Genomic DNA, 482,128 nt, shown 5'->3' with positions numbered 1-482,128 from the left:
CGCTCCGTGGTTCCTGGTTCATGTTTACAATAAATTATTTCAATTCGTTTTCGCGCAACCCCAAATTCGGTAGCTGTCAGTCCGCTAATAAAATTTCTCGACTTCCAGGATAAGCGCTCCGTGGTTCCTGGTTCATGTTTACAATAAATTATTTCAATTCGTTTTTCGCGCAACCCCAAATTCGGTACCTGTCAGTCCGCTAATAAAATTTCTCGACTTCCAGGATAAGCGCTCCGTGGTTCCTGGTTCATGTTTACAATAAATTATTTCAATTCGTTTTTCGCGCAACCCCAAATTCGGTACCTGTCAGTCCGCTAATAAAATTTCTCGACTTCCGGGATAAGCGCTCCGTGGTTCCTGGTTCATGTTTACAATAAATTATTTCAATTCGTTTTTCGCGCAACCCCAAATTCGGTACCTGTCAGTCCGCTAATAAAATTTCTCGATTTCCAGGATAAGCGCTCCGTGGTTCCTGGTTCATGTTGACAATAAATTATTTCAATTCGTTTTTCGCGCAACCCCAAATTCGGTACCTGTCAGTCCGCTAATAAAATTTCTCGACTTCCAGGATAAGCGCTCCGTGGTTCCTGGTTCATGTTTACAATAAATTATTTCAATTCGTTTTTCGCGCAACCCCAAATTCGGTACCTGTCAGTCCGCTAATAAAATTTCTCGACTTCCAGGATAAGCGCTGCGTGGTTCCTGGTTCATGTTTACAATAAATTATTTCAATTCGTTTTTCGCGCAACCCCAAATTCGGTACCTGTCAGTCCGCTAATAAAATTTCTCGACTTCCAGGATAAGCGCTCCGTGGTTCCTGGTTCATGTTTACAATAAATTATTTCAATTCGTTTTTCGCGCAACCCCAAATTCGGTACCTGTCAGTCCGCTAATAAAATTTCTCGACTTCCGGGATAGGCGCTCCGTGGTTCCTGGTTCATGTTTACAATAAATTATTTCAATTCGTTTTTCGCGCAACCCCAAATTCGGTACCTGTCAGTCCGCTAATAAAATTTCTCGACTTCCGGGATAAGCGCTCCGTGGTTCCTGGTTCATGTTTACAATAAATTATTTCAATTCGTTTTTCGCGCAACCCCAAATTCGGTACCTGTCAGTCCGCTAATAAAATTTCTCGACTTCCAGGATAAGCGCTCCGTGGTTCCTGGTTCATGTTTACAATAAATTATTTCAATTCGTTTTTCGCGCAACCCCAAATTCGGTACCTGTCAGTCCGCTAATAAAATTTCTCGACTTCCGGGATAAGCGCTCCGTGGTTCCTGGTTCATGTTTACAATAAATTATTTCAATTCGTTTTTCGCGCAACCCCAAATTCGGTACCTGTCAGTCCGCTAATAAAATTTCTCGACTTCCAGGATAAGCGCTCCGTGGTTCCTGGTTCATGTTTACAATAAATTATTTCAATTCGTTTTTCGCGCAACCCCAAATTCGGTACCTGTCAGTCCGCTAATAAAATTTCTCGACTTCCGGGATAAGCGCTCCGTGGTTCCTGGTTCATGTTTACAATAAATTATTCCAATTCGTTTTTCGCGCAACCCCAAATTCGGTACCTGTCAGTCCGCTAATAAAATTTCTCGACTTCCAGGATAAGCGCTCCGTGGTTCCTGGTTTATGTTTACAATAAATTATTTCAATTCGTTTTTCGCGCAACCCCAAATTCGGTACCTGTCAGTCCGCTAATAAAATTTCTCGACTTCCAGGATAAGCGCTCCGTGGTTCCTGGTTCATGTTTACAATAAATTATTTCAATTCGTTTTTCGCGCAACCCCAAATTCGGTACCTGTCAGTCCGCTAATAAAATTTCTCGACTTCCGGGATAAGCGCTCCGTGGTTCCTGGTTCATGTTTACAATAAATTATTCCAATTCGTTTTTCGCGCAACCCCAAATTCGGTACCCTTTCAGTCCGCTAATAAAATTTCTCGACTTCCAGGATAAGCGCTCCGTGGTTCCTGGTTTATGTTTACAATAAATTATTTCAATTCGTTTTTCGCGCAACCCCAAATTCGGTACCTGTCAGTCCGCTAATAAAATTTCTCGACTTCCAGGATAAGCGCTCCGTGGTTCCTGGTTCATGCTTACAATAAATTATTTCAATTCGTTTTTCGCGCAACCCCAAATTCGGTACCTGTCAGTCCGCTAATAAAATTTCTCGACTTCCAGGATAAGCGCTCCGTGGTTCCTGGTTCATGTTTACAATAAATTATTTCAATTCGTTTTTCGCGCAACCCCAAATTCGGTACCTGTCAGTCCGCTAATAAAATTTCTCGACTTCCGGGATAAGCGCTCCGTGGTTCCTGGTTCATGTTTACAATAAATTATTCCAATTCGTTTTTCGCGCAACCCCAAATTCGGTACCCTTTCAGTCCGCTAATAAAATTTCTCGACTTCCAGGATAAGCGCTCCGTGGTTCCTGGTTTATGTTTACAATAAATTATTTCAATTCGTTTTTCGCGCAACCCCAAATTCGGTACCTGTCAGTCCGCTAATAAAATTTCTCGACTTCCAGGATAAGCGCTCCGTGGTTCCTGGTTCATGCTTACAATAAATTATTTCAATTCGTTTTTCGCGCAACCCCAAATTCGGTACCTGTCAGTCCGCTAATAAAATTTCTCGACTTCCAGGATAAGCGCTCCGTGGTTCCTGGTTCATGTTTACAATAAATTATTTCAATTCGTTTTTCGCGCAACCCCAAATTCGGTACCTGTCAGTCCGCTAATAAAATTTCTATAACTTTACAATCTTCTCATAATCTTTTTGGTAAAATATATCGATAAAAAAATTATATTAAACCTTACACGGTATTTTTGATTTGTTCTTACGCTGAAAATATTTATTAGCATTCGAGGTATAACCTGAGGTGGTTGAAGGTGGTCGGAGGTGGACGAGGAGGAGGACGAGGAGGACGAGGATTTGTGCTGGGTGAGTAAAACACTTTTATAATATTTGATGGCAATTGTCATTATATTTCATCTGAAATATTACAAACTTGTCACGTTTACAATAAATTATATCAATTCATTTTTCGTGCAAGCACATATTCAGTAGCTATGAATAATCTTATACAATTTATTACATTATTAATTAATTAATTAATATTCTTATAATATTTAATGGCAATTGTAATTATATTTCATCTGAAATATTACAAACTTGTCACGTTTACAATAAATTATTTCAATTCATTTTTCGTGCAAGCACATATTCAGTAGCTATGGATAATCTTATACAATTTATTACATTATTAATTAATTGATTAATTACATTAATCCTTACACAATATTTTTGATGTGTTCCTATACTAAAAATATTCATTACTATTCCAGGTATTACCCGAGGTGGTCGGAGGTGGACGAGGAGGAGGACGAGCTGGACGAGGAGGAGGACCAGGTGGACGAGGAGGAGGCGGGGTGGTTCGTGGGAGAGGACCTCTCCTCTCCTCAGAGGAGAGGAGGGAGAGGGGTGGGTCGTGGGAGAGGACATCTCCTCTCCTCAGAGGAGAGGAGGGGGAGGGGCAGGGAAGGGGGAGAGGTGGGCGGGGAGGGGGAAGGGACGGGAAGGGATGGGAAGGGAAGGGGTGGGGAGGGGAGGGGAGGGGAGGGGAGGGGAGGGGAGGGAGGGAGGGCGGGAGGGCGGGCGGGAGGGAGGGAGGGAGGAAGGGAGGGAGGGAGGGAGGGAGAGAGTGGAGGACGGATGTCGATGCGAGCCGTTAGAGTTAATAAAGCAGTACACCCCTCCCCCTCTTGCGCCCACCCGCCCTCCCTCCCTCCCTCCCACCCGCCCTCCCTCCCTCCCTCCCTCCCCCTCCCCTTCCCTTCCCTTCCCTTCCCTTCCCTTCCCTTCCCTTCCCTTCCCTTCCCTTCCCTGCCCCTTCCCCGCCCACCTCTCCCCCTTCCCGGCCCCTCCCCCTCCTCTCCTCTGAGGAGAGGAGATGTCCTCTCCCACGACCCACCCCTCTCTCTCCTCTCCTCTGAGGAGAGGAGAGGTCCTCTCCCACGACCCACCCCGCCTCCTCCTCGTCCACCTGGTCCTCCTCCTCGTCCAGCTCGTCCTCCTCCTCGTCCACCTCCGACCACCTCGGGTAATACCTGGAATAGTAATGAATATTTTTAGTATAGGAACACATCAAAAATATTGTGTAAGGATTAATGTAATTAATCAATCAATTAATAATATAATAAATTGTACAAGATTATTCATAGCTACTGAATATGTGCTTGCACGAAAAATGAATTGAAATAATTTATTGTAAACATGACAAGTTTGTAATATTTCAGATGAAATATAATTACAATTGCCATTGAATATTATAAGAATATTAATTAATTAATTAATAATATGATAAATTGTATAAGATTATTCATAGCTACTGAATATGTGCTTGCACGAAAAATGAATTGAAATAATTTATTGTAAACGTGACAAGTTTGTAATATTTCAGATGAAATATAATGACAATTGCCATCAAATATTATAAAAGTGTTTTACTCACCCAGCACAAATCCTCGTCCTCCTCGTCCTCCTCCTCGTCCACCTCCGACCACCTTCAACCACCTCAGGTTATACCTCGAATGCTAATAAATATTTTCAGCGTGAGAACAAATCAAAAATACCGTGTAAGGTTTGATATAATTTTTTTATCGATATATTTTACCAAAAAGATTATGAGAAGATTGTAAAGTTATAGAAATTTTATTAGCGGACTGACAGGTACCGAATTTGAGGTTGCGCGAAAAACGAATTGAAATAATTTATTGTAAACATGAACCAGGAACCACGGAGCGCTTATCCTGGAAGTCGAGAAATTTTATTAGCGGACTGACAGGTACCGAATTTGGGGTTGCGCGAAAAACGAATTGAAATAATTTATTGTAAACATGAACCAGGAACCACGGAGCGCTTATCCTGGAAGTCGAGAAATTTTATTAGCGGACTGACAGGTACCGAATTTGGGGTTGCGCGAAAAACGAATTGAAATAATTTATTGTAAACATGAACCAGGAACCACGGAGCGCTTATCCTGGAAGTCGAGAAATTTTATTAGCGGACTGACAGGTACCGAATTTGGGGTTGCGCGAAAAACGAATTGAAATAATTTATTGTAAACATGAACCAGGAACCACGGAGCGCTTATCCTGGAAGTCGAGAAATTTTATTAGCGGACTGACAGGTACCGAATTTGGGGTTGCGCGAAAAACGAATTGAAATAATTTATTGTCAACATGAACCAGGAACCACGGAGCGCTTATCCTGGAAATCGAGAAATTTTATTAGCGGACTGACAGGTACCGAATTTGGGGTTGCGCGAAAAACGAATTGAAATAATTTATTGTAAACATGAACCAGGAACCACGGAGCGCTTATCCCGGAAGTCGAGAAATTTTATTAGCGGACTGACAGGTACCGAATTTGGGGTTGCGCGAAAAACGAATTGAAATAATTTATTGTAAACATGAACCAGGAACCACGGAGCGCTTATCCTGGAAGTCGAGAAATTTTATTAGCGGACTGACAGGTACCGAATTTGGGGTTGCGCGAAAAACGAATTGAAATAATTTATTGTAAACATGAACCAGGAACCACGGAGCGCTTATCCCGGAAGTCGAGAAATTTTATTAGCGGACTGACAGGTACCGAATTTGGGGTTGCGCGAAAAACGAATTGAAATAATTTATTGTAAACATGAACCAGGAACCACGGAGCGCTTATCCTGGAAGTCGAGAAATTTTATTAGCGGACTGACAGGTACCGAATTTGGGGTTGCGCGAAAAACGAATTGAAATAATTTATTGTAAACATGAACCAGGAACCACGGAGCGCTTATCCTGGAAGTCGAGAAATTCTATTAGCGGACTGACAGGTACCGAATTTGGGGTTGCGCGAAAAACGAATTGAAATAATTTATTGTAAACATGAACGAGGAACCACGGAGCGCTTATCCTGGAAGTCGAGTTTCACCGCGTAGCGGACCCGAAGCGCGGGATCCGGGAGGTTGAGAACCCGGTGCTCGAAATACGTAGCGGACCCGAAGCGCGGGATCCGAGAGGTTGAGAACCCGGTACTCGAAGTTTGCGGAGCGCGACTCTCAACCGTCCGCTCTACTGCGCGGTTGTTACCAGACTGAGGAACTCGGCTGGCCGATTTTAGATTGGTGACGTCACTTTCCGAACATCCGAAAATTCAAACTTTGGTTTCGAACTGTAATACTAGGTATGATGATGTATGATGTATGATGTATGATGTATGATGTATGATGTATGATGTATGATGTATGATGATATGATATGATGTATAATGATTTTAGTTTCCACATTTCATACAAGAAATACGCACTTTATCTCTCCTGCCGATTCCAGACTCAAGCGGCCAGGCCCTTCGATGGTCAGCCGTTGACTGAAGATATATCCTTCGGTTAACGGGTCAGCTGATAACGCTGCCGTTCTGCGACAGTTGGATGATGAAAAATTTTGCTCGTATCTTTCAAATGTGTGTTAAAATACACTCGAAGTGTTAAGAAGCTTCGTTCTTTCTTTCCCTATCACCTTTTTAGGTCTTTAAATCACTAGGCTGCTTTAAATACTGTCTCATATACGGAGAATCCATTTTATCTCGTTCAAAATTAGTGCATCCGTGATGTATTACAGTTACTCTGAATTTTTTTCCATCCGAATACTTTTCGAAAAACAATTCTGCTTCTCTACCCAACGTAGATACTTCACTCTCGACTAGCTAGAACAGCGTTTCGATTATATGCCTACGAAAATTCACGATCGAGAGAGCAAATGAAAAGTTGTTGGAATAATTATGAATACTAATGTTATGGAATACATCGAGCGCGTGTCGAATAGAATCCCATTTCGAAGTGAATAATTCTTTTCTTTTCATATCATAGCTAATCTAGTAATATAGGTAAATAGGATGGTTGGAGGTGTTCGGAAATGGTAGGACATTTCAAAAGTTGAAGTCGACGATGATCCGGTGCATCAATTTTATCGTTACAGATTTTCTTTTCCCATGAGGCATAGAATATTCAACAACGATAATGCAGTCCTTAAAATTCATCATTCATCTCTGTCTGGAAAGCTAATTCGCAAGGCGTGGTATTCTAGATATGTCAAAACTAAGCTAGCGGCACGTGTTTGCATTATTAGAAAAATACCCGTACTCTACATACACTGTTTCTAATCTATTGCTACATTTGGTTTAATCCCCATGCTTCCACAGTACGAACAGTTGGAAATGTTTTTGATTATCCATAATAAAATAAAAGAAGTAACAAAGCTGAAAATTTATTGTTGAAGCTTTAATGAATACATCAAACTGCGGTCGAATTCATTTATTATTTGCACATGACCTCTGTATATTTGATAAATTATTCCTAAATACATTGAAACATATGTATTTATAATGAAATATCATGCAATGGGCTGTGTAAACTATAAACTATAATTTCTATCGAATAGCTGCTCTTATGTCAACAGGGCTTTGAGACTCAGTTAAGTTGGATCTAGATTTTTGCCATCGTATGTAGGACATTGGGTTACAAGAACAAATGCGAATTACGAACAACTCCGTATTAGGGAGAAGGATATTTTAGTTCAAGTATACCTATACACAGAAATCCGTATGCGAATATACTAAAACATCTGTGTTTATTGTAAAAATCTAGTTTTAAACATGTGTATATATGTATATACACATGTATATGTATATATATATATATATATGTATATATTTATATACACATGCATAAGTATACACATACATATATACACATACATGTACATAAATAATTGCCAAGAAATTAGAAACACTCACAACTTGTCGCAAATAGAGTAAAACGTAAGGTTAATAATATACAAATTACACAAGCGCACCATAAAACGTGGCAAGGGTAATCCTAGTGCAGTGATTGTATAAACTGAAGAAATATACATTTACATATACATGATATAAATTAATAGACTAGAAAAGAGTATTTAGAGAGCTTATCTAATTCCGATCTTGTCACAATAGATCATTAACATAATCAATATACGGTTAAAGCATTTTATAAAGAAATGTATAGCTACATTCACTATTAGAGATAATATTTTTTATCCATTTTTATAGTTATTTAATTTCTTGTACAACAATTTTTCAAACTTCACCGCAAAATGCCCAACGAGTTCTCGTAGTGCAAATACGAGTCCAATTACCTTACAGATGGCATTACATTGATTTTTGCCTTCTCGCGTCGAGTTATAAATACAGAGAAATCTCAATGAGAGCTCATTTCTATAAGATTGATTGCAGTGCTATATTCGTAGCTGTACCTGATATTCTATATTATATACTGTCCTAAATTTTAAACACACAGCACAACAATGGCTGAAAGCACAATGGCAAGAAGTGAGGAGCAATCTGCATCTTAATAAATCTTTTCTTCTTTATACGTAGCACAGCGATGTCACGTCGGAGAATATGTACTAGTGGATCAGTAGGTGGGGCACAGAACTGAAACATAATTATGTTGAAAATCTTCAACATCTCTTACAGAAAGTAGGTACGTTGCCAGAACTTATATACCAACAATGAATATTCATAGAGGCTATATTCATAAATACTTACAAAAGTAAGCTAATATTTTACCCGCAATTGCTCATTACTGATAACTTGATATGATAATATCCCCTCCCGCCCCCCTCCCCTCCCCCCTCACGACCCACCCCGCCCTACCTACTTCTACTCCTATTTCTACTCCGAGTCCTATTCCTACCACTACTCCTACTTCTATTCCTATTTCTACATCTTCCCCTGATCCTACTCCTGATGCTGATTCTACTTCATCAGATATTGTAAAAATGTCAAACTCACCGAGCACGAATCCTCGTCCTCCACCTCGTCCAGCTCGACCACTTCCAACCACCGCCAACCACCTCGGGCTATACCTGGAATAGTAATAAATATTCTCAGTATAGGAACACATTAAAAATATTGTGTAAGGATTAATATAATTAATTAATCAATTAATAATATAATAAATTTCATTAGCGCATTTATATCTACTGAATTTGTGCTTGCGCGAAAAATGAATTTAAATAATTTAATGTAAACATGACAAGTTTGAAATATTTTAGATGAAATATAATTACAATTGCCATCAAATATTATAAAAGTGTTTTACTCACCGAGCACAAATCCTCAGCCACCTTCTTCTCCTAGTCTTCCTCGTCCTCCTCCGCGCCGACCTCCGACCACCTTCAACCATCGGCAACCACCTCCAACAACCACCGATAACCACCTCGGGTATGCCTGCAATAGTAATAAATATTTTCAGTATCAGAACACATCAAAAATATTGTGTAAGGATTAATATAATTAATTAATTACTTTACAACATCATGAATTCTATTAGCGCATTCATAGCTACTAAATTTGCCCTTGTGCGAAAAATGAATTGAAATACTTTGTTTTAACGTGACAAGTTTAAAAAATCTTAGATCAAATATAATTACAATTACTAGTCAAAGACCTGGACAGCCAGAACTACCGAGCGCTTGTCCTGGAAGTCTAATTCCACGAGGTAGTGGATCCGGAGCGCAAAAACTACGGAGCGCTTGTCCTGGAAGTCGAGTTTCACTAGGTAGCGGACCTGGAGCGCAGAAACTACGGAGCGCTTGTCCTGGAAGTCAAGTTCCACCAAGTAGCGGACCCGGAGCGCAGGACCGAGGAAGTAGAGAACCCGGTACTCGAAATCTGCGGAGCGCGATTCTCATCCGTCCGCTCTACTGCGCGGCTGTTTCCAGACTGAGGAATTCTGCTAGCCGATTTCAAATCGATTACGTCAAGAGAAAAAAAATTTTGGGTGACATCCGACATCCAAACTTTGGTTTCGAACTTTAATACTATGTATGATGATGTATGATGTACGATGAATGATGTATGATGTATGATGATATGATATGATGTGTAATGATCTTAGTTTTCACATTTCATACAAGAAATACGCACTTTATCTCTCCTGCCGATTCCAGACTCAAGCGGCCAGGCCCTTCGATGGTCAGCCGTTGACTGAAGATATATCCTTCAGTTAACGGGTCAGCTGATAACGCTGCCGTTCTGCGACAGTTGAATGATGAAAAATTTTACTCCTACCTTTCAAATGTGTGTTAAAATACGCTCGAAGTTCTAAGAAGCTTCGTTCATTCTCTCTCTATCATCTTTTTAGCTCCCTAAATCACGACACTGCGTTAACTACTGTCTCATATACGGTGACTCCATTTCATCTCCTTCAAAATTAGCGCACCCGTGATGTATTACACTTACTCTGAATTTTTTTCCATCTGAGTACTTACTTTCCTAAAAACAATTCTGCTTCTCTACCTTACGTAGATACTTTACTCTCGACTAGCTAGAACAGCGTTTCGATTATATTCCTACGAAAATTCAAGATCGAGAGAGCAAATGAAAAGTTGTTGGGATAATTTTGAATATTAATGTTATGGGATACATCGAGCGCGTGTCGAAAAGAATCCCATTTTGAAATGAATAATTTTTCTTCTTTCACATTATAGCCGTATTATTGTAGATAATCTAGTTTGTCTCCGGAAAATTATAAAATTTATAGTATGCATCACGTATTAAGCGCAGTCCCAACACGCTGTGAGCAACGCACAAAAAGGTAAAGCCGAAAAACAAAGAATTTTATCCATTTGAGCATTCTGATTAGTTTGCGAAGTATAGTCATCTAATCAGAATGCTTGAATAGTGGGAAATGTGAAAAGTGAAATTACAGAATCGATCCCATGATCTACGCTCGAGGGATAATCAGACGGTAACGAGAAAATCTACTTTACCCAGGACATGGACAAATGGAGGAGCCGGAAAGAGACCGCCAATGATCGTGCTTCATCAGCCATGGATTCCGGTGGATTCCGGTAAGTAAACCATCATGGCGGGGAAGCGCAAGAAGTGAGTGAGCGAGTTGCAGACTTTCAATTATTTCGTGAAATGTTTGAGTAAATGAAAGTATTGTGGTATCCCGAGTGACAAAGGCTACTCGTCGCATCCAAAATGAGTTTTTCCGTGAAAAAAACTGGCGGACGGATGTGGCACGAGGCACGGAAGCAGGAGAAGAAGATTCGTGGAATGTTGGTTGACTACCGTCGACGGGCGGAACGTCGCCGGGATTATTATGAAAAAATTGTAAGATATTTTACTCACAGGTGAAACCACCACTTTTTCAACCTATGTAAACATATTTCCAAGTATTTCTGAATTAATTCTCGCAGTTTTGTCGCAGTCTGCAATTTTTTCATCGCTTCGCATAATCGTATGGCCTATTCACAGATTGTAAACAATTTTATTCACAATTTGATTATATCAAAGAATATGCTAGATTCTTCCTTGTCATGCGGCTTGACCTGAGCTTTCCAATTTCGATTTATCTAATGGAAATTTACAGACATTGTCTCTTGCATACATGCAGTCTTGACAGATTTCTGACAAAATACTCTCTTGATTCATACGAACCAAAAATTATTATCAGCTTGTTAGTTTCGAATAATGTAATTTCTTACTTTTGGGTTTTATGTCATAAGAAAAGCCATTCGTTTGTGACATACAGTAGATCTACACTGTTATTTTTCTGACTTGCAACGATTAACGCAACATTTTTTACTCTCAGAAATCAGATCCCACTCAGTTTCTGCAATTACATGGTAGGCCATGCAAGATTCACCTTGATCCAGCTGTGGCAGCTGCCGGTGCTAGCCCTGCTAACATGTAAGTGAAACATAATTGTTTATTTTCCATCCATTTTTCCAAGTTTAGCATGTTTTAAGAAATTTATCGTTGAATGGCACTTGAATGTGAGAATCCTCATCTCACATTTATCTGAAATTCGTTGTATATTGATTAATTCACAGGATGCCGTGGCAAGGGAATGATGAAAATCTAATTGACCGTTTTGATGTCAGAGCGCATCTAGATTGGATTCCAGAAGCCCCTGATACTATAGATGTTGACATTGCGCTAACCAGTGAAGATAGGCATATCAATTATGAACGTTATCGTATAATCGTTCAAAACGAATTTCTTGGAGGTTTGGATTCATCGATTCTAACATTTATTTGAATTCTGCTACAAAGCTAAGTACTGGTTGACTGTCTGAGAATAACATGCTCTTCATTTTGTTTATAGTAACAGAGGAAAAATTTCTACATCAAATTCACATAGAGGAACAGTTTGGTTCTGCCACCAAGCCCGATGCAGCTAAAGATAAAAAGAAATCAAATGCCAATGCTGCTATCGGATATAACTATGAGACAGAAGAACCCATTTCAGATCCAATCAAGCCAGTAGAAACCATCGGTGTAGAGGATAAACCAGAAGACGAAGATAGTGATATTGATTTAGGTAAGTTGCATAACCCATAAGTTGACGAACTTCATCAGCTCACTGTTGACCTGGAAATAAATTAATTAATAAATATCAAGGACCGATTATTTTATGCAGAATGTGTGAATTAATTAGATTTGATGTACCTTTAGACATTTGTGTGGATGTATCGCAAATAGAACCGTCGCAAGCCCATGAAATGAATCAGGTAGCTCAAAAGTATGGCCTGCTTGGTGCTGACTACTTCAGTTTCTTGACACAAGATGTCGAAGAAGCAGAAACACTACGGCAGGCTCGCAAGCAAGAGGAAGAGAAGGCCATGTATTCGGTTTGTTTCAGTGGCTTACTTATTGTTAGAACTATATGATTAACGGGTATTTATTTGAAAAATTATTCGAAAAACAATAGATACTGTCCGCAAACCTTGCCAACACCTTGTTTGAATTTCGTAATTTATATGTTACCAGGGTCGACGATCGAGGAGAGAAAGACGGGCGTTTCGGGAAAAGAAAATGATTGGTCGAGTCATGAGTCCACCAAGGTAATTACCAAGATTTATTTCACATCTAACGTATTGTAAGATTTGGTCATTGGGCCATACATTAATTTAACCCCCTCTTTTTCTTGTGGTAATTTTCTATCAACTCAGAAAATTGTTCTGTCAGATACTAATTAAAACCAAGGGAAGACCTACAGCATTGAAACTGTATTGTCTTGATACTTTGTCTTCATTTCAGAAAAATTGCCACTAGTCTGAATAATTGAGGCTACAGAACAGCTTGTAATCGTTTTAAATGTATAAATAATTTTTTATACACTCTACATTTTGTATAGTCACAGTATTTGTCAATAAAACTTGATAAAAAGAGGTTGACCATCATTATTTTAAATGTCGCGTGGTTAAGATCTTTCTCGTAACCATTTAAAACAATCTATGATTCGTAGTTCAATAATGCATGACAAAGTCAGAATATCGATTAAAATTATTTTGCGAACAATGAATGCATTACTATAGCAATTTTTGTGAGTTCTACCTTGAAAAATGAATTAGCACAAGTAAAGTTTTTATTGCTAAATACATAACGGTGTGCGGCAACTTGACTAGAGTTTAAGCATTTTACTTCAATCGATTTACCAGTGAAATTCTGATGACTAGTTCAATACCATAATAACAAAAAATGTCCTAGTTACGCAGCCAGAGAGAGCCCGGAATACAATCCTTATAGAAAATCATCTTCGAAGTCCCGCTCAAGATCTGCTTCTCCAATCAATGCTGGACAAATTACCTACATCACAAGCTTTGGTGGAGAAGAAGAAGCACCTGGTAGTTCGTCCCAGATTACTACAACAAATATAAAAAAAGTTACTTATTCTCATTTGAAGAGAAGGCGATCAGAAAGTCCCGTCTTCACGGACAGAACGATTTCCCGAAGAATTTCGAAATCCAGATCACGAAGTACTTCCAGATCGTTAACTAGATCAAAATCATACAGGTCGCGTGACAGGAGAAGAAGTAACTCACATTCTAGGTAAGTTGAGGCTTGACCGACAAGTCCTTACCAACATATTATCCTTTATTAACTTGTATCTGAATAAAGTCGTATGCGTAAACGCGTTTAATTACATGTGTATCTCTTAGATTGAGAAGCACAGGTTCCAGATCAACCAGACATGCAAAATCTAGAACCCGAAGTCGCTCGAGACACAGACATTCAGGAAGTAGATTACAACAACGCTCACGTACCCGAAGTGTATCAAGATCAAGTTCAAAATCAAGGTCTAGGTCGCGTTCGAGGTCTAGATCTAGATCTAGATCACGGTCACGTCAAAGAAAGTTACGGTCTTCCTCGCGCAGTAGTTCTTCAATTTCGAAATCAAAGTCGCGATCCAGATCACGAAACAGGAGTCGGTCCAAAGAGAGTTATCGCAGAAGACGTTATTCTCAATCAAGATCAAGAAGTCGTTCCAACACAAGGCGATCCAAAAGTGTTGACAACAAAACACCTGCTTTACCTAGGTGCAAAAACCAAATTACTGTTCTTACTAATTTATGAGGCTCATTCCATATGTTTTAAATTGTGTATTGCTTATAGATATTATGGTCGGAGAGGCAAGTCTTCCAGTTTAGAGTTGGAATTGTCTGATAACGATGAAAAAAGTATTCCACCGGCGCCTAAGCCTCCGATAATCAGCGCAAGCGTGTAAGAACACCTAACTAAATCATTAATCGCGTACTGTTCTCAAATAATTAATACTTTGGTCTTAATTGAGTATATCTGTTCGATTTCTAACTTCGAAGGCTTAATCATTGTATAAAATTGAACAAAACATGATTTTCTTATAGATTTTGTAAAATTTATACCAAGGTAAGGCGAACAAAGTTTTTAACAAAATTCTCTCTTGTTTCAGGAACAAGCCAAAAGCAGGGTTAAGTACATATTCTGGTGGCGGATACAAAGTCAGTAAGAACCATAACGCTTCCTTAGTCACTTAATACACAAAACAAAAAGAATAAATATATTTATTCGGTTTCTACTATCGCCTAACCAGACGTTTTAAACTTTATGAATTTGTTCTATGGAGTTGCAAATAATAGAAAACTATTTTTGCAATTCAATAGAGTAATTATTTAGCTTGAACAAATCTTTGAGTTGCTGTGATAATTGAGTTGAAGACATGCTGGAGACAGTACCCGTACACGCAAATACAACACGATCATGTTCTTTGACCAAGGCGACATCTTACTACTAATGTTCTCGTTACGCGCGGCTTAATAAGATAATTATAGATACTTGTCTCTCTAATGACAGATCCAAACTTACAGATATTTTTAACGTCAAGTTTACTAACAATACGTTCACACATGAAGATAATTGAATTGATTACAATTCAATTCAAGTCTGTGTGTCAGACGAATGAATTTAGTTTTAGAATTTTATTTACATTTTTCTTTTTCTAAATATCAATCAGAACGGCATGATTAGACTAATTATTTAATATTTGCACCAAAGAATTGAATAGTTCGTAATATTACCAATTCTATCATTTGCCCGTATTTGCATTTACGTTCTAGATAAATGTTCACGGTTGCTTCAGGTTTTTGATAACGGACAATTTTATTTTCTCTCCGCTCCCTCATTCAATAGTTCAATGTTTTTTAGAATCTTTAGTTTATTAAATTTCTAATTTGTTCCAAGTTGATGAAACCTTTGGAATAAATCAGAATTCGGAAGTGTGTTTGTGTGGAGCTAAGTACAAGCACCTCGCACATGTAAGGTAACTTCTCAAGTACATTAAACTATCAAAAGGAGGGTTCAGAAAGAATTTCAGCAGAAGGAATCTCAAGTTGTAGAAAATCAATAAAATATTCCCTACACAATTCCTAACTATCGCGTCAATAATATAAATAAGAAATTTCGATAAGTTTCGTTACGGCTCTGTTAAACTACTTTGCGGCATATTTCAATTGAAGAATTTTTAGGTGAAATGGTAATTGGTAGCCTATCGCTTTGCGCAACTACACACTCCAGAAATGTTAACAAATCAACACTTTTTCATTGGTGAACATTGAAGAACTAACGATCTTCAATTTTATTTTGTCCAGATTCTTGGTAACAGTGACATTTTCCATGTTTGATCCTTTAGTAGTTATCGTCATTGAGTTTATGCTTAGGTTAAAATCATTTTCCTTCAATGACACAGTGTATCTGACTAAAGTAATTTTAGAACATTTATATATCACTGATTTCATAATCGACTATTTTTTAAGAAATTAATATTGCAGTCTTCAAAAACCACACCTCAAGAGCGGCTTAAGAAGAAAATGCAAGCACTGCTTAACAGGCAATGTAAATAATAATAATTACCAAACCTAAGCCAGTTTAATATCGTAAATGTACTGGAAGTATGTTGACATTTTTACTTACAGATAAAGCAGATAAAAAAGCTGAGCAGCTACGAATTGAGAAAATGGAGCAGCAAAGGCAGGATCGTGAAGATGAGATTCGAGAGATGTCCTTAAAGCTACGTCGAAGGTCCTTATGTCAAATTTCTTCTGAAACAATTATGGCTACTCATTAATAACATTAAATTATATTTTTATTTTTAGGCAAAGAGAGTTGAGGCATAAATATGAAGGGCATACTTCTGACAGTAATTCCTCAAATTCGTGCAGTCCGAGTCCAAATCGTAGCCCCAGACTCCAAGTGATCCGGAGAGAAAGAAGAGACAGAGACATTAGAGATATTGATATTGGAAGTGACCGGGATAGGGACAGGGACAGGGACAGGGAGAGGGAGCGGGAGAGAGAGAGGGAGAGAGAAAGGGAGAGGGAGAGGGATAGGGATAGGGATAGGGATAGAGACCGGGAAAGAGAGAGAGAGAGGGACAGGGAACGGGAAAGGGAAAGAGACAGACGTGATGATAGGAACAAAGACAGGCATGATTCGCGAAGAAGGCACAGGGAATCTCCAAGGCCAACTTCCAGTCCTAGGAATAATCGGTAAAATCTAAATTCATACTAATCGTTATTTTTACATTTAATTTTTTGATGTCGATCAACGCAACAAACGAAATTCGTTTTGAGAACTAAGAACAATATCATTAGCGAACAGATTGAACTATTCCTCTAATTTCCGTATATTGTTTCATTTTTTCCAGGGGTCTAGTTGACTATTGATGTTTTCAATAGAATGAAAAAACTTCATTCTGCCAGGTCGAAAATATTTATAAAATTAATTATTCAATTTGAATTGTTTACGATTTTTCTTGGATGAACATTGCTAGGAATTCTTAAAATTTCACGAACAATGCAATATCTTTATTACGAAATAATCAGTTATTCTCAATTCTGTAAGATGCAATCAATGTCTTCAATAAATGAAAGTATGTTTAAAATGAGCATGTACTACTTCAAAGCTTTGTTTACAGTATTTGTAAATTTTGATTCATTATTCACTGCAATAAATGAATTGTACATTCTTGGCATACATAATAATATACTCATGTTTTTTTTTCCTCTGATCAACTGCAAAATATGGCAATATTCTAAATCTGTACATTTGCATTATCACCACTGGAAGATCACTAAGTTTAACGGTCACAAATATTTGTAATCGGTTAAATGATTAACTTTTTTTAGTTCAATTCACACTTAAACTTCTTTGCAAAGGTTACAATAAAATAGAAGGTAACAGTAACTTCTCAATATTCAGAATACTTCCAATGGAGTTTTTTCCCAATTTTTTTGCCAACAATTGATTATTGATGAGCAGCCTGTTACATGCACTCTCCCAATCAATTAACATTTATCTCGGTAAGTACACGTATGTCTCATAAGCAAACATAACTAATTACGGCGTTGACAGTTAAGATTTTTTGATAAGAAATTATATAAAATAGATAGCGTTAGTACAGGTAAAAGTTTTGAAGCATTTATTGCTCTCATAACGCTAACTTTCTACGATCAGTGAATAGGAGTATTTCGTAACAAGCAACAATTATCAGCATCCGGGAGTAAATAACACTGCTATTATGTTTTCGATTTGCCTAAAAAAAGATAGAGCAGTTGCTAGCAACATGGCATCTGTAACATTTGGCATATTGACCAGTGAGTGGAGAAATTTATAATTTGTAGCTACTTTTATCTATCAAGTAAAATTTTTCACATTTGCACATAGTCCAAAAAATGTATGCTCGTTAGCAATGTGAAAACTTAAAAAAATGAGCCATTTAACCTGTGATGCAAGTCTGCTTTAAGGTTAAAAATATTAGACCTTGTATATCATTGGACCTAACTGGCTCGAAACTATTTTTTTAAACTAACAGTTGTCATGTATGGCCAATTTTTTACATTGGAGTTATTATGAGTTCGAAATTGTTATTGTTGGAATGAAAATTGGAATTATTAACAGTTGTTATAAAAAAGGTATTCACCACAACAATGTAGTGACAACTGGTAATTTAATCACTATAAATATTAAAATTATTATTTAGTAAGCGACACCTGTGCCAGTGGTAATAAGACCGACAATAGTGGTCCCGAATTGGAGCGATTAATTAGCAGTGATCTAACAGAAACTGGGCGACTGATCAAGGGGCAGGTCACATGTAGAACCGTTGTTCCTGACGATGAGTATCAAATTATGGTAGGCATCGGCAAGGAATTTTGATGTAAAGTCTATTTGCATGCATCATTCCTGATTGTTTGATATATTTATTTATTTGTCATCTACTAAAGGCAACGCTGACTCGATGGTCTGACATTTTCAAAGTAAATGTAATTTTGACCACCGGAGGAACTGGATTTTCAGAACGAGATGTTACCCCAGAGGCTACAAAAAAGATTCTTGAAAAAGAGGCACCAGGACTGTCCGCGGCTATGCTTATGGCAAGTCTGAAAGCAACACCAATGGGAATGTTGTCAAGGTGAGATTTCATTGCTTGCTTGAAATCTTTCCATTCAATGTAAATTTAATGTTTTGGTATTAAACAAAATTTCAGAGCAGTTTGTGGAATTCGTAAGAAGACTCTCATTGTTAATCTACCTGGATCAACAAAGGCTGTGAAGGAATGCTTTGAAGCTATCGCCAGGGTGATTCCCCATGCAGTTGACTTAATTTTAGCAGAGCGCACAAAAGTTACTAATACTCACACTCAGATGCAAAATCGCCAAGAGCATCATTGTTCTCACCATCAATCAACCATTTCTTCTGTAAGATATCATGTGAATACAACCCAGTAGTGAATTTGATATATAATTACTTACAACAATTGTCACATTACTATTTTTGCAGGCTCGTATGGCAAGTGTTGCAGATAGACTTAGAGAGTCACCGTACACTATGATCTCAGTGGACGCAGCACTAGGGATCATAAGTAAATCACTGCACATTTTAGATGCAGAGATTATAAATGTTTGGGACTCCTACGGTAGAGTAATCACAGATGATATTTACGCCTACTGCGATTTACCTCCATTCAGAGCATCTATTAAAGACGGATACGCCGTTATTGCCTCGGACGGTAAAGGTCTGCGACAAGTGTTAGGTGGCACAGAAGCAGGGCAAACAGTGAGTGTAGAGTTATAAAAATCAGTCGAATGGATGGTTACAAATGGCTTACTAAAAAATTTACTGCTATCAATGTGATCACTTTGGTATTGCTGTTTTTATGGTTCAGATCAGATAGTAATTGCCATCTTGGATTATTTAGTTTCAGATGTTTTTAACAAAATTGGAAATTTTCAGCCAGGTACGGTAAAGCTTGTTCGTGGGACATGTGTCAGGGTAAACACAGGAGCCCCCATTCCCAATGGTATGTAGCAGAAGAAGAGTTGTTAATTATTTGATGTTGTTCCCTAATCTGTATGGTGATTTATCATCCATTTAGAGGCGACCGCAGTTGTACAAGTTGAAGACACTAAGCTCATTAAAACTAGTAATGACGGTCTAGAGGAAGGAGAAATCGACATATTAATTGAACCAAAAGAAGGGCTGGACATCAGGTAAGGTATATAGCGCATTAAAAAGTAATCTTTAGAATACGTCGAATATAACTAAATACTGAGTGACTTACTTGCTTTCTTTACCTTCCCATTGCAGACCCATTGGTAGTGACATTCAAAATGACAGTTTGATTTTAAAAGCACATACCAAAATAGGAGCAGCTGAAATGGGAATTTTAGCTGCGTGCGGTTGCACTAAAGTTAGAGTAACGCAATTGTCATCAGTTGGAGTTTTATCTACAGGCAACGAATTACAGCAGGCCGGAGAACCACTTAAACCTGGTCACGTTTATGACAGCAATAAAATAACACTGATGATGATGCTTAGGGAAAATGGGTACAGTCCAAAAGACTGTGGGATTGCTAAGGATGAGTAAGTTTATACAAACTAAACATTTCTTCAAATTATTGTATATCGGTGTATTTCGCTTGATTGCAGCGAGAATGCAATGATCAACGCGTTGAAAGAAGCACTTGAAGAAGTTGACGTCCTGCTAACCTCTGGATCTGTTTCGATGGGTGACAAAGACATGCTGAAACCGATTTTAGAAAACGTTTTTAAAGCCACTATACATTTCGGTATGCATACTACATACAGCGTATATATGAGCAGAAGCACATAGAAGTTGGGAATCAGAAATATTGTATTTATCATAAAACAAGCTTCTGTGTACTACTTCTATGTGACAAGTTAAGAACTTTTTCTGCGCCTATATACATCTTTTCAAATTATAGGACGAGTCAATATGAAGCCAGGAAAACCGACAACGTATGCCACTTGCGAGCATAATGGCAAAACAAAATATATATTGTGTTTGCCCGGTAATCCTGTATCTGCAATGGTAACAGGACATTTGTTTGCATTGCCATTACTCAAATGCCTCAGCGGAGATTCATCAAAACCAGTTGTCGTAACTGCTAAGGTATGAAGATAATTAGCTGCTTATGACTTGAACGAACATGTGGGACAGCAACAGTGCTAATGACCAATGATATATAATTCTAAACTGAATTTATGTTCCAGTTGACCACTTCCTACAAGCTAGACCCACGACCGGAATATGCTAGAGCTATTTTAATATGGGAGGAAGAGGATCCAATTCCAAAAGCGCAAAGTACGGGAAATCAAATTAGCAGTAAGCTACTTAGTTGTAAAAATGCGAATGCGTTGTTGATGCTGCCTGGATGGACAAAGGAGAGACCGCAATTGAAAGAAGGGGATTTAGTTAATGCACGACTGATGGGATTCAATCAGAATTCCGCATGAAATGTACCTAGAAAGATTATTTCTATACTTAATCATTATATGTAAGAATAAATTACAATTCAGAATCGTATCTGGCGTACGAATGTGTATCGTTTTACAACCACTGTAAAAATTACTGTAATATTACCGTTCATGTTACGGAATTTCGCACTCAACAAGTCTGAACGTCTTTTCAGATTGCGATTGTTTCGAATTATCAAAACTCATTCCGAAAGATATCTGTGCTAATGGACTAGCAATAAGATATAATGATCAAGAAGTTAAATTTCACGAACGATGAGAATAAGGTGTTTCAAACATTCCGAATATTTTTCAAGCGAGCCTTGTTGCGTAATTACAATGTATTATTTTTTTCTTTCTCTATCTCCTTCTTCCTCAACTTATTCTTGAGATAAACGGCAAAGTCAGGGCAGAGTATAAAAATAAACAACAGCTAGCGCAAAAGCGATCCTCAAGTATCATATTAAGTGGCTAATTCAATTGCGTCCAAGCTATCCACACGGACGTTATCGGTTGAGCAGGGGCCGTCGAGTTTGATGAAACTTGCTACGTCGGTTAGAGGGCCGAACGAGATGCACCAGGAATAAGATGGCCGACGAGGCTACGGGAAAAGGGCAGGGACGTCGAGTGATTCGAGGATCGGTATATTGAATATGAGATATTCACGTAATGCCCTCAAAATTGACGGTTCAAATTATCGATAAATAATACGTTTAGTGATCGCGTGCGTATTTATAACATTAAAATAGGATCAAACGCGTGCTCGTCCTCGTAAGAATCGTGATTTAAAAAAAAAAATAAAAAAATAAACCAAAAGAAATCAATTTAAAAAAAAAAAACAAAAAACAAATTCAAGTAAATATATACACACATTTAAATAACGAAAGAAACAAAAACAAACGACCAAAAAAAGACAAAAAAAAAAAAACAAAGAAAAGAAAGAAACCTATTCGCAGGGCAAGTGGCAGCTCAGGGCCTTCTTGCCAGAGGTAAACAATCTCATTTTTCTGTCAAACATCGCTGGCCTGCGTTATGTAGGCCGAGTTTCCCTGTTTTCCTGTAAATGTACATATAACACGAAGGGAGTGTTAGAAAATGAATGTAACAAAGCCAAAGCATACGTAAGGCATATACGAACGATATAATTGAATCACGTTTACCAGTTTTATTTTACCCATTTAACGTACGGAGTACCAGGTGTGAAAAATATCATCGATTGCAGTGGTGGTGTTCTCTTCTCTCCCCTTCGGCCACTTGTAGCCATTTACGGACACCCCGAGAAGGGTTTTGTTTGTTGTTATTATCATTGTTATTAAACTTACTACTGTTATTACCCACAATCCTCGCTTCATTTTCATCATCCCTCCCCGCTCCCCCCTCCCTCCGCCACTTCACGACTTCGTAGTTTCCCTCATTGTCAAAGTGCTTTATTGCGTACCTTTTCATCAAAATCATCACGAATAAAAAAGAAATGATATAAAGAAATGTTAAAAATACCGGCACCACCTTCCGACTGAAATACTCAAGGATAAAAAAGACCTAAGGTCAATCGAAAATGGGATGTATACATGCCTACCTATTAGTTGCCTCTAATCGGCCTACGTGACATAACGGAGTTTTAAAATGTCTATTTAAATGTAAAAAATATCTGGGGACAAAATTCTCACCACTCAATGTTCTCTCACTTTCGATCTTTTGCTGTATATGTAACCCGCTATTTTATTAAATTTACATGCATGTAACAAGGATAAAACCTCGTGTACAAGGTTAAATCTCGCACGCATCCGCACCAAGGTTCGATGTGATTCAAAATATCTTGCGCGCAACGTGCTGAACCATCTGTCTGAAATGCGATACGTGCCTATACGATTACATTCAACACGATGCAACGGTTTTTTTAACGTAATACGTAACAAAATTTTAAAATCTATTTGGAGAAAATATTTGTACGCATAGTTGACGAACTTGAACAGAAAAAAAAATTGTTTGGTAATATCGCATTGCTACAGTCAAAGTCTTCAGCTGGAACTGCACGTAGAAATTGTTTCTAACAATTCCTTTTTTGCCCACTGAGTTTTAAGTCGTTTTTGCGGTATAAAAAAAAAAAATATTTTTTCCTCTTTAACGACGAAATAATTTAGTAATCCATAAAAACGTAAATAAATTCTGAAACGGGACGTCCGACAATTGCTATTATGTCTGATGAGTGCAAGCAGCAATTAACTGTCAGTTATATTACTATCCACAGTCCAGTCCGCAGTGTTATTACGAGGCGAAAATATGCATATGTATACATAAAGCATTAAGCACGCGTAGAAGAAACAAAGAAACATCGATGCACAACGTACCCGTCAGTTTCTATATTTGATCAGAATAGATTTCGGAGGTAATCACGTTACCTAGGCTAAAATAAAACCGCGGTTGCGGTACAAGAATGCCTAAGTAATTGAAACAAATAAAAGACCGCGGATGCGCTGTTCTGTTACTGTTGCAGATATTTCGTATTCCCTATCGATCAGGACTTGGAACATAGGAATATCGAACGTAAGCCGAATATGATGATTCACTGATCGAGAATGATGCACGATCGAGTAAATACTTCATGGAAGGTTTAACCCTAGGGGTGGCGGTTAAAATGTGAAGAAGAAATCAAAAATTGGTACGATGAAGCCACAGAAGAAGGCGGTAACAGCGCGCAAGGGCGCCGCGACGCCTGCTGCCGCTAAAAAACGACGAGCATCCCCGGAGAAACTGACCTCCGACCCACCGAAAAGGGACAAGAAGACGGATGAAAAAAAGGGGAAACGCGCCGAGGCGACGGCGATGCTCCAGGCTTCGACGAAGAAGTCCGATAAGTCTGACGATCTGAAGAAAAAGGCGGCGGAGAAGTCGCCGGACGATAAGAGGAAGTCGGAAAAAATCGAGGATAGGAAAAACAAGGCGGAGAAATTTGACGATAGAAAGAAGATGGATAAGGTCGATGATCAGCGGAAGAGGATAACCAACGATAAGTTGGAATTAGATAGGCGTAACTGTACGGTGGACAAGATCATCGAAGAGGTGAGCAAAAAGCCTGAAGAATTAAGTAAGAAGAAATTGGAGAAGAACGAGGATAAGAAAAAGCAGAGCAAAGACCACGAGAAGAGGCACGAAAAATTGGAAAAAATCGAGGAGAAAACTGACGAGGAAAAGGATGAGACGATTATCAAGGTTGGATCTACGGAAAAAAAGAAACCGCCAGCCGAAGAATCGGGGAAGACTGTTCAACGCGTGGAGGAAACTGCTGCAGCAGAAGAGAATTTAGAGATTTGCGAACCTTTCGTGGCGACGAAAAAGAAAATGAGCAAGGCGGATGAGAAAAAGACGAGAGATTCCAAGGTGGGTAAAAAAAGTGAGAAGAAGAAATCGCCCGAAAAAGAAAACGGGGGTAAAAAATCATCCCCGAATGCGAAAGGAAAGAAAGAAGCAAAGGTGAAACAGCCGCGCAAAAAGCCCGCGGTGAAGAAAACAATTCTTGTTAAAAAAATAGCGTCTCGGGCACCGGTATCGAAAAAATTGATACAAACTAAATTGAAGCTAGTCAAAAGTTTGAGTATGGAAGACTCAAAAAATGTGGATCTGCGTGAACCGGAAGTCGCCAAGGTGGCGAAAAAGTCGAAGAAAAAGTCACCACCTCCACTATCAGCTGCGACGAAGACTAAAGTAAACAAAAAGGGGCCGCAGTTGGCTAAACAGATGAAATCAAAGGTGGCACCGCGAAAGTACATAAAAGCAAACGTAACTTCTTCGACGAAAAAGGAAGAGAAAATGATAAAGATGGCGGAAAAAATGGTCGGTAAGAAGAAGAGCGCCAATTCAGCTACGCAGTCGGATAACGTGAAGAACTTGTTGCAGCACTGCCCTGTCAACAACGATGATTCGCAGTTCGAAAATACGCCGGAACCTGAACTCGACTCGAAAGATATAAAAAGAGAGGTGGTCGACACCAACGAGGTCGGAGATTACAAATCTTGGAACAAAACTTTGGAGGGTAATAAAAAGTCTGGGAAAAGTATAAGCTGCAAAACGAAAGTGGCCAAGCCGAAAGTATCGAAGAAGTGCGCAAAGGTTGAGAACTTACGCTTATCGGACAACTCGGACCGGAAATCTGACACTTCGGAAGAAGTAACGCTGGAGGATCTCTTGAAACAGTCGAAAGCAGTCGAACAAAACGGTTCAGAAAAGTTCATTCTCAGCCAGTCAAAAGAGGAGAACAACTGCGACGATGTGCAATCGCTCAGAGTCGATTTGAAACTCGAAACCGACGACAGGGACGAGTCATCCATATCCGCGTCATCCGGTGGCGAAGAGAACGACGATCACGACGGGGATGACGACGACGATGACGAAGAGGAGGAGGAAGACGAAAACCAGGCGAAGGGTCAGGCGGGCAACGCGAAGAGCAAAAACCGCAATTCGAAGAAGGACCGAGACCGAAAGAGCCCTTCGTCAGACGCCTCCTCGGAACGCGTGCGGAGAATGAGATTGTTCGGATTTTGGACAGGACCGAAGCGTCACCGAGTGGCGTCGCTGAATGCCTTGGCGAAAGTTCATTGTCTGTACGAGAACGAAACGGGGGGTGTTTATCTAGGTGGATACTGCAAGCCTAAACCGGATAAGGAGAAACAGCCGAAAAAAGCGAAGGAAGATAAGGACAAGGAGGAAGGAACGGAGAAGGATTCAACTCCGGCGAAAAAGTTTGAAACAAAGCCAGCGAAGGTCGAAGAAATATCCCCGAAGCGGAAGCTGAGGAACGTACCCGGATTACGCGGCAAACACTGGGACATGATGGAAAGTTCTTCGTCGTCCTCGTCATCCGACGATGAGCACCAACGCGCCACGGACGAGCGGAAGAACTTGGAGTCGAGTAAGAAGAAGGTGACGAAAAGACGAAAGAAGAACGAGGAAGTGATGGACCTTAAGGACATGGTCGTCTGCAAACGTATGGCCAGCCTGAACGCCTCGGCGATACTTGCCGCGTCTTATTCCGACGAGAAGTATCACTGCAGGGATTCGACGACGAGCGACTCTTCGAGCGATTCAGAAGTCGAGGTGGTCAGGAGGCGGAAGCAGAGCGACTCGGAGGCGGAGAAACAAAAGTCACGCCAGGGCTCGCAATCAGACACGGAAGACGTTATCAAGCAGCCGAAAAAAGTCGTCATCGTTAACCAGGACACCGACGTTACCATCACAGGTAAAGGAATAATTATCTGGTAATCAGAGCGTCACGCACTTTTGATTACTAGCGATACCATACTTTTCCACCCGATTAACATCGTCGCTTACATTTTTACACGCTGTATTTCGGATTCGGTGCATACCTGTACTGCTGATTAGGTATATTCGCGTTTGCCACCACCGCTGTGAACGAAAATCTCCGTTTCAACGTGTGAATTGGACTTCCTAATCCCATTGATTAATTAAGAATCAAGAACAGGGTATTGAGAAATATTTCCTCTTTCAGATTCAAATTATTTCAAACATTATTCTGCTTGTTTTTTATACGCCTTCGAAAATTCGAAAGAATCGATTAACGGTAAAGCACAGCATGGCATGTATTATATACCAATCTTCCCTCTCGGTTTTTTCGAAATCCACTGTTTTTTTTTTTTTGTATGTTGACTTTTTTTTATCGGATACCATATACGTGGTTCCACAGACTTCGTGGCAGTCTTTAAAAAATGTAAATATTTCCCAAGAAATTAAGGGTTTTGTGAAACTTGACTATCAGAGTTTTTCTCCTACCCCTTTTCGAACATTTTTCAATAATCCCGTCAATTGGATTGTGTCGCTGTTTTGGAAACTCCAGTATATCAATAAATCAAAAATACCAGATTACAACGAGGCCTCCATTCGTACTTACGAAAAAATGCCTCTCAAATTTCACCGCGCGAACTGCATTCGTTAACATGTGGAAATATTTATTTCTTCGGATTTTCAAGGCGTCTACGTTAACCAGACAAGGTCTACACACCGCGAAGAATTCTGCAGCATCGCCGGTATGCAATACCGCATTAGTTCGACGAGTCATACGCAGACCGCGGCAACCGCGGTCGCAACAGAGATTCATGAGCATGTGAGTATAAAATCAGCGTTTTTTCAGTGGTCTGCGAAAAAACGAAACAATAAAACCCTGAATTTCATTAAATTTGTTACTAGTCACATAGATTCCTGTTTAATGGTAGAAATAGCAAAATGATCTAAATTGTGTTGTGATCTGAATCGAAAAGACGCAAGTAAACGCATATCGTGTGTCACCGTCGTTCTTTTTATTATATTACACCTGCTTCTTCAATGGGAAAGAACCAATCCTACAGAAACCAGTTCTCTATAGAAAATATACTACAATTTCTTTTCTACTGAAATCACACAGAATCCAGTCCTACAGTAATGAATGAAATGGCGCGGGAAAGGACAGTTTCTACAGAGTGCGTTTCTACGGCAAAATTATTCAACAAGTTCAGAACTATTCCTCCAGAAACTGTTTTTAAGTCATTTGTGGCACTTTAAAGGTTAGAATAAGTCAGGTGTATGTAAAACCCGAACAAACAATCCTTGGATAAAAACGCGAAAGATAACTGTGACACACGATACTGAAACTAGCAGCGAGAATTAGCAACCAAACGTTCTAATGTTCATTCGAATAAGGTAATGAAATCCGAAATTTAAAATTTTTTAAATACCTTGAACCCCCAATACTTTTATAGAATTATGAGTATAAAACTGAACTGCATTTTTCTATCTCCACAAAATTTAACACCTTTGGCTGCTAAGTTTGGCTGCTTGCTTCAGCGTCATCCGTATCACTCCCCGAACACTAGAATAAGTTAGGCTTCAACTTCTGCAGAAATTTACTCCGTAGAAATGGTTTCTTTAGAAACGGTCTTCTCCCGCCAAAATTTATTTCTAGAGGACTGGATTCTGTAGAATATTTCTGTTGGATATTTTCAGTAGAACATTCACTCCGTAGAATTGGTTTCTGTAGGATCAGGGACTCCTCTTAATTATTATATTATATTCCTAAGCTAAGTCGATCTCTTTGAAAATACAAAAACAGAAAGTACAGTAATTCCAGACGAAAGCTTTCAGTTGAACATCGATCCTCAATTTTCGAAGTACAATGATTGTTTGTCAAGTGTATTTACAATGTAAAGAATAATTTAACCCTTTGAGTCATAGTGATAAGTATTCTTACCTCTTATTTTATATACATTTTTTGTATATTTAGAGAACTTTTCGACATATTTCTTTGCGGTTTTTTGCTATCTCTGATGGCATACTCATAAGTTTTCAATACTCGAGAATTATTATTGCGATGTAATGTAAATTATTATATTACAAAGGGTTGAGTCAATATTCACCTTGACGATACGATGCACTGTTTAATGTTATTTCGAGGGTAATATAATTGATTCCGCGGTGAATCCCTCCACCCCGTTCGTTTTCAGCCGAAGCCCGAACAACCATGCAAATCTTACACTCCCCTGGGAGCCCTGTCGTCGATGCAACCACCGGGAAGTCAAGGTCCACCCCATCCGCCAATGTCGCCGAGAAGACACTCCGCGTTTTCAGCCCCCCATCAGCACGGTGAGTCAATGAAAAAAATAAATAAATTAAACGGACTAAAAGAAGCCCCGCGCAAAGTCGACCCGAGGCAAACGAACGAACCCCGTCCGCTTTCGTGATCGGCTTTAGCTCTGCTTTGGTCTTTGTTTTCGCAATTTGAGCACCGTTGAACTCTTTGTATCATTACCATTGGGTATATACAGTTCTGCTTGTACCTACGTCATAATACGCGCTCCGGTTGCCTTCAATGCGCGGAGAATAATTACCGCGATAATAAAAGGACAATGACGATTGCTGGGAAAGAGGCAACCGCTCTCGATCATCGATCCGAGTCTATCGCATCGATCTGGTAGCTTAACGATTTACCAAATGTGTAACGATGTTCGAAATAGCCTCGGAACAATGGAATTATACCCAAAAACTAAAGTTATCGAGGTGAATTGATTGGGAACGGTATCAATTTTCAGTTAAAGAAAGTTTGATAATTGGCAAGTCTGTAATTCAATCGCGATGTGGTGCGATTCTTTGATAAACTCCAAAAGTGTCCACAATATTTTTTTGGCCTGCGGTTCCAGTAGATTGGATAGCTACTTTTGATCTTCCTTGTAAACAAATCCTTTGTAAATCTTTTATAAATAATGTATAACGGCGATCCAAGTTTAGTATTCATAACTTGGGTCATGAATGCGCTTAACATATTTTGTTTCCAGGCTGTGATTTGCAGAAAATTCGTTTATGCCGGAAAAATAAACTATAGTAATTGCTTGAAACTGGATGATTCATGTTCTTCAGCTATTCCGAAAATTCTACAATTTTATAATACCTATCAAAACTTTTTCGTATTCGAGCTGTTTTCACATAAATTTTCAAAATTTGTCAATTTTTAAAGCAAAAAAAATGTAGTGATTTGAAATTACCGAGTCGTTTCACAGTAACGATAAATTTTGTCCTCGTGCGGTGAATATCTTTCATCCAAAGTAATCGCATAATTCCCCATAAATTGAATAATCAATTTCCATGACCGATTTTTATTTTATATACTGGTACGGTCCGCAATATATGGGTCAATGCTAGATTCGACAACAAACAAGCTTTGTTCCTCAAAGTGCGAGAAAAGAGCGCTCTCTATTATTATTGTATTTATATCAATAAAGGGGTCGATTGATTGATAATAGATGGATCGGACAGGAAAAAATAAACAGTTTAGAGCTGCCGATGAATGTCTGAAACATTCTATTATTTTTTCTTTTTTCTTTTGCTTTTCTTTTTTTTCAGCAACTGGCAAATATTCATCAAATTGTTTATTTACTTTAGAAATACTCATATCTATAAATCCGTCCTTACAATAAACGAGATGATAAGATACTTTTCTGCACGTTCTCTGTAACCGAATTGACTGGAAAAATACACGATTAACCTACGTCCAAAGTAATTTATGGCGATTTGTGCCCTGTGGTCGAATGGTCGCTAACTAATTGCTGGAAATAATTAACCGCAGATACCCTTATAATCTGTTCGAGGGTAAAACAAAAAAGTGGGTGTAATGTATTGAAATTCATGGAAATTATATCAGGGGCATTCAACGAGGATTTCACCATGATCGAAAGTCGAAAATTTATATTTTCTCCAGAATTTTTGTATTTTAGACACAATCCACAAATAAAAAGTTGAATTTACAAAATCTGTATTTGTCGATGCTGTATTAACGGCATATTAAATTTCAGCTAACCGTAAAGTTGCCAAATTACACCTTTTTCTTAAAATGTATCATTACAGCAACATGACAAACCTCACTTTGATCAATATTTGATGTCACAACGTATTCTTTACTTTGTAATTCCTTAAATATGCTCTTTTTCAACCCACGTTATTTAAAGCGTTTTTTTCTTCATTCCTACGTCAAAAATCATTCCCAACATTAATTTTTCTTCTCATTATTATTTTCAAAAATTACACATCTTGCCGTAATGGAAATTCCATTTTCGTCAAGAGCTTAAAAATTTTAACATAAATTCAACAAGCCTTACGACATTTTTTTAGATCTTATAAAATGGGGGCTTCGAAAATAGCAAATTGAGTAGTAACCGAATTAGGGGTGGTTAATTTTTTTTTTTGAATCGGGGATTCCGCTTTTCGATCAATACTTTGACTTAAAAAAAAACCGGTGTAAATGTAATATCTGAACTTCTGATCGTGATCGATACATGTTAAAATGGTCCATCAGTTGTTATTCACGCTGATCACGTATTAAAATAACGTAATTAGAAATTAATGTCCATTTAGCATTTGATACTTTAATTTTGGCGGTTTTTTGCGAAATCTCATTATTTTATCGCGGTATGCTCGTATATTTCAAAATACACATTGTACGTCTCTCTCTCTCTTTCTCTCTCTCTCTTTCTCTTTGCCTCTCTGTCTCCTTCTAGCAGCTGTTCTTTGTCCAGTAGAAACTGCGTTAGTTCGCAGAATTCGTATATGATATCCATATTTTATAACGCAATAGCTAAACCTCATAACTAACGATAAGGAGTAGCAAAAAAATAAAAATAAAGGAAAAGTAGAAACAATCCCATTGAGCAATAACTGGTAACGATAACTACACGACGTCGCATTGTAATGCAATAATACTTTTATAGAAACCTGTTATCGCTGTTATACTGTAACACAATACGTCCGCCTTTTTCACGTGTTATCAACTTAGAATGTGCGAGTCGGCTAAACTTTGTAGCTGACATTGACAATTCTGCAGGGCCACATCCATACCCACTAAAGGGTTCAATCTTTGCATCTAATCGTAAACCCTGGTTTAAAATTGCTATGCCTATATACTGATTTAGAAGTTCCCAACTAACGTGCAAAACTTTGTCCACAAAGAAGACATTGACGATTTGGTAAACATACGCGTAAAAAGGTGAAATGTAGATGTATTGTATGGAAAATATATCTCTAAGATTAAGGATATGTCGAAGCTTCAGGTTTTACGTACCAACTAATTCAGCGATGCGTATTTTGCACTCTCTTCTTTTTCACGACGATAAGATAACTTTTCAACTTCGGGAAATGATGTAGGATTTACGATCGCGCTTGACTTGACATTGTGATACGAAAAGTTCGGAAAATAGATAACAAATGCATATTAGAAAAATATACGGGATTCGGACAGGCAATGCATTTGTCGTAATCTCGAACCGAGTGAGAACCAGCAGCAAGTCTATTTATAGTGTTTTCGAACTTATCTTAATGACCACGGAAACACAATTTTCAACTATACAGCGATAGAAATTCTTAGTTGTTCTTAACATGCGGTCCTGCTAATTCAATTTTTTACTATAACCGAAAGATACAGAGGTCCGGATATACAAAATGAAAATAGATGTCATTGCTATCATACCAGAATATCTAGTAGATATGTGTTACTATTTTGTTTCATTACGGTCACTTGTACTATATTTTCTTTGTAACTGCTGCGACAAATTTATGTTAATACCTTACTGGTCTGAAAACAGTAAAAGATTAAAACAGAGATTTATTGTTGCAATAATCAGAAAACGTAGTATAATTATACTAAATAGTTACCTGTAAAAATTTTGCTATAAGAGTAACTATAAGAATTATACTCTTACTCGGTGTATCATTTCCCAAAACTTGAAACGATCTCGTTACTCGGGAGTTGAAAAAATTGTTAAATGATACGATTTGACATTCCCTCAAGGGTTAGTAGAAGAAAAATGTTTGCAGGATTAAGTTTTTCTCTCACCATATCGATTTCAAAGTATCAAACTGATGTTTTTTGCATTACATTGCAATCGGACGAAGAGTCGAGAAGAAATCCGAAGACTCAAAATGAAAACAGAGAAAAATTTCATTTGTTACAGTAACCAGAAAAATTCAGTGTAACAGGTATCGTTAAAAAAACTGTTTGAATATTGTTGGAATTACGAAAAACGAGGTACATGTAATTACTTTGCGCTATTGTAGATTATTTTTTGTTAATTGTAACGCAAAATCAGTTTCTTCGGTTTGCTCTACTTTTTTAGTCAAACAAGGCTTTAACGTCAATTTATCGTCGTACAAGCATTAAATTTTCGCAACAGTTACAAGAGAATATAATAACAGTGATTGTAACGAGAAAGAATAGTAACGAATACCAGACTTTCCGGTAACAGCTAGAAAACTAATTTTCATTTTCTACCTGGAACTATATTATTCGATTGTGGTAAAAAATGATCGAAACTAAAAATTTCTCTCATTGTCAGTGTACGTTGTATCCTCGGGAAAATTTTTCGAGGACTCAGGCAGCGTATAATTATATCAGCGTGCAAGAATCGTCGAGGCGGCAGATTGCTAACGTGCCTGTACCGAGATTTGGCGATGACGCACGCACGTAACACGTAAGCACGCGTCGCGACGCCATACTTCGCAAACGTAGAGTGTGTGTGTGTGCATAGCTTTTGGACTTCGACGGTCTGCTTTCAGCGTCGCGCGTCGAGTTACGTGGGCAATAGAAAAACCTGCTTTCACGGTTCGACCTGATATTCGAACGTATGAAATTTTTTAACAGAATTCATATTCGAGGATCGAAATACGTAGGGGCGATTCGGCCAATTATAGGTTAGCGATCAGGTTGCCAAAATTTAGAATTAGCTGCAATTTGAGACGTGTGGTTAACACGTCTACCGAGATATGAATATCACACAAATTTCAGACCTCCAGGTTTGACCAATCACAAGAAGTACGTTCGATTCATTTTTTTCATAAAATTTTTGCCTCTCAGATTTCGAGTACGTACATTCGTTGAAAAAAAAAATATATTATCGTTAACCTGTGATGGTTTTTTTTATGTGAAGAGCTCTGATGTTTAGAAATTTGAGGTTCGTCATTTTCGCACAGATTTCCAACACGAGAACACAGTTTTTTTTTTTTTTTTGCAGATTTCCCAAGACAAAATAACTATTTTGGTAACTCTGTCACAAAATCTGGGAACATTTTCTTACGGACCCCAGATTTTCATTTAATATCGGACGAAAAATTTAGGCGGATGTGACTCCATTGAAAAATTCTCATCTTCTCAATAGGAACATTGAAATAATTTTTTTGCTCGGAGAAGCTTTGAAAATAGCAACTTCTTCTTACTGTTTCTGTAAGTTTATCCAAAAATGGATTTCACATTTGAAGAGGCCAGAATTTTTCACAAAAAAAATGTATGAAGATTATATTTTTATACCGTGAGCAATAAGTAGTAAATATCTAAAGATAAACAATTGATAGATCAAAAAATTAATTACATGCGTATAGTACATGATTAAATTGTAAGTTGCAATAGAAAGAAAAGACCTGTAATCATTTTTCAAACTATAATTTACTTCTTTTTTTTTTTTTTATTGGACAAGTAACGTTCCTCAACATTGACAAGGCAAGTCTCGCTGCAGGTGGCAGGAACTGCATCCCCAATAATATAACCGCAGTTTCTGCCATTACTCATGCGTGTATATATATATACAAGCATATTGGGGTCTCTGGTAGAGGGGTGGCTTAAGAAATTTCACCTAACGGTGAAATTATGCATTCAAACAAATGTCGACAAGTGTATTTTTACAAAAGTACATTTTGTTTTGTAATTTTTAAATAAAACATGAAACTTTCATCGCAAAAAATTTGTAAATTTGCATATAAACAAGTAGATAGTCTACTCGCTCAGATGTTAAATATCGCCACCAAATAGCGTATCCGAGTGCTAGAGTTCCAAATATCGGGAATTCCATGCGATCGCAACCAACTTCTGATCCGCACCATTTCGGATTTTGTTCAAATTTTTTTCTGCAATTGGTCCGAATCTGAAACGGTACCCTGAATTTTTTCCCGAGTTTTATTCAACTCGTTAATTATTTATAGATAATTAGAATGATTTTGAGAAGGATCTTTTCCAAAGTTCTCAATAACTGTATTTTACTTTCCAAACATTTCAAGACCGGACCATTTTTTACCACTTTTAATTTTCTGATCAACTAAAACATTATTGAAGCAGTCTGAAAATTCCCCGGAAATTCTCGAAACTTCTATTTTTCGCTTAGAACATTTCTAGACCGGTTTCATTACGAAGTTGATAAAAAAAAAAAAAAAAATTGAATGTGTCAAAAAAATAAGGAAAAATCGCTCCAAAATAGAACACGTCTAGAAATGTTCTAGGTGACAAATAGAAGTTTCGCGAATTTTCCCGAAATTTTCAAACCGTTCAGAGAATTTAGTTGAACAAAAACATTGAAAGTGCAGAAAAAAATTGACAAAAACCAGCCCATTTAGAAATTTTTTGAAAAGAAAGATAGAGTTTCTGAGAATTTTAAAAAAGCGCCTATTCAAAATCTCTTCAAATATTCATATAAACAATTGAACAGGTGAATTACAAATCCGATAAAATTCAGGGTAATGCTTCAGATTCGTGACAATTGCAAAATTTTTTTTTTAAGCAAATCGGAAATGGTGAGGGTCGGACGTTGGTCGGGTTCGCATGGAATTCCCCTTATGTATATCGTATGCGCATATGTCGGTAGGATTGTATACGATGAGTATATTTACCCATCGGCCACAAACACCTGTTTGAGTCTGATGGTTAAGACCCCCAATCCAGTGGCACAACACAAATTCGCATGCAAACGACATGGCGTTAATTTTCTTCTCGCCCTCGTGGCTCACAAAACACCCGGCGTTTCAGCCACCCACCAACCCTCGCTCACGACAATTGTTATATCCATGTTTCCACAGTTTGGCAGCCGTCTATGCACAAACACACACGTATGTATATTCGTTACATGCGTACCGTAATCTTTGCACGTGACAAGGCGTTGTAAAGTTTGCGAACAAGCCCGTGAGAGTCGCGGAAATCGTGACGTTGACTGCGGGCTTTTCATGTTATACATATTACGTATCGTCGGATTATTATTACCTTGCCTGATAATAATATACGAGGATGAAGAAACCCTCGGATACTTACTGATGTCGTTTATTTCTGAATTGTTACTTTGAATTTGATTTTTTTACGATATTCCGAGCCGAGTCAAAAGTTTTTATCGAATAATCTAGTGGATTAATTCATCTGCAATGAATGACAAACGTTCATTTCAACTTCCTGCACTCGTTCAAATGCATAAGAAATTATCACCTGAGTTTGAAAATCACCTGATGCATCGAAGGAAGATTCGTTCTGTAATAATTTCAAAAATAACTCCAGACAATCTCTAGTCTGTTCTGTTTCTCGCTGTAAAAGTTGCTTTCACTTCGATTGGCGAGATTTCACAGATTTACCCGACATTTTCTACGCGGTATTTCGCGTGAAAAGAATATTTTTTCTTTTCAACAGCGCGATAATTCTACAGTAGAACTACGTTGATAGAAAAATTACTCATTGCAAGTGAGATTAAAAGACACTTTGTAATTCTTATAAGAAGAAAAATAAAAGCAGAATGATACTGGTATGTGCTTATCTATACCTACCGAGAACGTTCGAGAATATTCGTAGTGTATTAGAAATGATACTCGAAGCAAGCGACATTTTTCACGAACTCTACACCAAGATCGATGCAAATTCTACTGCACAAATGCTTACGGATACGAGTTGGCATAAAAAGAAATAGCGTATATTTCACCGAACGTGTGTGAAATTCAACACGAAATGTTCAACAGTGTAATGTGCAAACTAAACCTGAGTAGCAAAAAAAAATCCGATAAAATACTAGTAGCAGTTACTGCAGTTGGAACTTCAATCTCTTCAAACGGAATTCAAATAACCTGTCAATAAAAAGCAACGATTCTGTTCTACAAAGAGAACAACACGCGCGATCCTTTTTCAACGACCAACTGTTCCATAACGCGGAGGCTGCGCGAATTTGAAAAAATAAAAAAAATTTGCGAAAAAGAAGAAAAAAAGAAAACATTCCTTCGCCGCTGCGTTACGAGGGGTAATTTTTAGCCCGTGCACCCTTACCTAAACGACGCTACTGAATATCACCCTCCCTTTCGCCCCCCGCCGTTTCCGAAACATACGTCCCTGAATATGATGCGCGCGCATCTCGGCTACGGGTCTAAAATCACGTAGGTTGGTAGGCGGGTAAATGTGTGCGTTTGACCGTGCGCGAGAGTCTCTTTTATACGGATTTAAGCACTTCCCCGTGACGCGAAGATGCATATATATATATATTGGGCGCTGACACACACGTATACATTAAACACATACATGTATAAACTTAGGTACGTATGCAACGCTAGCATCGCCACTCTTATGTAAACCGTGGCTGGTTTCTCTACTACGCAGTGTTTCACAAGTACAACGCCACAACGATGTATTATAAGTTTACCGGGAATCTCTCTGATCCGGCTGTACAAATTGCTCTATATTCATGTATGTATAATTGACATTTCAGGCTTTACGAATCGCGGATCGATAGTCGATCAGGTATACTGTTATATGGAGGCGTATCGTTTCGTGCCTTGTAGTTCAAAATTAACTTCACGTGTACGGAAGGGGGGATGATTGTTATAATTTTACGTCAATTATCGTGTCAATTTATTATTTGTATACACGTACGGATTATGGACTGTACGTGTATATGAGATACTCGGATATGCTCCCGGACACCCCGGTTCGAGGAAAACGGTCGTCCCGCCTCCGGGGGTGTTTCTGTTTTTCAAATTTCCCGCTCCTCCGCCCCTCCACTACCATCTACCCCCACTCCGGGCGGCACCCCTACCCTTTTCCTAGCTCCCTCTTCCACCCTTTATCATTGACGTCACTTCTACGCGCGTGACGTTCGAGAGCATGTCGACGGTGTCGGCGCGTCGTTCCTCCTGCTGCAAATTTATACGGAAGAAGAGAACGTTGATCGTAATATAAAACGTGAAAAGAAACTAAACTTGATCGTTAACTTTGTTTTCAACGGGTTTTCGCAGCTGTTATTCGTTATTTTTCTTCCGTTGACGCTATTTTTTATCAAATTTTTCCGCATTGCGATAACACGTCTGTTTTTATACCCGTTCTGTTATTATTGTTGAAACCTGATGCACGCAAGGAGCTGCTTATCCTGCTATTTTCACGCTGTGCATAAGCGAACAAAAACTGTGACAAGATATAATCAATTGTATGAAACAAAACAGCAACGGTCATTAATTGACAGTGATGTAATAATGAATGACGATTGACGTGGTGGTGAACTTTGTGTGATAGAAAATCAAGCGTTATATACATTGCGGACTTTTACGCGTTTATTTCTCGAGCGTATATCGTTTTTTCCAATTCTTATTCATTAATATCATGCCACACGTGTGTCTGTAACTGCTTGTGAATTGAATTCGAAAAAACTATAAACGATTACGTGAATACGAATTTATATACCTTGTAATGTTGACAGATCGTGCAACAACATCGACGCGTGTATAATGCTATTAATCATTGGTACATGCTTGCAGTTCTATTTATAAAAAATAAATCGTTACACGGGAGATATTGTAATATGCGCGTAAATTCAATGTGCGGTAGCTGAAGCAGCCGGTGCATCGAACGAACGCGATGAATAATATTTTATTATAAAAAACGACCAATTTCACGGTGTTATGATAATAATGTTAACGAGAATCTTGTTAATTTTTCCTGACCAATAACAAAATAGACAAAATATATATTTATGTATATATAATACGGGCGTTAATAAGCAATTGAAATTTCCTGGCCTGGACGTCGAGTTATACTGTACCTGATAATGAGTGAATTTTAATTGAAAATAACCGTTACGTACATTTGCAGACATGCCTGTGTCTTGTGATGTGATTAACATCCGTATATTGTATATATCGCAGAATCCCCGCGTAGGGGCAATTTTAATCCCTTTGCAAGGAAATCTAAAGAGAATTGTTAAGTAAAAGGCGAGAGAAGCCGATTACAGAAAGAGACTAGTCTATTACACGTTACAACGCTGTACCGTTCAAATCGAGAGAGATAAAGAAAAAGCAGAGTAAAAATAAATGATAAAAACTAGGAGATAAGGGATGGTTTCCTGTTCGGATTACCTTATGGCCGAACTCGCGCATATCAAAAGTCATGGAAAAGTGACGATCGGTCGTTGAGGAAAACGATTGAAAGAAATAAACCTTGGGTGCATTAAGTATTATTAATAATAATAATAATAATAATAATAACGATGATAACACGTCCGTGTCGCAAACTTAGACAAGACGATTAACGACAAGAAAATAACGAGAAAAAAAAAATTACAAGTTTCACGCATGATCTGCCCGAAGACACGGTGACGATTATTTACCCTACAATTGTTACACGTTATACATAAAAAAACACGAAAAGAAAAAAGAACGCAGAATAAAGGATATAGAAAGAAAAAACAATCCAGAGATATAAATAATAAAATAAATACAGTATATGTATACATAAATATATTTTTTGAACAATTTCGCGTAGAAATGAAACGGATGTCTTGATCAGTGTTAAAACAAAGGACCTTCGCACTTACAAGATATTGCTGTACATTCAACAGCATATACGTAAAAAACACTCGCCTATGCGTATAATATATACATACATATGTGTATAGTATGCGTTAAACGTATTTTCGGATTGCCTGTTAAAATACCAATTCAACATGCTTTTAGCTGGTGAGTATATAACACACATATACATATATATATATCACATGGTCAACCCTCTATTAACCCTTACTTATTTATCGAGTGGATTTAATCTGTCGTACAATATATATATATAATACTACTAATACCATAATACTACTATCTACTCCCCATGATACGCCACTTTCGCACGATTCGTGGAAATATATCCTTACGCAAATCAGGTGCCTTTCATTAATATAGATATATCAGCAACGCGAACAGGTTTTTTTACAATTAATTAATTGCATATCAATGCGCGAAACTCGTTTCATACTTGAATATTATCTCCAAAAATAAAGTTCGATTAAATCTTTCATATATAAGTTGAATTAATTCGGTGGAATGAATTTTCATTAATTAATATCCATCGATTCTCCTCACAATCGTAACAAATTTCCAGGATTAATTTACAAATATGAAAATAATATACCTCGATCCGTGATAACGATCGCAAATTTTTTCGTTGTGCGAATTGATATATTAACTCGACTATAGTCAGTTCTTTGGTAGTTACAACAAAGTATCGAATCACGTGAATCTATCATCGTCGATTTCTTCGGTTATAATAAAAAGTTGATCTACGCTTAGACAAATGATCAATCAATCACTCGTTGCTTCGTAATTAGTTGTTGCTAATTATTCCATCCATAGCTTCTCACGTGTACACAATTACCGTATAGTTGTATACAGTGACCAGTTCAGCGATGTTTTGAAAGGCTAAATGGGGATATGACAAGTGGGCACTGCTGCATGCACATGCCGTGTATTAAACAAAAAAAAAAAAAGCTGTAAAATATCACTCGGGTACGGCTGTATGCTACACGTTGTACGAACGTTATCTTCGGAAGCTAGCATCAGGCCACCGGGACTGGGGCGAGAACGTTCTCCTTCTCAACTTCCGGTAAGAAGCTTGTGAGAGTTCCGCGTTAGGGAGAGAGAGAAACGGAGAAGTAGAAAAAGGCGGCGGAGAAGGAAAAACCTATGGTTTAGAGGAAAACAGGGGGAGAGAAATAGCAAAGGAGAGAACGAAGGGTGGGGAAAGGAAACGGTAAGGAGCTTGTCTTTTACTAGCAAAATAACAGCATCCGAGTAGGTATAAAGTATATAAGTACGCAGAGTTCTATTAGTGCTTAGTCAAGTGGACGGGGAATTTCCGGAACTTGAGATTTTTCAAACGAACAACGTCACGTTTTGCTAAGTAAAGACAATCGGATACCGAGTTCTTTCGTTTCTCTCGGTCAAGTCGATCAATCCAAGTGAAATCAATCATCTTCGCTCTACTTCTCTTTACCAACAAACCGAATTCATCCACACTCTGCAATCATATACACATGCGGTATACACTTCCACTCGAGAGTTTGTTCAGTTGATAAAATCACTGTCCAATCACAAGAAGTTTTCCAATCATCCACTCGCGATATAGTTCAACCTTTTTGTATGTCCGGAGATATTCGCATACACGATGTATAAGTGGATCCAAAGAACGGGAAAGAGTCAGAAATTATTGTCCTTCGACTTACATGGTCCCGATTAATGATGAAGATTATTCGCGGGAGCAAATCTCTTCGAGGCGCAAGGAAATGGAACGCGAAAAATGTCATCTACGATGCGTTTATTCTCCGTATCATACTATCCTCGCGTCTCAGACGACTTACAAAAATTTCATGAATCCTGTATCTAAAGTAACGTGTACACCCCGACGATAAATACCCTTCGAAATTTCCGCGACCTATTTCCCAGCTATCGTCACGTAACACATTATATGCAGAAAACCCTGAGATTTCCAGAATTTCCAGGTCGCTGGACAATCCATCCGACTCGGGCAACTACATATACAACCTATACACTACAGTTATACATAACTGTGATATACCAAGTAGTGATATATCGAGAGACCGCGGTAGTCGATATCTGGCACACAATTGTCGAACAAAATAATGATGAAAACAACGGAAACGAAAATAAATGGAAAAATGAAAAAAGTCGGACGGATCAAGGCTGCTAATGTGTCGATACCGCAATATGCCTGAACACACATGCCTATCAGACGATATATGGAAGTGGCACTATGCTCGGTTCGCTGAGCTCCTGCTGCCCACGGTTTGAGCATGCCAAAACTGTTGAACTTTCCGGCTTTCCTGCCTGTTAAAGTACACTCGCACACACACCCACATACATTGCATACCGAGTTAGATAAAGCACGTAGCTGTATCTCTAAGCGTTACAGGTCGGTACCGGTGTGGGTGGTCTACACGTATCAGCTACGTACTTGTGCAAGCGACAGAGAATTGTGTTGCTCCGAGTAAGCACACGTACAGCTACATCATCGTCGTCGTATCGACTGCGCGATTTCTTCGCGTGAATTCGCACAATAGGAACAGAAAAGTGGGGAATTTTGCGAATCAAGGGCAAATCAACCGAAGGTCTTATTGCAGTGTGAACCTCGTTTTTTCGCTTAGGCATAGACTGTACACATTCTCGCGGAGGCTCGAAACCAAAACCATTTCGTTGTACTTGATACTTCCGGTTCTACCTTATACCTCAACATTATATACATATTACACGTCTCCATCGAGTATTATTAAATTGAATGCGCAGGTGATCGGCTTCGAATGTATAATGTGCTCATTAGATATCGCGTGTGGGAAAAATTGAAAAGTGCAATTATAAAAGGCTGCAAGTGCGGTTATTTATTAAAAAAAAATAAAATAAAATAAAATAAACGACATCTGCAGCCTTTTTCAAATCCCCTCTTCAACTTCACGTTGTTAGTACCTATAAAATCTTACCGCAATAATTTCTTTTCGATTTACCCATTACGTCAAGGCGCAAAGTGTAACCACATGCCTGAATACACGCGTTGATATTATGTCTGTTAAATATATCTGTGTCGATATATCTGCATGCGACGTGCATTCCATAGCCGTGCTGCGGGGATACGGTCGTAACGTTATATATTACATATGCGTTTACGCGTTGATCTGACGAATATCACGTGAAGCCAGATCTCTAAATAGAGCACTGCGAAAGATTGGAGTGGCATAATTACGGTTATTGATTGTTAAGTATATGCGTATATAATGCCGCTGCACCTTGTACGGACGTGACTGCAGTCGGTAATGCGGTAATTAGGCGACAGCGCATTACCAACCCATAGACGTTTGTAAGTATGACCGCGGTACGAGCATTCGGACTATATTTATGCAGACTCTCCGCAGCTACTACATTTATACATATTATATGGGCCAAATTAATGCTCGACAATTATCACTTTGCTACTTGAATTATTGTTATGATCCATCGAGCTTGATGACAAACTCAGGTTGTAACTGTATATAGCTATTATGCACAGATTTCCAATCACGAATTTTTCACGATTAAAAAAATCCTGCTTAGCTACATTTGACGGTTATTTGAAATTGTAAAATAGTGCATTGTTTGAAAATATTTTATCGTCATAAAGCTTTGTTGCATGTATAATCCAAAATTGTTCGAATGTGTTTCAAATAATTGGTAATACGTAAATGTTCATTACGATTAGGTATGATTGTATAATAACTATCATATATAGCTAATTTATCAGATTATAGCCATTGCGATGACTGCAATATACGTGTGCCGGTGTGAAGTTTAAAATTATAATATATATGCATATCTATTATTAGGTACACGCGTTATACTCGCGAAACTTATTTGCGCACTTGAGTATACATAGATATCAGCCGTTGTATAACTGTTAGATGCAAAATATTTGCGAGTATAAAAATTTGAAGGCCAAAATCGTGTCCGTGAAAGGTGGCTATTTACACACACACACACACGCACACACACAAACACACGCGCGCGCATAGATGAGGATTTCCTTGTCAACTGGGCGACTCTTTCCGTCGAGCTTGGATGTATTCTGTAACACACAGCTTGCGCGATTTTATACGCAACTTGCAGTGTATATGCGAGAGGACACCCTGCGCCATTATTTTTACTGTATTCAAAATCAACTCCAAATGTAGTTTTAAAGATTGTACAAAAAAAAAAAAGTTTCAACAAAAAACAAATCAGTCCTCAGCTTTGAACTCTCCTTTGCAATTATGTTCTGTTACTCGTATTCAGCTGACTATTTGTTTAAAAAACCGCTTTCAGTGAAAAATATAATGAAACAATTTTTTTTCTAGAGCTGCCACTCTATACATATTTATAGTTATTTTTTTTTTTTTCGTTCCTCCTACGTACTTCTTTCAAACTCCAGTCGAAACTTAAATAAAATTGAACGTATCGGCTTGGAGGAAAAAAACGTCTTATTATTTTTGTTTTTTGTTAAAATATAAGTTAATGAATATCGTCAATAACATTTACAGTTGGATAGGATCGCGGTGAAAATTTTTCGAGTTCAAAGTACATAAAATATGGAAAGTGCTTGTTTTTTTTTTTTCTAAAAATAAACTTTCCAAACGGCGAGACTCGGTAACATTGAAATTATTCACAGATTTTCGCGACTCGCCAAATTATTAAAGAATATCCAAAAAGTGTATCATAAAAACGTAGCTCATAAATACAATCTGACTGGAGGAGAGTCTCGCACATATAATACAACGTACATATATGTATTACACATTTTATGGTAGTGTGAATATTTTCGCACCCATACGTTCTACCTACGAGAAAAATGATGAAAAAAAAAAGTTCTCCAAGTATATCGCGTTGAACACAGATGAACTGTTTGCACGAGGTTGAAGCTACTTTTAGGTATCGCTGAAAGCTTGCTATAGCTGTCTTTGAATCGAATCTACTTCCCAGCATCTGCAGGCGCGCGCACTTTCACTCACCGAGGCAGGTTGAGAACCGCTTAGCTGCGTATTGCGTCGCACTTGTTGAAGCTCCTAACGATTTACGGGCTTGAAGAAATTTCCCAGAGATTTATAACCTTTCGAAAATTGCTCTCGCCATTAAATACACCTACCCAAGAACTTGTCCCGGTCCATTTCTCCGATGTGCCTGTAGTTGGACGCGCTGTTACATTGTGTATTATATATTGCAGTGTTAAATTTACAAGGTATACTACAGACAGGTATTCGGTGTAAGGTTAACGTTCATGGTCCGTGCAAAAGTGGATACAAATTTCGAATTGAGCAATTTTTCACGACTTTTTCAAAGTCATATTTCGTTTCTCGATATTTTTTTCCGAATCCCTGCGTTCGAATTTTATGCAGGAAATTAATTTATTACGTACGTATTTCAAAAATGACGCATCATATACGCAGCATTGCGAGAGCCGAACAACTTGAGTCAGTCCTTCCGCATAATTTTCATTATTTTATTTCTATATACAAAGTGAATTGCTGACTACCGAATGGTTTAATGCGCATATGTGCTAAAATTCGAAAACAAGTGAAGTTGTTTTGTCAGGGCAACCAACATTTTATATATTCAGATGACAGATCGCCGCGATGTATGTAACCACAAAAATGTTGCTCTTTTTCTCGAATTTTCGCGCATGCGCATCAAATCATTCGATCTCTACAGCAATTAACTCTGTATGATCAGAGCTTTACATGTTATTTATGAATTCCATATCGATAGAATTTCTCACGAGGTTCATGGTCTTAGTTCCACAGTGTATTCCTTCAAGGACATATCTGCGTTGAAGAAAAAATGACTGTCTAAAATATCTCCAGCTGTATAAATATTTATCCCAATTATATATAGCGAACATGAATAAAAGACCGTCTCTGTTATGTAATAACAATGATTTTAACCAAATTCGATCAGCACAAGCCAAGATATCAACAATTTGAGAAAAGGTTTTGAAAATGTTCATTCTTATATCAAAAATGCAATCTAGTAATAATAATTGTTTTTTTTTCATTCTTCTTATTTATCTTTCGGAGTTATAAAATGCTTCACATTCTAATAGGTTTTATACAAAATTAGAGAGAATCTTGTCAGCGAGCAACACGAGCCTAATATATATTCCTCAGAATTGGATGAAAACTACGAGAGTTTGAGCATAATTTTGACCATTCCATTCATAAAACCATGTCTAAAATTGTCGACATGGTCTTGTCGTTCATTTCTATTGCACAGTTGTAGCGACGTTGTTCGGTATATCTGCTTTCACTGTCCAACGTAATCATCGGTGTAATAGAACATTTCCGAAGATTACTCCAAGGGTTCTTTCTATTTTCCCATAACTTTCGGCTGAGGCGATGGAGCCGATTAATCCTCACAACTCAAGGGTTGAGTTTAAAAAATAGACATACCGAAGGGTTCGCTCGACGTATAATCCCGTCGCACCGTTTCCCTGCAAAGCAGCATAAAGCGAGACGAGCTTGACCAGAAAGACGCGGTCTCGCCTTACCTGGCCTTGCTTCACCTTGCTGACATGCGAGAGGTGCAATACTTACGCTTGTGCGCCACGGCGTACTTATGCCTACGTGCTCGGGCAGCGGGCATAACCTACACCGTGTAACATTAAAATGCAGATTAGCAGAACCCGGCGTAAAAGGCGGTTATGTATAAGCGCGGCTAAAAAACCGTTGAGACGAACAAGAGGAAGGACTCTCGGGGCTCAATGAAAACCTCAACTTTACCGCTCGTGTTCAGCGCCGTTTCGCGCCCACCAATACACGCGTCTGTCGCACCGACGCGAAAATACGCCTTACATACACGCCGAGCATTCCTGGCGACCCGAGAATAACGGCTTTGCGACGTTTTCGAACCTTCGAGAGGACGAGAGGAGGAGGAGGAGGTGGAGGTGGTCCGTCGCAACGCTCTGGTTATTCTATTATTACACCATACCGCGACGATGTAGTAGCTCACGGATTTGTACAAGGTATATGCCGTGCGAACTGCAGTTTGTGTATGTACACTTGGGGACAATTAATCTGAGACGGCTAATTTTTTACACTAGACGGTTATGTTGGCAACACAGAGAAACCAACAGCGCCGTAGTCGGCCGAGCGCGAAACTAATTCAATCTCAATGAACACAACATAACCCATGACCGTCGAATCTAACCTTAGAATACTAGGGATGATGAGTCGTTAGATTGACACGTATTCTAAGGTTAGATTCGACGGTCATGGGTTATGTTATATTTATTGAGATTGAGTTAGTTTCGCGCTTGACCGACTACGGCGCTGTAGGTTTCTCTGTGTTGCCAACATAACTGTCCAGTATACAAAACTAGCCGTTTCAGATTCATTGTCCCCAAGTGTACCTGTGACACGGAGAGAAATGAACTTGGACACTCCGATTAGCTAAACATGTAATAGGCGTAATAATGAGGTACGCACTGTAGTGTAAATGCGATTAATCGGCAAATTGGTACACAGATTTCAGATCGGAATATTATATCAATGTGTGTGTGTGTGTGCGATGAGTTAGTACAGTGATTCTGACGTTAATTTATCAAGAAACTGGGTAATTACTGTACGGATCGTGGCTCATTTGACTCTTGTCAAATTATAGCAGAATAAACTTTGCTCAAGTTAAACGCCGGAGTTTGTCCGACGTCGGTATATTGAGTAATTTAAATTCATACACATCTCGCTTAATAACAAGCGACTCTAGTAATTAATTTAATCAAGCAACCGATCCGGTTCGTGTTCCAATGCCGTAGTAATGAAATCCACCGGCAATCTCTGGTCGTTCTTTCTTCATCTATATCTTACATCTAGCTTCTACCTCTATAACCATACCTATCTACTTTCGTATCATATTATTTGGTATGCTGTCTTCAAAGTTCATTTCATAAAATATAACCACGAATAATTATGTTACGTATACCTTCGATTTTGTACTGTACATTATACACACGACAGGCGGTCCCAAGATCCTTCTCTGCTTTCATCGCACAAAACCTTGTTGGGCAAAAACTGTTTATCTTTTTTTTTTTTTTCTTTAATAACTTTAGATCTTTATTCCTTATATTTTCCCTGTGCTCAGTGCCAATCGATTTGGTAAAATATGCGCATGTGTACGGTACACATTCATGTATTACACAATTCACGCTCTGCTACACATTCCCGGATTTCTTCTCGGCAATTTAAGAAATTTTACCTTTGCGTGTCAAGTCCGAATATCAAAATAAAGAACGTTTTTAGTAAAGCAAGAAAGAGAGCAAAAAAGCCAACCGACTTAACGGAGTAATTCAAATACATTCATGCATAAGCGACACGTACACACGACGTACACAGGCGCCTGTAATCCCGGTTGAAACCAGTAAAAGCTCGCGAATTTGCGGTTACAACGTCTGTATACGCGTACATACCTATGTACGTACATACGGTACATGTTTCTATGGAGCGTAAGCCAAGTGAAAATAAAGGTTATGACACGACGGAGAGATAGTGCCTTCACGGTGGTTTATGGCTGGGTTATACGTATATTTCTACTCTCTTCACCTGCTCCTACACGTTTACGCACACATCCACGTTACAGGTGGCCGAGGGTATATATGTCCAGGCAGTTGTCCTGAAATCTAGGATCGTGTGTGCAATTAGCTGATGGGCCACTCACCGATTTACACATAAAAAAAACCAAATACGTATCGCGCAGGAATACATTCATCCACTTCCATAATGACCTCACAACACTGTGCATACATATACATATATGGTGTAGCGATTGACTTCGAAATCAATACATATTGTATATATATGCACATAGTTTTCCCTGAATGATGTACTAGATTTGTCTTCCTGGTTTAATGCCGATAACCTTCAGCCAGTCTGTAATTATCCAGTGGCTGAACATTCCGGAGAAAGAGGGGCCGTTTTTGGTCAACTGTGTCGAAATATTCATTAAACGTGAATATGACTCGAGTACTTGGTATACTTTCGCACTTTGCCGCCTGTAGGACGTCGTTTAGATGCATATAACTTGAAGCACATTTGAACCTTTCAAACTAAATTTATAATAAAAGTACAAAAGTCATTCCTTTTACCATTGAATACTGATTGTAATTACCTATCCCGGTACTTGTAATTCTATGCAGAACTGTCTTATCGATAATGCCTAATTCAATTCTGCGGATATCCAATCAGCAAAGGAGTCACTTTGGCTTCCGCCATTCCGATAGCCCCGAAAGACTGTAAAACACTTAACCGTTCTTAGTTGTACACGAGCAGATACATATCTGAACACCTGCGAAGCGAGGCAAGGACATAATTTTGAATATACATATACGTATGTATAATACAGAGAACGTGATTTGGAAGCACGTGGTATTTTGCAACTGGTTACAGCGTCGGCAATAGGTCTACAAGGTACTCTATGCCCACCCATATATCATAAATATGTACGAGTAGAGTACGTGGTGTATATAATGTGCGAGGAAAACGGTAGCCTCTGCTCATTGTGAATGCCGAATGGTTTGTGCATTCATTATAATCTGTATGCAATTGCTTTTTACTTTATTGTTATTTTTTCTTTCCGACTACCGGTATGCATACCAAAGTTAAAATTTGACAGTTGTCAGGCGGAAAATTTTAATTTTTAACTAAAATTATAAGTATGACAACTCGGAGATGTTCTTGGAATTGCGTTTATCTTTGTCCGTTACTTCGGCTTTGAAAAAAAAAATGGCGTAAAAAAAATCGCGGACATCTTCAAAAGTGCCTGAATCAGGTTTGAAGAAACGTAAAGAAAAACGTGATTTATTCACAGAGATCCACGTTTGCACTGCATTGCAGTACTCTGTTCCCACACATATGATACGTACATTGTTTCAAAACTGGTTTTTATGTAACGGTCGCCTGTTGTTTTATTTTTCTTTTTTTCCTTTGTTGTTCTTTCTTCAAACTTTGCAGTGCAGCTAAAATCATTCGGTAACATCACACCGCGTGAATAATACAAGTAAAAACGAATACGTAACACGGGCAATAAGAAGTTATTACCTGTTATAAATTACCTCCAATCTTCATAGTATATACATTCAGATATGTAGCTTTATTACGCTTTTAACAAACTTGATGATCCGAGTGTCAACAGTAACCAAGTATTTATCATTTCGCATGCTATTCTTGTTGGCTGTTAGAGACGCTGAAACAACTATGTTTCTATTTCGACAGTACGATAATTCTGGTTTACATACAACTTTCGTGATTTTAATTTTGGAAGAAAGAAAAAAAATACAACAAACAAACACTCGTTGCGCACCTCATACGTCGACGTTGTGACCTTATACCAACCCTTCTAACACGGATAATTAAGTCATTCGGCACGTGGCTCAGCCGTAGGTCACGATCGGCGCCCACGTACGCGTATGAGTTCACCTTCGTCTCTGTTTACCTGTGCAATATCATTGCGCGTAACCTTTTGACACCGCTACACTGGTTAAGTCAAACCCACGCGAGCGATTCGCCCACGATTTTCCCTCGTCGGTGTATTTCGAACGATCAAGCTGCAGTCGCTGCGGTTAATATAGCAGATTACATGCAAGCTGGAAGGTATATCGAAGCACGTTTTCCACCCACGCATTCCCCCGGGGAAAACTCACCCTGCCTGTCTGTCCGCGCCGATTATCTAGCTGATATCTACCCGCACCCACCAAACTTGACCATCGTTCCCATAGGGTGTAAAGGCGGAGCTCAAGGTCAGCCTCGGAAATACCGAAAGCCCCAGGTCGACTGAGTCCGGTGCAGGTGATGCTCTGCATATTTAATTAACCCGGACTGAGATCGATCGATGCAGCAGAAACGGTCTATGCTTGATAGTGTCAGGCTTGTTATGGGTATACGGTAGTGTAGGCTTAGTGTACATTGCCCGGACAATTGTGGGTATAACCTTATACCAAGGGTGCCATAAATTTCTGATGTTGTTGCAGGCTCGCTGCGAAATGATCCTTGGTGCAAACGGTTCGATCGTTTCATCTATAACTGTACTGCAAAAAAAAAAAAAAAAAAGTGGAACGTTTCAATGAATATTGCAAGCTCGCGTGCGGACTGCAAGCGTGAAATAGACCGACGTTGAACGGAATTTCCTGTACTTTACGTTTGTTAATTAGTAATAAAGATATTCTTCAATCCTCCGTGAAGTGAAATATTTGCAAATGTGTGAGATGTGTCGTGGTGTGGCCGATACGGATACCGGCTAACCGAACTGCGCAATTCTCTGCAGTATCTATAGTTCCAGAGTTAGGTTTGCACAAGCGCGCGTTAAGAGGAAATTCACTGATTCCGTTACGTTCGTTCGTATCACCGTAAAAATTGTGTTACTGTTCCCCTCTCGAATGCGCCTCGTAGTGCAGGTGATTCGTGTAGAGTCTACAACATGTGGGGTTAGTGGGGCATTATCTTAACACTAGCGCAAGCTGCACCGTGTCTGCACCTTGTGCAATTTCGTTTTAGGTTATGTCGGAGTACCGACCGAGTAAGAAAACAGTATTTTACGCTTTTCTCTCTCTCCTGAGTAATGGAAACATTTCTAACTTTGGGAAACGATAGAGTTAATGCAATTGTGCTTCAGTGGTGATTGAGAAAAGTTTGGAAAATTGATGAAAGCCCTGTAAATCTGAACTTGCAACCGATTTTCGCTCGCTTCGAGGTTACGGTACGTTACTGCAAACGAAATACAACATTTTTGTTATACTTTCCCGTCAACTTCACGAACTTTTCATGGTTACCGCACAATCGCGATTGCAAACTCTGTGGCTTCCGAAAGCTTGAATTTATTGCATGCATAAAATACGATTTGCTGAATCTGTCGGTAAAACTTCTTTCTTCTCCATTTTCGATTTTGAGGCTTTGATCGTTTGATGTGTATATCGTAGATACACTGAGAGAAATTTCTAATTGAAGTTACTACACATTCTCTAACTAATTTCATTTTTTTACGCAAGATTCTTTTCAACTACGGTTTTATCAGTCAATTTTCTCGCGATCTAAATGACGTTCAAACCGTTACTGAAACAATTTCTATTTTATTATAATTTTTTAGTAATTAGAACAATTGAATTCAACGATACTTTTCTCAGTCCGTACGAGTGAAATGACGTTTGAAGCGGTATTTCAACCGCGGTACGTCAAATTAAAAGGACACACCCGGCCTGGAAAGCTATAGGTACCTATGGTTATTTCAAATTATTAGGGGACCATTCGCGGTCTGGTTCATCGGGCTCAAAGTCGCGCCTGAAGTAAGAAAGGGGGAAAAATTGGGCCAGCTGTACACGTATACGTATTATGCACATAACGGAGCAAGTTACAGCAGCGTGAAATTCCCTTGCTCTGTATTTCGCCTGTCGACTAAGCAGCAATGATCAGGATATATCACAAAAGCACCTCGGCTTGGATCCTGCAACGCAGAGACGAAAACGTTGAGTATTTTCTCGTTTTCGTTCTTTGCTTCGGATGTCTCATCCCCCCGCGGTCTTACGTATAGAGAGCATTCTTCTAATTTCCTAGGGCGTTAATTCTTTCCGTTCGGAACTGCAGCCTGCAGTGTCCTATAGGTTGGTTGGTAGGTATATACCTGCAGATGTGTGTTGGGTGTGGATAGCTGGTATTCAGAACGCCGCTACAAATGTTGTCTCGCCCGGACAGATGTCCACGTCAAATGCTAACCATTGTCAACGTCTCTCTTTCTCTCTCTCTCTCTCTCTCTCTCCCCCTCTCTTCCCATATATTGTGTTATAATTATACCTATAGGTTATACGTATATAAGGATAAAATGACCCACCTCACGAACCTCTTTTGCATCCGTCGGTTAACTCGTCTCTACAATATATATAATAATAAGTGGCTCGATGCATAATTCACGCGAACGGAAAGTTTTTTAATTATATCATGGAAATTATATGCGTTATACGTATCTGTACCCGCACCGTAACATTTCTTGAAAGAGGCTACTCGACGACCCAGTCAGTCTGCATTTATACATGACAAATCCGCAGGAATATAACTCGTTCAGGCGAATCCTGGGCAAATTTGAACGCTCGGAAAATAAGTTCGGTATATTGGATTCCTTTTTTTTTTTCATTCAAGCTAATAACAGATCCAAATCAGCTTAATAATTGCCAGGTTAAAATTGGGAATCTAATATTACATCTGTGAATCGACAAACGGATCGGTTGAAAACAAACAACGAGCTCGGAGTAAATGAATATTTGATTGCTTACAAAGTAGATAAAGAAAGAATCTGTTTAATTGGACTGAACTTTTTTCTCGGTGAACTATTCGTCACGTACACCTTAGCAACGATGATTTGGAAGAATGTAGTGAAAAGGGATAACTGTTAACGAGATTGGAAGGTCCTGTACAAAGTATATACAAGTAAATTAGAGGGCACGCAAGTACTAGAATTTCGTGACCAAGGTCAAGTCGAGGGAGAGGAAGCCGCCCTCCCTCGTGCGTATAAGCGAAGGCGTCGTAAAGCGGAAGAAGAAGCGGCGATCTAGCGCGTACGCGCGGTTAACCTTGAAGCCAAGGATCGGATCACGAGTCCTCAATGATCCACCCTGGGGGCTTGGGATAGGGGAAACGCGGGGCTTCCACGGCCTGCTTGCAAAGCCATGGGGCACGAACGCGAAAGCTGCTGGTACGGCGAGTAACACGTGATACGGGTTACGGCGTACGCGGAACAAAGAAATCCCTTTTAAGGAGGGGGATGAGAAACGATTCCAGGAAAACTAAATGAGGGTGTACGTGTACCTGGAGTATCGAAGGGCGGCGGGGGGCGAAAATTCCTCAAATTTCCCGAATGATCGGTGTATGTACTAGGGTGATTCATAATGCAATAATTGCCGATTTTCCACCATAGCACCCCCTAAACAATTTGTTTATGCTAACAATAAAACAAAGGTTACGGCAAACGATGAACGTTGTACATCATTTTACACTTTTCTACATTTTTTTCAAATTTACGAACAACGGTGGATAAAATAATTTTTCTGTAGCTTACATCAATCATAATATCAATTTACATCACTGAGAAGATCCATACTTGTAATACTAAGTCTTCAGTTGATGTTTGAGAAGTGTATCTGGCGATCTTTTCATTATTAATTCGATCTCATAAAATAGTTGTAGTGTAATATGAACTTTTAATTTAGGAGAATAAAACCCGGTTGATATATTGTTGCGTTATGGATCGTGATCTTTGGGTTGAATAGAAATGTCGGGAATAAAATAATAATTTAAGTGCTAAAACGTGTTTCTTCGCGAATTACGAACAATGTGAAAAAAAATTGAAAAATCAAACGAGCGCGATTATCCACATAACGTGGAACGTTCATCTTTTTACAGAACATTTCTTTTGACCCAAACAACCTTTTTAGGGGGTGCCACGGTGGAACATCGCAAATTATTTTTTTCAGAAACACCCTACTGTATGACATATATGTATATATATATATATATATATATCAGGTAGACTGTTTCAAATTACGAGAATATTTTTTCATATTGTATCAAGGTCTGAACATTAGTTTTAATCGTGAAAGAAAATCCTTCGAAAGTATTACAGGATTTTTAGATCATGTCTTAAAAGGTGCCTCGTACCACGTGACTTTTTTTCATTCAAATAAGACGTAAAAAACATGTACTTGATAATTATGAGCATGGTATTATGTAGATATAATCGTGTAGATAAGTGAAAGATCTTCAAAGATGATAATAGCTTTTTCTTAGGTCTGAGCAGCCAGAAACCAGATGCTAGCAAAACCAGAACTTCTTGTAATTTTTGTTCGAATCAAAACCGACCTTCCAAGGTCGATAAAAACAAGCACACGTTTGCATTACAGTGAAGCCAGTCCAAATGTTGAGCCGTGCTACATGATTGTTTCAAAAAAATTTCACGAAGGAACCGAAAATGAGTATAATTTATTCACACGTTATTCAGATAGAAAAGGGTCACATGGAATAAGGCATCTCTTAGACTTGAGATAAACATCCTATGCTTCGAGGAGATTTTCAGTTGAGCAGAAACTAACATATGGAGCTTCATCCAGCAAAGAAAATCTGAAAATCTGATACAAATGTATCCAAATTTCAAAATTATTCAACTGGAATCGAAAATTTACCAAAATGAAAAAAATTTACCAAACGACCTTGTCGCGGCAAGCTAAGTTTATAAAGCCAACATTAAAATACGACAGTTTGGAAATAGAAATCTGTTGAAAATGAAACTCGTACCTGGGAAAATGCTGGTTCAGAGTAGGTACGCAGTTAACCTTGAACACGGAAGTAACGAAATTTTCGAAGGATTTACGACCCATTATTAATAAAGGTTATCCTGTACCCGAACTGATGCGGTATGGACAGTGATTTATGAAGACGGTTTTGTACACCGTTTTGTATTTTTCGCGCGCATAACCGTCGAAACACGTTCCGAGAACCCGACCTTTCTATACCTCAATTATATAGGTATACCACTTGAAACTTTCTATATTTGAAAAATTTACTGCATGCCGGTACTTTCACCATCTCGACTTTAAAATTTTCCAGACTATTCGCCTTTTGAACTATCCGCCTTTTTCAACAACACGCGCTCGTAAAGATATTGATTTTTCACAAGTGTCAATAGTTGTTGTAAATGACAACCTTTGCAAGTATGGCTATACAATTTTACAATTTACTTTAATTTTTCGGACTAAGCCGGTTTCTCCGATATTTCATATCCTTCCTAAATGAAACATGTTCACACTAGCAAGTATTTAACCGGTATAAGCTCTCGTAAATTCACTATACCTATTTTCTAAATTGCCCCCCTCTCTAGCTTTTCTCCTATTTCACCCCGGCGGATCCCCCACCCCCATTTCCATCCCTGCACTTACGCATAACCCTAAGGAAATGAGATGGTCGCGAGAGTTAAGAACAAGGTATACCGGGAAGAAAAGTAAAAGGAAAAGGAAAAGAAAGAAAGAAAGAAGGAAGGAAGGACGTAGATCGGTTATTTCGCAGCTGTGTGGCATCAGGCAGATGCTTCGTCGAGAGGCCCTGTCGTCTTTACAGGGCACCGGGCCCGACGCCTAATGCGCCCATGCAGAGCGGAACAGCTTATTCTTGCAGGGTTCGGTTCACGGGTCTACAGTCACCTTCAGGTATATAGACAGGCCAGCCGACGTAGGTCTACGTATATATACCGGTGCGACTTTATTAGTCCCTTACCGTCCGCCGTTTCTCAGGTCTTCCGAGAGCCCCCGAACCCATTCCCGTTACGACACGGAGCCTTACGCCGACCAACTTCAACCGTAAGAGACAACTGCAGGGTTTGCAGGAGTCGAGTCTTGCGAAGGGTGCATCCAAATCCTGAGTCCTCAGTCCCGCGTCCGTGGGGCGGCAGGAAGAAGCCGGGGGGCAAGTCCGCGCACGCATACGCTTGTACGTCGATGCGTGTATGTATTCGACGTATGCGTGCACCGCGAAATACGGGGTGCAGTCCATGCCACGAACAACAGCCGCGGCGGCCGCGTCATGGGAAGACCCTCGAAATACGGAGGGAACAACCCTCGCGGTGAAATCATCCTATTTTTCTCTTTCTCTCTCTCTCTCTCTATGTCTCTGTTTCTTTCTTCCTTCCTCTTTTTCTCCTTTTATCCTTTTTCCTATAAGGGGATCTCTGCAACCTTCGACGATGTTTACGCTCAGTTGCACGGATGACGTCACCCCCAGGCGGGCAGGACGCACCACTGCAGGCCACTTAAAACCCTGGAACATAAACTATACGTAGCTATAGAGCAGCTTTATACACTTGGGCTGGATGTTTCTTACCGCGTTTAACCAGCTCTACCTTTACCTTTATCTCTTTTCTCTTCTTCTCTCGGTACGCACGGGGCTTTGAGGATCTGCAATTTTTCCACACCTGTGTGTCAATGTAACGATATGCTGGTCGAAGTCGAGATTATTTCAGTACTTCCACCATTTACCTAAATTGGTACCTATAAAACCATGGATTTGGGTAAAGTTTGTTCTCGGAAACAGTCAAACGTCACAGTTTCCGTAACTTTCTTTTTATTACCCAGATTATCTTTGCTGTATCGTAAAATCGCATCAATAGTATATTTTCCAACAAGTACGAAGAGTCGGCGATCCTGTAGACTATAGTGGAAAATTTACGGCACGAGTTACAAATTCTATTTTTGTTTAGAAAGCGTACACGATGGAAAGTTCCATTTCTCACGCTGTATAAGAGGGTGCGTAAAATGGAAAATTCCCCAACCGGACAAAAGCCGTGCGGCACGGCTCGTGCCTCAATATTTGATGGAAGCGTGCGGAAATGATACAACATCACGGGAAAATTAAACTTCCCATACATGTGATGGGTAAACAATATTCTAGTACACAATGATCGTCACTGCGATGTTTCTTTTGCTGTAGTAAGAAAAATGCGTTTAAATATTGCCGAACGAATGGATTGAATTTTTGGTTACCGAAGAAACTAAAAAAGCTGGATAATTTAATTTCACGATGATTCATATTCGTTTGTCAGATGGATCAGATCATTCTGACGTTTCGATACTGCTTTCATTGTATGTATAATTATGGGGTAGTCTTGATGACTTTCTTTTGAAGAAAAAATTGGTTAGAACGAATGAAATAGGGGTTATAATACACTTTTGTTTGCCCCTCGCGACGTGCGTGGGGAGATATTATATATTACACAAGCTGGCATGGCTGCAAGGTGTGCAAAGTAGATAGGAAGGGAGGGAGCGAGAGAGAGGAAAAGATTACATAGCAGGGTTCCACCACTACCATTAAGCGCATAAAGGTAGTTACACGAACCTACGAATTAAAGGTAGTAGCCCAAAGAAGCCAGATGCGACAGATGTTCGACGCGATAAGCAAAACAAGGCCCAAAGTTGAGGAGGTGCAGGAGATGGCGGGTCGAGTGGGACGGGAATAGGTCGAGAAAAGGCTGGAATAAGCAATAGGAGGAAGTGAGGGGGACAGCTTAGCCCTAAGGCTTCGGCTCTCGAGACGTGCAACTTCCGCCCCGAAGGTTCCGAGGGATTTAAACCGCCGCCCGGGTTGTTGTTTAACCGTGCATCCCTGCGTGCGCGGTTGAACCATGCTGCATGCGACATGGCGAACCGACTGGAGACCGGACCGCAACAACTGCGCAAAACCTATAACATACCCTCCTCCACTTTCTACCTACTGCGCCTTTGCCGCCTTACTACGACTTAAACTCGTCAGGTCTGTCCGAGAGAGAAAAAAGACGAAAGGGACCACGAGGGGGGCAAAACCTAGACAGCAGCTACCGCGCGACGTGAAAAGAAGAAGCGAGGAGTATCGAGGATGGAAGGAGACGAGAGGGACGGAATATAAAGATAAACTACCGAGGATGTTGAGACTAACAAGCGTATGCATAGGTGTACGTCTGGTTCAATCCGTAAAGTGGAAGGAGACAGTTTTCATCGGGTGGCGGGTAAGGAACGTAGAAAGATGAGGAAGCAGAATGAAAACATCGAATTTTCAAGCTTACGAAAATCTATTTTCTGGAATTTCGTAATGTAAAAAGTCCGAGTATAAAATCGTAAGAATGAAGAAAAATATGCAAGAAGTCATGCGACTGTTCAATGCTTTGATTTTCTGTGATACTTTACCTTTTTTTCAACATCTCGATTTTTCTATTTTCTCATTTTTCTAAATTGTCGTTCCCTACCGGTTTTCACCACCGTTGACATCCGTGTTTCGTCAATGGTAGAAATTTATCGATTTTCACCATGCGGGCAAAGTAACGGATAACTTTGGATGCAATGGATTTAAAAAACGGTGCTGAAAGTTCTTATAATTCGAGGCCAAATGAGCTCTCGATTCGTACAAAAGCGAGTTTCTGCAACTTTTAGAGAGGAATTACAGCGAGTTGTACGTATACCTATACATACAACCGCAGAAAGAGGCACATGCGCGGTACTTACGGGTAATTTATTTTTTTTTTCCTCTCATTTCTTCAACGAAAAACAAAAATGTCTGATTTCCGGCATGTCCCGAATTTTCTTTCGGCGTTTTGCCAGCAGGCACGCGATGCACAAAGGGTACGTAAAACGAGGATCACTGCGAAAGAAACGATATATAGGTTATGTACGGTATGAACGTACATATCTATTACATAGGCACTGGGTAAATGAGACCCCGATTGGCAAAGATATACGAAGAGCTTTTTACGTTGCAGCCTAATCGATATTGTATACAAGACACGATGATCGATTGAAAAAAATTTACTCACACCGCTTGCTAAATCCTGTTTCCTGCTTGTAATAGTATATTCCGTAACAAGGAGGCAAACTCGGTCTGTTCGGGCCGAGCGTAAGTTTGTAATATGAGTCGTAGGTGAAGCCGAAGACGAATATCGCAAATACACGAGGCGAAAGGACCGTAGCCTCCTTGTTGCAGACGATTCTTTGTATAACAAGAGTATGTTAAGCGGTTTTTCGCGAAGCACGAGTTAAGGTTAGGGTCGCGTGACGTCAGATCTGTTTGCGACAGCGCATGCGCGCAGTACGGAAAATACCTCTTTCAACTCCTAGGAGATAAATTATGAATGTACAGGTCTTTGTATCCATATTATATATAATATTCCAGTTTGAAACACGAAACTAATGCACTGCAAAGTGTACGTCCAGACGTGCGACAGGATTATAGTTCAAAAAAAAAAAAAAAAAATTGTGTGAAAAGAAATTTCACGGAAGCGTCTATCAACCGGTGAACATAATTGAAAGGTGTCAGATTTGAAACTCCGTCGTATGGAACGGAATGGAGTGGCGTAAAGTGCAGAAGTGAAGTGGGGCGGCATACCTCGTCCCATCCGCGCATTCGTGTCTGCACACTCGTTTGATACGACGGTAGTGCGATTTCACGATCACTGCTATAGCAGTGCACGCGCGTATCGTGCATAGGTGACCGAGGAGAAAAAAAATCGCCAAATAGCCGCCAAAAGGGTCAGATACTCCGCTGTTAAGTGTTCTAACTCCGCAGTGAGTTAGAATCGAAGACTTACTTGTCGTAGAGGTAGAGGACGGTCGAAACGACGGAGAAACAAATCGTTCGACGAAACGTGTTGTGCGAAATGCCCTCTCATGCGGAAGGTCAAGTCGCGAAACGATAGTTATACTACCTGCGGAAATGGCGAGGAGAAATGGTTACCTGATTAGTTTTGAACCAGGTTACTCGTGGTACTGGTGGTTCCTATTGATCCAGCTCTCTCTGTATATTCGCGGCAGTTGCACATCCGTCCGGGTCGAACCAGCTGTACATTGTGCAAAGTGCCCGACACGGTAATCCTCCCTACACCCTGCAGTTACCCATCTTGCACTTCTCCCGACCGATGAGACCGATGAGATAGCCGTACCTCTGGCAGGTCTATCCGTCCATTTATATACTCTTCGAAGAAACACGCCGGACCCCCGTGATTGTCAGGCTTGGTACCCTACCACGGCATCCTGAAAGTATTTCGAGTTGATTAACGCTTCGGTTCGTTGCTACTTCTTCCATTAAAGCCACGCAATGGACATAACCGCGATTGAGTTGTCTGCGTTTTTTTTTCCCATTCTTTCTTCGATAAAACATTTCCCAAGATCGTTATATCCCGATTTAATTGCAAAGCACCGCTTGAGGATAAATATTATTTTGATATTTTTATTATACCTGGACATATACGCCCGATGGCGTAAGCATTGTTTTGGAACGAGATGTGTTCACACAATGGCGTCGCAATCCTCGAATCGCTTGAGGTTCTTCGATATTTCTTATTCATTCATTTTTTAATTACAAAATTCAAGTGTGAAAATATCTCTGTCAATTTTTAGAATAGACACTTACATTCGTATAAGTGTAACAAAAAAAGAGGAAGAATGATTGATAATTTTCTTTTTCCATCCCGATCGTCCTTTATTAAAGACTTCTGAATTCTCAGTACTCCTCAAGCTTGTAATTATCAATCATGCAGACGCTGAATTATAAGTAATAGCAAAGAAGGATGAAGAAAAATGTATACGTACGAAGTTTCAAAATGAAATGAAAGGTAATGTATCAAACAGCGCAATATACTAAAAGAGTCGAAGGTCTAACCATAAATAGAAATTCCAAGCCTTTAATAGATATGTTCAGAGTCTCACGTTTTGCAGTGAAGACAAAATCAGAGTCTTCGATTTCCTTTCGAATACAAAATTTATTATACATACACGTGCGATTACTCTCTCTTTCTGATTCCTCTTTGTCTTTTATACTTCTTTGTTTCTGAACTTAGCTGAATGTAGACCACGTAATACAAACACTATGCCTACGCATCGCTATAACTACAACCTTTGTTCCGATCGAAGTACAATAATAACATACAAAGCGTGTGATTTGTTGAAGAAAAAAAAATTGGCAAAGCAATTAAACCACGTCACCTTTGACGTGTATGTAGCGAAATCATTAATGGCTGCCGAATCGGAAACCCGAGTTCAGTTGAACCCTGTGCAAAAATCGACCGGACGGTAATAGAAACTCGCGTAAATTACCATTCGATTCAAAAATTCTACCGCTTGGAAAAGAAATTAGTCAAAAGTTGAGATTTTACTGTACAATTACATTGAATGATTTTCGTATTACATTCACCTTCAATTGCATCCGAAAAAAAACCCTCTTGAAAATAGCTGCAACGCTACTTTGGGTAGTGTGAAATGTGAATCGAAATGACCGTAATGAGTTGACGACAGTGCCAACTTACTCGTAATGAAGGAAAAAATGAAACTTTAATGAAACATCAAAGTTTCGAATGGTCCGAAACCCGTCACATAAAATTTCAAAAGTTCAAAATTCCGAAAGGACAAAATGGCGAAAGGGCAACAAGTCCGACTAGTCAAAGTTCTGAAAGTGCGAATATAAGAAAATTGAAAAATTTTTCTAATTTTTGACACCAACTCGTTGAGTAAATTACGCTGCGTAGGTATATTTTAATTCTTGAAATTTGACTCTATCGCAACTTTATGTTTCGGAATTTTGCTCCATCGGAACTTTGCTCTGTTGTAACTTGAATTTTACGGAACTTTGCGCCGTCAGGTTTCCGACCATTGGAAACATTGTTGTTTCGTAAAAGTTTTATTTCTTTATTTCAAATTTCGCACCCAAAATAATTCGAAACTTTTCAAGTTCGGAACTTCAACCCGCCCCATAATTTCGCGCCCAACAAAATGCCTGACCGTAATGTCTTTCGAATTTTAGTTTTTAACATGACTTGTAGATCTCGTTGCTCCACGCACATTGCACATTCTCGATAATTCCATACGAATAAGTCAAGCGGAGGATCGACTAAATTTTGGTGTAAAAAAATGGCACCATCCGCCAGTTTACAAAGAATAACGTATTGACCTTTAGAGGGCCGGCCTGTCTCTTTTAGGAATCAGCAGATAACTCGGAAACTACACCGGACGTGTTGACTATTTATATACATAAATCATACCTGGAAAAAATATCTAATATCAAGGAAAAAATCCCGGCACTCTAAAGGTTAAACAAGGCAAGTGGAACACAAACGCAGCTACACGAATTCACGTTCGACCAAATCCTACGGGGAAAAACAACTCCGCTGATAATAGAACGCGGCCATTTTGTTCGACTAAATTTTACGACCGAGTTTCGAACGCTTCCCAAGTTTTACTTCACACATGCAACATATCGCACCCACAACGCATGTCGTAGTTACGTATAACCTATACATTACAGTTGCGTAGGACGGTTCTAATACATGTACACATTACATACGTTTCGGTTTATTCCCGGCTTGAAGAATTATGTACATGACGATGATAACCGCAACGTATCGTCGCGTTGACGCAAACAAAGAGAGAGAGCCACTAAGTACCAATATACGGATGTAATACACTTCGGTGTAACGGTATTTTCCCAATCGTGACGTCACGCATCGAACCCTTAGTCATACTTCCGCGCGGTCGAATTGACGAACAACGTGAGAGCGTAAAATTATTTGTTGTTGATACGACGCTTCGCGGTTGAATTCGTATGATTGAACGCGAGTGCGGGCGGTTAATGTAGGGGAGGAATGAGGAAAAATTTCGAGATTTCGAATCGGAATTTTAGCATGATTCATCACAAAGAGGCAATCTTTTTCCTGTCTTATCGTTGACGCGACTGCTACCAGTGCCTGGGTGCGTAGGTCGACTCATTCGACGAACTTAACTCGTCTTTATTACAATCGTCAAGCGGCAGGAAAACTTTAACATATATATGCGTGTAACAACAACCGAAATATATATGCAACAATTAATTTCCGGGGGTGAAGCGACCGCCGTACGTTGCAAAAAAATTTACTGTAATTAACATGTACACCTGGATGAGTTTAATTTTAACCAAAGTCGATGATCGCATTTTTATACGTTTAATTGATGCTACGAATGTAGGTAAAAGTTTAGTCGTCCGGTCATTCGACCGCATTCTCCGTATCTAATCGCGCAAAATTTTCGCGCAACTGTGTGTGCGACTGTACATTACGTTTTTTCTACTCGTTGATTTACAACCAAACATCTCATCCGCCGCATTGCTCGGTATACGTCGAACGCGTGTGTAAAAGAGACTTCGTACGCAACGTACAACATTCGTATAAGTGTAGTTTTTAACAGTGACATTGAACAGTGGATTTATCGATGCGGAGTAAAGAAGGAAATTCTTACACCGGAATTATTTCCAGCCAAAACGCAATTTCCCAGACTATAGTAATAACTGGACATGTTAAATTTTCTCGACCGCATTATGGGAACGTAAATTTACTAGTCTTTCAACCGGCGCAAAGTACAAATGCGGAAGCCATTTTGATAAAAATATCAAACTTCTCGTATGCTTAGATACGGTCACGCAAACAGCGGTCCAAGATCACGTGTCACGTTGTACGCATCACGCGGTATTTCAGCGACGATGCAAGGTTGCTAAATTTTCTCCGTACGAATGTATTTATCGCAAATTATACGTAGATCTATCACGTACGACACACCTCACCTGGATGGATCGAGAGGCAAAATGATACAGGGATGGGGCGGGAAATGTATGAAGTAACGTTAAAGATCATCTTGTACGACATTGCAAGGATCGTAGATCTATTTGAGAGTAAAGTGGACACGATGATCTATCATGGATAAGAGTATGTGATATCTTACGGGAGGCAAATCACATGATCAAAGACCCCGAAGTGTCTCGTTACAAAAGATTTCCCTTTGTTAAAACATAGTGAGCGAAATCGTCATCTCTCTCAACGATTTATAGTCCGGCACGTTATTTAAATCGATTTTAAAACGTTATCCCAAGTCCACCTGATTTCTTGAAAAATTCTCGACTTTCTCGAGCCTCGCGGATATGTGAGCCGCTGATATTCAGAACAGCTTACCGCAGCGTTCGCGAAATTCGAAAACCCAAGTTCTTCAGTCTTTTCGAAAGTCGGGTGAAAAATAAATCACAATTGCATAAATTGCCGCAATGCCATTGCGTGCAGTGATTTTACGTAAAATTCAACAAACGAGAAACAAATGTTCGTGTTTAAGATCTTATCGAAAAAGTGTATCATCATTCCGAACTCCGAATAGCGGATTAGTTAACCAGCGCATACGTTCGATCATGTTGAAATAACGACGTATTATGTCGTAATCTGTTTCTTCTCGCAAGCTAAAAGTCATGGGAGCTTGTTTTTTCCTCCCGACTGTATACTCATTATTCATTTAACGCACGTTTCTTCGCCTCTGTACCGTATACGTATATGTATTATCCTCATACGAGCCGTGTAACACACTTGATTCCTCATGCAGGGCACAATTGAAGAGGATAATTGCGCGCAAAGTCGACACAGCATATTAGATGTGATAATTGTATATTATATATATATACGAGTATATATAAAAAAAAAAAAAAAAAAAAAAACTGTAACGCTGCAGCAGTTTTACTACAAGCGAAAAACACGGACATATTTACATGTATATATATACCTAACAGATTCGATCCTCGAAACAAGATGGTTTCTCAAACTAGTAAAACGAACGAATAATATAATTAGCAATAAAACAACTGTCCCTAATCATTGATCACGTTATTTAAAAATGACCAGATAATTTATAGATGCAGTAATCGTACGAAGTTCTTGAAAATTTCACACGTCGGCGAGTCTTTATAACCCCGATCGGCTAGAGTTATTTTGTTTATCGTTATATAATCTTCACCAAGATAAGATCAACGACTTCCACATAGTCGGCGTCGCACGTCGGGCATTCAAGTGTCACCTTACGTATCGAGTGGTGCCTCACTCACTCACTCACTCGCTCGCTCACTCCTTCCTTCCTTCACACACTCGCCCAACTTACTCACTGACTGAGTAACTCACTCGCAATCGGTAACTCACCGCCGACTCTCTCGCGTTCGTTCGCTTTTCGCCATCAGGGTCACCCGTCCCTGGTTTAATACGTCCTTCTTCTCGTCCTCGTTATTCGCCTGCAATTCGCTTAACCCTTTGAGTCATAGTCGTAAGAATTCTTACCGCCTATTTTATATCCAGTTTTTTTATATTTAGTTCACACAATTCCACAAGTTTCTGGGGTCGCTGATTACAAATCTGAAATCATATTTCGAAAATTCAGTATGGCGAATCCAATTGACGACCCTGAAAACCCCTGCATTGAGTTTTTTTGACCCTATTGGATAAAATTTGATATTTTCGTCCATGATATTGAATCCACAATCTTTAATTCTCAAAATCTGTTTTCAGATTCGTAATCAGCCACCCCAAAAACCACAAAATTCCATCTTGTTATAAAAGTACCACTGGGGTACCATAAATATGCGACCTGTTACCACTGGAAATTCAACCTTATTCGAATTTAGCGATTTTACAGTAAAAATCGACGCATTATAATTTTTCGATGTTAAAATGAATCAATGTTGACGAGTACTTTCAAGTTACTTAAAAAGTGGATGATTGTACGGTTGCAAGCGTCAAAGATGGAACGATTCGTCTCGGAAACATGTTTCACTGTTCGATTTATTGTTAGTCGAATAGTTTGAAAAAATAACGAAAAAAGGCGTGCAGCCATCCGCGATGGAAGTCTGCAAACACGATCCTTTCGTGGACAACTATAAATTTCTCGTCAAATGTGTTAATAAAAAACAAAGTTTCTAAATTGAAAACTAACACGGAAACCGAATTATTTACCCGACGAATTATCGATGTAGTGATTTTTTTTTTTCTATAACGCGTGTGGAAAAAACTAGAAACTTTATTAGTTTGACTGTTTTAATCTTTTTACGATTTTACAAATGATCGAGTTGACGGATAAATTATTACACTATCAATCAAATCCTGCACGTATTTTATTGCGTAAGAATAAGTAAAAATCTCACTCGGTATTACAAAACTTTCTTTCTTCTTTTTTTCGATCTTAGATGTGTATGTACAATTAGTTGCACTCGTTGCAACGGAAACAATCACGATGACTTCTCACTTACCCCAATCAGGCAGGTGATTATGGTTTAACTGGAAAAATCAGAAATCCGAGCGAAAGAATCAATATTTAAAAATGTTTATTTTTGCGTGCGATCTGCCAATCGAGACAAACTTAATCTATCCTATTTGACCGGTAACAATCGCAATAGAGGGGTAAAACATTGAATGAATTGACGTTATTCATCCAAACGCGACGACGTTGCGTATTATAATAAATAGATGAGATTGTAAAACTGCAAAAAACAAGCGGTTTCAAACTGGCCATAAGCCACCCCTCGAATTTCCCGTTCTTGCACTGCATGTTCCGAGTTCATTGGAAAAAAAAAGAATAATACTTAATGCAAATTTCGGACTACAAATTCAGATTCGTGATTAACGAGTTTAGAGCTCTCGGATATCATATTACATGAAAATATGACGATTTTTTGTATATTGAACCACTACAATGGATCCAGCATTACATTTTTATTTGATTTTTGAGAATCTCGTTATTTAAATATTTGAAAAAGTACCGAACCAATCAAAGCCAAAATCTAATCAATTCTAAATCTGTTAAAGCCGCGTCGATTGGTATCAAAATCATTTAAATCCGTTAGCTCGCCCTCGAGATATCGACAAACAAAAAAATTCATCACGTACGATAGAGATACATACACAAGCCCACAGACGTCGATACGAAAATGATTGGAGATGATTCTCTAAACTTCAAAACGTGAAGATCCGGTAAAAACAAAACTTTTCATATCCGGGGTGAGATTGCAGCAACTCAAAATTTATCCCTAAAAACCAGAATGTAAAAAAACGCTGCTTCTTCTTCGAGTTTGCGGAATGATAAAGTGAAAATCTCCGCGTCTATCCTCCACCCCGCGAGTTGGTAGCGATTATAGGTGGATACGTGGGAGGAGGCGTCGTCTTTACATGTAACGTGGCAGCAGACGGAGGTACCGGGATTTATTTCCACGTCCTTGGTTGGTAGGTGGTGGTGGTCTCTCGGCGCGCGGCGTAGCTGTGTTGGAGGTTCGGGTTCGGTGGTGGGAAAGTCGCCGGGTAAAACGTGCATTATACGTCGGGCAAAACACAGTACGCACAGAGAGATCGGGCTGGACGAGCCTCTCTACCTTAAACCCGCCTTGACGGCAGTCGGCTGGCCAGTTAGTGCCAGTTAGTTCGCGAGTGTCGGCGACGGATCGCGGTCGAAACGCCCGGGCGCTTGGCTCTCTCTCTCTATATATATATATTTTTATCTCTCTCTCTCTCCCTCTCTCGCTCTCCTCCCCCTCCTCCTGACCATCAAGCCGCTTCTTCTCCGCCGTCAACGAGCAATTTCGAGCGAACCGGGGCGCCGCTCTCGTTTCACTTCATCCCCTTCTTGTCATTCGCGTATTTATCGCATAGTTTCCCAAAGGAAGAAGTCAGTCCCGAACTGACAAAAAGAATCCATTGCAGATGTACGGGATTATGGTGTACACGGTATTTAAAGTCTTTTTTCCCTTTTTTCTTATTCTAAGAAAAACTTTTAGAGAAATTGACAAGTGATAACGATTATACGTGTTTACATCGTGTAAGAAATAAGGAAGAAAATACGAAATCAAAGAATACAAGAATCACATGTTCCGAATAATTATCGTTATACATATTTTCGATAAATAACTTGTGTCACGACGATTCGTGCAATGATAATACCGACTCTGTGTAATCGATTTTTTTTTTATTTATACAATTTTACGAATTGTATACAACGGTTAAAACTTCACGTGTCGTTGGTGAAAAATACTTTGCGATTTTCATTACTCAATCCGAGTCCCCGTTACATGTACACGCAGTGCTTGCATTTTCGTGCGAAATTTCTTATCTGGAGTGAAATTCGCGTTCAATATTTTCGGTCTTTGAATTACACGAGTCGATATCTCGTACACGGAAATTATCAGCAGCGTTAAAAGACACTTAGCTTCGTCACGTGCTAATTTGGCTAGGTACCAACGATCTAACCACGCTCTATGAAGTCGTCGAGCCGAATGGCTTGTAACTGCGAGAGATCGGAGAATCACGCGATGCTCATCCATCATCCAGCATCGTCGCAAGTCATATTATCGCCTCTACGACATTCGAGGCAGGATAGCCGGAGGAACTAGAGAATTTACGCAATTCCGGAAAATGTTGAATTATTTTCTTTCATATTAAATTTTAAAACGTTTATTTACACGTACCTCTACGTATAGAAGGATCTCGCGGCGTATCGTATAACGAGGCTGAAGTTAGCAACGTTTTACGCAGCGTAACAAAATATCAGGAAAAAAAATCGTTAATCCGTAATTAGGAAGTTGACTTTTCAAAATACGAGCATACCATGTTCCGAGGATGAAATTCGTAACGTTATCGTAACGAAACGGAAGTATTGACAAAACAAATCACTAGTTTCACAATTTTACAACGATTTTAAACAACGTAAGATTTCGAGATATGAGCGTGTTTTGTTTTACTACGGTTTCCTGAATTTCAGACAATAAAATTCCCAAATCGCGAAACAACGATTTTTCTTCAGCACTGATTGTTGCGGTAACGTTGCTAACTTCGATACGATAACTTGTTTTGTTTATCACGATTTACCTAAATTACAATGAAAATCCCAAAGTTGCCAAGTAACAATTTTTACATGGTAAAGTGACGTTACTAACTTCACACTCGTTGTCAAGTACTGCAGTATTATGCAACGTAACACACGTACGTACAATTTGAAGTTGACCACAAAAAAAAAAAAAAAAACCATAAACAAATGAACGCGCGGTAATTCGCGGTAGTTTACCATCACGATTACATGTTGCACACAACCCGATGAAGGAACGAGCGAGAACCACTTATCGCCACGTGTCCTCCTCTCCTATACAGCATACAGACCCTCATCGTCGCGACGTACGAGCTGCTAAACTACGACTTTTGTACAACGATTATATTATATCCTCGCAGAACCGCACCGCTACGCCGTTACTTCACGCGTCGTGAAAAAAGAGGAAAAAAAAATAAAAAATGATTTTCACGGCCGCCATCGCAGTAATTTTTAAATACGCACGCGCAGAGCCGGAAAATGCAGCGATTAATCGCATTACTCGATCACACGATTCTCTCGCTGATTTTAACAATCTATAATATACATCTCATTGATTCATCACTTTTCGCTGTATGCTTGCATTCATCGGTTGGATAATTTCACGTTTGTTATTCGCTTGCATAAACGCTCGCGTTCGATTGCGCACAGCTGGTGAAAATTTTACTTGTATAATCAAAGTTCTCCCTGCGACGTTACCTTTTCTTTTTCTCTTTTTATCTTGTTTTTGTTGTTGTTGGAATACGAATAACTTCAACTCCATTTATATACTTTACTCAATACGACACGATATTCGTCGATGTAAAGAAATTTGAAACAGAGTTACACTCATTCGTCACAATTTTATAATAGTATATGCTTGTGCGTCGGTGGGGAGTAAATTTTTCCGGTAACATATGAAGATCGATTTTGGTGCACATCGGTTGAATAATATCGACGACTTTTTCATTTCATTTTCTTTTTTTTTCTGTTTTTCTTTTTAAAACAATAACGTTGAATTGTTGTCCGGACGTTCTGGGAGATGTGTAGAAAATAAATAAAATCGTTGCAAGTACAACAGGCCCGGCAGTGGAAGCCTAACGCGATAGAACGAAACCCGGAAAAATCAAAGAATGAACACTGGTTAAATTTTCCGGGCGCGTATATGTGGGTATATTTATATACATATATATACGTACATCGTAAACAACAAACGTATTAACCAAATCTATTTATAATACTGACGTAACACCTGATATATCGCATTTACCGACGTATATATTTATATGTAACGTATTACATATATGTATACATGTATAATACATGTACGTTACGAAAAGCCTACACTATTATAGCCTTACTTCCCTCGTGTTTACGTTATATGCCGTCCACATTATACTGCATCCAATTTTCTTTTTCCCTCTTTCACCGTAATATGTACTTGGATTCGTGTAAATACGCGTTACGCGATAAATCCATACGATATATAGGGTACGAGGTATAAATACATGTGGGTATGTGTTATGCCTGTAACACTTGAAACGGCAAAACCACCTGACGTTATCGTGCGGGGGTGGGGAGGGGGGGGGGCACCTATGTGCAATACACATGTGCAGGCACATCAGCACCCCGTACGGTTGAGCGGAGAGAATTACTTGATCAGAAAATAAAGGACCGCGATTTATTTACGGTCTAACAATAGCCTGGCTTATCTATATTTACGCCCGTATACCTTATACACTGCAGCAATTCCGCGACGAGTACGTGTTTTTTTCATATATATATATACGCACACACACACATATGCTTGAAGACGTTTCTACGCAGTGTGGATCACGTCGTGTTTTATATACGTTAATGTATATACATGATAACCGCGAGTATGTACACGTATATATGTATGTATGTGTGTGTGTAAAATTGAAATTTTGGCACATATAAACGATGAGGGGGGAGGGGGGCATGGTCACAGACGGGGTGCTTGTTTTTAATTAATTTTTTTTGTCCGTCTGTCTTGTTTTTATTCCCAAAGGTCGATAATTTTTCAAGCGAAATTGCTAATGAGAACGAAGTAAGATATCGCAGGGTTTCTCTAATGATCGGTTGATCAGCAATCATTACAGCGGCAGTTTCTTAACGAGGCTGTCGGCATACGGTACAAGGCGTACACAAAGTGTAAGACACATAGACACGGTATTATTATACTTAGAAACATAGGCAGATAGATAGACAGATAGATAGATAGATAGATAGACGTGGATGTGGGTATACGGAGGTATCGTGTGTGCCTCGCGACCAGCGCATAATCGGCTATAATTTATTCAAACGTGTCGAATTAATAGGGAATAAGATACGGGGGAATCGTTGTAAGGATTATAGTTGTAAAACGAATTAGGCGTATACCTGCCTACATCTATCGCACGCGAATTATTACGCGGATATACATACATACCTATGCAAGATACGAAGCCTGCGTGTCGTGAAAAATTTCTTCCCATCGCTCTGTCATCAGCACGCTGCTTTTACACTGCAAGGTACTTACTTCCTTTATGCTTATACCCGTCCTGTAATAACCTCGGCTTTTTACACCCCAGCATGTAACTCGAAGTGGTATTTCCATCTAAATACAGGTACGCCCGTACTTATATACGTAACCCTTCTTCTTCTCATTTTCATCCAAACTCAAAAACCGACGGGGTTCGAGTGACTTTTTTCATCATCGTTGTATAGGCCGAGTACCTTGCTCAAAATCAGTAGTAAGGCAGGTCTCTTGTACATCGGCATGTTGTGATAACTAAGAATCTGACGTCAATGAAATTAGCGCAAAGCACCCTCTTCGACGTTGATGTAGAAGAGAAATAACCTCATGGTATAGAAATTATACAAGATAAGACGAACCGCGCGATAAGAAAGAACTCGACGCTTGTACGAATTCTCTAGCGTTCTTTCCGACCGGTCATCGTCGGCTAGCGAGACATTTTTTTTTTTTTTTTTTTTTTTTTACTTATTTACTATTAATTATTGGCGGACGATTAACCGACAAGTGCGTTACACGTATCGCTGATCGTCATAACCGCGCTGGGACAGCTGCAAAACGTGCAGCGATCGATGCGTCACTTGTAGAACCAAGTACGCGCAACTGTTGCTCGGTGTTGTTGTTGCTCACGTATTAAATACCTATATACGCATACGGCACGTTACGAAGTCACAGACACTCCTGACAGTGAGGTGCCTGAGGATTCGAGTTGACTCGGTTTACGGCTATACCTCCGCCTCCCAGACAGACGGTGCCAACGCCCGTTGACTTCGAACCGATCTTCGCGCCTTCTCCTCCTACATGTTCTATGCATAACGCACACATACGGTGTATGCGGGGTTTAAACGTTATTCCAAAGGTACTCTGCCGATGACGGTGACGGTGTAAAGTTCAACTTCGAAGATCATTCGATCGCTGCGTATTTTTCGAATCTATTTTTCACGATGTGTCTTAATTAATTCTTTACATTTTTCGTCGTTTTTACCTTAATTTTTTTCTATTCTTATCAAATATTCTGTCTTTTTTTTTTTATCCATCCGCAAAACTGTCAATCTGTCATTCGCGAGAGAATTATTTTCATACATTATACATTAGAGATTTAATAACGATTCACAGAGAATATGTAAGTACGTATATTTCCCTCGGCAATTTAACCCGGCTCGTTAGAATTCGTCAGTAATTACGGATACGCACAGACACCCCGCGGAACATGTATAGATATACATAAGACGGGTGAAACGGCGCTGAATAATGAAGTTAACAAAGTAGGAACAATTACGTCGTCTCACTTTGGTTATCAATTAAACTCGTTATCTGCATCCGTGGCTGCGATACGTTACGCGGATAAGTCCCTGCGCAGATGTATATATATATATATGTACACACACGCACATATGTATGTATGTACATGGCCGTTCTTGGCGTACGGAATTCCCGCGGGAACGCATCGGTGTACAATTAAATCATATAATCCGCGAGCATATGATTTATCGTAAAAAACAGAAATCAGTAATAAAAATATCCTATACGCATTCGACATATGGCGGCGAAAGAATAGCTAAAGCTTTCGCCCGGTGTTGCACTATCATACGTATCGTACACACAAGCATTGCAGTAAAGTGTACGTAAAATGCCGTTAGCCATGTCGGAGAAAAAATGTGTCAGATTTATATTCTCATTGTCAGAAAGTCCTTTCACCTCCTCGTCGTTACAATCATGTTTAATAGTGTGCAAACTCTTTTTTCTTCTTTTTTTTTTTTTTTTATTCCGTCGGCATTGTTGAATGAATTTATAAGCGAATTTAAACAGCGATCGTTATAATCGTACGATATTGTTGTACACTTGCAGAAAATGTTTGCAATGATTTGGTCAAGCGTGGGTTAGTAAATTTATAAACTAAACCCGCTACTTAGCTACTAGATTAAGTTGGAAAGAAAGTAATTTCGTCGAAATATTTGTGTTAAAATTCGAGATGTAAATTTAGTCTTAAAATAGATAAATGTCTGTTAATAATGAGTTGTCGTTAAACGAATGAATTTTTTTGCAACTCTGTAACTTGTGTTTATAGCGCGTAAAACCGATCGAAATAATACGTACGAAAAGATGTTGAAATCACTGTGAAGATGTCTTGAAAAATATATTCGTACTTCGAAGATACTTCCTACAAATCATGCGATAAAGAAATCCGCTTAATACCAGAGGGGCGCGAATTACGCGACACGTGTCCGTAAGTGCAGCCAGTGTGCATACAAACTTGCTTCATTTTACGAAACTTTCGCGTTGTCGGCATTCACGGCATGTGCAATTGTATGCATGTACCTACGTTATAAATATGCACGCAAATCCCCGAAGTAAGTATAATATTACGTACACAGTAAATTCGTCTCGCTATTTTACAACCGTATTATAAAAGAGTTCACGATCATTTCTCCGGCTTGACTTGAAAATTTCACAATCAAAAATCTCGCAAGAACGTGGAAAAAAAAATGGTCGTAGTTCGAAGTACGTTACATATATTTATCGCCCCGGGGAAAATCCATTCTCACGATCAAACAACCGTATGACGATTACTCCATTATCGATCACCCGGAGCGTCAACTCGTTACGCGTGTTACGTTGTCAAAATTTCCCCCCCCCCCTTTCCACCCCACCCCGGAAGTTCGAAACGCAACGAATTTCATTATAATTTTTTTTTTTCATTCCTCAACCGACCACGAGAGCTGTGTTTTTATAATTGGTCGATCAATTTGCTCGTGTAACTGAAGAGAGATGGCTTAAGGGTGGTTGTATGTACTTCCACATACACGCGGATTTATAATAATTCGGGGTCACTAATATAGCATATTTATGTGATTCTTGTATTCGCTGACGGCGTTTTTTCCTGGCGGCATAAACCGGATTCTTTGTACATGCATACTTATACTTGATACAGGTATACTTATTTCCACATGGGAATAAAAGCTCCGCGTCGTAAAGGAAGTTGAAATGTTGAGACAAGGAAACGAGCTCTGAGGGTAAAGGCGAAACCAAGAAAGAGGATAAAAATTAAAGTGACAAGGACAAATCGAACGGGAGTAAAAAATTTTGCAATTACGAACGTTATCGCAACACACCGAAAAACTGATAACGATGATGGACTCCAGTGTGTGTTTGTGTAAAACTATAAAACTTGAAATACGGTGAAAAGTTTTCATACACGTGTACAAGTACAATTTAATGAAACGTGATAATTCTCATCCATAAATATACATATATATCTAATATATTTTTTCTGAAACTATACATGTACAGTGTGTGCGCATATGTAATATGTAAATATTTTTCGACGGAAATATTTTATACAGAGAAATAAAACATCGAACAACACAAATTCCGATCCGAAAGGTGAAACTAAAAAAAAAAAAAACAAGAACTTAAAATGACGAAAAACAGATGCAAAATATGCGAACTATTGGGCGAAAACCAAGTGCTTAATCACGGTCTTAATCACCCGTGTCACCTGTCTAATCTTCACCACTTAAACCACCTTAACCCAGGTCTGAACTACAGTGCGATACCTAACATGAACTACATGAACCATGGTTTGTTGAATGGATTGTATTTGCCACAACTCAAGGACATGATGCTAGCCGCCTACTTGCTCCGAGGTAACTCTAATCAAAGTTTCCTTGTCACTATTTAAGGAATTTTCAGTTTCTTCCGCTGCGTCGTCGATCGCCAACCACTTTTCCTTGCATTCGAAATGACTTTGTATTCAACTCGTTCGCAAGCTTTTTCATTCGTCGATATCGCTAACTCGCAAGTGAAATAAGCAGAATTGGCGAGTCTGACCGTTATAGGTAGGTATGTATAATATGCCATATCTGCGGTTGATTCGCTGACACGTATGGTAAAGTTATTAATGTATCATGCTTGGTGATCTTGACTCGTTAGTTTGCGGCTAACGTTAACTCGTGATGGAATATGTCGCGTTGAATCTGTAAGCCAAAGCGACGGTGAGGAGCCTCTTGGATCTCCCGTGTACTTACGGAAAAATAGAATGAAAATGTAAAAGAAGAAAGAGAGAAAGGAAAAAAGCAATGATTGTTCGTCTGAGAATGCTAACAACATTCGCGAACGAAACGTCGCGGCGCGAATAAGCTACTTCGTTAGATGTGGCGATTTGTATTCAGGGTCGCAAACGGTCACCAGACTGGCGATTCAATTGTCACTGACAATGAGCGTTATACGCCGATGATGAGGGGAAACCATCTAGTCGGTCGAACCGACCATGTCCAAGTGTCGCCGAAGATGGATGCCCGACGATGACGATTGTCTCATCGATTCTCCGGAGGGCGGGGTTGAAGTTCCGAATTTGAAAAGTTCCGAAAACGCCAAATTCCCAATTTATTCGGTGGCGATACTTGAAACAGAGAAAACAAACTTTTGCGAAACAACAAAGTTTCGAATGGTCGGAAACCCGACGGCTCAAAGTTCCAAAGATTCAAGTTACGATAGAGCAAATTTCAGAAGAGTAAAGTTAGGATAAAACAAAATTCCGAAAAATAAATTTTAAATTGAATGGAATTTCCAAAATTAAAATATACTCGCACAGCGTAGTTTATTCATTTTCGCACTTTGGGAATTTCGACTCGTCGGAATTACACCCTTTCGACATTGTATCCTTTCGGAATTTCAACACCGCGCCTTCCGAGGTTGCTTACAATTCACAGGATACATCCGTGAATCATGAAAATATCGACGACGCTCAAGTCAGTAACGTCAACGCAACGAGACATCAGGGAAAAAACCATTATTGCGCAGTTTAAAAATGACTTTTCTAAATATATGAGTACGTTTCGTTTGTCATGGTTTGCTGAATTTCCGACATTCCTAAAGGTGCGATGCAACGATTTTTTCCTAAACACGCATCGTTACAGCAACGTTACTTACGTCATCATCATGAATATAGTTCATCGGTCTTATCGTTGGTCATCACCGAGCGATCTGTATTTCTCACAGAACCACGAGTACGTAATAAACAATTGCAATAGCCCGTACAGGCATCAGGCGATGAGAATATAAATTTCTCGTTACCTTTGCCTCTGGGCAAAAGGTGATCTCCTATATTTCCAAAGCGTGCTCGGTTATACCTACTGTCCTAAAAAGATCCCTCGGAGAGAGCTGCATAAGCGTGCAGAATTAACCTCAAGTATGCGCGATCGTTGTGTATTATACACGGGGTGAAAATACTCGTAAAAATATAATACACAAATGAAATTGCATCATACGAACGACCGTCTGCATGCAAAACTCGTAAAAATGATTGCGCGAGATGATTAAGTTAAGCACACATCATGCCGCGTGATGAGAAACGAGTACGAATAATAATAGAAATAATAATAATAATAATAATAATAATAATAATAATAATAATAGCGCAAGGTTGCGCTCAAAACGCACCCTCTCAGCATAATCGAACAAGAAATTTCAATTCCAAAATTTCAATCGTAAAGAATTTCCGTCGGATGAGCTATGGAGAAAACTTTCTCCACACCTATCTATGTTTATCTCTAACCTGTCTACCGTTTACCTACATTTGCCAGAAAGTGTGTATATTTGTATAATTTTCACAGATATTAAAAAAGTGTGGCGTGTGACGTGCGCGGATTTTTCTCATCCTGACGGATTGTCTTTTAAGTAAAAAACGCATGGCTCCTGCATGATCTGGTTCCACCCTCAAAAACAGCTGTATATTGAGGATGAATGGGATCCACGGTCCGAATCAGAAATTAGGAAAAGAGAGAAAACTGTGTAACAAAATTTAACACGAATGAAACAACATCCCTGCAGTGTGATGGAAATAAATCCGAGCATATTCGAATAACCCAAGCTAAGATGTCAAGAATTTGAAACAAGATAGTTGGAACGTTCGAAATGATTAAGCTCCGATGTTTATTTGACCCGATTCTATATGATTTTTAGACTTGTTTTGTTCACCGTGAATATCTCTCGAGATCACCTGAGGGAATTGTACAAATTAATTGTTATCGCCAGAATGGATGAAAATAGATTTGAGGTAAGTACCTACCTACGGCAGGACAAGATGTTCGTCGACAATTAATGAGGTTGAAGTTGGTAACGTTACTTTAACGATGTATGTTTAAGAAAATTGTTAGTTCGCAACCTTAGGATTGTCTGAAATTCAGCTAGTAAGTTATAACAAAGAAACCACGTTCATATTTCGAAAAGCCGACACCTTGAAAGTCGTTCTAAAATTGTACAACGATTTATTCCACGACGTTGCTAACTTCGATACGGTGACGGAGAACAAATAATTTGTGGAAATTTGTTCGGTAAGCGAAATGAGTTTAAAAACATTAGAATCGGATAAAAGACAGCAGAGCTTGATCGCTTGGAACTTTCTATCCGTGATAAAACCCATTCGCAAATTGTTGCTATCACAGCTTTCATTATTCAAATTTTCTCAGATTCATTGCTATTTCATAATAACATAGATGTTGTTTCGGTAGTCTTGACTGTAATTTGCGCAAACACAAGGAATGCGGCTACCAATTGATGTCGGGGTTATTTTTTTTTTTTTTCACCCGATCATAGCGCGCGTTTATTCGCGAGAATATACACGGCCGTCGACGGTTGTTCGTAAAAGAAAGTACCAACAGTCCAAGAACGATTCCTCGTGCAAACTTTCACATCGGCATCGTGGCACTCGTTTGGGAGTAGGTTGTGGGACAGATCCAGCATCACGGATTCTAACACACTCCACGCGGGGTAGGTACGTTAAGAAATATACGCGAACGCAGATCTTAGACGAGGATATCAACCGAGCTCTTACATGATATACAAACGTGTACCGCAAATTCGTTCGTACGTGGAAAGAAACACGCATACCTGCATAGGTGTGTGTGCGTGTATATACATATATATATATATATATATATATATATTATATATTGGCGAACGCGAGATGACGCAAGCAGGTTGTGCGCATTACACTTGTCTCCTATAAAACTGCGCTCTGAAACGGGAGCAACTAATCGGTACGAAACGATCGAGATCTAAATTTGCAATATTAATACTGCGCAGCCAGGGAATGATCGGATAAAACGTTGTTTGTAACTTGAGGTTTGACGCTTCTCGCCTATTTTTCGTACTGTACGTAGTAATTTGTATGGTGAAAATACTTGGCCATCTTATTCTTGGTAAGGAACTTATATCGAGAATATGATGAGTTTTCTCCAATTGGCAAAGAGAGTCATTGGATTAACACTGGACGTATATTGCAATTATGTAAACAAGCCATCGCTTATTTCATCTTACGTACGGGTATTTGTAACGTAACCGACGACTGTTGATGCGCAATTACTTTATTCGCATGTTAATTCTATTCGCGAAATTAATTACGTTATGAAAGTGTTGCACGACGCGTTATAAATATTGGTATTAACTTGATAACGAGATGACCTTCTAAATTGCTAGAATTAGCCTTTGTACACTGACTTTTTCTCAAACGAGTTTACGAAATTTTATCATTGAACGATACGAAGATGGCGAGATCTAATTGTTCTATGAAAATACATTTTATCATCTCGTGAATAAAGTCTAGCATACGTTTCTGTTTTAACAACCATGATTTCCGTTTTTCCTGGCGAATGACATTTTCTTCATTGCATAACAACGACGAGTAGAAAAATGCGAAAATATGCATCGTCATAGTCTTCAAAACAAAAAAAAAAAAAAGAAAAAAAAAATTAACGCTGTAAATTTTCAAACCTCACCGACGTACCTACCGATATTTGAGATAAAGTAAAACAATCTCGTTAGTCATAACGAGATGTTATCTAAAAATGCGAAATGTACTGAATACGAATATCTGAATACACCGCACTCAATTTTTCACGAATCAAATACATAATGCCAGAAAGTTACTTACCGTCAATTCTAAAATCTCAAAAACCGACGATTACTGTAATATGTAGGTACTCTCTAAATTCGAATCCCCGGTTACAAGTATACCACTGTAAAAAAAACAGTGCATATACAGTGACTTTTCACCGATATCCCACTGATTTCCAGTGCACACACACTGATTTTCTCCAACGGTATGCGCGATCCGACGTCCAATACAGAAAATGTATACCCAGAACGAAGACGCAATTAGGTAGAGTTCGAACGTTGTCCAGAGTTTTACGCTTCTATCCGCGCATTTTGTTTTCTGCAAAATACCGAGTAGCGAAACACACGGCCGAGCATTCGCGGATATGGCTAGAAGGACTTATGAAATGTATATGCAGAGAAATGGACGGCGACGACGATAAATCTACATTTCTCGGATCTCGTATGTTGATACTGGATTCGAGCAGTAGCTTTATTGGCGAACGAGGTGACGTAAACTGTGATATCCATCTTCCGTATGCGTGTGTGCGCACTTATATCGTGCCGTGGCCTACGTGCGTATCTGCATATATACATATATGCATGCCGGTAAATAAGCCCCGCGAGAACTAGCCAGTGGTTCCGAGCGGTAAACAGTGTTCGAAAAAAGGGTTCAGGATTCTGGTCTTGCTTGCTGGACGTGTACGGCTCAGGTCGTCGTAGCAGAGCTTACGGGCAACCGGGCTCTCCTTTGACGATACAAACCAGACCCAGACCCGAGTGCGATCCAGACGCACAGCCGTCTGTGACAAAGATGTACATAAATATGTATCAGGGTGGTCGTAGCAATTTCAAGACGTACGGGCACCTTCCATCCCTGGAGTCGATCGAAAATTACGGAAAAACAGTGTGTGAATTATTTCAGAATTTTTAGCTTGATTGGAAAGCGTGCCGATATCGATTTGAATTTGAAAATAAATACAAAAAATAAACAAAACATCGTTCAATTCGTTTTGCATGGTCTAAAAATTTTCAAACTAGAAAAAACGAATCTCAATTTTCGAGTAAAGAAGGGAAAACTGCAATTGTTTAATTCGTTTTTCTGACCGAATAAAAGGTATTATACAATAGCTCACTTCTTTTTTACTCGAAAAATAAGTTGTTTTTTGTTTTTTTCCCACAATTTCAAATCGATTTCGGCACCCTTTGCAATTAAGATAAAAATCTGATATAATTCACTCACCGTTTTTGCGTCATTACCCATCGATTCCGGGGGTGAAAAGTGTGCGTCGGAAATTAACGATCACCCTAATATGCATACGTACGATTTATTTATGAGAAATTATGGGTTTTGCGCTTCGCTAATCTTGACGAGACACCGTAAAGCAGCACCAAGAGCTACAACCTGCTCTAAGGGAAATGGATGCTTTGTGGTGGGACGAGCATATAACGACAATAACAGACTTAATATTAAGAGTGAAGCTAATCTTCCGTAATATCAATTTCTACCTCGAGTATGTAAACTCACTTGACAATGTGTAAACTGGACTTTCTTTCCAGGACAGATATAAGTATACCGGATGTTTATACGCACGGACAATTTAACACAAAGTGAAAATCCGCCTGTTTTTATTACACAACAATGCTGGATACCTTTGACCGATATCCAGTTATTTTCGGCAACCGAAAGTTCGTTTCACTGATTGTCATTTGTTTCATTGTTTACTTTTGACCAACCGATTCCACAATCTCTCCAATCGTGAACCACGACACAAATGTCGAACGCTAAAAACATGTTTACAATACGTTGTATAAATGCCCACGTCACACTTCTCGTGAAATAACTTGTATGGTATTTTCTCCATGGACCAATAATTACTGTACACCAGATCCCCCCCCCCCCCCCCAAACTTTTAACTTTGCAAATAATGTTCAAAATCGCAGTATAATCCATACGCAAGTTTGAAATATTTCAAGTTTTTTTAAATTATAGATTGAATGATCTCGACGAATTGTCAAAATTATAAAATATCCTATGACGAGGTACGAGGGTTGAGTCTCCTTTGGATATGAGAGGAAAATGGCCGATTGATTGTGAGAATTTCATTTGGAAGACACGCACACCCTGCACTGCCTTTATTCTCGTACTATAATTGACGCGTTACACGTTGTTACAGGATAGTTAATTAAAGTATACCTACACATATGTCAGTTTCGTATGAAAAGGGTAAACTCGATGTGTCGTTGTTATATACTAGAAATACCCTGTCCTCTGTTCAAATAAATTTGATAATCTCAAGTTGAAAGCTTGTGAAAATTTTCTTCCTCCCTTATCTAAAAAGGCCTGTCTAATACATGTATGTTCGAACTTGCGGCAATTATTGCGGCTTACTCCTTTTTCCGCATGCATGATAATTATATATCTGTATGTATAGCTGCGCACACCAGATTTGTCCTTATCTTATCTCTGCTGTTACTCTAGTATCAACTATAGATACACGTTATTAACTTGTATTATGTTTTATTTTTACTCTCTTCTTTCTCTCTCTTTTGCTCCCCCTTCTTTGTTTCAACTACAATTTATTAGAAGACACTCGCGAAATCGTTTATACAAATTGACCTACACACCGACAAACCATAAAAAGTTAATTATAAATCACTGTGAAAACTCGAATGCCTGACGTATGTATATTTGAATGTCGGAGAAAGAGATGACGGAACGTTAGGAAGGATTCAAAAAAATACGATACGATGTGTCATGTGTTCGTCGGATTGCGAGATGAACGAATTCAGATTTCTAAAACTGATTTTAAATCAAATTTGACGACAATTTTATCGGATGTTTATGTATTCAAAGTATTTCTTATCGTGGATGTTATGTCCATTCTGTATAACCAAAATAACAAGTCGCTTCGTTTTCTGTTTGGGCTACACGGGTCACATCAACTTGTCTGTCGGGGCTAAAGTGATTTACCGTGTATAAAACTCTGCAATTACAACTGAACGATATATTACAGACATTGTAGTAGAGCGAAATATGAAGAATGAAAAAAAAAAGAATCCAAAATTATATATCGTAGAATATTTATCGACGTACACACACAATGAGTAATATTAGGTTGAAAACGGCTAAACACCGTGTAGTATATCATGGATCAAAAATTTCCGCGTCGTAGTGAAACGAAAAAGTGTCTGGTAAATTCATAATTATTCCACGTAGATTTTTAAGGTAAACATGTACGAAATTGCGACTCTTCGCTACTTCGCGTTTGTGTTGTAAAATTTCTTTCTTTTCTTGATTTGAAAACTGCAGTTCTGCAACCTCGACTAAATTCACCTCGCGAATCACCTTTTAAATCGAATCACCATAATCCTAGGAATCGTAGAAAACATGGTGATAGAATTATTTAAGATTACAAGAAGAAAGGTGCTTCTCCTAACATCGTATACATGTATATACACGTACAATACATCGCGATAATGAAAATTGAAAATCTCTGTTCTTCCGTTTCCCATTTTTCTTTAGCTTTCCTCCGTTCACTCTAACAGGTAGGGAGGTGGATCTACACATGCATCGGGTTACACGCAAGCGTGCGCCTTAATAGGGGATACATTAAAGTAAAAGACGATGAGTTGCGTACCGGGAAGTACGGTGAACGTGGATATAAACGGTGCCAGTTCATCGACACGACTGACAATGAGGCGAAACTCTATACACCGCTTAGTTATTATACCGAGTAGTTGAAATCCTCGCCGCGTGAGATTTGCCGCATTGGTTCGAAAGTTTCTAATTTGCAGAGGGGAGAAAAAAAAAAATAAAAAATTTCAACAAAATTGGCACATCGTTGCAAATATCAATACGATGTAAGTAGTACGTACATGTATTGTACATATATATATATATATACATATGTATACATATGTACACACACACACATCTATGCCTAAATACAAAATGTACATATTATGGACGGAGATGATGTAAACGGCGCGATCTTTTCGTTTCCTCAATACAAAGACACGGACAGACGGTACAGCGACTATATACACGTGTAATTGACGGGAGTTAGGGATTGGCGAATTATGGTTGAAAGTTCAATTGAACGTTTGATATACTGCTAGATAACTGTGCAGCCGGCGATGGTTCGCGTAACAAGTATAAAAAGTATACTCCGTACCATTGCACACACGAGTCGATCTACGTATGTATAAATATACCCATACATTAAATGATTTGAAAAATCAAATCTCCAACACCGCAAGTATCACGGGATATTGTGTACCTGTATACCTTTGCTTTGCACCGCATAGCCTGGGGCGTGTACATGCATGTATGTATGTATGTATGTATGTATGTACGTACACGGTTTAGTATTATAGGCACACCGCTGCAACGGCTGAATCGCGCAAGTAGTCTTTGCCGTTCGGCCTGTGCACGCTTCATCGATCCCGAATAAAGAATCATTACTTACCGGATCGACAGAAGGCCGCCACCGAGCGAAAGATCAACTGATATTTTGGCAGTTGGTTTGCACGACGCCGGCTGGCTGCCATGCAGCCTTGGCTCACAATCAGCCGTGGCCTCCTACGACCCGCTTCCAACTTTCGAAGATCCGATTCGAACACGTTCGATTCGTCTGCCGATGAGACGCGTAGGGAGGATGTGTACCGATTTTTTCTCTTCCCTCCCCCCGTTTACTTCAAGTCTTGTCCAATCCTTGGTTATTCATGGTTTAATTTTATCATTCCTCCAACGCTGATTACGTAAAATTTATTTCAAATATAATGTGAAAACGGAATTTATCTTGTACCGACGAACGAACGTGGTGAAACATATCTACTATGTTTGCATATAAGTTGACGCAATAATTTTCGCGATAAAACAACATCTCCTATGATGTACTTTTTTGGTCGTTAGATAAGAATATCGTACTATCGACACCTCCATCGGTTCGTTTAAACCACGTAGAATATAATTGTAAAATTTTGATTGTGTTATTAATTACAGCATATCTTTAACGACGATAATATTTGCGCAATTATACGATTATACTTGTGAAAAAAGAAAGAAGGATTTATGGTACGTTGTAGGGATCGTCAAAGGCGTTATTGTCGGAGAAAATAATAAATTATCCTACTAACACGGTTTAGAAAGCAAAATTAGTTTAATTGCCGCAGTAACACTCGAGACTATAACGTACGTGGATGTATAAAAACACTTGTTAGCACCTTCACCGCGATGCATAGCGTAGCCCTTCGAATATTACCAAGTAATTAATTACGGTTGGTTTTAATCATACCTTAACCCAGACTCAAAACGAAACGATATCACATTAATTGAGAAAACCTAAATGTAAAAGGTATAAGTACATTATAAACGCCTGATGTCGCCTTGCAGCAATCGCGTATACATACATAATAATATCTTGGGAAATTTCATTGTCTCATTTATACTCCTTGCGAAGTTTATATACAGATAACCCGTATCGCAACCGGGTAAAGATAATCTTAATCTAAATAATTAATACTGCAGAAAGTATGTAATACAACTGATACACGTGCCCATGATTACAATTCAGCCTCGCTTTTGTTATTTCCTTTTGTGCAATAGGTTATTCGTTTTTCATCAATTGCATGGATTATAAAAAAACGTAATTCGAACATTCTACTAACAGTTTTTAATTCTGGTTTCATTAACACAGTTGAAATGTTCGTGAATTTTCTTGAACTCCATTGAATTTAATTTTTACTGTAAAATGCACTTCTCAGACAAAATTGAAATCCATTTCATCTTTGGTCCGTACGTGTCAATTAATAGTTGCATCTGAAGAATGCAATTGGAACTGATCAATTACGCTTCTATTTCTTCTACTCCTCTTCAACCTCGACGTGCGACGAAAAATGTTGACGAGTGAAGAGATGATGTAATTTTACTCAATCCGTATCATAGACCTTGCACTCAATGCGAGAAATTAGAGATATGCAAAATGATAACCTGACATCGAAGTCTGTATAAATGATGTGCGGGAAAATGACCACGTGCGTAAGATCGGTTAACTCTAGTGGCATCAACTTCTCTCTTTCTTATTGTCAGACAATAACACCCGCCAAGTCTCGCGCATGTTTACGCACTTATAGATTATTATAAACAGTACCCTCTGTGAACACCGATTAGCAGTATAAAAAAAAGTTTGAGTACCTACCCTACGCAAATATACACGTATGCAGTGTAATTTTGATTTGGAAATTAACCATGGTGCAAATCGTCGCAAACTTTTAGGGTACCGGCTAAGTATATAATTTGTTGCTGTTTATTTTGTTATTATTTTTTTTTTTTTCGCATCGCTAAATCTGTGTAACGAATAAACATTTTACCAGCGCCTCGTACGAAAGTTACGGAATAAAACGAATTAATCGATACCGACCTTGCGGACGGATCTCAAACGGCACGAGAACCAATTTCACCTCGCCAAAATCGAGCATATACATAACATTGTGGTCCAAAGTTGGCCTCCGCTCAATTGGGCGATCGCGAGTCGTGGTCGTCGACGTACTCCGATCGCGTATGTATGCACATACTACGTAGGGGTACACAGACGTTACATCGTCGGGAACTTGCGAGAAGACGTAGACGTACACTCGTGTATACATGTATATATTACGTATGTAACAGCGATCTCTGTGGTGCTATACGCACGCTGTGCACTACCGCGATAATTTCCTCTCACGTACTGCTCAACCTGTTGGCATTTCACCGGGGAAAGTGGTAAACCCTGCATCGTACACGGGACACTTCGCAGTCTTTATACACGACGTGCATGTACGGCGATGTGTGTATGCAAGCAACTCTTTAATCATTGCGCTCACGTAAACGACGAGTGAACCTTTCAGGAATAAATCTACCCCGACACTACAACAACCACCACCACCACCACCACCACCGTTATACCATTACACCATTGCACGTTGGTTGAGAATCAATCAAGTAGACAAACCAAGATAAAGATTCGAGGATTTCCCTCCCTGTGGTATAATACAGGCGAGAAGAAGCCGCGTGCATCCTTCCTGAATCGCGAGGTCGAATTATACGTCTGCAAGTACCTACCTAACTATATTTTATACGAACGTGAGCAATAGACCAATTACGATGTAATTTCGTATGTCACGCAGTGCCTCTTATACGTGATCTATGCGGTGTAATGAGTGCTGCTGCTACAGGCAAGAGATCTGCGAGCAATTCAATTTTCTTTCGTACTGTACGGTGGACGATGTATTGATTATGTGGCATGATTTGGAAAGTATCGGACTTCAATTACCGCGATAAAGATGAAACGCGATAATTACACCTTGAACGAGAAACATCTTCAGCAGCTAGCTGGTTATACTAATTTCATTGCGTGAATTCCACTTGGATTTCCAAAGCTTGAAAATTTTTCCAAATTCCAAAAAAGATTCGACATTTTTCTCTTCGTACGATATTCGTGAGTTTATAATTCCACGGCGATTCGGTGCATATATATGCGTAACGGACTCAAATTGATATGAAAAAATGTCGAGTTTTGCACTCCGTCGATCAGAAATTTTTTGAGGAATTTACATCATATATTCGCTTACCTGTAAAAAGTCTGTGGTAATATTTTTTACAAATATCCAGAACCGTCTGCCATTAGCTGCAATCTGATAATGGTATAATTCTTTTAAGAAAAGCCAATCTTTGATGAAAGCTTTTACCGTCGAAAACTGCAAAGCTTTGCAAGTCTGAAATGCTCCACCACTATTCACGTCAACTCTCGAGAGGTTGGGGTTGAATTGATTGGGTGCCGTATGCGTCGAAGAAAAAACTGTGCTTTCGATTGAGCTTTTCACCGAATAGAAACAAGATGCGCTTTTCCAGATCGAATCACGACCCCTCGTAATCCGATTACATACCTACGGCAAAAAGTTAATCATCCGTTATTTACAGTTACATTAATCGCAATTAGCAGATTGTATCAACCACATCGCTAATCAATTAACTGCGTGCATGTATACGTGCAGAAAATAATCTTGAGTGAATAGCGGAGTGCGAATAAGTTGCGATTAACAGATAAGAGGATCGAGTAAAAAGGAGACACATTAATTAGGGTCGGCCTATATTAGGAGTTGGCAGGAGAGATCCAACGAACCTCAAAAACGCCAACATGGCGCGAGAGAATGTAATCTTTCCCCCTTTATAAAACTCTCAGTACGCTTCGTACGTCTGCGTGGGAAAAAAATGTTGAAGGGAACGAGCAAAACGAAAGGAGAAAAGACGTCGAGTAACCTTTAACCTCAAAATCTCTACCGCCTCGTTGGGACGCCCAACATGTATGTTTTCGCCCTCTGAAGTTGCGCGTATTAATTGTTAGTTCAGTAAAACGCGTTACGGCTAACTTGTTTGCGATCCGAAACAAACGGCGAGTTTCGATTTTATACGAATTACGTGACAATGCTTCCATTTTCTCACGTATGTTCTCACGTCATCAGCTGCATCGCCAGTCATTGTCACATAATTCGTGTAGAATCGAACTCGCGTTTTGCTTCGGAACGCAGACAAGTTAGCCGCAAGGTGAAGACGTTATTCAACATTACACAGTGTATATTGCGCTCTGTACTCTGAGAATTGGGAAAAAGGGAAGACTGGCCCGGTGACGACGAGCTGGTGTAACTAACGTGTAGGCGTGGATTATTGGGCACCGACGAGCATTGGCTATTAAGGTTAGTCGGCTGGGAGGTGACGCCAATGGCGAAAACCAGGTCGCAATATTATTCTTACCGCCTTGTTGCCGTTGGCCGTCCCTATCCTGTTGCCTGTACATCGCACTACCAACTTATGCATGGTGTGCGGACTCCGCATCAGCAGCCTGCAACCTGGATAATAACGGGGAAGGCCTGACGGTATCGTGCGCTAGATTTCGACCGCGACGCCGCGCCGTGTAAGAGATGCGATTTACTTCTCCAGAAAAGATCCGCCCGCGACTTCCATGATGCTGATCACCTTGTGATCCACAAATATTCACCGCTTAACGAAGATTTATCTCACATTTCATCCATTTTATTTTACCGAACATCAGTTGTCTTCGTATTACGATTGTGATTAAGTTTTAGAATGATTATACTTTTTTCGAAATGAACGTTCGAGACTTGTTGATTCTTTTTCATTCAACTACCGTCTAGTACTGAAACTGTGACGAATAAATTTATTTGAGTTTTATACATGCATCATCGTTTGTTTTTCGAATTAATTCACACACATAAACGAGTGATTCTTGTTAGTCATCGTCCGTCTCAACTTTTACAATGCAACTATGTTTCTGAAACGTGGCGTTTACGTATAATCTAGACCAGGATTTTTATGCCCTTTGCAAAATTACGTGTGTGCGTGTACATTGTACGTACATAATCGCGTTTCGCAGAATTTATTGAGCGGAGGTCGCGTATAGAATTCACAGACTAGATTCTGGAAGGGTCTTTACCTGTAAGGTGGAATAAAATTCGATTACAGCTCGCTTTTGACTGCCCGTGAAAAGCCATTTTGGTTCCACCTAATACCATCCAAGCGTTTTTCAAATTCTGATCCCGTAATACGTGAATTTATTCCAAGGCTCAAAGTTTCAATCCGCAATTCAAAACTCCAAGAAAATGTAGATATATAATTTTTTTTGCTAAATCAGTGTTCCATTAACTACGTCGGATTTCGCTATGTGCTGATGTTTTTCGATTGAACAACGGAGTGCCGATAAGCCTGCACGTGTCTCGCGTCTCTAAAACTGTCTAGGAATGAGAGACGACGACGGTCTAGGCCAAACGCGTGTTTAGTTTCATTTCGTTCGGGTAACCAAAATCCGATTTCTCTTGATATAGCTAACACAGACCGACTGGAACCTCGTGCATGGTAATATGAACTTTGCATTTTGATACGATCTCGAAAGCGTGACGATAGTTCAGAATCGGGCTGATGATATTCACCTATTATGTCATATATTGGTGGAGACAGAAAAATCTGGCACAATAATTGTACGCATTTCTAATTCTATTTCTGTGTCTAACTATTTCTCGTCAGATATCATCGCGGTTACACTTACATCTTGTTGCCGATTTTGTAAAGGGTAATAACATAATTCTCGACGTATCGTTTGAAGTTTTAAAAAAGCGTCGGGTAGGACGCTCGGAATTCCCTTCGAATCCTGGGATCAAGACTTAAGATGTGATACGGCGCGTACTCCGTTGAAAAGCGACTTTTGAACGAGATCTAAAAATACCTTTTCTATTCCCGTTCGGAGCAGGAAGGTCAAGGAGGAACGCAAATGTTAGCCAGCCGTGGAAATAGCATTTTCAACTGAGAATAAGTCCGAATAAAATTTTCTCCAACGTCGTAATCGTTATCGAACACAACCATACTTTTTGCACATTATACACGTATCATAAAAGTTCAACTCTTCGTTGCAAACGCATTTCCTCGTCAGGTATCAACCGATTTGTATTTTCCCAAAATAACTCCCTTAATTCCAACCGTATTGAATCATAATTCATTTATCCGTGTGTTATTCCTTTTACAATTATGTCTGCGTATACTTAATACCAGTGTTCGGTATGCATCGTCGTAATCTCAAGTTGCACATAACATAACCGTAATGCGATTACAGATTTGCGAACGTAGTGCAAATGTCGCCGATTGATGCGAACCTCGAAACGAACGAGATGTAACAAACCAAACTATATGTTATATGCAAAGTAACGTCACGCTTACGATTAGCAAACCCGCATTTGTCTGCATACCTTCATATAACGAGTAACGGCAAAAGTCCAGTAGTCGACCGTTTTTGACCGATGCAATGCACATAAAGCTCGTTCCGAGCTCCGGTGTAGTTATCCCGATAAATCGATCTTCCTTTCAACTGTTGCGAAAACAGCCTTTGAAAAAAACCGTGTTATACAGGGTGGTCTTTTTGTTGATTTTCTCAGGCGAATATCTAGAAAACTAGAAGAAATACAAGAAAAAGTTTGATACAAAACGTGAAGGGTTTCAAGGGAGAGAAATAATGTTGATTTGTGTTGATTTGTGAATTGCACCACTTTCGAAATTTGTTTTTTACTACACAGTGATTTTCGATAGGAACCACGTCGGAACCACGTCGGAAAATCTAGCAAAAAAAAAAACATAAATTATTCAACATTTTCAAAAAGTGAAATACTCGGTCATTTTTCGCTGATTTTATAAAGGCATTATTTCTCAAAGTTTCATTACTTTTTTGCGCTCAAGGTGCTGTAGGAGACGCTTGATCATGTCGAAAACACGATTCGTAGTTCTTTCAAACCATGAGGATCGATGCACTATTTCGACGGAAAGTGATCGAATATTTCACTTTTTGATTTCTGTAAATTTCCTACAATTTCAAAAAATTGATTATTTTTTTACGTTCGTGTATTCATCTTCAAACCCACTATCACCTGGTCATTATAGTCAAAATATATGTGTACCCTGTCCAAAATCACGAAAGTGGCACAATCCACAAATCAACGATTATTGACATAAACTTTTTCTCGTGCATCTTCTAGTTTTCGAGATATTCGCCTGGGGCAATTAAAAAAGATCACTCTGTATACTATGCACGTCAGCTACAACCGTTCAATTTACGGTTCAAAGAATACGGAAACTTGAACCTATACGGCAAACGCGTATATCTGCACCTACAACTTTGCCAATTATCGATTGACTGTGCAGGAGTGTAAGTGTGTATGTGCCGAAGGTTGCAGCAGCACCTCGCGCCAAGGGAATTAATCAATCAAGTTTTCTCTCCAATCTACACACTCCACGCCTAAGTGCACTGCACTTAAGTGACGCGATTCAAAGTCAGGGTTAATGTCGCAAGCTTTCGTTTTCGGAAGACATTTCACGCAGCGTCGAATAAAATTTCTCGAATATTCTTTCAATGTCTTGTAAATTGTCTCGAAAGATCTTCGAAAATTTTCCATCGTCTCCGAACATTTTTCTTTTTACGTCAAATATCCTTTGCAATTAACTCACCCCTGAAATATAAATCCGTGTCGGGGTAATTGCGTCGGGTCTGAAGCAAAAAAATGGGTGCGTGTACTTATGTACGCGCGTGAGAAGTTATACTTCTTTGGCATCATTAAAAAACAATAAAACAAATAACGGATGTCTTACATTATATTTAAATAATCTATTAAATTTTTGTCACGAACTTTTTATTAAATGTTCTATTAAATTTATTTCTTTATTTTGTAAATATTGAAGAACCAATAATAAATATTCAAGATTGATAATTTAATAATATTTAGTATTAATTATATTAAATAATGATATTTTAATTTATATCAATAAATAATACATACGGATAACTAACCTCAATTATATTGGAGCACTTGAAAAAGTATTTTAGCACAATTTTTTCACTAATATTCACAAATTTTTCGAGACTTAATGAATTCGGTTGAGTGGGCAACTTAAATAAGACATACGGATAACTAACCTCAATTATATTGGAGCACTTGAAAAAGTATTTTAGTACAATTTTTTCACTAATATTCACCAATTTTTCGAGACTTAATGAATTCGGTTGAGTGGGCAACTTCATCCTGTTAATTTTGTGTTACAGTGATGCGCGCGCATCTTGAAATTGAATTCGGTTGAGTGGGCAACTTCATCCTGTTAATTTTGTGTTACAATTTTGTGTTACAGTGATGCGCGCGCATCTTGAAATTTCACTCTCATCAGTTTTTCATAACGCGCCTAAAGAAGTATAACTTCAAAAACTTGACATGTCGGTTGCTAGCTCTTGTTGCTACCTTCATTTTAACAAGTACGAAAAGATGAGGGACTCGGCAAAAGTGTAACGGAATTAGAAGCTGTATGAGAACTCGGTAGCGAATAGCGTCTAGAAACTAGTAATTGTCAATTATTCTGTGGTGCTTTTATCAAGACGCAACGATGCTACGTGCTAGCTTCGCTTAAGAAGCGTAAACAAGCCGTACACAAAAACGGTGCGTTCACCTCGGGCCGACTGTGCCTGACGTCATCCGTCCAAGCAGTGCGGAGCGGGACTTGACCAGGTCACAGACCGAAAACAGGAACTAACACTCTAGACCGCGAACCGACCGGCCATCAGCGATGTAATATCCGCATGGTGCAAGCCTCGCCATCGTCCCAACTTCGGTATATGCCTAAAAGGACCGGGTTCCTTGACTTCTTACGGTTCCTTGACTTTTCCGCGACTCGGCTCCCGTGTCGAATATCTAACACTGATCGAATCAACCCTGGAACAGAGGCGCGTATACACGGTATAAGAACCGCGAACGTGACCGCGAATCCATCGCAAATTCTTTAAGCTCCCTCCGATCTCGTCTCTCGCGATATTGTTCGCAAAACTATATCTTCTCTCTCATTGCCCGCACAATGCAGTCACAGTTGAACAGCACACGCGTTGAATCGAAATTGGGGGGGTCGAATCATTGCCAAAAATCTCTATTGCAGAGAGAAACCGTTGAACTGAGACAAGCGAAACTGTGAGATCTCCGAATCTGCGGAAGGATATAGGTGTCATATATGATACAACGGTACACGGATTGTCCAGGGTAATTGAAGATTTTTCCGGGCTGATTAAACATTTTTACGAGCTTACGTCGGAGATATTATTTTCTCATTCTCGATAGTATTGATCGTTTTCTACAATATTACCGAACGTGAAGACAATCATTTTTTTTTTTTTCAAGCGTCAGATGAGAATAAAATGAAACACTAGTACACGTTACAAAAGTTCTAAAACAACTGCTGTTAAAAGTTAGAAATTACTCGTGCAGATCCGTTTCATATACAACAGGAGGATTAAATAATGCTTGAAACAAAAAGCACGATTATTATTCGTTTCAATCTCGAATTGCTTAAATTTCAAATTTAAATAAAAATTCCACGAAATGGAAAATTCCCTAACAATTTTATGCAGTTTTCCAATTTGTTTTGAAAACCATAACAGACACCCTGAATTATTTAAACAGGCACGATGGTTTTAAGTGTATTTTTCTTTTTTTCTATCCATATCGTCGTCGTCAGTTTGCACTAACTCACTGGCTCTTCAATACGGTTTATAATTCCGCTACGATAGCGGGGCGAGATCAAAACGGGGACAATCACCTCTGCTGCCGCACGACGCGATGTTACCGCTGAATATTAACGATCTCTTTGTCGAACTCACAGCTTCGTTACACAGAGGTAGAAGATTGATGATTTTTTGTATTATCGTTATTAATTTTTTTTTTTTTTATATTGCAATGCACCGCACTCCATTCCCCCACCTTCCCGTGGATCGCATGCGTGGGATGCCGTCGAAAAAGTAAAAGTCCAGTTTGTATGCTAGGATCTGATTGATTATCTGTTATACATACATACATACATACGTACATACATTGCATGTGAATACCTATATTGTATATGCATAACCAGTTAACGGAATACACTGCAGTAATATAATGCCTACATCTCGAGGCATTATTTACAAACGTGGCCATACGTTATGTACGTAATTTACAATATATGTATATTTACATACCTGCAGCACACATTGCAAACGAGTTGGGTTTTTTTTTTCGGAAATAATAAATCATCATTTCATATACAGAGCGATATTTCAACGCTATCACATTGTAAAAAATTACTTTCTCACTTTCATATATATATATATGCATACACTATTATACACATACGTATATCCATTGATTGGCGTATTATGCAATATTCCAGTGCAGTTTATGAATGAATGTAAACTGGAAAGGTCTTTTATAAACTACAAGGTAAAATATATACGTGTAATATACAGATTGATTTTTGGAAATGATAAAAGTCGAAAACTCGATATTTTGGGGTAAAAGTTTAAGATGAAGAAAAAAAATATCCGTTCTAATGATATCAAATTTTTATCTACACGCGTAAATTTATTGGAGAATTTTGCGCTTACAAGGGTTTATACACATGCAGCATATGAATTCCGTATAATTGATGAGGTTAAATTTCGTAACGTCAACATATGAAATTACTACTTAAGCGACAAATTGTATATAATTTGTATCAAATTTTTTTCATATCACAATTTGTTTACACCCTGCGAATAATGTATTGTTGCAGTGGCCAAGTTTTTCAATGTTACATACTTCAACTTCTTTATAGTTGATCGAGCAAGACTCGTAAAAGGGAGAGATTTCCGATCTCGAGGTGTATATTCCAGGTGTCTAGATAATGAAAATGTGAAAGATTGCCGCATTCAAATGTTTCCCAGATTACGTGGATTATTGTTAAGTGCAGGTTTGCGAAAAAAAATAGTAACAACAATAAACATATTCCTCGAAAAAGAATGATAGCTAAAAGGATTTCTATTGAAATACTGTGTATCTTATACCTCCATAAGCGTTCGGTTTATCTCTCCCACAGTACCTAGTAATAATCAATTATACAGTGCGTTTTTTTTATAAGCAATGGTTGATATCGTGACCAGATGTCCTGTCATGAAAATATAATATAGCGATAGTTTTCAATCGCCAGAGAAACTTTAATTGACAATTTTTAATACTAAATATAGACATTTAGTTGTTCTCAACTAAAATCGTTCGGAAATAATTCGCGTACAACTTAGAATCGCGTTATTCCTGCAGTAAAAGCCGAAAAACATCTCTAGTTGTGGTTAACTATTTCAATTTTTTACCGTCATAAAAAAAAAAAAAATTTGCTTCTGGGTAGAAAATGAAAACGAGTTGTTATAGATGCAACCAGAAAACCGACTATACGTGTATTCCTGCACTTTTTGAAATATAAGTAATTTGTACTATATCTTCATTCGATTCTTGCGACAAAGTTGATGCAACCATAAGACTGTAATCAACTGAAAACGTGTGTATACTAAACTATCCAAACAGATTAGTGTCACACGATTGCCTAGAGAAAATGCGCAAGTATTGACTGCTGTAAAAACACTGCAGAGTTACGTGTCGCACAATTTCCTGCAATTTTAACAACGTCGAAACGTCATCGCGAAGATGCCCATTTTACTATGATTTCTGAGTAACTATTTAGAAAATCCCATTAAATTCTCATCTGTCCAGCAGTTATAAAATATTCCCGCAAATTTTCTTCTGGCCAAAAAATGTGGCGTTATTATTACATCGAACGATATCGTTTGTGCGTTACAGGGTATTATCAGCCGGCTGGACCACTGATACAGCATCCCCCAACGCTGCCTCCGGTCAAGGGTCCTCCACCAGAACCAACCCCTACACCCCCACAGAACTCCGAGGGTTCCGATGACCTGGTAGCGACTTCAACTACTTCCGGCGGCACGACGAGCGGTGGCGCAGGTATTTAAATACATCATACCTATCCGTATATGTATAATTTGAGAGAAGTGTATTATGGGATAATACGATAACTTTTGACGAGCAGTTGCGAAAATGGTGGAAAAAACTGAATTTCAAACCTACTCTTATAGGTGGTGGAAGCTTCTACAGAACATATTGTCCCCAGTACTACGGAACACCACCGCAATACCAAGAACTTTGTTACCAGCCAACGTACTCGCATCCGCATTCGCATCCGCCGCCTTATTACAAGTACCCCCCAACTTACAGACGGTGAGTAACAGGGTTGTTTTTCTATTTTATATATAATATAAAATTGAAACCGACGTGAGAGAATAGAATCGAACTCGTATTTTATTTCCTACCGAAAACGAGTTAACCCGAGGCCCAAGGTATTAATGAACGTTACTGTACAATACATACGTATAGTTTGAGCATATATGCAGTTAAGAGCGCGCGTATCGTGAAGCAGAACACAAAGGTACTCCAAAATCGTTCAGCTATCTGTATAACGATATTTTCAACTTACCGTTTCTGTGTTTTCAGAGGATAAAAGGAAGTTATTCTAATCAACTCGATTAATATAGGTATCTCGACGCTTCAAGATCAAGAGAATCACCTCCGACCCGCGGTTTTTCTAAACTTAGAACTGATTAGATTTTGGCTTCGATCGGTTTAGTACTTTTTTATATAACAACAAAAGAATCGATGAATGAGTTTGAATGAAAATTGGTACCGTCAGATTTTCTAGGCCGCTGATCACGAATCTAAAGTCAGATTTGCAAAATCTAACTCTCACGTATTTGATATGCTGAAAAAAAATAAAAACATTTGGATTTTGATGAAAATTGATACTCTATAGTTTTATGGGTGACTGATCACGAATTTGAGGTAAGATTTTCGAAATCCGAAATGGCGAATGCAATATGGTGGAAAAAAACCTAAAAATTTCTGATTTTGGTAGAAATTAGCAGGCAGAGGTTTTTTGGATCAACGATAAAGAATCCAAGATCAGACTTACAAAATTGTGATGTTGGATCCATTATAGTGCTTCAAATTAAAAATATCGTCATATTTTCATGTAAAGCGATACCTGAGGGCTCGTAAATCGTTAATCACGAATCTTAATTTGTAGTTCGAAATTCGAATTGGATATTAATAATATTTTTCCCAGAACTTGGAATCTGCAGTGTCTAAACGGGAAGTTTGGGGCTTGTTTAAAATCCGGTTGTTTAATTACAAAATCTTTCCTACAAATGTCGAATATTCATTTGAACTTGATTTTTAAGTGAGATTTATTCGATTTCTGAATCACATCTCCCGAATAAGTAGAATGAAAATCATTTCGCGTCAGTTATCTGAGTGCTTAAATTAATTTTTCAGTAAATTTCGACATAATAAATACACGATGAATACAAAAATGTGCAGAGATGATTTGATCCTTAACAAAACGTTGAAAGAAAAATTGCCGTATTGCAACTCTGGAACAACTTTGAGGCAGTAGAGTTTGCAACATATAAGTATGCGCTAATGATGCATTACGGTATACTGAATTTCAGACAATTCTAATTAAGTTTCGAAATTACGAGTTTGCTCAAAAATCTACCGTTACGAACTTTAACTTCATGTGATATGAGATACGTATTCGACGCGTTTATTTTATAGTCAAGGAAAATTTGAAAATACATACGACGGATTTTCGATCCATGGATTCAGAGTAAAAACAATTCCACAATTCGTGTTCTATGATTAATTAATAGGAGAAATCGGGCGAAATGAAAAACAATACAGATTGTAAGACTATCAAACGGCTAATGAGGCAACGTTAATCACTCACGAAATCTAGTACGCATATACAGTAAAAATATGAACGGTTGATGCTTATAACTATATGGATACATACATACCTACTCGCCACTGGCTATCTAAAATTCAATACAATTTACATTACATTATGCAGCACTGTACCTACACTCTGCGCGAGTCTGTTCGTCCGTGTTTGTCGACTGGGACCTCTCGTTCCGTTAGCTTTTACACTCTTCTTCACATAGTATAAGTGTTGTTATCCTACCCCCTTTACATATATTCCAAATGCAGCCGATTTGCTTTCAAATTCTGACACAATATTTTTCCGAAGCTTCATATCTATCAGTCGGTAGTTTGTTTTTATCTGCAAAAACTTGGATGAAACCCTATAATCTATAGATGAATGAAATATGAAAATAGGTGGGCCTTTTTTATCCTCCAAATTTCCATTCATATTTTATTTATATTTCAGTTATTTTTTTCAATATTAATTTTGTTCTCACGAACTAATCAATTGAAAATGTCGAAATCACTTCCACACGGAAGATTCACAATTACGTTTTGTTTTGGATTATAAAATGAATAACAAAAAATCCGTAAACGTAAGTTACTGAGGAGAGGATTTATATTTTCGTCACAAGTTATACTTTTCGGTCACTTCTCGATTCCTCAACACAATAAACAAGTAGCTACAACAGTAATTATCACAAACTTAGAGACTCGTTGGAAAAAAAGATTTAGTTAAAAGGCAAATCACACTTGTTCGAATATTAACATAGAATATCATCGCAAGTGTACAAATAGTGAATTAGTATTAGATTCATTGCACCCATAAGGATTCAAATGCAAAGATAAATGTAATTTATCATTTATTTTTCAGCCAGTACTATGGGTACCAAGAATCAGGTGGCCCTGGAGGCGGAGGTTCTGGTGGCGGAGGTGGACCAGGAGTGGTCGAGTATCAACCACCTCCACCACCACCTGCAGAATATCCTCCACCTCCATATTACGGCGGCTATCCGCCGCCACCACCGCCCCCTCCACCCCCTGGAAATCCGGCATACATGCACCCGCAAGGAAGACCTTTCGTAGATCGTAAGTATCGATATTCGAAATATAGTATTCCAATAAGTAAAAAAAGATAACTATCTGTTGCACAATTGAGACAATTAGTGGAAAAAAAGGATAAATCAAATTACATTTTGTTCCCCTCCAGAAGAAATTCACTTTTCGACTGCAGGTCAATGGTCAGACTGACCATCACACCGAATGGTCAAAACTTCGAACGTTACCAATCCTCATGTGCCACCTCAAACCGAACACTCTTGTAACATTGCCATTTTAAATTTGCCTGATATTTATTTCATATATTCTACATCAAAAAAGGAGTGATACATGTTCGACAAAAAAAAATCTAGTATCGATAGTATTCTTTTTCTAGTTGTACGTTAAAACACCAATTTTTAAATCAGATCTATGGTGAGATCTTTTTGAAAAAATTCGATCTTTCTGCCTTATGACGCTACGCACCAAGGTATAAGGTTCGCGTGTGCCAAATTTGAAATTATATTCTAAAATCGAAAGTATAGATATTAAATTTTTTTCGTCGCACAAGTATCTCTTTTTTTTTGTTCGTAAAAGACATCAAAAGAATTTTGGGCAAATAAAAGTTTTCGTTCGATATTTTAACCGCAAAGTGTTCGATTTGACATGGAATGACTCATATGTGGTAAACGCTTCAAGACGTACGTGAAGGTCGATAAAGGTCGGTGTTTTGACCATTTGGAATTTTTGACCCGCATCTCACTTTTAACTATTATATCTTTGAATACCTAATTCACGAATAGAAGGAATCTTGCCATATTGGAAAAGTCGAAACCACTTTCTACGTTTTTCCCAATTTTCGGAAAACTGTATTTTTCGACTGATCACCCTTTTTCGATCTATGTCTTACATCATTACGACCTCAAGGATGGACTTCATTTCTTGTTTTATTTTTTTATTTTCAAAATTACAGAAGAAGTTTACTCAAAATTGTTTTCCTCCAAAGTTTGGATTTTGCTAGTAGAAGGACTAAGCTACAGCAAAAAAAGTCATTTTCGAAATCAGAAATCATATTCTGTGAAGTTTAATTCCAAAATTCTGCGAAATCCACCCGATAGAATTTTTTCACTTAAGCGCGTCATTGGTTCTTTAATGAACGTTAAGTTCCAAATCTTCAACGATCGAGAGTCACATATGTTAAATGCAACTCTACTCTTATAAGACATTAGGTCAGTTGAAATATTATTTTTATTATTTATTTTTTATTATTATTAGTCAGGTATGTTCGTAATATAATATATTATGATACATTTAATACAATGTATAATATATGACAAGTATAGGTGACCTGGGAGTTGCAATTAGTAAACGCACCCGAAATAACTGAAAAGTGGTTAGATTTAATGGTCGTCGAGGAACCCAAAGACTTGGTAATTTTTTTGGGATAGGTTTTCAGGATTTCAGCGTACAACTTGATCAACCTATAAATGACATCTTTTTCACTTCTCCCTAATGTGTACCTTCCGGCAAAATTACAAAAACTTTCAATTCTCTGCAACGAAAGTGTGTGCACAAGGAATATTTTACCACAACGCAGAGAAAATCTGCCGTGAAAGCTTCCTCGTGCATTATACACTTGCATCGTAGAAGATCAAAACTTTTCTTGAGTTCACATACTACCACAAAGTAAATCTTGAAGAATGGGGTTTGATTTTTAAATATGGTTAAGTAATTATCAAAAAAAAAATTTCTCTCCCCTTAAGCTTTTAGGTATCATAAACTCAAAGGACCCGTCCAATACTCTGATAATCAAATTTTCACAGACGCAGCCTTTCAAAGTTGCCCGTGCCCGATGCAGTCGTGTCCAAAAAACGTGGATACTGGGCCCCTTATTGGTAATGGTAAGGGGGCGCCAGTGGGCTCAGGGCCCGGTCTGTCATTGCCGCCCAGTGCTTTGGTAGGGCCCCCGTCACCTGCTAGGGGCCTAGCTGGACTGGCGCCCCCCCACGGTGCCAATGCCTGGGACACAGATCGCGTCCAAATCAACAATCATTGTAATCTCACGCTGAATCAACCGCCACCCCCTCCACAGCACAATCAAAACAGTGGTCACAACCGCACACAAAATCAGGATTGTAGAGCAAAGGTAAATTTCGGCGTGATCCTTTTATTTTTCTTGTTGTAAATATATCAGTGCAGCGATATTTGAAATAATTATGCTTTGAGTTAATTAAATGCATTCCATTTTCATGTTACAGGATGAGAAGAGTTGTCAGAACAACAAGATGTCACAATGCAACTGCCAAAAACATGCCTGCACATCGACGACATGCGAAGTGAAGACTGAAACTTTATCACCTAATGAAAAGTTGCCAACAACCGTGCAATGTACCAATAATAAATTACCAAACTTTAAATTGGAGAATAACAATGTTAAATGTGAATCTTGTAGTGAAAAGGTGAGTGACGATATACCTTGTCAAGCAAATTGCAACGTCAAATGCGAATCTGGTTATAAATGTGAAATAAAATGCGAACAGTGCGTTAAGGGACAGTTGGCCGTTTTGAATATGGATAAAGATTCTGGAATCATGTTAATTGATGACAAATTGGAAAGTGATAATGTTAAAGAGGAATTAAATGAAGTTGTTTTGATTGAAAATGAAAATTGGAAAAAACCAGATTATGAATCGACGGTTCAAGAAACAGTAGACGAAAAAGAAATTTCTGATAAACTTGTTCATGTTCAAGAACAACCAAAGTGTCAAAAAATAACAAAACGTAAGTTATCCCTTGATAGTCTGTCTGACAATAAGAAGAAGCGTAAAATTAATAAAAGGACTTTGTCAGTTGGTTCAGTTAGAGATTTGGCTAATAGTGCTTCATTACCAAATTCAAAATTATCACTATTAAGCAATGAGACAATTCAGTCGACAGAAAATGTTCAAAAGAAAAAGTACACGAGGAAAGAACCGATTCATCGAAAACGAAAATCCGAATTGGTAAGTCAGTGCGAACCTGCAGTAAAAAAAAATAAAACTTTAAAACTGCTGAACGATCTCGGCATTCCTAGCATTAAGCAAAATGCAAGTGAAACTTCAATAATGGAGACGATAAACAGCGTAATTGAAGAAGGTTTAAAAATAACCAAGAAAAATGAAAAGACTCTCAAAATGAGTGAACCTGCTGAGAGGAAGAAAATTTCAAACTTGTTATCAACGCTGAAAAAGGTTGGGAAAAAAACAAGTTTGCCTAAAACAGTGCCGAGTAAAATCAATTTGGCCGAGATATCGGAAATAAAGAACAGTCAATCCAAGATCCAATGTAAAGCAACAAATGGACGGTCTCGAGAATCAAAACTCAAGTTACAAAATGCTAAGCCTAAAACTAAAGTCAAAACAAAAATTCTCAACACTAAATCCAAAATTGAAAATACTAAATTAGCAGAGGATACAAAATTGACATCAGAAATACTAAAGCAAAGTGAAACTATTTCTAAAGCCAAAGTAAGCGAATTGACCAACAACAGTGTATCGACTCATACCGATATTAGGAAACCAACGCTAATGAAAAACAGACGTAAGAGCACAAAGAAGTCTATCACCAGAAAGGCATGCATCAAGTCTGAGGAAAGCCTAGCAGTCGAAGAGAATTTAGCACTGATTAGAAGACCGAGTTTAAAACCCAAATGGAGCAATGGTTGGAGTTGGGAAGGAGAATCATATGAGGCTAAGGTTTATTTGACGGTAAGCGTAAAGTTTCACTGCAGGTGTTATTACTTTTCTCATTTATAAAATACTAGCTAATAAATTCACTAGTTTGTTACAGTCGTTGGCTGTACTATTATGACAATTTCTGTTTACTTTTTGTCTAGAAATTTTTATACATAATTTTAACGACGAATATCGTAAGTTTGTACATGAAATTGTTTTAGAATGAGGAATTAGCATTTCGACGCTGCTACGCGAGCATGAAACACGTAAGCGGCGATGTCCTGAAGCCTCGAGATTGTGTCCTGCTTAAGAGCGGCGTACGAAAAGCAGATCTACCATATGTGGCAAAGATTGCCGCGCTCTGGGAGAATCCACACGATGGTAAAGAAAATAAATTAATACATCAATTTATCAAAGCCTCAACCACTAACACTCTCTACATTATGAAATAAAGTGCATACGATTGACTCTGATGTGATTTCACCAGTTTGAATATGCAAATATCTTACACGATACATTTTATGCACAGGGGAAATGATGTTTTCCTTACTGTGGTACTATCGACCCGAGCACACGGAACAGGGGTGTACACAATGTGATACAGAGGATGAAGTATTCGCATCGCGACATAGAGATGCAAACAGCGTTGCTTGCATAGAAGACAAGTGCTATGTCCTAACATTCAATGAATATTGCCGGTAAGAGAAATAAGAAAACAGATTTAGCCACGAAACAATGTCATGAAACGTATAAGCATATGATACAAATACATTTTTACAGCTTTATAGTATGTCAACAACGAAAATTTGTACCCTAATAATTAACATATAATTATTTCTTATGCTCAGATACCGCAAAGATTTACGAAGATTACAAGAAGGGCTGGAATCACCTGGTCTGATTGTACCACGCGGAGATCAGTTGTATCCAAGAGTTAGCCGGTTACCGCCATTACCAGTGCCCGCAGATATTGTGTTATTTTGTCGACGCGTTTACGACTATCGCGGTAAAAAATTGGTCAAGAATCCTGGATGATTCGAATTTTTGTGGAACAAAATGATTAGGAACAAATGAGATGCACAAAAGAAAGATAAAGAGGAAAAAATTTGTGAACCGTGTAAAACTGCACGCAGGTCTCTTATCACTTATTGTTATAGGCATTTTTTAAGGCCAGAGAGTCTGCAATGATGAAATAATTACATCATTAAGGTTAATCAACGTATTGTGATATATTTATATGTATACACATTTGCAAATTGTAAGTGCAGTCACATAACGTCCACAATCGTTTCATCTTTCTCTCTTTCTGAAGGAGTGAAATTGTATTTTTTTAATACATCTTCTACGTAAGCTAGAATCAAAGGACATGTCGACGCGATAATAATTTTGGAAAATTCCATTACACAACCCCGCCTATTCTTCAACTAAATAAATACCTAAGCTTCAACAATTACGTCAGTGTCTCAAATACAGCTTTCCAATTTGTAAATATGATTATAATTGTGCCAGAGGAGACACATTGAATTAATCTGCCGCTATTGGCATACGAACAATACGATATTATTGAGATTGCAGGATGATTACGTAATATTCTTTCTTCGAATGATATTTTCTGTTTTTGATACCTTAAATGTCTATTATTTCATCACTGATGTCGCTCTGTATCAATTACTGTAATAGACATTTTTAGAAAATTTCATAATTTTATAGAGAGAATATTTATATTTTTTGCGAAATAGTATTTACACGTTTACAATATATTTTTGAAAGAGGCGAATGATTCCATTATTTACGGTAAAAGAACTTTTATAAACCTTCGAGCAGTTTCAGATGGGAATCAAACGCAAATACGACCATTTAGCGAAAATAGAAATAAGCCTCTACCCAGGTAAGCTAAGGATATCTAATAGTTTAGCCCTAACACGTTACAAGAGACTTCCATTCTCTAAGTATATGTTTTCATTGGTTTAAGGCTTGAAATTATTCTGCGTTAGCGAAATAGTATACGTGAGAAATATAAAAATATTTCAAAATGTTATTTCAATCACAGTGGATGCCTTCAGATCTAGATGCTAATGTGATGCAAAAATAATTTCATTTTACCGAAAAGCGGTAAGAAAGCAAAATAGCAAATGTTTTCCTTTTTTTTTTCGTTCACTGAGAACATCTTTCCCCTTAAACGAAGCTTTAGAAAACGATTCTGCGTGAATTTAAATTGTGTACATATAACAAATGTAAAAGTACTTTAAAATGAATGCATGGTAATTTCAAAAATATATAATCTTACTCTTACCAGCAAATATTACATCTGGATCTAGAAAGTGTCGAAACACTACAATTTATGGACAAAGTTTGCATCGTAATTAGATCTTACTAACGATTAAAAATAAAATGATATTGCATATAACCTGAGACAGTACTTTTCTAATTGCATTGTAATATTTCTTTGGCATCGGTGTTCACATACCTAAGAATTGAATTGAGCGTTCGGAATTCTTCAGTAATTAAAATATCAGCTAAGCAGTGATATAGAACAATTATTGCGATAAACAATAAATTCCAAATGGAAAATCATGAACATTAATTAATCATTTACGTTGTTAGCAGTAGGTGTTTTGTTAAAAATTATATTATTTAAAATTAATATATTATTGATGATGATTATTTAATATCTAATATATTGGACCTAGGTTGTAAGTTATTTCCAATCCAACCCAAGAAAAGAAAAAACAAAAAGCTTCAAAAAAAGAAAAAAGCAAAAAAACCATTTGAAAGACCATCATACCAAAACATTCTTTCATTTTCAAAAATCATTTGATCATGATTTAATATATTTTATTAATTTATAATTTGTTACTATTTAGAAACACCTAATAACAAACAGCGTGTTAGTAATTAATTTTATATTCCTTTTTATCGTGTAAGGAAATCGGAAAGTGTAATTTTTGATAACAATATATCAATGAAATAATAAGAGACGTGCAGCCATGTCAAAGATCGCCGAGCGCAGAGAGATGAATAATTTAATGTATCAAAAATTAATTCCTAGAATGGTTAACATGGGAACATTGCACAAAAATGCATATCCTCTGTTCATTTATATAGGGATGGATCTAAAAACAAAAGTGAAAAAGAAAATGAAAAAAAACAATACTGTATCCATAATTTATTCTTAAGCCTAGAAGTAAAACGAAAAGCCATGATGCTGGCTGTTGCATTTGCTTTAATCAAAAAAAAAAAAAAAAATCAGTTTTTGAAATAAAACTTAATAAATTCCATTGTACGGCGCTTGATGGTTCGCTGTTGAAAAATATTAGTTTAACTATTTCATGAAATATTGTAATTGTCATTTTTACTAGCCGAAACATGTGTGTTTATGTTAATCGATAAACTAATATATGGTCAAAAATCCAAGTTGCTGTTGGCATACATTTGTTTTATTTTCATTCTTCCTATTTATATTGCACGTATCCTTTAACACATGTCACAACTAGTGGGCTCAAACACGGTATGACTCGTCGACTGCTTATGATTCATTTCATCTTATGAATTTGATGAATTTTTCGAAACAATAAGTAATATTAGGTGTGAGACAGTGGTATTGAAAGTACTATGTCCCTGCATTTATCAAATAAGCAGTCTAGTTGAGTTATGTTGACAATATATTACCTTCCTCATCTGAATAATATTTGTATAGACTTTGTTTAAAAAATATCGCTGTAGACTTTTGCTATGAAAAACATTTGCTTATTCCGATAGAATATGTACTAACAATTCTCTGTATTCATTAGTATCCAAAATTTTTCACTGAGCTCTATAATACCCTTGTGGAGTCACAGAAGAAATTATGACAGTCTGAATTCAGAATGACATGTTCGCGCCACAGTCTACGTTATGTGTTATTAAACTATTAGTAATATATAATATATATCAAACTAAATTATAAAAGTAAATTCTGACAAAAGAAATTCAGCTTATCAAATTAACTGGAATTTAAAAAAAAATTGTATAATAAATCAAACAAAGATTTAAAATAAACACAGTAAATATCTCGAAATATGCTATACAGGTATATATGTATAAATATGTTTTTTTTCTGTTATACTGGTGGTTCTTCTATACTGTAATACGTAACAACAAAATACCAAAGTAGCAATTCTTAGATAATTCATTTAAATAGTATAAATGAAACTTGTGATTGACAAGACCTTCGTGTAAATAGGAATCTAATTTTTGTAATTTTACTCTACAGGTACATAACTGTTTACTCCGCACCAAATTTTTTAGTGAAAAGCTAAAGTCTATACTCTAGCGGACGTAATTGTTTTTACTACATCAGTTTCCAAATATTTCCAAAACTGACCGTAAGCATATGTATACAACACCTGTAATTGCATGTACTATTCATATAGTTAATCACGCTAGTCTCGGCTAGTGAAGTGTTATTGATGTGTCTGTTGTGTTTGAATCTCGAAGATGTGCAACACAAATGTTCTACAATCACGTCAAAAGTTGAATGTCCGTATCGCAAAATTCCTATCTATTGAGCGACTCGTTGAGTAAAGCGGGCACTTTTCATGAATGTTAAGCATTTGAATAACCTTTTTTCTTTCATAGCGTATTATACATATTTTGACAGACAGCCAACCAAATAGCAGTGCCGCATAAAATATACAGATACAATAAAAAGAGTTATTTCTACACAAGAATTAGGATAAATGTATACATGAATAATATATACATATATATATATACCTATAACACACACACATACACACACATACATATATTTGGATAACTAGAACACAAAAAATATATTATTATATGCGACGGGTGAATAATGTATATTGCAGAAGAAAAAAAGGAAAAAAAAACATAACAGTACTCAATAATGTATGACACTTTTTGACGCGAAACAATGTAGTGAGATACATATGAATGCTGATTCACAATTAGAACTTTCCACTAAGATTATACAACTTGCTCATCCTAAGTACCATGAATCCAACGGTTCATATTTTAAAGATGACCGATTTTTATACTTGAAAAACAACAAATATGAATATTAACAGTTAAGTGTCATGCATTAGCGGTATTCAATATATATATATATATATATATATATGTATATATAATATAATATATATATATGTATATATAATATTCCATATACATATATATGGACAGTTAGGCATTATATAGGTATATATACAAGCTTCGTAGAAGAAAAGAGCACAAACCAATTTTGGTGCCACGGGTTAATACGGTTGACCAACGTAACTGTTTATAGTGTAGGTTTCAAGATACATTAATTTGCTGATTTGAAAATCCAGTGTTGCGTTTTAGAGTAACAATTGCATCATGCAGTAGTCTACTTAAAAACTTTTATCAAATGTAAACATCTCTTATGTGCCAAATAGAGTTTACACATTAAAAAAATTACTTGGTTTTATAAAATGTATAAGCAGATTTCAAAAATCTTCCTCTGGCAACTTCACATTAGGAACAAGTTCAAAATAGATCTCGTTTCTTCTAACAGAAATTTTTGTTGCGTCAAGTGTTTTCACCGTTAATTGATACGATTTTTGCATCGCGGATCTAACTTACGAATTTGAAGAATTCTCCAACATCACCTACTGATGTATACGTGGACAATTAATGAACATGTACTAAAAGTAAACACGTAAATCAAGATTGTGTGCAATCTATCATTTCTTCCACATATAAAAGTATATGGAACATTTTGGGCAAATTCTACTACTTTTCATGCATCACAATTTGGATTTACTTCAAAATATTAAATCTTATTTTGGCCTTACTATGCCAATTCAATTTCTTTAGACACTAAAAAATATTAGATGCTAAAGTTTAGGTGGGTTCTTGTTAAATGTCCCACGTGTATGCATATTTTCTATTCTCCACCTATAAACAAGTTAGTCTTCTGTATTACTCCTAATCAAAACATCTCCTCCACATTGGAGCAGTGATGCATTTTCCATCATGATCAACAATCATAAGAAAAACAGCAAAGCTAGGATGTAAAGGAACGTAGGCTAGCCTTGTAACATTGTATAATAAACAAAATCAGTCTAATAAATTATTCGCTCATTTTTCGTTACAAAATATGGATCATCCAACTTTTCGTATCACTGCGACAGATCCAGTTTAAACTTTTAATCATAAATTATAATAATATTATAATACGTCTCATACTGGAAAACAAATAAATTATAACATAAACGTGGATCGCATGTAAAACTTTTTCAGATTGGTAAAAATTTGAATGTGCTCGTTACATTATTGCATAGGATATATTTCACTGTAAACTGGATCTCTTGCAAATTTACTCAATTGGTAATTTGTTGTGCAAGAAACTAATTCGATAAGCGTGTGAAACATTCAACCCTACATTGACATCACCATAAGCAGGTAAGATACATGTATATGACAAAACTTGAAAGTCTTACAAGGGCCCATCAAATTCTTTACCAACTTTATTCCCTTTTTTAAGTTTATTTTTCCGGTACAATCTATTATATTTAATGAAATGATTGAAGAACTTAACCGCATATCATTGTTCCCTACATTAAAAAAATAGAAATGTTTAATGCCAATATTTAGTTGAGAAAGTTTTCAAGACCTATGATTCAACTGTGAACGGTTTATGGAAAAAAAATTTCAATTTAATTAGCGAATTAATGTAGCCAGTCAATGCTGTGCCTATAATGAGTCATCTGGAATTAGAAATGGATACACAATAGATCCATAAATCTAAAGTGAATGTCTTACAAGTGACTGCTTACATGATAAGATTAAATATATACAAAGAGCCGATGCAGCAAGCTATTTCTTCCTGGATACATCCTTGTCTAGTATCAGATTATGGTATGAAAAGGGTGTGGTGAGCGTAGTATAATTACTACTTTTTTTTCTAGTTCAAGGTCCTGGAAACGGTATTGCTAATAGATATCAGTTTCCAAGATCATTCGATCTATGAATAATGACATACTATTGCGTATAGGCAACATAAGCTTTTCTTATGACAAAAATTTATAAATTACAAAATGTAATTACGAAATGAATAAAGTATTATGTCATATTAGAAACAAAAAAAAAATAACGACTTTGACTGCATAACAATTGGCACTGTAAATCATGTACATATTGTTCAATCAACTGAGGATCTCAATTTTCGAAAAAACTCATACCAAAATTCGAGCATAGTTTTTGTACAGGGTCTCTTTAGGAAAACAATAATACGTATTTAAGCACTCGTGAGATATATACGATTGCGGTAGTGATAATATTTCATGATTATCTCTTTATAGATTGAATGTAAATTCAAGACATCCCGTTACACAGAAGAGTAATACTCATTATTCATGCTAATTGAAGTAGTGATACTTGTATTGATCACAGTTAAGGACAAATCAATACAAGGTGGTCAATGAGTGCACCTAAGCATAATATATACGCCTACATTTTTACCGTATAAATTTATAAATCAAACAATAAGATATCTCGAATATGTTAACACAAAGGTATTGACCATGATGCTGTTTATTGGCTTTCCGTAGCATATATAAACTGTGGCAACGGATCGAAGAGAGTACAGTACGACTTGATCTTCGAAGTAGTCTACACAATTACAATTTGAAACATGAAGCTGTTGGTAAGATCCGTTTTCATACACCTAATCAATAATTAGCCTCAGGACTAAACCGCGGTATTGTCATAAAAAAGTTTAGATGCCTCATACAGTACAATTTTCTGGAAAAAAACAAAAATGAGGATGCATATCAAAATTCAACTTCTAGTCCTTATGTAAATGATTTCCATTCCCTATTGCAAATAGAAAAAAGAAATGACAAAGTCAAGACTAATCTTTCATCGGGTAATTTATTTTACACCCATCGTCAGTATTGCGATCGCGTTTAGAATTGATTTAATTTTTTTATTCAACTAGAATAAATACAACCGATAAATTCCAAAATGATTTTGTTAGTAAGAAGGAATCGTTCTTTGGGTAATAAGTGTCTAATCTATACTGTTGGGATATTTTTACGTTGCAGCTAACTCTCTTCGCTGCGCTATTCTGCGGGGTATTTGTCACAAGTGCCCCGTTGGATAATGAGGCCCGTGATAAGAGGCATCTTCTTATCAGCCCTGGACCCGCTGTAGTTTCGGTACCACTCGTTGCTCCAGCACCTCTCATTCACGGACCAGTTGTTGTAGGACCTCATTGGGCACATCCTCTTCCTTATGGTCATTCAATTGTCAAGTATTGGTAGAACGGGACGAAGATTGAAACGTCGAAAATTTGTATAAATAACAAATTTCTACTACTTTTGCCAGTTTCATTTCAAGTATAAATTTAAGGACACGATTTTGATTTTTGATGTAAACTATTTTTAACAGTTCTGATTCTCAAACTCTCATATAGAGAGCTACTATATTCCGTCGAATACTAAAAATTATCCAATTAATGGGCATTAAAACCATTGGCCAAAAAACTGGTTTGTGCCACAAATTAATTTCATCCATCTGGTAAGATTTACGTATATTGTCTATGAAATATATAAATACTATTTATTGTTTACAACTGCCTTGAATACATAAGGTAAACAAGTGATAAATAGAATTAACAAACTGAAAAATACAATAACAATTATATGGTAAAAGTGTGATAATTACTTATCGATCAGACAGATTGAAGTAATTTGAAAATTGTAAAAAATCAAAATACTAAATAATCTACATGATAATGATAATTAAAAGAAAGCGTTCAAGACAAGATGGCGATTAATAAAAATTTTCCTCCAGAATGATAAATCTTTGCAAATTTGTCATTGGTTTATTTAAAATTGATTATATGAATAACTGCTGTTATGTAAATATATACATAAATATATATAATACTTCATTTGATTCTGGCATGAGCTAACAACTATCGAATTAACTACATATGACTAGAAAACTTTGACACGGAGAACTTTTACAACCAATAATTCTGAAAAAGTTGTTTGATGAAGATTTATCTGTATCTAACTGAAATATATAAACATAAGCATCAACTTTTGTGATTCCACAATATGATATTGAGAAAGTAAGGATTCAAAAATTAGGAAACATGAAAACTATTCCTCAACAAAGTCATCACGATTTATTTACGTGACAAATACGTATAAACAACAGCAAGAGAAATGTTGCACGAAACAAAGACCCATGCAAAATTTCCAGGGAAAACCAATCTTCCGAAATAAAGTTTTATTGTTTTATTTCAAAACTTCTCCTCTAAATAACTTACTGTATAAATGACACATTATTCACTAGACTCTAGACTCTTTTCAAAATTGTCTATTATTAGAAATCTTTTCCCTGGAAGTTTTTCTAACTCAACTTCCACCTTAGACAACGACCATTTCTCGTCCTTAATAGCTTTGTAAAGCAATGTTCCATTGCCTTTTGGACCTTTCAGCGGAACTTTATACCAAAGGACTGTGTCTGGTTGATCATCAGATTCAGTATAGTTATTGGCATAGCCAGCTTTTATAGGTTGCCCAAAATAATCAACAGCTTTTTCATTCTCATGAAGATATTTAAAAGCCTCAGTGTAGCATACGGATTTGCGAATACGTGTCTGAACCTCATTATGAAGTATTAACACAACACCGACCATACCAAATGTTCCATACCCACATATTTTTATTAACCCTTGGGTCGAAATCATCTGGAAAACAAACCGAAAAGATTGCCTTGTTATCGATACGCTGAAATAATTACAAGTTGAATTGAATTTCTTTATTTTTGATTCTCAATTTCTGCATCTATGGAAAATGTATTGGAGCGTTTATGTTCAGAACTGCATATAAAATTCGCTCTTTTTCGAGTTTGAGATACGTGGACTTCGATATTTCGAGATACCAACGTCGAAATCAACCAGAGCACCCTCTTAACGACATATAGTTATCTATAAAATTGACAAAAATGATTATAGAAATAAGAAATATTTCGCACTTACTTTTTCACAATAAGTAATATTATTCTGTAATCAATTATTCTTTCAATGACGGTCATAAACAACCTCGATTCAAATTAACCGATCTCTACTACTAACCTAAAAGCAGACACGGGATGTCCGGCTTTTTACGTGCTTTGAGCACGGCACTCATCTACCTATATACTAATATAAGTATATCAGTCAAGCACGGCTCTGAGAGGTAACCATGGTGGGGAAATTCACATGATATCCCTGTGTCAGTGTATGTATAACACACCTACAACTGATTTGCGTTGCATAAATTCGCAGAATTTAGACTAATTTACAAATTGGGATTGCGATTCAACCATTTTTACTAAAAAATTATTGTGAGTGAAATAGTTGCTCAGTGTCTGCACAATTCACAACATTAGTAGATAAGCAAAAGATGATTCTACTAGTTTCGGGCGGAGACCACGTTTATTGTGCCAATAGCGCATCGTGTCAGCTGTTCTGAGGCTATTTTATTAATATTTTATCCTAACTCCAGGCTCATTTTTGGTCAACCAAAGCTACTTCATCGACAACAATTGCATCCAAGGTACCATTCCACCCAATGAATGCTCGAAGTTTTCAATTATGGAGAATGCAAGGGGCGAAAATCACTCGCCTCTGTTCGTAGTGTACATGCATGTGTTTGTGAATACCCTAAATGTATGGTCTAAGCCCCAACCATGGGAACTCTCAGTGGGTGCTTTCCATTTACTGACTCAAGTCGACTTGTGTCGCTATTTCTGGTGTATTTCTTTGCCCAGATTGGCCGGTTCCACCAGAAATAGTGACACAATAGCACCTTCATTTTACTGACGATAAGACCAATTAGCGCTTCGCCGTTTGCTTTCCTAAACCAACCACCTCGCGCTAATCCCCCGCCGAGATCTCATGTCCTAATCAAAAACCTTACCCCCAATTATTTCATCATCCTTAACCAATCATCCGAGACCCGTGAGAAACCGCGACTCTTTTTGAACTCCTCTTACTTTCCCTCCAATTCAACCCTTTCAGAGAACAGAATAGAACTGAAGAACTTCAGACATCATAGACAACAGATCAGAACCTTACCGAAATCCTAGAATCAAATCACATTATAAGTAATTCAGAACCTCCGAGACTTATTACCAGTTTGTGACTGCGATAGTGATTAACATCAGTTTGTACGACAATTGTAAACCTACCATTGAGAACTAGAAGGAGATCGTTAATAAATGTGTAGTTAACCCAAGTGTTGTTACAAATAATTATTTCAATCACGCGTAGTGATGGTTGGCACGAGCCTTACCTAACAAACTCTCAGAATTGTAGGGGAGTTGAACGAGAAGATCTGAGGAGCTGATCAGCGGATTCCCGAGATTTATACATACGAACTACGTAAGTCAGGAGAAGAATTTAAATCACGCAGCGAATCAGAATCGACTCGAAACGTTCCTCTCAGAACGTAACAGTACTACCAATGCTGTCAACCTCGCGAAAACTGCAGCCGAAGTGATGATATATATATATATATATATATATATATATATATATATATATTAATATAAAATTATTATATGTATATATATAGAAGATATGCGAAGATTAATAAAGAGAATTACTCAGTTTATTTCATTGAAAACCGCAGTGACACGGAAAAATACAACTTTATTCAAATCGTCTCGAAATAGTTCTAAAAAAAAGTAACTAAGTTAAATAAGAACAAAACAAATCAAACCAAAACAAGTTCCATCAACGTCATACAACCGGTGATCAAAATGTAACAATGACACAATATGGTGATGCGACATATATATATATATACATACGCACTCGGGGTACTTTGTAACTCATACTCTACATTTGATTGGCTGAGAGGAAACGTATCGACCAATCAAGTGAGGAGCAAGAGAGACAGGTTATAACAGGCATATAGCATTCTCTCTCACTCCACCACAGTAGCGTTCTGATTTTACTGCGACTGGCAACTCGAAATGAAAATGGAACGCAGTTCGTAGTTTACTGCGTGACTTCACGGTCTACAGTACTGGAAGTTTATTTCGGAATACACCCTAAGTATGCTCCAAGTAGAATTTCATTGCATTTTACATTATTGACACAATTCCAGATTTTTTCATCCAACTGTTTTCGAAGTCATCACGGGCATTTGGTGGGACAGACAGACGGGCCAACAATTTTCTAAAAACCTGCTATTCCGATACTAGAGGTTCGAAAACGTAAAGATTCATTGAAATTGGAAGTCATTTCTGCCCGAAAACAAACTTATTTTTTTGTATCACCATAAATGATGAAAAGTAATAACTTAGGGCTAGCAGTCTTTGTATATCTTCAGTCAACAATACCACGCATCTATAAAGCGTACGTGTGATGTGTTACGCCTCTATCTGCTTCTGAACAGTTCAATGACTGCAGAATTCAGTCGGGGCATGAGATTTTCCGTACGAACACTGAAATGGTTGTTATGGACATTCAAATATGCTGCATTTGGAATACCTCTGTGGCAGCGCTACCTGACGGATTTCATCGAAAACTTCGCATAAATATCACAGGGACTTGTATGGACAAACGTAGACTGTTTTCCCACCTGTTTTTACTAGATAGCTTTAACGGAATCAACTATGCCTAAAAACCGCGGAGTATCAAGTCCACGCACGAAAAGTGTTGTCTTACTCGAAAGAAAATGTGAAAATTATTTTCATTTGAAAAAATCGGTACGAACAGCCCGAAATTCTGTGCACTAAAGCTCCCATTTCTATATTGACGGAGGATTCCACGTTCCATTACAAAAGAGCTGAGAACTTGATAAAAACTAAAATTATATATTACGTTACGACTGCTAAAATTTTAGTTTTGATTAAACTGAATTCAGTTTTGGCCCATTGATTTTTTTTTCTTTTCAATTTCTGGGAGAAACCTGGCTGAAGTACACAATGCATAGCATTTTGCACTCCACCAACATTTAGTTGAATTTTCCAATCTTCCAAGACACTGAGAATTCTGAAAAAATTCTGGAGCCATTATGGAACATAGACAAAACAAACTGTCGAGTTCTAAGAATAGATTTTGTTCGGTTTGCAAATTATCTGACATTGAAACCATGATGTGTCTATGTGCACGGCGATGTGCTTTTCTACAGTTCACTGGGAACACTGAAGATTCTAATGAAGAAAAAAATCTTAGATGCATAACGAGCACTAATAATACAAATAACTAGCTACTTTCGAGAACCACTTTTAAAGCGTGAATAAAATTATGTACAATATCGCATTCTATTTCCTTAACCTCTAGACAGCCGGCAACACCACTATAGTGGTGTTGCCATGATTCGAACATATCCGGGGAACCTTATATGGACGTATCCCACCAAACTAGGCATGTATCAACGAAAAAAAATCCCGACCGCCAGCAGATTAAAGGATGGACACATACAGTATAAATCATACTAAATGATCTCTATCTGGACATTATAAACCAGCACCAATGGCTAACCATTTGTTTATTTTGTAGAAATACACTACATTGAAATCTGAAGCTGATGTTAGCTGCCGATAGCAAGCCGTCAATTCACTGAAAGTTCTTATACAGATCATTTTTCATGATCAAATTATTTGAATCAGTATATAAGTATTAGAAATGTTAAAACATCATTGATTCGAGTGCTTTTATCCATGATAATCACTGCATGTATGAAATTTTTGTGAATCCACAGCTAGCTTTAGCATCATCATTAAAATAGCGCGTTGCTCCATTGTTATTTCAGTGAATGCTTTAAATTTCATTGGAGATTTGAACGTTAATTCCCAACGAACAAATAAATTAAATTAATTAATGCACGAAATCGACTGACTTGTGAACCAGGTAGAATCTGTTCATAAAACTCGGCAACAATGCAATTGGTTTTATCAATGTCTGGTGAGTGGTGGTCAGGTGAGAATACCACAAAGAGGCAAACCGCAGTATGTAATTAACTTGGTTAGCTGGCTAGACCCCAAGATGCTAGTCAAGATGCCCCAATGCTTTGCATTGAAATGAATGCTACTGAATGCTATTTCCTAAAATGTGATCATTTTTTTACAGGTAAAAAAATGATGATCCATATACCTATGAGTCCACGTACCTTTAATATTGATATAATATGATTTATTGAAAATCACGAATTATATTACACTCAGATGCATGTAAGGCAAATAAATCATTTTCATTGTTGATGGAGGCTCACTGATTAATTTAACTGGGGTATAAACTGTTCAAAAAAGGAAGAAATTCTTTTTTTAAATTTAGTAAATCCATACAAGGTTGAAAAAATTGAATAGCAATTTTATCATTTAACAAAAATTGATGCTTATTAAAAAAAGCAATTAAATTGAACAAAAATTATTCCTAATTTTCTGAATATAGTAACATCTTCTCATTATTATATAAGTATAATAAATAAAAGTAGATTCAAAATGATAATGAGTTTGCTGGAATAACAAGCTCAATAAAAGACACCAGTGACAAATATTAACAGGCATGTGACATTAATACCAAGTGTAGAAAAGCAGCCCACATTTTTATTAAGTAACCGTAACTTCTAAATCGTAAGAACCCAAACAACTTTCATTCCTTTCATCGCTGGGTGATCAAGCCCTAGGAATTTTAGAGCAGACATAGCGACCAGAGAGACGAAGACTAAGGTAGATGTACAAGGATTCTGATGAATAGCTTCACATGCTGGTGCAAGCTTCACTACATCATTGGTGGCAAAATACCAATTTGCGACTACTTGAAAAAATATGGTTCGCAGTTACTAATGCTGATGTCTGTACTTTAAAATCGTCATTAATCTCTTTCATTAAGTATCCTTAATAGTTGATTATGGTGAAGAAAAATGTTGATCCATTCATCAATTCTTGAATCAAGGCAGGGTTGACACTGAAGACTATACAAGTACTTAAATTTCTTTCTGCTGATTTGACAAATGATTCATGTCGATTGTTATCGTAATCAGTATTATCATTTAATACTGATCTGTTTTATTAGACTTGTACAAATGAACCAATTTTCACCTACCCACTCTCTTATTCACTAATAATAAAAGTCTCATTCAACGAAGTAAATAACGATTGTCTTTCATTCAATCACTAATTGCACTATTATTACTCAATTGACAACAAATACTGACCGTTGATCAAATTTGAGATCTGACAGCACAAAGTTGCAACAATTTGGTGAAATATTTCAGTCTACTGATGCCAATTAGATTCAAGACTTGGTGTCAGTAAAGGTAATGTATCTATAGTATCGATTTTGTACTGAAAACTTAAAGAAAATGGGAAAAGAAAAAAACTGTCGATATTCCCGGAATTTTTAGGGTAACTCGTGTAATTTAGGACATTTCAGGATAGCTTTCTGACACTTTAGGAATTGCTAGAATTTTCCGACTTTAATTGGGAAGACTGCAATATCATCAAATGGCGTGATTGCAGGTTGCCACATTATGTAAATATTACATATGTACTAGGGTGGTTAACCAAAAAAAAACTTACTTTTTTCAGTGCGGATTCATCTGGACAAATTTTTTTTTTATGGTGAACTACTTTAATACATATTGGACACACATTATTTGAAAGAAGACGTCTAAAAGTGCTAAACAGTTGCAAGAACTTCAATATGTCAAGGACTGAATGTAGTAAATCGTATGCCGAGGCTTACCCAAGTTGTTTACCGGCTGTCAGAATGTCAGCTCATCGTCGGTGTCACTTTGAACACAAACTGTACGGCACAGCGCACGAGGTTGAAGTTAGTAACGTCAACGTAACGAAACATTGAGAATAAAACAAATACGAAATGATTGAAAGCATCGCAAATAACTGGATGAACGTGTTATACCACATAACTTATTTATAAATAATCGTGTCCAATCACAGTGACAAAACAGTTCGATTAATAGAGTACGCGCATTGAATACACGACATTCGACCGCGTCTTACCGCGCACGTTTCTTATACACGAATGATGCGAATCACGCCGGCCGATGCTTCGCTCAAACTTGTTCCAACTGTTGAAGTCACTCCGGCGATCTCAGGAACTACTCTGAGCGTTCTCAGGCTGAATTTTTACGGCAGCAAAATGCTACCGCAGCGCCACGCTGTGGCAGCGCCGTGAGTTATCACTTGGTTCATCAGTGCGATCATGTTAGGTACGGACGCCAATAGTAGTATGAATGCAGGGAGAATACCGGGGATACCCAACAGGCTTGAAATTAATGATATTTGTAAATACCAAAATTGGAAAATGGTGTTACGGTGCAACGTCAAAGGATGCCGAAGCATGTCAAGCACCGATAAAGAACATTCCTTCTTTCGATTACCGAAGGATCCCGAAACGTAAGTTCTTTACTGAAAGAAAGTAATATTCCATAGCAATCTTAATCTCTGATTAATCGTCGAAAACTACTCTATAACCATTTCTGTGGTGAGGATAAAATAAAAACGATATAACTAGTTTGTAATTATATATTTACTCTTGAAGTTGAGATTCATTTTTTGCGGCACTTATCCAATTACACCTTATTGTGTAATCAGTGCGCACTATATCTCTGTCATATACATTTTTTTGTTTACAGGCGTGAAAAATGGTTGAAATTCCTTGGACCAAAGAATTGCTATGGTAGCATTCGAATCTGTACAGACCATTTTGACAATAACCAGATTAGAAAGAAATTTCCAAGGCCTTTGTTAGTCCAAAACGCTGTACCAACCATTAAACCAAACGAAAAATCGCCCGAAAAATCACATAGTCAGAAATCTGTTGAAGGTGTGTAAATTTTGTATTATCTACTTTGATCAATGCATTTTTCGTTATTATATGTGATGATATGGAATACCGAATTATAGGTAAACATACAGAGTCGCATTTGCCAGAAACTGCAAAACAGAACAGAGTATCACCCCCACGAACACAGATGGACTTCCGAATTACAGATAATCATACAGCAACGCATTTGCCAGAAGAAGCAGAACAGAACAGAGTATCACCCCCACGAACACAGATGGAATTCCGAATTACAGATAATCATACAGAATCGCATTTTCCGGAAACAACAGAACAGAACAGAGTAGCACCCCCACGGACGCAGATGGAATTCCGAATTACAGATAATCATACAGAGTCGCATTTGTCAGAAACAACAGAACAGGGCAAAGTATCACCCTCACGAACACAAATAATCAATATTCACGCCAATAACATAGGTCAGATAATAATCTCCGATGAAAACAGGAAAATAATTGTAAATATTATCAATGATCCAAAAAACCCAATAGTTACATATTAGAACATATGTAAATAAAATCGAACCTTAGCTACAAAGCAAGCGTTTGATTATGCTAGTGATATCACTCCAAATAATTATACATGAATTTCGATAGAACATGTTTGATCATATGTGTCTTAATTTTATAAGTTTATATTATTCAACTGTGCATAGTTATTAAGAAAATTGTATTCACGGTGAAAAATGTATTTATATTTGATCGAAGATGATATTCTGGATGTTGCCGCTGTTTCTGCATTATCTACAGTGGCTGTTCGTGCATCTGCACTTTGTTTCAGTATTGCAACAGAGGATGAACAACCACTCTTGTGTAATGCTTCAATTAGCGACAACAGACCATCATATATTAGTGACACGGCACCACCACTTGACAAGATGCCAATTAAATATAATAGTACACCTAGTCGTAAGAATATCAAAAGACAGATAATGACAACACTAGAGACAATGCGCCTCAATGCTCAAAGAAGAATGATAACTGCATTGTTTAACAGAATTCACAGACTAAAACTAGGTACAACAAAATAAAACCAGATCTAAAAAAAAAAGGAAAAAATCATCTAGGCTCATATGTTGTTAGCAACGCAGCTACATTAAGCTAAGAGTAGCAAGTATCACAATTGATACGACAAAACATTCAATAATATTGTGTTCTCAATTATTTATCACTTCAAAGGTTTGTAGGTTTCTCCGAAAAATGTTCACTCTACCTTCCATAAAGGTAATATGCAAATATCAATGACAATTTTCAGCTTATCCGGTTGGATCTCTTCTTTTCAACAAAATTCTCTTGACGTCAGAAGTATTTAAGATGAAAACATTGATAAATTCATTGAAGTAGACGATGATTGTAATAATCGTACGTTAAATACAGCAAAAACTTCCTTAGATTGTATGATTACATTTATGAATATAAATGTAAAAGAGGTTGTTGGGTACTGGTTTTTACGTACTAAAGGTATTTCTAACAAAACCTCTGATATGTTGGATGCAGTCCTGAAGTTAATAGCACTGATAGTGAAAGCCATAATTTTTTTATCAAGGTCTTAAATATTGTAGATTTAAAAAAAAAAGTAAATAGTCGCAGATTAATCATTTATTTACATCGAATGGTCACAACGTCTGCATCATATTTGATCCACTGCACCTTTTTAAGTAAATGAGACACAATTAAAAAGAATACCTATTACAGTACAAAGGGGGAATGGTTCATTGAAGTTGGCTAAAGAAATATACGAAGCAGTGGGCAAACCAACTTGAATCAATCCAAAAATTTCACACAAACATTATCAGATTATTATTCAAAAATGAGACTAAAGTTTGCTGCTCAATTATTGTCAAAGTCGATGTTTGCAGTATACACTAACATGTTTCCTCGAAAGTTTTGTCTGAATGAACAAAATTGTGGACTCAACTGTAAATGCTTGGAAAATGACTCGACAGGATAGTTTCTTTCGGATATGGATAAATTATTTGATCGACTAAACTTCTTTCTTCTATTATTATTGAAGTACCAATTGCTCATGAATCACATGAATACGTAGAATCTCACATTGAACAATTTACTGAAAATAATTCCATTTATTATATTAATGGGTTTCTCTGTGAAAGGTATCTTTTGCAACATACCTGTGAAAAGTGCTAGCAAATTTTGATGATTCAATCCGATACTTCCTTTGAGGATTACAGTTATTTATCAATATGAAACAGTATGCAGAGACCAACAAATTAGTACATGCGCAAGAAAACAGTTTTTTAAATTCTGCAGCATTGGAAACGCCAATTCAAACTTGTTATAGATTCTTGTATACATGTTCAAAATGTAACAGCAGTTTTGGTAAATATTAATTCAACTTGTATGTACATCGATTGAACTATGCTGCACATAAGTGACAACTTTTTTTAAAAACGTTTTTAAGAATAAGACGCCATTGGCCGAGTCGAATCATCAGACCGCGTTTTTGTAGCATTAAGAAAGTCTGAGCACAATTCAAAAATGAAACGATTTACTAATTAATTCACAATACAAATTTAATTTTACATTAAGTATTGACTATCGAATGATAAGTATATCTTATGATTGGATAACGATGTGTCGAATGCCATAGAAATATTTTTTACCTGTTTGGAATAAAAATTAATTTTACGATAACCAAATATTTTGGCTTCATCGTTGGTTTCATTCTTCAACCCACACTCCTTCAATTCATCTGTCTAGTTGGGTGAGGAGGGCTGTTGTTTACGCTCCCACTTGAGACAGGCGCTGCAGAAATGAGTAGGGAACGCCGTGTACGCAAAAATACGTTGCAGCCTTATGGCACCGTTTTCTCTATCTAATCCTCTTCGACTATGCCGCACTGTGTCCACTGATTTCGTAGATGAAAAGCTCCTAGTATAAATAGTGTAGACAAGTGTAATCCTTCCACCATGCTTTCACCATGACTGTAACAGTCTTTCGGAAAAAAAACTTGTACACTAGTGATTAGCGACCCTTAGAACAGATACCTTACGAACGTGATCCGATCCTTTTGACGCGAGCAGCCCCCTCGCACCTATTTCAGCGGTAGGTGACTGGCTCGATAAATGACGTTTGTTTAGTCAAGTGACTGAATAACCGTCGTGGGACTCGGATAGTTTTGATTTTGACAGGTTTTAACCACATTTATTGTGTCCTGTTTCCTTCACATGCCAGACTATCCAACAGAATTTTTTTTTCACATGGTATGTTCAAATTGATAATTACAAAATGCCTCAACGATTCACATCGCAAGCTTATTAATATATACCAAGAAATAACAACATGTTCTAGATAGTAAAATTCTCAAGGCCATTAATACTCTTCAACTTGACAAAATAAATTCATCTGTACACTGGATACTGATTCCAAATTCTAACCTCTAAATTTGTTCTACATTCCCCTAATCAAATACAATGCTCTGAACCTGTCCGTTAAAGTCAATTCGTCAATATTTCTGGTCTCCCTTGTTCTATCGTAAGTATAGGCTAAGCTTTTTAATCAATTTAGAAAGTTGTGTTGATTGCTATTACAGATTTCGATTGATCAAACCTTTCATCGAACAGTTTAAGTCACACATTAAAAATGGTGTGCATTCCATGTGTGATAGCACCAGTAGTCCTACTCCTGTGGCGCTACTTAGTACAACCATTACTAATAAAGTTTTGGAACTTTCGACATAAGATAAAGAATGAAGATGAAAAACAATCGGAAGGACTACCTCAGCTAGTCAAAGAGTGCAATGATGGGGGATGTACACTTTCGTGGTCAAGAAGTCAAAAGTCAACAAAAGTCGATTGATAGGTTTTATGTGATGTATTATTTTGATTGGGAAAATAGATTTCACCAAGCAAATGAAATTATTTCCATTTCCATACTGTAACTCTTCTACAGTTTCTTTTTAACAAGTGATTTTGATTCAGTCTCGTACCCCATAGCCAATTGTAAATTAGGGTGGTAATTTTCATTTATTATTGCTGCTGATACAAGTTCTGCACCATTGTTTGTAAGAATCCACTTTACTTTAAAGGGTACTGATATTTGTTACTATACAATAGGAAATTTCTAGCAATCATTTTAGGTGTGTATATTTAGATTAAATGAGTCGCGGATCAAACTGATTCAATTTTTGGATCAGCTTGTAAGACGTGTTGATTATACTAAACATCAGGTTTTACAGCTAAGACTATTCGAATGCAGCAGATGTAGTTTATTATACTTAATTTGAACTCTTCTTAATGTTAATAGAATACTTCAAAATTTCAAGTTTGTATCTAATCCGGCTATAGTGTTGGCACAAAACTGACAGAAAATAAAGTTGTTAACTAAAATGTAACTTATTTCATGTTTAATGAAGTCTCAACTTTTCAGGAATCACACTGTAAATAACATCTTGACCTTCCTTAATATAATTTAGTTTATTTATAAACGTTAGATTCCAATTTTCTCATAAAAATCAATAATTGTAGTTCGCTAGTTGGATAATTAGTAAGTTAATCCTATCGGCTCTACAATAACATTACTCATATATGGTTGCATCACGTTGATCCAAGGTTTCAATATATGTATACGAGAAAAAGTTTGGGCTTGTAACTTGTGATGAATGCGTCGTTTGTTTTATACGCATGTAACAAACACTGATTCTTACGAACCAGTTGATATTATAAACTAAAACAAAAAGTATAACCCAATTGTAAGTTTGACCCGATTATGCTACCTAAAACTGCCAATAAAAATCGATCAATCTACGTATTTGCTATACGATTTCACACATTTTTGGAAAACTACATTGGTAATGTCATAAGTTACACTGTTTTGAATATTATCAAATCTGTCATCACGTTCGTGTTTGAATTGATTCAGAATACGAGTGTAACAATGGTAGTTATTTAATAAAAACTATTGTATTAAAAATAAAACGTACATGCAAGTTTTATATCTGAAAAGTTTACGAAGTATCACCAGACATGTCGGAAATGTATGAGGTACACCATGGAGATAGTAAGAGTAATTGTTTTTGAAATGTTCATCCACATTTTTCTTGAGTATACCTAAGTTCTAGTGGACATTCCTAAGGTCAACTTCAAACACAAGTACACTGTTGGGTGGAATAGCTGGTGGTGAACCTTTTGCTCCATATCTAGAACAAGATAAATAATTTGATTGCTCATCAGTTTTAATGTTATGGAAATAGTCATCAGTCGTAAATATTGTGCTCGTAAGACGTAAGAGATTTGCTCACTAAAAGGTCTTCAAAGATTTCAGGAACAATTTAGTTCAGATAAATCACGAATAATGCAAGAACTAATACATATTGTAAAATATAAGTCATTCAAGTTTCAATGAACAGAAAAATCCCAAATTGTTACTTACGCCAAAGCTGGTGGGATTGTAATGCGTCTTTTCCCGCCAGTCTTCATTCCTACAATACCGATATCCCATCCTTGAATGACTTCATTTTTCCCTAGACGGAACTTGAATCCATCTCCCTGACTGCATGAATCAAATTTTTTCCCATTTTTAAACCGTCCTACATAATAAACTGAAACAAATTTTCCAGCCTTTGCCGGAGGGCCAGACCCAAGTGTTAAATCCTCTATTTGTACACCACCTTCAATTACTCGTTTTTTTTGTTCCTGCTTTGAAGCTTGGACTTGCTGTTCAAGTTTGTTTTTCTTTTGTTGTTTAGCTTGCTGTTTCTGATCTTGTTTGACATCTTTGCCGTTCAGTAATTTCTGCTTTTCTTGCTTTTTATTCTGTTGTTTTTGTGCTGGTTGTTGTTGTTGTTGCTGCTGCTGCTTTTGTTGTTTTTGTTTCTTTGTGGTTGATGAGGGTTTGACTACTTCCTCCTCTTCCTCCTCTTCATCCCCCTCGTCGTCATCATCATCATCATCATCTTCATCCTCCTCCTCTTCCGCGTCCAGTAGCGCACTTTGCAGTTCATCTGAATCACTCCCATCATCTTCTTCATCTAGTTCATCATCGTCATCACCTTCGTCAGAAGACTGTTGTTCTCCCTCCTCCTTCAGACGTTTCAAATGATTCTGAGATTGTTTAATGGAATCTGTGGCCTTGCGTTTACTTGGTTTACCAATGAGCTGTGGAATGTCCTCCTCTTCTTCTTCTTCTTCTAGTTCATCATCTAGGTCATCTTCTTCTGGTACTAGATATCCTGTCAAATGTACAAGACCGCTACCATTGGAACTAAAGGCTATTTCGGTTCCTTCTTGGAAATTGAGATCCAACGGAACCTGCAGCGCAGCTCCTTTGTTCAGTGTGCATAAAAGAAAAGTCCGATTCTCGTAATGAAGCATTACTTGAACAACCCCAGTATACGAGCCTTGAATAAGAACCGCATGATTATAATAATTTGAAAAATTCATATTGGATTCGGTATCGAAACGAAAAATAGAAGATTTCTACCTCCAGTATTTGTGTCCAAGCTCGCCATGGACACGTGAAACGACCGTTCTACGGTTTGCGTGTACCGTTTATTCGGCTCTATAATTAAGCCTGAAATAAACATTAACATACTTTTAGGTGGTTATATTTATTGGTCATTTTTTAATTCGGAATGACGTTAGACGAGGAATTTCATCCTCGCGTATGGAGCTCTTAGCCCGCACGCTGTGATAATCTTTATTGGAGATCACATGGCGACGCCATTCTTGAAATAACCGGCAACTGAGATCTGCTCAGATCAGGGGTAACACATGGCACTTGTTGGTACTTACCCCAAAACATATTGGCTATTTTGACCTACAATAAACGTTGCAATAAATTTAATGAATCAACAATCGTTTTCACTACTTCAATAATATATCACCGAAAATAAAAGAAAAGCATGCACAGTTGATCAACGGTTTCCCGGTGCTCGGAGTTAGATCCTACTCGCGCCAAGATGTGATTGAACCGGCGGTAAAGGAACAGGCCATGAACGATTGAAGAGACTAGATAGGAATTGGTCATCATTTTTTTCATCTTGTACGATGAGTTCATGTTGATTCCTCGAGAGGCAGTACCAACGGTACCCTGATGAAATGAAAACCAAATCCAGTTTTTTCATCTGTAATGATCAACAAAACTTATTTTACAATATACAGAAATATTGACCATGCTGATGAAACATTTTTTTGGCAATTTTCACAACACAACTTCAGTATTGTTTCAAATGAGGGCAGCTATTTTGCGGGCAAAACAACATTAATCACCGGACGTAAATGAGAACGAGAAAAGTGAGACACAACAGTTCACAACTGTAATTGACTAGAGGTAGCAGGGTTCAGTGTTTAGGTTTACGATCTAACAGCGTTATTGTAATTATAGCCAACGTCTCTTTTGACCAACTTTGACGCACCAAAAATGGCGCTTAACCTCATTGTCAAGGTGCACCCAGTTGTTTTATTTCAAATAGTCGATGCCTACGAGCGACGTAATGCGGATACTCACCGTGTCATCGGGACCCTGCTTGGTAACAAAGAAACACAGAATAAACTTTCGACTACTCGTACGGTTTCTCAGAAATTGTGATAGCGGATAGACGAATGAACGTCGGACGTCACCTTCTACATGTCACATGTTTCCATATTATCAATCCTTTTAAACATTATAATTTATTAACGTCACGTCTACTGCAAATGTGAAATTTCAGCGAAATCTAAAAACAATTGAATTCCCTGAAAATTTCTATACTTTTTCCTTGCAATTAGTACTCAAATTGTCATGTAAGATCAGGTATTGTCTCGACAGAACGTATTTATCATGATTTTTCATAGGGACGGTGGAGAAGGGCATTGTTGAAGTAACAAATTGCTTCTGCGTACCTCACAAGGAATATGCAGATCAGGTCGAAGCCGAGCTGAACTACGCAATGGATCTGTACGACTTAAATCACCGAGTAAATGCCCAAGAAAGCATAGTGGGTTGGTGGGCTACTGGAAAAGAGGTACAGATGTCAAGAGTTGTGGTACCTTGCTTCCCATCTCAAATATATTTACAAGATGATAATAATATCCAAACAGTGAATGTGTTGGCTAATTTAATCAGACTTGAAAAGTATGCTCTTGATTTTAGCAACATATGTTTATTCATCAAGTTTTTTTCCTTGTGATCCAGGTTACCAATCACTCATCTGTCATCCATGAGTATTATGCCAGAGAGTGTAACAACCCAGTTCATTTAACTCTGGACACAACAATGGCCAACACTACTAGAATGGGTATCAAGGCATACGTATGCGTCCAATTGGGTGTGCCAAATGGCAAGCAGGGTTGTATGTTTACACCTGTCAGAGTTCAGGTAAAAAAAAAATTTATGCAACTAATAATTTAGCAATAATAGGTCAAGGTTTTATGAATTTTTACTTGTACTATGTTTCTGTGAAAAAACTAATTTTCATTATTCATCTCGCGGAGTCTATAATACTATATTGTGTTAGAAGTGAGTAATTGTGAAGTTTGCACCCCGAACCACAGAGGCGAGTGCTGCAGTTGCAGGAATACTAGTGCAAATGCAGCATGAGCCAAGGCGAGCACTGTAATAATATGATTAAGCAAATTTTTCCAATACCTGTAAAGGAAGTTCGATTTAAGAAGCACCAAATGAGCCACTCATAGCATATCAAATTGTGATTATAGAACATACGCTTAATGCAAGACACTGCATTGAGCAACGATTAAGTTGGTCGAAAGTACGCGTGTGCCCAAGAAATCCCTAGTATTTGCGCAAAAATTGTTTCACCACACTGTTCAAAATTGGGACACTTTACGTACGCCCCATAGGCTTTAAAAATTTAACCTGCCAAGTAGGTGTCGAAAAAATTCTTGTCTCACCTTTTTCAGGTACAGCTGCTGGCAGTTGCTCTGTTTGGAGTGGTAATAACTTGTACTTTTACTTTCGACAGGTCACTTCTTATGAACCTGAGATCGTAGGGCTACAACTATGCGCTAAAACACAAACTTTACCTCCGGGTCAAGCACTTTCAAAGCAGGGGGGAGTAGAACCAATGTTAGACCTGGCACAAATAGCAGAAGCTAGCACTAAACTACTGACTTTGGTAGACCAAGTCCTCAATTACGTAGATGATGTTTTGGCAGGCAAACAAATTGCTGACAATCAGGTAATAAATTGACGTAGATAGCAGTAGGAATGAAAATAATTCAAAATGTACTGGACAATATTTCACTTTCTATAACAAGAAATTTGGATGACCTTTGTACATGTTCGCAAGTACTGTACAATCAAGTATTGAAAATAAACAATTGAATAAAATAACATAAAATTGCAGGTTGGGCGAGCCCTGTTAGATATGGTACATTCGGTACCTAAAATGTCAGCTGATCAGTTCGACCAAATGTTTAACAGCAATGTCAAGGACCTCCTCATGGTTGTTGCTCTTTCCCAGTTAATCAAAACTCAACTACAGCTGAACGAGAAGCTCACCCTTCTGACTACCTTATGAGCCAAAACTAAGCTTACCAAATAAACAGCACCAAGTAAAGCTAAGAGTAATGTATGGCTCCAATAAAAATCTGTAAAAACAAACTGATGTAACTAAATTGCTTAATCTAGTTTTTTATACATATATACATGACACATATATTTTACAAAACATCACAGTAGAAGATTCTTGAACGTTTGAAACTGTGCTTATTTCTACCATAGCTTCCAAACGTCGGAGGTCGTATTTTGCAGAAAACCGTCTCGTGTTTTGTTTTATCACACAATGTTTTGTACAATTTGCTAATATTGACCATAGTATATTTGTACGACCAAAATTACAATCTTTTCAAATCTTGCATATACGTTAAACCACATTATCACGCCTTGGAGCTTGTATTTTTTTTATATCTATCTGTGACTGTATAGAACAAGGGAAATTTTAAAATCCTGGAAATATCGATATTGGTTATGGATTTAATCCAGTAAGTAAGTTTGTAAAAACACTTTCATATATCATGCACTAACTCTCTTTCAGAATTTCAGTATAACCTAACGTTGTCAGTAATTGGATTACTGTGAATTGTACCGTGCTTCTTCATTAGGCCTGATCAGGGAAAATCTAGATTCAGTCGACAGGAAGGAGGAAACTACCAGTCCGTATTGAGTGCACTTCTGTTGAATTCTCAATTTTTTGTTGATTTACTTAAGATTCAACTCGATTAACGATGACAAATTCAACTAGAACAATTCAAAAAATTTTGCGAGTACCAAATACTGCGAATGATCCTACGTAAGTTTTCCATAGCTAGGGTATTTAAAATATGTGATAAACATTTTTTGTGAGTGTCCAGAAATTTAATCAGATTAAAGTTACAAATATCAAAGGTCTTTTCATTAGCTGTATTATCGCCTAATGATTTGTTCTTGGTTCTCCAAACAATTATTGATAATTGCCAAGCTGAACAGCATTCGATTTAACTTTCCAAAATATCCATTAATTCAACCTGTCAGCCAACTGATGAAGCGCAGATAATTTACTGACACAAATAGCACTAATCATAGCAGGAGAATACGATTCCATTTTTCATTTAAAAATACTTTTTTCCTACTATAAGCAAACGTTGGGGCAGTCAAGATGATAAAACTCCGAGAAATTTTGCCTGGTTTCATTATAAGTGAATTGCAAATTTCGTACTGAAATCGGGATGTTTGTTGCAACACATTTAAGACGAAGTATGTAATTTCATACAATCCCTTGTTCGCTCATAATGAAGCATCTGCGACAAAGTTGTTTACATCCAATAAATTGAACTTAGTCAGGGAAGCGCTTATGCTGAACAGAGGGTCAATTCGCTTATGGCGGGCCCGCTTATACCGAAAAAGTACTGTATCATGGAGAAATAAAGTAGATCAAAATTCATCTTTTTATGATATCACAAAATCTTTCCAGCACAAATGGTAAGAAAAATTGTCTTGTATTACACTTTTCGGATCAACGACACTTGCGATTGATTGGTAATAAAGACTAAAGTACTTAAGAAAGAATGCCTTTGACTGTAAATGAGGGAATAGTTTCAACAACATTTCTGAGACTATCGACTGTGCAAGCATAAGATATACCAAGAGGCACTGAATTAGCTGACCATGTAAGCCATTGAATCTGTGAACTTATGTCAGAACAGATATAATAATCACTGGTGACTGTAGTCAGATATGGGTTATTGACGCCAATGAATGCTGTGCCAAGTTGTGTTGTTTCATTGTAAAGGATTTTCCAAAAGAACTTTGGAACAGGAATAGCACGATTTCCAGCCTCATCAGCATAGAGATAAAGATCAGTCAAGACTCCATCAACGTTCGGTAACTGAGCAATGCCATAAACCCCAGTATAAACTGTCAAATCTTGGTAAGTGTTACTGGCGTAATTACGTACGTCATTTTCAAGTGAATTCCAATTACCACCATTGAAAGTTTGCCATTGAGGCGACTGGTTTACATAATAGAATGTAGCGCGGTGCTGAGAGCCATAGACAAAGTCTGCTTTCGCGGTCGTATGTCCACGTGCCAAGAAGTAGTCATTAGTTGCGTGAATGTATTGAGTGCCAAGATCGGCAGATCCTAAAAGCGTTCCCATCGTTGCGATTTGAGTAGCTCGATTATATTGAGTGGCCAATGTATAACCAGGGTAAAAAATACCCTGGACCCAACTGGGCCTTGGAAATCCTGTCTGGAAACCACCGATTTCTTTAACTAATTTAAAAGTTGTGTAGAGCGTTTCAAGTCGCGTTTCGTCGTGACATGCGTTTATAGTTGTTATCCATTCAGTGCCCAGGTCGAATCCTATTTCAACATCGGTGTATGAGCCAAGACACGTGTTCCCACTTTTGCGCTGCCAGTGCCATGGTAGGAAGCTGCATGCCAAGTCACTGAATTCTATCGATACACCATCAACAGTGAATTTGCTTCCGCTAACGCAGGTTGCCAGTACATCGCTTTCAGTGCTATCGAGATTTACAAATTTGTTATTTGTCCCAGTGCACACCAACCGGACATTCTCTCCAGCAGCAAAACTGAGTGTTCCAGAAGTGTCTACTGGATGTCGAAATCCTGCTCCTTCACCCACATTTAAGACCAGGGGCTGTGGGGCAGGTAAGTCTCCATTTATGGAAACTGAGCACTGCGCTGTAATAATAGAATGAGAGCAAACTTAATAACTTGTAATTAGTACTGACATAACAATACACATCATTGTGTCTCCTCACGACAAATCTCAAATCTCTAATATGTAAACATATTCAATGGCACACGAAAACAACAATCTTCAAAATACAGGTGATGAGAGAAATTAACGACACTGTAGTCAGGGCGGCTAGGTGGTCTAGTGGAGTTAGTCTCCGGTAAAGCATCTCTAGATACCAGGTTCGATTCCTGGCTTTGTCGTTAATTTTTCAACTCACCTGAAAATTTCGAAATTGTTCTCTTATCTAATACATATCTAGGAGAAAAGAATGTAATTCAAATATAGAGGACTTTCAATATAATGGTGAGTGAAAACTAGCGAATAGGGAGAAAAATATTACATGGTGGATTGTAAGTGGAGATTTTTTTGGAATAAAAAAAGTAGATTGTAATCACTCTGTTGGCACCCACTCTTATATCAGTTGTCACATAGCGAATCGACATTAATCAACATTTGGTATTCTCTTAACTAATTGAAATTATTATAGCAACTTACTCATTTTTCCATTTAATTTTATTATGAAAATATCTGGTTATTTTAGAAACCTTTCGTTTTGAATATCGATAGGACAAACCTTGAATCGCGATGATAGACGTCGCAAAAATAAGAAGACACGCAACAGCCTGCATGCTGATGTTGAATGTCATACAAACTTGGCAAGAACACCTTTTATAAGATATCTTATTGTTATAAATTACGATATAAATCACTGGCAGTAACGGATTAGATTTATCACGGTATTTGATCCATTGTCGTGTGAGTGACACATTGATGGAGCGGGTGCTTCGCCTCCGAAATCTCAAGATTGTAAGTATGAATATATTTACTGTAAAAAAGATTATACTTCTGTGTAAGCTGTAACTCACCTAATTACAAGCAATGAAGACTTGACGTTCAATCAATCATTGAATTTCCTGCAGACAGTTTTTACGTCACGTTGATACAATCACTCAGAATTCCAGGAGTAGTTGAATAAAGCGATCCCACAAATGGATGAGGTCACACCCATTTGTATTTAAAGAATTGTTAACAACAAAGGAGTAATGAGTTACAAAATGGGAATTACCATCACAATATTGAAGTAACAAATTACAAGTCAAAAATGTGAGACATGACATTACTGTTATGAATGATATGTGATAAACATATTTCTTTAACTGTTTTCGAAACTGTATCTTTTTGAAAATGAATTACAATTATGACGACCGTTGTTCATTGGTGTTTTAAAAAACATGTCATTGTCATTTTGGTTTGTACAATATATTATTTTGTATGAATTTCTTATATTAATACCATAGTTTCTGTTATGTCCTCTTATCTCTATCCAGCCTCACACTACTTACTGTCGCCTTTACTCAGCTGATTCCATTCTCTTCCTTCTGTAATCTCACACTTTTTCTGCACCCATACGCTTTGTCTCTAGGTATACTCCTATTCTAACTCTTAACGTCACATCTAGACTTCTTATATACCTTTCGCATAGCACACTTCGGTCCTACCATTATCTCAACTTCTTTGCAATAAACATATAATTGATATTCCAAACAAACCCAAGGTTAGTCAACCCTGTTCCTAACTTCCAATTGTCTTTGTACGTAAAGGCGAAACCGAACCAGTTTATTCCTACCGCTCAGGAGTAAACCCTCTTCACTGACGTAACATAAAGAAACATAAAAAATTTGTTTTCGTCCTATGCAACTCGACTTCTGCAAACTCGTCACACTTGGTCATATATTTTTTAAATATCCCACAACTACATATATCACTGATTGTGATTAGAAAAATAGGTGTTACTCAAAAATCTGTACAGATGAAAACGCACAATTCAAACTATAGTGATAGAAAATCTAATAGATTAAAATAAATAAATGTAAATAGTTTCAAATAGTACCGGCTAGATATATACATGCTTCTTATGTACCTAATTATCCGAGGATCACAATCATTGTCAATGTGAATAAGACAATTTCAAACTACTGCCAATCCAGTCTTGAACACTTCTGTTATCAGAAAAATTAAACCCAAACAAATTTATGATAGCTAAATTTAAATACTTCCCACCCTTGAGATTCAACACTATATCACAGGATCTATACTTTTTAAGTGTATAAATTTTCAATGTTGTTAATCGTTTTTGAAGGTTGTAAATGACGTTTTATGACATTGACGACTTTCTGATATAGGAATGACCGTCTGTAAAATAAAATATTTAACTATTTCAAAAATACATATATGGCAATCATTTTAGGTTTTGTAGGGATAAAAAATCGTAGCAAAAACAATTTTGAATAGGAAAATTTCTAGGACATTTTCAAAATCCGTGTATTGAAAGATTACAGTTTTTATCGAAGGAAACAATAAAAATTCTAAGATGCAGTTATTTCGAGAGAAAATCGAAATATAGAATTCATAAAAAATTCAGAACCTCTTATTATCCATGCTTCTTTCTTGCATAAGCATCGAATTTCTGTTCAAAATACTCGTAATGAAGGGCTTTACTTGATAGCAAACATATATTATTTTTACTACTGTGACAATGCCATGTCATTTCCATCATAATAATTAAAACGGATCTTAACGGATAAGTTTTAGCTCTAGAAGCAGACAGCTGTGCAATTGCAAACAGCGATATTTTGTTGATTATGAAAATTAAGGAAACCTAATATCAAAACTTCGATACTTCTACACCACAATTGATTTAAAAAATTCAAGAGAAAAGATCATTTTCCTACGCAAATTTTGAAGACTGTGTGATTGTATTCATTTCAGGAACAAGTTTTACGTGAAAATTATTTATATTATAATTTTTCTTATGCTGCATCTAAATTTTTCCTCACCCTATCTTGAATACTTTCACTTTTAAATATAATTCCCGAATCTCACTCACCTGTTGGCTGGTTTGCATATGGACAAGTGATCTTGAGGTATTTCATAAAATTCACCAACACCAGGATCTGAAAGAAAATAAAAAATACATTTTTATTTTATTTTCATATGATGTTACAATGATAGCGGATTGCTATCAATTTAATTGATAACAAATACATAATTACTTTACTTGATGACGTTATGCCAATTTCATATCTATACCTGATGAAGTGGGATTGACAAATTGCAGCGGAAACTTCAACGGTGTGACGAGCGTGGATTTAGTTTCGCTGAAGCTGATAATATCAATTGGATATTCATCCAGCATTTTTAAAAAATCGTTGTGCAATTCGAGAAGTTGCTTTGATCCTGCAAAACATGAATTATAAAATCATACAGTAAGTATCTATAGGTATGTTGTATTGTTAATAGTACTATTGATCACATTTTTATTTTGTCACTTACAAGATGCTTAGTTTAATTTCAAATTTATTTTTTATTAATTTAAATCTTTGAAATTTTCTTTTATACACATCTGTTACCTTCTCGAAGTTCTTGAACTTCAACTGATGGCCACACAAATATTTGAGTGGTTTGTTTCAGTGCCGCAACATGGGAACCTCGATGTGGTGTACTATAGAATATAATACCACGTGTGTTTTTGCATATATGGTTTCGGTCATTATTTTTCCATTCTGCAGAAAAATGAAAAAAAAAAAAATACTAATAGCATTAGGAATAGTAATAAGACAAACAGATTTTTGACAAAAAGACAAGAACGTTTATAAATAGAAGTAAATTCTCAAGATTCATCTATTTGCCTTATATTATGCACGACAATAGTTACCGGAATATATTTGTATTATACTCTACCCTTAGTATACTACTCTTTACTTGCAATAAGATTTATAAAGGATAAGCATACCTTGAACCAATATTTTTTTAACAAGCAGTCCACCCATAGAGTGGCAAACCCATATAACTGGCCGCCTACCAACTCCTGCCGTTGCCAGCTTTGTTGTAAGTTCATTGCTTCGTTCATTAAGCGTGGCCCTAAATTAGGTCGATTTTTGATATTTTCAAACTTAATAATAGATTTCCGCAGACACATACTATGTAGATAATTTCTTACACAGTGTTTAGTTCTGTGTTAGTTCAATCACTCACTTAATTCCTTCAATTGGACAGAGCGGCAGCCACATTGACAAATTGGTATTATAATTCACACCTAGCACACGAAGAGATGGTACATCGCGTGGTAACCAATCACAGGGCCAACACTGTGTCCGGTGTATTCGATCCTGTTCCTCTTGGGCCATACAAACATCATCCCTGAAATTTTAGACGAAACATATATAAAATTACATGTTACAATGTCATATTCATCTTACTTTAGATGCGTTATTTGATATCTTTACAGCCCTAAAATGAATAAAATATGCATCATCCTAGACTAATGTTTGTTATGCCTACCCTTTGCATGTGAATGGACCATGCGCTTGACGTTTTGTATTTTTTGGAAAATCGTCTAATATAACCTCAAAATCGTGCCCAACGCGTTTCCATTCGCTGATTTCCAAATCGTGAGCTAAATCCCTCAGGAATTCTTGAGGTTGTTCACCACTCATGCTGACCATTGACTCTAATCCAGAAGGTAATGATGAAGATTCTATAACAAAAATGGGTAAATAAAATCGTGAGACAGCATCACATTTCGGTGATTTGTCTTATATCCTGTTCCAAATTTCACAACACGCCTTACCGGGTTGACCTGTAGTTAATGAGTCAGAATCTCGCTGTCTCCATGTCACAAACACCCCTCCTAAGAGGCCGTGAATGAAAACCACATCTAACTTAGTAGATGAACGAGTTCTATGCAAGGGGTGAAGAAGATAAATTCGCCGTGGATATTTTTGGTTCACATTTTCATCAGCATCAAGATTTGCTAATGCTCGTCCGGCAGGTGCGGATAATCTTATATCTGTATGCTGGGCCCATCTAGCTAATATGCCAATCCATCCTAACAGATGAGACCAATTTTTGATATTAAATTCATTATACATCAATTTATTTTCGAGTGGTTGAGAATTTAATTATGGAATCTCGATCAGTGAATAATAACAGAAAATCAGCTACAAAGTGTGCGTGACTAATGGTGAAACGAATTTACCCAATGAATAAATGTCTCTCAAGTATTCGTTGTAGAGACTAAGGTTTGAGAATATTTTAGCCAGCATAATAGATATGTTTACATCATTTTCACAGTATTTTTGAACTTCCATCAATACTTTCAGACCACCTGCATTGGCAATATCTGGAGAATAAAGAATACTTTTGTAAAATAATGAGCATAGGGTGTAGAATTGAGGCAAATTATAATGCCTAAACTGGGGACCGATAAAAAGAATACTACGGCCACTACTTACAAGAAATTCACTTCATATGATATGCAAAGAAGTCATAATAATATAATAACAAAATATCTATTTTGTATGTCTTCGAAATTATTACCTTTACTGTGTTCACCGAGTGAAGAATGATGATGCAAAGTTTGGACACAGGATTCAAGCAGTACGTGATCCCATTTTAAATTTGGCGGTCCAGGTAAACCACCAGCTGTTAGATCGTGATCGAACAATAATCGACTCTATGAAATTTTAAACATATGTATCAGCCATAATGACAATCCATTAAAACTAAGTCTCACATGTTATACTCACACGCTGTGTATTTCCAAAATTTTTCTCAAGAAATTGTGATAGGCAAGGGTGACAATTAGCACATACTTTATCCAGTTCAGATAATAATAGTCTTAGATTCTCGATTATTTCCTAAAATGAGTTCAAGGTTGTTAGTTTGAATTTCAGAAATTAAATATATTTCCCCACTTTTACAAAATACTCCATGTGTGTATCGCAATAGCGAATGTAATCTCTGACAAGATTTCTGTAAGTGGAAATTTTAAACAGAGCTTCTACATGTGGTTTGAATCATGCAGTGGTATAAAAAAGAAAACCATACATACATCATGTGCATACATACATATGGAGCATGTTGCATGCGCCAGAAAGGTGGTCTCAGAAAAAATCGAAGATCTACATTTGGCATTCGTGCAAGTGCAACCGCAGTTCTTGCATCTAACATCTGTGCAATTTGCCAATAGTCCCAATCTAATAATGAAATTGACCCAATTTCATGAATAATTTCAAAGATTATCTCACAGAAGAACTAGTTTTATAATTAAATTGACTGTCGTAAGAGCATTCAGTAAAATAGAAAAATTGAATAACATGATACCTTTTAAATGTTTAAGATAACTCAAGCTATATACAGCTTTCTGTCGGTCCATTAATGAACCATTTTGAGCAATGCAAAGAAATCTGGATGCCAAACTTCTATTTAGGGATTTCCACCATGTTATCACAGTATCAGTAATACCAGGCTTTTCTTGTACAATTGTTGAATTGAGATCGTTGTTGCTCCGATGCAAAAGCACATCTGTATTCCATAGATCATACCAAAATTACTGACAATGATGCATCCAAAGAAAATAAATGAAAAAGAGAGATCCACGTGACTTAACTTACGAAATTTCACCGCAAAATATTAAATAGGTATATCGGTTCACAACCTACCTTGGAGACGAGGATCATCTACGTAAATATATTCAGCCTGTGTATGCTCAAGGTCCAAGACTTTGATGGGCACAACCGAGCTGAGGATTTGCGAAGTTTGACGCAGCTGGTAGCAAAACCAACATCCCCTGTGTAAAAATACGTTGATATTGACGTTGCGTGTCGGTGTATACATAACCTACAATACTGTGCGAAAAAAACAATCATCCATACCCTACGAGCACGATGCATGTGCCAGCTGATCGCAGGAGGTATACAGATTTTGTATACATGCTGTAATGCAGAACTTGCATGATTTACTGTCCCAAAACAACGTCAAAAATACGTTTTGCCGCAGCGAACTGAACCGAGAGACCCGTTCACAACGACACGCAATTTCGACTGCGGGGTGTGTTGTTATAAAGATGATGACAAATGTGATATGGGTTATCTTGGATATGAAACTATACTGCAATTTGACTGGCTGGAATAAGTAAGCTAATTCGGTTTTCACGTAATCATTTAATTTATATTAAGTGAGGATCAAATTAATAGTTTTCGTAGATACGTAAAATATAAATTCACTCGATTTTCACAAAACTAATATACAACAATTCATTGAGAATAATATGCAACAATAAATATGATTTATTTTACCCCATGTGTAACATGTGTATACATATATTAGCTATACATACCTATACCTATAATTACATAGCGATGCAGAAATTCGAATTATTGTTAAGTTTTTTTAAAGAAAATAGTTATTGCGATCAAAAGAAGGTCGTTAACACACTTGTAGAAAATAATTTCAATTAATGTTATAAAAAAGTATATATTTATATTATGCTTTACTTATTTTTTTTAAATTTCATATTGTTAATAAAATTTTAGAGTAACTATAACGAAATTGACACAACTGATTCCTATAACAGAAGATGTAGATCTGCGAACGCAATATTATTTGCTTCACAGATCTTTGATGCTTGTATTTATTTATTAAACCATACTAAATTTCACTTAAACGTAATTTCTTATTTACCAAATACTTTCAATTCCTGACGCATGATCTTGCCAGCTGCGTTTCGCGGTATCGCATTTATGAATATCACACCACCTGCTAAGTTCTTGTAAGCAACAACCTGAGAAATAATAAAATTGTTGTAAATTATTGGTATCAATTTATATTCAACAGATTATATTATGTTTCTCAAATGTGTAACACCCGATTTTTTTCGACATCGTGAAACGATCTTGAATAGGAAATTAATGCCATCTGATAATTTTTTCAATTGAAAAGAGAAAATTGATATAATTTCTTCAACATGACTGTTTTACATGAACGATCAAATAACACAAGGCTGCAGCTGTTACTTTGTGATCGCATACAAAAATGAGAAATATAGCGAGATCCTATGATGCAACAATATGCTCTATTCTTCACCTTAGGCTTTAGGTAGTTAGAGATAGATTCTTCGGTCAAGTCCGCATTTGGCTGTTTTACCACAAAAGCTCTGGGTAATTCTCCCGCAAGTGTGTCTGGAATACCAATGACTGCTACATCTACTACTCCAGGCATTTCTAAGATTATAGACTCTAGTTCCGTCGGCGACACCTTAAAAGACAAAATAAAATGAGATTAGTTTTAGATGAAATCACGGCAAAACTAAATGAAAATTTCTGATTAACATAGTTTGAATCACGGTCTCAAATGTAGAATTAAAAAGAAAATAAGCAAAAACACCACACTTGATACATTTAATGAGCTACTCGATGTAAGAGGCAAAGAAAAGTGTCAGGAAGTATATTCCCTGAAAAGTGTGAAGGTGAGTGATTGTTGGAATAAAAATTGAAGAATTTCGCAATTGTTGTAATTATATTGATAATTTTCAGAAAATATTTTTGTATTATTCACGCAGGTGACATATCCTTTCAAGGAGATTGCATAAAATTTTGAGTGTTATATTATTTGGTGACCTATTTGAATTTTAAATGGTTCGCTGTTTCGTGTCACGTAACACGACGCATGCGTAGAAATCCAGTTGCGAAATCAAAGTCAGAGGTTACGGTAAGATTGATTTTAACGATGAAGCAGTACCTCAATGAATACGTATGTAAGTTCTTCAAATATTAAAGTTATTCAATATCCGACGTGAATCTGAAAGAAAAAACAATCCAGCCGGTGATTTCATAAGTACGAAGGTGAAAGTGGCGACAATGCAATTTTCATCATTTCACACCGAGGAGTTGGCTGCCCTGGATATTCTGTCTCTGTGTTTGGTCCCCGGTGTTTGCGTTTTTCGTTGTTGGTGATATTTTTCGGTGAATATTGTCCTCACGTTGGAAAATATCCAAGGAAAAAAAAAAAAACTAACTGAATTTCGAGTGTCTCAGACTCGAAATCCGGCGTAAAAGGGACATGGAGAACCCGGAGGAGGTGCTGCAAGCACTAGATGAATTTCAAAAGCTACGACCTGCTGACATTCCAAAGGAACTTGAAGAGTATCTGTCTTGGGTAGCGAAAACAGGAGACCCTGTCTATCAGTGGCCTCTGATAAAAGCTCTCTTCCGAGAAAAGCTCCTACGAGTAATGACTGAGTTCTATGAGAGTTGCCCGACCTTAGAACTGGCACCCTGTCCAAACGTTGAGCAGTTCAACTACGATATGATGAAAAGTGCTCTCCTCGATCGACTTGAATCATTCTCCAATGCTCCCTTTACAGTGCAAAGAATTTGTGAGCTCCTAACTGCCCCACGCAAAGAGTACAACAGGGTAGATAAATTCATGCGAGCTATTGAAAAGAACATATTAGTTGTATCGACAAGAGAACCAGGGCCAGCGGCCAGACGAAGCGAGAATGGCGATGGTATGGTAAATGGGTCTACGGAGGACAACGGAAGTAGGTCACCTTACGATATGGACCTGTGGGCACGGGCTTGTACCTTGGCGACCACAGTCACCGTTCAAACAGTAGAAACGCATTCGACGATAGTCAATATACATCACCTTCCAACAAACATTATACCCGCGACTGAATTAACTATTGTAAAAAGTAGCCCAGTTTCTGTCGAAGCCTTCACACCGTACGGAGCCGATTCTGAGCTATGCGATTCTGAGATAACTGCAAAAGGCCAGGATCTACCTTCAACTTTCACCCCATCGACATCCGAAATTGCTAACATTGCAAATTTGACATCACAGATTCAACCGCAAGACCTCAATTCCACATCGGGGATCCAAAATTTATCCAATATGGTCCCCGAACCTTCTAATATAGTTGGAGATGTACCGGAAGCAATTATGAACGAAGATACCAACTCTCAGCCTAGCCTCGATATGGAGAATAATGAAAACGAGGCGTTTGAGTCAACTAAAACACTGCAGACTACATTCCAGTCCAGCGACTTCATCTCTCACGGCATCAAACCGCAGAAATTTTATTCTGAAGAAGCTAAATCAGTTGAAAAAACTATCGTCCAAGCTGAATCCATAAGAAATGATCTAGAACCATTGATAGAGCTAACTCAAAAACCTGCGGAAGATAATACAGATGTTGCTAAAGTCACTCCAGAAATTGTATCTTCTGGAGAAAACGGGGAGCCAGCTATACCAGCAACAGTAATCACTGCCGATTCAATTGAAATGACTGAAAATATCGATGAAGCAACTAATGCTGAAACAATCGATAAAACCACAGAGAAAATCAAAGAAAGTAATGATATGATTCAAAGGAATATCAGTGGCGATGATCAGATGCGAGTAAAAGAATGTGTTACATCAGATAATGATAACAATGTGCAGCTTAAAAGCGAAACTGAAAGTGCTTTACTAGATATAAATATTGAAAAAGACAGCGTTAGTTGTGCCAAAATAAGTCTGAGCGAGAAAGAAGCTGAAGTTACGTTACCACCAGTAACACCAGAACCTATAATCCCCTGTACGGTTGAAACTAGAGAAAATGTTACACAGAATATCACAATATCCAAAGAAACGGAAATTACAACGGATTCTAAGGAATTAAATGTATTGGCCAAGGAAACTGAACAAATTATGGAAGAAACCCTACCTACTACAGAAGGCAGTAAACGAACCGATGAATTTGAGGAGAGTACAGAATGCCTAGCAGAAAAGGAAAAAATATCTGACTGTGTACTACAGCTGCAAACATTGACCACAATTAAAGAAACTAGCGACGAGAATGATACAAAAATCACAAAATCTATTGTTCCTGATCCATTGCCAATAGTAGAAGAGCCCAAAGAGGAAGTATCTGTTCCTGACTTAGAAACTAAACAACTGATAGTCGACGTTACTAATGAAGAACACAACACTGCAGTGAATACAGCTTCGTCACCAGGTGAAAAGGAGAAAGAATTGATCGATACTTTCAAAACAGAAGATGCTTTAAAGGCGAATCCAGACGCTACAGATGCTCAATCAGGTCAAGCATTCTTAATAGAGAAGCCCTCATCAGTCGTCACTAATTCAGCTTTAGTTCGAGGTGTTGCACCAGTTGAGTCGATGGAAGTCGACATTGCCGAAGGCAACCAGACTGTTCAGCAAGATGAGCCAATGGAGCAAGAAGTCAGTGATTTGGATAAAAGTTAATGAAAAGTAGAGTAAAACATTTGTATTATTCTATAGGATTACTCTGATTTTGTTGAGAAAAAATATCACAATTTAATTTACTAGAAAGCAGGACGTTTTTTTTTAATTAGTAATTTTTTATAAAACTAAATATTGCCTCGTCACGAAAAACTCATAAACACACAAATGATTGAACAATATGAATCAAAATCTTTCACTATTTAAGAAATGTTCACGTGGAAATATCATTTTGATTCTAAACAACTGGGAGAAGGGAGCCTTTGAAACACATTGTATTTGATCAAACTTAATACATTTGGGAAACTCCTGGGGGAATAATGCATTCCTTTGCTCCTTCTTCTGACTCGTTTACATACTGAAAAATGCTTATTCCTTGGAATTTACTCAGAATGACCTTTAAGATCTCAGCTTTTTACAGAAAATGTGGTAAGAAGCTTTTTTTCGAAAATTAAAAATCTTTTGGGTAGCAGGAAAAACCTTGAAATATAAATACTTACTTCAAAGGTTCTAAGGTGTTCGTCAATTTTATAATCTTTGATATCAAAGCTAAGGTTTGTATATCATGTATTCTAATGCTAGTGAGCAATATCGTAAGAATGATATTGTGAACTGCATTGATAATTAATCAGTGAAAAAAATGAGTCCAATTTTTGAAAGCATAAGGTCGTTTAGCATATTTATAAGCTAGTATTTAAAGTAACTTTTTAACTGTAGACGCAAGGCTATCAAAATGGATTGTCTGAGAGTAAATCATTTCTTAACTTATGTAATCGTAACAAATGGTTATGTCACATGAATAACTTAATATAGCGTGTACATTATTTTATAAAATACATAAAGATTATTGTGAGAAAATCATTCTCCGGTTTAATTCAACCACCTTGCAAGAATAATCTATTTTTATAATAAATAAAATCTCGGGATTCAGCGACTCCTGACAAAAGATATCCCTGTATGAACTCACCTTTCTGAATAGAATATCAATTTGGAGTGTTTATGCCTAATTTTTTATTTTCATGGGTAAAAGATTATTACTTTTTAAAAACTACTTCAGTGTATTTCAAAGCTTCTTTTAAATCGTTGGCACAATATTTCAAAAGAATATTCAATTTGATCTTTGAGTCACAATAATTACTAAAAACTATTTTACTGAATTTTTTAGTTCTTACCTGGTTTCCCTTCACCTTGATGAGCTCTTTAGTTCTGTCAACAATAAAAAAATATTCAGCATCATCATAGTAAGCAACATCCCCTGTGTGTAGCCATCCCTCTTCGTCGATAGTTTCGTCTGTTGCTTTAGGATTATTGAAGTATCCTTTCATAAGTTGCGGACCCTTAATTAGGAGTTCGCCTGACTTGTAAGGTACTGTGATATCTTCACCATTAGTTTGATCTACAAGCCTTGCGGATGTTGATGGTAACAGGCGACCGCAACTACCAGCTTTGCTCTGCTCTATCCGAAATGGTGTGAGCATAGTGACGGGACTGGTTTCTGTCATCCCGTATCCTACGACAGATATATGAAACATCATAAATAATTATCGTATGTGAATATTTAACACATATGCATGCACGAATATGTTTGGTAGTTATAAACACTTCAGTTGTATCAACCTTGATTGATCACACAGTCATCGCGATTCAATTTTTCAGTAAACTTGTCTATCAAATTTTTCGTTGCGGGCGCAGCACCAGATAGTACTCTTTTCACACTTGACAAATGATCCGCTGTAATTTCTGGATGAGATGCCAAGAACAGCAACAACGACGGAACAACGAACAGTGTGTCTGGCTTATACTTGATCAGACAGCTTAAGTAATCTTCAGGAGTAAATCGAGGTATAGTTATAAGATGCTCCCCTCTGTACAGTGATATGTTCATGATAGTATTGAAACCATAAATATGGAAGAATGGTAAGACTGTGAAAACGGTTTTCTGCGGTCCTTCAAATGCTGGCAAGTCATTGAAATCATGGTGACTACATTGCACAATGTTTGCCACAAGGTTCTGATGTGTCAGCATCACCCCTTTCGGTGGTCCAGTTGTGCCAGAGCTGTATGGCAGGACAGCTATGTCCGTTGGGTTTACTTTTGGAAGATCAACTTCATCGTTATCCATTAAGAGAGCCTGCATGCTCAGAACACTGCAATTTGTAATCAAAGTGGGTGGTATAACAGGATCGATTCAGAGATGACAGTACCACATCACTATAATGCACATACTTTTTACCAGGATCAGGCTCTCCGCCAATATTTATAGTTTGCGTATAATTTGGCAATTTTTTTGATATCTGCAAAGCAGTCTCAAGGAGAAGCGGTATCGTTACAATAGATTTCACTCCTACACTTTGAAATTGTCGTGTAATTTCTTCTTCCGTGTACAATGGATTCGCAAACGTTACTGTTAATCCAGCTGACATTGCTGAATGAATGGCAATTACATATTCTGGGATATTAGGTAGGATCAAACCAATTCGGTCACCGGGTTTTAAACCGACTTGTCCTATGAGTGCTGCTGCTCCTCGTTCTATTAGCATTCTTGTCATACCAAATGTATACGATCGTCCTGAGACTCCACATGTCTATTCAACAAATAATAGGAATAAACCTATTAAGTCGATGTTGCAATCTTTTCCTTCGATTTGACATAACACGCTGTGTTGAAAATGGATATGTATTAAGAAAAGATTGAAGGATTTATATTATTGTATGTATCACGTTGTGAACTTTGACATTCATGAACCTTATCTCTAGCGTATCACTTATCTCTGTTGAATGCTAAATTGGGCCAGCTAATTAGCTATTTAAACCGTTTGCAAGCTGTTTATGGACAAATATGTCTACGAACTTCAACTGGTTCTATTTTGCACCAGTTTGAAAATCTAAAATTGTATTGAAGTTGAATCATATCAGAAAATAGGACTTGGACAGTAAAGCACATTAGCCACCGTGCTGTGAAAATTGCATTAATTTTGTAAAATTGTGTTGAAGTTAGTAGTAAGATATTATTAATAATAAACTCATACCACTGCTGGTGACTCTGCACGGTGATCTTTTTGCGATAAGACTAAACTAGTGACACTTTGATTCGGTATACTTATATCCTCATAAGTACTCTTCACAACACTAGACGCTGTCCCATAATTCTTATTTTTTGGAAAATTATGGGTTGTAAAAATGTTCTTAATTATGTGATTTAATGTACTTAGATTCCGGTAAGGCGTCACACGTAATAGAGACATTTCAAAATTAAGTTGTAATGTAAAATTTATGCGTGCAATCAGATACGTGAAGAGTTATTGTGAAAAATAGTGATATAAGTTTGGTTCTAATTATTACACATAATTATTTGTTCAGTAATTCAAAATAAATAAACAATTCCGATTTGTTATAAATTAAAAAAAAAAATCAGTGTTAACTTTATTGGTATATAGTGAATTTATCTTGTTTAATAATAATCGATGCGATAAATGCACTCCCGTAAAGTATTGAATTATAGAATGAAACACAATTACAATTCAGAAAATGTCTTAGGACTGTAATTAGAACGATATTAAGTCGAGTTGAATATTCATTGACAGACTGCTAGTTTGGACTTCACTGAAGAAAATTTCCTTTACATCTATAGGCATATGTAGGGTCAAAGAATCATATAAAATATTAAAAATCTCTCCGTATGGGTATCACAAGTCTAAGATCTTTGGCACTTCAATACAGACACACAAGTCCAAAGTATCATTTGTGGAATGTTGTAATGATTAGGACAATCAACTAAACTTATTCAAAGAAAAGGTCATAAATATAGCTAAACAGATCGAACGCAAATATTATACAAGTAAAGTAGAAGATTATGTGACTTTTGTTTTAAATAGTGCACACTGAAGTTCTTTTCGAATAGTTTTGCAGCAATTTTATTTTCAAGTTGTGTATGTAGCGAGTCCAAATGTATTTCTTATTCTCATTATAATTAAGAAAACCTAATACGAGAAAACTGCAAATATAATTTACATAAAGAGAATTGAAATGTACATTTTTATGTACGCGCAATGCTCTAAATAGAAGAACAAGGAACTTGTTTATAATATTGTCAATGTTCTTTTGGTAATGTAACCACCTACTTCGTAAGGTGCCTTTGTGGGGCTTCATAAAACGGGAACACAATCATAGTAGGACAATTTCGTCTGATCAATGTGGAGTCAATTGCATGGTTGTCAAAATGCCTGCGACACAATCATGGAAAATGGTAAAGTAGTAAGAAAGTAATTACTGACAAAACAGTATTAAATAAAATATAGTATATTGCACATTTTTTTTGCCTCATGAATGCACAGGTGCGAATTGTGTGCTTTTCGGATTATTTACATTTTTTTTTCTTATTACAATTGATAATATAATTCAAGAAGCTAATAAAATTTACATCACCGACTAATTAACAAACTTGTATAAATATAACTAAATTAATTTTTCTAAAGCCATGTCAATAGATAGATATTACCTACAGATTGAATTTTACAGTTAGATTTCATGAAATTCAGCGGCATGAAAATTTTGTTCCTTCATCATCTTAAGTGAATGTTTGATGCTTCACTAGGTTTCTGAATAATCCATTCTCAATAGTCATTAGGTGATCGTAATTGCCTATCTCAACAACTCGGCCATGGTCAAGGACTGCTATTTTGTCAGAATTTTTTATGGTACTCAATCGATGAGCTATTGTCAAGACTGTTCGACCCTTTGTAGCACGTTCTAATGCTTCCTGAACCAAGCGTTCATTTTGAGCGTCCAATGCGCTAGTGGCTTCATCCAGAATCAAAATTTTTGGGTTCTGTAAATGATAATTATTTTATGGTTTATATTTTTAGGTTCTTTTTGTACGATATACGACCTAGTCATTGATCAGCAGAGTTAAAAAAAAGTAAATGAAGTTAGTGAATGCTGTTTCTTCTAAAAGTGAAAAATAATATACTTAGACCCTTATGCATGTGACATTTTTACGAATAATTAAGATTTCGATGACAACAAAGTTAACATGAAAGGTATGTAATCTACAAGCATAGGTATATACCTTGATTAGCGCTCGTGCAATCGCAATCCTTTGACGTTGTCCGCCACTCAACGTCACTCCTCGTTCACCAACAATGGTATCTAATCCATCTTTCATTCCTTGTGTGAATTCCAGTATATTTGCCTGGCTCGCAGCATCCATAACTTCTGTTTCAGTCGAATTTGCAGCCCCGTATGTAATATTTTCTCGTATACTGGAACTGAATAACGTTGGCTCTTGAGACACGTATCCAATTTGAGATTTCACCCAGGTTGGATCCAGTTCTTTTAGATCCTCTCCATCCAAAAGTATTTTACCCGTATTTGGATCATACAATCGCAGTAGTAAAGCAGCTATTGTTGATTTTCCAGAACCTGACGGCCCAACAATGGCAGTTATGGAACATTTTTCGACTTCCAGGGTTAAATCACTCAATATCTGGGATTCCAATCTTGTAGGATAAGAAAAAGTGACATTGTCGAAGATAACATTGCCACTTAGTTTTTGAGGCAACACTCTTCCGCCATGAATTGAAATTTTTGGCTCACGCTCGATCAATTCAAACAATCTGGTGCTTGCTCCGAGGGCTTTATTCAGCTCAGAATAAAAGTTTGATAAGCCTCCCAAAGACAAACCAATGTAGGCTGCGTAAAGCAAAAATGCACTCAGATTGCCAACGGTTAATGATGAATCGGATACCATTCCTCCACCATAGTACAAGACTGAAAGTATTATGGCGTTACCAGAGAGACCGGTCATTCCGAAAAATACACCTTTATAAAAACTTTCTTTGTAGCACAACTTCAACAGATCATCCAATTTGAAACTGTATTTTTTAATCTCATTCACCTCCTGAGCAAACGCTTTGACTGTCCGTATGTTACTAATTCTCTCTTCAGCAATCACGTTTAAACTAGCCAGGCTGTCCTGCACCTGTCTTGATATCTTCTTTACAAATCGTCCATACATTATAGCCAAACCAACGACTGGGGGAACTGTTGATAAACCAACTAGCGCCAATTCTGGAGACATGTAGACCATCATGGATACGCCAGCAATGGTCATTATACTCGATCGAAGCCCATCTGAGATGTTCGTTGTAACTGCTGAGCTAACGAGCTGCGCATCGCCTAACAATATGTAAGTTTGTCAAAAGGAGTAACAAATATGGAAATGCAAAAGTCACATCGAAAAAAGATGATACGCATTATCTCGACTGTTATTTTATTGTATTTTGGAATTCAAAATCAGAGTACTTTCGCAGAGCTCAGATATAAATCTGTGATGTGCCTCGAAACGAATCTGTGTAAGTAATCTTCACTAATTATGAAAGTCAAATTACCGCTCAATCGCCCAACAAGTTCGCCAGTGCTTCGTTTGTCGAACATAGCTGTTTCTTGACTAACTATTGCTGTGAAAACCTTTTTCCTCAGAGATTGGGTTATCCTGTGCCCAGTAGTGGACATCAGATAAACTCTCCCAAAGTTACAAACTCCTCCAATTAGAAATACACCCAATAAAGTCAAGCTGAGTTTGTTCAAATTCTCTTTCATTTTCTCTTTATCAGCTGCATACATCAAGTCAATTATTTTTCCTAAGCAAAACGGTACAGCCATTGTTACCGTCGATGACACAATTAGTAAACCGATTGCTCCCAAAAGTCTGAATTTCTCTGGTTCGGCCAAATTGAAGAGCCTCTTTAATTCGGATTTTCTTAAATTTTTCTTCGTTGCTGTTTTCATTTGAGATCTGACAGTACCTGTTCCAAGAGCATTTGCAGTTTCTCGTTTAAATATTGTGAGAATGCATTTTTTCTTCTGTAATAACTTTGTTTGTAGATGGCTGTGAAAGCAACATTTTCGATACCAATTCAGATACAGATAGTTGGATTTTCTCAGTACGTTTCGATTGCAAATTATCTTGTTCAATAGAATCATTTTTGTCTATGATTTTTGCTTTCTTCTTCGGCAGTAGCTCAGTATCGTGCTAGTCACTGATAACCTAAAAATTTCTGAAGCGGTTTGTTTTTCACCGACTTTACGTTACGGGGAAAAAATGTGAGAATTGTAAACCATTGCCAGGCAATTATAAGTTTCAATCTGATGCAAATTGTATTCAATTCGAATTACATTCGGCGTGAAACTTTCAACGGTATACAACACCTAGCAGTCGACACATTTTTCTACCTTAACTCGGTAAGTTCAGACAAGTGCAAGCTGAAGTTATCGTGTAGACCTGCGCACTCATAGTTCAGCCGCGCGGAGGTAAAACTCATTTCAGAGCCCGATTAAGCCCCCGATGTGCTTGGTAATATCGATAGATATCAATAGTATTGGTCGATCATAATTATTTACCAAGGTAAGAAGGTGATAAAAACATTGTGTAAATTTTGATTCATAGAAAGGTAAGTGATAAAAAAAATTGCCATTCAGTTCAAATACATGATTTCATATAAATGTAATCGTATTATAACTTTATTTCATTTAGCTTTTATTCGATCACTCATGATGTATAAGAAATGGATGCATGGTGCGGTGTTATGCTTCTATGTATCACTTTAAATCAATTTTTAAATCTACAATAATGAACGACGGCTGAAAGAAAAGGAAGGTTTTCGATAATAATTAAACCCTTTCCTTCTCGGAGTCGATTATTCCGATATCTATCGATATTTAAGTACAGCGTGTAGACGCAACAAAGTAAGCTTGTTGTTTAGGCGACAGAGTTAAGCCTGGCGTGTAGACCAGGTACCAGGGACTTCAGCACTCACAGATATGATGGAATTCTTGGATTCACTGACAAGTCATTTTCGAATGTCATATAAAAAAGCAATATCGATTTATGTGTCTAACGTTTGGATTATTACTTAATGTAATTAATGAAAAATAAATTAATATTTTTATCTAACTTTGAAAGATATTTTGATTTAAACTATAGATTATCATAAAACTTTTTCACTATTAAGATTACATACGGAAATTATCGAACCTTATTTTCACATACACTCTTTTAAACAATTACAAGACAATCGATGCATCGATTAGGTTTGGCCGAGTGGTTGTCCTTACGCTGGATTCTCCGTCTCTCTCACTCTGCATTTGATTGGCTGAAAGGAAACGTATCGGCCGACCAGGTTGCACGGCATAAGTGCTCCATCTCACTCCTCCGCCACACTTTCTGTAGACGCGAGGCTACCTCCAGTAGCATATGCTCTAGCTCTTACGTGATTGGCTGCATGGCGTCATGGTCAGATATCGTCTACCGAAAAATCGGTCTATGTAATGTGTTAAACCCATGGTTTAACCCAACCAATATGTCAGAGACGATGTTATTTTATGTATCATTTGTCTGGAACAAATGTTGAAACAGTAATTGCTGATTTTATACAATCTCTGTGCCGGCTATCGGACGAAAGTATTCAAGTATGGACATACGCGGAATCGAAGTCACGAATCAATTGAGAGTAAGTGAAATTACCTTTCTTATCTAAAATTGTGAACCAAATATACACGACTATATGTAATTTGTTTATCATTACAATACTATAGTATATTACAATAGTAAACATTCAATATTGAAGACAATTTATACTGTCTAAAAAATGATTTATTATTGATAAACACACTATGATTATCCCTCAAAAAATTTCTACACTTTCAAATATGTGTATTACAGCCCTATAACTTACGTTCTTTCGTTTAAAAACTTGTATTATATTGTATTGTATTGTATTGTTTTATATTGTAATGTATTATATTGAATGAAAATATTTCGCATTCACGTTCATAAATTAATAAGACAATTACCGATGTTTAGAGCGCTATTCGTGCCAAGCTTCTGGAACTTGGGGTACGATATGATGAGGAACTACCTGATTATATCTTAGTTATGGTCGTGAACAAGAAGACCCGCCAACAGATGTACGAGGACCTATGTCTATTCTTGGAAGAAAATACCTTACCGTTTGTAGACTGGCTTCATGATCAAGTATTGAAGAAGCTGCAAAAAGTAACAGTTGCAAAAAAAAAATCCTCACGAGATTTGGTACCAACTGTAATCGTCAAGCAGGAAGAAGAGCGAAAAAAGAAGAAATCATGCCCCACATCATTTTTGGAAGATCAAACTACGGACACCATAGATAAAATATCTAAAGTGACAAAGTTGCAAAAAAAAGTTGAGAAATCTATGAAACCTAGTGCCATTGATCAAACCTTGCACTCAGACGTCACACAAGATTCGCCAAACTCACCCAAAAAAATTGCTTCAGAAAGTAAATTAGGAAGCTCATTAAACGTACAAATTAGCGATTCTTCTCATGAACAAAAAGACGGTGATTCGCCTACTTTAATGAAAGGAACAACAAGAGTGAATCATGATAAAAGTATTCAACTTTTTAAACCATTCACTCCGGTAGAGCATGTCTCAAAGTCCTCGATTGAGGCGCAAATCGATGTCAAAATATCTGAAATATCGTCAAAAAATTTTAGAAAAAATTCTGTTGACAGTGCAACTAACAAACTTGAACTGACCAGTAGTGTAGCTGCAAAACCTTTAGAAAAAGATGAAAATGACAAAGCGTCCGATGATGATAGTCGAAAGAAAGTGAAGTCTAGTGTGAATAAGCCAAGAATAACTTCGGTAGTTACTGTGAAAAATCGACTTGAATTTCCAATGTCGAAAAATAAATTTGAAAATCATAAGAATAGACCAAGCTTTGAGAGTCGGTATAGGCAACCTGTGAGAGGTGCTGATAGGCACGAATTTGAAGGAAGCAGAAGAAGTGACTTTTCCAGTGGTAGAAATACCAGAAGTGAAGATTACCTTCGACGAAATATTGGTAAAAACCATGACTTTGAATCCAGAAATCATGATTCTGATAAAATTGTTGATATCAAAAGCCGTCTGGGAAATGTCAGGGATGATAGGTCGAGCAAGAGTTTAGAATTGAAGGATAAATCTTGTTTAAATCGGGGAGTAAAGAATGTCGACAAGTTGTCAAATTCAATCAAAGATAGACTAGGATCTGGAAACAGCATCAAGATTCGAGAGAGTTCATTGAACAGGAGAAAAGATTTATTAGATGAACAGAGAAATGCCAAGTTTGGAGAAAAGGAGAGATTAGTTTCAAACTCAAATCTGAGTGTAAAAAACCGTCTTGGTCCAGTGAGGAGTATTTTCAAGTTACCTGATGTGAAAAGACGCTTCAATCTGTCAAACAAAGTATTGCCGAGCAGCGAGGATGAGGATTGCCTGAATTTACGCACTGATGATGATACAGATGATGATACTGAGTCACTGGCCCCTGTTGGGCCAATAAAATCAAGAATAATAGCCGTCAAGAGGACTGCGTTTGAAAACAGTGATAGAAAACGACCTAAAATAATGAAAGATGGTCAAACAGTTGGAACAGCTGGTAAAGAACTTAAGAGTGATGACGATGATGATGAAAGAGATATAGAGGATGGTAAAATTGCAAGTAAAGTGATTGTCACACCCAGACCATTGAAGCCACTACCACCGCTTCAAAGGCGGGCAACGCAATCTTTGTTACTAAGAGCTGTTGCGGAGGCCAACCAGTCAGTTGTTACACGAAAGAATCCCGAACCAGTTTTAATGGTAAGTATTAATAATAGAAAATAGATTGTTGACTGAGCGATCATCAGTGATTTAAATGACCCAAGGAAATTTTAAATAATCTGACATTATTTTTACAAGCACTCCGCATATTTAATGAGTTGTAATTTCAATGAAAAAATTGCACTCATTATATGTGTTATCATTATTTATAAATTTTACGATTTTGTTATGTACTTTGTAGAATTAGATAAACTGGTAGAAGTTAAACGAATTCCAAATCTATTTGTATGGAACGGATCTAAATTATTTAATCACTTATAAAACTAATAATTGTAACTTAAAAATAAATAATGTAAGCCAAAGTTGTTGTTTTTCTCACTTATCATAGTCCTTGTAAGAGTTAATATGGTAATTCGAATAAACACTGACTAGTTACTATCATAAAATATGTATTTATCTCGAAAGATCAACGCAACGTTCACACAGAATCTTATAGGTAAATAACATTGCACTGCCCATATTTTATGTTTTGAAACAACGTGACACATTATAAAGTCTAACGACACTCCAACAAAAAAAACTCCATCTCTTCCTAATCTTTAGATCGCATGTAGCAATAAAATCTGTAAAACTCTTCAAGTTTTTCATTGTATGTCTAATTATTTCAATCAGAATTTATGATGCAAATTTTGACAATTTCATGCTTATCAAACCTAATGACATTAACACTATAGTGTGCTTTGAGGTTCCGATAAATAAAGTTACAAAAAATAATTATGTCTTAACAGGAGAAAATAACGGCAGCAAAACGTCCGATAGCAAGTGGAATGCGAGAGGGCCAAAATTTGTCTGTGCGCTTGAACTCTAGCAAAAGACTTGTCATGGAAAAAATTCAAGTTGAATTAACTACTGGTGAATCTGATATCGACAACCCAGAACCTTGTAAGTAAATTGATCGAACAATCAACTATACATTTTTCTCCAGAATTAGGAAATCAACTATAATGAAATATTACTAAAGTTACATGGATAATATAACATGTTCACTTTACCATACATAATTAGATGTGCCACAGCCAGTGACGGATGAACACATGGGCGTAGTAATGTCTTTGTTCCAAAGAAGCAATGATTCTCAAAAATTCTTGGTCACGTTAAATGGGTACAACAACAATGTGTCAAAAGAAAAGGGTGCTTCAGATGAGGATGAACGTCTGGAGATGGAGGTAATTGGTTCCATCGGAAGTGGAACAGAAACGCCTATGAATTAATGAAATATGTCTAATTACAAGTAATCAATTAATTGAATGTAGTTGAGTATCTATTAGGCAATCAAAACAACTGAAACCCTATTCTCTCATTCTCTTCTCATTCTTTTTAAGCTTGATGAAGACGATGATTTTATACTTATCAATGAGAGTCCCGAAGAATATACAGAAAGCAAAACAGCTGCAAATGGTTTTCAATCAACATACGTGGAATCTGTTTATAGTGATAAAGACAAGACACAAACTGAAGAAATCGGTGAAAATCATAACGATAATAATGCTGAACTTGAAGAGAGTTTATCAAGGAAAAAAAGAAAGTTGAGTCCTATTGTATACACAAGATCGAGATCTTCTAGTCCTCTTGATGCAAAATCCAGTAGTGCTCTACAAGTACCTGTCAAGTGTACGTATATTTATGATAAAACGAGTGCAGTTGTCAGCAATTTGTATTTAGTTTGATACTCAGATTATTGATTACTAAAAACCTTTTCATTTATTTGTACATCGATTATCATTATGTGATTAGCTTGTAGATAAAATAAGGGTCACAGATTCCATAGTTATTATCAGGTATTGATTGCAGTGGCTGAAAGCACAGTTTCGACTTTTAAGAACAATAAACAATTATTGATAATACTTGAATTTCAGCTCTGAACAAACACGTAGCTGCTGACCCTTCGAAATCAAATACAATCGACAAATCTAAAGAAAAGTGTCGGTATTGGCCAAATTGCACTTTGGGGATCAAATGCACATATTACCATCCAACTATTCTATGCAGGTAGATATACTTATAATTTTTGTCCAACCTTTTTTTTTTAATATAAATTCTTGGCAAGATTGTTATTTATATTTAACGAATACTTCGATGCTTCCTTTGTGAAATAAGGATTACACTGTAATATGTTATTCACTTTGCAGTGCATTTCCTGCTTGCAAATTTGGCGATAAATGTTTGTACAAGCATCCAAAATGCAAGTTTGGATTGTCTTGTACAAAATTAGGATGCGTCTACACTCATCCACCGCGACAATGCAAATATCATCCGTATTGCACAAATCCTGCGTGCACCTATACACATCCGTTGCCTCAAATACAGCATGTTGAAGGTATTACTCACAGAGCTAAGTTCACATGGCGTAAACACGAATAAGTTATTTATAGGGTAATTCTTTCAAATTGCTGCATTACATTAAATTGAATAATCGATCACAGAGCTGTGCGGATTTTAATAAGTCTCTATTTACTCCCTTACAACTTGAAAATTACATCAATTGACTATAATGGTGCAAAAAACAAATTACCAACCCTCACTGGCTAAAAATAAACGATTAAAATGTTTTAAACTATTTCAAATCTTAATACCTAATATTTTGCCCAGATATTTCCATCAGCCTTTTTTCTGTTTTAAAATATGAATTCAGAATATTGTATATTGTACTTATTGATGTTTACTTTTTAACGTAAGATGACAGTATTTAAAATTGTAATTCGTATCTGCGTGGTCAGGTATATTCATGAGCCACTGGAAAATATGTATATTATGCCACTATCTTTACCCAGAAAAAACTCCATGTACGGGTAGTTGTGATTTTCTGAAAAAATAGTGATTTATTGGTATTTGCACATTTTGTCAAGCAAATGATTGTTACTGTGAAAGTTCCGTAGAAATATGATATTCAATCGAATGAAGTTATTTCATATTTATATTGTATCATATATAACATACTTGGATGAATAAAAAACTTCATTGATAGACTGTGAAAAGTAAATTATGGAACTTGATGAGATAAACCTTTTAACCCACATAATGTTCAATTACTTTTGAATATATTTAATACATTGGCATTAGAGTATAATTATCGGACTACCATAACAAAATATGTCCCGCCCTGATTAGATATGTAGAAAAACGATTAGAATGTTTGTGAGGAATGCAATAAAATTTCGAGTAGTTTCAGATATATACAAATTTGATTTGAATGTTGTAATAATGCATAATTCAATTCATTCTTGAATCTGTTCCTGCCTATTGGAAAAAACCGTTACTACTATATATAATATTCATTGCTGAAGTATCTTTCGTGATAGTGGATTAGAGCGAACTTGTACATATGTATAGTTATATAACATTCACACTAGTAATTCTAAAAAATAGTATTCATTAATTCAGGTACATATAATGTTGACAATTGTATAGGATTAATTTCTTGTTATAGAGAGCTATTATATCATTGACACGCCGAGTTTGTACATATTAGAATAAACGTTTCATTCTCCAGATATCGAGATATCTGCTGGTAAATATTAACCATTTTTATTTAACTTTAAACTTATTTGTTGTATACATTACCTGCTTCTATCTACATGTAGTTTCCTAGTTGAACTCCAAATTTGTAAATTAAATCATGATAGTATACTTGGCCTGGACGAAGAATTGAACATGGAAAGTGTTTCTGCAAAAAAAATGTTGGAAATGTTACAATTAGAATTATCCGATAGCTGTACTAGAATGAAAACTTCCAATACAATCCTACTATGTCTCGAAAAGTATGTTTTTTTTGAGTTTCACGTAGTGCAAAGTGGTATGACTGAAATAACCACGGCAAACATTTTTTTTTTCTTTAAATAAGTGTCGTGAAGTTAAAACATTCAGGCCTATGGATTAATAATTACATGGTTTATAGCGTTGGGATAGTTTTGTGGCTGTATGCAAAATGCTCCATGCTTTCTATACTCAGCATGTTTTTTTCCAGGAATAAACTCAAGTATTGGAGGTGGTTGGGATTCATAATCTTTGAATGTCTCTTCATCCCCACCTTCATCTCCCTCTCCAATAATTTCGTCATAACAATCCTCTAGTTGCTCTGCTTCCACAGATTTCTCAATCTGTTCCTAATTAAGTATTTTTGTTCTTTTGGTGAAAGTTTTGTTTCATTATTTGTTTATCACTTACCTGTTTTTGTGGGCAAATATCGTACGATAATTGGATATCGGATGGCGTCTGAGGTGGCAGGCGGCCTCCCGTATAAAACTGTACCCCAGGTTGATCAGAGTATACTTCTAGTATTCTAAATACAGTTATACAATGATGTCGATAATTATTGTTATACTTAGTTATGGTATTTTCTTAATGAATTCCCTAGATGTTTACTCTTATGCGACGTTTAGAGATGCTGTTACCTCCCAGATGGTGGGTGGAGAGCCCGTGCAACAAATAAAGTTCCAGGTTGCCAGCTTCGTAATACACAAAAGTTATGATCGTAACCATCTCCGGGTGGTACCTGTGCACGAAGTAACAAATAATATTTGTCAAATGATTTATGCAATTTGTATATAGAAAATTTGTGCAATTCTGATTATACTAATGCAAAATTATAGGAGGTGAAATTCATGTTTATGGTAGACACGGTCTATACCTAACATGTGACAACCCAAATTTAAGCAGAATTTATAAATAATTCGATTATTTTACCCTGCAAGGGAATGCGTATATAATGGTTTGGTAATTGAACTAATTATAGTCTAATCAGATGTATTGCATTCATCGAGCAATTAATTTTACAAAATCCTTGTTACGTTGAAGATTTTACCTTGCTCAGACAGTCTCCTAAAATTTGAGGGATCCTGAGGTCCATCACAGTCCCACCTACTCCACGTATAGCACCTGTTGGGACTGGGTCTGTATAATCAGCAAAAGTCCATCGATCGCAATTTAAGGATATTCTGTGCTTGTTCAACTCCTTGACACCAGCAGCCTGATATTGAATGAAGTCGAAGAATAATTTGCAGACATCATGAAACCTCAATGATACTTACGTGTCCAGCCAAGTTGAAGTAGGATCCGTGTGACATATTGACGATTGTAGACTTGGACGTGATAGCCCGCATACTAATTTCCAATCTATTGTCAGGTGTCAGCTTGAACCGTACAGTTGCGAGCACATCCCCTGGATATCCTTCCTCCCCATCTTTGCTGAGGTACGTCATTACAACAGTACAACCATCGATATGTCCATCCCATACTTGTCGACCAAATCCGTTTAGCTAGGCAAAGGTACGTATGTTAAATTTATTATATAGAGAATTAGTTTGATGTATGCACTAAAAATGATGCGATTCTTGATGATCTAGCAGGGCTTATCAAGTACAAAGTCATTGTACGAAAATTTTCAATGATTAACTTACACCTCCATGCAAATGGTGCACATTGTTATCATTCTTTGATAACTGAAAATCTCTGTCCTTGATGGAAAACATGCCATCTTTTATGCGATTGGCACATCTACCAAGCACAGATCCAAAAAATAGATTCAAATTAGGATCCATGTAGCCTAAATTATGAAGAAAATTATGTTACAAAAAACATATAAGAAGAATATTTATAGTTAATGATCATTATGTTCGGAAAATATTTTATTCTTCTGATTTTACTGTCCAAATCATCAAAGCCCATCACTACGTCTGCTGATGATCCAAACTTGTCTGGACACGTTAGCGACACAATTGTAGCTCCCCAAGTAATAAGGACAACTTGCATGCGATTATTATTGGTCAATGTGTACGACTTGATTTTCACTGGCGCTAAACTCCCAACATCTTTACTTATTGAACCATATTCAGCATCTCCTGACGCCGACTGAAAGGACCCTGAAGATTTAGAAATATATTTCTGTAATGATCTAACAAATCTGGAAGAATTATTCACTATTTTATAATAATATCATCCACGTGATTAATTAACATACTTTTATGCTTTGAGCTTAACGTACCTTCAATAACCTTGTAAATAAAGAACTACGCATCTTAATCTTGTTAAATACACTTTTGAGTAATACTTGAATAATATTGATGCTGGTGAAATCAGTAGTTAAATTTCAAGTTTGTTAAAGAAAATCTTTTAATTGACCATTTCAAGTGTGTTGATCATGCATATTTGTAACCTTAAATTACTAATTGTTAATTCACCTGGGTAAATTTCACCAAATATTCCTTCGACAATTTGAGCATCACGGCAGTTGCAGGTCGTAGTCATTTTGAATACAATATTCTGACATAAAATTCTAGCAAAAACTAAAATTTGGTATAGCAAACCGTTCCAAGTATTTCTTATAAAAAATGTCAAAATAGAAAATAAAAAACAACTTATATTTGTCGACCATTCCACGTTTGTCTTTTTTATTGTTTCCTTTGCCATGTATTATTTTCCGAAATTATACATAAATGTATGTGGATATGAAATAATATATATATATATATAATAGATATCTTGCAATTAGGATAATAGCAGTCCTTATGAAGGTATCACTGGACATTTCAGTATCTAGCTGAGACATTTATTTTATTAAAAATACGTAATTCAGAAGTAACGGTTCTTCATTTATTGCATTATTCATCAATTGCATCACCTTACCCATTGTAACTGAACAATTAATTCAGTTATCGAAGCAAGTGATTTAGTTGAAATATAAAACTCACATATGATGTACAATATGAGATTGATTTTTATTTTTGAACAATTTCATTATATTAAAACGTGGAGTTAAATTAATGATTCAATCACAGTGTAGAAATGTTTTAGTGAAGACATAATGAGATAAAAACTTCAGATACTAATATACAGTACTTGATTGGTACTATTTGTGAGAGATTCTTTTACATGCATTAATTATAATTTATTCAGTGAGATATCGATAGACATGATCTGACATGATTACTTGATACGGAAATAGTTAAATAGCCAGAATAACATTTACTTTATAATATATTACTTCATATATATGTATATATATATTACATATGCGCGCGCGCATGTGTATGTGTGTTTGTATGAGAGAGAGAGAGAGAGAGAGAGACAGAGTGAATTTCATTGATAAGACAAGGACTTAAAGGGTTCAAAGAAAAAGAGAGAGAGAGAGAGAACTTAAAATATGATGTAATTATATGTATATTGGATGATTCTACGCCTAGCGAGATATTCAGTGTTATTAGGTATTCAAGAGACTAGAATTTTACGATGGTGCTGAAAAAGATGGTCAACTTGGGTGTAAATTTGTACTCGCAACTCATAGATAATGTTAAATTTCCATAAGAAAAACGTTGAGAGTACGAATTTACACCAAAGTTGATGGTTGTTTTTATCTGTGAGGGTAATAAGAGATAAACTTGTAATTATTAAACAGAATCATATTGTATGACTGCTTAGCATTTACAAAAAAACAGATACTCCTAGGCATAGAATTTCTGATTAATTAATGAATGACGAAGATTTTTTAATATTGATGGACATTGAAAGGGGCATGTCATCTTAATTTTAGATAAGCCAGATTATTTATATTACAATATAAAAATGGCATGATCATTTTTGATGCTGAAGAAATTATGAATTTGCTACAATTGATGTTTTTAATTATTTTTTTTTTCTTGCACTGAGTTCATTATTCGTAAAAAAGACAATCATCAATTACTTGCTAAAATATCTTGAACGATTTAAGTACGACTTGGCTTAATTTCAACCTACAAATTTCAAGTGATGTTAATTTAGCTTATTTTTGGCATTCGTTATTTCTGATTTCTAGCGAGAACTATACATATTTACCTATTTTCTCATGGAGGGTAAGAAGAAAATTGATAAACTATTATGTAGCATTGCATACCAAACAGGCGATATTCGTTTTATATTGTGTGCGTGCTGAGGGTAAGAAACAATAAGATATAGTATTATTGCACGTTTCATAGTGAATTAATTATCTTTCTAAAAACGTTAGAATTTTTGACAATGAACGATATTTAATCAACGTAATTCAAATATGTAACAGAGTTATATTTATTTCTGAGAAGAATTCGGTGAATTCGAACACTTAAATGGCTAGTGAGAATCTTAAATTGATTTTCTATAAGTAACTAACACTGATAACTTGTCTTCAGCAAGCCGAAAATTCGATTTTTTTAACGTTTTTATAATCTTTATTTATGTAACAGCGAAAAGTGTAATTTGAATTAAGTGGTATTGTGATATTGTTAAAAATAGTTTTACGCATATCAATTTCTGTAATATAAAGAAATCGTAACCCCTGCAGTAACATACGTTAACAAGGGAGAAATGGTAACAAATTAAAGATTTATAGTGGTTTGGATTACTGTTTCAGCCGGCTTATGTCAAGTCCAACGCCAGCTATACAATTATAATATTAAGATGAATGGCACTTGACTAAAAGATAATTAATAAATAAAACTCTTAAAGATTTAATATAATGTCTGTAGCAAGTAGTACAATAAGAATAATTCCTGATAACACAACTGAAATAATATGAACTTTTCTATACACCAGAACGAATTATTATAAAATTGCATGAGTTAATCGAGGTTAAATCGAACACATTGAGGTAAAATTGACATTGAAAATTTCAACTGGCTGAATTTTCTCTCATGTATTCTGTGGATAAAAAATGAGGCACTTAGATTTGTTGAAAAAATTTGGAAGTGGTATTTGATATTTTAGAGAGTTAATGAATTCTTTTACATTTCGAAATATAATCATGTAAGTGAGAGTGCGTACTCAGAACATAAGAAGAATTTGTTGACCACAAAAATTCAAGTATGATACACAAATTTTTTCACAAAAATGTGTGTGTTAATTTTTAAATTCACAGAATATATAAAAAAAATATTTAGGTCAAAATATGAATGTCTAAAAGGTGTGTGATTCGATCTGGATTGACTCATATGCTTATACAAATTTAGTACAACTTTCAGAAATGAAGCTGTCAAATATGCCTTTATCGTCAATAAGATATTGGTAGACATCCAATGTAAGCGTTGACTGACAACTTGTAAATATTTGTTATCTCTTTTTCAGATTCATTCAGACACAAAAACTACAATAACTACCCATTAATCTAATTTTGTCTTAGCTAATTTATAAAACAACACTTTAAACGCAGTAAAAACGTTTTCATATGCAAAAAATAATGGGGTTTAATTCAATATGTGAATAGTTTGATGAGTTTCGTGGAAATCCAGCTAATTCATTTATATAAACGTTGAAAAGAAATAGATAAGATCGATAATATTAACGTGATTCAAATAAATTTTTCAGTTAATTCGACTTATGAGTTGCGCAGAACGAGCATAGCAATAAGAGATCCTGCCTCAATAAAGCTTGTCAATTTAAATAGAGGTAAGAGATAAATAATCTATTAGTAGACTCTTATAGTCATGTGACTCGTAAATAATTCTCTTATACACTGTGTCGATGAGCTACAAGATCGCGCAGTGTTGCAAGATGGACCCGCATGGTCTTCTGTTCACCTATATAATTTATGACGAATTTATTATTTATCTTATTCTTTTCATTCTTTCTTCAAATAAAGATGAAATTTCTTACGCTTTAAATATGCTCTTCCTTTTTCTTATGTATATGAATTTTTGATTCATTAGACATCGACAACCATCTTCTTGTGAATGTCCGTATTACCAACAACCTGAAAAACGTTTTAATTAGCAGAGGCATTTTCTTTTAATAATTTTATAAGCGAGAATGAATGGCATCATTTAAGGCGATAGTCTAGAGTTCATTTAGGGAGTCAAGTATCAGCTTTTATAGGGTGATGTGACTTGGTGAGCGATATTTGCATTATAAATCATTCCAAGACCATTAATCACGTGATCTTTTTTTAAGCATTTTTCAACTCCCCCTCCCCCTTGGTGATACGTGGTGAGGTTTAAGACTACCCCCCCACCCCCCCACCCAACATCATGTGTATTTTTAGTATCTAAAAAAATCTAAAATTTTTCAGAATATCTTAGAATATTATCCTAAGTACAAATATAAAATATAATCTTATCTTATTCTGATATTAAGGACCATGATAAAAATGCCTAGATAGAAAGGATAATAATGAAAAAATAAATACACGTGATATCTTATTACACCCCCCCCCCCCTGTGACATTTCGTGATTTTTGTCAACCCCCCCCCCCCCCCCCCTTTCAAGCCTCACGTGATTAATGGACGGCCCCATAGTGGGTAATTTTTTGAAAGAAACAAAAAGTAAGTGTAGGTTGCATACAAAAAACCAGATATGGGGTTCAATCGGGGTTATGAGTACCAGATGCACAATACGTGATTTATTATATGATGGCAATCTTTAATTGCATAAAATGTCAATTTGTTTACGAAGAACCCGAAAAAAGTATCTGTGTCAGATTTACATTTGTAAACAATTAATTTGTACTTGCTAATTATATTAGAAGACACAGTTTTCATTATTGTTAAATGTTTCTCATCACTTGGTCCTTTATGCATAGATTGAATAAATTTTTGATATTTGTACAATATCAAAAAGAAAAATGTTATTCATACCGAACAAAACTCCTCGAAGCTGATTTTTCCATCTTCATCTTTGTCGGCGAACAAAATTGTCTTATCTACAATTTGCTGGAGCTGTGTATCCTTCAAATTATTTCCAACCATCATCTTTAAAACTTGGAACAACTCACCGTTGCTTATGTACCCATCATTGTCCATGTCATAGATTCGAAATGCGAATCTTAATTTACTCTCTTTGTCACCCTAAAATAAAAAAGATATGCATTGTATGTGAACACTTGTGTTGACTAATATCCATATAGTAAAGAAATAAATGTTTACACTTTACGTACATGTGCTTGGAGGTATCGTAAGAAAATTGATCGATTGAACCTATCTGTGGGTTATAATAATAAACTTTACATACCTTGACGCTAAACTGCGAGACGCCTTGTATGAATTCCTTGAAATCTACTTCGCCATTACCATCGGCATCAAATATTTCAATTACACGTTGGACCAAAGGATTTTGTTGCAGTTCTGGTAGCGTCATAAATTCATCTATGCTCAATGCACCGCTATTGTCAAGATCCAATTTCCGAAAACGTTTACCAAGCCTCCTTAGTTCATCGGCATCAACTGTTATTCACATTTGAGAAATAAATGTGGTTAAAAAGAAAAAACCAAAAAAACAAAAATGTAAAATAAATGTAACTAATCCACTAGAATATTAAAAATGTTTTATTCCAATACATAGAAGTCGTTTTATTAATCAATAATTTACAAAAAAAAATTATTAAAATATAAATTATTGCTGGTTTTGTTTGGTGAGTATTATTTTGCATGAATAAAAGTTCTCTGTACATACTTTGTAAGATGTGTCAATGAGGTGGATTGCAAGATTAGTAACTGATAATCAAAGTTGAGGAAATAAAAACCCTACTCTATTATTAAACATACCAGTTATTAACCATGTCAAATTATTTTACAGTATACAATGATGTTAACTTTTTTTAAAGTAAACCGGTAGTAAATTAGTGTAGGACGCAAGAATTTGGAATGAATAGAATAGAATAGTAATTTATGAGGTAAAGTAACAGATATAGTGTTGACATGTTTGCTGAATAAATCGTGAATTGGTATATAATAGAGATTTATTTAGTCAAGTCATGAATAGCATTCAAATTTATACGTACAGTTCGAGCATAACTCCATTGGCAGCGAACTTTCATTACCCTGAAAAAATGCATATTAAATCTTAATAACGTATTCCCTGGAAGAAGCTGAAAATAGCAGAAGCAGACAGCCACAGCAAGAATCCGTATTGATATTCATGCGAATGTAAAAATAGAAGGAAATTTAACACATTTGAATAATTATTCGATATGAAAACATTGAGGGATTACTATTTGTTTATATTTACCATGATTAATTAGCTATTCCCGTCTTTATATGGCAAGAAAATTACTGGAAATGTCAAACGCAAATCTTGATGATCACTACGGCATTGATCATGTAAGTTGCGTGATAAGACGTGCTCTCCATGTCCAGAGTGACGATTTTAGTTCAACGCATTGTCGTCAAAATGGCGCCATACTCGCGAGAGAATGACGTCACGGCCCGCATGTGTGCCCGCAATATCACTAGATTACTCGTAGGGTGATACAGGAAGAGATTGAATGGATACACTTTCTTGCAGGTGCAATTATGACCACAGCTCTTGAAATAGAAAACTCTCTTCAAATCTTTCAGTCATAAGACTCAAAATTATTCGTAGAGGAACGTAATAAATTATGAATTTATGTTTGCGGCTTTATTTTTATAACATGTGTAAAAGAGTTTCAAAATTTAACATTGAAGAATTTAGTACACGTTCCAAAAGGATGTAATCAGGTGGTCTCATTTATTAAGTACTAGATCTGTTTAAAGTAATATTCGGAATTCCGATTTTCGACAGGTAATTTGTAATCTCTTTAAGTTGAATATCGTAGGCCTACATTACAGTAACAAGTACAACACCAAAGTAATTAATCAATAAATATGACACGATATTTCTTTATATTTGTATTTTACAAGACTTGTCAAGAGATAACACTCTCTAAACGAACAAGTCAATTATTTACAGAGATATAACCGTGGTTTTGAGACGAGAATGTGCCTGTGATAATAAAATGTAGTACGCTCAATTGTATTTTAAACTACAGAAACAGGGTTTCACGAATAAAATGAAAATGAGATATCATGTAACATATCCATACAGAGTGAAATTTGTCAAATTCGCAACAAATTCTGGCTTTGATATAGAATAATTACAGGATATGAGGTTGCTCTGGATTCAAATAAAAATGAATAGTCGCAGACTGTTAGCAAGTAACAGAGGACCAAATCTCGCAAAATGTACCATAAAATTGGAGCTTACGGTATTAATTTTTTTGTTTCATTTTTCGATAAAGTCGATCCAGTGCAATGTGAACTATGAAATCATTGTCTACTTGATAACGAAATTTCCAAGGAATCTTGACGAATTTTCTTCAATAGAATCTAAACTACAAAAATTGTTCCGCACTATTGGCACTCAGATCCAAGAGTCGCCATGCTGCTCTTGGATTCAATTCAGTAGGATCTCGACATAAGACCCAAACGTAATTCACTCGCATCACTTTTTCTGGATCACCTTCAATTACTTCATTTTTCGCGTTCCTTACACACATAATTTGCTGTGATTGGAAAGTTATTATTAGTACGGGACCTTGCTCCATAACTTTCCCCATCACAAGATCTACGTTGTCGATATCTGAAATTATATAAAATTGTATTATACAAAATTGTATCTGTGCATTTAATTCAATATGTATGTATGTAACCTACCCAAAATTTTACTGTCTAAATAGTATCCTAATTTTTTTGCCTGTGTTAAGGGCTGTGATATAAGATTGTATGGTGCTTCGTGACACCAGTCCTTTAACGTATCCAAATCACCTCTCACCATCGCTTCAAGAATGTTAGGAATTATATCTGTTTCACAATCTCTCAGAAACTTGACCTAATTGAAGCACAGTCAATATCAGTTACCGTAAGTGTTACTTTTATTCATTAACTTAGTTCTTGACCACTATGTGTTGAATGGAGATTAGTTCTTGGATATGAAATTTATATTGCATAGACATACAGAATAATGCTCATTGGAAACCATCTCAGTGATTTTCTGGGAATACAAACGTTAATTGAGCTCGTTTTAAAGTCGCAAACTTAGGACGATTCCAAGTTAACAATGAGTGGATAAAGCTAAAGGAATATTATACAATAAATATTAGATTCTAGATTTCTAGATTGCAAGTAAATAAATACATCCCACATACTCAAAGGATATAACCATTGCTTGAAATTAAATAAAAGAGAAAAATAAAAAGACCCATACCTTGTCAAAATTTGGATCTAATTTACAAATTGCAGTTAGTGTTTCTGAAAGTTCCGTTTTTTGAAATAGACCTCCCATTATATCCGTCACTTTGTCTGTGAGTAGCCTAGAAGCTCGTATCATAGGATTATCGGATTCTTCATATTTCATTTTCCAGTCCCAGACTTTATTAACATATGGATTGTTGTCCTGAAAAAGCGGGAGAAACAAAATTGATTGAATCAATTTTTGTTTGAATGTTGTAAGGATGTGGTACCTTCTGAAATTTCTCAAAAAAATTGTATTTTAAATTACATACCTAAATACTTTAATGACTGTATTGATTAATCTACACCAGACAGTTATGAAGATAAATTAGGCTTAGATAATGAAATTCTACATGTCTTCTAAAATCATCGTAGATTCCGTCAATAGGTGAACTTAGTAAGAAACTACTCAATATGTCATACCATATTGTACGAAACTGTACTGTTACTTTAGAAACAAATACGTGAACTGTACCTTAAAATTTTGCCATGATTGATAAAATTTGGAATCTTTGTGAAGTTCGACTCCAGTAGCTTCCTCATTTGCTTCCACTTGCTTTTCGTCCACTATGTCGGGTACTTCTTTCCGTTTCCGTAATTTTTTTGGAGGAACGTAAACGCGAGCTGTTGAAAATATAATAACAAACTTCTGTAAATAAGGCATAAAAAATTATGACAATAAACTTTATGTATTTAAAAACCTTGTATTCCTTGCTGATCAAACTCTTTCCGGACAGCCTCAGCAGTTTGTGATATCGTTTGAAAGGCCCCAGTCTTTCCTATAGCTTGACTTTTTTCAGAAATAGTTTCAGCTGCATCTTTAGCTGACTTGGTTATTTCCTCACCGAGTTGACCGGCCTTTTTACCTATTTCCGATTTACTGGCCTCCTCCAAGACACCTTGAACCTGGAAAAATAAAGCACTGAACGAATTATTTCAACTGAGCAAGTACGATATTTGAAATGACTGATAGTAAATTTTTAAGGGAAGACTTTGTCAAGTTTGCCAATTTTTTTATTTCATCTTTGATTTTCCACACCTGTGAAAATACTGTCAAAGATTCATTATATGTTTTGATCGTGGTTGTGCATCGTCCCCAAAAAATTCTAAACTTTTGGGATAAAAGTGTACACACAATGAATGTTTCAGAAAACTTCTTCAATGACGGCTTCTATACTATCATATTTCATACCATAATCCAAAAATTAGGATGCAAGGAATTATTGATTAGAATAAAATAAATTGGTATGAAACCTTGGTATGGAAATAAAAATAAAATCAAAGAATGTTAACAACTTCATAGAAGTCTACCCTCAAATCAAGTGGTAACTGCAAAATACGTACACATTAAACTTCAGAAATATCCACATATGATTTATATTACTAGGAAAAATGAAAATTCTAAAGAACTAACTGAACCTCTTTCAAATTATCACCTTTTCTTTGAGATGATCCAACCTTTCCTTGATTACTTCCGAACTTTTATTAGCTTCAGATTCAACGGTCTGAAATTTTTGTCTAGCAGATTTTAAGGCATCCGATTGCTCAAGCTTCTCAGCTTCTTCACGAAATTTTTTCAGTGATTCTTTCATCTCCTTATTTTTTTGCATTTCTTGTCTAATATTCTCAACAAATTGTGAAAAGAAATTTGGTCGGCGTGCTGGACTTGAATACAATCGCATCTGAAATCAAAACTATTAATATTCACTGTGAAATAAGCTGTAAAATGTAACAATTATTATATTTTGTTCAAACTAAATTGCTATAAAATCATTCAACAATAAACACATTGGTATTAATCAAAATGAAAAATATTACAGGAGACTAGCAGTTAAAATTAGAGAATGTATGTGCTAACGTAGATCAAAATTAGGTTTTTAAAGCAAAGCATATCGGCTATCTCTAATAATGTGAAAAACTGATACTTCTATAAAATTATAGATATTAAATTTAACTGCATTATTCCATTTAAAAGTAGTTTGGCATATTCAACAGCACGCATTAACTGTATGAGAACATATGGTAAAACTAATCAATAGTCTATCAGTTCTGCTTTGTTGCGTGATTTAACTTACGTGTATACTTGTTGAACTACTCTCCTCGATTTGACGCAGCATTTGATTGACGCTCCATATCTGAGATATATCTCTATAGCCATTTGAATATCTGTAGGGGAATCGTGCGGCACGAACAATTCCAATAAAATTTGATTTACCAGTGATACAGTTCTGGAATCAATAAGTTAAGGTTAAAAACGGGTTGCCAAATTTTTAACATGGAGAATGAAAAAGATACCTGCAAAACGTGTTTATTGTCAAACTTCAGCAGTGGAATTAAACGCCCGCAATTTGATAACGGATGAATTAGATAAATTTGGGTGCAAGGTGGACGATAATATGTTCTTTGAGACTATCCGGATGGCGTGGTCAATTCCAATATCGACAAATAGGACCTACGGTTAAACTTTTAGGAATCAGAAAAGTTTGTCTGACGAAATCTAACCTTACTGTTTCCGTAAAAGTTGCCGGTTGCGTTACAGACTTTCATGTAATTAGCAAATGATGGCGTGACAATAATACGTATGAACAGTTTTTTGGTTTTGCACAACTGAAAATGTACCTTGCAGTTCATGAACATGTGATATTTACCATTTTACAAGCGTTTTATTGAGTCCATTGAACGAAAACGTTGAATGTCGAGAAAGCAGCCATCTGCCGGCAATTCCAACCAGCAGAGCAAAGGAAAAAATCCGATAAAATATTTCAGGCAAAAGATGGATAGGTTAGTTTTCGTAGTGATAAATGATTGAATATTTTAAAACATGCGGTTGTAAAATATTACATTTTCTTCGTAAATTATTTGTGTCATATATAAAAAAGTAAGTGTGTATTGTATTTCATTTTCGGAAAAATTACGAAATAATGCAACAACGTTATCAATAGGTAAGTAAAATACGTGTGCATTAGTAAAATTCCGACAGATTATACAACGATCGACTTGGGAATAGTAGATACAGACAGACATATATGAGAATTACGCACGGAGTGATTATCGATTATAAAGTAAAAAGCGATAAATTTCTATAAGTTTGCTAGCAATTTGCGAATCATTTTAAAGAAATTCTATTTTCAAGAGCACACAATAAGAAACAACCATACATAACTATTCTGCAAAGCATTTTAATTGAATAAATTTTCAGGGAATGACAACTCTGATTTTGGGAGTTGGGTTTGGCACATTTATTATACTCACTCTCTGGTTAACAGCAGGCTTGATCTGTCTGATATCCTTGCGGACTCAAAAAAAATTTGGTCTGACAGCACTAAGTGTTACGGGACTAATTACGATTGCACTGCTCAGTATTCCAAGAGCTTCAGAAAACTCTGACGTCAGTAACGAGACGATAGCAAAGGTAATTCTTTTTCATTTGTTACAATCGATGTTTTGTATCAAGTTTCGTTACCTATTGGATACTTTACTCTACACACATTGCCTTTCTTTTGTGCTGAGAAATAAAAACACATGGTATCATATTAAAAAAAGGTAACAAAATATTTTTCAATTTACAGTCATATGATCAGTTATTCATTTGGCGCACGTTACTCCTAGTTTTATTGGCTGGTTCATCTTTGGTGGCATTCTTCGCTTACGTCAAATTTGAAGTCATCACACCAGTAAAAGCTGTACGAATAAAGAGCTGGGTTATTTAAGAAAGTACAGTTTTCCCGGATAAGAAAGCTACGAATTAAATATTTTTAACTTGCAATGGTTGTTGATTGAGTTCTTCAGAAACCATATCCTTACACATAAAATTCTTACGTGCTTCTTCATTGTTGAGATAATATATATTACCTATTCGAAATATAACTAATCTCAACACTAGTTACATAATTAAATATATCTGTATAAATAATTATATTGAAATATTATTTCAAACAATTTTTCACATAAGTTATATAAATGCAGATAATTTAAAGTAATATATACGTACAGTTATACTATTGTATTTAATTAGATATAAAGCAGAGACAAAATGTTGCGTTGTTTGAAACACACTATGCAGCTGTCGACGCGTGGGATCTCCTTATTGAGCCGTAGCAATAAGAAATTTGAGATTAAGGACAACAGAGAGTTTATAGAAAAGGTAATGAACAGTACAGTCCCTGTGATAGTTAATTTCCACGCAGAGTGGTGCGACCCATGTAAAATTTTAACTCCAAAACTAGAACAGCTAGTAGGACCAATGGAGGATTTAAATCTAGCTGTCGTAGACGTAGAGTCAAACCCTGAGCTAGTTCATACTTTTGAAGTAAAAGCTGTACCTGCAGTAATTGCCGTATCAAATGGCTTAGTTGTGCATAAATTTATTGGCCTCATGGAGGCAGATTCTATAGAAAATTTAATTCAAAAACTGAAGACTGGCGCTGAGATTGCCCCACCTAATAAGAGTAATTAATGACCAATTCTTTCTTTTATTACCTTTATCTAGTACTTCGTAAATATACTATTTTTATGGTGCGATAAACTTGACCTAATATGTGAACGTGTCCTTTGCACAGCATTTTTTTTGCAAGTTTTAAATTTATACCATCTGCGAGAATTACATTCCACCGCAAATTAGGAATGCTGAAAGAGTTGAGGAATTGGTTATTCATCTTAAAATCGACTTTTAAATCTTGAGTCCTGCAGTAATAACTTGTACTCTGTATTTGTACTCTGCTTTTCATAGATTAGGATATGGATGTACTTAATACAAACTCTTCTTTCTAATGAATTTTCAATTAGCATGCAATTTTCTGAAATAGATGGAATAATGTGGTTTGTAAAACTAGTTGAATTAAACTGATAATTTGAATTAGCTTTCCAAAAGCTTCATATATGCTGGCGATTTTACATTTGGACTTGACTATCTAGAATGTAATCATTTGCACATAAATCTTATACATATATATACATTATATATGTATACGTATGTTCCTATTTTCAGAACATAACTTCAAATAAATTTTTGTAAAAACTGAATGATTAATAAATATAAATGTGTGTTAAATATCAATTACGTTTTGTTCTGTCCAAAAACTTACTCTATTTACCTTTCTCGTTCTCTTGGGAATTAGATTTTTCGTTCGAGCGTTATTAAAATGTACTACGAGTGTGCATTAGATGAGAATAATTCAATGCGTCGATTTCATATCAGCGTAAACAATTTATTAACAATTTGGAGAAGGTTCTACTGAAACACAAAGTATTTGCATTATATTATACATCACATCTCTTTTGAATATTTTGTAAACTTTTAATAAAAATATGTCCACAAAAAGAGACAATCACACAATTTTAGCTATTTACATTAATTATCTTCCAATTATTATTTATCACTTAAACAAAAAGGTAACAAAATGTAGAAAAACATGACAGATTTGATGCAGAATTTTGAAATGGATTTAATCGCTTGTTGTACAGAATAAAACCAATAGTCTGTTGCCCGCGATTAGTCTGACATATAAGTTTGAAAAGAATAAGTCATCATTGCTCTTATATAAAAGTCAATTCAAAATAATAATAGTGATAATAATTTAATAAAAATTTAAAATTAAACCTAACATTGTATCTAGCTTTTATTCCGACTACAAGCAATACCCATTTCTCTCATATATGAGAAAGTTAATTAGAATAACTAACTATATTATAAATATGGTACAATAATTTGGTATACGTTTTACACTTTTATGATTTATATGAGCAGTATTCATATAGAACAACACTGAAATGAAAGGGCTCAAATACCAAATCAAACAACAAAACTAGAAAACGTAACAAATTTTCTTATTTCATACTATATTAATTTACTTCGGTTTATTCACAGATCACAAGCTCTAATTTCAAAGTAGTAATTATTTGAAAATGAAAGTTCTCAATTATTGCCTAGTGATAGACTTTCTACGAACGATATTTCATCAACTTTTAAAGATGTTAAAAATCGAAAGAAAAAATATGTGACAGTATATCAAAGTGAGACACTGTGTTGTTTTTAATCTGGTGAAGAGAAATATAAAAGAAATATGCTTTGATAAAAGGGCGAAAAGAATTGGTATTTTACCAACTATTTAGTTTCTTTAAAAGATTAATAATTGAATAAAATATTTCATTTTTCAGTTTCAAATTACATCTGCGATATTGGATAAGTTCTGAATTTAAGAGGCATCATTCATATCATACAATGTAAAAGTGTTAATTTAAAAAAATTTATTATTCATTTAATATTGGTTTGAAAATGTTTGCTTAAAATTGAAAGTTTCTAATTACTCGATTATTTGGAATTCCATCTATTTAAAACGTGTTATTTTTTGACAAATCAAAGCAAGTGATGGGTTGTTCATTCCAAAAATTCAAACAGTAAAGTTAACATCATTCATAATAATTAAACAAAAGACAAAATGCAACTACTTTAAATTATTGATAACTTAAGAATTTTATATTGATCTTCAAGTAAATGTTGTAAAGAAGTACTTACGTATGAATACTAACGAAATTATTCATGAAAGTATTCAATCGATAGTGCAATGTAATGAATAGCAACTCCGCGAAGCTAAAAACGTAAGACTGTCTTACGAAAACGATTGAATATAAATTATACAATTACAGTTTTACAGGAAAAACGCACTCATGGGCAATGAAACGACAACGATAATTAAAGAAATATGAAATGATATAATTTTGATTACAAAATCAGAGCTAAGACGGAGTTTTTGAATGACTGAATAATATTAAACAAGAAATATATCAACTCTATTTAATCTCTCAAACTTGCTCTAGTTCAATAAATCTTACTCTAAGTAACATAGCTAATCATTTGCACACAAGTCTTGCAAAACTTATTAGGCAATGGCAATGAATGTGACAAGTTTATAGATTATTGTTATAGGAAACTTTACAATAATTCCTTGTAGGTTATCAAGAGTTACCGAAAACCTTAAAAATTCTAGTTACACTTCGGCACCCAAGTCTTGTACACCCTGTTCTGCCACAGGGACATATTTCTCATCAATTTTGACAAGTAATATAACTTTATCAACGTGTGATCGTCTATTGGGGTCACGGTGATTTGGTGACCAACGATGTACTATACAACCTTCCATGCCTTTCTCAGGAACCCAGTGCTGCCATCCAGAACGACCGCCTTGCTGTCTCATTCGTTCATCTGGCCATGTAACATCAATCCTTCTTCCCAAATTTATTGCATCATACACTTGGTTTGGATCCACGATCTATATACATTTCAGCGTGTGGTTATTATCGATTGATACGTGGTATCCAAAGAGGAATTTTGCAACATTTCAGGATGGTAAAAAGACTGGATTAGGACACGTAAAAATGTTGTATATTGTTCGTCTACCTATCTGTTTAATAAATCAAAAAATACACCAATTTCTTTGAACTTTGCAACACAGATATCTCAATTTGTAAATTCTATATTGAATTTTAAAAAAATCAACCAGAAATTAAGGGATTTCAACAATACTGATTTCCAGGTTTGTAAATAAACTCTTTAGAATTAAGACACGTGCAAATAACTGTTTGGGTGTATATGACTTTTTAGCTGTTTCGTAAGAATTTTATTCTAAATTCTCGGAATTCCTTTTAATCTACATTATGGACGACCATTAGTTTTACGTCATGTAACTAATTTAATAATACATACTCGAACCCTTTGGAAGACTTCGTCTTTTTCTTGTTTATTTGTGAAACTAGTTTCGCTTTTAGATTCAGCTTTTATATCTCCACTGCTCAGCAATCCGGCCAAACTAGCCAATGTTGCACTTGTGGGCTTTCCAACTGATGCTAAGGAACCACGGTTGCCTCCGAGAGAGCCTGTATTTGCTCGACCAAGTGAACCTCGCCCTGCGGAGCCTCCAATTTGACAACTTGAATCCATGGATTGTGAACCCGATGTATTGTGACCAGATTGATTGTAACCTAATAATCATACCGGAAAGAAAATTAATTGATCGATTAAATTGTTAATCGAATGTGAATCAGGCTTATTATATTGAAGACTTCATGAACGCAGTGTATGTTTGAAACACTTACCGGAATGTATATTATATGTGGTCATAGCGTGAACTCCTTCAGTACCAAATCCACCGTCATCCTGTGAACCAGTACCGCCAGACGAACAACCCTGCCCGCATCGCCGTCTCACCCTAGAGCAATGTAGAGTTAATGATTAAAATTGTTTGTTGTATTATAACTTTGAATGTCGTACCTTCGCCACAATTTGAGTACGTTGTTTTTAATCGAGCCTAAACTCAACGGCCCTCCTATTATCGAACACAGTTGCTCATTTGTTTCAGCATAACTAGTCATCAGTGGTGACACATAAATTGGATAACCAATTGGCTGATCGCAAGAACTATTAATTATGTTACGTAAAGCTTGCTTGGCATTTTGTATCGAACCACGTTCAGGATTTCGATTGCGCAAGTATACAAGTTCCTGCTGTTGACCAGCCCAGAGTCCACGGACGCATTCACGATTCATTTTGATTACTCGAAAACTGAGATAACGTTTATTCAGCATTATCACTTTATATTCATCTATTCCGTCATCTAGCACATGCCTGTAAATGTTGTTTTAACTTCATTAGAACTATAATTGATCATGAATTATGCCTAAACAATTGTAATGTACCTAAGAGCGAGAAGACTTGGTGCTCCACCCAGTACTGCATTTCTCCACAGTGGATCTGCTTCGTGGCTAATCACAAGTCCTCGATCGTGACCCTCAATTGCATCATACAAGGCTGCTGTCTCCTCGTACTCTTCAGAGCTCATAAAGTGATCTTGATGTAACTTTAGAGCCATTCTAACTCCTTTTGCTACTACTCCACGCAACAGCTCTACATCTCTAAGTACCCATTCGTCACGTGCTGACGTTATACGAAAATCTCCTACAACACAAGTGACCATCAGGCAAATATTTCTACGTGAACTCTTTGAAGTATAATATTTGCAGATAAATGCGACAATAATTCAAGTGTAATTTATTGAAAACAGGCATTTTCGGAAAGAAAGAACAGCCTGCTTTTACATTTGGAGACAAGAGTTTTATTTTGTATTATGTTAATCTATGTGACGTCGTCATACTAATGTGATTATTTTATTCCTATCATTACTTTCAATTTTACTATTTTAACAAGAACTCAGTATTTACCTTTGAATAGAGCATGTAATCCGTACAGGAAAAATTCAACACTAGACACAGTGTTGTGAGATGCTGCACCTAATGCACGGCGCCCTAAGAGACTTAATGCAAAACACAGCGATACTAGACATGAATCTCTCGATCTCTCCAATAACTAGAAAACGAAATAACACAGATATGAGTTAAACTATATTGACACAGATCTTTGGTATTGAGTACTATTATGCTTGACATAGGATTTAAAGTGCGAGTTGCAGCCATACCTTGTCACGTTTCGCAGTGCAGAATTGTATCCAGTCCAAAAAAACATTGCAAAAACTACTTCTGGTGATGCCGCTTGCACGAAAATCGAAATCTTCGTCAATATTCATGTTGAAAACAGGATCAAGGTCTACAAAGTTCTTTTCCAATGTCGGTTTCAACGCCTCAATGATATCAGGATTTTCAAGCCACTGCATTAGCTTACTAGATTTAATTGCGTAGAAAATAATACTCTTGACGTAATACGTGACGAGAACTTTCCGGAAGTCAAATACTTGTAGCATAGAGACTGCAGAATTATCAGAGATTGAATAACCCTCCAGGACATACTTGCTACTAGCTACTTCCCAAGCAAGCCAGCGCTGACTAAACGCGGCGTTTACGCTCAACACATTGGAAAAATGGCCCATCTCACAGCAGCAACAGTTGTTATTGGCCTCAATGCCCTCTGATATGGCCTCAACCTATCAATAACCAATATGCATAAATGCTATAGTGAAATGAACCTGGTCAGTTGAAGATAATATGTTTTATAAAGCAAATATGAGGGAAAAAAAATGAATGTTTACCTCTCTTTGTTGACAATAGGTTCCTCGGAACTCAAGCCCTCTCAATTGAAATGTGACTAAGCCATTTCCTAATTGCACAATGTGAACTAAACAGTTCAGGTAGTCAGATGCAAGTAAAAAACAGTCGCCTTGAGTAACTCCACCCCAACGTCCAAGTGCCAAATCTCCGTATAGACTGTGCTGGAGCGATCTTGTAAGTTGTTCGTAGAATATGGAATTCAAGTTATTGTCATCGGCACCCAAATTGCGCTCCAAGTGGGACGACATTCTAGTGTTTGAATGATCAACTCTTCTCGTTTTGTAGTCTCGTTCCCAGAATTTCACCGGTCGTACATAGGAAGAAATGAATATAGCACTACCCAGCAGAGGATTCAATGGAGTACTTAAAATGGCAGATATTCCAGCTTGTAAAAATAACATTGCAGAATGTGGGACAGAAAAAGGCTGTGCAAATGCATGAAATGCGCTGCCCCACGTTATCTGCCATGGTGCTATATAAGTGACAACAAATCGTATTTTTAACAAAAGCTCATAAACTTTGGAGAATACAATTCCCATTACGAAATAGTCGACTAAAAATGTTTCTCCAATATCTCGAAAATCAAATTTAAAAAGTAAAACAGTAAAGACGAGGATAAGATAGCGTGTGGAAGGATCGGAATATGCTGAACGCAGTGCTTTCATTCCGCAAATAACGACAATAAGAGAACCTATACCTTCTCCAAATTTTTTTACAATATCTGGGGAACATTCTGTCAAAGCACCTAAAAATAGAACTGGATATAAAATATTTCTCTCGACAAAACAAAGACAGACGGAAGCCTTTTCAAACCACATTATTTTAGCAGGTTCTTTCACTTCAAACTGAGTATGTTCGTGACTCCTCAATACAGGCTTTGCTAAGCACAGCCATGGCAACTGTTTCCTGAGTTGTGGCATAATATAGTGAAGCAAGAATCCCAAACAACTTGCGATTCTCCATAGAACCGGATTTAATTCTGGTTGCAATGCGGTGAACACCGTTGAGCAATGAATTGCAAATGATAGAATTCCTAATACAGTACATACTATTAAATCGTTCTTGAGTCTGATATTTACAGTCGAACGTAGTTTTTCAGGTAGAGGATCGATCAGTTCTGAATCTGAAATTTGTTCGCTAACTTTTATTTTAACGTCTTTTTTTGTTCCCAGAGATCGAATTTTAACGTCTCTGTATTTAGAAGTTAGATCATCTTTGTGAGATGTATTTTCTATAATCTTCACTTCTCTTTCTTCCAGATATAATTCCGGAGGCCATAAATTTCGCTTAACTATATCCCAAACTACACTAGGATCTGAAGAAGATCTGCTCAAGTGATACGAAGCAGCTACAAGTAAACCAATAAATATGGAAAACAAAATGTGCTGAGATGATTTAGACTCAGTTAAAGCACCATAAGCGAAACCATATAGGATAAGAACTGTCAGTACACTGCGACAAAGGCAATAAACAGAAGAAATGAGGCCAGTCGTTGCATTCCCGCCGAAAATATGGATATCAGCATGCTCGCAAAGATACATTAGGAATGTGTTTATTTGTGGAAAAAGTCCCAATGAAAATACAATGGGAAAGCACAAAAGGAAAATAAGCAAGACGTTTCTTATTTGTACAACAACTGCCCGATCAGAAACGAGTATTCCATAAACACGAAAATCGGAACTTTGAAAATTGTCAAGAGATTCGTTGAGTATTAGAACTAATCCTGTACAAATGATGAAATATACAGGCCTTGAAAATGCAACAATACGATTAAATCCATGTGTTGGCGAGGCAGCGTCGGGTTGAACTGATTTTAATAACGAATACTGACAACTGGCGATAACAATACAAAATATAAATGCAAAAATGTCACGATAATATTCGCGTTGCAAAAGTAAAATTCCTAAACTAGCAACAGCTACTGCCAAAATTGTAGACACCACAGTTTCGAATATTGTTAAATTTCTGTCCAACAAAGCTAATAAAGCCAAACGATCAAAATGGACTTTGATATGAGGTAGCTTTCCGATTTTCCACTTATAATAATGTTTTGATTGTTTGGCTTTAGCATCATTGGGTATATCCAAGCCATCAATAAAACGATTCCATGATAAACTCGTATTTGTTTCGGCTTCTTGATGCGCAGGTAGTAGTGATAAACCTGGTATGGAAGTTCCATTTTCAGCAGGAAATAGATTCAAATTGTTACGCAGATTTAGTCTTCGATTTCGGTCTTCCAATGGTACATGCCGAAATGGATCTCTTTCAGAACTATCCAGTACATATTGACTGGATCCTGCTGCACTTGACGAAACTAAATTAGAGGGCACTACATTCTGTGTCTTTGTTTGGTTTGTCACAGGACTTGATAACACTGGTGGGGTATCAATTATCACTGTGAGCGCGGCTGAGTTTAGGGATAAGGTGCTGTAACTCTTGGCTAACGAATTAGTTAGATCCCAAGTTTCGTCACAATGTAAGCTTTGATATACTTGTTGACGCAATAAAGTATTTAATAATTTGCCATTCCCACTTGATGCAATTTGAGAAGTATTTGCTATCCCCGTTCCTTTTTCGTCAAACGTATACGTTAACCAGCGGCCATTCTCATCACGAAAACAATGCACAGCACCTTCGGTGGTGTCATTGTGGCTCGTGGCCAAGTGACAATTATTATTTGAAATCACACTGGCCAAGGCAGTTAAGGGCACTGAATTGTCTTCACGTAAGTTACTTCTGGGGCCTCTATGCGTTCTGTTTGATCGTTTTAGGCGTTTGTGTTTAGATCGCGAATTCCGGGATTCTGTATTTCGAGTCAATCTCAAATCCGAGAGTGTACCAGATTGGCCAGGTAAGTCCCTACCGGTACTAAGCAGAGCCGCCAGTAATGGTGGGGCTGGAGTAGGTAATAGAGTACTCAGTTCGTTATTAGAACCACTAGTTTGTTCAAACTTTCTTTCCCTTTCCCTACGAACTTCTAGAGTTCGTTTAGGTTTAATAAGAGTAGGCGCTGTATCTGGTAAATGCTCGACATTAGATTCCACAGGTATCTTTGCACGACATTGTTTTGGAATGGCTCCTTGATGACGCTTACAGTCCACTTCAACCTGGGATAGTAATTTTTTTTTCACCTCATTTTCGATACTCAATGTTGTTGTGCTAGACGATCCGGAGTCCAACTCTTTTCCATGAAGATCTGTAATAAGTATTTTGTAGTAGAGAAATCCTCACAATTTCAATTTGAAACCGAAAAGATTTATCATTTCCAATATCTAGTAAATTCATTCTAGATTCTTAAAAATTAAAACTTTAGATTCAAAACTTAAATTCAAATGGGTGCAGCAGTAAGTATACCGATTCATATAACTAAAAGTGTGTACAATTCGTAACAGTTTCCAAATATACAGGTACAATAAGGTTTGGCATCATATGCTTATTTCACACTGATATTATTTCTACTATATTATACTGATTAAATGCTTATGCAAAACACTACGAAAACATTCATCCAAAAGCAATGAACTTTACGAGATTGACATTTGTTTGAAAATCTACTATCAATTGAAATTACCAGCATAATTTGAAATAAAGGAATCACATGTGCAACGGATATTTTGTACTTCAGGTAAAACTTGCACCACCACTGTTTAGGTGTGTACTATATTAGATGTGTTCGTTTCACTTCAGGTTGTTTGAGCGATACAGATTTTCAGCTATTTTACAGTACGAAACAAGTGTAAAGATCTTGGTTAATTAGTAATATTTGAATGAAAAGAACACAGCTACTACTACATAATAAGTAGGCGCATTGGAGCAACTGTATTGTTCAAGGCTTATTTCTAAATAATACTCTAGATACTACTACATATGTAAAGTGGATGAAAATTACTAAGTACTACTGCGGAAACGCGAATTAAAACTTACAATCAGTGCTAGCCGTCTGTAGGCTCTCTGAAGTGTCCGTATCATCGGATCGAGTAAACATCCAAAACGCTGGCAGCGTATATTAGAAAAAGTGATATAATACTAAAAGTATTATAAAAGGACTTGACGACGTGTACTAATGATGTTTTTATAGTTTCGGACAAGAACATTATAATTTTTTAATATACACCATAGATAGTTGACACAAATATTACTATCCTTTGTTTAGTTGTAATTCAAAGTTGCATTCTGAATATTGAAGTTAATGTGTTTCCAAATCATTAAGTATAAACCGCACATGCGTTTTGCGACTTTCAGAAGTCATGACATTGGCACATCCAAATTTAAAAATAAACCTCAAATTTGCGTAATTAAAGCAGAACAGTGTTCAATGAACTGCAGTAAGAGGCCGATTCTAATTTTTTGGTAGTTCAGCTTGTCAGTTTTAGAGATCTTACCTGAGTAGAATTTACCAAAAAGACTTACCACTTTGACTCTGTGATGGTTCTACTTCAGAGTCGGTATGTTCGAAAAGCCAATCAAAACCAGAACTAGCGGAGTACAAGGGGTCCTCAACATTTTTGCACTTTCCTTGCTGTTTCTCTTTGTGTCTTTCACCGTCAGATAATTCATGGCTACTCTGACTGGTGTTACTAAATCTACGTTTATCGTTAGTCTTAGTATCGTCCAGCAGAGCATCTCGTGAGTTCGCAGAGTCGTTATCAATTACTGTATCTCCATTGAACCTATTTGGAAACGTTAAATAAGAGTTACAAACATTAAAGATTTCGTTCAATTAAGACGAAGTAAATTTTTTGCTAGTCAGATTTTCTTGAAAACTAAATAATATTAAGAGTCTGTAGAAGAAAACTGCGATTTTTATTGTACACCGAAAAAGAGGACGTGAAATACAATACGGATATGAATTCAAATCGTTTGAACCTTGTGAATCGTTCTTCAAATCCACTGGTGCTGAGACTTCTATCCCTATTAACTCCTCCGGCCCCATTTTCATTCATTTGTCGTACAAGTAGGGGACTGTATGAATCTCGTCGGCTAAAACCTCCTGAACTTTCCATAGGGAATTGTTCATCGCTTTGCTCCGCGATTGGGTAGACTATTTCTGAACCATAACTGAGGTATGGTAACAGCTGCAGTTGGTTCCTTTTCAACGTGTTTTGTGGTAAAACCTTTCCAAAATTCCACATGATTTAATTTTACAAGGATTATCAGTGTATATCAAACTTTAAATTGCTTTTGGATATCATTCACAATCCATACACGAATAGGTGATTCGATAAAAAATACCTCTCAGTGATTGTACAAGATTCAAGATTACTAATTCGCCATTATTTTAAACAGCATGTATGAGCATTCAAAACAGGTTAGCTCCATTAACAAGTAATAGCAGAATCATATTTTCAGACTGAATTATAATACTCGTTTGCTTTTACATGTAATAAGAGTAACATGCAAACCTTTTTTGTATTTATAGTTTCAAGGCTCTGTGGGTGAAGTGGAAGGTTGTTGTCGTCATTGGAACTTGCATTTTTACTGGTTGCACCAATAACTTCCAAACTTTGTGGATGCATAAGAGGCTGATGTGGCTTTTTAGGAATAACCTGAGTGCATTAAGAAAAATTTACATACTGATGAGAGAGTATTTCAGAGTATTCTACCATTCAAGAGATGATGAAGAGTAGTACCCAATTTTAAATTATAAATGCCACTTAGGATTTAAAATTGCATTGATAAGTAAACATCCAAATATATATATGAAGCTTCAACTCTTCTGAAATAACCACATATATACCTCCAGCGACTGCGGATGAGATGGAATCTTATTTTTTTCATTGTCTTCTTTTTTAGAAATAATTTCTAAACTCTGAGGATGATCAGCATTTAAGTGTGTTTCCAATGGAATGGAGTTGGAATCTAATCGCCGGACGCTCTGATTTGATTTCCAATAGGGAAAGTCATCCCCATGCTGCTCTAATTCAAGAGAACTAGTTTGCTTGATTTGGCTTTCAGAACCAGTTTTACCCAAACTTCCTTGCTTTGAGTGACGACTGCGCGAGTCTTTAGAAGAATAGCGTGAAAGCATTCGGGATCCTGTTTGATCTTCTTCTGCAATTACAACACACTTCTGTCGCATCAGTCGACAATCTGTAAGTATAGGAATGGCCTAAATTACAAGTAATTGACACACCAGTTGTTTTGCGTTATTTATACAAAAACGTGAACAAGTTATTCATCTCATGCTTCAACTCGCCACGATTATCAAATTTTTATTGATTCACTTACCATTGAACCTTTTTCTGAGCCGATCATGATCTTGAGTAGAAAATAGTTCCGCCTTGTGCACATTGATACTTGTAACAGTGGCCTTACCGAGCTGCTGAGCCTCTTCAGAGCTTTCTGAGCTATTCTTTCTATGTATCTCAACTTTCAGATCTATAGTAGAACTCGGTTTATCTCGATTATATTCAGATGTTATGCTATCAGCATCTGCATTTTGAGCATTTGGCTCAATGTAAGAATTTCGTGACGAGCATTCGACTGGTGGGGTATCAGTTTTACCTGTTGAAGTAAGTTTTCAGTGTTAATTCAGTGATTGCCAAGTTAGTAGACCAACCCAAATTCACACAATTGTAGTGTGTCTTTACCATTCAAAACCTGAAGCTCTATACCCAAATCAACTTGATCCTGAGGTGTTTCACGACGTTTATTTCTTGGCACTCGTTTTTTTTCACTCTCTGCCTTCACTTGACTCACACTTTGACCTGGCTCTTCTAAGCATTCGGTGGTATCGTAGACACAGTGTAGTGCATGATTTACACATTTTATTGTGCCAAACAAAGCCACTATAGATGAAGAATATGCCAGCCATACATATAACGTTGGTGGAAAATACTGAAAAATTGCCAGACATTTGCATAAACTTATAATGCACTATAATAATGTGAACAATGTAAATAATCTACTAAAACTTAATTATACTAGCCGTGGCAAACTGTTGCGATTGCATGAAAATTATAGTGTTAGAAAATAAGATTCACAATTATTTGTTACTTTAAAGTTGTTCAATAAATGAATTGAGCTACAAACAAAACCAAAGAAATGTCGTAACATGTTTCAACTGTATGTAACAGAATGCAAGCATACGTATTTTCACCATGTGAAATTCGATATGGATAAGTGGTAATTTATTAGGTCGATACCTCATATATTTTAAAAATTGGAGATTGACTCTAGAAAAATTTATTAAGTATCACATGGGTCATGGCATAGTGATATATATCAAGAAGTAAAAATAACTCGTTCTTTTAAATTGCCAAAAGTTGGAAAGGAATATAATGAAACCGAAATGTAAGAACTGAGATTCATTTTGCCAGGCTAGTTTATTCTTTGATGTTGAAATTTGCTTGCACGAAAATAATGATGCCAGTTTGGAAAATTGATTTTTTAATTATTGGTTGTTTAACTTTTCCACTTTCATTGACATTCTGAAGATTCATGATAAATATAAAGGGCGGCATAGTAGTAGAAACCTGTAATAGTTTCACCGTGTCTATTCTCATTATAGAATGAACTTATATGGGACATTATAAATATGCCAAATGTTCGTGAGTAAAGAATTTTCCAGAAAAAATTGAAGTGTCCACACATGTTTTCGATACACGCTAATTTTTATGTGAATAGAATTTTTCAAAAAAACAATCTCTGAGGGTGACAGACACCGGAAGCTTACAATTAGTTCATACCTCTTGTGTGTGTTATGCTTTCGGTAGTGATAGAATACGATTATTTAGCAAAACTCTAGCAAAGGTGTAACAAAGGCTAAACTCAACCTAACCTGTGTCACTCAACTTTAGCCTTGAATAACCGTTCTGACATTCCAATTTTTTGCCAAAAATTCGAAGCAACCAAACATTTGGCGTGTCTGGAGTGTCCCGTGGAGGTTCACTGTGTAGTGCGATTAGACACTTAGAATAGTTTAACCTAACATAACCTTACTGATTAAACAAGCTTGTTTACTTATGATATCAAATAGTTTCAACATCTCGTCGACTACTATCTGCAATCTTCGAATGTTCACATAAATATTTATGGTAAACTGATTACTATAGATTCAAACGATTGAGTTCCATGCTGACGCATAATCTGATATTATTGTTTTGATATAGGTTGTAGATGGAGGTTCGGATTCTCCGAGATGTTTTGTTATGATAATTGATTGATAAATAACTGCACCAACTTACTAAATATATGGTAAATGGTAAGCAGAGAAGCAGTAACCAAATATAAAGGTGGAAGGTATTGGAAAATACGTCAAGATGTGGGTCATAGAACCAACCGCCTGTCAGGCTCGCCCAGACTCCCTGTCGAAGGATTTCTAACGTTTGTGAACCCATCCCAGCAATAACAATTCCTTTTCACCATTTTCTCATTTCCTTATAAACTACGTGTCACTTAGCATTTTTCACATTCACTAAAATCAGAACTGCAGTAACGTGCTAAATGACATTTTTACTCCCGCTCTTACGCCTACCACAAGTTTATTTTATAGTACAGTCTAATCTTACGTCTAACTGACTCATCGCCATTTTGGACTATCGATGACTGTCGTGAAATACGCTAATTTAGTAAGATGAGCCACTCAAATCCTTGGCCCAGGTAGACCCTATGAGTATGCCAGGGTAGAGTCTGGCAAGCGCGTAGATATTTCAGTGGCACGTATACACCGTTGACTGGATGCTCTCAAAGACGAATACCCTAATGGGGTTTTGTGTGCTTATGCGATTGCATAATTGCGTTTACCAGGCTCTCCGTAGAGGCTCTACCGAGTTTTAGAACACATTCCTGATCCTGACATTTCTGGATGTGTTGATGAACGTAGAAGTATGAAACGGACGTTCTTATCTACTTCGCGGTATTTCCAAACTGATTACATATTTCGAAATCTACATACTGATTATTTTACAAAATATAGGAATATCGTGTTTGCGGCGTCTGTTCAATTAACATCAATCTCTGTAAATGATTTCAAATTGTTTATTAATAATGCATGTTACCTACAGGATATGGCCATGTATTATTATTAGTATAATAATTATAATAGATTCAAGTTGCTACTTAAAATTCTTTATAATTAGATATTTATGATACAATGTACATACATACATACAATACTTGGAAAAATACATTTTTAGTGCAAATAAAAGAGTGGAGCTTATGTTCTTCGGTCTGTGATGGTATTAAATCGGAAAAAACGTAGAATTACAAATTCTTGTGAAATGCATTTAAATTGAAGAAGACTATTTGACCGATATCTCGCGACTCAATGTCTTGGATCACAGTATTAGTATGTACTGAGGAATATAGCATGCAAGTCGATTTCACTTCAATGCACTCTCATTATTATGAAATTGCGATGTATGGTATATCAATTTCTCATACAATATATTGTATAATCTCATAATTCCGGTAGCCTCAAATTTTGAAACTCGATCAACGAAGATTTTCTGATAACTCCAAGTTTTGTGTAAGTTCAAAGTCCGCATGAGGTTCGTTTAGTACGAATTTGAATAAACTATGAAGGTTGATATTGTATATTTTAATTTTTTTTTTTTACTTTACTATAATATACCTAGAATGAACACATCAAGAGTAAATGATCTCTGATGGTTTAAATTGTGAGCCAATTTTTACATAATTCATAATAAGGCGCTTGTTGAATCATTTCCAATTTCAACAGATAATAGATGTAATTTCTACATTTTTTTATACTAAAAGTGCATTTCAGTAATATGTATTCTACCAGTGAATAAAAAAACATGTTCAAATAACTTTTAATCTTTAGGAATACTTCTCTTAACTATAAAATGATTTTATTACTTACGTTTGTCTATTGTAAAAGGTTGAGGATATGAGTGATTCAAAGTTCTTGATGTTAATCAGTTAAGATATGCTCCGTTATTTTAACAATAACCATATCATATTTATACATTTCATACATTCGAGCTGAAATTACATCGGTGGATATTTAACATACGAGCGCTGCATATGCATGCATTTTGTAATGGGATGTATGATCTGTCATTTGAGAAAAATAAAAGACATTACTTAGTTCAAAATGATGTGTTTTTAAAATATACCTGTCTACAGAAAATAACATTAACTTGATTATATTTTTACATTTTTTTGAATTTTAGAAAATAAGCATGGACTATCAGTGATGCCAGCAATATGGAGAAAATTGGTTAATGACACTCCTTGATATTAATAAAAAATTGAAATTCTACAGTAAAAGTTGTTAGGATTGATTTTTCAAATTAACTGTTACTGCCAGTATAGGTATGGTTTCAATTACGAAGCTTTATATATTTAGTTTCTCTGTGAAGTAGTTTATAAGAAATCATGCAGGCACCAGTTGTACTATTAAGGTATGACTTTTATTCATTCACAATACCTCGAATTGGGATTTCACTTTCAGGACAATCGAAATACCTATTGAGTGATAGAGGATGAAAGGTACTGATGTAAATACGGTAAGATAGTTGTCATTACAGTCATTTAGCTGGATATCATTGTGAGATAGCTACAACTATAACAGGAAGGTGGATTGCCGAATTGCAATATATTATAGCAATGAGTTCTAATAAAATTACCACAACTGTAAGAATAGCTACGTCCCTATAGCAATAGCCCTATTAAATAAGCTTCTGTACAGTTTACATATGAATGTAATTTTTTATTATTTATCGTAACTGTGGAGCTACATTTTCACTTTTTTCAGAGAATTAGAATTTGCTTTAGTATCCTGGTGAACATTTTTAACCGAAAATTCGTTGGAAAGATTTTTAATTTTTTTGTAGAGAAATCCTCATTTCCCTCAACATTTTACCTTAGTTTTGTCGTTCTCTGATACACTTCAAACAACTTTATTCAAAGTGACTCAGCTGAAATGTTAGAACTTTTCAAGTAATTGAGAAAAATGATTATCACTAGTGTATCGACACTGCAAGACCAGTAACTTTCAATTTTCTTTTCTTTGTGGATTAGCTTTAATGGTGCAGGGAAAAAAATTTAATAGGTATATTACTGATTGCCATCTGTTGTATTATATGTATAAGATATATGAATATTGCATTTTTTCATCTGCCAATCACTAGCTATCAGACATTGTGAAGATTACCTCCGATACACAATGCGCTAACATCATCATCGAATTGCTGTAATATTCAAAGACTGAGCAGAATGTCTGAAAAACTGTATACCTCACATTTGTTTGCACAATTTCTTCCAAACTCTAATAAGTGTAATATTTTTGATTCCTATTTTATATAAAGTATGTTTACATAACTTATCCACACGTACATAGGAGCAAACAAGAGGGAGCCTTATGAAATTTTGCAGACACTCAGCAGTCAGCATGTATTCTTCCATTTCAATATTGCAACGTTTACAATAGCAAAAGGAATGTAGTTCGAAAATAAGTTAATCCTAAAAATATCTACATAGTAGAGTATAAGTACAGCAGAGTCAAGAGTGCTGAATATTACAATAAAGTATCACACGATACATGATGTTTGGTTCCCTGTGGAAATGCTACTACTAGAAGTTGGCATAATTCATTTGTCGTAGCTATTTCGCAATGATTTACTGAAATCTTTAACATCTGTGGATATATTTATATTTATAATCAATCTAAATTTTATGAATCAATAATCTAATTGGTATAATATATACCAACATATGCTGCAAGTGGATATGCACAGATTTTTACCACTACAGCACTACTACTCAGCACTCTCCGACCATACATTTCTAGAATACTTAACACCTAAGCTATTACAATGGAATTGAATTAAATGCGCAATTGAATTAATTACTTATATACTAAACAAGTTTGTAATATAAAAAATAAATATAGCTTAGACTAGCACTGTCGGCGAACAAGCGCCATTACACAATCAATACGTTTATAGCTGCCGAGTATTATTTGTGATCAAATTATTACTATGATAATAATAATTATTGTGTCATTGTAATTATTATTATTATTAGCGATTAATGATCTAATATTTTTTCTATAATTCAAGTGTTTCTTGGAAGCATGTTGAATTTTTTTTAAATACTTATAATAATTAAGTACGCCATTTCTAGCACCGCAAATTTTTTATGCATTACAGACAAGCCGTTCTTCAAGAAGTGGTGTTTCATTATATTTTTTACCTTTGACATCAGTGTAACAACAAAAGAACAAATGTACCCACATTGATGTTGAATAATTCTAAAAACATCCAGATCATTCTGATATACACTCGTATGTTTACTGTTGTATCATATTTTACTAATCGAAAATGTGTTACTCTGTTAATTTGTAATCCATTACTGATTGTGAAGCTAATTCACATAAGAAAATTAATCAACCAGTATCACTGTAAGTAACATGGCTTGTAACATGTTAGGGAATATTTATGCTGAAGCAACAATTTTTACACAATATGTATTACTGAGAAACTTTTAAATTGTTCCAATGAAACGTTTCCGTAATAAAATTTTGTTATGTAACATTAAAATATATACCTTCAGATAAATTGGTATAATCAAGAAATAAAGTAACAAATTTATCAGTACTTAGTTAGAATAATTTCTTCATACATTTCTTGCATACATTTGAAATGAGTTGATTCATTTGCAATAATGTCTACTGTGAAAATATGAAAAAACCATGTTTTCTTACAAAACGCTCAGAGTAATCTAATTCAGTAACCTGTGATGGTGCACCCTTCTCGAAGACTATGGAACTGATTTTGTTATCGTAATTTTAGAAGCTATGTACATTGCGGCGTATCCTATAACAATACTGATGTTCACCTTCTATCAAACTTCAAGTCGTTGAAATATAACCACGATTAAATAATATAGTTTCATTACAAAATTTATAACAAAATCATACAATTTAATATTCCACGCGTTTTCAGCACTAAACATAAATGAAACATAAAATAAAATAGATTTTGATTTCAAGAAAATGCAACGCGAAATATTGCCAGAAATGAAGACGGCTTTTGATTGCAGTTCTGTACATTTAAATCAACAATAATGATTGTTGGGAATATTAAATTATTTTTAGAAAGTATGTATTAACTAATTACTGAGGATTTCTCTTTCAACTCGCCGTACTTCCTTCGCTTGTAGTAGGTACGTACAGATGTTAAATTTATTTCCAACTATATTTAGTATATTATAATATGTATATATACAACTTCCATACTATTAATTATTTACAGCATGCGTTACATGAAGTGCTAATTAAAAAAAAAACATGATTGGTACATTGATAAAATTAGATATACTTTATATTATTACGAATTTCAAAAAAATCCCGTAAAAAATACGAACTGTGTTAAGAATATACAATATTTAGCCTGTTTTTAAAGTAACACTGTAATTACATTAATTATAGTGAGTTCTATAATACCAGTAATTCTAAAACTTTCACGTTCATAATCTATAAAAGGTTTAGACCTTCTTGAACCAGGGTCATTGGAAAGATGTGCCAAAATATAATTTAATGCTAATCAAAGTTTTACTGCTTTAGGTAGTTTGTGATATGAACAATTAATGAATTTAGCCTATTTTGAATTATGTTACTGTACAAACAGGCTGTGCAACTGAAACAATGTACTGTATATACTCCTAACATGAACATTATTATGTTGATAATATACAATGTGTGTCACGGGAAAGATGGCAAAGAGTTCTTATTTTTTTCATCACACCACTTGTTTTGGCAATATTACTATACTGTACACATATTTGTACATATAACGGTGAAAAAGTTATTTATACAGAAACCAAGCCATACCAATCACTGGATTTTTCACATTATGCTATGTCGATAAATAATTATATGTAACGACAATATATGCACATATTTATGGCAGACCATCACAAAGCATATACATCTATCAAGTACATATATCTAGATATATTTGCATACACGGAGGCACGTGCGTGAACAAATGTGTACACACATAATAAAATTATGAAACTATCCGCTATGAAAGATAGAAAAAACGACACGGTGTAAAAGTGACTATTTGTTGTTATAAGTATCTATCATTCCCGTTGTTAATATTGATCTGTAAAAAATACTGGAATAGTCAATGCCGAGTTATCTAAGAATGCATAATAGGAATAAATGCAGGGTTTCATTGGAATTTCAAAAGGAATGATATGCTATTCGTAACCAAAATAACATTTTATAGCGGAATTGGTCGAATTCTTCATTCCAATTACAACTCAAGAGTATTTCAACCACACCAGTAAAATAATAACTCACAATTTGCATATGAGTATACAGGCCCGGATTTGCGCATTTTAGAACAATATGTATACTATTAAAACATCCGTATACGAAAAATAAAATGTGCAGTTTATCCATACGGTTGAACATACTAAAAAGACACAGCAGACAAAATATTTCAAAATTGTGAATGCTGTCGAATAAGAAATATATCGAGGGCTAAGGACCAGAAGAGCGTATCTCTTACCAACTCGTAAATTTCATAATACGAGTTCCAGCAAGAAAGGCATGAGCCACCTCATTTTTGCTTTGATACTATCAGAAGCACGCATCTTAAGAGATTTAAAAAAAGAGAACACGCTCTGTGGCAGTATTGCAGTTGAATCTTTTACAATCTTAGAAGACACCTCACTGCGAGAGGGACGTAAAACACTAACATTTTATCCTCTTTTTTAAATTTTATTGATCCATCCTTCCAGTAGTAGTAAGGTTGAAACATTTGTGGCTTACCCCTTTATGAATGAGGCCTTGACTTATGGGATATACATGTTACAATCGGAGATACGCCCTCATTATGGCAGTATCCAATGCTTTTTGAGGGTCGTGCTCTTCTGGTCCTTAGCTTCCAAAAACAGGGATATTTGTGACAGTAAAACCACAAGGTACAGTAATAAACAATTGTGGGAAACACGGAATAAAGCAGTCTAAAGATGAAAGAACAAAATCACATTGACCCTGATAAAACTGTGACATTTCTATCACTGTTTGCATAAATATTTTTACAATATTGAATCAAAATTATTTGATAAATGACTTTAGTTCTCACCAAGTTCATTACATATAAAAAAAACTTTGAGCTTGCTATTGTCTAATCTTCGTACTAACTGCCAAAGAAATACTGACATGGGCCATGAAACAGCTCTAGCTTCATTGATCAAGTCACCTCATTGTTACTTTTTTGCTTATACAATCAATGAATTAACAAGACTGACAGAGAGTTATCAAAATATAAATGACTTTCCCAAATTTTGCTATCAAAATGCAAATGCACTATTCATTTTTCAATTGAATAAACGAAAAATTTTAATGAAATGAGTTGATCAGTAAAGGTAGAACTATAACATGACCTTTAATTCTAATCATGCAATGGAATGTTGCGCTTCTCAGTATTGATCAACCTCAATATTGAACACCAAGCAAGTATTGCCTTGCACATATTTGGAATGAATTCTTTATGATAGAAAGACACTGTATAACAAAGATTTTCATGAATATTTGCTTACAAAGGGCAGTGTTTAATGCAGGTTCCAGTTCATAATTACTTTATTGGTTATACGATGTATTTTTGGTCATATCACGACTCCATAATTTGAAAATATCAAACTGTAATTTATACGAGCATCATTGTTTCTTATTAACATTCTAGTTCGACCCGTTGTTTTCCTTATAGTTGATATACAAGTTACTGGTCCACAAATATATCAAATTAAACTTAAATTGAAGACCAAGAGATCGAAGTATGACTAAGCCGCATGATTGTATTTTACTTGCGCCTTTTCAATTTAATAAACGATCCTCAGGTCACCAATTTCAAACAATCCACAACTGTGTTCTCTTTGATATTTTCATGTTTAGCCTTAAATAAGCCAATGCTATGATAAAAATTCTCTTTCTAATTCTGAAATGCTTGGTTTTCGGCTTCTACTAAGCCTTCGATTGGCTTGCAATGGTACCGTGATATCTTGGGTTTGCCCATGAACTGGTATATCTAAGAGCGTTTCTCGATGATCTCGAGTAGTGTTATCTCTCTCAAATGTAACTGGTGAGAATCTGACTCTACTAATTGAAATTTGGCTATCTTTTGCTGAAACATAACTTGAATCTTCAGAAGTTAGAGAGTCTGGTGGCGTAGGATTAGTTGGCGTACCAGAGCCTGAATTATTTTTACTTGGATTCTTATTCGGCGAGTTATAAGAGTAGTTCGATCTTTTCAGACTCGATCGAAGCCTCGTGACAACCTCCAAGTTACTTGGTCTCTCACTTGAATTCGGGTTTGATTCATGTGAATTTTGTCGTGTCAAATACAGAGAATTGTAGTCATGATTTAAAATATTCGAATTATAACTAGAAACACTGGATATAGCGTTAGACGATCGTTGATAATAATGGCTTGGTGAATACATTGAGTAATCAGCTTCATCTTCAAGTCGAAACGTTGGATTAACATTACTTTGGCTAGACGTACTTGCATTTGAAACGTTGGACGAAGTCCGGTGATGAGTATAAGGTGGAAGTCTTGGCATAGGACGTGCAGGACTATTTATGCTGCTCGGATTATCATAGGCGTGTGGGAATTCTGGACATTCCAGCATTCTGTCGCTAGAAGACGTTAAATATGTATTGAACATAGAATCTACTACATAATACCTTTTGATTTTCATAACCGAAAGAACTGTGTAATAGCGGAAACACAAAGATAAAATGTTTGTATTGTATATATGGACAGGAAGCGACAGTAAATATTTGTAGGACTTTAGCATGAGCAATCAACCAGTACTGCGAACAGCCGTACCTGTTGGTGACTAGATAGCGTATGCTAAAGTCCCATAGTTTTGTTGCCATAGTCTCCATGATGATTTTGCATAAAATGACTATTATCTCAAATAGTAATACCTTTAGACTAAAAAAGCATACAAAGATTAATAGTGCATTTGTTGAACTGTGCATATGATGGACAAAAGCGCAAAAATTATTATACAAAATATAACCATACCAAATATACACACAAGACATCGATGAACTCCCGTCAAGTGAGGTGAACTAGTCTTTAATCATTTCTTGGTTAATTGAATTGGATACTCACTGATAATCTGAGGGCACAAAATATGTAGATTCGGGAGGTCTATAGTATTCTGTTGGAACGACTGCATAGACAGGTGGTCCATAATCCGGTATTGCCGCAATGTTCCCCATGAATATTGTTGGCACACGGTCAATTCGATCGATTCTATCAATCCTATCGATCCTTCCAATATCAGGTGAGTAAGTATCGTCGTTGTTTGTACTAGAGCTTTTTCTACGTGGACTAGGTGTTGGCGCATTAGAGTTGGCCGATGTTACATAGTGTTGGGGTGAGTCCGTAAACCGTAATGGTTTGTCTGGCATTACATTTGATGGGAGACCAGGTGGTATACCTCCCATGTTGCTTAGAAACGGCCTAAAATTCAATTGTGCATGTGTTGATTGTACTTGAATATTCATACAACATTAATTTATTATAGTAACGCATTAGTTATCATGAAAGTGTTCTCATATTTATGAATAATTTAGTATGCATCGCGTAAACACGGCCTTTCAAGATTGACTTAAATATCCATATCGGCTATCTGATGTACATACATAAAACTGTACAGTACGAACCTGTAGTGTCTTGCCGGTCCATGGTATGTATTATGGGGATAGCCACTGGATGAGCTGAATTCATAATCTGGACCTAAGTAAGCAGAATTCCTGTTGGAACCAGTCTCAGCTTGAAACCACCATCTGGATTGGTCATCTTCGCAGTTACTTGGCTTTGGCTGCAACCTTGGATGAATTGGTGACACATTTGACATTCGAACGTCATATCCCGTTGCCACACCAGCTAACATGGCAGCGATGTTGTACAGAACCAGTTCGATTATGCTCAGTTTGGGTTTCTTGACTTCCCCATTGTACAGCGTGGGCATGGGAACTGGCATTGGCATAATGTAGGGCCCAGTAAGGCCAGGTTTGATAGGATAATCCGAGGTCATCCAATCAGTCGGAAGTTCTGGCGACAATGCTGAGTAGTCTATAAAAAAAATTGGTTTCTTAGCATGTAATCATAAACATTGCATTAAATTTGGTATATGACATTGATTAATGCCAATATTATACCTTCTTGTTGTACGATCTGTATAGTATAGCGTATATGGGGCATTCTATGATATCTCGATTAAGATTCTACGTTAATATCTCAGATTACCTTTATAATTTTTGGTATAAAAGTACATGACAAAAAACGCAGCCCAATTTTTTCCAGAATTTTTCGACCCAGTGTATCTCAAGTATAATTTAAAAACTTGAAACAAAAATTCCTACTTTCTAAAACCTGAAAAAATTCAACAAAATCTTATGAAATATATCAAAATTTTTAACACCTATTAGAAGATTTTTCTTACTTATCTTTTAAAGTTATGAAATTTCCACCTTCTAATGGGCGTCCAAAATTTTGTTACATTTTATAAGATTTTTCTGAAATTTTTCAGATTTTTAAATGTACGGGTTTTTGTTTCAAGTTTTTTAATTATACTTGAGATACACTGGGTCGAAAAATTCTGAAATAATCGGGATTTCGTTTTTCGTGATGTACTTTCATACAAAAAATTATAAAACTAATATGAGATATTGATTTAGAATTTTGATCCAGATGTCATGGAATGCCCCATATTCTTGTAGTATATCTATTCTTATAGTGTATATACTTGTAGTCTGAGGGACTATGGACCATTTATTATAAGTACGGTGTATTTTTCATTCAATGAACAATGCGGAATAAAGTTTGCTTGCTGAATTATCCAATGATTGGCAGCTGGAGAAAATATCGTGAATTTTTGATAAATCATTATCCGATTCTATTCAATATCGCCATAAAAATATACAATTTTTTTGTAAATTATACTTCAGACTGGTTGCAAAAAATATTAATGCTTGTGGTGATGCCTCAGAATATTGAGACAGACAGGGGAAAATTATTTGTATTAAAAATATTGCTGTCCATAAGCTGCCTTAACAGTTACACACTATCGGGACTCATTTATCGATTTACAGAGATGATTTACTCAAATATACTTGAATATCATGTTTCTTAATGTCTTAACTTCGACTCTCTCATTTGAGTAATAGTTACAATCAGGCAACCGAAGTATACGTAAGTGGGAAGCACACATTTTGTCTTGTGATAAGCATATTAAAAACATCATCTTCATACACGATAAAAAACGATGTGTGTTTTTGCATCCACTTTTCTTTATAAATATGTATACATTAATAGTAGTCATCGAACACTTTATTATTTGATATCTTAGCGACAGAAATTCAAAAACAAACTCAAAAAGCACGCTACGTTAGTTTTAGACGCAGTTTTAGAGAGAATTAAAAGAATAACGTTGGTCTCGTCAGTAGAAAGAAATTTTTCAATCAATATCAAATAATAATCATACCTTCTAACGATAAATCATGCCACTCATATTTTGCTACTTAGCAGCTTTTAATGAAAATTCGAACAGACTAACACTCAATGTTAGTATTATCATGTAAATTTTCTATTGGTATGGAAAATAAAATTAATATAACCTAGATAATATTTTGTAACTATGGGTATTTTGAACAATGTAACCAAGTATGTTAATAACAACATACTAACACTTTCTACTATTTGTCTCTAGTACCAGGCAGAAAAAATTAAATACTTTGGAATATGGAACAAGAAAGTTCCTGCATCAGTACTGTATTGAAAGACAGCATTCAAAAATAATTAATTCAGTATACACATAGTGAAAAAAATACATTCAGCAATTGAGATGTACCAATTTAGGCTACCATCAATAATAAATATATATACATATTTGTTATGTATATATATATTATTTATTTAATGCTTGGTATTTCAATCAAGTATCAAATTCTTGGCATGTAAGGAAACACCAAAGTTCAGTCTGTCCATCATTTAACGAAGCAGATCAGCCAAATTTTTCGTTAAAGCTCAATAAATTTTAGTAAATCGTAAAGAAGTTAGCTTGAAGATACTTGTGATACATCTGTTATAACTGTAAACACTAGTGGATTTGTAGTAAGGTATAAAACGACCGTATCAGTAGGTTCGACAAATCTTATAAAAAATAAATTCTTGTTGATTATTAATTTCTTGCACACATATTTGGCTCCAGCATATTTTTCTCAATTGATGTTGATTGATATTAATTCTGTTACATAACAATTTTTACTTCATGTTCCAATGAATAAATCTACACCTGTTTTTTCATACTCGAATAATTAAGTCCACTCCACTTGAATTTACAGATTATAATGGGCCTCAGGATATATGCAATTATAACGGCTTCATTATTATCATTATTAATATGATTTTTGCTACTATTACTGTTATTACTAGTAAAATTCAAAATAAAATTGAGTTTTTCCAATTTTCTCAAGTAGCTACTGATGCCTTATTATGGATCATTTAAAGAATATTTATTACAGAAGCCTACAATTAGTTTTATAACTTATTAAAGTTCAACATGAAAGACTTTTCGAGTACAAGAATATATACATTTATATATGCATGTGTATAGATCAATTACATGGTGTAGATTGAGATATATTTAGAACAGAAGCACAAGTTGACTATGCGCAGATTAAAGCATTACACAGTTTGGATATTGAATTGTAAAGCTGATGCTTGTGTAAGTACTTAGCGGGTAAAAAAATAGTAATGTGCTGAAAATCTATATTATGGTTGGATACATGTATCGATGAGTCATTCATTAGTCATTGGATTTTGTAAATAATTACAGCTATACAGACTACAGGTAATGATTGGTAGGTGAAACAATTTTGCTATCTGCAACATACAATCCTTCGTTTCATCAACTAGTAGTTGAATACAATCAACTATATGAGGCGGTAATTGAATTACAATACAAAGCTAGTAACGTGGTGAGTTTCCAAGCGAGCAATACAACATTAGAATGTCAAAACATGCTATACAAACCAAATGCCAGACTCACTTTCCTTCTTAGATCAAAATGATGAGGCTCACTTGCGCAGCCAATATGAGATCATTGTAGGAAGATAACACAGGATTTTTTATTGGTCACACAATTGAGCCTGGGTCATTTTGATCCTGAATGGAAAACACCTTGTGACGGCACTTAATCTACTCAAAGCAGCGTGGGTTTTGAATCTACATGACTGATTATAACTTGAATTACAAACTGTATTGATCGTAGCGCTTACAACTGTGTATAATAATAATGCCTCAGTTTTTATGAATGAGATAAAAAATTCATAGTAATCCAGGATAAGTATACGATATATTGCTTTTCCAATTTCACTCTTCAAAGTATGTCTGCGATTTCTGGAAGTACAAATTTCGATCAGTCATGTTCAGTTTTTGCCAAAAATTTTGGAAATACAATGACTGAATCTTTCTTCACATAAATTACTATACTTAGTGTAATTGCACAGCCAAAATTACAATGGATTTATGCAAACAAATACAACATCAATACTCTGACCAATTTAAAATATTTCTAACAATATTCTGTTTAAATGTGTTTTATTAAATAGGCTGCGAGTTGGGTAAATAACGGGATGTTCAAGGAGGGATAGGACCAAAACCAAGTGAAGTTAAAAGTTAGGATCCCATGGGGTACATGCAGGATGTATTTTTTCTTTACGCTCAGTTATGCGGAGTTATCTTTGTGCCTCTTCTTAACACTCGAGTTTTGCTGTATTTGTGTTTCATAGAGTAACAGCATTATGGCTGACCTGCATAATGGAATATATATGTATCAAGCTACAATTTCATTGTTATATTGCTATGAAGTATCTTCAGTAAACAATATCCTTACTTGCGATAACAAGTCAAGGATTAGGAATCTAGAATGGTATACAAATTTTGAAACATACTGTAATCCGTGAAAAGGATTATCAGAAGTATCACATTTAAATCATTGCATATGATGTTACGCGTTTCTAGTAGATACGATACTGAGAATCAAAATAAGATTATAATTGATATAGATCAAGTTACAAGAGCAACATCTTCGTAGTTTTATAATATAATTGGCGAATGACTATTCATTTGAACAGCAAAACTCATGAGTTTGCGGTATACTGAGCGTAAAAAAAAAAAAAAATTAATGAAAACTAAACAAAATCTGTACAACTGAAAAGATTTTATTGAAAAAATTTAATAGGTAAATACAGATGTGTCTTTTGCATGTAAGTGCCTATTGTATTGTGTGCGAAGTGTTCGACAGTTCATACAGTGCATGTCAAATGGAAATATGATGTGCCAATACGAATACCTGTTTCATCTAGGACAAATTTGCGATAGGAAAAGATGTGAACGCTTCTGTGGGAAAGTACAAATGTGTGTTAATCCTGCACCTGAGAGCCATTATCATGTTTATTCTGAACATTTATTTTGTAACAAGTTTTGATTTTCTTGGCAATAGCAGTTCTTGGATTGTAAATTATCTGGAATTATATTACCGATATTTGGAATGACAACGAAAGTTGCAAATCTGAAATTTTAAATATTGTTTCATTGACATAGTTTGATAAAAAAAAATTGATCCGAAGTAAAGTACGTCGAATATCGATAAAAGAAATAAGCAATACTAAATGTTCATTTGAAGAAATCATATAAATTGAAATATTAATTACAGTTCTCAGGCGCAGATATTCAAATATCGAATGTGAAATCTCAAACTAAATAATTACACATCCAAATTACAGCGATCTGTTAGATACATTTGTTAAGAGTGTTATGTACTCTAAATTACTGTAATTGAGAAAAGCCAACACCAGAAAGGATTCTTTTTTCCTTTATTCAGAACCTTTAATTGAACCCAATATTGAACGCCAGTTAAAAACAATTGATCATCCCAATTCGTCTATTACATTCGCGTAAAAGTTCACACAATGCATATCAGAATATCGAAGTGCTTTTGCAGTACCTGATACTTTACTGGACTTGTGAATCGGAAATTAGCAATAAAACAGGCACATTATAAGGAAAGTAAAATTTATGTGCAGAGAACAAATTAACAGTAAGAACATACTCACAGAACATTAAATGCTTAATAATTTATGAAAAAGAAAAAAGTTTTGAATAATTTTAAAAAATTATATATATAGGCTGAGAGAAATAGAAGACGAAATGTTGACTTTATAACTTCAATGCGAGGTGCGATTAGAAGTGTGACATTGTAAAATAAAATCTAATTATTGCCTGTAAATAAGAAAACAGTCATGAAAGACGAAACTATTTCCAAAGCTAAGGAGTAAATATTGCATTTCAGATTTTCAGGCAGCTTTGCAGATTAAGGGGTTTGTTTCCATAATTAGTTTTATAACTGCATCATTTTATATCTTCAAGAATGTGATCAAAACGTACGTGATAATCTGTGAAAGCACATAGAGAATGTACTTGAGAATGCATCAAATATTGGTTACTAAAAACTAAAATACTAAACAACTATTCCGTATATTACGGGCTAAATATGTTGTCAAGTTTAAAAAAATTATGCATAGAAATACTGTAAGACATCGTCCCAGAGCAACAAACTGTAGATATATATATCCTTCGTTTTACAGTGATTATTAAATTTAGTTCATCATTGAAATTTTGTTTAGTATTTTCTGATTTCTGTTTATGGAATTGTGTACCTTTACATATCTGAAAGTACAAGACCAGTTGCCAAATTATATGAAGACACAGTTTTATCTGAACAATGAACATAAACTTGCAAAAGCTAAAACGTGATTGGACCCAAAGAAATTCTCTTGTTTTTTTTAAGATAAATATGCTGTGATGTGATTTTAACGAGCGTTCGGTCTAGCCAGTCTAAGAATACTTAAAATAATCTTAAACTTTAATATGGTCCCACACCAAGGCTTTTACGTCAGTGCATAAAAAGTCAGAAGAAAAAAAAGGAAAAAAAATTATACAAAATTACAAACTAATCAATAACTCATAATTATACTTCAAGATCTAATTTGAATAAAATAAACTACAATAGACTAAAGACTACTAACAATTGTGATACATAAATAAAATTAGCAACTCACTACTTAACAATATAAGTATACACTTCAATCTTGTAATTGTCGATTTTTTAAATAGATTGTTTTCAATTCCATAATTGAACGCGAGAATTCGAGTGTAAACTACAAACAGAGTGATCATTACAGGCATGCACTACCGCTGGAAAGAAGAACACCATATACATCTACGTGTATAATTTATTTGAGAGTATTAATCTATCAACTCGTATGAATACTTGATTAAAATATAAGTCTTAAGATGAAGATAAATCATATTCGGTTCAGATAAAACAAGATATATTTACAAATAGACTGCCTTACTAAAACAAATGACACATTCATAGTTTTTTGAAACTAAGCTTTCTATTTATGCTTTGTTTATATATCTTTAGTATTGAACTAAATGCTGTGTATGAAGAATTGATGTCCAATTTTTTGAATATACTTTTTAACTTATACAAATGATGGGTTTAATATAGGAATGTTTTTGCTGTATTGCTATAATTTATGAAACTAGTATTAGTTTCGGTATAGAATATTTCGATCCCCAGAAGTTTGTTGCATGGAACATTATTTTCATTATTAAATAATTGTTTAATAAATCCGATACATAACTATATGTATCACGTAAGTCTACGGACCCAAGTAATCATAAACGGATTGATTGATCATTCAAACCTGAGCCCCCAGTATTCCATTACATACTGTAAAAATATTTGTTACTTTCAACACTATTAAAATGTATGATCACATGAACCCTCTGAGCATTGATAGTATGTAGCTGTAACAGCCAGCATATTTGAACTAAATGCTAAGTAATATTGCAAAACCTGTCTCAAGATATTATACTGATATCAATTAAGAAAATGCTGTGGATAAATATTAATAGTTGCTATCATATGACAGTAAACTATAAGAAATAACTTTCTTCCTACGAAGTGTTTATAGACCACTAGATCACTTTAGATCCTTGATGATCGTCGTTTTCGCAGAGAAATGCATTTTAATCTGTACAAAAAGACTTGAAAAGTTAAAAAATTTCTCTCTACGTTTTAATATTGTATATTGTACATTCAGAAAGAGTGTAAATTAGTTTAAATTCAGACAAGTTTTTTGAAGCTTTGCCATATTATGATTACTGTTTCTGATTGGGAAATTTTTCGATATCGCATTAATGTTTCCATACCTTCGACATCTAAATTTCGGAATGAATCTCTTACGCGATATCGATCGTGCTGAGTACGCAATTTAATATTAAAAAATAACATTGTTTCTCATATTACCCACACCATTTAAATTGATTATAACTTAGAGTGTATATTGTATAGTGTATTTCGTGGGTTCTTAATTTAAGTTAGGTAATGTTATATATTTATAAATAGAAGAAAAAAAAAACAATTTCATCGAATAATCTTTCATATTCTTAATTTTCATACAATATAAAGAAACCTATTCCATAGACTATGATTTATATAGTATTATTTGTGTTTTCGGAAGAACTTTTGCGTCGCCAAAGTATTGGACGTCACTGAATTAATGGAGCTTGTGCTGTCAGAACTGCGTCTCGAAATACTCATAATTTTATACGAACCGGCAGAACTTTCATTTAGGCAATAATTGGAATCTGAAGCTTGCTGGCCAAACTCTTGAAGAATCATAGTTTTTTGTGAAATCATATTTGTAGAGTTCTCACCGAAATTTAGTAAAAACTCGTTACTTTTTGATTCTGAATCCCTTTTTAATGAATCATTGTCGACATCACGATCGGAATATTGACCGCTATATTTAGAGGTTAAACTACTTTTGCTTTTTGAACTGTCTATTGAGGATCTTGGTTCATTGCGTTCGAATTCTTCAAGAAACTGGACAGAATTTTTGGATTTTGAACTATCGTTGGAGTGTTCTGAATCCAGATTACACAAATCGGATTCAAGATTTTCAAAATCGATACCTTCGCGTGAATTTGCGGCTAAAAATTTGGGTAAATATTGATCTCGTTCCTGATCTGAATAATCAAAACCGGGAATGTGGATGGCGTTTTCTAGTACATTGTATTCAACTTTTGCAGGAGACTGATCATCCAATGCATCACGACTGCCCCAAGCTTTAATTTTACTAAGAACTCTCAAAGGACTCTTGGAACTTCTTGACTTATGCTTAAGTGGTTTTCCGATTGAATTTTCAGGACTTGATTCGAAACCATCTAAATCGCTAACTTTAATTGCAACCGACGCTTTCCTCTCAGAAGATAGAGGTGAATTGAGTGAGCTCTTTCTGGATCCTGAAGGGGACTTGAAAAAATCAGCTAGCGAAGGTAATCGAGATTCTGAGCTATCACGACGCTTTTCTTTTGACTTACTTCTATCTCGTTTTTTGTTTTTCACCCTTTTAGCAGTCCCTACTAGTGATGAAGCTACACTGTGCACAAACTTTGAAGAGTGTACCGAGTAACTAGAGTCAATTGTTGAATGTTGTGGATTTTTAGACCTTTTACATTTATCATCAGAATTCTTATTAAAAACATTACAATGTGCATTTGAGAATGGTGGATATTCTTCAGCAAATTGGGTTCTTTGATTAAGTTTAGATATATGTACTAAGTTTATAGAATTGTCAGTCTGTTCATCACAATTACAGTCGTTTTCATTATTGCAAAAGTTAAAAGATACTTTAGTATTTCCGTGAATGTCTAGAGAAAAATTTGAATCCTCATTAGAATGATCAAGTTTTGTTACAAATTCGTCTGAACTTTCTGGATTACCGCTTGCACTATTCCCTGACTGTGTATCGATCAGATTATTGGCTGACGAGTACAATTTTCGGGATGTGTCGTTACCTATTTCTTGAAGAAGAGGCGACAGCTGCGTACTTGCCAACAGAGCGGTACGAAGTGGAGTTTTTTCAAGATCAGGTGCAGACCGAGACCATCGTTTGTTATCAGGTGAAGCAGGATTTGGGGGCTGCGTTATTATCGCTCCACGCTCACGCTGGTGCAATGTAGACGGGCCCCAAGTTTTGCCTTTGATACCGTCTGCTGGTACTACATAGGAGGAACAAAAAACACAAAGGACTACTGGCTACTGTACTAACTACTCACTGCACAAATGTACATTAATATATTTTAGATTTTCACACTTTCGAAATTTGATTAAAATCATATTTCAAATTAATACGTAAAGTAACTTGATGCGCAATGAAAGAAATGACTAAATTGCAATACAAAAGGATATTTCAAGAAAGCGAACAAAGAGTCATGCAATATTTTGCAAACAAATATATACGCTAATTTTTAATGCCAAAAAAAGGTGATAGAAGGTAATTTAACTTAAAATAATTACTTTCATATAAGTTGATTCAACAAAGAATTTTATAGTTTTTTGACTCTGAGACATTATCGACCAATAAGGATTTCATCACATTATAGGCATTGCACAATTGGATGTAGGATTTTCTTCACCATATTAGAATACCATAAAAAAAATATATGATTAGAATATTGTTTTGCATTAAAACAAAACATACGATATTGAACTTATAAAGATTTAGATTTCAAAATACGCTAAAATGGAATAATATTTTGAATGACGCATCAGAACACTTCAATCTGTTCTCTATTCTGCTCAGTAATTTCAAAAAAAAAAAATAATAATTGCTCCTCGATGATAATAATACTTAAGGTGATTCATATATTCACATAAATCGCGTATTTTGAACCATGCTATTACTATAATAGAGTAAAGAGTGCCAAACACCAAAACAAAAAAATTAATATGTTGAACAGAATATGAGAATAATAAAATTTACATAATGTAATGTTCAACAAGTCATCCTACCTTATTTGATAAATGGGAAGGGACGTCCAAAATGTCAAATTATTTGAATAGTAACTTAATCGTGAAAAAATGGCCGAACATCAAAAATCCCATTTCATGACTCACCAGTACAAAAATGTTTCATTTGAATCGTAATTTACACTCAGCAGTGAATTGAAATGGAAAATGTAAAAATGCACATTAATCTGTCCTCACAGAAATTTAAATAAATTATTTAAAGTTTGACTAACTCAAATACATTTCCGTTTAATATAGTTTTTGTCACTTTATTTATTTTACGCAGAATAAGGTACACTATACAGTTATGTTGTGGAAAAATTCATTCGAGAATTAAAGGGCTCCTGATCCAGTGAAAATTCAATTATATACTATCGAAATTCTTACTCACTTATTAATTCGCTAATTAAATTATGTCAGTTACAATTTGATAGAATTATAACTAACGTTGAGTATTATTTCATCTCTGGTATTATCTGGTATTATATAAATTGAAAAGTTTCAAATCAGCAGACGGACAAAAAAGACTGATTTTTTTGCTGCTATAGATTGCAAACAAGAAATACACATGGGACACTTGAAAAAAATGAATGTGACTAAGGCAATAAAACATTACGAGTTGATGGACTTTATAATTCTCAAAGACATTCGACCTTTCCAATTTCATTTCTTATTCTTACTAGGATTAAGCACTCTTTCTCTATCTGCTTAGATTTTATATCAACTTACAGGCAATCGCTCTAAGTCTCGGAATACTTGGTGATCCAGGTGGACTGTTAGGTCTTGAAGGGTTGCGGTTTTTACCTCGATCTAATGCCGTGTGCTGAACGGTGATTGTATGTCGAAAGTCTGGTAAACAGAAGCTTGTATTATTTACAGATAAGTGCTTACTTGAAGCTGGTAAATTCTATCTATTATTTCCCATTTACAGTTTAAAACATGAAAAAAAAAAAATAAATAAATAATACTCAATTCAAAGATATCGGAAATTTTGTTAGTTAGACTAGTTTCAATGGATTATTGCCTTCATATAACGCGTCACATAAAATTAAATTTTAGAGTGATTAGTGATAATGAAATTCAACTTCACTTTTAAATGATAAGAGTAATCTCGATGTTGTGATAAAGAAAAGTGCTCACCAGAAGGGAAACTGATGTTACTACCAGGTTCCTTCTTATACAACTTTAGTCTTGATTTCTTAAATTTACCAAGCCTTTTGTTTGGCGTGGGTGTATTTTGTTGCTGTATGATCATAACAGTCAATTCACGTTCCAGTAAGTCTATCTCACGAGCTGCCAATTCCTGTTCTCTTTGTCGTAAATTCTCCTCATGCTGTTTTTGTTGCACTTGTGCTTTTGTTAACTCTTCTTCTCTACAGCGCAATTCCTGAAAATAGTAAAATGATTTTGTATGTCTTTTTTTGCCTACGTTTCCTACGTCAAGTAGGTGTTTCCGCAACAGTATAAAAAAGAAGACATCAGAGTACAAAAAACTACACCGTTACATTCTAGCACCAAACAGTGGTCTATTTTTGTACTCCGTAAGAAAACAAATTTAAAAAAAAATTGTAAACCATACTTTGGTTACCTGAAGCAACGTGTGCACCATGGAGGCAAAGTCTTTTTCGCCTCGTGTATTTGTAATATTCGTCATTGGTTCGCACTGGAGTCGCTTACAGCTCATACTGTAAAGTTACACTTGGCATGGAATACACCTACTTTGCCTCCTTGATGCACAATCTATTAGTTTTTTTTTTTTTTTTCAAGAAAGTTTTAGATCTATTTCAAGAAAGACAAAAAATCAAAATATTCACTCAAAGAAGTGAGAATATGTTTAAAGAATGTGTATAAAACATTGTTTACATGTTGTATTGTTTGATAGATTTGTTACTCTTACCTCCTCTAAAGACCGACATGCCTTCATGTAGCATTTAACGAAAATCGCATAAATTAATTACATGTAGCGGCTGCGAAAAATAGCAAAAGAAACTTCTCGTGATATGACATGCATAACTGGTATTAGTATTTTTATCTCTCTCTGTTCGTAATGAACATTTTCTCAATAATAAATATGACTTTAGTCAATGGTTATTGAAAAATGGAACTTATCTCAATTACCGAATTAGATCTATGCCCTTTTCTGCATATATAATTAATTGACTTATGAATGGCTAGCACTTTTCTATTAAAAAAAAAAATAGGTAAATGTTACCTTTTCCTTCATGCGCAGGCCATGAAGCACCTCTTCTATTTCAACACGCCAGTTCTCTTGCATTGTGTGAAAAGACTCGTGTGGTGTTTCTGCGAAAGCACTGCGCACCTCATCTAGAGCTTCTAAAATATCTGCAAAGCCAGGCCTTCCGTGGCTATCTGCCGCCCAGCATGCTGCAAGTTCAGATTCATATATTCTTATTGACTCTCTGTCACGTTTTCTCTATTCACATAAAATTGCACCTCAATAAAATTGTTACTTACCTTCCATAAGAAATCGCCAAGGTTGTGGACATGTTGAAGCAATAGGTAAGGTCAACTTATTAATAGCAACGCCATAAGCAATTGCTAAAGCATCAATGCCTTTGTAGGGTGTTTCTCCAGTAAGAAGCTCCCACAACAAAACACCATAGCTGTGAACATAATTACAATGGTAGCGTCATTTCAACTCACTGTTGTAAGAATCAATTTATAGTTTTTTCCTCCTGCTACGATTGTTACGACTTTCATATTTCGACCAGGAACATTAAGCTGTAGAAGTACTCACCTCCACACATCGCTCGCTTTGCTGAAAATGCTCTTTCTGATAACTTCTGGTGCCATCCAGGCATAAGTACCAGCTGCTGACATGCGTGTAGTCTTATAGACTTCTCGTGCCAAGCCAAAGTCAGTAATCTTCAGTGTTTTGTACTGGAGATCATCATTTTCTATCGGCTCGCTCAACAGTACTACATTAAGAGTAGGAAACAAAATTATTTGGCAACTTTTAATAATTCACAAAGAGCATTAAATTCTAAATAAACACTTATTACCATTTGAACTTTTTAAGTCTCTGTGAATTAAGCTGATTGGAGCTTTGTTATGGAGGTAATCCATTCCACGAGCAATTTGTATAGCCCAATCTACCAAAACATCAGGTCGAATTTTTCTACCACTAAGAACCCTATTGAGACTGCCGCCCCTTGCATATTCCATCACCAAACACATGTTTGGCATTTTTAAGCAAACTCCTTCGATCGAGACTATATTTTCATGCTTTAGAAGCCAAAATAACTTTGCCTCCTGTCGTACATTTTCTAACGTTACGCTAGGCTCTTCGTCAGGGTCTTGGCGAGCTGCTTTAACAGCTACTTCATGCTTTTGCCAATAGCCCCTGTGGGAATTAAAAGGAAATTAATCATTTATGTTGCAGCAAATGGATTAAAATCTCATCAGGAAATCTTAATTACTAAGTAAAATCAATTGCACCAATTAACCACTTGAATTATGAATAATGATAATAATGATAGGCCGCATAATGATGGTCACTAATCCATCTCTTCCCTTGCCCCGCACAGGTCTATGGTAGATCTCTGGGGACATTCTCTAACGGGTATGGCGGGAACTGACAGTAAAAAATAAAAAATTAATAAAAAAAAAAAAAAATTGGAAAATTTTGAAAACGATCTAAGAACCGGAGGATTACATGAAGTTAATTCTAGTCTGTCTCGGATAGTATTTTGTGATACAATACATTTTATAGAGTACTGCATACGTTTTTTTTCTTTAAATGTAACGGTGTTAATATCAAATTTACCACTTCACTGAATATTAACTAATCCATTACAGGGGTTCATCAACTTTAGGCTTGGAAAGCAGAAAAGAAACTGCTCGTGAACATTATCGGTCTGCTCTGTTAGCTGCACTATGTGCTACGGTACTCGTTAATTCAGATAATTAGATAAAAATTTTATTTATCACCCATTTCTTTGCAAGAGATCTTAAATACGTACTTTTTAACTGCAACAACAATTCATTAGTAGACCCTCAAGTTCTTATAAATTGATTTTTATATTACAAACGTGATCTGGTGTAAGTTTTCCATTAGAGCGTAACTTTGGACTTCGATTTATCATTAGCTATGTGCACGAATTTTGCGAGATTTCAAGGAAAACTGATGATGTATTATACTACTACTACCTGGAATACTAACACATTCAATAAAAGTAATGTATCTCTTCAACCAAATTCTCTTGGTAGGAAATTCTTTGATTAACAATTATTCAAAATAAGCACAATAAGTTCATGTGATTCCTTCATAGGATTAGGCACTTGTCAACTTGATAGCCAATAAGATGTTCAAATTACCAGGCAATCTAGCATAATCATGGTAGTAAGAAACCAATCAAACAGTTATAGATCCAGGTACAATTCCCGGATCTGATAATAAGATTTGCTAAAGAAATTATTCAACAGTGAAACAAGTTCCTCGTTACAAATCATATATTAGATGAAGTTGCCCCACACTCACCTATAGACTTTTCCAAAACCTCCAACACCGATGACCTCCTCTAATTGTAATTCATCAAAATCGATTTCTACTGGTTGAACTTTGTCAATAACTGAAGAGACCTTGTCGATACTATCAGCTTTAGCAACAAAATTGGCAGGAAATATTCCCACCTTTCCATGAATTTTACCCGTCCACCATCCTTCATCGCCGGAAATTTTTGAATCTTTCGACAGAACCTAGTAGAATACAAATAATACATCTGATGTTTTACTTAAACTTGGAACTTACTTTTTAATAATGTAAAATAAATATATTGATACAACAAGTATATACTTAAGAGTTTCTTGATATTTTATGTTAGGCAAGAATATATATATGCACACACATTTGAAAAGAAATATTGATATCTAATTGAATTACCTCAACAGTTTCACCTCTTTGAAGCGTTAGCTCATCTTCACCCTGAGCAACGTAATCAAATAGAGCGGTGAAAATAATGGAGCTATTGTCATTTTGCGATTGTGACGAGGAATACGTTCCATGAGATGGGCTGGTTTGTTGGGATACGGTTTTAGCCGTGCCACCACTATGTGTGTCAGAAACGCTGCTGTCCGACATGTTATTGTTCGAAGCACGTGCCTCTGAATATCCGTGGCTAGTCCATAACAATTTTTTTCTTACTTAACAAATTTTATATTGATAATAACTATTATTATCATTTTCATGTAATAATGGAAACTGTGTCGTTTAATACCAACACAAATCAATGGTGCAACAAGGTAAAAATAAAGTAGCTAAGTGAAAAAAACATAAGCTTAGGTTCAGATATTTGTGAAAGAACAAGGATTTTCAATTTTTACTTTATCAACGTAATCTTTTTATAGTTTCAAAAAATGGTTATTAAGCTTATTTCACTCCCATTTATGCAACCGTAGCGTATCTGATTACCTCGTCCAATGGTGGGTGCCTCTGTTGCTCGGCTGATATCTCGGTGAATTGGTATTGCTTTGAGTCTGATAGCGTGTGGAGCCATTCTCCGGATAATGTAAAAATCGCTCGCTCTGATGACGAGCGTCCGGATGTCCGTGGTCCATCAAAGTAGACAAACCTCGTGCCGATAGCCCGGCAGGCGGCATAAGGCCCAAGCCTTTCCGCTGTTATCCTTTTTAACAAAATTGATCTCTACATAGTTTTCAGCTGTTGTTGATACAGCTGGTTTCCATTTTTACATTTCATTATTTGTTAATAGACAAGAAAAATTTTTTAAACGACATTTTTAAGCCATTTAAGAATTAATGATAGCTCACGAGTACAATCTTTAGGCTGTAAGCAGCTTACAAGGAAAGAAAAATTTCAGCCACTGAACAATATCTGCAGCTGATGTGTCATTTCTCTAACTGGTTTATCACTAGTAAATTAACAATTTTGAAAAATTATCAAAACCAAAGATTCATATTTAAAAGCAGGTTCATGTAAGTATGAATTATGAATGGTGCATTTCCTTGCTTTTAAGGAATGTAGGAGTATGCAATGTTGAATTGAAATTTAGAAAAGAGCTGATGAGCAGCAGAGAGCGTTAACATAGCTAGTTTTGCAAAATGCAATCAGATTTACTTAAAAGAGCTAAAACTTGAGAATAGAAAAAAACAAAAAACATTACAACCATGTTCACAAACCTCAAGAGAGATAGATATCGGGTACATATGGTTTTTGCTACAAATCATAGTATTCAAAAATTGGATGTTGGTTTCATTTCTTTACGGCATCTAACCAAAATGAATATAATTCAAGTCAAAAGTCTTATTTCATATTACTTAGTTAATATTTTTCGAATATAGAAATGGAGCCAATACTTTTATAATTTATTCAATAGAAATTAACAAAAAAAAAATAACAGCAGGCATATTGACGCAATAACCTGTTAAATCTATTGATAATGAAGGCCAAATCAGGCCTATTTATAAATTTGATTAGAGTTCGAAGATGTTTGGAAGTGGAAATTCAGTATTATTGATTTTTTTTTTTTATTGATTTTCTGTAAACATAGTCAAAGATGAAATGAAATATTCTTTAACTACTAGTATGGATATAATTGAATTGATAATTGACTGTATATTTCTCAGGTTAATAAATATGTCGAAATTGGTGAATAAAATTTCGCATAAAATCTAATTAATTAGATTACTGTAAAATAATGCATGATACAGGTTAGTGTGATGATGTGCATACTAATTGACTTGTTTTAATGTCGAGGTTCATTCACTGCCATATTTGAGATGCATTAAAAAATAAATAAAATAAACGAAAAAAAAAACTTATCATCCGTTAATGTCATCACGTGACAGATATGAAAGTTTATAGATTAGACTGTGAAATAAAGTGGCAGAGAAACAAAATCCATATATTTACCAAAGTGATCTTCAAGCAGCCGATGGTGGCTCTTATCCCACTGAAGAAAACACTGTACAAAACCTCGACATTTTCGGGTTTTAATATACAATTATCACCAATCAGCCAGAGTATTTGTTTGCGAGGGTGAACAACAGTCAATAAGAAACTACTAACTACGTCACAAATATAGGAGAAACCCATAAAGCTGAGGATATACTCGAGGGATCTCGCGTCAGGGTGTGTATACCCACAACCCACTGTTTATGCAAGTCAATTTATATGTTTTATTGGCGTTCTGATAACAGAGTTACGTTTAAACCGGGGCGAACGAGGCCGGGACGCCTTCCCGTACGCGCCGCGCTCCGCATCGGCCCGGAAAACCTGTGAAATTTTCACATTAACACCAGAAAATAAATTACCACTCACGACAATAACCTAGCAGGCGCCATGTTTAATTTGATAGTCCCGTCCAGGAAGACTGGAGGGAAGGAGACCGAACTCTAATGCATTTGTGGCGTAAGCTGAACTCCAAAAAGTGTCGTCTAGAATAGTTACAATTTTTACCACCGTGTTATGTTCGCTGCTGTACATGTTTTACGATCTATAGCATGGCTACACTGGCTGCACCACTCTACATAAGGCTTATAACCGTGGAGGTAGCATCATCACTAATTTCTATGGTATAACCGGTATAACCAATACGTTGACTGAAGTTGTATCACCTGATCTCTATATTCTGCGTCGCGCAACTCAAGTCAGTAAACGGTACTATTCATAGGAAAGACAACAAGAACAACAATAACTAATGTTACCGTGCGCTCCATATACTTAGCCAGTGTGACCACTCGTCAGGGAATTCTGGAACACCTGGAAATGTCATGGAATTCTGAAATTCTCGAATAGTCTGCTATGATAAACAACCGAAAACTACCAACAAGAGGTTTTCTATTCGGGACATTGAATTTCAATGCAATTTACAGTTAATGAGGAGCTGCCGTAAGTTAAATCCGCCGGGATTGGACAAACTCCTGGAACTAGTGCCTAACTGAAGTCGATTTATTTTTATGCTATAAGGGGTGGGGGCAGTCCAAACCACGATTCATACCATACGAATAAACGTTTGGAGGGCAGTACTTTTAACTAACTTCAGACATGGAAACGCAGTAAATTGAACCATCTCTGATCCTAACGTGCAAGAATACCGATTTTACACATAATTTGTATTTGCCAACTCTTTACATCAGCTGTAGAAATATTCTAAACCCAAAGATTGACTAGATAAATTCGGAGTTTCTTATTGACCAGTAAAATTCGCAACTTCCACGTATATAGATTGCCACAGTTTTATTGGGACGTACTACTAATGAAATATCTTGTTGGATTTGCGAATCCTTACTTAACATTCTAGTCAATCAAAACTTGAATACTAAAAATGGAAATGCCGACTGAAGTTGATGCGGAGCAAATCAAGTCGGCAAGTATTCGTTTTATGTGTCAAAATACATGCGACTGAGTGAGGACCACTTCAATTCTGAACTTCTCAAGGATCTCAAATTTGAATATCAAAAATATAAGAAAATCCTCTATGGGAACCGAATTCCATGTCAAGTCTTATATCTGTTATATTACGCTTTGATTTGCTATTACGGTAGACATCATCTGCAGTCATAATATTTTTAGGTTATCGTTTGTCCACGTTGCTAAGTTTTGAATTTACTAGCTTGTTTTAAAGGACTAATAATTCCTTAACAACTCTAACGTAACCCAAATATTCGAACGTATTCCCAAATTGAGTTCAAGAAAGTTGTCATTCTATGTAACACTTGTTCATATGAAGGCCAATTTAGATTATGTATAATAGAGTTACCAATATCTTATACCGTTGAAGTAAAATTACGAATGTTGATCTATTACAACTTTCAGCAAAAGTAATTTAAACGTACTTTCGTCTTGTCCTACAGTCTGGTAAAAATTCGAAGTGTAACGATATAATTAATCGTTTAAATTTGACATAGTAAAATATTTAATAAAACATATTTATTATTGGAATAATTTTATAACTTTTCAGTTTAGAGACTTCTTGACATCATACAATAAGCTATCGGAAATCTGCTTCATTGACTGTATAACCGATTTTACAACACGAGAAGTGAGAACCAAAGAGGAGAAATGTGCGCTGAATTGTATGGAGAAATATATGAAGATGAATCAGAGGGTCTCCCAACGCTTTCAAGAATTTCAAATGATAGCCAATGAAAATGCAATGGCAGCAGCTAAAAAATTAGGTCAATTACGCTAATAATACTACATTTATTTTTGGTCATTTAGAATTTTATCAACAAGTGCTCCTCGTTCTATGTTATATGCTATTAGTTATATCAAAAACGTCTTACTATATGAATAAACTAACGCATGAATTTTATAGAAGTAGTAGTGTATTTATTGTTATATTATGTTTTTAAACATAACTTCCACCATTGGCCCATCTTTCATGAACGAGTTTTCAAAAACCCTAATAGAAGATGATAATAATTAACATATACAGTATTCCAGACTGTACTGTAGGTAACAACTTAACACTATAGTTATAAATTATTATGATCATTATTTCAAGTGATATTCCAAAAATAAATGACCGGAGATCTACTTACACCTCAAAAAAAACTGATATACATCTTCGAGGAATTCTTGGGCATGTTTCATCAAGATCTGGTTTAGGCACAAAAATGTACAGAAGTATAGTTCATGAGACATGTAACTGTTGTTCTGGTAAACCTTAGTATATCAAATGCTTGTAAATAATATTTCTTTATGTAACTGTTCTTTACAGGCACTCTTACAAATGTTTTAAAGTATAATTCAAACACAAGACAGGATTGTAAGTTTCTCTTTTTATACAACTAAATACCGGTGAAGCGAACGGAATTTTCTGATAGAATGAGAAAAATTACGAAATTCCGGAAAAAACTGCACAGAATGTCAGCAGATAATAGCGAAATTTAATGAACATACATTTCTTTTCGCAATGTCTTTGATTTTCGCCTTTGATTATATTCAACCATGCTATCAAGGTGCGATGGAGCTTGATTTAAGTTTGAATTATACTTACAAAAACTGGTTTATGACTGTAAAAATCGGCGTTTTCAGAGAATTGTCATTATGCAAGAACATATGTGTAGATTCGTAATAAAATCTCTATAACATTTAGCTAGATTTGGAGTGACCAAAGCTATGAAACTTTGGTTTTATTTGCAGGTCTGTACTTGGTATATCCCAGCCAAAGTTTACAGTTTGTGTCAGGCTCTCGACAGAGCCAATACCCTGTATTTGGTTTGTAATTTGTGTACCAAAATTCACACTTGAAATAGGTAGCTCATTCTCCTGCATTTCCGAATCAGGATTTGGCGAATTTGGTGGAGTCTTTCGTAGCCTTTTGTAATCGGATATTCTATTCAGAGAAACTTGATCGACGCAAATGGCTTGGGTCGTATGGCGAGTTTTGTATAAAATCGGACAACTCAAATCACCCTTCAAACTTAAGCTGTACAAATTGGCAAGCCTTCGTAGTTTTTCACGCTCAGGCTGTCGCATTGGATGCAGCTTTAGTTCACTTTGGCTAGGGTCCTGTAGAAACCTTGAAACTTTTTCGTTCGCCGAAGTTATTATAGAATAACCAGGCTTATTATCCACACGGCGTCGCCCAGCTCGAATTTCTCTGCCACTGAGTCCATCTCGAATCCATTGCATTCTTTGACGATAATTTTTTTTCGCCTCATCGGTTAAATGCTCAAAGCTACCGTGTAGTATTACTTGCAAAGCCGGATCTGAACTGACCTTTTCTTCATTTGTGCTGTCCCCGTCGTCCCACCATCCTGAATCTCCAATCCAATCGGATTGCTCATCATCGCCTGAAAGCCAAAATTTCGTAATTGTAATGAACACATCACTTAAAAAAAAATATGCGTGTTTAATAGAATGCCTTCAGAAATAACTTTGTTTTTTTTTTTCATCTCCCACTTCATGATACTATAGTTCATAACAAAATATTGAACTTTGTGAATGGAAAATGCAGAGCAATTTTTTCAAGCTGTACCACATCGAGATTTTGTAGATGCCATTTGATTTGATTAACACGTAAGAAATCCAATTCTGACGTTTAGTTGATAATAATTTTTCTATACAAAGAACGGAACTTTCTATGATAGAGTTTGAGTACTTATTTAGTTTTCTTCAAATCGGCGCGTAGTAAAATTTGTCACTGTACAGATTTTTCGAAAGGGTGAAGGACTATGTTTACGTAATGTTGAATATCTCAGAAATCGTACTGCTTAAACTTTTCTGTAACACGCCAATTTGAAGAAAACTAAATAAGTTGTGAAACGTATAGTATATGATATATACTATATAAATGTACCATAGAAAATTCCATTTCTTGTATAAAGAAATTATTATCTCCAACGAAACATCAGAATTGGATATCTCACGTTTTAATCATAAAAAAATGAAAAAAAAAAACAGAGCATTTTCCTTTTATGACGTTCAATATTACGTTATCGACTATAGTTTCATGAAGTGGTAGATCGGCACAGCAGTATTTCAAAGTATCTTAATGGAATACAGTATCTATATAACTTAAATAAACACATGTTATATTTAAAATATAAACTCACCTTCGCGGTCTTCATCGTTGGTAATTATTCCAGTTTCAGAATCACTCGACGAAATACTAGAGTTAGAAATGCGTGAGCAGTCCATCACATCCTCAGCTTGCATCTTACCACGGTTTTTTATTTTTGAATTACGGTTTGGTTTGGGAGATCGCATTTCACAGTCAATTGAACGCTCGCGACATGACCTCTTCCTTTTGCCACACCTAAAATCAACATGATATGTAATTATCTACTCCACTGATTTGAAACATTTTTATCTTAAGTGAACAAACTGAAGTGAATAAGATTGCGAAACTGTCTAATCACCATGTTTCATGTCTAAGTCTGCAATCGTTCCGAAATCCCCTTTTCTTTTTGCCTGACAAACTCGGGATCATCGTGACAGTCTGTGAAGTTGATGGATTAGAATCAGAGTCGATAGCCATTCGCTTGAATTTTCTTTTCCGTCTAGTGTTAGCTCCAGGTGCAAAATTTTCATTTACTGAATCACTTTCGATGTTATTGATATTTTTCAAGTTTGAAAAGCGAGCGAATCTTTTTGTCTGGTTATTGTCATCGCTGTCCGACTGATATTTTGAGACTGTCGCACTTTTTGGGATGCGTACATCGCATATAGAGGACGAACTATCATCTGAATGCTTATTTGCACTCAGAGAAGCTAAAAAATTAATCATAAAACATTATTCAGTATCGGTATTATTATTATTATAGTATGCAATTGCCACTAAACTCTGTTCGTAAATAAAAATCATTTGGTTTAGTATATAATCTATTCCTCTGCCACTTATACTCACGAATATTCCCTGTTGACCTTGCTCTTCTCCTGATACCCCATCTACGCCTCACATTGGCGCTGTTGCTACTTTCTTCTAACGCAAGGGTCAAGTCGTGAACAAGAGCCTCCATTATAACTCTTAAATCCACAGACGCTGTTTTTAGGGCACGCTCCATTTGAAGAATACGCTTTTTCCTTGAAATTTAATGATTCGTGAACACAATTGGAAACAACTGAATTAATTCAAATTTTCTCTACTCTTCACCCCACAAATCTTGTGTTTGTGATAAGCAATACAGGATTTTTAAACATTTTTTTAGTCGTTTATCAATTATTAAAACATCGAATAAAAGCTACATCGTAAATAAGGTATCTTAAGCTGTCTAATTCCATCACTCCAATGTTTTCTTTCAAATGATACATTGACTAAGCAATCTGGAAGGCCTTATTTTGTAAAATTGAACAGCCTTGTATTTATAGTGAATTCTTATGTTTAAAAAAAGCTTCAGGCATGGCTTCATTGGTAGAGAGCCTTTCTCACGACTGCTCTGAATATCAAAACTGACAATAAATACAAGGGTGAACTGCAGTGACATTGGTAGGATGTGCAAAAGTATAGTTTTGATTTTTTTTAAAAAAACATTGCATTTGGTATATCGTGATATGTCAATACCGAACCTATTAGTCCTTGTACAAGCTAAACTGCATTGGCTAAACTAATGATATGATTATGCAGACGTTCATATATTAACAGTTCTAATCCCGTTACACCCACTTTTTCTTACAATTTAACAGGTCATTATCCAATTTTAGATTGAAAACGGACTCCCAAAAGTAAAGTATTTTTTTTTCACTCTTGGTAAACTCAAATGTTACATTAATTGTTTTCTTTCCAACTGCATGTTTGTGTAAATTCAAAAATTTCCCAATTATGTCACAGCAGAACGTTCATGAATATCAAGAAGCTGAGAAGTTCGTGTAGCTAAAGATAGTCTCATGTATGCAAAACCAACCTAGACGTTTCTTTGCAGTCATGCAAAAGATTGAAACATGAAATCCATAGATTGAGTGATTGAAGAAAAAAATTGCCACTAATTTCAGTTGTTACGTTATTGTTACAAAGTTACAATGACTGCATTTGTGTATAACTTTATAAAGTTTTGATGACTTTTTAAATTGGAATTAATTTGATATGGTTCAGGTTTTATTGCTATTCTCTTGATACTTTCGAAAGAAGTTCACAAAATGTTTTGTACATCATATTCGCCTAGTGAAACTTGTTCTCAATTTTTTAACCAGGGTGGCCACTCAATTCCGCTCACGGAATTCCCTGACATTTCCCGGTTTTCCCGGTTTTCCAGACGGGTGGCCACCCTGTTAACTGTGCGAACAAAAATTGAATATTTTTCCACAGCTTTGTAATTAAATGGTACAAGAAATTTATAAATTCATTCCAGTTATATAAAGCTGTGTGTACAATTTCAACATTTATTTATGACAAAATAATATTGCAAGTTTAAAATAAGTTATTAGACAGTCTCATAAATCTAAGTGGAAAATGAATATGTAAATTGCACAGAATAAAATTTGAACAAAAGCTTACAAGTACAGCAAACGTTTGGAGTAAGTGAAAAACTCACATAACCGTATCATGAAAAATCGTCACAAGTGAGGTGGTTTATAAAATGTTACTTTGCTTCAATCATTCGATACACGACATGTAAAATCTCATAGATTATATCAGGTCAGTAACGGGAAGGAACAAAATAGAGAAAAATATGCCTATTCGCCTGGATGCGATGTAACAATAACAAAAATATTCATTTGTAATAACAATTTAGAGATTACAACAAGTATTGTGTAAGGTTTAAAAATTTAATTTGAATGTTACATGCAGCTACGACTCATTGAAAACTCGTATCACGATAGAAAGACGTGCAAACTTCAAACATAGATATGTACGTATATACTAACCAAAATTCTAGTGATTTTGCGTGAATAATCTAGTAGACGAAACAAAACACCATTAACATATCAGAACACAAACCGCAACAGAGTCGAACCTTCCGCAAAACTTTCTGAGACAGAGGAAACGGACGGGGTCGTGGGGGAGCATCGCTCCCAGCCGACACTAACCCAATCGGGACCCACCCTGTCGAAGAAACCCCCAAGGTTAAGACAATTCGCACTAATCCCAAGAAGGATTTCAAGTCCAGGGATATCGTGCTGGATTTGGCTCCCAAAGCCAAAAGTTCAGTCGCATCAATGGAGAAGAATGATTCACTCATTAATGATCTGCTCACTATCGAGGGAATCAACGGTTTCGTTGAGGTAGCTCGAGAGCGCACAGTCCAACTGGACTTTAGCAGGTACACTCAAGTCATCCAAACATCATATGGTGCCCAGAGGGCTTTCGATAGATCTATGAGGAAGTATGTTCCTTTTAGTGCCTATCAATATCATTGCACAATGGCACTTTGGAAAAGACTGTTTGATATCTCAAGCTCAAGAGGTCATCTCACTCTTGAACATCTACAGTTATCTCAGGCCCTAAATTTTGACTTTCCATTACCGATAGATATCTAAATGTATCTGCAAGGGATAGGAGATATTAGGTATGCATCTGGACGAGAATTCCATTTGCAACTCCAAGCCACACTGACTGATCATCGGGTTAACGGAATGGTCGGAAGCTATGGTATCATTGATGCCAATACTCATATATTATATGAAACGATACCCGCGCCAATCATTTCCGTTCTGAAGATGCAGGCAGATCTTATGCCTGTTAGCCCTATTGACTGGGATCTTCCAGAAGCTCTTCGTCCTAATCTAGAGGCCGCTCAATTGCCTACAGAAAACCTTTTAGGTTGGCGTAGAAAAGAGAGGCTGTCAGTAGATCAGCGTGTGACCTTAGAAGCCGGTGGGATTACAGCTAACGATGTGTTTCCAAGGAACATCGCAAATATCCCAATTTTCCAGGATTTACTAAAATCTGTGGAAGATCATATTGAAAATTCAAAATGTAAAGTGATCGCAACCTTCCCAACTTCAACTACAGGATCCTTAGCCCAAGTATCCTTTATATCACGTTCACCAGACGATTCAGAACCTGAACCACTCCGTAACATAGCAGCAAAGCTAGGGAGAACTAACAGCTACACTCAAGCTGTGTCAGGAATAGCGTCTTCATCCGCAATTATGCGATACCGAATCCAGAGACGAACGAATCATAAAATTGATTCTATATGTTATCGATCCGCAGCTCAAGCCATACCACAACCATGGCTTCAGAACGTGAACCAGATTTTCGATCACGGAATCGGAAATCAATTGTGGAATCATCCACACTTCCAAATTTCAGAACTCGATGGACGAGCAAATTATAACTCGTTCGCGAACAGAGTTCGAAGAAACGTAACTCGAGATTGAGTACCAATTATCGGAACCATCCCCCCCCCCCAAGATGTAAGTCGTATCACATATGAACCGCATTCTTTGTATATTGCACATGTTTATTTAGTTTCGTTACTAATTTTATTATTATTATTCACCAATTACATATATAAATATAGTTCTGACGAGTGTGGACAGAAGGGTTCCTGTCACCTAGTTATTCATGAGAGGTAAAAAATAATTGAGCTCAAAATCGTGCAACACAGATACGCAGCACACGGCGTATATAGGTAGCTCATAGCTGCTGATCGCACGCACCTTGCGTATTGTAATTTTGTTTGTATGTACGAATGTGTTGTTATTATTGTATCAAATGTGTGCCGAGTAGCCACGCGATTCTATTATATCGGTGCGACCATCTTTACGAAACAGTTGCAAGCGGTGGCAAATTTTTGATCATCTTCGGAGATTGTTGTTATGTATGTAACAAATGATTTGACGGCCGATCAGAATGTGTTGCCTAACATGCGTGTAAGCGTGTGTGTGCATACATACCCTGAATCAAAGCAAATTAATTTTCGAGTCTCTTATTCCCATGAAAAGACGGAATGTTATTGGCTAGGAACGATCGTTCGACCAATGACGATCCATTGATGGAAGGAACTACAGGGACGCTGGTTCGTACGTCCATGCATGTACAAGCTATGCGCGACTGTCGCGCCACAACGTTAATCATTTACCTTTGATTAAGATTTTCTTTTGCGAGTATTTTTACGCACAATATCTGTAAATATTTATTTCTAAATTTTAACGTCACAGAAATATCAGAGGAAACACGATTTGAGAATGCGCAGACATTTCATAATGAATCTCGTAGTAATTATCAATTGACAATCGAGAGGAAAAAAACTGTAGATGGGAGTAGAGTCACAATCTGTAAACATGACAAGATCAACGTGTATTTATTCAAGTTATACAGTCGCTCATGCGCTTCCTGAGTATAAACTTTCTTTGTCATCGTCAAGTCTCTTCCCTTAATTAATAAACCCTAAAACATATTGAACGATCATCTCATCGAAGGGTCTTGTTCCGTATAATTTTAATCTTCTCTACTACGTTGCACTGCAGTCAGTGGGCGGAGTTTAAAATCATCGCTTCGCCATTCGTTTAGTATTTAAGTTTAGTTATTGTTTTATTCTAATGCGATGCAATTAGTAAAAGCACGTACATATTACGTCTTCTACACCGGTGGCTTGTCTCGATGATTATAAGGCAGAAACCTGTGGAAATTCAAAACTATTGTGGACGCCTGTGTGGCAGTGGTGGCTTGCTGTACGGGGACTTCCGGCTTAACATTTTACAGACGCTGAACAGAGCAGCTCGGTTCACAGATCACATCATATAGGTTGGAAAGAGCTAAAAGTTTTGCTCGTTACCGATTTTAGCCGCGAGGTTTGTGCAAAAGTTATGCGAAAGTTCGGTTAGCGAGTCAAGCGTGATTAAAAAACAGTGACAAGTGTTTATGGCGTGATGTTTTTCGGTTATATTTACTGCTCTCGGAGAGTGTATATCGGCAGAGCTGTGTAAATAGCGTGGCAGTGAATTAGCGGACAAATGAATGCGGAGTGTACCATAATAGAAGAGTGGACATAACGCGTTTAACAAACGTCAGGGTGTAATAATAAGACGTAGCTTTGAACGAAATAAAGCAATTAAATACACCTCCAATATTTATATCGCAAATATTTATTTATTCTTCGGGCCTCTTTTTTTTGCCTCTGCTGAAGTTTTCGGGCACGAGTGAGAAATATGGATGCGGCGGACGTAAATGGCGGGAACGCCGAGGTAGTGCCTAACCTCGAAAAAGTTGCAAACTCAAAGGCGAACGAGTCGACGGAACTCGGGGACGCGATTGATATCAGTAAGGAAGAAGACGCCGAGGTTAATGGAGACCTGAAAATAACGCCCAAGAAGGGCACGCTCGGTAAGAGAAAAATGCGCAAATCCAAGGCCAACTCCACCAGCATCATCGAGAGTGGTTCCAAGCCAAAGACGAGAGGTAGAAAGAGAAAACTTTCTGAGAGAGAAAATGTCAGCTCCGAAGAGTCAACTGAGTTCAATGGGTTCGACGTTCAAGGTGCTGAGAACGAGGAACCTGGTAGTCATGTGCTCAAGAAGCTTATCGGTGAGTGTTATGATCAATATTGCATGAGTTGCTCGGCAAAGCTTTTCAGCGACATTTTTCTTTATATATTTAGAAATGTAAGCGAGGAGGTTATAAGGTTGATTTTGTATTTCAAATATACCTTGAGTCGTCGCTATTTTTTTCAAAACCATGCGATGAGTGGGAATTTCGAACGTAATACTACAAATTCAAGTACAGAATTTTTCTTACTGTGATTAGGTAGCGCGCTGTGAATCATCGCTTAATTCCGAGTTTATTTTATTTGTGACGTAAACGCTAAAGCCTTCCTGAAAACTTTCTACTTGGAAGAAGATTCTCTTTACTATATAATGATACACGATATAGCAAAAAAATCTGAAACTCAGTTACTCGGACTAGTGTAACAGTTATCCATAATTAGTTTTATATTGTGCAAAATATTTCTGACTTAGGTAGAATTTATTCACAGTTTCATCTGTTTGGAAATAATTTTACATTTTACTTTCCCCATGCCAAAGTGTTAGGTCTGGGATATCGATTTATCTTTTTTAATCTGAAACTGATTTTTATCGTAGGTAAAAAGTTGTATTGCGTGCAATATTTTCTACAATGGTAAATTGAACCATGCATTTTTTTTAATAACGGCTTATTTTTGAAATTGTTCCATCCACCATCCATCCTCCCATTTTTGGTATTGAAATTGCTTTTAGCATGGATTGTTCGCTCATTGTTTGTGCATGAATGTTCGTAATTTTTCTGGTTCTTGAAAATTGTTTTCCACAAGAGTATATTAAGACCCCAGTTTACAACAAATTTTTTTTTATGATCTGTGATAAGATAATAGCACAATTTCATTATTATTGAAAAAGATCCCCGACAGTACGATATTAGGATATATTTCAAATTTTTTTCAAATGTTTATCGTATCATATCACTTTTCTAATTCTAAGTACAATTTTATCAATGATTATATAAATTTCTTTGCTCTACCAAAAATCAGAAGAATAAAATTGATTTTCAAACTTGATAGTTTATTTATTCATACAATTTTGACCGTGGAAATCAAATCCTGTTTCAATCAAGCAATTGTTTCACTGGTATTTGTACCGAATGCTTCAGAACACTATTGCTAAAATAATCAATAACTATTCTATGTCTCTTCTGTGATCCTATCTCATCTGACAGTCCGTTGCATTTACATACGCATGATGCATAATGCTATTGTATAATTAAATACTGAATATAAATGCAAGTTAGTTGGAGAAAAACAGCAAAAGAATCTCTATTTCTCCACATCCAGTGATTTTAAATTACCACGCTGACAACATTTTGATAAGGAGCAATTGTTTAAGGCAGCTCTTATAAATTTACTAGGATGCTGCATTTTACGAATCGTGTATTTATTTTTTTACGATTGCTGCTGTACTGGTATATATTAACTGAAGCGGAGTTAGTTTTTTTAACATATAGCAGTGCATTAAAAGTCTTTTAATTATATATTTTTATTTAGTCTCATTCAACATTTAATATACCTATTAAATGTTTGTCCAAATTTCAGCCGAAGCTGAATCAGCAGATGTGCCAAGAAGTAAACGTCCGAAACGTTCTATATCAAAAAATTCCTCTAAGTTATCTGAAAAAAGTAATGAAACAAAAAGTTTGGCAGAAAAAGATAACGATACCGATTCGGAAGATAACAATATGCTAATTGACGATGGCATTGAACAAAGCCACGAACAAAGAATTAAAAAAGAGGTAGAGGAAAAGTCAGAAACTGATTCAATTGGTGGTCCACATAGTTTAGAATCTGAAATTGAACCACAAAAAACAGAGGAATCATCGGCAAAGTCTGTGAACTCCTCCTCTACAAACAGCAGTCCGTCTGCAATATCCCAGAAGTCAAAAGCCAGTAGAGTATCTCGTGGCGCGAGTCCAGGTAGTGCAATTAAACAAAAGATTGCCGTTGACTTATCAAATCCCGCTTACAAGGAACCTTTCAAGTATGGGTGGAAACGGGAACTCGTTTTTAGAGCGGGAACGGAGAATAATTTGAAAAGGATGGCAGACGTTTACTATTACACACCCAAAGGCAAAAAAGTCAGAAGCTTCAGAGAAGTCGCTGAGTTTCGTAAGTTTTGAGATCATTATATTGATAATGATTAGCGGACTAAATTGTAGAATTCGTCAGCCTGGCTTAATTGAGTTCTACCTTACACCCTAAGAGGTTTATTTCTTTATAAATATTTCTCTTATAATTACTTTTTGCAGTCAACACAAAGGAGCTCACTATCGATAACTTCACATTCTTCAAAGAGCCAATCGGCATTGATGATCCAGAAAAAGAAATAATTAGAGATGCTAAACGAGTTAAAGTGAGTATACGATAACTATTTATTGGACATATTTAGGGTGGTATTCATAACCAGATCTCAACTCACACCAATGTTCTACATGAAGACTATCTTATTCGAACAAACGGATGTTTCGTCGTCTTATTTTAAGACAATCTATCACGAAGTTCTTACTGCCGGTAGTCTTCTTTTCTTGAAGACTGTTTTAATAAGAATTTATTTTTCGTGTACTTTCATCATTTTCACGTTGGGTCAGCTCATTAAAATGCTCGATTCGTGCTTTCTATATTTGTATGACTTTTGGACATTTCAGGGTTGTTCTTTGTCCTTGGTTAAATTCATATTGAAATCACGGCATCGGTATATGCACAGCAAAGTTTTATGTATTATGTACATTTGTTTTAAAATTGAAATAGAAACACTTGAGAAAATGTTGAGCGTTGAAAAAACTTCTTGAGGTTAGTTAAAATATGAACTAAAACAAAATATCTTACATCTAAACGATACAAATAATTGAAACCATGAAAAGTGACAAGTTGACGGTAAAGACTAGAAATAGCACCCGTACCAAAGTTGCAGCTGAGTATGACAGCCGCCGACAAATTACTCAAGAGGTAAGTGAGTAATTCATTTTTCCTATATAATTGTTTTTACCTAATTGTTGGTATCAAATTGTAACACAACATACTTAGCCTAAAGTTGTGGTACCAATAAATCTGTTAATCGATGGACAAAGTATTAATATGTGGTGTTGGTTATTGAAATTTCTTCATATGTATTTAATTGATACTTTATAAACTAATATTTACTATTGAAAATTAATATGTTTTGGTAAATTGCCTAAAATACGTGTTTTATTGTAGGGAAACTTAAATCAGTTGAAAAGACTGCGGTCCAGTAAAAAACGAGCAGAGCAAGATCCGCCTACTATAGAATATCAAACACTAATAACTTCGCAAGGAGGGCTTGAAGAGTCAGAAATGGAGCTAAATGGGAATTTCGATGCAATTCGTTTGTGCGCTTCACATATGTCAGAGGCTCAATTAGGTAGTAAGTATTATCGATTGAAAATTTTTATTCGACAAACAGTGCCTCATTTATTTCACATTGAAATTTTCGTTCCTGTAGACAGTTGCGATACTGTCTTTACACTCAGAAATTTATTAAATTTAAAGATAGTTTAGAGGTGGAGTTTGAAACAGTAATTTTCACCAGTTTGAGTATTTAACCATCACTACTTGCGGTTTTGCAATTTAATATTTACATGGAATTTATTCAAGCACCATTATCTGACAATGCGGCTATTCATGTTTGTCAAATTCATGTGTAATTCATTTTAGACGTGGCACAAGAAAATGAAGAGCAGCAATCTGACGTCAGTGACGTCATGGAAGAGAGCACTCCATCAACCTCAACACAGTTTGCCTTATCACACAGTACGTAGTGATTATTTTTAGCTTTACTAGAGAAATGTTTTTTTTATTTGTTTACTCACTCCGTTGCATATCTTGTAGCTGAAAAGATCATCTTCATGTATTATGCTCAAATATTGCAGTGAACTACATGATTCAACCAGGAACCAATCTTTCAAGTTTATTTTGTGGGTCACAGCAACTCACAACGCAGACTGATGCCGCTATTCAAGAAGCGAGCTTGAAAGTCAAACGAGTGAAGCGGTTAATTGTACATGATAAAGAACTAGCAAAACTTCGTTGTAGTTACGAAACAGAAGTGGGTGAAATCAGGAAAAAGTATGAAGAAGAATTGAATAATATGAAAAAGAAGCATTTGGAAGAAATTCATAGCTTGGAACTGCGATTTGCGGAGGCCAGAGTAAAGCAAGCTGAATTAGAATTACAAACGATGGTACAGAAATAATTATACGTGTTATGAATATAACAGATAATACGAGTATTAAGACGAAATGTAAATAAATAGTTGTATGTATTACAACGTTAACCAATAAAAATTTTATAGTCAGAATATAACACAGTCTAATATTTTATACTTACAATTCTAATCCCTGGTTGATCATTATGCAGCTGATCAAAATCTTTTTCAGCGTCTTATAATGTTCTTACATCAAACGAAATATTGACTGAACGTATACAATCGACAACTTAAACAAACAGTGGTGAATTACAAATGTGACATAAAGGTTGTAAGTTTTCCACTTACTTGTTATCGAAATTGCATTGTATACTACTTGTGTATTTACTGATCGAATCATTCCTTTTGATATGCATAGCAACACATACTTTCAAATGCTAAATACCCTTCCGAAAAATGCACATAGGTTTTTCATGAACATTAGACTTTCACCCAACAAGGAAAATTAGCTGATATGTTGGAATGATTTCACAAGTTAACGAAAAATAACATATTATTGCATACTTATGATGTGATAAATGCAAATCATATTGTTATGGTCACAGAACGCTCAACCATTTTGAAGCTACATTTCCAGTGAAGTGGGCTTTAATACTAAATCGACACAGGTCAAAAATTACATTCGTCACAAAAATTTTGATCTATACACTTGCAACAAAAATTTTGATTAATACACTTGCAACAAAACCTTATACTTCTTATGTATAGTTGTTAGTATTGTTCAGGTCATCTATGACTGGTTTAAAGAGAAATCTTTTCATTTAACTGTTACTAATCTATGTAGCATTGAAGATTGATTTCAACATTAGATGTGAATATGAATATATCGCCCTACAGTATTTATTCCAGAAAATCGGAAAACTTGAGGGTATTTAGAGCTTATTTTTTATGGTCACTGTCCCATAGTATACACTGTGTACATAGTATACATAGTATACACACTGAAATGTTTGTTTAATTACGATGATTTAAAATAATCTTTAAATTTGAAGTTTCTTCTACAGTTACTTTTTGAACTGCGATTTGATCACTTTTATTTGATTGAAATTGTTCGAAAGATTTGTGTCTCAGAAACAGGAAATTTCTATTTCATATCAAACACCGCACACAGTGAATAGCTCCATAAGAAAGTACGTCATTATTATTATTTCACTTAATGTTATGGGAAGATTCGCTTTTTTTTTTTTTACCGCTGCAGACTTCTTATTTGCGTTTTATCATTTTTATTTGCCAGGATTCTGGTCCAGCGACACCTTCCCCTGCAAGAAAAGGTCCAGGCAAGAAAGCAGCACCAGCAAAAAAAGTTATTGAAGAGACTCCATCAAAAGCAGCTGGCAAATCTACAAAAGTAGCAGCAAGTTCACTTAAAGTTAAATTGCCAACAAAGAAGGCAACCCCAAAAGGTACTAGTTTGTTTTAGTACAAACTTCTTACATAAATTTTTCCTTAATTGTTGCTGAAGTGGAAAAAAAAATATTTAGTTTGTATAATATGCCTACTCTTTATCCTTTATTTCTTACATCAGGTGTAGACTGAATATGTGCCAATGATTTTTTGTTTTCTAGAATATAATGGTATAAAAGTCTGTTTACTTTAATCAAACCTATGTAAGTTTGTGTTACTGTTTTTGTTCATGACATTCTTAACTGCGATAATTAGAGTTGAGAATGATGTGAGTAATGAATATCAAATATTTTTGTGTTCATTTTTTTTATAGCTGAGGTAAAACCTCCGGTTGAAGAAAGTGAAATGCTTCCACCACAGTGGAGTTCTCCACCTGCGAGGCGTACGCAACCTGCACCCGAGAAGACACCACCAGTAAAAACTAAAAGGGCCTTGAAGTACGTAAATTTCACTTTCATTTTTAAACACTTCATGTTACCTTTACCTTTGGTACTTTAACCGCTTGCTAGTTTTCATGACTAGCAGAACTATGTTTAGGTGGGGTAACTAATTTTGTGATATACAATCAAATACGTTTAAAACATTGCAATAACGATTTTGAGAGCTAATTTGACACTAATGCCGTAGCGTTTGGTATAAATAAGCCATTACATCTTTTAACCACGGTAGCTTACGCTTTGTGCTGTATCATAAAACTAATCATCTATGGGGGTAGTGCTATCAGTATTTTTTGGAACCATCGGAAGTTTCTGAAAACATTGATAATATAGAATTATCCTAGTTCAAATAACGTTAATTCACATTCAAATTAAGGAGAATAAAATGTATCAATTCTTTTGTATGATTAGATATAAATTTTTGGGAAAAAATGGATCAACAAAAAAGAGATATATACGTGAAAAATGACAAACAAAAGTCTTTGTAAAGTCCCACTTTGCAGATATTTAGTTCAAATATGTAGCTACTAATTTTTGTCGACATTTGTTGAAGTTTTCTGTTATTTGCAGGAACAATTTTTCAAATTAATCTACTTCGTTTCTCACAATCTGAAGGTTCTATAAATAATTTTCTAAATTTCAGTCTGCCAGAGACTAGGGATCGAGAATCACAACTTACGCTGTTTGTAAAAACGTAGGTTGGAAAAAAATAACGGCTCAAGGTTTTAGTAAAATTTTTTGATGATGATATGTTGTAATATTCAGTTTCAATCCTAAATGTATTTCTAAATCTCACAGAACTCTTTTCTCACGAATGGAATATTTTCTTTCATTATATATTTAGTCGATGTTAGAGTTACTTTTGCACACGTCGATGCCTCTGTCCAAAATGATTTTTTGTTCTTGAACTATACTGTTGTACAGGTATTGAAATTTTTGCTTAGTAAAGTTGAATATCATTATCATTTCACATATCTGATGTCCATAATATGAAAATACAAGTTACAATTCAAAAGTCCAAGATGCAGATTTCTTTTAAAGTTAATTTTACAGACTTACATTTCAATGAAAAATAAGTGACTCTGAGTGCGCTGTTGCATGAATTTTTGTTCCAAAATTATGAACTACAATCTATCTATTACAAGTCTTGGTTTTTTTGGACGTGTTATTCGCATTGCTGTATCATGCACTGCCTCATCATTTCCAGGATAATATATTCATTGGGCTTCTGTGAACACTAATTCATTAATATTTCACACATGACTGCGTTAAATATCTTACACGCATGTTAGTTGTTCATATAAATTTTGTCATCTTCTTGTGCTACTGCCGTGCTGATGTTGACTATTTTATTTTACACTGCACAATTGTTTTATTGTAAAAAATATATCTTTGTTGCATGAAACTTATTAACATTCGGTGATGTACATCAATTGTTAGATTATTTCTCGATTGATTGAATTTTTTTCTTTATGATTTTAGCAACCTTTATGATTTGCTTGATATAGATGTTGAAGAACATTTTTCAGAGTAGAATTATACAATATGTTTAAATTTTAAACATCTTATTGCTTCAAGTCTTATTTAAAAAGGATTTATTGTTTCGATTTTTATAATTGATTCACAAATTAGTACAATAATACGGAACTAGATCATCTGCTTCGCAAAATGTTCCTGAAAATTCAAGATCAAGTAGTACAAAAAAAATTTGCTTTCACAGAGGCTGTATTACAGCAATTACTATGCCCTATTACTAAACGAACATGCCAAAGCTCACTTTTATTTACATATACGTGTGATATTAATTTAACTTAACTTAATCTCAGGTTTTAATACATTTTTTATTTTGTTTTATATAGATATTTGTCTTGTTAGAACATAGAAACAGTTTATAATTGTTGAAAGGTCAGATAGATATATGTAACCTGTTCGATTACCTTGAATTCACAATTGAAAAACCTGCCTTCCTCAACGCTTCCAAATTCCTATTACACTATTTGTCCTGTCAACCTTTTTTTTTATTATCTCTTTCTCCTCCATCCATATCCTCCTACCGGCGCACATCTTACAGGGCCAAAGTCCAGGAGCCCTGCAGTATACGTTGTTCTTCGAGTATGGGGTTAATTCCCAGTCTTCAGTGTCGCGTCTGCCTCTGTCTTTATCATCCCGAATGTGTGGATGGAGTTGAATTTACTGGCGGCAACGAATATGTGTGCAAGGTGCGTTTGCTTATTTTACAAGACTTAGCTCATATCCGTTTACCAAATTTGATTTTATTGTTTTTCTTCTCATTCTTCTTATTCTTAATTTACTTTTATAAAATTTATTTATATCATTTTGTAGCCGTAATTTGAAAATTGATACCTACTGGTGATGTTTGAAGATTTCTTCCAATTTAGTAGACTCCCTATATATTAGTAGGATGTAATTTTCGTATAAGCTTAGGAAACCTTGCCTTTTATTTTCAGAATTGTCAGCAGGAAAATGAAGATTCGTATCAGCAGCGTCAGCAAATAAGTCAACCGTTGACTCCGCCACCATTGATACCAATAAGTATGCTAGGAGCCCAAAATTCTAAATCGAAACATCCGTTGAATTCGACACCTCCAAAATTGCAACGAATACCAAAATCTGAAAATCCAGATATGCAAATCAGAAATACTTTGAAAAGTTCGAGATCTATAATGAATAAGAAGTCACCCATTGTTGAAAAGAATGAAGGTAGCTGGTTTACACATTCAAGGAATGAACTTTTACATAGTTGCGATGGTATGTTACCAAAACCAGCGCAAAATATTGCGTTAATGGCTGGTAAAAAGTACATTGTTGTGCCCAAAAATAACTCTATGGCTGTGCAACCTGCCGTTACAGCTAAACAAGACAAGATTGGTGATAAGCCACCCATACTTAAAGAGAGTTTGCCCACCGAAGTTTCTAACTCAACAGAGAACTCATTTTCTTGCTCGACTCTTACCAGAGGTTTGACAACAAAACTTATGAAAACTGAACAAGACAAATCTAATTTCGACATAGGATACTTTGCACGAAATGTTTCGGACGTAACGACCTCTACCTCCAATGAATCTTGTACCGAAATCGACTTGGTAAACAGAGACGATAGTCAGTCACAGTTAAAGAATATTAACGATAATTTGTCAAACGATGTTTCGAAAAATTCAACCCTAAGAACTGATTCGGTAGAATTGAACCCGACAAATCTAATGTCTACACATAAAGAAATGACAATGGTCGTCGATGTAGAAAATCACAGAAATTTGAAAACTACACTTGTAACGCAAACGTCTAAATCAGATAATTCCGAAAATTTGGAACTTGGGGACAAAGAGTTGAAAAGTTTACAAAGCCATGTTAATTCGAAAGGGCCGGAATTCTCGAGGACACACAACAAGTAAGTGTGATTCTGAAAATATTTGTTTTTGTTTACAAAAAAAATAAAAAATATATCTAATTTTTTTTTTGAGTTCAGTTATTTATTGGGTCAGGTTTTATTCCCTTCTGAGGTTTTGGCAGTTGCTTTGTACATATTGTATTTACAAGATCGTATTGCTATGTTCATCGTATAATTAATAACACTGAATTTAAATTTCAATGATTAATTCATTCACACACACACATATATATGTGTGTATATAGTGTATATATATATATATATATATATATAACGCTATATTGTGTATATATATATATAGACGTATATATATGATTTTCTTACTGTACTTGAACACCAAAGTATTTCTATATTTTACAGTTGAAATTTCATTAAATAGATTAATGGTACCCAGAGGTAGTTGTAATTACTTCTGACAAACTCACGATATTGCCTCATGGAATTATAATTATTTGAGATCATTTTTTTTTTTTTTGCAGTTATTCCTCTAAATTTACTTTGAAAATCCATATGTAATTGTATTAAACAAAGTTTAAAAATCTTTCCTTGGCGTTCGCATGATTGTTTTCATTCTACCGTTAAGCTGTTAAGCTTTTGATGAGTATCTGGTCTCAATTAAATTAACAAATAACTGGTAAAATTTTTGTTTCTTATCGTTGAACCGATGAGTTTCCAGTGTTTTCAGACTACCCTGATAACCAGAAACGAATATTTTTCAAGTGTAATGCCATTTTCATTTCATCATTTATTATGGATTGTAAATGCAATATATACTGACGTTTATTATATTTGGAAATATAAAAAAGACAATAAAGATAAAAGAACAAGAAGCAACATTAAAAATGAATTTGATTTTGATTTATGATCGAAGCACACTGCCTTAGCTTCGAAACGTGGCCAATTTCTGTTCAAACATAAAAAAAAATGATAAATCGTTGAAAATTCTTTAAATAGTAATTGTAGTATCAAGGTAAAATATTTACAAGTGGTATTTATGGCAAAAGAAAAAAAAAACCACCTTTGCAGGAAATCTTATTCTTTTCAGAACCATGTCTAAATTAAACATTACGTTGATGCTACAATTATGGAGATATCATAATGAACCCTGTATGGTGCTTCAGTGAAAAAAATCTAATTCATTTTTACTTTTTATATTTACAGATATAAAGACATGTGCGAGCCGAAACACAAAAACACTTAGTGCGTTCTCCCACAAAATATTCCTAAAGATCCTATCCAAACACGTTGTTTTCCTAACTTTGTGCCAATATTTTTGTCTTTGATTTTTTTTTCCTTGTCTGCCATTTCGATATCTTTTATTATTAATACTCGGCATTATTGAATTCATTTTGTGACCAAATCAAGCATTACTAATTTGTATATAATATCTTTGCTTTACATATTATATTAATTTCGTCTGGGTGCCAGTATGTAAAATTTGTATTTAGGTCCGTTTGTACTTTCTCATGTTCTGAAGCTGCACAAGTTGTGATTATGCTTCTATTTGATTATGAGTTGATATCGACTATTTTCGTTTTTGTAAGTAATGTACAGTATAGTGGTCACGTCTTAGGTATCCTGATATTATTCGTGAATTGGGTATTTAATATGTAAAGAAACTGTTTTCTGTTTTTATTACCAATATGGTTTTATTCCACATCGCACCAATCAATACTTGAATATAAAGTGTCAATTCGGAATGGTTACTTATATCTAGTTCAGTACCTATGGCTTATCAATAAGTTTTTAAATACTGCATTTGAAATGGTATGATGTTGTCACGTTTTCCTGTAGATTACCCGAGGACATCAAAGAGACCATCTTTAATGAGATGTCAGGTTTCCACAGAGATAAATCTAAAGAAGCAACATTGTTCTTTTAAATTTCAGGAAAAGGCAGCTGCAGGTCGAAAGTGAACAAAGGCAGCACTTCATGGTATCTGTTTGTGCTGGTTATCATGCCTTGTCTCGAGTATTCCAATATCTTAAAGTACAGGAGCTTCTTAGGGCAGCTCGGGTGTGTAAAATGTGGCGAGATCTAGCTGCACATCCTGCATTATGGAAAACAGTTCGTATGAAAAACAGTCAGGTGACCGATTGGGACGGTCTAGCAGAATCGCTGAAAAGACATGGAACTCAACATTTGGATCTGAGAAAAATGCTGGTGGCAGGAGAGTCTGACGATATTTGGAGAAAATTTGTAAACGTCATTCCACGTGTCACAAGCCTAGTTAGGCTCGAGTTATGCCGGTGTCCAGTATCCGTTGTTGAAGATGTAATCAAGACCTGTCCGCAACTTGAAGTACTGAGTGCTATGACGATAAAATGTGACTCTCTTAATTTGGGGTCGGTTGGAAACCTGAAACATTGCTTAGAACTCAAGTTGAAAGCGATAAGTGGAATGTCCTTGAGCGGAGATCTTACACCACTCAAAGAACTGACGCAACTGACACATCTGGTAAGTCACCAGTTAGTGATTTCACATTTTACGTTACTTGAAAAGTTTTTTAGAATAGACATTCTTGTGTCTAGGATAGAGAAGCGCATACCATAATATTGTCCTGAACATATCTTCAGCTTTTTGTTTCACTATTTTCACAAACCAATTACTAGCAGAAGAAATATTTGATTGTACAAGGGGAAAATGTCTAGAACTATGAAATTTAGATTACTTTAGTTTGTAACGTACTTCTGTGTTGTTAAATTATGGATGACCATTTTTTGACCATTTACAGAGCTTGACGTCTGTCAAAGAACTTGGCAAAAAGAAAATTGATGTTATAGAGTCGTTGACGAATCTGGAAACATTGGAGCTTGGCGAATGCTCAGATTTCCCAGATAAATTTGGTACAGTAGTTCTTCAAAAGCTAAAGAAATTGGAACGTCTCAGATTAGAAAAAGGACAAGGTTCCTGTTGTACTTTTGACATTCTTGAGGGTGTCTCAAAGCTTGAAATTCTGAATCAATTGGAATTGGTTAATTTTGATGTGAAAAATGGATTTGACAAGTATTTAGCGAATTGTAAAAACATCAAAAGATTACTGATCATACCAACGTATATATCCCAATCTGCAACGTCAAACAACATGGTCCTTGGAGGAGTTACTGAGCTCTCAAATAATTTGACACACTTTGTGTGGGGAGTGACACTTGAACTATTGAGAGTGACCGAACTTTTCGTTGATCAGTGTAATCAGATGAGTAAACAAGTTACAGGAGATTCCATACCTGTTTTGAAGCCTGTTCCATGTTTGAAGCTAATTGAAGATATCGAAGATGAAAATAGTGACGCACTAAAAGGTAAGCTCAACTGTTTTTTTTTTACATTGTACTATTGTTTCTTTGGTACAAAGATGTATGAAAAAGTTGTTGCTAATATGAAAATTACACAAAATGCAGAGGAAAATTTGTATTTGAGATATTTTGAAATAATGAGTCTTTTATTACACAAAAATTTTTTCGTTGCATCGTCTTATATATTCTATATAAATTTATAGTGCAGTGTTATCATTTAACTTTCTTATATTTTATTTCAAACTAAAGTTTTATATCTTATAATTGAATTCCAAATGATCATCAATCGACTATTGATAATTTTAATTACAGGTGATGATAAACAGCAGCCAAATTTAACGAATCCGCAGGTGGATATCTTGCCTCTTCCGCAATTACAAAAGTTGCTTCTGACTGCATTACCAAAAACACGTGTCAAAATTTTGAAGATTCCTTTCCACGCAACTTGGCGGCAAAGCATTTCAGACTCTACTACCCAGTAAATAAGAAAATTACCAGTAAGATGCAGACAGAATTTACAAAAAAAAAAAAACTGATGAGTTTTAAGTTAATACGACTTGGTTGCACAATTTATCATAAAAATATTTACGAACTTAATTAGACAGGATTATACATCAACCCGCAGTGTATTTTACAAAAATTTATACACACTTGAAATAAATTAGTCATACGTACAGATTGTTCTCTAAATCTCGATACACTCAAGAAAATAGCGAATGAAAGATTTTGGCATTAAATTCAGTTCGCTTTCAGAAATGAGGAAACTGAGTTTAAGCTACTTAAACCTAATATGTTAAACTCTCAAACTTGACGTTGACCATACACAAAATTTTGTTGGTTTTTAATATATAATCCCTATGATGTCGATTTCATAGTCAAATGTATTCAGACTTCAATTACTGGTCAAATAATCACAGGTTCTTAAATCCTTACTGAAAAGATTGATTTTTGACAGTGATATGCCCATAATATAAAGGTCTTTTTCGGTCAGACCAAGGAATTCGGTATACTCTTGATGTTGACTTGGTTTGGTTTACGGCCCATCTACTAAACTTTGAATGTAAAAGCTATTCCTATATGGTCCTCTATGTTAACTATCACAAAAACTTTGCAGGAGAGTTGGAAATGCATTGATGTTTTTTCACGCATAAGGACACTTTTTTAAGACTTCTTGGCACTCCATGATGAAAGATTCGAAACGATTGGTTCGATGATTCAGAGTTTTATTATGTGATTAGCAAGGTTAATTTTTTTAATCCAATAGTACGTATATTGTTCGATGCATGGAGAGAATAGTTGGTAGAGACTGCAGCAACAATAACTAAGAAATAACAATCATTAATCAATTGGAAATACAGATTTATGGGCATATGAAAATTTTTGGCAGTCGACTCTGGAATTCATTCTTGCAATAACTTGTTGCGACAGTTCAATGTAGGTAAATAGGTACTCAACTGCTAAAACTGACAATTCTTGAGTATTGGTTTTTGAAAGCCTCAATTTCCTATCCGTGCATAGAATGTTTTTTTTTTTTCTTATTATAAGGAACTAGATGATACTTTGCTAAACTAAGAACAAAGGATTGTTTTATCACGATATGTGGTTTACGGTAATAATTTATTTTATTCAATGATAGTTGAATGTTAACGATAATTAGGGCGAATCTATTCGCATGGAGTGTATAATGCTGATTCGGTTACAGAAATCGTGGAGTCAGTTGGAAATAACATTATGGACTGTTATGCAAAAGTGGCAACCACATGAATAATTTCAAGGACGCTACAAGACTCACAGAACGATATTTGCAAACCGTTATACTGGTTTTTTAATTGCATTAATTTATAGACCTGCGTTTGGAAGGTGTTACATTGAAGATAGATTGATATTTCGATTCTTCTGGTTATAATTCGTATACACAGTGAGAATGCGATGCTAACTTTATATTTGAGAGAAAGAGAAATATAAGTGAAGGAAAATGAATCATGTTATTAGGATGTATAAAATAATGATATACCTATATTGTAATCGTTAGCAATATTAAGGAGTAAGAATTTTTGAGCTGCAAAAAAAAAAAAATGAAAATGAAAAAGAAGAAACGGAATGGAGTAAATTTACATCTAGTTGTATTTCTAATGAGGAAATTAGTTTTATTATTATCTTTTTTTTTCAATCCTCCTTATCAGTCCTAACGTAACGTATACGCCATCTTGCACATAAACCCCAAAGCGAAGGAAAACGAAATATCATTAACATTAATATTGCCTATGTTACAGGTAGAATTGAATAAAAATCGGAGAAGAGTATTACTTGTACATTCTGTACAGCTTATTTATAAAGGGATACATAAGAATTAAAATGTAAAACATATACCTTCTATCTTCATAAAGCAAAGTATTATTGTGTAAAGAAAAATTTGTCGATTCATTGTGTAACGTACATTATTTGTTCTAGAAAGAAAGAAAAAGGATCCAATTTTGAACATGATTAAATCTCGATTCGGAGGGCAGAAATGATTAAATTGATTCATGTATAAAACTACTGTGGCCGACTGTGAAGGAGTTTCATTCCGAATATTTCTTAGTTCTTCGGCCAAAAATGATTGACTGATCTTTCGCCATTGGAAAAGCATTGATAATAATACATGTTTGTCAACTGAACCTTTTACTTTTTTTTTGACAAAGTTTGATTAGTTAGTGAAAGCAGGGCTTTTTCGCTAGTTTGTTGGATTTTGTTTTTCTTTGCATTGGATGAACCAGCTTGTCCTTCTGGCGGAGCAACCTATCTAAATAGGTACTATGAGTTTCTCTGATTGGTTCTTGATATAATTAAAATTAGTACCTTTGACGGGGTTCATATCCTTCATTAATACATTTTTCTATAAAGAATATTATGAAATTTCATAATATTTTATACTAATTTAGAGGCACTGCTATTTTTTTCAAATCCAATTTTCGGCCCACTTAATTATTGTATGAATGAAGAGAAAAGAAAAAAAAATGTATAAATGTAGGTATATGTATATCAATCCTATCCTCTTTGATCTATGTTAGGTATAATGTCATAATCACTAGAGTTTGCAGCCCAAAAATTCGGGTAATCGCGTTTTATGTTAATTTGTTTGGGTACCTGTCTTTTCTTGGGCACATTGTACGGTTCACTAACGCTGAAGTGCTTGGAAAACATCTACCTTCAAATTATTTTATTCTATATGGTCGTCGAATTCGGTTTTTCGTTTATACTTTACATATACAGACCAATTATAATTAGAATCTTAAATACAGGAGATCTAAGAGTTTATAAAATTGATATGATCCAAAATGCCAACGAACGGAGGAAAGGCAAAAAAGAAAACAAAAATTGCAGTAGTTTTGCCATACGTCATAATCGCGTTTCATTAAAGGAAAAAGCTATATAAAAACGAAAAAGATATACAGTATGTACAACTGGTATTAATATACTATGTGCACATGTATCTACGCTGTATAACATTTCAATAGGTTTACAAAATATAAAAAGAAATACATATATGTAGTTACATTCGGATTATAATAATTAGTAACTAGAACCGCACTTTGAAGAATATTTTCAAATCGCTTAGAACAAGAATTATTTTATAATTCTTGATATTCTAATTTTAATTGTTGCAAGTGAATAATTTTTATTGAAAAACAAAAGAAAAGTGAAAAAAAAACTAAATAAAACATCTATGCACAAAGTTTGCAGTTTGAATTTTTACGCATGATCCGCAAAAATGAGTGCCGTTTAGGTTTGAAATTGTGGAAAATATGGCATCAAAAAAAAATTTTCTGTAACCCAATATTCTGTGAAGTAATGTCATTTAATTCCAAACTCTTGCAAATTCTTGACACCCACAGAATCGTGACTACGGAAATTTTTGAAAAACTTGTAAGTTCTAGGATTTTACATCAATATTCGTATGATTTTGTACTTGGAAAATTGCGTCAATTCGATACGCACTCAAAAACGGTGAGATAAAATTTCATTTCACGTGTAAAAAAGTTTTTAGTTATAAAATGCAATATATTTCGGGGTAACTCGGGAATGGTGAAATAAAAATCGATTCAGAATATTTTTTTCAATTGAAAGTGCCCCAAGTTGGTGTTTCTCTAAAATTCCTATCAAACAGTATATTACTAAATCTGGCTGTATAATTGTACAGAGAACTCCGTCAAATGGAATTTTTGGTAATTTTTATAGAAAACTTTCCAATGTCGGCAGTGAACTGTTCATTCCATAGCTCAATCTATTCATTATTTTCAATTTGATAATTGCTAAATTTTGTCTAGTCTTTAATTTTGACAAACGACTGTCAATAAGGTTGTAGGTAAGAGATGTATGTACCTAGTGGTAATTTGATAGTCAAGATAGGTTTAGGATTACGGTTGCAGTCTTGAGGAGTCCGTGTAATCAAATTGTTAACCGGTAGCCTATCTAGGTAATTGTACCAACAATTTTGAATTAGTTTCGTCCGAGAAGTAAAGGTTAGCAACCGAATAATTAGGCTAGAGTTTGTGACAGTTTTGATGCCTACGCTAAGATTGTGAATACGTTTCTAGAATTCAAATCAATAAACCGTATGATCGCATCCATTGTTCTGTTTAGCACAACTGATTGTAGGTTATGTCGTTCGAATCGCGAAAGCGGAGAATAAGAACATTCGTTTGCTGTCTATTTTTAGAAGGTTAAAACGCGAATATACACTTAAGTTATTCTCGAGCACCTCTGATCATCGAGTCGTGTTATAATGCGTTTGAATCTTCGTGGTAAATTGAGAAAAACTCTGAATTAAATATGGGGAGAAAAAAGTTGCATCCCTCCGCGAAATGTAAACAGCATAACGCATCGTTAAACAAAAAGATACCTCATCAAACGAAAAGGATATCTCCGTCTAAAAGAAACGAAATCAACGTTCAGTGCGAGAAACTCTTTCACCGTAAGTATAAAATTTCACATCACTTTTCTTTCCGGACTATTCGAACTCCGTTTTTCCCTATTCAATTTTACAATTGCTCAAGAAACTCAGATCCAGCGCCAAATTTTGCATTACATTCGATATTTGATACGTGAAACTCTTTTATCAAATACAAATTCTCTACCCTTACTCTTTTTCAATTCAGTCACCATCTCAGCAAATGTTTGATTTTTCATACACCATAATTTAGTAAGCTAACTAAGGTGATTGCAAAGTCACGTAGAATACATTATCAATCTTTGTGATTTCATTGAGGAATGGCGTTCTTATTGTAAACAATTGAATCTTTGCTGACTGTTGAGTGATAGCGGATTATGTTCCGAATTATTTTTAACCCCTATCCTAGAGTTAAATCGTAGAAATAAGCAGTTGACTGACGATTACCAACTATGATGGTAAAACTTTTTGCAGTGAGCAGTAATCCGGCATATGAAACACAGCTATGGGAAAACTACGTGCAGATATCATCTATTTTGGAGAAGGTTAAACGACTGGAGGAGATGAAGATAGAATCGTCGAAGAGGTGCGAAGCTATTGGCAACTTTGTCAAGTGGTTACGAGAGAACGGTGCTAACATCGACGGTGTTAGCATCGCAGAGTTTCCTGGATATGACTTTGGCCTTAAAGCGGAGAGAAATTTCACCGAAGGCCATATGATTCTAGATATTCCAAGAAAACTGATATTCTGTACACAAACAGCAGCACCTGAGTTAAGCATACTCCAAAATGATCCTCTTGTACAGCATATGCCTCACGTTGCATTGGCCATTGCTCTTCTCATTGAGCGACACAAGGAAAACTCTCAGTGGAAACATTATTTAGATGTGTTGCCCAACCAGTACAGCACTGTTTTATATATGAGCACCAACGACATGATTGAGTTGAAGGGAAGCCCAACATTAGGTTTGTACTTGCTGTTTATTTAATTTCAACACAGTGGGCGGTCTGTCTGAAAACTTTATAATCATTGAATTCGGTATAACTTGGCTAAATTCCAAAATTATTTTTATCTCACGATGTCTCAGATTTCGTGCAACTGTTATAAAGTTATGAAATATTATTTTGGAATTACTATTTTTTTGTGCTGAAATCTGAATTCTTGGGTTCCCTTGTAAAATGAAAATGTGTTTCATGCTTGATTGCAGAAGCTGCTTTGAAGCAGTGCAGGAACATTGCGAGACAATACTCATACTTCAATAGATTTTTCCAAAGTAATCAGAATTCAGTGTCCGAATTACTGAGGGAGGTCTTTACTTACGAGGAATATTGGTGAGTAGATAAATTGGGTATAAAAAACAACACCTTAACGATACTAGAATATTTTAGTTCTGAAGTCTCATTGCACATACTTTGAGCCTTGAGTCAGGACTGAAGTGTCTTGATAAGAACCTCTCTTTATCTGAAAACAAACCTTGTCAAAAGATTATCTAAACACATATAGATGTCACTTGCAAAATTGCTTCTTATTATATTGAAACTTTAAGAATAAATATACAACAACTAACTATACAATGACAAAGAGTATTTTTACAGGTATTTAAGGTACTTAGAGATTATATATATATAATATAGTTGGTGTAGTAGGTATACATTGATATGCGCGTATATTTAAAAAATATTACAAATAGTCAAAATCATCATAATTTAATAAAAAATTTTTGTTATTGTTAACGTATGTGACGGACATGGTGATAGTCATACATGGCATTGAAAGACAAAGACATTCTGAACTTTGTTCTACCACTTTGTTCTTTTAAATCTATAACCAGATTTATCATTTTTTTTCCTGGGGCTGGGGGGGTCCAATAAAAGACTGAATTATGTTTAGGAATTGAACGAAAATGGGTAGAATATCGACCAAGATATGAATAGTGTAAAATTATTAATAATCATTTATTACTCTCATAATAGCTACTAGGAGAATACTTCACTTTAACCCTTCGTTGCTCACCTATATTTACACTTACGTCGTTGGCCATCTAAGAACAATTCGTTCGAGGCTGTTTTTTACCCACTTAGGGATGAGTAAAAATTCTAAAAAAATGTAGGTTACTAAATTGAGATTTCTTTTTGATATTCTGACAGTCAGAATAATAAAATATTTTAATGATAATGGCCAATGGAGGGTTAAGGCAGTAGATGCATCTTGAAACAGGATATTTTTTGAGAACTGGTTTTTCTCGGAAATCTCTTGTCTTCTTGCAGTCTTATTATGGCAGTTCACTAGTGTTTTTTTATTAATATTGCCTATAATTAAGCCGCACTGAAAGTCGATGACGCGTTACATCAAATGCGCAAAGTAAAAGTATATTATGTGAGATTTCAGTCGCAGGGTTCGCTAGAAACCTTTCAAGTATTTCATATGAATATTTTACAATAATGTATCTCAAGGCCAAACCAATGGCACGAACAGTACGATGCTTCTTGTTCATTTATTTAATAAACAGTTATTATATTTAAGATTATATTCAAAATATATCATATCGATACCATCGATTCAACTGAACAATGGTATCATTTTAAACCATTTTAATGAAATATCAAAACTATGACTTCAACATTAGGACTATGCGCTAGTGGAACTGCCTTCAACTAAATATACTTGAAATAATTCTCAAGATTGCTATATTCGAACGACAATGCCGGAAACCTTGTTTGACAAACCAGTCCTTCAAAATTATCATGTCTTTCAGGTGAACGTGAAACCACTTGACATGTTTCTTGGCACACCGATAGTGTATTAATGAAATCCTGGGAACTATGCCGTTTTATTACTTCATGAAATCAGGTATTGTTTCCCAGCTGTCATTGGCATCGAGTGAGTCATTATCGATATCTGTTTTTGGTTCGAAACCATTGTTCTCAAAATCGCTATACGGTTTTTGGGGTCTCTTTGCCGTTGATGTTGCAACAACGTCAACCATTATCGTATTAATGCTGCTGGTGTTTGACAGTTTTCTAGCGGTTACTCCTGGGTTGTGGAATACAGCCTTCGCGAACGAGTTTCTATAGGTGAATTTCTTTTTTTGTTTAATTCTGCACGCGATAAATATTGATAAAAATACGACGATGGTCACCCCCAGTATACCGCCGCTTGCTATTATGCTCGGCTTTACTTTTGAAATCGATTTCTTTTCTGGATACTCGTAACCGCTGATTCCATACAAATTTTTCAACGAATCTATATCATTTTTCAGTATTTCTTCGACACGTCCAATCTCTTCCAAATCTACCAAATTCATTGGCGGTTTTTTCTCTCCCTCGAACACAGTTTCCACTTCTTGTACCCCTCCATCCAGAACCGGCACTTTTACTGCTTCGATACTTGTATAGTATGATGATCCTTCCGAGTCTCTCTGAACATTTTTATTCGCCATCATCGAATTAACCGTCGCTGTCGAATCCAAATTCGTCGTAACCCCTTTGAAATCTCCTCCTGTTCTGGGTCCCATCCTTATCCCAACCTCTTCCGATCTTACACTAGGACTTTTCACAGTGTTATCGGAGTCAGAGACGTCTTTATCAAAATCTGAAATATTCTTCTTAATATTTTTGCTTTGAGAAAATAAGTTGATCAAATCTGTGGCCAAATATTCGGTCTCAATACCAAAATTTTCTTCAGCCTTATCTCGATCCTCTGATTTATCTTGCGGCATTGTTAATTTCTCTGTACTTTCCAATTTCACATTTATACTCTGGCCGTCCGATAGGACGTTACTATCTTTAGATGCTTCCAGAACTTCATCAGCGCTCTTGTTCACCTTTTCTTTTATTTTCTGTTCATTAGTCGGTCGAATCTTTTCCACCTCCTCTCGGTATTCATGATTGGTTTTGTGATTATGAGACGACGACATTGAACTCTGTTCTTTCGCTCTGAATACTTCAGCAAAATGCACTTGGCTCGATCCCCTCTGTCTTAGAGCAATCAATTCTTCTACGCTCATGTTTCTGGAAGCTAGCAACCGTTCTAATCGCTCGGCGCTAGATCCAGAACTGAAAAGCTCCAATATCTCTGCACGAGATTGGGGGTCTACTCTGGGTATAACAACCTCGTGCAATTTTTGATTGAAGGTGAAATTTTTCTCGTCATTACGTAGATAAGACCCCTCGACACTCATGTTGAGTAGAATTCTGCCTTCCGATGAGTTTGAATTCGTGTTTAAAACTTTTTCACCCAATTCTATCTGTCCAGTCTGATTTCTGAGGTTTTCCAATACTTCGTTTGGTGGCTTCTTTGTAATACCACTATCTTCCGTTTCTGTGCTATTCACAATTTTTATTCCAGTTTCGCTGATAATCGTTGGCACGGTTGTCTCCAGAGGCACAACTTGTTCAGCACTCAGTTTTGCTTCCGCTTTTGTCCGAGGGTTGTTCATTTGTATGGCACCATGGAGAATATGTTTTCTTTTGGAATTTCGCACCGCGGTATCATAAACGGTTGGAATAAACTTGGGCATCTTTGATGGGTAATCAGAAAATTCCATAATTTCATCCTCGTCGTCAGTTTCCGGTAGAAATCTTTTGCCTTCGGAGTTCACAACGAGTTGTCGATGAGCCTCGATACCATCTTCGAAAACAGTTGTTGTCTCGACCGACAAACTCTTGTTATCGGAATCGATGAACTGCTCTTTCAAGTTCCCGGCCTCATTTTCTACAAGTGTTAAATTCGACAGTCTCCTGTCATTGTCGGAAGATACCTTGCTCGCGTTCTTAGCAGTTTCCGGTGAAAACCAGTCCGAGTACGATTCACTGATATTCAATGCCGGAGGAACCCTCGACTCGAGTTTTACGCTCGTTAAACCGACGTTCAGATCCTCGAAACTTGAACTCTCGTCGCTCTTCGTCGTCGGTATAATTTTTCGACTGAGTGACCATCGTCCAACATTTTCATAATTCGACGAATTGCGAAATACAAGCAAATTCCTGAACGGTAATTGGGTAGAAGTCGATTGTTCCCCGGAGTTTTCGTCTTCTTTGTTTCCGGGTCCTTCCCGCCTCTCATTTGACTTCAAAATTCTAATGGCGTCCGGCTTGCCTGTTAAGATATCAGAAAGAGTTAAATTCTTCTCCTGTAAAATTTCGGAGAGGCTCAGATTGTTCCCTTGCATTTTCAAAAACGCCTTCAAATCCACACTTTCCCGCGATGATTCCCTTTCACTTTCTCCGCCCCTTTCGGCGAGCTCTGACGCTTCTTTTTTTCTGTCCATCGCGTTCCAGGATCCCGGAAACTCGTGGCTTCCGGGCGGCCTCCGTTTCCTGGGTCTGGGATCGTCGTTTTCGCCGTCATCGAAGAGCTCGTATTGGTTGGTGTAATTTTGCAAGGTCTCGCGATACTTTTCCGCCTTTTTAGCGTTCCCTACATTATCGACATCGTCGACGGTGTCCGGATGTTTCCTCGTATCTTCGCGGCTTCCGAACGTCTCCGATAATTTTTCACCCCCGTCTCTACGCACGGCTGAGTAAATCTCGGTAGTGGTGATCGCATCTCCTAAATTCAGTTTGGTGCGATGGTAATTTCTGTGTTCACGCGACTTTGGCTTCCTGTACGCGCCCCTGATACCGATGTAAGTTTTCTCCTCTCGCGATGATCCTTCTCCGGCGTTGTCGATATCTTTTATTCCACCTCTTGAGTCAAAACTCACAGACACCGGTTCGTTTTCTTCGTATTTAATTACGCTGTCGGGTTCTTCTCGCCATCCGCTTGCAAACGATATCGTTGAAAACGGTGCCAGCGGCACAGAATCTCCATCTCGCCATTTTGGCTCCAATGCTTCACCATTATTCCGCCACTTTCCAATTACCACCCGACCCGAATCTTCACTCGAATAATTCTCATCCAGGTATTCGTCCTGCAGGTCAGAGCCCTGGAAGAAAATAATACATGTATTCAGTCACCTAGATTCTTTCGCTTCGATATTTTTCATAATTATACAATCCTCCCGTCAAAATAATTATGGTTCGTGAGGAAAAGACCGGTGACTTAGTCATATTTTTAGAGTCGACTGTTTCAGAGATGCACTTTTTTTGAATTTGCGTGCATCAAAAAAATTATCGTGTTTAATGAAATTTTAATTTTAATTTTCTTTCTTTAGCAATCACCTCGTTCCATTATATACTATCGATTGCTCTCTAATATTGACTGATTTTGCAAAGGATAATTTTATAAAGTACCAATTTCAAATTGACTCTGCGATGAAAAAAGACAAAAAACAAAAACCAATTGATACAACGAAATGCAGAAAATTTACGTCGACTAAAAATACATTTCGCATTTATTATATAAATTGATTATGAGACTGTTTTAAATACTAATTTGCCAGATTTTATTCACGGTTTTTTTACTGAAATCTGTTTCTAGTTAATTTATAATTGTTCTGCGATTTGTCGTTAATTTTTTTTGTTCATTCCAATAGGTGTACTGAAGATATCGCTCTGTTCATTTTTTTTTCTAACTTCCAAAGACCTTCTGGAAAATCCAGTGCAATTATTAGTATATTAATTAAAAATTCACAAGCAGTTTTTAACTCAAATTACAGCACTAGAGTATTCATAATGATAAAAAGTGATGAAAAGTTGGCCAGTTGGCAAAGAAATATCCGTTCATATGCATGCATAGACACAATGTATTATAAAAAATGTTACTTGTCGAGTTACGATCCAAGAAGGATTACTGTATACATTATGTGTGTGCATATAGAACATATTTCTTAGCATCGTTAAATATATATACATATATACGATATCCCACATATAATTCCTTCGGCTCATATACTTTTTTGAATTCCTGACATAGATATTATTATTTGAAAACTAGAATGACGTGAATTATAGCGTGAAGCTATTCAAGATGAACTCGTAAATATACATACATACATAATTACATACACATATACAATCGTGGATATCGGACAGAGGAAAATATTGGCCGTCGTCAGTGTTTTGTACAGCAAGGTATAATTTGCAAGATTAGAAATTACCTTCGAGTCAGACGAATAACCGTAACTGGTTCAACGGATAATATTAAATTCGAAGTAAAAACCAAAGTGTAATAACGTTAAACATAATTGTACAAGTAATTGGAAATCAATCGGTGGTGAGAAAAAAAAAATAAAATATAATTAAACCAAGATCGTCGTACATGCATATTTTTATCAAAGAGGTAACAACGATACCATCTACCCATTGTCATGCTTCAGAATTTCATGCTGCGCGTCTGTTTGTTCACGGCGTATTCGTGTGTTAAGACAATTAGAAAGAAAGTACCTGCATAATTATACGTACTATTGTTTAGAGTTACACAATGGGTATGAAAGTTGGTGCAAAATCGGTGCTTATTATACACGTCCTAATAACAAGTACGTTTTGTTATGTCGCGGTTTAATTCCAACGCGGAAAAATAAGACACAACGAGTGAATCGACAAGCAATACAAATGTATCGTGTATAGTGGAATTTTACCCACGACACGATCGAATTTCAATTACAAGGTTTATTTTCTTATTTTTTATTTTATTTTTTTTTACTCCATTACCTGTCGTTCGTAAGCCTCTATCGCCGTTCTCGAAGTTTCGTCGGTGGTAATTTTGTAGGTATCCAGAAAATTGCACAAGTTTGTTGTAACGATGAACAGAACAACGAATGATCTCCACATTATTGACGAAAGTTGTTATAACGCACAGTTTTGCATATTTTACTTTTTATTTGTGATTTTCTGTTCGATGAGGCGCAATTTTCTTGCAGATGCGTCGAACAAGTTTCTTTTCTTATTTTTCTCGAACCTTCTTCGTGTTTTTTTTTTTTTTTTAATATAACACGCGAAATTCGTTGTAATATTGTTTATCGCTGTTTCCTCTCACCGGTTTTAGAAACACGTGAATATAGACGACAAACAAAAGTAAAATTACGAATATTACATTTTTTCTGTTTAACACAGCTAAAAAATCGTCAAGTTTCATTGAAGTTTACTTTTAGTTGTTCAATTCTCGCTGAAATTCGTTTCCTCGATACGCAGTTTATATACAAACATCTTTACAACGACACATTTGGATGCGGACGACGTTTCGTCGCGTCATGATTAAGTTTTCTTTTACTTCAATTTATTCACCTTTCACGCTGAATTTGAATAAAAATATTCTAAGCAACGACAGCTCGTAAAATTTTATTGTTAACCGTTGCAACGTTTATCTTTTCCAAAATCACCATTCGATAATATACGAAAATTGATATTTAAAAAATTTTACGCTGCCGAGATAATAAAATTTACTACGCACCGAGATTACACCTTTTAATCAGTCTTTTTGTTTTATAATTGTGTTGATTATTTTCGTCAATCGTTTGATTGCCTTGACGATTTATCCGATGTAATTATTAATTAGTAAACTTTATTCAGCGCGTATACACTTGTAATAAAATACATAAAAAAAAAAATTTATCCCATCGATTGCTCACCGTGTAAAGTCTTGGCGAAGACTGAAGCTGTTTTCTCTTACACCTGGCGTAAGTAAGTCGGTGAAACTTAATTCGTCTTCTATAAGTTCCTAGAGAATATTTTTCGCTCTCTCGTACGTTCCCTCGCGTCTCGTGACGCGACGCGTCGTGTCCTTCATCTTATAGGGCTATAGAAGTATTAAAAATAAAGTTGAACAAATATAAATGATAGAATAAAAAACAAACGTTGGTGTTTAAGGAACGAAACTTGAGTGCTGAATTTATACGTATATTATGTATTCGGATAATCACGGAATTCCTGTATACATCTTTATTTGTTATTCAACATTTTTTTGCTGAAACTTTTTTCAGAAACTTACGCGATGATTCTGTTATATGTAATTCACATGCACTCGTATAAACAGGATTATACGTATACAAATCCCCGCCAATGACGTTCGAGTTTCTACGTTTCTTGTCAACGTATTTTATAATTTTTGTACAAGTTTTTTCTGCAAATATAGAGTCAGGAGTGGAAGAAGATATTCCTACAATCAAGGCAATGTAATAGTATTTGTTTTTTAATTCGTCTATCTCTAGTGAGTATAGTGACTCGATATACGATCCCACCTTTTTCTAATCCGTGATCGGATCGATAGATCATTTTTTTTATTTTTATTTTTTTTTTTTCCACCCTATTTCGCGAGGGTAAATTGTTGAGGTTATTTTATTTCACACACACCACGAGAAATTTCTAACTATGGTTAGTATGTAAAGTCCTTAGCAATTATAATTTTTAACTTCTGACTGAAAAATACAATCGTGCGTAAAAAATGTACAGTTTGATGCTGGTGCAAGAATATATACCGATGTTGACATATTAATTAACATAAAATCTTTGGTAAACTTTGTACAAAGAGATTGAATCTAGCAATAACCAGAAAACGTAGCGTCGAATTGTGTTAGATCTTGTTGTAATTCTATACTTTATTGTATTCAAAACAATACCCGTTTTACAAGGATTTTTTATCAACGATAAGTGTAATGAAATTTTTCTCAGTGCGCAACGAATACACGTATCAGTGCCGGCTGATCGTGAGCGCGAAACCAGATGTCGAAAGAGACAGCTGCACCATCGGTGCAAAACCAGCTTCCGCTTCTCGTTCGTAGAAAGTGCATCAGTCGCATCAGCGCAGCAGCATCCGTATTATAATACCCGTATACCTATATACGTATATTAAAATATGTGATCGAGCGGATATCTTCGATAATATACTGCCTTTTAAACGAGCGTCGTGCGGCTATCTTCACTCGAGTTATCCACGCCGCTATGTAGTTTCTGGAATTAATTATCCAAGTAAACACTTCATATGTATACAGTAAATTATACTCAACTATATACAACGTAAATAAGACTTTCTGCTAAGGTGATCTTTCCATGATAATTTGGCTGATCTTCTTCTTACGATTAAACGCCCGACTTGCATTTAGAATTAATTGCCTCGGGGAGTTTGCCCAACTCTCGATTAGTACATTTGGTAGTACATACTTGCCTGAGTTTGCGATTATACTAAGCTCTAGCTTTATAAATTCCCAAGCTTCGTGTAGGCAGAAAGTTTCATTCGCGGGTTGGCTTGCGATTGAAAGATGTGTACTTTCACACTTGAAACTTTCTTGCGTGTACCAGCTCTTCGCAATGTAGAGGATGATTCAAAACTCGTCTATCCGGGGTACTAATCATCCTCGTCATTGTTCAAAACCATAGGTACACTGCAAAAGTAAACTTTCAAATCTAGGTATATAGAAGACATTAGAAACACATTTTCTCTTCAATATCGTGATGCGTGTTTGAATTTAAAAAATAGACGAATTAGGGAAGTGTGTTTGAACCCGGAACGGAAAAAACCGTAAAAGAATAAACGTTGCATCAAATTTAATTTGACTAACGACAGCATCGTTATACTTTTTAAACGTCTTGTCTAGGTACTGTAGAATTATACTCGAGTCATCCGGTAATTTTTTTTACATTAACAAAATTATCCCACAATAATACATTTCAATTATTATTAAGCGCGATTACGTCGTTTGACGATGAAATACGAATCGTTGAATTAACGCAGAAAATTTGCGGTTAAATTATTACGAGTCGTTAAAATAGCCCACTATTTTGAATCAATGGCTTACGCGAATAAATGCATTTTTATTTTTGTATATATATGTATATATATGTATGTATATACATGTGTGTGTGTGCAATAAGAAGTTAATAATACTTTTTATCTTTTTATAATTTTCCATTACCATTTTTCTTTTTCCTACGCCACGCAATAGAAAAATGAAGTGCAGTGCGTCGTTACGAACAATGACTGAGGTTTTTACAAGTATCGTTTTTTCGGCTTAACGTCCGCGCCGGTATTTCTGGGTCAGGTTCATTCTGTATCTGCATCGCGCGGCTCTCGCCTCCGGCAATTCATAAATTGACCGATTTTTTTTGGTTGGTTCGCGGACAAATAGAGAAATGAATAGAAAGTCTGCGGACATATGGTAAATAACGTATACCTATGCATACGTGTATATGTTATGTATTCACGTATAATATGTGTATATACAACGATATGCGCGTCGTAACCTATTCTCAGTTTATAAACGAGTTTGTTCCACTTGTTGAACAAATAAATAACAAAATTGCCATCGCGTTCAGCGTGTCCGATTCGTATTATATTATAGTCTTATTGTTTACATTTTGTAAATATACATATGTATATTGTACGTATACCAGACTATCTTATGTCTCTTAATATGTTACTCGGCCAACGTGTATCAAAAAAAAAAAAAAAAAAATGTATTTCCCTGTACGGGAATTTATTTGGAGATTTTATCATTCCTGAATGTTACACGCTATTTTCTTAGCTGGGCAGTTTCTACCGTTATGACAAGACAAAATCGAATACCCAATGAAGATGGATCAAAAATGATTTACGGACTGATACCGATGTGGGATATGTGCAATCACGAGGAAGGAAAGGTAATACATTCATTGTATACCTCAGAGAAATACAAACATTATTTTATTCATTTTCACTGTACAAATTCAGTCATATACAGTCTAAGGTATAGAATTTCGAAGTCTGAATTTTCGTCTCCTTTCATGTTTTGTGAAACGAAAATTGAATTTCCTGAAAATGTTGGGAAATCAGTATAAAAATCGAGAAACAAAATCGACCATTTCAACCGCTTATTTTCCTTTTATAGATAACAACCGACTTCAACAGGATTTCGGATAAATGTGAATGCTTCGCGATGAGAAACTTCGAAGCTGGAGAACAAATATTCATCGCATACGGGGCGAGAACTAATTCCGACTTTTTCGTTCATTCGGGATTTGTCAGTATCGACAACAAGCAGGTGCGGTAACTTTCCTTTCTTCTACGCGCGTCGATATTTCTTATTTATAATTCGAATGCCGAGGCGAAAATTGATGAAAAGTTAAATTCTGATCGATCAAACCCTATTTCAGGATGGATTTAAGCTTCGTCTTGGTATAAGTAAGGCTGACGCGTTGCAAAAGGAACGAGTCGAGCTTCTCGCTAAGTTGGCACTTCCGTCGAACGATGAGTTTCTGTTGAAACCAGGCATGGAACCAATTTCCGACGACCTGTTGGCCTTTCTGAGAGTTTTCAGTATGCGCAAACCGGAACTCGAACATTGGCTACAGTCCGACAAGGTTCTCGACCTTAAGCATGTCGATTGCGCCCTCGAAACTGTTATCGAAGAAAATGTCCGAAGGTTCATGCTAACGAGATTAAAATTACTGATCGCTAATTATCCGACGACTCTGGAGGTAAATATAACAACGACAACTAGTCCGTGTGTGAGTTCAGTTTCTCGCGTTTATTTTATTTTCATGTTCAGGAGATAGAAAGCCTCTTTCGATTTGCCCACTCACGCGAATAATTAATTGCGCAATAAAGGAAAAATACGGAACACGTTTATGCGAAACTGTCCGGTTAGCATGGAGACCCGGAATTTTTCTAGACTTTCAATCAACGAGTTGTACATCTTCTTTTTTTTTTCTTAACGTTGTTTTCACCGCCGGAATTTAATCTTTTTTTTAGCAGATTGATCGAAATTATGAAAGTTATGAATGTACGTTCAAATTCTCGTATTCTATATTGGTCGAGAATTGATGAGCTGTTGAGTTTCAGTTTGTTCAAGGAAAAGTTTTTATTGAAGAAGGTGAGAAGGAGAGAAAACGTATGTTATTGTTTCGTAAAAAAGAAAAAAACTGGCGTCAATCTTATCTTACATCATGTAAATACACAGTGCGTCAAAAATTACCAAGTATTCAATGAAATCATTTCCTCGCCTACCAATTAATATTTTTGCTGCACTCCATTGATGGTTCGGTTGTTCATACGGGTGGCAGGTTTTTTATTATTTGGATAACTGATTTGAAATTCGCGAAATTTTTCTTCAATATCATCACGAGCTAGTTATGTATTATAACTATATGCACTATACTGTACCATATGTATACTGACCATAAGATTGAATCCTACATGCGTGTCAAGACCAACTGAAAACGGATAATTTCACATCCGTGCAAAGTAAATACAGGCCTTCCGCTCAACTCACTAAAAGTGATTTAGGATACTTTTACTTGCAAATAGTTACTGAAAGTAGCCGCTCTATTCGAAAAATAAATATCACTGCGTTTCACATTTTGTTTTTACCCTATTTACGGTAAAGAAATATTTCACTAATTTCTGTCACCATCGATACATATGAAATTGTAGTACAATTTCGAGCAATTGAAATACTATAAATAATTGGACAGCCTGGAATCCTTTATGAAACTACTTGTAGTTTGAAGAATTTAGGAATATCAAGAGAATTTGGACTCGGGTTACGAAACATTTGGGGTGTTTTTAGAATTCAATTCGAAAACAATCCAGCTTCACGATGATACGTTCACGATTTTTTAACTGTTCAAGCAAGTCTTATAATTACTATTTCAAATTACCAGTGAGTGTGACGTTTGGAATAATTACGTATAGAACAGCATCCATCTCCTAAGAAGTGAAAGCATCACCGCGTAATCGAGGCTAATTGATTTCATTTCAGGAGGATCTGGAAATAATGAACTCGTCGTTATCACATCATAAAAAGTTAGCCTTGCAACTGAGAATAACGGAGAAACAAATTTTACACGGTGCCCTGGATTATGTGGAGCAGTGGATCAAAGCTTAGATATATTTTTGCACATATGATTACGCCTATGATACTTGTCTTTGAGAGCACTTGGTATAATCAATGCCTTTTGTCTATTTTTTGCGAAAACTGCAACTCGCGTTCGTCAACGTTCTTTTTTTTCACTATTTCACTTCTGGTTCATCATGTCAGAAAAAAATGACAAAATACACAAAAAACAAATAAATGTACGGGTTTTATAAGAGAGGATTAATCTCGTTTGAACAGTTCAATTTCCTATTTATTTTCCGCAATTACTTCTGATTTTTTTATTTATTTATCGTTTGCTTTTATCGAATATGTTGTTACAGTTTCCAAGATCACTGAAATATTTGACAACAACACGTGACATTGACAACACTTGTATAATAAAAAATGAATTATAAGTATGAAATATACAGTAAATATACACAAAAGTTTTATTTGACGAGTCGACTATAGTATGAATATAAATACACCTCTAATGTGAGAATAAAAAAATATTTATACATATATTGCATGTGTGAATACAAATATGCAGATATGTATAGATATAAATATATTATATACATACATATGTATATATATATATATATATATATATACACATACGTTGTATTGTTTATATATTATATGTAACAAATACTCGAAGAGCAATAGCGCGTCAGAAATAGAAGCTATTGATAACGGATGTCTATTTTCGAAAGATGTGTACTTGAACAGAGAGAATTTGAATCTCCTATTCATTAACAAAATTATCGCGCTGTTCATTAATAATTATTTATTATGCATATATACATAACACGTATAGATACATGTACATTATACATATATACTCTGATATGTAAAATACATATGTCCGTTCAAAACTATATTTTTTCGCTGTTCATCCGATTGATACTTACATAAAAGTGCCGTATTATATTATAAACAGTCTTGTTCAAAATATTATACTTAAATTCAATACATGAGCATTCAGTGTTAATGTATATAAATATTATGTATACGTACGAAATTCCACAGGATTCGAATTGACTATTTGTGTTAAAATAATAAACAATTAACATCGAAGTTTGTTTATTGAGTCACGAATTATATCGCCGTGAATTCCCGTTGTTAATCTTGAATTTTTGTTTTACCAGTAAATAATCTACAACATGTCGAGGTTTCGCAAAAAATCTGTAAACAACTGTTAGTTGTGAAGTTTTCCATCGAATTCTTTTAACTCTGAAGATTAGTGAATATGATTCAACGTGTCTTTATAAAATTGATGAGAATTAATGTTCAGTTTGTGAAGAAAGCTTTTCGGAAAAATGATTTAGGTGTTTTGATGTGAAGCTACCGAGTAACGAATTTGTGAAGGGTGCAAACTTATATATGCGTCAAGGCCAAATTATTTTCTTCTCACAATCTGATTGAGAAAACAGTACGTTAATAATGTGTTATTCGTCGCATAATCGCAATTATAAAGAACATGGAAAAGAAATTAAATTTTGATGCCTGTTCTGTTTCCCGAATATTAAATGTATTATTGCACAAGGTGTATGTTAACTTCAGGAGAAACTAAATTTGATAGATTCTTAAATATTTTGAAAACAGAGAAATAAGTACAAGTTCAACAACTTTGTTCTATATCCGGAAATTTTTATGCTTTTGCTCTTCAACGGATGAATTCACTGCCGTTATTTTCCGCATAATAGGCTGAATTCATATTTTAAATGTTTTTCAACTAATGAAACATGTCGATTTACTTAATGATAATGTTCACGAAATTTATTTAAATGAAAATTTCCGTATTATATTATAATATATATTATAACGCTCCCTTTTTCTCTTCCGTCTATCTATTATCTTACGTACTCAAATAAATCATTTCTTTTCCTCCGTTCTCCTTTCGTTGAAAATCGACTTATAAATTTTAGTGTCAATTGTCATTGTCTGCGCATGTGTAAAATCGTTACTTTAAAATGTAATTATAATCTATAACAATTTGTTTATACAGTACATTGTACACGATTCTTAAGTGGGTTTTTTCTTCTAACAATATGACAAAGGATAAGCGATAGATTATTCAACTGGTTCAATAATACGTGGCCGCAGATTAAACATCGGCTTATTCCGTGCAAACATTTCGCGGCATTATAAGACTATTAATTATTCATCGTTGAATCCTAGTGTCTCAATTCGACACCAGATCGTGTCAGCTTCGAGCTAGAGAGGTTCTCAAATCTGGCATAATGAACCTCAACAATTAGTGTTTATCATACTTTGAAAATAAACGACGGAATCCGAATTCCGTTTTAACTGCCGAGGTGCATTGTACTGTTGGAAAAAGTTGGGTACAACTTGTGACGCGATCTGAATCGAAATACAACCTGTTTCCAAGTGTTGAAAATATCCCGTACACTCGAAACGAATTGTTATCGATGAAACTGAAGGCGAGACAGAGAATTGACACGTTTACTTTTCACGTAAATGTGTGTATAAATGCGCTCGCATACAGCTGCATGCCAGGAGATAGCCAGAGCAGAGCTTATCACAATATTCGAAGCGAAATGATCCAGAGTGTCGAGAGTGTGGACAGATTTCTAACCTAAAATACAGAACCGGGTTGATAAATCGCGGAGGGAAATAAATCGGGAAACGAAAATTGGGAAAATGACCAGCCAGAGAACGATCAGAAGAGACTCGGACGTTCCTCTTTCGAACCTCGGTCAAAAAGAGTTACTTTTCAAGTTTCTGATCATCGGTGATTACGGCGTTGGTGAGTTGAGAAAAGTTTCCAGCAATATTGCGATAAGCATCTTGAATATTACGATACAAAATGCCTCTCGTGCCGGTTTCAAGGAATAAACACTTATAAACATCTGATTGAGTTTAGTTATATCTCGAGAAAAAACCGTAACGTCTTTATTATTTTCCAGTTAATCTTCGCCACGCTTTCAAATTTCGAATCATCAACGGTTTTAACGTTTGTCATTTCTACCCGATCGTCAGCTGTTTTGCATTTCTCTTACCGCCGACGTTCAAATGTTTTCCCCAGTACTTGTTGCCTGCGTCGGACGCTTGAAAAATAAATTCTTTGAAGTGTAACCGGTGTTTTTAACCAATTATATCGACAATTTGATCAGTTCTTTTTTCCGTCAATCGTTTGTACACGAATCTTGAGGAGAAAAAGGTTGATCCACTGTATTCACACCTTTCAAAGTCAGAGGGCCGAATTCTTGAAAAATTTGACAATGAATTTTCACCCAATCCTGTTACCATTGGATTTGTTACACGATTGGTGAGAAATCGATTGTCGTTTGTGATTTGAAGATCACTTTTGCAGCTTCTAACTTACACTTTTTACCGATTCTTTACCTTAACTTTTCTGTCGAGCAACTGGATAAGTGAGAACTCTTGAAAGCCTCAATTTCGATCTAATTTCTGTGGCTGATACAACCGTCGAAATACGGTTATTTATATTTACTTTTGTACTGGCGGAAGCTGGCTACTTTCTTTAATTCGTCTCATTCGAACTAAACATATTATAATCCGCTTTCAGCGGTAATTGTTCACACGCTTACGGTAATGGGAGATTTCAATTACTCCAATTACTGTAACCGTATTCCAATTACTGACTGTTTGTCCCTTTCTGTTTTAATCGTATTATTATTTTCTCTACACCATGAAGCTGGTATGTGTTTTCCAATAATCTCGGTAACGGGCGATAATTAGTTGCTGTGTACTGAGTCGCAATAACTGATATACATGTAAATACATAAGAAGGTTGAAGTTCGTAACGCTAGTGTAACGAAACGTTCCTTTTACGATTAATCGCGCTATTCCATAGTCTCCGAAATTACAGAAACGCAGTATGCGGTAATTAAAGCTTCAATAAAGAAAGGTTAATTTATTTTCTAACCAATATTTTTACAAACTAATTCTAAAGTTGTAAAACAGTGGCTAGTTGTTATTGTATCGTTATGCTAGATTTACTAATTTCGAACCCGTAATTAGTTATTTTACTTTGAAACATAATTCATATCAGGTATCGGTTTTCGATTACTTTTAGGTAAAACAGCCATCGTCCGGAGATATACCGAAGGTAATATTCTTCTTTAGCCACTTCGATAATTACAGTCTTGCATGAATGAAAATAATGCATGCTTTATTGTGTGTTCAGATGTCCGCACGTACGCGTCATTACTTCTTGAGAAAATGAAATGAAAGAGGGAATTAGGAAAGAAAGCGAAACTTATTTCTTCCTACGTATCGCGGGTTTGATCTATTTTTATTAATCAGTTTTCGAGCTCTTGAATTCAGTCGCATGATGTTTCTATTTTTACTACCCAAACTCTTGTAACATTCCGCAAAGTATTTTCGATGGCTTATAGAAATTAATACCGAACTGTCAGATATTTCATTTGGTAAATGTACCAATAGCATGATCCATACGTATTTTTGACGTCAAACTTTGAGTAAATACATTTTTGAAAGTAACAGATATGTTCCATTTCTTTTAATTGTACATGTTATAATATACAACTGTATAATACTACATTTACCGTGCATTCACAGTACATTTGTCGTATTGAGAAAATATTAAGACACGGATACAAAATTTCTCAACATCAGGTATAAAATAAATATGTACGAAAAGTAAAGCACAATAACAATTAGAACCATTTAAAAAGGTAGGCATCTCAAAATTATTGTTCTCTTGAACAGAATTTTAGACGAATTTAAAGATTTTCGAATGACGATTCGATCTGGAGAAAAAATTTGCATCAATGTATAAATATATGCATGCAAACTGTATATATTGAATAATTGATTGACAGAGTTGTGTAGCTGCAAGTCGAGTCGTCATTAAATGTCCTATGTATATGTATGACGTTTGTAGATATATGTATATTTTCTTTACACGGTGACAAACCGCTACATATAAATAATCCCTTATATGTATACATTAAATGTACGTAACTTTCGAGGAGAAACGATGCTTCGCGGTGGAATAAAATCCGTCTCTTCACCAAAGACCATTTATAGCTCGAGTTTCGACTGAGAAAGTTCCGTTTCTTTAGCCTACTGAAGTGTAGCTGGTTTACGAGTTACACTGTATACTTACGTGGGTGTATTAGATAGAGTTTTGGGGATAATCACAATGGAAACTGAATCACACGGATGATTCACATTACGTACGATTTTGGTTACGTCTTTGATCATTTTTTGTTCACATTTTGCTTTTTATATTTTCCTGAAAATGATTATAAATTCTCAAGCTCCTGACCGTCATGAAAAACCTTGTAATTTTTTGTTTCTTTCTTGCGCACACAAATTTTGGCATTATTTATATTTTCTTTTTAAAATTTTCCGCACGACGCTCTTAAATCATCCAGTGCAATTTTTTATGGAATTCTCCACCAAAGCTTTCTGATTTTAGTTATAAATTTCTTCACTTTTAACGCTAGACTTTTCGCTTTTTCCTTACTTTTTTTGTACCCTTATATAGGTATATATATATATATATATATATATATATATACATACTCGTATATATATAAAATTTGGTTTACAATTACCGGCTTATAAAAATCGCGAGTGATAATCTGGCGTCTTCTCGAGACGATCCGCGGCTCTAAAGTGGCTTATAATGCATAAACTAGTAGGAAAAAGCTGCCCTATGATGAGCGGGTGTAACTTCTGAACCTGTAATGTAAGGGTTATATGTCGGCATGAATGCGCCCGCATCTTTGTGCGAGATTTGCATGGATTTGAATAAATATTCTCATTCTCACGATTTACGAGTCACTCATAAATTTATTTATTATCTTCACCATTTTTTTTTCTCTCTCATCCTATTTCACATATTTTTTTTTCTCATCTTCTCCTTATTCTTCCAGGGAAATTCTCATCGAATTACAAGATTACCATAGGCGCTGATTTTGCGATAAAAACTCTCGACTGGGATCCCCATACAAAAATAAATCTGCAATTATGGTAATTGTCAATTTGCATCATTACGTGACGAGTATATTTTTCTTCAAAATTAAAACCGAATCTTATCTATACAAGTTGATTAAGTTACACGGAATTGGCGGCGTAACTTTTGCGGAACCAAACGAGCTTGTATACACGAAGCTCGGATCACGCGTATAAATACCGCTTTTATCGAGATTAATTATTCGCCGAAGGGACTGAACATAATAAATTTTTTGAAAAACAAATAAGCCTGATTATAATTCGAAGGGAAAATATTTGAAAACGTGTTTGAGATGAATAAATTTTTTCATGTATACATATCGCCTTTACTCCAAGCTTGTAACACATCTTAACTCGAAGGTCTCTATCTATACTTTTATTCTTCGAATGATGAGTTTCATCAGCTAAAATTAACAAGGGATATATTCTCGCATGCGTTCGAAAATATATAAAAATCTACATACCTACGCACAATATCAGGGTGGCACTATTTTTAGCTTTATTCGCAATAATATTGAAGTAAACCGAAAAATTCTGCTAATCCTTATTTGATCGTATCTAATTTGATAAAAAATAAGTTCACGATATACGATAAACTGTGTCGAGGTTTCAATTGTATTTTAGTCATTTCAAATGATTAAATAAACTCAAATTTCCGTCACGGTCGTTGCGAAAATTGAGTTCAAAGACATCCGAGTAGAAAGCGAAATTTCTGAACTAAAGATTAAATCGTTAAATAGTGACACTCTGTGTTAATTTATCGGTTAATCACTGCTTTGGTACAAATTTTCTAATGCTTATTTATTTTTTAACGACCTAATTTTTTTCCGTTTACCTTTTTAGGGACATTGCGGGACACGAGAGATTTGGTTACATGACGAGAGTTTACTACAAATACGCGTAAATGTTTTTTTATTTTATTATATCTTACTTATCTATCAGTATCAAGAGTTTATATTTATAGTAATTCACAGTGTGTAAATAGTTCTCGTTGTGGTATTTAATGTTAGTTATTATGATTGAAAAAATGAAATTTCAACGTTGTTGTATACTACATTGTAGTATACTCGTACCTACGTGCATCGAAAGTCTTACGTGACCTGGTTTCGTTCCGTTCTGTGCAGTAACGTTGTTCCGACTTTACTTCCTCCGCTACGAATATACCAAACTGTTTGCCTTTAGCTTTAAATATAGCTTTTCTTGTCAGCATTTTCAGATACGTTGTTTACAAATTTCCGTCTCTTATCGCGTCTCATGTTCTCCCTTATCTGAACGTGCGTGAAAAAAGAGAAGAATCAATGCAAAAAAAAACAAAAAAAAAAAAACAGAGAGAAAGAAAGAAAGAGAGAAAAGCTTATGCCAGAAATTTTCTTGGAAATGGATTTCGTTATAAACAGCAAACTCGCCTGTCACACCGAGAAGCGAAATCATTCAAAGTTGCTCGTTGCAGTCATCTCTCTTTCTTTCCTCTTTTCCATTTGAAATTCTTCATATACGTTACACGCGTAAATTATCCGAGGCTGTGGTGTGATGTCAAAAAAAAAAAAAGAAAAAAAAAAAGAAAATGTCAAATCCCAAGAGCCAAAAATTACAGCACACAATGATTTCCCAGGCTTGCCGCTGCTCTGGTATTCGATATCTCGAGGATAGCGACTTTTCAATCTGTCAAGAAATGGCTCGTCGATTTACGCGAAAAAATCACCCTCCCAGATGGATCCAACATACCCGTCGTACTGCTCGCGAATAAATGCGACATTGAGCATTCCGCAATTCCCAACGAGCAGATCGTCAAGTTTTGCAAAGAAAACTCCATCGGTTCCTGGTACATTACATCGGCTAAGGAAAACGTTAATATCGGTTCGTACTCTCCAGCTTCGTACACGCAATTACTTAAACAAAATTAAATCCGGTGCAGGAAAAATTTCTCTGAAAGAACTTGGAGAAAGTTTAGCCACGTTTTGTTTTTGAAAACCTTCGGGGATTTTTATGCAACGTTGTTTCGTTCGGTGAAAAATGTATGAAGCGTACACAGAAGTAACAAATCGTTTCGCAAATATGCGTGCAAGTATATTCGAAACTTTTCCGATGTGACGTGAAAATCTCTGCAACTTTTTCTAATTTCCAACGGGATTTCATCGAGCTTATTTGAAAAGTTTGCAGAGAAATTTTTCCACCAGGATTTAGTAGGTATCACAGACACGATTGCGTAAATCAAATCTAGATTCTGAACAGTATGATTATTGATAACAAATTTATGAAGCGACTATTTTCTCATCGATTTAACGACAATTAATTTATTTTCCCTATGCTAAATTGGTGAAAATTACCGGAATTCCAAGCGTATAATGCATTCATGCGGAAAATTATGACGTATTTATTTTCGCAGACGAAGCGATCCGATACCTGGTGGAAAATGTTATAAAGACCAGAGTAGAGGACCAGATACGCGACTCCATAAAACTTCGAGACGGACCGGTGTTTCAGGAGAAAAATACGTGTTGTAAAATCTGATGAACAAACGCTTCCGTGAATTTCAGATATCTATTTCGCATACGTATTTAGCTACAATATTCAACATGATTGCCAAAATTACGTCATTAACCCGAAATTGACGCGATATATCGTTTCACGAGATGCGTAATTATGACGTATATATATACATAATATTATCTCATATCGATTTATGTACGTACATGATGTTAATTGTTATACAGGTTTGTTCAGCAGATGTATAATAACACCTATTGAACGATTCTACGAATACGGGTTACCGATCTTGCATTGAAAATTATGGAAAAAATCATATTGCATGTACGTGAATTAGTGATAGGCGCATGTATAATCGTGTGTGTGTATATATATTTGGTTTTTTACAGACATTTTAATAATTGTACATAAAAATATGTGGTAATATTGATATGAATTTCCGTGCATATATGTATATATATATATATATACATCTTTGTTTCGAATCATATAAAATATAGTCTTTGATTTTATCATTCGTACATCGACTGATCTTTAATACAATACTTTAATTACCTGCATATACCTATAACAGCGATATATTTACAAGGGTGCGTATGTGTATATACATATATATGTTTTTCTTGTTTTGTATCGTTATCATCTTTGGTTATAATAAATTGTTACATGATCCCGCTCGGCATATGATATTTTTCTATAATATTATTTTAGTAAAAATATGATATGTCTGCAAGGAATATTTATATGTATGTATGCGTGGTACGTAACATATTATATATACATACGTTATTCCTATACATGCTACGATTAGGCTTCGGTCAAGTATAGAGCTTATTTTTATTATAAATAAAAATGCCTAAATACATATGTATAGGTATGTACGCGTATGGATACACTCGAATTTTGCTTTAGTATTGATATAAAACTACGGTTTAAATATACAATAAACTTAACACGGGTTTTAATATAAATTTTTTAATTATACTTGATCGTTTTCTGACTCGAGGAACGCGCGATTCTTAATCAGTCTATTAACGATTCTTGGTATAATTAACGAGATTCTTGTATAAGCGCGATTACTGCGTTTCATTTAAATCGCCTCTACCGTGAAAAAAGTTCAGGTTTAAAGTCTGAGAATATGAACAACGTCCACGTAAAAGACAGCTTTGGCTCGCAACGATTCGACAAGGCTCACTCACGGTAACTGTATCAAAGCAATCTTGACATTTTATCGTCCACTTCGCCGAGTCTTACATCTCCTAAAATATTGCAGACTGTTACAACGGGGCTATTTCAGAGCGAATCGTTTTTTGGTCCTTTGGAAAATCACAATATATCCTTGGAGTGCGAATCTCTCGTAGGACTCATCGGGTTCATAGCCACGGATACGTTGGACACCATAGTTCTGCTGTAGCTATCTCTTGAAGAGTCTGAAATTTGAGGAAACTAATGTCAACGGTATTCATTTGATATACAGGTATAACACGAAGGTCATCGTTAAGTAAAATTAATTGACAATTAAAAGATGAAATAAATATTCAACACGATAATTGAGATAAAAACTTAATCAACGAAACGGTTGTTAGTTGTTAAAACTCGGTTTACAAAATTACAGTCCGACCTTCATTGTTAGTTCGGTGTTAGTTTCTAGTAAGTGTGTTTTAAAATATATATGTTTATTTTTTTATGCCGTATAGAAATACAGTTTTCGATTAAATTCGAGGTAGATTAGTTTGTTAGTTATAATCCAATATTGTTACTACTACTATTACTGTAGTGCATTAGTAGGTACCTATATTCACTGCCACCGAACATGCAAACGTCCGACTGTGGTTTTCATGGAATGGTTTTAAGTAAAAAAATATTTGGGTAGTTCGAATCAGCTACACCTGAAACTGTCAAAAGGAAAACAATCGTCAAGTCCTTGGAAGAAAAGAATAGCTCTAGCTACATTGAAAGAGAATTGTGTTGATGATATAGATAGGTGATATTGGTTGCACATTGAAGATAAATTGTGAAATTAGTGAATAGGCCAAATAATGGATTGAACGAGCTAACAGAGGTTTTTCGTCTCTGTCCATTGTTTTGGTCCGGTTAGGAGAACCACGAACGTTTAGAAATCGTCGTTTACCAATTACCGCTCACAGGTAGATTATAGATAGAAAGAAGATATGATAAGATGTATCGTTTGCTTGTTACGTGCAATAAATTTAGGTACGATTTATAATTTAATACTAACAGGTATCGGATATCTACGTCTGGTGTAAATATATTGTGTAATAAGATGTGTAGATGCGATTGGATATTCAGAATGACGTGCGAGGATTTCTGCTCAAGGATGTATCAGACGCATAATACGTATAGTCTAGTCGAAAAAACGTCGAGACAAGACAAAGGTTGAAAATCTATGATTGAATTTCATCGAGGTAAATTTGATTAAAGTAGTAAAGTAAATTAATTAAAAAACCTTTGCCGTGAGAAAAAAAAACATTGAAAAAATGTGAATTTACTTCGTCATTAAGTTCGTCAAGTTCGTAATATACGTCGTATCAACAAGTCTGTCGATGTAGATTGCGAACTCCTCTTGTCAAAAGTCTGCAGCACCAAATATTTGTAAAGACTTCATTTCAGAACAAAACGAGCTATAATTAATGAAAATTGAATGAACGATATGCGTTTGACACTTGAGAAGTAGTACCATGCCTACAACGTGATTAGCTGTATAAAGTGGTTCAAGTAATTAGCTCTCTTTATATTGGAATTCTCAGATGGTTTATAAGCGTCGAATTACTATTCAAAGCAAATTGAATTCGGTTAATTGTTGAAACTTTCTTCTAAACCTTTGGCACGTCAGAATTGTTGTTTTGCCTGAAACATCCTCAATTTTCGTTTCTTTTGTTTTTTTCTGTTTTCAATGCGGGATATTGTTATAAACACACAGGCATGATCACACAGAGAAGAGAGAAGTTAATTAATCAACCGGCCCGAGTTGCGCCGAGACATGCCGATGCCACCAATCTTAGAAGCATTTTAGTCCCTTCACTTACGAAACTGTGTAAACTGCAATTGTAATTTGGTTACACGGTGGTTCGGTCAGAGTTTCGTGACCGTAGCTACCGTCGCGACGACGATGTCATGGACGTGGTTGTGGTGGACTTGGTTTGGCGTGTGGATGTTGTGATGTTGATGGTGGTGATGGTTACCTTGGTGTAAATTGTTCTGTGCTGGCGCGCTGCTCCCGTGAGGAGTTAGCGATGCCCGGATACTCGAGCAGCTTATAACCCCGGCGTAAGCCTGCCTGTATTGCTTGTTCATTATCACGTAGATTATTGGATTCACGCAGGAGGCGAAGTAAAGCAAAAGGTAGCCGGCAACGTGGAGTCCTGGAAGGGTAATTATTCGATAATTATAATCAACGTCACGGTCACTTGATAGGAAAAAAAAAAAAAAAAAATACCCTAACCGATTTTCTGCACTTCTCCAAATATTGTGTCATGTACACTTGGGGACAATGAATCTGAGTCGGCTAATTTTTTACACCAGACAGTTATGTTGGCAACACAGAGAAATCTACAGCGCCATAGTCGGCCGAGCGCGAAACAAACTCAATCTCGATAAACGTAACATGACCCATGACCGTCGAATCTAACCTTGGAATACCGCGGGGATAATGATTTGTTGGATTAACACGTATTCTATTATCGAGATTGAGTTTGTTTCGCGCTCGGCCGACTATGGCGCTGTAGATTTCTCTGTGTTGCCAACATAACTGTCTGGTGTAAAAAATTAGCCGTCTCAGATTCATTGTTCCCAAGTGTACACTTGGCCGCAGTCATTCTGAGACGGCTAATTTCTTCGACGAATCGGTTAAGTTGGCAATGCAGAACCAACCCGCAGCGCCACTACCGGCCAGCCGCGAAACCGGGTCGATCTTTGTAAATATAACGTAAGCCATGATCGTCGAATATAACCTTAAATTACCAAATTTTACCGTCATGGGTTGTGTTACGTTTACAAAGATTGTGTCTGTTTGGCGGCTGGCCGGCAGTGGCGCTGCGGGTTGATTCTGCATTGCCAACTTGACCGATTGGTGGAAAAAATTAGCTGTCTCAGAATTAATGCGGACAAGTGTACGTCTATAATGTTATACAAAGCATTATACAGGAGAAAGTATACGCATGTATAGAATGTCTATAGAAAATTTCCTGCTGGAATTTTTGCAGGCCTGCATAACTTTGTAAAATATCTTCGCAGAAGCCGGTGAATTTTGTATGTCAGGTGTAAGTTGCAAAGAAAAATCGTGTGAGAAATATTCGTAGTGAAATTCACTGCAGCCTCAATTCTTCACATTCCCTGATAGGATATGCATTGTATCATCTTGAAAACTTTCCAATTTCTCTTTTCTCTTTTCAATTCTTACTTCACGATTTTACTTGCTACTATATTACACGTAGGTATGTACATATTCCTTGTATTTTTATCGTTCGAAAAATTTAAATTGGTTGCGACAAGCCGGTGGTTATTGTTATTGTTATTACTTTTGAGTCGATTAGAAAAACACATGAGCCCGAATGAGTGATTCAAGTCAGAGCTATTCGAATCGAATTAATGGATGAATTTAGGAGTTAGGTCATGTAATGATTAACATTGCAGGTCCAGCATTCGAGCAAAGAATAAAACACAACCTTGTAGAAATGAGTAACAAAATGATGCGGAAACATGTGGAACACCTTGAAGTATGTTGGATGGAATCAGGGAATGTAATGGATTATGAACGATTAAAAAAATAAAAATATACGTTTTCTTTCGAATATTGCAGACAGAATATTGACTAATGATTAAGAATATAAACGACTATCGTGAAATGGAATGCTCACCAGGATGCTGGACGGAAGAATCGGCGACCTTGACGATCGTGATGGGCAAATAGCAAGCTAGGAAACTGAGGAAAATAGCAAGGACCATTTTGGTGATGCGCCACTCGCTTCTCCGCTGTTTTATCTCCCTGACATCCTTCCTGGGTGAGTGCGGTGACTTGATAGTCGGTGCAGCGTGTTTTCTCATTCGTGATTCGGATCTAGTGAACAGTCGGAACAGGGCGTGTTACACAAATGGAGTCGCGCATTTTTTCAATAGCCTTAAAATTTTCATCGATTCGGCGATCGGTAAATCTCACCTGTGAACAACCCAAAATATCTTCGCATAACATCCCACGATCATGATGCATGGTATTAAGAATCCCATGACGAACAGGAAGGTCTTGGAGCTGTGACCCTGGGCGTCCTTGACGATGGAGCAGGTCTCGAGATTGGGGTCGTAATCGAATTTGCCTGGAACGAGGTTTAGGATCAGAGATCTACAGCCCGTGAATCGTCAACTTGCCGGCCAACTGCAAGCACGCGTCATTGCCACCTCTGACTGATTGACAGATCGGCCGACATGATTTCTCAACTTCAATTAAACAATTAAATACACGGTACGCACTAAGTAGTAACTCGGCCTCGTGTGTGTGTGTGTCTCCAGGAATATGTACTTGTCAATAAGCTTGGCATTTTTTACTCACCCCAAATTCCTAACAGCGTCGGGACTTGCATACCGTAAGAAAAGCACCAGCAGAACAGGATCATTAACGCGATCCAATGCTTTTTATAAACCTTGTTGTATATCTCGTGATGAGCTATCATGATGTACCTATATTCGCAAGGAAAACTCTGATTATTTAAAAAACTTTATTACATGATTTTTGGGAGGAAATTCATGAATTTGAAAAGTCAGGTACTCTTTACCAGCCGATGACGATGTTTTAGTCGATCGCAACAGTAAAGATTCACAGTTTTCGGTTTTTGTACATGTCTCGTGTAACTTTTTCTCGCCGGAGATTAAACCGACGTCACCATATCCGACACTTTGATATAATACGTATCACGTATGAATATTTGTTTTACCTGTTGACCGTGATAGCAGCCACGGAGAGCAAGCTGACGCCGACGTTGCCGTATCTCAAGAACGGCACCAGGTGACAGAGGAAATTGTTCTCAGCCCATCCACCGTCGATGAAACGTATAGAGTCAAAGGGCAGCACGAGCAGGCAGAAGATGAAATCCGCCACGCATAAACTGGAATTCAGACGTAAGAATAAGCAATCATTATCACGCTAATGAAGTACGAGAGATTTTTGCAATTGTGAACTTTTTCAACTTCACAATTTTCGCACTTCTGGTCACGAAATTCTATGAAAATAACAAAAGAAATTTTTCGAGTTGAAAATTTAGTGAAGATTCGTGTCAACGCGATGAGAAAAACAAAATAACCCCAACAAAAGATACAGATGTGAGAGAGTTCGATTTTTTCCCCACGTTTCAAGGTTCCAGAAAGCTACAATTTAAGGTGAACGTCGATAGAAATTCGCAGTACGAAACGACGAAGACGAATAGCGAAAAATGCGGTATCGTAGCTCTGTGGAAGCCAGAAAAGACTTGGGAATTGAATTTGATTTGGGTTTCGAAATTTAATTTACTCCCGAGGGTGGGTCGTCGGAAATATAGCCAGAGGGTCGAGAAAGGTGCGACCAATTTTATTATACTCTTTGCTCACTTGACACATTTTTGGAATTTGTTTTATTAAATTTGACGAAAAGCATCCCTCGCCGCGGCTCGTTCATACACATAGACAGACGTATTCTTCGTTCGATTCGAAACCCTGGGAAAGCTCGCTTGCAAATATAGTACAACGACGCAATTTATACATTACAACTCTTTGCCAAGCGTTTGCGCTACAGGCTACAGTATGCTGCTGCTAGGTTTTGTGAAGATAAATTGAACAGGGCGCCTCCCGAGTAGCCGAGGAAGAGAAGAAACGTCGGACAAAGAAACCGATAAAAGAGACGTAATTACTTCCAATTGTAAAAAGTTTTCACCGTTCGCAGCCTGCGCGGCGCGACAAAGTTTTAAATTCAATTGATTTCTTACCGTGCCAGATGATTCAATTATTTACGCGATATCTGTTTCTACTCCGAACCTATTTATTCATTTTATATAGTGGTGATTCTAACATCCGAGGCACCACATTAACCTACCTAATTATGAAAGCAGCGGCTACGTTCCGGACTTTCGGGTACCTGCAGAGTGCTATGATTGTCAAAAGATTTCCAAGCACCCCGGTTACCAATATCAAAATTGCCGCGGTTGCGGCGAAATTTCTCAGCGGTCTGGAAAACCTGCAACAAAATAAAAAAAAACCAACAACACGTTAGATCAAAAACAAGACAGGGAAAGAAAATTGAGAATGTCTGAATTATATTCGCGTAGTCGTTATACTCGGTGCTTGTGGTTTGGTTAAAATGCATTATTTGAAAAAAAATAAATAAAAAATGTCCTTCTTATCGTAGTTAACAATCGTGTGTGAAAAATGTCGCCCCTCCTTTTTCCGATGAAACAAGCGAGCTCTGAATACTGCACGAAAAATTTGCAGCGGAACAAATATTGTCCCTGTCGTAATCCAGCTTATAATATTGTTCTGAATCTGGAGCGGGTATGCAATAAGCCATAAAGACGGAATAGCAGCAGCGACGCTGATTGGCTATATAAATGCGTGTGCTTTTTTCAACAAGTTCTAGGTATGCTGTAAAACTTATAGCTTCCACTTGCAGCTACTGCCACCTAATAACGTCGCGAAATGGGAAACTACTTTGGCAAACTGCATAATCTGACTCCCTCTCATATGGATGCAAAACTTTCCTCGTTCTCCGCCAAATTGTCTATTTCACACTACATCCTATGTACAGTATACACCTTATCGTCGGTGTTTTGACGTCCTCTAAACTATGTACCGAAACCAATCGGGTACGGAATGAATTCTTGAAACGCCAAGGAAGAAAACGGGGGATGAGTTGAAAGATTTATAGAGAGCGAGAGAGGCCAGGATGGATCATCGAAGAATTCTCGAGGAAATAAGAAAGAAAGAAATGCAGTTTACGCGAACCGACGCATCGCACATACTTTTGAAAACGACGATGTCACGAGTAGATTTAGCTTCGAGTTATCTCCGACATATACGGCAATGGATTCTCATTTACCTTGAATGCTCGCTATCGATGATCGGCATGCTGCGATTGGCTTCTTGGGTGATCTGCGATAGCCAAGTAGCTTCGGGTTCCATTTTGAAGAAATGATCGGCTCCGGTCATCTGTAACATTTAATAATCGATTTATTCGCGTCAATTTTACCCACTCTTCGACGAATGATGGGGGCGCACTCGTAACTCGACCCGTACACCCGTGTCTGGAACCGTGTTTAATCTACCGTATACACGTTAATTCGTCAACGTCAAATTAACGGATTAGTTCGGTAGGAGCATGAGAATGACCTTTAAAATGAAAATTTCAACGTTCTCGCCCGTCGTCATTTGTGTTCAACACACATACGGGTTCGATGTGACAATTAGAGGGACTGGCATGAGTCAGCTTTGAAATATGGGGAAAGACAAGTTTCCCACTAACGTTATCATTTTCCTCGAATATTTATATTACTGAACCGGACATGCGGTCGTTCATTCTTCATGGTTACCCGGAAGTTGCAGCAATAACATTTTTCTTCAGAAACTTACTCGGTTTCTCGATGGTTTCAAGTTGACGAACTAATTTTACAAAAAGGAAACCGAACCACAGAAAAAATTCTCCGTAGGCACTTCTTTTACTTTGTGTAATTTAAGTAAAATAACGAAAGAGCGAGAAACGACGCGTCAGAAATTTTTCTTGAAAATCAATTATGTACACTTGAGACTGCGGACTTGATGCTCTTCGGTTGAAATCTACAAAGCTTGGTTTCAAGTCTAAAAATCGGTACGATGACCACGAACCTGATAACAACTTTAATATTCGAAATTCTGCCCCGACTGTCCCTATTCGAAATCAAATACTCGAATAATTTTCGTACAAATTGGCGGATCCCGCTGGGTGTTTTTTTTTCGACTCATGTATCTCTTTGTGTACAACCTGTTCCATGTATGTCTATTCAGCAAGAACAGCTTGTAATAACATCGCGCCTCGTTACGTGCCATAGTTTGAATAGCGATTATCAATGTCTCGTCGAGTCGTTTGGCAATGAATGGTGAATCACGCGAAGTGGAAATACGCGGAATAGCCATTAGAGCGAGATGACTCGATCACTTGATACACTTAACGTATCACCGAAGCAGTAGGAGCGATGAGCTTATCGAAAGATGTGGCTACGTTAATATCGGGTGTTGTGAAAAGTTGCTAAGCACGACGTACACAGTCATCGGATTCCTTCAATTCCGTTTCGAATTCGTTTCGAGCAGTCCCCGTAGCGGGCGGATATCGGGAGGCTAGCGTGCATTCTCCGTTTTGTCCCAAAAATATGCACGAATGTGTGACTAAAAGAAGTGAACGTGCTTCCCGACGTCGAGGTAGAAAAACTGTTTGTCACCTTCCGGCGCGCCTTGTCTCCCTCCTATTAAGTCGCGATAAAAATGTTGCAGGATGAATGAGGTAGAGATTAGAGATAAGGCGTCTTGTTACGGTCTTACGCGAGTCTTAGGTTTTTTCCTCGTCTTTTCTATCGCGAAAAATTAATCGTGGTACAGGATTTCCGGGAGGCCCGGAACACCCGATAAGCATCATAACTGCTCGGCCTGACAATTAGGATAATACGCACAGTATTACAGCTATGAATAACTGGATGAACCCAGCTTTGGTCGCATAGCTACACCCACTTTGAAAATTTTTTACATTGTTGCCAAACAATTATTGCGTAATTTGGCCAGCTCTAGCGACACTCACTCAACGATCACTAACATTTTTCCTCCAACTCGCCTCCACACGCGCTCGGCCCGTTTGCCCTCCTCTTGTTTATTTAACGATTAGATACCTCTTGAGTGTTGGACATATATGCATAGGTAAATTTCTTTCGCGTTACAGCCAACTCGTTCGAAACTTAGTCGGTACTGCGTATTTCCTACTAACCGGCTGAAAAGATACGATTTTTCAAAATTTCAACACCCCGCTTTCCCTTCATTCGATTACGATCGAAGTTGGTGATAAACGTGGAAAGTTACTTTCGTTCGAACAACCGTGTTACATACCCTTTCATCACCTACGAACGTGCTTATTATGCGTAAGCTGTCAAGTGTGAGATTGAATGTTTGTTTACTATATGTTTCCCTTCGATGTTGAAAATTGATGTGAAAAACCGGTTCACTTGCTTCCTTTCCGACGAATCTACATACATCCGAACTACATGCGCAGTACAATTTTACCCACATACTTTATACATATCCGTCCTACACGCACCATCTCTGTCTTCCGGCTGCTCATTCATTGTCAAATTTATAAACGCTGGTTTATCAATGCCCGTCAATTCACCGGTAGGTACGTACCTACGTACAGCTGTCCGTGACAGTAATTCATTGAGGCGTGGTACGTGTAACACAATATGTATATAGTTATACTCTCATTGCGGGCGTGATAAGTTCGTAAATACGTTTACTGCGATAGTTCGAGCAATCGTCGCAGCACGGCCAACAACTACTCGGCGTCTGAAGTAATGTGGTGAAAACTTTACGGTTTGCTCTCGCAAATTCCGAGTAAATTCTCCTCAGTCTTCGTCCCAGCTTCCAGATCGCGGCGAAAAGCTTTCGGAGCCACTTGGCGCAGAAAATTATGCTCGTTAAGGCTTGTTAGAACAGGAAGTCAGAGTGTTAATTAGGTTTACGTCGCGTACCTAGTTCCGTCCCGTATTTAAAATTAATCGCACAACCAACGTGTCGATGCGTTCCGTTCTCTGTTTTTTAAATTCAGCATAAGGTGCGCGATGTGACGGAACGAGAGAGTGCGAGAACCCGAAAATAGGAACAAACTACGAGGTAAGTTTCAAACGTCAATAACGTTAAGTGTGCGAATAACGTTATACTTTTTGTTTGCTCAGTCCGATTGATTTTCCTCGATTCTGTTAACTTTTCGTACCCCCCCCTCCTATGTATGCTCCGGATGATGCATGACGAGAATAAAATTGACGAAACCTGGGAGAGCGTCGGTTGGTTTAGTACGTCGAACAATGTATACGGTATATAAGGATGCACAATGTGTGACAACATGCTGGCCTGACTATGGGGGTGCTGGATTTAGTAAACTAGGGTTAAACTGCGGCGCATTAACCTCGATTGAGTTTAATTAGAAGAAATTAACGAACACCCGGTATGTGTCCCTTCGCTGTAACGCGGATAAAAAAAAAAAAAAAAAAACTCGCACACACTTACAAACGAGGAGAAAAAGAGAGAGAAAGAGAGGTGGAGAAAAACAGGAGCAACAACTGCGTGAAAGGCGATCCATGGGAATAAAATGTGAGAGACCTTATATATTGTATCGTATGAAAGTTGCGATTAATATCCTTACACCTACGACTGATTTAATACAAAAATACCAAAAAATATCGCGTGCGAGTGTTTAATAATTGGAAGAAAAAATACCTTGTACTTAAATCGCGTATCTGATATGTACGTCTCATGGGAAGTCTTAAGACCCAGCAATTGTTGTTGTACCTTTACAGTAGGTTCGCGTTAATCGCGCCTGCGGTATTTCTAGTTGTATGGTATTGACGTCACCGAATGATTTCCGAGTTAATCACACGAATGTCAATGAGTGACTCAACCTGACTCACTTCTTGTGAGAGAGAAAGGACTTGACCACGGTGTTCAAGTTTCTCGGACGGTGATGGTGATGCCTGTACACCGCGTATCGCATACCTGTACACTGCCTGTACATACACGATAAAAAACGTGTTGCTCACGATGCAACGTGTTCCGAATTATTTTTTCATTCGAACCGGCTCTGACTCATCTTTAAACGGCCTGCAATTCTTCGTCGCGGATGTAGAGTTTTTTTTTTTTTTTCATAATTTCGTATAAACAATTCACGAGTCACTTTGAATACCTACGGCACGTTATACTCTTCTATAGCTTATAACGTCTGTTTAGCACACCTCAGCGGTATTCAAAACCACATACGCGATTCTTTTACGTTTCGCAAGTAGAATTGTTGTATCGTTATAAGGGTTTTCTCAATCTGCGGTTACATTGTAGCTGAAAAATGATGTAGAGTTTTTTTTTAGTAACTTTTAGTATATTTTGTTTGGGTTGCATGTCGGAAAGATCTAGTTATTCTTTTATTTATTTTTTTTTTACATATACGACGACAGTCATATTTCGCTTTATTCTTGTCTTGTCGAATTCGACTGCTTGTTTATTAGTTCAGATAATACGCGAAGCTTTTTACCGACCAATTGTAACAATAATTTAACTTCCAGTCTACGTTTGCTAGAACTGAAACACGTCTCGAGGGCAGTAAACAACTATCCTTCACTTTTTATTCCATTGAACGCCGACTGGTACGAAAAACATTCCCTAGATGTCGCTAGCGTTCGGCGCTCCCGCGACAAAAGTAATCACGAACTTTAATAAATGGAGCAACGAATGCACGGTTATTAATCGTACGATGATAATTTTTCCGCGATCTCTGATGAGCCAGCCATAAGTTTGTCCCGACACTGAATTTCGATGATCGTAAGTTTTTGTTTTAATATCTTTCTCGTTGGATTTTGATGTGACTGCACAAGTGCAGCGGGGGAGTTTAACAAGTGTGTCGGTCTCACCTTTTTTTTTGTTACCACATGAATGTGACACGGTGTTGAACCCCTCGGAATCGTCTTTTTGTTCTTTCTCCGGTTTGTAATGTGGTCCTCAGCTGCAGAGAGAGTCGGTGTAGCGTGACTAACAGTTTGTCATCATTATCTCGTTCCTGTTTTCTAATTTCACTCTTCATTCGCTCGCAATCAAACTTATACTTCCAAGTGTGCGTGGGCGTGCGTGGATCAGGCGTACAACGCGACTCGTATATGAAATTCAAATCGACTCTTTTGTTTCGATTGTCGGGCACTCACGCTGTTTGAGCAGTAGCAGTAGGCCGCACTTTCGACGATCGGTGAGAGTTTTAAAAGATACACATCACTCTTGAAACTATCAAAAGATAAGGTTTACAGTATAGTTGTTCATTGACCGATAATCAGCCGTTAGAGTCAAGTGGAGGCGAATGAAAATTTAGTAAAAGAACTGATCTCGATTTAATTCCCGATTTATTTTCACTCTCGATTATTTCTCTTACTCAAATACAATTCTAGATCCTATCACGCGATACACTCTGCAAGCAAGTGACTCGCGGATTTGCGATTAAGCAAGCTCGTTTCGTTCCTTATCGTGTCTGGGCTGGTAGAATATATATCACTTTGCCGAACACCTTTTGACCTCTTCAAATAAATTATTATCTGAATGTCAGAGTACGCGCGGCGACACGATTTACGCAACTCTGTCCTACTCCGCGATCAGTTGTAATTTGTGAAAAATTCCCAGTGCATTTTTGCACGCCAATAATGCCCGACCGACTGCTTCAAATGTCACGAAAAGACTGCTTAGTGCTTACCGTGCATTCTGTCAACGAGGAGTTACTACGGAGGACGCAGGAGTGGGAGTCCCCTGATGACAAATGCTCCCACCTCTGTGTTGTTCAATCGTATCTACGTCCATGTCCACCATGGGTTCGGTGTATGGGTTTTGTTCGTTCGTACGTCAGGCGTAATCCGTGGTCTTCTCCCGGTATATAACTGCGCAACGCTTTGACAGTTTTATGATTAAACAGTGCCTCTGCTTTATGAAACTGGACAAAGCTGCAGCATCAGGATGGAGGATTTCGGGTTATAATACCTGGGATTAATTTTAATATAACAGGTGGAATTTTCCACGCCTCGTTATCCTGTCACCGCGTTTATTAAACACAGTCATGTAACGAATGGAATCTCACGCGTTTTGTGTCTGGGGAAAATCAGCCATAATTTTATGTAATTGAGTATTTGAATGAAATTTTTTTATTTCATATTCTTGCAGATCGGAAAAAAATATTTTGGACGCATTTTTTATTTTTTCGACTGTATCAAAACTGCCATTGATATAACAGATTGAAAACTATAACATTGTGACGTCACCCATGTTAAGATATATCTATATATGTTAAACTCAGTGAAATTCAATCACCTATAACATGAAAAATTGTCATTTTTAACGGAAAACAAAAAATACGTCCTCATTGTTTTGGCTTGCACTGCGTTATGCACCCGTAAAAATGGAAAAAAAAATTTCATTCAATTACTCAATTAGTCTAATTATACATTCCTGAAACCTGGAATATTCGTCGTTTCGTATTCATCGAAACGCGAACATTTCACTCAATTGATATTTTGCTTTTTGTACATCGAATTAGAAGGCGTATTATTAATTGGTAATTTCGTTATACTATACACACAGCACCTATGACTGACGGTTTTTCACGCAGTAATTGGCTAATTGCTAAATCAACCTCTGCAATTATCAAATTTTAAGGTTCAGGGTCTGCAATTAAACACGACTAGTTTTTTTATTTCCCGATCATACGTGTAATTGCTCAGTCATGAGTGTCGGTAAAAAATGTTACTTTATTTTTTCTCGATCATAACGACGATGATCTGTTCCAAAGTGACGAAACTGCAATAAGAATCGCACGTGTTTTTCAGCGAACCTCCGGTGAAATCTCATATTTTTCCATTGCACGTATAGCTTCGCCCCTCGCTTTCGTACCTAACGAAATGTAATTATTTTTAAAAAGGATGTAGGGACACGTCAACCCACATCCAAGCCGGGCTGAAATCGAGACTCAGCAGGGACTCGGTAAACCATTTAAAAACAACGTGGGTATGATAGCTAGACGGCTGATGTGCCAGCGCTTGTAATACGGAGTTTAACTATTCTCCAGAATCATCGCGTAAACTAGTCTCTTACGTGATTGGCTTATTGCTTTATGCGCAGGTTGTGCACGATGTAGTGATTCTTTTAACCCCGATTTTCTTTCTCGTTCTCATTCCTTTATTATACGCACTCTGCGATGAAATCTTATCTCCGGATATACTCTCATTTTACTTAACTATGAGTGTAACCGCTCCGCTCATTGTTTTATTTCTGCATCCGTTTACGTCTTCTTGTTATACCGTTTATACGCTTACGCACGCTTCTTCAGATTTCTTTGCGGTTTACCGAGATTTCCGAGGGTTGACGATCTATTGTCTGATCGTTTACATTTCCTCTTTGAAACACAGGCGTTGAAAAAAGGCACGGTTCATTTTTTGTACAATTGTTCTTCTTCTTTTGTTTTTTAGTATGAAATTCGTAAGTGATATTACGAAATAAGTGCCAGTATAACGATACTGGGGCCTGATTCGGAATTATTTTTCACTCGTGAAAAGAAGAATTTTCGTTTAAAGCAACTAACCTCGATTGATATGGTATGATAAAAACTGAAAATGTACTCGAAAGGAAACAGAGTTCTGATTAATGTTATTCTTGGATATGAAGGTCACAACTCAAAACACTTTTTTATCGTGTTAACGTTTCGAAACGAAACAGAGTTTTACTCGTTATAGGAAGTTTTCCTGACACAGTAAATATTGCGAGTAGTTAATATTATACTACGTAGATTCTTAAATTGTATTTAAAAAACTGCAAAAATTTGCCATTCGATAAGCGAAAAAAACTGAAAGGTTAACAATAATTTGAACCTCGATTTGAACTATCAGTCGTACCCGTTCTCACCAGAATTAGTCAATATCGAAGGATTTCGCACATCGTAACCACCATTTTCATTCGGTCTTTTCACATTTTCGAGTACCACATACGAATCTGAACATTATTCACGCTCTCCTTATCGATTCTACACCCAGGGTCGAATGGATTTGACAAAACGGAGCTGCGTGCCACCTCTCATTTGCAAAAAAGATCACCTTCACCGGCCATTCGGAGACGAAAATTTCACTTCCATAAATGGTTCGTTTTTTCTTTTCGCTTTTCGCTTGAGGGGCAACCTGGTGCATGGTCATATGTTCCGGAGAGTATCAGGTCGACGGGTTGAAATGCATTTTGTGGATTTGGTTCGGAGGAGGATCGATTCTACAGAAATCAATTCTACACGGCAAACATTCAGCAGAATATGTTCCACAGAAATATTTTCCTACGGAATATTTTTCTACAGAAAGGAATTCGAAATTCGCATCAGAGATAATCCTGCATGACTTTTCTACAGAAATTGATTTTGTGTGATTTTGACGATCCGGTAATTGCTCTGAGTGTGTGTTTTGTCAAACACAATCTGTAGAAAAATAATGCGTACAAAAATTCGTGTAGAAAAATATTCTGTAGAACAATTTTTCCGTCGAACAATATTTTGTAGATAAAATATTCCGTAGAGAAATGTTTTGTAGAATAATTCATGTAGTATTATTTTTTATACGAATCTCGGATTCCTTTCTGTAAAAAAAAATTTCTGTAGAACGGATTTCTGTAGAATCTAAAAGGTTATTTTCTACGGATAAAATGTCAAACCATCTCTGTAACATTTGTGGCCACGGTCTCAGGTTACATGTTATGAATATGGCCACAACTGGTAGGTACAAACACGTATCAAGGTGACCAAAACAGTTACATACTGGCAACGTTGAATCTATTTCGGTATATATTTTTGGTATAAAGGAGTGACGCGTTTGCTCGATCTTCGGGGGAGGAAGACGCATCGCGTTTATCCATTATTCTTACTCCTCCTTTTGCTTTCGCTCCTTCCCCTTCATACTTTTGAGTCGGCTTTTCCTGTTTGCGCATCGTTCCAGAGCACGGCTGGATCTAATTGTTCGAGTCCCTCGGGTGCGGCCATATGCACATTTGTATATTTCTTCAAGCCCGCAAGGGTCCCAGAACGAATGTATGATTAGAAAGATTTCCCTCCATATGCACGTGTGTATACCTACGTCAATTCCCCACCGTTGCACATGCGTCACGTGTTAATATTTCTCTGTCTTGTATAATTTTCCTTTGGTTCTTTCTTACGGTTTTTCTTTTCACTCTCTTTCCAATTTCCTTTCTCTTTGTCTCGTGTATTTAATTTCCTCTTTTAGCTTCTTTCTTTTGCTGCGGTAAGCTGGGGTGGTTATATTTCTAGATACTCGTTACTTTACTGTTTACGAACGGAAGTAACTTTACTGCGCTCGCTGTCTCGACTGCGGTACTCGCTTATACAGCTCACGTTCGATAACGGATTGCAAACACTGTATACAATGGATTCATTTCTTGATGGGAATTATGGAATGACCGTTACGGCGGGAAAATCGTTGGCGCAATAAAATTTCTCTGTCTCTCGTAAGAAAATATCGCTTCGACTAATAATCAGTTTCATCTTTTCGCCTGACTCTAAGGGTCCGGTTACAAATCGCTTCTATGACTAGATCCTTTTCAAATCAAGCATTGTCAGATGGGGATTTTTCACATTTTCAGTGAAATCTCGTCAAGCTGGATTCTCGTGTCATCCGTTCGGTAATTACGCATGTCATAGCGGTACCTTGATGACTGTCGTTAATTATACAAACGGTCTCGAATGCCTAGCCGTGATTACATTCGCATCTGCGAGTCAAAGGTCTACCCTTCCAAGATATTGTGTATATTACGTGAGTCATTATTTTTTTTTTCCTGAATTTTGAGGAGTCATTATGTATGGTCGTTGTGTGACTTGTGCAAATGATACGAGATTAATTACTGAGCAGTAATATCGTTGTGCGGACTTTACACTCTGTGTATGTGTAATATGTATACTGTACGATATTCATAATTCGAAATTACGGGCAGCGTCAACTTTGAAAAATGGAGGAAAAATCCTGATATTGCTGTCACGTCGTAATCATTTTCTAATCATATAAGATTAATGCAACCTTTTACAGTAGCGTGAAAATTCTTCTATGATGTTTATAATTATTGTCTAACCAACAATGATTTCGCTACTGTTTCAAGAAATGTTTCCTGGTTTAAGATATTATTTTCATTGTAATGAAATGATTCTGGTAAAAGAAAGAAACTCGTCGAAACAGTGAAGAAAGATTTTTTCATTCAAATTACCACTGTCTATGAGGAAATATTATTCCGCAAAGTGATTGTTGTATATATGTATATATACATTAAATTTTCCTCTGCGAAATTTCGTCACTCTTTAGAAACCGAGAACGAATGTATTTTGCTCTTGGCAATAACTTCTTCCATCCCGTTGTTATTCATGATGGTGTAATTATATCATATTAATCAAATGTATAATAATTTCTCCAGGAAGAAAGTATTCTAAAGTATTACAGGATATATTTATCTTTTGTGAAATCTGAAGAAACGACGACCGACTATAATAATTTTGAAATATTCTTAAAAGGAAATTGCACACTTACAGTATCCGTTGGCTATGGAATTTACAGTGACTTTTTTCCTGCAACTTTAAATTCAATACCGTGGCTGAGGCAAAGTTCTTATCGCTTCGTAATATATTTATCACATTTCACAGATGTTAAAAGCAATTAAGGATGAGGGGCCCCGTAATGTCCGAATAAACGGTAAAGAAAAAAAAAAACGTTTCAAAAATCTGCAGTTTACTGTCATTAATGTCAACGATAGCGAATTCGATGAACCGATATTCCTATCTATATGACAGTACTGAATTTGCGAAAATTCGAATAACTCAAGCTAAGATATCGACAAATTCAGAAAAGTTTTTACGATAAGAATGTTCAACATGCCTGTACTCTGTTATTTTTTATACAATTCTAACGTTTTTGGGCTAATTTTTTCACCATAAAGCTCTCCAGAGACCGATTGCAATTTTTTTTCCAAATTATAGTCATGTCAATAGTGGTTAAAAATAGATCGTTGGAAAGTACATTCGAATCGGATTAAAAACACCAGAGCTTAATCGTTTATTTCCTTGCTTCTCAAATCGTCGATGTCTTAGCTTGTGTTATTCGAAATTGCTCATGTACATTTCTATTTATACATAGTACGGAATTACGGATGTGTTGTCTGATTCGTGTTCGAAATTATTGTTCCAAATAACACTGCTTCGTATTTTTCGAACACTTTTTTCTCTTCACCCGACTCTCGATTATTAACTCGCGGTGCATTAATTCGCATTTTATAGAATTGAGAAACCTGATCAGACTCCTCGGTCACATAACGATTCCAACTAATGAAAAGGAATCGAGAGCCAAGCCGCGACGGATGTGATGGAATCGCGATGGATTTTCCCCGTGTCGAAATTTCCGTTCCCGTTTTCCCTTTTCACGATAAAAATTCAGGAAGGACGCTGAAATACGTAAAAAAAAGCTGCACTTTTATTTAGCTCCGGTAATAGTGATGTCGGTTCTTCTTCAACGATCGACTTGGACATCAAGCTGTTTGGAAAAAAATCGGATTCGTATCCTCGTCTTGTTCACGTACACGCTGGCCAGCCTTTGAGAAAAATTTGTTTTCCCCGTTTTCATCCCTACCTCCCTTCATACGTATATCCATGCCGCGCTCACGGAGAGCTGCTTTTGCATGAAAAATAGGGTGGATATGTAAGTAAGGGTGGAAAAAATTTAACGGTGAAAAATTGCAGGGTATTCGGGGTCCTGTTTATTCGAGCTTACCGCGCTTCCGATCGATGAATACGATAATTAATTATCCTCCAGCTTCTTTTAGCAATGAAAAACCTATCGCGGTTACTCGGTTAATTCTCACAAGCAACTTTGGATGGTCTGCTTCGGTGATCATCGATGCTTTCGCCCGCGCGAACATTCCGCGGAGAAATTTGTAAATCATCAAACAAGTCCGCGGAGCGAAGCTGATTTCTTATTTCGAAATTCTTGATCCTCGCGTCGAAATACGCGTCGAATTTTCCAATTTACTTCGACTCTGATGAAATGCTTGACAATGAATAAATGATGATCGGAAGTCGCGAAATTTCACGAAATTTTAATCCAGTTTAATATTCATTGCCAACATCGGAAAGCTTTTAAATTCTTTCGGGCTGCGATGTGTAAGATTTGGGGATCCGTGGACTAAAATCCGGCAATTCGAGACGCGAAACTTGAACGCTATGCGGCTGAACCGGAGATCCTGAAAGTTCGGGGGACTTCGAGTCGATGGCTTTCGGAATTGCGGGTTGGTATACGTGTAACCTGCAATGAAGCCATCAATTTCCTCCGCTGAACTTGCGCCTTGACAGTTACTCGGATTGCTTCGAGCTCGAGGAACGGCTGACGTTCGAAATTAGCCCATTAATATCTGTTATACCAAAAAATTTCAGATATATATATATATATATATGTATACGGTTTCGCAAACACCGGTAACTTCTGACGGAATGAGATCTTGTCACAAACAATTACATACGAGTGTTTCTTTTTTCTAAACTGTGTCTAAAAATAAACATAATTATAGTATTTCAACTTGCCTGACAGCAATTTGTCGGTTAGCTGACGTTTGCAAATTTTTTTAACTTTATATGTATACATATTATTCGCTGATAAAGCTGCAGGGATATTAAAAAAAAAAAAAAAAACATGACGGTACATCTTTGAATTGTCTGGACTTGAATTGTATCATTTTTTTTTTCACAAAGGTTTCTTTGAAAATGGTGCAAAATTGTAACTTCTTAAGCCCGGAATTTCTTAATTTCCTTTTTTGTTTTTCACGTGCAGAATAACTTACATGTAACCTTGGTTCAAGTAATTTAGCTGTATCGATAATTATTTCGTATAAGTAAATGAACGATATTTAATGAAAAGCTTGTTTTCCTTGCATCCAAATTATAGGATAATTCTTTTTGAGGATTTTTTTTCACGGAAAAATGTCACAGAAAAACGATTTCTGTTTGAATGGACTTTAATTTGATTGTATAGGTTTTGGACACAATACCAGTTGCAGAAATAGAAATGGGAAACGAGAAAATCGATATAAAATGATTCTTCAAAAACAGTTTGAAAAAAATTATACGCGGAATCACAGAGAATTCAGAAAAGAATCACCACCAACAAAAAAAAGGAAAAGAAAATTAACAAAATTACGTAGATTTTATTTAGTTTCCAAGAACGACGTGAAAACAGATTTCAACGAAGTGCAGAAATTTTCGGTAAAAAATGACAACTCGTCACTTGGCTTCTCGATAACAAACAGAAAACAAAAAAACGTCACCGCAATATTTATAATCAGCACGAATCTGAATTTTCTTGTAAAAATTACGGAATCGTAAGAAGTAGAAAAGAACGAAAAAAGAACGGAAAACAATCACAAAAAAATTACTACGGAGTGTTGTGTAAAAAATTTGAAGGTGATTGCGAGTAACGCCTACGCTTCGAATTCGCTCGCATTTCACGGTTGTAACTTTGATATCACTTTATTCCAGTCCGAAACGTTAAAAACGTATAGTATACGTTATGAGGCGTGCGTAAAACCGGCGAGATAAAAATCGTATAAGTAAATAGGTATTGAAATCGATCAGCAAAGCTGCAATAAAGTTTGACGCATTGCGCAACAACCTGTCAATGATATTTGTTTCCTAATTAGATACTCATCGACGCTTTCTTTAACGCAAATACTCACTCACCAATCGCTTGTTTACGTACCATTAAAACGCGTCGGAAAGCTCTCGCAGACACGCGTGCGCCTAATTTTAGAACTTTTTGTACAACGTTTTGACATTCCGGTTGCTCGCCGGCAGGCGCACAAAGCTCTGCGGTGAATGAAAAAACACCGCGAAAATTGTTTCCGCAAGTCACGTGACTCCAGTGGCACACGATGGACTCGTAATTTTACAAAGAAGGTGAAGAAAAATTGTTTTTCGATTTTTAACAAAAATATTACTTATCTGAAATATTCATTGCAGTGAAGCGTTAAGAGGAAATGAAATTTCGCGCAGATGTAAGCAAGCGTTGAAAACTCGTAATTGTTTGTTCGCGATATTGAATATATTGAAACGGTGACTGAATGAAAAAAATAATGAAGATCCAGAGATTCGAAATCTGCTTGAATGCTAAAATCATTCGTACCGAACTTTTTTTTTTTTTAAGCAAGTATTACTATTTTAATAATATATAAAATAGTTCTGAATTCACGAATGTCATGTAAAAATTCGTCGCTCGTATTGTCGGTGAATTAATTCACCACAAATACGCAGTAAAGGGAGATACATTATTTCTTACCATTTCAGTTGATCTACTAAAATTTTGTATGCAAAATCGCTAGAAGGTATAATTAATAATCTTTTGCCTAATTAAACGAAGTAATAACCCGATTGAAATTTTTTTTCTTCTTCTGATTTACGAAGAATCGTGTGACTAAACGAAATCAGCAAATTTGGTCAAGTCGTTAAAGTTGGTTAAACAGTACGACTTTGACATTAAAAATACGGAAAGATAATTGAATAATCTTTATGAAGTTTAAATAATTGAACTTACTTCCTTCGACTTCGCGGGCTGGAATTTATTTCCGTATTTCTGTGAAGTACTTTCAAATAAAATTCATCTCATAGTAATCTTCGGTTTCATTATTCAAACTTTAATCTTCTCATGTTTTCCTTTTGCCATGTGTTTTTCAAGGCCTGACACATTCTCAAGTTCACGAGTCACGAGGAACAATATTATTCCGGTTATACGTGGATCGAGATCAATGAGTGCCGGATGAATCGAATTCCCCACAGACGAATTCTATAGAAGCTGCATCCTAAAAATAACTTAAAAAAAAAAGAAAATCTACAACGCCGAATCCACGGTACTGTTTTAATATGTTTTTAAAGAACTTGTTTTCGTAAAAGTCAACAAATTTCATCACAATGTTGCTCCGACAGAGATTATTTCCATACTATGGAAGAAAAAATTTCCGAGTGTTTGCTGTGCAGGCGTCAAATTGGCGGATTACAGACAAGCTCAGCTTGCAGCCGGTGCTTTGCTGTTGCAACAGATCGTCAGTGCCAACAGTTGTTCGCAAGGCTGTCAGAGAGATTGATTCCTGAAAGATTTAGATTCCTGCTGCCCGTACTCAGATCCGTGTTTTGAACCACCTGTGAAAACCCGTTAAACTGAGCTTTAACAGAAATATTTCCGGTATAACAGAGACGCTGGATCATCAATCCGAGCAGAACGTATCAAGGATTTCAACCTGAAATCCCGTCATATTTTTGACTTTTTTTCTCGGACGCCTCATTGATAAAAAGGAAATAATAAGACAGAGATTTTTTCTGAGCGAACAAAACAAGTCTTCGACGAAATTTTCAATATTTAAAAAAAAAAAAACACGGTTGTTCGGGTGATTTTTGTCACCTATAACTTTCTACGAATTTGTGAAAATTCTTCACCAGGATTCCGTCAGATGATTTTTCCAATATTTTCACATCTTCACGAAGGCATTTCCGGCTGTAATTTTTACTCTGCGAAACCGAAGCAACCGACGATTGTGCTGAATATTTGTCAAAGAATTTCCCTTTTCAGAATACGACGGATTCGCAGATGTCTCCAATCATATATTCTACGGAGTTGAAGAAATTTGCATGGCAAAATTTCTACGCCTTTCCGACAGACGAGTAACTAATAATAATAATATGTAATTTCCGCAAGCTCAGAATCGGACGTCCCGTCTGACTCTGTAATTAATTCGTCAAAGGTCGTGCGGAGGGCGGATTTCTTTTAGGGTTATATTTTCATGCGCCTGATTTTTTCGGCTCACAGACACTCGCTATGAATTTCAAATTTTTTTCGCCTACATCCAAAGTTTACTCGCATATATTTATCACGTACGGTATTCGCGTGATTCTGACGCGCGCGTTTGTCAGTTGGCGCAAAAATCAGCGTCGCTTCGTCGAAATTAAATTAAAATGAGGAAGAATGAGGGGTGAAAAAAGCGGCGACAAACAACAGGAATATCTGGCACCGATACTACGAATCGTTTATTTAAACTTGCAGAAATGAAGCTGCACGGATGTTTGTGCGAGCTGTTGTTAATGCTCGTGGAAAATAATAAAATTAAGACGGGGGATATCAAACCGGCTAGGCTCGCTTTTACCGCTATTGCCTACGAGTCACACCCGTGAAAAAAACTACAAGGTTAGTCTCTCTTTCACGACAAACAAACGGGGCAATAAATTTTATGAACCTCTTTGTCCGCACCGAATGAAACAATGATTCACGGATTGTGAAAATCTTTCTTAAGGATGCATCGGGAGTCAATTTAAGAATTGAAAAATTATCCGTGCCCGAATTTTATCGAAGGAACCATCGGCCGTTCAACGATAACAATTTTTAACCGACAACGAGGCAAGCCGAGTTGATGCAGGAAAAAATTGCACGTGTTTATAAAGTACCAATCGTTTGTTTAATTTCAATTAATCATAGTTCATTTTCTTCCTGACGAAGAAAAGTTTTCATACACGATAACATTGTAGGCTGTTAACAGAAAACTCATGTTCTATTTAAAAATAGATTATTTTTTTTTTTATGAGAAATCTATTTCGAACGGTTTGTTTATTCGGAAATAACTCATTTACGAAGAAAATCTAGCCGGGATTCGTTGAAATTGAACGAACAAGATGCGCTTGGGGTTTTAAAAAAGGTGCGTCGCAAAAAATTGCAATAAAGTTCGGACATCCAGTTGAAATTTATCTTTTTATAAATCCTCAGATTTTTTTCTCCTGAAAATTTTCCGATCCCAACTTTTGTCCGAACAATTCGATCATGTTTCTAGCCTAACAAGATTTAGCGTAAATAAATTAAAATTCTAAAATTTCAACGAAATGTTTTTCGTTTTCGTTCTAAATTCGTTTATCATCGGGTTAATTGATCGATTTTCCTATTTACCGCATTTTGTTTTCATCCCTTCTCAATTTTTTTTTTTTATTTCATCTCCAATTCCTCGGGGAAAAATTTATGTACTCTGTCGGAAGTTTTCTGCCGGAGTAAATTGTTTTTCGTAGATTCATTTCCTGCGCTTTTTCCCCGCAGCTTTAACCACCAACCCTTCTTCCGATCTTCCTTGCCTTCCGTATACCTTCGCTAGGCACATACACTTGTATACATACAACACCTATATACTTATAACACAAATTCACACGCATGCGCGGATCTCTTTCTCAGTTTCTCGGCTGCTCGAAGCGCATCTCTGAAACTCCGCGAACTCGACGCGAGTATCAGTTGGCTCTGAGAGCTTGACGAAACGAGATCGGTGACAGTGATTCTCCCCGAATATCTCGCCAAATCACGTGCGCTTGTAACGTAAAGTTCTCAACGCTTTCGAACACGACGCTAATACAAAAAATCGGCAGAAATAAGTTGAGATAAAATCGGTTTTCCATTTCGTTTACACTCGCGTATTTTCAGAGAGAGAAATTATTTAAAAAAAAAATCGAAATTTAATTCAGTTCGCAGTAATCATTCAGACCCGATTGTGATTTAATTTGTTCATTCGCTTGTCCGCATACAAGCTTTGATTGACTCATTCAAACCACCTGCAAAAGAAGAATCTGTCTAATTAATTTTCGCAGTATTGTCAGATTAAAACGCGATTAATTATACATTCCCCGTTTTTGCAACTGTATAAATGATAATTTCTTTTACAGACATGTTTTTCTTCCGTATATTATCCAACGATGTACTTAAACGTGGACGATGCGAAAGCGGATAAAAAGGAGGATTTACATTACACCGCGTGGCAGGGAACCGGGTGATAAAATTTATCATTTCGAACAAAACGTTACCGGCGATCCGTGGAAAAACTAAACGAAGTCATTGCCGGCTACAGTTGTTAGAAAATTAACTTCTCCGGGTCGAATGTTTATCAATCAGCTTGTGAAATAACCCGGATACACGTATTTCGGGCTTGCCACTGGAGTTTCCGCAAGCTCTCCGCAAGCTCCGCGAATCTGTCCGACTGTTTTGATGTTTTGACAGAGCGTTCGCGTTACGCCTATCCCAGCATAAATCCACGAAAATAAACCGGATTAGCGAGAATTCACGAGAATTGTGCAACGCGGAATAATTTCACCCTAATTGCGGTAATCGAGAAGCAGTGAAACCGCGGCGAGGAGCAGCGGATATAAAATTATAACAAGAGTTATAACACCGGAGGAGATGACGAAGAATCGGACTTGCAACAGTACGAATGTTTAGCGTTAAAAATACGGTTCTCAAGTTTGAACATTCAAATTCGCGGGAGGCGTTCAAAAATGTGTTGCTGCAGCCGTTACTGGTGATTGACAAAATACACAGAGAAATCCAAGGTAATTCAAAGCGACTTTCCGCTTCTCGCCCCCCTTGTTTCCCCGTTTTCACTTTTACCCTCTTCCCATCTTTTTCTTCTCTTCCTTCTTAATCTCAAACGGAAGCTTGCGGTTATTGCCACTGATCTTAGATACCTACAACATACCGGCACACAGAGCAGCGTCTATATTTGGTTTTTCGGTGATCCGAGCTTTGCACAGGCGCGCGCCTCTCTCGATGAATTTTTATGATTTTTTTTTTTCCTTGCCCCCAATTTCGAAAAGAATTTTTTCAAGAAGCTTCTCTAACGAGGTGCCCGATGCAGCTCCCAAAGCTCTTTATGCAAGCACCCGATGACAGCGCGGCGTCACGTGACCGTATGTTTTTTATTTTTATTTTTTTTTTTTCAAGTTTTTTTATTAAAAAAAAAGCTCCGATCCATATACACGCAGCGTCGCGAGTTTTGACGCACATCCTTTACGCGTTCACACACCACGTCGGTGTATTTGCTTATCAAGGTTTTCTTTCGGGAACGCCTCTCCGTCCACTTTCGATACACGTCGAGAATAGTGTACGGAATTGTTTATACATATATAACACTCGCAAAAGGTTCTCCCGATTGATACGCCCGATCCCCCGTTTTACAAGGGTGACAAGGGTCTCGAATCTGGTTACAAGAGCTTTCTTTTTCTTGTTTACCTTCTGCTTGTTCCGTTTCTTTTCCTTTTTATTTTTCTCCTTCTTTTACCGCCTACTTCTTTTTCCCTTTCATACAAGACGCCCGCCGCCCGCGGTGGGTTTTCACAGACTTTACATCACACCTGTGAATCCATGTCCGCGTGTAGGCGGTTGAATATGTACAACGGGAGTCTGAAATAAAACGAGAGTATCGTTTGATCGAGGAGAAATCGAGGATCGAAGAAGAGAAACAAATTGAGTGAAAAGAGAGCGAGAGAGAGAGAGAGAGAGAGAGAAATGATTATTGAGGAAGGAAAAACAAAAAACCAAAAAAAAATAAAAAAATAAAAAAATTTATACGACGAGAAATAGTTTTTCGGAATTAACACACACACGCGTATACTTTCACACGTGCGTCAGACCAATAAGATCTCATCCTGTATCTCTCCGGTGTATTTGTTTGACCAGTGATACGCTCGGGAAAATTTTTTTAAACATTTACTCTCAAGCGAAGAAAAAGTTTATTTTTTCTGGTCAAAAATAGGTTTTGTGAGTGGTGAGGTACAATTACGCAATGGTTGCGTTTCCTTTGCTCCTTCGGTACGCGCATCCGTATAATACAATATATTACACGTGTTGTATGTAGAAAGGAAAACATAGCGAAACGAAGCGAAAAAAAAAAAAAACAAAACGAAAACAAGATTCGATACGTATCTGCGAGTAACAAAAATCACGACGAGAAAAGACAAAGCAAAAGTATCTTATACGTATGTATAAAAAAATCAGGATGTGAGGTTACTTATATATGTATATAAGCGTGTGTGAAAAAGTTACCGAGAGTGAAAATGAAAAAGGTTAGTCGCGCGGTATTTTTCGCGTGTATGTAATTCATGCGTATATACATATTGTATGTATAATGTGCCTGTAGAATGTTATGCATAAATACGTTTCGATGTCATGCACCTATACCACACGTATATATACATATATATATATATATATATGTGTCATCTATGAAAAAATATCCCTTGTTTTCTACATATATTTTTTTTCACGTTCTCACGCATCTTTTCGCCGTCCCGTTTTTTTTCTTTTTTATTTTTTTGTTTCGATCTTGTTTTTCGCTCCTCTATTATACGTTACTCGGCTTGCCTATGCTTAATGCCTTTATTGTCCGTCAGGACTATTACTTGTGGTACATACAGCACGTGTCGAAATAAATGAAAAAATTGCAAATTTACTGAAAATGAAATTCGTAAATTTTCCATATACAGTATACGGATTAATGTAACCATAGAATTTTCATTCGGCAGTTAAATGATCTATGCCTTTTAGTTTTCACTTCTTCAAGTCCGTCAACACACTCGATCGCATGAAGCGAAGTTTATACTAGAGATTCAAGTTATTAACGTTATCGTAACGAAACGTTGGGGACAATGTTCTTATTTTCTTAATTTTACAACGATTTTGAAAGAACTGACTAAGATTTCGTTTTATCACGGTTTACCGAATTTCAGGAAATTCCGAAATCCCGAAATAACCGTTTTTCCTCAGCATGGATCGTTGCGATGCTTGCACGACAAAGAGAAAGAATGCAAAAATATTTATGGGCATAGAACGTTGACATGCCTGGCTCTTGTTAACCTCGTTGGCGTTGTTCAGCGATATGTACGTAATTGCACCTTTATGCATACAGCGTTCGCGTAATGCATGCGTGCACTTGATTTCGTAACGAGAATGCCGCGCTACAGCAGCTTCAGGTGATATACAATGCATGTGTAATTTCTATGGTTCTACCGCAACGCCATTTCGTTTCATCGAACGCGTCGAGTCGCGAAATCGAGAGAAATATTCGTTGCACGTTACGACAAAACCAATGCGTCAAATTTTGGTAGGATTTTTTTGCCGCACGTACAACTCTTGGAAGATTTTTGGATCTTTTGTTAGACCGGTAAAATAATAATTAGTGTAAAATCGCTTCATTTTTTCGGCTGTAATTTAAATGAACGATATTCTTTGACCGACGTAAATATAAGTTTTATAATCTGATAAATTCGTTGAAACGAACATAAAATATTGTCACCTTGATTCTTCAAAATTAGCAAATTACTACAGCTGAGTTGAATTTTATTTTTTAAAAAATGTCCCCCTTTATGCTATGTGTAACAAAAGAAACTCGAAACCCATGAAATTTAATTATAAAACATCGATTATTGGTTATTTTACAGGGATCACGTTATTGTGTAACCGTTTCCTCTGATTGCATGAATTAGAGTCTCCGTCTGGTCATTAATGAATCCAATAAAAATCACCTGATATTCTTCATCCCTCAACGTTTTTCATAATTAATAAATTCTTCAGATTTCTCTGTTATACATGCGATGCGTATTGCGTATTTAAAGACCGGCGATACCGAGAAACGTGAAAATTTGTTGTGAAATCGTATATTGTTTGAGGTATTTTTACCCAATATATATATATATATATACATACAGTCAAACATATGCATGGTTTACGAGAATATCGAAGTTTACTCGATTCCGCGTTATGGCCTCAAAATTAATTCTTACTTGGTCGTATATACTATAATATCGTTAAGAAATCCATTGCTTATATGTATATGTATATACCATTGGTAGAATAACGTGCAATAATACGTAATCCTATCGTATCGACAGAGTTAGCAAAGCTTTGCGCATACAATCTCGGAAAACGTTGTATTTTTTAACATTTTTTCTCCAGATCTTTTCCTCTGAGCCCTCATTCCGGTATTTTCTTTCAGGTGTATATCCGCGTTTGTCTTCTCTCTAAAAGTTTTTATCCAATCGCTGAGATTGAAATAATGCAGGTGGATATAAACGCTTTTCCGGAATAAAGTCACGTATCGAGGTAACTCTATAATAACGCAATATAGCTGCTGCATCGACTCGTGGAACGGCTGAAATTGAAACGATTCAAGGAAAAATATATGTCGTGCAGGATGCGACCGGAATGAAACGTACCTCTTGGTGGTTTATTTTGATTTGTAGAAACTATTGTTCGAATTGCACACGTGATGGGATTCGAAATTATATGATTTGGAAGGTGTGTCATGTATTGCGATCGTACGTAAGGAAGAGCTTTCGAAAATTTGATGCAAATGGTGACAATTATTTTGTGACAAAAATTTCTGGACATTAAATGATTCGTGATTTGGAATCGTTAGTTATTTGGTGTACACTTATGGAGTATCCCGTAAGCTCGTGATAGAAAATTATCGTTATTCCCGACACCGTTTATCCTCGATTGTAAATCTGCGTTTGGTTTGGGTTTGTTTGTCTCTTGAAAAATACAAATAGATTCTCGAAATATGAATTACGACAGCTAGATAAATCATGAATATAATATTATTGCAAAGGAATCAATGAAAATGCTTAAAAAATTCGTTTTACTCCGTAAAATTTAATTTTTTACCGACTTCTTTGCAAGTATGTATTATGTTTGCCAATAATTTTATTTGAGACCAAAAAAATAAAAAACACGCGCTTCAAATTCAACGTCGATCGGTCTACGATTGTTGAACATGAATCTGATCCGGAATGATCAGGTGGGTTGTATGCAAAACTCGAAACGGAAAGCGTGAACGTCCGAAATCGTTTCACCGTACGTAATACGTGAATTATTTATCGTTGTTAGTGTTTCATGCGTATACATAATACCAATGCGTAACTACGTAGGTAAGTTACGTGGAATACAACGGCATTTATCAAGCCTCTCCACCAATCGGAAAATCCTAAAATACCGACATTATTTGCTCAAATTAACAGAAAATCGATGTTATAAAATTGCGGTTTGTAGAGAGACAAGCGTAATGTAATTATTTCATGGGTTTTTTATATTTCAGACCTATAATACTGAAGGATTACTTCACTCGAGCCTTGTATTAAATGACGGGACAAGAATTAAAAATTGCGATACGTATGTTTCTGATTCCATAAAAAAAAAAAAATTGTCGAATTCACCAAATATGGCTTGAAATGTTTTCATAATTGAAACAAATTCACCCTTGTCTGATTAAACGTAAACATTATTGTATGGAATACTTTTTTGTTGAGTAAAATGAGATTTTGCTGTCAAATTCCAAAAATAATAATCACCATATTTGGTTAAAATATGTAAACAAGGATTCCGAAAAACGGATCGAAGTTACGTGATTCTATCAATATTTGCGAACTGATTGTACTCGTGTGAAAAATCTGCATTACGGTTGAAGTTTATCCATAATAAATATATAATATTTATTATATTAAGTTCCGAATTTGAAAAGTTTCGAAACCGTCTTAATTCCGAATTATTTGGTGGCGAAACTTGGAGTGCAGAAATCAAACTTTTACGTAACAACAAAACTTCGAATGGTCAGAAACACGATGGCTCAAAGTTCCGAAAATTCAAGTTCCGACGGAGCAAAATTTCGAAAAATCAACTTTCGGTAAAACGTCAGAAAAACCGAAAATCGGAATGACCAGGACTTCGAATACAAAAATATCGAAAATACAAGACAAAGAAAAGTAGTGAAATTTCACCGAGCTAGAAATTCACACAACTGAAAACCTTCGATCATTCAGAATTTCGATGCTTGAAATTTTTCAATTTTTTCATTTTCGCACTTTCGGAATTTTGACTTGTCGGATTTCAGACCATTGGAAACTTTGATGTTTCGTCAAAGTTTGATCTCTTTACTTTAAGTTTCGCCGCAAAAAAATTCGGAACTTTTGAAATTCGGAACTTAAACCCCGACCCTTGAATCACTATAGCCAGTGCTAAAGTATCGCGGGAAAATTCAGGGAATGCGAATAGTTGAGCCTGCATCGTAAGATGGACCGCAAGGCATGAATCTTGACGCCTGAAGGAGAGGCTGCCTCGTTATTCCAGAAATTCGCAAATCTACCTTTTGGCCACGTGGGTTTTGTTGGAGCGATGTCGACAGTGTGAAATACAGATAGACGTTTAAAAAAAAAAGAGAAACGCGAATATCGCCGGAGCGAAGGCGAACGCGTGCTGCGTTAAAATAAACGGACTTTATCCAGACTCCGGGTTCGTGTCTAAGGTATGTGCATATCGCTCCATCACAGCCCTGCGGTAAAAATTGTACGGGTTAAATTTTCCGCGCAGCGGATCGGTTCAATTTTTAAATTTTTGTTCCTCCTTTTTGCCAGTCAATTTTATAGGGAGGAATTTGTTTTTTGGCATTTTTGTCGATAAAAAAAAAACCCTCAAGTCTTGTTATATTTTATTATATTGTTGTTAAACCTTTACATCGATCTTATAACATTCGCACATGTAACAGAAAAGTCTTGAGATCAAGAGTTTGATGAATTAATTCGCAACCTGTGAGAGTTGAACCTCGAATTGCAGTGCTGTTGTATAATGTTTAAATGAAGAAGGGGAAGAGAAAAAAAAAAAAAAAACATAATTGAAAAATGAATTTCTAAATAAATAATTCTAAAAAAATGTAGCCGATTATTTTTATGTTATTATACGGAATGTAATAGAAAGAATCTGTTTTTTTTTTTTTTTCTTTACAAGAGAAAAATGTCCGATCCTTGCGAAATTGGTAAAAACTTTTTCTCTTGTCTTTTTTTTTCTTGTCGTCGTTTTCTTTCTCCCCCCTCGAATCTTTTCTCGCAACCGATGACTTATCGCGAAGTATTCACCTCCCAAACACACGTACGCGTCACCATTAAACCACAGAATTATATTCGTCAGAAATTGAAATTCCGCAAACGTATTTGTTTATCCAATCGATGGTTTTAACCCGGTGCAGTATCTGTTTTTTTCCTATTTTATTATTGCTTTTTTGCTTCTTCTTTTTTTTTTCCCCCCGCTTTCTTTTCACCAGTGATAACAGCGATAAATCGCGAACAAGTGCCGGATCGTTTTCACGACACGCGTTCGTCAAAAGTATCAAGTAGGTTCCTGGAATGCTATTCGCACGCACAAGTGCCTCCCACGCCAAAGAATTCGAGACCTGAGTGGCAATTTTTGTGTAAACTTTCAGCTCGCAGGCACCTAATACACGTCAAGAAAACAACCTTTGCCCGCCTACATGGTAGAAGGAGTGAAAAAACAAAAAGAAAAAAAAATCGTTTTCGATATCAAACTTAAAGGCTGAGCGATAATAGCGCGCCCATAACATAACCAGCGATCTTTTTTCCATCTCGTTCAACCATGCATACATACGTATACATATATATGATGTGTACTTTATCCTTTCACCTCATTCGGTTACCTGTGTCATCAACGACGCGTACAAAATTTCGTTTATACATTGCTTCGAAGTCTAAAAAATATTACCGAAATCCGCCAACTCATTGTCATTTAATTTTCAGGTATTCCGACTCGCAGTTTTCGATTCACATTAATAAAAATCAGACTTGTTGACATTTTAGGACAATGCGTATGTGGGGAATTCCATGCGAATCTGACCCAACTTCTGACCCGCACATTTTGTGATTTTGTTAAAACTTTTTTCCAGTAATTGTCCCAACTCTGAAACAGTGCCCTGGATTTATTCAAATGTATTATTCAATTGTTTAATTATTTACAAATATTCAAAGTGATTTCGAAAAGGACCTTTTCTGAAACTGTAAAAAAAATTTTTGAAATTGTTTTTTCTTTTCTAGACATTTGTTTTCAGCAATTTCAATTTTTTTTTGGTCGGCTAAAACATTTTTTGAACGGTCCGAAAATCTTCGAAAAATTCTCAAAAACTTCTATTCTTGACTTGGAACATTTCTTGACCGTTTACATTACAGAGCGATTAGAGTCCATTTTTTTGTTTTTTTGGAACACTTAACTTTTTTTTTTAATCAACTTTGTAACGAAAGCCATATAGAAGTGTTCTAAGTGAAAAGTAAAAGTTTCGAGAATCTTCCGGGAAATTTTCAGACCGTTCGAACAATGTTGTAGTTGATCAAGAAAATTAGAAGTGCATAGAAGAAATTCGAATTTCCAATACTTCGTACCAGAATTTTACTTTCACCGTTTCATCTCGAAAATTGTTTTTCAATGAACCCGAAATTCGAATATGCAACGATTCCAGATGACGTGATAGTTAAGAATACTCAGAGTGGATGAAAAAAAAAAAAAAAATTTCCCGCAACAAGTTAAAATTCATAATTTTGTTCACGCCTCCCATTCTTTTCATATCAGCTAATTCAGTTGTATACGAAGAGTAATCGCTGAATATTTCTAATGAATTTCGGATCGTCTCACCGCGTAACACGTAGCCCGAAAATTATTTCCTCGCATGAAACCCCGATTCGCCCCGTGTGTGTACATTCATACAAACAGTAGATAGGACCTATCTCTACAACGATGAAGGGACAATGCAACCGGTGATAGGTGTTGCAGGTGAACGTAAAATTTTCATTATCTCTACCGGAATTAATGCCCGCCTGCGCTCGCCGTGTCGTGATAATAATTACACGTTCTGCTAGACACGAACCACTGTAGGAAAGCACGTAATCAAACACGGTACGCGGTGTTGTGTGTACCGTAGAGTCAAACGAGTTAATTATCATTCGAATTGGACAATTACGCGGTATATAGCTGCCAGTTTCGTCTAATTGAATTTTTTTTCACCCTCCCTTACCTCTCTTGCCATTTTTTTTTTTTATTTTTCTCTTTATTTATTTTTTTTTTTCCTCTCTCTATTCTCAATTCGACGGATAGGGATGATGACGATATGATATCAGATAAGTATGTGGGGTCGGTAGGCTGAGATGTCATTGGAATCGAGGTTGAATTTGGCATGTTTGATTAGATCCGAGGTTTGACGTATATCTCAGGCGACGGTAAATTCAATTAAAATTAAACTGGATTCGATTTATAATTTTTTTTTTATATATTTCTTTTTTATCAATTTGCAAAACTTATAACGTGAATATACCTACGGAATGATTGCTAATGAAATTCTTCTTCAATAGACTGGAAAATTAAATCAGTTTTTTTTTGTTTCTCGATTATATCTACCGCGTTGGGGTGATTGTTAACGTTAGGTAGGTACTTTGATTTTAAGAAGTTTTGTTGATTCGTGTTCACTTGAATTTCCACCAACTTCTACACGAGTGAGAGAAACTAGGATTCTTATTTTTTGCCTGGTGAAAATGCTGATTGTTAGCTAATGCCTGAGAAGTGAAAGAGTTTACAGAAATAGAGATTTCTGGATTCGTTGGAATTTTATCTGAACGTTTCGTACTTTAGTGCGAAAAAAACATTGACATTGGAATTTAACAAATATTTCTGACACTTAATTACGCCCGAGGAAAATGATTTTTGCAACAGGGGATTTATAATATCAATATTAAAGTTTATCTAAAATACGTGTATTAATTACTTTTTAAATTAACGTTAGTAATAAAATTTACTCTCAACATAATTTTAAAAAAGTTTTTTCTTGTTATTTCCATTTCTTTTATTTGTATTTACTCGCAAAAAGTGTACAAATGTTTTTTTTTTAAGCTTTTAATGGTGTAAAATGATGCTAGATGAGATTTTTGACCATTTACGAAATTTTTGGGGTACCCCATTTTGCCCCCCCCCCCCCCCCCCCCCTTCCCCTAAAATAGATGCTAAGAACACTTACCGCCACGATTGAAAGGGTCAATAGTTTTCCACACCCTCCTCGTCCTCTTTCTTTTTCTTCTTCTTTTCCCTCTTGTCGGATCTTTAAAATCCAACCATTATCGAACGATTTTCCAGATGCTGGAGTACTGGATGGCCAGCAATGTCTCGTGGGCAAATAACTCTGACTATCAGCTCGAAGACGTCTTGGAGGATCCGGGATTGGCGGAACTGTTCGCCGACTATCCTCGTTCCTTGCTCTACTTCGCCGCCGGATGCTGCGTGCTATTCATGCTCATCGGGATCCCGGGGAATCTAATCACCGTCGCCGCTCTATTCCGAACGAAGAAGGTTGGTTGACCCGAGCCGTAGGACAATTATCATTGTTGCGTAAAACGGATCCATAGATCCATGGATCGCGGGCTGACGCGCGAAAAAATTGTCTGACACGCTACAAACGCGCCGCGAGAAACTTTCTCGAGCAGGTTTACGATTAGAGAGATTCGCGATTAAGGTTAGATGCGAAATTCGTTGCAAAATTGTTGAGGCGCGAAAATTCAGCGACGTATTGACAGATTAAATTTCTTCATTTTCCGCCAAAACACGCAGCTAATATTTAGCCTCGGTGACGTTTAATTACATTCACCTGCGCGCGAAACTTTATTACCATCACGGGATTACCGCACAGTGCAATTTAGCTGGCACAATTTTGCGTAATAACGAAAATCGTGTGATATTTAGTCTTGAGAAATTAACAAGATTCGCATTATTATAGGTGACAGATTTTTACGTCAGTCACTCAATCTTAAATCTATATACACAGTTTTAATTTTGCTCGTTATCAGCGATTTGTTTTTTCCAGATCAATTTGTTTTGCTTATTATAATTTGATTAACCTGTTCGTCAGGTGTTGGTAATTTCGTCGCGCTGTAATTATATTGATGACTAATTGTTTTTTTTTTTTTTAGTCTAAATTTCGCAGATTTATTGAACGAGTTGAATGAGAAAATTTATCATTGATTTTGTCAAAACATCGTTCGAAATATATTCAAAAACCCTCACGTACATTTCAAAGTACGAAATTTCAAAGTATTTCCTGAACGTATCGTGGATTAATCAGAGAAATTTGATTTGACGCTTTTCCGAGAAATACGTTAACGTTCTTTTATATACTTTTGAAACTTTTCCGATTGATCGTTGATCGGATACATTTGTAATATAATTAAAACCATAATATACAATATTGGGTTACACGGTTGACGGTGAAGAAAAAAAAAACAATTACGTTTTGTTTAAAGAAAATCCTACGAAAACCCGGCATATTACGATAAAAGTATAGCATGTGAAGTCTTGTTGTAAAAAATGGGCAATTCGGGAAAGAGGAGTCCCATTATAGTTGGGCCGAGGTTATTACACCGGTGTAGATAAGTTAAGAGGTCGATTGTTAGCATCCTAAGTGAAATCTGATATAGCCGGGGGCGTCTTATCGCAGGAGGAAGCTCGGCTATTCACCCCGGTAGAAAGGGATTGTGAGAAACGGAGGTATAACAAGGGCGAGTTTTGTGATATGAGGTAGAATTTCGGCACGCGCCGAAATCCCGCCCCCCCCTCGCCTCAAATTTCTCCAACCCCCAGCGGGTGGAAACGTGCGTGAATTACGTAAATCGGTGTTTACACCGAATCGAAAGAACCCGCGTTATCGGACCGGACCCCCTCCCCCAATGCAAGCCGAAGGGGTTGAATCCTGAACACCGATGCGGCAATTGTTAACAATTAACGTCATACACCCTGCGAGTCTGTTTATTTGTCAGGCAATTAATTAATGCCCAACTGTCTGCCGACTGGATATTAATGCGGCTCGATGCGTCCTCTGAATGCGAAATTATGGGACAACCAACCCATGGTTAATTGGAGGAATGTGTATTACGCAGGTTGGCTGCCCGAGAATCGATACTTTTTATTCATTTTGTAACGAGATAGTAGCGCGTCGACTTTTTTAGGATTATTGTACTCGGAGATTTTTTGCAAATTAATAATATCGAATACTTAATGAAATTACGAGCGCTTAATTATTCTTTCTTACAACGCAGCGCCGATGCTAATTGTTGCCAATGAAAGGTGACGTCGATATGAACATTGTTGAAAAAAAAAGAATATCATCGACGAAGAATAGTTTCTAGTCTGGGTACAATGTTATTTCTTTGATGGTTAAGAGATGTTCGTATGATGAAATTTTATATTAACAATTTACCATATACATTTTTTTTTTTTACCGTTGTCACGGAGACTTTTTTTTAGACTAGCTTCGGTGACACCTTACCAATATATTTGTTTTACTGTCATGTTTATTATTCATGCGCATAAATATATCGACTCCGAATAATATCTGCGGGATAAATTTTCGGGCGGGAAAAGAGAAACGGATTACAAAAACAATCCCGTACTTGGCATTGATTTTTTTGCTCTACAGTATGTAGAAGAATCGATTGATAAAACGAGATTAATAAAGTTTTGCCCACGCTCAAAAGACAGTCGAAAAACCAAATCTTTAACACTCGGTGTTGATATTTCAAAACGAATTTGAAAAACTTTTTACTCGGTTGTCTCAAAATTTCACATCTCTTTCACCGTCTCGTTATATTTACTCCAAAAATGGATAATAATGACACATATAACGTACTTTATACATTTGAATTCTACTGCATTATTCAAAAGCGAATAAGAATGACATATTTATTCAAGCAAGTTTTCTATGCTCGTTTTTCCCGCGAATTCGATGGCATTAAAAGTTGATGCCAGTGCTGACTCGTGAATAATCTACGAATGTCGTTCGATTTGCGCCGTTTGGTTTCCACGGACGATTCGGTAATCGATTGAAAATTAATACGGTACGAGTGTCGGGACTTTCAACGCTACATAATATATCATACAGCACTTTTGAAATAATCTGCATCGGTGTTTTCAAAACTGTACGTGATATTTGAGAAATCGAATTAGACGGCAATTTTGCAAGCCGATATGTACGGATGCCAAAAGTTGACGGTATCGAAGACAATTGATTTTACCAATGTTCAATGGCAATTAATAAATTACAACTTTTGAAGTGTCGAGCCTGAGAGCAGCCAAAAATGAACTAGAAATATTTGCGCTGAAACCTGAACTCTTGCATTACAAGTGCATGCAAATGAGAACTCGTAAAGAATAAGAATAATTTACCACTTTAATGTAAAATAATAAATATAAACATTTCGAGAGAGATAGAGAATTAATCTCGTAAAGCAGTCTTTTTTAAGATAATTATGATAATTTTTTACTATCACAGTGTTATTTATCTTCGCATTTTACAGTGGAGTAATTTTTCGCCAAGTGTCGCGTTATAAACACAATGCCAGGTGAACGGTCTTTGAGATTGAAAAAAAAAAAAAAAAAAAGGCTATAGAATCTTCGTTTTCAGCAAAATCTGAACCTTACCAATCTGTCAAAGTCTCGGCTTATCCGGTTCCCACAAAAACTTTCGTATTGTTTCACGTTGAATAGCGCAATAAATCTCCCTCCGAATTGTCGAAACTTACTAAAACTCAAGTTTGCGTGTCAGCAAAGTTCTGCAGGGGATGCAACGTTCGCCCCCTGCACGGTGTAACAGGCAATTAACGAGAGAGTACAGAATGTAATTCAGTCTATCGTTTACGAGTTCCTCTCGCAAGTCGCAAGTGTTTGCCAAGAAATTTGTACTTTTTACCTCACACGACGATTCCAGAACGAATTAATCACACTCCCCAGTTTATTTCTCCTCAGCTTTTCCGGCCCCCATTTTATACCCACTTTTTCTTCTCCTCATATCTTTTTATCGCCAAACGAGCCTCTTAGCGTCTGCTACGCTACGCTTGAGGACAGTATTCGCCTGGATTTATCCGGCCTAATTTAGCCCCCTTCACCCCGTAATAAACACCGAAACGGCGACTCCAGATTTCAACGGTTTTCCTCCCACTGTGCTTATCCCCGTTTAGTTTTGCACCCGCTACTTCCGGCTAATTTAACACCTCCCCATAATTGACTCATCGAGGAACGAATTCCTCTCGCTAAATTCGACTCGACCTTCCGCGGCTTTCGGCTTCTCGTCATCTTACATTACACTCGATTATCCTCGTTTTTTTCCACCCCAAATTTAATTTCACAAATAAAATTTTAACCGCGATCTGATGATTAACTTCAACGTATCAATTAATGTTTTTAACCCTGGAACTAATGTTTTTTTTCTTTTTAAATACATGCATATCTGGGCAAAAACATTATCATGCAGTTTTATGCAGCATGAAAGTAAAATTTTCTATTCTTCTACGTGATATAAATGCCTTATGTAAATCAAATTGATTAGATTAGGTTAGATTAGGTTTTGAGAAATTTTGTTTTCAACGAATCCTAGATCACTTCAAATATGTGATAACTTGGATGAATTGTTGATAAACTTTGTTTTTCAAGAAAATGGTCAAAGGAATTGAATATCGAAAATGGAAAATTGATCATCAGACTAATTTACGTAATAAAAATGTCCGTTTATTACGAATTCGCTTATGTATTCTTATATATTCTTATATATTTAATTGAAATTGTGAAAATCTTCAGTATTTCGCTAAACTTGTATACTTGTGTAAAGTATGTAAACAAATTTTCGCCAAAATGGCTAAACAAACAGTGTGGAATCTATAAATTTCATTTTTGAAAATGTCTAAAAATTATCTTTACGAATAACACAAACTTTTGAGCTACGTTCTTAAAAATATTCACGATGAGCGATTTTTATTGTTTGAATTTGAAAGGATTATGAATTTCAGAAAAAATGATGAAACGGATTATATTCGAAATAATTTGGGGATTCGGTCCAACACGTTATTCCAAGTAATTAAATTTTATATACTGTATTATTATAAAGTGAGTCGTTTGCGTTTTCGAAACTAAATTGTCCCCGGGAATTAAGCACGGCTGTTCGGAATGATCCGGGCGATTATAAAAGTCTGCTCTGGTGTAATTTTGTTAAAGAAATCAAGGAAAGTGCTGACGCTTAGGGGTATCGGGGGGCGTAATGACGCCCGTTTTCGAAGTTAATTGTATTCATGACATTCGGGTTCTAAAACCAAACCCGAAGGTGTACGGGACATAACAACATCCGCGCACGAGGAGAAGTTGGAAGCTGGAAGTGGAAAAACTCAATTAACTCGAAGAGCCCTTTGCAGCGTTCGAGGTGCGGTTCTTAAATTTTTCATCCTCACGGTGCCGCCTTGCTTTCCGAGTATCCCGCGGTTTAAATGCATTTCACTATCCGCTGCACCGAATGCCAAGTGCATTGTTCAAGATCCCAGAATTTAGCTGGATTAACTTTATTTCTCTCATTGCCAGTTCTTTGACCTCCAGCCGGTGTAAGGAAAACTGTTTAAGATTAGCGAGGAAGAGGGAAAATTTTTATTGGAACAATTTTAGTCGAGTTATTATTTTACTTGAAATTTGTAGCATACTGCCGATTTTTTTATACAGTTTCACAAGAATCTTTTCATCGGCAAGCGACGATAAATACCTTATTCGTATTATTTTAACTTGTAACAGCCTTCCTTGTAATCCTCTCAGATGTATTTCTGATTGGTTTTTGAGATTTGTAACTTGAATAAGCATTATATTCAAGGAAACGTGCAGTGATATTTCCACAGGGAATGAAGCGTTGCATTGGCATAAAACGGTTGCTATCGGCATTTCGAAATGATATAACCAATTCGTTTGAGAAGAGGATATGAGACCGTTCGGAAAATTGTTATTACTAGTTACTACACTCAAAAGCTCTCACTGTAATCTCTTTACCATATACGCTTTATACCGAGTAGAAATAGCGACTAAATTTTCACGATTATTAAAATAACTTGATACTGTACCGTCGATCTTTACAGCACGGTATACTCAACAGTGAGAAAGATTTTGTTCGTTAAAAGTGATTAGAAAATTATAGTAAAACAGGAATCGTTATACTTTCAATATTTCGGAATGAAAATATATTAGTGAACTGCGATGTAACCATAATAGATTTATCTCGGTGAAGGAAATAGTAGATTTCGCAACTCGTGTTGCACATACTATTCTTCCTAATACCAGAGCGGGAATGTACTATTTTGCGCACTCAGTTGGGGAAAAAAGTGTTAGAAAAAAAAGCCAGGAATTGCGCAATCTGCTATTGCAGGAATTGAATCGAAATATCTTTTTTGTAACACACGTACAGTTTTCGCTTTTTTTCTACCTAAAAACCGGGACGGAGCAGCTGGCGGAAAAAGTGACTTCCGCACTAGTGCGGTAATGTACTATTTTGCGCACTGATCAGAGCACGAAGACTCGAATTTTGCGCGCTCAGGAAAAATGGTATGCGCAACTTGTGTTGCGTAATCTGCAATTCCGGGAATTGAATCGAAACATCTTTTGCCGTAGCGTGTGTAGATATTTCGATTTGATTCCCGCACTAGTGCGGGAATGTACTATTCGGCGGGATCATTTTGGCAGGCACTCAGCTAGGAAACGTTATTTATTCCCTTGAGACTCTCCGCGAAACGGGAAATGACGGGGTAGAACAATAGTTATCGAAACTGTATTTCCTCGTCTCATCGATGTTTCATTAACGGTGAAAGCATCGTGGATTTTCGCTCCGTCTTTTCAGGCCGCATTAAGCGTTTCAATTCGTTTCGACTCGGTCGGGTCGCGAGTGATGATCGGGTCGAGAGAGGTCGAGATGGTTTGGGGTCCGAAAAACACCCCGAAGTGAAAGACACACACAGCAGAGTCGGGTATGTAAACATGTATGTATTAACATTTCTCGGGTTTTCCTCTGACCACGCCTTTCGGCCGACTAGTTGATACACCCCAGCATAGCCAACGATTCCGCCTCCCCATGTCTAGTTGGACCAGTTACTTCCCTTCTTATTTCCCTCCTCACCCTCCTCGTTTTACTCCTTCCTTAGCGTTGGCCATTTTCCGCTTATCGTTTCCTTACCGATAAGCGATTCGAGACGTCTTGAGCTCGCGGATCTCGAGCTTTTCCACGATCTTATTCACACAGATTTTCACTCGTCGCTTTACGACTTTATACTCGCACGTGTAAGGGTGTGTGTGTACATAGGGGGCATTCCATACGAAATAATTCTATTTTGACCCACATTGGTTTTTTAATTCTTGTCAAACTCTTTACGCGTAGCAGCAGAATCTTTGTACCTATTTTCTTCCGTCTAATTTACTTGAAATGACATTCATTTTGAGTTGAAAATACAAGTCAATTTACCACACATTTCCAAGAATTTATTTTTTTTGTTGAGATTATTTTAAAATGCGTTGAAAGGCAAAATTAATAGTTCGAGATTTTTCCAAAATCTTTAAGACACGTACTTATACAAAGTCACACAGATTCGAATCGATGAAAATTTTCAAAGCTTTTGAGAAACTGGCAAAAAAAAAAAATAAAATTGTTCCATTTTGTACCAATTTCAAAATAATAGGATATAAAATTCCTTGAGAATTTTGTCAAGATTTTGAAAGTAATGCGGACCTCTGAGAAGGTTTGAGTATTTTTAACTTAAAAATGATTCCGTAAAAATCAAATTGAAGATAAAATCAATCGGGGGTCTTGGATGTTCCATAATCATGACTCAAAAATGTATTATCAAAAACCAAAACAATGAGGGTCAAATAATTGCAGATCGATTTCGCATGGAATGCCCCATACGCATAGGCAGCTGCAGCTATGCCCTAATAGTTTATGGCCACGTATCGATTCACCCAATTCTAGTGCAGCCCATATTATTACGTCTAGGTATCCTACGTATCGTTCGTCGTTCCGATTATAGTATGGGTATATCTAACAGGAGATGCAGACGATTTTCGCTGACAAACTGCATCGTATTTATTTGCATTTAAATTTCATTTCAATTTCCCCCGTCTTTGATACGTATATCCATGTCTTCGGTTCAGAGATTCGCTTAGAAATATAAAAATATCTATGTAGGCGTGATATGATCGGATGCTCAAACTCGATCAAGCCGCTGGGTTGTTTTATACACTTCATCATCGACCATGTATACACTCGGGCCCATGAATAAAAGGTCATTCAAATATTGGGTTAGGAGGTTTTCAATAACGTCTAACACTTTCCCTCGTCAGACACCACAGCTCACTCACATCGTATTTCATAATAGATTATACGAAAATATTTGATCTTTTCCCTCTACCCTGATCAAAATTAGAATCAAGATGCGCCTTCCGGACTGTTAGTTGGCCTCTTTAATCTAGACGATATCGTGATTAAAAAGAAAAAAAAAGAAAGAAAAAGAAAAAAAAACTCGTTCATCAGTTTTAATAACAAAAAGTTATCGTTTCAACATCTTGAATCTTGCGGGGGAAATTTTTTGTCAGTATTTCAAACACGAAACTCGTTGTGCCTCGGCAGCCAAAGAACCTGTTACCTTTACCTAAGATTTTTTGTTTTCAAAACTTTTACCTCCATCCTTTGTTATTTAATTTATTACCATCAATTCCATAAAATCAACTTTTTTAATTATCAAGACTGAAGTCTCCACTGAAAATATATTTGACCAACAGATATCGTTGTATCCGAAAAACCATCGATCTTGTTGTAACAAAATAGTGTATTAAATCTATTCAGACGTTACAGCTATCGAGAGGGAAAAAAAACGCATCAAAATCGGTTCGGTAGTTCTGGAGTTATGACGTCGGAGAGACAGAAAGACGTCGGGTTGTATTTATGTAAAGAAAATGGAAAAGATGAAGATCTAGACGCGCTTGGATCAACCGAATTAATTTTCAACTTTTCGGGTAACAGAAGTGAAAAATAAAATATAAAAAAACGGGGCCATACTCCTCCGCTCGATGAGTTTTTTCATCTCTCACATGCTTAACTCGCCCCCCGCGTCGCGTCGCGACGCCTCCGCGAGCTTGCGGAGTGTAATATATCACTCGACTCTCTGGCTCAGGCTGTACTTTCCTCTACATACATACATTCGGTGCGGGTACCAATAATACGCGTTTTTTACCGTCAAGCGCGAGCACGAGTTGGGATACATTATTCTTGGATCTTTCAAAAATTCAATCCCGGCACCGAGAGAGAAATTTCTTGCAGTTGTGGTTATTGTACTGTCTTCAAGAAGGGGCGGGATTGAAATTCCAAATTTGAAAAGTTTCGAAAGCGCCATACGTCGAATTTTTTGGTGGCGAAACTTAAAGTGAGGAAGTGAAACTTTGACGAAACATCAAAGTTTCGAATGGTCTTTGAAACCCGACGCTCAAAGTTCCGAAAGTGCGAAACTGAGTGCGAAATTTAAACATCTGAAATATCGAAATCGTAAATGATCGAAGATTTTCAATTCTGTGGATTTCTAGCTTGGAGGAATTTCTCCACTTTGATTTTTCTTTGTTTTGGAGTTTTGATATTTTTACGTTCCGAAGCCTAGTCATTCTGATTTTTCACACCCACTCGTTGAGTAAACTACGCTGACTGAGCATATTTTAATTTTCGGAATTTTACTCCATCGAAACTTTATTTTTCGAAATTTTGTTCTATTGGAACTTTACTTTTGAGAACTTTGCTGTATCGAAATCTATCTTGCATTTTGAAACTGGAGCCGTTGGTTTTCCGACCATTCGAAACTTTGTTGTTTCATAAAAGTTTGATTTCTTTACTTCAAGCTTCACCACCAAATAATTCGGAATTAGGTGGTTTCGGAACTTTTCCAATTCGGAACTTCAACCCTGCCCTGTCTTCATACGAAATAAAAATGCGTTTCGATTCTCTAATTAACCGAAAAATTTACTGTGCTGGTGATAATATTCTTTTTTACAATGGTCACTCGTACTATATTTTACGTGACTATTACTTATAATTTGATGGGGGTGTACGAATAAATTAATGTTAAAGATTTATTTGACTGAAAAAATATGTGTGTAAGTAAGCTAAAGATTTAATGTTGCAATAACCAGAAAATATTAATAATTTTTGAATAATTAAGATTTGATTTTGAAAAAAAAATTCAATTCTGTAACATGTCCAAAAAATCTCAAAATCGTCCAAAGAGTGCTTCTTCACTTAAATAAAGGCATTTTGAATTAACGTTTTCGCTTTAAAGTGAACGGATTAACACCGATCGAAAATGCCGCTTGAATATGCAGCGAATAATTTGCTGGCTTTTTGCGACAAAGTAGCTCAAGGTTTTGCATCTATATTTATAACGAATTTCTTTTCTCCTCTTTTATACTCGTTGCATATTTTTCCAAACGTCTGATATCTTCGAATGAACGACAAACTTTTCAACATTTTATGAAAAAAGAAAATGACCTTTGCCACTGCATCGTGAAATACAATTCAGTTTCATTTACAGCAAACAATTTTCCAAATTTCTTGAACCAAACAAAAACTATTCCGATGAAAAAGCATTTCGATCGCCTTTATGTAAAGTGCTAAAAACTAATCGATTAATTTAAGTTGCGCTAAAAGGCTGGGTTGGCAAAAAAAAAAAATAAAACGATAAAAAATAGTAGAATAGTTAAATTCAACAAAAGCATGGCATATTTTTCTGATATGAAGATGCTTACTTGGAGTAAAATCTTGCGATTGCGAGCAACGTGGCCTTTTTTACAAGCACAGTATTGTGAGGTTGTAAGTCTGACATCGAACGGCACTTGCGGACGCGCTGAACTTCAACTTGATAGAGTGCAGCGTATTTCGGATGAGTGAAATGACGAAAGCCATTTTTTGAAAACTGTTTAATATCATTAACAGAGCGATAACTATGATATACTTGGAGAATGATTGAAAAGATGTTAAAACAGTAACGACAAGTTAAATGCGGGCCACTTTTTGGATGCGGCGAAAATTTTGCAAAACTCGCAATGCATGAACAACGGTGATTGGTCTTCCTTAACCAGCCAATTGAATACGACTAATTAGTTTGACTCAACGTGAATTAAACCGTTGCCACTTTTTATTGGCATATTATGAAGAATTGGATGGCCTGGACGGGGTTCCACACTGAGACAAATTGCATTTGTTACAGTAACTAGAAAAATTCCGCAAAACAGGTATCGTTAAAAAAAACTGTTTGAATATTGTTGTAATTACGAAAAACGAGGTACGCCTAACCATTTTGCGCTATCGTCGATCCTTTTTTGGTAATTGCAACGCGAAATCAGTTTGTTCGGTTTACTCTACTTTTTTAGTTAAACAAGGCTTCAACGTCAATTTATCGTTGCACAAGCATTAAATTTTCGCAACAGTTACAAGAAAATATCGTAACAGTGATCGTAATGAGAAAGAATAGTAACGGATACTAGACTTTCCGGTAACAGCTAGAAAACTAATTTTCATTTTGTACCTAGAACTATATTTTTCGATTGTGGTAAAAAATGAAATTAGTTAAGGACAGAGCGGTAACCGGAACTAATAATTTCTCTCAGTGCAGGAATCTGGAAAATTTCCTTGACGTCAGCGGGTGCGAAAATTCCCGGGGTAACCGGGTGGATGATTAACCCGAATAATAAAAGTTCTGTTGGCCAAATGTGCTGTATGTAGGAATTCTTAGGCCGCCTTCATATAACTCAAACGTAACAAAGAACAACAAGTAAGGACTCGAATCATTTTCCATATAATAATCGAAACGTGTGGAAAATTTTGGCCAAGAAAGTTTAACGGTTTTATCGATCGCGCCAGCTAAATATAAATGTATATAACAGTGCTGTGCGATTAATCGATTAATCGGCAGCTTCGACTAATCTTTATTCCAATTAATCCGTTATTCGACGATTTCGGTGTAATCCTTCTTTCGATTAATCGATTAATCGACTCTTGCTTCACATACCGATCGACTTGCAGAATTATTATGACGCAAATTCGATCAATCGCACAGCACTAGCATGTAAGGGCTGTAATAAAAAATTGCAAATACGCGAATTAATCGTGTGAAGTAATCAACTTGGTCTAAAACGAATTTATAATAAGACGTAACGTTACACCTCGCAAGAACATCCCGTCGATGTTTAGGCTACGAGTGGGTGTTTCTATTGGTATTCACTGGGAGCGTTTGGCGCGTGTTTATCGCTTCGGTGCTGATCTTTTTTGCGTGAATAGCGCGTTGGTAAGCGGTGGGGTGATATTATTTTAGGTTTTAAGAGGTAACAAGGAAAGGGAAGGTGAAGAATAAAGCAAGAATCCCTAAAAAGAGAATTAGGGATACCCACGACATGGGAATCCATTACACCAGCTACCTTGCGTTTTATTATATCGTACTAAACGTGTATAATCATCATTTCGATATTTTGCGAGAATTATAGCTTCCTGCTGGGGAGCTGATGATAACAGCAGCGTTTCCCTGAAAAATGGTGTAAAAACGAACCCCGGCCAACCGAACAACAGAGAGAGAGGGAGAGAGAAGTAAGGAAAAAACGAAACGAAGAGAGAGAGAGAGAGTAAAGAAAAATACAAAGTACAAAGAAATAATAAATGAAATTAACTGTAATTTATTACGAAGGGTGGCTCATCTTTCACGCAAAGTTATATCATAGGAGCTGGCATTTGTCTCTCTGTTTTTACGTCCTTGCTTTCTTTCGCCCTTTTCGTTTCGTTGGTTAAACTTATTTCCCCACCCTTCCAACCAACATTCGCATTCCCATTCATTTCAATTTCCTCTTCCTTCTATACAATCCTGACGAATAAGCCAATGTTTATACTGTATAATCTATGCATTACTCTGGAATTTAACTGACGCGACGTGTTTACGTCTTCGGAATACGAAACATTATTTAAATACACCGTGTAAAAACCTTAGTCTTGCTTGTCTTTCTAATAAACTCGTCGAAACGAATTGTCGTGAAATTTTGTTCCATAAGAATTGATAGATTATTCATGGACATATTTAATTCACAATCAGTCGTTTACATCGTGAACAATTAAATATATCAGATCTCATCTGATCTCGAAATTTTTTTACCAATTTATCTGTTTCTCCGTATCAGTCAGTTTATTTTTGCATTATACGTGTAACATACAACGCGGATAGATATTCAGATAAAAATTTCACCCCAGGAGGAATTTAGGGCTCGAGTCACTAACCGCAAGCTCTCCGTTTTTCAGTCTCAACCTTATACCTTACCCATGAAAGTGTAACGTGACACAGCAATATCGAGTCTTCCAGCAATTTAAGTCGCGAAAAAAAGCTCAACCGCTCACCCTTCGTTTATAGCTTCAAATTGTACTGTTCGAAGAGAGTTTCGAGACAGCCGTGTTCGTATGATACATATACATATAATATATATATATCCATCCCTCCCTCCTTCCTTATATCAGTTTTTATCGTCAAACGAGCTCCGCCGCCCACGAGTAACTTTTTCTTTCCCTCCTTCTCAATATTCGCACTATAAAAGCATTTCCGGTGGGACTGAATCAGCGGACAGATAAGACCGATGATGCACGCTCTGCAGACCTCGGACAATGCACTTACATACACCGTAAATTTATACACACATACGGAGTAGATAATGTGAGCAGGTCCAACGGCACAGAAGGGACAATTATTTAGACGCGTTTATCCCGTTTCCGACGCTGCAGATATGACATGGCCCATACGCATTGACACATCTACGGACGCTTCCCTTTGCGGGGGTCGTGCAGCAGACATGATGAACGATAGAGTCGTATCTTCAAGGGGATATCGCTTCATATTTTTGCCGGTTTTCTTGTTCATTCATGTTTGAGTTTATGCAAATTTTAAGGCAGCTGATTGGCGAAGAATCGATACCTTTCATCCATCGAGTTACGAGATTGTCGTGCATTGAGTGTTTGTCGAATCGTTATACTCGTAAGCTGCGAAAATCTTCTTTACGCATTTTTCTATGCGGGTTTTCCGTACACAAAGTACTCGTTTCTATGACGGTCGAGTGAGTCTGCGAATGCGCATGCGCGGAGTACGGAAAGGACCGTTTCTAAGCCATAGGAGTTGAAAGCGGTATTTTCTGCACTGCGCGCATGCGCCGTCGCGACCAAATCTGACATTACGCGACCCCAACCTCAGTTTCGTGCTTAGTGAAAAAACGCGTGACATACTCTTGTTATACAACGAATCGTGTGCAACAAGAAGGCGACGGTCTTTTCGCCTTGCGTATTTGCGATATTCGTCTTCGGCTCAGCTACGATTCGTATTGCAAACTTCTGCTCGGCCCGATAAAACCAAGTTTATCTCCTTGTTACGAAATATACTATTAAAATAGTTGAATAGAAAATACTGGTATTATAAACGAAGAGTCGGATAACGAGACTTTGGATCAGATTACTTCAAAATTGGTAACAATCTAACAAATTCGTTCAATGTCACTGTGCGATGGTTGATTTTACTCATTCAAGATTATTGTTTTTCAGTGAATTTGTTGTTGAGTGAAATTAAACGAATATACTAGATTTTTAATCATTTTCGTGCGATATGAAACGGAGCATCGATATCCAAGGTTTTGTTTATGAGTTCGAGTATTTTCTATTTGTGTATATTTAAAGAGGATCTCTTAGCTTCTGAATATAACAATTTGATAAACACACACTCTATAACGTATCTTGTAACGAGATTATCAAAGCGTATTGATTTTTGGCCGATAACAGTTCGTACATGTTTTCCTATGGATCTATTTTTAACTCCCGTCATCTCGGTGGCAAAAAAACTATTGGTTTTGGTCAAAAAATCACTTTCGCTCCTAATTTAGACGCATCTTCATACTTTCTGTACTGTAAAACACAGTAAACTTTTTTTCGTTAGACTCCTTTTACCGTCCTACTACCAGTTAGTAGATCTCGACTATTTCCAAAACTGCCGTGGATTGAAATATCTATTTTCAGGGTCACTCGATCACTAGACAAGATAGGACCCTCCCATTTTGGCCTGATTCGACTTCCGGTTATTTATTTTACGGTAAACAATTTTTAGCAAACTAGCGATGAAGAGTCCCAGGCAAGCGTGTTTTCCACCTTTTAGCTTTTCCGTCGAAATAGTACATCGTCAAATTCTAAAATATTATCTACGGGAAGTATGATAAAACTGTTACAGTTCCTGATTAGTTAGAAGCCAGCACACCTAAACAGTTTTCGCTCCATCGCAACTAATCGTTCATTGCATATGCAATAACACATTTGCAACATCCAAATATCTTGAGTCGTATCATTTATGCCTATATCGAGACATCCGCCGTGACTTATTGCATAGTTTGAACAAAGTGCTACCAATAAAAACGGTTCTCTCGAACCATAATAAACTCTTCAGGCGATGATAAGGAGCTTGAATTCCAGCCGGATTGACCATTGATCAAATATCTGTCCATTGGGCGTAATGCGTTTCTGAAGTATCCGAAACACGTGTTGTCCATCATCATTCGAGTGGAACTGCGTCGTTCCTGATGGTCGAACACTCTGTTTATTCACGTAAAGGCTTCAGACGATCACTCCTTTTGCTTTCGAATTCTGGAAGGAACGAGCACGGGGAATTTTGTTATTTCGGTTCACCAACCTTTGGCCAACGTAACCGAAACAGTGAAATTTAACCGATTGTGAATTTTTTTGGAACGAGATTGATCGTTGGCCTCTGAATTCTTCCCCAGCGTCAAAGAGATTCTGGTTTGCTGATACGGGGGATAAGAAGCCTTTCAAAGCGACCAAAGAAACCCGAATGGAATCACCGTCCCCCATATCCGATTCGATACATCAACAGCTTTCACTGCTTTCGGCTGTGCATCAGTCGAGTCTCGTGGATGGAACACGGCTGTGCCAACTTAACATTATTAGACTTCAAAGGCTCATCGTCGATCTGGCTTAACGAGACTGCGACGCGGGTTTTCTGCAGCCCATCCTCTTGGCAGCCAACTTCCGAACTGTTTACGAGGCGCGGATATCCCCTTAACGAGTCTCCACTTACATCCTTTAATCGAGTTGAAATTTTTTCGCAATTTTAATTGAACTTCTCGCGGAGAGAAAGAGGCGAAAGAGGCGAAAGAGGTTCTTTGAGACGTCCTAAGTAGGAAAACCTTGCTGAAGCGAAATACTCCTGAACCTTGAGCTCTGAGCTCCGACTATTCCAACTCTTGAACCTTTTTAATATAACACAGGTAGGTACAATTTTGCCGAAGTTTGCGGACGCACTTAACTGCAGAGTTGTCGTAAATAAAAGCGACTCAACTCCCCCTCGGTATATATGTGTATACGTATATACGAGTGTATATACATATATATATATATATCGTTCCTCCAAAGTCCTTCCCACTCGACTAGCTTAACCGGGCATTTATTGTCACGCGGAAATAAAACGCCCCTCGTCGCTTCGATCTTCTCCGAGTTTGTCATTGGCGTGGTGTGGTAGTTTTACTTTGACCCTGCTTTCCTTTTACTCGTATTCGAGGTTTTAGATACTTTCGACTTGTTGCTTCAATCTCGAATGTATGAGGTGAAGAATTCAAAATTTCTAGCCGATCAATGCCGGCGATATTACGAGGAATCGTTGGAGGTTTCAGATGTGATGAAAACTGTACAAATATAACCTGGTATTTGTTCAACTTCGTGCGATCGTCTCAACCTGGTCCGGTACCAAATTATACCGACTTCTGCCTAAGTAAGACACATTTTTTTTTTCATTACTTTGACTTCGATTTATGTTAACAAACTAGTCTAGCTAAAAGATTTTATCATCAGTTGCGGATCCGCGTGAAAGAATTGATAAGAGGTGCCTTTATACATTCAGATATTTGGGATGTAACGTCTATGTCATACAATCAGAAGTATTAATTAATGACGCGATTTGGATCTTTTAAGAATCGCTCGACTACGTATATACTTGTTTTTTTTTCCGAAACCTTTCCCAGTAAAAGTAGCACAATAGACTCCGGAAGACTGTTTCATCCCAGTTTGTCCAGTATAGTGGAAAGCTCAACAGCTCGTGAAACTAAGTCGAACTTATAGCGGGAAGACACAGGGGGTCAGAATTCTGTACAAGAAAGATCGAAGGATCATTCGCTTGGAAATCAAATGAATGTATCACCACGTGTGCCAATGAATTCCAGATTAGACAGAAACGCAAGAAATCATTAAACTTATCATTTCAAATTTTTCGCAATGATTTTCAAGGATTTCAGGTAACTCAATTTATTCCTTAACGATTTCAAACCACATTCAGGTCATTCAAGTTTCTTTGATTAACAATTTGATTTTCTAATGACGCAGCTGCGATTTTAGAGTATGCTAGTTCGTAATTCATGTTCTCCTTCAGCGAACGTCCGATCGTGAAAGATTTTTCATTATCATTTCGAATTGTCCGTGAGTGAACGAAGCTCGTATTCTGTACATTTTTGTTTGTCAAGCGAAGTTCCTCAAACAATAGAAAAATTAACTATCCAAGTACCTTTATCTATCTATTCGCCCGTCTAACTATACTTGCGTCTATCTTCCTATGTATAACACATCTGTCTATCTATTTGTCTTTCCATCTATACTTCTGTCTAACTTCCTGCCCGTCTATCTATGTATCTATCTATCCATCTAACCGTAACTGCAGCACGAGTCGTAGCATCACGTTCTCGCTCTTCGCCCGCGGAGTTTCTTGCCCTTTATTTATTTTATATCCCCCTACTTATCGTTGTCTTTTCTTACTCTCTCTTTACTTCGTTTTTTTTTTTTTTTTTCCACCCTCTTTCCATCCACTCGCTTAACCGTGCGGCTATACGTGTCACGGGGGCGTTTCACCGAATACGCTACGCTTCCCTAACTTGGCTCTGCACCAACAATATTATGTTGAATCAGTGCAGATTTATACCAGCGGCTAATTTACGGGTGTATATATTCGGGCACCGTTCGAGAACCGCAATTCCTTAATAGTTGCTAGTAATTAGCCCCTAGCTCGGGTTCGGGGTAAACGATACTAGCCTTCGTCAACTTCCATAACATCTGTGCGCAGACAGCCGCCCCTTGAAACCACGCGTGTATTCCTCCTAGTTAATTAGATACTTGCTTCCCTCGCACGTCGTCGTGCCACATCAAACTATCGTTTTATGCTCTTATTATTAGGCCCTGATTCGTTTAAGGACCGAATGATCTATATGAAGATTGAAAATTGGCAAGAGGTTTGATTGTTATTAATTCGTATTTTTGTATTGGAAATTTCCGAGTTTTCCTTCTCAAAAAAATTACGTTAAACTAGATTTACTCTTCCGATTTTTCAAAGATTTGTTTTATGTTGGCTTTTTCTCTTAAAAGTTTGATAAAATTCGCGTTTTGTTGATATGCAAAGTATAAACGCGTATCAATTATGACGGTGTCTTTTGATTTCAATATTCATTTAAAAGACGATGTCGTGATGCAATTTCTCTGAAATGATTAATAAAAGGATATTCTAATCGAAATTTGTAGGCTTAAAAATTTATTTCGAGTATAATGTTACTGCATTTTTCAAATCAAATTTGCATTTCTTTTGACCTCATTTCAGTCGACACGTTTTTTTTTTTTTTTCTTAACCAGACTGTACGCCAAGCGCATACTTGAGGGCGACATCGGCGTATCTCGAGGGAACCCTTTGATAACCGGCTTGTTTTATTACGGTAGTTACCGGCAGTCTTTCCAAGCATAGCTTGTCAAAGTTTAAAGATCCGTGAAAGTTGGGTGCTGCAGTCAAAGTAAAAGCGGCTCTCGTAACTCCGACAAGACTGCACCCTCGGAATTTTCTCGATATAGATAAAAGGCTTTGCGTAACGATGTAATTCCGTCCCACTAAATTAGGAAAATGCACACATTGTGTGAGCAGATTTGTTGAAAGAACCAAAAAAGTTCACTTGACTTCGCCAAATATGTCGAACAAACGTAAGAAATACCGCTGCGTATATTCTCGCTTCAAAAATACCGCTTGATAAACAGACAAATTCGATTTTGCTAATCTACTCGCAAAAATTCTCGACCTAAAAAAATCTCGCGGAATATTGTCAAAAATTGCCGACGGGAAAAATCACAACAGAAATAACTTGTTATTAAATTATAATTGGTGTTTAAAATATTTTCGTACCATTTCGTCAAATATATTGAACATTGATCTTTGCAAAAAAAAAAAAAATCCTCACACGTTTTTGCTGATATTTATTTTCCGTAAAACATGTGGTACTCTTTTTCTTGTACAATCGTTTCAATAACTGTGAAAAGTTCCAGTTTATAAAGTTTATAGAGAGTGTACATTACAGTTGATATATTCTTGAGTAAATCTGTCATCTGTGATAGAATCATCAAATTCTTGTTCGGCGTGTCTGTTATACATATTATACGATTAATACGGTGGAATTTGTTTCACGTTCGTCAATTTGTACCAGAAGTACATGCGTTGAAATAATTATATTAAGTTTTGACGGTTTTCCCCTCGTGACATGTTCTGCTTTAATTACATTTGCAGAGTTGTACGATATATCTACTGTAAACTGTTGTGACAAAATTTCATCCACAGACGAACAGAGACGAAAATAAGAAACCCGATACGGTTTTTCACAGCAGTCGAAATATTTTCGGATGACTAACGTTAGTGAAGAAGGCAAGAAAATAACAAAATTGAGCTTTGAGTTCTGAACCCATCTTTGAATCAACGTGCCACCTGTTAATAATCCATTTCGTTTACTCCGTCGACTGTTGTAAGCTGAAAAACTATATTTTGTCACGAAGTATGTAAGGAGAGTCCTGCGTTCGACGGAAGAGATAGAAAATGAAATTTTATCCGAAGGAATAAGATTGCGATAAGTAACGGGAAAGAGATGAAAAAAAGAGAACGATTTTAGGCAACTTTTTCCACTCTCTTCGCCCTTAAATCGGTAAAAAAGAAAAAGAAAAAAAAAATCTTTTTATTTGCGTACGATTGATTTGCCATCGCCAAAAACGTCGCGTCACAGTCTTTTGCCCGTAAATACTGACGGTTAATTCTATCTGGCTATATCTTTCAGGACATATTTTCTAACGCCAAACATCGCTAATCGGTCGATGCCGCGACACGCGGTGCAAATGTTAAGTCTGCTTAGGCTCAGCTTTATTGGCCACATGCTCGTGCCAAAGGAGTATACAGTCCTGGTGGAAACATATCTACTTGTGTCGGAATAGAAATACGTTCGAAAGAGAAAAGTCGAAACGAATTTAAAAAAATAAAAACAGCTTTCGATGAGTAACCGACTCGCGAGAATCGAGAAGGGTTGAAAAGTAAAAATGCGAGGCTCCTCGAAGCGAGATTTTGATTTAAATCTCCGTAACATGGATACGAATTAAAGATTGATAAGCATGAAAAAAAAAAAAAATTGGAGCTGCTAACGGATTTCTAAAGACGGACTGTTGTTTAGTTTGAATGGATCATGACTAATTCTGTTTGTAAATGGATTCCCCGAAAAACACCTGCGAAGAATACCTAACGACTTCGATAAGTTTTTTTTTATAACCAAGCATAAGCTGCTAATTATAACTTGTAATAATTTCATATAAAACGATCTTCTAATCGACTCAGTAGCTGAAGAAAAAATCGCCTCAAGTGATTTGCAGAGAATTTATTTTCGAAAATAACGAGCTAAAATTTACAAAAATCGAAGAAACGGTGTGTTTATAGCATTAAAAAAATTAGGGAATAATGCGATCGGTATAAAATAAATTATTGTAAATAATTCGATTGTTGTACTCTAAATTTGTGAGCTTGAAATATTCTTTACGAATTGTTACGTTCGAAACAACGCCCATCGACTTCAGTCATCAGCTTTCGAATCTCTTAAGGTTCTCTTTTGTTAATTCGTTTACCTTTTAGTTCGTACTGTACGCCGGATTCCTTCACAAAGTGGAAAAGGATCGACTGATGAGTTGATAAATGGCAAAATTCCGAAGTAACAATTAAGTATTCCGTTCAGTTCCGTTCCCCTAATTTTCCGCAAGCTGGCCTCGTTTGTTCTCCACTTTGAAAGGTCTGACTTACAGCTAGGTCACGGGGCTTGAGTTTCTGGGAAAATGGAATAAAACCGAATATCGTATTCCATTGTGCTTTGCGTCGTATTCGGTTCCCTCTTCAGCCTAGTCACTGTACCCTTTAACGATACTGCAAAACGAGGCCTACATATCTATGTATATACATTATACATATAATAACAATAAATGTCTACGTAACATGTATACATAGGCATAAACTTTTCATCTCATCGATAACTCGCCGCGTTAATCGTCGGAAGGCTTAAAATTCTTAAAAGTTGATCGCCCACCAATTTGAGCCGTTGATTCTCAAGATATTTTCTAACAACCGATGTATGGATACGGAAGGTTCAAAGGAAACTGCCAACGATTACACGGCTGAAAGATGCTGGTTTCATCTTCAAGCTCTGAAAGTTTCAGAATAGCCCGCAATTGTTAAACTTTGTACACATTTTAAGCGAAACGACGTTTTTCAACACTTTTTTTTTCATAGAATAACTTTGAAACTATTCGTACGATTTTTATGAAATTTGATACAGGTTGTATTCTAATTATTGGTATACTTTTCGCAGGATACCAGAATGGTTCAGGTTCGAAATATACTCCGCGAGTTTATAAACTAAAGACGTCTTAAAATTCTGTAATATTACGAATTATTGATAGAAAAAAGCAAGCACCGTGACGGAATTATAAGAGTTTTTAGTTGCAATCAACAAACAACGTCATAATGTTCCGAAACAGACATATTTCGTGGAGAATTGTTTCATCTGTAGCTGAAGGCTTCGTAACTCGGATCAATTTTCAAATTTCGAAACTCCGCGAATAAATGTAAAGCCAAACAAACAGACTTGATGTTAAAATAATCAGAAAATGCAGTATCGAGAATTATAATTACACCGAATAGTTACTTGTGCGATATTTTCTTGTAACTGAAATAATATTTAAACCGTTGTCCTAGCGAAACCCTTTTTTCTTATTGTTAGTACAGTCATTGAAAGTTCGTTTAAAAATCAAGCGTGAAACGACGATCCAACCCCTTAAACCAGCGGCAATCGTTACTTCCGCTTGCCATCGTGCTCAAGTTTACGGCGAAGCTAATTATTGCCCAGCGATGTGTCTCGATAAGGAAACGAGTTAAAAACTCCTCTTCAAGTTGATCAAAGTTTGCACAGAGAGCTGCAGGCTTCTCGGTGGGGTTGAAGCCGCGTCATCACCTGCGAAGTCCCAGTTTCGAAAAATATTCCCACCCGACGCGTTGAAAATAGTTTCGGAAACCATGAGCGACCCTCGAGATTAGCTTCATCCATTCCGTAATCAAATTTTCACCCGCTACGGAGACACGGAGGATCGGATAACTCGCTAATTCGTCCCGTCTGCAGGGCGATCCTTATCGCACAACAGAGATTAGCTTTGTTCAATCTACCGACGAGCCTAATATCGATCATGTATCTTTGACGACGAGCAGTGGTGCTGACGGTGACGTGGGTCTTCAAAGACACTGTCAAAAAGGGAGCCGAGTACATTTGAAACTTTAGTGTAGAAATTCAGACCCTTGTAAACTTCATTTTATACTTCTCAGTCATCTGTATTCGATGTGTTCTATGATTGTATGCAATCTGGATGGTAAATTGAACAGAAATCAAGTTGCAAATTTGATCAGGATCAAAAGCGAATAGTTCGAATTTGATTCTGTGGCGTTAGTTTTTGATCTGTATCGAATGAATGATGACCTTCTTTTAAAGCAAAATTACGTTCTTTACGCAATTATCTTTTCGACTAGGAGATTTATACAAGTAGAGGAGAAGCAAAGAAAAATGAATAAATTCAGAACTTTGACAAAATTCTTAATTACCTGCATCTTATTACTGAAAGTAATCAAGAACGTCGAATCACCGTAAACTCCTGAGCTTAACATCTGAATTAAACCTTCTTCGACAAGTAGATATAATTACACGGTGGAGCAAATATCGAAATATACGTCTACATACACCGAGAGAAGTTTTTAGTTCCGGTTACCGCTCAGTCCTTGACTATTTTCATTTTTTACCACGATCGAAAAATATACTTCTAGGTACAAAATGATAATTAGTTTTCTAGCTGTTACGAGAAGAGTCTAATTTCTGTTATTATTCTTACTCATTACGGTCGCTGTTACTATATTTTCCTGTAACTGTTGCGTAAGTTTAATGCTTGTGCAACAATAAATTGACGTTGAAGCCTTGTTTAACTAAAAAAGTAGAGTAAACCTCGAAAACTGATTTTGCGTTGCGATTACCAAAAAAGGAACGACGATAGCGCAAAATGGTTAGGCGTACCTCGTTTTTCCTAATTCCAGCAATATTCAAACAGTTTTTTAACGATACCTGTTTTACGGAATTTTTCTAGTTACTGTAACAGATAAAATTTTACTCAGTGTACCTAGTCACGATTATATCCTTCCAGAGTTGAAAACTCGCGGAGCTTTTATCCCGATTCTGTCGTGACCACTATTGTCCCAATCTTTATCAATTTTTATTAACTTTTTTTTTTGATCTTTAAATACGCTCCCGATGCAATCATCTCCGAAATTCGTCCGCAAGCCATCTTTTCATCATTTTTTTGTCCGGAGAATCGAGTTAGCGAAGGTAGAGGGGCGTTTTCACCGATGACATCATCTCCTGGTGCTTTTTCTCCCTTTCTCTCTCTCTCTCTCTCTCTCTCTCTCTATCTCTTTTCCTCGATTTTCTATCCTAGATCTCTGGCCGGAAGATGGATAAAACGTCCAATTTATGTGAACGGCGTCTTACCGTCGATCTGCGGGATTTTTCTCGGTGCTTCTGTGCTTGCGATATTCTCTCGCCTAGTCCACCAGTCGGGTGAGCTTGAAATTCAGATTTCGTTTCACCGGCTAGAGAACGGAATCTGATAGGTAAGCACAGCACGCAAAGCCCTGCCGCACTTTTTTCCCACCCTTGCATTTTATGGTATTGAATTAACGGGATGTACGTATATAGTTGCAACTCCGTCTTGCGCGAGCCACTTCGAATAAAGACCAATCTCACTGATTTCACCTAAAGAGAGATCCTCAACGAAATAAATTTCAGGAAAACGAGATAATTGAAAAACTGAAGCAGGTACGTTGTATTCGTCGTTGCTCTGACGTGATTCGAAAAAAAATTGCCAGCTGTTAAAAATTATCCCTGAAAAATTTTCACGGCTAAAAAACTGTAATTTTCATTTTGTATCCGGAACTGGATATTTTTATTTATAGTAACGAACAAGTAGAAATTTTTCTCGTCGTCCGTTTGCGGAAGATGAAAATTTATCGACAAAATGCGAGCCCCGTTTTAGGTGAAAAAAATTGGTGTTAGTTTTGAGAAAAATTGGTCGAGCAGCCAGCTTGCGAAGTGTCGATTCGAAATATCGCCAACGCTTCTCTAGATTTATCGATTTTCCACCGCGAACGAGTTTTGACAACAGCGATAAAACTTGCAGCTATAATATGGATTTGCTGAGAATACGAAAGGTGAAAAAACGCCTTGTAGCAGCTGAAGGTTCCCAAGCTCGATTCATTCGTCTGTCAGTCGCCGGTAAAGCGTTTTAAAGAGACAAAAAATTATGTCTGGAGGAAATTTTTTTTTTTGCGACGATTCTGGAGCATAAATCGTCGCTGAAGCTAATTTACTTACATATTGCTATTATTACTAATGTAAAATAGAAGTAACCACAATATCGGAAATTTTTGTTTCAACTCCAGACACCTCAAAATTACTTTTACTATTTTTTCACCAAAACGTCCGATTCTGGTGATAAACAGCACGTTCGATTCGTGGACGGATTCTTCGCAAAAATCTATTTCTTATCGAATGATAAGTTGATCTGTAAATTGTAACGATTGTGAATACCGGATTTTTTTTTATCAACTAATGAGTGCAAGAAAAAATCTTTGTCTCAGACAATTTGCAGAGAATTCATTTAACTCGCAAAACCACCTCTGGTGCAAAAACCTTGCCAAGTCCATAATTTCATTGCAAAAATAGGAAATCAATACTGAAAATACAGAATTAGGTAAGAAATGAGAAATTGTGGGTTAATTGTACTTGGGGGGCATTTTTTGGTCCTTTAAAATATTTTTTTCTACTTCGCAGAATCTGTTTTCGAATTTGATTCAACATAGATTCAGTTGCAGTTTTTAAATCTTTGCTTTCTCGTGTTTTTGTATCGATACATTTTTAAACTTGTAATTTTTGTCTCTTGGGTGTGATTTTCGTTGGTAAAATTCCGAGTGAAATTTATTTTACCGTCAAATGATCCGTTCGCCGTTTTTTTCTCTGCTTTTCTACGCTTTGGCAAAAAATTATTGTCGTAATGATGTGACGCGCATTCACATTTTTCATCACAGAATTTTTCTCGGAAATATTTCGTGTTCGTGGTTTTGTTCAAATGTAAAAGACGCGTTGATTTCGAATACTTTGAAAGAGTTTCGGATGTTGCATGTGCGTTATTATAACGACAATTTTCAGCGATTTTGGATAATGGAGATAATTTAATTTCGTAGATTTCAAGAAATCATAATACATGTTAATTAGTTAATAAATCGTCATACGGACAGGGATAACAGTCGATAAAATCGATTTCGGGAGCAAAAAGAAAATTTCTCGATATCTGTTTAAGGGATGAAAGAAAAATGAATTTCTCTTGAAAAATTTTGAAACTTGTATCTCAATTTAACCTAATACGGGAAATAAATCCAAGTGATTTGTATATGATCCGTCAACAATATAACACACCTACGTTTATTCTACTCCCTTTTGGTTCATAGTTGAAAAATCATGCCGCTTGAAAAAAAAAAAATTGGTCAAATATTTCCGACTATCGACACTCGCTCTTCAAATCGTTTTTTCTATTACAGTGTAACCTTCGGTCCAGTCGTCTATATTCTTTCTGTGGTTGGGGGGAATATTTCAGAAAAGACGTAGCTCACCGGTCCGTTACACACAAACCTTCCCGGCAGAGTCGTAATCACTCCATACGTTCAAAATTAACGACGACATTTTAAGCCTACGTGCATTAGGTAATATAATTCAGTGTTAAGACGCGCGCTGTGTAACACGTGATGTATATGTTTACGAGTTTTCGGTTTTCCTCCTCCCATACATATATGTATTAAATATCTGTGTGTATACCTATACACATACATACATAGCGCATCGGTTGCTCGTGCCTCGTAAAATTTCGTTTGATTTGTGACGTTGGATAAAAACTGCAAACACTCGCACTCACACGCACAGATATATCTATTTCCTCTTTTTTTTTTTATATATTTTTCTCCTCTCGTCGCTCCTCTAAATGTCGAATTTTTCTTTATATATGATGTGTACTTGAGAATTGATCGCCACCAGGACTCGAGCCGTTGGCGCATCATCCTCCGGTTTTTCCACCCCGGGTAAAATAATGGTACCTGTTTCGCGATTTTTTTTTTTTTTTTTTTTTACCCCCTTTCTTTCCATCCTCTCCCCATTCTCTCTGCCTTTTGTCTCTGCGGTGTTTTCTTTTTTTATTCTTTTTTTTTTTTTTCTTCATGTTCCGTTTGTTCCATTCTGAATTAATCCCACCTGACGTGACCTTTGAACTTGTCGAATTTACGACACGCCATTTTCGAACATTAATCGTCCCTGCGGTTCCATTACGATCTCTATATATATACACCTCTGAACGATGCTTTCGTATACCTAGGAGCATGTATTTATGTTGCCTCTGCGTGTGTGTACATACGTAAGGTTTGTATACCTGTTCCAAATTTATTGCGAAAACAGTCACACGCGGAAACTCGCGAGACGGCTTTGAATTTGACGCGCGAGTGACGGTAATTTGTGAAACGTAATATTGCACCCAAGGATAAAATGTTACTTTTCTTATTTTTCAAAAGTTGAGACACGTGTTGACGGTATTTTTGAAATATTTGACAGAATAATTGCTGACTCAATCATCGGCTGAGTAGCTACAAAAAACTCCGTCGTATTAGTGTGAGGTAAATTTGTCTTTCGGATTAATTTTGAAGGATGTTTAATCACGTCGTCATAACTTTCGCCATAACTGCATTACGCAATGATATTGAATTACTGTGGAAAATATCATTTTTCGAACAAAATTTGTAATCTCGGAGTATAATCGAAGGAATCTAACGGATTTATCGTCATTTTCGAAGCGATCTTGTAATAACGATTAATTGAAAATATCCATTTATTTTCAACCAAACTTCTCGTAATGCACGAATTGTTCACTGTTAATCGTCTTTGATATGTTGGCGGGATAAACCCTAAGGGAATTTATTCTGTTAGTCGTTGTCTAGTCGCGCATGAATACAACCCACGAACTTGATAGGAGGGTTCGTTTTCGCCTTGCGAGCTCTGATTGTTTAGGGCGGCAAACAACGCGCAGTGCTGAGTTAATTCCAGTCCCTCGTAAAACAGCTTTTTCACATATCGAGCCGTAAGAAGTTTATACCCGTACATTCGGGCTACGCGTTTCGGCACAATTTGTGTATCAAGTGCGAAAGCGGAGGAGAGAGATTGCATCCTCGCAGTTTGTTTGCAATCTTGTCGCGGTACGTTAAAAACGAAAGGTCAAAAGAGAATGAAACAAATGTAAAGCCGTTCATTAACAAACGGAGTTCATTACATTTCTTGTACTTGAAAGATGAAAACGGACTTTCGTATGAAATTGATAAACATTGCTGAATGAAAGTCTCAAAGGAAAAATCACAAAAAAAAAAATAAATAAAAACAAAAAAACAATTTACCTTCTAGAAAAATGAAACCGGACTGTAAATAAAATTCTCCCCTCAGGACGGTTTTAATCAGTGAGATTTATTTGAATACGAATTACTCGGGGAATTAATTTGGAACAAATTTGTTTTACTTATGACGAATGAAAATATCATACATGTATTAAAAAGAATATATGTAGCAATATATACAAAAAAAAAGGGAATATTTGTTTCGTTCATCGCAGAGTAAAGTCTCGTCATCTGGAAATTAATCCCCTTGGGCTTAAAAATGTTGTTATCCAAATTGGAAAGTATTCAGTCGGCTTGTTTGCGCACGCGTTTCTGTTGATCCGGATGCTTGAAACTTGGCAAAATTTTTTGCTCAATATTTTCAAATTACTTCGGATAACCAATCACTTTAAATTATCTCATTATCTTCGAATTTTCACTTTGTCCCACCAAGTGTGTAATACAGTAATTGAGAAGAGTCAAAGGATCACTTTTCATAAGTAAATGTTTAAATGTTCGTTCGTTTTCATGTGAATCGTATTCTCAGTTCATTCCATCGGTATCAATATTCAGTGTATATAATTTATAGTTAAAAAAATTTAAAAAAAAAACCCGTGTTGCGAATATTAACTCAAGTAAAAAAGGTGATTGAAAATTCTCTGGAAACTTCCGACAATTGAGGGTTAAAAAAAAATTCTCCAAAAACTTTCAAAACTGTCGCATCGCGTTGAAAAGCGGAGAATTTCTCTTCGTTTCATTTTTCGCGTTTAGACTTTGGCTCATGTTCTCGACGTGTTTACGGATCCGCGTTATATCGGTTTTACGTATGTCCAGCGAATATGTGTGAGGTATCGTTGACTGATGGGCACCATACTCTACATGTTGTTACATACCTATACGCAAGGTATAGAAACGCCTTGTTGACGTTTACTCTTATCCCCGTAACTGTTTCTTATTCCCCTATACATCCGCCTCATTCTTTCTCCTCTTTACCTACCCTCGGCTCTTTTTTATACATACATCCGCTTTGTATCGCGATGGACGTATTATAAGCGAATGATGGATTTACTTGGACAAAGTTTGTTCTTGTGTATTTTTTCCCATTTCCGTAAAGATTTTTCTCAATAACTCTGGAAATCATTCTTCAGGGTTGTATAATGCCTGTATACTCGGAAAAATTTTGCTACCGCCAACGAAATTTCAGGGTTAATATACACCCGATAAATATTATTTTCACACAACCGAAACGTTTAGTTGATTTTAAAATGTCTTAGTTATGTCTTGAAGAAAGGTTCGGCACGAGAACCTCATAGATTCTGTCGCGATTGCGAAATAAGATCTACACAGTGAAATTATTTCGTAACGATTGAAAAATGATCGTGTAATCTCTGTAACTGGGAAAATCATTGTTTGATTGTAATTCATGCTACGTGAATTAAGTGCTGCATCAAACAACGACAAAGAAATAAGCCAGTATGAATTGAATGGCTGATTCAACGGTATTGGACCGCTGATCATTTAGTTATGCTGATTTTACTTGACAGATATCTGGAATCCCTTCTAATAACTGCTCATGTTATTAATAATATAATATTTTGCTGAGCTTCAACAAAATGTGTCGTAGATTTACGATGCAACGTATTATTTGATGTGGTGATCAATTAGTAGCTCCCATGATTTCGTAAATTTCACTAATTCTTATCCACCGAATAGATTTAGTGGGCTGTGTAAAGCAATTAATAGTAGAATCTAGCAGACGGTATTTAATATTTAAATAATTATTTCCTGAAATTGACGAAATTAAAATTGAGGTTTCATATTTATAAGTAGGTATATTTTATTCAAGTAAATTTTTTTAATAATTTGTAAACAGTTATCTCATTATTTAGTATTTAAAACAAAATATTGTGTTCCCGGAAGAAAATTATTTACAACATGCGCCTACTGATTGATTTAAAAAAAAAGCAGCAAATAAGCTTTCTCTTAGTGTAAATTTATACAGTTAGTTCAGGATACTTTTGCCCGATTTATCCAATTGAAATTTACGTTTATCAAAACACACCCGTGAGTGATTATCGAAAACTTGGCTTCTCCCTCCCGCTCTTTCTCCTTCCATCATCGACGTTTTCCGCCCCGGTTGGACCATCTATTTTGCCTATAGCTCCTTCTTTTCACGCCTCGCGATCTATTCAGCTCTTTATCTTCGCGCCTCGATCGCGTGAGCTCCTCTCGATCCACGCAACCCACGTACATACATATATCCCCATGGTTTATGGATAACGCGTGCTACACACCCTCGTAGCCATAAAGACTGCAGACTCTCCGAGGATCAGTTGGTAGGTGGAAAATATTGTCCAACTTTTTCGCCAAGGCCTTCAAGTGACTCCGGCAGCCACGGTTATTGAAAAATCGCGGTTCTTTGTCGCAGAAATAAATTACCCCAGAAATGACGTGTAATCATGCGCAGGAAGTTCGCTGATCATCGTACATACAAAGAAATGACTGAAGGAATAAGAATGATTTCTTCAAATATTTCTAGCTGTGGATACCGCATAGTTCTCAGCAAATCTGTTTTTTATCATCATAACCGAACAGTGCATGGTTTTGGATACAAGATGAAAATTAATTTTGTAGCTTCAAGAAGAAAATCTATACTACATTTTCTTGTAATTATTGCAACGATGTGATGCTGGTGGAACATATTTGCACGTATCGACAGTTGTAATCGCACCGAATTGTTATTTTCTACCAAGTTTTCTTGTAATTCCAACGATATTTAAACCGCTATTTCAAGGACACTAATTTTACTAGAATTTTTGCATGTTCACCGTAAATTTCATACGGAAAAGATCCAAAATAATCTGATTTGATTCAAGATAAGTAACGAAATACCGTCAAAATCGTTAATACATTCTTTTGCCAAAAATTCGACCTCACTCACTCAAACAAATACCTTTCTTTCTTTCTTTTCAGAGTTATTCAGTCAATTTTCAGCTCAAAATATTGAAAATTCAGTCAGTTATGATTTCCTATGTAGAATGACCATTTTTCGTTTTTTTTTCTTGTTTTATGAATTTTTTTCATAACCAAAATTTCATTTTGCCAAAGATAAACTACCTTTTCTTGAAATATAACAGTTAAAGAGTATCCCATGATTTTTTCAAGTTATTTGAATCCCCGCTTCTACGCAACGACTTTTGTAAAGGTTAATAATTAATGGAATTTTCTTTTTGTGTACGGTAAAGAAAGTCGACTAATAAGACAAAAAAAATCTGGACTAATTCTCTCACCGAAAAATGCGAAAACAATTTGAATTCCGAACTCGAATATCCGTAAAAAATTTCGAACGTTCCCAGAGATTTTTTGCCATCCGTGGATCGGGAGCTTGCAGTTTTAAAGCTTCGAAACAGCATCTGCGTCGTTTCGAGGAGACGATGTTGAGCAGATGCAAAAGGTACGGAGGCGTCTCTCAACTCATCGCCGAGAACTATAACTGTGTGGCAGTCTGCAGGATACATACGCGAGAGGAGGGAATGAGAGATGGAAAAATGAGCGCGGATGGATGCGGAAATTCCTCTCGGCTCCTGGCAATATACACCGAGCGCGGAACAAGGGAAGAGGGAGCAACGTCTCGAGGTGGCCCACTAAACTTTATTATCCTAGGTCAGGGTGCGCGGTATATACACCTGGTCCCCGGACTCTCGGCGTCCCTGCTTCCGGGACTCGTATTTCAGCATCAAACGTCCCGGAGAAAACCTTTCTTTATTTTTTGGATTCGCGAAAGGCGATCTCGACCGTTTTCACACCCGAGATTGACGATCTAACTGCGGCCTCGAAACGCTTTCGAAATTCCAATGGACGTATGATTTTTCTGTACGCTTTTGCTTCTCTTAACGAATTCCTCGAGTTATCCTTGCGTGAATTATCTTGCTATTAAGCAACTTTTTACTATCATATGTATTTTTGCTCCAATTTGTCTCGTTCGAATTTAAAATTCTTCCCATTCTTGGTTTGCGTGAATAGATTTTGTTCTCGGGGTAATTGAAAATTTCTTCTGCAAAGTGAACCTTACCAAGAATATTTTTTATTATTACAAATGCATTGTTCGAATGAAAGAAAAGTTGTGAATTTTTTCAATTTTATTTTCAGAGTACGTACGCTTATACATTACGTACGTAAAAAAGGTGCTGAAAAAAAACTTTCATGTCCGTCGTTAAATTTACGTAACGATTTTATCGTTAAATGATTATATTCGACCGACATAAGTATCGCATAGAAACATGAAACTTGTTCAATTATAATCTACGTTGTACATTTTTCTAACACTCGATGCAGTTTGCGATAATTATTGTATTTTTAGCATTGATCATTTTATTGTTTGTTCCTTGAAAAAAGGAAGTTTTAAATCCGCATCTACCATTCTGTTGATTTTTGTCAGAGAGTAAAAAAACCTGCAATTAAACCGTCTACTCGTCACACATCTCTCTGTTTTCACTAAAAGCGTAGTATTCAAAATACGAAGCGTCTGAAAAACGATCGGAAAAACAAAAGGCCATACCTGTGCGTCTACGGTAAAAGAATATAAGAAAAACAGTACGAAGGAAAATATTGTGAATTATTAGGCTATCGAAGCTCCTTTGACAAAGAAAAATGTTTTCATTTATTCTTGAAAACCTTTCCACTTTCCTCGGGAACATTCCTCCGTTCGAGCATATAAAAGGTTCGTCATTTATCAAAGTTCCCTTCGGATTGGTCAGAAATAAGTGAGTCGTTTAGGGTCTAGAATGGAAAAAAAGGAAACCCGGAAAACAAAGTCAAATAAAAAATATCACGTTCCGCACGTTCTCGGGGACTTTCCGAAGCGTTGCCCGATGCGAGCAGTCATGCGTAGCTTAAATAACTCGCCTTTCACTACCAAAACCCTCGAAAAATATATCCGATCCTCGTGGTTTCATCGCTGTTCGCGAATGTACGTGTGTATTTCTGCAAAAATTCATGGCAAATATGCGACTCGTCACGTTACGTAGGAGCTTTCGTGGTTTCTTCCAGATCCGTGATTATTCACCGAGTCGTAAATCCACGGTTGCGGTGAAAACTCGACAAGTCGGTTATCATGACGCTCTTCCGTCTATAAAAAATTGTACGGCTATGTAATGACACACTTCAAGTGAGATAAAACGAGAAGCAAACAAGAAAAACAAAAAAAAAAACATTTGACAAAGCAAATATTTCAACGGAAAATCGTAACAAAAAGAAGTTGTATTTTTTTTTTAAACTAATTTATTTCCACGAATGTGCAAATTGTTTTATGAAAATTCATGCGAGAAAAATTGATTTACAATACGTGTTTCTTAATTTTATAATAATTGATTCTGTGTTACTGCTTATTTTTTTTTTTAACTGTTTTACAGCTCGATGCAAATCTCTTTCACTATCATAGGTTGTACTGCATGGTGAATCGTTACTGTAGTTTTCAAGATTTGGAACTATCGCTTCATTGTAGCACGAAAAGAGGTAAATATCGATTCATTCCCACGTTGAAAAAATGGAAGACGTCGTGGTATACCGATAAAAATTTATTAATCTTTTGTTCCGGATGATTCGAAGCTTACATTTTTCGCCAAAGATATAATTAATGATATCATTTAGATCATTTGTTGAAATATTATACAATTTACAATTTTCATCTTTTGAATAATAATTATTCATACCTTATTGATGGGTTCTCAAAATAGTTTCAAGCTATTCCGTTGAATTTCTTTCCCCGTGAATTCATTTCGATTTCAAAATTGTTCTTTTACGCGATACTGAAGTGCAATAAAATCCGGTAAAGTCAAAAAGCCAAAGCTTTGACAGACTGTAAAATAAATCTTTACGACTCTGCAGCCGATAGTTGCTTCTAGTTGACCCCGATATGATCGAATTTTTCAGTATTTCGACGTGCGACAAATCTCGTCGAAACAATAAATTTACCAACAAAAATTCTCCGTTGTTCCCATAAATCCTAATCACTTAAATTCCTCGCCCATTATCCGCCAACGTACACTATACCTTATATATGGGGAATTCCATGCGAATCCAACCAACGTCTGACCCTTACAATTTTTGATTTGGTTCAACATTTTTCCTGCAATTTTTCCGACTCTGAAGCAGTACCCTGAATTTTTTTTAGATTTATTATTCAATTGGCTAATTATTTATCAATATTATGAGTAATTTTGAATAGAACCTTTTCTAAACTTCTCAAAAACTATAATTTCTGTTCCAAACATTGTAAGACTGGGCCGATTTTTGTGTCTAGCTTTCTTCGGTACATTCAATTTCTTTCCATCAATTAGTACATTATTTAAACGAAGAATGAAAATTGCCAAAACCTCCTCAAAATTTCTATTTTTTACTTAGAACATTTCCAGACCTGTTCCATCACGGTACGATTTTAGTCTATTTTTTTTTTTTAGCACATTCAACTTTTTTTGTCGATCTCATAATGAAACCGGTCTAGCAATGTTCTAAGTGAAAAGTAAAAGTTTTCCGAATTTTTTCGGCAATTTCCAGATCGTTCGAACACTGTTTTAGTTGAACAAAAAAATTAGAAGTGCTAAGAAAAAATATCCAAATAAATCTTTCCACGATGGGCCCGATCTTGAAATGTTTTAAAAAGAAAATACAGCTTTCGAGAATTAGTTGAGAATTTTTAAGAATGTCGTTTTCAAAATCACTCTCAATATTTATAAATAATCAACCAGTCGAATAAAAAGTCTGCAAAAATTCAGGGTACTGTTTCAGAGTTGGGACAATTGCAGAAAATTTTTTAAACAAAATCAAAAATGGTGAGGATCAGACGTTGGTTGGGTTCGCATGGAATTCCCCAGATGCATGGTGTATCAAATAGTGAAATTTATGTGCGTTGTATTGTCGGTGTGAAATATCGGAAGCAGCGAAATATGGAAGGCCTAATCCCGACGCCGACTTGGCGCTTCGTGGTCAAACTTCAATAATACACTTCGAGTTCGGAAATTGAGCGTATAGAATCAGCTTAAGGACTTAGGGTCGCGTTATTGTGTATATTATACTTATTTCTCGCTGTTATTTACCCCTGCGCCACATCGTCTCTTGTCGCATTTCTCTGTTGCTCATACATAGATACTGATACTGCACGGAAAATGTGGAGGCTCATAAATATCTGGTGTTCCTTGTACCTATCATCTCGCTCAAGTCTCGCCACCTTTCAGCCCCCTGATTTAGGTCATCGAACCAGTCCACTGGACCTTGTACAAATACAACTTACTCCCGTTTTATATATATATATATATATATACATAAAATGTTATATACATTATATATATATTATACATCATATATATACAGCGTACAATTCTCGGAGTGAGAACCGATCGGTTTTAATCTTCTCGACAAATTTTCCTTCGCCACCCTTGTTAATCCGTACGCTGCTTGTTTCCCGTCTCTCTGAAGAATATAAATAGCCGAAATCATGTCCGTGATCGTTTGTACGATTAGATGTGAAAATTTATGAGGACTGACCGTCACTGATGGAAATATTTCTTTGAATTTCTATACATCTGAACGATTCTCTGTTTATGGATTGTGAATTCATAGAATCATATAAGAACATAAAATACAGAGGTGAAAATTTCGGATGAAAGTAGAGTTCGGTATTTTTCAAGACAACTTCTATTGGAAACTCTGAGATAATATTTAAAATATCTCAAGTTATTTTTTACCTGAAATAGCTTAGTAGAGAAAAGAGAATTATTTAACAGTGATAAAAAAAAAAAAACACACACACAAAGTTGTAAAGTTCTTCATTGTGTATAAGACATTACATACCCGAATCGATTCGACTCCAGGATTTTTCATTACCGTCCGTATCTTTGGAAGAGATTTTTTCAATCTCCTCGATAACATCAATTGAGAAGAGAAAAAAAGCAGTTAAGCGATTTTTATTCGAATTAAGTTCTTATTTACGCCCGGGTCTCGAAGTGCTTTTAATACGTTTTGCGTAGATACTACGACGTCGTTTATATACACTCGGGACCGTTTGCTTAATTGAAATGGACGAAGAGAAAAGAAAGGATCCTCGCAGAAATTATAGGGGTCAAACGAAATCTGGCCCAATTATTCGCTCCGCAAATTTCTCCGAGGTAAAGACAATGTGATAAAATGTGGAAACTGTGGGGCAATTATATATATATATATATATATATAATTATATATATATATATATATATATAATTATATATATATGTATATATATGCGCTAAACGGCATTTAAAAGGCAATGTAACAGGACCATGATTCATTTCGAAGGTAACGTTGTCGGACGTTTTCATTTCCTCTAAATTTTCTTCGGAACTACGAGCCAATTCGATTTTTCACAAACCCCTGACCCGGCGCAATAATTTACTCTCAAAACGCGAAAGCTCGCATATTTTAATATTGAACGTGAATTTTTTTTCGCTGAGATTCTGCCGCGACATCGAACAACGTCGAAGTGAGAAACGTATTTTGTTTCAACAACCCCGAGCCGCAGACAGCTCCGGTGTGAAAGCACCTTTACCTTCTGTAAGGCCGCGTGTCTACGGATGCGTGAGAGAAAGAGGGTTGAAATTTTCACGGCTCTGTTAAATCTAGCGTGAATAACGTGATAGTTAATGCCAACACATACACGTATAAAATAAAACCTGAGCTTGCAGCCGCGGTCGAAAAGCTTTTCGAGGAATGTAACGCATCCATGAGATCCTTTTTGTTTTTACACATATTTTTATCTCTGAAACTTCGTTAATGTGTATACTGTATGTATTATATATATAATTCAGGGTGTTCCTTATTTGGAGGTCGGAAAAATTTTCGTCGTCCCCGCCCTCCAGATCTTTTTCAAATCATTAAAAAAATATCTGTGTAAAGTTTTAAGCGTACCTCTAAGCTCTGAAAGTTTTAACTGTAAGATACGTATAATTTTTATAACCAGTTGTGTCGTTGGGTATGACTTTGGTATAAATTAAGGGACCGATTTATAACTTGGCAGAGTTGTTGCTTACAATGGTAGGAACAAATCCTGAAAATTTCACAATTTTATCGTAATTTTATAGTATATTTCTTTTTTTATATAAGCTTAACAGCATCACTTTTAGTAGATTTCTGTACGAGGGAACAATAATTATAAAATTTTGAAATGTTCACGGTTTGTTCCAATCATTATAAGCAGCAACTCTGCCAAGTTTCAAGGCGGTCCCTTAATTTATACCAAAATCATACAAAGGCCGATCTTATACATGTAAACCAGTTAAATAAATAAATAAATAAAATAAATAGTTATAAAAACTACATGTATTTTGCATTGAAAACTTTCGGAGCTTATTGTTAGAGACACGTGTTCCAGTTGACGTAGAAGCTTAAGAATTTGGACAGATTTTTTTTAATGAATTAGAACAGATCTGGAGGGCGTCCCAATGAAAATCTTTCTGACCCCAAATTTGAGCTCTTAATATTAGCATCAAGAGGTTATGCATCGCACTTTTCTATTTTCCATGAGAATAACATGGGAAAAATGGTTTTTGCTCCGTCTGTTTTTTATAACTAAGGTAACGATGCGTCGTACGGGAAATTCAGGGACATAGTTTTGTAGGAAACTAAACAGAGCTCGGTAGAAAATGAAAATCAACTTGTATCGTATTAATAAAAATGATTTTTAAAAAAATCATTGCTTTCGACAGACAGGAAAAGGTTCGCCGGGTTTTGCGTCTTTATGCGACCGGTGCAGCGTTTACGGTAGTTCGACTCGTGTCTTACCTACGTCCGTTTAATTTTATTTTATTCACTGTATTTTCGTTCTTTTCAAATCGGTGTTTTTCCTCCTCCTTTTCCTTCATCTTTTGTTGCATTACAATTCAGTTTTATTGAGGCCATCATTCATGTTTAACGTCGGAGACTATAAACGGGCGGAGTATCAACGCGGTTGTAATTATTGATGGCAGGGTGGGTATAGATTGCCAGAAACGCCACTTTCGAAGCAGTAAAGGAAAATAAATAAAAACAGCTCGAAGCAAGAGGGGGGGAAGGAAAGGGGAACGGCGGTAACAGATGCGTAAACAGTCTCTTCAAGTTATACGGAGCGCGCTGATTGGGGCGTGAGTTATACACGCGCACGTAAACGTTTTCATTTCCTTCCTTTCTCTTTTTTCGGATTTTTATTATCCTCCTTTGAGCCGAGTAACACCTCATAATAAACGCGATTTATTCGATTCCTCATGCAGGGAATTGCAGAGATCGGTGTTACTCGTACATCATATTTCACTGCCCCGTGCAAGCTCGATAACTTTCTTCCTGTAGAGCGTTTTTGTACACCATACGTAGACTACGTACCACTATAACAGGGCAAATAATTTCCCGTACATATCTAAGAAAATCACAGACGAAAATGTGGAGCTGAATTTTGAATAATAATAGTATATTACGTAACGAGGAGGCAAACTCGGTTTTTTCGGGCCGAGCGTAAGTTTGCAATGTCAGTCGTAGCTGAGACCAAGACGAATATCGCAAATACGCGAGGCGAAAAGACCGTCGCCTCCTTGTTGCGCGCGATTCTTTATAGAACAAGGGTATTTTACGCGTTTTTTTAACTAAGCACGAAATTGAGGTTAGGGTCGCGTAATGTCAGATTTGTTCGCGACGGTTGATGCGCGCAGTGCAGAAAATACCGCTTTCAACTCCTATGGCTTAGAAACTGTCTTTTCCGTACTCCGCGCATGCGCATTCGCAGACTCACTCGACCGTCATAGAAACGAGTACTTTGTGTACGGAAAACCCGCATAGAAAAATGCGTAAAAGAGATTTTTGCAGCTTACGAGTATAACGATTCGACAAACACTCAATGCACGACAATCTCGTAACTCGATGGATGAAAGGTATCGATTCTTCGCCAATCAGCTGCCTTAAAACTTGCATAAAATCAAAAATAAATGAACAAGAAAACCGGCAAAAATATGAAGCGATATCCACAGTGCGATATCCACTTCAAGATACTTACTTTACCGTCATAGAAACGGGTACTTTGTGTACGGAAAACACGAATGGAAAAACGCATAAAACATGCTCGCGTTGTATAAAATGATATTCTTCGAACTTGTGGTACAGAAGGACAAATCTATCGTGTGTTACTACTATTACCATAATATTTTTCCAAACTGTTGCGATAATTTGATGTTTGCGTGAGAATAAATTGAAATTAAGGCCTTAGTGAACAGAAAAAAAGTAGTCAACTTAAACAATCGGATTTAATTTTACGGTAGACAGAAAATGTAGGGTCGACAACTAAAGTCACACCAAATAGTTATACTTGGTATCAATTATTTTCTTCCGATTCCAACTAGAATTGAACCTTTATTATGCATAAATGTTACCCGTTTTACTTACTCAATTTTCTAGTTACCATAACAAATAAAGTTTTTCTCGTTGTAGCTGACGAATTTTAAATCGAGCAGTAAATCCACGTCGGTTGTTCATTTTATAAAACCAGTCTACAAGCCGTGTTAGTAGTTTGAATGAAACTGCAGGACGTATGAGAAAAGTTTGCGGAGACGCGGTCTTTGCACCTTTGGAAAAATATTTTAGACGACGCACTCGCGCGCTTCTGTCAAATCCACTTTCCCTTAGTTTGTACTTTCAGCAGACTGCATTCGCTCCCTATTTTCCCCTCGGGGTCTGTTGAAATAAGTCAAGCAAGAAAAATGAAGGGCTAAACCGCACGGTCAAGGAATGAAAAAGTTTTGACAGATAATCGGGTGAAATTGTACGATGCACGATGCCAGACGGCGTTTGAACCTAAACTTGAACAAACTCTTTCACCGACCGCAGGGCGATTTTCTCGAATGCTCGTGAATGCCTGCGGCTGCTTTTATGTGTATATTTTTTTTTCAATTTTTTTTTATCCCGACTGTTCGCAAGAAAATTTGAACATTCAATTGCGAGTCGAAAACCTATCGTCGTTAATTAGATTTTCTGAAAAATCGATAACATATAAGCGAATCTCTGCGGCTTCTGAAACTAATTGTTTTACGAATGATTTCACAAATATTTCAATCGTCCTATTATCCCAACGACTGACGACTCATTTTATTGACAATTAACTTTGTTTTTCATAAAAATCGTCTGGAACGAATTTTGCATAGTGTAAATATTTTCGCCGATCAATGTTTTCTTTCCTCACGAATTGAGCGATTGAAAAAAAATTAGTTCGAGAATGAAACTAGTCAAGGCTGACAAAGATACTCGGGCGATGAGAAAATCGTAAGAGTGGTCGGGAATATTAATTCTCTCACTTACTAAACGGGATGAATAAAATTTTAAGTTTAATGAGTTTGCGGTAAGAATTTACACAGCAGCTTTGCGGTACGGTAACGTAAACATTGTAATGTATTAATGGATGAGCCTTGCCGCGAAGTAAATCCAGGCGTGGCGTTATGCTATTGATTGTTAGAGAGCCTAATCGATGATTTGTGGACGAAGAGGGGTATATCCTATGCAAACGCACAGAGTTTGTTAAAGGTTAGCGAACCGTCGCTATCCCGCCACCGAAAATCCGCCCGTACTAGATCTGTGTGCGTGTTACACGCGTGTTACACGCGTGTAGATCCATACATATATCACGGCGATCGACGACGAGCCAAAATTTTTATCCAAACATTATACATACATTTTTCAACACCCTCCTCAACACGCTGCCAGAAACAGGTGAAAAGGGAAGCCCGCGTTTTTCTGTCACGCTTGAGGAGGGTTCTTCCAATACACGCCGGAAATCGATCTCCGACGTATGAGATTACAGATTTACCTCATGTTATACGCCTCCGTAACATGCATTATGCATTATGCCAATGATGCTTCGGATGTCACGTCGATCTTATGCCTTGATATTACGCATTTCCAGTCATGAATCCTCGTGCGAAATAACTTACCGCATGGGTGTTGTGTGTCAGGTATCTGTGACAAGGCTGAAGGAAAATAACCGACGTTGTCTAACGCTGACGGTTAGGTTGTGATTCGTCAGAATTCTCTTTAGTCAGCCGAATTTTTGTTTTCGCTGAAAAAGAAGCACGATAAATGTTTAAATTTTGAGAAATTTCGTCGATTACTGTGTAAATTTGGCGCACAGTGTATACGATTACACGCGATTACAAATATTACAAAGATTACCAAGACTGAAATTACTACAAGGCGATTACACGGATTAGAAAGAGTTTAGAAAAAGTACGGATATTTCAGAGACAAAAAAAGATTACAATGATTAGCAAAAGGCTGCAAGGATTACACGAAGATTATACGGGTCGCAAAGAGATCGCAAGGACTGCAATGAGATTACAAGAATTACAGAAATTACAGATATAGCAAAGATTACAGAGATTAGCAAAAGACTACACGAAGATTACACGGGTTGCGAAAAGATTACAAAGATTACGAAGAGAGTAGAAGAATTTATGCAGAAATTACAAAGATTTCAGAGACGGCAAATATTACAAGAGATTAAAAAAATTGCGTGAGGTTACATGACGTATGTATACCAGATTACAACAGTGATTAAACCTCTTGGTATAAGTGAGAAATAAAAAACAAAAATATTAATGGGCAATATCAGCCGCGATTCGTCACTTTTCACAGACGGAGTAAAAAATAAAAATTTATTGCATTTCTTATTCTTTCGAATTTTTGGGTATCGAAAAATTTGGTTCATAGGAATTTTTCACCCTTTTCGTGGCCTTGGAAACTTTTGGAGATTTACCTCATTGATTACCTGCTGGTTAGACAAACGTAGAACACAATGGAATAAAATAAAGTAGAACATAGGGATTATTTACTATGCACGAGCAAATCCCTTAGGTTATGAATAAACATCGAGTATATTAAATAAAAATTTCTAGATATGACCAAATGCGGCTAAAGAAATCGTTTGCCAGTTCAGACAAATGAAGCCGGACGAAGTTTTTCGAATCAAAGAAGCGTCTCTTTCGCCGATTTTAACCGCCATCTTTGATAAAGCTGAAAAATTCTCCCGCGTGTGAAGCCTTGAAATCATGATTAATTAGGAGCTAAAAGTATTAAAGTTAACCAAAATTCGACCGTAGAGATAAATGTATCTACAACTCGTGAGACAGCGCGGATTCTTTTCGGTTAAAATTAAACGAAGCAGAATTTAAATTTGGGGCGGGGGGGGATGTAATTTCGTCAGATAAATCGAAAGGGGTTTTCGTTGGCTTTAGACGCGGGCTCTGCAAATTCAAACCATTAATCACTTTTAACAAGAGAATTAGGCAGATTATAAGGGCGTCTCCTAGTTGGCAGTTCGTTGCGTGGGCGACGACGGTATGTACAACATTATTCGCCGCCGCAACCGCAGCGACCAAAAACTCACCACTGTGGGTAATTGTTGGTTGTTCTATACCGCATTCCATTATACACACAATATACGCAATGCCAATCTGCAAAGTGCCTAATTGCGAAACTCTGCAGTGAATTCAGACTCTGCGAGAAAAAGAAATAAATAAATAAATTAAAAAAAAAAAAAAAAAAACGCGGTCATGTTTCAAAGAGTTTTAGAATTCATTTCAAAGTTCGTTTCATGTTTCTCAATTCAAAAAATTTTATGATTCATATTCATACTTTGAAATGATCGTCTGCAAAATTCAGCAAACTTCTTTAAGGGCTGGAAAGTAATTCAGAGCGACAAAGAAGTTCGCTAGACAACATAAAATGTGGTGCGCTCGTGGAAATTGTGTAGAAATTTGCGAGACAAAAAAATCATACATCTTTTCGTGGAAGGTAAAAAAAAAAAAAAAAAATAATGTATCGTGGATTACAGCAAAAAATAATTTCACCATGTATATAAGTTATACGTATGTGCAACTGAGAAACTATTGGCAGACTTTTGGGATTAACTACTTTGAAAAATAGTTTAATATTAAAAATAGCTTATCTCTGAAGTGTATCACGTCAAATGTTAACCAGCTTTTCTTGCAAATAATTAATTTCGAATCAGTGCACAATAGATAATGGCCCATCGTAGACGACGCTTAACATTTTTCACCGAATAGCAACATCGTTTTTTAATAATTTTTGGCACATCAATATTTTCGGTCATAATTAGTCCCGCGATAAAATATAGTATTGAAATATCATAAAATAATGTAGTAAAAAAAAAAAACTTGTGCATTTCGAATGCCAACATTCACTCACAATCAGAGTTGAGATAGAAATTTAAAACTTTAAAGGTGTTTCATTTCAAAGCAATCAGCATCTTTTTGTTGGATGGGTTCATAAGAATTTTTCGATATCTCAAGTAAGGACCACCCTTAATTGTGCATATTTTAGTAATTGAAAGTTTTCACCAGGGTGTGAAACTTTGTAAAACCGTGCTGAGGAAATTCGGTAACAAGCCATGAATGTTTGCCTTGGAAATTAATTGCCTGAAATACAGCTCATCCTCGCGTATAGTCGCCGGCACAATTTGCCCTGCTCGACTGTAGTAGGCAATGTTTATACTATACGTAGAACTGAGAGGCGTAAAATAATTAGGCCCGTTTTAACCGGAAGTACATGTACCATCGGTATCCGGCCGGATCAAATAGCTCGTTACTTTGGTCTGTTCAGAGGATATTTACCAGCTTCGAGCCTCCCGTTTGTTTCCACACCCCTAGATTCGAAATTCTCTACGTAAGGGCCTAATTAATAAAGAAATCCCGATCGCGGATGAAACGAAATCGATAACATCGTCAGTGTTCAAAAGAGGCATTTATCAAGCGGCTATATCTGTCTCTCCAAGTTTCTTTTATTTTTCCTCTGTTTTCTTTAAAGCCGAGGTAACGAATCCGACGATCTAATTGGAAACCTTCGGATACCGTTTCCCGTATTACTTTTCCACGTAAACAAAGGAAGAGGAAAAACCAATTACAAGAAATACTTCCTTGATAGAAACGATACAATTATTTGCCAAATGGAAAATTCTTCCTGCGAATGTGCATTAAAAATAGAATTCTAACTAACCGCACTTTAAAATGTAATTCATCACGAGAGTATAATCTGAATCTATACTTCACGGAATTGCCAACTTACAGCGTGTTAAACATATGTATAAATTTATTATGTCAAATTGAAGGAACTGAATTTACGATTATTTTTATTATTGGCAGATATAGTTACACACACTTACAGTATTTTTTATGTCTTAATGTGTCAACTGAAATATCCATTTTTTTTGTATATTTTGAGAACTTTTCAATATATTCATTTGCGCTCTTTTGCCATTTCTGATAGTATACTAATAGATTTTCAATAATCGATGGTTTCATTGCGATACAATGTAAGTAATTATTGTTAGAAACAAATAGTTTGAAATAATCGTGAACATTGAAGGAATAATTCATTTCCAAGAAAGTTATCCCTCTGGACATATACATGTTTTACATAAATTATAAGTTTTTGGGGTCGCCAATTACGAATCTGAAATCGGATTTCAAAAATTCAAGATTGCGCATTCAATATGGCGGACGAAAATTTGAAATTCTATCGAATCCGGACAAAAAACTCTGTCCAGGGGTTTTTAGGGTCGCTGATTAGGAATTTGAAATCAGATTTTGAAAATTCAGATTCGTAATTAGCGACTTAAAGAACCATAGAATACTTGTTATAAAAGTTGACTCAGCACCATAATCCGTGATTCAAACAGTTAAAAGAAAATTGTCGTGAATTTTAGATGTTATATAAAAACTTGTGCAGGAAAAAATAAAGTTTTAACTATACCTACATACTATAAGTTTCCAATTAACCGTCAAAATTTTTCTCACGCTGTAGCTTTCGAATGAAGCCAAAATCTCGTCGGGTTATTTTTTCATTTTCACTTTTACGTTTATTCTCTGCGAAATGAAATTCCCCCCGTTTTATCAACGCTTACTTATATGTATCGTAAAACCACGAGCAATTTTGGTTTTAATATGGGACAATAGGGCATTTGCTGATATAATAATAGGCCTCGTTGATATTTCTTATTATTTTTTTTTTATCCACGTCGAGTTAGAATTCATTTATCACAACGCTTTGACATTCCGTCTACCGCTCGAACGAAACATCGTCTAATGATCCCTGTCCTTGAATTAATTTCAAGTTTTCAAACCCTGTCGGAGCAACAGAGTTTCCTTTGCTTTTCCCCTCGATCTCTCTCATTTGATAGTTTTTCCGCGCAGGTATAATATGACTTATACACGGAGCTTGGCGATGCGATAAAAAGCCGGGAACAGCTCAGGATGTAACACTTTACCGCTATTTTTATAACTCCAGTAATTCTAGCGTTCACTCCCGACACATTTTCCCTTGAATCTACGTCAAATTTTTTATAACGCAGCGTTAAACAGACGCTATTCCCGCCCGCTTATATGTATATGACGACGTCTCATTCGACCTAGCATCTGTATTATAACTGCTCCTCGTTAACGGCGACAAAAAAACACGTGCGTGCAGTGTGATAATTGGTTAATTTAATTCTCGGAACGCACACGTCTGTAGGCTTCGATTCGAACCTGATAGTTATTCAAATCTTTTTTTTTTGTCGCATCATAGGTTTGTTTTTTTTTTTTCTTTTTTTTTACAGCTGACTTTTCGACATTGTACAATTTAATATATGTAAACTGGCACTTCATATTGTACAACAATATATCTGAAACAGAATTCCTTACGATCAACGAAAAGAATCACTTAAGTTGGAAAGAAGCTGGTTTAAGCTTTCTAGTGTAACTCGTTTTAGTTTATGTTTTAAAAAAATTTTAACATCGATTCAAAGTTGCAATTTTTTTTATTATGTATATCTGTGAAATATACTCTGCTCAGATTGTTTCTACTATACAACAGAAGGCTTTCCTTCAAATTTTCTACCTATTCCATTCAATGGTTTTTGTCGGTTCAAATAGCTAATAACAAGCTTTCAGCGATTCATTTTGGTGATCCATAATTGAATGTTTATATTCAAGTATCTTTTTAAAAAACGAAACTCCTCACTTCATATCTTTGTTACGGAAAGTTGGGGCTTGAACGTTGAAAGCTAATATTATCGAGTACAAAACGTTTGAATTTTAATATTTATACTCGGATTAGAAATCATGTTACTTATATTGCAATTAATATTTTTGCATACAGATTAATATCGTTTGCCCTAACATTCATTACGCAGCAACGAATTTTCATTTCATCGGCAAATTATAATTTCATACCAAAGCTTACACAATATATATAATATATATATATATATATATATATACACACAACGATTTCGACAATTCCATTTCCAAGACGAACCGCGATGGTTTTTCCTTTTACGGGAAAATCAATTACATTCTTCCTCATCCTTGCACAATCGTTCCAACACACACGAATTCATCAGCCGGAAGGAACAATCGTGCGGTGATAAGCACAGGAGTCGTAAACGAAGCGTGAAAATTGGAAATTTGTACGGACGACTGTAATATCGCGGCGGGCTGCTTATGAGCGATGAGAAGTGGGAAAATTTGGAGAAAGATCATTATTATAAGACGAAGAGGAAAACGAGTATTTTTTAACCTTCATGACGAAAATTGCGCATGGGCCGATCTACAAGCTTTCGATCAGCTTTTTGCGCTAAAAAAGTCGATCTGACCATAGTTTATAACAAGGTAAAAAATCCTCCAATTCTTGGGCCTCTCAGCTTTAACTTTTCCTGATGATCAACCTAAGAACAGATTTAATATTTAGATAAATCAGACTTTCTTACAGACTTACACATAAAACACATCGCGTCATATTTTTTTCCATGAACACGAAGTAGCGAATATTAAGAGGATCTTCTGTTATGTTTTTACCGACTGAGTAGCATGTCACTTAGTTTTACTATTATCAAAGCCTACACATCACTGATGTGAAAAAGAAAAAAAGAGTGCTGTTTTAATTCTTGCATAAATATATCTCCCCGTGCCATTCTTGCATAAAACAAGAAAGTTTCCGTGCAGTTTTGTTCAGAATTGTATGTGCACTTTTACATCAATGCTGCATAGGCTTTGATACTAGGTCAAAGTGATCAATAACATTTTACTCGTTCGGTAAAGACTGACTACATCACCCTCTTGAAAGACTCGGATTACTACAATTTTGAGGATTTTTATACAGGCACGGAATAACATATGAAAATTGCAGTCAGGTCGAAACTTTCACCATATAAAAACGAGTCGGTGGGTGTCGTCCTCTGCGAAGCTCCGGATTTATTTTAGGGGAAGGGGTAAAAAAAAACTTTCCGCTAAACGATAATAATTTTACCGTCTAGCTCGAGAAATAGAAAATAATAATTTACCTCTAGTATAAAGAACTCCTTGCGGTGTATATGTGTATACCTGCGTTATGTATATATATATATATATATACACACACACACACACATATTTCGTACATTGTCCTCGATCCAAAACTACCGGGGGTAGGAAACGTAAACGTATATACTATACCCTGGTTGGAAAAGCTTCCTGTGGCGGTGAAGTTGTCGCGTGATAACAAAGGCGAAACGTTTTGCGGCGGGGATCCCGAACCCTCTTCCTTTCGCACCCCCGCCTGCCACTCTAACGTTTTCTAGGAACTCTGTAAGCTTTCCACCCCACGACTCGTCTTTTACTACGTATAGATATACGTAGATGCGTATAATTGCTTTGTGATGTATAATATACTATATATATATATATATATATACGTATATGAGAATGTCCTGTATAAAGAGGACTAGAAAAATATAAAATAAAAATAAACAGAACCGGAGGAAATTCGGTGCTATGGGGACTCCGAGCTTTCGCTGCTTCGCATTTCTGTCGCTGACGTGTCCGATAGATTGGCAACTCGGCTGCAGGTGGTTAAGATTAACGAAAGACAAAATGGCCGCCATTAACCGGGCAGCGTAAGAGTTATGGAGCAATTAATATCGGAATAATAAGCTCGCGTGAAAATATCACGATAGAGAATTACCTCGTCGGTTAATTACTTTGCCTCCTTCGTCGCAGAGGACATGTTTATTAATTTTCTTTTTCCTCTTCTTTTTGTATTTTCGTTTCATTTTTTTTTTCAGATCGACTGACAACATGTTATATGCTCGTAGTAATTTAATGTAAACTTGACCTTCTGCGGCATAGTTAAAAAAAATTTGTTCAAATATTACCGTATTTTTTTCGACCATGCAGAATTCACATCAGTAATAAAATAATACACGTTTGAAAGATGCCACCGGAAATTTGATCGTCGAGATGATTCTAATTAAAATGATATTTATAAAATAGAATTTTTGAAACCCATGATTAGCAGCTACAAATATTAGATCTTTATTCATTTCGTTATTTTATTTAAATATCAAAAATTCACCGCCTTCGTGCAATTTTTATCAATTGCAGCACGTTTTTTTTTTTTTTTTTTTTGCGAATCGCATAAAATTACTTCTTTTTTCAAATACTCGGTTGATTATAAGTAACGTTTTGTCAGAAATAATTGTTCTACCTTAAGGAAAGACGTTTTCGATGAAATTCAGCCGAATCAATATTTCAGCTCAACTTATTAAAGCCTGTACGATCCTTTTCTAACATGGTGTACATTAAATATACAGGGCCGCTAAGTCTATAATAGCACTGCATGATTTCACAGAGCTGTACAAAACCATCGACACTGTTCGGAATTTGTATAGAAGAGGGTTTCAGGCTTGGGGATCTATCGAAGTACACTTGTAATCCGAGTATACGAAATGAAATTAGACCCTTCGACGATCCAATTTGTCTCAGGCTATTTGCTCGACTTTTACTGCACGCGCATATAAGAACGCTGTCTATAGACACGCGGTGTGAACGGGGCAGACATACTATCGCGGATCTTGCAAATAATTAATTGCAACGAAGACCCGCGTGGATAAAAAGAGAGAGAGAGAGAGAGAGAGAGAGAGAGAGAGAGAGAGAGAGAGAGAGAGAGAGAGAAAGAGAAGTTGCTAAGTGCAGACGGTGAGAAGTTTCGACCCTTAAGGTCGGACCCTACTCAATTCTGACCTCGCAGCTGGAATATTATTGCGGTTGAACTATGCGCGAAATTCCATTCAGCTTGCTTTTGATATATGAGCCGCTTAAATAGGCGGAAGTAAGCGGGAATTATTATACGTATGGTTCTGGGGGTGAAAAATTTTATAATATAGAAAGAGGAAGTACACATCTGTCTCTCTCTCTCTCTCTCTCTCTCTCTCTCTTTCTCTCTTTTTCTCTAGTGGTATTTCTATGTTAAAACAATTTGTAAACATTTTATTGTATGTTTTTAATTAAACCATTTACTGCAGATTTTATATATATGTATACACTGATCAAAATTTCATTGGTAGTAGATAATTCTGGTAAAAGGGGTGATGTTACAATAACGGTTTACATATTATTGAAATCATAAGAAAATATGCCACAACTGACTATACGTAGTGATTACAGTTGTGTCAATACTACATTTTTTGGTCATTGCTACATTGAATATGTTTGATCAGTTTAAAATATTTTTATAGTTGAATAAGGCCTTAAAAATAATTTAATTTTGTATAATCAACATCGGATTGCCGGAATAATCACAAGAAAATATAGTACAAGTAACAATGATTAAAAAGAATAGTATTATTTGCTGTAAGATGTTCTTGTTACAACTGAAAAACTAATTTTCATTTCGTGTTCAGAACGTTATTATTCGGTTACGGTGAGAAATGAAAAATAGTAAAGTACCTATAATAAAAAATAAATAAACTCTGTTATATGTCTTATTTCGGCTGTTACATATCTTAATTTTTTTCACTTCCCTTCGATGATGTTTTTTTTTTTTTATTACCCTCCTGATGTCTTGCTTGATTGAACACCGTTTTACGGACAAGGGTATATTTTTCTAACCCCTTTTGCCTTTTACCTCCGTCCTGTTTCCAATTATTTTCCGATATAACATTAACGACACGTTCATCTTCTTCTTCCCTTTTGTTGCAGCTTCGCAACGCGACGGCAGTCTTCATAATGAACTTGTCCGTCTCGGACTTGATGTTCTGTTGCTTTAATTTGCCGCTGGCAACGTCGACCTTTTGGCACAGCGCTTGGCTCCATGGACAGCTTCTTTGCCGTTTGTTTCCGCTGCTGAGGTACAGCTTGGTGGCCGTTAGTATCTTCACCGTCTTGGCCATCACCATCAATCGATACGTCATGATTGGACATCCCCGGCTCTATCCGAGGTAAGCAAGCCGGTAGAATCTCTCTCTATATTCCCAGCCTCTATTATGTCTCGACAATTTCTCACATGCTCTACCTTCCTCAGCTTTCCCGAAAACTATTCGTGAGCCCTTATGAAAACAAACCCTACTATCTCAGCGCTTACTGTTTTTATTATCGGACTTGTTTTTCCTGTCAAATTGAATTCAGTCGACTGCATCTTTTGGTTCGTGAAAATCAAAATTGATCAATGATGTATTCAGGTAATGAATATGCATTTTTAGTCAGGGTTAATCATCAACGATAAGTGTAAACAATTCATGAAAACAACGATCAGCATGCCCGAAAATTATCAGCGAGTACAGATTTACTCGCGTTATCGTTATATTCTGCGATGAGATTGATAAATCAATTATTAAGCATTTTTTTAAAACACATTCTTTCAATTATTTGGATCGAAACTTCATTGTTCATTCTTAAAAAAATATCTAGCTTTTACTAGGCGATCTCCAGGAAGAATATCTTCACAAAATTGTTATCGAGAGTTTTCAAAAGCTTTGTGAAACATTATATAATCGTAGTAAGCTAATTTAAAAAATTTTATCCTGTAAAACCGACACATTGTCATTTTCGAGGTTTTAAATAAATTTCTGGTCAACTAAGATTTCATGTCCGAGCACGTATTTCCGGTGGAATAATATTAGCTAATTTGTCTGAAGAATGCGTACCCGTTTATCATTCTCCGAGCATATCGTCGATAGATTTTATACTGATCAACGAATGAAAATAAGTTTCAAAATGCTTGTACCTTATTTTTTCATGCCACCGATATTTCGACTTACTTTGAAAAATGCTAATATTTCACACATTTATCAGAGTTAGCTTGAATGATGATCGTGTACCAGAATGAATTGCAAGATTATATTTAAATTTCGCGAAAACGTGCTTCGAATTTCACGATCCCATATCGTCAATTTTACCAATATGTAACTCTGTAACACAACCGAGAGTGATTCTATGCATGAAAAATGAAGTGACTATGCTGAAAATCTTATAAGAAACTTGACAGTCCAAGTTTAGCAATTTCAAGATGTAACGTCGTTTTCGAAGGACTTGAGAGGTTTGTCGAGGAAATTTTTTCAATAACCAGTATATTTTTACGTGTAATGTGTCTCAGCAGCAGTAAAAATCTTAACCCATCAAAATATTCTGTCGTTTGTTCGGTCATACCCAGTGAGAGAGATAAAAAAAAAAAAATAAACAAATTAAAAAGAAGCCAAGTATGTACGCATCGCATACTTCATTCTGTAAAACTTTTCCAACTGGTTGTTGTTGTAGCCTAGGACTGCTTGGAGTAATATGTAAATTAGCTCAAAATCCCCCTTAAATCAGTTCCCATACTAAACGGCCCGTTTTCTCATCGGTTACTTTAATCAAACTGATAACTTGGTCTAACAACGAAAGGAGAACTTTGTCGAGTATCCTTTTATACCCTATTATCGTTACTTACACCGCCGTTATATCGAACATTCTGCTTGACTCGTGAATTTAAGACCAAGGTATGCTTACGAGATAATTGGAAAATGTTTCGTACGTTTTTACCCTCTCGTTGTTGATGTTGGCATGAAAACTGTGGGGTAACTTTAAATTAAGCTTAAAGGAACATTTTGATCGATAGAAAAAAAAAAAAAACATGATACAGTTAGAGGGTAATTGCTAAAATACGAGTTTGCTCGAGTAAATAAATACCTGAAGTAAAAACTGTATATTGTTGACTCCATATTATCGGTTCGGTGTCTGCACTTTGTTCAGTTTCGATTCTTCTGAAAATTATTCCCAGCTAAATAAAAGAAGTAGTGCTACAACAAGTATTTTCTTTTCGGAGGATGATGGATATTCAAGTATTTGTAAACTTCTATAGGGTTATTATTAGCTATTACAGCTACATTCGAAACCGTACTGATTTATTCATATTTTTTTTTAATAGATTTCGATAGCTCGCGTTAACTCCAATGAAAAATACTTTGTGGTCATTCTATTTTTCATCTCTCAATCGAGAACATCTGTTTCTGCAACGTGTCCGGCTCCACACACTTGGATAACATCGAATAACGATTAAAAATAGGTGTAACGAACTTTATACGTGTGTGTTTACGGTAATCTCGTACCATTTGAAGAGATTGTAGTATTTATATGTACGTGCATACATTCGTACTTTCACTGGTAACGAGATTAGGCATCCGTTTTTATTTCAGTTTAAGATGGTTCAGACTCTCATCTGACGTAGCCTAAGGCAATAACACTAAAAGTTTTCCGGTGTTATTAGACTGAAGATTCATCTCAAATCTTGTTTGAGTTACGCGATCAAATATCGTTCCAGGGGGTGTGAATCTCCTTCAGATTATAAGAGAATAAACACAAGTGTATAATTTACGATTAGTCGAGTGTCTCGGTATGAGTGTCATAAACGTCCAAAATCCAAAAAACGACTAGTAACTGTTGAATTCCCCTTTCTTGTAGTACTAATGATTTTTCAGCTTGTGCAATATGAAAGAATACCTCGATCTTATTTTTGTTCTTTTTCATTTACTCGTACTTCCAATCATCCTTTGATCGAGTTAATCACACTGCGCTGCGGCTAGAAATATCCGACTAACATAAAACGAATCTCGACAAACCGCTCGATCTTGGTACAAGCGGAATTGATACACCTTATTGAACCCGCTGGGTAATTTCTTACCTGGATCGATATGTTAAGCGAAGTCAATCAATCTCCGGCCGCCAACGCTTGCAAGATAAGACCGATCAGAGTGCGGGTCCCCCGCCTGACATATGGCTCACTGTTTTTCCCCGTTCTGATTCCAGACTCTACAAGCCGAAGTACCTGGTCCTGATGCTCGTCGCCATATGGATTTGCGGTTTCGGAGCTTTGGTGGCGACGTGGTTCGGTCAATGGGGTCGTTTCGGCCTGGACCCGGCGATCGGCTCCTGTTCCATTCTGCCCGATGTCCACGGGCGGAGCCCTAAGGAGTTCCTCTTCATCCTGGCCTTCCTCACCCCTTGTCTGGCGATCATAGTCTGTTACGCGAGGATATTTTACATCGTAAGGAAGACGGCGCTCAGAAGCAGACGCAACAAGCTTGGAAAAGACCAGGCGAAGTCGAACCTCGAGGTGAAGTACACCAAGGGCCAGAACCTCGAGGACTCCGCGATCGGCTCGAGCTGCGTGGCGACGATGACGACGGAGAACGGAAGCTCGCCGACCAGGCAGGACAAGCTCAGCTTCATCGGCGCCGCATCCCCGAGACTCAGCTCGAGCTACCAGAACTTCCGTCAATCCTCGAAGTTCGAATACGTCGCTCAGTGCTCGCCGAGGCTGGATGGAAGGTACCGAAGATCCTCGGCCAGCTCCGAGCAAGGATCGAGGAAGGAGAACGGAGCGAAGTTCGTTGTCAATCTTCGAAACTCCTCGGTGAATTTGTCCGGAATGCGTAGCGAGTACAAAAACGATTCGGGCAAGAGCCAATCGGTGAGCTTCGGCTTGGCCGAAGATGCGAAGAACAGGGATCGAGAGAACGGCGGGACTCCGGGAAACCCCCTTACCGATACGAAGAAGAACACCACCGGGGTTTTTAGCGTGAGCAACAACAACCTTACCGACCGAGACAAGGAGTCCAAGTCCAGTCTCGAGGAGCGGGACGACGAGATTCCGTTCATGGACAGCAACGTTCAGGGGAGAAACGGGGAGCCTGAAACACCCACGGGGAAGAACCCGAAGCCGAGACTCTTCGATACCAGGCCGCAGATCAGGTTCGAGGAGGTTTACGTCGAGGCGCACGGTGACAACCAGAATATCATCAACGCCGAGAGCGTCGGCGACGATCAGCGCTCGCGGCGATTCGAGGTGAACAGCCTGCAGGTGCCGAGGAGATTCCAGGGGATTCAAAACTCATCGGAGAGTCTCCTAACCTCGCAGATGTCGCGATACGACGAGATATCCGAGGACTTTGTCAGTTCGCGGTCGGATTCGCCGTCGGAGAAACGCTCCGGCAAGAAGTCGAACGTTATAAGACGAGAGTCCCGATTTCGAAGCGTGAGGACGCGGCAGTTTGAGACGGGAAAGCTCACCACGAAGGACAAGAAGCTGCTTAAGATGATAATGGTGATATTCGTGTCCTTCCTTATATGCTACTTGCCCATCACCATTACCAAGACTTTCAAGGACATGGTCGATTGGCGGGGCCTCAACATCGCTGGGTACATTCTCATATATCTGACAACGTGTATCAACCCGATAATATACGTTGTTATGAGTTCCGAATACAGAAGCGCCTACAAAAACGTTCTTCTATGTCGGAGCGACTCCGTGTCGGGCAAACCGAATTCCGCCCCCGTTCTTCACGAGAAAAAGAAATCCACCTTGAAATAGACAACGAATATTACTATTATCGTCACTATTATTGTTAGTGTTATGTACCGTCAGCTCTGAAAGTATAATGGCGAAATGATGTATGATTATACCTATACATCGTTTAATCATCGTAAAAAAGTTACGCACGATCACCTTCTGCGGCTACATTCAATTGGGCAACTGTCTGAAAACTTTATGTATAGAATAATACAAGGCGGCGAAAAAATTCGGTGCAAAATACTCGTTGTAATACCCCAAAGTTTGTTTAGCTTCTGGTACGTCGAATGATTGATAAAGTTCGGACGATGTAGCAGAATATTATAATAAATGATAAATTCGTAAGTTTTGTTCGTTCTCTTGTTAATTATATAGATACGTATGTTCAATTTTGTTACTGAAACGTACAGCTAAATTTTTGATTTCCCTTCCATTCGAAATAAATACTAGTGAAAATCTAAAAATTTGTCCACGTTACTAAATTGCATTACGAGTATTAAAGAGATCCAAGTTTTATGGATAAAATTGGAGGGTTTCGAGTGTTTTTGTATTGTTTTTTGTTCGTTAATCCGAATTCCTCAATATAAATCAGATATGAGATGAGAATTTAATGTTGGGATGCCGAATTCTGAGCACAGGGTCGCAATGATATTAAGACATTTCAGAGAATATCGAAACGGTTACAAAACAATTGCTGCGGTGTAAATGTGTTACGTAATTTACTCATAAGTATAATAAATCTATAGACATCATAAACTGACTTAATTTATACATTATAAATTGGTTATTCATATAATTTTAATGTTGTTTAATTACTCGAGCGTTAGTCAGAGGTACGTTACGTGTACTTACTTTAAATAATAATAACAACAATAAGAATAATAATAATAAAAATTATTATTGTTATTATTATACGGACAAAAACAGCACTGAGTTATAGTGCAGATTTTAAGAGGATCTTTGAAATACCTATATATAATATTATATAATCATTTCCTTAAAGACTGAATATTTTTAAGGCTTGTGACGAATGCGATTTTTGAAATTGAATTTAACGAACAAACAACGAAAATAAACAAAAAGAAACACGAATATTCAAAGGAGCCAAGTGTTACTCGTTTTGTTACAGTATTGTATAGATTGAAATATCTATATAGACACACATACATATTCACGCACTCACACTTTAAACATTATATGCAGTATGTACAAGGTTGCTCTACTGAAATTAGCGCAAAGAAAAAATCTCTTCAATCTGTTATTCAGTTGAATAGATATTGAAAAATTTCAAAATTACACTTGACTTAGATGTGCAGATATAAGTTAGATTTTTTCAAACGAATGCTTTAGATTAGTTTTACAAAAGTTCACAAATTTCCAATTTCCAAAGAGAAAAGCTTTTTTTCAATTACATACATACACTTTGATTTCTTTGCGTCGTCTGCCTTGTACATATTAGTCAATCTTTACTGGCGTTTCAGCTATGATTACGCATGGGAGTCTAATAACATTATATCCATATTATGGAATTTTTATTTATATATATATATATATATGAATAATATGACGAAAAATTGTTTTTATTCGATTAAAAATCTGTCTACTATTATAAGCATATATGGTTGCTGTATGTTCTCCTACTGTATACATTCGGTTCATTATTATCGTTAGAATATAAAGTTTATAAATAACTAACGTGTCGGAAACTCATAGCATTGCTTGTTGAATGTAAAATTTCTATTCCAAACTATATTGTAGCGAAGTATGTGTGTTTAGGATGATCATATATAATAACAAATAGATCACGTTATGATCTTAATACAACCTATCGTTCCTTATGTTTAACAATAATTTGAGCAATAAATCATGTTTCTCATTGAACAAATTAGCGTCAATGTCTGATTTTTTAAAAAATTTAATCATTCTGTAATCATGAACTATCATCTAAACCACAACATTGACGAGCCACACATTGAAAATAAAGAAAGAAAACAGATCAGGTGAACATTGAGATTAAAAAGAAAAAAAAAAAAAAAATAAGTGGAAGTACTATTTGTGTGACTAGAGTAATAAGTCTAGGACGATGTAACAAGCTCGTCTAAACGGATATTATAGAGTATGTTGTACGTATTACCATTACATGTAGCACGACGCAATGTAAATTAAAGATTAACTTGCGATTTACGTCAGCATATAAACTGATTTTGTGATCGTTGTTTTCATAATTCATTCCAAGTTCCTACATGTATTTGATAATCCTGATGAATCGGGAATTATCGATTGCTGCGGTGCATTGATGAAATTTCAAACAATCCATATGTGGCAGATTGTTTTGTATTTTGCTTACTTTCGAATAGCGACAAAACACGTTATCTCTTTAGATACGTATGTGTTGATTACTGAGTAGTAGCACGAATCTTGGGCAATTGACTGGATTCAAATCCATAACTTTGCATAATAAGGCAGATTATGAAAATTCTTGAAAATCCTCTGCTCCCTTACTCCGGATACATATTGAGGTTTTTCTGCCGATGGAAATGAAGAGGTTCAACAAATCAAGTCGGAGTTACAATAAATGCGTCCGGTAAACATCTCTTTATTTTGTTATTGGAAAATATTTATACCACGAGTCTTAAGATGTATACTATTCTAATCTATAATTAATTACGGATTGAGAAAAAACTGAGCTGTACAGATTCATTTTCAACATTAGACATAAAATATTTGAAATATCTGTAACTGACTTCTCACCGTGGTGGTTACTGCATTACGAGTTGATCCTCAAATCTGTCAGTATTAAAGGGTTGATTGAATACCAATTTGTTTCATGATTGTGAACATTGCATTTTAATTTGGTATCAAAATCCATAAAAAATGTTTTTTCGAAGGACACTGTTGTGTGTGTGAATACAGAACTTGTGTTTCACAAGTTGTTTAAAAGCAATATTTTGTAAATTTAATCATAACTTTGTAACCTCCGAAGCATGTATTGCTGATTTACTCACACGCGTACTTCTAAGACAAGATTTCTCATGCAATATTCAGTACTTCAAATCTGCAGATTTGACAGTATAAGGCGAATAACTTTATTTACTGTTATCGTATTTGGCGTTTTTGAGCAACCTTACTGACGGTTCTACAATATTTCTGCCTTACGACTGCTCAAACTTTTTTTAATTACAGCCCAGTCCTCTAAAATGTCTGCATCGTTAAGCATATAAACTATGTAGGGACCGGCGACAGATACGGCACGTCTGCGATCAGTGTGACCCCTGCGTCTTCTGCCGCTAGAGTTAAGCCACAAATCGGCGTGGATGTCTACGTTATTTCTATCCTCTTCAAGCCTTCGTATTTTTTCTTGGAGTTCATTGTGAAAGTAATCCCAAATTAGTTCTTTCTCACTTTGGAAATTTTGCAACGCTGCTTGTTCTTCGGCTAGGTATTTATTTTGAATATTTTGCAACCGATACTGTTTCAAAATGCCAGCGACTTCGGTTTTAGTTTTCATATTTTCTTTCAGCCGTTCTAAGGGTACTAAATATTCTTCAGATTTTCCAATTTTTACCTCGCCAAGCTTAGTGTCCACCTGAGTGATTCGCTCCCTGTATAATCTGCAAACAAATCAACTCAGTTACTCGCAGGAACACGTAATCAAGTTAAAGAGAACATTAAAAAGTTGGATGAATGAAATTTTACATCAGAGTTTAGTTCTTTTTACAAAGGTGAGAGCTGAGATAACGAAGACTAAATCTTGACGATTAAAGTGTACGTATGATAGATTATTGAATAGATCTGAGAAGAAACATGAGGAGCACAAGAATGTTTACTTTAGAAATATGACAACATTATGGTGAAATGAACTACTTCATTTGGATTTAAGGTTGAAAATTGATATCAGGGATTTCGTAATTTTGGGACATTTTTTATTTTGCATTTGATGTTTTGGAAACTTGAGTATAATTCAGAAGCATTAAAATCAATGATGAAAGATGGGCTTACTGCTCTTTGAGCAGAGTGAACTGCCTTTCAAGATCGACCAAATTTTCCATGCATTCTGTCCTGCGCCTCTCGCATTCATCTTCATCCATCTCCGAGGAATCATCGCTATCTGTGTGTTCGGCACTGCTGTCACAAGACGCTGAACTTTGGTTGCTATCATTGCTGTCGTGAGACATTTCCTCCCCATCCCCATCAGACTCATCCTTCAGACTAGGCATTGGATCGATTGTAAGATGGCCAACTGAAGAATTAATGCAAGTAAAATTGTAAGACTTACAATTAACCTTAAATCTCAAAATGATGATGGAACTTTTAGTATCTCTATAATGTAAGCTTCGAACGTCAGTTTTACAAAACGAACGTAAATTACGTGACCAAGGAAGCAAAGTTAGAAGAAAATTAGAAGCAGAGCATGCCTTAAATTTAAACATCCATTTATATCCGCGACAATTAACCTAGATTTGTATGTACAGTCATGATAAGTATTTGCAATATCATTGTAATATTGTCATTTAGGTAATATGCGACTCATCTGATTTTCGGTGCATAGCGGAGAAAAATATTTTACTGCTTCTTACCACGAGTGAATTTTGAAGTCTTTTCGTAATCAAGTAGAGCTGGAGCACGGACCTCAGTCCGAAAGCTGAAGCCAAGAAGTTCAAGACATAACCTGTTAACCTATTTTGATAAACATTTTGTGGTTTGTCAACAGAAGTGAGTAGCCGATATCTCTTACCAGGTTGATCAGCACTGTAGAACAAAATATCTGGCTCGAACAAGAATAATTTTTTGAGGGTAAATACCCTAGCATTCTGTCGCAAGCACGATCTGGCCTTGAAATTTAGGGTGCTATTTCATGAGCAGTAAAAAGTAGCAGTGGTTTAACTAGCATCAGTCTGGTAATTTTACGCAGCAGCAGCGCTGCTCATGAAATAAGTCGTGCATTCTTGTGATTTTGTGGCTTGTCGCTCGAGAAACTGAACTGCGAGCAGCAGAAACTTGTGCTGGAGGTGATAGGGGAAAAGTGCTGCTGCTGCTGCTTTTTACTGCTCATGGAATAGCACCCTTACACCCATGGAGCCTAGTAACTCTAGGCTCCATGCTTACACCACTGGAGGTAGTCTCGCGCAGTCACGTGTACAGAAAGAGTGGCGGAGTGAGAGAGAGAGAGAGAAGATATACTTGTACGGCCTGTCTCTTTCTTTCACTCCACCTACGTGGCCAATACGTTCCCTCTCACAATCAATTAATCAAATGCAGAGTGAGAGAGATAAGTTGTAACGAGTATACTGTGTGTCCACGAGGAAAGCGCGCACCTTATGCGCGTGCGTCAAGTCGTTTGAATTTTATTAGCGAACGGTTATCGCCTGATTGAGCAGCCGACGCACTACCAGTCGAGACTGTCAGAAAATAAGATGTCCCTACGTTGTGTTGTTACGAAAAACAGTTCTACACTCATCTAATGGAATTCAGATCGAGTTCTAAGGGAAAAGTACGACTTGTTGCTTCTTTTTACTGAATTCGCTTGTTACAGAAATGGCCTTCCACCTTTCCAACTTCATGAAATCGATGCCGTGAGCCGATGTATCTCGATAAATTGAGTCTTCACTGTTAATTATTTGGTTCGCGTCACTATCACTTATACTTTTGCGGCATCAATTCGCGAGCAGCGAACATAACCTCTTCTGAGTTCACAAAGGAAGCGCGAAGTAAAGTATAGTGAAATTTTGGTAAGGTGTTTTGTTGGTAATGATTTGATTAACTCGATTGACGTGTGTCTGATTTATTTTACTTCGGATCAGCTCCGAATCGACGAACTGTTTTTCGAAACAACACAACGTAGGAACATCTTATTTTCTGACAGTCGCGATGAGTATTGCGTCATCTACTCAATCAGGCGGTAATTGTCGGCCAATAAAATTCAAACAACTTGACGCACGCGCATAAGGTCCGCACTTTCCTCGTAGATACACATGTATATGCGGTCCATGTAAGACATTATTAGTATGATTCATTGACGATTAATACGTGATGCATACTGTCAATTTTATGCTTTTCCAGGAGACAAACTAGATTACCTACAATAATACGTCTATAGCAGGAGAACAGAAGAATTATTCATTTGAAATGGGATTCTATTCGACTCGCGCTCAATGTATTCCATAACTTTGATATTCGTAATTATTCCAACAACTTTTCATTTGCTCTCTCGATCTTGAATTTTCGAAGTCATAGAATCGGAACGCTGTTTTAGCTAGTCGCAAGTGAAGTATCTACGTTGGGTGGAGAAGCAGAATTGTTTTTCGAAAAGTGTTCGTACGGAAAAAGATTCAGAGTAACTGTGATACATCACGGTTGCGCTAATTTTGATCAAGATGAGATCGATGCTCCGTGTATGAGACAGTTTTTAACGCGTTGTCCTGATTTAAAGATCTAAAAAGGTGATTGTCGGCGATTTGTTTTTTTTTTTTGACAGGGAGAGATAGAAAGAAGCTTCTTAAAACTTCGAGTGTAATTTAACACACGTTTGAAAGGTACGAGCAAAAATTCTTATCATCCAACTATCGCGGAACGGCAGCGTTATTATCTGACCGATTAACTGAAAAATATATGTTCAGTGAAAGGCTGACCATCGAAGGGCCGAGCCGCTTGAATCAGCAGGAACGATGACGTGCGTATTTCTTGTCTGTATTGTGGAAACTAAAATCATTATACATCTTGTCATATGATACATCATACATCATACATCACACATAGTATTAAAGTTCGAAACCAGAGTTTGAATGTTCAGATGTTCGGATGTTCAGAAAGTGACGTCACCTAAAATTTTTTCTCCCTTGACGTCATCGATCTATAGTAATCAGCTGGCCGAAATCCTCAGTCTCGAAACAACCGCGCAGTAGAGCGGACGTATGAGAATCGCGCTCCGCAGATTTCGAGTACTGGGTTCTCTACCTCCTGGATCCTGCACTCTGGGTCTGCTTCCTGGTGTCTCTCCAATTCCAGGACAAGTGCTCCGTAGTTTCTGCGCTCCAAGTCCGCTACCTGGTGAAACTGTACTTCCAGGACGAGCACTTCATGGTTCCTGCGCTCCAGATCCGCTGCCTGGTGAAACTCGACTTCAGGACCAAGAGGTGGAGGAAGAGGAGGAGTAAGTGTAATATCTCTATAATATTTAAAGGCAATTGTAATTATATTGTATCTAATTTTATTAAACTTATCATGTTTACAATAAATTATTTCAATTCATTTTTCGCGCAAGCACAAATTCAGTACCGATAAATGCGCTAGTACAATTTATTCTACTATTATTTAATTAATTAATCAATTACATTGATGCTTACCCAATATTTTTGATGTGTTCTTATACGGAAAATATTTATTACCATTGCAGGTATAACCCGAAGTGGTTATCAGTGGTTAATGGAGGTGTTAGACAGTGGTTGGAGGTGGTAGGAGGTGGACGAGGAGGAGGACGAGAAAGACCAGGAGAACAAGGTGGATGAGGAAGACGAGGGATTTGTACTCGGTGAGTTCACGATTTTTACAATATTTAATCGCAATTGTCATTGTATTGTATTTGAAATTTTTCAAACTTGTCATGTTTACAATAAATTATTTCAATTCAGTTTTCGCGCAAGCACAAACTCAGTAACTCAGTATGTGCTAATAAAATTTATTATATCCTTAATTAATCAATTAATTATACTCATCCCTACATAATATTTTTGATGTGTTCTTATACTGAAAATATTTATTACTATTCAAGGTATAACCCAAGTGGGTGGCGGTGGTTGGAGGTGGCCGGAGGTGGACGAGGAGGAGGACGAGGAAGACAAGGAGAACAAGGTGTACGAGGAGGACGAGGATTTTTGCTTGGTGAGTCTATCATTTACATAATATTCATTGGCAATTGTAATTATATTTTATCTAAAATATTTCAAACTTGCCATGTATACATTAAGTTATTTCAATTCATTTTTCGCGCAAGCACATATTCAGTAGCTATCAATGCGCTAATAAAATTGATTATATTATTATTTAATTAATTATTTACATTAATCCTAACACAGTATTTTTGATGTGTTCTTAAACTGAAAATATTTATTACTATTCCAGGTATGATCCGAGGTGGTTGGCGGTTGGCAAAAATCAATGTAATGCCATCTGTAAGGTGATTGGACTCGTATTTGCACTACGAGAACTCGTTGGGCATTTTGCGGTGAAATTTGAAAACTTGTTGTTCAAGAAATTAAATAACTATAAAAATGGATAAAAAATGTTATCTCTAATAGTGAATGTAGCTAATACAGCCTTAACCGTATATTGATTATGTTAATGATCTATTGTGACAAGATCGAAATTAGATAAGCTCTCTAAATACTTTTTTCTAGTCTATTAATTTATATCATGTATATGTAAATGTATATTTCTTCAGTTTATACAATCACTGCACTAGGATTACCCTTGCCATGTTTTATGGTGCGCTTGTGTAATTTGTATATTATTAACCTTACGTATTACTCTATTTAAGACAAGTTGTGAGTGTTTCTTATTTCTTGGCAATTATTTATGTACTGTATGTATGTGTATATATGTATATGTATACTTACGCATGTGTATATGCATATATACACATGTTTAAAACTAGATTGTGACAATAAACACAGAGGTTTTAGTATATTCACATACGGATTTCTGTGTATAGGTACACTTGAACTAAAATATCCTTATCTCTAATACGGAGTTCTTCGTAATTCGCATTTGTTCTCGTAACCCAATGTCCTACATACAATGGCAAAAATCGAGATCCAACTTAACTGAGTCTCAAAGCCCTGTTGACATAAAAGCAGCTATTTGATAGAAATTGTAGTTTATAGTTTACACAGCCCATTGCATGATATTTCATTATAAATACATATGTTTCAATGTATTTAGGAATAATTTATCAAATATACAGAGGTCATGTGCAAATAATAAATGAATTCGACCGCAGTTTGATGTATTCATTAGAGCTTTAACAATAAATTTAAGCTTTGTTACTTCTTTTATTTTATTATGGATAATCAAAAACATTTCCGACTATTCGTGCTGTGGAAGCATGGGGATTAAACCAAATGTAGCAAAGGATTAGCAACAGTGTATGTAGAGTACGGGTATTTTTCTAATAATGCAAACACGTGCCGCTAGTTTAGTTTTGACATATCTAGAATACCACGCCTTGCGAATTAGCTTTCCAGACAGAGATGAATGATGAATTTTAAGGACTGCATTATCGTTGTTGAATACTCTATGCCTCATGGGAAACGAAAATCTGTAACGATAAAATTGATGCACCGGATCATCGTCGACTTTAACTTATGAAATGTCCTACCATTTCCGAACACCTCCAACCATCCTATTTACCTATATTACTAGATTAGTTATGATATGAAAAGTGAAGAATTATTCATTTCGAAATGGGATTCCATTCGACGCGCGCTCGATGTATTCCATAACATTAATATTCATAATTATTCCAACAACTTTTCATTTGCTCTCTCGATCTTGAATTTTCATAGGCATAGAATCGAAACGCTGTTTTAGCTGGTCGCAAGTGAAGTATCTGCGTTGGGTGGAGGAGCAGAATTGTTTTTCGAAAAGTATTCGGATGGAAAAAAATTCGGAGTAACTGTAATACATCACGGATGCGCTAATTTTGAACGAGACGAAATGGATGCTTCGTATATGAGACAGTATTTAACGCTGCGTAGTGATTTAAAGACCTAAAAAGGTGATAGGGAGAGATAGAACGAAGCTTCTTAACACTTCGAGTGTATTTTAACACACATTTGAAAGATACGAGCAAAATTTTTCATCATCCAACTGTCGCAGAACGGCAGCGTTATCACCTGACCCGTTAACCGAAGGATATATCTTCAGTCAACGGCTGACCATCGAAGGGCCTGGCCGCTTGTGTCTGGAATCGGCAGGAGAGATAAAGTGTGTATTTCTTGTATGAAATGTGAAAACCAACATCATTATACATCATATCATATCATCATACATCATACATCATACTCCGTACATCATACATCATCATACCAAGGATTACAGTTCGAAACCAAAGTTTGAATTTTCGGATGTTCGGAAAGTGACGTCACCAATCTAAAATCGGCTAGCCGAGTTGCTCAGTCTGGTAACAACCGCGCAGTAGAGCGGACGGTTGAGAGTCGCGCTCCGCAAATTTCGAGTACGGGTTCTCAACCTTCCGGATCCTGCGCTTCGGGTCCGCTACGTATTTCGAGTACCGGGTTCTCAACCTCCCGGATCTCGCGCTTCGGGTCCGCTACGCGGTGAAACTCGACTTCCAGGATAAGCGCTCCGTGGTTCCGCGTTCATGTTTACAATAAATTATTTCGATTCGTTTTTCGCGCAATCCTAAATTCAGTAGCTGTCGGTGCGCTAATAAAATTTCTCGACTCCCAGGATAAGCGCTCCGTGGTTCCTCGTTTATGTTAACAATCAATTATTTCAATTCGTTTTTCGCGCAATCCTAAATTCAGTTGCTGTCGGTGCGCTAATAAAATTTCTATAACTTTATAATCTTCTCGTAATCTTTTTTTTAGAATATGTCGATAAGAAAATTATATTAAACCTTACACGGTATTTTTGATTTGTTCTCATGCTGAAAATATTTATTAGCATTCGAGGTATAACTCGAGGTGGTTGGCGGTGGTCGTTGGGGGTGGTTAGGGGTGGTTGCGGGTAATCGCGGTGATTCAGGAGGAGAGGGACGAGGATTTCTGCTCGGTGATTTTAACAATTTTATAATATTCGATGGCGATTGCAATTATATTTCATCTAATCTTTTTCAAACTTGTCATCTTTACAATAAATTATTTCAATTCGTTCTTCGCGCAAGCCCAAATTCAGTAGCTGTCGGTGCGCTAATAAAATTTCTCGACCTCCAGGATAAGCGCTCCGTGGTTCCTCGTTCATGTTTACAATAAATTATTTCAATTCGTTTTTCGCGCAATCCCAAATTCAGTAGCTGTCGGTGCGCTAATAAAATTTCTCGACTTCCAGGATAAGCGCTCCGTGGTTCCTCGTTCATGTTAACAATCAATTATTTCAATTCGTTTTTCGCGCAATCCTAAATTCAGTAGCAGTCGGTGCGCTAATAAAATTTCTCGACTTCCAGGATAAGCGCTCCGTGGTTCCTCGTTCATGTTAACAATCAATTATTTCAATTCGTTTTTCGCGCAATCCTAAATTCAGTAGCAGTCGGTGCGCTAATAAAATTTCTCGACCTCCAGGATAAGCGCTCCGTGGTTCCTCGTTCATGTTTACAATAAATGATTTCAATTCGTTTTTCGCGCAATCCTAAATTCAGTAGCTGTCGGTGCGCTAATAAAATTTCTCGACCTCCAGGATAAGCGCTCCGTGGTTCCTCGTTCATGTTTACAATAAATTATTTCAATTCGTTTTTCGCGCAATCCTAAATTCAGTAGCTGTCGGTGCGCTAATAAAATTTCTCGACTCCCAGGATAAGCGCTCCGTGGTTCCTCGTTCATGTTTACAATAAATTATTTCAATCGTTTTTCGCGCAAGCCTGAATCCAGTAGCTGTTAGAGCGCTAATGAAATTTCTCGACTTCCAGGATAAGCGCTCCGTGGTTCCTCGTTCATGTTTACAATAAATTATTTCAATTCGTTTTTCGCGCAATCCCAAATTCAGTAGCTGTCGGTGCGCTAATAAAATTTCTCGACTTCCAGGATAAGCGCTCCGTGGTTCCTCGTTCATGTTTACAATAAATTATTTCAATTCGTTTTTCGCGCAAGCCTGAATTCAGTTGCTGTCGGTGCGCTAATAAAATTTCTATAACTTTATAATCTTCTCGTAATCTTTTTTTTAGAATATGTCGATAAGAAAATTATATTAAACCTTACACGGTATTTTTGATTTGTTCTCATGCTGAAAATATTCATTAGCATTCGAGGTATAACTCGAGGTGGTTGGCGGTGGTCGTTGGGGGTGGTTAGGGGTGGTTGCGGGTAATCGCGGTGATTCCGGAGGAGAGGGACGAGGATTTGTGCTCGGTGAGTAAAACACTTTTATAATATTTGCTGGCAATTATAATTATATTTTATCTAAAATATTTCAAACTAGTCATGTTTACATTAAATTATTTCAATTCATTTTTCGCGCGAGCACATATTCAGCAGCTATGAATAAGCTTATACAATTTATTATATTAATAATTAATTAATGAATATTCTTATAATATTTAATGGCAATTGTAATTATGTTGTATTCAAAATTTTTCAAACTTGTCATGCTTGCAATAAATTATTTCAATTCGTTTTTCGCGCAAGCACTAATTCAGTAGCTATGAATAAGCCTATGCAATTTATTATATTATTAATTAATTAATTAATCAATTACTCAATTATATTAATCCTTACACAATATTTTCGATGTGTTCTTATACTGAAAATATTTATTACTATTCAAGGTATAACCTGAGGTGGTTGAAGGTGGTCGGAGGTGGACGAGGAGGAGGACGAGGAGGACAAGGATTTGTGCTGGGTGAGTAAAACACTTTTATAATATTTAATGGCAATTGTAATTATATTTCATCTGAAATATTACAAACTTGTCAAGTTTACAATAAATTATTTCAATTCATTTTTCGTGCAAGCACATATTCAGTAGCTATGAATAATCTTATACAATTCATTATATTATTGATTATTAAATTAATATTCTCATAATATTTAATGGCAATTGTAATTATATTTCATCTGAAATATTACAAACTTGTCACGTTTACAATAAATTATTTCAATTCATTTTTCGTGCAAGCACACATTCAGTAGCTATGAATAATCTTGTACACTTTATTATATTATTAATTAATTGATTAATTACATTAATTCTTACACAATATTTTTGGTGTGTTCCTATACTAAAAATGTTCATTACTGTTCCAGGTATCACCCGAGGTGGTCGGAGGTGGACGATGAGGAGGACGAGCTGGACGAGGAGGAGGACCAGGTGGACCAGGAGGAGGGGGGGGGGGTCGTGGGAGAGGACCTCTCCTCTCCTCAGAGGAGGGGCGGGGGAGGGGCAGGGAAGAGGGGGCGGTGGGCGGGGAGGGGGAAGGGAAGGGGTCGGGGAGGGTAGCGGGGAGGGGTGGTCGGGGGGGAGGGGGAGGGGAAGGGGGGAGGAAGGGCGGGAGGGCGGGAGGGCGGGAGGGAGGGAGGGCGGGAGGGAGGGAGGGAGGGAGGGAGGGATGGAGGGCGAGGGAAGGGGCCGGAGGGCCGGCGTGTTGTTTTATTAACTCTTATGGGCTTGCATCGTCATCCGTCCTCCACTCTCTCCCTCCCACCCTCCCTCCCTCCCTCCCGCCCTCCCGCCCTCCCTCCCTCCCTCCCTCCCGCCCTCCCTCCCTCCCGCCCTCCCGCCCTCCCGCCCTTCCTCCCCCCTTCCCCTCCCCCTCCCCCCGACCACCCCTCCCCGCTACCCTCCCCGACCCCTTCCCTTCCCCCTCCCCGCCCACCGCCCCCTCTTCCCTGCCCCTCCCCCGCCCCTCCTCTGAGGAGAGGAGAGGTCCTCTCCCACGACCCCCCCCCCCTCCTCCTGGTCCACCTGGTCCTCCTCCTCGTCCAGCTCGTCCTCCTCATCGTCCACCTCCGACCACCTCGGGTGATACCTGGAACAGTAATGAACATTTTTAGTATAGGAACACACCAAAAATATTGTGTAAGAATTAATGTAATTAATCAATTAATTAATAATATAATAAAGTGTACAAGATTATTCATAGCTACTGAATGTGTGCTTGCACGAAAAATGAATTGAAATAATTTATTGTAAACGTGACAAGTTTGTAATATTTCAGATGAAATATAATTACAATTGCCATTAAATATTATGAGAATATTAATTTAATAATCAATAATATAATGAATTGTATAAGATTATTCATAGCTACTGAATATGTGCTTGCACGAAAAATGAATTGAAATAATTTATTGTAAACTTGACAAGTTTGTAATATTTCAGATGAAATATAATTACAATTGCCATTAAATATTATAAAAGTGTTTTACTCACCCAGCACAAATCCTTGTCCTCCTCGTCCTCCTCCTCGTCCACCTCCGACCACCTTCAACCACCTCAGGTTATACCTTGAATAGTAATAAATATTTTCAGTATAAGAACACATCGAAAATATTGTGTAAGGATTAATATAATTGAGTAATTGATTAATTAATTAATTAATAATATAATAAATTGCATAGGCTTATTCATAGCTACTGAATTAGTGCTTGCGCGAAAAACGAATTGAAATAATTTATTGCAAGCATGACAAGTTTGAAAAATTTTGAATACAACATAATTACAATTGCCATTAAATATTATAAGAATATTCATTAATTAATTAATAATATAATAAATTGTATAAGCTTATTCATAGCTGCTGAATATGTGCTCGCGCGAAAAATGAATTGAAATAATTTAATGTAAACATGACTAGTTTGAAATATTTTAGATAAAATATAATTATAATTGCCAGCAAATATTATAAAAGTGTTTTACTCACCGAGCACAAATCCTCGTCCCTCTCCTCCGGAATCACCGCGATTACCCGCAACCACCCCTAACCACCCCCAACGACCACCGCCAACCACCTCGAGTTATACCTCGAATGCTAATGAATATTTTCAGCATGAGAACAAATCAAAAATACCGTGTAAGGTTTAATATAATTTTCTTATCGACATATTCTAAAAAAAAGATTACGAGAAGATTATAAAGTTATAGAAATTTTATTAGCGCACCGACAGCAACTGAATTCAGGCTTGCGCGAAAAACGAATTGAAATAATTTATTGTAAACATGAACGAGGAACCACGGAGCGCTTATCCTGGAAGTCGAGAAATTTTATTAGCGCACCGACAGCTACTGAATTTGGGATTGCGCGAAAAACGAATTGAAATAATTTATTGTAAACATGAACGAGGAACCACGGAGCGCTTATCCTGGAAGTCGAGAAATTTCATTAGCGCTCTAACAGCTACTGGATTCAGGCTTGCGCGAAAAACGATTGAAATAATTTATTGTAAACATGAACGAGGAACCACGGAGCGCTTATCCTGGGAGTCGAGAAATTTTATTAGCGCACCGACAGCTACTGAATTTAGGATTGCGCGAAAAACGAATTGAAATAATTTATTGTAAACATGAACGAGGAACCACGGAGCGCTTATCCTGGAGGTCGAGAAATTTTATTAGCGCACCGACAGCTACTGAATTTAGGATTGCGCGAAAAACGAATTGAAATCATTTATTGTAAACATGAACGAGGAACCACGGAGCGCTTATCCTGGAGGTCGAGAAATTTTATTAGCGCACCGACTGCTACTGAATTTAGGATTGCGCGAAAAACGAATTGAAATAATTGATTGTTAACATGAACGAGGAACCACGGAGCGCTTATCCTGGAAGTCGAGAAATTTTATTAGCGCACCGACTGCTACTGAATTTAGGATTGCGCGAAAAACGAATTGAAATAATTGATTGTTAACATGAACGAGGAACCACGGAGCGCTTATCCTGGAAGTCGAGAAATTTTATTAGCGCACCGACAGCTACTGAATTTGGGATTGCGCGAAAAACGAATTGAAATAATTTATTGTAAACATGAACGAGGAACCACGGAGCGCTTATCCTGGAGGTCGAGAAATTTTATTAGCGCACCGACAGCTACTGAATTTGGGCTTGCGCGAAGAACGAATTGAAATAATTTATTGTAAAGATGACAAGTTTGAAAAAGATTAGATGAAATATAATTGCAATCGCCATCGAATATTATAAAATTGTTAAAATCACCGAGCAGAAATCCTCGTCCCTCTCCTCCTGAATCACCGCGATTACCCGCAACCACCCCTAACCACCCCCAACGACCACCGCCAACCACCTCGAGTTATACCTCGAATGCTAATAAATATTTTCAGCATGAGAACAAATCAAAAATACCGTGTAAGGTTTAATATAATTTTCTTATCGACATATTCTAAAAAAAAGATTACGAGAAGATTATAAAGTTATAGAAATTTTATTAGCGCACCGACAGCAACTGAATTTAGGATTGCGCGAAAAACGAATTGAAATAATTGATTGTTAACATAAACGAGGAACCACGGAGCGCTTATCCTGGGAGTCGAGAAATTTTATTAGCGCACCGACAGCTACTGAATTTAGGATTGCGCGAAAAACGAATCGAAATAATTTATTGTAAACATGAACGCGGAACCACGGAGCGCTTATCCTGGAAGTCGAGTTTCACCGCGTAGCGGACCCGAAGCGCGAGATCCGGGAGGTTGAGAACCCGGTACTCGAAATACGTAGCGGACCCGAAGCGCAGGATCCGGAAGGTTGAGAACCCGTACTCGAAATTTGCGGAGCGCGACTCTCAACCGTCCGCTCTACTGCGCGGTTGTTACCAGACTGAGCAACTCGGCTAGCCGATTTTAGATTGGTGACGTCACTTTCCGAACATCCGAAAATTCAAACTTTGGTTTCGAACTGTAATCCTTGGTATGATGATGTATGATGTACGGAGTATGATGTATGATGTATGATGATATGATATGATGTATAATGATGTTGGTTTTCACATTTCATACAAGAAATACACACTTTATCTCTCCTGCCGATTCCAGACACAAGCGGCCAGGCCCTTCGATGGTCAGCCGTTGACTGAAGATATATCCTTCGGTTAACGGGTCAGGTGATAACGCTGCCGTTCTGCGACAGTTGGATGATGAAAAATTTTGCTCGTATCTTTCAAATGTGTGTTAAAATACACTCGAAGTGTTAAGAAGCTTCGTTCTATCTCTCCCTATCACCTTTTTAGGTCTTTAAATCACTACGCAGCGTTAAATACTGTCTCATATACGAAGCATCCATTTCGTCTCGTTCAAAATTAGCGCATCCGTGATGTATTACAGTTACTCCGAATTTTTTTCCATCCGAATACTTTTCGAAAAACAATTCTGCTCCTCCACCCAACGCAGATACTTCACTTGCGACCAGCTAAAACAGCGTTTCGATTCTATGCCTATGAAAATTCAAGATCGAGAGAGCAAATGAAAAGTTGTTGGAATAATTATGAATATTAATGTTATGGAATACATCGAGCGCGCGTCGAATGGAATCCCATTTCGAAATGAATAATTCTTCACTTTTCATATCATAACTAATCTAGTAATATAGGTAAATAGGATGGTTGGAGGTGTTCGGAAATGGTAGGACATTTCATAAGTTAAAGTCGACGATGATCCGGTGCATCAATTTTATCGTTACAGATTTTCGTTTCCCATGAGGCATAGAGTATTCAACAACGATAATGCAGTCCTTAAAATTCATCATTCATCTCTGTCTGGAAAGCTAATTCGCAAGGCGTGGTATTCTAGATATGTCAAAACTAAACTAGCGGCACGTGTTTGCATTATTAGAAAAATACCCGTACTCTACATACACTGTTGCTAATCCTTTGCTACATTTGGTTTAATCCCCATGCTTCCACAGCACGAATAGTCGGAAATGTTTTTGATTATCCATAATAAAATAAAAGAAGTAACAAAGCTTAAATTTATTGTTAAAGCTCTAATGAATACATCAAACTGCGGTCGAATTCATTTATTATTTGCACATGACCTCTGTATATTTGATAAATTATTCCTAAATACATTGAAACATATGTATTTATAATGAAATATCATGCAATGGGCTGTGTAAACTATAAACTACAATTTCTATCAAATAGCTGCTTTTATGTCAACAGGGCTTTGAGACTCAGTTAAGTTGGATCTCGATTTTTGCCATTGTATGTAGGACATTGGGTTACGAGAACAAATGCGAATTACGAAGAACTCCGTATTAGAGATAAGGATATTTTAGTTCAAGTGTACCTATACACAGAAATCCGTATGTGAATATACTAAAACCTCTGTGTTTATTGTCACAATCTAGTTTTAAACATGTGTATATATGCATATACACATGCGTAAGTATACATATACATATATACACATACATACAGTACATAAATAATTGCCAAGAAATAAGAAACACTCACAACTTGTCTTAAATAGAGTAATACGTAAGGTTAATAATATACAAATTACACAAGCGCACCATAAAACATGGCAAGGGTAATCCTAGTGCAGTGATTGTATAAACTGAAGAAATATACATTTACATATACATGATATAAATTAATAGACTAGAAAAAAGTATTTAGAGAGCTTATCTAATTTCGATCTTGTCACAATAGATCATTAACATAATCAATATACGGTTAAGGCTGTATTAGCTACATTCACTATTAGAGATAACATTTTTTATCCATTTTTATAGTTATTTAATTTCTTGAACAACAAGTTTTCAAATTTCACCGCAAAATGCCCAACGAGTTCTCGTAGTGCAAATACGAGTCCAATCACCTTACAGATGGCATTACATTGATTTTTGCCAACCGCCAACCACCTCGGATCATACCTGGAATAGTAATAAATATTTTCAGTTTAAGAACACATCAAAAATACTGTGTTAGGATTAATGTAAATAATTAATTAAATAATAATATAATCAATTTTATTAGCGCATTGATAGCTACTGAATATGTGCTTGCGCGAAAAATGAATTGAAATAACTTAATGTATACATGGCAAGTTTGAAATATTTTAGATAAAATATAATTACAATTGCCAATGAATATTATGTAAATGATAGACTCACCAAGCAAAAATCCTCGTCCTCCTCGTACACCTTGTTCTCCTTGTCTTCCTCGTCCTCCTCCTCGTCCACCTCCGGCCACCTCCAACCACCGCCACCCACTTGGGTTATACCTTGAATAGTAATAAATATTTTCAGTATAAGAACACATCAAAAATATTATGTAGGGATGAGTATAATTAATTGATTAATTAAGGATATAATAAATTTTATTAGCACATACTGAGTTACTGAGTTTGTGCTTGCGCGAAAACTGAATTGAAATAATTTATTGTAAACATGACAAGTTTGAAAAATTTCAAATACAATACAATGACAATTGCGATTAAATATTGTAAAAATCGTGAACTCACCGAGTACAAATCCCTCGTCTTCCTCATCCACCTTGTTCTCCTGGTCTTTCTCGTCCTCCTCCTCGTCCACCTCCTACCACCTCCAACCACTGTCTAACACCTCCATTAACCACTGATAACCACTTCGGGTTATACCTGCAATGGTAATAAATATTTTCCGTATAAGAACACATCAAAAATATTGGGTAAGCATCAATGTAATTGATTAATTAATTAAATAATAGTAGAATAAATTGTACTAGCGCATTTATCGGTACTGAATTTGTGCTTGCGCGAAAAATGAATTGAAATAATTTATTGTAAACATGATAAGTTTAATAAAATTAGATACAATATAATTACAATTGCCTTTAAATATTATAGAGATATTACACTTACTCCTCCTCTTCCTCCACCTCTTGGTCCTGAAGTCGAGTTTCACCAGGCAGCGGATCTGGAGCGCAGGAACCATGAAGTGCTCGTCCTGGAAGTACAGTTTCACCAGGTAGCGGACTTGGAGCGCAGAAACTACGGAGCACTTGTCCTGGAATTGGAGAGACACCAGGAAGCAGACCCAGAGTGCAGGATCCAGGAGGTAGAGAACCCAGTACTCGAAATCTGCGGAGCGCGATTCTCATACGTCCGCTCTACTGCGCGGTTGTTTCGAGACTGAGGATTTCGGCCAGCTGATTACTATAGATCGATGACGTCAAGGGAGAAAAAATTTTAGGTGACGTCACTTTCTGAACATCCGAACATCTGAACATTCAAACTCTGGTTTCGAACTTTAATACTATGTGTGATGTATGATGTATGATGTATCATATGACAAGATGTATAATGATTTTAGTTTCCACAATACAGACAAGAAATACGCACGTCATCGTTCCTGCTGATTCAAGCGGCTCGGCCCTTCGATGGTCAGCCTTTCACTGAACATATATTTTTCAGTTAATCGGTCAGATAATAACGCTGCCGTTCCGCGATAGTTGGATGATAAGAATTTTTGCTCGTACCTTTCAAACGTGTGTTAAATTACACTCGAAGTTTTAAGAAGCTTCTTTCTATCTCTCCCTGTCAAAAAAAAAAAACAAATCGCCGACAATCACCTTTTTAGATCTTTAAATCAGGACAACGCGTTAAAAACTGTCTCATACACGGAGCATCGATCTCATCTTGATCAAAATTAGCGCAACCGTGATGTATCACAGTTACTCTGAATCTTTTTCCGTACGAACACTTTTCGAAAAACAATTCTGCTTCTCCACCCAACGTAGATACTTCACTTGCGACTAGCTAAAACAGCGTTCCGATTCTATGACTTCGAAAATTCAAGATCGAGAGAGCAAATGAAAAGTTGTTGGAATAATTACGAATATCAAAGTTATGGAATACATTGAGCGCGAGTCGAATAGAATCCCATTTCAAATGAATAATTCTTCTGTTCTCCTGCTATAGACGTATTATTGTAGATAACCTAGTTTTTCTCCTGGAAAATTCTTAGTCTTGCAGTATGCATTGCGCATTAATCGTAAATGGATCATATATGTATAATAATATCACGCGTGGACTGCATATACGTATATACTTTTTGGTCTCTGTATCATTATTACAACTGATCTTCTATTATTCATGATCTATGTATACATTTTTCTCTCGGGTACCTATACTTTAATAAAATCACTTGGGCAACCGTCTTTATGTTCTTCAGTCAACATAGGAGGTGTTTGGTGGTGCTTGGCAGTGATTGGAGGAGGTCGAGGAAGATGACGACGACGAGGAGGACGAGAACGGGGTTGTCGAGGAGGAGGATGGGGACGAGGTGGACGTCGAGGATGAAGGTGGTCGGAAGTGGTCGGTGGTGGTAGGAGGTGGTCGGCGCTGGTAGGAGGCGGCAGGGGGTGGTAAGAGGTTTTCGGAAACAGTAAGGGATGGTAGGAGCTGGTAGGAGTTAGTAGGTGGTGGTAGGAGGTGGTAGAGGGTGGTAGGAGGTGGACGGAGATAGTAGGAGGTGGTAGGAGGTGGCAAGAGGCTTTTGTCGGTGGTTCGAGGGGGTCGCAAGTGTTTCGCGGCGGTTGGCGGTGATCGGCGGTGGTCGAGGAGGACGATGATGACGAGGACGGCGAGGGGGCGGAGGACGAGGAGTACAGCGACGAGGTGGTCGAAGGTGGTCGGAGGTGGTCGGAGGTGGTTCACCGTGGTAGGTGGTGCTCGGATGTAGTTGGGGTGGTTGGCGGTGGACGCGGTTACGCGTCTCCTCACAGGCATGATCGAGTCGATTGACATTTCTAAGTCGCAGTCGACAATAAGTCTTACGTACTCACTTTGTACCGACTCAAACTCAAGCTTCCATACCCACACTGCTTTGGCTGCTATGAAATACCACTTTGGATTTTTGTTGAAAATTTGACGATTCTGAAAGTGGTGGAATAAATTATTTGATGCAGGATTTCGATATAATTTCGCAAGAGGAATCGAGTGCCCGCAGATCGAATACGTTGTGACCGAAAAACGAGGAAATTTTTGAGTAGATTTTCCTCTTTTGCTCCAACGCTATCCTAGATGTCTTCATTGCATTTCTCAGGGTTCAATTAGTTTAAGAAGAGTTGTACAAATTGATTACAGACAAAAAATTCCTCGGTTCAAGAAGCGCAAAAAAAAAGAAAAATTGAGGCTAGCCCTGCCCCCCCGTTCAACAATGGATCAGAAAGTTACGGCCGAAATATATGAAAGTTGCACAGAGTTTCTGAAAAGATGGGGAGGCAAAATCACAAATCTATATCCAACAATTTTCAGCTGGTTATTCAATCTGTATGCCCTAATTCTAGTACAAGGGTTTTGGGTGTGCGTGTGTAGTGATTTAACAAGTAACCGAATAGTGTTAGAGCGAAAGTCAAAAAGAGATGCAAGAGAGTATTACATCCTGGATTGACGTGAATAAATAATTGAATTTACCCATTTGTTTCTGCATTTTGCCAGCTGTTGGACCCACGACGATTTAATTGTCTTGTCTGGAATCCTTAATGTCTGATTAGTTTCATAAGAGTCATATGAATAGATTCGGTTTCTCTGCTAAAAAATCATAAAAAGAGTAAGGATAAACCTTTTGGATTATTGCTGAAAATGTTGACAATTTTGAAAAAGGCTGGAATAGATTTTGTGATGCACTACATCGATGTTATCTTGCGAGAGGAATCGATTGTGCGCAGTCCGAATACGCCATCAGCTACTTGATCTCGCTTTTTCATTTTATTCATTTTTTCACACGCCCAATTAACAAACCTAGATTTTTAAATTCTGAAATCTAACCACGTGGGGTTCGACGAGTACCCGGTCGGTACCTATTTTTATGAGCAACTTTTCCCATCGACGGATATAGAATTCACAATCAGCTGTCGCATCAAGTTGCCGTCGCTTCGATTCGACTCCCGTGAAAATCCAGCTTCACAATCAGTCAATGTGAGAATTTACTTGCCCAGTATTTTATAATCGCTTTGTTCATGAGGTAAGTTACTTTTACCGACAGTCGGGATTCATTACTTTCCGTTGCTACATAGCGCAGAATAGTAGACCTTATCATGCACTGCTTACTTATTCGCAGTGGTTGTGCAAATTTCTAATTCAGAAGCAGTTAAATATAGTGATAGTGAAAATTTTTCATTGGAATCAAGGAAGTCTCTAAGCATGGTAAGTCAATTAACGTGGATGCAAGCACATCCAATAAAGCCTGTAGTCACAGCTTACATTTCTGCGTGAGTTGGAAATTGGAGTTTTCCGGTAATATTTACAGAAGGTAACTTGTTATTTTCAATAAATATTTGTGTTTGTGAAATGTGTTGATCAAATTCATTTAATTACATACTCGCATCAGTTACACGCAATAAATTTCATTGAATAAGAGGTCAAAGGTGATGATATATTTCAAAGGACTTGTGTGGCGACTAAATTGTTATGCTTGCAATGCAGTTAATTTTTGTTTAAACAGTTTAGAGGTGAGTATAGTTAGATATAGCGGAGTAAGATTATTTCAATATATTTAACTTATATATATATATATACTTCGCAGTGCTGTACAGTAATAATACCTACTTTTGTCGCGTACATTGAAGATTCGGTCCGACGAAACGTGAAATGAAAGAATCGAGAGCAAACATACATATAGCTGACGTTCGTGTTGAATAAAAGATTTCCTTCTCAATCAGGAAATGTTCGATTAAAATTAATATTGTTTAATTAAGAGAATCTACTTTTGATTAACAACGAATTCGACTTCGCGCGAGCTCTAAGAGAGGGAGAGAGGAGAATGAAAACGGGAAAAAATAAGCGTGGCAATGGAAAGGAAGTAGAAAAAAGTGGCTCCGTGTGAAATAGAAAATGGAACAAACGAACGGCGGCCCAATTAAAATTCCGTTTCCGCGGACAGAAGCACGTCCATGCATCTATCAGTAGCTTTGGCTTGGTGGCTGCAATTCAAACCGATATGTACGTATTCTCCGAGTCTCCAACTTCGCGTTTGCAGGATCGTCCTCTTCGTCCTGCTATTTTTTTGGCTTCATCCACCTTCTCGCGTGCTTGTTAACCGTTCGGTGCCGGTACGTAGCAAGGTTACTTCAAGGGGTTGGTAATTTATCTGGCAATTAGGTACCGAGACTGCATACGGGTATATACGGCGCAAGTTGTGGCGCGGCTAAATTCAGTATGTTATAATTCTTCAAAGTTCTTAATACTCGATGATTTCCTAAGCTTACACCACGCGTCTGGTTTCACTGTATTTACTGGAATAATTATTTGTACGATACAGCTTCGCAGCCTCAATTATATTATTGTGCAAACTTGCTGTACACAATTAATAATGAAGGTACAGATTTTAAAAATATAGGCGTTCATTTCTGCGGTGTACCTAACTCACGATCAATTTTTGATGATCCATAAATTGAACTGTTTTCAAGAAATATGAACCCTTACTTGTAAGTATAAAGTTACAGATATTTTCTAACACTCGACAAAACTCGTTTTTGTCAGAAAATAATTGTACAGGAACGAGACTGAATATTAAATATATTTCTTTAGTATTTTGTCAAGAATACAGCTGTTTAACCAAGATAAAGATTTGCCAAATATGCTTTACATCACTCTCAGCTACGTACAGATATTTCTAAAAAAGAAACAATCGGTGCTCGAGTAACACACAGTTTCATGTACAATTAATACACGTACGTATAATAGATATGCAGATGCATATAAGCCTGATGTGGCAAGCGATATAAATTATGGATATAGTTTTGCATTTCATTAGTTTAGAGAGGAGGATTCGCAGAGCAGCGACTTATCACCCTATTATTCGGTCTGGCATATGTATGTATAAACGGCGGGCCATCCCAAATAACAACGAACCTACAACGAGCAAGCCACACAAACCTGAGCTTTCGGAAGACAGATGTAATCCCTCACGATGAGCCCCTAGCCAACGTTTACGCTCCGTCTAGAAATCGCTTCACGATTTATGCCCTGTAGTGGACTTGTGATTTGTTTCATTCCCCACTTTTTTCATCCCTTTCTCTTTTCCCTTTCGCCTTTTTTTTGTCGGTCGTATTTTTTCTTTCGTTTGTTTTTGCTCTTCGTCCTGATATCTCGATACTCACGCGATACACGTCGAGCTTACAATTATTCAGTCGACCATTTAATTACAGGCTATTATTTTACATCCGTATAACGTTATCATCAGCATATTAGAGTATTGCGGAGAGAAGAAGTCAAATGCATTCGTTGCTGTAACCAATTCTTCAAATGTCCGTGACTCGATATTAGTCTGTTTTTAATACAACCACGGAACGAATATTGCGAAAGTTGGAATATATATTGTAAACGCTTCGGGGCTCGGGATGTTAGACATAACAGATTCGGCGGACGGGCCGGGGATAAAGTGAGAATAACGTGAAAGAATTTCTATATTTTTTTGCTGCACACGTTTGTTCGCAAAGTCTGCAAGCTTTTGCCTGGCCTCCAAGGACATAGTTGAAGTTTGTTTTGGCGTAGCTTGCGAGGCAAGTGCAGGTCAAAACCATCGGTAAACGGACTCAAACTGGTCCAATAAAACGACAGAAGGGCACATGTTCACAGGGGATTTTCGGACCGTATAGAACGCGGTCGATAGTGTCTGCGAAATTCCCGGCCACGTTTCGTGTCTGGAATCGTGTCGGGAGGATTTCTGTTAAAAGATACAGAAATAACCCTGGTTTAAGTTCTCATAACAGGCTTGCGCAGCAAGCACTGTAAGTAATTCATTCGACACCGTGTTTCCGGATGCCTAGCAACGTTTTAATTGGAATTAGCAGACCGTTGTGGTCGATCAGAGCCAGGCGACACTCAAAGATTCGCCGGTACTAAAATACATTTACACAATTAACCCGATGAATTACGCTCAATTATAAACAGACTGGTGAAAATGTCGAGGTAGGTTTGGTTCGCATTTCTGAGAATGTTTATACACGGAAACAAGCTTCATCTGAAATTCCGTTCTACGTACCCGATCAAACGGAACGTGAATAGTGTCGCGCTTTTCAAGACCTGCTGTTTTGGGTGTATCGTATGGCCTCGTTAAACGAGTACCGGAAGTACTATTGAAGCTCGTGGTGCATCAGCATCATCTTTCTCAGTTAATTCTTTCGAAGAGGAAATTTTTCAAGTCTTTCAAGCCAGCGACGCGTGGCGCTGTGTTTTAATAAGCTCCTTGACGATTAGTCACTCCGGGCTACTTACAGACTCTCTCTCTGGTAGCGTTGCGGTGAGATGGAAATTTTTCGTACCCGACATACCTAACCACGCTTCGTCAACTGTCATCCCTGCAGGAATTTAACGCTTTATCGCCGGTTTTTAACTATCAAGAAGCTCCAGAATAAAGCATCCGAGAGTCTCATCATACTTCATATCATACCGAAGAAGTAATGTGTTATTCGAGGCGCAATTTCCATCGTTTATTATAATACTCAGACCGTACTGCGTAACATATTATGTACTTTAAATGTACAGTCGCACGTATCGTAATTCAAATGATGTATTATATACTCTTAAATTCGTACCCCGTGCATTAAATTCTTTTAAATATAAGTGTAACATTAATTCCGGAGGAATAATCACGAATTTGGAACAACAGAAAATGCTTCAAATTTTTACCATCGGGCGAACCTAACGATCGGATTCGTCTACAGCGATATCTGCAAAGCATACTATATTCAGGACACGATTTAACCCGGTGAAAATCAGCCGCGTCGACGGTCGCCGAACACTAAACTAGTTTGATTGATCTTTCGTTGCCGTAACAATTTTATGGTCTTCGATCCGTTATCGAGTCGTTCACCATGGTTAGCAATGCCCAGCGACGATCGTTACATGCCGTACGATACCTGTATGTGCACGTATGTCACGTGATACTGTCTGCCATGCGTAAAGGGTTGAGGGCTTCCTCCTTTCCCACTTCTTCTCGTCCTCTTCCTCTTCCCCGGTTTCCCTTTTCCCATTTTTTTTTTATCGTACGCTTGGTCCTTCTCTTTTTTACACGCGCGGACGGCAGCCTCCAGAAAATCTCGTTACCCTTGGACCCCTACCCTTCTTCTATCCCCGCGACGTCCGGCGACGCGACGCGGCGTATCTTTTGCCGGCGGGACGTGCGCGTGGCGGGAATCTCTAACAAGTGTATACATATATGTATCCGGGAAGATTGCCACCTAGAGTAGTCTCTCTCATTTTCTCATGAGGGTCTTCTGAAAGTTTTAACGCAATCTCGATTCTCCGCGTTTCAACTGCTTGCCCGAAAATCCAGATTACATACATTTATATATTATTATTATTATTATGTATATATGAATGTATCCTGCGCTGGAAAAATCTCCCCTGACTGCACCAAGGACGTCTAGTTGGATAACTTGATTTCAACAGAACGGGACCTCACGTAGAATTGCAGTATAATTATGAGTTACACTAGTTTTATTTCTTCTCCTCATCTTTACACTTTATACCGAGGGAAAAATCAGTTACGTGATGAGGATGAATGCAGCTAGGCTTCCCAGAACTCATTTTATAAGAAATCGCACGATGAGATGCAGGCTGATTTCAGCAAAACTGACAAGAAGACAAGCACGAGAAAAAATTTGGTTATTACGTGCCACCAAAGCTCCGAGTTATTACAACGTTGTCTAATTGGTACCCTACTTTTAAATCTCGCAGGCAGTTAGGCAATTTTTGTAGAATGAAGTAGAAGTGAAGGGAGATGGTTGGGAGTCATCGCTTATGTATGTTCATACGTTATGTACTTCACGTTGTACATACGCCGCATTGCACGCGCGGTATTCGAAAGGAGAATTTTTTTCCCCCGACGTATCTTTGATGATGACGGGTGACCCCCGTGACCGTCGGTTTTTCAAAGCTCGTCGTTGGCAGCTGGACCGTGTCGCGCACATATAATACACAAAAAAAAAATGTGCTAGGGTAACAAATTTTCTTCTACACAGCCTCGTAATTTAGCGCTTTGACGTATAAAAAACAGGTCATCTGTATTCTATACATATTATACCATAACGTCCGGAGGACGAAGCGTGGGGCGGTTTGGGGGTGCATACGAACGCCATTGTTCTTCAACCCTTTACTTCATGAATTCGTAATATCTCGTGGAAAGAAATGTAAAAAGTGAAGAGGGTCAAAAAAAAACATGAAACAAGCGTACCGCGAGTTTCATCACTGCGTGATTGCAAATTGCAGTACCCGTTTCGTTCTCCTTTAATCCCGAATAACGCCTATTAGGTTTACCGGTGTAAGCTAATGGCCTGCAGAGGTCTGGATGGTGAACTTTAAAGCGTGATCGCGCACCTCTAACGAGGCGGGAATCCGCGAGAGCCGCTAATTTAAACCAACATTTCCCGTTCTCTGCAGCTAACGGGCCCATTTTCAACAATTTGCTTCTGCTCAGCCATACGGAATCACTTTTGCATCCTACGGTAGAGTATATTTTCAAAGAATTGTGATTTTTTTCTCGTACAGATTTGCCGAATCTAGGTTTTTTGTTATTCGTTTCAGAGATAAAATAAACTTTCACGACTTTTCGTAAATTCGTATTACGGTTCAGTTTCGAGAGATATATGCTGGTTTCCGGTGCAGGAAAATTTTACACGGTTGGAGTAAATTAGAATGGAAATATCGAGAGAATTTGGTCGAAGGCAGGAACAAAGCAAAGAAACAAATAAAAATTCCCAACAGGCATAATTTGTGTAATAATAATTCATTTGAATACCATGAAAATGAATTGTAAAAAATCTATTACAGCCATGCGTTGGATTGTTACGCAAGTTTTTTTAAACCGGAACATCCGGTTCCGTTTAATTCTATTACGAAATACTGACATGAGATAGATTTGTTACAAGAACAATTTATTTTTCTATAATGAGTAAGCTTTTTTTTCATTAAATAAAAAAACTAAGAGACATTCTTTGAGAAAACACATTAATTTGTGTTTTCCTACGTTTGTACTTCCAGACCGTTTGACGTATACTTAAAGATGATCCTTGAGGACGGGCGCTTCTTTACACTAGACCCTCCGTTAGGAAAATTGCACTGTAACGTTCTTGCTGTACTTTTGTACGATACGTATGTACGTGCCAAGGTACGTACCTTTTCCCCTTCTGCATACCAACATAAACCTTAACGACGTCTATAACTCTGTGCGCTTTAGCGAACATCGTGGCAATATTTCATGGGGTAAAGAAAATTGGCCCGGAGCCTTCGTTTGTTTAACAAACGGCTTGAGTATAGCACGCGCCTTTAACGTACCAATGTACAATTCACCCTACAAAAGACGTCTTCGTGCTTCTTGCCGGAGGGTTAATCGGTCAGGCCCCCTTTAATCTGTTGTTTTTCAATTTACGTCTGATTGAACAAGCCGGGTGTCCTCTCGAATTCGTCGGAGGAAAATCCTCTTCAATTCCGCGTGTATTATACATATGCAACATATACATCCATGCGTGACAATCCTCACGACCCTTAATTCGACGCGACGATGGTGAACTCGAATTGTGAATCGTATCAGCCTTTAAATTAGTCCGATTTTCGCTTCCAAAACGTATTTCCTGCTTTTTGTTTTTAAATTCAAACAAATCGAGCTTAACGACCGTCGCTGCTTCAAACGGATATACATACAGTATAGCTGTGTACCTGAAACGTTAAAAATGTAATTACTTCGTTTTCACGGTTTCCTCAGAAATTACTCGAGTGATTTACGTGGTGCACCGAGCAGCTGACGACGCTGAAGAGCAGTAAACCACCGAGAAGCAGTAGAAACCGGAGCACCGCGGTATGCCGGGGCGTAACAATTACTCGAAATTAATTAAAAAACCAAGCTGCGCGTCAATCTTATCGCGACGTTCTAATGTGCGTTCAAACAGTACGTAACAAGCTGAAAATACGAATCTAATATTTTGTCGAAACGAATTTACAATTTTCCAAGTGTAGCAATTTTCACTCTGTAACAATAACGCGAATCGCAGGGGGGGATCATTAACGGATTGAACGTTTTCGTCACTGCAACGATGTTCGGAATATATTTTGTGTAATCGATTGTACGAGAGATTAAAGGATCTGGTTTATGTTGCAGGGCTTAGCGGTTTAATCTGATGATGAAATGTTCGCCAGTTTCGATTTGATAATGCACTGTTCATGTAATCCTCTACTATAGTCGCATTTCTGCAGGAATGCGTTTACCCACGATGGTGTAAACTGCGAATATTTCATCGGTCCAAATAGCTGCATTGCAGGGAATTTGCACGCGGACCTTGCAATTCTGTTACAGCGTTGGTTGATGCGAAATCGCCTCAATTCGCATCAAACATCCCATGCTTGTGTAGAATGATCAACGACGCGATGGGACAGAAGTCTTTTGCAGAATACGCATGCGTGCGTGCCCCATTTTTCTCGTCTCTTAATACTTTTCTTTCACTTATATGCGATCTGTTAAATTTGCATAGAAAAAAGGATGCGAGACTTTCTCGTGAAAAACGACGGAATTTTGCAGTCACGGGTCGTTCAAGGAGTCGATTCGTAAAATCATTGAAATTTACGAGCCCGTCTGACACTTTTTGTCGGCGGTGAGGCAGTTTTGAAAATGATGAAAGCTCCCAGAACGCGAGGCTATAAGAGAAACACGTTCTTATTCACATCTGCAAAAAACTATTGCAACACTCGTTCAATACCGTAGCAGAAATTACGTGAAAAAGATCAATAAATATTGTACATTGATAAAGAAAAATTATCCTAATTTTTGCGTTATCATACCGCGTAGCAGTGAAATTGTTAATAATAATAAGTATATCCTATACATACATGTTAATTTTACGACAGTTCCAGAATGATATAAGTTTCAATAAACCTCATCGTACATGGTCATTAGTAAATGTAAGAACTGTTATGTTTGGTTTTATATTGTGTGGTAGATGGTTTAAAATATACGTTCTGGGCCCTCACTCGGGCCGAAACGTGATCTTTAATTGTCTACACACTGACCTACATTTCCAATAAAATTCACATGCATCGAGGTCAAGAATAAACACTTCTTCTGTAGTACCTTTTTTTCTCGATTACGTATTTAGTCTGTTGAATAATTCTTGAATTTAATACGCTCTTGTGGCACGAGAAATTTCTATTAGAGACTAGATAACCATTTGTTGGTTTTCACTTGCTAATTCAAAGTAAAGTATTTACTCGTTTCATTTAATGCAGTCGTTCATTCGGTACAAGCCTCTTGTATAAATTGTCTGGTTCTCTGGGTGAGCAGACTTTTTTTTATACTTTTAAATGAAAGTTTATTTCTATTGATTTTGTGTTCACTTTATATGGCGCACTGGAAAAATATTTTTCAGATTGTGATTCTTTATTTAGTTTCATTTAGATGAAAAAATGTTTACTCGAGTTAAAAAAGCTCGCCGTTTATTACTTCCCCTCAGTAGCCAATTGTTTTTTCATATTGAAAAAATTTAATTCATATTTATGAAATACATTTATTTTATTAAGCGACACAAAAAAACCGAGTACAGTCAGTTTTGAATAATGTTGATGTATTTTCTAAAATCAGCGAAAATTTGCTCACATTGAAATTTGCCGCCTACTGAAGGATATTGAAAGGAAATTATTTTATGGAATCAGAGTCGCAATTTCAGATATATTTTTTTCGTTGCACAAATATGTTAAAAAGTTGAGTAATTCTAAAAATTCTTAATACACACGTTAAAAAGCCCGAATTAAAAATAGCATTTCTTCAACAGTATTTTGGAAATTCGGTTTGTTTTACGAATTATTCCCGAGATCACAACGGGGCTTCATAAAGCGGTAAGTATAATATTTACTGGAACGGAATTTCCAATCTTGTATAAGCGTAATATTGTACATTACAATAATATCTCCCTTGAATTAAACAAAGGGAATACGTTGCGTTATTGGAAAACAACTTCAACGTCCATGCTGCGAGCTGAACGTAAAGTGTTTAGGAATATTCTTTGAGCTCTCATCAAGGTTTATTTTGTGGTTTGAAATTAACTTTTAAATTCCATCTATATCGCAGCACCTAGATTTTTCCAAGAACTTGAATAACCGTTGATCACTTCTAATTATGTCTTATTGGTTTTACGAAAGCTGCTTAAAACTGATGATCCCTTGCGTTAAAAGAAATTTATTATGTATAAGTTAACGTTGAGTATCATAGAAGAGATCAACTTATGCGAGATAACCTTCATAAAATCTGGATGCAAGGTCCAAAAACTTTAACATTTTTTGTTCAACATTTTGTAATTCACGTACATAACATATTCACGACTTTTTATAAGTGTTTTGACGAAACGGTTACGTCCTCGTGTCAGGTAATATACCGGGTTATATCGTGGCAATGTTACTATTTTAGGGTAAATCCTACCGATCGGCAATTATCTCATGATTAATCATTGGATGGGATGTAGAGTAGCCGACCAATCATGAACAACGAGACAATACGATGATCGGTAAAATGTATTCTCAGTTGCCGGAATGCAGGCGGATATCGGCAACACGTCATCCAAATTGCATAAATACATTCCTGTATACATATAATTACTTAAAACTAAGACGTGTGACGTGACTAAAATGGAAGTCTAAATCTAGGTAAACGGTTTTGCTTGAATCGGTTCGCGTTTCGCGGAGGACGCGGCTCAAAGGCCTAACGAGTATTAATCAAACCGAGCACCGAATGTGGGGGGCAGAGAACCCGCCATACAGGGGGTATAAGGTGAGTCCAATATTTATAGCTTGTTCCGTGCCCTCGTGTGTAGGTGGCTGAGAAATGAGATGAGATTTAAGACTTGAGGGGAGTTTAAAAAGAGACGCAAAGTCGTTGAGAGCCTCCCTCCAGCGAAACTCTGGTTCTCACCGACATCCTCGGCGAAAATAAGAAGAGGGAAGAAGGGAAAAGAAAAGAAAAGAAAAAAAAAAAAAAAACGGTACAACAAACTTTCGCACGCATTGCCCAGACATTTGTCATACTTTTGCGTGTTATTTCCACTGACGTTAATAGCGTCACGTTTCTCTTCCTCTCGGAACCTCTTAAGTACTGCCACAGGATTTTCTCCTATCTTCCTTCTCCTCTTTCGTTTTCTCCCATTCTTTATTTCTACGATTTTCACTAGCTCAACGGAAGAATATTTCATTCGTGGTCTTATTATATATTCGTGGATACACAGCTATAAGAAGAGAGAAGTCGAGTTTTACAAATGATACGAATATTATTGGTAAAAAATTTGAAAAAATCATCTAAAATGGAAATAGGTAATCATATTATAGATATTTGCTCGAGGAAAGTAAAAATTCTGCAGCCCTTGGAGTTACTTTAATATTTTTTTCATTCTTGTGAGCTGAGCTTGCAACCACAGCCGAATATATTTACCTCAGTTTTTTCATCCAAAAATTACTCTAAAAAATCTAAACATGTTGCAGAATTTTCTTGCAGGCAAAGTCTGTCGTCCAAAAATTTTCAAAAAATTACCGGCCATTGTTCTTTAGCGACGATCATAAGAGAGCAGTGTTATCGATACGTTTTCACAATACAGCCACTAAAGCTTAGCTTATTTCGGAAACGGCTGGAAAAGCAGAGAGAGATGCAAAATCAGGGGGTTTGGAGATTGAAAAAAAATTAAGACCAGCCCTGGTTTTATTGTTCGGATTGATTGAGTTTGCACGGGTTTGTACAAGGCACACATATATTTTTGGTCGGATTAATCATTGGCGTCTACCGTCACGACGTTGCTCTTTGCTTTAAATGTTACCGGGGGTGTTTGTAATCCCTTGGCCTGAGGTAATCCTACACCGGAGGAATATTCGCCTTGATTACAGGGCGGTCTGCCAGAGGGGCGGGGTTACGTCACTAGGGATTCCTCAAAGTGGTCAGCTGTCACGTTTTTCGATACGACGTACAATTTCTCAAAATTGGAAAGATTACGGTTTTATATACTTTTTATTTTTATATATACTTTTCAGAAATTTTAAGTTAACAGAAATGGTATTTTTTGGATGCCGGTAGCTCAGAACCTCGAAGATTTATAAAAAAAAGTTTGGGGGTGAAAGTGACAAACCTTTCTGGATAAAGCGTTTGCATCAATAATATATACATGTTTCTCTGAATCGTTTAGTTTAAATAATTCCAATACATGTTATAATGATTTGGACGAAGCGGAGAGGAATTTCCCAGCTACTGAAAACAAGACGAAAATAATAGTAAAAATTAAAAAAACCGGTCAGATGAAATCGTCGGGTCTGAAAGAAGCAGTTAACTTCCGGATATTCTCGTTGTTTGCGAAAATAAAAGTTTTGCACAAAGAAAATTTCGCGTTTGGAAATAACTCAGATGACTAATTTCGTTTGACATTTAATCAGTTTTAAAATGTGAAGAACTGCGTCAATTGAGACGAAAATCGTTATAAGTTATTATTATTTAGCACATCCGTTCATTTTTCTCAAGATATCATCCGATCATACACACTCAAAAAGTTTATCTGAAAATGGTTGGAGATGAGCTCAAATCGCGAAAATCTATACTCGCAAAATTTTTTTATTCTTTGCGCTTGCCAGAAATTTCGAGTGAAAAGGGCATTGTTAAAATAACAGGTTAAATATTGTTGAAACTACAAGAAAGTGTGATAAAAGTAAATATTTAGTGTAACTATAGTTGGCAACACTTCATTTTCTGGTCATCGCAAGGTTAAGTCAGTTTATCTAAGTTGACTACATTTTTTAAGTAGACTAAGGCTTAAAAAATGATTTATTGTCTTACCAACATCAAATCATCAAAGTAGTTGTAACACGAAAATCTATTACGAATGAGCATATCGAAAAAGAATAATAGTACGCACTTGATTTTCTGGTTACGAGTAGAAAACTCATTTTGCACTCAGAAATATATTTTCCGGCTGTGGAAAAAAATGAAAATAGCTAAGCACTAACCACAACTAAAAATTTCTCTCGATGATAGCGAAACGTCAACTTTTCATTTTTGGAGTTATTATAATAATCACCCTTATCCTCTTTGTCTCTGAAAAAAAGAGCAGGACGTTGAAATAGGGAACGTTCAAATATTACCTAACGTTATTTCAGTCTTTTTTACTTCCCTCCCTCCCCATGTAACAGACCGTAACAATTGAGTCAAAATTCCCCCGGCGCCAATTACGCGACATTAAATAATCTGTAATAAGAAGATTAATTTATTTTTTTCTAAATTTAGGCGGGGTAGAAAGAGAATAGAACAGAATTGAACAGATATGAAAAGGAAAAGACATATAACTCATAATTTCACAGTTTGTGGCATCCAATAAGGTTACGCTTCAGGGTGCGAGCACGGATGCCAGCATTCGAAATTATAGTCAAGTTGAATCGCGCGCATTACGAGCAAAATCTTTTTAGAGAACCTCTCGATACATCTCGGACCAGATATTCTCCTGGTGAAAATGCGCTCGACAGCTTCGTTAAATACGGCAAGACTTGAAATACGTTCGCGTGCAGTCGCATAGGTCGAATCTCCTTGTGTCCCCAATTTCGTAAACGGCTTTTTCATTATAAATGGCTTTTCCATTTGTAACGTTACATTTGCCGAGAAATGCTAACACCGCTAATTAACGCTGCCCATGCGTTCGTGAGGCTTTGGGCCTTTCCAATCTGTTCCCCCCCATCCCCTCATACTCCTTCATCACCGCTTTTTGGCCGGCCTTTCGACCCTCCCACAGTCTGGGTCGTCGGTTTGGCGAACACCGAGGTCCAGGACCCGCGAAAGAGGGTGGCGATGAAATTGTAACTTTGGCAAAGAGTAGTTAACCGTAACTTAAATTGCTGCGGTACATATACCGGGATGTTAAATTTTGGAAATAAGAGAGCAAGGAACAAAAAGCGAGAAAAAACAATACTAGATTTCCGGAAGTTCGCAATCGCACTTCCAGCCCTCGAGGCTTGCAGCGATCTCTCTTCTCTGTTTTCCGACACTGGCTGCGGAATATTGATATTTAGAACAGGACTTGGACGCTGACATACAATTTAGACTTTTTCAGATTATAGTATTATTTTTTTGTTCGCCGAAACCAGGTATAACGTTGGTTAATACCGAGATACGTATCATTACAAAACACATGATTTTTTGCATATGTCGTAGAAGATCTAGAAGGAATTATACTCATTTCACTTTCTTTCCAAAATTTTCTAGCATAATCGTGTTGCGCGGTGTGACACTTGGCCTTTTGATTTCTCCATTGCAAGAAAAATTGATTATTATTTTTTTAAACAGTTTAACTATCTACACGAATACATGTACATAAGGCTTATCCTTAAAGATGATTTTTTTAACCGCAGTAAGGAAAAACATTGTCCTAATTCGAAACATTTTAATATACTTGCATACGCCACGTGCGGCACGCCGACGTTGTTGTTTATGCCGAGATAGTGAGCAAGGGAAACGAGGTGTCCGCAGCTTGCAGAGCTTTTAGCTTAACAGGTGCTGGCCTGAGGAGTGGATAAACCGTTTTAGCTAGCAGCCGCACCGCAACAATGGTGAATGGCGTTCTGGCTCAGGCGGAGAAGAGGGTTTGGTTCCGGTAATGGCTAGGACGAAAACAGGCCTTCTAGCGGCGCATGCGTGATTTTGATTCGGTCTTTCATATCGTAATTGCAGGTGCTGGACGGTAAGATAATCGCGTGTAATAATTTGCTCCAACACCTCGAAGATCCCGCTGGTCATCGGACACATTATAGAACAAGAGAGGAGAAAAGCTGGTGTAATATACCGGCGGTAGAAAATAAGGGTAGCTGAACGGCAAAATTTGATTTAACGGTTGAAAGCGCAGCTTTTAATCGCATTAAAAATAAATCAATTACGCTTCCTTCAACAGCTATGCTTATATATATATATGCGTGTATATATATATAAAATATAGTTACGTACTGCAGGCTTACGTAGTTCCGACTTGTAGTTGATTTTCAACTCCTACTTTCCTCTTTCGTTCTACTTTATAACGGGTTATTTTATCACTCGGAGTTTTCAGAACTGGTAACTTTTTTAGTTCTTTATTTTCTCGTCTTTTTAGATGCGCCTGTAGATGTTTCGACGGTATTACAGGTTAGGCAATGTAACGATCTAAGAAAAACGTACCTACCACCAACTGCGTATGCGCCCCATAATTCTTCAATAAAAACGCGTATCAATTCGATAAGATAGAATCGGTTCTTTTTTTAAAAAAAAACTTCGGCGTTGTGAGACACACTAGTGATAAATATACTGGAGGCGTTTACGGAATTAATATCAACGGTACAAAACGGTTCCTGTGTTTTTTTTTTAATACTACCGTAGATCGTAGGTTTTTTTTATCTAAAATACATTGTTTTATCGTTCAAGTGTTGGCCGAGCCTTTTGCATTAGTATAGTGATTACAATTCAATTCGGAACTCGAATTTCCTTGCAAAGTTTTATGACAAAATGGTAAGTTTTAGATAGATTGCGTTGAGAACTGCGTGACTTTTTTCAGAAGGTAAAAACTTGCCGCTTTACTACTCAAGTGTGAAGTTTCGGTAAACTTTGACTACCGAAATTGATCCAGAGTTTAGTTCGCATCTCATTATCATAAATAAAAAAATTTAGTCGGCTGAATCAATTTCTCCAATAATGAGAAATAAGATTCCAAGTAGGTGTGGTAGAACCGCAGCTGAGCTGCGTTTATTCAACGGAGCAGCGAGAGATGTCGTTAAAATTTTTCCTTAAAAATTTGTAAGTCTCAAAGGGAAAAAAAAATGAAGCGGAATTACGAAAAGTAGACGGTGACACGTGTTACGAGGTATAATACATCGTTATAAATCCTCGAGATGGAACAACCTATCTACTCTCTTTCGCCTCCTTTTCTTCTTGTGACAATACTTGCTACTCGCGGGTGTTCATTATTATACAAGCCAAGCTCGAAAAAGAGAGAAAAAAAAGAAATAAGAGGAAAAGAGAGTAGAATAAATAAACAGCGTTCTGAAGCCTTTGCAAAGGATAATTATACATGAGAGAATTGTGGCGACGAAGAAGAAAGAGAGAGAAAAGTAATAAAAAAAATAAAGAACGAATGGAAGAAAATACGAATGTCAAGCAACGGTTTCTTTTCGGAAATAACATTTCTCGTCTTTGTAAAATTTATTTCATTATTATCTGCCGAATTGTTCGCAAGCTTGAACGCCTCATTTTTGTGGCTGGTAGCACGCCAGCTACTCGTTAATGCTTTTCATATACCTTTACCATAATGCTCTGCATATAAGCTTTTGTTTGGTATGTATACACGAAGCCGAAAAAAGGGCACAGGGTCTACTTCCATATCCGAGCAACGCGAATTGGGTTTTTCGGTTAATCAAGGCGGGCTGTGCGAGGGGGTTGAATAAATTTACGCCCCGCAGTGGCTTCCAACTTTGCGCCGAGTGTTCACGCAGTGTCAATTTTATTGCCACTCCGTTTTAATTGTGTATTTTCACTGAAGCTCGTTCGGAAGCGTTACGTTCCGTGGAAAAAGGTTGTCGAGTACGTATTAACATATGTTGCTATATTATAGCTACGCACGGGGTCGGCGGAACGTGTATTTCCGAGGTGTGGAACTGAGTTTAGGCGTGAGGAGATTAATTTTGACTAACATGAAATAACACCGTTGAACTTTTCAGTCTTTTCTGTACAAAGTACACTTTCATTTCACTTTGACATACCGAAAGTCACTTTTCTACAATTGTTAAGGTTGATAAATTCGTTTATCAGAAGGTCAAGATCTAATTCTTCTGTTCTATCTTGGTGAATAAGGATTATAGCTACCAAGTTCAAGTGATCTCGTAGCATCGTTGATATTGAAGTAATTGAAAGTAAATTAAAGTTTTTGACACTGCACGTATCTGAGGTGTGGAATTCCACATGTACTAAATTTTGCAGTTTGTGGTGCTCCACACCTATCATAATGGTTGCGCCGCCCAGAATATTGCGGGAAAAAAAAATGCTGATTTGGATCTCGTTGTTTTTTTTTTGTTATTTGCTTTGGGATACCGCAGAGTCAAAAACTCATGTGAATTTGACGCGGGCAAGTGATTTTAAAGCACTGGTAAAAACGAAGGTACGCATTGAGAAATCCGTAAAATATAAATAATCGTAGTTGGGTTAAGGTAAAATCCGAGCTCGAGAGAAAAAAATTAACTCTCATTAAGCTAGTCTCGGTTTCAGACCATGGAAGTCTGGCGACGAAAATGTTTTTCTCGCGGGAGCTATGAGTATTAACTGGCATCTGTTGGCCGGCAGTTGCACCAGCAAAAGTTCATGTTTTACGCCTCTCCGAACCAGTCAATAGATTTTTGAGAATTCGAAATCGTTACGGTTACGATTGTAGATGCACTTATTGCATAAGCCCATCAATGGAGTCAAATCTGTTCAACCTGTTTCATTTGTCGAAACCAGTTGCGAAAACAGCTTAGGGTCGCGTTGAGAATACCCAATGGGTCTTTATAGGAGTTCCGTGGCAATTTTCGATATTCCGCCGCCGCGAGAATTTTTATCCCCGATATGTTAAGACCCGACGAGAGTTTTACTGTTATAGCCGGGCTCTACTTGCAGGTATCATGCACTTCAGTTGGTAATGAGTATAAGCTAATTTGTTGGTAATTGGGGAAGTTTATATGGTATAAAAGAGCCGAGGCCGTGGGAAAGAATTTATGTAAGTGAAAAGCAGCGCGCAGGGGATGGGGTACAGACTTGAAGAAGAGCTGAGAACTATGTCCAAGACTCTTCTTTCGGCTTGAATAAATTAACGCTTTTGAATTTAGTAATTTGCTAATTAACGCACGGCTAATTTTACCAATTAATTGACTGCGGAGAAATATCCGCCTCTTTGCCGATTGCTGCTCCCCTCGAATTGCCAAGGGAGGGAAGTAAACTCTACACGTCTAATCGAGGGTGAAAGCGAAGATGAATTGCCTTGAGCTCGAAATTTTCAGCCGATGGGAAATTGCCGAAATTTGGAAAATAAAGCAAGACAGAAAGATTAGGAGTGTTCAAGTAACGATTGTTACAGAATTAAAAAAAAAAAAATTAAATGAAAAAAAAATTCCCAACTCATTTGATATTGTAATGATAATGAAATCCAAACACCGATTAATCCTACAATAAGTTAAAGTTTGAGTTTAAGCACCCACTCAACTTTGTAAATCATGCAACGATCAGTCCTGTTGTACTTTTACCATGGAATAACTGAATAAAATATTTGCCAATTTGCAACGGCGTTATAAAAAGCGACGCAAAAATGAGCAACGATCTAGTGCGAGAATCACGAGCCTGCACCCGATATCTTTGGGGTGCCGGTCGTGTTTGCAATTTGTCCAACAAGGGTGAGTTGACTTGAGAAACTTTGCGCGTGTGTTATATTGTACGCGTCAAATGGAGAGGCTACAATCTACATACCCCGCCTCACCCCCTTTCAACTCCTTTCCGAGTCTGTCAGACATGTTCAGTAAATTCAAGCCTCAACCTCGCAGAGTCCAAGACTTCATACTCTCGGTTTAAGCTCCTTGGCGTGTACATAGGCATATGTACGAAAGCCATCTAGACGTGTTTAAGAAGATGTTATAGTTTGTATTTACCGACTTGGTAAAATCTCACTTATTTTGAGTATATTATCAAAGTTTGCGTAGCACTGATGTGAAAATGCCGCAGTCAGCGTAATTCTACATGCAACGCCGGATGTGGATACGAAAACAACGGCAGGAAATGTATTTCTACGATATAAATGGTAATTTCAGTTACAGAAACGCAGTTTTTGGCATTATTGCATTTGGCATTGCATTTGGAACTACGCCGGCTGCGCTATTTTCACATCTGTGATGCGTAGGCTTTGATGATAATCAAAATAAATGACATAGAACGAGATTGGTAACGAATGACTGTAGTATCCTCTTAAGAATGAATGGGACCCACAGTCTGAATCAAAAGTTAGAAAGAGTGATAGAATTAGAACGCTCAAAATGACCAAACTCCAAATTTTCATGTTTTTAGGCTCATTTTGCTTGTTGATCAGATCCCCAGATAAATATGCGAAAAAAAAAATATTTCAGAAATGTATTCATTTATACCGTATTTATACGGGTTCTATTTGTTCCTAAGTGTTCTGCAGTCGACTCTGCACTGATCTAAAAGCATATGAGAACTTATTCGCTCATTCTAGGTTGAGTCTTGTTGGGTAACACAGATGTGTGTGCCGATGATATCAAGTAGCTGAAGAAACTTTGTAGGAAAACCTAACAGGAAAAGTGGCACTGATATCACTAATATCTAATTAGAATGTATTGTACACGACGAATTGCTAAGTCTTCTTGGCCAACGTTCGCGTATAACTTTGCCACTTGGCAACTCTACAATCTCGTTGATAATATGTGTTATCAGAAGAGGATGAAATCCATGCAGAGATTTATTGATTTCCATATGATAAAATCGTGGATTGGTGAATTACAGGACATTGCCATTTACGTGGTAACTCCGATTACTTGTTACAATTGAAAATACTGAATAGTGTTTATTCGGAAAGTTTGATAATTTTGAAAACAAAATTGAATCCTTCCCATTTACCTCTGTATTTGTTTATTCAAGCCAACGTAGATTATACCGAGAGGTTTTCTTGTACGACCCTGCTCGTAGCGCACGCGATTCAACTTGCTTAATTTTGGTTGGCTGACATCCGTGCTCGCAGCCTGAAGTAAACTTTCACGAACAAGAGTAAATTTCCTAGAATCGACCGGTTACAAGTGACAGTTAGCGACAGGTTATATTCGCTCGCGAGTAATTGACGCGAGACGGGTATGATTAGGTAATGTTAGTTGAAACAAGCGTAAATTGAATATCATACCACAAAGATGCAGAACGTTGAACTGATAAATTGTAGTAAAAGGTTAAATCAACGAACGAAAAATCCTTTTTCATTAAAACGTCAAACTCACGTGGATTTACTTGAAGTTTGTTATTTTTAGATTCATTAGCTTCGACGTAACAAACATAACCTCTTTCGGATGAACAAATAATATCACAGTTCACCGTTTTTTCACTCTGCATTATTTGATAATCTCGAAATTGGTATTCGCAGGCTAATATAAAATTTATGATGGCTTCACCTAACCGAATTTAAATGAACAGATCTCATGTCACCCACTCAACGTAAAACACACCGCTTATTTGTGTATATCGTTTATATCGTAACCATAATCTCTCACTCATCAGAGGACGTGCAGGTCCTTTAAAGAAAACCTCTGATAAGGAACATCAGTTTGGTGTCCGCCTCCGATTTCGTTGCAACTCATGTCATTGTGCTGGAAGTCGAGTTTTACCAGGTAGCGTACCTGGAGCGCAGGAACCACGGAGCGTTTGGCCTGGAAGTCGAGTTTTATCAGGTAGTGGACCTTGAGCGCAGGAACCACGGAGCGCTTGTCCTGGAAGTCAAGTTTCACCAGGTAGTGGACCTTGAGCGCCGAAACCACGGAGCGCTTGTCCTGGAAGTCGAGTTGCACCAGAAAGCGGACCCGGAGCGCAGGATCCAGGGGGTACAGATCCCGATACGCGAAATCTGCGGAGCGCGATTCTCATACGTCTGCTCTGTTGCGCGGTTGTTTCCAGACTGAGGAATTCGGCTAGCTGATTTTCGTCGTCGATGACTTCTATAGATCGATGACGTCAAGAGAAAAAAAAATTTCGGTGATGTCACTTTCTGAACATCCGCACATCCGTACATCCAAACTTTGGTTTCGAACTTTAATACTATGTATGATGTATGATGATATAATGTATGTTGTATGATATGATGTATGATGTATGATGTATGATATGATGTATGATGTATGATAATTGTAGAACTTTGAAAACTAAAAGACTCGTTTATTTATCCGCGGAAAAACGGTTTAAACGATTCAAAAGAACTTCAAAAGATAAGCAGCCATCGGGGTGGTTTCTCAGTTTCGGATAAAAGCGCTTGATACATATGAATGTAACCAACGCTGAAATGTTTCATTCATCAATAGAAACATCTCAGCGATGATTCCATTCAAATACATTAACCACATCAAGAAGTCACCCCGTTGGGTGCTCATCTTTGGGGGTTGTTTTCACGCTATGAGACCGTTTTTTTGCTGATAAAAAAATACATGTCTATCAGTTTCCAATATTTTACAACATAAATGAGTTGCAACGAATTCGAAGGTGGACACTATACTGGTGTTCTTTGTCAGTACATAGTATACACCTACCCTACCAGTCCGCTTAAATTAAGTCACGAAGATGCCTGGGGAAATTACAGAGCTTGACGAGGTAACTTTGTAATGTACGACGCGAGTGATCACAAAGGCTAATACAAGATTACCGTAATCTATTCGTAGGAAATTGTTACACGATTAACGGTTGCCTTAATTTCCACCCCCTCAAAGATACCACAGGAGTTATTATTTTCCCTCATTTAACCTCACATCGGAAATGAATTGAGGCTATTAAACGAGACAATGCTGTTGAATCACTAAGCACAAGAATATAGTCTAACTAGTTTTGAAAATAAGTCGGCACGTGAACGAATGTAAAACAAGGAATTCAACTATCTTCAATGATTGTCGTGTTCATCGATCGAAGTTAAGAGGAGAAATCACGTTATGTATACTGAAAACAGAGCTTACGTGTTCAATGCTTGCATGAATTCGTAATTGAGCACAAGGATACTCACATGGAACGCTTGTGCACGAATTCACACTCTTCACGTAGTGCTCCAGGTTCTCGCAATGTCAAGATTCGGCTGCAGAAAGCTCTTCAAAAGCGACGACAACGCACCTCCGAGGCATTGGCACTCGTATAAAATCACTTGCATCATGATGTTGTTCTCAAAAACACATTTCACCCGTTCTTGTACCACTGGCCTCTAATAATTTACGGCTGTCTTCAAATTACTGATTCGAGTTAACGCCGACAACGATCAAATATTCAAACATGGCAAACGAACGAATTGAAACTGCATAATATAACCGCTGGCCCGTAGCTGTTCATCGGTCGGCGTCTCGAGACAGAGTAAACATAGTGTTTGGGTTCAGTCTCTGACCTCGGATGATCGACTGGTCGAACACCTTACGAACGGGTATTATATCAAATTTATAACGAACAACGTATATAGTAATATTCATTAATAGGTTTCCAGTGGCCTACTATTTTTTCGGAATCAAAACTGGAACGAGTTTCCTTTCCAATCAAATTTTATGTGCCAATGACTAGCGACGTAAGTGACAGGAGAATGAAACCACATGTTAATCATAGAGATGTGAAATGTTTATGTAAGAAAACCTCGTTTTGGTTCTGATTCCAAAAAAATAGTGAGTCATGGGAAGCTATTAATGAACATTACTGTACCTCATTCGTCAGAATAATATTCGAAACTGTTGAATGGTCAACATTTATACACGCAAAAGACCCATTCATTTTCATTTCGGTTACCATAACTTTGAGTTTCGTCCACAATCATCTTCTTATTATACGTTTATAACGGTTCTCTGAACGTATTTGTTCAGAGAATAATGTGCAAACCGTGACGTTAATACGGAAGCTAAGGAACCAACTTTGAGACTGAGGTGAGGAGGCTCGTTATTGTGGCCTTCCTTGAGTGGAAGGCATAAGTGAGTTCACGATAAATGGGACTCTGCATAATCTAATGAAGAAATCGGGACTAGAGAAAAAAACGTACACAAATTCTTCAGTAATATTGTTTGCGCGAATGATAGTGAACTCAAATAGAACACCGTTATAACTATGCAACAAAAGTGAATCTGAGTAAATTTTAGTAGCACAAGCTAAGATATCAACGATTTGAGAAAGGTTTTATAGTCAAATGTTGAAAAGGCTTGAACTACGACGTTTCTGATTCGATTGTGACGTTGCACGACCACATGGACGCGGATGTCACAATAAGCCCCGAACCCGCGGAAGAGAGAAGAAGACGAAGTGACGCCACCATACACCCACACACCCAAGGTCAGCCAGCGTGCTCCTCCACTCACAATAATTAATCATTCGCCGATAAGCCCACCTCTCTTCCGCTCACCCCACACTCCTATACAGACACACACGCAGTTTTAAGTAGATTTAAGAGAATAATGCTACCGACCCGAACATGGCCGGTCGCAACGGGGACCCGGCCTCTTTGTTAATTAGTTTTTAAGATTCCGTTGATACGACACAATATATTCATCAAGTTTCACCCCAGATCACGCGCTCTTCTCTCTCAACCCCCGTATCGCGCTAATTTCCCGTTCCCTTAATTGTCCGAGGTTCAATTCATCACACGATGCCTTCTACTGTTTTTTTTTTCACCGTAGAAATGTATAGAAATAGGTCGAAAATAGTTTGACAAACAGTTATCTTCTGAGTGTTTTTTATTTCTTGGAACTGTTCAAAGATTTTTTGGATCACCGTCAGCGAGAAGAATGGGCCCAAGGAAATTATAGAATAAGATAAAAATACCAGATTTTAAATGATTTTGAACGTTCTTACTAAGAAACCTTTTATGAAATTTTCAACTTCCCGTTTCTCTGTTTTCCAGAGAATAAAAGGAAGTTATTGACATAACCCAGGAAATGAAAACTTGAGTTTTCACCTGATCTTAAAATTTCGAGATCTAGAGAATCAACTTCGACCATTTTCGGATGGACGTCCGTATATTTATGTATGTAATCAATTTTTTCGTCGACGATATTTCACGAACGAGTTATCGGATTTCAACGAGTTTGGTCTCAATCGACACGGCTTTTGCCAACTTAGAATTGATCAGATTTTTGATCGGTTCAGTACTTTTTGAATCATTTGAATAACAATTATACAAAAAATAATATATAAATGATGATATCTTGAGAATGGATAAACCTTGGTACCCCAAGGATTTGGGGTCACTGACCGCGAATCTGAGGGCATACTTGTAAAATCCAAAATGGCAAGTCTAATATGGCGAGAAAAAATCTAAAAATATTCAGATTTTGATAGAACTTAGTAGGCGGGGGTTTTTCCGGTCACTGATAACGAATCCAAAGTCAAAATTCCAAAATTTATTACGATGGTACGTAGGCTCAAATAGCTCTATTTTCGCGCCTTCGCGTTCCAAAATGTATCGAACGGTTTTTCCTATTTTCACAACTTTTCATTAAACATCCTTAAATCTTTACCCTCGCCGCTTGCAGACGTTCGACATGAAAGTCGGCGGGATAACGAAGCTGATTCAGAACATCAGAAGCACTTTGTTGTGTAAAAAAAAGTATTAGCGCAAAGGCAAAGGCGTACCTCTCGAGTAGCGGGATTTTTTCGACGGATTATTTTTGTATTCGAAGAAAGAATGCGAAGAAAGCGCGCAGCGGGGCCTTTTAATTTTCGTGCACCTCGCTCTGTGTGCCGCGGACTTTGGTTTCCTTGGGTTTCTCGAGCCGACTCTCTCCGCTCCCCGCCTTAGAAGCTGCGCAAACCGCGTTTGCACAATGCCGTAATACAAGTGTACACTGTACGCGGTTAAGCCACAAAGAGGATTGAGTCTTTCATTCTTTCACCACCTTCGAGGTTTTTCACAGCTTCCGGATCTCCCGCAGACTCGGTCATCGCCGCCTGTATTATGCGGGTGGAGACAATGCTTCGGGGAGTTTCAGGCCGCAGGAAGTTCTCTCTACTCGCACAATGCGAACAACGGAGGGCAGCCGTCCCGAACACTCGTAGGCCGCGTCTCGGTCACTCTGCATTCACTCTGCACCTTATACCTCAGCTATCGCCGTTATGCAGACTCGGAGTACGGGTATTGTTTGGAAATTTCGCGAGTTCCGGCTCGCCCCGCTCGCCTGCAAACGCTCCGAGTCGAGTTTCCATTTTCACTCTCTGTAGGGTAAAAGTCGTCGAGGGAATGTCGAGCTTTGGCGTATACGGTGACATCGCGCGTCGCTAACTTTCGTCTCTCCTTCAAGGTCTTCCGACGATTCTTCAAATTTCAACAATTCTCCGATTGCCTGCTTGGATTTCTCGTATACATGTAAGAACATAAAAGAATTTGTTGTCATTATTAACAACATCTTGTCACAGAGATCACATTGTTCTAAAATATATTTTAACATGTTAATCAATTCTTTACGTATCGTTTCATTGTCAGACAGATTTTGGATAACGATAACATCAATTTGTTACCATTATGAGTTCGTGACCGGTTATCTTGGACGCAATATCGCAGGTATCTGGATTTTATTTATCAAAGCTAACGATCAAGAAAAAGATTTATCCGTGATAATGCATAGAATATTCATAATTCACGTGCAAAATTAGGCATCGTTAATATCGAAATCTGACGAATCATACGCTTCTGTGATTTCCTTCGTGTTGTTTTGTTACTACAAATGACCGCACTTTTGAAACTTCCGGTTTACGAATTTTTTTGACCTGCACATAATTGTACGTCTTATGAATGTGTCACGTTGGACATTAATTATTTTCACTATGATTCTTCAATATATTTTAATAAAACTAAAAGAATTTCTAACTGATTTTCCAATAGTTCGATGTTCTCTGACACGAAAAAAAGGCAGTTTTGTTTGACGAACGACGAACGCGATGGTTCGACGTGATTTGACGACATGGGGAATAAACTGCTCCAACAACACCGAGCTCAGTCTTCTTGCCTATAAGATGCTTACGTGCGTTGTAGTTCTAAGTAGCTCAGAGATTAAGCCACCTCTCGAAAATTTTCTCGCGAAGAACGATAACTTGTCTGACGATTCTGGATTATTCGCGGTAGAGCTTAATAAGACGTCGGGACGTTAAGCCGCCGCCGTGGCGGCTCGTTTAAGTAATTCCTCTTCTCGAAATGCCAGAATCCCGGCATATGCAGGATACATTCTAGATAGCTCAGGAGGCTTTGTGCCGTCTGATGAGTCTTGAGCAGGTATATAAGTGTCGTGATTGTTCTTATCGTATACAGGAGATTATGCATATAGAAGTGCTTGCGAAAATCTCCAGGATTCCCGGTCTGGGCTTAGTCTTGTCGTGGAGGAGAATTATCGCCGCTACTATGAACAAAGTAGCGATATTCCACTACGGACTGGTTATGTAGCCGGAAGTGATGTCCTGAAAGAGTATAATAAAAAAAAAAAAAATAAGAATATATTTGTGACGTCATACGGTTTGTTTTATTTCAAATTATCAAGTTCAATCCACTCTGATAAATTTATTCGTATCAAGGGATTTTATATTCAAGCTAGTCGCATATTTCTATTACAGTCGATTGAGCACTTGATACCGTTGGATGATATTTTTCAAGCTCTATTGGAAAAATATTACTGCGGGTGTAATTTATTTAATTAATCAGAAATTATATCGGATAGAATGAAATTATAGACGTGTACCGTTTAAAATTATAGATTTATTTACGGTGCCACATTGAATTAAGTATTGCTTCGTCGAATCAAACGAATGAGATTACTTCAGTCTCTTTGACTGAGTTACGTTGAATCTTGTATAGTTTTGAAGCCCCGCACTCGAGAACGATCGAAGGTTTACACGGATGTAAAATATTTACTTTCGGCAAGGCTTCTGGACGATTTATTCAATCCAACTATAACTGCATTACTCTGAACTGGGTCAAGGAATAATTAAATTCTTAACGAGGAGCATCCACCTATTCGACTGTAATTTTATGAGGGTAAAGTTAAGGAATAATGTATCATGCATAAGTCTGCTAATGAATTATGGATGGTATATGGTACCATGCGTAATTTATGTTGTAAGTTTATTTACACCGATCACATTAAACATTGAATGAGCTTGTTATTATTATTACTATAATTATTATTATTATTATTATTATTATGGCATAATTATTTTATTCTCTGTTAACGGTTACTTCTTATCGTATCATGTTTAATGTATATGTATAGGTATATAATATTATAAGGTTCGATTCCGTATACTTATAAGTATATTGTGTAATATATAATATTTATAATTTATGCAACGTAAACTTACGATTATCTTCTGTTCATTTGTAATTAGTTTGTTAATTTGTCAGTATGTTTCGCGTAAATTATACAATAATAAAAATTTGTAATTAAGCATTATATGACTGACAAGTTATTTTTATAATGAATATTTCATAGGGTAAAATCTGCCGCCATTGTACATGCGATGAATATTTATGGAATTTATGCTTGTATACAATAGTTACACGTAGCGGTATTGCTATGTACGCGCATGTACAATTAATTATACGCGTATTATGTAAATTCTCAGGAAATTCAGCGTTACTGGGATTATGGGCGTTAATGGATCACACGGAGTTTTTAAATCTAAAATTCGACTTGCGCTATTACTGTCGAAAATACTAATGGAATGGAAAAAAAAAAATGACATGATTTGTTATTGAAATTTACAGTTCGCGATTAGACGGTTTGGAAAAACGAGACCTACGCATTAGTTTACGTAGGCGAAGGGTATACAATAGTATACAGCATATATATGTATATTAAATACTCAAGTACTCGATCAGAGGACAACAATAATATCTTACAATATATATTTACAAACGCAAACCGTGTCATGGTTATAATCCAAATTAGTTAAAAACGTTCATGTATTTGACTTTCGCATTATAATTTTCTCAGCTAGAATAATTTAACCTTCCGGATTGAGTTAGTATTACAAACGCAATTGAATTTCCAACGATGCATTACTGAAGGAATAAAATAACTTTCCATCAAACTTCATTGGGTTACTTAATTCTGTTAAGAATTGCATAGATATATACCGACTTTTATATATTACTTAATAAAAATAACCAGCATTATAATTCAATCTGCATAATTTGAAAAAGAATTTGTTTTTTTTTAACAATTTGAATTCGACAAAAATCATAGCCCGTTTTCTCCAACGCTCAAAATTATCGAGAGATATCGTAATGACCTGTAGAGAAGAAAAAAAGTTCTAAAAGGCATTAAAAAAAATTCAACGTTTATGTGTAACCATAATTGGCAAACAGGTAATATCCATATCATGTGTAATCACAGGTCCATGGACCGTGAATTTATTTGCGGTTTATTACCTCGTTATCTCGTTCGGTATACTTATATTTCCTAGGTACTTGTAATACCTACCGTTTCCAATTTCCGATGCCGAAGAGCCGAGCAACGGGCAATTACCAAAGCCATTTGTTATTTTTTATTCAGATTTACACAGCGTGCACGAAGCAAGGTCTGAGGTTGAAGTAAAGAGGATTCTTTCCTTCAGGGGCGGAGGGCGATAAGTAAAATAATCTGCACGTGACCTGGCCTCAAATTGTTCGTAAGATTTGTTGTACAATTGTAATAGACATGCGAAAACACACCCGAATGGAGGAAGATAAGTTTTTTACACAAGTATTGTATAATGTACGTTTATAAATGCTGCCTAAATTTCACTCGATAGACGACTCGGGAATTTTTCAACTCCATTTAGTCACGTGGTGGATCGGTATTGTCCAACGTGCCTCGAGATCGTTCGATGAAACCAGCTCGCACTGAGGAGGAAAATCAGCGTCAGTAGAATGCTTGGGGATGGTGCAGAGCCCGAAGAGCTTCTACGATCCCCGCCGTGCATTGCGGCGGGTTTCTCTTCCTCTGGAAACAGACAAGAAAGAATATGAACTGTTCAATGTCATTCAGAAGTTTCACTGATTTTTTATTTTTTAACATTTTTCCAGACAAACAAGAACGAATAAAATCTGTCATAAAATATGGTCTGTGAACTAAATTCTATCAAGATAAATTTGATTGACATGGAAGAAGAAAGAAAATTCGATGCCGGACATGTAACGTTCGTCTAATTTGGATGAATTTGTTGCATTGCTGATTTTCTTGGTGTATCAATCTTTTTACAAATCGCTGAGAATCCTGGAATATGAAGCGGTGTCAGTTCACTGGCATCGGTAAATAGTCACTGGTTTCCAGTGAATATAGTCCTTGCACACTAAATCATACTTAGAGAGTGAGGTGAATTTTTTGCTGTGGTACCGGAGGTGACCACAAAAACGTTATATGCAAAATCGTGGTTCGTTATAATTAATGAACTTATGCTTTAGTAGAAAAGATGAATTAACGCAAAATGTGTCGAGACAGAAAATGTAGGCTTTGGACCGCAAGAAATTGGAGTTCTGCATAACCGCAGTAAGTACACGCTAAACGTCATGACAGGAAAATTTCGTGTCGAAAAAATACCTGATTTTTATGTCTGCATTACGAAGTCGAGTATTTTGAAATAATTAGGTCCGAGTTCTTAATTTCCATTGAAAGCTGTAACTGCAAGAATTGAGCTATTGTGTTATTCGAATTTGTTTTTATTCATATCCATGGCATAGTAGGGCTATTATTAATTTCTTGTTCGCGATTGCTTGCGCAAATTATAATAACACTGCTCGAAAATATTTGCCGTACGGATTTCTCTCTCTCCTCCTTATTTTTTTTTTTTGTTCCGACGATTTAGCCGTCGATCAATCCCTGAATATGTTAACCGAAATTTGAATATCTCGAAATAATTTTTCCCCTGAAACGGTGTAACAATTAAACAGCAATTGGGGAGTTTTCTTGGGGTTTGGCGTTCGCCACTGCAGAGAACAAACAACCACCGCGTATCTTTCTCTCTCCGGCTCGCTCTAATTAAATCCCTCGAAAGTCCCTTTCCCTATCCCGTTTTCGCTGCCCGTCCCTTCGGAGCGAGTCATTATCGTCGCCAAGATCGTACCGAGTATCCCTGCAGTGCGTACGTAAAGAGACGCTGAGTGTTCGGGCGATCATTTCGTACCCCGTGCAACAATGCGGATGTTGCAGGGGGCGTTTTCCCTCCGCGTTCTGTCCTCCTAGCAGTTTAATTTTCTCCTCCTACAGACCGCCCGCATATATACATATACATAGTACATACATATAGGGATACCCCGACACCGGTGGCTAATTAAACGTAAATTAAAGCGAGTCACCCGCCACGGTGAGAAGCCGGAAAACGGAAGGAATTAGTCGGTTACGCGATCTGCCGAAGAGGCAGGTGCTCGTCCGGAGAATCGCGTCAACTTCCCTGCAAGGGATTAGCAATGAAGTTGAGATGAAGAGAAAGAGAAGCGGAAAAATTTCAGCCTTGTTATTTTAATTGGCAAAAAAAAAAAAAAAAAAAAAAAAAAAAATGCACGCACGTGACAAACGATATGTTACAAGGTTTGCTATATTTCAAGTATTGCGATGCGCTACGTTGTGCAGAAATTCTCGTTGTCCTGGAGTTGATACACTGACAAGTGAATTTTCGCTACCTATTAATTAACTTTTCTCGTTAAGGGAATAAAATATTTACATTGGTATGTCGATTCAAACTTTGAATAAGCGTACAAATTTTCATGTACGATACATTCCTATACATGTATTGTACATGCATCGATGCATTGTGAGTAGCAGAAACTTATACGAATTATTATCTTAATTTTATTTATCCCATTTCCAAATTTCGATCACCTTTGTTTATACAATATTCTGCTATTGAAATATTGCAGTTGTTTGGATATTCCTTGTGATTTTTTTCCTGCCACGCTGATACTTGTACAGATCAGATATGTATTTTTCATATTTTTTCACCCTATTTGCGTGACCACTCGAACCGACTCGAATATATTATACATTCGTGGAGAGAAATACCGATTTTGCGAAAGATCGATTTGTTGTTTGTCATCCGGCAGGCACGATATACAAACCCTGATGCGTTCCGTCGGAAAGTGGATAAATAAACAATATAGAATATGAAAAAGAATTAATACGCGATATTGGATTGTCAGTTTCATTTCATACTGCGTGCAGGTATCAGAAACGTTATTAATTGAATTTTGTGTGCGTACACAGATCGGTGAAACTGCGTGATGTTCATCCTGAATGATTTAATTAGAAGAGAAGTACTGAGACAAAGAGAGAAATGAATACTGATAATTGAGGCTACTGATTTTTGCTCCCTTCAAATTTCTCTATGCCACTTTCATGGCAGATAACAATAAAAAATATTAAATTTCTAGTTTCGGTGCATACACCGATAGAAACTCATAGTTGTGGTTACTATGCATTCCTTGATTATATTTTCATTTTTTAATATTGCCAAAAAATACAGTTTCTTGTTTATCGTCACTCGAATTATATTTCTTGTTGTTATAGCGATATTATAATTACACTAAATAGCTAGTTGTACCAAATTTTCTTATAATTTGAACAATATTCAAACCATTATCGTGACAACACCCATTTCACTAGATCATGTAATATCTATGTGTACGACACGTAAAATTTCTGACAGTGTAACTATTGTTGCAAACTATATGCGTAATTTAAACGTAATTTTGTTTTCTTTTTCAATCTGCACTTTGACCTCGTTATAGTGGTATGGTTTCCATAAATAGAATAGTTTCAATCGAGTTTAGAAAAAACTGGAATAAAATATCTGACCAGAAGAATGAAAGATAAAACGTTGGAAACAACAGTGCATGATAAGAATCCGGTTACGTGGTAAAAATTTTCATTTCACGCGATACGTTAAAGCGTCATTGATTCACGCGCGGTCTGCGCTACATATTGTTGCTCGTGTTGGTTATACCCTAAAGCATTGTACGGATACTCGGATATTTATAGAAACCCTGCGTGTATGCATGCAGGGAAGTGTAATGTATCAGGTGGAAATGCGAGAGGGGGAGTTATGACACCGGAAAAGAGGAATTTCTGCCAGGAATTTTATCGTACGAGAGGGACCGGGTGTCACGTGTACCTGCAGGGTGAAAAGTCATATTCACATGGAACACCCTTATATATTTGCCACGTGACCGTAATAATTATTTGGTAATAAAAAACGATGCATGAAGTGAAATTGTAAAAAATAACGACAGACCGACGACGCGAGGCAAGTTTACGTCTATCAATTTGTATGATGTCACGTGGTCAGGAAGTCCTCTTTTCTACTTTTTACCCTGCATACCCTGCAGTTCGTGGTTTTCAATTTTTACTTCTCATCACCTATAGCGATGTAAGAAAAGTTCTGGTTTCGATCAAAAATCACTTCTTTCAATTTTAACGAATCGTTACGTTTCAGACTGCAGACATCAGAAAAACAGGTTTTTCTGTTCCGCGATGATTTCGAAAACGGCTGGATGAAGAAATCTAAAATTTACAGGAACTTCTTGAAATTCAAATGATCAGCATAAAAAAATAGAATTTCAACGACGAAAGGTTTAAATCATACTCGATAGTAGTTGCAGTAATTGAATTGGTTTCGCTTGTATAGTGATGAAAAGTAACGCGAAAAAAAATCTAAATTGCGCCGAATTCATCCGGGAGACGAAAGTTAATTGCGATACGTAATTTCCTCGCGTTTCTGTTGTACCGAATTAGATCCGCATGGTGTGTGTGGAGGATTGAAAATTCGCGAGAGCCAACAGTTTCTAAATTTGCCTCCTCTCCGACCGGTTTCCGGCTTTCGACAAACGATAATTGCATCCGGTTCCTATCCCACGATTAGTATAAAGTGGATCTCACAGCCCGATTGCATTTCGTTTTGTTTTGAAATCAGGCCGCAACTTTCCTGTCAATTTAGTTTTAAGTAAGGGTTATTCATTTAAGAAATCTCGTCTTTGTTCTGCTGCACTAGTCGCCAATTTTCCTATTTCCTACACAATCGGGACCTGGGGAGCCATTTAAGGCAACATAAAACGAAAGCAAATTATACCTTATAAGGAAAAGGAGAAAATATCCATGCACAGAGTGAAGCTATAGAAGGAAGATTTCCATGAAAATTCTTAGCATTTAGACTCAGGTGGATACAAATCTTGGTCTGATTGACGTCGTATTTTCCACCCAATTATTACGATACACGGCAATTATAGATAATTTTTATATTCGCTTTTCTTCAAACCCATTTTCTCTTCAAATTAAACGAACGAAAATTATAACGAGATTCAACAAAAACTTTTGCTGATCAAATTCAATAAAAAGATGTTACATTTTTAATCTTTTAAGAACTTGAATGTTCAGGTACTTCGAAAGTTTCATCTGTTCGAAAAGAATCTTTTTCTAAGTTTGTGGTTGTATATTTCAGTCAAACTTTCAAGGAGTTTCACTGCCATGTCTTAGTAGTCAATTACTCATTAATTATGTATCATATTTCTTCATTTCTTTATTCGAGGTATTTTCTGGTGTGAGTAAGGACGACGGGAGTGAGAAAAATTAGGTAAGGCGAACGAACCGATTAAAAAATATTCCATCGGGTTACTTATGCCAATGACGGTGACTGCGAATGAAACAGCATGCGTATCAACTAATGGAAGTGATGCACATTTGAATAATAAAACTTAATAATTTGATATCAACAATGCCAATAGAGGTTTTGTAATCGGAGCCTTTAAGATGATTGAACTCTGGCGTTTTTGATGCGATTCTAATGTTGGCGCCTAGCATCTTCATGGTGGAGTTTTTCCGAGATTGTCCAAAAAGTTTTACAAACTGCGGTCAGCTTCAGAGTGAAAGAAAATAGATTTAGGTTCGTATTGCACAAAAGTGTTGGTCAACAATTGCATTATTGCGCGTTGAGAACCGTGCTGCAAGGTAAGATTTCTTGATCTAATCTCCGACAATTAGTGGAAAACTGACTAACGTTCAGAATGAGCGCACAGATGTCAGAATTGGATTTAAAACATCGGAGTTGAAGTATCTTGAACGTACTAATAAAAAAAACCACTTGGAAAATTGTTGATATCTCACTCTCTGAATCAGTAACAATTCACTGATTTCCATTTGCAAGCATGCCACAGGAAAAATCACTATACATTCGCTGGAAATCAATGAATATTTACTGATTCAAATACAGAGAGTACGATTAACATCTGTAATTTGGAATTGCTGAGAACCATTTCATTTGCACATAGTCGGTATGTTGCTTAATTCGCGTTCGCCACCATTGTCACAAATAACACTGTTGTAGATTATTCAGACGGTTTTCCCTCTTTTCCCAACATTCGACTCAGACAGTGCGGTCGATTACTCTTGAACCTAACCGCAAATCATTCACGGTGGCCGCTACAAATCCCCCCCGAGGAGACTCTAATCCACTCCATCGAACTCACCCTCAATGATGTGAACGACGACATAGGCAGACCTGGCGTTGCTGGGTTTGCAAGTGTAATTTCCACCGTGGGCCGGTTTCGTCTTATCGACGATGAGTATGGAGCCCGTATTAGTTGGCTCCACCTTGACGCCGGGCTCAGCGTCGTAGTTTATCATCCTGCCCTGGCGATACCAGAAGACATAAATGGGGGGCTCGGTGGCCGAGATGAGTTGGCACTCAAGCCGGAGGCTGGATCCCTGCTTGACGTGGAGGTCCGGCGCCCCGGGGATGACGGAGTACGCCTCGGTGATCTTAAGCCGGGCGAACTGGTGCTGAACGGGTACAGTGGGCACCTGGAGACCGGGGAAACGGGCGGGGATGAAATTTCGAAGAGCGTCGAGTGCGAGGATTGGTACCCTTCGCCAGCCTGATATCCTCCGAGGTTTCGATTAAAATGAAAGCCGCTCTCTTCGAGATTCGGGGATCGAGAAGAGTAGATACACAAGGCCGGTTCTGGATGCAGATTCCTGTACCGACGTTTTGTCGACACTTGGTTAAGACACAAACCCTTTTCGATAATGTTCGAGGATGGGGAATATCCTGACGCTGCTTGACTTTATCGATCATTGGATCATTTAGTTGTCCAACGTCATCGATTGTCCGATAGTTTCGTTGCTTTACCTCAGCAACAATTTGCTCTACTTTTTTCCATCCTTCTCTCTTTCTCTCTCTTTTATCTCTTTACTCACTCATTTATTTTTATCCACTGTAACCTCCTTACTTACTCATTTATGTTATGTTACTTTATTTATTTTTTTTTACTCTACTTATTTATGTATTTTATACGCGCTTACTTATCTGCTTTGTATATTTTCTGTTAGCGTTATTGCTCTTCCTTCTGTGCTTACCTGTCTCGCTTTACTCGTACTATAATGCCTACCTACTCACCTAAGATAGGTGCAAATTACCCATGGAAATGTTAGGCAAAGCTAGAAGTACAGTTAAAGAAATACAGTTGAAGAAAGAATACAGAGTAAGATGACTTATTTCATTTCAATAGTTTTTCTTTAACTGTACTTCTCGCCTTGCCCAATATTGCCATGGATATTTTCAATAAATTCTGCTCGATTCTATTCACTCTGCCGTCTCCCTTTTCTCGCACTCTTATTCTCAAAAGAGATTGTTGGAAGAAGATTGCCGTGGTAACAAAAAAAGGTCGATAGCAGCGATATCGTTAAGCATTCCCGAAAAAAAGGTTTGAGTCTGTGCCAGACCTCGAACGCTGGTAGGGTAGAAAGGGGTTGCAATTAAGGTGAGGTAGAGCAAATTGTTGGTAAGGCAGAACAACAAAATTATTGGACGGTCGATAACGTCACTCAACTAAGTGATCCGATGATCGATAAAGTCAATTATACCGGGATATACTCCACTCTTCAACATTCCAGAGAAGAGTTTGTGTCTTGGCTAAGCGTCGGTAAAATGTTGGTACAGAAATCTATATCCCGAACCAGCCTTGTATATCTAGTGGAAGTGGGAATCACATCATAGTTGCAATAAATTACGGGTGATTAATCAGGACGCCGGTGAAGTTAATTGGATCGGTATTATGCGCATCTTATACACCTGTTGGAATTTGCGAGAACTGTCGACCGGCCGATAACCAGACCGTCGAGGACCCCGAGAAATTTTTGTTTTTTCTTTTCCACCCTCACCTGGCACTCGTATAGACCCGCGTCCTGCAAAGTCACTCCCCGGATCAGCAGCGTCCAATCCGACGTCGACGGTCTCACCATGAACCGACTGTCCACTGAATGCGTCGCCGTTCCCACCGTCAGTAGCTGTCTGTCCCTGCGCCGCAGCCATGTAACCTTTGACAGAAACACGGGTCAAGTGTAATACGTGGTAGCAATATTCAGTTTCGTAGAGATGAATAAAATTTGGGGGAAAGCTCAGCTAGGAATCACCCACATCTATATTATTCGAAAAATGGAATCTGTTTTAGTCCATTGCTGCCATATTTCGTTATTCGATTATAATAGTTTGGCTGATTTGAAAAATACTTCCTTTAAATTAAGTCAACGTATGAATTTGAGAAAAGGAACTCTTGATTGTTAAGCCGATTGATATTTTCGAGTCGATTTTTGCACTTTGATTCTGTCAAAGAGCGGTCAGGATAAACCACATTTTCGGTTACAGGAAATCGAGGTATTTCGAATTTCAGCTAGTTTGTCATCTCTTGGATTATTTAACGTTCCGGATTGCGTAATCAGTCGGGATGACTCATTTCGTAGAGCAATATACAGCTAGGCTACAACTATTGACCCGTAGGTATAGGGAAGAAAAATAGCAACTTACGTAATAGATATGCCCCAATACGTATCTAGCGGTGATTCTTCTACAATTCAATACTCATTATCAGAAAATATATTACATTTTACTTAAAACACTCAATACTAAAAACGAACACGATGCAAAGTCTTATCTCAAAATAACGAAGCATGTTCGAATGGACGGTTGTTTATGTAACAATTTGTCGCATTTTGTAATATTTACGTAAAGTATAAAATTTCAGAGTTTTTCACATGAGTATATATATTTTTTTTTCATTGTATATTGCTTGGACTGCACTTCATAACGAAAGAAAAAGTTTCGTAAATTCGTCAAAATTGAGGAAAGCACTGTAGTTGATTTAAAAAATTTGACAAACCATTGTGCACGTGGTGTGCAATTCGATGAAAAGGTGTCAGGATGCTTGAAAGAATGGCCAAGGTATTAAAAACCGTAACCGGCAAATGTGAAGAAGGCATAAGAGATAACCTATCCGAATGCGAGGCGGGGTCATTGATCATGGGGTTCTTCGAACGTGCGAAAATGCGATAACATCGCCATTGCACGCTATTTAATTAATGTTGTCCCGGCTGAGAAGAATGGTTTCCAATCCCGTTCGGTTCATCTTCACAGTTCGTAGCTATGTATAAGACGCGGATAGGTATTGCACGCATGCGTATAAGCATACACCAAAACCGTTAACAACCACCAGCCTACATAATCACATGGGTCACGATACGTACGTGTATATCATACGTAGTCAGTCTGCACGTAGATAAAACATTTCGTTCAAGAAGGTACATAATATAATATTTACGCGCAATAAATCCGCTTGCGCGTGGGAAAATAAAAGGTTCTTCAAATTTTTTAGGAAGAAAAAGAAGGCGATCTCTCTCTTGCACCCTTGACACGCCTGATCCTGCAGCACCAGACTGCTGTTGCGAAAGAAAGCAGTTTCTTTGGTCTTAAAATTTTTTACAATTGGCCAGATTTGCATATGGACACTTGGGGGAGCGACACAATAACCCCCGTATCATATCGCTGCAGGGGTTCTTATGACGTTCGTAATATACCCGGCGCGTACTTAAGCTTGCGGTATATACACTCGCAGGGTCGTTCGAGACCGCGTATATTTAATGATTTCGCTGTTCCTAGACTTGGACTATCAGAGCGGTGCTGTACGCGTTTTTACGCTGGCAGAGGCGAAGGAAGGAAGGAAGGCTGTAATTGAACACACCGCCTTTTACAGGCAGCTCGCGACTTGATAACACAAGTTTTTGTTGTAAATTATCGTCACCGCAAGAAATAATGAACGAACGAATATTGTCCCGAAGTAATTTTGAAATTTAAACACTTCGATGTTTGTGACCAAAAACCGAAGTTTTTGCCGAAATTTCAACAAGTTGTGGGAAATTCCACGCCATTCCAAAAAATAGAAATTTAATAATGAAATCTATCAGAAGGTTGATTAAAGATTAATTGCAATAGAGAATATGACTTTTTTGAATATATTAAAAAATTTTCTGACATTGCTTGGAATAAAATATGTCAGATATGTAACAATGAATGTAATTTCAACATGCTTTTCGGTCTAGCGTGAAACGTTCCAATATACTTTCGGCATCAGCTGTGGCTGATCCGACGTAGCGTGTTACTACTGAATCGCTGCTTTCACTTACTCCGCGACGCGCGAATTATTGGACTTAGTCATTTGTGCTCTACTTTGATTACCAATTATTTTTAAACACACAATGTCGCGAAATTAATAATTAAAGGCTTGGAGCATTGATTTGAAAGCTGAAATAATAATTTCATTATGTGAAAAAATTACAGTTGTGAGTGAAAATCCATTAGAGAGACTCAGAAAGCTTGTTTGCCACATCCTTGGCACTGTCACTTTGCAAATAATGCAGGCACAGTTTTTTGGATATACAGGAGTGGCAATGGCTGTCAAATTCTACCCGATCGAGTATATAATTGAAGTTTGGATACTTTTGACAGTTCGTTTATTCGATGTCTTGCGAAGTGCTTAAATCGTATTTTGATGTGAGAGTAGTCACAGACAGGAAGTAATCCTTTAGTTGCAAATGAACCGGGGTGAAATCTTTGTCCGATTTTTTCTCAAAGTTCAAGCTTCTCAAGACGCGAGAGATTACTTCTCCCCTTTGTCTGAATGGGGAAAAATGAACGATGCACAGCAAGTAGAGTCCTTCTGTTTCATATGCAACTTGAAGTTCGCTGACTCGTTTATCGGAGAAAGAGAGCACCGGGCAATTTGTATCTCAACCCTTTATTTTCGCATTTTCTTTATTTCTTGCTCTCGATCCCTCTATTTCAACTTCAATAAAATGTTCATGTCTGTGTTGAGGGTGGAGGAGGGGAGGATTGAATAAGGAAGATAAATGAAAACGAGAAGAGCGTTGGGGTCTCGTCGAATATTACGTCATCCATCCACGGATAGGGTGTTATAGGTTATTAAACCTGCTTCTTACCTTGCCGTAAACAAAATAGAATACAGTCACGTAATGAAACGTATATAAAAGATAAATCATGTGGACCGATTCAAATTATTGTATGATATATGAAGCATCGTGTATGTCAGGGAATTATGAAGAAAAAATGTGTCGTACAAGAAAGATTTTCATGTGGTAACGATAGCTATCGAGAAACATACGGATACTAGAAGAAAAAAATAACTTATCAAGCAAAACGTTACGGAATAAATTATAACTAAGTAAGAGTGAATTATAATGAATTGAAACCGAAAATCATATTCTGATTTTAAGAAAATTTCGGGAAAATCCTGAGAATTACGAGCTTTTCTTCAATTCGGTCTACTATCATTTCGTAACCGGAAGTCGAGAGACATCCGAAAATATTGTGGCTTATTTTCAACGAATACTTGATTTTCTCCCGAACTATTATTCGAATCGATTTGGTCGTTCGTTAATCGGAATTCAAAATATATGTAACCGGGACTGGTAGAAGTTCTAAAAGTTTCGCGATAACATTTGATGAATCATTAAAATTTCGTCCAAATCGGTCGGAGCCATTTCTTTGTAATTCATGATACGCGAAATTTTTATTGGGAAGTTTACAAATTCGCTATTCGGTAACAGGAAGTGATAGAAGTTTGTAAAGTCACATATCATCTGAGCCTTATACTTAGGTACTTGATTTTTTATATTCTGTAACTTCCATCCGGATTGATGGAACCGTCTTCCCGGAATTGAGGTTACAAAATTTTCTGTATGTATACGCACACACATTGGAATATATTCGAAAACGGTTGTGAGCGGGACGAAATGAAACGAGTTTCCAATTCGAAGATAATTATTTGTTCAAAACCGACGCGACGTTTCTCGCGATGAGAGGCACAATAGGCACTCCGCTTTACGATCGTGACTGAAGAAGAAGAAATGTTCCCTACCCATGGCAACAAATCTGTTTATCCCTTTTCGTAATTGATGAGCGAAATCGGAACTCGTCGACTTGGCTCGAAACTCGACGAAAACTGAGGTGCGGTGCGGACGAATTCAGAGTGGGCGTGTTTTTACACCGGTAGGTATACGACGTAATTAGTTTGAAAATTAGATTAAAAAGCATGTATCCTTTTGTGCGTGATAGAAGCGTATGGACGTGAATCGTCATTTAATTTACCTACCTTATTATACACCGTCTACCGAAGAAATGGGTAACGTGACGGAACGAAGAGTCTGGCCGTTGCAGCCAAACTCGACGAAGTATGCGAATCACGTGCGATGTATAATGTAGACCGACAGGTTATGTTTACACGTGTAGGTTTCGCCCCTGGCCAGGCTGCATGTAATATGGTCCGGGCATGCAAAATATACAAAGCGAAGGATGCGCACGTATTTTCCGGCCGACCCAGTCCACCGCAAACTGACCTGTTTGTCCCATTATTTCCCTCGAGTTCTCCCTACATAGTGCAGCATGAAGCGTTCTCTGCAGATTCGCAAAGTCTTTCGGGTGTAAGCGATACCAGTTCCGATGCGATAGGCACGAGGTGAATGTGCATGGAACGCGTCGATAACTGAAAGTCTACCAATGAATAAGCACCGGACTGTTTGAGGTTATGGAATTTTTCTTTCATTCTTCTTACAACAACGTCTGGAGGATAGTTATTGCCAAATTGAAATTTTCCCCAAGTCTGTGACATTTTTCCATTTTAATAAAATATTTACAAAAAAAATATAATTATTTCAATTTTTTCGAGGAATTTTGAAAAATCAACAATCGACATACGGAAAGAGCTTGCAGAGCTTGGTCAAGAAGCTTTCGGGAATCCGAGTCGGTTAATGAGTGCGATTCAGCCCTCTCGGGTTTAATAACGATGCGAAGTACCGAGAAAGCTGACACCTTTGCTAAGGCTTCATGTTTTAAGGGTGAGATTTGGGACCACTGATTAGAGATCAGTGTTTGGGACTGGCTTACTCAGCGGAGAGAGTCTCGTTTTCCCTGAAGGACAAAGTATAGTTCTTTGGGACGACTCTGTTGCGATTCAAGTTTGAGCGGCTTGGCAGGAATGGGGGAAAACGAGAGGAACGTTGGAATAGGGATAGGAATGCTGAACACTGCAGGAACGACGGAATGGAGTAGGAATGTGGAAAAGTAGATGAACGAAGGAATATAGTAGAAATGTGGAACTTGAGAGGAACAATGGAATCGGGAAGGAATGGTGGAACAGGAGAGGGGAACACTGAAATTAGCTGGTGATATAAAAAATGAAAAACATGGCGTAAGGACGCGACGAGTTTATAACATTATGGACACTGAGAAAACTTTCATTTATCACCTATATAGTAGGAAATTCTAGTAAAATGGGTATCGTTACAATAATGGTTTCAATATTTTTGAAATCATAAGAACATGTGGTATGTGAATAACTGTTTAGGGTAAATGGGTATAGTTGTGAATACTACATTTTCCTGGTTATTGCAACATTAAATCTGTTTGTTTAGTTGACTATATTTTTTTTAGTAAAGTAAGGCCTTAACCTCAATTTATTGCTGCTGAACAATAGAAAATGATTGCAATAGTGACTAAAAAACTTAATATAAGCGATCATAGTCAATAAGGATTGTTGTAGAAACTAGATTTATGAGTCAGAATTATAAAACTAATTTTCATTTCGTACCCAGCTCGAACTATATTTTTTGGTTATGGTTAAAGAAAAAAAATGAAAACATAGTCACGGTTAACCACAATTAGGTATTTCTCTCGATGCAGCGAAGAGAGTCTCGGTACCGACGACAACGTGTAATTCCTCAATCGAGAGATGTACTTTATTTTCACAACCGGGAGCCGAGGATTCCAAGTCTCCGTGACATAATGCGCGCAGTCACATATTGGCGGATTTTTCACAGTTGCGTATCTTCGACGCCGGCGCCAAGATGCCGTAAAAACCGTCCGGCGTCGTTTTCTCTGCAGAAATATGCAAATGGCGATAAAAAGGAATGAGGAGGGCGAGAAAAAAAAAAAAGGAAACGACAAAACGAAAGCAGGAAGAAGCAAGAAAGGTCTCCTGCTCCTCCGGCTCAACGACTCGCGAACAGCGTCGCGACGTTCCAGCTATCGAGGCATCCATGCTTGCAATCAGACGCGAAAGAATATTGCCTGGCGTAATTTAATTCCTTCACCTTCACTTTCCATCCCTCAATGTGTTTTTAACCCCCCTCGAGATTTGCAGGGTATAACGCGACGTTATTTCCTCTTACACTCTTTTCTTCTCTCGCATTTTGTTTTTATTTTCTTTCTACTCCATGAATTTTTCCGTAAAAATCACTAGCTTCGAGAAAAGTCACGGTACATCTACGTATAATGCAAGCTTAATCGCAGATTGTTGTATATGCATAGGTATACGTGAACGGTCACCAAAAGAGAGACGTAAAATTGGTTTACACACGTTTCAAGAACCAAACACGTCGGGGACTAGTCAGAAACTAAATTTGGAAATCGATATTGATTTGATTACGGGCTGTCACTGTTTTACTAAAATTGTGTAAAAACGAAAAAGAAGTCCAAAGCTCGGTTAGGTACACTTTATTTCCTGGAAGAACCAAAAAATCGGCTATTCAGACTATTGCGCGTAAATATGTCTACAAACGAAAAACTGCATCATTAATTTGTTACAAAAAAAAATTGAAAATCGTGCAGATTAAACCAGGCTATAATATCATTATTATAGTTAAATGAGTGAGCAATTTTTCTTGTCGAAATTGTACATCATCGCATACATGCATTATAGTTGAATGTATTACTATTTTTTTTTGTAAAATCCGAGGATAGCGGCATTGCCAGTCAACACCAATACCTCAATATTTTTATTTTGTCGGAACATTAAATACAGCTATTCCACCGCGTGTATTAGCTTCGTGAGATGCGTGAACTAAGGAACATATTGAACTGGCAGCTAGTTTAGAGTTACACACATTACATTTTTTCCTTCTTTATCAGGATCCAAGCTTTTTCCAGCTCTCTTGATACATCAGATTCTATCCGTACTTTCGATGCATTAAACATAACAATTTGAAAAACTCTGTAAAAAATCGTTGTAAAATTTCCAATATTAAATTATATTTTGAACAAAGCCCCTTGTGTTCAAGATTATTATCCCTGAATAGTTTCTTCTATTCTACGTATTTACAGGTACACACCGTTTACCTCACCTCTGTTACATAATGTATGTATATATCTATAGACTGCATATAATACGTACATACGCATGTATCGGGTGATCAAAAAGTATCAGGGTAATCAATATGCCAACGACGAGGCTCGCGTAGTGAGATGAAAATCATGTTTTATTCATCGAATGCGGATACATGTATATACATACATACATATATATGTATACATATTTATACACACCTGCAAAGGTGTCGACGTACATCTATATGCACGTGTATACCTACGGTTATCCCGGGTTTTCTACGGGTCGTGGATAGAGGCGAGACAGAGCAGAAGGGGGTGAACAAGCTCCGCGTTGCCACGACAGGGATGGAAATGCAGCGCCCCGAGCGGCTCTGTCTGAGCTTGCTTCATTATTATACATATGCGCACACACGCGTACATGCATACGTGCATGTAAATACGTATACGTATGTATATATGCGTGAATCGTGATGGCTTATCATACGCGGTCCGCATACATGATTGAATCACTGCGGTTATAGGTACGTACCTATGAGCTGGGTAGCGAGTGCACCTATCGTGTGTAAATCTCACATATCGGTATGTTTAATGCATACATATGCCTATCCGCAAACCCATCTGCGGAAACAACATGGTAAATACCATAGCTCTCGGGACGATCGCCGTTGTTAATGTTGGAAACAAGGTTTCCCATTTCTAGACTTATTCTCGATCCGAGAAGTCTTCGAGAAAACTAGCCTGAACATGTACGGTGACTAAATATTGCTGCAACTTAACTCTCGAGTCTGCGATTCGTTGAATTTAAAAAAATATATCCCTTAAGACGGACAAAATGTCCCTTAATCAAGGTTAATCAAGCTGATTGAAACAAAAAAATTATGTCTCCTTGATGCTGATAAAAAAAATCCTCAACACCCAGGAATATTTCAACTGAAGCAGTCGGATCAGTCATAATTTTAGAGAAAATAGAATATTCTGCAGTATTTTTTTGAATTTGGAAATTATAACGTACCCTTTGTGCTTCAGTTTTAACGAAGTATTAATATTCACAAAAGTGTCGCTTGCACAATCATTAAATTATATAGTCATCAACGTAAGTAATGTACATGAAAAGAGTTCTGTTTCAACGAAATACATATTAGTAAATAATATATACTTGTACTGAAATTTATTAATGAAAATTAATTCGCGAATGAAAAAAGCCCGGTTCAACACTAACTCTGGCATCGAAAAAATGAAATAATAAAGCAACTCTCAATAATAATAAATGAATTGTCTTTATTCAAGTGCGTGATATCAATTTTTATTTTTTGTAATGAAAATCAGGACAGAGTTTATTAATTTAATTAAGCCTAGTATCAGCTCGAATTTCACCCTCTTTCCAACCTAATTGATTTTATCATAAACGTTATTAATTTGCCTGGTAAATTTGCGTGTCCGTGAAATAAAATAACACAAGTTTATGACCAAAAACGATGCTTTTTCGCTTAAAACTGATGGGCCACTCGGGAAAAAATGTTTTTAAAAGGTTAGATAAATTTATATGAAATTATATCTCGAATTTGACAAAGATAAATATACGCATATAATTTTACACAATTTCGTATAATTTTACGTAGGTTTAACTAAGTTTGAATTCTTATATTCAACTTTATAAAATTTTCTACAATCATACGAAACTTTGAAAAATGTAAGCTTGATATAATTTTACATGATTTCATAAATTTGGGTAAAATATTATAAAATTACGTAAGACCATGTAAGATTATACAAAATTATGTAAAATTGTATGCGTATAATTTTATATAATATTATCAGGTCGAATTCAAGATATAATTTGATATAAATTTATCTGACGATATAAAGCCATTTGTTTCCGGGACGTCGCTCCGTGATTTTCAGATCCGTTCTAACTGATAAATAGGAGAGTTTTTCGGCGAGGAAAAGTTCCCAAGTAAAATGGCCCGTCCAATCCGCCAAGCTAAACGCTACATTTCAAATGTCATTCCAAGGAGTGCAGGTTCACAGAATACGGAAGTTCCGCACGCCCTGCGACACACGTAACATACGGTTTGTCTTTTGAGCGCATCTTCCGCGAGCTTCCGGTATGAATTACCCCGCTGCATGAATATTTCGAGAATCAAGATACGGCATGCGGGAGGAAAAGGCTGAATAAAAGAGCAGCTGCTACTGCGTTCCTTCGCCTCTGCACACACTCGCCAGACTCCCTCTTTATCAGCCTTTATCTCAATCCCTCGTGTCTCTTCATCTCCCAGCGGCCCTTCTCCCTGGCCATCATCTTTCGCTATATCGCATGCTGTTCTCTCTCTCTCTCTCTCTTTCCCTCTCTCCCTCTCTATTTCTCTCTCGAACGTGATGCGGGAAGTTCTCCAATTTTCTGGCTCGGATGGCAGATTGTCTCCGAAATGCAATACAAACTTTATCGACAGTATCATCTGCTCCCCCCCTCCCATTGATTCGAATTTTTCTTGACAAAACACTCGAGTAGAGTTCGCGTCACGCTCGCCTTGACTCTTATACCTAGAACTTGATCAGTTTGTTAAATTTTGATCTCACGATGTACTTTCTGGGTACATTACATAGCCGGCTGAACCAGAGACTGGAGGTTCTCTCTCTCTCTCTCTCTCTTTCTCTCACGCTGGATGAAAATCCACCTTTCGCCTTAAGTATAACATCGAGGAAAGGGACGCGAACACTGTTCCTTCAACGGTTTTGGATTAATGACGGTTACACTACGGTACAAAAATAGGAGTTCAGTTACTTGAACCGTGAGGTTGTATCATATTTATACATGGAGAAAAGATTTTCATTGTTTGCATTGTTAAAAGGTAAACAACAAAAGTGAATAAAGCATACATTTTTTTAGAAAAAGTATAAGAAAAAAAAATCCGGGCAGCATTGTTACAGCCGTATTTATTCAGCGATCCTTCTCTGAAACGGGCCATTCAGTTATTATATCGCAGACCTCTCGAAGACTCTCGAGATAAATGCGCAAGAGTCCAGTTTCGAGGTTGAAATTCATTCTGCGAGAGCAAGATGGAAGAAAAAAAAAATTAAGAAACAGACTTTAAAAAAGTTGGTAAAAAGATTAGGAGCTTTTAGCGCGATGATGTCCTATCACGATTTGTAGGATGAAAAAATTATGAATGTCATTCGAAAATCGATTTTCGGTCGAATTAGCTGTATTATAATTACTATTCATGTGAACGCCGAAGACCGGCTTCTAATTCACATCTTTGATTTTCAAAGTTCGCATATCCTGATATTACATCAAGTGATTCGACGAATTTATAATGGAAAGAGCCTTGAAAGCTCTTCCGTATTTTCAGCTAAAGTTTTGAATAAAACAGTATCCGGAATACGTGCTGCTCCATGAATTGTTTATCAAATAAATAGCGTACGGATGGATCTCCGCTACATCTTATATAATTTAAGTTACTACACGCGATGGTCGTCATTATTAAATAAATACGCAGATTTGCCGTCCCTCGCCGATTACCGTAAGCTTAATTTTCACGCTTCAATTGCGCCGTATGTAATAAAGATTGACTTTAACTCTGAAGTTTGGATCAGAGGAAATAACTGTAACAACTCTTCGGAATAGGCTTCAACTAGCATAATTGTACAGTTTCCTCAACGATCATATACGTATGTGTGTTATATATTATATAGACGGGAGGTATCAAATTGTGGTTCAATTTCCGACAGGATCGAAGTCGTCGACTTCGTCGACTGGACGAACCATTTGTCAAGAAGGATCTCGGAATACAGGTATGTACGTAATGCACGTATAGAAGAGATTTTGATTGGATACCGAATGCCGGATCGCGTTGCTAGGTCAAAGTACAAGGCATTTTACTTCGCGTCAATAATTCCCGAATGAAAGTTTCACTGCAGAAACGGTCCCAAGTCACTTTTTACAGTATTGGCCATTGCCAGATAACGAATGCCAAAAATTGGACAAGCGTGTCATTAAAAAGGAAGTTGGTCGACTAAATATCGATACTTGTGAAAAAAAAAAAAAAAATAATCATGAGATCATAGTAAGTTTATTATTTTATAAATTATTCGATTCCTAAGCGATGAAGGTATCTTTAAAAATAAAAAAATAAAATAGATAATACTGAAATTATTAAAAAAAAGCTTGGATATCGATGCTAAAGTTCAAATCGCTTCAAAATAGTTAAAAATTCAGTAGATTCGTTTAATTTTACTTACTAAAAATTTATCGTGACGGATTTTTTTCTCTCTTCTGCATACGTCATGCATCAGTTCAATTCAATGTTGACATTTATCGATTTCAATCACCAATATCATTGCAATTTTATAATATTAAATATAATGATGCCAAAATAATAGAAAAAAAAGAACAGAATGTCACTATAGGATTGTAGAAGATAGTCAAAAAAATCAGCTATTCTAGTGTTGGATCGAAGAAATCTGGTTGATTTATCATTATTTTGAAACGATTTAAAATGAAACATCGATATGCATCAGCTTTTGATTGTAATTTAAATATCACATTATAATGTGATAAATATTCAACATGCAACTATCCAGTAATAAGGTTAATAAAACGCATTAATTTGTGGCCTAATCCGGAATGAAATCTGTAACCGATTTCGAAATAAAAATAACACCCAACGCGTGTTCATGATATACGATAATACCTGTTATTTCCGTTATTCATTGAAAAACGGACTGATGTTAATAATTTTCGAAATGATTCTTTCCACACATCTTCAACCTGAACGTTCCTTACTAGATTCTGAAAGGAGCTCTTGAATAGTGCGTATCATATTGTACACGTGTAGCATAACACATGATCTGTAATGCCCGGATGTGGCGGGGATAGGTATGTTATTCCAGGATGAAAAGCTGATCCCTTTCGGTCCCGCGGGATAAGCGAGGACTGCGGGCATGTCAGAGGAGGACGACGTAACGTGAAAATTCCGACAACGATTCTCTCGCCGAAGGTTAAGCGCGACGCGTCGTCGAATGAAAATTCAAACATCCGGTTATCCGGCGACGGGTTCGTGCAAATAATCGCCGTTTATCAAAGCTTGGGGCTTCCGGCTATAACAATAAGTCTGTTTTCCCAGACGAGCAAACGTTTCGACTCGGTCAGCAGTCCTTTTTCACTTTCCACACTTACGCCTCATTTCCCTGCCAAGAAGGAAAAAGGGTTTTCAAAGATGCAGCCTGCAGAAAAAGGCGCAAAACGGTTTTACATGCGCCAAAACCAGGGACGAAGAAAGCCGGGTGAATACTTTTACAGAAATGCCGGGAAATCTGCGCGCCTCGCAACGAGTTGCGCTTTTCATGTACGTTTATTTTCCACCCTCATCCCATTCACCCTTTTGACCGATGTATACTCTTTTAATTCACGAAAAGGCTAATCATTGCAATGGTGAACTAATTCGCGGCATCGGTCAATGTTTGAATCTATTTCAGGCCAAGATTTTGAAGTTGATGAACTTGAATGGAAGTAGATTGAACCGTTTTTATTTTTAAATTCAGTGTTCAGTGTAAATTAGTGCCGTTCAGTGATTATATGGATCTTGATTATGGTTTTTTTTTAATTATTCGATTAAAGAAATAATCGGAATTTCTGACAATAGTTTTCCCGTTGTAGCAAGAATTAAATGTAAAATAAATATCATTACAATTTATAAATTATTCATTACAATTCATCGAAAAAATAATCAATCGAAGTCTGCAATGACTTGATTAATCGTGTAGCCCAAGTATAAATTTTCTTATTTTTTTCTTATAAATTGTAAAAAAACAACAAGATCATTGCGGTTGAAGAAACTTTACATATTTCGCAATTTTTCAAGCCAATCCACAGTTTGTCTCGGTTCATTTCATCGAATTAACTCGTCAGGTAGGAAAATTATTTGTCACATTGACGGTTTTTTCAGACGATGGGGTTCGATTTGTAAAACAAACCGACCCAGGTTTCATCTCTGTTAAAATTTTACACCATGCACAGAAAAGCTTCAAATATCTACTCGGCGGAGAAAAATATATTTTTCTACACGATAAGCGTAGCACAGCAAGCCACGCAGGCTGCAAATTCACGTTATAACGAGTAATTTATTCGACGTGGGTATAAGGTCTTCACCATGCACCCGTATATTTATACGCTACTGCGAAACGAGATTACATCGTAATCCGAAATTCGTTCCCATCCTTTTTCGGTCGTTTTCATTGGATGGTAAAAAATAGTGGACTCCAAGCGTATATCTCGCGATTGCAATTGTTCTTGCAACTTAGAGCTTTGAGTTATAAACCAGGACCGCATACTTTAACATTTTTTTTCTAGGTCTTATCAACAATGTTTTATTTATTCGTTTTTTATTCCTGCCCTTGTTGATGCGGATTAAACGAGAAGCAGCAGACCGACCGCGGGTCCAGTCGAGGGTGCATTGTTTGTCTTTACTCAGATATAACGAGCATACAATCCGTTGCAATATCTATATGATACCTACATGCTGCGGATGCATTGTGTAAAACGCACCGTGGATTCATTAGCGAGAAATTCAGCAGGAATATATCTGGACGAAAATTTATGTAGTCGATTTTTTTAAATTTTTTCCCTCTGTTCCTATTTTCCTAACTTTTGACTCAGAAGCAGGACTGGCCAGATGTTGAAAGAATTTCACCGCATTGAAAAATTTATTCTGCGTCAGGTTCTGCATATGTATATTAGGGTGGTCCTTAATAAGATCGTTTTTTAGTTTTGACTTGCTCGCCCACAAATCAGCGCGAAATAGTTCACAAATATTCCCTAATTTTTTCAGATTTTTTATCTCAACTCTGACCCTTGCCCGCAAGAGGGTGGATTTCCCGATTTAATCCTTTTAGGGGTAGAGTAAATATATCGAACGGATTTTCATAAAATTTGGAATATCTAGATTTCTTGGGTCGCTGATCACGAATCTGACTTCAAAATTTGAAATTCCTAAATACCGGATTCCATATGGTTTACCAAAACCCAAAAAGTTATTTGATTTCGATAAAACTCGGTGCTCCGGGTTTTTGAGATCACTCGTAACGAGTCTGAACTTGACTTTTGTAATTTCGAGTTCAGATTCGTAATCAGCGACCTCAAAACATGTATCTGTACCAAATTCTATCAAAATCCGTTCGGTAGATTTAATGTACTCCAGAAAGGGTTAAATGACAAAATCCACCCTCTTGCGGGCACGGGTAAGAGTTGAGATAAAGCTATCAAAAACTAAGGGAATTATTCTCGAATTATTTGGATCCGATTTGGGGCGTGAGCTGGTCAAAATTGAAAAATGACTTTTTCAAAGATCACCCCAATATTTATATACAGCGTGAGTTACTAACGACGGAATGGTTCGTCGTCTGCTATAGCTTAATGCGCATGCGCTACAAGTCGAGAGCAGTTGTTTGCCAGGGGGAACAACGTCATGAACATAACCTCAAAAATTTTGACAATTGTCTCTGGCAGTTGTGTTCAACACCGACAACTGCAACATTTTTTTAGGTTACATACATCGAGCTGAACCGTTGTATAAATTTATGACGGTTGGTCACCCTGGCAAGCAACTGCTTTCGGATTGACGCGCATGTTCATTAAATTATAGCAGACGACGGAACATTCTGCCGTTAGCAATTCACACTGTGTATACGTATATAGATAGGTTGTACGAGGTGGATGTGAATTTGTATGTAAACGCGGTGACGCGAAGTACGTGTCCTGCATATAATATATCTGCTGTATATACTTTCATTTTATTCCCGTCTTTTTGAGCTTTCGGTATTTCCGAAGTATATCGACTAGGCTGGATGCAGGTGGTAAATATCTACGGCTTTCGACGCTGTAATAAATTCCTGCTTGTCAAACACGCCAATGATGTGCAAAATCGCGATAACCACGCGTAAGGTGTAATACACGTATGATACGGTATGCGAAGGTGTGCGAAATCAGTCGCATTGAACAAACAGCGAGTTTGTTGAAATTTAACAAAACGGACGAGAAGCACGCGATAATTCTTTTATACCGCATACAGTCAGCATTAAATAATATCGTGGTATAAATATAGGCCATGGGGCTAAAGTTTTACCTCCCCCTGAACACGGATTTCCTGTTGTACTTCATTATCGAACCCTTTTTTCTTTTCTCACTTTTGTCGTACACGGAATTAAATGACCGAGGAAAGAGCGAAAGAGGCGACAGATTATGCTTAATCATAGCTTTCAAAATGTATATTAAATATACAAAGGTGGGTATACAATTAAACAGTATAAGCTGAGGTGTAATAAGAAAATAAACACACAGATACCTACAACTGCAGATTATACGCGGGGATCAGTCATAGACATTGGGGGGGGAAATAAAATATGAGCAAAGGAGGGTAGGAAGTAAATCAAAAGAAAGGAGGGAAAGAAATCAGTTCGGAATTCAATCAACAGCAAGGGGAAAAGAATATCGGTGGTTAGAGAAAAGATACATATAAGGTAGTATAGCAATGAACCGGAGTCAATCAACCGGCGAATAAAATAATGGGGGCTGGTAAAAGGATAATAATGTACGTCGAAGGATGAGAATATGATGGAGGGAGTCTGGATTCGTAAAATCATTTTGATTCTGTGTAAGGCGTGAAAGCGAGATGAGGAAGATCGAGGAAATAAAGGACTGAGAAAAAAGTGGAGAGAAAAATGACTCGAAAAAAAAGAAACGAAGATAAAAAACTTGATGGGAATTCGAAAACCGCCCAGTCAGCAAAGTGGGAACGGTGATTGTAATCCGGAATAATTTCTTCGTCAGTTATTCCAATCTCTCAGCCCGACGGGCGCCGTGCTTCTTCCTTAAAAATATATGTAGCTAGGAGCACTGGAAGCAGACCTTACAATTTTAATCACCCTTTCACGACGAGAAGAATGATGCATTGCCCGATTACGTGTGATGAGAGCACGCGTCGGTGAGAATTTCGAAAAAAATTACAAACTATATGAAGTTTCAACTATCGATAAGATTTTTTTCATTGTTTGAATTGATTTTTCAGCATTATAATGGCCCTAAATATTGATTACCTATCAAATAAAGCCAATCATCTGGAATTAGGGATATTTAAATGTACTCTCAATTCAACAAAGTTTGATAATTTGGAAAAATTTAATTATACACATAAATAAGACGAACATCTATGCCTTGTGCTTAAAAATTTCGCTTCTCCTCAACAAAATCTTAGCTCATAATTACAGAAATAAAAACTGAATTAATTACCTGCAAGATATCTGTGAAATTGTTTCTAAATTTTTTCTGGCAAAAACTGTAACGCATGAAGGAGTTTTTTTTGGGATCACCAAGTTTTGATCAATCAATCTGAACAGACAGAAAAATACTTGTATCATGAGACTTAATCGATACTCAAAACTTTGAGTCTTATTTCAGTGTATTAGACATATCTCACTGAAGTGTTTGGTTGACCATAAGTCGAAGAAAAAAAAAATTTCTACTTACTATAAAAAAATTAATTTTTACACAGCGCGCGATTCTTTTCTAAATCCCGGCCATTTCCAGTTTTACAACTTAACGCTCATGTCTAATTACAACATTGCGAGATAGGTTTTGTTCAGAAAACCTGCTGGACAGTTTTTTCTTTCACATTCCCTCTTGACTTTTCCTTTCATTTAATTTTTTCCCCGAACTCTTAAAGTTTAATTACGCGGGATATGACCGTAGGCCTCGAGTATTTCCCTGTGTGCTCAAAGGCGCGCAAAGATTAACAATTTTCAGTGAAATATAATAAGCACTTCGTATCGCAGGTACGATATAGATGGGTGTACTTTTCTTTTCTACCTCTTCTCAACTCGAATAATTTATCTCTTTCACATCATCTTGCCTCAAGGAGAAAAACATGCGCGGAGCAAGCTCGGTAGATTCTTTTTATTTCCCTCTTTCCCTTTTTTCTTCTCCTTTGCAGCGCATGTACTCCGTTACTTTTAAGCACGGATAGTAAGTGTTTGGACGCGCCTAAAATAAAAGAGCTGCGACTCATATTCCAGAAGCTGTATCAGCGTCCGGTAAATTGATGGACGGCGAGAAGGGTCCACTTTTTGTACGTCGTATAAGATGGTATCTCGTCTTATCTCACGCCTGAAAGCAGTCCGATCTCAACGAAAGGAAGCGTCGAGAAAAAAAAAGGAATGTCGTTCGCATTTGTGTCATACACCTTCGTAAAAAAAAAACTGAACTCCGTTATAAACGAATAAAAATCCGTTTCATTTACGTAATACGTAAGGATTTAATGGAAGAAAAAGATGAGATAGAACGAAAAAATGGTCTGAAAATTCTGAGACTGACGGGCCGTAAATTTTATGCCGTTTTTTGTTTTTCACAAATTTTCTAACGCATAAAACTTTAGGATTCCGATGTCCGCGTTAGTTTAGGTGAAAGAAAATCAAGATTTCCGTAGAAAGAACACTGTTGCAAATGAAAGAGGAAAAAAAAATTATTTTAAAAATATTGCTATGTTAACATTAGTTCACATACATACGACAGGATTTTTAAACGAAATAACGCGATCCCCGAAAAAATTGTAGGCTTGCAAGAATCGTGTATTTTGCAATAAAATGTATATATTTGATTAAATTATTTAATATTATCATCGATCTAAGATCTGAACTTCTGACGCTTGGAGCTAATAATTTTTTCCTACTGTTTGTAAGAGAAACGAAAAAATTCGAGTGCGTTTCTGTTAATGCATTCTCGTTAGATTTGAATATAAAATCCGTTATTATACTCGTAACTTCCCATTAGTCGGTAAAAGTAAACGCCGCGCGTACTCGTCATACCTTTTTAATGTCTATGTTTTTTTCTTTTTTTCAACCCCTGAGGTATCGGGTCCGCAGTTATAATTAAAACAAATATTTCAAAAAGCGAAAGATTAATGCAGTAATTTCTGGCTGGCTGGAATAACCGCACCGAATTTTTGCAAATCCCTCGCGATTTCGGCGACTCGATTCCATGGTTATCAGGGCGCAAGAACAGAGGGAACAATCGGGAAACGAGATTTTCCCTTTCACAGGGACGTGCTCAAAATGAAAAGAGGGACTCGGGAAGGAAAGACAAAGCTCTGCGAAGTGACTCTGACTTGTCTAACACCGTCCGCGAAGAACCGGAAAAACTCAAACGAGCCTCAGGGATCACACCCAAGGAAGGGGAAGGATAAAGTTTTCCAACCCTCTTTTCAACCATTTTTCGCTGACCGCGGGCAACAAGGCATCACTCAAACGAGACTCGCTCGAGTCTGTTAAGATATCGTCTCAAGGATTATTTCAAAGTAGAAAAATGTCACGAGTTAAAAGTATGCCGGTAGAAATGAAACGGGGACATTCTGTAAAGCAGCTCGTCAACTCTAAAGTACAAATTAATCCCATCGAAAAAATAATATAATTTCAGATTGTTTTTTGAAATTCTACACGAGTTCAGAGCCATGGTCAGAAGCCAAAGGCGTAAGTTTTCACGACCACAGAGCAGGCGATTCGCAATGAATAATTCGGTCGAAAAGTTTTGCAGGTTGTCGAAATCCTAGGGGTATAGGTATGGTAATAATAAAAGTAACGATACGAATAACAATAACGTTAAATTTAACGATATACACGCTGTATATTATCAGCCCGTTTGTGACTAACCCGCGACGACGAAGCGATTTATTCCTCCTCGTTCCTATATTCTTACATTTTCATCCCTCTTCCGCTTCTTGTATTTCCTCTCTTTCCTTATTTTGTACCGATGCCAAGAAAATTCAAAGGAACGAGCAAAACCCCATACTGTATATACCTATAGTATACCCGTATGCGGAATGGATGCCAATAACGGCAATATCGTCCTACCGCGTTCTAGCATAATATTTGCAAGTCAATGTTTGCTCCTCGGTGATACACACACACAGACACACACGCATATGTATTGCTGTATAGCTCGAGGGCATAAGAGAGGTAACAACTAGTGATTTACGATGAGTGATGTTTCAATCTTTCGTGACGTTACCAAACTTTTCCATTTATATTATGTACATTGTATATTATACATAGATATTGTGTTACAGATGTTCCTGAGTTCTGTTCAACGGTTCCTTGTACCGATCGTCCTATTGCATGTTTTTTTTTTGCCAGTTCTATTAAGCATCAAGGAAGTTATGAAAAATTTCGCATGTAAACATTGAGAAGAAGATTCATATCCATAAGTTGTGGTAACGACCCTGAAAGGCAAATCAATATTTGTCTTTCGGTTTTCCTATATTTATTATTTGTTATATGATCGTTTTCTTTGATAAAAGTCTTGGCCTTTGATGATTTCACCTGAATGTATTTCATTTTGTGAAGAAGTTTCTTTGAACATACTTTCGAACGTGTAAAAGTCATTCTCATATCTTAGAAGTTACATTGTGGGAACCATTTGAAATCACGTACAGCTTATTTTACAGATCCGTAAAGTTACTTAAAGTTGCTTTGAATATTGTTTAAGTCATGCCAAGTAATTCGAAGCAAATCAGAATCAATTATAAATCATTCAAACTGATATACGAAGGCATTTGGCGTCGTTTAAAATCCGTTCAAAATCGTTTAGAATTGTGTGAAATTGATAACGTGGCAGTTAAAAGTTACTTTGAATGATTTAAAAACGCGATGATTATGGTCGGAATCGTGTTAAAGTGAATTCGAAGTGACTAAACAGTCTTTGAATTAATTTAAAGTTAGTTAAAAACTGGTTTGTGTCGAAACATTGCACTCTTCAATAAACTAGCAAGTTTCACGGTGAGATGGATAAAACCTTGGATAATATCTCGCGTCAGGCGGCGAGGTGCTTGCAAGTTATTAATAATAAATTCGTTTAGAAAGTTCAACTTTTTATCGGCAATCTTTGTCTCGCGCGTTAAACGACGAAACGGAAATATTAGTTTTTATAAAAGCAAGCTTTCAGTTTAATAGAGATTTTTAATGACTGGAACACGGATCCGCCCTCGACTCGCTCTGAATTTCAACCACGATCGTTTACCTAAATCAGGCAACAGTTGCAACGATAATAAATTACATCGATGCACGAAAGATGAAAAATGTTGTTTGAATCCTGGGTCGGCGGAATAAAAGTCTGGGGAATTACCTAATGGTGAAAAATCGTAGCCCGTATTCTATTACAGTGAAAAATTAAGGCGTGTACGGTATTACGTAGAAAGTCACCGGGGATTACAACTCTACTATAATATTCTCACTGTATAATGACTCACTCCGCACTGCAATATCACACAATAAACAATTCCACAAATCGTAGAAAAGTACTCAAGCCCAACCTCATACCGCGAGTGTTATACATAATAAATCGCAGGAATGCTCAGCAGAGAAGGATTCGCGACGAGAAAAGGGAATCGAGAAAAGAAACCGAAATTAAAGAAGCAAAAAAGTAGTGAAAATCCGTCGGAAATGAAGTGAAATTCTGGGGCTCTTTACTCAAGGGCGAAGTTCCGAAACTGAAGTTAACGCTTTCAAGTCAACCCTGCAGCCTGTGAAACTCGGGAAATCGTTCACCTTTTATATTTGCAATTCCTTGGCGCAAGCGTGACGTCCATATTGCAAAAAAAAAAATGTTTGCCAAGTCACGACGGTTGCAATTTGATGCGCAAAAGTTCTGGACTCAAGGATAAGATGTCTTTTTTGCATTGCATGTAACTGAATTCGAGATTCGGAGCAAGTTCGCAAGCGGAATAACATCGGGGATCCTGGTAGTGAAGTCAAGGAGGATTTAAGGGACATCCAGAGCAGTGATTCTGCGACGAGGCCCTCATCCTAATCGCAAGATTCGCGTGTGGCAGGGAGGCTGAAGCACGTTAAGTGGGAACGGGGAAGCTAATTCACTCTACGAGGCACCCTTGCGGCAGTTATTGGGCCTCGTTACGTCACCCTTTTTCGGCTCGAATCCTGCAGGAGAGAACCGGGCGAAGATAGGCATCAAAAGGAGCGCTTTATACAGCGCGCAATATTATCTTGCCGCCATTAATCTGACCCGGAACGCGCAACGAGAAAACGGGAGATAGGAAAACCGGAGCATTGAAAGGTCCGGACAGATATCGGAGGACGAAGTCGAGATAACCTGTATTGGTACAGGGTGCGCACAGATCGGGTAGTCCTTGAAAGAATTTTCAATTTTTTTCACCCCGTAAGCCAGTAAGTTAGTGGAATTGGCCCTGCATCGGTTCGCGTTTCCTTTCTCCGAGATAAACTTAAGATTCGTTTCAGATTGGCTGGAAGTGATACCAGGGCAGTCGATTTTTCATTACCGATGAATCGAAACCGATTGGCATATATCATTTCTGCGCTAAACTGCCCGGAATAATTTAGGTACAACGTAAAATTCCGTCTTTAAACCATTTCCTACTAAAAAAGTAGTCAGCTGATCAAACCAATTTTGAAAGCTCTTACAGCCAGAAAAATGTAACGGAATAACTTCCGAAGCTTTCCGATTTCGTGCTTTTGTGAACCGGTATGCGACGATTTCGGAGGGTGTGTCGCATTCTCTGTAGTATATAGGTAACTCTTCAGAACAAAAGGTCCCGCAAGACGGTCGAAGAAAGTTTAAAGAAAATTTTCCTTACCTCCCGAGCACAGTTATTCCTGATGGAAAGTATTTTCTGCTCGATTCTTTGTAAGGCGAATTAATTAACCGCTGTCATCCGCAGGTGACTTGAGCAGAGGGTTGAGCTCATTGTCAGGGGATAGAGATGTAAAAAGTGAAAGAGAGAGGAGGGTTTTCTTCCGTTTCGCACGTAGATATATACATGTATAACAGGGGGTTGAGATCGTCCCCAGATATTCACGTTCCTAAAATAGGCCTCGGGTTATACGTATTCATATATCGTTCGGAATCTGTGACATATTCTCCCGTCGTTTCAACCCTGCGACCCCCATATTCCAATCCCGTTTCGTTTCCCGCGGAGAACCGCGGGGTGATTTACGAGCTGGAATTCATTACGATTACAATCCGATTGCCGGTGCAAGCCGCCTGCGCCTCGCTCGGGGGTTCAAACTCCGGCGCACTGGTTGATCTTTAGGAACAAGCCCTGCAGCTATCGCTGAATCTTTAACGAATACCATCTATGGCAGCTCGACACCGCCCGGCGTTATTTACTAACGGTGAATACACACCCCGGGTACATGTAATGCCTCTCATGCGTTCCGCGTTAATCAGGAATGCGAATCATCGACCCCGGATCGCTGCATATTGCACAGCTGTATTCCCATCCCTGCGTATTTTTATCGTGAGATTTTCGTTTTTTTTTTTTTGACATTTTTAGGCAAGCAGAAGTCGTTAAAACATAAAAAAAAAGTTCATAATTGTCTGAATTTTCCACGAATTTAACTTCTTATCCGCCATCGTTTTATATTTGGAACAAGAATTTGAAAATAATACTACCGCTCGGATAAGTGAAGTAGAAAATTTATGTACCGGCATTTCTTAATCTGGACCACTCGAATATGTACAGTAGAAACCTTTTGTATTCCTATTTCCTATTTATATCCATTTCCTATTCTTTGGGGTTCCCATATTAGAGTTATAATGTAGCGCCTTCTGTGAATGCGATTTACTACTGCGTTCTGTTGATAATCGGGAGGATTTCGCGGAGAGCGACGGGTTGACTTTCTGGACACCATTTGAATATTCTGCACTTCTCCGATTCGAATCTTACACTAACAAATAATTCGTGCCTGTATACGTGACCCCTGTAAGTAAGAAAAAATCACCAGCCCCGTGACAACCGGACCTTTAAAGTGGTCATTCAGTAAAAGAAAGATTATTCCGAATTCGGAAAAACAAATTCCATGTATAATATCTTGAGGTTAAAAAATGTAAAAAACAATTGCATCAAATATATTTTCACTAAGTTAGGATGATAGATCTGAATAAGAAATTCTTCATAAAATATACTTCAGTTTTTTGTTGCATTTATTCAGATCTGGTATAATAAGCGAAATTAAACGTTGTGTTAGCTAATTGAAAATAAGTTCGAGTTTTTGAAATATTCTAATCAGCCGTTGTTTCAAATTTGGAACAAATTTCTTTTTCTTTCTTATTATTCTGTTTTTTTTTTTTTTTCTTACAGATTTTCGAAGAATCGTTCCATTTGTTCGGGAAGTTTTTGAATATATTCCCAAAAAATTTACTTCACTGTTTATATGGTTTTTTTTTATGTGCATCCCTTTATTCCTCGATACCGTTTACCATTTTTAATTTGCTGTATAATTTTACACCGTTAACGCATTTCCCCTCTTATTTCATTCTCCACCAGGCTCCTGTACTATTTCTCGTTGTATACGTGTATTTTTTCCTCTTCTTCGAGCATGAATAACAACAAAAGTTTCTTACCTTCCCGCCTCCCTTACTTTATTTCTTCCAATTCCCTTCCTCGGGAAGTTTCATATCTCCAAATTTATTGGCGACACCTTGTTTTTTTAACGACCGGGTTACGTATAAGCTGCGGTTACTAAACGGGGTGCCTGGGTTTTCCCCAATTTCTTTTTTCCCTGCTTTCGTATTTTTTTTATCTATCCGAGAGATAGATTAAAAGTGAAGAATAAAAGAACTGCGGATAAAAAAAAGATCGAGCCTTAACGAAGCGTGGGTGTAAATGCTGCGTAGTTAGTTCTACAGGAACGACAAATAATGAAACGCGAACTTTTACCCTCTCGCATGCTCCACTCATAATCTTCCCTATTTACCGGCATACTTCTTTATGCAAAGAATATATCCGGGAAACTCGTTCACGAGTTCATCAATTATTATCAGAGCCAAGTGGAAGAGGTTGCCGGCTGACGTGATATTGTTCGAATGAGAAAAGTTCCAATATTTTCTGTAAACTATGTAAACTTGCGTGTAGAAATTTTTCGAATATTATACACGTATCCATGCTTAGTATTTTATATAATTTTTAGAATATTTTTTTCATGTTTAGTTTCTGCTTATTGCCGATATTTGTTCTAACAATCCACAGGACCACACAGGAGTTTTAGCTGGAAATAATTATCAACGATTTTGCATTGCCATTGGCATTGGCATTGGGAATAAATGAAATTATATATGTATTTTTGTTGAATTTTTAATCATTTATAATAATGTGCTGGAATAATTACGCGCCGAAGACAATGTTTATCAAAATGTATGCCCATATCAACGGGATAAATAACGTCATACTATTCACCCCAATTATTGTCGATCAAATTTACAAACCATCCCACCACTGGCACTAATTTCAAAAAAATATCACGAAGGAACTAAAAAGTTGTCTTTTTTTTTTTTTTTTTAAAAAGTTCTTACCGATTGGGAGAAGGAGGTGCGTACTCACAAAAAAACAGGCTGGTTGAAGAACCTGGAGAAATTTCTGGGATTTCCACTTTGTAGCCAATTTTTGGATTTAAAAAAACTATGAAAAATAAAAATAGAAAAGACTAGATTTGTTCCGATTCGCCCCAATTAGTATCCATTAAATATACAAATCATCCCACCGCTGGCACCAGTTCAAATAAAAAATCACGATGTAACCAGGAAGATGTTTTTCTTTTTTTTTAATATACTGATTGGGTAAGAAAAGTGAGCACTTCCATACGACAGCCTGGTTTAAAAACCTGAAGAAATTACAGGGATATTTATTCTCAAACCAGTGTTTGAGTCTGGAAACCTGTTGAAAAAAAAAAGAATGTATATAAAAAAAGTGTCCCAGTTGACAAAGAAAGAACGTAAATACCCGCGAGTATTTCCAGGGTACTGATATAATTTTCTCTTCACTTGAATCGTGCAGAAGCTGTATTTCTCAAGTATTTCTATATTAAGCTTTTTCTTCCTCATATCTATCTATGGATTTCTATAGATATACCGTACACTTTCCTCAAAAGTTCCCTGCGGGTGATGCATACTGTGCATATAGATATTTGCTAGAAGGGATATCAGCGAGGGGAGGGGAACATCCTTTGTCAAAGCCGCAAGACGGCCCCGGCCGGTATCTACACACAATACCTGACATTTCTACAAGAGCAAGGTGGAGCCTCTATTTATAACGTCAGGGGCCGGCATGACGTACGAGTGCCTGAATACACCAGCGCATATCCGAACAGTGTATGCTTATACGTGTACATTGTACATACACGTATGTATGTATGTATGTTTACAGACGTGCTTCACGTGCAAGCCGCATTGTACCGATGATATACGTCAGCGAAAGAGCTCGTCGCGATGATGAGTGTTCACCGATTCGGCATCGAATCGTTACCGTATTATTCGTCCGGTGTCGCATCAATAACGAATGATTGAATTATCGCCACTTCCTGTGAAATACATACCGGGACAATGTCTCGAAACTTGAAAATCAACCGCGCATGCGCCAAATAATCCAATCTCATTGGTCGGCGAAATCTTGTCGCAGTGATATTCTTGACTGCGACGCAGGCGGGCCAACGTACGCAAAATGTGTACGTTTGAATTTTCAAAGAGCATAAGCATTAAATTCCGACCGTTCTTTGAAGAATCAACTTTCCGACCCGATAACAAATGCTTCCCAAATCTTTCCGAGTTGCCTCCTCAATTATTTGAGATTCTAACCTCGAAAATTCGTATCAACTACGTCGCCGCCAGAAACAGTTTGATAGTTGAAGAATCGGGATGGTTAGCCTGAAAACTCGCGCCTGCGCGGTTGATTTTCAAGTTTCAAGAAATTGTCCCGGTATAGACAAAATATCTCTGCGGTATTGTCCATTGATTGAACATTTTTTTTTTATTTTGATTTTAATTAGACGAATTTGCAAGCAGCGCTTCACTTCTTGAAATCGCAAACCAGTTTTTGTGAGAAACGATTTTTGCGAAATCGTTTGAAAATCACTTGAAGACGATGAATAAAAATTCGTTTTAAATCACGTTGGAGGCTGTTCGCAATCAATGAATATCTTCGGAATTAAACTCGTGGTAAATCGGTTGAAATCGCATGAAATCGAGTGAAATTATTGAAATTTTCCAATCGCTTGTCACATAATTTGCAAGTGAGTAGCCCCTCGGAGGAATTGATTAATTTAGCTTGTTAATTGCATTCTGTACTGGTCGACTTTTTTTTTCTTAAACCGTTTTAATTATATAAGAATGAAAACTAGAATAAGGACCGTTGAAGTATTTTTATTTTTGTCGCTAATTCCGTAATTTATGCATTACGAAAAAATTTATCAATTCTGCAATTCTCATCTGATTTGTACCTGAATTGGAAAGAAATTCAAGGAATCGAGGAAAGAATGCGGCTCGCGATATTGCAATTTCATACGTAAGATGTATAGAAGGAGGAAGATGAGAAGTTCGAACAGTCGTTCGTAAATTATAAATTTAATATTCCGGATGTATTCTTTGATGACAATTATTACGAACTCGTTTCATTTAGTCTGATTTAACTTTATTAACTTAACACAAGTATACTGATAAAATATCCTACTTGTTCTCATTTCTCTTTTTATACCTCCGAAGAAATATTCAAGAGTCAAATTAATTACGAAACACGTATACAAGTGTAATTTATACAACGAGCAGAATACACATAATAATAACGATTTGGATGTCGAAAAATTTCATCGTTTCGCAGAAGCTCGCTCCACATTTAATACTTCTAAATTTCTGTATTATACATCGCTTGATATTTGAATTGCCCTGTTTAAAATTCGCAATACTTCGTGCTTCTATCATATGCCACACCTGCTACAAGTTTTCAATTCGATAATTCAACATCACAAATGGCGTTGGAATACCGCGATGCGATGTTAAAGCTAGGCGAAAATTTTCACCGCGTTGTTACAGGCTGGAGCATGAAAATTTTGCGCCACAGTTATAACATAATGCAGATGACCGCTGTTGCAGCCAGTTGTTGTGCATCTGTACGCGTAATTCATTTCAACCAAACATAATCTGTGCACTTCTTTTCAAAATTTTTATATAGCTCAGGAATGATCTATAAAATCGTAGCCCTTTGACTCTGTTGGCCTTGGTGGAAAAAAATTGTTTTCTACTTCTGTGCATTACAGTTGTTTCAACTTTGGTCAATGACTTGTCAGATTTACAGTTGACTCGTAAAAACAAATAGAAAAAGTGTTTTCAATGTAAACAACCGATAATTTTTCCAAAAAATCTAGATCTATTTTACCCCTGCAATGTTAATTGTTTGATTAACGGAGTGTTTTTTTACGTTTCACAGAACGAAACTTCACTTTAGTATTTTTTGTTTCCTGAAAGTTTCTGTCGTTTTTTAGATCAAAGTGAAACTTTGACGGTGGTTTTAAAGGGGATAGACATCAAATGGATTGAACAAAATTTCTTTCCGTTCTTTGTTTTATTCAAAAAAATTTATATTTATTCTAAACGTTATCCGATATTTATGTAGTTATTTTTCATGCAGGTGGTAAATTTTTAAAATTTCCACAACAGAAATTTCTCGCTATAGATGTTACGGTGGGAGCTTTTTCGTTTGATTGAAAATGAAATTTTTTAAAAAAATACTAAATTTAAAAAACGTTGAGCGAAAGAAATGTGTAAAATTTATTAAAGACCGCCACCTTTGAACCCCACTCTACGAAATTGAGTTTTACTCAAAGAAAAACACGAACCTTCATAAGAAAAGATAAAAATGAATTTTTGTTCTGCAGAATCTGAAAATACACGGTCTTTTCCTAAAACGCAAACTTTGCAGAGATAAAAGCTACCCCAATGGTAAAACTGATATCTTTTTAGAAATATTTGGACTTCTTTTCGCATCAAAGTATACATTCTATACTTTTTCCTACAAGCCACCCCGCAAGGGTCTGAAAAATCATTGAACAAAGTCGAAACTGTAATAATCCATAGAAATAAATAAAGAAAAATTTCTTTATCTCGGAGGCCGATTGTACAGATGAAGGGCTAATATTTTACAGACCATTACCTCTGTACCGTATAAAGTAACATACGAAAATAGCAGACGAATAGATTTTTGGAAGCTACGCGTGGCTGGCTGAGAATTGTTGGAATGGCCGATATTATACACGATATCATACACGATATTATACACGGTATAGAAATAAAGTAAATTAGAAATCTAACCACGTGCCGGATATTCACATGAATTTATTCCACCGCGGTGCTTTCGATCAGATTCACTACTGTACAACATTGAAGCTTACGGGAATACGCCTCATAGAAGTATATGAGCCATTGAGCGTTTACGCACACGGATGCATGAAGCACTCGGCTATTCAATGGATATGAAAGCCCGGGAAAAGTTGTTTCGATATCATCAATCTGCAGGCTTGAGTCTACGGCGAGGGAGCAATACTGGAACCCGGAAATATATTATCTCGACGTTGAATCAGTTTTCGGGACGAAAGTGGGACATGCCATTTTCGGTTGGTTTGTAGTTGCAAAAAAGAGATTGCGCTTCGAAAACTGAATAACAGTTCTAAAATCTCACAGTAAAAGCTAAATTCGATAACCAGATTTATACATAAATCGTATAATCCTCGATTTAGTCTGGTTTCTAAAACAGAAGGTAGGCCAACACAACCCCTAATATTTTCCCGAAGAAAAAAATTTCGCTCCGCTGAAACGGCGGACGAAAAAAACTGGCCACGTTCCACCAATTAGCCAATTAACTCGGTAACGACTTCCGAATTTTCGCAGCGACGATTAGAACGAAACGACGCACTCACCCTGTCCAAGTTTACAACTCGTCAGTTTCATAACAAGGGACAAAAGCTATTGCTTCGTCTCGCTTTCTCAGCTAAAAAAGAGAGATAGAGATAGAGGGGGGGGGGAGTCAGGAATCGTGTCGCTCAAGATACTCCACTTCAGTCTGAACTTCGGTAAAATTTCCTCTGCAGAGAGGGGAGCAAGATTCCTCTCGTATCTAAATGATTTATCACCGCCAAGGGTGCAGACTCCTCGATGCGCCGAGGCATGGCGGCGTGTGTTCGAATTACTTATTCAAAGATGCCCTTGGAATAGGGGTTGTACCTGCATCTAGCACAGGGGCAAATAACGTACGATATACTCACGATTCCAGCTGTGGGGTCGGACAGCTTGCAAGGTAAGGCGGCTGTTCCGCCTGTCTGTGCCAGGACCTCTTTAATCGGACCCGAGACATCCAGTGCGTTAGTATGGCCCTCTTGTGTTCCGACGTGTCGTCGATGGACCACAGCGTCTGAGAATTCAAAGGGTTTCGTCTTTGATTACGCTCATACTGCAGGCCGGTGTTCGGTATTTTGGCTCGTGACGGATGCGGATAGGGGTGGGAATGTAGAAATGTTATTGGAGAATAGGAGGGTCGTAATAACGAAAGTCTGTGTTATAGGATTTCAAAATGTAGAATATCCCAAGTATTGGAGAGTCTATATGTATGATTTTTAAGTACAGAAACTCCCGAAATATAAGGGTGGGGGTAAAAGTATAAAGAGACCCACTAATTCTTCACTGATAAGTGAGGTATCACAGGTCGATCTCTCCGATGTCATTACTTTTGTAATATATTATAGTAGACTACAAACCAAGCGACACGTGTGGTCTTTTATCTGCTATTAAACACTTTAAGGAGGTGAAACCACCCTCCAAAGTGTGACATGTCAAAGGGCGATTTGGCAATTTTTTTTTTATAATTGAGAGAATTATATTTTTTATTTCTCGTTATGAGAAGACTTTTACAGTTGGATTGGCTGAAAAGTATTATGTTCTTGTAGGTGAAACTGCCAAATCACTCGTTGACACGTCTTACTTTGGAGGGTAGTTTCACCCCCTCAAAATGTTTAAGGCAGAGTAAAAAAAAAAAAAAAAAAATACGTGTCGCTTAGTGTTTAGTCTACTGTACAATATAACAAAAGAAATCAAATCGGAGAGATCGATCTGGGATACCATCCTTGTAAGATATCCGTTCTAGAAAGTCGCTGAGAGAATTAGAAAAATTAATACTAAAAAATGTTCAACTTGGCTTCCATCTTCGAGTGAGATTTAAAATTTGATTCTGTGATTTTAGCAATTCTCTTAGATAATATTCACATGACGTGAAATGTTTGTTGTAATATTAAAGTTATATTAAAACGGCGCGTCAGACGGGGAATGAAATAGTAGGGCAGAAGGGCTGCTCTCAACAAAGTTTCACTGAAGAGTAAGAATTCTCCCCTACGACTGCAAATGTGATTCTCTTAGTAATTCGCCAATATCAAAAAAGTCAGCCGTAACACCGTCTCGAAAAATGTCGATAATATTGGTTTTATTTTCTGGTGGTTGGTCCTTCCTGATTGAATTCCGACCGTTCTCTGATTAACTGGTCGCTGAACTATTCAGACTCTTTACTTGATACTTATCAATTTTCGTTAAATTCTCGACATCATTGACAATTGATTTTTTTGATGGTGGATTTCATTGACAACGTCTCGAGAGCAGAAGTTTAACCTCAAAGCTCGCGTTTCGACTCTAAAAAGAAACGTTTCATGTCATGTGAATAGAATCTAGGAGAACTGCTGAAATGCCAATATCAAACTTCGTTTTAGAGTTTAAGGTGGAAACTAAGTTGAACATTCTTTAATATTATCTTTTTACCATCCTACCAGCGACTTTTTTAAATACCTGTTTATCAAAAGCGTGTACCTCAGCAAGGAGTGATTTTTGTGGATTTTCAGACGCAAAAACGAAAAGTTTGTTCTCCTAATTTATAACAAAAAAATTTGATGAAAATCGGTCGACGTATTCGGAATTTGTCCACGTTTCAAATCGGTCTGGTTTTTTTTTGGCCCGTGGTGTAGAATGCCATAACGTAGAATCATCAGAATTCGTCTCTATAATATAAAATCGTATAATAGATTCTATATTTTGACCGTAATACATTTTCTCTTTCTGCATTTTTGCTTTCTATATTTTCAGTTTTCTGTACTTGGGTTTTCTACATTTTCATAATTCTAGAATTAGACTCCAACCTCCTTGAAAATTCGATATTTTGGTCCTTCTGTCAATCGACTATTCTAGTTTTTTACAGCCACCCTAAAATATAGAGTCTTGAGCATGAATAAGAATTATATATTGAGCCGAATCATGAAATCTTCAGAAGACCGATGGTTCTATATTTTAGTATTCTATACCTACGTTACCCACATATATTCTTACTATTCTACGTTTCAACTTTCTGCAGCTTGAATTGCTTCTTCTATATTCGAAAATTCGATATTGTTACCCCTGCATCTTCTTCTATAATTTGAATAGATTTATACAAAAACAGTGAAAGAAGAAAAACAAATCTTTAAAACCTTTATTCTGGGTCAACGATAAATGCCAAATGCAGTGTGCAAAAATATCCTAACATATGGTTATTGGAGAGAAAGCGTAGTTCGATTTTTATAAGTCTTTTTTCACGTGTATATTTTAGAACCTAGTGAGACCTGGAATTACAGGCGAAGCTGCAGGAATGGGCGTCCTGCCAAGCGGTGTATTAATATTCTCGCGTTGCCTAAATATATAATGTTTAATGCGTGTAGGGTAGGTTGTTACATTTGAAAATTGTTTGTGGTTTTCAAAATAATTTAAAGCAGATTTTTGAAGAAGATTTAACCTGAGGCAGAAGCAGAGAACACCTAACGCAGATTAATAGCTACAACTTCACCTTTTCAAAACTGAATTACATCTAGTGGTGGAAAAACATTTTTTTCAACGTATTTCGATTCTGCATCTTTCGACTAACAACAAAATTTTTTTCCGAATTATCCTAAATATTTATCAAAAGTTGTACGCATTTCCGTTACAGTGGGCACGTAAAGTTTTTCAAATTTACAACTTTACGTTAATAGGTGCCGAGCTTATATATTTGTTTTACGTGACATTTAAAACTATTCCAGACACATGAATATTTTTTTTTTTTTAAACAAAAAACTAACTCTAAATAACCTATAAGATTTGGAATGGGAACAAAAATGACATGCATTTTTTTCGACTACATTGGGTGTACTTTTTCAAGTAGAAAACATACTTAAATGAAAGGACAGTCTTCGATTCATTTTTTTTTCACGTAGGTACTGAAATTGTTGACAAAACCCATCCCTCAAATAAAAAAAAAAAACAAAAAGAAAATCTGACGAGACAAACTTTTGTTATGAATTTTTAAATGTATGTTCACTGGCATGGACAACCGTTTTCAAGCGGGTTGAAACCCTGTCTTTAATTTATTTAAAAGCCATTGTTCAGTTTAGAACTGAATTTCCGCAGGTTTGCACACGTAATGCCGGGTAATTTACGCGCATACCTACATACCGCGATATGTACCGGCAGTCTGATAAAATTTAAACCCCGGACATTTAAAATACCTCCCTAACCACCTTTTTCTATCAGTCGCCGGCAGCATTGTTTGCGGTTTTTTTGCGACTGAAAACGGCCTGGATATTTATTACACCTTTTCTTTGAATTTAATTACTCAAAAACTTACGACGAATTATTCGCCACAGCCGGCTCTGCGATATCGCATTAACGGAAAAGGATTTTTTCGCGGTCTCATTCCCTTTTTATTTTTATACCCCACAGACTTTTTTCCTCGTCTGAATGGGGGGATCTCTTTATTCTAAGCTCGATTAAAACCGGCTCACTATTACGGATCAAATAAAATTTTCGCAAGCTGGCTACAAAAATCAATGAATTCAAGGAATTGAATAAACAAACAAGTAAAACGTTATGGAATAAATTGTACCTGAATAAGTAAGGGCGAATAATTATAAATTGAAAACGAAAGGTCTTCTACTAAAGTATAGGAAAATTCGTGGAAAATTCTGAGAATTATTAACTTTTTTGAAGTTTGGCCTATCACCATATTCCAACCGGAAGTCTAGATATATATTAAAAATAAAAACTTGTGTCACATCTGTATCGAATATTTTATTTTCTTCCCAAATTTTGTTCGAATTTACGTCGATTTATGCAATATCAAGGGAAACCAACTCGTAGATACGCAATGCTAAGCAGTATATACTCGTATACTAGGGTGGGCCAAAAAAAAGACTATTTTTTTTTTTACTTTATACTCTGAAAATCGGTTGCTAGATACCTCTAAAGAATTCTCACCAAATATGAGCTCTTAATTTTGATAACAAGGTCCTCCGCTTTACAATTTTGCATTTTTTCCTGAGTATTAGAAACAAAAATTCATATCTCTTTGACAACTGTTCGTTAAAAAATATCTCTCCTCATTTTCTTGTAGGAAATCGAACGCTCTACAAAAAAGGTTTCTTACAATTTTTTCGTAAACCTTACCGTTTAAAAGATATCAAAGCTTAAAGTTTGATTATTTTAAGAGAAATTTCTAAGAAAAGAGAAATGTTTTAAACTATTTTTCTTTTATTTTTTTAGTTCTATATAATATATATTTTTTAATTTTCAATTTTTAATATATATTTTTATACTGTTTTTCTTTTCTTAGAAACTCACATTGGAATAAATTTTCATGAAACTTATAAATTAAATTGAAATTTTTCGAATTATTCATCAAAAACTGTTAAAATTAGTATGCATTGAAGTTTGACGATGAATATCTTTTAAACGGTTAACTTAATCGACAAATCATAAGACACCATTTTTGTAGAGCAGTTAATTTCCTACAAACCTATGAGTTGTGCAATTCATCAAAATTTTTTGTAAGCGAGTTAAAAAATTCATAAGCAAAACAGAAATTTCTCTTAAAATAATCAAACTTTAAGCTTTGATATCTTTTAAACGGTAAGGTTTACGAAAAAATTGTAAGAGACCTTTTTTGTAGAGCGTTCGATTTCCTACAAGAAAATGAGGAGAGATATTTTTTAACGAACAGTTGTCAAAGAGATATGAATTTTTGTTTCTAATACTCAGGAAAAAATGCAAAATTGTAAAGCGGAGGACCTTGTTATCAAAATTAAGAGCTCATATTTGGTGAGAATTCTTTAGAGGTATCTAGCAACCGATTATCAGAGTATAAAGTAAAAAAAAAAATACTCATTTTTTTTGGCCCACCCTAATATATACTATATATATACATTTTCACATTTACACGACATATCGTTTTTCAACATTAGGCTGCACACAGGATGCGTAATCTTAGATTCGGAATAATAAATCTTGCAACCGATTTTAGACACAATAAGACAAATAAGGTAAGCCTGCAAACTGAAACGCGAATAAACACGATGTCTTGTCAGCAGCACCCACCGATTGGCCTTTATAGACCAATCGAACTTCTTCACAAACTACTTCTACTTAATTCTAACTTTCCAGAAATCTCGATAGACAGAAAGCAGAACGTATTTTTAAATTGATGAATAAAAAACGTAATTAGACGTCAGACGGTAAAGAATAATTCTAGACTTCGGAACGAAATTCAACATCGAAAAGTACAGAACTAAATTAAACTTAGAATCAATTTCAAATTTACGTGCAGAGCAAATAAACTAAAATCAAATAATCCTTAGATTCAGAAACTTCGAACTCAAGTATTGAACCCTGGCGCTAAGAATTGATCGAGAAGAACTTGTTATTTGTTGATAAATGTGTATTTTAAATCGAAGTGTTGTGTCGAAAGAATTATTTTAATCACGCACAGTGATAGTTGGCACGACCCGGAATAACCAAATTCACGAGCGGAACGAACCGAATATCAGAGTTTGCAGGCATGGACATCGCAAGGTTTGTAAATCGAATTCGAATTTGAATCAAGCAGCGAATCGAACGTGTCTCGCAGCCTGTATGCAGAGCCTAACAGTAGTAGAAGTTTCAAAAGTTTCGTGACACGTCTCCACGTACCGAATACTTGATGTATCGCTAAAATTTCATCGAAATCATTGGTAAAAGTTGGTCTGTAATTCAAGATACACGAAACGGTTATTGAAAAATTAAAAAATGTGCCTTTCGAGAACCGGACGCGGTGGAAGCTCCGAAAGCTTCGTGAATCATCCGCCCCAACAGTTGATTTTCCACCTAACTATGATTAAAATCGATGAAGCGGTTTTCCCGGGATTCAGAATACAACGGTTCTCAGTAAGAATTATCGCGTGAAAAAGTCCCGACTTTCAAATTCCATATTCGTTTTTATTATCCGAAGCGAATGAAGTATTCCTCTCTTCTCTTCTCTTCTCTTCTTTTCTCTTCTATTCCCCATAATTCTTCTCCGGTTTCCACGGCACCTCGGCTAATTTGGATCCTTAAACTGCGATAAGAGAAATTGTTCTACGACGGGGAAAGTGGACGTCGAGACGACGTCAGATGGCAGTAATCAAGGGGTGGGTTTAACTCGTGAGAATACCGCAGTCAATTAACGCCAAGTGCATAGAGCAAAGCTCCTTCCAGTCCTGAATAATCTTCACCTTGGTTTGTCGGGTCGCAAACTGCGTAATCCTCTTATGTAACTGCGCATGCATTTCCCTCTCGGTTATGCGGCTGGTCCGTTAATCCTCTCTTTGCTCAAACGATTACAGAGATTTACCAGTTCCTACGTTGCGTGTTTATATTATACGTATAGATGCCCGATTATCGAATCGCCGTTCAGCATCTGCTCTCTGTCGATGAAGTCTGAACACATTCGAAGGTGTTCAGTCTTGATCTTTGTAATTGTTTCCTTATGCGACTTGGAGTTAAGGAGGTTGGGGTAGTCGTCCATTGAGTATTTATAAAATTGTTATATTTATCAGTTATGAGGATCTCTTTGAACATACTTAAATAGAAAATACTGGAATTATAAACGAAGCCTAGATCTACATCGATCTTTGATTTGGAATTACTCCGATATGGTTAAAAATGTAGTAGATTCGTTCGATTTCGCTCAGAAGCATTTTTTTTTTTTTTTTTTGCCATGTTGGTATTGACGATTGTTTATGTTACAATATTGCACCGATATTGAATATAATCGAAAACTGGAAGTATAGAATTGACTACCGAAAAACAAGAAAATCTGTTTCAGTGACTTTGAGGAAAACAGTCTTCTAAATAAAATAAGTAAATAAGTCATCGTAGAGAAAGGTCTAAAGGAATAAATGCACTAGAGTTTTGAAAATCTTCAAGTAATTCAAAACGAAGCATCGATGCACGAGCTTTCATTAATAATTCGACGATTTTCTATTTTTGTATATTTACATACAATGCATCAATTTAATAAATACTCAATGTACAACAATGTATGTCCCGTAATAAGGTCAATAAACTGTATCGATTCTACGTCAACCAACCTTTTCAATTGACAACCGATTTCTGATCACTTGTCCTTTTGTTTCTGTTTCATTTCCAAATTACAAAGAATCGGGATTTCAAATTGAAAGAGTAAATTTTTCAGATATTCTGTAAAATTCGCGTGTTGTTTTTAGTAGGCGCAATCACGCCGGGTGAATTTAGCAAGTATTTTATTACTTTACAAGCTTCTTCGCGTTTTTTAATTTTACCTTCTCTTCGCATCATCGGACAAATTTTAATTAGAGCTTATTATTTGCTGCGTGAGAAAGTTTATTGGATGGAAATAAACAGCACTGTTATCTGTTTGCTTGTTTGTTTGCTGCTTTGTTTACGTGTGAGTGAAAAGTTAAAATTAATGAGAAAAAAATTGTACGAAAAAATCGTAAAAAGAAGGGGAAAAAAAAACAAAAACAGCAGCTCGACAGTCTTTGATTCGCCATACAAATTAATCCGTATATTATACATCTGGGTACGAACGTACTCCTATGTCGAGCATTGAATCATTCGCTTCAATTTCAGAAGCAAGAGTTTCATGGTTGATTATTTTTCCACCCTTTTAATGCTACAGCATTACAATTCATTTCTAGTCTGTTGATCATTATTCATTTACACGGACACGTGGGCATAGACACAATCTATGCTATATCTATGCAACCGAATGAGTGTGTGTGTGTGCAACAGCGGAACGTGAATAATAAAAATATTCTCTGCGTCAGCGGCGCTTCGATCGATCCCAATCTCATTCATTATTCACTTGTGGCACTTCGCGTATGCATTATACGTAACAGGTACTCGTTGTCTGGATAAATCGGCAAATACTTGGTGCTTTTTATACACCGTCGATGGCTAACAAAACGTTAGAAAATTGCGGCAGGTTTTACATGAAAATGTGGCCCTTCTTTCAATAATTGTCGATAAAACAATAATTAGAACCGCTTGCTCGTTATTATTCGTTCATTGTTTGATTTTGTTCGGTCGTCATTTTTTAACAAGATAAATAATCGCAAGCTGACATGGTATCAAAAGATGGGCTTATCAAAAACAACTGTAATAAAAGTCATTTTCGAAATGAAAAAAAAAGACGAAAATACAAAAATATGATGATATGTAGGGGTTACCCTATACAATATATATACAAAAGCGTCATCGATCCGTATTTCGGATTGGAAATTCGGGATTGGGGAGGCCCGTGAGCTGCAGATAGTTTAGTTGGGGCGAGACATCGCATCGCGTGCTGGAGAGTTCGACTCTCGAGTCAAGAGGTTGAGGGCTGAAGGAGTAGAGGAGTGTAGAAAGGGGTGCCGAATAAATCCCACGTCAAAAAGTTCTCCACCAAACAAGCAGAGTCTGAAAACTTTGCCAATACATACTGCGGCCGTTCCGTATGCCGCATGGTTGTTGAGACAGGAAACTTTTCAGCCCTTTCGGTTGCTCACCACCTATATTCACTAACCGCGCGCATAAATCGTTTCACGCAATGTCTATTCTACCCCCTGCCACCACCACCACCCCCTCCCGCCCCTCTCGTCCTTTCCACCCTTCGAAATCCTACGTTTTTCACCTAATAAGAGACCGGCGTCTCTTTCAAGCGCCCTCCCACGGGCGCAATGATCAACAGTTATTATCGTTCAACCCTTCGCTTTCCGGAGGGTGAACCGAGCAGATTAGGAATTCAGACAATTATTAGTTCCGAAGAAGTATAATAAACGACTTTCTCATTCGAACAAGATAAGCGTGAAAATGAAATTACTTCGACGATTTTGTATTAAGGAACTCGTTGAAATTGGTCGGTGCTTCTTCGGCCTTGAGAATTGAATTCACGGAGAAAATGGTATACCGGAAATTCGCATATGCGGACACAGTAACTATGGATGGACTTGTTGTTGCGGTATGACGATTTTTCTCATTCTTTAACACTGTTTTCACTACAACTGTGGTACATTGTTTCATACAGTGCAAGACTAATCCTCATAATGTGACGGTGAGTCAGTTTGTCACTAAATCGACAAGCCAAACTGATTGCGACGATTCGGTGAAGATCGCAATACGTAGTAGAATCACATTAGCGACAACAACGTATGGGGGTCTTTCAGTATGGGAAAAATGGCGTCGAACGATGTTCTCAAATTTTTGGCGAATCGATCAATCGAAGACCCTGAAAGGTGCAAAGGTCAAGGATTATCCTGAACGTATATAAAAATAGAAGACGAAGAAGGTGAAAGGGCTGCAAAGATGAAATTCGCGCAAGACTGAATTGCCTCTTGAGAGAAGCCTATATGTGAAAGATTGGTACTCCAGAAGCTGACGTCCATTAGAGACGGAAATACCGGTTATATCAGAGCGACGCTTCTGGACCGAAGAAATAATAATGCAACCTAAGGAACCATTTATTCCAAAATGTCGAAACGTTGTGTATTGTTTACTGTATTATTATAGCCCTGGTTTGTCTTTCACATGATACAACTTGCTTCAGTTATTTTTATTTTTTGTACCTTGCCGATACTCGAAGTAGCTTGGATTCAAATATCCGTAAAAAGAGCCTTCTCGTTGTTATATATGGCAGCAAAAGAAACGCGTGAGTTCAGAAACTTGTAGTAAACGATAAATCATGAATGGTGGGTTATCCGTCATAAAAGTAGTGAAAAAAGTGAGACAAATACAAGTATAAATCAGTTTTGCCACGGATTAGTTTCTCGTTTACGGTATATAAAGCTCACGCAAAGAGTACAAGGTTCACTCATCGACGCAGGCAAGGTTACACACAGGCACTTTATCGTCGCGTCCATTACCTTCAGCTGAACTTCTGCGGTGCTGTTGCTCGAACATTGTGAAGGCTGCAAAGAGTGATTTCGAATCGCGAGCCCGACTGAGGTGGAAACGAATTAATCACCGAGTCTTGACACGTTTGCACTCACCAAAGGTGGTAGGCGGCAGTTTTTCGGAATTTTTCAATCAGCTTTATGGTATTCCGCGTCGAGGACAGCGGGGGAGAAATAAAAATTCAACAATTTATACTCCTGGCAAAGAAGCACCGCTTAGATTGGCGTAAAATGGATCTTATCGAGAAGACCCGGTCGTTTTGTTCACCGTCGTCACCTCCCAGCGGTAGAAGTCGTCGTCAGATCCGTAGAAAAGTTTCGGATTGTACTTGTGAGAAATTTACAAGACGTTGGGAACAGGCTCGAATAGGCGCCGGTATGAGAGCGTCATTCATGCAGGAAAGTACTTGAAAATAACCAATAACGATGCAAACGAGAGCTATTGAAGTTCGAGCTCAATACTGTCTGCTTCTACAAGCCGGAATAAAGAGGTAGGTAGTGTAAGTAGGTTGAAAAACACAAAGGGGAGTTCCATTGAGGTAGCGGAAGTTTTTACATATGATCGCGTTGTTTTCTCATCTCAACACCTTCACTCCTTTGTCCGCCTCTAGATCCCTGAGCACGCTTAGCGATCCGATACAGCAGACGTTATACGATACCACAATGGAAGTACCGAAGGTTCGTATGTTTAACGGTGGTTCGTAATTGCTTCAACGGAGCCTCAACGTCCAACTTTCGATTCAATCTCATCATCTATCCTCCAGGGAGACTCGGGTTGGCCGATCAGCTGCAATGTGTCACGGAATGACAAATGATTGGACAGAGGTGCTAAAACGGGTTATTGAAACCGCGAGGAAATGACACCGTGCGAAGTGTCGGACTATCTCCCGGACCTCGGGAGGGCTTAATGACGAGTAAACTTAGTTTACAACTTCGTCATGGTAAATACGTTATGTACGTTCGGTACATGTAACTCCTACGTATATACGCCTATGTGTGGACACCTAGCGTCTGACCGCTAAATGTACAAGGCTTCGCTACCCAAGTTTCAAACCACCGGGTCTATCTCTACGCGGTCTATCTATGTATATACCCACCGCCTATTTACAATGTACACGCATGTGATATGGGTGTATGTGCTTTCGTTCTAGGAAAGGAGAGAAAGAGGAAGAGGGCCTCTTGTACCCGTATGTTGCCGGTCGAGCTGGAAGGGATGGTTCACCGTAAATAAATCTCGACCCTCGCGACTGTTTAATGCCTGCAAGAGCCACGTCGCACCTTATAAAGTATGCGTATGTTTATATGGGTCGATTGACCGATTGCCGGTAAATATTTTTACAGAGGAAATTTTCATCTTGATGCAATTTTGGCACGATCCAGTGTAAGTCCGGAAATAAGGGAAGGTCACCTCATCTCCCAAACTCGAATTTGGCTGACATATTTTTCAGACGGTATTCATGATCTAAAATTTAAACAATGATCAAATAATCGATACAATTTTTCAATTTATTTTTTGCTAGAAGACTTTGTTTGTATTTGAATTTTAGTGAGTGTAGAGAATTATTAGGATAGAAGGAAATATGATATAGATTTCATGAATTGCAGGCAGTTAAATAATAAATATCAAGTCACATTCAATATGAATGGAAATCGAGGATTTAATTATACTATCTTTTAATTTCTAAGAGCCCTGAATTCTATAATATTAAATGTCTCATAATTCTGTAATTATACCTTTGTTACTTTGATTAAATAAACGGAGATTATATGGAAACTCCAAAGGTTGTTACTTCTAACCCAGTTGCGTCATTGAAAGTATTTCTTGCATTCTACATTAATGAATAAGAAATGTGAATTAGGCCCGAGGAAGTAATTCCAAACCCCCTGAGATTCGTCTCTGCTCTCCGATTAAAATGTCTGCTGTTTTTCGCAATTGGCATGCAACTCTAACAGAAAAACAACAGAAACTATAGCCGAAGCCTCTCAGTTTATTCTATCAAATTAATGTAACTACTTGAATAAGAAAAATATCTATATTCGATTTTACTTCATAATTTGTATTTTTGTCTACTGAATCCTTCCAAGGATGTTGGTAGTTGTTGGTTACAGCATGATTCGATAGCATAAATTTTGTTTTTTTTTCTGACGAGTGGAAGTCATATCGAATAATAATGAAATGTGATAAATTTTATCATATTTTTGCATCAAACCTTTGTGTTTAGAGTTTTTAACACCTCCTGTGGTCATAAAGGAATATGGCCTGGAGTATTTTATGTGTTAAAAAAATTCGAATCCTTCCGAAGATACAATCTATTTTTTCTTAACGTCTATCTTCTTTCGAAAAAAGTAACATCAATCAATTTTTCGGTCCTTCGCAAGTACAGACTGAAAATTTAAAGTAAGAAACCTGTCTTTTCGGAAGTTCCTGAAAATTTAGGCGGAAATAGACTTCATATTCCAAAAAATCTTGATACACTCGTCTCTTTGGCGCGTGGAAAGCCTTTGGCTCATTGAATGATTCTTAAAATGAATATAAAAAATTAAAATAAGAACCTAGCCGATAACAAATTCGAGAGCCTGAGGGAGACTCCTCAAGTGCAGATTTGGATGTCGACAGCGATTCAGGGTGTGTAAATTTTGCAGTCCTATGGTCAATGTATGCTATCATCAAATATCAAATTTCACAATTTAGAGTTTTTTTTTCGGCGTATAATTTACACGTATTCACTTTTTTCCATTATTTTGGAACAACAGCGATCAAGTTGCGAGTCGACCTTGTTGCCTTTGACTAGATAATTCAGAGTGAAAGAGTTATTGTTCTTTTTTGCACCAAGCCATCAACGCAACGGTCGATTGGAGCTCGTTGGAGCTTGAAAATGGCTTGAATTTTGGTGAAACGAAGTGTATTAGATTTTTCACGCAAAGTGCCAACACCTTGAAATAAAATTTCACCCACGTCTTTCATTTCAGAAGAGGTAGGTGGGTGGGGAGGTGCCTGACACAAGATTTGTTCTGCTTTTACACAAGGGTTTCTGAGAAATGTCCCCCAGTCTAAACGATCGAACGTAACCTGCTAGAACAAATTTTATCCCATTTCCTGTTTTTACAAGTGAATCAATTGTCTCTTTTGCAAAGAAAAATACATGCTCGGTTTCATTTGTGACGAGGGTTTTGGGATTTCTTCTATTCTGAAGGTTTATTTTTTTTTTCTTGTCATACAAGTCTACACACTTTTAAGGATATCAGATTTTTTTTTTCACAGGCAAACGCAACTCAAAGCATTTCCCAATCTCCTGTCAAGTTTTGAAAGATTGTACATAGGAGATACAATTTTTACGGTGGTAAAAAATCAGCTTTCTCATACACGAGTGCCACGTCTAAAATTACGTTCTCTTTTTAGCTGCGGCCTAAAGCTGTGAAATTTGTACCCGTCCGAGCAGGTGGAAATGCAGTAAAATATACCTTACAAGCGAAAAGTCAGGAGCTTGACGAACAAAAGTTATTTAACCGAACATTTTTTAATAACCGTCTGGAAATAACAAAATCTCTGAAACCTCTCATTGTATTCGGAAACTAATTTGAGTTTGTGAACTAGCAGTAAAAGTTAACTCGAGTGATTCAGATTTACTGTTAGCTGCGTTCAGCATGCATGCGACAGTGAATTACCGGATGAAAAAGGAATATGAAAGTAAAAATGTACAGCGAATATTTACTGAAAGTGATGGAAACTGTAAAAATGGGCTGGCAAAGCGTCAGTTTCACATCCCTAACGAGAGTCTATCCTTCGATCTCGAAAAAGCATGAGTTAAGTAATTTCCGAATTTTGCTTATTCGAGGTTCGTTACACGTGCTTACGTTGAATGAAATATTGACATCATGAGAGGTGAAAAATACACGTAGAAAAGAGAACATTAGAGAAGGAAAGGTAAAAGGAAGATAGAATGAAAAAAAAAAACAATTCGAAAAAATCCATCAGGGACTGATTGGTTCTGCGAGTTCTCCTCCCCTCCCCCCCCTCCTTCCCAACAGAGTAAAAGTTCTGATTTTAATCAGGGTGGTCGTTTAATTATTTAGGAGAAGCTCAGTGAGCCTGAGAACTGTGGCGGTGCGGAAGCCAAACCGCTCTCGGGGCGGAAGCCAGTCGGCGAGTTTAGAGGTGTGACGGGGTGTTTCGGGGTGGTTATAAAACAAAACGAGAGTGTCGGCGAGAAAAGGCAGCAGCAGAGGGAGTCGAGTCCGCGCAGAGTCTCGTTGTTACCGAGTCCCCGAGAGGCAGTGGTACCGTAGTTTGTAATGACGAACAAACTTAGTTTGCAACTTTGTCAAGCTAAACATGCCTTTTCTCCAGAAACCTGTGTCCGGGTACCCGTGACGCGTGCTGGCGCTGCGGAGCGTATCGCACCAGACGGAAAACCGACGACTAGGATCCCGAGATGGTGCAGGAAAGACGAGACAGATCAAAGGGTCGGTTTTAGTCGGTGGGAAGGGTGGCCAGCTGCTGGAGTGAAGAGGGAAGAGGGAAGAGGGAAGAGGGAAAACCCAACAACCACAACTCTCCTCGGGTACCTCTTTCGGTGTAACGGAGCTGGCAAGGAGCTTAACCAAACCTCCAGACCGAGGGTGAATCTTGGAGAGCTTTCCTCAAGATCCTTTCGAATATACCTACAGGTATGTAAGACTCGTTTGTGACACACTGCAAATGTTTTCCTACAACGTAATTATTCAACCTACCTACAGCTTGATTCGACTCTTTCACCGCATTACTCACTCCGTTATCGAGGCTTCTGTATGTATTTGCCCTCTAATCGAGTGTCTGCCCTTTTTAGGTCACTCCAATGTAGACTTGGTGACAATGAATCTGAGACGGCTAATTTTTTACACTGGGCATTTATGTTGGCAACACAGCGAAATTTACAGCGCCATAGTCGGCCAAGCGCGAAACAAACTCAATCTCAATAAACATAACATAACCTATGATCGACGAATCTAACCTTAGAATTGACGTGTCAATCCAACAAGTCATTATCCCCACGGTATTCTAAAGTTAGATTCGACGGTCGTGGGTTACGTTATGTTTATTAAGATCGAGTTTATTTCGCGCTCGGCCGACTACGGCGCTGTAGGTTTCTCTGTGTTGCCAACATAACTGTCTGGTGTAAAAAATTAGCCGTCTCATTGTCAGATTCATTGTCCCTAAGTGTACCTGCAACCTACAAGAGGTTCTACATTCAACAGTTCGACTTTTAACAGTCGCTTCATGGCTTTCGGACAGTTTTGAACAACGGTTTTCAATAATTGATATACCTTGTGGTTTTAAAATTAGTGTTTACGTAGATCAAAGTAAAACTAGATGAGATTGTGTGAAGTGTTTAGCATGGCGATACAAGAACTTGAGACTTTTGATCATTCTTGTTACAAAGCTTCCAGTTATTTTCGCTTGCGTTGAATCCAATCTTGAAAGATTTCTGTCCGATCAAAATCGAAACCTCGAAATCTCGAAGTATTCTTGAAATTTGACTCACGCGCCGATTGGACGGGCGAGTTAGTCGCTATTTTCTTCTAGACTTGGCTGTCAATGTGTGACAGTTTGTATAAAGGAACGAAGAAATTAATATCATCGACAATCAAGATAAGCACACTAACATGGTTAAAAGAAAAATTAAATTTGTATCCGATGATAATGACATTGAGAAAAAACGTTTGCGTATGGAAAAGTTTAGAGAATATCAACAAAAAAGTTGTGACAGAACATTATTTAATTTAAGTCAATTGCAGTCTATCATGCATGGTTGTTTTTACAACTTGGTACAACGAAGCAATGCACGGCTAATGAGTAATCAAAAGATTATATATTTGCGAATGATAAAGAATTTTTCGTAGCAGCAAAAGATATGACAAAAAGAACCCTGGTCCTTAAATCGTTCAAAATGGCGAATCGATAGTGTGACTGGTTTATACTGATTGCAAGCGCAGTCGCCCGTTTGAGTAACGCCGTTATACGACATCGGTTTCTGTTTTCCTTGATGTGCCTGTCACTGCGGCATACTACGTTTTTCTTCCCGAAAGCATAATACGTCTGCCTGCAGAGTTTCTTTATACCTGCGCTTGACAGAGATAAATTATTCACCATTCAGCCATGCCAAAAGTCTTTTCTCTCGCACGCGTGACAGACTTGCTGTATATTCTGATGCATACGCGATATTACGTTCAATGCAAGTGCTGTTCCGTTATTAAGTATTATATTTCTATTTCTATTTCTATTCCTATTTCCCGTTTTCATACGTTTCCGATGCTCGATTCCAGTAGAATCGTAACGAAACGAGCGCCGAGACGATGGGCGATTTCACTCTCAATGGTCGACAGGTGTTCTCCGAACGTTGCAAAAAATCTCATTACGTCTGATCTAATCCAATGGTTCCGTATGTCCGGAGTGAGTTAAACTTTTATCGATTCGCTAAAGCTATGAAAGCTGCACAGCGAAAAGCAGAATTCTTTGAGAAGTTCGATACAGATGTACGTTTCAATAGCTGTGAGTCAATATTTATTTGATACTGCATATGAATATCAATGGATAAAAGAAAATGCCTGAAGGTAAAATCAAACGATCTTTATATTTCAGCCGGGTATAAGATTCATGTTTATCAAGTGAATATTGTTTTCTGGATTGCACAGGTTGAACGGTAAATAAATATTTGCGTCTTAAAAAATTCACAACGATGGACAAAGAAACGAATTTTATTGCCCAAAAATGATCTGACGTTAAATTTTGAGCGATACAAGTATAATGCAATTATACTGTGCAGTGATGTTACGTAATTATACCAAAATATCGAGCGATTAAAACGGCGTGTGAAATTAATGATCGGCTCGTGCAATTTTGCTACCGGTAATTATTTACCCAGAGAATCGAGCAGCTTGGGTTGAAGTGGGTATGTGTACACGGAGCAATGATTGCCCGGAGTGGAAATGCGATCAATATTAAAATGTAAATAACTGTCACATTCCCGAGAAAATTGGAAGCTCGAATATCCGGATATTGTGCAACGTGAATATACAGTGTGAATTGCTAACGACTGAATGTTCCGTCGTCTGCTGTAGTTTAATGCGCATGCGCTACAATCCGAGAGCAATTATTTGCCAGGGCGACCAACCCTCGTAAACTTAGACGACAGTTCGCCGCGACGTATGTAACATAAAAAATGTTGAACGCAAATGCCAACGATCACTGTCAAAATTTTTGAGGTTATGGTCGCGACGGTTGGCCGCCCTGGCAAACAATTGCTCTCGGATTGTAGCGCATGCGCATTAAACTACAGCAGACGACCGAACATTCAGTAGCATTAGCAATTCACGCTGTAGGTAAATACCTATGTATAGTACGTACGTAGGTGTAGTCGCAAAACCGTGAATTGACAATTGCCGGAGGATCGATAGAATCGTGCGTTTATCACGCGTCGTAAATCGATTGGTTGAATGAAACAAGCGGTACTTGCGAGCTGAAAAAGGAGAGAGTAAAGGGGAAAAAATCATTTTTCGACGAAAGGTGAAGAAGCTTGCATGTCATGTATATAGAAATACTATCGTTGTAACTTTTACGATCCTTCTACACGGTTTAATCTGGCAAAACTGTTTGCCAATATCTATTTCATAAGCTTTTACGGTCGAAACATGAAAACTGTTCAAGAACCCATAATGCACAAAGTACGTACACACACATAAAACCGTGCTGATCATGGCTGGGTGTAGATGGCTGAAAGCAGCGGGCTTAATCACACAAGCCAAGCCCAAGATCTGGTCTATCTCTATGAAGTTTCTAACGTGAGAGGGAGAGCTCGAACTTTCTTAATTAGAGCAGAGTTCGATCGCGAGGACCTCATTCGCATTCAAACCAAGTTGCTATTGTGGCGAAGGTTCGCTTGATTTTCCCTTCTTTCTAAGGCTTGCCACTCGGACACAGTTTGGAATGCGGAAGCCTGGGAGTAATCTGAGCTTTGGCATTTTTTATTTCGTCCTTTTAACTTCATCTCGAAGATTCCACCGAAGTGTGTGTACAGTAAAAAAGGAATCATTCAGCCAGAGTTCATTAAGAAGGTTTGATGTACAAAATACAGGTATACGGATTCGGTAACCGTGTTACCAAATTTACGATATAGAAAACACAGACCGAGTTCGAGCCAAGTAATCAAAACGTCATAACCTTATCTGTATTTTGGCAATCTGTTGAAATTGAGAATTATAACTTTCGCGTCAAAGTCAGGTCAGAATGTTCGCTGATCGGTGACGATGTCTCGCCGCAATGCCGGGCGTTTTCCGATAATGGAGCGTAATTAACTCTAGCGCTGTGGTCAATCATTTCCTATACTCTACATAAGCGCGATTGAATTTCGCCGTGGCCATTATTTGTAACTGCAGCGGTAGCTTCGATATACCCACTCTAATTAGGTTATGTCGAAGAGGGACGGTGTACGTTGCACATACTCGATGGCATGTGCTAGCTCCGCAGTGCATGTGGAGCTACTTGCCGATCCATGGTGGGGGCGGAAAGCCTGGCCAGAACGGGAGAATCCGATCGTTTCATTCGCATTCCGTACATGTGCACGCATCTACTGCAGAACCCTTCGGAACATAGGTGAACCTACAATTTTACCCGAACGAAGAACCTGTTTTACATGATTCCTTTTATCTGCTCTGCTCTGAATTGGGAAACCTTTTGTAAATTTGGCCTAGTAGGTGACGATGCTGAATCCATTCGACATTCAGTCCCGCGGGTAAAAATGGAAGTAGAACAAGTTGGAGTAAAATTGCTACTTGGAAGTCGAAGCAAGCGACGCCACTCAAGTGGATTCACTCAAGTGGATTCACTCAAGTTTGAGATTCTTCCTTTTTCCTGCGCCTCGGTATTCACACATATAAACACGCCACGCGGGGAATTGCCGCCAATTGAGTGTACCTTGTTCAAAACTCTCAGTTGCATTACTTAACTTTCGAAAAATTTGCATATAATCATTTCCAAAGTTTTGATCAGAAAGTGTAAAAATAAGTTAAAACTGAGAAGGTACTGACTGTCAGTCAGAGATCAACCTTGACTTCGGCTCTTTCTTCAATTGTCATGTATAATGACGCAATACCGATAAGTACCGTTCACGTATTAAAATTCGAAGTTTGTAGACTGCGTTTTGTTCGAATTGAAAAAACTGTCAACAACCTCTGGAAACGTCTCTTAATAGATACGGTATAACTGTGCAGAATACAGAAATGAGTTTTGAAATATGTTTTATTTTTTTTTTTTATCCCCTCTTCTACCTTTTTCCACTTGTTAGGCCAAATAACAAGCCACTTGGAATAGAGTAAGTCGTGAGATAAGTGGTTCCCGCGGGAGAAACGCTTGCCATCAGAATTCCAGAAAGGTTCAGGGGGTGACCGAACCCACTCGGAGGGTAAAAGAGCCCGCTGACTTCCAGATATTTTCAAAAATTCTTTAGGCAGCAGATTTTTTACCCGTATAATATTGACGCGTTGGGTATAATTTCGCCGCTAAAATAACGCGGTGTTTCGACCACGACTCGGGGTCAGAATTTTTTGCAATCCTCGAGTCACAGGCTGGTTTATACCGAACGACTTTGCAGGATTCATCTCCAGCGAGGCGGTGCGACGGTAAAAAATGGTAAAAACTCGATGTGGAAAATTGGTGACCGTGTAGCGGAATGAGTGGGTACAGAAAATAGGAAAGATTAAACGGGACACCGCTTGTTCGTTCCAAATACATTGCGTCTGTTCTCGGCACGACGAGTTGCACTAATCAACTTTCGAATCGGAAAGATAAAACTTCTTTCAGAGCCTTCCTAGCTGCTCCAACTTCTCTCTTCCGGTTGATTGGTTGGAGGGTTAAACACACGGCGAGCCATCCAATCGCCAATTAGCTGCGTTTAACGACCTCCAATCATCGGGGGAAAATATTACCGGGATCGAATTAAGATATTTCTGAATTCCTGCGTTAAGTTCGGCGAATGTCGGATTTTATTTAACGAGGAACGAGCCCAGAAATGACGTCTTACCTGCCGTGTAGACCAGGAGTTGCAAGGAGAGGAGGATCAATACAAACGCCCTCATGGTCGCGCGACTTATGTAGTCTTCATTGTGCAATCGTTCTACCTGGAACAGAAATCAGAGCTCAGTGCTTACTGGAAGAAAAGGGGCCCAGAATTCCACGATCTCAGAGCATCGGGACAAAAGCATTTCCGCTCACACAGCACGCAATATTGCATAAAACTTGTCAGAATATTTATATGTTGCAGAGGTTGGAGTTGAAAACGTTGCACGAATACTGTAGTTTTATGTAAGTTCTAGAAGTACTGCTCGAATATTAAAGACACATTGCAGTAATACTGCAACGTGAAGTTCTCGCCGTTTGTGTTAAATTTAGGATTTAAACCACCTTTTAAAAGTCTCGTATACCACGAGTTTGATGATCCGTTTACGATCCACTCTTATATATTGTTGTAGTCGCATGTATCAAAATCTTACACGTGACTTGGAACCTTCTGGATCATGAAGAATATTATTATATAGACAAGCAGCCGCTGGTTACTTGACGAATGGGTGAATAAAACAAACAGTTCGTCCACTTTTAAAATTCTCAGAATATTCTATTATATTAAAATTGTATTCTTTCCCCTCGTTTAACGGTTGGTTTCTTGATGAAATAATTATTATTCTTGGCTCTTGAAGCGTTTTGAAATTTTTAGAAAGGAGCAAAGCTTTTACAGTGTTTCAAAAAGAAATAAATAATGAATCCATCACGGAATTGAACCGATAAGACGATTGAAATCGACGTTGCTTACAATGATTTCATAAGTTTTTAAACGACAAATATTTCAGGCTACTCTAATAACCAAGAAGAAATAATTCCGTTGTAGAATCGATCTTGAAATTATCAGTATAAAAGAGATACGCTCGTCAGAAATTTGTAACAATTTTACAAAAGGTCGTACTGTAGAGGGTTTTCAATATTTCGAAACTCAAAAACGTTTACACGGGGGAAAAAGGCTCAGAACAATTCAGGAGTATTTTGAGGGTTCTGCTGTCACTTGAAAATGTTTCAACCTAATTTAAAATTGTGAACCCTGACGAAAATGGAGCGTGCCGAATGTCCAAGGAACAGTGAGAGGAATGTAAATTGAAACAATGTCCCATTTTCTGCACACTTATTTATGCCAATTTAAATTTCCTCGCTATTCCTCTATACTCCATTATTTCTAGGGAATGTTCGAAGTGCCCGGGCGGGTACGCAAAAGAGCTCGTCATCTTATATATTTGAAACTTTATACACTTACTGCAATATTACGTGCTGGTTAGAAGTTGACAACCAAGTTTCAGCTACAACCAGGAGCAATGATTGTGTACGGGCTTATTAGCAAGTGAAAGAAAAGCACATCGGAGTATCTTTTGCACTGTAGATAACACGAGGTGAAGTATCTGAGTCTTCAGTCGGGTGATAATCGGAATTCCTAAACAATCGACACGATGGAAATCGAATAATTGGTTTCAATTCAATTAATTTCTACTTTGTTTCCAGTCTGCCAAGTGATCTCCATTAAATTACGATGATTTGCGTGTGATGTTGGCGATTTTCAGTAATTTCCGGATTGGATATAATCGCAGTGAATCTCAAAAAATAAATAGCTAATTATTGAAAATTAACGAAAGCACACGATGATAGGACGAACATCGATATAATGCTAATGAATGTGAATCACTTGTCTTTTACGACAAGACTTACAACGATTTTTAACCCTGTCACGTGATTTCAACCGATTCGCAACGATCTCCAACGATCTTTGCTATCTCGATTGAAACCTTGTTATCTCAAAGAACATTTCCTTCATTCGGATTCTTTGATCCCTGAAATCCACGTCGATCATACGCCGTTCACCGCAGCCTCGAGCACGTTTCAGGTTCGTCGGGTGGCCGTCATAGTTTCACCGCTTAATTAACCAACTAGCGATTTGCCTCCGGGTCCAATTACCCCGCAGCCCACGGTCCGTCTTGACCAACAGGGTGTTTCGTCAGGGCTTCTCGTCGCCCGTCCAGGTGGAGTAAAACTCGGTGGGAGAGATGAAACCTGGGCTAGTCGGGGAGGTAAATTAGCTGCAGGGGTGGAAGCTGGGGACGGGGCAAAATTGGCGTCGGATAAAATACGAATGAGAGCAGAGTAAAGCATGCGGCGGACGTTGGAAGAGACGATGTCGAAGGGTCGAAGAGCTGCGCTGGAATTCGAACACGGTGGCGATGTGCAGCGGGCGTAAAAGGAGGGCTGGAAGAGAGAAACGCGAAAAAATTGCCAGCCCGATGCTTTGAAGGTTGAAGTAAAGCGTAGGCGGGGAATTTCAAAAGTGGCTTCGCAGGCTAGCTGCTTTTTACTCATTCAACTTTCCCATTTACAGTAATTTATAACGAACTCGACCTGCTGGCTCCGCTTTAATTATGAACAACAACTTCCAGCCCATCCGCAGTCTGAGTCTTCCTTCGGACTTCTACCGTGATGATAATAATTCCAGCGTTTTTCTGTCGTGCATGCGAATGGTCTATTTGATATTCGGGTTTCGGAACCGGAAGAAAGGCTGTCAAACCGTGATGGAGGACCCGTTGTTTTCCCGGTGAATGCAGTAAGCCGGCTATGGAATACATCTGCCTCTGATGACGAATATAAATTGTGCAAATAAATCGATTATGGATTCGATTACGCGAGTAAAAATAAAGCACGGCATCGTCGCGACCGTGAGTTTCTCAAGGCAATCGCATGTCTTCGCTAACCTTTTACCTTATGCCGTACGTATAACCGCAAGAATCGTCGTAAATATAAATTAGAGATTAAACTGTTTATTTCGCAAATAAAATAAATTAACCGCAGACCTTTAAACGACGGATAAATAACCAATCTACTACTTCTTCTTCTTACTATCGGGGATAAGAAATCTTCTCTCTGCATCGAGTCCGAGAATTGCAGAAGTCCTTGTCGTTACGACCGATTACTCGCAAGCTGAGGGCTTAAGGAAAATTGACCTCAATTGAGGAACGAGATTTAAGTAGACCTTGGAGAGTTATTTCGGTCTATCCAACGCCGTTTCACACTCTCGACGCAACGTTCGATTAATGTTCCCCGGGGTATTCAGTTGACATTCGATCGTAAAATTACCGGTGACAACTCAGTCGCGATGTTTGCTCGGCGAATTGCGATCGAGGTGAGATCCCCGAGTCTCGCGTTGACTTCAGATCCCGACTATCTGCACAATTTGCAGTTGCCAACTTCTGTTATATTTTTGCTTTTTCCTCGATTCTCTTCGTCACGTGGTTTTTTTTTTCCTCATTAGGATTTACGTCGAATTCTAGACTTTAAAGAACAGCTGTTACAGTTACTCATTTCAATACATCATTACGTCATATTCTTTTTGACAGATGGTTGTATAATTGATACGAGAATAATGCCAATGACATTGAACAAGCAATTAGTTTCTCTTCTCGTCTCAAGCGAAGTGGCACAGAACTGTATCCTAATCCCAGTCTCCTTTTAGTTTGGTCACTAATTTATAGATTCGATTGCCCGAGGATTGTGTAATATATTTAACCGGTGAAAATTGAATCCGCATTTATTCGTTCTGCGAGATATTCTTTATGATCAATGGAGCTTTACTCGCGAGGTATTATAATTAACAATTAGTCAAATTTTACCTTTTTTATGGACAAAGCAATCGTTCGGATCGCGGAAAAAATTATATATCGGTGATTGCGACTAATTTTGAATGTAAACAATGCAGTAAATTATGCTGTATGAGGTCTTTTTGAGTGCACAAATTTAATTCTTCGTAGTCACACCCACATAACGATGAATACTTCAGAAAACTTTCTGAAATCTTTCATGAAAAGAAAGAAACATTTCAAAAATATTTCAAAAAATGGTTGCTGCAAGTTGAAAATGTCCGCGCGAGATACTTGCAAAAGATTTCTTAATTGTTGTTGTTCTTAAAAAAATTCTCATAATCTTTCTGTAAAATATTTTATTGAAAGTTTCTTAGAAAGATTTCATGTTATGTGGGACAGCTTTGGAAAATCGGAGTATCGACGGAATATCTCGAAAAAAAAGGAAAACCAAAACATAATGGAGAAAACCAAGAAAATTTCAAGTTTATTTGAAATGTTAATTGAATTTTCCAAGTACATGTAGCAAGACGTGTTTCTTCTAAGTGGAAATCCTTCAACGGTTATACCTATACTACGTATATTCGAAAAACCTTGTACATGAATATTCAATAGGCATTCAATTATCCGAAGGTGAATAAAATTTGCAAGATTATAAAACGTCACGCGACGGTTAGAAATTTTCAATCGATTTAACAAGAATAGTAAGTCCGGATCAGTTGATACAGAAATAGCACAAGTTCCGTAGTTAAAAACTTTACCGCCGCTTAAAAGATCGCATGGCTCATCCGCGAGGGTTTAATTCAAACAATGTCTGTCAAGTTGGGTAAAATAAATCCCTTTTACAATTCCGTAAAACAATAGTTATTTCGTCGTCGATATACTGAGAAAATTTTCAATTGCTACAGTTATTGAAAAATTCTATAGTTAAACGGGTATCTTTACAACAACGGTTTACATATTGATCAAACCAGAAGAAAATGTGGTACAAGTAATAAATTTTCTGGTCACAACATAACGTGCGTTAAATTCTTCTGTTTAGTTTGTTTAGTTAGCTACATTATCTAGTAAAATATTACGTAACCTTGAATAATTAAAAAATAACAGTAAAATACGCGTGTCCTCATCTTGCGCAGTTAAAAAACTAATTTTCATTTTTCAACCAAGAATTATGTATTCTTCGCTTATGGTGAAGGACTGAAAATGATTGACGATTTTACGGTTGACCATAATTACTAGAAATTTCTATAAGAGAGGGGAGTCCAAAGAGGCGCGGATTCTGTTGGCTCGGGGTTTGAGAAGAGAAGAGGCTGTTCGCTCCAGTCACCACGGACTACTTTATCTGTTGGATAAATCGCGAGAATGGCAAGCGGAATATTCATGCGGTGGGTAGTTCTCCCCCTCCGCGAATTCTGCGCCGCGGGGGTATTTGCATGAAATTTGCTAATCACGCCGTGAAACTCACCCCCTCACCCTCAGCCAATGCTGTTGTGCACCGCGCTACCGACACTTTCCCTCGTTTGCGGTGAGGAGACAATGAACCTCCCGACTATCAACTTGTTCCGGTGCTGATTGCAATTACGCTCTACACCAACAACTCGCGGATCCGCAACGGAGCTTTAGAGCTTTCGCAGTATTTATCGACGATATCCTATCAACGATTATACCCTCCGCTTATCGAGTGGTTCATGGACTCCAGGCGAGGCCATAAATCCGCCCTTCTCCTCTCACCCGATTCGAAGAAGAGACGGAAAAGGAAAAAGGATACGAGGAAACTGTATTACAGGTACACATCGCAAATTACCGAGAACGGGAAAAACGTAGGAACGATTTAAGCTCGAATGCAGCTGCAGCACTTTGCGCCGAACTGCAGGTATGGACTCTGAATTAACAATCAGGGTCAGGTACGGCTGAGCAGGATGTTCGCGAGGCGCGTTTCGCCCGGAAAGAAAATATGTAGGTATCAAAAGTTGGATGCATATTTCCTCGAGCAGACGCGCGGCTCTGCAGCCTCGGATACTTTGCTAGTCGTTTGACGTTCAGAATTTTAAATTTACAATTTACTTAGCAGGATCAGGTGTGTCTATGTATTATATGTGTGTAATACATGTGTATGTATGTTCGCACCGGTAAGTCTCTGTGGCACCGTTTCTGACTTGAGAATTTCAGCCTCGTACGCCAAAACCAGTTCTGTATACAGAATCTTGAAGAGATACGAGGGTGAAATGAGTGAACCTTGAAGGAAAATGAAATAAGTAAAAATGAAAGAGCCAGAAGCGTGTTTCTGGATGCCGGAGGCGTCGTTCGTATCACTAAAGAATTACGGGATACGGTAGAGAATAATTCAAACGTGGTCAAATCAGTATTTTCCCCCATTTGTCGGAAAGATCTTCTCGAAGAAATGCTTCGGGTATGAAAACTTTTCGTAGTCAGAGTTCAGCTGTTCGTCATCAAAGTTCAATTAGATTCTTTACGTGTACAGGATTAAAAATAAAAAAAAGAAAGAATCCGCAAGTAGTATACGTTAGAAAATAATCTCGGAAATTCTTTTTACATGAATTTCAAGAAGCGCTCTTGATAAACTTTCGCAATGCCGTTCGTGTAACTTTCTTTCTTTTTTTCACCCGATGGTAAAAGAATCACGCTCTTGGAAAGAATTTTCATTACTTTGCGAGTATTCAAGAATTTTCGTCTTAATTTACCGCCGGTCAAACCTGCGTCTGCTTGATCGGAAACAAAGCTCGTAACACAACTCGGGATCGTTGTAAAATGACGTTAAATTTTTCAATCCTCTTTCCGATTCCAAAACGCTCGCAGAAATCTACCTTTGAATCAATAACCGGTGCGTGATTCGAGGACACACAACCGCACTCACGTAATTCCGATCGCGCGGGGTCTCGGAGATACGAGAGAAACGATAACTCAAACCATGGCCAGGAACAGCAGGTTCGTTTCATTAGACGTGCCGAAGTGCGAGGAACCGGACTCGCACCTACGAGCACCTCGAGCCGGCGGAATCTTGCCGGATGAATTATTTATAGTGGATTTCCGGCCGCTGAGATCAAACACGGGGTGACGTTTCATTACAGTCTGTTCCGAACCACCGATTTCAAATATCCGTGATATGATCCCAAGAATGATAAGTCCGCTCGGCTCTTGTCACGTTCGTTAGTGCGCCGTGGTCCCCGGACAATTTTCAAAACTGGAACACGGGAATAGAAGAGAGCTGATACAGGGTCCGTCACTTTTCCAGGACAGAACGACGGGGAACACCGAGGAGACAGGAAAAACGAATGACAAGACGAGGAGAAATGGGACTGCTTCCCTTGGGATTCGACGGTGAGTAATACGCCACGACCGAACCGTTTCTTGTAAGTCACGCTTCATAAGGTTGATTAGTAACGTACGACTCATCCTGTTCACGGACTCCGAGGCTGGAACGTCACTTTTTTTAAAGTCCCGTAAACATTAATTTGACGTTGTATGTCTTCGATTGCTCGATTCGTAACCGAAATCCGACTTTGAAAAGGTCTTGGCCAGAAGTATTCGATACTTGGTACAGTTCACTGTCTGCAGATTAGCGGTTGCGTAGATCGAAGCATCGCTGTACCGTTTTTGGTCATAACCAGCTCAGGTTACACGCAATGAATATGGCCACGATTGGTACACTGAGAGAATTTTTTTGTTCCGGTTACCGCTCAGTCCTTAACTAATTTCATTTTTTACCACAATCGAAAAATATAGTTCTAGGTAGAAAATGAAAATTAGTTTTCTAGCTGTTACCGGAAAGTCTAGTATCCGTTACTATTCTTTCTCATTACGATCACTGTTACTATATTTTCTTGTAACTGTTGCGAAAATTTAATGCTTGTGCAACAATAAATTGACTTTAAAGCCTTGTTTAACTAAAAAAGTAGAGTAAACCTCGAAAACTGATTTTGCGTTGCAATTACCGAAAAAGGATCGACAATAGCGCAAAATGGTTACGCGTACCTCGTTTTTCGTAATTCCAACAATATTCTAACAATTTCTATAACGATACATATTTTACTGAATTTTTCTAGTTACTGTAACAAATGAAATTTTTCTCAGTGTGGTAAAGTGATCAAAACCGTTACATCTATCCCAGCTGAAACTGTAATGCAGGAGGCGAAAGAATTTCTGTAACGTTAAAAGTACCCCATGGCATCGTCCATTGGCTGAAGAAAACAGCAGTTCTGGGAAGCTGAGTACTTGTACTGTACTTATGGCTCAAAGTATGATGACTACTTCCGCGTCACAAAAATATAATAATCGAGTTTGACGATAATGGACGTCATTAATCCGAAGTCCGTTTTCCGATTTCCTGTCGTTTCTTGAAACTGCCTATTCATTCCTCCCACTTCTAGTCCCTGTGAACGAGTTATTGTTCGAACGAGTGGTCTTTTCATCGGATATTCTCCGGGGTTTTTACGATGGGCCAGATGGCCGCTATTCTTTTCGCGAATTATTGTAATCACTCGTTACGTACTTGGTTGCTATCAATGAAACTATGCGTGTAAATACGCGTCTGCAATTGCAACTACTTTTTTGCGGTTGTATTTTTTTTTTTTTTTTGGTTGGATTCAAAGTGGCAAAAGTGCGTCCGGTCCAGATGGTCGAGAAACTGTTTTTCGTAGTCTCTATACAACGTGTACCGTAACTCCCAGATCGTCAGCCCAATAGGTCGTGATGTGCATGCAAAATGAGGATGGTAAAGTCTAAGTGAAAGTTTTTCAGCGCGCGTATTGGATGAAGCTACGATGCAGCAAAGCTGCAAGCTGTATTCAACGAATTGGGGCCTACATTTTCCTGACCGCTGATTGAATCGAAATTTGAAGACCCGGGATTTTCGTAGTCGATAATTACGAACTCGAACTTAAAGCTTCGATCCATTATGGTTCCAACTGAAATACAGGAAATTACTGGATTTGGACGAAACTTGGTACCTGAGTGTTTCTGAAGGCATTAATTACAAATTTGAATCAAGAATCTAAGATTTGAAAATGGTAGGCTCTCTAGATCCACTATTTTGCACTTTTGGATTTCAATTTTATGCCCGTAATCAGCCTTCTCAAAAAACTCTGAAGTAGCAAGTTTCATCGAAATCAAGTAATTCCAATTTATAAATTTCGAGTCTATTAAAGATGAGAAAAAATACCTGCCTCAAATGAGCATGTAAATAGCTAGCGTTTTTGCAATATTATGCAAGCTTCGTCAACGTGTACGTTAAAGAAGTTTTACTTCCACTTGATTATCACAAGTCACCCTGCATATGATGATACAATCCTCTACACAAGGTTCAAAGCCTCGCAGGGGCTTCTAATATAATCAAGTCTACCCAACGCCAGGTAAGTTTGTTACATCACTATGACCGCGAGGCAAGGATACTTGAAATTAGTAGTAACGAGTCTTCGGCGATTACGCGACATACTCGCCAACTTTCGAAATTCAAACGAAGGAGGAAACAGTCGTTAAAACAGGAAACGCCAAGAGATAATACTGGGGCGTGAGTCTGGCTAGACAAAGAGTAGTTGAAGGAAGGAAGTGAGGTAGAAATGGGTGGTTAATAAAACGGAAATAAAAAGGAATTTCATTGCGGTGGTTACGGGGCGGAAATGTAGCTGGAAATGAGACTCCTGCGGGGAAGGAGCACAATATGTTTCATCCCCCGTACCGTTTTGTACTGTCATCGACGTCGGAGCCACGGTGCCAGCCTTCTCGAAGGGTCCGCCGGTCTCGCACCCCTGCAGACCTCGGGTTTCTTCTCTAGGAAAATGCGATGAGTCACGGGCACCGCCTGGAGTAAAAGTTCTCATCCGTTATCAGCAGGGCAATAAAACTCTGCCCCCCCCCCTTATACCCCCTGTGTCTCATAGACACGAGTTCCCCTCGCTCGGCCATCTTTCGGGGCTCTGACATCTGCTGTTGTCGATGGCTGGTATCTTGGGGGACGGAGGGATGACGATCCGGGATTACGACTAAGGTTAGAATCAAATTCCGGAAATACTTGAGACGCGATCGCGGAGCGCGAACAATTTCCAAATTTCTTTCACCAGCGATCGGAGCTTGACATGTTTTTGACGTTGGGCTTGGGCGCGAGGTTCAAAATCGAGTTCAAGGAGCTCGTTATAATTATGTAGCTTGCAAGATAACGAGTACTACTATCAGACGAAGATGAGATTATTTATCGAGGTAAAATGAAAGATACGGCTCCTCAAGCAATTATCTCTATACGTAATGTGGTATAAATAGATAACCATAAGAACGGGAGATTCTTAATACACTTAAAAAAAAAAAATAAAATAAAACTAATGTTGATTGAAGGAAATGTTTTTTTGCGGACGTCAGAAAAAGATATGTTGTTACTGGGAATAATTTTTTGTCGAGGTAACGAGGGTGATTTAATGGGACCGTCTTGACGGTTGTTCTTTTTTTTTTGAAATAACGAAAAATCTGGTGATATCAAGTGAAATGTAATTTAAGTGGCGAAATATGTTTTTCTGAAGCAAATCCTTTCGCTCATTGATAGTAAATTGCGAGAAGTTTCTTTCAGAGGAACATTTTTGTTGCATAATTTACGTTCGCAAAATTCACTTCTGCGTTTCGAGTCCTATTGACGTCACCTTATACGATTCAGTAAGCTGTTTATCTTATCTTCTCTACCGTAAAAAAATATCAAGATGAACAGCAGATTTAGCTACGTGAAAATGAAGGCTAGAAAATCGTAACTCACACTATCTCCGTAAGAATAAAAGATGAGGTGAATATATCCGAGGTGATTATACTGGATAAAATCACCCCGATAACGCGCAACGTTGATTATTTGAGCATGAGAATATGATATTTTCTCCCGAATCCAGCCCTGCAGCCCCATTGTATTCCCCGTTTGTATTGTATTTTGTCCGGTCGAATTATAGCGCCTTGAATATTGTAATCGTGGAAGCGTGTTATCAGCGCGTCGTATAAATCGCGGTTCTTTTGTGCGGGACAGGATGCATGTTGGTAAAACGCACCGCTTTCACGTCAACGTTAATCACAGCCGTTCAATCATCCTTACGTGTGCACATAATACCTACCGGCTGCAGATAAAAATTTTTGACGCGCATTGATCAGGGCGTGTCATGTCCTCGGAAAAGGGGGGCGATATGCGTTATCCGAGATTATATTACACTGCGGATAAACAGTCGACGGGACATTGGAACAACGACCACTTTCGACCCACGACTCGCGTGTCGATCCCTCTTCGAATGTAACTGAATGAAGGTAAAATCACGGAAATATGTTACTTTTGTATTCACAGGTACGTTAACCTTGTCGATACAACCGAATGACTTTTTAGTGGTCACCAAAGGTCGGCAATTTTCTATATTTATATTTTTACATCAATTACGTGGCGTTATTTGAATTATCGTCAATCCCTTTGTTCGGACTTTGATCGATGACGTGATTTTTCAAACTGCGCTTGTTCCAGCTGCAACAATCACGGTTCACCAATTTCACACTCACACTGAGAAAAATTTCATTTGCTACAGTGACTAGAAAAATTCAGTAAATCATGTATCGTTAAAAAAACTGTTTGAATATTGTTGGAGTTACGAAAAACGAGGTACGCGTAATCATTTTGCGCTATTGTCGATCCTTTTTCGGTAATTGCAACGCAAAATCAGTTTTCGAGGTTTACTCTACTTTTTTAGTTAAACAAGGCTTCGACGTCAATTTATCGTCGCACAAGCATTAAATTTTCGCATCAGTTGCAAGAAAATATAGCAACAGTGATCGTAATGAGCAAGAATAGTAACGGATACTAGACTTTCCGGTAACAGCTAGAAAACTAATTTTCATTTTCTACCTAGAACTATATTTTCTCGATTGTGATGAAAAATGAAAATAGTCAAGGACTGAGCGATAACCGGAGTTAAAAATTTTTCTCAGTGCATGTTCGATAACTCCTGCATGGAGCGCGGAGGGATGGTGGAGTAAATCCGTTCAGCGTGTTCACCCAAGTGATTTGTTATACTGTTTGTCAAAATCATTGGTCGATACACACAAATCTGTGCTTGCACTTTACCCTCACGCGTCTGGAGACGAGGGCTATCGATACACAAGGGTTGTCGGATGCGTTAAATGAAGATAATACCTTTTCTTTTATACTCGCAATGCGGGTTAGCCGATGGATTTCTTTCAGACTGTAGACCGATTATTTTCATCGGATACAACACGGCGTCTTTAGCTTGCAAATAAATGATGACAATCGCTTCAGTGATCGAAGAGAAAAAAATGAATGATTAAAACATTGTCGCAGTTGAACATATAGGAATATTTATAATTTAATTCCGCGATTTCCCAACGGAAACTATAATACGAGTTCTAAAGAGTAGCAACTTCAACTTATAGTTAGTGAAACTTTTGCTCTTCGCGGAGAAGTGCATTAATCGGTATAATCTATACCTATAGAATCCCATACTGCAGGATAATTATGATAATAATTATTCAAATAAAAAACGGTGGATATTCTGTTCGAGGTTGTATAAGCACTGCGAGCAGCTGTTGAGAATTCAGTTGGCGGCAACAAAGATTGTACCGTAATCTTTACACCATAGCCACTGAGCAATTTGAATAACGAGCTTGATTCTGCACAAGTACAAAGTAATTGCTGTTATATTATACAAAAGCGGAAAAGTTTTAATTAGCCCCATAATATGTACCGATATTTTCTCGGATTGATGTTGAAACTCGTATATATATGTGATATGTATGTAGGTGCGTACACGTAGTAGTTACATCCTCCGTTGGCTTTTCTTAAAGATCACACAGCGAGTCCGAATCTCACAGCCGTGTTGCTCTTAGACATATTATACTGCGAATGAAAGTATACCTATTCAAAACGGAGAGTTAGCAGTCGTTGGAAGTGAAACTCGAGCGCTTTGATATCTTAGCTTTGAGATTTGCTTGAAACTTGAAAAAAAACAAACAACAACAAATTGCTGGTCACGTCTTTGACGTACTAAAGTACAAAAGTAACATCGTACAATGGTCGATGCATAAAGGACGAATCTCCGTTATACATATATTTGTGTAAATTATTGTTGCCGAAAGGGCAATAGAAAAAAATAACATTGGTAATTACGCTCAAAGATCTTTCGTATACACGATACATCTATAAGCGATCCGTATAAGGAAAGAATATCGTTCTTATTACGAATGGAACCAATTTCGCGGTGTCAAAAGGATACGATGAAATCAAATAAGTGGAAATAGAGAAAGTGAGACAGGAAGGGAGGAAAGAAATCCCGGTACCGTGAAACGAAGGATTGTAAACGCATTTATCGATTCAACAAAATATGAGCTTTTCCTCGTGACTGTAATCAAAAATCAACCCTCGAGTTGTGCCTGTATATACTTATATACACTTAATCGTCAATATTCATATGTATCACAGACTCAAAATATTTACAGACACAGGTAAATTCGTACGACCGATGCCTGGCGGTGAAAACCGAAGTTCAAATGTTTGCGCCTTTGAAGTATAGGTTAATTTTTCTTTTTTTCCCGGAATGAAAGCCTTCGGTGGTATCAGGGGGAGTAAACGAGGCGTCATTGGTGAAGAACAAACAAGAAGAGATACACAAAAATGCAAGAATATAAGTAAAGAGATAAGTTCGAGTCTTCGAAAATTTTTCAAAAATTTTCATCCTTCTCTAGAGCGTTGTAGTAAAAGTCCGTGGAAATTATTACCGCTGTCCAGGGCGATTTGAAACTGTTACAAACATCATCGATTACACGCGTAGTGGAATTTTCACGGCTGTTGTGCATTCGGTGAGACTCCAGCGAAATGCGAAATTTCACGCAAATTCAAGGTACGGCTGTCCAATATCGATTCAGTAAATATTCCCTCGACAATTTCAACCAAAGTAAACCGAGCTTTTGGCCATAGGTTGTATAGGTATCACTATTTGTTAACCAAAATTTCACAATATTTAGTTTTAGCTACAAGTTTTGATAGAACGATATGTGTACTATTTTACGCATAATTTTCGTTGTCGATAATGTTTCCGAATTTTTAAAACTGTTTTTACGCCATTCGGCGCTGTTGACATTGGCTAATTAAGTTGCGAGTTTGGCATACACATAATGGTGAGGTTGCCCTTAAAATCTGACTATTATTAGCTAATGGGCTCAGTATTTAGTGCGCGGTGAACATGCGTGGAAAATGTTTACACATCGTATCTCATGCCCGGGTAAACCTGGGGGTTAATGTTTGATGTGGTCCCGAATTGCGTGTTTAATATGTGGCATTTCAGCTCATTTCAACCAACGAACGAAACTCATGACGGCGAATTTTTTTCAAAAATTGCCATATCGTATTATCACCGTAAAGGAGACATTTCTGTAAATTTCGTTTACTCGTAGTTTAAGGGGGGATGTAATGAAGATTTTTAATCTGTTTTTTTCACACAGTTTTGTCGCCTGAAAATCAAAAACTCATCCATCCATAAGCAGGATTTGGCTCGAAAGAAAGCAAATCATTATTTAATAACGAATTATTTAAATATTCGTAACTCCGAAACTAGAACTCTGAGCATATCCATTCTGGTCTTAAAATTTTTGTTTCCCTATGTCGAATGTTGTGTGGAAATTTGATCGGAATCGATTACGGCACATTTTTTTTTTACAAATCTCCCCAACTTTTCCCTTAAATTACCTGTAAACGTGGAACACGGCAGGTTTGTCATTTGCAGATTTTACGTTCATTAGTGAGGAATGTTTCAAAAGTTCAAGATTAAGAAAAATATCAATTTTCATAAAATCATATTCCCGTATTTTTTTTTTCTTAGTTAATAGCTAATATTTACAAAAATATCTGGAATGCTCCGCATATAGTGAGTGATATAGTGGGTGAATCAAGTTCACAGTTATACATAGACATAATGTGGTGTTACAGAGAAGTTTCGTAATGTACCACTTGTGCGGAAAAAGGCGAAGGGAAGACTGCGAGCTGTGGGCAAGAATTTAATCCTTATGCACACATCAGCGGAGGTAAAATGAACCAGGGACATTATGAACGCTAAACTAATATAAAGCGATCGGGAAAACCATTAGCAAGTTCTAGTAAAATGAGTTAGTTTTCTTTTTGTCAAAAGTACAGTTTACAAGCCAATCCCACCCTCGAAAGTTTCAAGGAAACGATTTCAATTACGCAGTGAACCGTTCGATAATCGACGACTCGAAGTTATGAGTCACTATACAGCACCATCAGCCCTTGTCCCGTTTCCCTTGTGGAAAATTCTACCATGGCGATAAATACGACCGAACACCTGGTACAACAGGAATTCGCTTTTATGGCCTCAATGATTTTCGGATCCTATATAAACTCCGCCGTCCTTCGACGCCGGCGCTTCAGACGCACCTGCTAGTCTCCACAAATTTTTAAACCCTTCGGTTCACCTCTGTCACTTAGCTCACCGCCTGTCAGATATGGCGTCTCCAATCACCGCGGCGCTCGACGCGACGACAAACCGAATTTAAGGACGATTAAGCAGAGAAAAAGAAAAATGGAGCCTCCGCGATGTTTTACAAATTTGAAAATTTCATCAGAATTTCATCTGAATTATTTTTCAGGTCAAATTCGTAGGGACATTGAGGGACATTTACGAGTAACAGACCAAGCCAAGAAGAAAATAAAAAAGTTGTACCATAGTTCTCAAAACTGCTATCCAGTTGCGATACTTTAACCTCTGTAGTTTACTACATTACCGACGTTAAACCTGACCAACAGGGGGCGTTGGTATTCGTTGTGTATAGCGTTACTTGTGTTAAGCCAATGAAACTGATGTACATGTACAGTCTGTCTCTTCCTCTTTTCCTGTTACTTGTGAACCTCGCTGAATTGAAGATGTATTCGTGCTAAGGCTGTAATAAAAGATTATTGTGCAATTGTTAACAAAGTGTACTTAATTATTTATCCACCCGGCACCTGCGAGCATTCTTTACACAACCTCGAATTCTCAAAATAATATCGTCCTTCTTTCTCACTATCGTCTCGCTCGACTAGGGACAAAAATCAGTTGTCGCATAATCAATATCCTTATGTAAAAATAAGGGTAACTATCATCTCGCGAAGAGATTATAACCACGGACAGAGAAAATGTGGCGGTGACATGTTTTATACAAACATGGGGACCAAAGTGAAGGTTGACTTTTATGGATCTCGTAGGTGATCAAAGCGTGTGGGAACGGCTTTTGCACCCACGTTTTCAACCTTACCCAACTATTGCACCAGACATGCTGCGACTGACAAGAACGTCGGACGTTGGATGTTATGCAGCCTGACGTCTTCCCTACACTCTCCTAGCTTTCTCATCCAACGTCACTCTTAGTCCCCAGAGGATGATCTCTCGAGCATAAATTCAGCGTCAGAAGTTTATCTGAATATTACAGCACCAATTTTCCGATAAATGAAGAACCATGCAAGACAGTTTGCAAATCCTTCCCGGCTTATACGGCGAAGTCGACAAAGCTGAGAAATGGGTCAAGCTGTGCACGGGATGGATTTTTTTCAACGAATGGCTGCGGTTCGTCAAACATGAATTATTTAATAAATGGATTTCGTGACGTCTGTGCAGTCTCATAATCTCGGCAACATTAGACAACAGCTGTTTGGACTCTGACGGTTCCTTTATGAGACTTCGCATTTTATAATAAGCCATTGGATTCACTGACTCGGAGGTTCAAGTCTTCTACAACGATCACGTTGAGAGTTGACTGATTCCCGTTGCACTGATCGTGAGTTGACTTGGATAAATTAGTTGGGAATTCCAAAGCACGCTGATACAGAATTTAATCGTCATTGAGCTGGGTGCAAAATTCCGTTGGATAACTTAAGCCGTTCTTCTTTCGACTCTACTCGTTGAATAATTAGTTTTTGATCAAATATGTTGAATGTACGTTGAACGTGAGTACAAAGAAATCGCTGATTCGAATGAAAATTTTTTCCGAGTCTAGAGATAATTTTAATATTGGATTTCAAAGGCTTTCGACTAAGACTGCGTAGCTGTATTGCTGAAGCATAATATAACAACAGACGCCTTTACTTTGACTGCCCGAAGCTATGAGAAATACGACGTTTAAAGGATTCCGACTTTCACCCTGGATATGTACACTTAAAAAGAGTAGTAAACTCTTTCGAAAGAAGAGTACGAGAAAAAGTTGAGAAGAAGTAGATACTGCGTTATGAAAAACAGAAAAAAATAAATAAATAAATGAAAAGCTCTCCCGAGACTCGCCGGCCCGTGAAAATCGTTCCTCCAAAGGTAAATATGTATACGTAATACCTCTTCAACCTTTATTCCGGGTAAATGTGGAAGATGCAGCCTTTGCCCGTACCTTGATGGGGGCCGATCATCCATGTTTCCCCCGAAGGATTTACAGACACTGTTTACGAGTGAGCAAAAACCGAGAGTAAATAGTTGGTGAACCTCTTTTTCCCCCAACTCAGCGAGCTCATGGTCTCCGACTTCGGTGGTTGCTTCTATATTCATCCAGCTAAGAAGATTGATGTGCTTGTCTGGTGAGGTTCTTGATGGCGGGCGGGCGAGTGGTTAAAAAACGGAAGAAAACAAAGAGCTCGAATGATGTGCGAAAGAAAGGGAAGAGGAGCGAGAGGGAGAAAGAGTGAGAGAGAGAGAGAGAGGGAGAGGGAGCCGAGGGAGAGCGAGGAAAACAAAGAGTACGAAAAAAGGCGAAGGGGCGATAATATATTCGGAGCATATATCGGGGGGGATGGTGGTACCACTGGGAGGGTATTGAATGCATGGCATTCGCCAGAGTGACGCGGGGCCTGAGGAGAAACCCAGGCGCGAGATCATTGTTACACCAAGAAGCCACGTTTCTAAATTTTCAGACCAACCTGCCTGCGGGAAGGTTTCGGACTCCGGTAACTTCTAAACCATGATAAAAGACAACGACTTTGCAGGTTTTTACTCCCGTTTATAAAACGACGTTGCTGCAGGGCCGAGTGATTTGCGTCTAAGGATAACGACGCGTGTTGTCAGACGTGTCAAATTCCTTTTTGGTTGAAGTTGGTTAGGTTTGGTGAACTTGGATACCTCGAGGAAGCCCAGTCTTCATTCGTATTTAGATGGTAAATAGAACTGTTCCACACGGTATGAAAATTCACAACGTCTGTAGGTTTGAGTAGCAGCAGTCGCTTCACTATTAGTTTCTACTTCAAAATCCAATGGAGTTATTGCTGGATATAGTTTAACCATTTTTATCACCACTATGACGGTTTTAATGATTCATCTTGACCTTAAATGGAGGTCGAGGACATTTTTCACTGTATTGTTCTTTCAGTGATGTAACGTTAACGTAACAACGTAACGGTGAATGAAAAATCACTGCTTTGCAACTATGGTATACAACTTCGAAGATGCAGTTTACTTTCTCAAATATAACTACGTTAATACTAATTAGGGTTCACAGAATTTCAGACAATCCTAAAGTAATTATAAAACAATTAGTCTTTAAAAAACGCATCGTCACATCAACGTTACGAACTTCAATCCCATGAACGACGAGGAAAAATACGACTTGATAAAGTCGTGATCATTAATTGGTGAACCAGAATAAATTTCACGGACTCTGAACTCTTTTTCACTCGGTAGGTCTATTTTTTTTTTTTTCGTTTTTCAGTGAACCCTGGCACTCGGTGCTCCTATTAGCACAGTTGTCAAGTTGTGCAGGAAGAAGAAGATGGCACTTAGACCGTAACGACATCTTGCCAACAAGTGGCTCTGTATATCGCTGTAACCAGATGCGGGACAAGTTCATCACTGACCGTGGCAAGGATGGCATGAGAAATGATTCACCGACTATTAGATACTTGAAAATTGTGTCTTCAGTTTTTTCACTTGATTATTTTTCGAGTATATATCGGCATAGTGAGCATGGAAAGTTATAAGTTGGACTAAAGGTTTCAGGTATGGTTTTTTTTTTTACCGCGAACCAGTACGAAGCAGAGCATTAATGACTGATACCGTTACCATTGAATTATTTTACTTTTCCTAACTATCAAGTTATCTTGTTTTTTTTTTATTTCCAGCCAGACGCGTTGTTATCGGAATATCTCGGCTCGCAGTCTGGTTTCATTCCGCCTTTTCCCTCTCCCGCCTTCACTCGCAAATGGAATCCCTGCACACGTATATTCCAACAATAGTATCGAGCTGCAGAAGAATATTATATTATATTATACATAAGAATTGATGAACGACGCGAGCTGCGTAGAGAGGAACGTGTTCGTATAATAATCCACTGACTACGAGTACCTGTAAATATTTGAAAAAGAGAGGAAAGCAAAGGGCTCGATTTAACCAGTACCGACTTGAGCTTGCGTATTCTCATAACTCAACATCGCTGACAATTAAGTAAATAGGATCTGAAGTCCATCTCTGTGATATAGGTACCAGGTAAAACTAGCTTTATCTTGGCCGGTTCGCCAAGGGTTCGAAGATTGATACATCAGGGCCTTCAACGTGAGAAAATGTAGACGGAGTTTGGTTAGAGGTAACGCATTCGCGCCGAGGGTCAGAAGGAAACAAAGGGCCAGGGAGAGAGGGTGGAAACAAAGAAACGGGATAAAAAGAGGTGAAAAAACACGACTAACACGGAGGGGGGGAATTGTTAGAACAACAGAATCCTGAGCGAGGAGGGTCGATGTGCATGTGCGCAGGTGCCGCATGCATACGTGTAGATGAGGATAAGAGGAAGAAAAGATAGAAATAAAACTGAGCGAAATATGGGAAGGGAAGGAAATTAAAAAGAAGGTAATAACGATGGGATATAATACGTCGTACGCCAAGAGAGCTTTGCAATAACGAACCTATCGTCATCACTAAATTTTAGTGCTTTGTTCAGCGGGTAAATGTATGCATATAGATGTCACGTATATCGTCGTGACTGGGCCAGACGGAGAGCAGATACAAATATGTGAAAGTGGCCAGGATATTTTCTCTGCTTGCAGGCAGAGTGAAATTTATGTTAATGCACTTCGTCAATTTCCGGGCTGCGTGAAGTCACTTCCGTATATAAGACTTTGCGCTGTTCTCTCGGCAACTTCTTTGTATAACGCGTAATTTCGTTTTATTTTTTCATTTTCCGGTGCACTTTGAAACACACGTGACGTCGAGAGTGTTCGAAGATTCCTAATTCTCAATTTTCATTCAATTTCAAAAGAACAAAAATTTATCAAATTTTCGTGGAAAGTCCCAGAGTGCGGAATACTGAATGACGGCAAAAAGACGTTTCAAGAATGTCTTACGATCCGTTTTCTTTTTGTTTTTTTTTTTTACCTTGAAAAAATATGCCGCCCGACTTTTAGACTTTAAAAACGGGTCATGATACATCACTTGGACGGCTTTCAGTTTTGCGCTGTCTGCGATACCGTGGATTCGACAATATTCGTCTGCGAATTTCAATAGTACTAAGTCTCCGTCGATAAGTGTAACTTTTCTTTTTCTTCAAAGGCATCGAAAGGACGGTATTTTTTGTTTCTTTTTTTCTACAAGAACAGAAGACAGAAGCTCAAACTCTCTGATAACACACTTCAGGCTCCTCGCATTTTTTTCACGAACTTTGCTATCAGATACTGCAGGTTGATGGAAAATACATTGAAATTCGATTGAAGAACTCTTTGAAATGTTTTGACACTCGAAGTTCTCGTAACAATCTTGGGACTTTCATCGCACGCGAGAGTGGGGAAAATAAAAATAAAACTAGACAAGCGACGTCAATTCCCTCCTTCAATGTACGCTCGTTCAACGCAAAGTGGGCACGGTGAACGCACTTGATTTGTGCGTGGAAGAGAAATCTGCAGGGGGAATAGCGAATACTCGAGAAAATTGAGAAACGATTTCGGAGAAAGCTCGCTACTCGTGCGGTTGAAATTTCGGCTTCTGGATGAGACATTTTACCTTATTCTTTTCGTTTGATACGTTTTCAATTATGGCCATACGCGGGATGCGTAATATGGCGATACCCGAACTAGACGCGAACGTTGATTACGATTGGCAATTAGCGAGGATTACGGCTCGTTCACTGAGAAAAATTTCATTTGTTATAGTAACTAGAAAAATTCAGTAAAACAGGTATGGTTAAAAAAAAAAAAAACTGTTTGAATATTGTTAGAGTTACGAAAAACAAGGTACGCCTAACCATTTTGCGCTATCGTCGATCCTTTTTTGGTAATTGCAACGCAAAATCAATTTTTTCGGTTTTCTGTACTTTTTTAGTTAAACGAGGCTTTAGCATCACAATTTATCGTTGCACAAGCATTGAATTTTCGCAACAGTTACAAGAAAATATAGCAACAGTGATCGTAATGAGAAATAATAGTAACGGATATTAGACTTTCCGGTAACAGCTAGAAAACTAATTTTCATTTTGTACCTGTAACTATATTTTTCGATTGTGGTAAAAAATGAAAATAGTCAAGGACTGAGCGGTAACCGGAACTAAAAATTTCTCTCAGTATTTGAAGAACAGTGACTAATAAAGAACAAAACGTTGTCTCTATAAGGTGCCGGCAAGTTCGCATAAAAAATGGAAAACGAAAATGCACGAAGACCAGAAATTCTCACAGAGATTTGGATCGATTTGGGACAGAATAAGAAACAGGCGGATAAACCTTCTCGCGTCGTTTCGCGTGGGTCTTATTGGGTCTTTTTAGGACTTACAACGTCCTTCCAAGTTAAGCCGGCAATCACAGCTCGGAAATTGTCTTTCTCTTCACAGATCAGACGGCAAAGACTCACTTTAGATGGATTTGACGCCTTGACTGCCGAAAATTTAGCCCCGAGAACTATAAAACTTTTTTGTGCAAATATCTTCTCGACTGTTGCTGAATTTTCTCCTGTTTCTTGAATATTTCAAGAACTTTCTTTCTTGTATTTGACTGTGTCGATTTTCGTCGGGAAAAATGCGCACTACATTAACGAATTTTCAAGTTTTACCATCCAAGATTTATATCTTTGATTTTTCAACATTCACTCACTTCATTTCAGTTTTCCTTCCACTCCAAATGTTCATAAATTTTTCAGAAGGTAAAAGCTTAAGATCATTTAAAGAGATGGAATATGGTTAAACCTATAACTTTTTTCAAGCTTGTTTTCAATTCCCACGAACATTTTTTTTTCTTTTGCAGAAAACTGAATTATCAAAGTCTAATGATGCAACAGTTGAACGGATTGCCTTGAAATTTTTCATGCTTTTTTTTCGTCGTACAAAATCATTTTTCACTTTAAAATAATGATTATTATTACGGATGACTCGATGGTTGAACATTCCAATTTCACACAACCTTAATCAGTTTTAAGAAATTATAGGTACACCTATTTAGTAAACGTAACATTAACTAAGGATCGAGCGTTTAAAATAATATATGCATGCCGCATGGCACCGTTGATGATTATCGTTTCTAAAGCGGACAAACTGTTTATTTTCATTCTCAAGAACAGAACTTTCTTTAGAAAAACGAACAGTCCTTATATCTACATTTATACTATAATAATAAATACAACTACATTCGCTCGTTTTGCGGTAAAAGATAAATTTCGCAACACACGCTCTGGTCGTTGTTATTACTATTATTATTATTATTATTTACGGTATTGTTATTATCAGTTTCCGGGGACTCGTTCAATAGAGGAATACTGAACGAGGAAAAAGGATATCGGTGGTGTTAAAGTCGGATTTTTTGCGCATTTCACGTTATATCGCATTTTAAAGGGGTAACCTCGAAAGTATTGGGGCGAGAAAATCGAATCGATTTACGACACGGTGCGCCAAATGCGTCATGTGTGTCTGTCTGTCCGCTTGATATACTACCGTTTTAGTCAAACGACTAGGTAGATTTGTAACAAATGTATCGAGACGGAGATGATCAATATCATTCGTTTGTACGTAATATCCGTACCTTTTGATGTAGCAATGCGTAGGTCACCGATATAGTTCTACCATAGAATTTTGAACCCTGACTTTCGTCGGTTAGTTTCTGAAAAAAAGCGTCGAGCTTTTAGACTTAAGTAAAATTTCTCAGTTCATATTCAGAATGTATAATGATCTGTGAAATGAGTAATGAATAATTGATGGCCGTGCTGTAAGATTTTACTTTAGGCGTGAAACCAAGTGGAAAATTTTTTTTCGATAATCGCAGTTACGACATTATGTCATTAAAAATTTCGGTAACCCAGAAGCTTTATACCCGATAAATTCTTCATACATGAATAAATAATCG

The 482,128-nt window shown here is 37.0% G+C and overlaps 29 protein-coding genes and 5 long non-coding RNA genes across 60 annotated transcripts; 16 read left to right on the top strand and 18 right to left on the bottom strand.

Moving 5' to 3' along the window:
* The first annotated feature begins 10,928 nt into the window (after window positions 1-10,928).
* Window positions 10,929-17,198, top strand: LOC124307786 (CLK4-associating serine/arginine rich protein). Its single transcript, XM_046769853.1, has 14 exons — window positions 10,929-11,203; window positions 11,685-11,782; window positions 11,926-12,101; window positions 12,200-12,415; window positions 12,550-12,725; window positions 12,865-12,938; window positions 13,585-13,926; window positions 14,037-14,414; window positions 14,491-14,598; window positions 14,807-14,855; window positions 16,182-16,245; window positions 16,326-16,431; window positions 16,506-16,898; window positions 17,057-17,198. Exons 1-14 carry the CDS (start codon window positions 11,072-11,074, stop codon window positions 17,073-17,075), a joined length of 2,331 nt encoding a protein of 776 aa, XP_046625809.1. The 5' UTR covers window positions 10,929-11,071; the 3' UTR covers window positions 17,076-17,198.
* A 609-nt stretch (window positions 17,199-17,807) lies between these two features.
* Window positions 17,808-21,238, top strand: LOC124307795 (gephyrin). Of its 2 annotated transcripts, none has more exons than XM_046769881.1 (11): window positions 17,808-18,005; window positions 18,392-18,543; window positions 18,636-18,823; window positions 18,899-19,109; window positions 19,192-19,467; window positions 19,645-19,711; window positions 19,787-19,901; window positions 19,999-20,274; window positions 20,341-20,480; window positions 20,637-20,824; window positions 20,926-21,238. In XM_046769881.1, exons 1-11 carry the CDS (start codon window positions 17,930-17,932, stop codon window positions 21,166-21,168), a joined length of 1,932 nt encoding a protein of 643 aa, XP_046625837.1. In that variant the 5' UTR covers window positions 17,808-17,929; the 3' UTR covers window positions 21,169-21,238. The 2 variants fall into 2 exon arrangements, with proteins under 2 accessions (XP_046625837.1, XP_046625836.1); XM_046769880.1 differs by lacking the exon at window positions 17,808-18,005 and adding an exon at window positions 18,179-18,323.
* A 502-nt stretch (window positions 21,239-21,740) lies between these two features.
* Window positions 21,741-105,815, top strand: LOC124307775 (uncharacterized). 2 transcript variants are annotated; one of them, XM_046769831.1, is made up of 13 exons: window positions 21,741-22,157; window positions 23,417-23,554; window positions 23,663-26,401; window positions 27,150-27,283; window positions 28,656-28,794; window positions 95,064-95,228; window positions 95,360-95,501; window positions 97,915-98,129; window positions 99,902-100,224; window positions 100,337-101,824; window positions 102,013-102,172; window positions 102,321-102,489; window positions 102,640-105,815. In XM_046769831.1, exons 3-13 carry the CDS (start codon window positions 23,833-23,835, stop codon window positions 102,824-102,826), a joined length of 5,691 nt encoding a protein of 1,896 aa, XP_046625787.1. In that variant the 5' UTR covers window positions 21,741-22,157; window positions 23,417-23,554; window positions 23,663-23,832; the 3' UTR covers window positions 102,827-105,815. The 2 variants fall into 2 exon arrangements, with proteins under 2 accessions (XP_046625787.1, XP_046625786.1); XM_046769830.1 differs by lacking the exon at window positions 23,417-23,554.
* Window positions 105,816-107,388: 1,573 nt separating this feature from the next.
* On the bottom strand, window positions 107,389-112,492 carry LOC124307826 (uncharacterized). Its single transcript, XR_006908858.1, has 3 exons — window positions 112,478-112,492; window positions 111,813-111,974; window positions 107,389-111,521 (listed from the first exon to the last, which is right to left on the bottom strand). It is a non-coding gene; the product is annotated as an uncharacterized LOC124307826 (long non-coding RNA).
* Window positions 112,493-117,754: 5,262 nt separating this feature from the next.
* LOC124307811 (uncharacterized) lies at window positions 117,755-120,396 on the top strand. The gene is made up of 3 exons (XM_046769906.1): window positions 117,755-118,189; window positions 118,429-118,619; window positions 118,700-120,396. The coding sequence occupies exons 1-3, from the start codon at window positions 117,996-117,998 to the stop codon at window positions 119,137-119,139; spliced, it is 825 nt and encodes a 274-aa protein (XP_046625862.1). The 5' UTR covers window positions 117,755-117,995; the 3' UTR covers window positions 119,140-120,396.
* LOC124307827 (uncharacterized) lies at window positions 118,305-122,319 on the bottom strand. The gene is made up of 2 exons (XR_006908859.1): window positions 121,261-122,319; window positions 118,305-120,286 (listed from the first exon to the last, which is right to left on the bottom strand). It is a non-coding gene; the product is annotated as an uncharacterized LOC124307827 (long non-coding RNA).
* A 171-nt stretch (window positions 122,320-122,490) lies between these two features.
* Window positions 122,491-125,576, bottom strand: LOC124307806 (46 kDa FK506-binding nuclear protein-like). Its single transcript, XM_046769898.1, has 4 exons — window positions 125,389-125,576; window positions 125,078-125,167; window positions 124,028-124,994; window positions 122,491-123,794 (listed from the first exon to the last, which is right to left on the bottom strand). The coding sequence occupies exons 1-4, from the start codon at window positions 125,396-125,398 to the stop codon at window positions 123,713-123,715; spliced, it is 1,149 nt and encodes a 382-aa protein (XP_046625854.1). The 5' UTR covers window positions 125,399-125,576; the 3' UTR covers window positions 122,491-123,712.
* A 283-nt stretch (window positions 125,577-125,859) lies between these two features.
* Window positions 125,860-128,197, top strand: LOC124307808 (eukaryotic translation initiation factor 3 subunit F). The gene is made up of 6 exons (XM_046769902.1): window positions 125,860-125,889; window positions 125,981-126,125; window positions 126,430-126,599; window positions 126,770-126,952; window positions 127,557-127,772; window positions 127,941-128,197. The coding sequence occupies exons 1-6, from the start codon at window positions 125,875-125,877 to the stop codon at window positions 128,112-128,114; spliced, it is 903 nt and encodes a 300-aa protein (XP_046625858.1). The 5' UTR covers window positions 125,860-125,874; the 3' UTR covers window positions 128,115-128,197.
* Window positions 128,198-128,770: 573 nt separating this feature from the next.
* Window positions 128,771-132,391, bottom strand: LOC124307805 (uncharacterized). Its single transcript, XM_046769896.1, has 2 exons — window positions 131,410-132,391; window positions 128,771-130,777 (listed from the first exon to the last, which is right to left on the bottom strand). Exons 1-2 carry the CDS (start codon window positions 131,480-131,482, stop codon window positions 129,630-129,632), a joined length of 1,221 nt encoding a protein of 406 aa, XP_046625852.1. The 5' UTR covers window positions 131,483-132,391; the 3' UTR covers window positions 128,771-129,629.
* A 132-nt stretch (window positions 132,392-132,523) lies between these two features.
* On the bottom strand, window positions 132,524-137,753 carry LOC124307788 (protein SERAC1-like). 2 transcript variants are annotated; one of them, XM_046769855.1, is made up of 15 exons: window positions 137,552-137,753; window positions 137,339-137,466; window positions 137,001-137,201; window positions 136,746-136,873; window positions 136,424-136,534; window positions 136,215-136,350; window positions 135,874-136,017; window positions 135,466-135,723; window positions 135,177-135,372; window positions 134,871-135,035; window positions 134,629-134,756; window positions 134,246-134,398; window positions 133,926-134,072; window positions 133,723-133,789; window positions 132,524-133,028 (listed from the first exon to the last, which is right to left on the bottom strand). In XM_046769855.1, the coding sequence occupies exons 1-15, from the start codon at window positions 137,629-137,631 to the stop codon at window positions 132,935-132,937; spliced, it is 2,136 nt and encodes a 711-aa protein (XP_046625811.1). In that variant the 5' UTR covers window positions 137,632-137,753; the 3' UTR covers window positions 132,524-132,934. The 2 variants fall into 2 exon arrangements, with proteins under 2 accessions (XP_046625811.1, XP_046625813.1); XM_046769857.1 differs by lacking the exon at window positions 137,001-137,201.
* A 182-nt stretch (window positions 137,754-137,935) lies between these two features.
* LOC124307798 (4-coumarate--CoA ligase 2-like) lies at window positions 137,936-145,312 on the bottom strand. Its single transcript, XM_046769887.1, has 6 exons — window positions 144,953-145,312; window positions 144,150-144,508; window positions 143,541-144,070; window positions 143,096-143,433; window positions 138,762-138,932; window positions 137,936-138,459 (listed from the first exon to the last, which is right to left on the bottom strand). The coding sequence occupies exons 1-6, from the start codon at window positions 145,166-145,168 to the stop codon at window positions 138,352-138,354; spliced, it is 1,722 nt and encodes a 573-aa protein (XP_046625843.1). The 5' UTR covers window positions 145,169-145,312; the 3' UTR covers window positions 137,936-138,351.
* LOC124307787 (serine/threonine-protein phosphatase 4 regulatory subunit 2) lies at window positions 139,604-142,774 on the top strand. The gene has a single exon (XM_046769854.1). It carries the CDS (start codon window positions 139,737-139,739, stop codon window positions 141,924-141,926), a length of 2,190 nt encoding a protein of 729 aa, XP_046625810.1. The 5' UTR covers window positions 139,604-139,736; the 3' UTR covers window positions 141,927-142,774.
* Window positions 145,313-145,653: 341 nt separating the features above from the next.
* Window positions 145,654-149,339, bottom strand: LOC124307794 (ATP-binding cassette sub-family B member 10, mitochondrial). Its single transcript, XM_046769879.1, has 3 exons — window positions 148,313-149,339; window positions 146,992-148,100; window positions 145,654-146,751 (listed from the first exon to the last, which is right to left on the bottom strand). The coding sequence occupies exons 1-3, from the start codon at window positions 148,905-148,907 to the stop codon at window positions 146,491-146,493; spliced, it is 1,965 nt and encodes a 654-aa protein (XP_046625835.1). The 5' UTR covers window positions 148,908-149,339; the 3' UTR covers window positions 145,654-146,490.
* A 905-nt stretch (window positions 149,340-150,244) lies between these two features.
* Window positions 150,245-155,587, top strand: LOC124307784 (zinc finger CCCH domain-containing protein 14-like). Its single transcript, XM_046769850.1, has 7 exons — window positions 150,245-150,433; window positions 150,787-152,586; window positions 153,336-153,489; window positions 153,613-153,773; window positions 153,930-154,218; window positions 154,464-154,596; window positions 154,737-155,587. The coding sequence occupies exons 1-7, from the start codon at window positions 150,395-150,397 to the stop codon at window positions 154,966-154,968; spliced, it is 2,808 nt and encodes a 935-aa protein (XP_046625806.1). The 5' UTR covers window positions 150,245-150,394; the 3' UTR covers window positions 154,969-155,587.
* Window positions 155,588-156,173: 586 nt separating this feature from the next.
* On the bottom strand, window positions 156,174-159,012 carry LOC124307799 (galactose mutarotase-like). Its single transcript, XM_046769888.1, has 9 exons — window positions 158,784-159,012; window positions 158,250-158,465; window positions 158,004-158,149; window positions 157,635-157,862; window positions 157,409-157,573; window positions 156,999-157,099; window positions 156,772-156,886; window positions 156,492-156,710; window positions 156,174-156,271 (listed from the first exon to the last, which is right to left on the bottom strand). The coding sequence occupies exons 1-9, from the start codon at window positions 159,010-159,012 to the stop codon at window positions 156,179-156,181; spliced, it is 1,512 nt and encodes a 503-aa protein (XP_046625844.1). The 3' UTR covers window positions 156,174-156,178.
* A 161-nt stretch (window positions 159,013-159,173) lies between these two features.
* Window positions 159,174-164,695, bottom strand: LOC124307822 (calcineurin subunit B type 2). 2 transcript variants are annotated; one of them, XM_046769927.1, is made up of 6 exons: window positions 164,548-164,695; window positions 164,321-164,360; window positions 163,552-163,763; window positions 163,179-163,388; window positions 162,202-162,298; window positions 159,174-162,125 (listed from the first exon to the last, which is right to left on the bottom strand). In XM_046769927.1, exons 1-5 carry the CDS (start codon window positions 164,548-164,550, stop codon window positions 162,251-162,253), a joined length of 513 nt encoding a protein of 170 aa, XP_046625883.1. In that variant the 5' UTR covers window positions 164,551-164,695; the 3' UTR covers window positions 159,174-162,125; window positions 162,202-162,250. The 2 variants fall into 2 exon arrangements, with proteins under 2 accessions (XP_046625883.1, XP_046625882.1); XM_046769926.1 differs by having other exon boundaries at window positions 159,174-162,298.
* Window positions 164,696-164,922: 227 nt separating this feature from the next.
* On the bottom strand, window positions 164,923-169,351 carry LOC124307802 (mitochondrial import inner membrane translocase subunit TIM44). 4 transcript variants are annotated; one of them, XM_046769893.1, is made up of 9 exons: window positions 169,217-169,332; window positions 168,864-169,020; window positions 168,644-168,796; window positions 168,005-168,250; window positions 167,270-167,474; window positions 167,044-167,192; window positions 166,543-166,731; window positions 165,993-166,167; window positions 164,923-165,918 (listed from the first exon to the last, which is right to left on the bottom strand). In XM_046769893.1, the coding sequence occupies exons 3-9, from the start codon at window positions 168,683-168,685 to the stop codon at window positions 165,671-165,673; spliced, it is 1,254 nt and encodes a 417-aa protein (XP_046625849.1). In that variant the 5' UTR covers window positions 168,686-168,796; window positions 168,864-169,020; window positions 169,217-169,332; the 3' UTR covers window positions 164,923-165,670. The 4 variants fall into 4 exon arrangements, with proteins under 4 accessions (XP_046625849.1, XP_046625848.1, XP_046625847.1 ...); XM_046769892.1 differs by lacking the exon at window positions 168,864-169,020 and having other exon boundaries at window positions 169,217-169,351; XM_046769891.1 differs by lacking the exon at window positions 168,864-169,020 and having other exon boundaries at window positions 169,188-169,276.
* Window positions 169,270-172,113, top strand: LOC124307823 (thioredoxin, mitochondrial). 4 transcript variants are annotated; one of them, XM_046769932.1, is made up of 3 exons: window positions 169,270-169,349; window positions 169,768-169,980; window positions 170,138-172,113. In XM_046769932.1, exon 3 carries the CDS (start codon window positions 170,602-170,604, stop codon window positions 171,022-171,024), a length of 423 nt encoding a protein of 140 aa, XP_046625888.1. In that variant the 5' UTR covers window positions 169,270-169,349; window positions 169,768-169,980; window positions 170,138-170,601; the 3' UTR covers window positions 171,025-172,113. The 4 variants fall into 4 exon arrangements, with proteins under 4 accessions (XP_046625888.1, XP_046625886.1, XP_046625885.1 ...); XM_046769930.1 differs by lacking the exon at window positions 169,270-169,349 and adding an exon at window positions 169,371-169,510 and having other exon boundaries at window positions 170,178-172,113; XM_046769929.1 differs by lacking the exon at window positions 169,270-169,349 and adding an exon at window positions 169,371-169,510.
* Window positions 171,755-185,303, bottom strand: LOC124307773 (pecanex-like protein 1). Of its 2 annotated transcripts, XM_046769828.1 has the most exons (16): window positions 184,808-185,303; window positions 183,212-183,458; window positions 182,850-183,125; window positions 182,359-182,711; window positions 182,024-182,167; window positions 181,488-181,735; window positions 181,032-181,291; window positions 180,546-180,614; window positions 176,603-179,817; window positions 176,036-176,497; window positions 175,782-175,926; window positions 175,260-175,518; window positions 174,835-175,188; window positions 174,660-174,772; window positions 174,271-174,545; window positions 171,755-173,836 (listed from the first exon to the last, which is right to left on the bottom strand). In XM_046769828.1, the coding sequence occupies exons 1-16, from the start codon at window positions 184,958-184,960 to the stop codon at window positions 173,555-173,557; spliced, it is 6,855 nt and encodes a 2,284-aa protein (XP_046625784.1). In that variant the 5' UTR covers window positions 184,961-185,303; the 3' UTR covers window positions 171,755-173,554. The 2 variants fall into 2 exon arrangements, with proteins under 2 accessions (XP_046625784.1, XP_046625785.1); XM_046769829.1 differs by lacking the exon at window positions 180,546-180,614 and having other exon boundaries at window positions 184,808-185,302.
* Window positions 185,304-186,981: 1,678 nt separating this feature from the next.
* Window positions 186,982-211,881, bottom strand: LOC124307778 (mitogen-activated protein kinase kinase kinase 11-like). 4 transcript variants are annotated; one of them, XM_046769839.1, is made up of 15 exons: window positions 211,444-211,881; window positions 209,983-210,196; window positions 209,455-209,689; window positions 209,053-209,270; window positions 207,575-207,915; window positions 207,310-207,490; window positions 207,027-207,175; window positions 206,764-206,936; window positions 206,449-206,469; window positions 205,692-205,938; window positions 205,281-205,400; window positions 203,558-203,761; window positions 194,284-194,695; window positions 193,727-194,080; window positions 186,982-193,242 (listed from the first exon to the last, which is right to left on the bottom strand). In XM_046769839.1, exons 2-15 carry the CDS (start codon window positions 210,168-210,170, stop codon window positions 192,516-192,518), a joined length of 3,570 nt encoding a protein of 1,189 aa, XP_046625795.1. In that variant the 5' UTR covers window positions 210,171-210,196; window positions 211,444-211,881; the 3' UTR covers window positions 186,982-192,515. The 4 variants fall into 4 exon arrangements, with proteins under 4 accessions (XP_046625795.1, XP_046625796.1, XP_046625797.1 ...); XM_046769840.1 differs by having other exon boundaries at window positions 186,982-193,236; XM_046769841.1 differs by lacking the exon at window positions 206,449-206,469 and having other exon boundaries at window positions 211,444-211,880.
* Window positions 211,882-212,514: 633 nt separating this feature from the next.
* LOC124307824 (mitochondrial import inner membrane translocase subunit Tim9) lies at window positions 212,515-214,376 on the top strand. The gene is made up of 2 exons (XM_046769933.1): window positions 212,515-212,899; window positions 213,494-214,376. Exons 1-2 carry the CDS (start codon window positions 212,858-212,860, stop codon window positions 213,722-213,724), a joined length of 273 nt encoding a protein of 90 aa, XP_046625889.1. The 5' UTR covers window positions 212,515-212,857; the 3' UTR covers window positions 213,725-214,376.
* Window positions 214,377-214,439: 63 nt separating this feature from the next.
* On the bottom strand, window positions 214,440-219,058 carry LOC124307800 (G patch domain-containing protein 2). The gene is made up of 5 exons (XM_046769889.1): window positions 218,934-219,058; window positions 216,890-217,065; window positions 216,402-216,753; window positions 216,096-216,298; window positions 214,440-215,333 (listed from the first exon to the last, which is right to left on the bottom strand). Exons 1-5 carry the CDS (start codon window positions 218,984-218,986, stop codon window positions 214,630-214,632), a joined length of 1,488 nt encoding a protein of 495 aa, XP_046625845.1. The 5' UTR covers window positions 218,987-219,058; the 3' UTR covers window positions 214,440-214,629.
* Window positions 219,059-219,456: 398 nt separating this feature from the next.
* Window positions 219,457-220,973, top strand: LOC124307812 (uncharacterized). The gene is made up of 2 exons (XM_046769907.1): window positions 219,457-220,180; window positions 220,215-220,973. Exons 1-2 carry the CDS (start codon window positions 219,457-219,459, stop codon window positions 220,289-220,291), a joined length of 801 nt encoding a protein of 266 aa, XP_046625863.1. The 3' UTR covers window positions 220,292-220,973.
* A 229-nt stretch (window positions 220,974-221,202) lies between these two features.
* LOC124307777 (uncharacterized) lies at window positions 221,203-235,819 on the top strand. Of its 3 annotated transcripts, XM_046769836.1 has the most exons (11): window positions 221,203-222,451; window positions 223,989-224,558; window positions 224,699-224,802; window positions 227,906-228,074; window positions 228,389-228,512; window positions 229,156-229,206; window positions 230,584-230,731; window positions 230,981-231,921; window positions 233,811-234,378; window positions 234,656-235,220; window positions 235,527-235,819. In XM_046769836.1, exons 1-11 carry the CDS (start codon window positions 222,076-222,078, stop codon window positions 235,694-235,696), a joined length of 3,786 nt encoding a protein of 1,261 aa, XP_046625792.1. In that variant the 5' UTR covers window positions 221,203-222,075; the 3' UTR covers window positions 235,697-235,819. The 3 variants fall into 3 exon arrangements, with proteins under 3 accessions (XP_046625792.1, XP_046625793.1, XP_046625794.1); XM_046769837.1 differs by lacking the exon at window positions 229,156-229,206 and having other exon boundaries at window positions 221,204-222,451; XM_046769838.1 differs by lacking the exons at window positions 230,584-230,731; window positions 230,981-231,921 and having other exon boundaries at window positions 221,209-222,451.
* A 3,698-nt stretch (window positions 235,820-239,517) lies between these two features.
* LOC124307801 (actin-histidine N-methyltransferase) lies at window positions 239,518-254,933 on the top strand. Its single transcript, XM_046769890.1, has 7 exons — window positions 239,518-240,168; window positions 240,619-241,110; window positions 241,353-241,476; window positions 251,544-251,658; window positions 251,886-252,038; window positions 252,151-252,474; window positions 253,758-254,933. The coding sequence occupies exons 1-7, from the start codon at window positions 240,027-240,029 to the stop codon at window positions 253,881-253,883; spliced, it is 1,476 nt and encodes a 491-aa protein (XP_046625846.1). The 5' UTR covers window positions 239,518-240,026; the 3' UTR covers window positions 253,884-254,933.
* On the bottom strand, window positions 241,542-248,663 carry LOC124307781 (uncharacterized). The gene is made up of 3 exons (XM_046769845.1): window positions 247,738-248,663; window positions 245,713-246,071; window positions 241,542-245,682 (listed from the first exon to the last, which is right to left on the bottom strand). The coding sequence occupies exons 1-3, from the start codon at window positions 247,855-247,857 to the stop codon at window positions 242,979-242,981; spliced, it is 3,183 nt and encodes a 1,060-aa protein (XP_046625801.1). The 5' UTR covers window positions 247,858-248,663; the 3' UTR covers window positions 241,542-242,978.
* Window positions 254,934-255,679: 746 nt separating the features above from the next.
* LOC124307817 (ras-related protein Rab-32-like) lies at window positions 255,680-263,414 on the top strand. 2 transcript variants are annotated; one of them, XM_046769918.1, is made up of 6 exons: window positions 255,684-256,626; window positions 257,920-257,952; window positions 259,751-259,847; window positions 260,673-260,729; window positions 261,442-261,686; window positions 262,216-263,414. In XM_046769918.1, exons 1-6 carry the CDS (start codon window positions 256,521-256,523, stop codon window positions 262,338-262,340), a joined length of 663 nt encoding a protein of 220 aa, XP_046625874.1. In that variant the 5' UTR covers window positions 255,684-256,520; the 3' UTR covers window positions 262,341-263,414. The 2 variants fall into 2 exon arrangements, with proteins under 2 accessions (XP_046625875.1, XP_046625874.1); XM_046769919.1 differs by lacking the exon at window positions 257,920-257,952 and having other exon boundaries at window positions 255,680-256,626.
* A 196-nt stretch (window positions 263,415-263,610) lies between these two features.
* LOC124307807 (G-protein coupled receptor moody) lies at window positions 263,611-275,790 on the bottom strand. Of its 3 annotated transcripts, none has more exons than XM_046769900.1 (9): window positions 274,982-275,110; window positions 270,391-270,500; window positions 269,392-269,532; window positions 268,262-268,432; window positions 267,880-268,007; window positions 267,493-267,646; window positions 267,194-267,393; window positions 265,520-265,699; window positions 263,611-263,746 (listed from the first exon to the last, which is right to left on the bottom strand). In XM_046769900.1, the coding sequence occupies exons 2-9, from the start codon at window positions 270,498-270,500 to the stop codon at window positions 263,643-263,645; spliced, it is 1,188 nt and encodes a 395-aa protein (XP_046625856.1). In that variant the 5' UTR covers window positions 274,982-275,110; the 3' UTR covers window positions 263,611-263,642. The 3 variants fall into 3 exon arrangements, with proteins under 3 accessions (XP_046625856.1, XP_046625857.1, XP_046625855.1); XM_046769901.1 differs by lacking the exon at window positions 274,982-275,110 and adding an exon at window positions 273,801-273,881; XM_046769899.1 differs by lacking the exon at window positions 263,611-263,746 and adding an exon at window positions 264,109-264,211 and having other exon boundaries at window positions 274,982-275,790.
* On the top strand, window positions 268,327-354,417 carry LOC124307792 (G-protein coupled receptor moody). 8 transcript variants are annotated; one of them, XM_046769870.1, is made up of 5 exons: window positions 287,434-287,562; window positions 287,851-288,510; window positions 297,911-298,123; window positions 347,592-347,830; window positions 350,673-354,417. In XM_046769870.1, exons 3-5 carry the CDS (start codon window positions 297,911-297,913, stop codon window positions 352,234-352,236), a joined length of 2,016 nt encoding a protein of 671 aa, XP_046625826.1. In that variant the 5' UTR covers window positions 287,434-287,562; window positions 287,851-288,510; the 3' UTR covers window positions 352,237-354,417. The 8 variants fall into 8 exon arrangements, with proteins under 8 accessions (XP_046625830.1, XP_046625828.1, XP_046625824.1 ...); XM_046769871.1 differs by having other exon boundaries at window positions 287,481-287,501; XM_046769873.1 differs by having other exon boundaries at window positions 287,491-287,506.
* Window positions 354,418-354,795: 378 nt separating this feature from the next.
* On the bottom strand, window positions 354,796-357,315 carry LOC124307816 (breast cancer metastasis-suppressor 1-like protein). The gene is made up of 3 exons (XM_046769917.1): window positions 356,793-357,315; window positions 356,215-356,455; window positions 354,796-355,826 (listed from the first exon to the last, which is right to left on the bottom strand). The coding sequence occupies exons 2-3, from the start codon at window positions 356,430-356,432 to the stop codon at window positions 355,352-355,354; spliced, it is 693 nt and encodes a 230-aa protein (XP_046625873.1). The 5' UTR covers window positions 356,433-356,455; window positions 356,793-357,315; the 3' UTR covers window positions 354,796-355,351.
* A 1,177-nt stretch (window positions 357,316-358,492) lies between these two features.
* On the top strand, window positions 358,493-359,745 carry LOC124307828 (uncharacterized). The gene is made up of 3 exons (XR_006908860.1): window positions 358,493-358,885; window positions 359,079-359,365; window positions 359,609-359,745. It is a non-coding gene; the product is annotated as an uncharacterized LOC124307828 (long non-coding RNA).
* Window positions 359,746-362,149: 2,404 nt separating this feature from the next.
* Window positions 362,150-364,740, top strand: LOC124306926 (uncharacterized). Its single transcript, XR_006908721.1, has 3 exons — window positions 362,150-362,196; window positions 364,188-364,295; window positions 364,712-364,740. It is a non-coding gene; the product is annotated as an uncharacterized LOC124306926 (long non-coding RNA).
* A 6,615-nt stretch (window positions 364,741-371,355) lies between these two features.
* LOC124306779 (uncharacterized) lies at window positions 371,356-372,608 on the bottom strand. The gene is made up of 3 exons (XR_006908682.1): window positions 372,216-372,608; window positions 371,736-372,022; window positions 371,356-371,492 (listed from the first exon to the last, which is right to left on the bottom strand). It is a non-coding gene; the product is annotated as an uncharacterized LOC124306779 (long non-coding RNA).
* Window positions 372,609-400,088: 27,480 nt separating this feature from the next.
* Window positions 400,089-481,841, bottom strand: LOC124306969 (igLON family member 5-like). Its single transcript, XM_046768196.1, has 6 exons — window positions 481,808-481,841; window positions 459,180-459,276; window positions 439,144-439,289; window positions 409,752-409,907; window positions 408,059-408,392; window positions 400,089-402,548 (listed from the first exon to the last, which is right to left on the bottom strand). The coding sequence occupies exons 2-6, from the start codon at window positions 459,232-459,234 to the stop codon at window positions 402,388-402,390; spliced, it is 852 nt and encodes a 283-aa protein (XP_046624152.1). The 5' UTR covers window positions 459,235-459,276; window positions 481,808-481,841; the 3' UTR covers window positions 400,089-402,387.
* Window positions 481,842-482,128: the final 287 nt, after the last annotated feature.

Source organism: Neodiprion virginianus, chromosome 6 (assembly GCF_021901495.1).
Source record: "Neodiprion virginianus isolate iyNeoVirg1 chromosome 6, iyNeoVirg1.1, whole genome shotgun sequence".
NCBI classification, from domain to species: Eukaryota; Metazoa; Arthropoda; class Insecta; order Hymenoptera; family Diprionidae; genus Neodiprion; species Neodiprion virginianus.
Note: the sequence above shows the minus strand (reverse complement) of the source record. Positions and strands in the feature narration are given on the sequence as shown.

Bases quoted from the DNA above. Each gene is read 5' to 3' on its own strand.
- LOC124307786 (XM_046769853.1), top strand. From the start codon at position 11,072: ATGAGTTTTTCCGTGAAAAAAACTGGCGGACGGATGTGGCACGAGGCA. The intron at 12,102-12,199 runs GTTTGGATTCAT...TTTTGTTTATAG, and splicing joins TCAAAACGAATTTCTTGGAG to TAACAGAGGAAAAATTTCTA. The intron at 14,415-14,490 runs GTGCAAAAACCA...TATTGCTTATAG, and splicing joins AAAACACCTGCTTTACCTAG to ATATTATGGTCGGAGAGGCA.
- LOC124307795 (XM_046769880.1), top strand. From the start codon at position 18,233: ATGGCCAATTTTTTACATTGGAGTTATTATGAGTTCGAAATTGTTATT. The intron at 19,110-19,191 runs GTAAGATATCAT...CTATTTTTGCAG, and splicing joins ATCAATCAACCATTTCTTCT to GCTCGTATGGCAAGTGTTGC. The intron at 19,468-19,644 runs GTGAGTGTAGAG...GGAAATTTTCAG, and splicing joins GCACAGAAGCAGGGCAAACA to CCAGGTACGGTAAAGCTTGT.
- LOC124307775 (XM_046769830.1), top strand. From the start codon at position 23,833: ATGAAGCCACAGAAGAAGGCGGTAACAGCGCGCAAGGGCGCCGCGACG. The intron at 95,502-97,914 runs GTGAGTAACAGG...TTTATTTTTCAG, and splicing joins TACCCCCCAACTTACAGACG to CCAGTACTATGGGTACCAAG. The intron at 102,490-102,639 runs GTAAGAGAAATA...TCTTATGCTCAG, and splicing joins ACATTCAATGAATATTGCCG to ATACCGCAAAGATTTACGAA.
- LOC124307811 (XM_046769906.1), top strand. From the start codon at position 117,996: ATGTTAGGTACGGACGCCAATAGTAGTATGAATGCAGGGAGAATACCG. The intron at 118,190-118,428 runs GTAAGTTCTTTA...TTTTGTTTACAG, and splicing joins TTACCGAAGGATCCCGAAAC to GCGTGAAAAATGGTTGAAAT. The intron at 118,620-118,699 runs GTGTGTAAATTT...ACCGAATTATAG, and splicing joins TAGTCAGAAATCTGTTGAAG to GTAAACATACAGAGTCGCAT.
- LOC124307806 (XM_046769898.1), bottom strand. The intron at 124,995-125,077 runs GTAGAAATCTTC...TTCTTATTCAAG, and splicing joins CTTGGACACAAATACTGGAG to GCTCGTATACTGGGGTTGTT. The intron at 123,795-124,027 runs GTAAGTAACAAT...ATCTTGTTCTAG, and splicing joins ACAATCCCACCAGCTTTGGC to ATATGGAGCAAAAGGTTCAC.
- LOC124307808 (XM_046769902.1), top strand. The intron at 126,126-126,429 runs GTAACAAAGAAA...GATTTTTCATAG, and splicing joins TGTCATCGGGACCCTGCTTG to GGACGGTGGAGAAGGGCATT. The intron at 127,773-127,940 runs GTAATAAATTGA...ATAAAATTGCAG, and splicing joins AACAAATTGCTGACAATCAG to GTTGGGCGAGCCCTGTTAGA.
- LOC124307805 (XM_046769896.1), bottom strand. From the start codon at position 131,482: ATGACATTCAACATCAGCATGCAGGCTGTTGCGTGTCTTCTTATTTTT. The intron at 130,778-131,409 runs GTTTGTCCTATC...CTATTATTACAG, and splicing joins GTCTATCATCGCGATTCAAG to CGCAGTGCTCAGTTTCCATA.
- LOC124307788 (XM_046769855.1), bottom strand. From the start codon at position 137,631: ATGCAAGTTCTGCATTACAGCATGTATACAAAATCTGTATACCTCCTG. The intron at 136,351-136,423 runs GTGAGTATAACA...AAAATTTCATAG, and splicing joins ATTTTGGAAATACACAGCGT to AGTCGATTATTGTTCGATCA. The intron at 133,029-133,722 runs GTGAGTGAGATT...TTTATTTTACAG, and splicing joins ATATGCAAACCAGCCAACAG to ACGGTCATTCCTATATCAGA.
- LOC124307787 (XM_046769854.1), top strand. From the start codon at position 139,737: ATGGAGAACCCGGAGGAGGTGCTGCAAGCACTAGATGAATTTCAAAAG.
- LOC124307798 (XM_046769887.1), bottom strand. From the start codon at position 145,168: ATGTCTCTATTACGTGTGACGCCTTACCGGAATCTAAGTACATTAAAT. The intron at 143,434-143,540 runs GTTGATACAACT...TATCTGTCGTAG, and splicing joins TGACTGTGTGATCAATCAAG to GATACGGGATGACAGAAACC. The intron at 138,460-138,761 runs GTGAAGAATAGA...ATTATTTCTCAG, and splicing joins CTAACTACCTAAAGCCTAAG to GTTGTTGCTTACAAGAACTT.
- LOC124307794 (XM_046769879.1), bottom strand. From the start codon at position 148,907: ATGATTCTATTGAACAAGATAATTTGCAATCGAAACGTACTGAGAAAA. The intron at 148,101-148,312 runs GTAATTTGACTT...ACATATTGTTAG, and splicing joins ACTTGTTGGGCGATTGAGCG to GCGATGCGCAGCTCGTTAGC. The intron at 146,752-146,991 runs GTATATACCTAT...TATCATTTACAG, and splicing joins TTGCACGAGCGCTAATCAAG to AACCCAAAAATTTTGATTCT.
- LOC124307784 (XM_046769850.1), top strand. From the start codon at position 150,395: ATGGACATACGCGGAATCGAAGTCACGAATCAATTGAGA. The intron at 150,434-150,786 runs GTAAGTGAAATT...ACCGATGTTTAG, and splicing joins AAGTCACGAATCAATTGAGA to AGCGCTATTCGTGCCAAGCT. The intron at 153,490-153,612 runs GTAAGTAAATTG...ATACATAATTAG, and splicing joins TATCGACAACCCAGAACCTT to ATGTGCCACAGCCAGTGACG.
- LOC124307799 (XM_046769888.1), bottom strand. From the start codon at position 159,012: ATGGCAAAGGAAACAATAAAAAAGACAAACGTGGAATGGTCGACAAAT. The intron at 158,150-158,249 runs GTAAAATCAGAA...TTCATAATTTAG, and splicing joins GGGCTTTGATGATTTGGACA to GCTACATGGATCCTAATTTG. The intron at 156,711-156,771 runs GTAAGTGATAAA...ATACTTAATTAG, and splicing joins ATATTTGCCCACAAAAACAG to GAACAGATTGAGAAATCTGT.
- LOC124307822 (XM_046769926.1), bottom strand. The intron at 163,764-164,320 runs GTACGTATAAAT...TGTGAATAACAG, and splicing joins AATGGAGTTATGCTCGAACT to TTGATGCCGATGAACTAAGG. The intron at 163,389-163,551 runs GTATGTAAAGTT...TTTTTATTTTAG, and splicing joins TCTCGCAGTTTAGCGTCAAG to GGTGACAAAGAGAGTAAATT.
- LOC124307802 (XM_046769891.1), bottom strand. The intron at 167,193-167,269 runs GTTTTTAAATAC...TATTTTCAACAG, and splicing joins TGATCAGCAAGGAATACAAG to CTCGCGTTTACGTTCCTCCA. The intron at 166,732-167,043 runs GTACAGTTCACG...CCGCTTTTTCAG, and splicing joins AATCATGGCAAAATTTTAAG to GACAACAATCCATATGTTAA.
- LOC124307823 (XM_046769932.1), top strand. From the start codon at position 170,602: ATGTTGCGTTGTTTGAAACACACTATGCAGCTGTCGACGCGTGGGATC.
- LOC124307773 (XM_046769828.1), bottom strand. From the start codon at position 184,960: ATGGGTTCACAAACGTTAGAAATCCTTCGACAGGGAGTCTGGGCGAGC. The intron at 176,498-176,602 runs GTAAACATTCAT...GGTTATTGATAG, and splicing joins CCTATTGTCAACAAAGAGAG to GTTGAGGCCATATCAGAGGG. The intron at 173,837-174,270 runs GTATGTATTATT...AAATGTATATAG, and splicing joins AAGTCTTCCAAAGGGTTCGA to ATCGTGGATCCAAACCAAGT.
- LOC124307778 (XM_046769839.1), bottom strand. From the start codon at position 210,170: ATGCCGCCTGCCGGGCTATCGGCACGAGGTTTGTCTACTTTGATGGAC. The intron at 207,491-207,574 runs GTAATAAGTGTT...CTCTTAATGTAG, and splicing joins AGACTTAAAAAGTTCAAATG to TACTGTTGAGCGAGCCGATA. The intron at 207,176-207,309 runs GTGAGTACTTCT...TTATGTTCACAG, and splicing joins AAAGCGAGCGATGTGTGGAG to CTATGGTGTTTTGTTGTGGG.
- LOC124307824 (XM_046769933.1), top strand. From the start codon at position 212,858: ATGGAAATGCCGACTGAAGTTGATGCGGAGCAAATCAAGTCG. The intron at 212,900-213,493 runs GCAAGTATTCGT...ATAACTTTTCAG, and splicing joins ATGCGGAGCAAATCAAGTCG to TTTAGAGACTTCTTGACATC.
- LOC124307800 (XM_046769889.1), bottom strand. From the start codon at position 218,986: ATGCTCCCCCACGACCCCGTCCGTTTCCTCTGTCTCAGAAAGTTTTGC. The intron at 217,066-218,933 runs GTTCGACTCTGT...TTAAATTTCAAG, and splicing joins CTCAGAAAGTTTTGCGGAAG to GAAAAAGCGTATTCTTCAAA. The intron at 216,754-216,889 runs GTGAGTATAAGT...TTAATTTTTTAG, and splicing joins AAGGTCAACAGGGAATATTC to CTTCTCTGAGTGCAAATAAG.
- LOC124307812 (XM_046769907.1), top strand. From the start codon at position 219,457: ATGTATCTGCAAGGGATAGGAGATATTAGGTATGCATCTGGACGAGAA. The intron at 220,181-220,214 runs TCGATCACGGAA...ATTGTGGAATCA, and splicing joins TCAGAACGTGAACCAGATTT to TCCACACTTCCAAATTTCAG.
- LOC124307777 (XM_046769836.1), top strand. From the start codon at position 222,076: ATGGATGCGGCGGACGTAAATGGCGGGAACGCCGAGGTAGTGCCTAAC. The intron at 228,513-229,155 runs GTACGTAAATTT...TCTAAATTTCAG, and splicing joins AAAACTAAAAGGGCCTTGAA to TCTGCCAGAGACTAGGGATC. The intron at 229,207-230,583 runs GTAGGTTGGAAA...CACATCTTACAG, and splicing joins CTTACGCTGTTTGTAAAAAC to GGCCAAAGTCCAGGAGCCCT.
- LOC124307801 (XM_046769890.1), top strand. From the start codon at position 240,027: ATGGGGAGAAAAAAGTTGCATCCCTCCGCGAAATGTAAACAGCATAAC. The intron at 241,477-251,543 runs GTGAGTAGATAA...CTATTTTCTTAG, and splicing joins TTTACTTACGAGGAATATTG to CTGGGCAGTTTCTACCGTTA. The intron at 252,039-252,150 runs GTGCGGTAACTT...ACCCTATTTCAG, and splicing joins TCAGTATCGACAACAAGCAG to GATGGATTTAAGCTTCGTCT.
- LOC124307781 (XM_046769845.1), bottom strand. From the start codon at position 247,857: ATGTGGAGATCATTCGTTGTTCTGTTCATCGTTACAACAAACTTGTGC. The intron at 246,072-247,737 runs GTAATGGAGTAA...ATTTTCTTCCAG, and splicing joins TAGAGGCTTACGAACGACAG to GGCTCTGACCTGCAGGACGA. The intron at 245,683-245,712 runs CACCAAACTGAA...AGATGCGATCAC, and splicing joins GAACACAGAAATTACCATCG to CACTACCGAGATTTACTCAG.
- LOC124307817 (XM_046769918.1), top strand. From the start codon at position 256,521: ATGACCAGCCAGAGAACGATCAGAAGAGACTCGGACGTTCCTCTTTCG. The intron at 257,953-259,750 runs GTAATATTCTTC...TTATTCTTCCAG, and splicing joins CGTCCGGAGATATACCGAAG to GGAAATTCTCATCGAATTAC. The intron at 261,687-262,215 runs GTTCGTACTCTC...TTATTTTCGCAG, and splicing joins TAAGGAAAACGTTAATATCG to ACGAAGCGATCCGATACCTG.
- LOC124307807 (XM_046769900.1), bottom strand. From the start codon at position 270,500: ATGACCGGAGCCGATCATTTCTTCAAAATGGAACCCGAAGCTACTTGG. The intron at 269,533-270,390 runs GTAAATGAGAAT...ATTTTGTTGCAG, and splicing joins ATCGATAGCGAGCATTCAAG to GTTTTCCAGACCGCTGAGAA. The intron at 267,394-267,492 runs GTGAGATTTACC...ACTGTTCACTAG, and splicing joins ATATTTTGGGTTGTTCACAG to ATCCGAATCACGAATGAGAA.
- LOC124307792 (XM_046769868.1), top strand. The intron at 298,124-347,591 runs GTTGGTTGACCC...CTTTTGTTGCAG, and splicing joins CTCTATTCCGAACGAAGAAG to CTTCGCAACGCGACGGCAGT. The intron at 347,831-350,672 runs GTAAGCAAGCCG...TTCTGATTCCAG, and splicing joins CATCCCCGGCTCTATCCGAG to ACTCTACAAGCCGAAGTACC.
- LOC124307816 (XM_046769917.1), bottom strand. From the start codon at position 356,432: ATGCCTAGTCTGAAGGATGAGTCTGATGGGGATGGGGAGGAAATGTCT. The intron at 355,827-356,214 runs GTAAGCCCATCT...ATTTGTTTGCAG, and splicing joins TTCACTCTGCTCAAAGAGCA to ATTATACAGGGAGCGAATCA.
- LOC124306969 (XM_046768196.1), bottom strand. From the start codon at position 459,234: ATGAGGGCGTTTGTATTGATCCTCCTCTCCTTGCAACTCCTGGTCTAC. The intron at 409,908-439,143 runs GTGAGTATATCG...TTTCTGTCAAAG, and splicing joins CCGACCCCACAGCTGGAATC to GTTACATGGCTGCGGCGCAG. The intron at 402,549-408,058 runs GTGAGTTCGATG...GTCTGTTTCCAG, and splicing joins CGTCGTTCACATCATTGAGG to AGGAAGAGAAACCCGCCGCA.